The 576,716-nt window shown below is 38.0% G+C and overlaps 4 protein-coding genes and 1 pseudogene across 6 annotated transcripts; 3 read left to right on the top strand and 2 right to left on the bottom strand.

Moving 5' to 3' along the window:
* The first annotated feature begins 32,731 nt into the window (after positions 1–32,731).
* On the top strand, positions 32,732–34,814 carry LOC129779660 (mantle protein). Its single transcript, XM_055787252.1, has 2 exons — positions 32,732–32,815; positions 33,218–34,814. Exons 1-2 carry the CDS (start codon positions 32,807–32,809, stop codon positions 34,247–34,249), a joined length of 1,041 nt encoding a protein of 346 aa, XP_055643227.1. The 5' UTR covers positions 32,732–32,806; the 3' UTR covers positions 34,250–34,814.
* An 89,052-nt stretch (positions 34,815–123,866) lies between these two features.
* Positions 123,867–264,690, top strand: LOC129779466 (paired box pox-neuro protein). The gene is made up of 7 exons (XM_055786947.1): positions 123,867–124,377; positions 181,192–181,267; positions 228,304–228,444; positions 228,534–228,613; positions 250,870–251,062; positions 263,420–264,066; positions 264,131–264,690. The coding sequence occupies exons 2-7, from the start codon at positions 181,255–181,257 to the stop codon at positions 264,392–264,394; spliced, it is 1,338 nt and encodes a 445-aa protein (XP_055642922.1). The 5' UTR covers positions 123,867–124,377; positions 181,192–181,254; the 3' UTR covers positions 264,395–264,690.
* LOC129779467 (putative nuclease HARBI1) lies at positions 195,705–196,972 on the top strand (annotated as a pseudogene).
* A 15,123-nt stretch (positions 264,691–279,813) lies between the features above and the next one.
* On the bottom strand, positions 279,814–558,802 carry LOC129773717 (epidermal growth factor receptor). 3 transcript variants are annotated; one of them, XM_055777361.1, is made up of 9 exons: positions 557,033–558,802; positions 550,070–550,096; positions 293,289–293,708; positions 292,925–293,225; positions 292,351–292,858; positions 292,112–292,283; positions 291,913–292,045; positions 291,543–291,850; positions 279,814–287,561 (listed from the first exon to the last, which is right to left on the bottom strand). In XM_055777361.1, the coding sequence occupies exons 1-9, from the start codon at positions 557,163–557,165 to the stop codon at positions 285,310–285,312; spliced, it is 4,254 nt and encodes a 1,417-aa protein (XP_055633336.1). In that variant the 5' UTR covers positions 557,166–558,802; the 3' UTR covers positions 279,814–285,309. The 3 variants fall into 3 exon arrangements, with proteins under 3 accessions (XP_055633336.1, XP_055633337.1, XP_055633335.1); XM_055777362.1 differs by lacking the exon at positions 550,070–550,096; XM_055777360.1 differs by lacking the exons at positions 550,070–550,096; positions 557,033–558,802 and adding an exon at positions 374,473–375,644.
* On the bottom strand, positions 337,490–341,296 carry LOC129773718 (tigger transposable element-derived protein 1-like). The gene is made up of 2 exons (XM_055777364.1): positions 338,113–341,296; positions 337,490–338,061 (listed from the first exon to the last, which is right to left on the bottom strand). Exons 1-2 carry the CDS (start codon positions 339,641–339,643, stop codon positions 337,940–337,942), a joined length of 1,653 nt encoding a protein of 550 aa, XP_055633339.1. The 5' UTR covers positions 339,644–341,296; the 3' UTR covers positions 337,490–337,939.
* Positions 558,803–576,716: the final 17,914 nt, after the last annotated feature.

Below are 576,716 nucleotides of genomic sequence, written 5' to 3'. Positions count from 1 at the left end.
TGCAATTTAAGTCAACGGCATGTCGTGAGACCGAAGCGAAACTTTGGGGGCGGAAGTTTGACAGTGTGGGGAGCCGTTTCCTATCACATCAAGCTTCTCATTTGTTTCATTTTCACCCGAATGAACTCCGAAAAGTGTCTTCAATTACTGGGGGATTTAGATTGGCCATATTGAGAAAAACGCTACCGAGGATGTGGTTTTTTCAGCAGGATTATGCATAGATCCACGTTTCCAAGCAATCGAAGGCATGGTTTGCCGAGAAGAACATTCCGCTTCTTGAATGACCTGCTGGCAGTCGATTGCAATCCCATAGAGAACCTATGAAGAATCTTGGCCGAGGTGGTCTATGCAAACGGATGACAATTTGACAACATTACCATTCTCAAGGCAGTAATTCAGGAATGTTGGGCTATAATCAATATGGCAACACTTTAAAAGCTGTCTGACTCGATGCCAAATGAGTTTTCAAAGTGATCCGAAATGGAGGTGGACATACTAAATATTAGCTACCGATTGGACTCGAAATTTGCCGCACAAATTTTCTTTTATTGAAATTTTAGGTTGCGGCTGAACGAATGTCCACCCTGATTCCACATATTTGAATTACTTAGAAAACAAAAAGTGAATTTATACTTTTTTTTTAGAATGAGTTCGATAAAAATAAACAATAATCGTCTTTTATGAGCAAAACTGTACAAAGAATTGACTTATTTTTTAAAATATTGAGGAAAAAATAGGGCGCGGCTAAACGAATGTCTACCACTGTATTCAAGTGAGTTCAAGTCTGGACCATCGAATGGTAATTCTTGTGTTTATATGAACTCAGGAACATTGTTTTTATGCCACTACAGAACGATACACGAAAGAGCGGTGATTTTTAGTGGTTGCAGAGTGCGAAAGATATCGCCATTCTCCAAACCACATTTTCGTCGAATCCAGTTGTCAAATATGCACAGTTGACTCACAGTTGATCGTGGAAGGAACCTACATGGAACCACTCATAATGCACGTCTCTTTTCCTGCAATCTGTGGGGGTTGTATTTATCAACTAATTGCTACACTTCCGCTTCGATGTAATATATAACCTTCACAAGAAGTTTATTGACACGTCTAGTGTGCCCTTTATGTTGATATCTTTTCGATTTCCATAATCAATTATCCAATTTCTCCTTCTTTGTTCGTACAGCAGAATCTAATTAATCAATTTTTCAATGCATTATGGTGTAGTGAATTGTTCATCGTTTTTTTGTTCACGTATCTGTTGTTGGCCACTCAGCGTCCATGTATGCTTATGTAAGGCAAACTTTCAGTTTGATTGAAAACTTGTTTTTTGAAGTGTAATCATATCATCGATGTAAGACGATGTCCGGCATTAATTACCGCGAAAAACAAAGCACTTTTTCGGATTGTTTCACAATTCGTACACAGATCACATTCACCACCGGGAGTTATGTTTGTCAATAGCGAATATGTAATAAAGCCTTCAGCTTCTTAACTGGGCTCACTTGCAAATATAATCGTTACTTTGGATCTGAATAAAACAAAACTTTGTAGTGTTGCAGTTCACATGTTGAATTTCTCAGCCGTTGGTAGTTGAATCGATGAATGGCAGTTGCTTGAAACAGCTTGCGATTACTCTACACATCAGCGGAGAGTATCTTGTATTTTTAGTCAAGAAGATTGCAGCCGGTCAACACCATGACGGGGGGCGTTCTGGGGTAATGCGGGAAAATGCAAAGTTACGTAATGCTTTCTCCGGGTTGTTGCATCGAGTGTTGAGTTTTCTTGACTTCAGCTATTGAGTTTGCCACGAGGTAAACACACAGCATCGCAGCGTACGTACTGAGGGAAAAGTTGAAACAGAGAACGAGTTAGACTTTATGGCCCACAATAAGGACCAAGCAATGGGTGACTGGTGTAATGAATTGCACCTAATTAGGCTGACCATGTTCATGCGCCGGTTTTCGATTTGGTGGCCTAAACACTCTCACTTCGTCAAAGCGGCATATGTGAACTGATTTTCGCCAAATCTGGTTGTGGCTTCGAAACCAGCAACACGTGGCCACTTGCGTGACTGATGCCCACTGCCGAGGAAAAGTCAGCTAAGCGCATGGTTGATCTTTTGGAGGCCAATGGACTTGATTGGATGCGCTTTTTTCACAGTATAGCTTGCCACATATCGTCTTCGCGTTGCCTCGAAACGGCTTATCCGATGTTCTTTTTTATTTTGATTTTCTTTCACCCATCAGCTTTATTTTCAACGGCGAATCAGTCAGCTGGCATGCAGCAGCCTTCATAACTCAAAATCCATAAAGGGTAGCGCAACACACCATGCAATATGTGTGTGATGATGTTTGCCCATTGCGCGCGCCTCAATTGGCTGCTCGCGTTGATTGAGTGGAACAGTGAATGGGAAAATAAATCGCGCATAAGCCAAAGTGAAAAATGGAAGAAAAATGTGTTTGCTATACTTACACTTTCGATCGAAACACGTTTTCCAGCAACCAGCATGCCGGCAGCGGTACGAGAGGCTCGTCACTGGCTCACGGTTTTTATATGGCAAACAACCACTTTGGTGCAGTGCTTTTGGAGTCCACGCTAATCTAATTTTGAACCACGACAACTGGGGCTGAGAAGCTTTACATCGAAACGAACGATACGGAAGACATTCATGGTGAAGCCCGGGGTTTTATTTTGGAATGGGTTAAGCACCTTGTATACATTCAAGCGCTCGATGTTTAGATTTTCAAGGCAGTGTGTATGGAAGAACTAAATCTCCTTCCAAATTGCTACTTTGCATTTGATGTAGTATATTTTGTTCGCAAGATTTATTTGCACTATCGTTGTGGTACAGAGAATTGTAGAGCGAAAATTGCCATTTTGAAAAAATAGTGTATAAAGTACAGACGGGATATATTTTGGAAACGTTTTTGCACATTGAACAAAACAAACAAATACTAGCCCCTGCTCGATATCCATAGCGACTTATTTTGACATAATGGGCGTTTAACGGTTGAGGTATCCACCGGGCCAAATTGAGAATCGCGTGTATTTGGCAAGAGGGCCATTTAAAAAACTGAAGATTGGAGCCAACATTTTGGAATCGAATGTCTCCTAAGCTTTTTTGTTGTCTTTAGCAAAAAAACTAAGATCACGGTCTGAACTGGGCCAAAGTAGATACCTTTTGCTCGTTTGCCTTCGACAGCATGTATCCCCATACGAAATAATCCCAGGGATTTAAATCTGGTGAACTAGGAAGCCGTTCATCTTTATCCAAAAAAATAATCAAATTTTCCCATCCCGATAGCAGTCCTGAACGTGATTCGCAGTGTGAGAAGGCGCTCCGTCCTGCTGAAACACGTAATGATCATTCCCGTACAATCCTCCCATGCTTGGCTTTACGACAATCTGAAAAATGTGTGTTTTATAATATTAAGTGATATCTGCTAATAGTCCGATGAACAAAATCACGCTTCACTCCCAGGTTTTTCAAACCTTAATAAGATAGCGCCAGTATGAACTCGTTTTAAGAACTTTTTAATCAAATCGCAAAATTGTTTCAACGTTGGTAAACAAAGGACACTGAATGAATATAATCGAACATCAAAGCAGAATCTAATGAATAACATATAGGGTGCAAATGAATGTATGGGAAAAAATAGACCTTAAAATTTCAAAAAGTTACCCCATAAAAAATGTTCAACACTTCGAAAAAACACCCTATGCAAAATATCAGCTCAATCGAACTTAAGGGAGAGTGGCGCAAAGCGGTCAAAGTTTGAGTTTTTCGAAAAAGTTTGAGTTTTTGAAAAATCACCCAAGGAGGAGTAAAGGAAATCGAAGTTTTAAAAAAAATATTTGATGCCAAATGTCTTAAAATTGTATGAAAAGTCGAGATCTACTCTCATCTCATTTTTTTTTGTCTCTAGGAATCTCTTTTTTGACTCTAGGATTTTCGAAGTAAGAGGCAAAAGGTATGGGATTGGGTGGCAATTAAAATAGTTATCCCGATTTTTCTTTCGGAACATGCTGCGAAATGTTGATTTGCACAATAATATACCCAATGAAAAATATTAGCTCAATCGGACTTCATTTACTAGTGTCGAAGGAGCTAAAATTTGAGTTTTTTGAAAACCGAACAATCACCGGAAATCGGGGTTTTCAAAAACTTTTTTTGTAGTTAACTCAAATTTTTTTTGGTCAAAAATCGAGTTTTCAGATAGAAAAATCGAGGACCATACAATTTCAAGACATTTGGCATCAATTTTTTTTACTCCGATTTCCTTTACTCCCCCATTGGGTGATTTTTCAATATTCAAAAAACTCAAACTTTGACCGCTTTGCGCCACTCTCCTTAAGTTCGATTGAGCTGATATTTTGCATAGGGTGGTTTTTCGAGGTGGTGAACATTTTTTTGGGGTAACTTTTTGAAATTTGAGATGACAATTTTTATTGGCACTTATTCCAAGAAAAAAATGTAATATTCCAACGTCAAGGTGAAACTTAATTGTCTATCATAAGTACAGTGGAGTAAAAAATCAAAATTTTTCAAAAGTTTTATAAAATTTTCACCAGGAATTGTTTATAACGATATTGTAGCGGAATTAAGAAAGATTGAAGTTGGGTGTCGAAGAACAAATTGTAGAGCGGTTTGGGAGCTTTAATTTGGTTGATATAAACAATCAAGTTTATTATGAATTTTTGGGTTAAAATGATTAATAATACTTTCAAAACCCCCACCTTTTAAGTTTTTCACTTCTAAAATGTTATTTAAATCCACTAATTTAGATCTATCACAAATATATTCTAGACAAAATTTTCTCATCTTTCAAATGGAAGCAACAGAATCGTCCTACGTAGCGTACTCTTCAAAGAAGAGCCAGTTTAAGACAAACAAATCCCGGAACAATAAGAAGTTCAATGAATCTGCCATTCTTGAAATTCTTGTGTTTTCTGACATTGAGAGAATGAATCAAAAATAAAATTCTTCTTTCTTATTAAAAACACTAAAAATATATGGATAAAAAACAAATGAAAAAGTTTTTGAATCGATTACTCGATGACAGTATAATCGAATGCTGTCGAACAATCGCGCAGGTTCCACGAATGACCGTATTTTGGCTGCCGGTCAATTTTTTCTCCATATTTAGCAACTTAAGCGTTTCCAGTGGCATCGTCGGGATAATTTAAAAAAAATAGTTGGTGATGTGAACAGGTTTATTGGTTCAGTCATATTTAACACATCTGGTCCTTTTTTGTTTCGATATTTTTCGATAACATTTAGTTCGCATTGTTGACGTATGAACTCGTTTGTTAATCGCTTTGGATATTGTTCGGATCCGTTTTAGAAGGTCATTGGGTCCTTTATTTTGACGAACTCGATCTGTCCAAAAGACGGCTGTTAGCAAGGAGTAGCTTTTAGCTCTTTCGGTTTTCACGAAGATACATTTGAACGGTCGACAAACGGTGACTATCATCTTCCTTGAAGCAGCGGATCACAGCAGTGAATAGGGGCAGGAGCATTCGGACATTTTCATCCATTCTTCATGCTTCTTTCAGCTTTTAACAGTTTATATCCAACACAATCTTTTTAAGGCCGTGGAGATTGGTGATCTTACTGTAACCTATTGGAACTACAAAGCACAAAGCTCGCTGTACAAAGTTGCTTCCGTCAAGTTTAACTTATCAACTTGTCGTGATCTCTTAAGGCACAACATTGCGATTAATTTACAGGTGATCGATAGTTGCCTTCTCGAGTTCTTCTCGAACCGCAAAGGTAAAAACGATACGTTGATACGAGGACCGTTTGTATACCCCTTTTGATGTCTTCAGCGTTGGTACTCTGACCACTCCGTCTAGGCCAGAGTAAAATTCCGTAATACGACAGAGAGACCAAATGATCGTTGCCTGTCTTCCTCTTTTTGGATGACCATCTGCACGAACATCAGCTCGACCGGTGGAGAAAGTCGCTGGATCACGTTGTGGAGTTGCGAGATGTACTCCCTTCGCCAACGCTGCTAGTCAAGTTGTTGAAGTCCATAAAAGTGTTCGAGCCTATTCGTTCGAGTGCCTCACGGGAAACGATTTGTTGGCAGACTCAAGCCTTAAGTTCTGTGGCGAACGCTTCCTGTTGCACCTGACGAACCTAAGCATGTTATACGACTAGCAGCGTCGTGAAAATGATGTGCCGGGTGTCGGGGATTTACTTGTATCGACCCTGGAATTTCCGCGACAAGCGAAAGCAGAGAGCTGTTAATCGGAGCAACTTCCAGTACGACGAATTATGGTCTCATAGGTGTTAGGGCGGTGAAGACGATCCGTTTCCGTTCTAATTGGTTTACCGGTAGATCCCCAAACCATGCGTTATTGTTTCAGTGTTGTTCCAGCAGGGATAACCAGACAGAACCATGGAACCAGTGTTGCAAGCCGACAAAGTCCCTCGGTACGAATCTACGTGATAGATTCTCCGACTAGTTTTGGATTTGTGAGACACGGCTGGTGACGTACGTTGGCCAAACGAAGGATGGCGATCGCAACCAACAAAAATTACCCGTCTAAGCGTTCCATAAGCAAGTTACCGTTTCTTCCATCTTTAACGCAACGTTTGAGTTCCCAAATTCTCTGCTGACACGTCTCCTAGCACGATTTCTATATGGGATTCAATTTGCACAAACAAAAATCACCCTTTGGTAACAGCCGCTCAAGTTTCTACCCCAGGCGGAACGCTTCTTCGGATTGAATGGAGAGAACCGCCACAGAATGCGTCGGAGTGGGTAGTCGTCCGAATGCACCTTCTCCAGTAGGAGCATCTTTTTAATATACGTAACTAACGTCACCTTGTGCTCACGGAAACGTAGGATTAGATCGATTAGTTGATCCTTGATAACCGGTCCTGTCATCAGAGCGTCATTGGGGGAATAATTACTGGTTGTCTTGGCAGATCCATCGAACATCGGCCGAATATTTGTTATCGTCCTGGACTCCTTGACGACCGGATGGTGTGTTTAGCAGGGCTCGGCATAGTCACAGTCAACTGAGGATAGTCAACTGACTATTTGACCGTATTCAGTTGAAAATGACTTTTGGCTTCTTCACGCAGTTTCTCCGCCAAAACGACTAAACAGTCAGTCGGGCTTTTAGTCACTTTCCTCTTCTACGACTCGACTATCTCATTTCATTCTTCCCATTGTCTTCATTGCATTTTGTCTTCATTGCATTTTGAAGTGACTTCCCCCAAAACGAATTTATTCCTCTCTCTGTATCATGTATGCATGCATCGATGTTTGAGTTCAACGTGGTTTGACATACGTTATGCGGGCGCTACACGATTCGTCCAACGTTTTACTCGAATGTTGGACTCAAGCATTTGACTCGATGAATCGACAAATGTTGTGACGAATGTGCTGCTACACGGTGAAGTGAATGTTCGATTCAATGCAATCGGTCCAAACAATCGGCGAGTATTTTAATCGAATGTTTATTGTTTTTATTTACCATCAAAAACGTTAAGAAACTTGATGACGATGCGACTATTGAAATTGCTGCCGTAGCAATTGTACTGATATCGGGCTGTAAATTAAAAATGCTTGAAATCAACATTATTAATCTGCAATATTTTGCCGAATATTTTGAATTTTATGAATCAATTTCATAGTTCCCTCATCTAAAACTTGTAAACAAACCATTCTGTCAAAGATATATTCGGACGAATCGTGTAGCGGTGTATCGAATGTCATCGAGTGTCGAATCAACGAATGACAAAAATCCTTTGACTCGTGCCACTCGCGTTGGAAGGTAATCCACAACGAACGGATTACCTTCCAACGCGAATATTCGACACTCGACATTGGAGGTTCGTAGCTCGTCAGTCGACTACACGATGCGTCGACTCATCGAGCGTGTTCGTAGCATCGTGTAGCGCTGACTTTACAGATGAACTATATTTTTTTTGTATCGTACACGAAATTTACTCACACTTATAAAATAGCGTGTAGTGTGTGTGCGCTATTTTGCACGCTATTTACTAACACTAACGCGAGGACCTTTATAGCATACTTCATAAATGTCTAAGTTCGTTGGTTTGAGTTCACGATGGGTAGACAATAAACCGTCCATTGATGGGGTAACTACTTTTTTGCTTCAGAAATCAAGTTTTCGTTCCTCTTTATATGGACGTAAAAATAAGATTGCGTACGCGGGTAACAATTTCGTTCCTAGGGGGGTAGAAATGCGGATGTAGTCAGTTGAATGAAGAGGCAGATTTGTATTCTTAGTCGCGTCAGTTAGAATAACCACTGACTGTACTAGTTCATCAGTCATCCTCGCTAGTCAACGCTAGTCAAATCATTTTTTTCTATTTATTTGTCAAATCATAAGGGCCCAAATGATGTACTTAAAAGTATTTAAAAATCTAAATCTAAGTTTAAATCTGAACATGAATCAATTACAATTGATTTACAATTACAGTTAATTACATCAAATTACAGTCATCACATATTGAAAATACACATAAAAATAATAATCACGTGGCAGTTTGTTCTGTGAAAAAAGAGCTAAATCTCCGAAGAAGAAGCATTCGGGATAGATGGTAATTGAAGCTGCCTAGTTAAGTGGTCTTTGCAGACAACTTAATCCACCAAATATGCCGTAGTTTGTACGTTGTGCGGGCAATCGTAACATCGAGTTATTTCGAAGAGCGCGAGGTCGAACGTTGAAATTTATTTTTTCCAGGAGAACGGGACAATCGATGCGTCACTGTAAGGTATCGGCTATCATCAAAGCTCTGGCTGTGTCTCTACGAACCGACTAAGGTTCCAGGCTGATCAGCTGACAACGACTCTGGTAACTCGGTAATCGGAGGGGGGCAATCTGCGCAGATCGTATCTTATAAACCTTCGTTGAACTGATTCGATCCTTTCGACACCGTTGTTGTAATGTGGAGTCCAAACAGCTGCACCATACTCTAAGATGGAGCGAGTGAGGGAGCAGTAGAGAGACTTAAGACAGTAGATGTCGGTAAAATTTTTAGCAATCCTGAAGATGAACCTGGATGCTTTATTGATCATGAATGTGATGTGCGGTTTGAAAGAGAGTTGAATGTCTAAAATGACACCCAGGTCCAGGACATAGTTGTGCAATATGGTCTTTCTCGTGCGCGAAAACGAGATGACGGAACATTTAGCCGGGTACACCTCCATTCGATTAAGAATACACCAATCGGCAAAAGCATCCATCTGTTGTTGAAGGAAGTGACAATCTTCAATCGAGCGGACCTGAAGGTAAATTTTTAAGTCATCGGCATATGATAGTCGAGGACCTTCAATTACCAGATTTACGTCATTAAAGTATATCAGAAATAGATGATGGCTACCTTGTAGTATGCCAGGCGTAGCAGCGAAAAAAGGGGATTGGTAATCACTAATTTCTAGTCAAATCATTTTTTGTTGACGGCGATTGCCGATGCAGTTCTACTCGAAGCGAAGCTACTGAGAGTAGAGTCGGTCTTCATTTTTCACCTTCTAAGATTCCGGGCCCTGGTGGTAAAAAACACACAAGCCGATACTTGGGCCGTTTCTTCGCCTCTTCGTGTTTTAAACTCTGGATCAGCCAATATGAGGTCGGTTGGGTGATTCCAGTCTCCAATGGGGATAGCCACTGATCGCATGTCCTCAATCAATTTCTTCATTACCTGAATTTTTATCGATACCGAGTAATCACTTGTTTGTAATGAAATCGTCGTCTGGTGGAGTATGAAACGGTACACCAACTTTCTTCCGAGGCAACTTGAGAATCTGACACAGTCGATTCAAGATGAGATTCGACCGCCCATTGCAATCCATCTTCTTCTTCTTCTTCTTCTTCTTAAATGGCACTAACGTTCCTAGAGGAACTTCGCTGTCTCAACGTAGTATTACTTGCGTCATTTTCATTAGTACTTAGTTGAGTTTTCTATGCCGAATAACACGCCTTGAATGCATTCTGAGTGGCAAGCTCTAGAATATGCGTGACCACAGTGCAAGACAGAGGAAATTTCATTGACGAAAAATTCCCCCAACCAAAACGGGAATCGAACCCGAACCCCCGGCATGTAACGTTTGACGCTAACCACTCGACCACGGGAGAACAAATCCTTTACTGTCCCTAGTACCGTGGAAAGGTTTTAGTTGATACCGATTCGAAGTAGGCGCCTGCGTGGGAGGACTAGCAGCTGGAATGGAAACCGACGCCCCCATCCCAGAGTGGAGAAGAGAGTGGTGATTATTGTTACAAGTGCGGCAACGAAAACGCGAAGTGCAGCCACAGTTCAGATGACCTTAGCACAAACAGTTTCCGTTTAGAGTTGACTACTTGGGACCGTTATTTAATACCATCCGTTCGAAGACAGGGAAGCTTATAATATAATTTCGAGCGTTGCATTGATGACACTGCATTGATGGAGTATCCGTGGTTGCATGCATCGCAAATTTGGGGACCGATTTCTTGAAGCTGGAGTTAGTGGCAGAGGAAGTTGATTGGAAATTCTTCAAACGCCGATCGACCCCTACAGCTTCCAGAATCCACTTATGTGTTTCGAGAATATTAGAATTATGAACAACTATCAGAATAATGAATTGTAAAAATATAAATCAATGATTAAGTTGAATTGCGCCTAAGTTTCAATCAGTTTGTTTTGTTTTATATTGGGTTGCACAAAAATTGCAAGCGATTTTTTTTCATAACAAATCAAAAGGCAGTTTTGAAAACTCCAATAAATTCTGTACAAGGATAATTTGTTACATTGATGAAAAAAATTTATTAAATTTTTTTGCATCGATTTCAGAGGTGCAAAAATGTCTGGTTCTACTGTCCAATTTGACTGGGTCGGCTGCGAAAAATTATCGATCACAGAAAACGTTAGTTTATTCCCACTCTCGATATTCGATTCACCTTCCTCAAATATGTTCCTGTTCTACCAGAGTATCTTAGTTTGACCGTTGTTGTCAACGCAATATAAAAATGTTTTCGTTATCGTATGGAGAATATACAGAGGATGCGTCTCACTCCAGATTTTGGCCAAGGTTTCTCCTTTTTCTTCTTCTTCTTCTTCTTATTGGGTGGCACTAAAGTTCTCAGTGGAACTTTTGCCTTCTCAACGTATTAAAGGATGTGTCACATCAAATTGCATCACGGAAAAACGCTGTAGAAATTCGCCCAGTAGACCGATCCTTTTGAAAATTTTAGACAGTAAAAAAAAACTATTAAACAACTTTTGGAAGGCCCGTATGCTCGCACCTTCCTCTTTCCCCCATCCATAAGGTTCTGTACAACGTCAGGTTGTAGTTTATTTTGAAAAGAAATCCATTTTCTTTTGAAGTCCGCCTCCGATTTGACAACTTTTGGGTTCTTCCGGAGGGCCTGCTTCATAATCGCCCAATATTTCTCTATTGGGCGAAGCTCCGGCGCGTTGGGCGGGTTCATTTCCTTTGGCACGAAGGTGACCCCGTTGGCTTCGTACCACTCCAACACGTCCTTTGAATAGTGGCACGAAGCGAGATCCGGCCAGAAGATGGTCGGGCCCTCGTGCTGCTTCCTTCAATAGTGGTAGTAAGCGCTTCTGTAGGCACTCCTTAAGGTAAACCTGCCCGTTTACCGTGCCGGTCATCACGAAGGGGGCGCTCCGCTTTCCGCAAGAGCAGATCGCTTGCCACACCATGTACTTTTTGGCAAACTTGGATAGTTTCTGCTTGCGAATCTCCTCCGGAACGCTGAATTTGTCCTCTGCGGAGAAGAACAACAGGCCAGGCAGCTGACGAAAGTCCGCTAAACGTAGGCCTGTTGTCTTTGACGTAGGTTTCGTCGTCCATTACCAGGCAATGCGGTTTCGTCAGCATTTCGGTTTACAGCTTCCGGGCTCGCGTCTTCCCCACCATGTTTTGCCTTTCGTCGCGGTTAGGAGCCTTCTGAACCTTGTATGTACGCAGGCCCTCCCGCTGCTTGGTCCGCTGGATGAATGAACTTGACAAATTCAGCTTATTGGCGATATCCCGGACCGAACTTCTCGGATCACGTCTAAAGTGCTTAACTACGCGCTTGTGATCTTTTTCACTGACGGAGCATCCATTTTTGCCGTTCTTCACCTTCCGGTCGATGGTTAGGTTCTCGAAGTATCGTTTTAGTACTCTGCTGACCGTGGATTGGACGATTCCCAGCATCTTACCGATGTCCCGATGTGACAACTCCGGATTCTCGAAATGAGTGCACAGGATTAATTCACGACGCTCTTTTTCGTTTGACGACATTTTTCCAAATTTACGAAAAATTGACAGTGAAGCATGGCCAACGTGATCTATACACTCTTATCTGATTATAAGCGAAAGCTGAAGATATAATTCCTAAAAATTAAATTTCTACAGCGTTTTTTCCGTGATGCAATTTGATGTGACACACCCTTTACTTGCGTCATTTTTATTAGTAGTACTTAGTTCAGATTTCTATGCCAAATAACACGCTTCGAATGTATTCTGGAGTGGCAAGCTCTAGAATACGCGAGACCACAGTGCAACTCGGAAGAAATATCTTTGACGAAAAATCACACGGCCAGAATAGGAATAGAATAGGGCATATAGCGTATATCTTTCACACATTCGCAGTATTCACTGGTTTGTTTGCGGAATAAACGTTCCTCTACGATCCTCTACTACAAATGGAAATAGGATGGAATTGAAATAGATCATGAAAAATACGAAGTAGTGAGTAAGCAGTACTCAAAAAAATCTTCACAATGCAGAACAGGTATTTTAAATATAGATGTGAATGTATTTTCAAAAATATTTATTTCACGTGTCCACGTGGACATTATTTATACCGTTGACATTCTTTTACCTCCTACCCCCCTAAAGTTGTCCACTTGATATGTGGACAGCCTCTAAGGTTCTTCTCACTTCACTTTAAATTCTTTGCCGTCACCACAACTCAACAACAATCGCTCCGCAGAATGGTGACTGACGGGTATTTCTCTCGTAACGTTGCTGATGCCACTGCTCTGAACACATTGTTACGATTGCTCATATGCTCATTACTCCAATTCCAGATGGTGGTGCGTATGAAACCCCGACCGAGTGGCCATTCCTAACCATCGACGATTACTTCTTACAAAATCTGTCTGTCTTACGCTTTCGGTACATGGTGAGCAAATTCATGCATGTTTACGGTGCGGTTTTTTCATTGTTGTGAAAATGATTGGCTTGAACGGTATAGCTAATTGGCCGTCACAAGCCGAATCCCTGCCGGCTGCATACGTACGAGAAATGTCGATAGAAATCTCGGCGAATAAATGATACCAATTACGCACACCATTTGTTATTCGAATTATGTCTGAATAGGGGGACCTGCTTTGAAATTGGTATCGAGTGTGAATTGGAAGTGCATAAAACCGATAAAACAAGCTCCCACAAATACACAGTAGAACCACAATAGAAATTTATGAACCATTTGACAAATCGTTTATTTCGTGGACACACATTAAAATAATTGCCAAAATAGCATGAAATACCAGCGAAGATCAATCGTCGCGATGATAATCGCATGCCAAGTTAAGCGCCGCTATTTGACCGGTTCGAATGCAGCACCGGATTATGTCATAGCGAATTGCTATTTGCTCCGATTTGAACGTTGGTTGGCTGGAAAATTAGATTTAAATCCAGCCAAGCTTTAAGTCACAACATGTGAGGGTTTCCTAACGAGCTTCCTTTCACAACCCGTTTTCGGTCGAATCGGTCGACCGATGGATTTTACACATCTCGGAGATTTCTGTTTCATCTGTCCACTGAAATGTGTGCTACACATAAATAAATTCGGTTCAAGGTGAAATTCGGTGCAAAAATTGCATTCGTGCTGCGGTTCCTCCATGGTCTGGTGAAGCGATTTAATAATGTAGAAAACGGAAAGCCGTAAACCACCTGAGTGAATCGTAAAGCTTGCTTGCATAAATATCTCGATGTAGGAAACTTCACACCACGGATCCGATTGGATTTAGCATTTTGTTTTTCCTTCCCCGTTTCATGTGGCTCTTCTGGTGGTGCTGAGCTGAGAAACTCTTCCGAGGAAATGTATATAAAAATGTAAAACCAAAGCGTAACTAGTGAAACAATCGTGTTTGGCTGTGGAAGCTTGTGATCGGCGTTTGATCTTGGTGTATAAAAACATGCAACACAGATTCGTTTCGAATGTCAACCGGATAGCCTTGCAGGCATTGGTTTTTGGAGCTTCATAACTAGTAATGTTCTATGGTAAAGGTTATATAATGCTTTGAGAGATGAACTCAAATTACAGATTTTTTACATAACAATGTGGTTCACATATTGGTGTCACTTCCCATGGAGTGATTTTTATGTTTACGGAACACTTTGTAAATATATGAGCTAATGGAGCTCATATTTTATACGATCATTCCAATCTTTACACGCAAATGTGTGACAAAATGAATATGGTTAATGTTATGAGCTCCTCACCAAAATGACGACAGTTGTGTACTTTATGAACATTATAACATCGATTAGACAAAGAAAATTTATGGAAGATTTTCATACTTTGTGGTAGTCTGAGTTGTAACTACTATATTCTTACACTAAATTTTCAATTAATCTGATAGACTAAAAATACACGAAGTTTTCCACTTCACCTTCTTGTGTACCACAATCACTACCGTACTTTTTTTTCTTATTTCACCATTTTCTTTTCTCTTTACCAGTTTTCTCACTCTACATTTATCCAGTTTTACACTCATTATACGAATCAATGATTTCATCATTTCATTCTCAATCTCAATGCGATTATATTTCACTATTTCTGCTACTTTCAAGTTACTCATCGTTGGGATGAATTTGGAGTCGCAAAAATACCTTAACATAGAATTAAAGCGCAATAGACCCATTCCAGCGTAACGTGACAACGGTTTGACTCACTAAAAAACAGTTTTTTTTCTCGTTTTCATGTATAAATTACACGATTTACAAATGATAAATGATTTTAAACTGAAATTGAGTAAATGTCATACAAGAATCTTTAGATGGAGAATACTTTGCAGTCTAATTCGCTTGTCGCCAGCCCAATAATTTTGTGACGTGACAACACCCGTCTTTTTGCGGGTTCCGACTTTTGAACATTAATGTTGTATTTTCAGTTCCGTTTCAAAACATACAAATAAACTTTGTTCTATGATGCGTCAATGAAAGATGAACGTAGATTCCTGTATACTCAGTTTTTCAAAAAACTCGCAAGAACATGCATTTTGAGACGTGACAACGCGCTCTGTGCTTATAAAAAGTCTCCACGAAGCGTTGTCACGTCACACAATCAAAAAGTTGTATTAAATAAGAATTTCACCGTATTTTAGCAAGCGATATACTATACTTTTATGATTTTTCATTACTCTGAATAATTTTTACGTTTCTCTGAGATCTCCCCTTTGCCTTCAAAAAGTCCATCCTATAGGGGAAGGTGGTCCTAACGCAACCAGTGGCCCTGAACCTACCCTCCTTTGTTCCTCAGGAACGGTGCTTCCTACTGAATTTACAAAAGTGTCAAATGAAAGGTGTCATTACGCTGACAATTTGATAATATGGTGACTTTTTTCTGGCTCTCTTCATTCTAACGTTTTAGCGCCATTTTATGTTTTCATTCCCTCAAAAACAGAGAAGAAATATATTCGACCTGTGTGCAACATGAGTTCTATGTTCTATGTTCTTTTAGATTGTGAAACATTGCGAAACAAGGCAATTTTAATTGTTTATGATATGTTCATCAAAATAAGCTATAAGAATTGAATCTACCCGTTACCTGTAATACACGGTATGTCCTTATTTTGGAAAAGTCGGGGTGGTCCTAAACCGACCTCCAGTTTTTATATAGTGATTGTTTAACACGTTCACTCTGGCGCTTGTCTTCAATGGCTAGAACAATTCTGGTGCATTGAGTGGCCCTCACTACCGGGGGAACGCATTGCTATTAGACACTTTTGATAAACTCTTTTTATGCATTCGCGCACATACCTGTGCAAGGGCGTTTATGTTTGCGTGTTGAAGATGACTTTGACTTTGACGTTGAATTTGATCGTTGATCGTTGATCGTTGATGTTTGCGTGTGCATTTGTATGTGCACTTTCTTTGTATATCTCCACACACGTCGCTCTAAGACTAAGTTCATTCCACTAAAACATTATCTCCCTCTCATTTAAATCCTATCTCTCGCTATCAAACATTATCCTTTTTTTATTCCTCTTCGCGCACCCATGGATATATACCAACATTACCATTCACGATCGTATTGTGGGATTTCATGCCACTCCCGGTCTTTTATATTCGTTTTTAACAAACCGGAAGACACCATCGTCGATTCAAAAATGGCATCGGAATACGATATTCGACTTCCACTGGAAAGCCCATATCATATGGGGTTTCCATATTTTTTTAGCATTCAATACTACCATCAGCAAACCGGAAGTTGAAATGAGATTATATCTTATATTATGGAATCTACATTCATATATTGTTGATAAAACATAGGAGGAAGATCATTTGTATTATTTGAAACGGAACTGTAATTAATTAAATTAATCATTAATGTTCAACAATCCGAAACAGCAAAAAGACAACAAGCCAATCTAACTATAAAATATTCTCTAACTGATGATTTTTGTTGGAAATTTTTCCCATATTTTACTATAACATCGTTTAATTTTGTGTGCTTTATTCATGAAAACGCAAAAAAAAAGGTTTGTAGTGAGTCAAAATGTTGTTACGTCACACTGGATTGGATCGTATACTTTTCGTGACGTGACAACAACTTCTGGAGACAGTTGATACTCATTTATTTGTGGACCGATCTCAACCAAATTTTGTGGGTTGTTGGCCTTTTTGTTTGCTCAGAGAAATCCAAGTATAAAAATGTTTGTACCAACGTTTATCTGATAAACTAAAAAATGCTCTATTTTTTTGACGCGACAACGCTTCAAAATACCTGTTTTTCAAATGCTTGTTTCTCATAAATTACAAAATGAAACATAGGTCTACCCACGGCTCTTCAAACAAGCTTTCAATCACCCATAGGCTATATACCAATGGTATATAGACATTGAAGTTTGGTTAAGCATGTGCAGAGATATCTCAAGAAACATAAAAATAGTGAAAACCTAAAATCTCTCTCAAAGGTAGGTGCATAAAAATTAAATTTGTTACAAAAAATTTATGATATAACTAGTGCTTTTTCGAATAACGTTTTCAATTTTCTCCTAAGACTAGATTTGAAATGCGGTTCTCTGGTGCATAACCTCTTGGAATGGGTCAATAGTTTCAATTAAGTTTAACACATTGTACTTATCCTGTTACTTTACTTCGACTTTGTTCAACACAATCCATTTGATAAGTGCCAGATTGCCATACCTTACCGGAGGTACGTCAGCCGCAATTACGCATACTAATTTGTGATGTTGAATGAAGGCGAGTTCATCTTGGCATGATCGGCATCTTCGACATCATTTTGGCGTTAAATTCATTTTATTTTTGAACACAAGGTTTCTTTATCCATTCCGTTCTTGCTCCTACACCCAAACTAGCGTTGGCAGAAAACATTTCATCTTCGGCAGAAAAAACATGCTGTGTGCTGAAGGGTGAACAGATAAAAGCACCTTTCACAAGAGCTTTAAAATGTTTGTATGTATGATAGCAGACATCTCTTTCTCTCAGATTAAACGACAGCTTGGGATTGTACCAAAAAAAAACGTCAACGGCGATCGAACCAAGGCCGACTGGAATACAATGCCGATATGCGACCAGGTTATTTACATAGCCACTGTTGATGTTGCACAAATGCGTGATAATATTACACCTCATTATAAAATGAAGTTGGAAAGTGTTTTCTAAGAGTAAAAAGGAGAGTATAAACATGAATCTATATCTTCTCGGTTTAAGCTGTGTATGTGGCATAGCAATGTGTCTCTTGTTTCGTTTGCTTATATTGTTCTTATATTCAGCCATTCGATGCCAAACCGATATACAGGTAAACTTCGATATAACGTACATTTCACTTTCAAAATTGTACGTTGTATCGAATTGTACGTTATATCGAAGCATAATAAAGTACTCACAAACGTAGTCTATAATACATTATTGTGTTGCTGTTTTAGTCAAGTTAATGAATAACTTCAATCAGAAGACGAAGCCAGCCTTTCTCATGATGTTTCCCTTCGTACTGTTGATTAAAGCTTGATTCATTTAGAATCTGGAATCACAAAACCAGCTGTATTTCGAGATTGATTGAAGGTACAAAACTTGTTTTAGCATCACAATACAGATAGTTCATTGTTCTATCAGAAAAAAAATATTGAAAAAAAATTTTCCTTTACACTTTGAAAAGGTGTACGTTATATCGAGGTAAAATGTACGTTATATCGAGTGACGTTATATCGAGGGTACGTTATAACGAGGGTACGTTATATCGAAGTTTCCCTGTAGTGGTTTCGTCAAAAGTGGTAATTTTGTTATTTATCGCAAAACATTACACCCGTATTTTTAATATTTTTTTTATAATTTTTAAATTATTATTAATTTTATTAGTATTTCCATTTTAGGATGGTCCGAAAAATCCTTTTTTCCACTTTTTCCCAAAAATGCATTTTTTTTTTCAAAAACTCATAATTTTTGAACCACTGAACCGATTTAGATGATCGAGATAACAAATTGAAGCCAATGAGCTAGCCTTTTATTAATATTGAACTTGCAAAAAAAAGAATTTTATTTTCGTAATTATAGATTGTAGATTGTTTTTTATTGTTTTCATGGCTTTGGACTAAAGGGCGCTATATTGGGGAAATATTTGTCTAACATAGCCACAAGAAAACAATCGATCTCTACGGAGACGGAAAATTGTAGAATGCTTATGAACACTGCCTCCCGGACAAGTGACCCCAATTGTCAGCATCGGCATGGCGACTATCGAAAAGGTGAGGCAAATGTTTGCAAGTGGTAAAAATTTACTAACAAATAGTTGTGGTCCAATCTTGAGACGACACCTGAAACTGGCTTCTTACTTTTCTTACTCTTTTAATATACGTACCACTGCGAGTCGGAACTACATTTTTTGACGAAAAAAAGAAACCTTGGCCTGAGCGGGTTTATAGATCCCAAAACTCCCTTGGTTTATATGTGTACCGTTAACCACTCGGCCAAGGGAGGCTCATAATTACAGGACATAATATAGGACAACAAATGTTCGGTTTTAAGTTTGATTGGAACTCAACGAGTGATTTGGAAAAACAGAAACATCGAGATTATTTCAAACAAAACCATTGAATTCACACATATATTTATTGTTCGTTCAAATTTCTCAATGGATTAAATGAATGTTGCGTTTGTTAGCGGCACCATAATGATGGTTTCTCGACAATTTACATTGAAATGTTGGTATTGTTTGTAAACATACGCCGATCGATCGATGAATGTTTCATTACCATTGTAAATCAGGGGGGGGGGAAGTAATCATTGCTTCGTGCCTCATCGCCCACGATTAACAACACATCAGAAATGGATATCCTGTATTGAAAAATGAAAACTTGAATTGATTCTACACTTTGATTTATTAGATTCATCATCACATGATTCGGAACGAACAACTCTATGTCTTCTTCGATGATATATGTGAATAACGTATTGCCATAGATAATATTGGGTTGGGGAAAAAGTAATGTCGTATTTCTGATCGAAATTTGACGCTTTAATTAACATACTTATAATTATCCAATTTAAGTCAAATATGCGCCGTTTTGTTCTCAAACTTGTTGCGATTTAGAAGGCAACTTCATTATCCCCCCTTTATAAAACCCCCCAATCTTATTTGCAACAAACTCAGACAGCCAGTTTTCGCAAGCCTCTTTTGAGGCCAACCTAGTATCACCAAAAGCGTTTTGCATGCACCGGAAGAGATGATAATCACTTGGAGCCAGGTCCGGACTATACGGTGGGTGCAATAGGACATCCCATCCGAGCTCCCGTAGCTTTTGGTGGGTCATCAAAGATGTGTGAGGCCGAGTGTTGTCCTGGTGGAAAACAACATCATTCCTATTGATCATTTCTGGCCGCTTCTGGTCAATCGTCTGCTTCAAACGGTCAAGCTGCTCACAGTAGAGAACCGAGTTGAGGGTCTGGTCATAGTTGAGCAGCTCATAGTGGATCATTCCCTTCCAATCCCACCTAACACACAGCAAAACCTTCCTGGCCGTCAATCTGGGCTTGGCGATGGTTTGGGCCGGCTCACCGCGCTTCGACCACGACTTTTTTCGCTTTAGGTTGTCGTACGTGATCCACTTTTAATCACCAGTCACCATCTTCTTCAAAAATGGGTCGAGTTCGTTCCGTTTCAGCAGTGCATCGCAGGCGTTGATTCTATCTAAAAGATTTTTTTTGCGTCATCTCGTGTGGCACCCATACATCCAGCTTTTTTTGGAATCCAATCTTCTGCAAATTGTTCCAAACGGATTACCCAGTTCCTGGCCAATCGAGCGAGTGCTCACATGCCGGTCAACTTGGATGATTTCAACGATTTTATCGGTTTCCACGACGATTGGCCTGCCAGTACGGGGTGTATTTTCGACAGCCACTACACCGAAATCGATCAAACCAACGCTGTGCTGTGTGAATCGTTACAGTATCGGGTCCATAAACTACACGAATTTTTTCGGCCGCCTTCGTTGCAGTTTTACCTCGCAGGTAGTAAAAACGTAAACTATGGCGAATTTCTTGCTTGGTGGACTCCATCTTTGACGCGCTATAGCTTGAGACTGAAAAGGACAATAACAACACTGTCGAAACAACACTTGCAGCACAGATTGTCGTCTTTAAATAGCCGTATAGTATGACCCGATGCGATAAGTACAACACAAGATATGTTTAAGTGTTGCCATATATTGAACATATACGACATTTCTTTTTCCTCAACCCAATATCAGAAACCCCGGATGAGTTTAGCCATGTTGAAAGTTTCCTTTTGCTCGGAACTTTGCCAAGCTAGCTCACCTGTACCGTTTCTCAGGGTCGGCTTCCGATCTCGGGAGGACTCACACTAACACGCGTAATCAAGAAAGACAATTGAACGCCACTGAAGTAGAAGGACTGGTCTTATTGTGAATTAACTTAAGACTGGATTTACTGTAATAAGTTTTATTTTCGGGTTAGTAATGCCCAGGTGCTCTGTTGGGGTTGGGAAGGAGGAGGAGGAATAGCGTACCTTCTGTTGTTCTCGGTAATACCGGGGTGTCGAATTGATTCCACTTCCAGCTGCGTCTCACGGCCAATACCGTCCCTTTTGCTTGGTCCCAGCGATCGAAGACTGCTTCAAAACGCGGGGTGATGCTGCCTCGTGGGTGCGTCGGGTTCCCGAACGGCGGAATTTACTTTGCCTCGGGAAGGTCGATCCAATGGTGTTACCTTCACAGCTTTTCCCCGTTAATCGTAGGCAGAAATCGTGTCGTCAGGTGATGGCCCTCTGGTATCCGTTCTTGCCCTCCTTGCGTACTTTGGCTTCACTGCTGCTCACTGTCTCCAAACTTTTTTTTTCTCAACTCACGTCTATCTCGCTTTCTATCTTGGACCTTAATGCCCGATCCCACCGTTTCCGCTTTCCTTTTGAACTTCCTCTTCCCTCCTCGTTCCCCGTTCTTCTCCTCCTTTCGCTCTGTTCCTTCCATCCTTCCTGTTTCCTGTTACTGTCAGAGGCAGTGACAGTGACAGCTAGGTGGGATTGATAATTCACCCAAGCGTTACCTCGTTTTTGCGGCACAGTGGGCTTGAGTTAGTGGGTACAATTTTTATTGGCAAAAAAATTACATTTAACGACAATCATCATTTAGACCAGTCATAAAAAAAACAAATTTTCTACAAAAAAACAAGCAGAAAACTCTACAACGGTAACATTAAATTGTTCCGTATTAAGACGGTAACAATGTTTATTACATTACAACCTTTATCATGGAAAATATCCGCTTGAAGGTTAGACAATTAGTTAATTAGTCAGAGTTCAGATGAAATCTTATTTTCTAATGCTAATAACTTGCAATGTAACTCCATTTACGCGATTTCAAAGAAAGTTATCGGGAACTTTTTTCGATTGGGTGATGAGCGAAATACAATACAGTGCTTATCCACATGCTATTCAAACTGGACTGAACACAGAACAGCCTTGATGAAATACAGGAAGCAGAAAATTTTTCCATGGTTTAGTTCTGTGAGATCTTCAAAAAAATATTCGTTACTGCGTGACTTCAAATAGCAAAGGAATATATTAATGGAATTGGGTTACTTAATGTAACATAGAGGGGAGGGAGGATAGTCGTAATCGTAACGTAACAAAATTATTTTTTTATTCCTAAATAAATTCACGCGCCCCTATATCCTTGAGCAGCTAGCTTAGATTCTGGGACCGAATTAGGTGTGTTTTCTGAGCCAAGATGATAAAGCACGTGTTGTAATCAGTGTTGCCACATTTTCATCTGTACTGGAAGGGTCAAAAATATTTTTCATCTACAATTTTTCTTTCAAATTTCCTTCCAGAGCAGTTTTACTTTCAGGGCGCGGAATTCATTCTCCAGACCTTGAAAAACCCCATCGTAGAACCCTGGAAACGCTTCCTAGTTAACGTTAATGCTTGCCCCATATTCATATCGTACCGAACTTTGATTTTTTTTTTACGATAGCCATTGGTGTAATTTTGATCACTGGAGTAAAATAAAACCCCAATGTTCAGATTTTTTTTCTTCTAATCTTCCATTTTAGGTATAAATCTTCCAGCTGTTATGTAGCATCGTGAATTAAGGTTTTGATCTGGAACAAACAATTCAATCTGTTGATCTGAGGTAAAATATATTCCAAAAAAGCAACAGAAGTTAAGTCATAGAATCTTTGAGGGTAGTCAGTATTCTACAAGCAGGTTGATTTTTGTCACAGTTATACTGAAATCATTTTCATCTGTACTTTTTCCTTAAAAAATCTGTATCGCAATCTGTACCATTAAAATGTTTGTTGCATAGAAAAATCGTACTCAAGCCTCAAATTACTCATTTGCTTGATCATTGTTCAAATACTTTTTTGATACTTGTTAGATTGAGAATGTTTCTGGGATTTAACATAGCGGCAGCATTGATGGCAGACTCATTGAGATCAAACCTCTCATTTGATTCAGTAACTTCACGAGTTATTACAGCAGCCAGTAAGCAGGCACCGATTAATGCATCTCGGACACCGCGTTAATCTACCGGATCATGATTTTTTTGTGGCTGCAATTTCGTTTGTTAACAAAGCTAGGGCACCTTTGTCATGCTGAAGTTTGTTTAGGAAAGCACTGTTCTTGAAATGCATTTTTTCATGGGCTCGGTTTTAAAAGAGTATGCGAGCTGAATGAATTCGAGATTATTCGGCATCAAAGAGTAATCAACCCAGTTCAAAGTTCATAATTAACGTGGATGGAGGACCAGACGAGGACCCTAGTTATAAAAAAGATCATATATTCGTCCCATTTATGATTTCAATTAATTGAATCTTGATGCAATATTCATTGCTGTAAATGTTTCAGGACGCAGTGCTTTCATCCGAGTTGAACGTCGGGTGGCTTCAGTTTCCCTTTTTTTTTGCTTGGATGGCACTAGTGTATACCTAGTAGAACTTTTACCTTCTCAACGTAAGTATTACTTGCTTCATTTTTATTAGTAATACTTAGTTGAGATCTGTGTTCCAACGCGCAGCCATGTTGCAACGAGGGACATGACAAAACGTGGAACGATACCGACTGAAGCAAAGGCAGCAAACACATCTCATTCGGGGAAAAAGCGCCGCCCGGAAGAGATAGAGTGTGAGGAGATGGAGCTGGTCTCGATAATTTGCGGAAGTTTTTCAAGAAACTGAAAGCCTCGCACAAAGCCTCTGTGTCGCGGGCCGAAATGTGCAAGGAGGCATCTTGACAAACAAACGCGAGGTGATCGAAAGATGGAGGCAGCACTACTTGAACTGCGCATGTACAGGAAACCAAGATGGCGTTGATGAGAACTACACAGGTGCAGCGAAGAACGCTGATGTACCACCTCCTACGATGGGTGAGATTAAGGATGTCATTATCCAGCTTAAGAACCACAAAGCAGCTGATTATGATGGCCTCGCAGCGCAGCTCTTTAAGGGAGGTCCGGGAAAGCTTGTAGAGTGTATACACCGGTTGATAGTCAGAATCTGGGACACAGAACAACTACCGGAGGAGTGGAAAGATGGTGTAATCTGCCCCATTTAACGGACCTGTCATTAAAGATTTAACAATTTTTTTTTTCATAAAACGATATATTGAGATATTGAGTCCAAATTTATTCTGGTTGTAGTTTTTGACGTAGAACTACGTCTTTCATTAAGGGTGCCAAATCAGAAAACAGGTCACGTTTTTATGAAATAAAATTAACGTTAATAACTATTTTTGCCGCGAACGGATTTTGGCGATTTACATACTAAACGAATCGGAAATTCCCTAAGATTTGTTTAATTTGCTATACATTAGAATCTCCTGGTTTGTAAATGGTTAAAATTCATGGAAACTTCAAGCGTTCCCATTTTCCCATACATTTGTTCTGTTTATTTGTGTGGTTTCCCGAACAGAGCTGTCAATAACGAGCAACTTATCGACGATCAACGAAGGGGAAATCGTAGGATTCAAAGTCTCCGTGAACAAAGAAAAAGTAGAAGAAGGAAGGGGAATACTTGCCTAGAGTATAAACAGTGGATCTCACTGAGGCAAACTGATAGAGGCGAATGAACTTCAAAGTTTAAAGCCTCTTAAAAACAATGAAAGAAGAAAAAGGCAAACTTTCATTCGGCATCGGACTGTTGAGCAATCCAGTTCACTTTGCTTTCGCTGCGCTTCGATCTAAGATTGGACCCCACCAGTGGTAATCCAACTTGGATATCGTCGTTTGGTTTTTCTGTTCGTTTTTCGCGTTATTCGTAAGTGTGTTTTTCTTTCCGCGTCATAAATTGGACGCTTCGCGTAGTGTGTGATGAACAAGAAGAAGAGGAAGGCAGGATCAAGCCCTGCAAAAGACGAACGCTTTGCCAGAGGCAATAAAATTTCGAGGCAAGCGTCATCTAATGATGCACACGATGTTGGTGCAGTGAAAAGCGCTCACACTGAACCGAGCCTTCGCGAGTGTGACACCGCATCGAACAACAGCGAAGTAGGCGATTTCGGTGCGTCGGTCGAAAATGTCAACTCCGTTACCCAGGGAGCAACCTAAATCAAGCTCCCCCCGCTGGTGGTGAAGGCGGTCACTCTTGGCAAACTCATCAGCGAATTCGCATCGATGGGTGTTACAGCAGAGTACAAGTTGTGTGGCATAATTCAGTCTTTTTCCAAGAAGTTAACATTGTTTGTTTTCCGTCATCATAAGGGCTTCGTTGGTGTCTTTGAGAATGCATCAATGCATTAAACTGACGTTATGGTAAAGCAGGCGTTAAGGTTGTGCGTCAAAAAAAAAAATTTGGGGAATACCAAGCATCTTGAATGTCTTACTGAAATGTTATAAGTTATTTGGGCTCGCGTGCCAGTCGCAAAACTGCCTTCAACTAGGATTGCATTTGCGCTATGAAGCATTGCTACTGTTTTCGAGGTTGTTATTAACAAAAAGATTTTATTTCGCTTGTTTAGTAACCAAGAAAGTAAATGTCGTTCTGGAATTTTGTATGTGATAAGGTTTCGCTTGCCAGTAGCAAACTTCCACCACTAAGGGTGACAGAAGCTCTTCTCTCGAGCATGAGAAAGTAATACAACTTTTTTTGAGGCCAGTAATATTAACAGAAGCGTTTCTTTTGATAATAGCGCAAAATGATGAGAAGTGTTTTATATTCCTAGTAGTTTCAAGCCACCAATGTATGGCTCTGTATGCATGCTATGGCAAACGCTTGTTTGACGCTTGTTTGGTGCTTGTTTGGCGCTTGGTTTACGTTGTACGAACGAAGTGCGATTCCTTTGAGGCAATACTAAATAACATGTAGCATGATATTTGATACTTGCAAGTGTTGTCATTGTTGTTGTTTCCATGCGGTGCCAAAGACACATTGATGTAGTTATGAGATGTGGAATAATGGTGCAGGTGCAACATGTATATAATCGACTGTAGCCGAGTCTATGTCAATTGCGAAAAAGGCCACCAGAATAACGTTCGAGGTAAATTTTCAATACATGACATGAAATAAATTGCGACATACGATCAGCTAGTGTATTGTTTTGCGAGGGCAAGAATGAATCATCAATCAATTATCGTCAACTGATTTTACAATGAAAAAACCATTTCAGAGATTATTCTACTAAGCAGTTGTTTCTAAAATTTCACAGCATTATAGAATAATATCCGAAGGTTTAAATAAGCGACTTATATAAAATAACAGCGTAGTTCTACGTCAACAATGCCATTTTTTGGCGTTAGAGTATTCCCTACTATACCATTGCATATGGTACACATTTACACAGTAGCCATTTAGGCGTAAGAGTTTTTCCTTCTGTTGTTCCATTATCCAGTTAGACCAGACAGCGGAGACAGTTGATTGATCATTGTTGAGTTATTTATAAAACAGGAAGTGGGTTATATCTATGGTATAACCGCAAGGGTGACGTAGGACTATCGTTGATTTAGAGATCATTTGTTTGAAGTTGAATCTAAATCCATTCTGAATGAATGAATAAATGAATATTTGGGGGACTTCGAAAACGAGAGCGTTACGTTGGAGGTAAAAGGTTTTATGCTTCCAATATAGGATACGAAAAACCTTGTTCTGAAGAATAATCTTCAGAAGCTTTCCTGGTAACTGTACTTGATTGACAAATCACAAACCCAAATGTATTATATGGATATTTTATGGATAGAAAACATTAAAATAAACTCTTTCGCTTGAATGTAATTTTCAATTCCAAGGGGAACTGGCAGATTATTTTCCAGCAACGATTAGATATTTCCACATTTTCCTCGATACTGGAAGCCCACCAGTGGTTAATGCTAATTCGATAACCACCTGTTAATAGCACTTGATTGAAACATATTTGATCACAGTGTTACATGGATAGAAAACATTAAAATAAAACTCTTTCACATGAATGTATTTTTAAATTCCCAGAGGAACTGGCAGATTAGTTTCCGGATCTTTCTCGATGCTAAATGGCATCCAAACGGAAAGAATTCCGTGCGTGTATGTGTGTGTGTAGCGGCTGCTTCGATGGTCACCTTCTCTTCTCCTGAAGGATCGGCTTCTCTGTGTTCCCTCACAGTTTCAAACAAACTGCTTGCGTTTCAGGGCAGATCTAGATCCTTCGCTGTCCAGCATCTTCAGCAACAATGTTGTCTTGTCGATATCCTCACGAAAAATGAATGCGTCTCACCACCAGAATATCGCTTAAGTATGCTTTTTGTGCGTGATTGAATCGAGAGAAGGCGTGGTTTACGATGGCAATTTGGAAGGCAAACTAGAGGGGAATGAACTCTCTGAGCTCGGAACTTTCGGTGACTGAGCAATAATCGATTGCGGGCGCATACAATATTGGATACGGAAATATCCTACTGATGAGGAAGAATAATCTTCAGAAGCTATCCTGTTAATTGCGACTGATTGAAAAATCACAAAACCAAATGTATTTGGTCACAGTGTTACATGGATAGAAAACATTCAAATAAACTCTCTCACATGAATGTATTTTTAAATTCCCAGAGGAACTGGCAGATTATTTTCAGTAACGATTAGATATTTCCACATTTTCCTCGATACTGGAAGCCCACCAGTGGTTAATGCTAACTCGATAACCATCTGTTAATAGCACTTGATTGAACCATATTTGGTCACAGTGGATAGAAAACATTCAAATAAACTCTTTCACAAGAATGTATTTTTAAATTCCCAGAGGAACTGGCAGATTATTTCCAGTTACGATTAGATATTTCCACATTTTCCTCGATACTGGAAGCCCACCAGTGGTTTATGCTAACTCGATAACCATCTGTTAATAGCACTTGCTTGAAATATATTTGGTCACAGTGTTACATGGATAGAAAACATTCAAATAAACTCTTTCACTTGAATGTATTTTAAAATTCCCAGAGGAACTGGCAGATTATTTTCCAGCAATGATTAGATCTTTCCGGAACTTTCTCGATGCTGAATGGCATCCAAACGGAAAGAATTCCGCGCGTGTATGTGTGTGTAGCGATGTCTTCCCGGGGAACCGTTTGTGGCATCACTCTCCTCCTGATGGATTCCCTTCTGGCCTAGGGTGCACAAACAGGCTCTTGGTGACACCGTTCATCCGCGCTTTCATGATAAACGAAGAGCTTCACCACAACAGCGACAACATGCTCCAATCGCTGTTCAATTAGAACTGAGTGGATTTCCGAGCGGCGCTCGCTTATATACCGATTGGTGATTTCAATAGCCTGTTTTGAAAGCAATTTTAAGACTATTGAAACAAGTTTTTGGATCAAAAAGTAACAAGTATAGAACGCGTAGACATTTTATCTTTCGAATGAAGTGTTTATCATACCATTTCGTTTAGTTGTTTAGGAGCTATTAACGCTCAAAATCTCGGTCTCCGGCGTAACGCTTTCGTTTTCGAAACTTTGATTTTACACCCCGGTATAGAAATGAAAGACGTAGTCCTACGTCAAAAACAACAGCCCGATGTGTCTTGCAGAGCAGAGCAGTTTGTATGGATGAATCGATCTTATTTCGACCGTGGATCGATCTCCATCGCTGGATAATTGTTGCGTGGACGTAGTTATTCTGTAACAACACAAAGATGGCCAATGAGGGTCCTGAGTTTTGAACTTACGATCGATCTCTTACTAAGCGAACGCGCAAACAATGTGGCTACGGAGACCCCTATGGTTGTAGTTCAACTTGTACATTTTTAAAAATAAAATTCGATTTCGGTCTTATGACATCATCACGTGCCCGTTTATACTGATCGATTCGTTGGACCCAATTTTCTACTACTCGGTCACACATTTCGACCGGAATGTAGCGAATTCGCGTTGGATGCTCTTCTAAAGTGGATCGCTCGTTGGCATAGACCAGTGACTTGAAATAGCCCCATAAAAAGAAATCCGATGGCGTCAAACCGTATCGCAACGAGGCGACCAAACTTACTTTTCAATAAATTCATTGTAACGTGCGCTATGTGGCAAGTGGTACCGTCTTGTTGAAACCGCATATACGAGGGCAGTACTTAGTCTCATCGCCCGATGGTGCCAGTATCGCAAGAGAGATTACTTATCGTGTAGTACATTCTCGTAAACGGCTACTGTGAAAATTTCAGCCGAATCGGACTCGTAGTTTTGTTTTGACCGTGTGTGGAAGCGGGCGTGTCCGCGGATTTTAGAAAAATGGAAAAAATGGATATTCCGCCGTCGCCACGGCCAAATTGGTCGAATTGCACTACGAACTGCTGTCCAATCCACCGTATTCTCCAGATTTGACCCCGTGCGACTTTTTTTTTGTTTCCAAACCAGAAAAAGTCACTCGCCGGGCAGAAATTTGAGTCTAATTAGGAGGTCATCGCCGCCACGGAGGAATACTTTGCAGACCTCGAGATGGATTAAAGAAGATTGAGCATCGCTGGGACAAGTGTAACGAGCTAAAAGGAGACCATGTTGAGAAATAGATCGCCACTTTTCCAAAATTTTTGTTTTTTTTATGTAGGCTAAATACTTATTGGACTGCCCTCGTAATTGATGTTAAGATCCTCCAACTGTGGTCAAAAATAGGCTTCCAACATGTCGCGATAGCGCTCTTCATTGACGGTAATATGACGGTACCACATCAAGTAGTATTTTTTTGAGGAAACAATGGTGTTTCTTCAAACACATGTGGGTTTGCATCTGACCAATAACGCACGTTTTGTTTGTTGACAAAGCTATTTAGCCAGAAATGAGTCTCATCGCTGAAGATGATTTTGTGATGAACATAATCATTTTCTTCAAGATTCGCCTAAGCCCAATCGAAGAAGTTTCGGCGCTTCATATGGTTGATAGGTTTTGGTTCTTGAGTCAATTTGATCTTGTAAGGATGTAGCCCAAGATATTTTTGAAAAATACGTTACAATGAGGTTTGGGAGATGTCCAATTCTTGAGAACGCCGTGCAATTGATTCATTCGGATAATTTCGGATGGACTCACTTGCGGCTGTGATATTTTCATAGCTTCGGGCGAGGAGGCTTCTCGTTGGCACGGGAACCTCCAACAGCGAAAATGTATACTCAAATTTGGTCACTAAACTACGGACAGCCTGCCGGCTAGGACGATTTTTGCGAACGAAAATTGAAGTAAGCGCTCTTGAAGGTGCAACCACCGACTCCGAATGTCGATAGTAATTTTTAATAATAAATAAGCGTTGCTCGTTCGTGCACTTCATCATGATGAAAATGCTGATTTTGACTAACGTTTTGACATTGACAGATCATTGAAATGTTGCAAGAACTCGTTCTGACGAAGACACAAAATTGTCAAGACGCTAATGGATGACCCTTTATAAACAAGGCGGCAATTGTGTTTGTAAGAGCTTCCGTGTAATCACGATTCTGAATGATGCCTGCAAAATTCTGTTACAGATCCTCTTTCGTTGTCTATAACCAATAGTAAAGAATTTTGTTAGAAGTTTTTAAGCCGGATTCATGCCCGGTTGCTCAACGGATATTCTGTGTATGTATATGTGGTATATGTAGCAACCCTGGTGGGGGGAGATGCAATGTCCTAGTGCTACTATCACTTATTCCTTGAGTGATGGACTGACTGTGCATATATAGAAAACGGGAGTGCACCTCGATAGACCAATCTAATGCTCGCAATGGTCCAATGCTTCTACAGATGAAGGAAAAGAAGGAGATGATGATGAAGAAGAAGAAGAAGAAGAAGAAGAAGAAGAAGAAGAAGAAGAAGGAAAGGAGAAGATCTCCACAAACACGCATATATTGTTAACATCAAGACAACTAGGCTTTATCTTTCGAACGACGAAATCATTCACATACATGAACTATCTGAAAACTACTTACTTTTCTTTCTTTCTTTGTTTTTAAGAGGCTTTAAACTTTGAAGTTCATTCGCCTCTCCTACTTACTGTGATCTGGTTCGATCTATATTGGAGTATAGCAACTTCGGAATGCGGCACTTCTCTGGTTTACTACCCGGCGAACGAACTACGGTGCTTAGACTTTGACTTAGACTTTGAACGACGTGTGTTAAGAACCATCATCGGAAGTGAACAGGAGGACGGCGTATGAGGGTGAAGGATGAACTATGAGTTCGCGCAACTCACCGGTGAACCCGGTGAACGCTGGGCAGGACATGTTGCAAGAAGAATGTCGGACAACTATTCCGCAAAAAATGTGTTCATCAGGAATCCGGTCGGTACGAGACGACGAGGAGTGCAGCAGACAAGATGGTTAGACCAAGTGGTACAGGACATGGTGAGCACGGAATTGGAGATGCCCACGAACCCGAGTTAATTGGAGGAACATTATGAATCAGGTCATGTTGTAAAAGACGTTTATCCAAAATAGATAAAATAATTAAATAATGTTTTTTTTCGATATTTGGCTACTGGTCAAATGTTTAAATTCTAACTGTAAATTGATATACTTTCTGTCGTTTTTTTTCTTCTTAATTTCAAGGAAAGCTTGTTGATTGCTGTTCATAGAGATCTGGATCCATCAGGCTTGATCTTGAGTTTTCGAATGTGATGAACTCATCATGAAGCAATAAAAAAAACCATACAACTGGATTAATACAAAACATCTAGTCAAGCACTTTCTGATAACAAGATTGTGGAATGCGATCAAGAAGTTCATTTGAAGTATGAGTATAAGTAGACAGTTCAAACAGCTTAATTTAGAGTTCTTAATTTTCATAACTATACCGTTAACTGAAAGCTTGTATTATACTGCAACAGGAGCCTATTTACGTGAAGTGAAAAACTGGATATTGTGAGCTTAGATAGAATAACTTCAAATTTATTCCACTCACTCTCTCGTTCGCAAAAAATTTCATTCAGGAACAATTTATCTCGAAACCACACCGCCAATCTAACAATCTGTAGCGCATGTCTCACTAAGCTTTCTAGCGGCTTGCTGCTTGGGATTAAATTGTAATTTTTTTTTCGTGTGTTTCACGATCATCAGCTGCAATTATTCATGGTGAAGCGAGGAAAAAAATCCACCAGAAGTAATAACACACAAAAATGATTCTATGCGTAACGAGCCATGAATTGCACCCGCAAAACCCGCCACCGCCAGCCTTACGCGATCGATACACCGGAGAAGCGTAAAAATTAAGCCGCCGTATGAGCGCTGCTTATTGTTGTTTGCTCTGGCTGCCGGTTTAATTTCGCTTCTTCCAAACTTCGCTTTCGGAACGAGCGTCTACCGAAACCTAAGCAGCCCCGGCGCGTTTGGTCCTCGTCCTGCTGGACGATCGCGCGCGTCTCACGTAAGCTGCGATGAGTATGTGTGTGTGTATCGGTGTATGTGGGGTAGATCGCAACCCACCGTCGTACCGTCTCCGGCAATAGAGGCGTCCATAGAGGCGAAAGTTTCTTCATGGTGGTTGAAGTTTTTCTTCTCTTCTCGGGGGGATCCCTCCCGTCTGCTGCCACCTCTCTAGCTGGCCCGGGTGGGGATCGAGGCATATTTTCCGACCAACTATATATACCCCAGGCAGCGGGTTTTTCAAATCAGTACCTACTTTGGTCTCGCTTATTCTATACACTTGAAGCGCACAATGAGAATGGTACGTTGGTTTGTTTTGTTTTTTTTTTGGTTTTTTGAAGAGAAAAAGAGTTAATAAAGTAAAGCTGCTGATTAAAAAAAAGTTGAAAGCCATACAGAGTGAATTGGAAAAAAAACATGTGAAAATGGAAGTGCAAAATTCGTTCAAAATGAAGCATGACACAGAAATAGCAATTTTATTAAAGTTCAGCTCAGGGAGTTTTTCGAAACTCTACTGAACTTTGCTTCAGACTAGTGATCAGCGAAGTGATGATGGAATTCATTACCGCAATTCGATGGACTGTAATTAAGCTTGTGCATGCGGATAAAATGATAATTGGCTATAAATCATGCGAACATTGTGCAGTGAAATGCGTCGTAGAGAAAGCTGGATTAATTCTTGGTTTTCTCTGCAATTTTTCAGATTATTGTTCCATGTTGTCTTGCCCTATTTGTGGCGTTAGTCACATGCGAGGGTACTGCTGCAGAGGACAAAAAAGAAGCAGAGGAAACGCAGGTTGAGGCCAAGGAATCGAACGTGGAGAAACGTGGACTGCACGGATTCTATGGCGATTTCGGGCACGACTTTGGCGGCCATCACGAACATCATGAGCACATCAAAACTGTGACGATTGAGAAGAAGATCCCAGTTCCATACACTGTGGAAAAGCATGTTCCATACACTGTGGAGAAGAAAGTTCCTTACGAAGTGAAGGTACCTGTCCCACACCCATACATTGTGGAAAAGAAAGTTCCAGTTCACGTGAAGGAAGTTGTCAAATACAACGTGCATGTACCTGCTCCATACACCGTCGAGAAGAAGGTTCCCTATGAGGTCAAGGTACCAGTCGACAAGCCATACGAAGTTAAGGTGCACGTTCCCCAGCCTTACACCGTAGAGAAGAAGGTTCCATATGAAGTTAAGGTTCCAGTGCCAGTGCCGTACACCGTTGAGAAGAAGGTCCCATACGAGGTCAAGTACGAGGTGTCAGTGCCAAAACCATACACCGTCATCAAGAAGGTCCCTTATGAGGTCAAGGTCCCAGTTGATAGGCCTTACAAGGTTGAAGTTGAAAAACCATACCCAGTTGAGGTACCCAAGCCATACCCAGTTGTGGTTGAGAAGAAGGTCCCATATGAGGTGAAGGTTCCAGTCGATAAGCCGTACAAGGTTGAAGTGCCCAAGCCATACAAGGTTGAAATCAAGGTCCCAGTCCCAGCTCCATACACCGTCGAGAAGAAGGTTCCATACACCGTCGAGAAGGCCGTTCCGTACGAGGTCAAGGTCCCAATTGACAAACCATTCCCAGTCTACAAAGAAGTGAAGTTCCCAGTCCACAAGGAAGTCCCAGTTCCAGTCAAGGTCCCATTCCATGTACCAGTCCATGTACACGAAGAAGAACACCACGAGCATGAGCATGAACATCATTCCTTTGAGCATCACGATTTCCACTAAACTATATAGGTCACCCCCCCCCAAAAAAGCTCATCCAGTCCCGCAGCTTCCCGCCTGAACTGAACTGATTTTTAGAATGTTAAACGTTCCTCCTGTTTATTTGTTTCGCTGCTTACGAACAAATTCATACCAATCATCCATTTGTGATCTTAAATGTAGTTGTTAAAGCGAGCAATATGTTGTAGAGAGTGTTGACTTCTAAGAGCATCGTCCGCCGATCCGGGGACGATATTCGAGAAGTAAATCCGTTGTTGATTATTTGTTTTATATACTTTTACGCGAAGACAGTCGAAATCATAACTTTATAAAACGGTTATTGACCCAGCTACGAAATTTGAAACTCTCAAAGCTGTACCAAAAAAAAAGTTACCTGTAAATGATTTTCAAATACTCCAATTGTTTATGATGTAAAACTGATCAAATTTCTTCACATTTGAGTCGAAGCTGGTAGAAACGAGATGTGATATAACTCTATAACTACTTTTCGAACTTATGTAAAAATGAGATAAATAAAAGTAACCGTAAATATGTTTAACTTTTGATCATTTTTACGGCATAAAATTAAGCACTTGTAGCACTTTATTCCCAATGGAAACAGATAAGAGAAAAAAGCATTCCGGTAACAGGAAATTTGTTTACGCTAAACAACTTGTTAATTCACCAGCCGTTCACTAGCAGACAGGGGAGTGTGGCACCAATTAACGCGTCGGAACATTCACCTATCGACCGTCATGTAAAACATACTGTAATCTTCCGCAGCCAAAATAACAATTAGTTTCGGCTACCTGAAACAAATTGCATGCGTGACATAGCTGACTGACGCAACAACGACAATCTAGTCTCGAAAACCAGTTACGCACCACAAAACGACTAATGGCACACACTGAACAACGATATTGTCTCGCGACTTGCCATGTGTACCCAGGAGTGTTAAGCGCCGTTTAATGGGTTCCACATGGTGGCGAAATTGGAGCAAAGTTGTTGATGATAGATGAGCGCGGTGGCCACTCGTTCCGAAGATCGCTGACGAAATGCGAGGCCACTCGAGTAAGCTGTAACAACCGCGAGTTAGCTGGTCTGGTCTCCCTCTCATGTTAACCTGGTAGGTATGTGTTATGACGGTACCGATTTAATCTTGTGCCGTAAGTGGGCTCGCGCTATTGCGGTTATTACTCCGTCTACTCTATGCTGCTACTTGAGTAATGCTGCAGTCGATAGCGTAAAAAAAGTGCCACTATATGGTAGCAGCAGCGCTGGGTTGGGCCAGAAGACCGGACCGGGGGCCCATGGTATTACATTTGGAGTGTATAATTGCAAATTGCTCCCATAATATGTGTGGCAATGTGTGTCGCTTGCAGTGGAGTGTAGCTGGGGAGTTATGCAATGGATTTCTGCACATTTAATGTTGTTGCGCTCCGGAGGTGAGGGGAAAAATTGCTGAGCATATGAGGAGGTGTGTTACGAGAAAATTGATACAGCTGGCTGAAAATCGAATGGGTCGTGCTCGAGTGTAAGAACACTGCATCTTTCTGGAATGTATACAAATGACGAATGTATATGTTTTTAATTTTGCGAATTGCGATGAAGATTGTAGATAGTGATTAACTAATCAACATTCGACGCGAATTTATGATGATTGAGTTCAATTGCTACGGTAGGTTCATGAACATTGAAAGGTGGGAACAATGACAGCGCTGGTCAAGCTTTGTATATTTTTATTTCATCATTTGGACGTTTTTTTTATTCAGATTAGGCACTAATTTTTATTATTCGGTAAATTATCGAATTAGCAATCATTCACACTCATCACAGCAAAAGGTGAAAAAGAAATGAGGGTAAAATATTCGACTTGATTCATTAGGAATTAGAAGCGGAGATCATACATAAAAATGTAGTTTATTTACCTTCACCTATCATGGTCGGAGGGAAACAACAATAGAGAAATCAGACACCTTGTTATTACTAAGTTGAAGTGCATTAACCCTTTTATTTGATTGCGTTTCCTTATCATTGAATGTTAGCTACAATTGATGGTTAGTTAGTTTGCCATTCACCACCAGTAAGAATTGACCTGTTCAATGATATTCTAATTTATTGCTCGTGTCTTCTTTTCTTGAATTCAATCCACGTTTAAATCTAACTTGAACTATAAAAATGAAGGCCCCTAGAAAGATATTGAAAAAATTAGGGTGAATAATTCATCTCACACCGATTCACAGTTTAATATTTGTTTTTCATTCACATAAAAAATAACACAAACAAAACAGATTCATTCATTAATTCGCGCTTACGAAATAATATTTTATTCATTTATTCATTTTCGTCAAACCAATGCACAATGGTCCAGGAGATGTATTTAAGTGGAAATTAGCATTCAGAGCTCGACAGTTATTCTCTAGACAAAAATTGTCTTCGACAAAGTTGTTACATACAAAAGAGCGCTCATTTTTATGTTATCAGAAATTTATCAATAAAAGGGTTGAGCTGCCCGAGAGCGCTATCAGGCCGAAAACTCATATTTCTCTCATGTCTTTAAACTTCTCTACTAAAACTTTTCTGGTAACTGACAAACTGCGAACAATGGAGCTATTTCCATTGGCAGTAGAGGATCATTCATTCCATCAGGATCCAAGAGAAATCTCTCTGCTCATATCATGAAATTTAAAAAAAAAACAGGTTTTTGTAGATGCTTCGAATGGAACCGCAACGGAAGGACGTCAATAAAATCAATAAATCAATAAAAAAACACTTTGTATTACTTTTTATAAGAATCCACCCTTTTTGGACCGATGTCCTGTTCATTTCTATTCTATCAATTATCTTCGGTAACATTCATTTATAACTGTTTCGATGGTTTTCATAAGGCCGTACCAGAGTACACTTCGTTGATTTCAGAAAACGCAAAACACTGTCTTCTTCCGATGCGATCTGTCCTTACGGTTGATGTAGCAAGTTGCCTGGGGTCAACAAATGATCTTTCCCAGGTAACGATCCGATGCAGAAATTACTTTCTTTTGTATCAGGAAAGTAAATTTTCGCTAATTCGTTTCCCGGGTTTCTTGTTGTCTATCGGTCAAATCAAGTACATCATCGAACATTTTGAATTTTTGCTCATAGTTTTGAAATTGTCCTGTAATTTGTTGTTAAGTTTGGCTATCATCTTCGTCAAATAAAGTTTCCAATTCGGGGCCATCAAACACTTTCGGTGATTTTACAAGGTCCTCACAACAAAATTAAAACTGAATTAAAATTGAAATAATATTTAAATAGAAATAAATGGTGTAAATTACCATGAACTCGGCTGTTTTCAAAAGATATTTTTTTATCATTTTATTTGAATATGATTTCATGCATATGGCTACCTCGGGATTTATATAAACAATTACTGCCAAGTAGTGCCAACCTAATGTTCTATACTTCAATGAAAACATCCAATATAATGCTAGAGGAAACTATTAAGAATGTTGACTCATGCAAATTTCTTTTCATATAAAATGAAGTGGAGAAATATTAAAAACATTATTTTTATTATAAACAATATGACATATAGTTATGAGTGCACCAGAACCCATAAACATAAATACAACATAAATCAACAACATAAGTACCTACACCAGCGAACGGACCACAACCAATTGAAGGATAAACAGATGCCAGCCAATAGACCTCCAGCCGCGCACCATTTACAAAACCACATGTAGGGAACAACAGATTAGTTTTTATCAGGTTCAGTCCGATCCTTCGTAGCGTTAAGTACAAAGATTGTGAATGAATAAAGTTAACTTTGTTCAGCATGAATTAACTAGACTCATTATTAAGTATCGAGGAGTCTTAGTTAGTCTTAGGATAGTCAACTTTGTATAGTTTTCCGCACAGAATTGCATGTAACATCGATTTCTCGTATTTCTTTTCTTAAAAAGCAAAAGATTCCGCAAAATGTCAAAGTTTCATTAATGAATAAATTAATATTTACGCATTAGCAACTAGTTATCAACTTTAAGTCAGTTTTAAAGCAAAAAAAAATCTTTAAATATCGAAGAGTGGTGTTTTGAGATAATAAAACTATTGATAGAATTTTTTTTTATTTTCTTAACAACGTAATATTTTTTTCCTACAAAGTTTATTGTAAACATTGTCAAATATCGCATTCGAGCTATAATTTTTTGATAAAAAAAACTAGAAGTAGGTTATATTTTCGATATAAAAGGAAAAGCATTATTAACGCTCAAAGCAGGAATCGATTCCTCCTCGGAAATGATCAGCGCAAATAGTATCCCCTTCCCAACCCCCCACAATAGGAATCATCGGTTGTTAGCGGTATTCGTGAGCATTCGATAATAGAACTGCTGCTTTTACCAAACAATGAGGCACCGTTCAGTCTGGCGGCAGAAAAGAAATGGGATTGGTAGAGAAGAGCATGGTGCTTAGCGAGCTAGTGATTCTCTTGTCGCTTTGCAATCACGAGTGGACACCAGTTTATATACAGATTTGTGTGATTTTAATAGCCTGTTCTCGAAGTAATTTCAAGCGAGTTTTCGAGTCAGTGATTAATAAGCATATGATTCTCAGACATTTCATCTAATAAAATGTTTACAATATCACTTCGATTAGCTGGAGAAGAACTATTAACACAAAGGAGTAATCGATTTCTTCTCGAAAATATCAACAAATGATATTATAACTGCTGCTTTCATCAAACAATGTGGTTTCTTTGATATAATGATATGTATTTTACACCATATCAAATGTTTCATATTCTCCACTATCAAATCCACAGCCAATTTCACCATTTGTACATAATCTGTATCGAATTGTCATCGATACTTCGTTTTTCGCTAAATGCTCCGTTTAGTCCGGCTGCAGAAAATATATGGGATTGGGAGAGAAGAGCATAATGGGCGTGTGAGCGAGACCATCCTAATTTTTTTTTCATCCCATTTATTTATTAGGCTCATTAGCATTTAGCTGTAACAGAGCCGGGTTTAATCGTGTACATGTACATATGTTTATGTTTCTATAAATTGTGAATTACACAGTAGTTAGTAGTAGCCATTTAGGCGGTAAGTTTTCTGTTCCATTACATTATGGTAAATTACACAGTAGTAGCCATTTAGGCGTAAGGGTATTCTTTCTGTTCTTCCATTGTTCAGCAGACCGGACAGCGGAGACAGTTGATATTGATCATTGTTGAGTTATTTATAGAACAGCAGCCCGATATTTCTTGCAGAGCAGAGCAGTTGTATGGATGAATCGATCTTTGTTCCACCGTGGATCGATTTCCATCGGTGATGATGGTTGCGTGGACGTAGTTATTCTATAACAACACAAAGATGGTCAATTGAGGGCCCTGAGTTTGAACTCACGATCGATCGCTTGGTAAGCGAACGCGTAACCAAGTGGCTACGAAGACCCCCTGACCAGACCATCCTTATGTCGCTTCTCAATCATGGAAGCAATGGAAGAATGCAGCGGAAAACGGCAGAGATCTTGGGAGGATGGCAACAATTATCGTGTGGAGACTTACTGAGACCGTCATTGTATCGTATAGGAAAAATTAAAAGAGATGACTTGTTGAGAAACTTTAGTAACTATGTGAAATTCATAAATGACGCTAACGGAATCATAGATATTGCAAATATGGAATTTTATTTCGATACGAATTAATTATGTATTTTTTATGTACAGAATAAACTTGACATTGCGAAAAAAAATCACAACTAAATGGATTTCCAGGCGGGCGCTAGCTTATATACAGATTTGTATGATTTCGATCGCCTGTTTTCAAAGGAATTTTAAAGCTATTTAAACAAGTTTTCGGATCAATAATTAACAAGCAAATAACTCTTGGACATTTTATTTTTCGACTGAAGTGACTATCATACCATCCCGGTGCAGAAATGAAAGACGTAATCCTTCGTCAAAAAGGTCAATGATTGTTGGTACACCCTTAAGGAAAATTAGATCAATGGAATTGATCATATGACCGAAAATGAAATTGAAATTTGTATCGTAGAGGGTTGGGAAAGCGACCAGTAAATTTGATGCTCTATAAACTCTCCGATGCGTATTAAGATACGGATTTTAGTGGGGAGAATTGAAACAAAATAAATGAAATTTGGAAGGTCCAAAAATAAAGCAACATTGCGTTGTCTCAAAAGAAGGAAGGCTCAATTGAGTCTGAAGTAATTTGCTTCACGATAATTCTGGATGTTACTACACCCAAACTAGCGTTGGCAGAAAACATGTCATCTTTTACAGAAATGATGCCATTTCGTGTGCTGAAGAGTCAAATGCGCAAATAATGAGCTGTTTTGAAAGCTTAAAAATGGTTTGTATGTATGCGTGCAGGAAAAGATGTTCCTGTTTGCTTTTCTCATTTCATTTAGGATTGTGCCAAAAAAAGTCCATACGACGTCAATGGGGATCGAACCTAGGCCGGCTGGAATGCAAAGCTATTTTACACGTCCACGCTATCCACATGACTAATGATGCTTCAGCAGTTGTTCAGCAAATACGTGATAATATTGCACCTGATTATATAATGAAGTTGGAAAGTGTTTTCAAAGAGTAAAAAAGGAGCGCATGGAGGAGAACAATATCTATTTCGGTCTGGGCCGTGAATGTGGCAATGTAAGCGGAAAGCTTATTTGTCTTTTGTTTTGCTCGCTCGTATTAATCTTATATTGCTGTACCATTTATATTATACAAATGCTTACCAGTATTTGTGAGTAATGACATTTTCTGTTATGTTATGTCTCATTTAATGTCATAAATCGGAATGACAAAACATGAGCTAAAAATCAATTTTGTGGTGTACATGCAGAATTGGGGATGAAGATATAGAAATGAACGTTATTTTGAATACACTGGTTAAGTTTTAGCTAAAATATAGAGTAAACTATGTTCTCTGAAAATTATCCGTACGAGAAAAAGATTTCGTACTATCTTCACGACAATCGCCAGCTGAGATACTGTGTTTGGACAGGCACACAGTTGAGAAAAGTGAATCCCAAATTGAGATCGAAAATGAATCATCCCTTACTGTAATAGACCATATCCCGCAGTGGGCATGATCGACACGGACAGAAAAACTAGGATCATTAAATATTAGTGTCAGCTGTAGGTGAAACAAGAATAAAGATCTTATGAACATATCATTAATATTTGAATTTCTTTTTTGATTTTATCTATTGACAAGCAGAACATATAACACGAAACAAACCTAAAACTGAAAATAGGGGTTATTCTATTATTTCTTTGACTTTTCTAAATAATAAAGAAATGGATGAATGTCCACGTGGACAACAGGCGTATTTTAGTCCTTTATTGCGTTATCCACTGCGACCTTGTCAGACTATTCCACGGATAATCGAGGGTTTACTGTACATATTTATATATTGATGTTACAATGTTTTTTTAAGTTAATTAGTATTCCTAAGGTACATGTTTCTTGCCAGCTGTTTCTTATTCATTGTTGTGTCAATTATTTCGCAGTGCTCATTGTATATACGCATCATGCGATTAATACTGGCGTTTGCACAATATGTTCTGGAAACAAATTGCGTGTTGTTAGATGAAGCACGGGTATATAGAAATTTAGTTTTTCCAATTATTCAGCTGACTGTACTCGTTGTGAAATTAGGTAATTAATAAAATAAAGCGTTTTTCGTTTTTCGTTCTTTTAGTGCATGGATGGGCATCCAGTGTGCTTCATATGAGAAAATTGGAAATGAGGTCCAGTTTAGCTTACGGAGTACGAATAACAGAAACTATTTAGGACTGACTCATTGCATTCTTCATGTACGACGACACACGGGTCCAAACGATGTTACAGTATTCCAGTATAGGTCTTACACATTGAAATATAATAATAATTTTATTGTGTATGGGTCCTGGAAGCTATGCGAGAATTTTGATTTCCAAGACGGATAACAAAATTTTATAATGAATGTTTTATAATTGCATTTTTGACATTCAGTTTAGGTGGATATTTAATACTCCAAGTATGGAATACATGTATTTAGTTTTAGAACGCTTCGATGTCGTTTTCATTTTCTATTTACGCGAAACGTTTCATATCGTCAGCATACACAAGTAAAGGGTTATCCAAGTCGCTGACAGTTTTGTGTCTTCATGTGACCGAACCCTTGAAACATTTTAATGATTTGTCAAGGCCAAAACGTCAGTAAAAATCAACGTTTTCAACATGGTACACGAACGAACAGCACTTAAGACGAATTTCATGCCAACACGTCTCAGGAGTTGGCAGCATAATCTCAGATAGTAGTGAAATGTTGTGGGTGTAAAGACATGGGTCATTTAAGCAACTTTGCATACTTGAAATAATCGAAAAATAATTAGACTACTTTTTGGAAAAAGCCAATTTTTTTTCTTAATTTTTTACTTAATTTTGTAGGTCTGATTTTTTTTTAAGTTTTTTTTTAATTTTAAGTTTTTTCAACTTTTTTTTTTTTCGAAAAAACTTAATTTAAAAACTATAAGATCTACAAAAACCAAAAAATTATCAAAGATTTTTTTTGGAAAAAAATTTCATTGAGAATATATATTTTGGAAATTCAAATTTATTTTTCTCGAAAACATATGTTTTAAAATTCTAAAATAAAAAAGATTTATTGTAGCCCTTAAAATTTCTAACAAATTTTCCATACATTGGACGATGGGCACATTTACATAGAAAAAGTTTTTCGAACAACAACTTTTTAATTTTTTTTCTTTGAAATAATACTATTAGTGTTTAATTCGTAAACTTTTTATGAATAAATTATCGCAATGTAAATCTGCTCTGCTAACTTTTCTCTATTTAGAAACATGTCAAGATCTTGTCAAACGTGAGAATTTACACACAAAAATGTTACGAGCAAAGCATTATTTTTTCAGGAGTTTTCATACAAAAATGACTTATATTCCAAAAACTATAAAAGATAGAAAGTTTATGTCTTCGACAAAAGTTTATATTTTAATAAGATCTAAAACATTGTCCAATACACTATATCGCTATCCTGGCTTTAAACAAAATTAGGATCAGTTGTATTTTTTTCAAAGAAAATATAAAAAAGTTGTTGTTAGGAAAATCTTTTCCCTGTAGAAGTGCCCATCTTCCGATATATGAACGACTTGTTGGAAATTTTAGGGACTATTTATATATAGGGTTGGGGAAAAAGAAATGTCGTATTTCTGATCGAAATTTGACGCTTTATTTAACATACTCAAAATTATCCAATTTAAGTAAAATATGCGCCGTTTTGTTCGCAAATTTATTATCTCCAATCCCCCCCCCTCCCCTTAGAAAACCCCCCCCCCCCCTTCTTATTTGCAAAAAACTCAGACAGCAAGTTTTCGCAAGCCTCTTTTGAGGCCAACTTAGTATCACCAAGAGCGTTTTGCATGGACCGGAAGGGATGATAATCATTTGGAGCCAGGTCCGGACTATACGGTGGGTGCAATAGGACATCCCATCCGAGCTTCCGTAGCTTCTGGCGGGTCATTAAAGATGTGGGAGGTCGAGCATTGTCCTGGTGGAAAACAACACCATTCCTATTGATCATTTCTGGCCGCTTCTGGTCAATCGCCTGCTTCAAACGGTCAAGCTGCTCACAGTAGAGAACCGAGTTGAGGGTCTGGCCATAATTGAGCAGCTTATAGTGGATGATTCCCTTCCAATCCCACCAAACACACAGCAAAACCTTCCTGGCCGTCAATCCGGGCTTGGCGATGGTTTGGGCCGGCTCACCGCGCTTCGACCACGACTTTTTTCGCTTTAGGTTGTCGTACGTGATCCACTTTTAATCACCAGTCACCATCTTCTTCAAAAATGGGTCGAGTTCGTTCCGTTTCAGCAGTGCACCGCAGGCGTTGAATCGGTCTAAAAGATTTTTTTTGCGTCAACTCGTGTGGCACCCATACATCCAGCTTTTTTTGGAATCCAATCTTCTGCAAATGGTTCCAAACTGTTTTATGGTCTATACCCAGTTCCTGGCCAATCAAGCGAATGCTCACATGCCGGTCAACTTGGATGATTTCAACGATTTTATCGGTTTCCACGACGATTGGCCTACCAGTACGGGGTGTATCTTCGACAGCCACTACACCAGAACGAAATCGATCAAACCAACGCTGTGCTGTGCGAATCGTTACAGTATGGGGTCCATAAACTACACGAATTTTTTCGGTCGCCTTCGTTGCAGTTTTACCTCGCAGATAGTAAAAACGTAAAATATGGCGAATTTCTTGCTTGGTGGACTCCATCTTTGACGCGCTATAAAGGACAAACACAACACTGTCAAAACGACACTTGTAGCACAGATTGTCGTCTTTAAATAGCCGTATAGTATGACCCGATGCGATAAGTACAACACTAGATATGTTCGAGTAATATACGACATTTCTTATTCAGCAACCCAATATTTATATATTTTTGGAAATTTTGAAAAAAATCGTTTTTGAGAAAAATGAATTTAAATTTTTAAAACAACTTTTTTGTCAGCGAAATTTTTTAATGAAAATTTAAACAATTTCATACATTTCATCCTTTAACATGAATTTTGTAGGTATGATAGTTTATAAGTTATAAATTTTTGAAAAACTACTTTTTTCCAAAAAGTAGTCTAATTATTTTTCGAATATTTCAAGTATGCAAAGTTGGTTTACCTCCATTGGAGGAGTATAACTTCCTTTCTCGTTTGATCTATGACAGCGCGGTGCGCGCTCAAACGAAACCCATCCCAGGCTCCACTATTCGTCGAAGGCCTCCCAATCCATGGTGGGATAGCCAATGTTCCAAGCTTTATCAGGATAAATCGAACGCATTCAAAGCTTTTCGGAAACGTGGAACCATTGAAAATTTTCAATCGTATTTGGACCTTGAAAATCAATTTAAAAACTTGATCGAAGGTAAAAAACGTGCTTATTGGCGAAATTTCGTGGGAGGTTTGTCACGAGAAACGTCAATGAAAAAAAATTATGGAAAGTGGCTCGAAACATGAGAAATCGCTCTTCAACAAATGAAAGCGAAGAATATTCACATCGATGGATTTTTAATTTTGCACGGAAGGTTTGTCCTGATTCCGCTCCTGTGCAAAAAATTGTTCGAGATATACCACAAGATAGGTGCGATCTTGATTCCGAGTTTTCGATGGTAGAATTCTCTCTTGCTCTCTTTTCATGTAACAATTCTGCTCCGGGATCGGATAGAATTAAGTTCAACTTGCTGAAAAACCTCCCTGATGTGGCGAAACATCGCTTGTTGAATTTACTCAATCGGTTTCTGGAGCATAATATTGTTCCAGATGATTGGAGACAAGTACGAGTTATAGCTATTCAAAAACCTGGAAAACCCGCGTCCGACTTCAACTCGTACCGCCCAATAGCAATGCTGTCTTGTATACGGAAATTGTTGGAGAAAATCATCTTGTTTCGCCTTGATCGATGGGTTGAAACGAATGGCCTACTCTCAGATACACAATATGGGTTCCGCAAGGGCAAGGGGACGAATGATTGTCTTGCGTTGCTTTCTTCAGAAATTCAAATGGCTTACGCCGGAAAAAACAAATGGCTTCAGTATTCTTGGACATAAAGGGGGCCTTTGATTCTGTTTCAATAGAGGTTTTGACAGACAAATTACACTCTCGGGGTCTGCCGCCTCTATTGAATAATATGTTATATAACTTGCTTTGTGAGGAGCATTTGAACTTTTCTCACGGAGATTCGGCAGTAAGTCGAGTCTCTTACATGGCTCCCTCCTCCCCCAGGGCTCATGTTTAAGCCCCCTTTTGTACAACTTCTATGTAAGCGACATCGACAATTGCCTTACACAAAATTGCAGCCTAAGACAACTTGCAGATGATGGAGTGGTCGTAGGATCAACAGAATCCGACCTACAAGAACCCTTACAAGATACTTTGATCAATTTTTCAACCTGGGCCATTGGGCTAGGGATCGAATTCTCCACGGAGAAAACAGAGATGGTGGTTTTTTCTAGGAAGCATAGACCAGCAAAACCAAAGCTTCAACTTTTGGGTAAACCGATCACTCATGCTATGTCATTCAAGTATCTTGGGGTTTGGTTCGACTCCAAATGTACTTGGGGGGCCCATATTAGGTATCTGAGTAAAAAATGTCAACAAAGAATAAACTTTCTCCGTACAATTACCGGCACCTGGTGGGGAGCCCATCCCGAAGATCTTATAATGTTGTATAGAACAACTATTCTCTCAGTGATGGAGTATGGCAGTTTCTGTTTTCAATCAGCTTCCAAAACACACTTAATTAAACTCGAGCGAATTCAGTATCTTTGTCTCCGTATTGCGTTGGGATGTATGCCCTCAACGCATACCATGAGCCTCGAGGTTTTGGCAGGCGTACTCCCACTAAAAGATCGCTTCAATTTATTATCTCTTCGGTTCCTCATCCGGTGTGAGGTTATGAACCCATTGGTGATCGGAAATTTTGAGCAGCTGATCGAGCTTAATTCTCACTCTGGATTCATGAGCCCATATCATGAATTCATCTCCATGCAGGTTGATCCTTCTTCGTATATTCCCAACCGTGTTTGTTTTCCTGACTACATCAATTCCTATGTACATTTTGATCTGTCCATGAAGCAAGATATCCATGAATATTCAGATTATCAACGATCGAGGATCGCTCCAACGATCTTCGATGCAAAGTATGGGGGTATCAATTGTGATAATATGTACTTTACTGATGGGTCCACTATAAACGAGTTCACAGGATTTGGAGTGTTCAACAAAATTTTCAGCATCTCCCATAGTCTTCAGTTTCCTTGCTCAGTGTATATTGCTGAATTGGCAGCGATACACTGGGCGCTGGACAGCGTCGCCTCACGACCTGTTGAACACTATTACATTGTAACGGATAGTCTTAGCTCCGTCGAAGCTATCCGTTCAGTGAGGCCGGAAAAGCACTCGCCGTACTTCCTTGAGAGAATACGAGAAATTTTGAGTGCTTTATCCAGACGCTGTTATGTCATTACCTTTGTGTGGGTCCCTTCTCATTGCTCAATTCCGGGTAATGAGAGGGCTGACTCATTAGCAAAGGTAGGTGCGATTGAAGGCGATATTTATCAGCGTCAAATCGCCTTCAATGAATTTTACTCTTTAGTCCGTAAAAATACCATCGCTAACTGGCAACGCAAATGGAACGAAGATGAATTGGGCCGGTGACTTCACTCGATTATCCCTAAGGTTAGCCTCAAACCATGGTTCAAAAGTCTGGACTTGAGTCGGGACTTTATTCGCACCTTCTCCCGACTCATGTCCAATCACTGTTCGTTAGACGCGCTACTCTTTCGTTTCAATCTGGCCGGCAGCAATATCTGCGTTTGTGGCCGAGGTTACCACGACATCGAACACGTTGTTTGGTCGTGTGAGGTGTATCTTGTTGCCAGATCGAATTTAGAGAACTCCCTTCGGGCTAGAGGAAGGCAGCCCAATGTGCCGGTGAGAGATGTGTTGGCTCGGTTAGACCTTGATTACATGTCCCAAATATATGTTTTCCTTAAAACTATCGATGTTCGTGTGTGACTATCCTTATATCCTCATACCCTCCATTTCTTCCTTTGTGAGTAATTGGTCCGCTTGCTATAAACAGGAGAATGAAATGTAAATTCACAACAGATGTACGAATAGATTTAAGAATTGAGTGTGTGTGATTATCAACATTGTAATAATTTCCTTATACCCCATCCTTTTCCTGAGAAAAATATGTCACCCTTCTAATCTCGAGTCCACCGCGAGTAATCGGTTTCCCACATTACTAACCATAGATTTAAGAAAATTGTTCATATATATAGTTTTAAAAATATATTTAAGATTTCGGCTCCTTTAAACTTATGTAACTGAGCCTGTAAATATAAACGAATTTATAAAAAAAAAAGTATGCAAAGTTGTTTAAATGACCCATGTTTTTACACCCACAACGTTTCACTGCTATCTGAGATGGTGCTGCGAACGGCCAGTCGAGATGGCATGAAATTCGTCTTAATAATTACTTTCTATAGCGACATCGCAAGGGACCGTCGTTATAGAGAATTGTCGCTATGAAAGATTGTCGTTATAGTGCGGCACATTGAATTCATTAGACAGTGTTGTCTTCTTAGTACCCTTTTCGAACCTTTGAATTATGTCCAACTTATTCTTAGCATTGAAGATTTTCGTGTATTTCAACCCATTTTTGGCAGCGAATGTTTTCGAAGTGAAACAAACGATACTTCAAGTCATTGCCTGAAATTGATATCAAAAGCTTTATCCATATAACAATTGCACAAACAATACATTAATTTTTAAATTTATTGCAAATTTTGAAATGCATTAAGGCATTTCATCTTAGGACGGGATTCTTGTACAAAAATTCTTCGCCATTTGTTTCAATAAGCATTCCCTATCTTTTATGGTTTAAATTTCTGTTTTTGTAAGTATCCGAAAGTTTAAATGAGTTGAGCGTGAACAGATGTTTTTTGCAGGGACCTTGAGGGGTTTGAAAAAGAGGAAAACAGATAATGGTACTTTCGACAATTTCCCTATGGTCCTGAACCGACTCTCTATTTTTTGCAGCATTTATGAGCAGCAAATATGACTAACGATGATTCCTATTATTTTCAGATTTATTGAAATTTTCAACAATTTCTCTTTGGAATGCCACATAGCAATGATCCTGATATAATCTGCTCTAAACACTGCGGAAATGATATTTTCATGTTTTCGGTACTGAACCGATGTCCGAATATTTGGAACAATGCAGGGAATTTCTCCCTTTCACGTTAGTACTTTCTACCTTTCTACAGTAATATAGTGTACTTCAAGTCGTTAGAACCACTCTTTCAGCGATACAGAAAAGCTCGTTGGAAATTATGTATATAGAGTGGGAAAAACTGTCTCCATCTATAAGACTAACAGTTCGGCTGAATAGTTTATAAGGTAACACAGTAAAACATTTTTTTTTGCAAAATTCAATTTTATTATTCAACATAATTGCCTTCGAGGGCGATACAGCGATTATAGCGATCTTGCAACTTTTCGATACCATTTTTCTAGTACTCTTTCGGTTTTTGCAAAATAGGCCTCAGTTTCGGTGATCACTTCATCATCGGTCTTAAATTTCTTGCCAGCGAACATTCTCTTCAGGTCTGCGAACAGAAAATAGTCGCTAGGAACCTGATCTGGAGAATACGGTAGATGCGGAAGCAATTCGAAGCCCAATTCATGCAATTTTGTCATCGTTTTCATTGATTTGTGATTTTTCCATTTTTTTCACAATAACAAAAGTTGCTCCACTCTCACGAACCAATCGATCGATTGCTGTCAAATTTTGACACGTATCCATTGAAAGATGGTGCTTTGTGATAGTCGAGTAGATTTTGCAAGAGGCGCCATCTAGACGTCAACCTTGTGAACTTTTCAGCCGAGCTGTGAGAACATTCAAAATATTGCTTAATCGAGTATTTTCACCGCGAAAAGCGAGGTACACATTTCAATAATCTACAGCTTTTTTATATTTTCAAATTACAGCTGAATCTTTTTCGTGTACATTTTCACCTCACGATAATTTGTTGTATAATACACAGTAACCATTTAGGCGTAAGAATATTCCTATTGTTCGAATGTTCACAGTTTAACACAGTTTTACACAGCGGGACTGTGGGTATGGGCCATTGTTGTGTTATTTACAGCACAAATTACCGACGCTACAGACCATATGTGAAGTGAGAGACTGGGATCATCATCACATGATGATTGTTGTGTGGACGTAGTAGCTAGAATAACACACAAAGATGGTCAATTGAGGACCCTGAGTTATGAGCTCATGATCGTTCGCTTAGTAGCGGACACGCAACCAATTAGGCTACGAAGATCCCAAATCTACAGCTTGCTTGAATTCATGCTGAATAAATTATTTGAGCCGGTTGAGATCACAGAACACATTCACACTATAAACATGTTGTGGATCATGCGAAATTGACAAGGTTCGTCACAAACGCAACAAGATCTTGCACATACACTTGGAGTAGCTCAACAAACCATATCCGATCGTTTAAAAGCAATCGGAAAGATACGAAAGATAGGACATTGGGTGCCGTATGAATTGAAGCCACGGTTTTTTGCATCGAATCGTTACTGGCGATGAAAAGTGGGTCCATTACGATCCTAAACGTCGGGCAACGTTCATAATTACCTCTAAATGGACGCGTCAGCGTCGTTGAAATATGTGCGGACTGTAGAATTTTGACGCTGCTTCCTAAGCATGTTGTAGCCATTGGGTGCGTTCACTGGACAGGAATGCTCGGTGTGATTTGAGGTCTACCAAGTCGTCAATGGGTGAAATTCCCAGTTCTTCGTATACTTCCTGGAAAATTTCACGCACAAGGTAGGTGTAGACAAGATTCAGCTCCATATTGGTTGTACTGCTTAAAAACTGTTTGGACAACAGTGGATGTGAAGTTCTGTCTAATTTATGTTGCACGTTGTACTTCATAAAATGCCTGAATCCAGAACAGTACCGTCAGTAAGTTATGCAAAAAATTGCCACCCTATTCGCCAGATTTTGCCCCCTTGCTCTCTACGAAAAAATATGTTCAATCAAATTAAAAAGTTATTATAACAGTAGACGGATAAGACCTTAGGCCACATGAATCTCTGGCAAACGCGTATTGAACTTAAAGGAGAATAAAGTCATTTTTGAACCATAAACATTATTTTTTCTTTCACGCTTCACGAACATTTCTGCCAGTCTGGTACGTAATCTTCTATATATATAAAAATGGATTTCTGTCTGTCTGTCTGTCTGTTTGATTCTTATGGACTCGGAAACTACTGAACCGATCAGCATGAAAATTGGTATATAGGGGTTTTTGGGGCCGGGGAAGGTTTTCGTGATAGTTAGAGACCCCTCCCCCCTCTCTAAGGGGTGCGGCAATACAAATGAAACACAAATTTCTACATTACTCGATAATTAATCAAGCAAATGAAAACAAATTTGACATGTGAACGTTTTATGGTGCAATAAATGATTCTATGGTGTTTAGACTCTCTACCCCCCTCTCTAAGGGGGGCTGCCATACAAATGAAACATAAATTTCTGCATTACAGAATTTATCAAGCAAATGAAACCAAATTTGGCATTGGAAGGTTTTCGTGATAGTTAGAGACCCCTCCCCCCTCTCTAAGGGGTGCGGCAATACAAATGAAACACAAATTTCTACATTACTCGATAATTAATCAAGCAAATGAAAACAAATTTGACATGTGAACGTTTTGGGGTACAATAAATGTTTCTATGATGGTTAGACTCTCCATCCCCCTCTCTAAGGTAGGCTACCATACAAATGAAACTCAAATTTCTGAATTACTCGAGAATTAATCAAGCAAATGAAACCAAATTTGGCATGTGGTGGTTTTAGGGTGCAATGTTTTTACGGTGGTTAGACACTCCACCTCACTCTCTAAGGGGGGGCTGCCATACAAATGAAAGACAAATGTCTGCATAATTCGAAAACTAATCAAGCAAATGGAGTCAAATTTGTCATGCGAATATTTTAGGGGACACGACACGTTTCCATGGTGAATAGGCACTCCTTCCCTCTCTATGAGGGAAGGGGGCTGCCATACAAATGAAGCATACATTTCTGCATAATTCAAGAACTAATCAAGCAAACTGAACCAAATTTGGCATGTGGAGGTTATAGGGGGAAAAAACATTTCTAAAGTGGTTCAACACTCCTCCCACCTCTCTGAGAGGAAGGGGGTGGGGCTGTCATAGAAATGGAACACAGATTTCTGCATAACTCGAGAACTAATCAAGCAAATGGAACCAAATTAGGCATATGGAGGTTTTAGGGTACAATAAACGTTTCTATGGTGGTTAAACACCCCACCCCCTCTCTAAAGGGGAGCTGTCATACAAATGAAACATTAATTATAGGGGGCACACAAACACAAACTTCTGCATAACACGAGAACTAATCAAGCACAATTTGGGATATGAGGGTTTTTGGGTATGAGAAATTTTTCTATGATGATATGACACCCCTCCCTTCTCTGAAATGGAGAGTAGGTCACATAAAAATATTACATACTTGCTGACCCGGCAAACTTCGTCCCGCCCAAAATTTGTCTTTTTGTTATCAATACCTTCAAACATTTACATTTTCTTACTATGAGCAAGTTCATGGGTCCAATCGCAAAACTGTTAATTGATTGATCTTCTAATCGACCCCGTTGAATTTACCTTTTACTATAAAATTCCTAGTACTTCTATAAAAACTCGTCATTATAATATCAGATTATTTTTAGACACAATTCTCGTTCAAGATTTTTCAACCACTTGCAAATAACATGTTTCTCCGTTACATGGAATGAATGTTTCATACAGAAAATATGATGGAATAAAGACAGCCCTAAATCGGACAATTCCTTCCTCGAGTTCTGCTCTTATCAACACATTCGGTGATACTTTTTTATTGGTATAGATAGAAGAAGATATAGAAGAGCGTTTCATCGCATTGAAATCCATTTCCAGTTTCGAACAAAGATCAATTTCGCTAGCTTCTTCTTCCCCCCCCCCTCTCAGAAAGGTAGGAGGAGTGTTGAGCCACTTTAGAAATGTTTTTGCCCCCTAAAACCTCCACATGCCAAATTTGCTTCAGTTTGCTTGATTAGTTCTTGATATATGCAGAAATGTATGCTTCATTTGTATGGCAGCCCCTCCCCTCATAGAGAGGGAAGGAGTACCTATTCACCATGGAAATGTGTCGTGTCCCCATTTGCTTGATTAATTTTCGAATTATGCAGACATTTGTCTTTCATTTTTATGGCAGCCCCCCCTTAGAGAGTGGAGTGGAGTGTCTAATCACCGTAAAATCATTGCACCCTAAAACCACATGCCAAATTTGGTTTCATTTGCTTGATTAATTCTCGAGTAATTCAGAAATTTGAGTCTCATTTGTATGGTAGCCTGCCCCTTAGAGAGGGGGGTGGAGAGTCTAACCATCATAGAAACATTTATTGCACCCTAAAACGTTCACATGCCAAATTTGGTTTCATTTGCTTGATTAATCATCGAGTAATGTAGAAATTTATGTTTCATTTGTATGGCAGCCCCCCCTTAGAGAGAGGGGTGGAGAGTCAAACCATCATAGAAACATTTGTTGTACACTTAAAGCTCAATATGCCTAATTTGGTTTCATTTGCTTGATTAATTCTCGAGTAATGTAGAAATTTGTGTTTCATTTGTATGACAGCCCCCCCTTAGAGAGGGGGGTGGAGAGTCTATACATCATAGAATCATTTATTGCACCCTAAAATCTCCATATGCAAAATTTCTTTTCATTTGCTTGATTCACTCCCGAGTAATGTAGAAATTTGTGTTTAATTTGTATGGCAGCCCCACCCTTAGAGAAGGGAGGGGTCTCAAACTATCACGAAAACCTTCCCCGGCCCCAAAAACCTCTATATACCAATTTTCATGCTGATCGGTTCAGTAGTTTCCGAGTCCATAAGAATCAGACAGACAGACAGACAGACAGACGGACAGAAATCCATTTTTATATATATAGATAGAATATTTCAATCAAAACTATTCCAACCAAATATGACAATTGGAAATTTTCGGAAAACTCTGAAGGAAAAAAGGAAAAATTTAGCAAATTAAATTCCCATATGTTCTACAATTACAGTGACAAGTGCTATTAGTCCATTTGATGTTTGCGCTAGCGAAATTGATCTTTGTTCGAAACTGGAAATGGATTTCAATGCGATGAAACGCACTTCTATATCTTCTTCTATCTATACCAATAAAAAAGTATCACCGAATGTGTTGATAAGAGCAGAACATGTTATTTGCAAGTGGTTGAAAAATCTTGAACGAGAATTGTGTCTGAAAATAATCTGATATTATATATAGAAATATTAGGAATTTTATAGTAAAAGGTAAATTCAACGGGGACGATTAGAAGATCAATCAATGAACAGTTTTGCGATTGGACCCATGAACTTGCTCATAGTAAGAAAATGTAAATGTTTGAAGGTATTGATAACAAAAAAACAAATTTTGGGTGGGACGAAGTTTGCCGGGTCAGCTAGTAGATAAGATAAAGATGAACACAAAACATCAACAGATATGATTCAATACGATGTAGAATTTCTCAATTTATAATTATCTTTGTAGTTATTAGTGTCTGATTTTTTATTCAATTCATAAAAAAACAACGAAACTTTTGTAACGTGCTGTAAGAACCTATAACCACATGAGATGACGAACTCATCGGACATGGTTAAACTCTTGCAATATGTAAATCCACGCTCGAATGTCTTAAAACGAACCTTCCGCATTAATTAACTGGCGAATGATGAAACCAATTTAACTAATGCGGTTGCTTTGAACGAGCATAACATTGTTTGGAAACATAACTAATTGGATTCAAATCAACTGCTGTGGGTTGGGATAAATTAGTGAGGCTTCGATATTTGAAACTAATTTTCATACTACTTATATCTTGTTCGCTGATCGATTTCATCTTCGTTTCCTGTAAGAGCGTGGTAATTAACCCTTTCGCTACGAGCGTCGTCTATAGACGACATCAGGGCGATACTGCACATCGATCACACCAGCGCGATATGCATACTTTTCGGCGCAGTACTCTGTTCGGCGGTAGCACTCCGGTGGAGCACACTGCCGTAGTGAAAGGGTTAATGGATACAAGCATTATTGCCATATAGGAAAAGATGTTGGAACTGTCGACTTTCAATTTCGATTTACGAATAACTTCACATAGTGATTTGATCTGATCAAAAATGTACCGTAACACATTTAAATACATGAATGAAATCTGCTATTTATTACATTTATGTTTTTTAATTCATCTTGATGGATATGCAGAAAAAATCAATACCATCTAAATTATGAGAATCATAAGTCTAGAATTATTACAGCACCCCACCGAAAGAAATTCACGCATATGTTCAGCCAATTACACGTAATATATTGTCCCCGTTATGGCAACTGCTTGTGTTCAATAGATTCCCCGGAAAAACTAACTTATTCGGCTGACAATCATTTCTCGTTTCAGTTGCACAAGGGGAAAAGGGCAATCCCCTTCACACTTCGACAGCAAACAACAAGCGTCCGTAGAAGGTACCCACTGATGTTTGTTTGGATTTGATTCCAATACAATATTAATGACAAACTAACCTCAAACAGATCCTTTACTTTGCGAAGCTTGCACCTCACCACTGGTAATAGAGTGGTAAATTATGTATCCCTCTTCCTCCGGCGGCTGCTCTCGACTGTTCACAATAGAATAGCATTAATAAAATCATCATCCAGTCCCAATCGTTTTGTATCGGTCCGTTTTTCAACGCGGGTCCCTTTTTCGAGGTGTCGAGAGTTCCCTTCTCGAGTCTTAGGAATCTGGCACTATATCACGGCGGAGGCAATAAATTATCGAAACTTTTGTGGCGAGCGAATATTAGTCCTTCTCGAGTGAATAATATAAACATTTATATTTTATTGTATGGTCCTTTTGATTCTTTTTTGTTGTTCTTGTTTGTTTACCCAGATGTTGCTACAGGGGTTGTATTGATAACGGACCACAAGAGCGCAGTGTCGCATTTCGCACGAGAGAAGCGAATAAAAGTCCAATTGAATATAAACTGCTGCCTGCGGACCTTTAAATCCTGTTCTCCCTCCGCCGGCAAAAAGTACGGCGTATGTTTGTGTGTGGTTTCCCCCGGTCGGAACGAGAAGTGGAAGTTTATTATTTTCGGATTTGACATAGTGTGAACAAGAAGATTTATCACCGCTTTTCGTGTGCAATGTGTTAAAGGTGAGCACTGATTTGCGGTGGGGTGGTTTACTTTACCTTGATACAATCTTCTTTTTGGGTGCATACTTCTCTCTTTCTGATTTTAAATATATGGAGCAACATTTAGCTCGAAATAAGGTAGATTCATTTTTAAGGAAAAAATTTAGCAACGACTTCAGAGGGAGTGTAGCAATTATCTAAACCAGTGGTGGCCAACCTGAGGCCCTCCAGCCTTGTTCATGCGGCCCGCAGCCTGATTTGAAAAAAAATATATGAGCGAAATTAAGAATATAGTTGAAAATTCTTCCATATAATTCAATAAAAAATAACTTTGTTGGTAATTCTTGTTAATCGTGTGTATCCAGGCTGATCATTTTCTGTTTTCTTTTCCGTTTTTCCATGCTAATTTAACTTTCTGACAATTCTCGCTTAACTTTTCAAAAGGTTCTAAGTAACAAATGTAAACAAACTGAGTTTATCAACGCATTCAATAACGCAAGTAACTATGTACACCTTACAAAAACAAACATCCCGATTAATGGTTTTAGAATGGAATAAATTCAAAACAAACATAATGTCATATGTCGAAGTTCGTATTATACATGTTCCACTGTTATATAAGACTTTCGCCTTCGGTGTTTGTTTCAAACGTTTGAAGTGTCATAAAAACAACAACGCTGTAATCTGTACATCGGTCGTCGTAGCCGGAGTGTCAAAACAAATATAATAACGTGGTTTTGTTCATTGGTGTTTTGATCAAAGAGCACGAGGCCACATTTTATTAAAATTCTTTTCTCGTCAGTAGTGGAAATGGAAGCAGGTTCGACAGCTTTATCGGTTCATTCTGTGAAACCAATATTGAGTCACGAAAAAAAATTTACCAACAAGTACATTGTTCAGTATATCCAGTGCTTGCTTCTAGCAAAGAATCAACATTTGGATATATTTAGAATTGAATTTGAATATTTAGAGATTCGTTTAATTTCAGGCCACAGCACTACTAAAACACATCATGCCATTGTTGGTGATTGTTCATCGTCATTCGCCGCCCAAAGTTTAGAGAGCAATAACAATAATGTAATACGGCGTCGAAATTCTTTGTCTGTCCCTTCGTTAGACCACTAGGATCTTCGCAACGCAAAGGGAACGTTCACGAGAAATCGCAACATATAACAAGCCTGATTCGATCAACAATATACCCATTGGTAATAAGGCAGAGAAACCGACATTTTCCAACCATTACTATGCAACATTGAAAGGTATTATACACAAATACTTCATTCATAACCCGTAACTTACAATAAACCTTTGAACCAGGTTTCCATGAGAGCCTCAATCCGAGCAGTCAAGGACCATGGGCAAACCTGACCCATCAAGACATCGAACGTATTACATTGATTGACATGTCGAATTGGTCCACAATCTCCAGACGAGAGAGGCTAAGCTCAATCAAAGTTAACTACGGTAAATTGAATTGGTTGATCTATTCAAAACAGAGCAAAACTTATCAAACCACTCTACTCGCAACGACAAATTCCAGTTACCATTGTACAATGGTCCAGGAGATGCATTTAAGAGAAAATTAGCATTTAGAGCTCGACAGTTATTCTCTAGACAAAAACTGTCTTCGATAAAGTTGTTACATACGATAGAGCGCTCATTTTTATGTTATCAAAAATAGGGTGACCAAAATTGTCGATGAAATAAAAAATCTAACTTTCTTATCTTTATAGATAGAGGTAAATATAGTTCGACAATGTTATAGTCCCAGTTGTTTGAGACAACAAGTAAAACAAAGTTTTTTTTCTATCTCTTGAAATAACCGATATAGCGCTTTTTTCCTAATTTGCGTCGGGGTCACCATTAAAAAAAAGTTTTTTGCTCTAACTTCTATATTCCAAATTATACATACAAATTGTCTTCGAAAGATTTTTAGAACGTACTGATACAAACATTTTGCGATGCAGAACTTGTCAATATCTCAACTTCACTTCACTTCCCAATAAACACGCTCTCTTTAATTATTTGTCATTCTTTCTGGGGCAAACATGAACAAAGTTTATTAGCGGCATTTGAAAGAACAGAGTTCACCCTACATAATGTGTGATTTTCAAAACTATGTTATTTTTCGTGTTCGAGTAAATTAAAATTGAAATCATGAGTGTTTGGGTGAAAAATCACCAATAACTTTGAGTAGGATTAAGATATTGACAAGTTCTGCACCGCAAAATGTTGATCTTGATAAGCTCTAAAAGTCGTACGAAGACAGCTTTGATGTAGAATTTGAAATATAAAAGTTAGAGCAAAAAACCCGCTTTTTAATGGTCACCCTAATGCAACTTAGGAAAGAAGCGCTAAATCGATTATATTAAAAGATAGAAAAAAGCTTTGTTCTACAAAGTTGATTAAAATAATTGGGGATACCATATTGTGGAACTATGTTTATCTCTATCTATAAAGATAAGAAAGTCAGATTTTTTATATCATCAACTATTTTGGTCACCTTATTTTTGATAACATAAAAATTAGCGCTCTAGCATATGTAACAACTTTGTCGAAGACAGTTCTCGTCTAAAGAATAAATATCTCCCACAAAGTTGTTTTTTCACTAAGTCACATTAGAGTAGCCATGAAAAACCGGTTATTTTACTCTAACTTTAATATTTAGAATTCTACATCAAAATTGTCTTCGTACGACTTTTAGAGCTTATCAACATTTTGCGAAGCAGAATTTGTCAATATCTGCTCAAAGTTTTTTCATCTAAAAACTCATGATTTCAATTTTAATTTACTCAAATACAATAGATAACATATTATTGAAAATCAAATATTATATAGAGTGGAATTTGTTCGTTCAAATTCCGTCAGCAAACATTTTTTATGTTTGCCCCAGAAAGAATGGCAAGCAATTGAAGAGAGCGTATTTTTTGAGAATAAATATCAATAACTTTGAGTGAAGTTGAGATATTGACAAGTTCTGCATCGCAAAATGTTTGTATCAGTACGTTCTAAAAGTCTTTCCAAGACAGTTTGCATGTAGAATTTGAAATATAAAAGTTAGAGCAAAAACTGTTTTTTAATGGAAAAGGCGCTATATCAATTATTTCAAGCGATAGAAAAAAAAACTTTGTTCTACAAAGATATTTTAAATAACTGGAACTACAACATTGTCGAACTATGTTTACGTCTATCTATAGAGATGAGAAAGTTAGATTTTTTATTTCATCGCATAAGTTGGTTATCCTATTTTTGGCAACATAAAAATGAGCGCTCTATCATATGCAACTACTTTGTCGAAGACAGTTTTTGTCTAGAGAGTAACTGTCGAGCTCTAAATGCTAATTTCCACTTAAATGCATCTCCTGGACCATCGTGCATTGGGATGAACAACCATCATTTCAGCATGCGCAAACCTCCACTCCGTTGGATTCATTTCCTTTGAATCGTTCAATAAGCGAACATTCTGTGGACGATACACCGTTAAATTTGGTGGTTATTGAGCAAGTCCCAACATGTTCATTCCGTCAAAGACAATTGTCAACGACGTTGGATTTGCTTAGAAAAAATTCTGTAACGATCCAGGAACAACTTCAGATTGTTTCTCCTTTTAGCTATAAAAAAAAATTAGCATACCTTTCAGACAGATGTAGGAGAACCACAGGCAAAGAAAAGTAAATCTTTTTGTCAAAGGAAAACAGAAGACTCAAAGAAAAAGGACTCCAGTATATGAAAAGAGATGGAACTATCGTCCCAACCAGGCATGTGCAACACCCATGTGCTTGTAGGATGTGGTACAATGAAAAAATTTCTGAACCTGTCCGAATTTTTTTCTTGGCCAGACTGCTTGAGCCGAAGCACTTGGGACAAAATCAGTTCTTATCGAGCCACATAACTGTAATCAGCCCAGTTCATCCACAGGTAATAAAATACAACACAGTTCTATCATTTATTTAATTTTTAATTTTAACGAAATTTCATCGAAGAATATACTCAGAAAAATTTATTAAGTTGAAGAATTGGATTCTTAGTATTCGGAACAAATGTGAGCAATAAGTTATTATTTGCTATTTTATTTCCTCGTTCATGTAGGTTCTTATTTCGCGACGTATTTGGTCTCGGATCTATAAGCTCCCAGGAGTAGGAGGTGCGGTTAAGGTTTGTGATGATTGGAATTTATTCATTGCATTGCACGAAACCCTGAAATTATCGTGAAAAAAATTGAACAAACACGGTACACAGTACCTAAATTCACCATGAATAACGAACCATTTAAATTCAAATCAGCTAGGATCTTCTCGTGCTCTACGGAAACACCCGGTGTCGGCCAAGGAAGGCGTTCACACAAGAGGTGGAAGACGCAAACCCATTACATCAATCTATTGACGTCGAGATCTGTTCCTTTAGAAATCCTTCAATTGAAACCCTTATATACAGCACCCATTCAATTACCTACAACGAAGTTGGAGGAGTTACGGCGATTGGTTCCATACGTCACACAAAAGAGGTATTATGAGGCATTCCTTAAATCCTTGAAACCTCCTGGCCGAGGAAGGCGGTCAACATTTGCAGGAAATAGAGGATTTGATTCAGATATGGATTCAGATAAAGAGGAAGGTTGAGCGTTATTATAGAATGTCGTATTTAACGAATGAAATGCTGTTCAAATAAAATATTTAATAGAATTTCTTCAATCTTCATTTATGGATTTTAATATAAATATCGCTTATTCACAAATTACGTTACGCTTTAATTAGCAAGTTTACCTTTACACTTCTTCTTAACATTGTTTGTACTAGAAATTAAAAAATTTACTGTGTCTCCCAATGTTTTACCAGACCCATTGCCTCTATTAGCGCGTTATTGAATTTGTGAACACGCCCTACGCCCTAGAAATGCTTCAAAACATTCGTACATGAAAGAAGTCAAAATAAGCTTTGTACAAATAATATGCATGAAACGACCTATTCGATTTTTTACGTTTTTCCCATAAATTCATTAAATATTGATTTGGTTTTCATTACTACATTTAATATATCACCATTGCTTGCCTGCAACAGTAACATTGGTCGAAAAAATTGATTCAATTTTAAGCACTTTTAAAAACTATTTCGTCAACCTTCACCCACGATTTTCTCTGAATTTGCTATTTGTTAGATAGGTCCTATTGAAAAGTTATGCTAGAATTGTTCTCGTTAGTACTCAATGGATTTTTAAATGTTTTTTGTTCTGTTCTGCTCACACTCGCATGAATTCCTGCAAGTAACGGCAGTAAAACCGGGTTTTTACGTTGTCAGTTACTCGTTTGCGAGTAAACGAACCGAAGAATTACGAACGTACCCATACCATGAAATTTGACATTTGATTTTTTCTGTATGGGGTCAAAAAACTTTGAAATAGCTCAATTGCGAGTAGCCCCATATATGCAAATGTCAAATTTCGTGGTATGGGTACGTTCGTAACTCTTCGGATCGTTTGTCGTTTACTCGCAACCGAGTAACTGACAACGTATAAACCAGGCTTAACTGCTGGAAACTTTTTCAAGAGTCTTTTAAGAGAGAACGGGATGTATGTGCGCGTGAGTTCATAATAAGAGAGAAAGCCATTACAGGGCAGTCTAGTTCATTCACCTTCTCAGAGTCTATTGGCAATCGCTTTTTTTATCGCTGTGTGTGTTGTGTAAATTGAAGCAAAAGGGAAGCCTGCACTAGTGAAAAAATAAAAGTGGCTGAGGAAAGACGAGTGTTCCAGGGAAAATTGTCTGAAATATACTTTTTTATTTGCATAAATCATGGTTTATTTGATTTGTAATGAAGCTGAAACTAAAATATGAGTCGAAACATGCGTCAAAAATGAACAAGTTTGTTGCTACATTGTGTGCTGGAAAATTGGTTGTGTTAGGAGCGAAAATTGTTTGTTTTAAAGTTTGAAAGAACGAGCTGCCGACTATGTATTTTATTCAGTGGTGATAGATGAGAGGATTTCGAAGTTACCGAGGAATTGGCTTGCCTTTTTCCTATGGATGTAGGATTGTAGGATGTCTTGAAGGATAACTGATTTAGATAAAATGGCTCAATATAAGTAGTGAAATTAGAGCGATGTTGGAGTATGTTTGTATTTAGAGAATAAAAAATTTCTAAATACAAACATACTCCAACACCGCAAACAAAAAATATTTTAGAAACTTTTTGAAGAATGAAAAAACGTCCAATTTAATCGAGATACAGAAAACTACATTTTTTGACCCATTCTTACCCCTATCGACGGTACGTGTTTCAAGTAATCAAACAACATGATGTGAAATTTTTCACCCAAAGTTTAACATTTGAAAACTGGCTTCGTGTCTTCTATTCTGATATAAATTACACTTACGAGTTTGGGACCAAATTACGGCCCCTAATTGAATGTCGCCACCAGATGCCGACACTGTATATCTTTCATCGCGGATTGATACCCGTATAGGACGAGAACGTGATAGGGCGACTTACGAATCTACCTTATTCGGTTGTTGAATGAACGTATTGAGAGTGGACAGAAAAAAACATCAACCTCACAGCGCTGATGGATTGGCTTCGACCCCCCGAAAGAAAGTAGCATCGTATTGCAATCTGAATGCCTCCAAGTGGTAACCATTTGTATTCATATCGAACGTTTGCATAAATGGATGAATATTGATCACTGTTAAATACGATTAGCAGATCTCGTTTGATGAATTATTCAGTGATTCGTTTTGTGTGGTAAATTGATTGTTTCATTCGTGGCGGAGACATTACTGCTCATAACTGCCACATTGATAGCCCATGTTGTTCATTTGGATTATAGGCGGTTCCATCTGCACTACTTATTTTATTTATTTCCTCTCTCATCTATGGTTTGCATCAAATAATAAGTCACATCCAAACGGACTTGTCCATCATGCACGCGCCTTGGATTAAAAAGTAGCCTAGCAAAGCGACAAAATGTTTTTGTCGTCTTCCGCTTCTGTCTTCTAAACATGAAAAGGGTCGGCACGAGCAGCTTGCGATACCTACATTGAAATAATTTCCCATCGGCGAACGCGTGCTCATGTCTACGGATGGGTGGCGTTACGAACCGTCATTTTTTAACAGCCCACTCAGAACGGCAAACTTCCTTTGTGGGAACTGTTGTTCACACATGAGTACCGACAGCAGTATCCTTATCGGCCGACTCAGATCGTATTATGTCGAGAGCTCACTTTTTGGCTCGCTTCTTTGAAAAATTACCTGAAGTGAGGCTATTAAAGCAAATTATCCTTTTTTCGGCATTCGTTGAGGAATGGGACTCGAAGAAATGATGCACACCCTGTCCAAGTGCAGAAATTTTTTTTTTAACGGGACAGGTGTACTCAATTTTCGAATAAAAATAGCAGAAACTCTTGCGTTGACTTTTGGTTGCAAAAATATTCCCACACATTTAACCTTTCCGCTTCGAATACTAAGTAATCCTGCTGTTATCAAGATCACGCTCCTCTCTGCAGGATGAACCGAACGGAAAATGGAAATCTCATTATAACTGGTGCGCTGATGGTTGCGATCAAATCTCATGTCAAAACTCGTTACAATGATTTTTCCGACCAACTTTTCACTTTTCATCGCTTCATTGTGCTCGCGCGTTTAAATTTGCGCTATCAGTTCTCTCCCATAACACCGACAGACGCCCAGACTTTCCTTGTTCTGGTTGCCGGGTTTGGCTGCTGTCTATGCCTCATCGCCTCGGTGGTTCCGTAGAGTATTAATACCCCGATACCCCGGTTGGGCTCTCGTCGGCGTACCCTTGATTGCCGAGTAGGGCTTTCATTTCCGAGCATAATTGAATTCAATTATATTTCCACGTTTATTCATTTCGGTTGCGTGTTATCTCGCAGCGAGCAGGATTTCCAATTAAATTGGTTCGCTTACCGATGGCCGAGGGGTCGCTCGAAAGTTTTTGGGATTTTATTATGAATACCATAAAATAGGATATCTTGTAAGAATATCATTATTATAAAACTCGATTTCCTATGGCGAAAACACATTTATTGTATAAAACGTTATGGATACCACGCAAAAACAAGAATCTTTTTTAGAAGCAAACCCAACATTTTCGGAAGAAGTGCTGCTCAACAAACAAATCAAAAATAACGCCAGTTAGTCATACATGCGATCATATGTTCGATGACTATTGATAAACGCTTCCAGAAATTGCCGCATGTACGTTTTACCATGTTTTTGAGCGACCTAAGTGTGGTGTAAGGTGTTCTATTGGTATCCCGCTCGATGACGCCCAAATAAACCGAAGGATTGATATCGGGACTACTAGGGGGGCATATATCGTTCTCCCAAAACTCCGGAACATTTTCAGCAACCCATTTCTGTGTTTTCTTGGCATTATGAGCAGGTGCCTCGTCTTGTTGGAAGATGAAATTACGGCCAGCAGCAACCTCCTTCATCCACGGGACAGCGATATCCTGCAGAACATAGAATATCACGTATGATATATTGAGTCTTTGACCAAACAAATACGTAGTCTCGTTGGAGATTACGCCTAGAATCATCACATGGGTCGGAAACCTCGTTGAAATGACGATCTGGTGAACCTGACTACGTTCTGGTGCAAACCACCCGCTATTCTTTCGATTCACCTTTTGATCTTGATTAAATAAATCATAAGAGAAATGATTACATAATTAATATGATGAGGATGCTTCTACCGACTCAGGAGTTTTTTAGTTTTCTCCAATCATCGTGATTTGGTCGCAGCGTTCTTGAATTGACCTCTGCTTAGCGCATGCTACTTATGGCCATAATCAATCATCAATTTTTATTGGATTTAAAAACCTAAACACACGTTATATTCTTTTTTATTTGATTCAATTTATTAAGCGGCCCACGAGGGTGGTTTGAAAAGACCGTGTAGAACTAAAAATTATTTGAATGTTTGGGGTAAGCCTTTTTTGATTGTTCAACATAGTCTCCTCTTTGACTTATACACTTCGTCCAACATTTCTCTTGTTTGTTGATCCCTTCTGAATATCAAGATTTGTCGAAGCCTGAAAAATAGCTGAAATGTTTATGAAAACACCTCCCCGTTTGAATAAGATTTTTTTTTTCGATTTTCCCGCACAGCCAAAAAAAGTGCCATTTTCGATAACCGATATGTTTCCACCGGAAAACCCCTCGATTGTTTATATTTTGAAACTTTGATATTTTTTGAAACAAACAGCTTGGCCTGGTGCATTTCTAAACGTGGTCGCATTTGATTCTGTTGAAAAAATGGAGAACGCATTGATTTTGAATGCAATTTTCTTGTGTATTCGAAAATTGGCTACTCCGTCAAGAAAACCTGATTTGTATGGGGGTCAATTTTCTGTGGATAAAAACGCTTTTATGGATCGTCGTGTACGCTGGCTGAGAGATTGTTCATCAGCTAATTGGGAGTACGAGGAGTAAACCCGTAACACTTCGTGTGATGTGGACTATTTGAGTATCCCGGATCGAGAAGGACTCGTAGAGAGTGTCATTGTTCATATCCACGAGGGATACAAGAATGATCTTGAAAAAGAGGTATGTAGAGGTTTTGTAATTGTTTCGAGCTTATTATGAGTGTAGGATGATCCGAGTTTTCCCGACAGATATTCTATGGCAGTGAAGCACATGCAAAGTATAGAAAGGCGCATGCAGAAGGATGCTTAGCTGTATGACAAAATTCGTTATATGTTTGGTGAGTATCTTGTAAAAGAGTGCGCACACATAGCTACGCTGTTGGAATTGAAAGCGTTCGACTATAGTAAGGTGTGATGTATCCTTCTGAACCACTTATTCAATCCGAAGAAGCAGAAGTAACAGTTCGGCTGAAAAGTTCATAAGCTTGACGTCTAGATGGCGTCTCTTGCAAAAATCTACTTGACTATCACAAAGCCCCATTTTTCAATGGATACGTGTCAAAATTTGACAGCAATCAGTAGATTGGTTCGTGTGTTACAGCATTGAGAGTGGAGCAACTTTTGTTATTGTGAAAAAAAAATGGAAAAATCACAAATCAATGAAAACGATGGCAAAATTGCATGAATTGGACTTCGAATTGCTGCCGCATCACCCGTATTCTCAAGATCTGGCCCCCAGCGACTATTTTCTGTTCGCAGATCTGAAGAGATTGCTCGCTGGCAAGAAATTTAAGAGCGATGATGAAGTGATTACCGAAACTGAGGCCTATTTTGAGGAAACCGAAAGAGTATTATAAAAATGGTATCGAAAAGTTGCAAGATCGCTATAATCGCTGTATCGCCCTCGAAGGCAATTATGTTGAATAATAAAATTGAATTTTGCAAAGAAAAATAGTTTTACTGTGTTACCTTATAAACTTTTCAGTCGAACTGTTATCGTTTGATACAGGGCGCTAAAGCAGAAGTCAAAGGTGTCTCGTTGAAGTTAAAGCTGCTACTTCGACACTGCTGATAGAGGACATTACAGAGGCATTACAGAGGAAAGTGCAAAGCGTGCGAAAGATATTCGGTACATAGCTCAAAAGATCCACTGAACTACGTAATTGAGTTGGCCCAGAGGAATTTCTTAAGACTACGGTATAAAGGTGAGGTCTGTGTCAGTTGTGTCTGAATGAGTTTGGTAGTTTTCGATGCAAGTTGATCTTCGTATGCCACATCGATGATTGTAATCAACGACACAACCTATTACTACATCAAGAAAGATTGAAAGATTGATTGGGATTTGAATTCCAAGCTGCTACTTCGACAGTGCTGACACTATAGAGGAATCTGTGAAGCGTGCCCAAGATACACGGCATATCCAGCAGTCCGATAGGTACATAGCCTACAAAAAAAAAACAGAAATTCTGGAAAAGTGAGAGAGAGATAGAAAGAGAGAGTTGAATTATAAAGGATTTAAGCTCGGAGAGTTCAACCGCCTCTACACATACGTGGCAGCATTTCAAGCAACCGATTTACGTGTGATTGATTCGCAGTCGCTCCTTATTGACGGAATGGGTGGATTAGTTCAAATGGTTCGAATGAGCAGAACAAATGCATAGGAAAATTACTGCTTCGAATTCTCATTAACTTAAACCATTTATAGACTAGGGGATAGCAGGGTATAACATATCAAACCAATCTTGGAGAATTTTCAATTCGGTTTGCAGCAAATCAGCTACATCCGTTCGCAGAAAAAATAGTATAGCATAGTATGTTTATAAACATTGAGATTATTTCAAAAATATGTAATGTTTTCCGTTTTCTGAGTTGGCACCTTTACTGAAAGACGTAGTTCTAAGTCAAAAAAGCACGAACTTTCCGGACAACCAAATACGTACTTTAAAATTAAGATTTGCGAAATATTGTATATTGATAGATATAAATAAAAAAAATCTAAGACATTCCCAACAAAAAAATATACATTCACACATGAGCACACATACATGATTCTATTTGAAGTCGAAGGACGATTTTTTTTGTGTTTTTTTTTTATCTCAAATTTTGCAGACACATTATTCATGACCAAAAGGACAATTTGCATAATCAGTTTTCCGTGTTTTTTTTTATTATTTTGTGTTCAGTCTTCGATGGACTCGTACAGACTAATCATAACTTAAGCTAATAATTTAAGTCTACATATAAAACATTGTCGGGTGATATGAAAATCGAATTGATCACAAACAACACTAAAGGCCTTAAGACAGGAACAAAAAGAGCTGTTGAATCCATAATTAGTCCTGTGTCTAGGAATGGCGATCAAAGCAGAGTGTCGCAGCAGTCGCGGGGGTACGGTAAATGATATTTCTTGTAGAAGATCAGGACAGTCGATGTTATTCGTCAGGACGTCAAAGCGGCACTTCAGCTGTAGTCTCAACCTTCTTACCGACAGGAGCTCAAGATTGATCAGACGGCAACGATCTTGGTAATCAGGAAGGTTTAAGGGATCATTCCATGGCAGGTTCCGAAGTGCGAATCGTAAAAACAGCTTTTGGGTACGCTCGATTCGTATTATCTGGTACGCGTGGTAAGGTGCCCAAACCGGAACAGCGTATTCTAAAATGCTACGTACTAATGCGCAAAAAAGCGATTTGAGTGCATACACATCAGTTAGCTGAGCAGCATTACGGCGAATAAAACCAAGCACGGAGAAGGCTTTTGCAGTAGTAATGGAAACGTGCTCGTGAGATCGAAGTTTACATTCCATTATCACTCCCAAGTCGCGAATAGACTGTACGCGTTCCACAGAACATACCATTCTCGTTGCACCAGTTCAGGACGATGTTGATGTCGGTTTGCAATAAAATAGAGTCAATTGGAGATGCGATGACACGAAAAATCTTGAGGTCATCGGCAAAAAGCAGCTTTTCGGAGGATATACGAAGACAGACATCGTTGATGAAGTGGACAAATATCAAAGGGCCCAGCACACTCCCTTGCGGTACGCCAGACGGTATGTTGAATGTGCTGGATCGTGATGAGTTGAGCTGTACAAATGCCTTTCGATCCGTTAGATACGACAATAGCCAGTCCGCAATCCAAGTCGGAAAACCTATGTGTTGCAATTTATGCACTGCGTAAGCGTGTGGTACCGTGTCGAAGGCTTTCGAAAAGTCGATATAAACAGAGTCTACTTGATTTCGCCGTTCGATCTCACGAAACAGAAACTTGGAGTAGCACATTAAGTTGGACACAGTGGAACGATGTGGTATGAATCCGTGTTGATGATCTGAGATAAACGGCAGTGTTGCGTTTAGTATGACGTTATGCATCAGAGATTCAAAAACCTTTCCCAAGCAACTGAGAATCGAAATTTCACGATAGTTGACGACATTGTACAAACTGCCAGATTTGTGAACTGGAATCATAGAAGCGGTTTTCCATAAACTCGGGAAGCATCTCTGTTCAATTGAGCTGTTGAATAGCATCATCAAAGGAACCGCCAACGATGCCGCACATTTTATAACTAACAACGGCGGCAGAGCATCCACCCCGGCTCCTTTTGAAGCATCCAGTTTAACCAGTGCACCGAGTACTTCTTCGTTGGAAAAGCTGAAGATCGGAAGGTGGATATTATGAGTTGGTACGTTGTTGAAACATCCCGGGCGAGGTACAGGTGAAGTAGAACAAAACACACTTTGAAAGAAGTCAGAAAAAAGATTGGCGGCTTCGTCAGCTGTACTGGCTGTGGAGTCATTGTAGACCACATTGATTGGCACGAGGTTGGTAGCCCTTTGTCCTTTAACTCCAGAACATCGATGGGTTTTGTTTCAAGTTAGATTCCAGTCTGCATATATATTGTTGATAACTGGAAGTGTGTAATTCGTTGTATGATGATTCAGTTTGACGCAACCAGTCTCTATTCACATCTGATCTGAGAGCAAAGAATCGTTTACGTGCTTTCCTTAGTCGGTTACGCAAGTTGCGCAGCTCAGCTGTCCGCCAAGGTTTCTTGCTAACGCTGCTTAAGTTACAACGACGGCGCGGGACATTTGAGCGAATAATTTCGTTAAGTTTGTCGTAGAACAGAAAACATTTGCGTCAACAGACCGTTTGTTAAGAAAATGCTGCCAGTCGATGGACGAAAACGCGACGTTCAGCGAATCAAAATTGCATCGCCTGAAGTCCATGTCGTTCTCATTCGAAGCTGGGAAGATTTGGTGGCAAGTGACCGAACTTTGTAAGTCCACGAGCAGGATGAATGGAGGGTGATGTGCGTCAATGGGCATCAGTGGTAGTGGTGGCTGAAATACCTCAGTGATATCCGGAGAACTCGTGAAGGCTAAATCCAGAAGCCTGTTGTTCGAATTGACATGCGAATTCACTTGAACCAAGCCACACGACGAGATGGGATCAGCTAGATTTGTCTCTTGTTCACTGGACGCGTTTGATGGTAAGTATCCGTTGATGTCCTCCTCGAAACACCATTGTAGATGAGGAAGATTATAATCACCAATAAGCACGATAACGTCGTTCGGTGATGAACGATCCAATAAATATTGAGCAGTCACGGCGTGAGCTGAATATAGCCCAACATCTGAGCCCGGAGGAATATAGACAGCAGAGATAAACAGCGAACGGTGAGGAAGTAGTATTTTTACAGCAACCTGTTCTAGCTGATTGCAATCAACTATGGACACCGCCGTGCAGTGCAGTGTCGGTTTCACAGCAACAAGGACACCACCTCCTCTCGAGTGGTTACTAGTAGCCTCGTTGCGATCGCACCGGAATACGGTGTAGTCCGATGTAAGCTCTGTGTTGCAAATAACGGATTTGAGCCACGTTTCGGTAAACACGATTATATCGTAGTCACAGCACAATAGTTTCAGCTTTAGTTGTGTCGTTTTAGTGCGAAGGCCTCTGACGTTCTGATAGTATATAGATAAAGAGCTGTGTTCAGGTTGAGGCACTCCGTTGTTGACGCTGATTGTTGTCATGGTACGTGAATAATCGAACCCGCCGGCGTGGCAGTTGGACATAACGTTGCCGGGAACTGCAGGTTTGTTGCGTCCTGGAGTTGAAACACGTTTCGTAGAGAAACTCGAGGGTTGACGATTAAACGGAATAGTACTGCAACCAAACAACGAATCAGGGGTTGTACTGATCGGTGAATTAACGTACTTGCCTGATGAGACAGGCTGGACAGCCCCATCACCATGATTATAACCCACCCATCATTTTGATTATAACCTTACTTTTGAGAAGTGTCTAAACAAAAAGAGCATGAAAATTTTCAAAAAATATAACTCAGAAATGGTTGTTTTAAGTTGTCATTGGAGCTATATTAAGAAAATATGCAGTATTGAAAAAATGTTTTATTTCTATTTTATTTAGAAAATAGCACTTAAAACTCAATTTTCTCAAAAAATGTGTTTTTGATTTTTTATATATTAAAAAATTCAACGCCAAAATGGAGAAATGATAAACAAAAAAGTTATATTTTTAATAAAAGTAAGATTTTTGAAATTTTTTGAAATCTTTCTTATAATTGTTTTATATCAGATTTTATGAAAGTACGCATAATTTTCAGCTAAAAGATGTACGGAAAAATTTTGCTCAATGCTACCGTTTTTGAGATACAGTGATTTCAAAATGAAATTTATTCTCAATTTATAAGCGTTTTCGAATGTTTATCGAGTTTTTTAAACCATAGAAGTAAATATTCTTAAGCGAGTAGATAGTTTTCGATTGCAATGCTTGAATCAATTAATTGATGTGATTAATTTTTATGGTATAAGGTTATGTTAAGAAATCTACATTATAACAAATCTTATTATTTATTTTATTTTTCGGGAAGAAATTTTACAGAAAATAATCTATTGATGTTTGAATTGTTTCGGCTGTTGTAGTGCAATATGGCTTATCGCAAAATGCAAAATGCAATTATCGAAACGAAAAAAATGTTGGAAAAAACAATATGAGTTTCTGAAATAAGAATATCACAAATAAAAAGCAATTTATTTGGAAAATATATTGAAGTTGATTTATAATAACGAAATAAGTTCAGATTGAAAATAATGGGCCTGATCACGAACGTCACTTCACGCTGAAAATGAAGCGAATTGTATACAACCTTATTACGGCTGTCACCGTGTAAGTAGAATCCAGAAGAGTTCATCCGTCGTGACAACTTTGATGAACTCGGTGTTATTATGAATACCACGATACTTTCATGTCACGGAGAAAAACTGGTATATTTGTCACTTGTGTTTTAGATGGTGAAAGCTAGTCACGCGGAATGGAGTATGTTTTATTTCGTATTTATTTAGCTTTTTTGCTAACATTTTGAATATTGTCTTGTCTTTTTTAAGAAACGAAACAAACAGCAATTTACCCGCCTGGTGGCATTTTTAGAACGAAATTCTGACGTATCCCGAGGACGTAAATTTGTTTTCTTTCCATAATTTTGATATCCGTCTAAAGAAAATCTGAATCACTTTCCGCTTTTAACAAATTCCTTGAAACCAATCAGATGTTTTCTATGAGGATTATGCTTCTGACCGACGCTACTGACCAGTTTCTGTCTAAATAATTAAATCAAACCTCATGTCCCGTATATCAAATTACACGAGAATGGGAAGGATAAGAGGATTAAACATCAGAATCCCATATGGGAGTAGCTCAGATCGTGAGGTGGATAAATTCGGGTTTGTTCTGAAATAAAGAAGATAATATTATTCATCAAAATTGTAGAAACGGTTCATAAAAAATGATTCTATATATTTCTCACTATTCGAACGAGTAAGACAGAGCTAAGTACAAGAGTATGCGAAATTTCGATTATTAAACATAATAGTCATGTTTTATCTCTAGTTCAACAACTACATTATTCCCGAGCAACCAAGTGTTCCTCCTCATTTTTGAGCCAGCATTAGACTCAGCAAACTAATCATCTAGGTATAATCGCAAACTTGTCATTCTCAAATATGCGATTAATTAAATGGAATATTATCTCATATGCTGTATTTATTTTACCTACATAACGTTCAAACGTTCGAAATTATGTAACCGACACAACGTTCAAACACCCGACATTATGCAACCAACATGTCTCTTATAAACGGGAATGAACACTTTCACTTCACGGAGTTCATTTTTACACGCAACTCTCCGTGACAATGATGATAGACACAAAAAGATTAAGTAAAGTGTAAGTGACTGAAAGCGTGCGTGGCAGTGATGTTCGTGATCAGGCCCAATATATTGATGAGTTAAGAAAAAAAATTTCATATTGATCTACTTTACAATAAGTTATATTGCACATGCGCTGCAACATCCAAAAAAATTGAAACATCAAAAGATTATTTTCAGAGAAAATTCTTCTCGAAAAACAAAAAAAAATTTGTTAAAATGTGTATTTTTACACATTCTTATACCGTGAAAGCCGCCATAAGCTGAAGCATTGCGTAAGACACCAAATCAATCGGGCCAACCGTTCCTGAGTTAAGGGGGACCCCTGTCTGGAAGGTCTAAAAATAATGAGTTTTCATATTTTTTTCGGATGTTAGGAATATAGTGAAGTGTTCGGGTATTTTGGTTATTGTTTAAGGTATATTTGAAGATGATCTTTCGATTTTTTGAGTGCACGAATAATGATTAATACACTGTTGACAGCTGGATGCTTAAATGCTGTCTGAGAATCGGTACCTTGCTGCTGGTATCGGTTCTGTTGCAACGGGGTGTCGCAGAACGAATTCTAATTAATATTTTGAAACATTAGGACAATACCTGAAGTTGTTTTTATGCTTTGCTTAGAACGAACGAAGACAAAGCGGGCGCTAGAATTTGATGTGTATGTGTGTGTGTGTGTGTATAGAATGTGACGCGCATCACACAAGTGAGTAGATGTTTAGTATCTGAGTTCTGCGCCGGGTACATTTTGCGCTGTCGTGTTTATGAATTTTGTGCTCTTCGCAACAAGATAGAATACAATTTTCTTTGAGCGTGCGCTGATGAAAATTGAACTCAAGCGCAACACTGCGTTTGTTTTCTGAAGACTGCCTGAAGCGTTACATAAGAATTTTGAAAAATTCGGGAAATTGCTAAAGTGGCCTCATTTTTAATAGAAATGAGTTATTTTTCATGAAAATTAGATATTAAAAAACGGCTAAGTAACGCTTTAGATAATCTATTTTTACATGCTAATAAAAAAATTCAGCCAAATCGGTCGAGTAGATCCTGAGATATCGATACCACCAGTTGAAAAAAAATCGTTTCGAGAAAAACGCGTTTAAAAATTCGTACAGCAATACTATATCCCTTGAGATGACCTCATACGTTTGGCTGTAATTTCCCACCGAAATTAAATATGGAAAAATCCTTCAGTACAACATTTCTGAGGGCATAAGCTTCCAAAAAAATGCAAACAATCGATTTTATCGACCTTCCAGACCGGGCTTTCCCTTATTTTTGTTTTGAAAACTTTCAAGCAATTTTTGTTTAGGCCCTTTCTCAGATGTAATGCTAGAATCAAAATGGAAAACCGATGATGCGAATTGGTTCTTTTGGTCATAAGGAAGTGTATGTAAAATTTCAGCCAAATGACAAAGTACAAAAATTTAATTAATGAAAATTAATGAACATTTGTGGTGGAACAGCTCACACACAGAACCGTTGCCATGGACGCACCCCTCGTGAGCCCCTCAACCGAACGTGTGAAGAAGATTCTGCGCTCATTTCCAGCTTTCCGGGATTTCGCTTTTGTGAAATGGGATAAATGCTACTTCTCCCATGTTGTTCTTTTTTTCCCTGTCGCATTTGTGATGGTAATAGGCTCGATGTAAACAGCACTTCTGGCACCATTCGGCATCAGTTGATGAGACACAACAATACAGGGCTCAATTCCAGCAATCGTCGTTTTCAGAGTAGAGGGGAAGCGGAAGAAGTGATTACACTCTATTAATTCGATGCAACACCACTTTCTGTTTCCTTTTTTTTGCACAGTTCGGTCGGATATGGGTAAATGCGCTGGTCTAGGGAGAGAAAAGTCACCGCAAACTATTTATTATTAGGGTGACAATTGCTTGTTGATATTCGAATTATACTTATCACAGCAGGGACTGATTTCCAGAATAGGGAAGGAGACGTTGGGTGTTTACAATTGCTGAGTATGTTATTGGGAGGATTTGGGCCAGTGATAAGCTCATAGTGGAAATTCAAGTGGAAACGGATGTGTACGCGTGTTTCCGAGACAAGAGGGAGGGATTGGCATGACTTTTAAACGATTTGTGGTACGGTTGGCTGGTGCAAATCGGATCATGTTATTTGAAGATGACGGGGGATTATCTTATCATTCTAACATAACATGAGAACTTGTAGAAAAATTATAGATGTAAGATACTGTAAACTAAAATTGAGAGGTGCTCATTCATGGAATTGACTACGAGCGTAGGAAGGATAAATGAACAGAAGACAAAGGAAAGCTTTGGATGAAAAACATTAAACCATCGTCTGTATCATGGAAATAAATTATACATTCAAAACGTAATAAAACACAATCTAAACGTACTTCGATGCAAAGGTTTTATCACAAGAAACTTTCAGTTGATTACATTATAGCAGGAATGTACCATGGCAAGAAAAAAAATAGCCCATTATCGAGATGGAGATGAGTTTTTCACTCATTTTGCTCAAATCGTCTATTACAAAGTTAAGCGAGACAACACGCACGTCGTTTCGTCTGGTCGGTGTCTGCGCTTTGGTAGATTTAAAAGCCATGAACTTGCTCACAATTTGCCTCTGCGTCGCTTTTGCACTCGAAGACGTTCAATTATATGCTAATTATCATCCCACGAAAACAGACGGGTTTTTGCCATGTTGGCGTTCAGCAGCTAAGGTGGACATCACAGGGAGTACATGTACGACGGCCCCACTGCCCGGTAATTGGATTGCCTCCGAGCAATCGTTTGTTTTAACGCTCTTCATATCTCTCTACAAAATAACTCTGGGATGCAATTTTTGCAGAAGTTTAGAAACATGCTCGCAGGCACAGTTCTTCGGATGCGCTTCCTTCTGGACGCGATTAAGCGTAATCAACCGCTACGCAAGCCCTCGGCTCGGATGGTTCATCAGTGCTCATGATGCATGTTGCGGGAGGCAAACGACACCGCTCTAAGCTTGGGGAAAAACGGCGATTGGAACCCTTCAATTAGAGTTGTGCGTTTCAAATTATATTCATGTGGCCATCGAGATGGGCAAATCAACCGAGTTGGGTCTTCCGAGTAACCGACAACCCGACAGCACGTAGACCTACAAAACTTCATTTAATTTTCATGCAGCAAACTGTTGGATTAAGGATTCGCATTTAGAACTTAAAATGCGGTGCATTAGTTTATTGCCCGAGGGTACGAAAAAATTAGGTTAAGTGCATCATGAGCGTTACTGACTCGGGAGGGATTTCAATGAAATGGTCCTGGGAAATTTATTTTTTGACATACTTCAAACATAGTGAAAGACAAATTATTTTTCAATAAATAGTGTTATCTTTTCATTCTTGTTTGTTTGTGATGAACGCGAATAACTTGCAGAATTTAACAAATGGCGAACAGTTGTAAAAAAGATAATGAATGTTATTTTGGATTAGATCCGAAATGGTTTTCGTGTTTTCGAAATTCAGACGAAAATTTAACGAAGCAAATTACAAGGCCATTCGCAATCCAATAGTTTTTTGTTTTACCTATGCGAAAATATTTTCGGGGTTGAACTGCACTTAGATCCGAAGATCTCTTTATGAAGTTAGAGACATTTTATATTTTATATTATTATTGCTCTTATAAATGATATAATTTGATATAAATTGTATCGATCTTATTTCGGATCTTATTCTACATGAACATGATTGCTTTCAGAATTTTTGGAATACAAATCAAGGAAGGTCAGATCAGGGATTCGTTCGCTCACTTGCAAGCTTATCGGACGCATTCTACATTCGATCCGATAGAGGTGTTTTTTCATATCGATTCTATTGTGTTTTTTCATCCGGCGCGCTTGCAAGCTAAATTAAGTTAGTGGTGCACGATCGAGACGCTGAGGGTCCATTCAACAGATCACATACACTCATCACATACGCCACACAGCAGCGGCAATAGAAGTTTATTTCTTTTTACGTAATCAACAAGCGTTGGCATTAGGGTGACCATCTTCATATATATTGCACTTGAACATTTGTTGGAACTTTTTTTCATTTTTGAATTCAATTTAATAAAAATTTGTTTGAATAACTATGATTTTCTACTATAACTAAAATAGAAATGTAACGTATTATATTTTTTTTATTACCAATACCGTTTTAAATCATATTTCGGACACTTTGTAATGATATCTTGAAATGCTTAATGCCCTGTTGATATAACTATGAAATTAATATAACAATAATTCTTTAGATTATTCCCTTAGTTTTACTATCATTTTATATTAGATTTACTTTTGAATTATAACATAGTAGGCAAAAATCTAACAGCATTACTTAGTTTATTAATAGTTCAATTTCTCTCGTGTTTCATGATCATCATCGTTATCAGTCAACTGTTATTGCTTGGCAAGTGTTTCACAGTTTATCATAAAACCTAATGAAGTATATTGTAATTTTTCTTCAAAAAATTATAAAATAAAATTTCCGAAATTTGCTTCGATGTTTTTTCTTACGATTCATATTTCGGACAGTTAAAATTGGTGATACTACAATGTGTGTTTTCAGGTTTATTATGGATGCGAATCACAAATACCACAAAGTTGAAGACGCTTTGGATGCTAATCGAGCAGGATCGTCCATCCGTACTGCTGCAACCCAGTATGGTATTCCCAGAAGTACTCTTTTCGACTGTTGGAAGGAGTCGCACTCAAACTCAGTCGGAAAACCAATAGTTCTGACGGAAACAGAAGAAGGAGAAATCGCTGCTTGGGTGGAGGAAATGGCTGCAGCTGAGCTTCCCGTGTGCGAGGAAATCTTCAGAAACAGTGTTGGCCAATTTGCAAAGCGATTGGGCAAACAGAACGTTTTCCCCCACGGAATGCCAACAAAAATTATGGATTGCAAAGTTTGTTAAGAGACATCCTACTATTTCAAAACTCACCGCGAATGAAATTTCGAAGAAAAGGATCGTTACTGAAGTAAATGTGCTATCTTGGTTCGCAGAAATCGAGGCATATCTGGCGTCAAAGGATCTCCCAATTCAAAGAAAAAGCGTGTGGTCGCAGCTAAGATGTTGAAAAACGTACATGCGATTCAAGCCAACTCAAACCGCGAATCGTATACCGTCATGATGGCTGGCTCTGCAGATGGTACACTGACTCCACCGCTTATACTTTTTCCATATAAGGAACGTCTGCCTCGAGAAATTGTATGAAGTGTGCCTAAGGACTTGGCTAACGTATTTTATTTCTGGTTGGTAAAAACAAATATTGTGTTTCCTGTTATCGTTTTTGTTGATGGTCACCGGTCACATGCCACATATGAAACGGTACAATTCTGCAAAGAGAAGAACATTGTCTTGATTTCACTTCCACCGAATGCAACGCACTTCATCCAGCCCCTTGATGTGTCCTTTTTCAAGCCTATGAAAAGTTCATGGAACACTGTGCTTGTCAAATAGCGGTTTAGCCGGTGGCTCCACTCAATTATCCCTAAGGTTAGCCTCAAACCATGGTTCAAAAGTCTGGACTTGAGTCGGGACTTTATTCGCACCTTCTCCCGACTCATGTCCAATCACTGTTCGTTAGATGCGCTACTCTTTCGTATTAATCTTGCCGACAACAATCTTTGTGTTTGTGGCCAAGGTTACCACGACATCGAGCACGTTGTTTGGTCGTGCGAGCTGTATCTTGTCGCCAGATCGAATTTAGTAGTCACCCTTCGGGCCCGAGGAAGACAGCCCATGATGCCGGTGAGAGACGTGTTGGCTCGGTTAGACCTTGATTACATGTCCCAAATATATGTATTCCTTAAAGCTATCGATCTTCGTGTGTGATTGTCCTTATACCCTTAGTTTTTCCTTTTCCTTTTCCTTTGTGAGAGATCGGATCCCTTCTTAAGAATAAGATGAAATGTAAATACATATTAGATATAAGATAGGTTTAAGAATTGAGTGTGATTAGTGTGATTGAGAGTGTGAGTGTGATCATTGTCAACATATCCTCATATCCCCTCCTTTTCCTGAAGAAAATATGTCACCCTTCTAAACTCGAGTTGACCGCGAGTTATTGGTTTCCTATATTATTAACATTAGAATTAAGGAAAAATGCATATATACTAGTAACAATACAGTAAGGAGTTCGGCTCCTTTAAACCTATGTAACTGAGCCTGTAAAAATAAACGATTTAAATAAATAAAAAAAAAAAATAGCGGTTCGACAACGGAGGTGCGGCAATAACAAGACCGGACTTCGCTCCATTATTGAATCAAGCGATAAACGCAATGGAAAAGAAGGATGTCACCTTAAGGAATGGTTTCAAGATGTGTGGCTTAGTTCCTTGGGACGCAAATGCAATAGAGTGTTTTTCATTACCGAACCCATATGCAGTCTTGAAAAAAGCACGACAAAATATTCCAATACCTGTGCGCAACCAAGAAGCCTGGTTTATCTAGCTCTATATTCCATCGTGAGTTGAACCGCCGACTGTCACCCGAACTTCTTACAGCTTTTGAACAACAGCGCCAAAACTTGATGTGGACTGGTAATCCTGAAGCAATTCAGCTTTTCCATTTATGGAGAACAGTATCTGATGATGTAGAAGAACCACCGGATTTCATCGAAATCGACCCCATTCTGATCCCTTTCTGATCGATCTTAACATCGACACGACTATTCTCCATGGAGAAGAATTTGCTTGTTCTGAGGAAAGTAGGTGTAACATTGTTATTACACTTTGTCTACTCTACAGTAGAATTGTATATTTTTTACATAATTTCTTGTCTTTGTTGCAGCATTATCTTCGGCGGAACTTTACATGAGCAGTCTGGAAGGTCGAAAAATCGTTTTTTTTTTTGTATTTTTGGGAAGCTTATGCCCTCAAAAATTTTGTACTAAAACGATTTTTCGATATTCGATTTCGTTGGAATGTTACGGCTAGTGATCCCGCTTCGATTAATGGATAAATTAATCGATTACTACTCGAACGGTTACTGCGCAATCAATAAGTCATGAACAGAGAGGAGATTTATCAATCTAATAAGATTGCTTGGTGCTCATTAGTTTTTTTTTGCATTGCATTTTTTTTTTGCATTTCCCAACACAGATTCCGAAACCAATAAGTTGGGAAAATCAGCATTGCAGATCTTTTATACGCCCATGCATTTTCACACTCCGGAATTCATTTTGCTAACACGGTCTACAAAAGCGGGTGAAACTTCTACGCATACCGTTTGATGATTAGGCAAAATGACTATTTGCTGCGATAACACTACCATAATGCATGAATTGACCTAAATAGGGATTTGTTTGCAATTAAATTCGTAAATTGTTTCATTTATTCACTAGTTTAATCAATAATTTAATCAATACATACAAAAGAAAGCTCTGCGTAGCAGCGATATAGTACCCAATGAGGAACATCTGAGGTGCGATTATTGCTAATTGAAAAAACACAAATGATTACTAAGCCAACGGCAGTCCTACGTCAACCTTGCGGTTATATCATAGGTATAACCCATCCATAGTTTTTTGTAGTCAGTATGCGAAGCGATAAGTCAGTATTCAGTTAATCTAGTACTGACGAATACTGACTATTCGAACAATCGAATACCGACTGCGAAATTCGATTATTGATCGAACAATTACTGCGCAATCAGCGAACCAATAGTTTGCCTCGGTCAATTTATTTGAAATTCAGAGAAAAACAAAACCCGTACAGTTACTGCTGCGCGATTTTTGTTGTCGATATGCGATTAATCGATAAATCGAAACGGGATCACTAGTCACAGCTAAAAGTATGAGATCATCTTAAGGAATATAGTATTGCTGTACGAATTTTTAAACGTGTTCCTTGAAACCATTTTTTTCAGCTGATGATATCGATATCTCAGGATCGACTCGACCGATTTGGCTGAGATTTTTTATCAGTGTGTGTAAAGAATTATCTAAAGCGTTTTAATATCTTATTTTTCCGTTTTTTATGAGCTTCTAAACAGCTATTTTTCAAGGAAAATAACTCATTTTTAACACGCCATATTGGCAATTATTCGAATTTTCAAAAAGTTTCATTGCCCTAAAATTTCAAAATATTCATTGGACTTCGTTCTGCGACACGCCATTGCTTCAGAACCGATATCACCATCGAGGTACCGATTTCCAGACAACATTTACGCATCCACCTGTCAACAGCGTAACAATCATTATTCGTTCACTCAAAAAATGGAAAATATATCTTCAAATATACCTTAAACAATAGCCAAAATACCCCAACACTTCATTTTTCTCATGTTTGATCATTTTATTGCGCTAGTAATTGTACAGAAATATAAGTTGAGCTTAAAACCACAAGAAACCGTTATGCAAACAGAGTGTCCGAAATTTGAATTCACTCTGTTCGAAATTTGATATTTTCCATAAATAGTGTCCGAAATTTGATTCTTATCCGTTTCAATTTAAAAACCTTTTTATTCGATAATTGTTGATGTTTTCAATCAAATAGGCGCCAAAGTAGGAAGCTTAAAAGCTTATTGAACTAATTTAGTAAACATATCAACCAAATAGTACTTGTGCATGAAGTTTAGATCTGTTTTCTACTTCAAAAGCCTTAAGCGTCGGAAATATGATTCAGAACGGTATATTCTGCTTATATCGAACAGTTGTCGTAATTTATTACTATGGCTGAAGGCGGGGAGGATCCGGCAAGGACGCCAATGTATATCTCTGATACGAACCCCCCTGATGAACAGGAAGGTGAAGTAGAAATTAGAAGAAGGAAGAAGAAAATAGAAAATGGAATTTCTGATGATGAGGAGGGTGAAGAAAAATTGGAATTCCGTCAAAGCGTGTACACTGAGGCCCCCAAAGGCTCATTCATTGTATACTTTAGACGAAAATCCAAAACCCTCAATGTTATTCGCATCCCTAAAAAGTTGACAAAAAATTTCTCCGATGTTACCGAGATTACTGGGATAGGGTCAGACAAACTACGAGTTGTCGTCTCCAGCCGGACCCAAGCAAACGATATAACCCGTTGCGATCTCTTTGCGATTGAGTATCGCTTATACGTGCCTTGTCGTAACGTAGAAATTGACGTCGTAATCAGTGAAAAGGGTTTGACCCGAAATGATGTACTAAAGGCTGGAGTCGGTCGCTTCAAGAACTCTTCGCTTATACTGTGAAGATCCTTGCATGCGACCAACTGAAATCCGTGTCTATTATAAATGATAAGAGAGTTTTCTGTTCGACAAATTCTATTCGTAACCTTTGAGGGCTCCGCCCTTCCCAGCTTCGTTTCGATAGGTGCACTTCGTTTACCTGTTCGATTGTTTGTACCCCGGGTAATGAGTTGTAACAACTGCAAGCAACTTGGTCACACGGCCGTCTACTGTTGCAACAAAAAGTGTTGCGCAGATTGTGGAGAGAGTCATGATGGGACTTCTTGCGTAAATGAGCGCAAGTGGCTTCATTGCGACGGGGCTCCCCATGATCATTCTCAATGCCCGGTACATACGTCTCAATGCCCGGTACGAGGGGAAAAAATCAAGTGTTCCTTAAAGGAATTTTCAAAACGGAGTTATGCAGAAATGCTTAAGAATTCCGTGCTAACGACGCAGGACAATTCTTGCATCCTCCTGCAGAACGACGAGCCTGTCTTTGACGCTCCCGGGTAGCTCTGGTTCATCATCATTCCATCACTCCCCAGAAAGAAGTCCGAAATTTCCCCAGTTGGATTGAAACCTCGAACCGAACGTGCTGAAAACAGACCGAAGCAAGTACCGCCTGGTTTACATGGTTCTTATACCAACCAGGGGTCCTCAGTACCTTCCGGAACAACACTCAATACGTCTGTTCCTTTTTCGCAACAGTCACAACCTGGCTTGTTTGCTCTTTCTGACCTGGTGCACAACATTTTGAATGTTTTGAATATTAATGACTCTCTTAAAAGCATAGTATTATGTTTGCTTCCGGTAGTGAAAACATTCTTGAAAGAAAAATGTGCCTTTTTAGCAGCGTTCATTTCCCTCGATGTCTGATTCAGTGCAAGAGGTCAAGCATTTGACCACTGCCATACAGTGAAATTGCAGAAGCATCATCCCTAAACTAGATAAATTTAAATTTTGACGTAGAACTACGTCTTTCATTAAGGGTGCCAAATCAAAAAAACAGGTTACGTTTTTATGAAATAGAGTTAACGTTAATAACTATTTTTGCCGCGAACGGATGTTGGCGATTTATATACCAAACGAATCGGAAATTCCCCTAGATTTGTTTGATGTGCTATACATTACAATCCCATAGACTGTATATGGTTTAAATTAATGAAAATTGAAAGCATTCCCATTTCCTCATACATTTGTTCTGTCCATTTGTGTGCTTCCCCGAACAGAGCTGTCAATAGTGAGCAACTTATCGACGAGCAACGAAGGGGAAATCGTTAGATGTAAAGTCTCCGTGAACAACCTAGAGTATAAACAGTGGATCTCGCCGAGGCGAATTTTCATTCTTCGAGAGGAAATCGACTTAACAACATCGTTGCTGGACAAGCTGGACGGCGAGGGATCGAACGCCTTTCTCAAGGCAACAGGGGTGGAGGAATAATACGAGGAAAAAGTAAAGTTTTCCAAGGGCCTTTTGAAGGTTAGAGACGAATGAACTGAAGAAGTTTGAAATCTCAAGCAAGGAAGGAAGGCAAACTTTCAATATCGTTCTGTATTCAAATGACTCTCTCGCTGATGTCTCTGGCATTGCAATCATTGCATCAAACTGACGCCATTGCATTAAGATTCTGAGCTACACAATTGTGTGGGGAATCATCAAGCTAGGCTATCGTCAGCTCACAAATGATTATAAGTCGCTTCTAGCCATCAGTGTTTGGCTTTGTGTGTGTTGTTTGTTTTCGTTGCGCGAAACTTAGAACTTTTTCATTTCCCGTACATGTGAATAGCACACCTTCGATACTTTTAGATGCCATACGTATTTGCTCTCGTGCGCATCGGCTCTGTTCTGATGCAACAAGTTTCTAGTTTTGTTGACGGTTTTGATCGAGAGTCGAGAAACGATTTTTCATAAACGGTCATTCTTGCGATGTTTCAATTTTATCGCTGCAACTGTGTGCATCTGTTAGACGCGTGTTTGATGCTTGTTGAATGGCGATGCACGGAAGATGCCTCTCGTTAAATAATCAGTACAATGCGTTAATATATTTATTAATATAATGAAACAAATTGCGACATATGACCAATTAGTGTATTGTTTTCGCAAAGGCAAGAAAGAATCGTTGTTTCTCGAAATGATTCTACAAAACCACGCAAGCCATTAAACCTTTTCAGGGTCCCCGGAACTTTTTACTAAAGAGTTATTTATGAAATTTCGACGTATTCGCAAATAATATCCGAAATAATCAACAAACAAAATAATAAAAAAAGATTGCGTAGTCCTACGCTCTAATCGGTCTTGTCTCGGATACAACCCCACGAGTTTTTTAATTGATTTTTTGGCACTCAGTCGTGTTTCCGTCTGAAAAATCGAAAATTATTTTGAGAATACTCGAGACATGTTGCCAAGCGAATTGTATACTATCAATACTATCATGAAAAACAGAAACATGAATAACTAAAATAACGCATTTACTAGTAAAAACGTTCTGATAAACATCAAAAATAAAGTAAACAGATCTGAATCTTTAGAGGTATTTGATCGAATGAATAAATTAATGGTAATGTTGTGAACTTTATCTGACATTGATTTCGCTATAATTTATCACTAGATAACCCAAGCAAATCATTTTGACTGCTTTTCAATTTCTATTAGAAATATAATGATGTCACATTATGACACATTTTTTTAGAAAGTTGTGACTTTTTGTACAAATATGCCTCTTTATCTTGTACTTTTCAGCAGCACCATCGTTTGTATTACTAAAAGAGTTAAACGTACGGACTTCTGAGCAACTACAAAAGCCCAATTCGAAAGCAATTGTTCCTAACAATCGAAGACCTACGTCAAGTTTTCGTCCGTGCTTCTAAGTATAGACTCTTTTACCTTTTTGTACCGCAAATGAGTGACCCTAATGTGGAGGAGCAGTGTTTTCAACAAGGCAGTGCAACAGTGTATGCCACAACTGTTTTTTTTTTGGAGAAGAGATCGTCTAGTGACTAATTTACAGTAATGGACTCGCGAATTGGCTTCCAAGATCATGCGTTCTAGCACCGTTGGACTATTATTGGGCTATGCTAAGTCTCTGGTCAACGACGATAGACCGCAGACGATTGACGCCTTGGAAGACAATGTTTGACAGTTATTACTAATGTACGACCCGAAAATTTATCTTCCCGATTGTAGTTCTTTCGAGCAAGCCGAAGATGGTCATATGCAGAAAACTGAAATGAAATAGAAAAGTATTATCATTCGTATAAAGCCCATAAAAACACTCTATATCACGAATGAAGAAAAGTCTTGATTTAATTGGTGTGATTTTGTTAATAAACCATATTTTTGTTACAAACAATTTTGGGTGATGGCGTTTCGTGTAATTTTTTGATATAAATAAACTGAAAGAAATTATCACTAAAAAAAAAAACGTTTCGTTACGATAACAAGAATTTTCGAGATTGAAGTTTTGGTAGCGTATTTGGTACGTTGATTCGATTCTATTATTGCCTTTTCAAAATACAGTATTTAAAAATTGATACAGAAGGCCGATTGTAAAGTGGTCGCTTAGGATAAATGTGAGCCCCTCTTTTTTGAACAATATTTAGTCGAAAATTCCCATATAACACATGAATTTCAGAATTTTGACAAATCAAGCGTTGTTGCTGACTGACAATCCACCAATCCACGACAAGGAAAAGGAGAACAAAGATCTGGTTTCTGAAAATTCATATGTTTAACGTTACTTAATCAGTGAGAAACTGTGGTAACCCAACATGTCGACTTTGTGAAAAATACGATCAGTTTTATCAAATTGTACTCTCATAATTCTCTATGATTTTTTATTGCCAATGCTTGATTTTTCGGAGAGCCTTTTCCCGGGAAATAAGAAGTTGAAAAAAATAAAAACTCCTCTTCCGTAATAATAAAGATAATAGCAATTATTTTCAGCAGGAAAGTATTAACATCAGGGCGCCAACGAATTTTACCGGGCACTTTATATCTAATTATTCTACATTTTTAACATATAACAGACTCAGGAGTAAATGAAAAATTCAACTGGATAGTAACCTTTGACGAGTTAGAAACAAAAATGAACTGTTATCTTGTTTAAAAAAAACTTATATTAAAATTTTTTTATTCTATTACTAGCTGACCCGGCAAACTTCGTTCCGCCCAAAATTTGTTTTTTTGCTTCAATGCCTTCAAATATTCACGTTTTCTTAATAAGCGCAAGTTCATGAGTCAAATCGCAGAACTGTTCATAATCGACCCCGTTGAATTAACCTTTTACTAAAAAAATCCTAGTACTTCTACCAAAACTCATCATTATAATATAAGATTAATTTCAGACACAATTCTCGTTCAAGATTTTTCAACCACTTGCAAATAACATGTTTCTCCGTTACATGGAATAAATGTTTTATACAGAAAATATGATAGAATAAAGACAGACCCCTCCCCTCTTCTCCCCTAAGAAAGGGGGGGGGAGGAGTGTCTGTTCACCATAGAATCGTTTCGTGTCCCCTAAAATCGTCACATGTCAAATTTGGCTCCATTTGCTTGATTAGTTTTCGAGTTATGCAGGAATTTGTGTTTCATTTGTATGACAGCCCCCCCTAAGAGAGGGAGGAGGAGTATCTAACCACCATAGAATCATTTATTGCACCCTAAAATCTCCAGATACCTAATTTGGTTCCATTTGCTTGATTAATTCCCGAGTAATGTAAAAATTGGTGTTTAATTTGTATGGCAGTCTCCCCTTAGAGAGGGGGGGAGGGGTCTCAAACTATCACGAAAACCTTCCCCGACCTAATTTTCCTTTAAAATAAGACAACAGTTTATTTTTTATGTACAAATTGGTCAAATGCGTAACCTACTAATTCTAAGAGGGGTTTTTTATGTAATTTGAATATATCAACTCAATAGAAAATAATTTTATGTTGACCGAAGAAAAAGTTACAATTACCTATACTTATTTCATAGCCAATTGTTTTTATTTTATGGACCAAACGTACAACTAAATCCCCACATAATCAAAAAATCGTTTTGGATTTCATCTTGTACACGAAGCACTAGCACTCTCAGGGAGTCAAAAAATTGGCAGTTTGAAGTTGGAAGTTTCTACACGAACGCGCGAAGCTTGGAATCCTGCAATCACAAGCGCAGGTTGGCGTGTGTTCTTCCTCGGACTAATTTCGTGCTTTGTTATGCACACTGAGCTACTTCTGAAGTCGGGTTTGAGCGGTAATTTCCTATGCGAGACTGCAATCATTTTAATGTGGTGGCGCCCCAAAGGGATGAGTAAAAAGCGAAACACGTTGCAAATTTACGACGAGGCTCGAAAAATTGCTCGAAACTGTTTTTCAATTGCTGTGGCCAACATACAATTGCTGCAGGGCTGTGCGGTATCGGGTAACGGGTTAAGACGTAAAAGCTACATTGAGCAATTGAACGGGTTAAGTGACGCTAAATAAATACGCCTGGAACTATGCTTTTGTGAAAACCGTTGCTTATAAGCTTTCAAGCGTTTGGCTTAACGGGTTGGCCCACAAGTGAAAGGGTTTGGACATAGTAATTTATTGTCAGTACTAGTACCCTTACAACCGTACGGGAGAAAGCGCAAAATCAGGCGAGACTTCAATTGCCAGGTGGAAGTTTTTTTTCTGCTCCTAATGACAGGACATTAGCAGGACCGTCTGACAAAGACACAAGCGGATATGTTTACCAAATATACCATGAAGTGAGATTAAGCCGAAATGGGAGCGAGAGAAAAAAAATGAGCAGATGAAAATATCAAAAGCTGGCTGCGCAATGCGAAGAGAACAAGCAAAGCACTAGGGACAGGGAGTGTAAAAAAGTTGCTCCTTTTGGGTTACATTAGGATAATTGCTACGTTGCAACATTACTTGGCTTCACATGCCAGAGGCTACCCAACACTTGCACTTTAGCTTCGACTCGTCACTCCTCCTCCACCGGGAGTCGTCAGGGTTCGGATCAATCAGTCACAAAAAATGACGAATCGATTTTTTGTAGTTGTGGGAGTCCTAGAAGAGAAACAGAGACGAGTCAAAATAGTCGAATTATAAATTTATCGTGCCGAATAATCGAGGTTGAAAACTGTATCTAATTGGCAGATTTCCGGGCGAGTTTTTGCTTTTCTTTCCTATGCTCGAGCGGGATTTGAATCGTGGTCTGCAGGATGAGCCTAGGAGGAACGGAAAGGGGATGTGTACCGCTATCTATCAGAGCGAAGCGGTACGGAAGCTGCAGCGTGAAGCAGGTGAAAATGAATTATAGTTTTTTGTTGTTGCTTAGGTTATTGATATATATTTAGTCCATTTTGCAAAGTAAACCTCAAGGAGGCCTGTAAATTACTTTTTCAAGCACAACTAGTAGAACCACAACCACTCAATGCTACCTTTATCCAAAATAAATTAGAATGCAGTCCCATCAATCCTCGTTTTTTGATCGAAGATGACAGAATGATTTGCTGCCAAACAAATAAAAAACAAATAAAAGAAATGTGATGTCGTATGTTCCACTGATTTCCCTCGAAGAACGCTGATGATTTATACTACTTAATTTCCATGTAATTAAAAATTGTTAATTAATTGTAATGTTTTGCAAATTTAGAAATCAATTTGCATTACAGTCAATTTTCAAATTTCAATTACGTGGAGTAATTTGGTTTTGATATTGAAAAATAAAATTTATCTCCGGATTCGTAAAAAAAAGCAGAGGTCATTTATCACGTTTTTCTAATTTTTTGTTCTTCTTCATGTTGGAGTTATGATTCACATTTAAAATTTTAATTAATTCACATTAGCGCATTCAAGATGCGATATATCGGACGAATGAATTTCCTCCAGTGCCCATTTAGGAGACTGCAAAAATTTTGAGTTGTGAGTGAATGGCAAGGTGAACGATTCCACCAGAATTATAAAAAGTCACAGGAGGGTTGTGTCCGAGACACGACCGCATAGTTGACGTAGGATTCCGTTAGGCTATCTGTTGATTTAGGATATGTTTGAAAAATTACATCGTTCAACTCTTTGATAATGATATGGTGGCCTCCTGAAAAGGGCCGTTTTGTTTGTTTGTTGGGTATTGTTTGTTCACTCCACCAGTGTTTACCGAGGGATGATGACAGAAGGACGGTAAACACTCGTTGGATTTTGCGTATCAGATAAAAGATACCGAAGTAGAACGAGATATGTTGAAAACCACCCTCTGTGATCCTAGACGAGATGCCTTTTGTGTTATGTATGATGAATAAAAGAAAAAAAAACTCACCAATGTAATATAAGATAACTACCAATACCGAACACAATTATCAATTTTTCTCATCAGTAAAAACATGTTACTTTAATATAGAGAAAACATATTTGAAATGGTAAACCCAATGCGAATCTAAATTGGACTAACAACACCTAATAGTATATGTAGAGCAATCACTTTTTTAAATATTTCTTCACATTTCCAATTTTTTCCCCCCGTATAGACTTTCCTTGGGTGAAAATGAACACAACGAAACAGACATGCTACCATATGCAATTTTACACTTACACTTGTGCCAAATTTTTCACAATACACGATCGGTCATTGATATGAAATTTCACGAAGCAACCAACATTAAAGTTTCGAATTTAAATTTTATTTGCTAGAATTAATCGTATCACTCGCACTACTTGCAATATAAAGATGCCCCCGGCATTCATGTATTTGCAATGTCGCATGGTTTTGATGTCTCTGTGAGGGAATACATTTCGGTAGGAACAAAAATTCCCCATATTTCCATGTATTTGCAATGTCGATTTCCCCAAGGCAGGTTGGTTTTGATGTCTCTGTTAGGGAATACATTTCGGTATAAACAAAAGCTCCCCCTACTTTCATGTATTTGCAATGCCGATTTCCCCCAGGCAGCTTGGTTTTGATGTCTCTGTTAGGGATCCGCCGCATGTGTCATCAATTTTGTCCAATCTGAAGTGGGTATTTCCGTTAGGATAGGGGTTGAGATTTTTCACTTGTTCGATAGTTAGTTTCATGACATATATTATTTTCTTCAATATAAAAAATTGTTATGGAGTGCCGAAATTGATTGACGCAAAAATTTCATTAATTCATCATGAAATGACTGAGAAATAAGCTTTTGAAATTGGACCATTTTCACGATGTGCTCGTTTTTGACTTTCAATTTGTACCCCAATATGTTCCCGAAAGACGTAATCCTACGTCAAAAAAAAAAAAATGCTGTCTGGTCTGTGCCTGTTCCTGCGACAGTGGGCTTTTCGTTTGGAGAGTTTCGGCACTAAGAACGTGAGTAACAAAGTTATAACATTATACAGGCCGGGCTCGATTATATACTGACTCGACTATATATTATTCGATTATATACCATTTTGGACTCGATTATATACAGTTTGAACATTTATTTTGCATTTCAAATATGACTTATTTTTATAAAAAATGCAACCTTTCAACATTAAGGTGAAATTCAAGTGATTATTATATTTGAGATGGGGAAAAATAGTGAATTTAAAATTCTGTTCGAATTTTCACCAAGAATTGTTTATATCGATATTACAGCGAAATTGAGAATGATAAAAGTTGGATGTCAACGAAAAAATTGTAGAGCGATTATAGAGATTTAATTTAATTGATATAAACAATCAAGTTTAATATAAATTTTTATGGTAAAATAATAATAACATTTAAAAAAATTCTAACTTTTAAGTTTGCACTTTAAGTAATCGTCTTCTGTAGCGCACTTTTTAATGTAGAGCCAGTTTGAGGTAATAGAGCTCGAACCAAAAAAAAAAAGTTCTATTACTATGTCATTGTTAAAATTCGAATTTTTTCATCAAATATGATCGTCTATCATCTCCTAAGAGATTCTGGATAAAATAGGGTTTTTTCTATGTGAGAAAGGTGTTTTCCGAATTTAGGGGGATGAATCAAAAATTAAATTCTTCTTTCATATTCAAAAAACGAAAAATATATGCATAAAAAACTAATAAAAAAAAATATTCGACTTTATTATATACAGAATTCGGTTATATATAGTGAAAAGAAATCCGAGACTGTATATTAGGGTGCCAATGAAAATGGTCATCTCGAGTTTCAAAAAGTTACCCCATAAAAAAGTCACAGGAGGTTTGTGTCCGAGACACGATCACATGTTGACGTAGGATTCCGTTAGGCTATCTGTTGATTTCATATATCAAGTCATTTTTAACACAACTGCTACCGAATACAATTTTACACTTTCACTTGTGCTAAATTTTTCACAATACACGATCGGTCATTGATATGAAATTCCACGAACATTCAAATAATCAAGTTACAAACTTAAATTTTATTTGCTAGAATTAATCGTATCACTCACCTTACTTGCAATCAAGCAAACCATTTGTCATGACAATTGTCATCCGAAAATGCGAAAAGAGAACAGAAACTGAGAGAGGTTGGCGTCGACATCATGCCTCATACCGTATGCTTCTATTCTGTTTTCGCATTCACGCATGACAATTGTCATGACAAATGGTTTGCTTGCTTGCAATACAAAAATGCCCCCGACTTGCATATATTTGCAGTGCCGATTTCCTCAGCTTGGTTTGGATGTCTCTGTTAAGGAACACATTACGGTAGGAACAAAGGTTCCACCTTCTTTCATGTATTAGCAATGTCGATTTCCCCCAGACAGCTCGATTTTGATGTCTCTGTTAGGGACCCGCCGCATGTGTCGTTAATTTCGACCAATCAGAAGTGAGTATTCCCGTTAGGATAGGGGTTGAGATTTTTCAATTGTTCAATAGTTAGTTTCATGATATATATTATTTTCTTCAATATAAAAAATTGTTATGGAGTGCCTATATCGATGGAAGCAAAAATTTAATCAATCCATCATGAAATTACTGAGCAATAAGCGTTTAAAATTGGACAATTTTCACGATGTGCTTGATTTTCGATTTTCAATTTGTACCCCAATATGTTCCCGAAAGACGTAATCCTACGTCAAAAGGGTCACCACCTCGAAAAAAAAGCCTATGTCAAATATCAGCTCAATCGGACTTAAGGGAGCGCAAAGCGGTCAAAGTTTGAGTTTTTCGAAAATCGAAAAATCACCCAAGGGGGGGTAATGGAAATCGGGGTGTTCGAAAAAAAATTCGAAGCCATATGTCTTAAAATTGCATGAAACGTCGAGATCTGAATCTGTCATCTCGAAAAAAAATTTTTCCTTAAAAATCGACACTCTGGGACTGAGTGAGTGTTTTTTCGGCATGCGAAACGAAATGCATGGTTCAGGGTAATAATAAAAATAGTTATCTCGATTTTTCATTCGGAACTTGCTACGAAATGTTGATTTGAACAATAATATACCCTATTCAAAATATTAGTTCATTCGGACTTCATTTACTGGTGTCACAAACGTTAAAATTTGAATTTTTTTGAAAAACGAAAAATCACCGAAAATCGAGGTTTTAGAAATTTTTTTGATGCCAAATGTCTTAAAATTGCATTATTCGACGAGATCTACAGTTATCTCGAAATTTTTTTTTATCAAAAAAAAAATTATAGGAGGTTGTGTCCAAGATACGACCGCATTGTTGACGTAGAACTACGCTGTTATTTTATATAAGTCGCTTGTTTATACCTTCGGATATTATTCTATAATGCTATGAAATTTTAGAAACAACCGCTTAGTAGAATAATCTCTGAAATGATTTTTTCATTGTAGAATCAGTTGACGATAATTGATTGATGATTCATTCTTGCCCTCGCAAAACAATCGTATGTCGCAATTTATTTCATGTCAATGCATTGAAAATTTACCTCGAAGGCTATTCCGGTGGCCTTTTTCGAAATTGACATAGACTCGGCTACAGTCGATTATATACATGTTGCACCAGCACCATTATTCCATATCTCATAACCACATCAATATATCTTTGGCACCGCATGTAAACAACAACAATGACAACACTTGCAAGTATCAAATATCATGCTACATGTTATTTAGTATTGCCTCAAAGGAATCGCACCTCTAGATATCGTTCGTACAAACTAAGCGTAAACCAAGCGCCAAACAAGCGTTCACCATAGCATAAATACAGAGCCGTAAATTGGTGGCTTGAAACTACTAGCAATATAAACATTTCTCATCATTTTGCGCTATTCTCAAAAGAAACACTTCTGTTAATATTACTGGCCTCGAAAAGAGTTGCATTACTTTCTCATGCTCGAGATAAGCGCAGCTGTCTCCCTTAGCGGAGGAAGTTTTGCTACTGGCAAGCAAAACCTAATCACATACAAAATTCCAGAACATTTAATTTCTTGATGACTAAACAAGAGAAATAAACTCTTTTTGTTAATAACAACCTCGAAAACAGTAGCAATGCTTCATTATGATCAATATTAGCGCAAATGCAATCCTAGTTGAAGGCAGTTTTGCGACTGGCACGCGAGCCCAAATAACTTATAACATTCCAGTAAGATATTCAAGATGCTTAGTATTCCCAAATAATTTTTTGGTGCACAACCTTAACGTGTGCTTCGCCATAACGTCAGTTTAATGCATTGATGCATTCTCAAAGGCACAAACGAAGCCCTTCGGAAAAAGACCGAATTATGCCACACAGCTTGTACTCTGCTGTAACACCCATCGATGCGAATTCGCTGATGAGTTTGTGAAGAGCGACCGCCTTCACCACCAGCGGGGGGAGCTTGATTTTGGTTGCTGCCTGGGCGTTTACATTTTCGACCGACGCGCCGAAATCGCCTACTTCGCTGTTGTTCGGTGCGGTGTCACATTCGCGATGGCTCGGTTCAGTGCGAGCGCTTTTCACTGTACCAACACCGCGTGCATCATTAGATGACGTTTACCTCGGAATTTTATTGCCCCTGGCAATGCGTTCGTTTTTTGCAGGGCTCGAGCCTGCTTTCCTCTTCTTCTTGCTCATCGCACACTACGCGAAGCGTCCAATTTATGACGCGGAAAGAAGAACACACGATACGAATAACGCGAAAAACGAACAGAAAAATCAAACGACGATTACCACTGGTGGGGTCCAATCTTAGATCGAAGCGCAGCGAAAGCAAAGTGAACTGGATTACTCAACATTTCGATGCCGAATGAAAGTTTGCCTTCTTCTTCTTTCTTTGTTTTTAAGAGGCTTTAAACTTTTGCAGTTCATTCGCCTCTAAGGTTTGCCTCAGCGAGATCCACTGTTTATACTCTAGGCAAGTATTCCCCTTCATTCAGGAAAAGAAGAACCTTTGTTCACGGAGACTTTAAATCCTACGATTTCCCCTCCGTTGGTCGTCGATAAGTTGCTCGTTATTGATAGCTCTGTTCGGGAAAGCACTCAAATGGACAGAACAAATGTATGGGAAAATAAAAACACTTAAAGTTTTCATGAATTTTAACCATTTACTAACAAGGGGATTCTAATGTATGGCATATTAAACAAATCTTACGGAATTTCCGATTCGTTTAGTATGTAAATCGCCAAAATCCGTTCGCGGCAAAAGTAGTTATTAACGTTAACTTTATTTCATAAAAACGTGACCTGTTTTCTGATTTGACACCCTTAATGAAAGACGTAGTTCTACGTCAAAAAATTTGTTTTGGCGCTTGGTCGTTTTTTTGTCTGCAAAATTGATTTTTGGGAATTTTTTTTTTAGATAACTGTAAATATCAACGTATCATGCAATTTTAAGACTTTTGGCATCATTTTTTTTTAAAGAAACCCGATTTCCGCCGTTTTTTCGATTTTCAAAAAACTCAAATTTTAACGTCTACGACACCAGTAAATGAAGTCCGAATGAGCTAATATTTTGCATAGAGTATATTATTGTGCAAATCAACATTTCGTAGCATGTTCCGAACGAAAAACCGAGATAACTACTTTTATTGGCACCGTAAACCATACTTTTCGTTTCGCATGCCGAAAAAAAACTAAGTCCCAAGGTGTCGATTTTTGACAAAAAATTTTTTTCGAGATGACACTAGATTTCCACGTTTTATCAATTTTAAGACATTTGGCATCGATTTCCTTTACTCCCCCCTTGGGTGATTTTTCGATTTTCAAAAAACTCAAACTTTGACCGCTTTGCGCCACTCTTCCTTAAGTCCGCTTGAGCTGAAATATGGCATAGGGTGTTTTTTCGAGGTGGTGACCATTTTGTATAGGGTAACTTTTTGAAATTTTGGGGTCGATTTTTTTCCCATACATTCATTGGCACCCTACTGTATATAATCAAATCCGCCCTGTATTTAGAAAAGTACATTATCGGTCAGTAGAGATCGACGCGGTCAAGGCGGAAAGTTTTTTGTCGTTTACCAGCTCGGTCGGTAAACTCAAATCTTAACGTTTGCAACATTAGTACATGAAGTACGATTGAGCTAATATTTTGCATTGGATATTTTACCGTGTAAATCAACATTTCCCACGAAGTTCCATTTGAAAAATCGAGATGATTATTTTCATTGGCACCCTAAACCATACGTTTTGGCTCGTATTCCGAAAAAAATACAAGAAAGTCGATTTTTGACAATTTTTTCTCGAAATGACAGTAGATCTCGACATTTTAAGTCATTTGGCATCAAACTTTTTTTTCGAATACCCCGATTTTCTTTTCTATATAGCTGAGCTACTTATTTTCGTTTTACAGGTGTGGACTCAGGAGTGTTTCTAATGTGTTTAGTGATTAGTGTAACAGTAATTTTTCGATGCTCTGTTTACATTGTTGTGTATTGAATAAAGTGTTAATTTAAGAATAAATTTGTGTTTTCATTTCTATGCTGACCGTGACAACGTGTCTCGAATGGTTCCACAAGTAAAGATTTGAGTATCGAAGGGAGTGAGTATACTGGAACGGTGAAAACGTTTGAAGATACTTAAATGGACGCACGATTCAATTAAAACACAACAGGAACTAGCAGAATCAATAGGCGTAGCTTAACGGAAGGTGTTCTTGGATCCGATTGTAAGCTAGGCAAATGTACTGATTTATTCCTTAGTTTGAAGTTTATTCGCCTCGAACAATGAAAAAGACAATTTAGAAAATCAAAATCAACTCTCTTATGTCTTCCAGGATTATGTCATATATAGTTTTTTTTCCAGCTATCATGATGGTGTTTTCGCAGTTAGCACACCGTCACTCGATTATCACTAGATTATAGGTTTGCTCCACCGCCACCATTATTTCAAATTTTCGATTAACAAAACATAACATTATGATACCCATTTTAATTGAACTTCAGACAACGTATAACAATAATATCGATGTGTTCGTATGATCCAAATACAATGCCTCGAGTCAACATTTGCAAAAAAAAAAAAACATTGAGCTTGTTAAGTAATATTGAAAATAGATCTTTATCAGTGTAACGCGGTTATTTTGCTTGTTGATGCGGCTGTCATTCATTTGACGTCTAACAAATTTTCGACTGTGTTCATTCATATTTATTCTGTGCTATCTGAGCTTCCATTAAAGTTCGAGTCATGAGAGTTTATTCACATTTATTCATTTCCATTGAATTGTGAGGAATGTTGTGACTGTTCATTTTCAATATCCCGATAAGTGTGTGATTTTCTCATTGAGACAGTGCTTTGCTTATTCAGTATATTAGACTGTCAAAAAAGTCCTGCGGTATTTCCGCGAGGTGTCGTTGTAAGCGCGTAGTTCTAGTTGTATTCATTGTATCGAGTCATACTATAGCTTGTTGGAAAGGTATTTTTGCGCGCTATAATATAGTCCTTGACAGTGTTTTGTTTGGTTAAGTCGTTCGTGAGTTGTAGTGTCGCAAATATGGAGCAAAATAAAGAGAAAATCCGACATATTTTACAGTACTACTATGACAAAGGCAAAAATGCATCTCAAGCTGCCAATAAAATTTGTGCAGTTTATGGACCCGATACAGTTTCCATTTCCACCGCACAACGATGGTTTCAACGTTTTCGTTCTGGTGTAGAGGTCGTCGAATATGCGCCATGCTCCGGAAGGCCTGTCGTCGAAAATTGCGACAAAATCGCTGAATTAGCCGAGAAAGACCGGCATAGTAGCAGCCGTAGCATCGGCCAAGAGCTGGGGATAAGTCATCAAACCGTTATTAACCATTTGAAGAAGCTTGGATCCACAAAGAAGTTCGATGTATGGGTGCCACACACGTTGACGCAAAAAAACATCTTTGACCGTATCGACGCATGTGAATCGCTGCTGAATCGCAACAAAATCGACCCGTTTCTGAAGCGGATGGTGACTGGCGATGAAAAGTGGGTCACTTACGACAACGTGAAGCACAAACGGTCGTGGTCGAAGCCCGCAGAAGCGGCTCAGACGGTGATCAAGCCCTCATTAACGGCCAGGAAGGTTCTGCTGTGTGTTTGGTGGGATTGTCAAGGAATAATCTATTATGAGTTGCTTCCCTATGGCCAAACGCTCAATTCGGACCTGTACTGCCAACAACTGGACCGCTTGAAGGTAGCACTCATGAAGAAGAGGCCATCTTTGATAAACAGAGGCCGCATTGTCTTCCATCAGGACAACGCCTGGCCACACACTTCTTTGGTGACGCGCCAGAAGCTCCGGGAGCTCGGATGGGAGGTTCTTTTGCATCCGCCGTATAGTCCGGACCTTGCACCAAGTGACTACCACCTGTTTTTGTCCATGGCGAACGAGCTAGGTACCTAAATGTAACTATAGGATATAAAGAAAAATAATAAAATCAAAACCATAATATTATACTGATTATACTATACTTTTTATTAATTTATAGTACGGATGGTTTGTACTGCAGTTTTTTGGAAGACCCCTAGATTATGACTTTGGCATGTGTTATTGTCATCAATTCGTTTCCAATTGAAAACAAACATTGCTAGATCATGTAAAAGTTATCTACAAACTAAGTTTGATCTTCATTTAATAATTTATTCGCAAGTTGGGCCCTGCAAGAAACTCAAAAACGTCGCGTTGGGCGACGAACGTGTTAATAAAGGTTAAGGATAGCATAGGCATAGGCTCGCCGTCCAAGGAAGCATTCTGAAAAATCGATCCGAGTAGCGAATTCAAACTTTGTCAGCCAGAGTTGGATGTTGCCATTTTCATGCGCCATCCCTATAACATAGTTTGACCCGTCTGCGAAAAATAGCTCGAATTATTCCCAATGCGGTCGTGTCTTGGACACCACCTTTCTATTGATTTTTTTTTTGGTTACGCGATCTTTGGTCTTTGTTAACCTTATTTGCTGTTTAATTTTCATCATAGAACAAAATATAACTATACCTATTTGACTCATATTCCGAACAGACTGAAATTCCGAACACTTAATTTTGAATCCAACCTATTAATTCTTGTCGCATCACAAATGATCTTCAAATTTGATAGCATTGAACATTGAAACAACATAAGATTTTTCTCAGATATTAGAGAGAACGATCAAATAAAAATCTTTAAGCTCTTCATGTAGCATCGTAAATTCTGGTTTTTCAGCTTGGAACAAACAATTCAATCTGTTGATCTGGAGCAAAACATACTCCAAAAAAACCAACAGAGGTTTTTCGCATAAAATCTTTGGGGCAGTTAATATTCAGTTAATAACAAAATTAACTCTGAAAATTGTGACATGCACCTCTTTACCACTGTCGCTAGAGAGAGAGCCAACGGATGGCCGAAGGGTGTAGGATTTTATGCGACTTGAGTACCGAAATTTCCTGTATTACCTCGAATTCGTTAGTTCTTTTTGGGCTATTGTAAATATGGGTATATATACCCCTCAATAAATGCTTAAGATAGTCAGGGATTCGACGACGATCCTTATAAGGAATTTCGTCCTTATGAAACTGATCAATTATTGCATTGCAGCACCAAGCGATACTGCGGCATAAAAGTAAATGTACCTTAATGTTGCTTTGTTCAAATGTAAGAAATTTCTCACGCGGAGAAAATCTGTACGTTGATAAAGTTAAGATAAAGTTAGAATATTGTTTTGTTTTCAGCAGCGCTCGGTTGCTTTCTGGAACGTTTTCGAAAGTCTGTGCTGAATGTTCTAATACGATTTTGCTTTGAAAAGCCTGGATCAGGGAAGTTCGAGCCTGATTTTGTCCACTAGAAACACTGGGATATTTGTGCTATCAATAACACCACAATGCAAGTATCATTTCAGCTGTTCCGCTGTACGGTCGAACTGAACAGAGGAACAAAAGGAATACTTTTACGCTGAAGAGGCATTGTTGTGTAATTCACCATATTTATCGATAAGACTAATTGTACCGTTAAGTCGCCATTCACCGTGAATTTTCGAAATATGTTCCAATATTTTTTCGAAATAGTGGGAAAATACCCCACTTTTGCATTTATGTTACCAAAAATAGTATAAAAGCTTTGATATGGGGCATAGTTGCGATCAAAATCCTTTGAAAGTGTCGTTTTGACGTTTTTGTTTGTTTACATCCGAAGCAATTAACTCTCCATCAGCGTCCCTACGTAGAAAAGGGGCAAAAACGTTTTTGAGATTTGGTTGTTTGAAATACTTGTTTTTTTCTCCGGTTTTACCGTACAATCGCAGCTTCATATATGTATTCTGAGGCTGCGTATCAAATATAGAAGAAAATTGTGTTTACATTGACTTTTCATCAAAACAAAAATGCACGGTGAATTGATCCTTCATAAAACAGAATTCTCCATTCACCGTGCATTGAAATCGCGCAATACATAAATGACAATTTGTCAAATTTTTTATAGAATGAGCCAATATAAACTCCAAAAGAAGCACTACTCCACAGATGATTTGAAGAAAGCAATCGATTCTGTTCAACGTGGAGTATCGATGAGATCCCCGAGCCGGGAATACAACATACCGGTACAGACGATTTGCAACAAGCTTCAATGCAAATATCCTCCCGGGTCAAAATCGGGTCAAAATTTGAAGTGGATTGAAAATTCTGCTCGTTATGGTCTTCCAATTACAATTAAAAGGCTCCGGATCTGTGTGGGATAATGTGGGCGCCTTATGAAGTTGAAACCTCTATTCAACTTCAACCCTGCATCCTTGGGAAAAAATTAAAAGTTCATCAAAAGACAACCCCAAGTCTCCGCCAGTAACAAAGCGTCAACTAAAGAATTGGTTCCAGGGAGTGCATAAGCAATTCCTGGCTCACCAAAGTTTAGATGGATTTCGTATTGAGATAATATTCCACGATTAGTTTTAACAGAATTGAACTTGATACTCCTTTAACCGAATACGGGGGAACGCGATAGCGCTCCTCTTGATGTATGCGAAAAGTGCGGGGAGCGCGATAGCGCTCTTCTTGTTCTATGTTATTATTTTTGACTTAGCACCTCTTAACGTAGGATTTCGTCTTTCGGGGACACGTTATAAAGAGGACTTCACGCGCTTTCTGCAGCAAACTATAATTTTGAATCAAATTGTTTAAATATTATTTTTCATTATTTAAAAAAAAAATTATTTATGTATAGATAAGGGAGTTTATGTTAGTAAATTTTATAAACCTCACTTTTTATGTATTTTTTTTCCTAATCATACAACTTTTGTGACCTAATTAGTTACCTAAGCTCTTTAGTATTTTTTTAAATATACCCAAACTCATCCGCATTTTTGGCATATGCTAACAAAATTTGTTCCGCACTCAAATGGTTAAATAAAGGTCATACATTAGTTTTTTTTCACAAATAAATTCTACGACTAAATATAAACTATAAATCATAAACTTCATTCGATGATTTCATCTTTCCTAATGGAACTAGGATAAAAATTCGAAATGCACGGTGAATGGAACCCTAGGTAAATGGTGACATAAAACGGTGATAGGCGACAATAAGATGTTCCGGAAAAATGTTCAAAGCAACTTATTTTTGACCAGAATCCTTAAATGTCTTATTTTTCTGAGAATTTTTATGCGAAGAGAAGGCATTCTATGGTATCTGTAAGTGGGATTAGCATTTTGTTATTACATCAACAACTAAAATTACACAAAATTTGCTTGAATGCGCGGTGAATGGCGACTTAACGGTACATGGTTACATCTGATTCTATAGCTGAAAATGTTAAGAAGTCTAAATCGATTAAATAAAGGTAAAATATGAGTTTCGAATATTGATACTATCAAAAATTCGAAAAAGGATAAAGTATTGTTCGAAGAATCTGTTCACGAGATGATTATTATGTTTATGTTCCAGCAAGTAATCACGGCCAATTGGCTGAGCCATTCCGTGAGATAACACGCTCACCAAACTTGGTTTTCAGTAAATCGGTTATTAACCCATTAGTGCCCAGTGTATGAAATTTAATACGCAAAAATGCCCGTTTTTGAAAAAGACGGGTGGGTAATGTCGGGGACATAACCGGAGTGACGTAGGACTATACAAACGGGACAGCTTTTGTTAAATATATATTTTAAATTTATTGTTTTATTTTCTTCTCCTACGTGAATACCTACCTATCTACCTGAAAAATGGATTAGTTTACTGTTTACTCTTTATGAATATGTTGATGGTTCTGAAAAGAATCTTTGGTGTTGTGTTTTTGTTATCACTCGATATTCCCATCTTGTTCGGTTAAACCTTCCTGTTTAGCTATTGCGTTTGCCACTCGCCACAGCTTTCACAGTTGGAAAATTTCTTCCCATCCAGCTTGTGACATGTTGTTCAGTAAATTACATTTAATGCGACGTACCGGAGAAACGCTTTGCCACTCACTGAAACTAATTGTTGCCTTGATGAGCGCCGAACCGAAGCTGCTCTGTTCTTGATGCGGGTTTTCTGATTGTCGTGAGCAGCTTTGCAAGCCAACTCGAGCACTCCGACGGCTGAGACTCTATAATCGATGTTAGGTATACTGGTGCTCCGGCATCAATCCGTTCGGCCTAGTTACCCTTGCGGAGCAATCAGTGAATGCGACCAAGAAGGAACTGGAGACCTGCACGGTTCGAGTGAGACTTTGCCTTTCCCTTAACTTGTCCTCCTTTGTTACGTCCACGATGCCGATGCCGTACAACCACACGGGTTTACGGTTTGAAAGAAAATAAGATATTTTTCTGGGGTCCGCGTGTTTTATACTCTAGCGGTACACACTCACAGGATAGAGACAAATCGGCAGACTCAGCCAGAGGGGCGAGTCCAACGAGACGAACGAATGAGCGTTAAAAGGGAGCGATGGCAAAAAAATACATTCATTACGATTTGTTCGCTCGTTGGATTCACATGCAGGCTAAAAAGGGTCCTTTTCAGGATCACAAAATTATCTTCAATCTAAAGAGTTTATTGTTTTGTTATCACTCAATATCCCCATCTTGTTCGGCTAAACCTTTCTGTTTAGCGATTGCATTTGCCACTCGCCACAGCTTTCACAGTTGGAAAATTTCTTCCCATCCAGCTTTGTGACATGTTGTACAGTAAATTACATTCAATGCGACGTGCCGAAGCGCCACTCAGTGTCGCATTGGAGGCAATTTTAACCTGTAATTGAACATTTGCGATGACAGTGGAACAGTGTCGACTTTCAATGTGGGGTCATAATTTGGATCTCTATGTTTACAAAAATGTCCATCTAAATAAGTCGCATTACATGTCCGTCCAATTAGCTAAATGTAAATTACTGTACTTTCAATCTGGAAACAATTTAAGAATTGGTGAAAATTGAATAATCAGGAAAGTCCCCAACTATCAATAAGCTCAGAACAACTGCCAAATTCACATACTCATCAGATCCTGGCAAACAAATTATGAAAAAAACAATTTGTGTTTTATTATTATTTTGGATAATGTTTTAGAAAGCATTGAACTGTATTTCCTAAACTCTTTTTTGGAAGGTTTAATGGCCCTGAAAAGCGCCTTGTTTTATGGAATGGTTCCAATTTAGAAAACTCAGTACTCGTGGTTTTGAAAAAAACCATTTCGAACGCCCTCGATACCGCCTTGTTCTGGATTTACCACCAAAGCAGTTTGTATAAAGAACAAACTTTTTTCTTCTGCTACCTGATGCGATTGCGTTTGCCACTCGCCACTCGCTGCAACTGCCTGTTGTCTTGATGTCCACCGAACCGAATGTGTTCTGTTCTGAATGCGGGTTTTCTTATCGTCGCGAGCAGCTTTGCCAGCTAACTCGATCACTTCGGTGGCCGAAACTATATAACGCCGGCTAGGTGGACTGGTGCACTGGTACTAACGCACTCGGCCTAGCTACCCTTGCGGGGAACTCCAGATCAACACGGTTCGAGCGGGATTTTGCCTTTCCCTTCACTTTTCCTCCTTTACCATGTCCAGACATGGCTGCTTGGGTTGGTTTGTTGATGTGTTGTGATGCGAACCGATGTGGTGTGCGGTTTGAATGAGAATGATCGTTACGGAAGGAAGGAAGGTATTGTATTATAGAGACTTTAAACTTTTGCAGTTCATTCGTCTCTAGCTTTGAGAAAGGCCCTTTGAAAACTCTACTCTACTTTACTCCAGCGCTACCACCTCCGCCCTCTTGCCTTGAGAAAGGCACTCGATCCCTCGCCGTCCAGCCCGTCCAGCAACGATGTTGTCCAGTCGGTGTCCACACAAAGAATGATCGTTACGGCAGCGGAGCGGGGATTTTTAAGCTGACTGGCTGGCTCGAGAATTACGCATGTGTGAGACTGCGACCAATGTTTCGTTCATTTTTTTTCTTTTTCCTTTCCAATCGTGCTTCATTCTATTTCGCTGCTGCTCTGGTTGCCCATTTTGGTCGGTACGATTTGAGGAGCACAAAATGGACCAATCAAAAATGGGCACATAGTGCACTTGGACAATGCTTGATATTTCACAATTATTTAATTCTTTATCTCAAGAAAAATGAAATGTTATTCGTTATGATATATGCGTAGATATATTTCCTATCAATTGATGCAAAAACCTTTGCGATCTATTGAGAAATGCTCGAGTTATAAGCGTTCCAAATCTTGCATTTTTTCCTACTTGTTCAGTGCTTAGATTTCCATTTCACCCCCTATATCTTCCGGTTAGACGTAGTCCTACGTCAAAACTGTTTTTGATGAAACTAAAGTGTAAGCGCATTTTAAATGACACCACACGATAATTCAAGAATGTTTTTTGTGTCAGTATCATTTTATCTGTCATTTTTGTTGTTTTGTTGTGTATTGAAGCTTGCAAAGTTCGAGTTTAATGGAGTCGCAAAAGTAAACATAAATTTATCAAAGTTTTACTTCTTAAAGGATTCTAAATTGCTCAAATCTGTCACACAACACTACTAGACGAGTGCAAAAAATGATATCTAGCAAAATATCCGAAGAAAATTATAAAACCGCAAAAAAAAACTATGTTTACTTTTGAGCGTATGAAATTTCATACGCTGTGCAACTACGGTATATTTTTTTCTCAATAGGATATGTCAGCTTCCCGATAATCCGGAGGAGCTGTACAATTATCTGATTGATTTGGACGAAGACGCTTTCGAAAATCTAGTGTCAACAAATGATAATAACTTTATCATCGTGTCCCCAAGCGGTGGAGATAGCAATGTGGATGCTGGAGATAGTGACTCGGAGGACGGCCCTTCCGTTTTTGGCAAACAAGTGAATGTCAACATTGAACGAGGCCAATCACAAGAGTGCTCCTCGGGCAGCAGCAAGAAGCGGAGAGCCAGACACTGGGAAAAAATGACCTTAAATTCGGATGCAGATGCAGCCGTTGTTCTTGAAGAACATTCACCTGATCGTAGTGATCTCTGCTCGAAACATAAATGGTCTGCCGTTCAAATGTTCCATTACCTATTTGACGCAGATTTCGTCGGACTAATCACCACAGAGACAAATAAGTACGCACTGCTAAAAGGAGATACAAGATTCCGTGTGACCGTACCGGAAATGTACAAAATTCTAGGAATTGTTCTCGTTTCCGGATACGTTAAAGTACTAAGTAAGCGGTTCTACTGGGAAGCAAAAGAAGATACTGGCAATATGCTGATTGCCAACGCTATGCCAAGGAATAAATTTGAGCAAATCATGAAATATCTGCATTTCAACGACAATTTACTTAATGATGCGTCCGACAAATTGTTTAAGGTTCGACCTTTGCGAATGACAAGTTTCTGAAAATGGGACAGCCATTGGGAAAACATTTCTCTATCGACGAAACTATGGAGCCTTTCTACAGCAGGAACTCTATGAAGCAATTCATCCGAGGAAAGCCAATTCGTTTTGGCTACAAATTTTGGTGCCTTTGTACTCATGACGGATAACTCATCAAGTTTATCCCGTATGAAGGTAAAACACATGTTTAGATTTATATGCATTTTATAATGTTTTATTGATATATAATACTTTGTAGGAAAAGCTGATCGTGACCCTGGAGAACCATTGGGATCGAAGGTTGTGTCCAATTTGAGTAAAGATATTGTTGCTGAAGAAAGTTACGTGTGCATAGATAATTTTTTTACCAGTTTGGCATTTCTTGAAGATTTTGGCAAGAGGGACATAAATATCACTGGAACCATCCGTAACAACCGCATTGAAAAGGCGCCGTTGGGATCCTTGAAAATGCAAGCTCGTGGATCATATGACATTGTACGTGATACTGAAACAAACATCACCATTGTTCGTTGGAATGACAATAATGTTGTCAATATGGCTACAAATGTCAAAAACGACAACATGGTCCTACGTGGAGGTACGTGTAAGAGATACATTTAGGCTGAGAGGATGAGATGATCAATATTCCAACCCCATCTTTGTTGAATGTACAACAAAGAAATGGGTGTAGTTGATCTCTTCGATGCTCAACGAGGGCTATACCGCTGCACCATGCGTAATAAGAAGTGGTATTGGCCCTTTTTCCGATTTGTGCTGAACGGTGGGTTTGTCAATCTTTGGCATATCTACAGAAAGAATCATGGAAATGGACCTTTGATTAATTTCGTCAGAGCTATCTGTGAAGGACTTTTAAGTGACATAAATCCAGCAAGGATCGAATTCATGCAGATCAAGCCTAAACACTCGAAGTCATCGGAAGTTAAGTTAGACGGAATAAATAATTTCATTAATACGAATCCATTTGGTACCCAACGAAGGTGTGCGTGTTGCAACCGTTGTACGACGTATATTTGCTTGAAGTGTGATGTGGGTTTGCACCCTTCGGAGTGCTTTTTCCGGTATCATACTCAGTGATACTAAATCCGATACACTGCCGTTCTACGCATAACTGTACTATGTTCTATGCAATCCCTATGAATCGTGGGACAATTATGCGTAGAACGGCAGTACACGAAAGAGCTAATAAACCATGAAAATGGTTGTTGAAGTTGAATTTTATGAAATAAAACCGTTTTGTTTGATATTCAAATGATTTCCATTTTTAATACTGTATCGGCTCAGCGTATGAAATTTCATACGTCAGATATCTCAACTTCCAAAGAACTCCAAACCAAAATATTGCGTTTCCCCCCCGTTTCGGGACAAACCCAGATGGACTAGAAAGTTTCATGACATTTGGATCAAGTTCTTGTACACCTGGGCAGTAATGGGTTAAATTCGCTGTGTGGCTTGTGGCGCCGTCCTGTTGAATCCACGTATTGTCCAAGTCCATATCATCCAACTCGGGCCAAAAATATTCGGTTATCATTGAGCGGAAGCGATTCCCATTCACAGTAACGTGCCGGTCTTGATCATCACGGAAGAAGTACGGCCCAATGACGCCGCCGGACCATAAACCGCACCAAACCCTAATTTTTTCGTGATGAAATGGTGACTCATGGAGTACGTGTGGATTGCTGCCTGACCGATAACGCATATTTTTCTTATCGACGAAGCCATTCAGCCAGAAATGATCCTCATCGCTGAAGATGATTTTTCGATGAAAATCCGGATCCTTTTAAGTTGTTGCTCAGCCCAATTCACGAACATACGTTGCTTCTGGTGGTCAAGCGGCTTCAGTTCTTACGTCAATTTGATCTTGTAAGGATGTAGGCCAAGATCTTTTCGCAAAATTCGCCACAACGACGTCACAGAGATGCCAAACGCTCGAGAACGACGTGTGAGAGACTGATTTGGGTCTTCCTCAATTGATGCGCTAGCGGCAGCAATATTCTCGACACTACGGGCACTTCTTTGTCTCACTGACACGGGAACATTTTGTACTGTGCCTGTGGATTCAAATTTTTCCACTAGACGCTTAATTGTTGATCTGGCAGGACGATTATGACGACCATAAATTTGACCTTTATACCTTTCCATTATGAATTGGCACACCTTAATGAAGAGAAATGTCAAGAGAGCGAGGAAAAAATGGCGTCGTTTGCTGTCCCTATTGAAATACCCGTTAGAAGTGGAACCAAGTGAACTAAGATAGACATTTGGAAGTCGTTCTAACAAGGTTCTAAAAACACATCAAGGATTCTCACTTTAGGTTTACGAGATGTATATAAATAAGAGTTCTGAGAACCATTCAGGGCGACACATTGTTTTAAAACTACGACTCGGAAAGATGCTCCCAAATAAGGATTTGTGGTAGCGGATGAAAAACTCAGGTTAATTTGAATAACTGGAATCAACGAGCCGAAAATAGTATCAACTAACAACATATAATGTGTGGTAAGAAAAAGGTAGTTTTCAATCAGATGACGTTAGTAATATGTAACTCGCGTTATCTGATCGAGATAAGAGATAAGAGTACTGAAGACAGCTCTCAGACATTTTGCTTCAAAATGATGTACATCTCATTGCACAATGGTCCAGGAGATGCATTTAAGTGGAAATTAGCATTTATAGCTTGACAGTTATTCTCTAGACAAAAACTGTCTTAGACAAAGTTGTTACTCATGATAGAGCGCTCGTTTTAATGTTGTCAAAAATAGGGTGACCAAAATTATCGATGAATAAAAAATCTAACTTCCTTATCTTTATAGGGACATAGTTCGACAATGTTGTAGCTCCAATTATTTGAGACATCTTTGTAAAACAAAGTTTTTCTCTATCCCTTGAAATTACCGATATAGCGCCTTTTTTCCATGTTACGTTAGGGTCACTATGAAAAAAACTGTTTTTTTGCTCTAACTTTTATATTTCATATTTCACATGCAAAATGCCTTCGAAAGACTGAAATATGTTCTTACAAATGCCGTCAATAAACATTGTTTACGTTTGCTCCAGAAAGTATGACAAACAATTGAAGAGAGCGTATTTTTTGGGAATAAATATCAATAACTTTGAGTGAAGTTGAGATATAGACGAGTTCTGCATCGAAAAATGTTTGTATTAGTAACCTCTAAAAGTCTTTCGAAGACAGTTTGCATGTAGAATTTGAAATATAAAAGTTAGAGCGAAAAAATGCTTGTTTTCATGGTGACCCTAACGTAACTTAGAAAAAAGGTGCTATAACGATTATTTTAAGAGATAGAGATAAACTTTGTTCTACAAAGATATCTCAAATAACTGGGACTACAACAATGTCGAACTATGTTTACCTCTATCTCTAAAGATAAGAAAGTTATATTTTTTATTCATCGACAATTTTGGTCACCCTATTTTTGATAACATAAAAATCAGCGCTCTATTATATGTAACAACTTTGTCGAAGACAGGTTTAGTCTAAAGAATAACTGTCAAGCTCTGAATGCTAATTTCCACTTAAATGCATCTCCTGAACCATTGTGCATTGATATGCGTTGATTTTTCACGAAGTTACAGCATGTCTAAAATCACTTAAAATTTCCGACTTCGTACTATGTTTCTCTAATTTTTTGTCGAGTGTAGTTCGAACCTGACACAAAGTGATAATTATCCGTTCCTGTCTATGACGTATGATTTTCCGATGAAAAACCCACATCGATTTCAAATCGACTGTCCCAGTTTCTGGCAATACGGACGAGATAAAACATGCATAGGGAAATTACTTGCAAAATGAACAAAACCACACCCCGCTCATCTGACCAAGGTTGGATTATTCTAGCTTTGATGAAGTAAGTCTTCACTTATTCGCAAAAAAAAAATAATTGACTTATTTCTACGGTGCGTTTCATGATATTTTTTTTATCTGTATTATAGTGACTTTCAGCTCATTTGGCTGGTTCGTCACTTTTACTTCCATTTTTGGAAGAATGTCAGGAGTGAGAATTGAACTTGTGACCTTCAGGCATGGATGTTACCACTACGCCAGATCGCCTCCCATTCATGATGATAAGGTTTAGCCATTAAAAATGATTGAAGACCCCTGTTTTCTTAAAAAGCGCCTCTCTATGAAAAATGGGCCAAATGAATACAACTGTTGAATTGCATTTCACAAACCAAACCAGACCCCGCCCTTCTAAATCGGTTAGCGATTGATTCGACTGTATTATTTCCATTCACTGGTAATAACTCAAAATATGCCCGTAAATCAGTTTCGAACGTGAACGCTTTTCTGAAAAAATCATCGCTTATCACCGTTCTCTCGGCCACACAGTAGAAGGTGGGAGTAAGGTGGGCGCGATTTGCTCGCTACTGACAGCTTCACACCTGATCGAGCAATCAGCAGCATTTCCCACTGTCATCTGTGTATCCATCCGAGTCTGAAGTGAGCAAGCAATACAACAAAACGCGTGCCAGAAGAAAGCAACCACATTCTGTGCCTGTGCTGAGCGAAAAGGCACGAGGCACGTTTCAGTTCGGGAAGGCGGAGCGTAAAAATGTGTTATGCCAATGGAGTAAACAACTGTGTATATACAACGTTTCCTTTGGAGACGGCTCTACCGATCCCCTCAGTGTGTTAGAAGAGAGCGGAACCAACAATGCTGCAAGAAAGCGAATGGGCAACCAGCGAATGCATAACAAGCACGCGACACGGCTTAGCACTTCTAGCTCCGGGGTGCTGGAAGCGTTTCGTTTTCCGGTTGAGGGTCACGAAACGCGCACAAGTTTCCCGCCACCCGTAACTTCGCTTCGTGGGAATGGATGGGGTGTCATGGATGTGTCATTTGCAGAAGATAGTGGCCATAACTAGGATGACAGCTGGTTGAAACTGGCAATCGAAGCTTTTTCTGGCAATAAATTGTTACGAAACATTAGAAATGATTTTTTTACGACGGTTGTTTTCATAATTCGACAGCAATTTATGTTTGGACAATGTGAATGTAAACAAATAAAACTTTATGAAGCATATGCAGAACCACCATTGTTCTTGTTAGTTTGCTTTGAATATAATAATTGTTTCATTGATATAAATGAAAATGCGAACATAAACCTCATCTTAAAATCATTTGAATTTCACAATTCAACCATTACTGGTGTGGATAACAGACATTAAATTTTCGATCGTTTCACATCCACTGTTTTATTTGCATCAGATTCAGTACGACGGTAGCTCCAAGAAGGGGTCAGCACAACAAAACAGCGGGAAGAAAATTTCAATTATCTACTCCGTGGCATCTCCTTTCCGTTGGAAGAGCTATGGCAAAGGCAAAGGTCCCAACCCACTCGCCCGAGCAGAAGCAAGAGAGCTCAAGTACGACCGACAGTGTGGACGAATGGCGGAGATGATGTCTGTGGCCCTTGTCATTGTCTCTGTGAGTCGTTAAATTAATTAGGAAAGGGGATTTCAGGCCTAAGCCCGATTGGGGAGATGTTATAGAGAACAGAAAATTGATTGTTCGGATGTCAGGAAGCGATAAGAAGTTTCCTTTACCGCAACTCGGGGGAAATTTTTGGCTCAGGGAGTGAGGGAAAGTTAGAAAGGGAGAAGTATATAATAGCTTCATTTGCGATGGCATGGCATGACACTGTGGAAAAGCGTCCTGATAAGCATGTTCAGGGCGCGTGGTTTCAGCACACGATCGGGATGAAACACTTAATTGAGGGGTTGATGCTTCGTTCGTTCGAGTCCTTTCCGGAGAGTTTGGTTTTATACCTACTTTGAAAACTCAATAGCGTTCGTAATAAAGCGGTTATATTTTATTTTTATTATAGGCAATATATTTTTTACGTTGTTGATGTACAGGAGTGTTGTTTTTGTATCGTCAGAGAATATATGAATGATAAAGTTTTTGCTTATTGTTCAGAATTTTCGAGAATAATATTATGTAATATTTTTGTTTACTGACATGATTGAATTTACGAATGTACTCAATAGACATAACGGTGGAATATACTCATTACACCACTTGAAACTGAATATCAGAGGTTCAAGGTATATGTCTCGGCCCGGACAAAGAAACAACACAAATTTTCATTTTCACAAAACACTTTATTCAACGCACAAAACAAGAAGCACTGTACACTAAAAATCCCTAAATCCGCAGCAAATCAGTCTGAGTCAGCACCTGTAAACAAAAAAATAATTAGTCTAGCTATTTAATATGAATACATATTGTTACTTACGTTCTTCACTCGGGACAACACCTGATTAAAACATTTGTATTACACACTAGTTAACAAAACACAACACAACAGCTTAACAAAACAACGTATAAACAATCACACCACAGAAAGAATAACAAGCAAATTGTCAAAGGACAGGAACGCGTGGAAACGAACCCGCTATACAAAGCGTAATTGTTTATGGCGAATATTCAAGACGCAACCCATACAACAATTGCGCTATTTAAATGACTATGGGACCAATCGTATAAATAAGGCAAGAAACTCCGTTCAGATACCTCTCTGGGCGGAGACAGTATACCTTCTCTATTATTCCTTTCTCAGTTAAAAATGTTTCTAACGGAAAGACTTTAGCATTTATTTAATAACTTCCACATTTTCGTAAAATGATCTTCAGGACCTTTTTTCAGAGATCGCGTTTAAAAAAGTAAAAAGGTCTGTGCCTAGATGCACGGAAGGAAACTTGACGTAGCACTTTGAGGACAATCGCCTTTGAATTATAACTGTTCAGAAATCCGTAAATTTAACTCATTCAATACTCCAAATGGTGGCTAACCCTAGAAAACTTTTTGTTATATGAACTGTTCAGTTCAGGTTATAAGAGAAATTAGATCTTCTTCTTGAATGGCGTTAACGTTCCCTGTGGAATTTTTGCCGTCTCAACTTATGCATTAACTAGCGTCATTTATTAATACTTAGTTGAGATTTCTTAAGCCAAATAACACGCCTTGAATGAATTCCGAGGGGCAAGCTCTATTGCCTGTGGTGGGTGGTTATATCGTGATGCAGACTAGGTATCTTATGACCGTGAGTCAGATACTGCCTTGTGAAATTTGTGTGGAATCTGTAGTGAACTGATACCAACGGGTTAGGAATGTATAGGACAAGTGGATTTGAGTAAGTGTAACTGGCAAAATAAAACCATTAGTATTTACTTCTTGATGATATATCGAAATATCTAGCATACGTGAGTGTACCCTTTCGAACCTCTCAATCGACTGCCAGTTTGCCAGTTTAGTCCATCCACTGCAGAATAACGTACGTACGATATATTATACGTAGGGGAAGGACGGGAAAGACGGACAAGGTGGGAAAGATGCACACCTATACTGCCCATGTTTGTATAGGAGACGTAAACGACAAAATGAACAAAATCGACTTTTTCGCTGTTTCGCATTCTACACAATGTAATAAGTTTGCTCAACATGCCAACAAACATTTTTTGTTCGAAAACATTTGAGCAATTTTGAAAAAAACGTTTCCGAAAAATCACTGTTTGTCCGCAAAACAGAAGTAGTTTCATACAGCTTTCATACATCTTTCGAAAATCAACAATTGTCATTATTATATGCTATAAGCTAAATCTACATTTGAGTTCATTCTTATCATATTCCAGAGCATTCTTCAGGAAAAAAGTACTATCATAAACTCACAACAAATCAAGAGCACATTTTCCAGACATTTCACTAAATTTCTTCCAAACCTTTTTGATTTTATCCGATAACAACTGAAACTACCGACGGAGACGTTTTGACTATTATCGGAATTGTAAATACTAACGCTACAAACAGAGCATCCTGGTGATTACGTCCAGCTATACGGACAAATGTTCATTAAAACCAATTGGCATATTCCAATTGGAAAAAATATGTTATAATCCGCAAAATCACCTTGGCCCCTTTTTTTGCCTATAATATCCTTCAACTGGACAGATCATTTCATCGGAAATTTGCATGGTTATGCTTGTAGGGAAAAAAACAACAAAAATGCGTTTTCCCAACACTAATGGTGTTGTCGATTGCGTCTCCTATGATGTATGATTGATAAATTACATTTTTATTTTGAATTTTAATGACACTTACTGCGTACACCTAGCTAAAATTGTAAATAAAGATAAAAAAAAGTAATCTACAAAGAGCAGCTGGATGTTAAAATAAGTTAAACAAGTTTCTCATTATCATTAAGTAATTTTTTGGGGTATTTTTCGGTACGCGAGAGTTTTGCCATCCCTTTTCTTCCAGTGTATCGGATCAGCGGTGAATTTTCTCATTTTTACTCCAGAAATATTGATGAAAAAAAATACTGATAAAGTCGGGTAAAACGGACACTCCATCGAAGGGAATGACGAACATTTTGTTTTGAAAACAAATTGATTATATCCTGATGATCACTCCTTACAATATCCGTACCTACAAACGCATGAAAACGAAAATTTCGAATCGTTCGTTCTGAGAGTCGCGTAGGGTTTTGTACTTCCGATACTATTTGCGATCAAATGTTCCTCTAATTTACTCCAAACTTTGGAAAATCGGCTAGAACAGGAGTTTTCAAACGGTGCTCCGCGGGAAATTTGTGATCCGCGAAGTTATAGCAAGTGCTCCCACTTGAAACACACCTTGAAAAAACATTCTGTAATTTAATTTCACTGGGCATATAGTGATTTATCTTGTTAACTCCGAGTCAAATATTGTGCAACTGCTACGCGAAACTGAAATAGAGTTGTTTCTAGTTGGGTAATGTCATTGCAAATAAGATTTCTTTTATTGATTTAAAAACGCAGATTTGGGAAATCACGCATACAGCGGGAATAACAGATCGAAATTGTTATGATTGATCAACGAAAACCCCTCATAGTATGCAGTCAGAGCGGACCATGTACCATTTACTATGGCGAAATGGCTCTATATCATGTGCAGACAAAGTGGACCATGTATCAATCATTTGTATATTGGACTAGCTAACCCGGCAAACTTCGTCCCGCCCATTTACTTGATTAATTCTCGAGTAATACAGAAATTTGCGTTTTATTTGTATGGCAGCCACCCCTAAGAGAGGGGGAGGGGTATCTAACCACCATAGAAACATTCATTGCACCCTAAAGTTTCCATATGCCTAATTTGGTTTAATTTGCTTGATTAATTCTCGGGTAATGCAAAAATTTGTGTTTCATTTGTACGGCAGCCCCCTCTAAGAGAGGGGGAAGGAGTATCTTAACACCATAGAAACATTTATTGCATCCTAAAACCTCCACATGCCAAATTTGGTTTCATTTGCTTGATTAATTCTCGAGTAAGGCAGAAATTTGTGTTTCATTTGTATGGCAGCCCCCCCTTTAAGTGGGGGAAGGACTGTCTAACCATCATAGAAACATTTATTGCATCCTAAAACTTTAACATGCCAACTTTGGTTTCGTTTGATTGATTAATTTCCGAGTAATGCAAAAAAATGTGTTTCATTTGTATAGCAGCCCCCTCTAAGAGAGGGGGAAGGAGTATCTTATCACCATAGAAACATTTATTGTATCCTAAAACCTCCACATGCCAAATTTGGTTTCATTTGCTTGATTAATTCTCGAGTAATGCAGAAATTTGTGTTTCATTTGTATGGCAGCCCCCCCTTTGAGTGGGGGAAGGACTGTCTAACCATCATAGAAACATTTATTGCACCCTAAAACTTTCACATGCCAACTTTGGTTTCGTTTGCTTGGTTAATTTTCGAGTAATGCAGAAATTTGTGTTTCATTTGTATGACAGCCCCCCTCTTAGAGAGGGGGGAGGGGTCTCAAAATATCACGAAAACCTTCCCCGGCCCCAAAAACCCCTACATACCAATTTTCATGTCGATCGGTTCAGTAGTTTCCGAGTCTATAAGAATCAGACAGACAGACATCACTCCATTTTTATATATATAGATTCAAACCAACGAAACTTTTTCTTGAAGCTAGTAGGTGCCTTGTTGAAATGTGGTTGAACCCGTTAGTGTAAAATGTGCACATTCTGAGCATATTAAACAATAAACTTGGTCCACTCTGACTGAACGGATCAGTGAAAAATGCTGGTCTTCAGTGTGAAGAATCGCAAAATGTACTATTTCAGAAAGCGATTTAGACTGTGACGATGACAATGATTTAGAATTTGACGATTCTATTGATGGATACTGGATACTTGAAAATGGGAAGTGTTTGCTTTAACATGTTTGCCGTGCAATCATATTCATGCCTGTAATAGATGACAGAGACAATTATGCTGAACGCAACCAAATGTGTATGCTGTTCCAACCTAACACCAGAATCAGAACAAAAAAAAAAGCTTCGAAATCGGCTCAGCAACGATGCGATGAACGTTATTTTGAGATCAAAAGTTTTGATTAAACATGACAACTATGTATAAGCATCATCAAACACACGAATGACTTGCAATTGTAAATGCAGTATTTATAGTAAATGAATGAGTATTTTTTTTCATTCTAATAATATTATTTTTTTCAACAACGAATATTTTCGATGGTACAGATTTATAGAAGCAAAGGACAGATGGGAAAGATTTTTAACCCCTCTGGTACAGATTAAAATGTGGCAACACTGGTCATTACATTGATGCAAACATTTTAAAGCACTCATGAACAAGAAACATGTTTTTTTATGGAAAATGCTGGTATTATATTTGTACACCTGGAAAAAATCAATGATTTATGAACATTTATGTATTTAAAACGTTGTTAAAGGTTTATTTAAAGTTGTGTATGTTTATAGTATTTAGCATAACTACTTTAAGCGTGATGTGTAACGAATGAGTTTATCGTCGGTCTAATTTAAAAAAAAGTTCTATCGGTTGCCTTCCCAAGATACCCAAAGAAACCCTTCGCCGCCATTGCTTTTTCCGATTACCCAGATATATCTAGCACCATCGGTCGCGTGGTTGAAATGTATGCGAGGTTAGAGATTTTAGTTTTTTTTCGATGGTTTATATGCATTTTAGTGCGAAAAAAGCATATCTGCGTCCCAATTATCCACTTCTGAAATCATTCCCCTTCTCCCATCAAATGTTCTAGGTTTTTCTAAGTTTTTGCATGACATGATATCTAAGAGCATCACGTTTCGGCATGCAACTAAAAGCACGAAACAGCCACAAGCATCCGAAGAGGCAAACTGTCCCATCGCAAAGCAGGGAAACAAAAGGAAATTGAACGGTGAACGGCGTGGATTTGAATTATTTGCATGGGGGAAGCTTTTTTTATGCGGTCCTTATCTACCGCACAAAAAAAGTTTTTTTTTCAAAAAGTGTACCGAACACTGGTGAAGTTTTGCACGATTGTTTTTATGCAGTCCCTACCCCCCGAACAAAAAAAGGTTTGCCTGTATATGAAAAAATGGAGTGATGTCTGTCTGTCTTTCTGTCTTTCTGTCTTTCTGTCTGTCTGATTCTTATGGATTCGGAAACTACTGAACCGATCGACATGAAAATTGGTATGAAGGGGTTTTTGGTACGTAGGGGTTTTTGGGGTCTTCAAGGAGGGACTGCCATACAAATGAAACACAAATTTCTGTATAACTCGGAAACTAATCAAGTAAATGGAGCCAAATGTGGCATGTGAAGGTTTTAGGGGGCACGAAATGTTTCTATGGTGAATAGGCACTCCTCCCCTCTCTCTAAGGGGTGGCTGCCATACAAATGAAACCCAAACTTCTGCATAACTCAAAAAATAATCAAGCAAATTGCGCCAAATTTGGGATGTGAGGGTTTTTGGGTACGAGAAATGTTTCTATGATGGTATGACACCCCTCCCTTCTCTGAAATGGAGAGGGTGTCCCATAAAAATAATACACATATTCCAACCAAACATGACAATTGAAAATTTTCGGAAAACTCTGAAGGGAAATGGGAAAATTCGAAAAATTCAATTCATATGTGTTCTACAATTACATATTGAAGAACGTTGTTAGTCCATTTGATGATTGCCGCAACGAAATTGTTCTTCGTTCGAAAGTAGAAATGGGTTTTAATGTGATAAAATGCACTCCTATACAGGGTTGCCATAATAAAATCTGTGTTTTTGGTGACAAAAAATCTTTTTATCTGTGTTTTTTCTCAGAAAATCTGTATCGAAATCTGTATTTTAATCACAGTCGTTTGTCTGCTTTCAGCCATCACAGCAAAGAAGTATGCTATTATTATAATTTATGCAACATTTATGCATACCAGTTCACACTTTTTCTAAACAAATTTTAATGTCTTGTGAACTTATTTTAGCCAAAACGTTGCTTCTATGAATAATAGATAACGTTACTCAGTATAAACAAAAATTGTCATTCCTGCTTGAGGGAAGGTTCAATGGAAAACTCCGTGTATTGCGGCACTGTGTAGTTGTAACGAGCATTGTTCTGTATGCTCAAAAAGAAAAATAAAAGGTAAAAGACGTTAAACTAATTTTTTTGTGATATTTGTGAAAGATATCACAAGAAGAAGAATTATGGCAAACATTTTTTAAAAATAAAAACATTGTTTAGTAAATACTTATCAGAAGTTTTCAAAAAATTAATTGAATCTTATTCATCTTTCATAATCTCGCAAAGTTATACATCATGTAAAAAAATGGGACCAGTACGACACAGATGTCGTAATTTAATACGACCGCAAAGGGTTATATTTATACTTTCAATCTTGAAGCATAATCTTAGCTTTAGTATCATTTATTGGCATAGTTATTATGAATTTGACGAATGAATGATTGTTGAATGTTTACGTAGATACCATCAACCACATAAACATTCGTATTCACTATGCTAAAGCAGTGAAATAAACAGTGAAATTTATTTATTGTAAAGCTAGCTGATGACGCAGACTTTTGCATCTTTTCGCCTTAGATTGAGCATTGGAAAGCAGTACTATAGTACCATATCGTTATTTTGAAAAATCTGTAAATCTGTATTAAAACCAAAAAAATCTGTAATCTGTATCTACAGATTCTTGGTTTCAAAAAATCTGAAAAATCTGTATAAATACAGATTATTCTGTAGAATCTGTAGAAACATGTTATTTGCAAGTGGATGAAAAATCTTGCACGAGAATTATGTCTGAAAATAATCTGATATTATAATGTCAAGTTTTGGTGGAAGTACTGAAATTGTATTGTAAAAAAATAATTTTAAAGGGTGAATTAGCAGATCAATCAATGAACAATTCTGCGATTGGACCCATGAACGTGCGCTTAGTAAGAAAACGTATATGAGATAACAAAAAATTAGTTTTTATACAAATCTTCTGTAGGGCTTTTACAGTTCCGAAAATTTGGAATAGACTGACTTGAACATTAACACTAAAACGGTTCCAATTAAATCATTTAGAACTTGTTGCACATCGCATCGGAAATCGCGAAAGTATAAATTCGGATGGCATATCTGTGTGGGTCATTGATACTCATGGCGCAGTACGTAGTTCTTATTGAATTTCTTATTTAGAATGGTAGCTTCGATGACAATATCAATACCGTTGCAAATTCTGGGTTCGCTAATGTTTCGGAGGAGAATGATCGACACGTTAGAATTCAAGAATTCAATTTGATTATTGATAACATTATCCGAAAACACGACAGCATTAAGTGTCACTTCTCTTGGTACTTCGTTTCAGTGCTGAAATTGTTTTGACTGCGAACATGGTTCGATACTTGGGAAGAAATTCATGAACCAATTCACCTGCGGAGGTTTTGAATTCATAGAAGTCTGTTGGTAAAGCATTGTGAATGAGTATCTCGAATTGAACCGTCGTTTGTTCTCCAGTGAAATACAGTAATACAGTGGTAGACATTCGTTCAGCCGCACCCTATTTTTCCTCAATATTTTTAAAAATAAGTCAATTATTTGTACAGTTTTGCTCATAAAAGACGATTATTGTTTATTTTCATCGAATTCATTCTAAAAACAAAGTATAAATTCACTTTTTGTTTTCTAAGTAATTCAAATATGTGGAATCAGGGTTGACATTCGTTTAACCGCATCCTAAAATTTCAATAAAAAAAATTTGTGTGGCAAATTTCGTGTCCAATCAGTAGCTAATATTTAGTATGTCCACCTCCATTTCGGATCACTTTGAAAACTGGATTTGGCATCGAATATTGATTAAGCCCAACATTCCTGTATTACTGCCTTGAGACTGGAAATGTTGTCAAATTGTCATCCGTTTGCATAGACCATCTCGGCCAAGATTCTCCATAGGTTCTCTATGGGATTACAATCGACTGCCAGCAGTTCATTCAAGAAGCGGAATGTCCTTCTCGGCAAACCATGCCTTCGATTGCTTTGAAACGTGGATCTATGCATAATCCTGCTGAAAAAAAAGACGGGTGGGTAATGTCGGGGACATAACCGGAGTGACGTAGGACTATACAAACGGGACAGCTTTTGTTAAATATATATTTTAAATTTATTGTTTTATTTTCTTCTCCTACGTGAATACCTACCTATCTACCTGAAAAATGGATTAGTTTACTGTTTACTCTTTATGAATATGTTGATGGTTCTGAAAAGAATCTTTGGTGTTGTGTTTTTGTTATCACTCGATATTCCCATCTTGTTCGGTTAAACCTTCCTGTTTAGCTATTGCGTTTGCCACTCGCCACAGCTTTCACAGTTGGAAAATTTCTTCCCATCCAGCTTGTGACATGTTGTTCAGTAAATTACATTTAATGCGACGTACCGGAGAAACGCTTTGCCACTCACTGAAACTAATTGTTGCCTTGATGAGCGCCGAACCGAAGCTGCTCTGTTCTTGATGCGGGTTTTCTGATTGTCGTGAGCAGCTTTGCAAGCCAACTCGAGCACTCCGACGGCCGAGACTCTATAATCGATGTTAGGTATACTGGTGCTCCGGCATCAATCCGTTCGGCCTAGTTACCCTTGCGGAGCAATCAGTGAATGCGACCAAGAAGGAACTGGAGACCTGCACGGTTCGAGTGAGACTTTGCCTTTCCCTTAACTTGTCCTCCTTTGTTACGTCCACGATGCCGATGCCGTACAACCACACGGGTTTACGGTTTGAAAGAAAATAAGATATTTTTCTGGGGTCCGCGTGTTTTATACTCTAGCGGTACACACTCACAGGATAGAGACAAATCGGCAGACTCAGCCAGAGGGGCGAGTCCAACGAGACGAACGAATGAGCGTTAAAAGGGAGCGATGGCAAAAAAATACATTCATTACGATTTGTTCGCTCGTTGGATTCACATGCAGGCTAAAAAGGGTCCTTTTCAGGATCACAAAATTATCTTCAATCTAAAGAGTTTATTGTTTTGTTATCACTCAATATCCCCATCTTGTTCGGCTAAACCTTTCTGTTTAGCGATTGCATTTGCCACTCGCCACAGCTTTCACAGTTGGAAAATTTCTTCCCATCCAGCTTTGTGACATGTTGTACAGTAAATTACATTCAATGCGACGTGCCGAAGCGCCACTCAGTGTCGCATTGGAGGCAATTTTAACCTGTAATTGAACATTTGCGATGACAGTGGAACAGTGTCGACTTTCAATGTGGGGTCATAATTTGGATCTCTATGTTTACAAAAATGTCCATCTAAATAAGTCGCATTACATGTCCGTCCAATTAGCTAAATGTAAATTACTGTACTTTCAATCTGGAAACAATTTAAGAATTGGTGAAAATTGAATAATCAGGAAAGTCCCCAACTATCAATAAGCTCAGAACAACTGCCAAATTCACATACTCATCAGATCCTGGCAAACAAATTATGAAAAAAACAATTTGTGTTTTATTATTATTTTGGATAATGTTTTAGAAAGCATTGAACTGTATTTCCTAAACTCTTTTTTGGAAGGTTTAATGGCCCTGAAAAGCGCCTTGTTTTATGGAATGGTTCCAATTTAGAAAACTCAGTACTCGTGGTTTTGAAAAAAACCATTTCGAACGCCCTCGATACCGCCTTGTTCTGGATTTACCACCAAAGCAGTTTGTATAAAGAACAAACTTTTTTCTTCTGCTACCTGATGCGATTGCGTTTGCCACTCGCCACTCGCTGCAACTGCCTGTTGTCTTGATGTCCACCGAACCGAATGTGTTCTGTTCTGAATGCGGGTTTTCTTATCGTCGCGAGCAGCTTTGCCAGCTAACTCGATCACTTCGGTGGCCGAAACTATATAACGCCGGCTAGGTGGACTGGTGCACTGGTACTAACGCACTCGGCCTAGCTACCCTTGCGGGGAACTCCAGATCAACACGGTTCGAGCGGGATTTTGCCTTTCCCTTCACTTTTCCTCCTTTACCATGTCCAGACATGGCTGCTTGGGTTGGTTTGTTGATGTGTTGTGATGCGAACCGATGTGGTGTGCGGTTTGAATGAGAATGATCGTTACGGAAGGAAGGAAGGTATTGTATTATAGAGACTTTAAACTTTTGCAGTTCATTCGTCTCTAGCTTTGAGAAAGGCCCTTTGAAAACTCTACTCTACTTTACTCCAGCGCTACCACCTCCGCCCTCTTGCCTTGAGAAAGGCACTCGATCCCTCGCCGTCCAGCCCGTCCAGCAACGATGTTGTCCAGTCGGTGTCCACACAAAGAATGATCGTTACGGCAGCGGAGCGGGGATTTTTAAGCTGACTGGCTGGCTCGAGAATTACGCATGTGTGAGACTGCGACCAATGTTTCGTTCATTTTTTTTCTTTTTCCTTTCCAATCGTGCTTCATTCTATTTCGCTGCTGCTCTGGTTGCCCATTTTGGTCGGTACGATTTGAGGAGCACAAAATGGACCAATCAAAAATGGGCACATAGTGCACTTGGACAATGCTTGATATTTCACAATTATTTAATTCTTTATCTCAAGAAAAATGAAATGTTATTCGTTATGATATATGCGTAGATATATTTCCTATCAATTGATGCAAAAACCTTTGCGATCTATTGAGAAATGCTCGAGTTATAAGCGTTCCAAATCTTGCATTTTTTCCTACTTGTTCAGTGCCTAGATTTCCATTTCACCCCCTATATCTTCCGGTTAGACGTAGTCCTACGTCAAAACGACATCCTCGGTAGCGTTATTCTCAATATGGCCAATCAAAACGTCCTCCAGTAATTGAAGATACATTTCGGAGTTCATTCGGGTGAAAATGAAACAAATGGGAAGCTTGCTGTGATAGGAAACGGCTCCCCACACTGTCAAACTTCCGCCCCCAAAGTTTCGCTTCGATCTCACGACATGCCGTTGACTTAAATTGTACCAATAGCAACTGTAACAGTCCGGACCATCCAAATTGATCTTTTTTCGCCGGAAAATACAACATTTCTCCATTCTAGTTTCCATTCCTTGTATTGCCAGGCGAAAATGAGATGGTTCTGCTTATGGGTGGCGGTCATTTTCGGCTTCCCTTGAGGTTTCTTCCACATGATGTTTGGTGACTTATTCAAGATGTGCGCAATATGCCTCTTCGTTACTGGATCAACCGATTCTGCCTTAATGTATGAGCAGGACATCGTTTCCTGGTTGCTTCCTGTGTTATTCGACCTTTAAGACGCAAAGTAACTTTGGTGTTCCCATTTGTGGGGTCGTTATATACCATATTTCTGGCACTATTTAAAGAAATTCCGTACCACTTCCTCAGATAGACCATTTTTTGTTACGATCGATCGGTTAGAAATCTTTCTGAATATCTTTATTATTTTCCGCCCTTCTTTCGTCAATAGAATACCTTTCGCCATTCCTTTAAATTCTACGTAAATCACTAATCTGACCAACTTCTTACGTTGTACATCTAATATTTATCTTGTAAATTGAACATTCCCAAGTATTTTTTCAAAAAACACAGATAAAGGCTTGATGATTGTGCGAAAACTTGATTTTTATGCCCCTGCGGCCAAAGGTATGTCTCGGGATAAAACGACGTTTGAATGTTTATATCCACCGATGCCGCCTTGTGTGTGAGTGATTGTCCTTTCAATAAAAGTGACTTAAATATATCATAACTACAGCAAATAAGTATCCCGATAAAAAGAACATTCCTAGTTGTTTTGTTAGTGTTTCATGTTTTTTTTTTCAAGTGCGGCATTCGCAGTGCGGCAAGACATTAGTTTAGTCTATCACTGCATACTCCATACAGCTCACTCATGAACGCAAAAAAAAAACAAATGAAAAGAGTCGTTCAATTTGGGAGAATGACTGGTATATTTCTCTCCCATAATGATATTTTTTAATTGATGAAAAACATTCAGATACTTTTTTTTTCGTCCAAAAATTTTTATGTGCGATCATGGAACCAAGAGTTTCAAAAACCTGAAAATTTCAGACAATAAGCTATCATTGCAAATAAGAGATCATTAATTCCTTTACAGTTGTTTCTAGGTTTAAAACATGTAAACCAAATTGGATTTTTGATATTTGTAATATGTGATGGTTAGCTTTTTTTGGTTGCTTAGTTTCAATTTTAAAATGGGCGTTACAACATATGATTAAAAAGTATTTAAACTTTAAAAAGTATTGTATGTTATCCATTCACAGCCTCTTCATTCAAAATAGATGCAAACATAAGGAAAGAATAAATGCTACTGCCATTTACCGCGGAGAGGTAGCGCAGCAGAAACATCGACACACGTTCCGTGCATCCCATCTAACCACCCTCCACCAGCAGCGCGCGCCTTGAGGGTGCTGCTACTCTATTTGTCATGGTACGCGCCTCTGGTGTCGTCCTAGTCTGCCGCCTGAACTCGCTATTTCCTTCTCATTCGGCATGGCACACTGCCAGGCATTGGCTCTTCGCTTGCCTTCGCTTGCTTTGTGGTGTGTGGTTTCGCCTCGCCTTTCGCTATGCCCACTGACTGTGACTGTGGCGTCGCACCATGTGCTCTGTTCTCTGGCAGCGCCCTTTCCAGTCGAGATTGTGAGACGGAACGTTTCGTTTGCGCTTACTTTACACGCTGCCGTTTTGTGCTGGTGCTGCCCCTTCGCGACCGACCCACACAGCCTGAAGGATTTTCGCGACTCACCGCGACGAGTGCTTAGTGCCGAACGGAATTTTGGTGACGATAGGTGTGCTGTTCGAAGTTTTGTTTTGGTTGCTGCCCGGTGTGAAGTGGCGTGAAGTGAACGGTAATATCGAGAGACGCGTGGCAGCGTGATTTTTGAAGGCAGTGGAACAGCTCGCGAATCCTGTTGGATCCCATGGTGTTTGGTGTTCTCAAGCAAGTGAAATAGTACAAGTGCTCTGATCAGAATTGGAAGTACCGATGAATGTTAGGATTGAATGATGTGTTGTTATCATGCGGATTAAAGTTAAACTGAAAGAATTCTGAAGAATATTGGATTTCGCTGTGAATTTTCCGGGCGCCTAGTTCTACGGCTTGAACTGATCGATACATTCAAGTGTGAATAAGTTTTCAAACATCTGCCTAAATTTTGGAGCTGAACAGTAGTGAGTATTATTTTGTTCCGATTCCTTATTATGTTTACTCATGCTGTGCCAAAAATGTTGCCAAATATAACAACAAAAATAGTGTGCATCAGATATTTGAACTGTTTCTACTCGCGTGAAGCAATATTGTGACGCAATCGTTTGTGAATAACAATATGTGCTAAAACAGAATCAACTGTTCATTATTGTTTGACGAGTATTCTAAAAAAATCTGGAATTTCTTCACTGATACAGTGTACTACCACTTTATTCCACGTCGTTGAAAAACCTCAACAAAAAGACCCATTTGTGTTTTATATAGCTTCCACAGTTTTTGTTGTAATGTTCAAAAGTTTTCTAATGGTTATTATCACAGTTATTCTTTTCTGTATGTCTGGAAACAATACGAACCAAGTGATTATCGTCAGAAATGACTGAGTTTTGTATGGGGATACTTGATTAAAAACCACCGTGCCATTCCAAATAAAATGAACACGTTACATATATTTTGCAATAGGTCTTTGGTTTATTTATTGAATAAAAATTGATAAACTTCCTTTCTTGCTTTCTTACGCGAACTGAGTGGTTTATTTATTTTGTCACTGTCTTACACCCCAAATTGTCAAAGAACGTTTGAAGAAACCGCACAAGAAAGTCATGCAAAATTAATAGGCTATTTTGCTAGTTACTACACCTGATAGTTCAGTACCGGATTTGTGAAACTATCTGTTGTCACGGTGTAAAATACATGACCTCTCCATTGTTAATCATTTTTCCAATGATCTAGTGCTTTAAGGTTTAAAATTGTTTATACAGTAGAACGCCGATTATCCGTGGTCACCGCGCCCAACGTAAATGCGAATAACGCAATGAAGGACTAAAAACAAGGTGCAAACAAAAAAAAAAGATAATTCAGCTAGAAAGCGGTTTTATCTTACAGAAATCATTCAACTATCCATCTGTAAGATAGTGTACTCCAGTGGCAAGATATTGTGAATGCCATGATGACAAAAAAGAGCAAATACCTTTCACCCACCGACTAAGACCTATAGAATTAACATGGAAAGCGCTTTCGTGGATAATCGAGGTTTTTCAAATCAATCATTAATCAAAAGTTGTTACTAAGCGGTTTGCATCATTTAATGTCATGTCTGGTGGAATTTTTTTTTTCCTAGTTTTGAAAACTACAAATATTTATCTTGCATTTTTCCAATTATAACGTCGCATAAGTGTCATCTAACGTATCCTTGCATCCTCTATTGAGAGGATTGGTTACATTCGCCCAAATATGAGCTAGAATTATAAAAAAGCAGGCAGTTATGAAAAACTTATTTGCAAAATCTTGCGCTGGGACAGATGTGGCGAACTATTGAAAACTAACCGTGACTCATTAAGAGGTTTGTAGATGAAAAATACAATACCTCAACAATAATCCATTATCATGCAAAAAACTCTCGATATTCCCGTCGCCATTTTTTCTTTAATTTTTTCACGGAATTGTCTCACAGCTATGTTTCAAATGGGTTCTAGAAAAGTACCGTCTTCTTATAGGAACCAAATGTCTCCCAGGCCAAGAACTTCGGTCGATGTTCGTAATAAGGTTCCAGCCGATTATAGTTTTGACAAAATGGAACGACTATCCAACGGGATCGTAATTCAGTTTTGTTTGTGTGTAATGGCAGCTTCTTCGGCAGCTCTTTTGGTTTCTTATCACTTCAAATAATTACATTAATTTTTATCACTTTTCAGTTCATTTCTCAGCCATAAATTGGTTTCGCTTGGAAACACAATTTTAGTTGGATCTCTTGCAAAATTTTCAAAAGCCCGTGACTATTCGGATGGCTTGTCGGCTTCAATTTTTGCACTATATTTATCAAAAAAATAGTCACAAATTTCTCGTCGTCGGGAGCATTTTTCACTACTGCCGAATTATTTTAATAGTGGTGATTGTATGTATTATTTATTAGGTGCACCGGTAAGTTTATTCGGTTTCACAACAGATGGCGTAACTTGATTATTATTCCAGTGAATCAAACTTTCAGACATTCGTTGGAAAGCTACTGTCATTGCGCGTCTTTTTCAGTATATGTCACAAAGTTGAAGCGTAAACAACATATTTTTTTGCCACTTCGAATATGTCGAATTTCGTACTAACGAGAATGTTTTTGCGAGGAGTGTTCTTCATTACTTCAATATGAAGAAAAAAGCTGCGAGAAGTCATTGCATTTTGGTGGAAGTTTATGGTGACCATGCTCCAACTGAGCGATTGTGTCAGACGTGGTTTGCACGGTTTAAAAGTGGTAATTTTGACTTGGAAGACGAAGAACGTTCCGGACCGCCAAAAAAGATTGAAGATGAAGAATTGGAGGCAGACTTGCAGATACACTTGGAGTAGCTCAGCAAACCATATCCGATCGTTTGAAAGCAATGGAAATGATCGAAAGATAGGACATCGGGTGCCGTATGAATTGAAGTCTCGAGACGTCGAACGTCGTTTTTTCACGTGCGATGAGCTGCTCCAACGGCATAAAAGAAAGGGTTTTTTGCATCGAATCGTAATTGGCGATGAAAAGTGGGTCCATTACGACAATCCTAAACGTCGGGCAACATATGGATACCTCGGCCAGGCATCAACATCGACGGCCGCCCCAAATATTCACGGCCAGAAGGATATGCTGTCTATTTGGTGAGACCAGCTGGGTGTGGTGTAATATGAGCTGCTAAAACCGAATGAAACCATTATGGGGGACCTCTACCGACGACAATTGATGCGTTTGAGCCATACACTGAAGGAAAAACGATCACAATACGAGCAAAGACACGATAAAGTTATTTTTCAGCACGACAATGCTCGGCCGCATGTCACGAAACCAGCCAAAACATACTTGGAAACGCTGAAATGGGAGGTCCTATCCCACCCTATCCCATAGATTAAAATAGCATTTTCTCCTTCGTCGCCACGTTATCCGGAACAATGTTTGTAGGGGGTTGTAATAACTTTATAGCCAGGTGATGTATATTGAGTATCCATGAGGGCTTAGGAAGTTTGTGTAGCTGCTGTATTGAACTGTTTTCATTAGGTGCTAAGTTCTGCTTATGTATAGGAAAGAGAAAGGAGATCGGACAAGTGCATTCGAGGAAGTGAAGCGGGCTTTTTAGGGAAGACATATATGGGGAACATAATATTAAGATCGCGACTACTCAAGCTGAAATAATCTGATATGCGCGAGTATAACCTTTCGATCTTCTAAGTCCGCAGCTAGTTAAATTCATTAATTGCATTTTTTACATAACCAAACAAGATGCTCGATATTATGACATCCTGGACCACGATTAAATAAATTGTTAGTAACAAGACCTACACAATAAAAACGACAATTGAGCACGAATCGATTGGGCATCATACAGTACAATAACTGATAGGGGAGATGGAGGTAAGATGGACATGTTAAGGAAAACTTCAATTATATCTTTGGAAACTCATGTTTTCCAAAACGTAAAAGCAGTTTCTTACAGTTCAACATACTGGTTTTCGAAAGAATTGGCCAAATGTTTTATAAAAATGTTTTTTCTCATGTTTTTTATTGAAATTAAAACAAGCTGAAAAGTAGAACATTTTTATCGAAGCGGGTATAATGGACATGTAGTGGGGGGAATATGGACAGGTCAATAATATACGAAGCGTAGAAGTTAATCGCTCGCGAGAGGAATAATTTCGCCCTCTCTCAGTGTTTGTGCGTCCAGTACCTGAAATAGTTCAACCTATTGGAGAATGAACTGAAAAGTTTAAACCCTCTTAAAGCCAAGAAAGAAGAAAAAGGAAAAGAGTTCAATATTCTTCCCTTCGTCAGAGACGAATGAACTCCCGGGTTTAAAGTCTCTTTAATTCAACATAATCATCTTCCCTCCACTTTCCATCATGTATTGGATGTGATTATGGATGTGACTGTCCATTTCAACCCCACCAGTGCAATTATTTCAATAATTTAAATTTATCACTTAAGAATGAATTTACTTTTCCGTACATACCTAATATTACTTCTCTGTCAACACGCAAACCGAAATATAACCATCAGCGAATTCAATTTTGCAATTAAACCACTCAAAATGCTTAATGCTTAAGCCACAAAAGTTACATTCACACGCGGAATCATGTTTGATTTTCGGTTTTTGTTTCCCAATTTCTGTTTTGATCAATATTCATTGTCATAGGATGGTTTAAATATTCTAGAATAGCATGTAGAAGGGGTTCTCATCAACAAAAAATTGAAATCATAATGCAACTATACAAATCAACCGCCTGTTAATCATGCTTATTATCGGTGACGTTAGAGGCGAATGAACTGCAAAGTTTAAAGCCTCTTAAAAACAAAGAATCAATCAATCGGTGAATGGAGAATAATTCTTTATACGCATCAACGCACATTGTGAGCTAACGCCCGAATTTGGGCAAAAATATTGCTCGTTGCGTCCGGGAGGAAAGCGAGTGTTTAGTGCAATCGAAAGAAAATATATCCATTTCAAATTGTCAAATTGTCAACTTTTTTAAAATATTAAATGTTCATGTTTTAGGAAAAAAAAAATAGTTGGATAAAGCGCTTGACCGGGTAAGGGAGTAAAAAGTGCCCCCAAACCGAATCACCAGCCGTATGGCAAAAATTGCATAGGATATCAAATAAGAAGTTTTGGCGGTTTTTTCAACCCCTATGGGTACCCTATCATGGTGAAAAACGTACTTTTTCGATTATTTTACGCCATCCTCAAAAGCTTCGAGGTAAAAATTTGAAAAAATAAATTGAATGTGCATCTTACAACGGTGTATCAAGAAAAATTATCAAAAAAATTTTTTATCAAAAATTTAAGTACTAAAAAAATATTGAAATTTTGAATTTTTTTTCACTGGATGTAGAGATTCAGTACTACTCTAATTCATATTGAAATGTGTTCCTACGGCTATTTCAGAGTTTTTCCAGTGTTGCGTGGTACGAAAAAAAATAATTTTTTTATATTTCCAAATATTCTGGCTGGGTAAGGGAATAAAAAGTGCCCCCAAACCAAATCACCAGCTGTATGGAAAATATTGTATAGGATACTAAATAAAACATATTGACAGTAGTAAAGCATATTTGAGTCCTTGTATAATACACCATAGGATGCACCTTTTCGTTTTTTTCACGCCATTATCAATAGCTTTGAGACAAAAATTAGAAAAAAATGCTGAAAGTACATCTTACTAAGGTGTAAATAAATATCTTCAAAAAAATTTTTCATCAAAAAATCAAATACTAAAAACATTTTTAAATTAATTTTAATTTTAATTTTAAATTGAACTTTTTTTATTCTGAGATTCAGTAGTACTCTAGTTTGTAATCAAACTTCTTCCTACGTTAAAAATTTGTTTTTCATTAAAAAAAATATTTTAATTAAAAAAAAATTATGCGTTTACGAGGATTGCAAAGAGTAATGATATTCACACGCATACGCATTCCCACATATACAAGTACTCCTCACCCACAAACTCATGAGTCGAGTGTATAAGTCTGGGATTCGTGTCTACATTTCATCATCTGGAATTGCGAATACAAAATCTGAATTTAAACAATCGAATCTTAATTTCGGATCTGATTCGGGAGTGAGAGATATAAACTCTGGTAGTTGCAAAGAATATAGAATCTGAATAAGCCGTCTGGAGTATGGATGCATAATCTGAGCCTATACTTGGTGTATTGGATATAGAATTAAATGTCGTTTTAACAGTTATAAGGTATAGCCTGTATTTGGATCTGAAAACTCTAGCTAGAGATAGGAATCTGTAAACTGGAATCTAAATCTTGGAAAAACATCTGAGACTTGGAATCTTCATCTATAATGTGAATCGGAATTCGCAATATAGATCAGAAATGTGTGCAAGAGATACGGAGTCACGATTTAATGGGGAGTCTGGAATTGGGAATTTGAAATTTGGTATTCTAAATTGTTATACATATTAAGAACTCGAAATTTTAGTATGGAATTTCGGATTTTCTCGGAATCTATAATCTGAGTTAGGAACATAGTGTATGCTTATAGATTAAAGTGAATCTGGCGGGCCTGTATTGAATTCAAAATCAAGTATTTCATTTCGAACCAACACATTGTAATCAAAATTTTTGCGGTCATACGTGATGAGATGACTAAAATCTGTAATTGAAAACTGATGGAAAGTTTGGATTTGAAATTCCCAATACTCTAAATCAGGGATTCTCGAACTATTTTGGTTTGAGATACCATCGACCCCTAATGCCTAATTTCTTCAAAAAAATTATCTTTATTTTATTCACATTTATCACATAATTCCTACAAAGTAGTGATTTCGCGGTTGGTTAGGTGAGTAAGTTTGACATCATTTTCTCATCAGTAGATAGACATAAAATTTAATAAATATCTAGTGTAATTAGTAATTATTAATACAAGTTAGAACAATTATATTTTATACTGAAATATGAGTCATTTATATAACAATTTGATTCACGTAACACAACTTATACAGTATGTTGAAAGTTTCAAATAAGAACTAGTGTTAATTTATAGGGGTCGATTTATAGATCTCGTCGACCCCCAAATTCAGTGTTCGTTTATGTCGACCCCTGGAAAACTGCTATTGACCACAAGGGGTCTGGAACTCGGAATCTTCATTCAGTACAAGTATATGGAATATGTCATTTACACATGAAGATAAACTGTTGAATTTTTGACGTGGGACTATGTCTAACCGGAGTATATGGAGGTGAAATGAAAACATAAACACAGAATATGCTGGAAAAAATGAAAGATTTCGAATGCTTATAACTCGAACATTCCTTAATAAAATATTTTTGCATCAATTGATAGGAAATATTTCTACGCGACTTTCACAATTAATAAAATGTTATTTTTCATGAGATAAACAATTGAATAATTGTAAAATGTCAAGCGTTATCTAAACGCCCTAACTGCCAAGTTTTGATAGGCCCGATTTACGGTTTCCCCAACACAGACTTCAAAATCAATGTGCCTGAGGGAATCCGCTTTGCAAATACATGCAAGTAGGGGGTATTTTTGTTCCCGCCGAATGAGTTTCACTAAGATGGATTTCAAAACAAAGATGCCTGGGCTAATCCACTTTGCAAATATGTGCAAGCTGCAAGTATTTTTGTACTCGCTTGTTTTTGTGCAGATTGAAATATGTTCTCCTCAAACATCTAACTATACTGAGAAGCCTGAGAAAATCGTCAATTCGGATACTAGAGGTGAATTAACTTTCGCGGTGCGAGAACTCAATGTAAATTACAATGATCGTTCGAAAATTCTTCTGTTCTTATATTTTGGTAGTCCTCGGCATCATATCAAACGTTAAAAACGGTCATCTAATTTACCTATAATGAAGAACATAATCTATTACGATGCATGAATTGATCTTACATGGCAATATATATTGTTTCATTAAATCGAGCATTTAATCAATACAATACAAATGCTTACTAAGACAACGGTAGTCCCACGTCAACCTTGTGGATATATCATAGATATAACCCACCTATTTTTTCATCGGTAGTTTGATTCGGAATTTAAAATGCCGCTCAGAGTCGAATCTGTAATTTCTGTTTCAGATCCAGATTCGAATGAGGAATCGGGAATATGTATCAGGAATCCGTGTAATAATTGTAATTGTAATTGTAGATATCTGATTAACTGATTAATTGAAATCTGGAATTAGAAATTGAGATATCTGAAGTCTAGAATTCATTCTAGTTTTATATATTAGAGCAAGACTTTTTTTTCGATTAGAATGATATTAATACAAGTTGTTTTCTGTAACGAAGGAAATTCCATTGGGATAATTAGTTTTCATTCATAGTTATCTCATTGTGATATTGATATTGAATTATATAGAATTTCCAACGAACCAAGCCGATATATCGAAATAACGATATTTAATCTAATTATTCGTTATGAAGTTAAATTAGATCCATCAGTTGAACACAATTTTATTTAATTTCCACAAAATCAACCAACGGATGAAAACAAATCTCACCGTGTACCTTAATTGCCCACAAGACAAAAGCCATCGGACGAAAATCCACACCGTCCGCGCGGAGCACAATTTGCATAATTATGTACGTGTAAACTACCCTTGTATTATGCTAATCCAGACGTTCTACTTCCCGCTTGCCTTCATCATCCCCCGCGCACATCACAAACCGCTGCTGTATGTTGCACTTTCGGTGTTTCGGTGTCCATAATTGTTTCACTTCCAGCGGCTTATTTTTTTGCTGACAGTTTCACAAAACTTTTGAAAACATGTAACGCATATTATCCTCGCCACGGATGCGTCACTTTTCCGTCCTCGCTAATAGACGTATGTTTTAGAGCGGGAGCTGTGTGTTATTATTTGTTGAAGGTGATTCGAATGACTTGTGTGAAATACCATCCATTCAATCACCTGCCAGTGTGTTTCGGGGTGACACGGTGATTCAACCCCATCGATTTTTGCCCCCCGGGACCAAGAAAAATCCCATTCACCTAAATGGTATGCAAGCATCGTGCGTCGCGATCTAGATCTGGATTGCGCGGGGGGGAGCGGGACTATTTAAGATCCCCGGATAAGCTCACCATTCTGCTTCCATCAGAGTGCCTCTGAAGCCACGGACCAAGAGGGTGAATGCGTACCATCCGATTCCACAAATTCCTCCGCGCTAGATCGATTCAAATTCCTCACAAATATATTTATGACCTTTTTTCACGCGTCGAGTGGATTCGGTTCGTTTATACGGGTGGTTTAGAGTGGATCGTGTATTTGGAATTTTTTCCTCGCGCCGTTTATGCGAGAATTCGAAATGTCTGAGTTCAGAAGTGTGGTTTATTGCAGTGAAAGTTTCCGTGGAAGCCATGATTGATGGAGGGTGGATTTCATGATGAGTGTCCGCTCAATCCTCCTTGAATGGTGGTTTCGTTTTTGTTTTATGAAAACTGTTTTGGTATTACTCTGAAGCAATCACACATTCTCTCAGGGGTAACTTTGGTATGACGATGTTCAGCGCATTCTCGTTGTGGCTTGTAGCGCGGAGTATCCGAGAGTAACGGCCGTTTTACACGCCAATCGAAATCATTGTTATTATTCAGCTGCGTTGGTCATTTTTGGCACCTTCAGGTGCACTTTTGAACGTCAGAGTGAATTCCACTGTTGAATCCAAGAGGGTGGTGAGTGTCGGGAGCAAGGTAGAAGGGAGGTTAAATGTCACAAAAACAGTGGCCCGGTAATAAAAATTATTTTAATTAAGATAATTTCATATTTTATTCATCATGTTCATTTGAATATTTAACACATGGTTGCTGGTAGGCGAGCGGGTTGTGATTGTGGATCTTGTTTTGTTCTGCTTCTTCCTCCAGCGGAGGTTTTTATTTATTTATTTTGAAATTGAGTTGTTGAAAAGTGTAGACGCTTTGGATATGATTTGGGTGAGGCACCAACAACTTACGTTCTCTTGTTCCACCTGACCTTTCATGGTCCTGATGCAAGTTATGAGGCACTTAATTAAGCTTGTTTTTATACATGTTTTGGTCGGATTCGCGGAGAATGTAAACAAGTGAATTTTGTCTACATTGATATGCTCTGACATATTCACTATCGATTTGTATAATGATTTAGCTCAATTTTTCCTCACTCCCACTTGACCCACAGACAGCGTAACAACCCAGGCGGCACCTGTGAGAAACGGTAGCGCCATGAAATGGTCCTTCTGCCCGACCTGTATTTATGACTCTGACCGACCCTGTCGTGATTGAAACACAGCGTGAAACCCACGAAGGCCGGAATGATGGATGCATTTATGTAAATTTAAACAAACAATAATTGTCTACTAATGATTCGATAAAAGCCGGTGTCATCAACTGTCACTGTCACCAGCGTCATTCATTCCCCTGGCCCCTGGTTAATGGGTAATACGGTGTGATACCATAGCGACGACGAACGATGGAGAGCAACGGAGAAGCAACAATCAGAAGTCGTCATGTTGTTAGATTTTGAACCTCCTCCTCCTCGCTTCACTGGCGTTTGGGCAGCGACAGCAAGCAACAAGGGCAGCAGCTCACCGGGTGATGACTGTGGGATGATGCTCAAGTGTTTTCCAGAATGATGAGCATACAGGATGGGCAATAAAGATTAGATAAACTTTTAGTTACCCGAAATTTATTGATTTGAGGAAATAACATGTCAGTCCGTAAAAGATTATGGCTTAGCTGGAAATTTTATTCATAAAATTAGCTACAAACAAACTCGCGCCCACTGGGCCACGGTTCAGGTTAGCTTTTCGTACCCAAAGCTTCAAGAGCCCCTTGACGGCGTTTTGTTGCATGCGTTTTTCACCTCATTTGGATAGGCGCTTATCGCGGCTCCTAAAATCTTTGCTGCATCAAATTAAACACAGAGCACAACACAACAAACACCTCCCTTGAAGAGAGCCGGAGACTCCATTATCGTACTCGAATGTTCTCGTGTAGTTTCACACGATTAGAAAAAAAAACTCTCTGAATTTTGATCGATCAAACTGTATTGGAGCCATTGTCAGCTCTATATTTGAATTTCCGCGAGTTGGCCGTTATTCATATTCACAAAAGTTTATAGATTGAAGTTCGTGAAAAATTCCTATGTTCTGTTTGGTTTTGATGTTCATCTAGAGGTTATATATCAGTTTGATCAAGAAGTTCGAGATAGAATTTCATTCATCAAAATGATATCCAGCCAATATGGAACATAAATTGTTCCTTTAAACTATACGAATAACATTTTTTTTGCTCAATCGTACAAAAGAATCAAACAGAGTCATGTCAGGAAGATTCGATGTCTACTGGAAAACTTTGATTTCATTCTTAGTTACGATGCACCTTGATCAGAAAGTTGCCAAAAATTCCCACTAGCTTTTTGATGTAGGACTACGTCTTACTGGAATATATTGGGGGTAAACTGAAAATTAACTCTGAACGTGTAAGAAATAATGAAAGATTTCGCAAGATTCCACATCACAATCCGTTCGTCTACCGGCCACCGTGTGTTTAACATTCAAATCAACATGATAAATAAAATATGAAATTATCTTAATTAAAATAATTTATACATAAATAAAATACTCGACCATTTCTCGACAGATCGCAAAGAATTTATTTGACGTCATTTGAATGGAAATATTTTATTTCTGCGCATCCATCACAATATTCTTTTTGTTTGCATTAACCGAATGCGCTAAATCCCACGTTTTGATTGGTTCAATTTTTGTTGCCCAAGTTTTGCCGTCTAAAAGGGGTATTTGCGTGCGGAAGCAAAGAAGAAGAAGAGTGCGAATATAACTATCAACTGAGACTCCGCTTTCACATGGATTTCAATTCTACTCTCGGTCCAGCCGGCCTCAGACGTTTAATACTTTCCGTAGTTACTGTAGATTCTGAGCTTCAAATTGTTTGGAAGTGCGTGTGTGTGTCAGTTTGTGTGACAATGTAAATATTTATATTTGATATGGACTCATATCAGCTGTCTTCTACTTCTTTTTGAATTATAGAGACTTTAAACTTTAAGTTCATTCATCTCTAGCCCTGAGAGGGGCTCTTGTGAAGAAAACTCTACTTCAAATTCCTTCCCGACCTGCCTTGAGAAAGATACTTCATTGTCGTTCGACGCTCCTCAGCAAATTGTGTCTGCTTTCGGGATCATCAAATCTGTTGTTCAACAGTTGATTTCGGGGTTCAGGATTCGGTTCGTCCTAATCCGACCGATGGCCCTAATCCGACCTAAAAAAGATGGTCCTAAACCGACCTCAAAAAGGTGATCCTATATCGTCCTTCTATTTTGCTTCGTAGTTATTTAAGACGTTCACTCAGGTGCTTATCATACCGGGGGAATGCATCTTACGCGTGAGCGTGTTAAAACATGTAGTTGCGGCTGTGTGTTTGTGTGTGCATATATGCGTGCTGTGTGTGGGCGCTTGTGATTGCGTGTCGACCGCTGATCGTTGAGCGTTGAGTGTTGAGTGTTGAGCGCTGAGTGGTGAGTGTTGAGCCTGTACGGAATATGAGTGTTGAACGTTGAACGTGAAGCGTTAAGTGTTAAGTGTTGAGCGTTGAGCGTTGAGCGTTGAAAGTTAAGTGTTGAGTGTTGGGCGTTGAACGTTGAGCGTTGAACGATGAGCGTTGAGTGTTCAGTGTTGAGCAATTGACGTCGAACATTTGTTTCCGTTTCCGCTTCCGTTTCCGTTTGTACATGTGCTCTTTTACTTCCACCATTTCGCTTCCAAACGATCTTTGTCTCTTTTTGTCTACTTCCACTTCATAAATTTCATTTCCGGTTGATTAGAATCGTTTTCAATGAACCGGAAGCCACCTCTTTCGTTTCAGAAATGGTATAGAAATACAATATTCGACTTCCGCTGTTATAGTATTTTCACCTAATAGTCATATCGTAGTAGTTTTCCCTCGTTACTAGTCGCAAACTGGAATTCAAAATATGTTTAGAGAACCTCCTTTGAGGCCCTCTGCTCTGGTTCTCGATAGTTTCAAGTTCTTTTTCGGACATGCTAGTTTTGTTTATTTCACATTCTTCGTGAGTGCGAAAAAGATAGCAGCGAAGATGGTCGAAAGAAACACCATCTCACCAAATGTCAAAGTTCGAGTTAGAAGGAAAATAACCTCAAAAGGTTTGATGTAGTGATCTAGAACCAGAAACCGTGTCTCCATGCACCTCAATTAATCACATTGTCGAGCAATAAATAAGAGATTTTACAAGTTTTATCCAAATAAAGTTTGTATTCAAAAAATTGACAAAAATTGCTGTTTACCTTCACACGCACTGACGAAACTACCCATGCAGTATCGATCATAGTAACCCATGAGTCAGAAGAAAAAAATTGACAGCTCTATCAGTCGAACTCTAACCGTGATGACGAAAACAGTGAAACTACTCCGTTCAGAAGTGTGCGCGTGCAAAGAACGGTACCTTGCCGCATCAGAAACGAACATCGTGTGGCACTTTGTGGACGCCGGATACGCCCGTTCCGGCATCTACAACATCTTGGCACTATTGGACAACAATCAAATCATCGTGAGAAAGCCCGGTTCCGGACGGCCGACGAACCTGAGCGACAAGAAGCTACAAAGGAAGCTGAAGAGGAAAATCGAGGGAAAAGTGGCTACATCGCTGCGTGTGCTTGGCCGGGAGGTCGGTGCAACCGACTAAACAGTGAAAACAGTACTTGGCGAGCATGGACATACATGTCAGGAAGCGGAAGTCCCGTCCACTGGTCTCGGAGCTGCAGGGAATGACGCAGTGGCAGCGGCGGAATAAGATGGCCAAGTCGATTTTACCGGCGAATCGCAACGTGGTGGTGGTGATGGACGACGAGACCTATCTCGACTGGCAGGACACTTCGTATTTTACTTCCCCCACGAAGGAAGTGCACTCCAAAGTGAACACCATTCGAAAAAAGTCCATTTTTTTTAATGCAAACGTTAAATCCGTATTTTCTAGAGGTTCTAGAAGTAAAGATCCTCAAATATTGTTTCACAGTAATGTGGTGAGTTGTGAGAAACGTTATTTTACTCGAATGGTTAGTTAATAGCTTTTCTCGCTATTTTATGAACTACATATAAATACAACACGAAGCTTCGAATGAAATTCTATTTTCCAAGCATTGGAATTGGTAAAAAATCATTTTATATAAATCAAAATCGAACTTCTTAAAATAAAACGATTTTACAGGATCTAATTTTCTTCCAGTTTTTTAAGAGCAATCTTCCAATTTTCGAAATATATTAAATTTAAAGCAAACCTGCTTGCACGTGTTTTGGCTTGTCTCCAATTTTTACCTATTCCAAAAAATGGTTCAAGGAATTTTGTGTGCAAAACTAGAAGAGGGTTCTAAAACGAAAAACTAGAAATAACTAGGTTCCAAAGCGAAAAACTAGAAGAGGTCAGTGGGTAACCGGGTGACGTAGGATTAACGTTGGCTTAGCAATCAATAAGTAACAAGCATATAACTCTTAAACATTTCATCTTTCGAATAAAGTGATTATCATACAACTTCGTTTAGCCGGAAAAGTATTAATAACGCTTAAAGGAAGAATCGATTTCTCCTCGCAATTACCCAGCGCAAATAATATCGCCTCCCCAAGCCCCGACAAGTGGAATCATCGATCTCTTACCCAACAAAAAAATAAATGCAATTGGGAGAGAAGAGCATAATGCATAACCGTGTGAGCGTGACGTCTCTGCCCGTAGATCAATGTTTTGGAGAAAAATCGGAAAATTTTCGGAAAACTCCGAAGGATGGTCGGGAAATTCGGAAAATTGATTTCCCATATGTTTTAAAATCACATCTTGATAAGCGTTGTCGGTCCATTCAATGTTTGCGCTATCGAAATTGATCTGTGTTTGAAAGTGGAAATGGATTTACAGGTGAAATAACGCACTCCTATATTCTTTATCTATCTATCTAAAGGGTGTGTCACATCAAATTGCATCACGGAAAAAACGCTGTAGAAATTTAATTTTTAGGAATTATATCTTCAGCTTTCGCTTATAATCAGGTAAGAGTGTATGGATCACGTTGGCCATGCTTCACTGTCAATTTTTCGTAAATTTGGAAAAATGTCGTCGAACGAAAAAGAGCGTCGTGAATTAATCCTGTGCACTCATTTTGAGAATCCGGAGTTGTCACATCGGGACATCGGTAAGATGCTGGGAATCGTCCAATCCACGGTCAGCAGAGTACTAAAACGATACTTTGAGAACCTAACCATCGACCGGAAGGTGAAGAACGGCAAAAATGGATGCTCCGTCAGTGAAAAATATCACAAGCGCGTAGTTAAGCAGTTTAGACGTGATCCGAGAAGTTCGGTCCGGGATGTCGCCAATAAGCTGAATTTGTCAAGTTCATTCGTCCAGCGGACCAAGCAGCGGGAGGGCCTGCGTACATAGAAGGTTCAGAAGGCTCCTAACCGCGACGAAAGGCAAAACATGGTGGGGAAGACGCGAGCCCGGAAGCTGTACACCGAAATGCTGACGAAGCCGCATTGCCTGGTAATGGACGACGAAACCTACGTCAAAGCGGACTCGTCAGCTGCCGGGCCTGTTGTTCTTCTCCGCAGAGGACAAATTCAGCGTTCCGGAGGAGATTCGCAAGCAGAAACTATCCAAGTTTGCCAAAAAGTACATGGTGTGGCAAGCGATCTGCTCTTGCGGAAAGCGGAGCGCCTCCTTCGGTATGACCGGCACGGTAAACGGGCAGGTTTACCTTAAGGAGTGCCTACAGAAGCGCTTACTACCACTATTGAAGCAGCACGAGGGCCCGACCATCTTCTGGCCGGATCTCGCTTCGTGCCACTAGTCAAAGGACGTGTTGGAGTGGTACGAAGCCAACGGGGTCACCTTCGTGCCAAAGGAAATGAACCCGCCCAACGCGCCGGAGCTTCGCCCAATAGAGAAATATTGGGCGATTATGAAGCAGGCCCTCCGGAAGAACCCAAAAGTTGTCAAATCGGAGGCGGACTTCAAGAGAAAATGGATTTCTGTTCAAAAAAAACTACAACCTGACGTTGTACAGAACCTTATGGACGGGGTAAAGAGGAAGGTGCGAGCATACGGGCTTGGGCTCGAAGTATGAATAAAAAGAAAATGCCAAAAGTTGTTTAATAGTTTTTATTTTACTGTCTAAAATTTTCAAAAGGATCGGTCTACTGGGCGAATTTCTACAGCGTTTTTTCCGTGATACAATTTGATGTGACACACCCTTTATGTATCTGTAAGGCTATCTATCTATCTGTAAGGCCAAATGTGTTACTAAATTCAAAACCCGAAAAAGGAACGGTACGATTTAAGTCGTCTTTATTTTGTTGTATTTGTCTTGGCCATTAGATCAATATAGCGGATAGAAAAATCGGAAAATTCTGAATTTTCCGAACTTCAATTCCGTAAATTGAATACCTATGTGTTCGAAAATTACATCATGATAAGCGTTGTTAGTTCATTCGCTGTTTGCGCTAACGAAATTGATCGCATTCCTATCTATATATAAAAAACGAAGGCCAAATGTGTTGTTAATCGCAATATCCGAAAAAGGGAAGGTCCCTTTTGAGCCGTCTTTATTTTGTTATATTTGTTGTATTCTGCCCATAGAACAATGAATTGATGAGAAAAAATTTAGAAATTTGTTCTAAAGAATTCATATCAAAATAATAATTTTGGCCGGACGAAGTTCGCCGGGGTAGCTAGTTAATCAATAAAAACACGTGAAATCCATGCGGTGAAAATACTCCGGCCATGACGGCTTCTGTATTTTTACGAGCACAGGAGATTTTTAGGCGGTTTTAGAGTCAGCAAACATCAAAAGCAATAGTACCGAAGTGTGAAGCCACGGGTATAAAACGCAAGAGCTCCTGATGCAACCCAAATTTTCTGAGCGGCTGTATTTCTGCACCACATAGTTCAACATTGATTTGGAAGTGGATCCCAATAGAGTATTCTGGCAATGTTTCGGTGTTTGGATATACTTTTCCTAATCAGATCTACCTTTAATGTTTCATTGTTGATTTCACACTTCTGTTCAACAAAAAACTAGCTTGCAATATCGAGACAAAACACAAAAACATCACCGTGGCCAGAAACATCTAGTGGAACATCCAACTGCTACTCTTTATATGCTCACAAAACATTGGTCTTCAATAAAAAAAAACAGGAAGTGGGTTATATCTGTGGTATAACCGCAAGATTGACGTGGGACTATCGTTGATTTAGTGATCATTTGTTGGAAGTTGAATCTAAATCCATTCTGAATGAATGAATAAACGAATATTTGGGGGACTTCGGAAACGAGAGTGTTACGTTGGAGGCACAAGGTTTTATGCATCCAATATTGGATACGAAAATATTTTACTGATGGAGAAGAATAATCTTCAGAAGTTTTCCTGTTATTTGCACTTGATTGAAAAATCACAAAACGAAATGCATTTGATCGAAGTATTATATGATAAAATAAATAAAAATAAGAGAATTAACAAATAAAATATGAATAGAAAACATTAAAATAAATTCTTTCGCTTGAATGTAATTTTCAATTCCAAGGGGAACTGGCAGATTATTTTACAGCAACGATAACATCTTTCCGGATTCTTCTCGATTGCTCAATAACCACAAAACGAAAAGAGTTGCGCGCGTGTATGTGTGTGTGGCGGCTGCTCCGATGCCTCAAGCGGAACCAATTTTCGATGCTGTTACTTTCTTGGTCGCCTTCTCAGTGGCATCACTCTCCTCCTGATAGATTCCTTCTGGCCTAAGGTGCACAAACAGGCTCTTGGTGATGCCGTTCATCAGCACTTTCATGATGAACGAAGCTAGCTTCGCCAAAACAGCGACAACATGCTCCAATCGTTGTTCAATTATAACTGAGAGGATTTCCGACCAGCGCTCGCTTATATACCGATTGATGATTTCAATAACCTGTTTTGAAAGCATGTTTAAGGCTATTGAAACAAGTTTTTGGATCAAAAAGTAACAAGTATATAACGCGTAAACATGTTATCTTTCGATTGAAGTGTTTATCATACCATTTCGTTCAGTTGTTTAGGAGCTATTAACGCTCAAAATCTCGGTCTCCGGCGAAACGCTTTCGTTTTCGAAACTTTGATTTTACACCCCGGTATAAAATGAAAGACGTAGTCCTACGTCAAAAGGTTACACTGAAAAACATAATGCACTGAAAATAATTTTGATTTCGCAACAAAATTGAATTTCTCATGAAAATCAGGACACAGACTAGGTTGTGAATAATAAATCAGGACGTCCCGAATAGATCTCAAAATCAGGGCATGTCCTGCTAAATCAGGACAGATGGTAACCCTATGGATGAAGTAATAACTGGTGACGAATCATAGGTTTACGGTTAGGACGTGGAACCTCAATGGATGCCGCTGATTCAGAATAGGCAAAAATCGAAGACAAGCCAAAACATGTGCAAGCAAAGCCGATGTCAAACATTCAAAATGGTCGAGTTTGTCGCATGAGTTTCAACAGAACACCGTAAAAATATCTAAAATGGAATATATGTAAACCGCGGAAATCCAAAACTAGCGATACATTTTTAACAGAACTAGTACTCATCGAATATTTGATCAAAGCAACTGAAAAATCTTGGTTTCATTTATATGTTACTTTATATGAATTTCTTTTGACCGATTAAGGAAGTGATCTTAATGTCAATGAATCGTATTTTATTTTTCGGTTAAGAAATTGAATATTTATGCGAATTATATAGGGACGATTTTTCATCAAATGACTAGAATTTATAACCTTTTTTCGGTTTGATGGAAATTGAAAATTCGTTCCATTTGACTCCAATTTTCACATTTCATTCTAATAATTGTAAAAAAGTCAAATGGTCATTCACATTCAGAACTTGCAAACGGGCTCTGTTCGATGGATAACGCAGCCCAGTCGCTGTTGGTCGGTTCACAGATTCTCCACAAGCCTCAAGCCCGTGCGGCTCCCCTAATTCGCGAACGCCATCACGTTTTCTCACCGACCGAAAGTCCCATGCATCGTGCGGCAACAGCGCTCGGAACGGAATCGCGCGCATATCGAAACGCAAAACAAGTGTTTATTACAAATCACTCTTTGAATACATTAATATTTATTAACAGCGTCGTTTGGCGAGGACTACTTTTTACTGGTTAGTGTGGCTTCTGTGTTGACAGCGAAGCCTCACCCCTATGGGTCGGAAGATGGCAAAGATTCACGGCTGCAAGCAAGAAGGCAAAAGTGAGTCGATCGTTCATGCTTGCTTGCCCACACACACAAACACCTACCCATACACACGAATAAACATAAGCGCGGAGTTTTCCACGCGAGGGTCTCTCACGCCAACCATGAGCGGTGGTCGGCTGTTCCGTTTGTTCATGCTGTGAATTGAATGGGTGGCAATGGCCAAGGAGCGGGTAGTAGCGAACAGGTTTATCGCCTTATTAATCTAAACGACACATAAGCTGAAAACGTTTTAGCATGATACCTCCCCGATAGCTGAGCTCATGATACCACTTAGCGGCTGACGGTCTGGATTGTGGAGCAGATTATTGAATTTTATTGACAGTGTTGCTGTCTGGTGCCACCGCCAGTCTGTACCATTTTCCCACCAGAGTTTTCTATTTTTGCACTCTCCTAACGAGTGATCTGGCCGAGATCGTGACAATTAGATTGAAACGGTTTAATTGATTAAATTAAATGTCGTGTATATCATGGGATAAGTTGGACGATAACATGGGGCCGAGTAAATTCATTGATCACCCAATTGTGCATCATAATAATTGATTAAGACGATACAACAGATAGTATTCAGAAAATTCCCCGAACCTCAAATAACAAATCACTCAGAGTTACGTAAAACTGCATGTGGTCAAAAACAAAACCATGATGCCATCTCAGTTTTATGGATCATATTTCAAAAGTAGTCGGTCCGACCGCCCAAAAAAACAGTAGCCCTTCGGGAGGCAACATATATTCTATTAGTAAGCTACTTTCGAATCGGACAGAACATTACAAACGAACTGAGAAGGCTTTCTGCCTAATTCTCGATATCCCGCTTCTACCCGAGTTTTTTTTACGATCAAAGCTCATCTCCCCCCAACCGGGTCCTCTTCGCGAGCCTCGTCAATCCTTATCTGATTTCGTCGCATTAATTTCATTATTTATACATCCATCCTTCTTTATTTTATTCGCTCACGTCTTGCCAGATTCGCTCTTGGCACGGTTTTTCGTTTCGTTGTTCACTTGCTCGTTCGGCGTTCAGTGCCCAAACATCACACCCGTTTTCTGAATGAACCTGGAACCGGTCGGGGGTCCCTCGAGCGGAGATACGACTTGTCAACACCGATCGGTGTGCTACTCTTCTCGCTGGAAGCTGAGCGCAGTCGGGATCAATCAGCGACGGGTCGCTTTCGGACGACAGCAGCAGATCGGTAGGATATCGTCTTGTTAAAAGATTAAAAATTTGTCGTATATTTTATAATGACCACACAAACAGAATTTCTCTATCTCTCTTCCTATCGTGCCGAATTTACGATTATATCCCGTGGCTGCATAAGAAAATGGGTGCCGATGATCGGGAGAAATGAAAATAATGATTAGCTTCGATGCGCATTCAGATTTAACAGGGCTGGAACCGTTAAGAGTGAACGCTGCCAACAGTTTGCCTAACGCCATCGATAAATTATTGTGATATGTGATCCCGTTCGCACCTGGCGATGTTACATGCCCTATGTTTCATAACGTTAGAACTACTCTTTTTTTTTAGTTTTCTGAGACAGAGATCTGTTGACTTTGAAACGCTAATTTGAGCAGATTTTCAAGTTAATTCTTGATTGATCGCTGTCTAGAGCGACACTGAAACATTCAACTTACTGAATATCCAAGTAGTTTTTCAGTATATCTTGGCAAAATTATTTCAAAGAACACTCGGAACGGCAACAGAAAATCCGTACTGAATCGTATGTGTGTGTGGGGTTGCGACTTTGACAGCAGTCGCTGTGGAAAAAAAATTCACCTCCAGTTTCTACCGAAGAACGCAGCACCGTTGAAAAATATCTTCCTCATATCCGGCTTGAAATTCGCTGCACTTTGACACCAATTTTAATCCGGAAATTTCGAAAATCGGCTTTTTGGGACTTAGCCGGAGTGGCCAAAAAATCAAAACTTTGAGTGCTTTGAGGCACCCCTCAATCATATCTGATTGAGATGAAATTTTGCACAAGAAAAATTTAAATTAAAAAAAAATTATAATTTATTTTTTGGACCAATAAATAAAATGTACATGGTCGGTTCTTTAAATTCGATAATTTTTTTTCCATAGCTTCATTGTCTCTCAGGCTAAGTCCCAAAAGGTCGACTTTCGGCCAAAAATATTTTTTTTCGAGATGACACCAGATCTCAACGTTCCATGCATTTTATATATACAAAATTTCAGTATAAAAAATTGGTCCCGAGACCATGTACAGTATAAAAAACTATAATGATAAGGATACAAAAGAAAGTTAAGGGGATAATAATACAGAGATGAACCAGTCTACGGCTGGAAATCTCTTTAATAAAGAAAGAAAAGAAAAGAGAGAAATAATAATAAAACAGCCATTCCATGCCAAACCGATATAGTGGTTCTCAGATTTTCGTGAAAAGTGGTGGTTTTGTTTCTTATCGCAAAACATTTGACCCGTATTTTTTTATTTTTTCATTAGGGTGACCATTTCCATTTTAGGGTTGTCCGAAACTTTTTCCTCTTTTTTCCAAAAAATTACTTTTTTTCGAAAATTCATAACTTTTGAACTACTAAACCGATTCAGATGATCGACTTATCAAAATAAAGTCAATCACTCTTTTTGAAAAAATACTGCATCTGCAGAAAAGTCCAACTCTGCTCTCGTTATTATTGATTGTATTTGTTTTTTTGTTACAGATTTACATTTGGCAGATTTTATATGTTTAATATTTAGTATTCTTATACGGTTTCAAAATTTAATTGCAGGCATTTTGAAAAAAATCTGGTGTCCCTGCATAATCTTTCACAATTAATCTAGAAGCTGAACTCATTCATTATTCTCGAATCACAGGTGACCATCCAAGTCAGTCGCTCTCGGAAGAAGAGTCGATTCTGACGAAGAAAGAAAGCGGCAGGAATCAGCTATTATGCCAGTAACACACAATTTGGTCGAAAAACCTTCAATGGATTGGATATCCATTGCATTTGTGAAACGACTTGCTTCATAAACGCCACGGAAATTTTTGGGAGTCTGGCTGGAATGTGCTATCCCATCAGCTAAACTAACCAGATATTGGACCTACAGATTATTACAGGTTCATGTCCTATTCAACTTCAATTTTTCTTCAACCTCATTCAGTTTGAATAGTCATTTAGCTCAAAACATCCTCGAAACAGAATTATTGATTTTTCGGTCTGTGAGATCATATGTACGAGTATAGAATGGTTCAGGGCAAGAACTTCATCTCTATCTTCTTGAATGGAGTTAACGTTCCCTGTGGAACTTTTGCCGTCTCAACGTATGCATTAACTAGCGTCAGTTATTAATACTTAGTTGAGATTTCTTAAGTCAAATAACACGCCTTGAATGTATTCCGAGGGGCAAACTCTAGAATACGTGTGACCACAGTGCAAGTCGAAGGAAATTTCTCTGACGAAAAATCCCCCGGCCAGAACGGGAATCGAACCCGAACCCCTGGCATGATAATGTGAGACACTAACCACTCGGCCACGGGTGCGCAGAGTGCTTCAACTCTATAGACAGCATAAAAAATACCTCCGATAGTTTCCGTCGCAAACATATTCTGGAAGGATAGATTTTTTGAGTTGCGCTACGAAAGATTGTGAATCAAAATTGTGCATATAAAATTGAATGGATGTATGTCTGGCTATGAAAATAATGATTTTGTTTTCCCGAAAATCGACACCAACTTTTCGGACAACCCAATATGACCAATTCTGATTACTCCCTGATTTTAATTTTCATTCATCCTGATTTTTGTAGATTATCGTTGGCAACCCTGGTCGTATTACTACTCTCAGCCGGCAAAGGGGTATTAACGTTCAATGCATGTAACGCTCTCGTTCTCAAATTTTTAAATATCCACTCTTGTACACATGTAGAAATGATGTGGTGCAAAAACACAGAAGCACGTTTCACCATACGGCATGAAAATCCACCGAACAAAATTGCATGACTGTGTGCGATATCTAGCTTCCATTTTGCATCGAACAAAACAGCATTGAGAAAGACTACTGTCTGTTAGCTGAAACGAGACTGTGACTTGAATAATTGTGATCATGATTTGATTTATAGAGGCTTCAAGAAGTCTCGGTTCGTTCGCCTCTAACCTCAAAAAACACCAATTTGGAAAAATGAATTAAAAAAATGAAAAAATGAAAATTTTGCTCACTGACTGAAATGAGACTATAATGAAAATCGTAAAGAAAATCGCTTTCGTATTTGCACCCGGTTCGTGGGCGAAGCCTAATTCAATATTTCCCGTCTGCTTTGCCTCTTTGCTTCTGCGCGTCTGTGCAAGCAAACGATTCGAGTTATATGAATTGTAGGATAGTAGGATAGAGTTATACATAAGTAGGATATCGGACCTTAAACTATCGAAAAATATTAATTTAATACATATGATTGAGCATCTAGCCCTCCGAACGGTCTGTTGACCCGGTTTTCAACATGAATGGAGTGAAAACAGCAATATTTCAAATTTAGCGGAAAAAATCATCAGTTAGTCGCTCACTCTCTAGTAATTAATCAAATCCAATTCTTAATTATTTCGGAAAATGCACCTGAAGAGGTGGCTCGCTATTCTTGAGGACATTACAGTCGACCCGTTAGTCTTTTTGGAACTGTATGCATCGATTCGTCAATTACATTTTAGGTTCTAAAAATCATTATTAATATTTTGTGGAATGTCAATTGTTCTGGAGAATCGTTTCCAATCTGCGTTCAACGTTTTTGTTTATATTCTTATTTTATTAACATTATCCGTATGATGCAACCAACAATCACCTAACTATCCAATTGTAATGATAGACAGAAAAGTCATCATATTCGGCATTTTATATCCTATCTTTTGAGAATAATCACCCAACGTTTCGATTAGCGTGAATTCGGATATTCCTACTAATTGACCAAACATTCAACATCCATGACATAGAAACTAATTCGCCTAATAACGTTCACACTGGCAACTTCCATCCATCCAGCGGGACCACCCATATAGCACCGATAGGTGATAACACTCGCGGACGGACAACCCGCGAAGCGGTAAAATCACATGTTGCTTCCGACTAGACACATGCTCAGCGGACGCTTCCGCTCGTCACCCGAATAGATGCTGCCATAGGAAGGCACACATCGTGACCTCGGTGGCAGCCCACCGATGAGGCTCATAAAGTGCATTGCTTTAATCGACAGGAGACAATTTGTTGATTGCTAATCAGCATCAACTTTGACGGACGCGGCTGGAAAGCATCGCGCACAGCTTCTCGTTTTAATTTTCCACTCCGGTTCGTGGTTACGGCTCCGAAATGATGCGCCCCATCCGGTGGCGACGGAAATGGCGTGCAAACCGTTCGTGGTTTCGTGGGGGCTCTCGCTGAACGAAACCCAAAGAAACATACCATTTTTCACTTAATTAATTGAAATCGTCACTCGTCGATAACTGTTGAAGTTTGTGTTTTTTTTTGGCGGGGTTCAGATCGAGTCGTAAAACTGTTGGAACTAAAATCAAAGCACCTCGGCGCGGAAATAAAACTTCTCACTGGCATTTTGAAGATCGACCCATAGGTATACCGAAATAAATTTCGGTCGTTCATTTGGAAAAGTATTCTGCGAATCTGCGTCGAGCAGTGATGAATTCCAAGTTTTCGTACATTCTTCCCTGAAGGACTATTCATCCTAGTTTGACAGATCCGGCTTGATCCGTCGTACAAGTCACCTCGTAGCTTCTGAATCACATCGCTGGATTAACCCTCAAGCGTACTCAATCTAACAAAGCCGATCGTATCTGTAATTTCAATGAGCTACTTCAAATCATTCCCCCTACTAGATTCCGAATACAACTCATTAAAACGTTTTTTTTTATTAATTTCTGTTTTATTTTGATATCATTAGAAGATAATTAAACCGAATAACAAGGCAGCCATTTAACATTTTCCAGTCACCGTCACTATACACAATTTTAATATCCATCCAATGGGACGGGAGGTGGCTATGACGGGTCCAATAGATCTTGCTTTGTTGAGATGTCCAGATGAGGAACGATATAAAACGTGGTTGGCGCAGATTGGAGGTAGCCATCCGGGGTAACAAAGAGACTGTTCCCGAAAGCGAGTCCACAACACCACTGAATCCTTTAAGCTCCCAGAATCGGAAAAGAGATAAACATTTACGGTTTCTTACGCATTTATATCATTTTATTCGCCCGCTCGATGCTCATTTGTGGTGCTGCCAACGAGGAACGGGGTGATGATGATCATCCTCGCTCGTTTGAGTTTTGCTGCTGCTGATCATCCGTTTCTTATTCTCGCCACTGTCAGCGGGTTATCGGGCAAAACATGGAAGATAAGTCCGTGTGTTGGTCACTTTTAATTGTTTTTTCGTCTCCCTCGACTTGTTGTCGTCCGTGTACAACTTTTTCGGTTTATTTTCATTCATAAAATTAATGTTTTGCTGCCGTCACTCGATGTCGTCGTTCCGTCAAACGAAAAAGGAAAACACGCTGCTGAGAGTTTCGGGTTTTTTGGGGGTAAAACAGTGGTGGAGAGGTTTTACGATTTTGCTCCTCGCTCGACTCATCGCTCGAACCAAGGCAGTGGCGTTTTCTGTGAGTTGAATGAAATTTCATATTTCCGCTAGTTCGGAGAAAAGGCTACGAGCAACATTAGGAACGAAAAAACATACAGATAGATCCAACTGATAGATGATGGTGCACATAGCCTCCGGGGGTAAGCTAGCTGTTCCATCCTTCTGCTTTCATTCAAACGAACAAAAACATTGCTTCAATTCCACCAGAGAGTGTTACAAATTATTACTACTGTTGGGTCGTTAAACTTAAGTCCCCCCCGAAACAGAATTCGTTCGACCCACTATCTAATCTGGTCATGTTTGCTGATATCTGCTACCGCAGCTTCTTTCAGCACCAAAGTGGGGATGATGATCTCACCTGTTGGGGGCTTTGCTTCTTCTTCTACTTTTTTCGCCATCCAACGCAACCAACGTGGACCGTACGAAAATCGGGTACGAATGGGGGCAAAAAAAGTTCACTAATTAACGTCGGAGTTGAACGTGGTACAGCGTTGCGTTGAGTGAGTGTGGAATGCTAGGCTTAGTTTCAAACGGATTTGCAATTTCTCACAATTTTCAAGCGATCGTTTAGTACCGATAAAATGTTCTGGCCTTAGGTCAATGAAGTTGCGAATTAAATTAGCATACACACGGCAGCATTTGGCGGCAAAGCGTTGTGGGACTCGGTACAAGACGATACTGAGTGTGCGAGATACTATGTCGACTGTGGATATTTGGTTTGGTTCAACGGAGCTTTTCGAATACTTTAATTGCTCATTTCAGAAAATGGGAATAATGTGGCAATGTTGCAATGGCAATGGTTGATAGCTTTGGCAGAAACTGTCTAGAGTTTCGGCCAATATCATCAAACAGTGGAATGTGGACAAAATCGGTGCAAGGTTGGTGAAGGTTCAAGGTTCACAAGTGTTGTGAAACAGTTTTCCTTTTTCAATCCCCCAAAAAGACTTTTGTCTACATCGAAACAAGTTCGCGAATCTATCTGAAATTGTATTGCTGCGCTAACCTTAAAGCGAAATTGGAGGCTTATTCCTTTGAAGTGATAGTGAATGAATGAGAATGATCAAGTTCCACGACGTATTGACAAATACTAGGGGCACTATTTTCACTTTGAGTCTTGATAATATTGAGTGTTTTAAATAATGAGAAAAAAGGGATACAAGCAAGGGTCACCGATTCATTTTTCGTCATCTTCATCTTCATCTAACAACAGATGCGGATCAACGACTATTCCAATTGCCGGGGCTTGGGGAGGGGGTATCATTTGCGCTGGGTATTTCCGAGGAGGAATCGATTCCTCCTTTGAACGTCATAATTATTTTCCGGCTAAACGAAGTGGTATGATAATCACTCTATTCGAAAGATTAAATGTCTAAGAGTTATACGCTTGTTACTTATTGCTTGTCCACTTTGCGGTTATATCACAGATATAACCCATTTTTAGTTTTTTGCACTATTTCGTAGTACTAAAATAACAAGTGATTAATTATGCAACATACTAAATATTTTACTTACACTCACATATTGGTACAAAGAGTCAAAACCAAAAAGAATGCTATTAAAATTTTGCTTTATGTAAGGTTTAGTATTAAAGTTATCGTTTCACTAGCACCTTCCCATACGATGATGAACCATTTCTTGACGAGACATTTGTTCTCGTTTCGAGGTAAAAAACACTCGAACACAATGTTACATAATGCCAAACTTTGCTCGAAACTCTACTGCTGTATTTGTCACATTTGGATTCAATTTCAAAATAGTGAAAAAATCGAAAAAAGTGGTATTTTTTAGGTCGTCATTCTCATAGTTTGCCCGGGGGCGCTGTGTATCCTCACTACGCCGCTGGTCTCATGCAATGGTAAAAACTTGCCAAAACTTAAAGACTTGTGCTGTGCTTGTATGATCGATCCCATTAAGACCGAATTTACATCGGGCCTGATTCTCGAATTCACTTCACGGTGGAAACGAAATAAACGGCACGCCATTGAACTACGTTTTACGAGTTAGTGAAGTGTCGAAGATAATAATGAGTTTCCAGGCAGAATGAGCACTTTTCAAATAAAAAATCATTAATGAAAATTAACTTCTTCGGATCCAACTGGTGTTCAATGTGAATGGAAACCTTTGTTTTCTTCACGTGGCATAATGATCTCATACAAAAATTTCATCTGAAGATAATTTGATATTATAATGATAAGTTTTAGTAGAATCAGGCCCATCACTGCACTGCATGATTCTTTGTTTACTGAGTAAGGTAAGGCTTCGTAAGGCTTCGAATTACCTCAAGCTCCGCTTCCGCCTAACGTCCAGCTTTAGCCATGCAGAAGCTCTGAAAAATCCCTTCTGCTTCTTGATTCGTAGTTACTTGGAAAATACTGTACAAGATTGGGATACATACCAAATAAATCTTGCGAGTGCATCAGTACACTCTGTTCAACTTCTATAGGACCACCCTGATTCTATTTCGTTGCAACACACAGTTAGAATTTCAACAAGATATATTCAAACATTGTGGAATGCTTGGAATAAAATATATTTAATGTCAATTTCGTTTAAAAGAGTTGTTTGTTTATTTATTGTGCTTGAATATCATAATTTCAGCTGTCCAGTTTCTATAAGACCACTTCAAAATTCATAAGTATTATCAATGAAAAACTCGAAACGATCGGCTAATTTACAAGTCAATAAATGGCACCCTTGCCATTTCGGCTAAAAACCTGGAAAATTCGTGTTGGAATACTATTTACTAAATGCTGCTGAACGATTTTCTAAATATTTTTTCCACGTTTCCGTAATTGCGACCATGAGCTCTTCAATCGTGTTGTACCGTTTTCCCTCAGTGTAGATTCTGGGAACAAGGATCCCCCCGAGATTTTCAACAGGATTCAAGTCTGGAGAGCGAGCCGGCCAGTCCAAAACAATTAAGTTTTTGGTCCTTAATTCATTGCTTAGTTTCCTTGCTGATATGAATATGATATGATATGTGAATTTTTTGTGACAATATCTACGCAAAAACGGTAGGAGAGAGAATTCCAGAACATGTATAGAATCCTTGAATGATGTGAAAGCTATCTTGAGCTTTCCTGTTGCACATTATCCCGCCCAAACCGTGCACGAGCCTCCACCAAAATTCGTGGTTGAAAAATACTGTTCCTTCTTCCGTAATTCACGCCAGTACCCATTGTTTTCGTCACTAAAGATAATCTATACATTGAAAAACTTTTCGTTACGGTATACAGCAAAATGTATTCTTTTGGAAACATTCTTTGTCACAACATAACATGTCCCACTGTCGGTTCATGTGAGTTTTGGCAAAACTCAGACGTCTTCCGATGTGAGATGGTATAAGATGAGGAGCTTCAACCTTTTAAACCCTCTTCATGTGAGGATTTTTTACCAAAACATGACAAATTGTCACCCGAGAAACATTTAAATTCGAATATTGCTTTATTTGCATAGGCGATTTTGAGGTATTCGAAGCTATTTCCCGTTTATTCCGGTCAAAGAGCTTCGATTTACGTGGAGCTCTTTTACCGTATCCTTGAGGATTCGTCAAATAATTGGGATCTTGATGGGATCGTCCAATCCGACGAGAAATTTCTCTTATACCAACATTTTCTTGGTAAAATGCATCGATTTGTCTTTCTTTTCTCTCCGTGAGCACTTTTCCCTTTGGCATTTTCCAGATTTATTGATCGAAACAACTAAAACAACGGAAAAATGTAACAAGTCTTATAGAAACTTGACACTTGAAAAATACAAAACCTTTGTTTTACGCTCAGCGCTTGGCCACACACATACGAAAAACATGCAGAGTATGGTAGTCAACAATACCAATACGCTAGAATATAAGCTGAAGTATTGTTTGTTTATAACGGCACACAGCAGCCAGATGATGATCTTATAGAAGTTGAACAGAGTGTATACTTCAGCACATGCTTGAGGACTTCCAATGGCGTTAGCGAGACTTGTGGCTTATGGGTAAACAAATTGACTTACAAAAATAGGTTTAGAAATATGACGTTATCTGTATAATTTCTGAAATTGAAGATAATAATATTATTGATAATTTTTTTTTTTTTATATAAATCGTTTATTTTTACAGGCTCAGTTACATTAGTTTAAAGGAGCCGAATTCTTAAATATATGTTTTAAAACTATACATAAATAATTTTCCTAACACTATGGTTAGTAAGGTGGAAAACCGATTACTCGCGGTTTACTCGAGTTTAGAGGGTGACATATTCTTTCAGGAAAGGGATGGGATATAAGGAAATTGTTACAATGTTGATGATCACACTCGATTCTTAAATCTATTCGTATATCTATTGTATATTTACATTTCAACTTATTTTGCTGTTTATACCAAGGGGGCCAATCGCTCGCAATGGATGAAAAGGAGGGTATAAGGACATAGGTACAATCACACACGAAGATCGATAGCTTTAAGGAAAACATATATTTGGGTCATGTAATCAAGGTCTAACCGAGCCGAGGTCTCTCACCGGCACATTGGGCTGTCTTCCTCGGGCCCGAAGGGAGTTTTCTAAATTCGATCTGGCGACAAGATACACCTCGCACGACCAAACAACATGTTCGATGTCGTGATAACATTGACCACAGACGCAGAGATTGTTGCTGGCAAGATTGAAACGAAAGAGAAGCGCATCTAACGAACAGTGATTGGACATGAGTCGGGAGAAGGTGCGAATAAAGTCCCGACTCAAGTCCAGACTTTTGAACCACGGTTTGAGGCTAACCTTAGGGATAATCGAGTGAAACCACCGGCCCAATTCATCTTCGTTCCATTTGCGTTGCCAGTTAGCGATGGTATTTTTACGGACTAAAGAAAAAAATTCATTGAAGGCGATTTGACGCTGGTAAATGTCGCCTTCAATCGCACCTACCTTTGCTAATGAGTCAGCCCTCTCATAACCCGGAATTGAGCAATGAGAAGGGACCCAGACAAAGGTAATGACATAACAGCGTCTGGATAAAGCACTCAAAATTTCTCGTATTCTCTCAAGGAAGTACGGCGAGTGCTTTTCCGGCCTCACTGAACGGATAGCTTCGACAGAGCTAAGACTATCCGTTACAATGTAATAGTGTTCAACAGGTCGTGAGGCGACGCTGTCCAGCGCCCAGTGTATTGCTGCCAATTCAGCAATATACACTGAGCAAGGATTCTGAAGACTGTGGGAGGTGCTAAAAAATTCGTTGAACACTCCAAATCCTGTGGACTTATTCATAGAGGATCCATCAGTAAAGTACATATTATCACAATTGATACCCCCATACTTTGAATCGAAGATCGTTGGAGCGATCCTCGATCGTTGATAATCTGAATATCCATGGATATCCTGCTTCATGGACAGATCAAAATGCACAGAGGAATTGATGTAGTCAGGAAAACAAACACGGTTGGGAATATACGAAGAAGGATCAACCTGCATGGAGATGAATTCATGATATGAACTCATGAATCCGGAGTGAAAATTTAGCTCGATCAGCTGCTCAAAATTTCCGATCACCAATGGGTTCATAACCTTACACCGGATGAGGAACCGAAGAGATAATAAATTGAAGCGATCTTTTAGTGGGAGTACGCCTGCCAAAACCTCGAGACTCATGGTATGCGTTGAGGGCATACATCCCAACGCAATACGGAGACAAAGATACTGAATTCGCTCGAGTTTAATGGTGTGTTTTGGCAGCTGATTGAAAACAGAAACTGCCATACTCCATCACTGAGAGAATAGTTGTTCGATACAACATTATAAGATCTTCGGGATGGGCTCCCCACCAGGTGCCGGTAATTGTACGGAGAAAGTTTATTCTTTGTTGGCATTTTTTACTCAGATACCTAATATGGGCCCCCCAAGTACATTTGGAGTCGAACCAGACCCCAAGATACTTGAATGACATAGCATGAGTGATCGGTTTACCCAAAAGTTGAAGCTTTGGTTTTGCTGGCTTATGCTTCCTAGAAAAAACCACCATCTCTGTTTTCTCCGTGGAGAATTCGATCCCTAGCCCAATGGCCCAGGTTGAAAAATTGTTCAAAGTATCTTGTAAGGGTCCTTGCAGGTCGGATTCGTTTGATCCTACGACAGACACCACTCCATCATCTGCAAGTTGTCTTAGGCTGCAATTTTGTGTAAGGCAATTGTCGATGTCGCTTATATAGAAGTTGTACAAAAGGGGGCTTAAACATGAGCCCTGGGGGAGGCCCATGTAGGAGACCCGACTTACTGTCGAATCCCCGTGAGAAAAATTCAAATGTTTCTCACAAAGCAAGTTATATAACATATTATTCAATAGAGGCGGCAGACCCCGAGAGTGTAATTTGTCTGACAGGACCTCTATTGAAACTGAATCAAAGGCCCCCTTTATGTTCAAGAATACTGAAGCCATTTGTTTTTTTCCGGCGTAAGCCATTTGAATTTCTGAAGAAAGCAACGCAAGACAATCATTCGTCTCCTTGCCCCTGCGGAACCCATATTGTGTATCTGAGAGTAGGCCATTCGTTTCAACCCATCGATCAAGGCGAAACAAGATCATTTTCTCCAACAATTTCCGTATACAAGACAGCATTGCTATTGGGCGGTACGAATTGAAGTCGGACGCGGGTTTTCCGGGTTTTTGAATAGCTATAACTCGTACTTGTCTCCAATCATCCGGAACAACATTATGCTCCAGAAACTTATTGAATAAATTCAACAAGCGATGTTTGGCCACATCGGGGAGGTTTTTCAACAAGTTGAACTTAATTCTATCCGATCCTGGAGCCGAATTGTTACTTGAAAGGAGAGCAAGAGAGAATTCTACCATCGAAAACTCGGAATCAAGATCGCACCTATCTTGTGGTATATCTCGAACAATTCTTTGCACGGAAGCGAAATCGGGGCAAACCTTTCGCGCAAAATTAAAAATCCATCGATGTGAATGTTCCTCGCTTTCATTCGATGAAGAGTGATTTCTCATGTTTCGAGCCACTTTCCATAATTTTTTCATTGACGTTTCTCGTGACAAACCTCCCACGAAATTTCGCCAATAAGCACCTTTGATCAAGTTTTTAAATTGATTTTCAAGATCTAAATACGTTTGAAAATTGTCAATGGTTCCTCGTTTCCGAAAAGCTTTAAATGCATTCGATTTTTCTACATAAAGCTTTGAACATTGGCTATCCCACCATGGATTGGGAGGCCTTCGGTGAATGGTGGAACCTGGGATGGGTTTCGTTTGAGCGCGAACCGCGCTGTCATAGATCAAACGAGAAAGGAAGTTATACTCCTCCAATGGAGGTAAACCATCTCTGGAATTGATGGCTAGAGTAATCGCGTCCGCATATTTTTTCCAGTCAATGTGTCTTGTGAGGTCATATGCCATGTTTATAGATTCAGAAGAATTCGACCCAATGGTGATGGAAATTTTGATTGGCAAGTGGTCACTACCGTTGGGATCCTGGATTACATTCCACTTGCAATCTAACGATAGTGAATTCGAGCAAAGCGAGAGGTCAACAGCACTTGGGTTAGCAGGAGGTTTAGGTACACGTGTTGTTTCCCCAGTGTTCAAAACGGTCATATTGAAGCTGTTACAAAGGTCATATATCAACAATGAACGATTGTCATCGTACGGTTCCCCCCAGGCAGTTCCATGAGAGTTGAAGTCTCCCAAGATCAATCGTGGCTCAGGAAGGAGTGAGCACATGTCAATAAGTTGCTTGCGGCTAACTGTAGCTCTCGGAGGCAAATACAAGCTGACAATACAGAGGTCTTTGCCTCTGATGTTTGCATGACAAGCAACAGCTTCGATCCCTCCAATAGGTGGAAGGTCAATTCGAAAAAATGAGTGGCACTTATTGATCCCCAATAGCACCCCTCCGTATCTGTCATCACGGTCCAAGCGTATAATATTAAAATCGTGGAAAAAGAGATCATCTCGCGAAGAAAGCCAAGTTTCGGACAGAGCAAAAACATCACAATTGAAGTTATGAATTAAACATTTGAATGTATCCAATTGAGGGATAAGACTACGACAATTTCACTGTAAAACAATGATATCTCCGACCTCTCTATTTGAATTAGACATCAAGAGAGATGATCATTGCAAGGAGGGGCCATGTTTGCATCAATTGCTGCAAAATTGTCTTTAGTACTGGAAGCATTGAGATGACAATGGTTCTGATGGAATCGGAAACATTAAAACACGTGAAGATTTGATCCACAAGGTCAGTCAACTTTATAAATCCCGATTGGGAAGTTGAACTGGATGCAAAAAAGGGACATTTGGGGTTTTTGATGTCCCCTCGAGTGCTGGATCGTTCGAAGAGGAACTATTCCCACGGAAACCAGGAGGAACCTGATTTTGCTTGTCCGCTGCACTCGATATTTTAGGCAAGCTAACATGGGGTACCACCGATGGGACTTGTCGTTGAACTTTGGGAGTGGACACATTTTTGCGCCGGGAATTCCCTTTGAAAATAAATGGTGTGCCCTCGTTAGCTGTATCCGCTTCCAATTCGTCAACTGGCAGTGAAGCAAAGACATTGTTTGTTGGTAATGGTTGTTGTTGAGCCAGTGGGGAAGCGCCCTTTAAAATATCCGCGAAAGTGCGTTTCGAGCGTTCCTTCAAAGAGCGCTTTTGTTTCTCCCAGCGACTCTTGTAAGTTTCACAAGCTGAGAGCACGTGTGGGGATCCCCCGCAATATGGACACTTATGCTCAGTCGCACTGCAGGATTTCCCCTCATGTTGCTCTCCGCAAGTGGCACAGCGCTCCTTGTTGGCGCAATAAGCTGCTGTATGACCAACTGACTTGCATTTGTTGCAAGTCATGGGCTTTGGCACGAAGAGTCGCACCGCAGCCTCAATTTGTCCACCATAACGTAGTCAGGGAGGGCGGCACCAGCAAAAGTGAATCGAAACGAGTCGTACGGCGTAAATTTCTTTTCTACTCCTTCCTGGGTAACTTTTCCAAGTTGGCGACATTCCAAGATTTTGACTTCCATCGAAGGAAGCCTCTTGAACCTGCCAACTCCCATACTTTGTATAGTTTTGCACGTCAGACCCGTTTCAGATATAACGCCCCCAATTTCTACGTTATGGGAGGGAATAAAAACTCGATATTCGAGGATGAAATGCTTATCAGCAACAATATCGTTCGCGTCCTTTCGGTTAGTCACGACAACTCGCAGTTTGTTCGGTCTTACTTTGCAAATTTCGGAAACAGAGGTGTATCTTTTCAGATCTGTCATAATCTGTACGACCCTCAAGGCTTTACCATTAGGTTTGGGCCGGAAAAAAACAACCCAAGGACCAGCGCTAGGCGCATCGTCCGGATAAACCCTGACACGGGGAGCGGATACAATAGGAGAGGAATTCGAGGACAAGGTTTGAGTGGGGACAGTAACATCAGAGGGGGGAAGGGATGTCGATGATTGGGTGGAAGTATTGGAGGAATCAGGGGAAGGGTTTGCAATCTTTTTTTTGGAGGGGGGCTTGGTAGTGTGAGTTGACTCGTCCCCAGAAGAAGAATCTTCGGGCATAGGAGTCCGTTTAAGGGACTTACTACACCCTGCTTAAGCAAGCGAGGGGGAGTCTGAAATGTCCATGTCTAGACCCCCACCCTCCTCCATTCTTAGAACGAACGATTATTAGCTTTACAATTTTTTTATCTCACTTGTAAAAAAAAAATTAAAAAAAAAACTTAAATAAAATAAAAATAATCACATAAATTTGTTGTTCCGATATGCGCTCTGTTACCCTATTAAGGGAGACACAAAAGTCACGCGCTACGGAGACAACACAATAGCAGAAGTTATTGTTGTACTCAACTGAGCGTCAACCACGTGTTGACGATGCCGTTATGGTTATTGATCCACTACAGACGCCGATCCAGACCACTGCAGAGGCGCTGCTTCCTCGGTTCTGGCTGCTTTGAGCACTTTGGGCACTAATTCACCACAGAACACACGAGAAAAAAAAACCAACTCGTTGGGAAGAAGAGAAAAAAAACTTCGTGAACAATGCTTGAGGAGTGATGAATAGCACATCCAGCTCCATCAAGTTGTTAGCGAGGAATGATTATTGATAATTTTTGAGAACAATTTACTCATTACAATGCCATCTATGTATCAAAATTGAGGAATCCTTGAATGATACAATAATATGTATAATTTTCGTGGTTCGGAACCCTTGTATTCAAGCAGGTGTTAATCTTGAGTGTCATCCATCTAGGTAATTTTAATTTCTCATTTACAATATAAGAAATATAAGCAATATAAGGAATATAAGAGCAACACGAGCGAGCGAAACAAGAGACACATTGCAAATGAGTACGCTTTAAAGCTTTTCGCATACTTTGCCACATACACACCTCAGACCGAAAAGGACATATGTTCATGCTTATGCTCTCATTTTTACTCTTAGAAAACACTTAAAAATAAAAAAAAAATATGTATTTTGTCTGCCGAAGATGAAATTATTTCTGACAACTCTAGTTTGGGTGTAGGATCTTGTTACACCTTTTCTCCAAAGCCGGATTATTGAATGCTACCTGACATGTTTGTTCGGTCGAACTTCAGCATATCAACCGTGCAGATGAAGTGAAGATCATTGAATGCTACTTGGATGATCCTTTGATTTTAATATACATTTCTTGTGCTTGCAATGAAACATTTCAAAATGGTTGCAGATTTAGAGGTACAGTTCTTTATGTTAGTCGCGATCCCATGGGAAGGATTATTAGGTGGAGCAGATGGCAGAATTTTCGAACGTAGTGTGCGTGGTAGAGTGAGCTGCCATAGCTACTTTTCACATTGTGACGTCGATATTTGTATTTATGTTCAATTGTCTTCCACATCCATATGAAAACGTTTTTTTTCGGCAAGTTTTTTTTATCAATTAAAAACAGATCTTTTCGTGGAGTTCCCACTGAATATGCATATAATGTGACAGTGTGCAGTGGATATTCGTGAAATGATGTCGGAAAAGATGATGCATTTTGTGTGTCATTTTCACTCTCTCACCTTCATAGAAACAAAAAAAAATCGTTATTTTAGCGATGATGTGATGATATTTTGAAGGCACACAGTACAGGTGTATGTGATTTGAGGAAAATAGTTTACAATTAAGCAACATTTCATTGAAAATTCTGCTATTTCCGAGGACTGAGAATAATACTGTTCTCTGGACGTTTCTGCTCCTTAAATGATAGAAGTAAGTCACAATACAATTATCATCTATTAAAAAACAATCAGTAACAAGATTTCATGAGCCCTTTTTCTCATGACATCATTAAATTGTGAGTTATTTAAATATTGTTTCGTCTCTTTCATATACATTCCATATTGAATGCAAATAATAATCACCATATTTGGTTTACCAATACACAGTTGTCGATTTGATCTCGTTGTGTGAGGACGTGCTTTCAAATCTCTGAATCACATTGTTTTCAACCTTAAGCGTATCATCGGCTTAGCCACTTGGTGGCTGTTTTTTCCTTTTTCTTCTCTAAGGGAAGTGTTACAATGGATGACGGACTTGTAAAGAATACTCTGGCTTTCCGGTTCCCTATGGGAGCAATAGCACCAACCTTGGTGGAAGTGGCGAGATTTGTGAAAGATCTCGATGCAGATTTGGACACAATTGAAACAACCTACAAGATATCGGAAGATAGATGTGTTTGTGTGAAGTTTAAATCACATGATGCGATGCAAGATGCTCTGACCCAAAACTCGGAAATCCAGATCTTTCAATATTCCAAAGGCGAAAGAGTTGAGATCAAAATGACCGTCGCAGGAAACATCACTAAATATGTGCGCATTTTTGATTTGCCGCCGGAGATTCCAGACTCTGAAATTTCTGCTGCGCTGAGTAAGTACGGAATTGTGAAACGAATGGTTAGAGAAAAATTTCCAGCAGATCTGGGTCTGAATATGTTTACCGGTGTACGGGGAGTATACTTAGAAATCAAAAGAGAGGTTCCAGCTATACTCCATATCCGTAATAGGAAGGGGAGAGTCTATTACGAAGGACTGAAGCAGAAATGTTTCCGATGTAAGGAGGAAGGTCATATGAAGGTCAATTGTCCGCAGAAAGGTAACAAAACTGTTGCATCGCGTTTGGATAACAGTACGATAGATCAACTAGGAAGCAGAAGTTCCGACATGCTGACACAAGAGAACTTCGAGAGACGAGAAGTAGAACATCCATCGGCACCGCTTGAATTACCAAGCTATTCGGCAGTGGTAAGTGGTTCCAAGCCGCAGAACATTCAAGGGAAAATGGTCAAGCTTGTGTCCGATCGTAACAAAACTGCCTCGTCACTATCAACGGCTGAGGGTGGTGAACAAATGGATACCGTCGAATTGGGAGCTGGAAAGTCTGCCGTGAAACGGCAGCACTCCGCCGGAGATTCGGGTGATACCGACGAAGATTTTCTGCCTGGGTTTACCAAAGGGGAGGCAAACCGAAAATCATCCCGTATGTTGAAAAAAGTGATGACTCCGCTTGAAGTAATCTCGAGCGGTTCCAAGAAGTCAGATAAAAACAAAAGAAGCTGTAGTAAATAGACAGTTGGCGCAAGTTGAGGTTATGTTCTTACACACATGGTTCGAATCACGTGTTTGGTGTGAAAGTGTTGGTTATTTCTTATGAAAAGGGTATTGAGTGTATTGAGTTCCCAGTAAAGTGAGATACAAGTAGTTGTAATGAATTTTGTTCGGATAATTGCGACGATTAACATAAACGCTATTGCTATCCAAGCGAAGAAAATGATGTTGAAAGAATTCCTGGTGAAGAATGACATTGACGTTGCATTTCTACAAGAGGTTCATTTCGATGATTTTTCATTCATACAAACTCATGAAGCCTTTGTGAATATTGGAATGACTAACAAGGGTACTGCAATTCTGGTACGGAGGACTTTGGAATATAACCATTTATTGATGGACCCGGGGGGACGTATTATATCTGTTTCGGTAGATGGATTAAATTTAGTGAATGTGTACGGTCACTCTGGTTCACAATACAGAGCTGACAGGGACGCTATGTTTACGGATTCTATTGCTGCACATTTCAACAAGCCGGGAACTGTATGCAACATCCTCGCAGGTGATTTTAATTGTGTTTTATGTCCTGAGGACTGCAAGGGAAAAATGTATAATTTTTCAAGTGGTTTGAGGTCAGCCGTGCAATCTCTTGAGCTTCAGGACGTGGCGAATGCGCATAAAAAACCGCAACGAGAGTATACTTTCTTTCGAGGTGATTCGGCGTCTAGATTAGATCGTGTCTATGTATCAAAGAAGTTTAGCTCAAATATAACCAAATTTGTTACAATTCCTGTCGCTTTCTCAGACCACCATGCCGTAGTAGTGCAGTACAGAATATCAGCAGATCAACGTTCTATGGTGTTTGGTCGGGGGTACTGGAAGATAAACGATCATTTGTTAAATGATCCAATCGTTCAGGATCAGTTTAGGAATGAATATTTAAAATTGAAAGAGAGAAGGAAATTCAGTGATAGCTTCAGTGAATGGTGGTCATATGATGTGAAACGAAAGATTAAACAATTTTATAAACAAAAGGCGTTCGAGTTTAATGATGCGATTAGGCGCAGGAAGGACGTGTGGAATACGAAGTTGAAACAATTAAGCGACAGGCAAAGAAGCGGTGAACAGCTATCTGAAGAAATAAGTATTGTGAAGGCAAAAATTTTGGAAATTGAAGAAGACAGATTGACAAGCTATGCTAGACGTTTACAGCCATTATCCTTGATGGAGAATGAAAAACTTGGACTTTATCATGTGTCAAAAATAAATAAACGGAAGTTGAACCCAAATTCCTTAACATTGAAAGGAAGTAATGGAATGATTACAAATCAAAGTGAATTGAAAAAAACAGTATTTGACCATTACCAAAGCTTGTTTAGAGAAAATTCAATTGTGAATACTGATTGCGCTGCTTTGAACTATGTGAGGAAGTCCTTTGATCCTGTCACGAGAGGAAAAATGATAGAACGAATCAGTGAAGAAGAGCTATTGAAAACAATAAAAGATGCAACGAAAAAGAAATCTCCCGGTCCAGATGGAATTACCTACGAATTTTACATGCTTCATTTTGATTTAGTGAAACAAGAACTTCTACGGTTGTTCAACGGTTTTTTGGATAATTCGATGGTACCAATGGAAAACTTTTCGAGTGGAATCGTTACCCTTATACCGAAATTTGGGAAATCGAAAGACCTTGAAGACTTTAGGCCAATCAGTCTTTTAAACACAGACTATAAGATTTTTACCAAGCTCATAGCTAATCGTATTTCGGAAGGTATGCATGAAGTTATTGAAGAAGGCCAAACAGCAGTAGTAAAGGGGCAATCGTGTATAGATAACTTGGATGTGATACGTACTTTAGTGATCAAAGCGCAGCAATCTAAAATAATGAAATTTGCATTACTGAGTCTTGACCTAGAGAAAGCTTTTGATGTTGTTAATCACGATCGTTTGTGGGAAATTCTTAAGAAGTTTGGTTTGCCAGAGCAAGTTATCACAATTATACGAAAGTTTTATTCTAGTGCTTCTTCGAAAATTATAGTGAATGGCTACTTAACCAATGATATAAAGATAGATAGATCGGTGCGTCAAGGGTGTCCACTATCCATGACACTTTTTGTGATGTATATTGAGCCTTTAATAAGGCAAATTTATGCCGCGTTGAGAGGTATTTTAATTCAAACTCGGTTCATCAAATTAAGAGCATTCGCTGACGACTTGACAATTGTAATTAGAAACAATGATGAATTCGATACCGTTTTGAAGATTATTAGTGATTACTCCATTAGCGCTAGAATAAATCTGAATTTTAAAAAATCTGGATATCTTAGGTTCAACAATTGTAATATTGGGCCACAAATGGTGGCGGAATGCAAAGAATTAAAAATTTTAGGTTTGTTAGTCACAATTTCATGGAAGGAAATGGTTGAAATCAACTTCAGGAAACTGATAAATAGCATAAAGTTTTCCATTCACTTATTTTCGGCACGTAGGTTAAATTTATTGGAAAAAGTTATAGTTTCAAATAATTTCTTATTATCTAAACTATGGTACATATCCCAGGTAATTCCGCCAAATAATAAGCAAATAGCAGAAATTAAAATGATTACAGGACAATTTCTGTGGAGTCATCATACAATGTTCAGAGTTCATCGAGATCAGTTGTATTTGGACGCCACGCAAGGTGGATTGAATTTGATTGACCCTGAAACGCAATGTCAATCCTTATGTATAAGAAATTTAATTTACAAAAGCGGAAAAAAGATAGATCATCCTCTAATTAGGTTGAATAGCTGGAAAAATGTAACAAGTAATACTAAAAAAACATTAAACCTCGCCTCAACGATTAAGACAATGGACCATATAAGAACGAATAAGGCAATCTATAATTTTCTACTTACAAAGAAAGCAATTGAAGTAAAAATCGAGCAAAAATTTCCGAATCTTCCATGGGAAGTTATTTGGGAAAATGTATCCAAGAACTTTATATCTACTCAGGCGAGGTCATTATTGTATGAAGTATTCAATGATTCGTTTCCTAACAGAGTTAAAATGAAAAATCATAATTTTGCTAATGTTGAAAATAATCTATGTGATGTTTGTGGTGAGGAAGATACAAATTTTCATAGAATCAAAGAATGTAAATTTTCGAGGAATGTATGGAAATGGATGTCGAACATTGTCAAAACGGAACTGCAACAAGTCTTAGATTCACCGGAAGATATGCTATACAAAGGAATCAAAAAGAAAAACTTTAAAGCAAAAAGTGCATTATGGCTAGTAGCAGAAACAATTTTTTACAATATGAATAATTATAAAAATGCCAACCTATTTTGTTTCAAAAAGCATATTAGAGAGAGAAGATGGGATAACAAGAAGATATTTGAAAAACACTTTAACAAATTTCTTAATTTTTGTTAAGGATGGAAAATATGGATAGATGATTTTGAACTTAACATTAACATCATGATTGTATGGGTAATACAATTGAATGTATGCATCTCTAAGTTAAGTTTGTAAACTAATATATGTAAATAAAAAAAAAAAAAAAAAAAAAAAAAAAAAAAAAATACAAACGCTATATCTCTCCCGGGGAAGGCCTCCCGGGTCATGGAGGCCTTGCCAACCCGCTGTCTCCCGGGCAAAGGAGATACACCCAGAAAATGGAGCTACGTTCACGAAGAGTAATTAGAATGCGATCACCCGAGGAGGGTCCCCGAACTGGAGCTGGTCCTGGAACGGGCGTAAGAGCGAGCGGCCAGCGGCTGGAGGGCGATGTGCAAGAGCGGGCCACCAGCCGGGTTCAACCCGAAGAGCTACCGCCACACGGAAACAGCAGCCATCGACATCACCCAAGAAACGCTGCGCCTACGAGACGTGTTGCGACTGCCAGACGACAGTCGTCCACACTTGTGGGTACCACTAGGCGCCGGATCATGTGGACACACGAAATGAATGAATTCGTGATCCGCGCCTATTACATCTGCACTGCTTTGGAGACGGACATGAGCGGTCGCCCTCGAATACTAACAATGTTCGAGGAAGCGTATCCAGAGTTCGTCGGGAGGCTTGATCAGAACGCGATGAACGCGAGGCGTAGAGCGATAGTACGCAACAACATGCTCTCCCAAACGCAAATCGACGAGATCAAGCAGCAGGTGCAGAGAGAAATAAGCTCCAGGAACAACAGAGCAAGCGATGTGTCGAGACGAAGTTCAGTACGGCTGAGCAATTCATTCGCGAGTGGGGCACGCGAATCAGCACCAGTGGAGGCCACAGTACTACAACCCCCTGAGCCGGAAGACCCACAGCCAGATCAACAACTACTACGCGATCTGGTCTTCCACTACGACGAGGCGATCTCACAGTTCCGCGACACAGACCCATTGTCGCGCCCCAGGATCCCGAAGTTGCAGCATTCCCGCAGGCTGACAAGTGCAGTAAAGCTCATGAACGAGCACGTTCTTCCGCTGCACTTGGTTGATGCTGAGAACATGGAGGAGCTGCAACTGAAAGTTTACTGTGCTGCTGTGGCGACCGCCAAAAGTTTAGGATACCGTATTAGGCCAAGAGGCGGACTGCTCCAACATCTCCGTGAAAGGCGTGAGCCTCCATGGCGAAGGAGATTGGAGCAACGGATCCTAAACAAGCGCGCCGCAATTGGAAGACTGATGGCGTACAAAAGAGGCAACAGATCGGCGAAATTATGTCGCCAAGTTGCTGTGATCGTGCGGCCTACTGAACCTCGCCAGCTGGGAGCTCACCAGCTGACGGAAAAACTCGACACACTGGTACAGCAATTGAGCGTCCTAACTAAACGGCTGAAACGTTACTCTGACTCTGCAAAGCGCCAGGAACAAAATCGGATGTTCAGAGATAACGAAAAAGCGTTCTACGACCACATTAGCGACGAGAAGCCCGACTACCGCGAAGGTTTGCCAGATATTAGCGATGTGACGAACTTCTGGGCTGGTATTTGGGAGACCCCAGTACAACATCGTGACGGGCAAATGTGGTTAAGACGGGAGGAGGAGAGTTGTGGTGAAATTGGAGAGATGCCAGCTATCATCGTCGAAGAGAACGATGTCCGCGAAGCCTCGCGGTACCTGAGGAACTGGGCAGCACCGGGCCCCGATGGTGTTCAGCACTTCTGGCACAAGAAGCTGACCGTCGCACATCAAAAGATAGCTGAGTGCTTCAACAAGGTGCTACGTGACCCACACAACCTCCCTGAATTCGCCACCCGTGGCGTCACATTCCTCCTCCCGAAAGACAGCAACACATTGAACCCATCAAAGTACAGGCCGATAACGTGCCTATCGAGTCTGTACAAGATATTAAGCAGCATCATAACCGCCAAAGTTTCTGCCCACTGCGAACAACACCATATCATCGCAGAAGAGCAGAAAGGATGCAGGAAAAATACGCATGGCTGCAAAGACCAGGCCATCATCGACGCAGCCATAGTCGGCCAGGCGGTATATAACCAGCGGAACCTAAGTATGGCCTACATCGATTACAGGAAGGCTTATGACTCCATACCTCACTCGTTTCTCGTCCGGGTATTGGAGCTATACAAGATTGATCCCGTCGTCGTTAGGTTCCTGCAGCATGCGATGAGGCAGTGGAGCACGTCTCTGCACCTCAGTGATGGGGAAAATGTGTTGCAGTCTAGAACGCTGCAGATAAAGAGGGGGATATTCCAAGGCGACTCTTTCAGCCCGCTTTGGTTTTGTCTGGCACTGAACCCCCTCAGTAGGACGCTCAATAGAAACGGTCATGGCTATAAAATAAGGTATGGCGACGGCGCCCACGAAGAAGTGACCCATACCTTCTACATGGATGATCTCAAGGTCTACGCTGATTCACGTCAGCGTCTAGGTGTAGCTATCCGGGTTGTCGAAGACATAAGCAGGGACATCTGCATGGAGTTCGGCCTCGACAAGTGCCGCTGTGTCCATCTGCTGAAAGGGCAGCTTACCGAATCCGGAGGTTACGAGGTCTATGACGGCGAGTTCATAAGAGACATGGTTCGTGGCGAATCCTATAAATATCTTGGATTCCGACAGCTCACCGGGATTCGCCACTCCGACATCAAGACGGAGCTGCGAGACAAGTTCTTGAGTCGAGTGAACTGTGTCCTGAGGACTTTCCTCAATGCGGGGAACAAGGTACGCGCGATCAACACATTCGCGGTTCCCCTACTGACCTTCAGTTTTGGTGTAGTCAAATGGAGCAAAACTAACCTAGAGGACCTTGAGAGGAGGATGAGGAAAGCATTCAAAGAGGCCGGAATGCACCATCCTCAATCGGCACTGGAGAGAGTTTCACTGCCACGCAAAGAAGGGGGACTTGGAATAGTCGACATATCTGCACTGTGTGTTGCCCAGGTACGACAACTGCGCGAGTACTTCGCAGAACGCGCCAACCAAAACGCGCTATACCGGGCTGTCTGCGCCGCCGACAGAGGATACAGCGCTCTGCACTTGGCGCAAGCGGAGTACCAACTCAACTGCAATCTGCAGACAGTGGAGGAGAAGATTGCAGCTTGGAAGCAGAAGGCAGTGCATGGTGCCCACCCCCATCAACTGGACCGGCCACACGTCGACAAGGCCGCATCTAATCTGTGGCTAACGCGTGGTGAACTCTCTTCAGTAGTAGAAGCCGACATGATAGCCATCCAGGACAGGATAATGCCGACGAGAAACTGCAGGCGGTACGTCTGGCATCAAGACGTTGATGACATTTGCCGGATGTGCCATCAACCAGGTGAAAACATAGAGCACATTATGGGAGGCTGTCCCGTTTTGGCCAACGCAGCCTACACCGAGCGCCACAACAACGTGGCCCGTATTGTTCATCGACAACTGGCGCTCCAATGTGCTCTACTGGAAGACAACGTACCAAACTACCGGTACCTGCCTGCACCTGTCCTGGAAAATGACCGTTTCAAGCTGTACTGGGATCGCACTGTTCTGACCGACCTCTCGATCCACCACAACCGCCCAGATATAATGGTTTACGACAAGAGCGACCGCAAAGTCACCATCATCGATGTCGCTATTCCACTGAACCAGAATCTGGAGGAGACCCACGGTCGCAAAATCTGCAAGTACCGACCATTGGCCGTGGAGCTCAAGGAACTGTGGGGGCTAAGGGAGGTCCCAAGAATTGTTCCAGTCGTTCTCTCTGGAACTGGAATTATCCCGAAGACACTTCTGGAAGCGCTAAAGGTGTTGAACATCGAGAAGGAATTGGCCGGCATCCAAAAGTCGGTCATCCTTAGCACCTGCGCGATTGTCCGACAATTCCTCGGTCAGGACTAAAACAGCACGAGCATGCAGATACGTGCATTCCGCAGAGCCTAGTCCCCCTTTGGCATTCAGAAGCCCGGGGGCAGGTGAAAATTCTGGCTAGGTTCGCCTAGTTAAGAAGTGAGATAAGTCTGCCAAATATACTCTGCCTAGTGCTCCACCTCATGTGTATCTCATTGGTCGCGGTCATAATCTTATGTTGCCTTCCTAAGAGCACATATATGGGAAATAAACAAAAAAAAAACAAAAAGATTTCCTGTGCGAAATATTTTTAAACTGTATAATTCGGCGTTTTTCGTGAAGTAAATCTTCCACCGAGGTCATCTGATTTGATGCTGTTGTATTTTTTCACTCGGAGCTGCGCAAAAAATCACATTTCTCAAACAATTGAGAATCTGAAAATCAAAACTATGGAATTCATGTGAAACCGAAATATGAAAATCGCTCATGCAGTTAGAATAAAGCAGCGCATTTTTCGATCTCAGTCCTCGTAAATGATATGTTGATAAACAAATGACGCCATATTGATTTTGATTTTGGGTATCCTATATTCAATTGATGTCTAACCCCTGTTGAAAATTTCCTCACCATGTTATGCAAGTGATCACGTGATGTAAATTTTAATTTAATTATGTTAGGTTGGGGAGAAAGTTATCCATTATTTTCTCGGTAGCTGGCTCTAGAGATCAATATTTCGCGTGGTATCGATCATACAATTTCAAGTTTAGGCTGGTTGTAAAGGTGACATTTCACTCTAAAATAATATTCTTTTACTGTTATTTGTTTGTTCCATTCAAGGTGTTGACAATGGAGGTCAACAAAGAGAAAATTTGGTACATTTTACACTTTTTATTTTATAAAGGTGAAAATTCAAGCCAGGTCGCTGAAATTGTGAGCAATTTCATTTATAAAAAAAAAATGTTTTGAAATTTTTTTGAAATTTTTTTTAATGTTGTTTCTTTAGTGCAGTACACTAAATTCATATCTCTACTGTCATCAAATGGACCTTTTGAAGCTAGTGACTATCCACTCCAGGAGCCGTGATAAACGCCGGAAGCGGAGCCAGAGCAGCAATTGGACACAGAGCGCAGAGAGCAGCAGCAACTACGACAAAAACAAACGAAAGGGTACAATAATCTGTTTAAGGTGAAGGTGGAAGCTAGCCACAAATGGCTGCCACAATGGCGCTCATTTCTTTCATCTACCTCCCTCACCCCACGCCCGAAAATCACTAATTATGCGAAACAGTGTGAAGAAAATGATCCTTTTCGCACAATTCCCATCATGTAATATCAACCGAACTCTAATCGATTACTCACAACATATTACATTTCCATCTGCTGTCGCCCTGTATAGTGAAAAACGTCGGAAAACTCGAGCTAGTGCTCTGAAAGTTAAATTTTCATTTTTCAGTTTTCGGCAATGGTTTTGTTAGTATTGGTGAAATCATCGTTATTTTTTCGACACTGATGCCAGACAACATCATCGAAACAGCTGTAAAAACCATCCAATAAAATGTTATTCCTGAGTCATAGCGTCTCATGTCATGAAAATCAATAGAATGAAATTGTGTTGATATCAATACAATTATTATTTTTACGTTTAATAGGTCTATAATGTAAGTTTTAGCAACTTTAACATTGGGTAAGAAAATTGTATTGCAGAGTTCGGAACACTGCCTATGCTTTCAAAAACAGTAAACGGAAAAGTATTACATTCGATCAAAATGCCTCGGCCAACGAAGAGAAAGGTTATGGCTCTCCAACGTGAATATGCGAAAACAATACGATCAACGAAGGAAAAAATTAAGGAATTATCAACATCGAGTTACTATGGGGAAGAACTTGTTAATACCAAAAGAGCCCCAATTCGCATGTGTTATAAATTTGCTCATGTTACGCTCGCGTATAATCAGAATTTTGTTTCATATGCAAATGCACCTTCTATATATATTTATATTTGCAATTGTTCATCGGAACACATCGTTCATACATTTTACTGCAGTATCGAATTGTTATTTTTTCTCAAATGTATTCTAAGACTCGTGTCAGTGAAGCGCCACACAGTCGATAAGTGAATTGATCTATTTACGTGTGCTTTGCTCTCCTCTCACAAACACTATTACCCCATTTTTACACGTTAGTTTACCTATACTAATACAATGGCTAGCTTCCCCCTTCACCTTAACTCTGCTTGTTGAGCAAACTAAATCCCAATCAAATGGCTGCAAATTCCACAGAATGTCTCGATACACAACGAAAAAGCACTGACTGTAACAAAACAAATATCTGACCTCTTAGCGAAATAAATAAAATTCTGGGATGCCAGATGTTTTTTCCTTAAATTTTTGCGATAAAAATAACAAATATCTTTAAATATGTGCTAATGTCTGCAGTCCAGTTTCGTTTATCATTTGGAACCAATAATATTTTGTCACTATTTTAAACAGCTTGCAACTGGAATAAAACATTGTGACAAAAGTTAAATGTTTGTAAATTCGTAGACATTTGTGCGAATGTGACATCTTTGATCTGATTTGGCAACTAGCAGAATGAACACCTTGTCACTTGCTGTTCATCCTCTCACATACATATAATGAACCTCTCACGGCATCCGATACGACTGTAGGAATAGAGTGAGGAGAGTTGCGTGATGGTGATGTGGCAATTGTCATCTCACCTCACACGCCGCGTAGAATCAGGCCGATTATGAAGCTACTTTTAGAATGGCAACAAATTTGACATTTTTCATTTTCCGAGCCACAAAATTTAAAAGATTTATGTGGAGTTCGCTTCATCTAACCATTCTGCCAATATGATTGAATTTTTCGAATGATAATTTTGAATTGAATAATTGGCCTGAAATTGATTCAAATGTACAAGATGTTAAAGTTAAAGTAAATATTCAAGATAAGTACAAATCGTTCGCTAATTTATCAAAGGTATACAATTTAATTCAAAATAATCATTAAAAAAAATCAATCGTATCCGACCATTCTGGTTAGACGAACCGAGATCCTCATGAATCTTGTTAACCGAGCTCCTCAATTTACCAATTAACCGAGCTCAGAAAATGAAGTAAAAATACACAAAAATAGTTCAGAGCATGCAAAATGCACTACTCATTATCATACCACAGATGATCTCCAGCCCAAACTGACCTGTCATTCATTCTGTCAACGGAATGTCATAACAAAAACGTTTCAACGGATGCGTAGCGCACCCCCGACGTCAAATCGAAATTTCCGCACCTCCACCTCTAAACAATCGCGGTTACACACACGGCTGATTATGCGACCGCTGGTTGGGGGCTCGCTGTGAAAATATTATAATTCCATTAATTAACGCCTTTTAGGGCGAATAAATTAGCATAGTGAAGCAGGACGCAAGGCGTCAAAACAACCCGGCTTACGGCTGACGACGACTGAGACTCACTGAGGCCCGTTCTTCGTTAATGTTCTAGAAAATATGTGTACCGGCACATAAAACTTGAGTGAGTTTCGTCATTTTTGGTGGCTTTTCGCCACGAAAGCAGAGGGGGTTTTCCGGCCTCTCATAACAAATATAAAACGTGCCTTTCACTATTTTGTACGCTTTCACGCGTTTGATCCTACATCTTGATGTGTGTAGCAAAATAGAGTTCGTGTTTATTTCGCCTTTGCTTTCGGATGAATGCTAATAAGGTCCTGTTTTATATTCCACGATTTAAGCAGAAAAACAAACTACGGCTTTGTGCCCAATGGGGCTTCCACAACAACGCTATCGAGGAGACAGCGACCGTGAAACAGTACAAGAAAGTTACTCTGCTTGTGGCTTGAGCAAGTTGTTTTTCTCGCTTGTTTCGCGTTTCCGCGAGGTAGATTTTCGTACCCAACAATACGCAAACCATAATTTGATTGCCGGCGTCATGCGGAGGCGTATTAGCGGTTCCGCTACGGTATACAACGCCTTACGGCTTTTAGAGCCTCGTTTACACAAGTGCTGATTTTCCGCAACACTCTGGAGAAGAAAAAAAAATTATGGCAGCACAACCGATTTGGCTTGCAAATTCACAAGTTAGAATGATTCGCACGCTCGTTTATGCGATACGCGGCTCGATAGAGCATGGATAATGAGCAGTTTCTCCTTTTTTCCCCACCCGAGCTTCCCGAGGAGGATATCTCTAGCAAGTGGTTTGTTGGAGGAAATTCGTCATTGTTTTCGTATGCTTGGTGAATCGTACTCGTAAAATTTCACGACACCCAAATTAAACCATTCGTGTAAAGTAGCAGGTAGGATTAGGCCGCCACCAAAATGTGGCTGAACGGAACGACAAATAAATATCTTAGCATGCATTATAACTGTGCGAGGGAATAAAAACAAATACACTGTAAATATACGTCGTAAAACACTTTTTTGAGGCAAAGCTTGATTGAACGACGCAAAAATCAACATATAAGAATTTCAATTCCGTTTTTATGATTTATTTTGCCTAATTAATCACGCCTGGACTGGTGGGTTGGCTGGCAGGCGCTGAAGCGGTGCGTATTAAGATTAGGACATGGTTATGTAAATCGGTGCTCTTTAACGGGGTGCGTGCCCAACCCATAGGTGCTATAGGTGAAAAGTCCTTCATGCACCGCGGATACCATACCACCGGCAAGGACATGGTTGTTGAACCTCTACTCTTCATAAATATTTATCACATTGTCCCCAGACTAGGAGAGTCACTCCTGGCTGCGGGTGAGGGTTCGCTGGGACGAGTGCGTTTTTATGGTCACCGAAACTAAAAGGCGTTCAATTCGGTCTAGGAAAGTGGGGCCAATCCGGGCAGATCGAGCCGATTTAGATTCATCGGTGGAGATATGTATATTAAACGATTCGGCATGATTCGGCAAAGGCCGAGCAGGTCAATGAGAAATATTCAGTAAAGAAATGTGATGGAGCATCGATTACAGTATTCAGTCTGGATATCAAAGTCTGTCAAATTCATGGTTGTATTAATTTCGATATAACCTACGTTTTACTTTTTACTCAGAATACTACAGTTTGGGCTTGGATAGACTGTACACTTCGTAGTTGTTCTCCCTGATTGATCTGAACAAGCGAAATTGCACAAAGAACACAGTGAATGACACTTAGGAGTAGCAAATCATTCTCATTGTGCACGTTTCGATGGATCGAGCTTTAAATAGTCAATAACCACGCCGGCCACGTCCTTAACCCTTTAAGACCCAATTTTTTTATTTGTCTAAAAAAACCATTCCATTATTATCTCGAATTTCCGACATTCAACATAAAATATTCCTAGCAGAACTATTATAGAGACGTTCTAGTGGGGGTGAACATATAAAATAATGTCTGAATAATTTGAAAAGAAAATCCGTGAAGCCCGTCTAAAGGCGGGGTTGGGTTGTAGATGGTTAAAGTCATCAGAGGAAGGGAAGGAATGTTAGTATGATGTTCACGAACTCTCGAACGATTTTTTTTTCAATCATCACTCGTTTTGCATTCTAAAATGTTTTCAATTGTCTCGACCGAGGTTATTTTTAGCAACTTGAGGTCGCCGAGAATCCCCTTTAATATTCCTCGAATAGACGATATATGTTTCAACCTGAGAAGGTCACAGAGGAAATTTTTTATAGGGGTTCATCCATTTCATTCTTTGCATAATAACTATGGATGACAGTTATTAGAATCATCATTCTTAGGAGCCTTGGACCCTCGCCTCTGGTTCTCAATAGTTTCTGATCCTTTTTCGTACATGCTACTATCGAGATCCGTCATTCGCAGGCGAAGCTCCTACTTTTTACTATGAATACTACCTAAACTAAACTATGTTGATCTTCAAACATACGATCCATACGATTCAAAGAAAAAAAATAAACAAACCCCATTATATTTCCATTCGAATAAATTGAACCAATTTATCATCAGGGTTACCATATCTACAGAATAATCTGTATTTCTACAGATGGTTGAGATTTTTAAAACCCAAAAAACCGGATATCAGATTTTTTAGATTTCATACAAAACTCACAGAATTTTCATAATAACGTTTCAATATTATTCTTGACTTGATGTCAATATTTTTTCCCAGTTTCCCTATTCCATGAAATGAATTCTCTCTAACACAGATTGGGCAATCGGTATAGTCAAATGTGGCAGCCGACCAGGTTGGATATTCCGACAATCCGAACATTGAAGACTATTCCCTCGGGGACGAAGAGTATGAAGCAGAGTTGACATTTTTGGGCGGTTTAACGAAGCATCCCATTCGCGGCTGTTGATAAGCTGGCTAATGTCCTTGAAAAGCTCAACATTAATTTAAAAGATTTACCAATGATACGGGACTGGGTCGCATGAAAGCTTTTTCTCCTGTATGTGATGCACACCCTTATTCTTGTTTTCGTCCGTATCTGACTTTCGTTCGAACGCCACGATTCGAATATTCTCGAAAAATACATTTTAGTTTTCGTTCGAACCCATTCGAATTATGGATGGGTTATACCTATGATATAACCGCAAGGTTGACGTAGGACTGCCGTTGGCTTAGTAATCATTTGTGTTTCTGTGTTTTTGAAAACACATACCGGTGTGCAAAAATGCAAGCGAGTTCAAAAGTAACGACTGCTTGCATTTATTTTGCAATGCCGATTTCCCCAGGCTCCGTGGTTTTGAATTCTGTGTTAGGGAAATATCCATTCATTCCAACGATCGTACCACAATCGTTGCTGAGTGGATTTCCGAGCCGCACTCGCTTTTATACCGATTGGTAGCCTGTTGTGAAAGTAATTTTAGGGCTATTGAAACAAGTTTTGGACCAAAAAGTAACAAGCATATAACGTGTAGACATTTTATCTTTCGAATGGAGTGTTTATCATACTATTTCGTTCAGTTGTTAGGGAGGGATCACGGCTCACGGGAAAATCTGGTTGCTCCGGCAAACGCGTTCGTTTTCGAAACTTTGAACTTACACCCCAATATAGAACTGAAAGACGTAGTCCTACTTAAAAATAACATTTTGAAATTATCTGAAACAGAGTAAGTTAAATAAAACATTTTTTAAAAAATGTTTAAAATTAACACTTTATCTTTACTTTCAGACTTTCGTTTGTGCAAGGCGGCATTTCAATATATGGATTCGCGAAAACTTGCGAATTAACGAATTTGTTTCTCTGTATATTTAAGTTCAACAATTATCGGCTACGTGAAGGTCAATTCACGAACAGAGCAGAAGAGACGAGAAAGCCAGTCGGAGAATCAATCCATCAAATACTAACCGAATGTGATTTTTCTGAATTTACAAAATAAATTGAACATCGAAATAACACTGGATGAATCTCACTATACTTGTTTGACCAGTAGAACAACTCGATTGAGGTTCGGTTTGTCCCAAAAAAACGTTAAAAATAGATCAATAAACGAACGGGATTCGCGAGGAAAAAGTGACGTTTGGCAAACAGACGAAAAAACACATTCGAAAGAAAACTGGAATTGTACGGTTTGTTCGGAAGAACTATTTTCGAAAGTTCAATGGAGTTTTTTCGATCGAAAACAGGAATACGAATGGACAAAACTTTCGAACGTATTTGGTTCGAACGAAAACAAGAATGAGGGTAGTAATCTCAGTGGATCAGCACGAGGAGCTTATCGATAATATGGAAAATTAGGTCTTTCCAATTAAAATTGATGAGTCTACCATAAAAATGTTAGACATTGTCGTTTGCATTTTGTTGAAAAGAAGGTTCTGGTGAAAACACGATCTATATTGCCCAAATATGTATGGTTGACACTCTCAGTGTTGGGAAATTATTTCATACAAAACGCATTTTTCTTGTTTGTAGCTGAATAATCATGACTGTGAACAATTTGCATACAATAATCTGTCAATTTATTAAATACCAACGGTCAAAAATTGGCCGGATAGGTTTTATGAGTTTTATGAGAACGTTTTATTCGCAATCTTGACGTAAAACTTGACTACTATGTTGGTGTTCTTACCCCACTCACCTGATAAGGATCAAAGGAACAAATTTGGAAGAAAATTTTTATAATGTCCGGAAGAGGTGCCCTGGATTTGCTGCAGCCGTTATACCGTTATTATTATAATGCGCCTAACTGTCAAGAACATGCAAAAGTGGAGGTGATATACATACATGACAAATGCTTGTGAATTAGTTTGGATGAATATACAACCCTCAGGTGCATCTAGTACGACAATTTCCATACGTATATACGATTTGCAATAAACAATTTAATTCAAATTTTACCAATTTGGAGGTACTTTCGGGCCTGCCCAAATTATGTTGCCTCCCCAAATCACCATCGTCGTCGACACTGTACATACGACAATATTTTCAACAAATGAAGAAGTATTTGTAGGAAGAGTGCCTTTCTTACATTTTCAGATGTATCCTATTCGTAAAACAAAACTTTGCTATAATATAATAAGATGAATTTGAGAAGGAATCAGAATACTTGGATAGAACCCTTATTCACCCAGTCTGAAATGAGTGCAGATATCAGGTCGAATGTTACCAGATATCTGAATAATCACAGTTAGAAACCGCACTAATTAGTAAGTTTGATACAACTCAAAAATGCGTTTAGTTCAAATGGAAAAAGTCCGCTTTCGTCGAAACAACCAATCCGGAATGTGTATTGTTTCAGCCATGTCTCCGAAATCTTCGGAATTAGATTTTAAAAGAATACAGGACCGTATATTAAACCAAATCAATCAACATATCAATATCTATTGCTGAATATATGTTTAAATCCAACCTTTTTCGAACGCATTGTCATCTGTTTGGATGGTTTTTCTCAATAATTCTCAATTGTTTTCGAACAAACATACCATGTTTCCATGTTTGGCGTATGTATAACATGGTGAAGATAGTGAATCATTAAAAAAAAGTGGATTTTGTTCATGTTGGAACTTACGTCAACCATGCATATTTGGGCAGTATAGATCTATCAACGCAGCTCAACTTAGCTTTTTTCAAGAATGGGAAATATTGTAAATCACGAATGAAAGTCTTTTCATCTTACACTGCATTATGAATTTGAAAGGAGTACCGGCAAGTTTCTTCTTTTTTTTCAAAAATTAATGCTTTTTCTGCAAAAATGGTTACAAATTCAATATTCAAAGTATTACCCATCGCTAGTCACAACTCTTTCCCATCTTCCTGGCAATTCACGGATCTCTTTGCGGAAATAATCGGCCGGTTTGTCGGCTAACCACGAATCGATCCAAGTTTTGACTTGATCAAAATTGGAGAAGTGCTGGTTAACCAGGCCATGTTGCATCGACCGAAAAAGGTAGTAATCTTACGGAGCAATGTCTGGAGAATACGGTGGGTGGGATAGGACCTCTCATTTCACCCAGCTGGTCCCACCAAATAGACAGCATAGCCTTCTAGCCGTGAATATTCCGCGCGGTCGTCGATGTTGATGTCAGACCGTGGTATCCATACGTTGCCCGACGTTTAGGATTGCCGTAATGAACCATGGCACGTGAAAAAACGACGTTCGACGTCTCGTGGCTTCAATTCATACGGCACCCAATGTCCTATCTTTTGGATCATCCCCATTGATTTTAAACGATCGGATACTGTTTGCTGAGCAACTCCAAGTGTATCTGCAAGTTCTTGTTGCGTTTGTGACGGATATTGATCGAGAAAAGCCTCCAATTCTTCATCTTCAAACTTTTTTGGTGGTCCGGAACGTTCTTCGTCTTCCAAGTCAAAATTACAACTTTTAACCGTGCAAACCACGTCTGACACGTTCGCTCAGTTGGAGCATGGTTACCATAAACTTCCACCAATATGCGATGACTTTCCTTTTTTCTTCATATTGGAATAATGAAGTAACACTTCACGCAAAAACACTCTCGTTGGTACTGAATTCGACATATTCAAAGTGGCAAAAAACTATGTTGTTTACGCTTCAACTTTTTGACATATACTGAAAAAAACGCGCAATGACAGTAGCTTTCCAACGAATGTCTGAAAGTTCGATTCACTGGAATAATAATCAAGTTACGCCATCTGTTGTGAAACCCAAGAAACTTACCGGTACACCTAATAGAATAATAAAAGTCCATCAGAATTTATTCATAGCAAATTAATATCACTTTTTCATTCGTTTTATTATTCAGTTTTTTTGACGTGGGACTACGTCAAACCGGAATATATGGGGGGTAAAATGAAAACATAAACACTGAACATGCAGGAAAAAATGCAAAATTTCGAATGCTTATAACTCGAAAATTTTCTACTGAATCGGAAAGATGTTTGCATCAATTGATAGGAAATATTTCTACGCATCTATCGCAATTAGTAAAATGTTATTTTCCATTAGGTAAATAATTGAATAACTGTAAAATGTTAAGCGTTATCTAAACGCCCTTACTGCCTCGTTTTGATTGGCCCGCTTTACGGTTTCCCCAACACAGACTTCAAAACCAAGCAGCCTTGGGGAAATGGGAATTGCAAATACATGAAAGTAGGGGGACTTTTGTTCTCTCCGAAATGTGTTCCCTAACACAGACTTTAAAACCAAGCAACATTGGCGAAACCGACATTGCAAATACATGAAAGTAGGGGGAGCTTTTGTTCCCACCGAAATGTGTTTCTCTAACACAGACTTCAAATCCAAGGAGCGTGGGGAAGTTGGCATTGCAAATACTTGTAAGTCTGGGGTATTTTGTTCCAATTGAAATGTGTTTCCTTAACACAGACTTCAAATCCAAGGAGCATGGGAAAATTTGCATTGCGAATTCATGCATTCGGGGGCATTTTTGTTCCGACTGAAATATGTTTCCGTAACACAGACTTCAAATCCATGGAGCAAGGGGAAAATGGCATTGCAAATACATGCAAGTCGAGAGCATTTTTGTTCCGACTAAAATATGTTTCCTCAACACAGGCTTCAAAACCAAGGTGTCTAGGAAAATTGGGATTGCAAATTCATGCAGGTCGGGAGTATTTTTGTTCCGACTGAAATCTGATTACCTATAAAGACTTCTAAACCAAGGTGTCTGGGGAAATCGGCATTGAAAATACATGCAAACTGCGAGTACTTTTGTACTCGTTTACCTTTGTACAGACTAGAATGCGTTTCCCTAACACGGTCTTCTAAACTTAGGTACCTGGTAAGATCGTGCAGACACTAGAGACATTGCATTTGTTCAAACTTTTTCTCACAACTCAAATATATTGAATTCAATTGAATTCGGAAATTGTTTTATTCAATCAAAAATTCAATCAATACAAACAAATGATTACTAAGCTAAGGTAGTCCCACGTCAACCTTGCGGTAATATCATAGATATAACCCACCCATTTTTTTTTGTTACAGTGTGTATGGCCCTACATGGATACCATCAACATCACCATATAATAACTATGCCAAACAATGTATAAACCAAGTATAAGAATTTTATAAAGATTTTGATACAGATTTTCTGAACTAAGGAACTAAGATAAGAAGTTTTTCTTAGATCAAAAACACAGATTTTATTATGTTTACCATGTGTGTCCCCTACACCGCCGTTACCAACAAGTTTCGCTGTTCTTTTTTTAGCTTACAGATATTCCCGGCCGTCGGCTTCCGCTTACAAGTACGCTCGGCGACGCAGCAGAAGACATGCCCCATACCGGTAAGTGTAAACGGCTATTAGATTATCATCATAATTTCAGCGGGTTAATTTGGGCAGCCCTGGCTACTTCTCGTGATATCAATATCAGTCACCGGGCAGCATGTCGGCATGGACCAAACCGTTCCTTCTTCGGTTCGCGTTCTTCCTGGGCCCAAGCAGCATTGGCCAGATGAAGTTCAAATTACCAACGCTTCCAGGTGAGCACTATTTCTCGCCCTGCCGGGGCTGCCGTTTTCCTGTTAATCTCCTGGATGCGATCATCTTTCCTAGATTGCAGGGGCGGGCGGGCTATAAAGAACGCTTTTCTATGCCTTTTTAATTCGATTTTAATATTGGTTTAGTTGAGAACGGGTTTTTTTTCGGTGCGAATCCGTTGAGAGAAAACGGGACACCATATCGTTCCAAGGAGTGCCGGTGCCGCCACTGCTGCAAAAATCGCAGGGGAGCGAATTGGCGGTAAATGCCAACGCGCAAGAACATTTTGAACTTGATACCGACCGTTCATGCTGATGATGATGATGATCGTCATTATCCTAATTGAAAAGTAGTTGCGTTAAAGTGCGGATAAAGTCGGCGGGAAGTCCGTACGCTTAGTGAGTTCCAATTGCGTGCCAATTTAGCACGTTGAGCTGTGGATCAATCGGAGTTAGGGCGGACAAAATCTTGATTTCACGGCTGTGGTTTCAACAAATGTTTTTACCACTTCTATGTAACACGAAGTTTTGACCACTACGGGTGCCGGTTTGGTCCACTGTTTATGATGCCATCTCTAAGCATCTTTGCGTCGGTGATTTCGTTGCTCGTGCAGTTAGCAAGTGATTGGAATCGCTCGAAAATATGGGCTATCTTTGGCATCAAGCCGAATTGCATGGTTGAAAGCTTCAAGCAGCCGCCCTGGTGTGGCCCCCCAAGGTGGCGGTAGGTGACTGTATCGAAATTGATTTCACGTCGGCTGCATAGCTTTGCGAGATGGCGCATCGTTCGAACGTCTCCATTCGATTATAAATTACGATTAAATTGGAAAATGATACAATTTATGGTTTGTGCCCAATGGAACTACTGTAATAAAATAATGCCTCGGTGCACGAAGCAGTGCTGGTTTAGCGTAATGGAAATCATGAAATCAAGTCAAGATGATTGTTGGCGATTTGTTATGTATTTCCAGGCCGAACTTCAGATTAAGTTCAAAAAGAACTATGTGCTCAGTTCTTAGTTATTTGATATATTAGTTGATATAACATATCAACACCAATACTTGTACAAAGTACAGTCTATAGAATTAAATTTAATATAAAATTTATGGAAAACCAGCATGCGAAAAACAGGTGTTTCAGAGGGCTGTTACTGATATAGAGGATTGATTCAGTTTATTAAATTAACTTTTTTTTTATCTCATTTATTTATTTATTAGGCTCATTAGCATTTTAGCTGTAACAGAGCCGAGTTTTAATCGTGTACATGTACATATGTTTATGTTTCTATAAATTGTAAATTACACAGTAGTTAGTAGTAGCCATTTAGGCGTTAAGTATTCTGTTCCATTACATTATGGTAAATCACACAGTAGTAGCCATTTAGGCATAAGGGTATTCTTTCTGTTCTTCCATTGTTCAGCAGACCGGACAGCGAAGACAGTTGATATTGATCATTGTTGAGTTATTTATAGAACAGCAGCCCGATGTGTCTTGCAGAGCAGAGCATTGTATGGATGAATCGATCTCATTTCGACCGTGGATCGATTTCCATCGCTGATGATGGTTGCGTGGACGTAGTTATTCTATAACAATACAAAGATGGTCAATTGAGGGCCCTGAGTTTGAACTCACGATCGATCGCTTGGTAAGCGAACGCGTAACCAAGTGGCTACGAAGACCCCCTATTAAATTAACTTGAGCTCAAATATGTTTATTCAATGTCAATACAATGTCAATCGTCGAATCTCAAATTCTGGAGAAATAGGTTCACAAACAAGGAAGTAAAAATTGTCCGAATTCTCTGTCACTTCAAGATAAATGTATATACTTTCAATACAAGCCGCATTCGTTTAAGTAAAGCATTGCAGCCGGCATGCACGTCGTCTAGTTGCATTTCGTTCCGAACGTCTTTTCGAATTGTTCATACACTCTGTCCAACTTCTATAAGACCAGGTGATGATCTTGCTGCTTTGTGTATTTGTAAACAAACAACGCTTCAATTTATATTCTAGTGTATTTGTATTGGTAACTATCATACACTGCATGATTTTCATATGTGTATATGCAAGCATTCAGCGTTAACAAATGTTTTTGTATTTCTCAAGTGTCAAGTTTCTATAAGACCAGTTACGTTTTCCGTTGTTTTTAGTTAGTTTGGTTAATAAATCTGGAAAATGCCGAAAGGAGAAGTGCTCACGGATAGAGAAAAAGGACAAATCGATGTATTTAACCAAGAAAATGTAAGAATTAGAGAAATTGCCCGTAGGATTGGACGATCCCACCAAGTAGTTCTCAATTACTTAAAGAATCCTCAAGGATACGGTAAAAAGAAGAGAGCTCCATGTAAATCCCTGACCGGTGTAATCGGGAAATAGTTAGAACAGTTTCGAATACTTCAAAATCGCTTATGCAAATAAAGCAATCTTCGAATCTAAATGTTTCACGGGAGAGAAAAAACCCCGATTTCCGGTGATTTTTCGGTTTTTTTTAAAAAAAACTCAAATTTTAACGTTTGTGACACCAGTAAATGCAGTCCGAATGAGCTAATATTTTGCATAGGGTATATTATCGTGTAAATCAACATTTCCGAATGTTGATTTGCACGATAATAACAGTTCCGAATGAAAAATCGAGATAACTATTTTTATTGCCACCCAAAACCATACTTTTCGTTTCATACTCCGAAAAAAAATTTTTTCAACAAATTTTTTTTTTTCGAGATGACACTAGATCTCGATGTTTCATGCAATTTAAAGACATTTGGCATCAAAAAAGTTTTATCGAAAACCTCGATTTCCTTTACTCCTCCCCCTTGGGTGATTTTCCGATTTTCAAAAAACTCAAACTTTAACCGCTTCGCGCCACTCTTCCTTAAGTCCGATTGAGCCGAAATTCGGCATAGGGTGTTTTTTCGAGGTGGTGAATTTTTTGCATAGGGTAACTTTTTGTAATTTTAGGGTCGATTTTTTCCCATACATTCATTGGCACCCTAGTCTTCATATTTAAGAAAAATCATGCTAGATCATGTGAACGTTGTCTACAATCAAATTTCGACATTCATTTAAAAACTTATCCGCAAGTAGAATGCGGATTTCTTCGGCTTGACAAACATATAATTATTTGCTGGTATTTCATCTATTTATACTTTCGAAGAGCATGTTTTTGCTTCGGTGGAGCACAGTTCGAAAAGTTTGGACTATATTCATACGAAAAGTTGTCCTGAGCCGATTCTTCTGTTTCTTTATAATGGCCTTATAATTTATCATTGTTCCTCGCTTGTCTCTTTTGTTATTTTCTTGAAAACGATAGTTGAATATGGGCCCCGCAAGAAACTCAGCCAAATTGTGTAAATCCTTCAGCGACCAAGCTGTAAAAAATGTTTTTCGACGAAATTAGTATGATTTTGATTATTGGCGTTCAGGTGTGTTCAAGAATTATTATTTCCCAAACTTTCATTTTCCCAGAAATAACAGTTCGGCTGAAAACTGCATAAGGCTGACGTCTAGATGGCGCCTCTTGCAAAAATCTACTTGACTTTCACAAAGCACCGTCTTTCAATGGATACGTGTCAAAATTTGACAGCAATCGGTCGATTGGTTTGTTAGTTACAGTATTGAGAGTGAAGCAACTTTTGTTATTGTGAAAAACTTGGAAAAATCACAAAAGGTAAGAAATTTAACACCGATGAGTGATTACCTATTTTGGGAAAACCGAAAGAGTGCTATAAGAATGGCATCGAAAAGTTGCAAGGTCACTATAATCGCTGTATCGCCCTCGAAGGCAATTATGTTGAATAATAAAATTGAATTTTGCAAACAAAAATTAGTTTTACTATGTTACCTTATAAACTTTTCAGCCGAACTGTGAACTGTTTGAAAAATCCAACATTGGTCAAAACCTGCATTTTTCCTTGTAGGAAGTTTAATCGTGTTCTGGTAATGTAGTAACAAACGTCAGATGCCAAAAACCCAAAAAATCTGTGTTTTTTAAAAAAACAATTCAAGTTTTGTTGTTTTTGAAATCTCGTAAATTTTCCATGTGCGTCTTTTGAAAAAACGTTAAAAATCGAATAGGTAGCCGATTTTAAATGTTAAAGCTGATTTGGATCAAGAAATTGATGATCTTCAACGAATTCGAGTAAGTGTATCGAGATTTTAATCACAAATTTCATAGATTTCATTCCAAAGTAAAAATTCGGTATGCGGGTAATTTGGCACCCCAATGTAAACATAGTGTTGATGATACACTATGTTAAGTATTGCATGCCCAAGCAGCAAAATTAAATTTCGCCCGATTTGGGGATAAAAACCCACCCGGTCTGGCAACATTGTTTTTTACGTAAGATAGTGTACTTCACTTCTATTTTGTATGAAAATGTCAAAAAATACATTTTTCAGTGATTTAAGGACGATTCTTTTAATTTGAAAAAATAAAAAAATGGGGTGCCAAAATTATACCCAGGCATCTCGGGTATACGAATTTGAGTTTTTTCACTTCTATGATCAAAGCTCCGAGCCAAATCAAGATTTTCGAAATCGGTTTGCGAGGAAATGTCCGCAATAGATCCCTTCATAAGCTGACGTAATATGAAATTCCGAGCATTGGCCAAGAGCTAAGTAAAAAAGAAAAACAAAATGGGGTACCGAATTTCTACCAGTTCCTCTATATAATGACTGCTATTCCATTTACACCGACGGTTCCGTTGGCAATGGCAACAGAAATTACCAATGAATCTATAAGTATCTCTTTCGCCTCACCTTCATCCCGAACCGTCTTTTAGTTTCAATCTCTGTAACACTATAAAAGCAAAATGTCGCTCACGATCGATTTCAACTGAAAAATAATTATTTTTTAAATCGTGTTATTTATACAGTGTACCTACCGGTAAATCGAACTGGATTCGAGTAAATAGACGCTAGTTGCTCAAATTTTTACGCTTGGACAACGAATTATTCAACAGATTTTTCTCACAAAGAGATAATTGGATCATTTTCATTGATTTCAGCACCGCTTCAAGGCCACCAGCATCCGAAACAGTTGTGCCACAATCACCGAATTCAAACAGATTTCTCGCTACCAGTACTGAGCATAAAGCGGAGGATGGTTTGTTTTTATTGCTCCCCGCCGAGCCCTAATGTTTTCTTCTCTCAGACCCAGCGTTTTTCCCGTGAATCTGTTTCTATCTTAATTAGGAGAATAAAAATGGTTTAACACCTTACGGTGGATAAAACGTTGTATCTTCTTTTGCCCGCTCGAAAGCAAGCCTTGGTCATGGGGTTCATATTAGGTTCTAGGCTGATGTTATGGCTTCTCAGTTAATTTTTAATGTACTATTTTAATTTAATTACCGCGCGTTTGGGCTGGATAGAAGTTTAAGACCAATTACGCTACGCTTACGTTTTGGGTTTCAAACTTTAAGACTTGCTGGAGAGTCTCGAGATTTAATCTTCACATTGTTTTTGTTTTGTAGGAATCCCCGCTCGATTGGCACTGACTGCGCCAGTGTTCGTGGCTTGATCTCTCATAGGTTTGGAGCACTATGGCATTTCACTAGCCGCGTATATGGCAGCAAAGGTACACTTTCAAGCAGGCCAACCGAGGCAAAAAGTTCTCGATGAATTAATTCCAAGCTTCAATCATGCTGCTGGACATAAACTGACAAAACCACACCAGCACCATATCATTTGATTGGCATTTTTTGTCCCTAATTGCGCGGGGCACCGTCGCTGTATGGTTGTGGCAGCACCAGCAGCAACAGCAGCAGCAGAAGATAAATCCGTGAAGACGAATTCCTCCGAGTTGTTGGAACATACCTTCATTCCACGCAACTCTGACGACCGATTCGGTTTTGCACTGGCTGAGACTATCGCAGCCCACATACACACATTCGTCATTTTCTCACTCGACCCCTGCAGCAGCACCCTTCCCGGGGCCAAACTTGGTCCCCCGTCTCCGCATCGATTCACGAAAAGGTGGTGTTGCATAAATCTATTTCTCAGTCAATTAATTGTCCAAGGTGGAAAAACTGGCAACCGAACGACTGTCGATAAACGCACTCCTCGCGCACTGGAAGAGGCACTGTATCCTCCGCTGCATCCGTGATTGTTCGGAACCTGAACGCGAGGAGGGTGTGAGAGCAAAAAGCGACGCATCGGTCCAAGATTTATATCGGGTGCAGGAATGAATAATGTTCCGTTTATAGTTTTTCGCTTCCACGCATTTTATCACTGCTAATGCGCTGCTTCTGCTGATGCTGGGCGAATGGCGCAACCAATGCTGTCCATCACAACATGCAACGGAACGAACGCGGAAAAACCATCCAATTTAAAGTGATTTCTCATCACCTTCACAGTCGAAACGGTGCGGATCGCTTCGTCACGAAGAGGCACAGAATCTCCGGACATTTCTTTTGTCCGCGCGCATAAAATTCTTGAAATTATTACAACTTGTATTATGAGACAGATAAAAAATTAACTAATCTGTAAATATAATTTTTATATTTTCGTTCGATCGATCTCGTTGCGGCTGGAGGTTGGTTCGCTCGGCAAGGACGATGGTGAGGCTACCCCCCGTTCGGCGGTATTGGCCTTTAGCTATCGTAGCAAAAAAGGTGACGAAGCTGGAGAGCATGGAGAAGATCGATAGTGTTGGATTTGTGTTTGGTCGACCGCGTTCGATCGGTCCGGGTGAACCGAGCTGATGCCGCCGCCGCGCTGTTCGGTAGAAATATCGAGTTTTTAGGATTTTCTGCTGATTAAGACGGGCGGGTGGGAAGTGCAATGGGAGTGTTGCTGGACATGGTCGAGTTTGGCGGGAAAATGGAAGGGTTCAATGTTATTGAACAGTTAATCCGTTTAACAGCTAAATGAAATTCCGTACAGTGGATCAGCGACTGTTTGTGCAACCCGCCAGTTTCATTTATTTAACGTCTACAGAGTCAATTTACTCCTTTTCCGACACCAAGCTTATTCACTTGGCTAGTATCATTGATTGATAAACTATGTAATGAGTTTTTATTAATAAAAAAGGAATACAACTATGTTGAGAGTGTATCTTGCCTTTTTAAAAATTCAAACAAATTACTTAATTGACCAGCGTTTTTCATTTTTTTCTAGCTTTCTGACTATTTATTGATTCCTTACCTTGCAGCGTATATTGGTAAAATAACAAAAATATATTAAAGGGTGTGTCACATCAAATTGCATCACGGAAAAAAACGCTGTAGAAATTTTATTTTTAGGAATTATATCTTCAGTTTTCGCTTATAATCAGATAAGAGTGTATAGATCACGTTGGCCATACTTCACTGTCAATTTTTCGTAAATTTGGAAAAATGTCGTCGAACGAAAAAGAGCGTCGTGGATTAATCCTGCGCACTCATTTCGAGAATCCGGTGTTGTCACATCGGGACATCGGTAAGATGCTGGGAATCGTCCAATCCACGGTCAGCAGAGTACTAAAACGATACTTCGAGAACCTAACCATCGACCGGAAGGTGAAGAACGGCCAAAATGGATGCTCCGTCAGTGAAAAAGATCACAAGCGCGTAGTTAAGCAGTTTAGACGTGATCCGAGAAGTTCGGTCCGGGATGTCGCCAATAAGCTGAATTTGTCAAGTTCATTCGTCCAGCGGACCAAGCAGCGGGAGGGCCTGCGTACATACAAGGTTCAGAAGGCTCCTAACCGCGACGAAAGGCAAAACATGGTGGGGAAGACGCGAGCCCGGAAGCTGTACGCCGAAATGCTGACGAAGCCGCATTGCCTGGTAATGAACGACGAAACCTACGTCAAAGCGGACTTTCGTCAGCTGCCGGGCCTGTTGTTCTACTCCGCAGAGGACAAATTCAGCGTTCCGGAGGAGATTCGCAAGCAGAAACTATCCAAGTTTGCCAAAAAGTACATGGTGTGGCAAGCGATCTGCTCTTGCGGAAAGCGGAGCGCCCCCTTCGTGATGACCGGCACGGTAAACGTGCAGGTTTATCTTAAGGAGTGCCTACAGAAGCGCTTACTGCCACTATTGAAGCAGCACGAGGGCCCGACCATCTTCTGGCCGGATCTCGCTTCGTGCCACTATTCAAAGGTCGTGTTGGAGTGGTACGAAGCCAACGGGGTCACCTTCGTGCCAAAGGAAATGAACCCGACCAACGCGCCGGAGCTTCGCCCAATAGAGAAATATTGGGCGATTATGAAGCAGGCCCTCCGGAAGAACCCAAAAGTTGTCAAATCGGAGGCGGACTTCAAGAGAAAATGGATTTCTGTTCAAAAAAAAAACTACAACCTGACGTTGTACAGAACTTTATGGACGGGGTAAAGAGGAAGGTGCGAGCATACGGGCTTGGGCTCGAAGTATGAATAAAAAGAAAATGCATCGTGCTGGTATCATTACCGTTATGTTGAGATTGGTTTTGTTTGATCGAATCACACGAACGAATTGTTGATTTTATGCGCTATCAATTAGATAACGGTGTTGGTGACCATCCGTTCTGATTCAGCAGGACATGTCCTGATTTTGAGATCCTTTTGAGGCGTCCTGATTCATTTTTGATATTCTCGCATTTGTCCTGATTTTTGAAACAAACTAGCTGTCCCGGAAAACTTCGTCCCGCCAAAATGAATTTTTTGGTATCAGTACCTTCAAACATTCACGTTTTCTTACTAAGCGAACGTTTATAAATCGCAGAACTATTCATTGATTAATCTTCTAATTGACCCTTTACAGTTTCCTTCCACAATAAATTTTCTAGTACTTCTACCAAAACTCGTCAAGATGATATCAAATTATTTTCAGACCCGATTTTCGTTCAATATTTTTCAATAACTTGCAAAGAACATGTTTCTCCGTTACATGGAATACATGTTTGATACAGAAAATATAATAAATTGATGACATCTCAAATCGGACGATTCCTTCCGCGTGTTTTGCGCTTACCCCTTTGCTTGATTAGTTCTCGAGTTATGCAGAAATTTGTATTACATTTGTATGGCAGCCCTCCTTAGAGAGGGGGAGGAGTGTCAAACAACCATATAAACGTTTCGTGCTCCCTTAAACCTCCATATGCCAAATTCTGTTTGCTTTATTAGTTCTCATGTTTCGCAGCCTCCCCTTAGAGAGGGTGAGGAGTGTCGAACCACCAAAGAAACATTTTCCGCTTTATCGATTATGAATTGAACGTTGGGGCATTTTACAACAATCGATTCATTCGAACAATTGTCCTTAAGTATTCGATTAATCGAGCGGATATTCGTTGCACAAGCATCGATAATGACAGGGATTATGATGACATAGTTTAAAAAGATACATCAAATATGATTTTAAAAATAAAAATCGATGTGCACAATAAAAGTTTTCGAATGAAAACTTTTATTTCATATTTCAGTTTGTTGAAAAATGTAACAATTCATTATTCCATCATTTCACAATGCATTATTAACAATTCCATCGCAAAGGAAAAATAAGGACACTACGGAAGTGATCCACATTATTCTTATTGCAAAAATGTACGGTTTTTTCTGTTGAAGATTTCCTGTTCGTCGAATTTTCTCGGGATAGCTGTTTTTTGAAAATTTATGACTGCTTTATAACTATTTATAACTTTTATGCGTATAACTAGTACTCCAAAAGGAGTATGTTTATAAAGACACTAGTTGACCCGGCAAACTTCGTCCCGCCCAAAATTTGTTTTTTGTTATCAATACCTTCAAACCATCACGTTTCCTTACTATGAGCAAGTTCAAAGGTCCAATCGCAGAACTGTTCATTGATTTATCTTCTAATCGACCCCGTTGAACTTACCTTTTAGTATAAAATTGTTAGTATTTCTAACAAAACTCATCATTATAAATTAGACACAATTCCTCGAGTTCTGCTCTTATCAACACATTCAGCGATACTTTTTATTGGTATAGAGAGGTATTGATATTAGATAGGGGGTGGAGTGTTTAACCACCATAGAAACAATTATTGTCCCCTAAAACCTCCATATGCCTAATTTGGTTCCATTTGCTTGATTAGTTCTCGAGTTATGCAGAAATTTGTGTTTCATTTCTATGACAGCCTCCCCGTCATAAAGGTGAGAGGAGTGTTGCCTCTTGCCCCCTGAAACCTCCACTTGCCAAATTTGGTTCAGTTTGGTTGATTAGTTCTTGAATGATGCGGAAAGTGTCTTTCATTTGTATGGCAGCTCTCCCTTAGAGAGGGGGGTAGAGTGTCTAACCACCGTAAAAACATTTATTGCACCCTAAAACCTCCACATGCCAAATTTGGTTTCATTTGCTTGACTAATTCTCGAGTAATGCAGAAATTTGTGTTTCATTTGTATGGCAATCTATGGTGGAGAGTCTAACCACCATAGAAAAAATTATTGCACCCTAAAACCTCAATTTGCCAAATTTGGTTTCATTTGCTTGATTAATTCTTGAGTAATGCAGAAATTTATGTTTCATTTGTATGGCAAATAGCAAATCTCGTGTATTGTTCTCGCGAGAACGAGAATGAATCATTAATCACCTATCTTTACTGTAAGTCAGCTTCTGTGAAGCATGTACAGGTTTATTGGTGTAATGATAATGATGATGTTTTGAACTATAGAGACATTCTCGGACTCTCAGACATTCATAGATCGTTCGCTAGAAGTCTCAAAAAAGGCCATTTTGGAAAACAAACCGTAACACTTGGTCTTGATAGTATTTTTCAGTGGTAAAAAAAATTGTTATGGAGTGTCGAAATCGATTGACGCAAAAATCTCATCAACCCCCATGAAATGACTGAGCAATAAGCGTTTGAATTTGAACATTTTTCTCGATGCGATCAGGTCAGGTCAGGTTTTGTATTATAGAGACTTTAAACTTTTTCAGTTCATTCGTCTCTACGATGCGATTGATTTTCGTTTTTCAATTTGTACCTCCAATGTGTTCCTGGAAGACGTAATTCTTCGTCGAAATTTCAGAAAGCTATATGTGCAGTTGACACGTGTGTTGGTCGAACAATTATTTAAGCGTAACTTTTTTGTTTGTGTATTGTCCGGTAAATGGGAGATATTAATAAAAGAATTGTTTGATCTGAGCACTCAAATATAAATGACTTCTGTTTTATTTCTCCCTTCATTCAAACCTTCCACCATAACTGCGTTGGTGACCCTTAAACGGAATATAAACGCTAATTACAATTCACACATTATACGAGTCAAGCTAGATATACAATAATTATGAACACTTCAGTTTGTTGCAGGAAACGCAGAAACCAATGAAATATGTTAGATAGGGCATGTAACCAATCAATTCCACAAGAAAACGATGATTCTCAGCTGCAGTATTCTTTGCAATAACAGTGTATACTCAGAACATTCCAAAAATGTATGTGGCTTTTTCAAATTTTTTGAGTGGTATAATTTTCTGCTCGCCCAAAGAGCGGGGTCTTTGTTAATGCAACAAATTTCTCTTTGATTGAACTTTATAAGTTCCATAATGAGTAATGCCTGTATACTAGATACTAGTATATCACCAGTCATTTCAGTTCATTGCATCATTAAGTCGAACGGTGGAAAATGACAACAGAGATGACCAAACATGAACGTGCGATGCCTTGATCCCATCGTTTGTGTATCGAATCTCGTGAGATGAATGACCCAGATCGCACCTCAACCTGAAACCATCACAATCGCAGAACATACATCCGAGCTCACCGCCGTGGAGAATCCTCCCACCGAAGAGAAAAAAAAAACCATCCTAATTGAATAATAATCGCTAAACTGGTAACAACAGCAAAACGGTGCCAATCCTGCACTAGTCGCAGACCTTTGAAATTCCTTTCCGAAGGTTTCAACGGTGGATGTACAACCACCATATAGGCGCAAGTCGGATTCGATCGGGTTGAGGTTTTATTCGTGGTTACAAAAAAGGACTATGCCACAGAGAGCGCACTGCGGGCAAAAGAAACTGAAATGCGAGGAAAACTTTCGATAAACGGGCATTCGGATGGCGACTGGACAAAAACGGAGGATGCATGAAATCGTTGCTCTTGAGAGTGAGAAATGGAGTCGTCCGGGAGCTTCGAGGGCCAGTGCGGAAAACGGCGAAGAATTTGTGGAATTAATTTTTATTGCTTCATTATGTGGCTTTCGATAAATGATAATAATGACGTATTTATTTATGGCTTCAGGAATGTTGTTTACAAAAAATACTAAATTGGTAAACTATACAAGCATTATCCATCGTTTGGTATCTAATTTTGAGCCGCAATCAACTTTCTCAAATCTAAACTGTTGCGCACATGATAAATTTGACGTTATCACATAATTGCTGATTGCATTATCAGTGACCACTTTATCATTTTAACATGACCACAAGAAGCGGGTATTGAGATAACTGATTAATAAGTAACAACTGACAACAAAGACGCTAATTATGTCTCTCGCAACCCGTACTTATCTCTCATTACGTAGTCACGTGCCAACAATTTTCTTGGGCCAGCCCGAAACATGGAAGCTCGTACAGCGAGAACAAGTAAGTACTTATGGTTTGGAGCATCCTTCGATACGTCCCATCGTCAACAAGAAACATAATGCTTACCACCAGTCAGCAATTCGTTTCCTCTTTAGGCGCACGTTCTTCCCCCGAAGATCGCAAGAAGAAGGCATCATTGAGTAATGCATTTGCGCAATAAGTGCAAGGGGCGTGTGAAAATTCGAAAGACCATTATGCTGTCGTCCTGCCCAACATCCAACCTCCTCAAAAAAATGGTTCACCATCTGCCGGTTGAGATGTGATTCTGGCTGGGAGTGGTAACGAAGAGTAAATATCTGCACTGTTTGCCCCGCAGTGGCAAGTAGCAACGGCGAGATTCGTCTCCTTCTAATTACATCGACATGCGCCTTGATGATAATGCGGAATCGAATGACAGAGTCACCCTGGAGGAATACGCTCGCCTGGCACGGAGAAGTGCACGGTGCGGTAGTCGCGTATGGGCAGGTGGTCAAATTTTGGGGTAATTTCTACTGTCATATTGTATCGGGTGTTCTTTGCGGTAGGCAAGTCTGTCTGCTTCTGCTCTTCGATAATTTTTCTGCAATTTGTTGTCATAATTTCATGTGTTTGTGTGATTGTTTGATTGATGGAAATATTGTCTGATGGGGTATATCAAATCTGTTAACACGTTGAGCCCCGAATTATTCTTGCTGCACTTTCCATTCAGCCCACATCAAGAGCGTTCGCACAATATCAGTGTCGATCTCTGCTTCCGAAAATACCTATTGTATAAATAGAAAATAGGCAGAAACTCGACTAGAAACTAGTCACATTTTGTAAAGCATCCGAAAACAAACCACATGTATGTTTTTCTCATTTTGTAACCGTCAATGCCAATCAGTCAGCGCTTTCCTGCCAAAAAAGCTCAACGTCGGCCCCTAGGGACAGACGCGGGGCTTAACGTGTTAAGTGAGGACCGCGGTCTGGATGGTGGAAAAAATCGAATTTTTGTTTTTCGCACTTTTGGGAAGCTTACGCCCTCAGAAATGTTGTCCTAAAAGGATTTTTCGATATTTGATTTCGTTGGAAAGTTATAGCCAAAAGTATGAAGTCAGCTCAAGCGATATAGTATTGCTGTACGAATTTTAAACGCATTTTTCTCGAAACCAGGATTTTTTCAACTGGTGGTATCGATATTTCAGGATCTGCTCGACCGATATCTCCACGAACTTGTCCGTGAGTTCCCTGAGAGTCCAGCGGCGGCTAGTGGAGCAGGGGCTAGACGGTACAATCCCCCGGAAGATCTCGATGCTGAAGCCGACGCATCTGACAACAAAAACAACTGACAAAAGACAACTTCGATTGGATCGGTCCGGAGAAGGAAAAACAGTAGCGAAACATATTTTGGTTTATTCTGCGCATCGGGTGATACGGAACGACAGTTGTCACTTCACCATCACGGGATTTATTTCACCCGATTCCAAAAGTTTACTCACTTCAAGTGAGAGGTTCATTTCTTAATAAGTGACTGGATGAATCGTAAGAGACGAGGCGTTCATTCGACTGGTTATCAAATCGGATTTTTGTGTTGTTAGTGCGCCAGGGATGCCAGGTGAATTTAAAAAAATCATGATGGAAATACCTTCACAGTAAGCCAAACTTCTCAAAAATGAAGTCATGTCTTCAAATCTGGCATCTCTACTGATTGTGCCTTGTTTTGAATTGGGTTTGCTTCTAAAAAAGTGGAATGTGAATTGAAACTAGAGTTAGTATCAATTGCTATGAGTTCTTTTGAGTTTTGGTGGACTGATGACGAGGATGATGACGAAGGTACGTATATGCAGACTACAATTATGCGCCTGGAAAGGCGGAAACTGAGAGACAAATGTAATCCTCTCGAAATACCACATGGTACGTAAGTTTTTATTCAAATTGAACACAATTCAATTTTTAATTTGGGTCTGATTTCAGGTTTGTAAGTTATTTTCGAGTCTCAAAAGATCTTTTTAAATATCTACTGAATATAGTTGAGAGTAAATCAGTGGTTGTTGGATCTTCATCGGTGCTGCTAATAATTAAACTATCAGCATCGTTGAGATTCTTCGCTGAAGGCAGTTACCAAAGAGGCGTAGCAAATGATTTGTTCGCGGGAATGGCGCAACCTACACTGTCGAAGGCTTTAGCATCCATAATTTCCATTTTGGAAACGGAAGTTTGTCCAACTGCTATACAATTTCCTCTGGATGAAGAGGAAAAAAACGCGATTAAATATGGCTTTTATGAGAGAACAGGATTCCCAGGAGTAATTGGGTGTGTTGACGGTACCCATATTCGGATTATTTCGCCTTGTGCTAATGTTCAGCATTTATATTACAATAGAAAAGGATTTCACAGTTTGAACGTCATGTTGGTATGTATTTCTCTGATATATTGTTAAGATCTCTATTATTTGCTTCTTTATTTTATATAGGTCTGTGACCATAAACAAAGAATCCGCTACGTAGATGCCAACAACCCTGGTTCTAACCATGATTCCTTTATTTGAAATAAAAGTCCATTAGATAGTGTACTAAATGAGAAGCACGAAAATGGCGAAAGAAATACGTGGCTTTTAGGTAAGCATTTTCAAACAATGTGCATGGTTGTACAAAAAAAAAGTTTAATTACAGGAGATGCTGGATACCCGTTGAAGCCCTATTTGATTACACCGTTTCGCACTTCTATCAGTGCACCAAATTTTCAACACACCAAATTCAATGAAATACATTCAAAAACAAGGATGATTGTTGAGAGAACCATCGGAGTCATGAAAAATGTATTACGATGCACTTTAGGCGCTCGCCAACTGCACTACAAACCAGAGAAGGCAACTCGGATTGTGAACGTGTGTTGTGCTCTACATAATCTTAGGCTGCAGTTCAATGTACCGACAAATGACGAAGACTGGTTGCCGATAGAAAATACTGAAATGATTGAAACTGCACAAAATGATGAAATCAACATTTCAGCCATCGACATTCGACAACAAATTTTGAGCTCCATTACTTAACATTTTAATAGTTTTGTGAAAATTATATATTGATATAAAATCACTTCAACAAAACAAAATCTCAATGAATCACAAATCCTTCAAACTTCCAGAAAATTTCAGATTAACATAGTTTATTTCAAAGGAGCTTCATATACTGTTTCATTTCCCTGATTCACAACTGAGTGAAAGTATTAATTAAAGAATTGCAGAGTTATCAAATGTATAATAATATTTATTTAGTCTTCATTCTTCCCTGCTTGGCGTTCGAGTAGACATAACTTCTCCTTCTTATAATCCAACAGCTGTATTTTATATTGCAACTCCTCCTGCCTCTGCTTCTCCTTTCGCAACTTGTACGCCTGACATTCCTTGGCATGTTGTTCTTTGAGCTTGAACGTCTTCCTTGCATAACGGGCACATTCTTCGGAGTTTGCAACCATTCGCTTGAGGTACTTTGTTTGCTCAACTAACATATTTAGGCGGTTGTCTGTATTGTCGAGAATTTCACGCTTGCGTTTGTTTTGGCTTTTATGATTTCTGTTGTTCTTTGCTTTCTCAATATCGTCTGTTTATAACTCATCTAACTGAGAGCCTTGCTCATTCACATCGTTCATCAGGGGTATTGGTATTTCCAGTGATGATGAGATAAGACTGGATAAACCTAAAACAGAACCTATGTGATCAATTTATTGTAGTTTTTGAATTAATTTCGAATTAATTTAAAACGTATTTCATGCCAACTCGACTGGCCGTTAACACCATCTCAGATATCAGTGAAACGTTGTGGGTGTAAACACCTCTTTTAAGGGTCTTTTAAGCAGCTTTGCATACTTGAAATATTCAAAAAAAAATTAGACTACTTTTTAAAAAGGGCCAAAACAATGTTTCATTATTTTTTACAATAAATTATAACTCAAAAAATATAATACCTACAAAATTTTGGTCAATGGATGAAATGTAGGAAATTGTGTTTTATTGAAAAAAAAAAATTTCGCTTAAAAAAAATGTTTAAAAATTAAAACTCATTTTTCTTGAAAATGTTGAATTCTCAAAAAAATATAAGAATAGCCCTTACACCTTCCAACAATTCATCTGTGCATCGGAAGATGGGTACTTTTACAGGGAAAAAGTATTTCTTACAACTTTTTCATGTTTCCTTTGGAAAAAATACAACTAATTTTGTTTGCAGTCAAGAAAGCGATCAAATGTATTCCACAAAGTTTTAGATCTCTTTAGAAATATGAACTTTAGTAGAAGACGTGAACTTTTATCTTTGATGGGTTTTGACATTTTTATATGGAAACTCCTGAAAAAATTTTGTTTTACTCGTAACATTTTTGTGTGTAAATTCTTGCGTTTGACATGTTTATAAATAGAAAAAAGGTAGCAGAGCATGTAAATCGCGATAATTTATACATAAAAATGTTACGAAATTAACATTAATAGTAATTTTTCAAAGAAAAACATGAAAAAAATTGTTGTTCAAAAAACTTCTTCCCTGTAAAAGTGCCCATATTCCGATGTATCGGTGACTTGTTGGAAATTGTATGGGCTATTCATATCTATTTTTTCAAGAATTTAAATAAAAAACATGTTTTCTCACATGGCTAATGATACTTCAAAAACATGTTTTCGATTAGTATAAATTTTAGTTTTTTTTTGTTTTTTTTTTCAAAAATTTGCTTCATAATTTGCAATGAGAACATAATTTTAATCATTTCATTCTTTGACTAAAATTGTGTAGGTCTGATAAATTTAGTATGAGAAAATTTTTTGAGAAATTGTGTTTACACCCACAACGTTTCACTGTTATCTGAGATGGTGCTTCCAACTCCTAAGACGAGTTGGCATGCGATTCGTCATAATGAAAATACTCACCTGATTGGTAAACCGCGCAATCGAGAGACAACAAATTTACTACCGCTTCCTCTGTCGATGACAAATTTATGAATTGGTTGAGTCCGCCACCAGTCGCTTCTGTCTCGCGTTTGTTATGTGCGAGCTTGCGCTTTACTTTCAATTTGAAATCTGTCCAAACCTACAAAAAGTTCAACGAAAATGGATTGATTATTAAAAATTCAACTATTTGTATTTAACACGTTGAGCCCCGACCAAAATAGGAGCTCTTCGACTGGCCCGTGTCGATCCCAGCGAATCGATAGTGGACTTTTCTGAATATCATTTTGCAACTTTGTTGTTGCCGTTCCCAATGCCGACACTCTCCGAACGAATAGTCTACTGTCGGTCTGGTGAGATCGGCGTAAAAAAGACGGAATATTCAGTGCCAGTCACCAGGGACCGACGCGGGGCTTAACGTTTTAACTAATTTTAATCCACTTACCTTTTGCCATTCATGAACCGACCGCGTCGGAGGTCCGAGACTATTCAAGCCAGTGGTCAGATCGTTCCAAATTTCCAAATAGAATTCTCACGTTATTCGCGAAGCTTCGCAAAATTTTAGTCCCTTCGCTACAGCAGGATGTGCTTCCATCCGGGCCACCATAAGTTCGAACTGCTTGCAGTTTGTCACTCGCATTCTGAAATTCGATAAAATATTGAACATATCATATGTATTGCATTAATAGTATAGAATTTTCCTCGACAAAATCTATGCTTACCGTTTCACTTCCATTTTAACTCTATATTTTCCGCTGTCGACACCTGAAAACGTATCGACGATTATCACATAGAAACGTCATTGAAATGCAACTATCCTCGATATGTATCGACTGTAAGAATAATGTGAGAGTTCATCCTAGTTCATTCGCAGTTGCTTTTCTCACTTATTTTGCTAGTGAGAATCGCGTGGGATAAATGACAACTGTCGTTTCATACCACCCGCCGCGTAGAATAGACCCAACTGTGGTCGGATGAGAATAATGTAAACCTCATCAGCATGGACGGAAAACTTGGGTCTATCGCACAATAGGCTGCGCTTACATGCCACAATAGATATTCATTCCATTCATTCCAATTCCATGGTACGCCTTACCGGTCACTCGTGCCAGAAATGGGTTCATGGAATGATGAGTAACAAAGGTTAAGGTGGGACCAGAATGCCACGCTGTGCGTCGCGTCGCGACAATTGTGCTTTGACACTTCATTTTAAATATACGTGTTTCCATTTAGTCGCCCACAATAATGCGTTGCATCATTAGAATCGTTGTACTAAACGGTAACATTTGTTCTACACTGTTTGCGTCAATGTGTTGTTTTTAAGAACATTCAACTAATCCATGGACACAACAAGAAGATAGCCGTTAACACAACATTACACATAAATCGAATTCAGAAAATAATAACGGTTTCTTTGTCGCATCAGCATATCAAGAATCCCTCCTGCTCCTACCTGGAATAATATGCGAGGCGCCGGCTATCGTAGATGATAGGTTCTACCTACGAACCAGAACAGCGAACAGGATGGATTCATACTTATGCAAAGTTAAGCAAACGATCCAAACGGAACTTCGGCTGAGTTCATTATATTTAAGGTAATGGTGAATAAACGGAAATTGATGCGTAATTAAAAAAATGAAATTACAGATTCACTAGCTGATTAAATCTGTTTTTGTTTTTTGTTTACATGAAAAAGTGGTGACGCGAATGCTAGATTGTGATTACAAATCAACAGACTGTGTCGGGTGAATGTTTTAGTACAAAACGCAACCAAGGACAGCTGATGAGAAGCAACGCACAACGCGACATTCTGTTTTCACCTCTACACGACCAAGTACTAACCCTAGAAGCTTTTCACGGTATGACTTTTCTTGTTGACGTAGGATTACGTCTTTCGGGAACATATTGGGGTACAAATTGAAAATCGAAAATCGAGCACATCGTGAAAATTGTCCAATTTCTAATGCTTATTGCTCAGTCATTTCATGATGGATTGATGAAATTTTTGTGTCAATCGATTTCGGCACTCCATAACAATTTTTTATATTGGAGAAAATAATATTTGTCATGAAACTAACTATCGAACAATTGAAAATCTCAACCCCTATCCTAACGGAAATACCTACTTCCGAATGGTTGAAATTGACCACACATGCGGCGGGTCTCTAACAGAGACATCAAAACCAAGCTGCCTGGGGGAAACCGGCATTGCAAATACATGAAAGTAGGTGGAGCTTTTTTTCCCACCGAAATGTGTTCTTTAACAGAGATTTTTAATCAAGGTGCCTGGGGAAATCGACATTGCAAATATATGCATGTCGGGGGCATTTTTATATTGCAAGTAAGTGATACGATAAATTTTAGCAAATAAAATTTTAATTTGGAACATGAATGTTGGTTGCTTCGTGATATTTCATATTTCAATTTCAATCGTTCATTCTGAAAAACTTAGCACAAGTGTGAGCATAAAATTGTATATGGTAGCAGCTGTGTTGAAAATGACTTGATATATGAAACGATCTATTTCAATTTTCATAAATAAAAACCTAGGTTCGTTCCCGCTCGAGAACGGGTTGTTAGGTTTGAGCTTGTTGTGGTCATTTCCACTCAAGGAAAGTTAATTGGAAAAGTGAAGAAATGTTAGAAAAAGTGATTTACCATATGCTCTACATATAGTATTAGTTGTTGTTGTCTAATCAAAATTCGCAATGCATAAACACTCAGAAAGTAAAAAATATAAAAGAAAATTACCTTTTCCATTTTAAATTAGTTTTCTCTATATTGAAGAAAAATTGATAATTGTGTTCGGTATTGGTAATTATCTTATATTACATTGGTGAGTTTTTTTATTTATTTCATCCATACATAACACAGGAGTCATCTCGTCTGGGATCACAGAGGTCAGTTTTCATCATATCTCGTTCCACTTCGGTATCTTTTATCTGATACGCACCATCCAACGACTGTTTACCATCCTTCTGTCATCATCACTCGGTAAACACTGGTGGAGTTAACAAACAATACCCAACAACCAAACAAAACGGCCCTTTTCAGGGCCACCAAATCATTATCAAAGAGTTTTACGATGTAATTCTTCGAACATATCCAAAATCAACAGATAGCCTAACGGAATCCTACGTCAACTATGCGGTCATGTCTCAGACACGACCCTCCTGTGACTTTTTTTTATTTTTTTTACCATAAATTTTAAAACCGGTGCAAATAAATCATTATAAATGAATTAAAGCACTAGACTGGATTATTTTTTTCTCAAAGTTTTGTCACTTTTTTTTTTGCTTAAGTATTGGTCCTATAGTTTTGTCCGACAATGTATACGTCGAATAAGTGTATCATACATATTCTCACCCGTTTACATCTATTTTAACGAGAATAAATCCATCTATATCTAAAAATGTGAAATGTGTGTTTTTTTCCATCGATTTCAGTATTTTTTATTAATAACATAATGTATTTTCTTCAAAAAAATGTCAGTGAATGTTTGAGTAAGGGCCGTGGTCTGCTGTTCGACGCAACTTTGTCGCGATGCTCTCACAAGAACGTTGTATGGCACTTACGTCCATTTTCCGGATACAATTCCGGATTCTTGTAGTCAGTTGCTTCGTGTCCTTGGCCCTCCAATTGTTTTTATACACTAGGGCACTGAGTGAGCCAAAGAAATCCTCTATTGGGCGGCACTGGGGCAAGTTTGTTGGGTTACGATCTTTCGGCACGAACGGTATCTTTTTCTCCTCAAGATACGCCAGCGTCTTCTTGGCTTAATGGGAAGACGGCTTGTCCGGCCAGAAGACGTACTTCCCATCCGCGTGATACTCGTTCAGGAACGGCAGCAGGATTTTATCGAGGCATTTTTCTCGATAGATTTGTTGGTTAATTGCCAGACTGCTCGGCTTAAACCAAGGCTTTGAAATGCTCCGGTCGGAAATGGCGATGTACAACATAACTTTTTTTTCAAACTTGTGATTGAACTTGTATTTCACTTCAGGCGATGTGGATGACTTATCGCTGGAGTAGTAATTATCATTTCCTGGAATATGCGTTTTGGACAGCGGAAAATAGCTTTCGTCGTCCAGAAAGAAAGACGTCCCGCGGTATTTTTTGGTCATCCACCGACACTGTGATTTAACCGTCACAATCTGCTCCTCCGTGTACTCCGGCGACCTCGTCTTCTTCCTGCAGACGATTCCTTCCATCTTAAGGGTCCGATGGATCAATACGTGGGAGCAGCCATATTTCCGACCGGCGTCACGCAGACTGGTTGCGTCCTTGTTGTCAAACAGCTTCTTTAACGATGTCTTCCTCTGTTTCGTCATTATCGTCACCGGACGACCACTTCCGACCTTCCGCTCTACGTTCAGGGAACCCAGGATACGATATACCGTACTGACAGGTACATTTTCTTCCTTAAAATGTGCCACCGTGAACTTTTTTTCTTGCTGGAAATGCGTTTCGTAGAACCGTACAATGCGTTCGCAGAGCACGTGCTGTTTCGACGCCATCTTTGCTTTGACTAAATTCAAACTAGCAAAACCAAACACGCCTACTGTTTCTAGGGAGCCCAAAGAGCAATTTTCTTGGGGAAAGAAAATTTTACGCTCTTTTTTTGAGTTACTGAAAGGTATTGAAAAAAATCTCATTTATTACTTAACACCCGTTAGTGGATATAGTTCAACCTAATTAGCTCTGTAGAACATTATTCTTCCATTCAACGCTTACCATTATCAAAATCAATTCATTACATTTGTGTAACTACTTGTTAAAATCCACCACTTTTTGCTTGGCGTTTTGTTTATCTTTGCTTCATATAAACCGGCTGTCAAACTCAGCTTCGATGTACCGAATTGCTGTTTCGCTGTTGTGGATCTCGTGTTTTCGTGGTGCTCAAAATTCATTCGGTCAAGAATCTGAATTCTCTACTCAGTTTAGTTTATATACTCGTGAATGGTAAGTAGCATGACACATTGTGAACCCAATGGAAAACTAGGGGTAGGATATCTGAGATATAACCGCAAGGTTAACGTCGGACTACCGTTGGCTTTGTAATCATTTGTTTGAAGTTGCATCTAAATTAATTCTCAATATATGGATGAATGGATATTTTCTTTTTTTCGTGGATTAGGGAATTACCTTGCGGTCTGTTCAAATGCATGCGAAATCATATTCTTTCACTTGGGTGCGATATTATCACGGGAAACTTTAGCGGACTGCACAAATGTGTGCGAAATCACATTTTTTTTTCGCTCGGGTGTATTCACAACTGCTGGTAATATGAAAATTGGTTATTTCGATGCCCTTGTGTGGTCGATGTCAAATAAATGCTACTTGTAAGTAACTGGTAAGTACGAAATAAAGTATCAAAAAATTGACTCAACACTTCTATTTTATGCGTTACCGCGGAAGATATTGTGAGTGGGCTTATCAATGCTGTGCAGTGAGGGGGAAATTCTTCAGACAGCAAATTATTTTAATGAAGCAATCGTTGATCGAAATATTACCAGAATCCCGCCATAACGACCCTTGACCTCAAGGTGGTATACCGATTAAAAGCTATTTGAAAACTTATGAGAGAGTTGTCTTACCCGTTCTGATATTCCAGATCTAGTACCTTTTGGTAACCTCTTGTTTCGTTCAATGCACGACGGATTCCGTCGCATGTTGATTTTGGATACTGTATGGATGGTTTTTTGTTCTCTATGAAGGAAATAAATATAAGATAATTATCATTATCGCACACAATTAGTAATTTTTTTCACCAGAAAAAAAACATGTTACATAATTATAGAGAAAACTTATTTGAAATGGAAAAGGTAACTTTCTTTATTAATTTTTGAAGATGAACACAATAAAACAGACAGCTTAAATAGTACGGTTCGTTCTCGAGCGGGAACATACATTGGTTTTTATTTATGAAAATTGAAAAAAAGTTCCATATTTAGTGATTATGCCGCTACCATATACAATTTTACACTTACACTTTAGTTAAACTTTTTACAATGCATGATCGGTCATTGATATGAAATTTCTCGAAGCAACTACCATCAAAGTTCCGAATTTAAATTTTATTTGTTCAATCGTAACACTCGCCTTACTTGCAATACAAAAATGCCTAAAATGTTTGGAAGTCTCTAGTTTTATAAAATATATTACCTTATTCATTTTCACTGTAATGAATTGTTGTGGAGTGCCCAAAATCATTGATGCAAAGCTCTCGTAAATCTACCTGAAAATAAGCTGAGCAATCATTGTGCGTACGAGAGGGAGCTTGTATCCTCGATTTCGACCAATCAGAACGAGATATTTCCGTTGAACGGTTGAATTTATTCAATGTGAACGGTATTATTTTATTCAATGTAAAAAGTTGTTATTGAGTGCTGAAATCGATTGGCGCAAAAATCATGAAATTACTGAAAATGGACATTTTTTACGATGCGATAAATTTTCGTTCAATTTATACCCCTAATATGTTCCCGAAAGACGTAATCCTACGTCGAAAAAATACTCTTCTAAAGTAACACTTTATAAAATGGAAACAGGATATGGAAGATTATTATTTCGAACAATGACTAATAATAATGTCGAAACCACGCTAAAACTCTAATATTTCTACACGTCCGAGAATTGGATTCGGATTTAACCCTTTTACCTATGGCATCGAGTCTCACTCGTGGTGAAATGGCTGTCCCAAAAACTACAGCATCCTGTCTCATCGAGTAGTACGCTTGTGTTCCATGTGACGTTAGAACGCATTACTCTATGCGTGACTCATCGAAGTGTTTCCATTTGGTTCGCCTTTTTGGAAAAAAATAATAGACTAATTGTTGGGGCTGCAGAGGACTGTAATTGCGCCGGTCGATAAGGGTTCCCAGCGGGTACCGAGCCGGGTGGGAGCAGGAACCGCTTTGTTCCTTCCCAGGAGGGCATCTGGGCCGGACTCCTTGGGTTGGCTTCGCCTCATGGAGCCAACGACGCAGTAGAACTGGACTAGCTTGGCTAGCAGCAACCGCTTTTACTCGAAGAGCCTTGAGAGAGGCTCTCCCAAAACTCTATTAGTGAACTTTTATTCTTTTAGTTGCGGCCAGAGGTGGAGAATTGGATGTTCCGGCGGTCGGATGCAAACACTGGAGACTTTACTAATTACAATTCCATATTTATTTACACTGTTTTTCTCTTTAGATTTCTATTTTATCTTCACTTTGATTTTCGCTGTTCGAAGGTTGATTAACGACTGATTGCGCTCCGCTGTGGGAGCGTTTCTTTTATTGCAGTAGCACCAAAACGATCTTCTTCTTGCCGGCGGTGCAATTTCTTATTGCCAACGGTGCAGTTACATTGCTGCTGCTGCTGCTGATGTTGTTTTCTTCCTCTTTCTGCTGGTCTCCGATTTACACTGCCCCACGACTCACGCAAAACTGAATGCCGTGCCGCGACAACCGTGCATTTTTATACCGTCGAGCACAGCGATGGCTGGCTCATAGTTGCGCTGTGAAAGGGGTACTCGTGGTTTGTGGTGTGGTGTGCATGCTGCTAGATGCTGTCACTTCAGTTCGGTCGGTGTGGAACTGAACACTAATATTAAATACACAACCCAAGTGTGTATCAAATGTGATATATATGAGTTCAAAAGTCGACTATTATCAAAAAGAATGTTGGTGATATTACGAATAAACACTAAAAACTCACTTATTTGGTAAAAAAATACAAATGGAGTTTTTTCATGTTTGAGATTGAATCCAAGTCTAATATGTAAATTAATAATCTCAAGCCAAATCTCTGTAGACCAGTTTCTAACTACAACTTACTGAAATCACCAAAAGTTAGAATGACATGTAGTGAGAACCACACGTCAACTTTGTTGTATATTCGAAAGTTTTCTCTCCTCCATAACCAAACAATTCCGACGATTTATGTCTTTATAACCGTGCGAAATCCTAATATGCGATACATTGTGCCGCCGAATCCCGAAAGATGCTCCTCGCCTCATATTATCTTAATTGATGACCATATTAAAAAACATCGGAATTATCAACAGACGACGGATGCACTCCGTAAAGTCGTTCCAGCCCAATGGACTTTTGTTCGAGTAGTCAAAGATCTTTCATTGGGCAGTTAATTTTCCGTCATTTTTGCGTTCTTCTACACTAATTTATTACCCCTTTATGACCAGTAGGATAACAACGTTCATCCGATCACACACATACTCCACGTTCGTCGTCGTCGCCGTCGTTATTGATTGGGAGGACGACGATATCATTAGAAAGGAAGCGCTGTAGCGCTGAAATGACCATAATATCATCCACAGCGACACAAACATCCAAGTCCTCCAGCCAAGCAGATGCAACTACGGCTTTGCGGCATTTTTCTCCAGCTCTCCCGGTTCCCCCGGCTGCTCCTAGAACGGGGCACTAATCTTGTCTCTGATTGCAGGGATATCATTTCGCTGGGCCGGATAGCAACATCAGCAGCAGACGCAAATATGCGTTCGGAACATAATCAACAAATAATTGATTGCTCGGTTCCAGCTCTCCGTTGATGACGGCGGCTGATGCCATCGGGTACCGGACGATGCGCGTGAGCGATTCACTGAAATATTTCGTCATTTTTTTTCTATGCCTTTGGTTTAACGATATTTTTTTCCCTCTGGTGGACGATTTTAGTTTGTTGCCTACAACACACACGCGCTTAGGGCGCATTAGATGCATGGTGCATGGTTCGAATGCTGTTTTGATTAGGCAGCGAAATTAGGCCTGACAACGGCACAGGACACGAAATTATACACAAACGTCCCTTTTGGGATCCGTTTTTCGTGTGGCTGAAAAGGGAGTAGAAGATAATCATAGGTTACCGGGCTCGACTAAGTCGACGACCGCCGGCTGAAACGATACCACCTAATGCTCACTGTTTTATGGTGCTTATGTGTCACGACTTCAAAGAGGGCAGAATTTCCTCGGAGGACGCTAGTTGGCGGAAGATTCTGGTGAGATGGCTTTTTTGAAACATACTAGTACCGTGTTATTTAAAATATCCAAAATATTGAGGATTTTTAGATGAAATATGTCGGAAAAATGAAAAAAATCTTCCATGTCCTAATGCCAATTTCAATTTCAACATTCTTGAGACTTTTTTTTTGTTTACGTTCGCATTTGTGTATCTCACAATAAGGTTTTTTTCTTCGCCGAAAGCATGTTGAAAATTCCATTCAAATCGGAGAAGGTCGAGTTAGGTCAAGTTGAACACTTTTTTTATTATCTTTAATTTATTTTAGGCTCATTAGCATTTTAGCTGTAACAGAGCCGAATTTTAGAGTTTTCCCTTCTATACCATTGAATATGGTACACATTTACACAGTAGCCATTTAGGCGTAAGAGTTTTCTTTCTGTTCTTCCATTATCCAGTTAGACCGGACAACAGAGACAGTTGATTGATCACTGTTGAGTTATTTATAGAACAGCAGCCCGATGTGTCTTGCAGAGCAGAGCAGTTGTATGGATGAATCGATCTTATTTCGACCGTTGATCGATCTACATCGCTGATGATTGTTGCGTGGACGTAGTTATTCTGTAACAACACAAAGATGGTCTATGAGGACCCTGAGTTTTGAACTCACGATCGATCGCTCACTAAGCGAACACGCAACCAATGTGACTACGGAGACCCCCAAGTTAAATACTTATTTAGCAAGAAATTGATTATTTGTAACCGGAAAAATATTGTTGTCACTTTACTATGTAAAAAAATATACACATCCCTATCAATTAAATTCATTTTCAGCTAAGGTCCAGACACTTGTCCGGCATCCAACAAGGCTCTAGAAGTTTATAACCCTTGGCGATTTTCAGCTTCTGAATTCGAACGTCGCGCCACTTGCTATGAAACGACTACGACTCTTTGTTATCACTGCGAAACGACAGGCCACTCGATGCTAATGACCCTGGAGGCTTCTTGGCGCAATAATTACCACTTTGTGGCACTAATTAAATCGCTAAATTCCGCCAATTTGACGAGAGACATCGAGACTCGATTGATGCGAGTCCTCTTGTTTTGTTCGTTTGTTTTATTTTATTTTTTGCAAACTATGAAAAAGCCGCCTTAATCCTCACAAATGGGAAAACTCGCCATCCAGCCAGCTGGCCAATCAGACCGGATCATAAACACAGCGGCGTCGAAGGTTCCGCGCGGGAAGGGCCTCTCGACAACCAAACGAAACTGACATAAATTTATAATGGCAGGCGTAAAACCTGCTCGCCACTGACTGTTTCTCGAAAGCGATGGGGCGTCCGAAAAGGCTTCGCAGAAAATGACAAACGGCACCCAGTGTTTAAAAGTGGACCGTATAAACACACATACATGGTTCGGCGCAGGCCGCGCTAACCGGGGACGCGGGAACACACCTCTTTTTCTCGCGCCATACTATCTTTTTCGCTCCCCAGACTCGCGCGCTCGGCTGAAATCGTAAACTATAAACGGAGCGCTCATATAAACGGATTTTAATACCTTGCCATTTTGAAAAATCTACTCACTCGAAGGCTTTGTGCGTTCCGCGCGTTCCACGCTCCTCCACCGCGTGAACAGCGATCCCCTCCCCGAACGGTGTGAGCAATGAAACATGACCGCAGCGCGCGGTAGCTCCCGCGCGGCAGCAACACTACCGAATGACCATATTAATTAATCGTATGTTTCCTTATTCGCAGTTACTCATTACACGTCTTTTACAGCCCGAAAAGAGCCCACAAAATGACGCTGCTCAACCAACGCGAACGAATTGATTGTTCGAGGCTCCCGAGCACACGAACGGTAATTGTTTTCGGCGGCGCGGATAACAACCGCAAGGCACAGAGGGGAAAAAATCGACAGCCATCGGAAATAATTGGCCAGAATTGTGCGTGCGGTTAAACGGGAGTTACGCTTCGCGCTGAAAAATTTCCTGCTAATTTTATGCGAACTTATGCAAAATTTGTGTGGGAACTTTTTGTGTGGATTATAACTACAGCCGCTACTGTTCCTGCTGAAATGGGAACGATTTGGCGCAGATGATACATTGTAAATTAGTTTACATTAGAAAGATGGTTGATCACCTTTGAAAAAATATGTACAGGGTAACTTCGATATAATGTACATTTTACTTTCAAAATTGTACGTTGTATCGAATTGTACGTTATATCGAAGCATAATAAAGTACTCAGAAACGTAGCTTATATTACTTTATTGTGTTGCTGTTTGAGTAAGGTTAATGAGAAAATGCAACTAGAAGACGAAGCTAATCTTTCTCACGGTGTTTCTCTTCGTACTGTAAATTAAAATTCTATTCATTTATTCATTTAAATAAAATCGTATAAAAATGGAAGTTGCACAAAAAATATCTTATAAATCTTCTTTATATTAGGCTGTCAAAAAAGTCCTGCGGTATTTCCGCGAGGTGTCGTTGTAAGCGTGTAGTTCTAGTTGTATTCATTGTATCGAGTCATACTATAGCTTGTTGGAAAGGTATTTGCGCGCTATAATATAGTCCTTGACAGTGTTTTGTTTGGTTAAGTCGTTCGTGAGTTATAGTGTCGCAAATATGGAGCAAAATAAAGAGAAAATCCGACATATTTTACAGTACTACTATGACAAAGGCAAAAATGCATCTCAAGCTGCCAATAAAATTTGTGTAGTTTATGGACCCGATACAGTTTCCATTTTCACCGCACAACGATGGTTTCAACGTTTTCGTTCTGGTGTAGAGGTCGTCGAAGATGCGCCACGCTCCGGAAGGCCTGTCGTCGAAAATTGCGACAAAATCGCTGAATTAGCCGAGAAAGACCGGAATAGTAGCAGCCGTAGCATCGGCCAAGAGCTGAGGATAAGTCATCAAACCATTATTAACCATTTGAAGAAGCTTGGATTCACAGAGAAGCTCGATGTATGGGTGCCACACACGTTGACGCAAAAAAACATCTTTGACCGTATCGACGCATGTGAATCGCTGCTGAATCGCAACAAAATCGACCCGTTCTGAAGCGGATATTGACTGGCGATGAAAAGTGGGTCACTTACGACAACGTGAAGCGCAAACGGTCGTGGTCGAAGCCCGCTGAAGCGGCTCAGACGGTGGCCAAGCCCTCATTAACGGCCAGGAAGGTTCTGCTGTGTGTTTGGTGGGATTGTCAAGGAATAATCTATTATGAGCTGCTTCCCTATGGCCAAACGCTCAATTCGTACCTGTACTGCCAACAACTGGACCGCTTGAAGGTAGCATTCATGAAGAAGAGGCCATCTTTGACAAACAGAGGCCGCATTGTCTTCCATCAGGACAACGCCAGGCCACACACTTCTTTGGTGACGCGCCAGAAGCTCCGGGAGCTGGGATGGGAGGTTCTTTTGCATCCACCGTATAGTCCGGACCTTGCACCAAGTGACTACCACCTGTTTTTGTCCATGGCGAACGAGCTAGGTAGTCAGAAGTTAGCCACAAAAGAGGCCTGTGAAAATTGGCTATCCGAGATTTTGCCAATAAGGAAGCGAGCTTCTATAACAGGGGTATTATGAAGTTGGCATCTCGTTGGGAACAAGTCATCGAACAAAACGGTGCATATTTGACTTAAAACAGATGATTGTAACTAATTTTATGAACAAATGAAAATTCAAAAAAAATACCGCAGGACTTTTTTGACAGCCTAATATATAAAAATCTCGTGTCACGGTGTTTGTGGTCGAACTCCTCCGAAACGGCTCGGTCGAATTTGATGAAACTATACACAAAAACATTGGAAGGCATGCAAATAAATAATAAAGTATTTATTATACCGCTAGCATTACGATTACCTCATATTTAATACCGATTAGGGTGGTCTTATGCACAGTGTTGTAATTATTTGCGTTCTCTATGAAATGTATATTGAAGAAACAAAACAATGTTCAAAATACTCACGTTTTCATGATGATTTGAGCCCAATTTCTCATGAAATCTTGCAATGGTTTGTTTTTTTTACAGATGGCAATTGTATTGTTACTTATTTCCATTATTTATATGGTAAAACGGTCCACAGAGCAGTCGTATTCTTAGTCCTCGGAAGCATTTACATTTTCGGTGAAATGCTGCTTAATTGAACACTATTTTCCTACATCACACACACCAACACTGAGACCCATAGTAATATCTATATGGTACGTTAAAACTAACGAAGCTTCGTTCGTTTGTATGGCTGTGGGGGAGTGAAAATGTTTTACTGAAATATCACTTCCAATATGAATTCCGATCAGCTGCCAGGATTCATATTCTCAAGCTGGAGAAGATACAATATCGTTGCTTGCGTATAGCCATGGGGTGTTTGCATTCGACACATACGATGAGTCTCGAAGTTTTGGCAGGAGTACCCTCGCTTACTCTTCGGTTCACAGAATTATCCTACAGATTTCTCATCCGTTGCAAGATCATGAATCCATTGGTGATTGATAACTTCGAAAATCTACTACAACTGACTCCTCAGTCAAGTTTTATGTCTTTATACCATGAGTACCTTATCCACGACGTGCACCCTTCACCAGGCATCTCCAACCAAGTTTGCTTCCCATACTTTTGCAATTCCTCTGTCATTTTTTATCTGTCCATGCGACAAAAAATCCATGGAATACCAGATCACCTACGCTCCAATGTTATTCCGTCGATATTTTCGGAAAAATATGGGAAAGTTGGATCTGATAAAATGTTCTTTACTGACGGTTCATACATAAACGGGTCCACTGGCTTCGGCATCTTCAATGAAAATTCCAGTGCCTCTTTCAAACTCAAAGATCCTTGTTCCGTGTATGTCGCAGAAATGGGTGCGATATAGTATGCTCTAGGGATCATTGAAACACTGCCCATCGACCATTATTTTATTTTTTCAGACAGTCTCAGCTCAATAGAGGCAATCTGCTCAATGAAAGTTGATAAACGCTCATCTTATTTCCTAACAAGAATAAGACATCTATTGAGTGTTTTGGTCGAAAAATTATTCAAGATTACCTTAGCATGGGTTCCCTCTCATTGCTCGATTCCGGGGAATGAGAAAGCGGACTCGCTAGCTAAGGTGGGCGCTTCAGAAGGCACACTTTTTGATAGGCAAATTGCTTATAATGAATTTTTCCACATTCCTCGTCAGTATACGCTCGTAAGTTGGTAGCGCATGTGGAGTGAAGATGAGTTCGGTCGTTGGTTACACACGATTATCCCTAAGGTCTCGACGAGTGCATGGTTCAAGGGATTGAATGTAGGTCGTGATTTCATTCGCGTTATATCTCGGCTTATGTCCAATCACTACAACCTAAACGCGCATCTCTATCGCATTGGGCTCGCAGCAAACAATCTTTGGGATTGTGGCGATGGCTACCACGACATCGAGCATGTTGTCTGGTCGTGTATCCGGTTCCATGCTGCTCGCTCTCAGCTCTCTAGAGCACTGAGAGCACAAGGCAGACAATCGGATATCCCCGTCCGGGATATCTTAGGTAGCCGTGATCCTGATCTTCTGCTTCATCTATACCTGTTCCTCAGAAACGCCGATGTCAACGTTTAATGATGTTTCCTTCGTTGTGTCCCCGTTTCATATCCCTCCTATCCGATCGATAAACTTTTACTTAGTCGCGGCAATACATACACACACTCTTTACAGATGCACGGGCCGAAGGTTGTGCAGTCCACTGATCATTCAACAAGAGCCAAAGGTTGTACCGTTCATGACAACTCTATACGAGCTGATGACCGGCTAGTGACCATTCTATCCTGGATTCCTCGAGTCGAGAAAGACGTTCATGACAACTCTATACGAGCTGATGATTGCGCCGGCTAGTGACCATTCTATCCTGGATTCCTCGAGTCGAGAAAGACGCACCACGCTAGATATGGGGTACATACTAGGGGGCGTTGCTGATTAATGGTCAGCTGCATCCTATTAGGAAGTATCCCGTGTCGGGCACACCTACAGAGCATCGAAGACTGCAACATACCAATTATGAGAACACTTGTAATACTAACCTCGAGTCAACCGCAAGTAATCGGTTACATATTACTAATATAGTTGTAAGACAAAAATTGTCAAAATATTGGACTCCCGGCCCCGTCAGGCTAACGCCACATGTGCCTTAATAAAAAATATATTTGGGGAAAAAAAATCACTTCCATTTGTTTTTTTCAACGTAATTTCACAAATATCCACTACACGCTGTCACATTATATTCATAATCAGCGGGAACTTCAGTAAAATGTATGTTTGCATTTATTATTTATGCATTTACACATGGATGTGGTAGGCAATCGAATATAAACACAACGACTGACGTCACTATTTGAGAAATAGTCATGGCAGCGCATGCTATGTCGCTCGAAAAATCACCATCTTCATTACCTTTCTTCCAGGACATTGGGCTCATCCCCAAATTTTAAAATGGCAAATTATTATTTTGCAAAATAATCTAGAGTTCATTGTCAATACGGACTGTTCATACAACCCTCTCCATGTTTTTATTCGTGTTCTGCTTTCTCAATATCACTTGCGTTATTTTTATTAGTGGTTGATATTTCAATCTAACAAGCATCAATGAGGTATTGGAAGTGTCACTAGGTTTCTACACTAGGGACTTACAACAGATGGAGAACGAACACCGTGCCCTAGAAGCTAAATTGCTCCGTAAGGAAATCACTGTAACAGAAAACATACATGAGATTGAAGTTTCGCTTGCACTTCGCTTAGATGCCTCTTTTTTGATATTCTTACTATGCCTCACTTCTAGCAACCATCGAGCGATTTTTCGGACTATTTTAATAAAGAAACTAAGCTTATAAACCGACTAAGCAAAGACACGATGAACGCAATTTTTTTTTACATTTTATTAAACAGCGTGGGGCAACTCCAAACTTTTAATGACTACTAATATCCAGTCCAGTATGTACAATAAGCATCAAATAACTGAGTATTTTTACGCTTATGTATTAAGTGTACCGGTAAGTTTCTTCGGTTTTACAACAGATGGCGGAACTCGATTATTATTCCAGTCAATAAAATTTCCAGACATTCGTTGGATAGCTTCTGTCATTGCACGTCTTTTTCAGTATATGTCAAAAAGTTGAAGCGTAATCAATATAGTTTTTTGCCACTTCGAATATGTCGAATTTCGTACCAACGAGAGTGTTTTTGCGGGGAGTGTTACTTAATTACTTCAATATGAAGAAAAAAGCTGCGGAAAGACATCGCATTTTGGTGGAAGTTTATGGTGACCATGATCCAACTGAGCATACGTGTAAGAGGTGGTTTGCACGGTTTAAAAGTGGTAATTTTGACTTGGAAGACGAAGAACGTTCCGGACCGCCAACAAAATTTGAAAATGAATAATTGGAGGCTTTACTCGATCAAGACTCGTCACAAACGCAACAAGAACTTGCAGATACACTTGGAGTAGCTCAACAAACAATATCCGATCGTTTAAAAGCAATGGGAATGATTCCAAAGATAGGACATTGGGTGCCGTATGAATTGAAGCCACGAGACGTCGAATGTCGTTTTTTCACGTGCGGACAACTGCTCTAACAGCATAAAAGAAAGAGTTTTTCGCATCGAATCGTTACTGGCGATGAAAAGTGAGTCCATTACGACAATCCACAATACCACAATACGGCCACAACACGTACAAAGTCACGACAAAGTTATTTTGCAGCACAACAATGCTCGGCCGCATGTCTCGAAACCTGTCAAAACATACTTGGAAACGCTGAAATGGAAGGTCCTATCCCACCCGCCGTATTCTCCAGACATTGTCCGTCCGATTACTACCTTTTTCGATCGATGCAACATGGCCTGGTTGACCAACACTTCTCCAATTTTGACGAAGTCAAAAATGGGATCGATTCGTGGTTAGCCGACAAACCGGCCGATTATTTCCGCAAAGGCATCCGTTAATTGCCAAAAAGATGGGAAAAAGTTGCGACTAGCGATGGGCAATACTTTGAATATTAAAAAAACCAAGAAACTTACCGGTACTCCTATTAATATTTTGTTGATTTTCATGCTCATGAAACAGATTTTTCTGTATAACAAATATTTTGAATGGTACAGAACTTCGGTACAGATTTTTGAACGAAAAAGTACAGCTGGAAAAGATTTTTGCCCCTTCCAGTACAGATGAAAATGTGGCAACACTGGTGACAAGCTCAAGAATATATGTGCTAGCAGTTTAAGCTAGAAGAAACATCGTTGACGAAGATCCCTCCACGACGCGACCCGGACAATTTCATTCTACGATGTCGTGGGCTGTGCCAACAATTAGTGGTCGACATTTTCTTACGCAATTCTTACGAAACAATGAACAGGACCGGCGTGAAGAAGAATACATTCACTTGCGAGACGCTATCTTGGGCAACGCCGACACAGCCTTTGCTATTGCCAGGCTAAAGGCAGTGCATTGTCATGGCCAGTGTTGCCACATTTAAATCTGTACCAGATGGGTCAAAAATCTTACTCAACTGTACTTTTTTTTCCAAAAATCTGTACCATCGAAAATATTTGTTGCAAAGTAAAAAATAATTTATTAGCATTAAATAAATAATCATTTATTTACTACAAATATTACATTTACATTTGCAAGTCATTCGTGTATTTGATGATGCTTATACATAGTTTTTTTGAATCTAGATTGTATACTATTATTGATTAAAATTTTCGAGCTGCCACCACGATGTTTGACCAAGTCCTTTGATTTCAAAATAGCTTTCATCGTATCGTTGCTAAACCGATTTCAAAGCTTATAGTGAGATCGTTACAAACAAGACATCGGAGAGTCGAGAAGGCGAGCGAACTGTCAATTCTTTTCCAAAAATGGGAGTAAAACTGACGAACCAGCCGAAATGTGTTAAAAGTCACTATAATAAAAAAAAAATCTAATTTTTGTCCACCAACCCTGAACATGCTCGTTTTCTGAAATTGTGATTTTCTTACGAAGTAATTTTATCTTTAGGCTACAGAATTAATTCTCCACATCTTGTACATTCCCATTGTAGAATCCTGGAAACGCTCCTAATACAATGTTAATGCTAGTCAAATTGGAAAAGTTTCTGGGATTTAACATTGCCGTAGACTTGAGCGTCGAATCATTTTCTCATTTGTTTGATAAGCTCCGCGAAAAAAACTGCGATAAATATTCTTTGAAAATATCTGCCTTTCGCTGTCCATTGTTCGGATAATTTCTTCTGCTGCTGTTTCAACCTAAAATTCTTGTCGCTTTTCAAATAATCTTCATATTTTATGGCATTGGACATTGAAACAAGATAAGATTCCACGCATATATTAGTGAGAATGATCAAATGAAAATCTTTCAGCTCTTCATGTAGCATCGTGAATTCAGATTTTTCAGCCTGGAACAAACGATCCAATCTGTTGATCATACGTCGCACCGTCCGACGCGAATCCCTTCAGACGATCTTTGTAAGGAATTTCGTCCTTATGAAATTGATCAATCATTGCATTGTAAATGGTATTAAGATCAGTAGCACCAAGCGATACTGCGGCGTAAAAAGTCGTCATGTACCTTAATGTTGCTTGTTCAAATCTAAGAAATTTCACAAATGAAAAAAATCTGTACCAATTTGTACTTTTTGATGAAAATCTGTACTCTGTACCGTACCGTAGAATCTAGACCAAAAATAACGATAAAATCTGTACCAGTTCAGATAAATCTGTACGTGTGGCAACACTGGTCATGACATGACAGCATGTCTGTTCAACAAAAAATTAAGTTTTTGATGAGCTTCGCTACGACGTTCCATGTATTCGTTCCCACACGTTGTTGGATGTATTCGGTTGAATGACAGAAACGAGGCACACATTTTTGGTGTATAAAATACGCCCTGATAAAATCAATAGTTTAATTTCCTCTGAAACTTCAGATCCGCTTACTGATCAACTCTTCATCCGTATTCTGAAAACCGATCAAGTCAGAATTACCCGAATTTCGTACCAATCAATCTTTTAAGAGCCCGAATTATTACATTCACTCCATCTTCAGCTTAATTGCCAGTCAAGTCAAAGTCAATCACCCAGCTTCTCCTACTGACGGCCGTGGAAGACATTTTAGATCGAGGCTAGAGAACATATCATTGCAGAGCGTTGCAGTATTTTGTCCCACAGACAATTTTCACCTCCCATTCCTTTGCATATGAGCTGAAATAAAAAATGGATAAAGTCAGCATTATTTTAGTCGGTATTGCCAAAAATAACAGCCAATGTACTAAGAAATAGCTGCTTGAACGTGAGGATCTATCTTTGAGGTTGCTTCGTGCTGAAAGTTAAAGAAAATTGCATCTAAAGCTCCAACCCATTGTGTAAATCACGAAAGTAATCCCCCTTGTTTCGTTAGAAATTCTGGTCTGGTCGTGGTACTTCCAGGACTCATGGCTGGGGCGTAAATATTGCAATTGGTGCTCTCTTTCGGCAGTGTACATTTCGTGTACTGATATCCTTGCGGATCACCGTGGTTGTGGTTGGTCAGCTCACATTTTTAGGAAACGACCCAACCGAACTATGGGATAGAGGCAATTGGTAATACGAAGGCTAGAGGAATGCGACCATATGGGAGCGCACGGAGGAACCCTATGCGGCACCCAGGATGATGTCGATGTTTCCTGTTTCCGCAAATATGATATGAGATCTTGCTTTACGATGGGAGATATGGCTTGCAACACTCGAGCGTATTTCTTGAGGTAACTGACCATGGGAACCTACGAAGGCATTGTTGTTGACTCAGTAAGTAAGGATATCAAACACTTCTTATTTTTCTCGAACTGCTTTTTATAAAAATAATTGCTGCAAGATGCTTGCAATTAAATGCTTGCTATTTTCGGTTTATACTAATAATGTGGGCATAGTTTTGCGATGTTAAACTCCACACAAACATATCAGTTTTTCGATACGAAATATGTTTCATACCACACCTACAATTCGACTAGAAAGCATTTTGTTACACATCCGAAAACAAAACAATATACTTTTTTATTTTCTTACTTTGTAATTGTTAGTCCCAGTGATCAACGCTCTCCTATCAAAAAGCTCAATGACTATGCCCGGGAAAAATGGTTTTAAATGCACCAAAGAATGATTATTGAAGAAAACATGGAACAAAACCTTGCCAAAGAAAACAAATCAAATGTAACAATTATTCATTAAAATATTTACATTCTGAGATTTTGTCTCCTCAGTATTACTTGATGTTTATTGTTTTTTTTTTCAGAAGAAAGCGAAAACGAATAAATGAATTTGGTACTCATTCAGGGAGAAAAAACAGCACAGTGATTCTTTTCTTGAAAAATAAACCGAAAGTTGCGCCACATAACTGAACCCATAGCAGTTCTCCGGTACCGTACAAATCCATTCCACTCGAAAACGATCATCATCGCTGTTGCGCAAACAATCAGCATTCTTGCGCATTGGGTCTGGAGACTTAGCTGAACGACCGATGTGACGCATTCCTGCAACCGTGCAACCGTACGGATGCACCAGCCCCCGGTCCACGGATGGTGATATTAAAAAGCATAAACATATTTCAGAGCTGTCGTCGCGACCGTTTCGGTTCCGATCACGCATATTTCTGTCCGGCTGAGTGAGACATCATAATTATACACGTCCCATGAATCAGTTCTCGGGCAGCAGAGCGCATTTATTGTATGAATGCCACGGCGCCTTCCTCCGAATCGATGCATTCCCTGACATCCTCCGGGTCCGTAAAATTGTGACATTCTCCACTTTCGTTCGATTATGATGATCATTTTCGGGGACACTCGCTGCCTATCAAGTTTGGATCGAAAACGTGTCGTTCGATTCATTTACCAAAACAAGACCTGTGTGTGTCCTTTGCTTGCTAATTTCTTGACAACTTTTGGTGCTTTAACTAGCTCTCACGAAAAGAACGTATTCAAGCAGGGGTTCTGCGTTTATGATTTGTTTTAGCAGACCCGGATCTGCTCAGTGCATACGCTGTCGTCCTGCTGTACTCTTATTGATCTCTTAATCAGGCGTTTTTTGCTGTGGGGAGATGACGAGGGAAAGTTTTCCAAAAACGCGAATTTAATGCACATTAATTAATGAGATCATGTACCTATATGAACGATTTCAAAACTACAAGAAATGACTGTACATCTATGTATATCTATGTATATCTTCAATCAGGGCATGTCAAATTTAGCAAATTGCCCTCACTCGATGCATTCTGTTGACTATAGAAAATACATTCTCTGGTCTGTTCACTGAGGGTATCATTCCCGAGTCACCTGTCCCACCGTGTATCTGGGTTTTGAGGGCACGCGAATTCTCGCTAATTTCGTCGCTGCCAGTCCAAACGTTTGTGCAATCCTTGCGCGATTAAAATCAAGTTTCGCTCTCGGCGAACATCGGTCCCATCGTGGTCGCATCACTTCGACGAGACGAGGCCAGCCAGGGCGTAATTATTCGCGGGCCAAACCATTAGTCGTCCATCCGCCCCGTTCGCACAAAGGACGACATAAATCGATTCTCCGAGGCTATTCTCTGTCAACGCTTCCTCCCGTGCTGTGTTAAGGAGCACGAGCTCACCATCCATCATGCCAAACGATGAGTTGACGCGTGCAGCGCGTAAATTCAAATATTGACGCGACAAATTACAGAGCCTCGCGAATGGCGGATGGATCTTCGAGCTGTCTGTCCAAATTATGATGTGTGCATCCAGCTCTCGGCAACGGCTGGTAAGACGCTGTTTGCTTTTTGGATCAAAATTCCAGCAAAAGACAGAGTCCTTTCGATTGGATCGGCTCCAATTATGCTGCAGAAAATAAGATACCTTTGAATGTTGTTTAGCTTTGTTTTGGCATTAATTTATGATTAGAAACCAACGGTAGCTGTTCGCTTCGGGCGGACAATGTGCCAAATATTAGTCCATGAAATTCACAGAAACACGTATGCCGGAGGTGTGCTTACACCTGAGGGTGTTGGCGCACGGTTCACAATGCGTCATCGGTGCATTGATAACGCTTATTAGCGTTTGTAATTGTAAAGCGGGGAATGCCTCCGGAATATCTCTTGATATTTTTGAGAAAATTTGCAATTCAGATTTTGCTCATGCTCAAATATAAGGTCAGCGAGTAACATTCAATTCCTCCGTGTAGGCTATACTGATGTCAAATTTCTCATAGGTCGTATTAAAAAAAGGTTACTACCATATTCCTGAATTCATTTGAATATTGAACGAGAACATGAAAATTTACTAATGATTATTTAAATTATGAAGATGTCTTCAAGCGTACACTCAAAACAGCAGCTACCGATAGCGGATTTCTGATTATTAAAACTGAACCCAAACAATAGACTAATTCACCAATTTTCTACCAAACACGAATATTCAATTGATAATTTCGTCTAGATAAACTCTCAAGTTCCCTCTCATTAGAAATTTCTGTGAATTGTATTGTGAAATGTCACTACATCATAACCCCGGTTATCCACGAAATAGTCTGGCAAGGCCACCGTAGATAACGAAAATCGCAGATGACGCAATAAAGTACTAAAAATGAGGAGCACACGCGAAAAAAAACAAGCATGAAAATTATGTTTTATACAGAAATACAGAAATCATTAGACTATCTATCTTCAAGGTCGTATATATCAGTGGTCAGATAATATGAAAGCCATGACCGAAACAAAAAAAAAGTAAAAGCCTATCACTCATTGACAAATGTAGGGAAGCTCTATAATATTACTATGGAGCTTGCTTTCGCGGATAATCGAGGTACTACTGTATAATACATTCTATGAAAAAAGTATTGGGTTTTGAGAAACAAAAAAGAATACTAATCAGGTGCTGAATTTGGACTGCTCCTATATCTACGACTCAGCCGGATATTCATGCGGCGGAATTTATGATGTGTATTTGGTGTTATCGGAATGGTGGGATTTATTATGTACTGTTGAAACTGTATGAAACTGTATGAAACTAACACTGGGGAATGGTTTTGAACTCAATAGATATGTTTGAGAAGAGCTGCGCGGAAAACGACCACAATACGAGTACTATATGGGCTGAAAAGTCTCGGGTTTTTTTCAACAGATGGCACCATTAAAAAATGAACAAGATTCATTTCGAGAGGTTCATCTGTCACTAGCTTACGTGTGAAGTTTCATAACATTTCGTATATTTGTTCACAAAATACAGTTGTTCAAGTGTCACTACCTGAGCACCTGCGCGTATAGAAAATGGAAAAGGAGGAATATCGCATTTCGATCAAACGTTGTTTTTTGATGGGAAAAACTCCTGAACAAACAATGCAGTGGTTGCTGAAATGTTATACCACTTCTGCTCTTTCGAGAACAACAGTTTATCAGTGGTTTGGTGAATTTAAAATGGGCCGTACCAGCACCGCAAATGCACCGCGCTCTAGAAGGCCAAGAGAGGTTACGAATCCAGAAATCGTAAAACAAGTGGGGTAAATCAGGGTAAAACCCACATCCTAAGGATTTCCACATATTTCCAAGATCTATCATGAGTCTTCGACTACAAATAGTTACAGAACCTTTCTTCAACCGTTAATGTTTTCAGGTGAAATAAATGGGAGTGCGGGTGAGATCGACACCCTGTCGGGTAAATCAACACATTTGAAGAAACGAATGAAAATTTGTTACAATAATTTCAAAGTATTAAGAGGTTATCCATATACTATGTGGACACTTTAAGATCCCAGCTTAGGTGAACATCCACGTGAAATATGTCGATAGTGTTGAACGAAGGGATACCATGAGCTCTGCCAGGCTTTTTTGTTGACGTGACTGATTCAACGTTGGTTTTGGTTGTTTTATTAGTTCAGCTCTGCTGTTTTGTCTTTCGATTACAAACAAGAGGCATCTACAAAAAAGTATGAATGCATTTTTCCTGTCTATGAAACACAAACCAGGTGTCGGTTTTCCCCTGACTGAAGGTGTCGGTGTTACCCCGAATGAACTCGAAATTTCAAAACAATGTTTTCGAGAATTGAAAAGCAATAACACCACCTAGCGTCTCACAAACTACATTGAACAATGATCTACAATCATGAAAGCTCATGAAAGTATCGATTTTTTCACAATTTTCCGACTTAAACACTTAAATTCCACGAGCGAAATTTTACATGGACTGTCTCATGTCTGCTGGCTGGTTCTGTTTTGTTGCTTGTTTTGACAGCAAAGCGACTTCCGCAGATGCGAGGTACCTCGAAACGTACGAAATGACAAGTATATGTCCCCTGTATACAAGTATATGTCCCCTGTATCGGAAGATTTTCAAAAAATTGTTTCTAACTGAAAAAATCAGAGGGTGTCGGCTTTTTCCTGATTTCCCCTGCATCGACTCGTTTTGAACGATCGTAAAGTGAAGTTACGCGAGTTAGCTGAGGCGGACGGTTGATGATTCAATAGCCGGTTTGGCGTTGTTGAAGCGTAATCGAGCGGACTTCCTTCGACGTTTTGTGACAATGGATGAAACGTGGATCCATTATCACACTTCTGTGTCCAATAGGCAGTCTGCAGAGTGGCACGGAGGCATATTTCGAAGGCTTAGACGTTTCGTACTACGGAGAGGAAATCGAAATGTTGGAAACTCGCTATACCAAGTGTACTGCCCTCGAAGGAATCTATGTTGAGGTATAAATACAGCTTTGCTAAAAAAAATTTGCTAAATGTGGTATATATTATACAAATGCTATACCAGTATTTAATGTAGAACATTTTCTGTTATTTTTAGGCTTATTTAATGTAATAAATCAGGATGCCAAAATATGTGCTAAAAATTAGTTTTCGGTCGGAGTTTGTTGGACCTTGAAGATTTGCGGAGTCGATAGTAGGTGCGACTTCCGTTTACTATTCGATGGAACAATTCTTCGACCACCTCTTGTTGAACTTGTTGCAGTATATGAGCAATATGAGAGAGCAAAACAAGAAACACATTGCAAATAACCAAGCATTAACCCTTTTCGTCACATACACGGCCCCCGTTATGAAAAGGTTACTTGTAAGGTGAAGCTGGAATGAAGCCACAAATGGCTGCCACAATGGCGCTCATTTCTTTCATCTCCCTCCCTCGTCCCTCACCCGTAAATCAATAATTTTTCGAAACAGTGTGAAGAAAATTATCGTTTTCGCACACTCCCCATCAAGTGATATCAACAAAACTCTAATCGATTACTCACAATATATTAAATTTTCATCTGTCGTCGCAATGTTTAATGAAAAACGTCGGAAAACTCGAGCTAGTGTTTTGAAAGTTAAATTTTTATTTTTCAATTTTCTGCAATGGTTTTGTTTGTATTGGTGAAAGCATCGTTATTTTTTGGATACTGTTGATATCAATTCGTTTACGTTTAATGAGCTTATAATGTAAGTTTTAGCAACTTTAACATTGCAGAATTCGGAACACTGCCACGGCTGACTCTGCTGTTGAGAATAGTGAACGGAAAAGTATTACATTCAATCAAAATGCCTCGACCAACGAAGAGAAGGGTTAAGGCTCTCCAACGTGAATATGTGAAAAAATACGATCAACGAAGGAAAATATTGAGCAATTATCAACATAGAGTTACTGTGCGGAAGAAATACGATCAACGAAGGAAAATATTCAGGAATTAACAACATAGAGTTACTGTGCGGAAAAATTTGTTAATACAAAAAGAGCCCCAATCCGCATGTGTTATAAATTTGTCCATGTTACGCTTGCGTATGATCTTATTTCATATACGAAAACACCTTATATATATATATATATATATATATATATATATATATATATATATATATATATATATATATATATATATATTGCAATCGTTCATCACTTCAGTATTTAATTGTTATTTTTTTTTTTTCAAATGTATTCTAAGACTCGTGTCAGTGAAGCGCCATACAGTCTGATAAGTGAATTGATCTATTTACGTGTGCTTTGCTCTTCTCTCACAAAAACTATTACTACATTTTTACACGTGTTTTTACCTATACTACTACAACGGCTTCCTTCCACCTTCACCTTAAGACCCAACTTCATTTTATGGTGTGGTGTAATATTATCACGCATTTATACATTTATAATTATGTAATATTATCACGTTCAATACAATATTTCGGTGTGAAATAGTGTTCAGTTTTTGAACGTTAGTGCCTCTCCAATTAATGAATCGGGTTTGATTCCAAATACACACATTGATAAGAAAAAAAATCCGATGATGGTGCTTGGCCTCATTCGCCGTAAGCTGAGCAGGAAGTACACCGAAAAGCAGCTGTATTGAGCACACGAGATGTGGTAGCACTTGTAGACAGCGCATGTAGTGCGAAATCGCAAGATGAAGAGACAGGTCTCTATTGAGATGCGCAACAGGGCAGCCTACTTACTAATCGAGGCGTACTGGAATTGGTGAAGGTGTCGCGTCGGATGGAGGAGAAGCTCATCGTCTCACCCAAAGAATGTATGTCGTTTGTCTCTCGTTGGGTATTTTGAGCTTTTGAAGAAAGCATCTGCGTATTAAATTTTCATCATCACTTCGCTCACCGGCGGTGGTCGGTAAATAGTCTTTCTCAAGATTTCTAAAGACAAAATTAAGAGCTAGCATTTATTATCTCCACACAGGCTTTTATTAACACTAAGGACGTAGAGATAATGCGTTAGCGTAATTCGCTTCAATGGTTTTTTGGTATTAATTTTTATTTTTTTGAAAAGTTTGCATATAAAAGTGAACTAGCTTGTGGGTTTAGGACAAGCTGTACCGCACTTTCGTCTGGCAGCCTGTTACATACACAAAATAACAGCAATAAGTTCATTTGATATGTTAAATAATAGATACTAAGAGATTGATTTGAGCAATTTTGACGTTTTGGTTATAAAGTAAACTTTCCTTAAATCGACATCCAAGGAACCATCTAGTTAGGGAGGCAACGAGTTATGGAAAGAAGAATACTTGTGAAATCAATCAAATGTGCCATGAAATCCATCGAGTTAGAGAGAGTTGACTGCATCACGATACCACGCCGTAAATACCTATTGTAGTATGTTTCCCACCAACTGTTTGCTACCGGCTGAACAGAAAACCCTACACATTTGCGCCGCGTTTAACCCCTTCACGTACAACGTCGAACCACACTCGTGGCGATTAGACTGTGCCAGAACGTACAAAATCGAACCTCACTCGTCGTCTATCGATGTGAAATGGATACATGCTTCAGGCGTGTGATGATGCAGGACTGCTACGATCGTAAGTAAGATACACACACTCAGCAGAGTACCGAAACGACTCACTGTGCTCGTGTTTGGGCCCTGTTGTTGGAAATTAAATCATACGGCAAGGGGTTAAGTGTTTAGGTGACAATATGGAAAATCAAAATTTGTCTTGTGCTATCGTGTTATTCCATTCTTTGATTTTTTTCAAAGCATAGGAATCAACGACGTCATTGTAATTCTGGGATTTATGCTCCAGGAAATTCGTCTACGAGAGCAGTTCGATAAGTATTTAGCTTCCAATTAGCAATTTTAGAAAAGTGGCGATTTATTCCTCAATTCCTCCTTTTAGCTCGATACACTTGACCCAGCGATCAAGTGTTTAGAAAAGTTCACATATTTTTTATTACATTGGTTTTTAAATGAAATTGATAACATCTTCCAGACGTATTTGTTTTAAATCGAATTTATTGCCCAAAAAAGTTGTACAAAATTAAATGAAATAGATGGTAAGTGGTAGCTAATAAACTATACTATCATTTGATGCAAAAACATTACCATATGGTACGGTAAAGCAAGTACAGTTTCGCTTTCTTTTTAAGTTTTGATGGTCTTGTCGGTTGGGTGTGACGTTCAACTAAGACGGTTGGAAGGTTCTATCCTTGAAACGGAATGCCTATGTTGAACAGTTTTACTTTTACAGGAATTCGAAAAATATGAAGAGTGAACAGCTTCAGTAGGTGTCGGAATTTTGTGGCTCTGTTGTCAGTATTGCCACATTTTAATCTGTACCAGGGGAGTTAAAAATCTTTCCCTTTTTCTTCCAAAAATCTGTACCATCGAAAATATTCGATGTGGAAAAAAAATATTAGAATGAAACAAATACTCATTCGTTTACTATAAATACTACATTTACATTTGCAAGTCATTCGTGTGTTTGATGATGCTTATACATAGCTATCATGTTTAATCAAATCTTTTGATCTCAAAATAGCGTTCATCGTATCGTTGCTGAGCCAATTGTGAAGCAAGTTTTTGTTCTGATTATATTTGGAAAAAAAAATCCGAAGAGTGAAGCGTAGTGAGAACGTCACAAACAAGGTATCGAAGCGACGAAAATGTGATCGAACCGTCAATTTTTTTCGAACATCAAATTTTTGTCCACCAAGCCTACACATGCTCGTTTTCTGAAACTGTGATTTTCTTAATGGTTTGGGTTTTTGTTTTGAACTATAACGGTCATTCATCAATTAAAAAAAAGCAAAGTAATGTACCTTCCAGCACAAATGGTTCATCGTGAACTGTCATTCAATACTCCTTTTCGAACATCAAATTTTTGTCCACCAAGCCTACACATGCTCGTTTTCTGAAACTGTGATTTTCTTACGGAGTAATTTTACCTTCAGGGTACGAAATTGATTCTCCAAATCTTATATATTCCCATCGTAGAACCCTGGAAACGCCTCTAACATAACGAATTTCGTCCTAAAGAAACTGATCAATTATAATTATTTATAAATGCTTTTATGATCAGCAGCAACAAGCGATACTGCGGCGTAAAAATCGTCATGTGCCCCAATGTTGCTTTGTTCAAATGTAAGAAATTTCGCAAGCGGAAAAAATCTATACCAATCTGTACTTTTCGACGAAAATCTGTACTCTGTACCGTACAGAAACTGTACCAAAATAATGAGAGAATCTGTACGTATGGCTTGTGGTTAGCGTCACAGAAATCATGGGGAGAATTTCAAGTTCGTATTCTCGACTATGTCACTCAGGATACTCAAGTTTTCATGGGATACACTATATATGACCGGCGTGAAACAAGTTGCGAAACACTCATCATGTTATGCTACACATGAAGAGCGTTTCTCAACTTCTACGCGAGTGTGCCCTTGATTGATTCATCATCTCGTTTCTTCGTCGAAGAAATGCGATGCAATCGCGCGGAACAATTAAATTTTCTCGCTTGTCACTCCTCTTAGCTGGCCAATAAATACCACTCAAATTAACGTCGCTGCGCGAATTGATGCGCTCAGCGTTAAAATTCCTCCGCACAGCAGAACATTCCCCGCCAGGCTGCGAAAAAAGCACATAATTATTTAATTGTGTCCTTTTTTTCGCCCCCGGGTTTGATAGCGAGCCGCGCGGCGAGCGAGGCCGAGATCAACGAAACAAGTGCATGCCTTACCCAGCCAGCCGCTAACGGTTTCGCTTTGCTTTCGCTTATTTTCCAGGTCAAGCAGGTGTCAACCAGCTCGGAGGCGTGTTCGTCAACGGCAGACCACTGCCGGACATCGTCCGTCGGCGCATAGTGGAACTGGCACTGATGGGCGTCCGACCTTGTGACATTTCCCGCCAGCTTCTGGTATCCCACGGTAAGTGCGAGCCCCCGGAGCGTTATTACTTCCACCATATTGTAATCAGCTAATGGGATTCGTTTTCTCTGCATCTTCCCTCTGTCCAGGTTGTGTATCGAAAATATTGACCAGATTCTACGAGACCGGTTCGATACGACCGGGATCGATCGGGGGCAGCAAAACGAAGGTAGGTTAGCGCCGACAAACGGCGGTTCCAAAATAGAACCGTTTTGCTTATCGCACTAGATGAATCTTAATTACCACAGGGACTCCTATCGTTGCCACCGCTGTGCCACAGTGCATTAGAAGTGCCGGAGGAACGTTTAATGGAAAAATAAACCTAAGTGCCCCTCTCTACGCACCGTTTATGAACTGTGAACAAAGCGCGAATGAAAGGATGAGACGCCTCATGCAAATGACAGTGCGACCGAAGTTTTGTCACCCCCGCCAAGCGGATCTGTATCAGATCTTCATGTTGGACAAATGATTTGTGGTGACGGTTTACGGTGACAAGTAGTGGTCGCGGAAAGAACCTGACCCATATGGCATGATGGAAGGGGATTTATTGAACCCAAATATTTATGAAATACATATCCTGAGAGGGCGATTGAGGGAGCGAGTGTGATAAACACGAACACTCGTAATTATTTCTGACACGATTCAATGTATCTTTGTCACGTTTAATTATACGACGGACCAAATTATCACGCAAGCCGAACCATACCGAGAGGCTTGGGTTGACACAACAATCCGTTTGTCCCAAAAACATATGCTTTCGTTTTGTTACAATCTCTATTTACTCGACATGCACTATCGGAACAATAATTCTGTGAATTTTAACGCTCCACTGTACGATATAAGCTTAACTGCTGGTATCTCAGTGATACCACCAAATCGCTTACGGCTGGTAGAGTACCTTAACTGAATATCCCAGCCCACTTTTGTGGGTGAAATACGAACTAAGAGAATGTTCATGCCCGGATTCCCCGGGCAAGATATTCGGAACATACATATCATCGCTCTCTCCGACGAACTGACTGATTCGTTGGGAGGAGTTATAGTCATGCTTTGCGTCGAGTCGTAATGGATGTGCTTTTCCCCACATCCACACTCATGTATATAACAATCCATGGTCTACGGTGGTGTGAGCGAGACAACCAGCTAGAATCTTGTGGAGAGTCATGTGTAAATACCCCCGAGACGAAATGAATCAGCCGAGAGGGACAGGGAAAGAGTGCGCGCCCCGAGAGAACGTGTGCGACATAAATCATAGCTCCACCAGCCGCCAGAGTGGGTCGGTCGCGCAGAGGAAGTTGTTAATCTTTATCTTTCTCTCGTCGAGGTAGCCCCAGCAAACATGGAAAAGCTGACAAAACGGTTAGTAAATTTAAATTAAATTTAACGATCTTTATCTGGTCGTCAATCGGGGCAGATCTGCTGGGAGTCTACCCTGGAGCCTGGTGGGTTTTTTTTCCGCTCCCCGAGTTGTGGGATGTAGCACTGACGCGTATGGGGAAAGTGTAGTGTGAACATCGCCACAACCAGGGTGGTAAATGCAAACGAGCCGATTGACCGACGAGATTAGCTGTGGAAACATTTGCATAAATTAGTTGTCCGAGCCCGTTTTGTTCCCATCAATTCCGAAGGGTTTGGATGGGTTGCGGTGCGATCAGCCGGTAGAGCACGGTGGTGTGTTCACCTGCTTGGCCTCTCGACGAGAATCATGCTGGTTTTGGCCCACATGGAGAACGATCAATGTTGCAAAAAAAAAAAAAAAAGCGGGAAGCCACGCAGTGTGTACCGTAATCGGTTCCGAACGGTTGTGGTCTATTAATCAGTGATGAATGTTGGGGAAACCCCCAAAGAAGTTGGGGCAATGGGTTTGGGTGAGCCTTTGAGTTTTTTTTTTGTGATTTATGCATAGTCAAATTGTTGTACTTTCTCGGGTAAACGATTACAGTGTTGAACTAGGTTCAGCGTGAACAAAATGGTTTGGGTTTTTGTTTTTACCTATAACGGTCATTCATCAATAAAAAAAAACGCAAAGTAATGTACCTTCCAGCACAAATGGTTCATCGTGAACTGTCATTCAATACTCCTGTAAATATACAGTGATGGACCAAACTTATTGGAAATATTACTTTAATAAATCTCAATTCGAACGTTTTTCATCATGACAAATCAGTTTATTTCCGTACTAAAAAAAAAAAAAATTCAATGTTATAAAAGTTAATTTCCTTTGTTGTTCTTAGTACAGAAAATGAGCATCAAAAAATAATACCACTCATTCTTTCATTCAGAGAAATGTTTCCATTTACTTCGATTATCAATATTTAGTTGTATAACGATTTTCCCGGATCACCTCACGTACAGTAAAACCTGTTTTTGTGCGAATTTTTTTTGTGCGATTTTTTTTGTGCGATTCCTGTTTTTTGTGCGGTGTATGAAAGAAGCATATTTGACGAAGTTATCGTCCATTTAGTTTTTTTCGATGGTTTTTATGCATTTCAGTGCGAAAAAAGGCATATTTGCGTCTCAATTATCCACTTCTGAAATCATTACCCTTCTCTCATCAAATGCTCTAAGTTTTTCTAAGTTTTTGCATGACATGATTTCTAACAGCAACACGTTTCGACATGCAACTAAAAGCACAGAACAGCCACGCGCAACCGAAAAGACAAGGTGTCCCATCGCAAAACAGGGAAACAAAAGAAAATTGAACGGTGAATGGCGTGAATTTGAGTTATATTCTTGGGGGAAACTTTTTTTATGCGATCCCTATCTACCGCACAAAAAAAGTTTTTTTCACAATGTGTACCGAACACGATTTTTTAAAGCTGCTGGTGAAGTTTTGCATGATTTTTATTATGCGACTTTTTTTGTGCGGTCCCTATCCCCCGCACAAAAACAGGTTTGCCTGTACTCTTTTCGTGTTTGACTCTACGATGTTCCAGCACGGGTTGAAAGGCCATTCTTCCTGGTTTTTGCTCCATATTTCTTTTTCTCGCTTCACTTCGCAGGGTTCACAGACATGTTATGCTAAATGTTTTCTATTGAAATAAGATTGGCGGACTGGACCGACAATGGCATAACATTAGTTTTATGAGCCCTTTCATTGACAATTGGTCTGTGCGGATCGATTCTGTGTGAAGAAGGTTTATTGGGTTTGCACTTCGAATGTTGGGTGTACATGTATGTTTTGAATGATTTCTAACAGATGACATAAGTGGACCGTATCGGACAATGTTTGTCAGTTATTGTCAGTTTTCGGAATTGTAAACAACAAAAAATAGAATCAGTCATATGTCACGAATCTATAGTTTTTAAAAAATCACAAAACAATGTATGATGTGGGATTAGAAAAGTATAATGAGGAAGAAATTATGAATATTACTAAATTGCAGGGTTTTCTATTTCGTGGTTTGTAAATAGAGTAGTATAGGCACTAATAATTTGTGCTCCCTTGGCCGAGTGGTTAGCGTCATAACTAACATGCCGGGTGGTCGGGTTCGATTCCCGTTCTGGTCGGGGGAATTTTTCGTCAGAGAAATTTCCTCCGACTTGCACTGTGATCACGAGTATTCTAGAGCTTGCCACTCAGAATGTATCAAGGCGTGTTATTTGGCATAGAAATCTCAACTAAATACTAATAAAAATGACGCAAGTAATACTACGTTGAGACGGCGAAGTTCTTGTAGGAACGTTAGTGCCATTGAAGAAGAAGAAGGCACTAATAATTTAGATTTCGATTATTTTCTCCTACTTTTCTTCGTGTGGACTGTGCCATTGAACCATGAACCATGTTGGTTGTGTTGTCAGTCATCCTACTAATTCAGTGAGCTTAGGTATACCCAAACGTTTCGATGTTATCAATGCTTGGAAATACACTTGACAAAAATGGATGATCACGGTACAGCATAGAATTTTTCTCATTGTTTTTGAAAGGTTGTAACTTCGTTATAAATAAGAACATGAGGATGAAACGTACATCATATTGAAGCTACAAGTTTCTAGTTTTAGTTTTTCCTGATTACATATTTTCTCCTGGATTTGTGTATGTGTAAGGCACAAACAAATCGGGAATGATAAAATGTGGTTTTTGACGTAGGACTACGTCTTTCATTTCTATACCGGGGTGTAAAACCAAAGTTTCGAGAACGAAAGCGTTACGCTGGAGACCGAGATTTTGAGCGTTAATAGCTCTTAAACAACTGAACGAAATGGTATGATAAACACTTCATTTGAAAGATAAAATGTCTACGCGTCATAAACTTGTTACTTTTTCATCCAAAAACTTGTTTCAATGGTCTTAAAATTGCTTTCAAAACAGGCTATTGAAATCACCAATCGGTATATAAGCGAGCGCCGCTCGTAAACCCACTCAGTTATGATTGAACAGCGATTGGAGCATGTTGTCGCTGTTGTTGTGAAGCTAATTTCGTTTATCATGAAAACGCTGATGAACGGTTTCACCAAGAGCCTGTTTGTGCACCTAAGGCCAAAAGGGAATCCATCAGGAGGAGAGTGATGCCACGGTTCCGCTTGAAACATCGGAGCAGCCGCCACACACACACACACACATACACGCGCGGAATTCTCGTTGCTATCATCGTTGCTGAAAAATAATCTGCCAGTTCCCCTGGGAATTGAAAAATACATTCACGCGAAAGAGTTTATTTTAATGTTTTCTATACATATATCCCTGCAACCAAATACATTTGGTTTTGTTATTTTTCAATCAATCGCAATTAACAGGAAAGCTTCTGAATATTTTTTTCCCCATCAGTGGAAATTTTCGTATCCAATATTGGATGCATAACATGAAAAACGGAAAATGTTTCACATCGCGAAAATCAAGTCATTTTCGAGCGATTATTTGCTTTCTACTCATATAATGCTGCGACCAAATACATTTCGTTTTGGATTTTTTTAATCAAGTGCGATCAACGTAAGACCACGTCTTTCGGCAATTTATTAGAGGTGCAATGAATCTTTAGGAATTCCCGCTCTACGCGCACTGGCAAACAATGTTTACTTAACAATTTCTCAAACGAGAAATAGGTGTTGTGAGAAAGGATTAGCAAACGCGAAAACGACAAACGGGAGAAAGATACGTTTGGAGGTTGAAGGAAATTGGCAGAAAACTTCTTCATTCTATCATTCAAATAATGTGATTCATACCACATCGTTTTGCCAGAAAGAGATTATTAATGTTCAAAGGAGGAATCGAGTCCTCCGAGGAAATTACCCAGCGCAAATTAGAGTCGACTATCGATTGCGGCATTCGTACACAAATAATTTTATAATGCAGTTTCACCAAAGTGATTTCTTCGGATATATTCACTACATCATGTCATGTATTTCATATTCTTCATTAAGAAATCCATATCCATGGCACCTATCGGTAACGAATTATTATCGAAACCACGATTTTCGCTAAATGCTCCTTTCAGTTCGGCCTGTAAAAAACTTTTCTGTACTCTAATCCATCAAATTTGGGGCCCTGAAAAGGGCCGTTGATTATATGCTAAGCTAATATAGCACGCTCTCCTCGGATACGATGGGCCAGCTGGATGTCCTTGGGCATGATGTGACGCGTTTTGCATGGATAGCACACAAATTGGTATCTTCGAATAAGCCTCCTGCAGCGTCATAGCCGCGGAACTTTGGAAGCGCAAGTCGGTTTTGAAGTCCTGAGCAATTCCACGATCCAAATGCTGCAAAGGTAGCTGCGGATCAGCAATTCGGTCGACTTCTGATAGTGATGAATTTCACGCAAAGTTCCCGGTCGATAGCGATGTGGCTTCTCCACTTATCCTGCTACTGGTGCGCTTATCCGAGCTGACTTCGTGTGCCTTATTTTATTCAAATTCAGAAAAGTTTTTTACAGGCCGAACTGAAAGGAGCATTTGGCGAAAATCGTAGTGTCGATGATAATTCGATACCGATAGGTGCCATGGATATGGATTTCATAATGAAGAATATGAAATACATGACATGATGTAGTGAATATATCCCCATATCGAAGAAATCACTTTGATGAAACTGTTTACCGTTTGTCGTTTTTAAGTGTTGGGAAAGGGCATTATTTTTGCTGAGTAAATTCCAAGAAAATCCATTCCTTCTTTAAGCGTGATTCATTCTGCTTCGGATCAACGGAACAGTGATAATCATTTCATACAAAAGATAAAATGTCCAAGAGTTATATGATTGCTATTTATTGAGTCGGAAAATTGTTTCAATAGCTTAATGATAGCTTCGAAAACAGGTTATAAAATGACGCTTCCTTTGCTTTGCTTTGCTTTGCTTTCATTTCTTACTCTACTCTCGCACCGTGACGACTCGTTTGTTTGGGACCAAGCAGATAGCAGGTTAGTCTTTCAGTGGTAGGGCACACGAAAGCAGCTCGGATAAGCGCACCAGCCGCAGGATAGGTGAAGAAGCCACATCGCTATCGACCGGGAACTTTGCGTGAAATTCATCGCTATCGGAAGTCGACCGAATTGCTGATCCGCAAGCTACCTTTGCAGCTTTTGGATCGTGGAATTGGTCAGGACTTCAAAACCGACTTGCGCTTCCAAAGTTCCGCGGTTATGACGCTGCAGGAGGCTAATTCGAAGATACAAATTTGTGTGCTATCCACGTAAAACGCGTCACATCATGCCCAAGGACATTCAGCTGGCCCGTCGAATCCAAGGAGAGGGTGCTATATTAGCTTTGCATATAATCAACGGCCCTTTTCAGGGCTCCAAATTTGATGGATTAGAGTTCAGAAAAGTTTTTTGCAGGCCAAACTGAAACGAGAATTTTCGTTTGGATGCCATACAGCATCGAGAAAATTCCGGAAAGATCTAATCGTTGCTGAAAAATAATCTGCCAGTTCCCTGGGAATTGAAGAATACATCCATGCGAAAGAGTTTATTTTAATGTTTTCTAATTATATGGCGAACACAGCGACCAAATACATGTGATTTCGTAATTTTTCAATCAAGTGTAATTAGCTGGAGAGCTTCTGAAGATTATTCTTTCCCATCAGTAGGATATTTTCGTATCCAATAATGGATGCATAACATGAAAAACGGAAAATGTTTCGTATCGCCAAAATTATATAATTTTCAATCGATTATTGCTCAGTCGCCGAAATTTTCATACTCAGAGAGTTCATTCTCCTCTAGTTTGCCTTCCAAATTGCCATCGTAAACCACACCTTCTCTCGATTCAATCACGCACGAAAAGCATACTGAAATGATATTCTGGTGGTGAAACCCATTCATTTTTCGTGAGGCGTCGTGCACAAATTACGTAACGTGATAAGGGGGGAGGGGTTAGATGTTGCGTTACTTTCTGTTTATTAGAGATAGGAAATTGCGTTACGAAAGGGGGGGGAGGTTCAAAATCCGGATTTTTGCGTTACGTAATTTGTGCACGACGCCTGAGGACATCGACAAGACAACATCGTTACTGAACGAGCTGAACGGCGAGGGATCGAGGTATTTATTACCTGGCTTGACCTGACCTGAAATGCAATCAGTTTGTTTTAACTGTGAGGGAGCGCAGAAAAGCCGATCGATCAGAAGGAGAAGAGAAGGTGACCAAGAGAGTATCAGCATCGAAATACGGTTCCTCGGGAAGACATAGAAGCAGCCGCCACACACACACACACACATACACGCGCGCAACTCTTTTCGTTTGCTGGTTATCGAGAGGAAACCTAGAAAGAAATGATCGTTGCTGAAAAATAATCTGCCAGTTCCCCTTGGAATTGAAAATTACATTCAAGCGAGTTTATTTTAATGTTTTCTATCCATATAATACTGCGACCACATGCATTTGGTTTTGTGATTTGTCAATCAAGTGCAGTTAACAGGAAAGCTTCTGAAGATTATTCTTCAGAACAAGGTTTTTTGTATCCAATATTGGATGCATAAAACCTTGAGTCTTCAAAGTAACACTCTCGTTTTTGAAGTCACCCAAATATTTATTTATTCATTCATTCAGGATGGATTTAGATTCAACTTCAAACAAATGATCTCTAAATCAACGATAGTCCTACGTCACCCTTGCGGTTATACCATATATATAACCCACTTCCTGTTTTTCTTTATCGAAGCTTTTCTGCTAGGAAGTGTTCCTCTAATTCATCCAAAACATTGATCAACATCAGATCATTTCAGAAAAAAAAAAACAATTGATCGTAACAATATGAAAACTAGCTCAAGTTTTGTGAATAAATTAGACAAAAACAAGTATTTCTTGGAATATTTATAAAATTACAATAGGCCTTCTAAAAATCAACAAGAATCCTATTTTTAAAGAGGTAATCTTAGTTTTAAGGAAGGCTGTTGACTGATCGCTGGTTGGAGCAAGACTAGAATAGAAACTGCAAATAGCATCTTTGTCACTACAAGAGCGAAGCTTCAGCTTCAACGTTTCTCTTATTTTTAAAGCCCAGCCAACATTTTAAATACACCGTTAGAATTTACGCGTTTTTACGTGGATTTAGAAATTTACGCGGTTTTCTGTTAAACGGTTTTTTTATGCGCCGCGTATCCCCCGCGTAAAAAGCGACTCCAGTATATAACGTTTTGTTTTGGGACTTACCATTCTCGAGATATAACCTTTTTTTTATAGTGAATGTAATGTTAACGCAATTGAAAAAAATTGTCGTAATTTAAACTAGTCAAATGATAATGAAAATTGTGATTTTGGGTAGCTTCCATCATATGTACCAAGCTTCAATAAAATCGAAAGGGGTCGCATCGAAATTTCCATTTTTTCGGCTGATACGGAATGGAATTGATCTATGGATCTTTTTGTTCATACTTCAGTGCAGACGTAATGTAAACAAACTTGCTTGCACTGAGCAGCGCAAACCATTCGCAAAGCAGTGAAGTAATACGATTTTCAGATTAACTCTCAGCATTAATATGTACTGTTGACTGCTGGCTGTCTAGAGCGACACTAAAACACTGAACTTATTTAATATCCAAGTAATTTTGCAGTACCTTTTAACAACATTACATCTCCAATGCTTCCAAAACATCATTCCCAAAGAAATAGTTCACAAATTATATTAAACAGCACCTTACGCAGAAGAGCAACAGAAAATCCGAAATCGATTGTGTTGGGATAGCGACAGCTATAACAATCACAGTAGAACGAATATTTATTCACCTTCAGCCAGAGAACACAGCTAAAACTTAATTCACATATTCACACACCACAATTGTGTTTTTATTATTTCAAACTGTTGCATTGAATTGCATTGAAATGATCTTTTAGTGACAGGTTCGGTGACCCTGAAAAGCGCCTTGCTTTCATGAGTGTAGCTAAAGATGGTTGAATCATGGATTCATTGTTATTCTCGCGAGAATAAGCTATCTACATGACGAAATTAGTTTCTTTATTGCCAATGCACGTAATGTATCTCTTCTTCTAGCCACGAAGGAGTGAAGCAGACCATTCAGATTATGCTGATAAATTAGAACTCTTTGCTAGTGTTACTGCTGACAATATTGGTGCTGCTACTGTTATGGTTGCGTCTGTTTGAAGTTGCTGCTATGATATTCTATGGTAGACTCCTACTGATGTGAACTCCTTACCGGTTTGAAAGTGAATGATTTATACGTATTGACTGGCTAGAGAATCACACAGAGGTGGAGCTTGTGACACAATGTTTCGCTTCCCTTCAAGCTTCCATTGTATCGAGAAAAACCGTTCATTGTGTTGTGTATGTGTTGTTTTATTTTTAATTTTTCCCTGAGATAGAATAATATGCCAGATAACTACGTTTGTTTTCGCAGTAGTATTAATGTTTTCAAATGGGATTCCGCTGTTACTCTAGTAGTCCCTTTTAATCGGTACGGTTGGATGAGGAGCACCAATTGAACCATTAAAAACGTGGGATTTAGCGCGTTTAGAAAATGATTGATATTTTACAATTATTCAAAAGTTTTTTGTGATCAGAGATATCTGATTTTCCAGGATTTCCCAGACTTTTTGGCACGTTTCCTGATATCTTGACAAACACTCAATTTTGCCTGATTTTTCTGAAACGATTCTGATTTTCCTGATTTTTGTACTTAGTAATTTATCAGAATTATTAAAATTTTTTTGGTTTGTTATCTATCTATTTCTTAGTGATTCGAGTTAAGCTTTAAGTTGTCGTGAAAACGATCTAGGACAAACCTCCAGAAATAGTCAATGTGATAGGCGTGTTCCATCAGGGCAACACCAAACTTCGTGCTTTTTTTTTATTCTTTATTTTTGAGACTTTCAGCCTCCTGGGCAGGTTCGTCTCAGAAACTTCATGCTTGACAACACGACAAATTATTTCGAAGTCTGGCAGTTAACTAGTCAAGTACATAAATTGTTCGGAAGGATAGGCTGAATGAATGATGGTGAAATATTGTGGAGTAAAACTGTGCATATCAAACTGTAGAAATGTATGCCTGCCTGTAAAAATGACACTTTTGTAAATCTGCTTGAACTTTCCGGACAACCCAGTATGAGCTATCCTGATTTCTTCCTGATTTTTATTTGCATTTTTTCTGATTTTTGAAAAATTATAGTTGACAACCCTGGTTGTGATAGACGCGTAGGAATGTTTATAATCAACTGACGCAAACATTTTTTCGAATTGTAATCTCTTTTTTTCTACATGTTCAGTGTTTACATTTTCATTTTGATTGAATGGTAAAATCCGTTTTATGAATTTTCTCAGAGACGAATACGCCGCACAGTACAGCGATAACGAATGATGATGAGATAAGCCTTGATCTTCTGGATAACGGTCGGCCGCAGTTCACGATATCACTTCGACTCTTGGTTCGCTTGGTTGGCTTTCTGTAAGCCTACTTTTGCCAACGTGGAAATTCAAATAATACATTTGTTTGAAATTATGAAGGAAAATGGAAATGAAGCACCGTTCACAAACAAACGAAACGCTGTAATACGCTTCAGAATCCGGTCAATGGTTGCCTCGTAATCGTGAAGAGCGTGTGTTTCATTTTTAAACTTTTTTAAGTTTAGAAAAGAGCTCTTAATTATTCAAATTATATCCATTATGTATGTTTGTTCATATATACGTTGTAAACATTCTGACGAGAATATTTCTTGGCTAACAGACATATATTTTTTATTGTTTACATCTTTTGAATAAATTTTTCTGTACCATGCATATCTTCATCATGTCGATGCTAATACAATGTTCATATTGTAAAATCTGGAAATACATAAAAACGAGACAAACCATATGCAAATTGAAATCCGTCGTTTTTTGTCAAAATTCTCGAAAGTATAGACCTCGCTACCTATAACATTTTCCCATCTTTGGCAGCATGCGGATTTCTCGTCTGGTAAATTCTTCCGAGGCGATGAACGAATATACCCAATTTTTAGTTCCTTCGCAAGAAATCAATTCCGGCTTAGAGTCACCGCACACTACAGACTTTTTGACGAAGGACTTCGTCTTACATTAAGGGTGCCAAATCAGAAAACAGGTCACGTTTTAATGAAATAAAGTTTAAGTTAATAACTATTTTTGCGGCGAACGGATTGTAACGATTTGCGTACCAATCGAATCGGAAACTTTCTAAGATTGATATGCTATACATTACAATCCCATAGTCTGTATATGGTTTAAATTAATGAAAATTGGAAGCATTCCCATTTCCTCATACATTTGTTTTGTCCATTTGTGTGCTTTCCCGAACAGAGCTGTCATTAACGAGCAACTTAAGTAGCCGCTGGAATAGAAACAGTCGGAGACGAATGAATCGTTGGATTTAAAGTCTCAGTAAATAAAGGAAAAGAATAAGAAAAAGAATAGAAACAACGAAGGGGGATAGCGAAAAGAGAATATTTGCGAAGTAAGTAAGCTGTCGCTAGCGTATAAGTATTGCTCTGAGGAAAATTCATAGAATCTCTCTGTGCCCGAAACAACGAAGGTCGCTTATTCTGCTCGTTTTGTGTTATATGTTTCCCCTCGAGCAGTGTACACATTAGTGTTTGGCAGTGTAGTTGCTTGTTTCCGTTGCGCGAAACATAGAACTTGTTCATTTCCTGTACATGTGAATAGCACACCTTCGATACTTTGAGTTGCCATTCGTATTTGCTCTCGTGTGCATCGGCTCTGTTCTGATGCAACAAGCTCCTAGCTTTGTTAACGGTTTTGACCGAGAGTCGAAAAACGATTTTCATAAAGGTCATCCTCGCGATGTTTCATTTTTATCGCTGCAACTGTGTGCATCTGTTAGATGCGTGTTTGGTGTTTGTTGAATGGCGATGCACAGAAGACGCCTCTCGTTAAATACTCAGTGCAATATGACCAATGACTGTATTGTTCTCGCAAAGGCAAGAAAGAATCGTTGCATCTCGAAATGATTCTACAAAACCACGCAATCCATGAAACCTTTTCAGCGTCCCCGGAACTTTTTACTAAAGAGTTATTTATGAAACTTCGACGTATTCGCAAATAATGCGAAATGCTAAACCAACAAATTAAAAAAAAAAAATTGCGTAGTCCTACGTCCTAAACGGTCGTGTCTCGGATACAACCCCTCGATTTTTTTCAAGCGATAGTTTGGTCGGGTTGGGTTGCTAGTGCGCACAACGAGTTAACCAATCAGTCGGGTTGGTAAAAAGTGCGCATAATAGGAAAACTGTCGGTCGAATATTCTCGAAGGCTATTTTTAATTTATGTTTGACAACGACGAAGAGACCGATTAAGGAAAATCAAAAAGAGATTCAGAGAGCATTGGGTGCATCCCATTCTTAGTGATTCGCACGGCACGCCGGATGCCAAAATTGAGAGTAAATTGAGAGCGAATTGAGAGCAAATTAAACTATCGGCCGATAAACAATCGCCGTGTGTGCGGAGGTCGATGCTTACCAATACTGATTAAACGGATGGCCGATAGCTGGCCGACAGGATAGTTTAAATGTAATCGGGAAGCCTATCAAACTTTTTATCGGCCGGTACTGAATCGGTATAGTGAGCGCATGTGCCAATTTATCGGCCGACGAAAGTCTGCAGTCTGCGGGGGCTCTAACAGTTCATTATACACAACGTCAAGTTCATCCTACAAAATACTCAGTATACCATTCGGTTCAGGGATGTGTAGCTTGAGTGTCAATGTTGATGACCGAGGTTTCCCTATAACTCATTCTCACTTCGAATTATCGTGGCAGATCCACTTTCCACCTCCAATAACAATATGATGCATCCAATTCTTGAAACCCTTATTCCTCTAACCTTTTCTCTTCTTTATCCACTTCTGAAACGTTGAAACCTTTCAGAACGCGTTCTTTCATTAATAACGATCACATCATAGGTATCAACAAATATTTGATGCACTTCAGTCGCTTCTTCGATTTGAAAACGGAAAGCATCCCTGTCGCAAACGATGATGATGATTATTTTACAAATACCTAACATATTGGTGCAATGACACTGTTCGAGCTAGCACCTATTCGCAACAATGAAACCTAATGAAAGTCTTAACTTCAACAAATACACACTGAAAACCTCGCAATAAAATTGCAACAAAGAGACCAACGATCATGTTATCCTGGCATCACCCCGCCACAATCTTATTTCCCAGCGTTGCAACAGCATTCACGCTGGCATAAAATCAAATTATACCCCACCGGCTGGAGGTGTTAATCTTACCACTAATAATAGAAATACACCCGAGCGAAAAGATAGAATCAGTAACTATTCATTGTAACTCCGAACTAATTACGTTCCAAGCTCCTCCCATCCATAAACCAACCAAAACGTTGTTTCGTCTCGGGGTCTCGGTGCACTCGATGATTTCTAATTATCATAATAAAATGAGCGCCACCTTTTCATCAACCGTCGGCTTCGATTCGATTTTGCTCAGTCCGTCTCGGCCGCGGAACGTTCTAGCCGGGAATTATGGTATTGGGGGTAGATTGTATATGCATGGCTGTAAAATCACGGCTGCGAGCCGAGCGCGCTGACCTGTGATTATCCTTCCCTACGAGTATATTTCCACCAAGCAGCCGCGGTAATGATCGATTGTCGATAATAAACTTTTATAAGGGGGGATTTCCACAGTCGTAACAGATACGATAAAGTCAGGACAAAAAGGTTACAATTAAGGTGATTTGTACTTTTAATTTGCATACATTTTAGTTCGGATGTAATGTGGGTCTCCTCAAGAATCGGAACCATTATTGTGCTGAGTGGAATGCTTCTGATGTCACCTTCGCTCAAATCCGTCTACAGAGGACTATGGACTAATTATGGCCGGGGTGAGTGGTGGCGATTGAACAATTAATTTTAATAACAGATTGCCACTCCGGTGCACCAAAACAGAGGCTATCAGCGAGAGAGCCAAGAAAACGAAGCGCAAGCGATTAAAGTTATTATTTTCCATTTAATTATACCCGTCACTATCGGTTAAGTTACGAGGTGTTTTTATTGGGGTGCGCTTTGCCTTTGGAAATCACAGCTCCGAACAGTCTCATGTCCGCAGCTGAGGGTGAGCCATTTATTGAAAGTTTTCCGCGGGACTAAAGGGCGTGATATCAGTTCAGAATGCAGATAAGCCGTTTTATTTCTACCGTTTGGGTACAATCGAATGGACGATCCAATTCAGTTGCCCCGTTACGTTTTCCGCTCTGGATGGCGTTATCGCTCGCTTCGGAACCTCCATTCAATTCCGATAACAATAAAAGCTTTCCACAACTAAATGTATCCGTGAAAATGCTGTTACCCTTCTGAAAGCTTTTGCGGTCAAAGTGGGCAATTTCACGCGTCCTGCCGTAGGGGACTGTAAGTTTTTACTCAACACTAATTTTCGACACTGAAATCACCTTATTTTCCAGCGTTTCTCAATCTCCGAAGTCAATTGCTCCATAATTTACTTCTTGGGAAGCATTCAGGATTATTCAACCCTCGCGGCAAACTACCAAACACGCAAATTTTCTGCCCAAGCGTTTGATATTGGCGATAACATAGTTAAGTGTGAACGAGAACTTCAGTGTTGCTCGAAGTTAAGTTAGTTACAATTATTTTAGGGAAACATAAAAATAACAATAATCGTCTCGCTTCTTCAATTATTGATTGAAACAAATATTGACTTATCTTCGATTATCAATTCACTTCCCCCATTACATCAATTGAAATGTGGTGGCCACTAAGCCACAGTAAATCAGGCTCATAACAAGGGTAATAATTATCACTTATCACCTCCTTCACTTCTCCTCCTACCAGGGGTGTTTGTTAACCCATAGTAACTTCCTACACGGTATGATTGTGTCGTTCAACACATGCTGGGCGATTATTACCACGCTACTGCACATCCTACAATGTTCATGCTGAGAGTAGTACCTACAGTACACATCATCGGCGTGGCATACAGTCATTTCCGAACCAAGGGCAACACTGGCGAGCAGCGAAATGATTGATGATCAGCGTAATAGTGTCGACATTAAACTAAATATGAAAATTATTCATTACACCAAAAGCGCACCATGAGCCTCGTCCCTCATATACGCTGGTTGTTCAATGGCTTGATGACGGGGTAACGCGCGCCCGACCAAGTTTTGATAAAGTCAGCTCGCGTGAATGACGTGATTTATTTACGTTCAGGTTTCTCCGAGAGGGCCAGGGATTTTATCACACCTTTATGGTATTTTGCACCTGCGGGTTTTGTTGATTTTGTTTCTGTATGGTTTTTTGGTTTATTAGACAGCACACGCCAGGGGCCAGAAGTTGTTCGCCAGACAGCGCCGCAAGCGGGCGACAAGTACCAAGAATGTACCAGCGGGGAGTTATGGGAACATAAACATCTTTACAGCCGTGTCGAAAGAGCGATGCTTAGCGAGGCAATATTGCCGGTTGGGATGATAAGAATTTCGATTGCTAGTGTAGTGTAAACCGTTGTTTCGGAATGCGGAAAATACGTTTTTCGAGTTACTAAGTCTGTTCACGAAATTTCAACAGCACGTTGAGAACATCACAAGAAATAACATTTTGACCCAATCAAGAAAAACATTACATACTAAAAATAAAAAAACTACTCAACTTTTCATCTCAAAAATGATAAAAATATTAAAAAATTCTTCCAATTTGTTGATGTGTTGATACAATTATATTTTTGTTCTCCTGGGTGGTGCGTATATGAATGGATCAGAAAATTCCAGTTTGCTTGCCGGTCATCGGTTGTTTCCGATTAACAGAGTTCTGCATGGCGTATTCAATCCATTTCTTGATTTTTGTAATTCAACCGTTTCTGTAGCTTGTGTGTCCTTTTCTTGTACGAGTCATGATTGCTCTTAGAATCTGCGCGAAAGGCGCGTCAAAAATATATATGCATTGACTTATCTTCCTAATCTATCGATCGGCAATTAGAAATATGCGTGAAAATCAACTTGTTCGACGGTTCATGATTCTGATGATGTTAGAAAATTAGCCGTGAAGATCAAATTAAATCATAGTTCAAATTGAATACGAGTTCAATGAATATTTAGAGCTTTCGGAGAATTTCTGAGGCTGAAATATGTGGAGCATACTTTGAATAAAGTAGCAATCAATTTCATGTTGCAAACGATTTTTTTTTTATCATTACCGTAAAGTTATACTTGTTCAATAAATATTTATTTTGTTGTTCAATTGCTATACGATCATTCTAAATTTCGCAGAACTACGTCTTTCAGGAAGGGTGCCAAATTAGACATTAATAACCATTTTCACTAATTCTCATGATTTGCATACCAGATACCGAATCGGAAATTCTCTAAGATTTGTTTGATATGCTATACATTACAGTTCGCTAATCTCTTAACGGTTTAAATTCTTGAAAACTGGAACAACTTTCTATTCTCCCATACATTTGTTCTGCCGATTCGTGTGCCTTACCCATATTTCGAATACTTATAACTCGAACATTTCTTAAAAGATCGGAAAGATGTTTGCATCAAGTGATAGGAAATATTTCAACGCGTCTATCACAATTAATAAAATGTTATTTTATTAATTGTGATAGACGAACAATTGAATAACTGTAAAATGTCAAGCGTTATCTAAACGCCCTAACTACCAAGTTTGATTGGCCCGATTTACGGTTTCCCCAACACAGACTCCAAAATCGATGTACCTGTGGAAATCCGCTTTGCAAATATACATGCAAGTTTGGGGTATTTTTGTTCCCACCGAGCTGTGTTTCCCTAACACGGACTTCAAAATCAATGTGCCTGGGGTAATCCGCTTTGCAAATACATGCAAGTCGGGGGTAATTTTTGGTGTTGAGTACTTTTCTGCCCATGATTGCATAGGAGACGTAATCGACAACACCATTAGTGTTGGGAAAACGCATTTTTGTTGTTTTTAGCCTACAAGCATAACCATGCAAATTTCCGATGAAATGATCTGTCCAGTTGAAGGATATTATCGGCAAAAAGAGGGCCTAGGTGATTTTGCGGATTATAACATTTTTTTTCCATTTGGAAAACGCTCACGTCTATTTATGTGGACAATCAATCGTTTCAATGAACATTTGTTGGCATAACTAGACGTAATCACCAGGTTGCTCTGTTTGTAGCGTTAGTATTTACAATTCCGACAATAGTCAAAACGTCTTCGTCGGTAGTTTCAGTTGTTATCGGATAAAATCAAAAAGGTTTGGAAGAAATTAAGTGAAATGTTTGGAAAAGGTGCTCTTGATTTGTTGCGACTCTATGAGAGTACTTTTTTCCTGAAGAATATTCTGGGATATGATAAGAACAACAGGTTCAATTGATTGAATATGTAAAGGCAATCTGCAATGTTGGTAATTTTAGCTTACTCTAACGGTATGAGTAAATACTGAGTATGTGGAATAATTCAATGTTGAATACGAGCGAGGAGTTATAATGCTAAGAAGCATTATTATTTTAATTTTACTACTGATCTGATTTTTTCATTATCTACTTGAAGATCCAAATGCAGAAATTTAGGTAATTATAACATTTAAAAACACAATTGTTTCTCTTTGTTCATCGTGTACAGAAAATAGTAATTGTATGAGCAGCGTTTCAATGGTTTCTTATATTCATCTATTAGGAAACACTAAGTAATAAGACACTATCGTGACAGACATGTTTGGACTCTACAAAGAATGTGATTCAAATATAGATTTAGCTCATAGCACATAATACTGATAATTGTTGATTTTCGAACGATGTATGAAAGCTGTATGGAACTACGTCCGTTATGCGGACAAACAGTGATTTTTCGAAAACGTTTTTTCAAAATTGCTCAAATGTTTCCGAACAAAAAAGGTTGTTTGCATGTTGAGCAAACGTATTACATTGTGTAGAGTGCGAAACTGCGAAAAAGTCGATTTTGTTCATTTTGTCGTTTACGTCTCCTATACAAACATGGGCAGATATTAGATATTGGGTTCGATTCCCAATCTGTCAAGGATCTTCCCGGGTTGGAAATTTTCTTGACATGCCTTAAAAAAACTTTGGGTCTGAGAGTGGGATTATCATTATGATAATGTCGATACGGATAGGACCATTGTTTTTCTTTGAAAGTTTTTACCTATTCACAATGTTCGATTAACAGAAATTCATGCCTACAACAGAGTCAGTTCGCTTTGATTTTTGTTTTATAATTCTGATATCTTAATTTGGTTAAACATTATCTATTAGATAAATCGGCCAGTTCAAACCTTTGTAGGGGTATGAGGTGGGTCATCATTATCATGATTTGAAGAAGAGTTTTGATTTCGCTTTCGTAGATATACGTAGAAGTAGGTATGAATCTTCAACCTTCATAACACGGATTGCGGAATGGAACAGTATCTTCTTGCGTCAGAAGTTGTTTTATTCCACTACTAGCAGACCCGGCGAACTTCGTCCGCCCACAATAAATATTTTAATTCAAATAACCTCGAACACTCACATTCCCCCGAAATTATTTTTCTGAACGCGATCTATATTCGCGATCAAAAATATAGAACGCCATTTTAATTTCAACTAAAAATTGAATGAAACACTTTTCGAATGCAATCAGATTCAATACATTTCCTTTGAATTTCATAACCTTTCCGTTCTCGAGTTAAATATTGATGAACGAACACCAAATCAGTTTTACGTATATAGATATAAAAAGTTCGCTGAATAAATTTATTTGAAATTATGTTTTTACAACTTCCGATCGATTTTCCTATATTTTTTGACATATAGGGTTGGAGAAAAAGAAATGTCGTATTTCTGATTTGACGCTTTATTTAACATACTTAAAATTATCCAATTTAAGTCGAATATGCGCCGTTTTGTTCGCAAACTTGTTGCCATTTAGAAGGCAACTTCATTATCCCCCCTTATAAAACCCACCTTCTTATTTGCAAAAAACTCAGACAGCCAGTTTTCGCAAGCCTCTTTTGAGGCCAACTTAGTATCACCAAGAGCGTTTTGCATGGACCGGAAGAGATGATAATCGCTTGGAGCCAGGTCCGGACTATACGGTGGGTGCAATAGGACATCCCATCCGAGCTCCCGTAGCTTCTGGCGGGTCATCAAAGATGTGTGAGGTCGAGCGTTGTCCTGGTGGAAAACAACACCATTCCTATTGATCATTTCTGGCCGCTTCTGGTCAATCGCCTGCTTCAAACGGTCAAACTGCTTACAGTAGAAAACCGAGTTGAGGGTCTGGTCATAGTTGAGCAGCTCATAGTGGATGATTACCTTCCAATCCCACCAAACACACAGCAAAACCTTCCTGGCCGTCAATCCGGGCATGGCGATGGTTTGGGCCGGCTCACCGCGCTTCGACCAGGACTTTTTCGCTTTAGGTTGTCGTACGTGATCCACTTTTCATCACCAGCCACCATCTTCTTCAAAAATGGGTCGAGTTCGTCCGTTTCAGCAGTGCATCGCAGGTGTTGATTCGGTCTAAAAGATTTTTTTGCGTCAACTCGTGTGGCACCCATACATCCAGCTTTTTTTGCAATCCAATCTTCTGCAAATGGTTCCAAACGGTTTTATGGTCAATACCCCGATTCTGGCCAATCGAGCGAGTGCTCACATGCCGGTCTACTTGGATGATTTCAACGATTTTATCGGTTTCCACGACGATTGGCCTACCAGTACGGGGTGTATCTTCGACAGCCACTACACCGAAATCGATCAAACCAACGCTGTGCTGTGTGAATCGTTACAGTATCGGGTCCATAAACTACAGGATTTTTTTCGGCCGTCTTCGTTGCAGTTTTACCTCGCAGATAGTAAAAACGTAAAATATGGCGAATTTCTTGATTGGTGGACTCCATCTTTGACGCGCTATAACTTGAGACTGAAAAGGACAATCACAACACTGTCAAAACTTGTAGCACAGATTATCGTCTTTAAATAGCCGTATAGTATGACCCGATGCGATAAGTACAACACAAGATATGTTTAAGTGTTGCCATATATTGACAATATACGACTTTTTGACGTAGAACTACGTCTTTCAGGAAGGGTGCCAAATCAGAAAACAAAAAGCGGATTGAATAATATAGCTTTATTCCAAAATTCTGGATACTCTTCCATATCCGCACTAGCACAAAAAAATCTCGTATGCTGCTCTTCTTTGAGGGCCTCTACAGAGGGCTTCCTCTCCTTGTATTGAGCTGCGAGCACACACATAGCTCGTTGTGTTGTGCTGGCTCACTCACATCTGGTTTTTCATTCTTTTGTATTTTTGGTTTCCGCCTCCAGCCCTGAGGAAAGAAACTCTATTCCATACTCCTCCTTCACCCGACAAGAAAACAATCCTCTTCCGCTCGATGCTCTGCGGCAACCATGTTGCTTCGATGACCACCTAACGAGAAGTGGTGTGGCTTCGAATCGCGGATGGCTTATTTAAACCAAATATGTTGAAAACGGGCAGAAACGAATGTCAGTTGCTCGTTATTGACAGCTCTGTTCGGGAATGCACACAAATCGGCAGAACAAATGTATGGGAAAATGAGAATGCTTCCAGTTTTCATTAATTTAAACTGTTTAGGCATTAGTGGATTGTACTGTATAGTAAATCAAACGAATCATAGAGAATTTCCGATACCATTGGTGTGCAAAATATCAGAATTTGTTCGCTGTGAAAATCGTTATTAACATGAACTTTATTTCAAAAAAACGTGACCTGTTTTCTGATTTGGCACCCTTCCTGAAAGACGTAGTTCTACGTGAAAACAAACACACTGTTGAAAAAGATGAGAAACTGACGTTGTTTCCAACGCAGACTCGTGGTTACCAAATTTGTATCTTTATAAATAAAAATGTAACGCAAAATCTGTTGGTAAGCGGAAAACCCGAAGAAGGGATGGTCCGATTTTAGCTTCCTGTATTTTGTTGTGTTCGTCTCTTCCCGTAGATCAATATAGTGGAGATAAAAATCGAAAAAAAATCGGAAAATTTAATTCCCATATGTTCTAAAAATCGTTAAGCGTGTTTAGTCCATTTGATGTTGGCGCTAACGAAATTGATTTTTGTTCGAAAGTGGAAAATGATTTTCAGACGGAATAACGCATTCCTATATCTTCTATCTATATAAACAAAATGGAAGGCCAAATGTGTTGGTGTGCCCTAAACCCGAGGAAGGAATGGTCCGATTTGAGCTGTCTTTATTTTGTAATATTCTCTGTATCAAACATGTATTCCATGCAACGGAGAAAAATGTTATTTCCAAATGCTTGAAGAATCTTGAACGAGAATTGTGTCTGAAAATAATTTTATATCATAAGCATGAATTTTTGTAGAAGTACTAGACAATTTATAGTAAAAGGGAATTGTAAAGGGTCAAAGGGTAATCAATCAATGAAGAGTTCAGTAATTGGACTCACTAACGTTCACTTAGTAAGAAAACGTGGATGTTTGAAAGTATTCAAATCAAAAAATCTATTTGGGCGGGACGAAGTTCGTCGGATCAGCTAGTTTTAAATACAGATACAGCAGTTGCATTGAATAAGTTTTTGCCTTACATAACATGGTATTCTAAAATAAAATGGTAAGAATGGTTCAATATATGAAAAGTTACTTCCAAGTTAGTGTGGTTTCTGATATCGGAAAACATGCAGCCGTTCTGGAAAATTTTGATACGGAAATAAACCTTTCTATACACGAACAGATTTATGGTTGCAATTTCTCCACTCCATTCTAATTTACACAGTGAAAATTTTCTTCCGTTCCTACTAGCGAGCCAGCCACACGATAAGGTCTAAATTTATTGCCCTTTCGGCCCGGGGGCAATCCTCAACTCTCTACCGGTACCGGATGATTGATGGTGTGCCCTGTGGTTGACTCGCTCTAAAATAATTGAAGTGTTGAAATTATGATTAGCGTCTTTTGTACTGGCAAAACGGTCACGATAGGCAGTTCCGTGTGCGACATACGTAGCCATAACCGACTGGCCGTAAATATTTACGCTTTACTTTATCGTTTCAGCAAGTGGCAACCCCGACGGTGGTGAAGAAAATTCTCCGCTTCAAGCAGGAAAATCCGGGCATGTTCGCTTGGGAAATCCGAGACCAGCTGCTAGCGCAACGTATTTGTGACCCCAACACGATACCCTCGGTCAGCTCCGTGAATCGGATATTGCGGAATGGAGGCCTCTGGACGGACGATATGACATCAAACGGTGAGTTCGATGATTGTTTATTGATACACATTTTAATGTGTCTGATCAAGATGTCCAAATTAGTGTTGGGCATCATCATCATTAGAGCTGAAATTAAATTTGCATAATTTCTCATTTTCGCCGAAGGCAATGGCTCGTGCCACCTGTATTTAACTCACAAATGACAGTGTGTAATAAAACAATTTTCTTTCGACATGAACATCATCGAGTATGTAACAGGGCAGCATTTATGTCTTCCCCCCTCACCCCCATCGAATCAAGAACGCTTGAAGACGTGTCCCTGCTTTAAACACATGTCCCTCGTTGTCTGCTGCGAGGCTAAGTAATAAGTAATTGTACTCATATTTCTTCGCCACACGCGCCGCGAACATTGCCTTGACTTTGTTTCCCCCTCTCCTTCCCACCAGACAGATAATGATCATGTTTGTTAAAGCGTAATCGCTCATTGAACACACTCGCTTTTGGGTAGCACCAGACAAGATTCACCCTCTGGAGTAATTGCCCTCTCTACCCATCGGATCGAAGTAATAAATGGGCCGGTGCGCTTGTGCAAAGTTTCAAACTCATGTTCATGAAAAGTGTTTAACAGGTAGTTTCCGCTGTTCCCGCGCGCGGTGGCGTCTGCCCAAGATAATGCAAATGATGATGGTGTGAAAAGAAGGCGCGAAATCGGCGAGCCCCAGTCTTTGATCATCGGTGGCTAATATGCAAATTTTCGGTTAATGTGTCCGCAGACGTAGTGTTTCGATTAGGAGGAGACAGGTCGTCGTTCGACAGGTGATGTTGAGATAACGTCTGGGGATTGGATTCTAGATTCGCCGAAATCGCTTTTTTGTGGTGTCGTATCTTGATATAATCCGATGATTAGGCTTCAGCCTAATCAGTCGTTCTGGGTAGGTAATTTAGAGGCATTAATCTTCGATGGCTGGGAGTGCGCATGTACTCAGTATATTGGCTCATCAATATCCAGCTCTTATTTGATAAATATTATCTTATGGTATCTATACTTAACATGGTTGTTTTGATATGTGTACCTTCAGTCGCTTTTGAGAACCTCATCGATCTGCTTCTCATAAGTGCTTATGGGTTGATTTTATCCTGCCCGACGAGTATAAACGAACGTCAAAATGTATTGGATAACATTTTCCACCCCAATGGCAATCAACCACAGCGGGGTGCCGAGTAAGAATACCAAAAATATGGCGATTTGATAGAAACAGTAGAGTGTGAACCTAAGCCAAATAATTGCTTTCGCTAAATTGTCTGTCCACCCCTCGAATGTTGATTGGGTCCAGTAGTCGCGTGGTATATTTCGTTGAGTGGTGAAAGGCGATTTGGTTTTACGAGAACCAAAAATTTCCTCATCAGACTCGGATTCCAGCAGCATTTGCATATTGGCATGATGATATGTCCTTTGGGAGACAAGGTCTATTGGTCGTGAAGGACTGCATGTTTTCATTGGGTCTGGACATTGGTAGAAATTCACATAACCACGAGGCGGTGATTCTGGTTTTACTGATAATACAAGGCGAATATGTATGTCTATTGCAAAATACGGATGCTATTACAGTATAAACTTACTCAGGAATCTCCTTCCACCCCGAACTCTCGGTGAAAGTGGTCTTCTGTTAGAGGCGTTCATTTTTTATATGACAGTAAACGCAACAGATTGCTATGTTCTCACAGTTGGGCCCTGTGATTCAACTTATGATCTAAGAGCTGATAAGCTTTTGCTCGCTATCATAAAAATAGTAGTATCCAAACTTAAAAAATATTTGGTTGTTCAAAATATAACCTGTTTCAAATTACTTGGAATAAGAAATCTTCTCAGAATTCTAAAACCCATCATCTCTTAGGTTTTCATTAAATTCTCACTGTTAATTTTTTACTAAAATAAAATTTTTGGTCAAGTCAATTTACCTCGGGGAAAACGTTAAAGCAAAAGTACTCGTCTTCTGGGTAGTTGTTCACAGATGAACAATCGACTCTTAACGGCTCTTGGCTCATAAGAAACCTCATTCCCAACGCATGCAATTGCTCGGAAATAATTTTGACGGGTATCTCCTAATGCTAAAACAAGCTCTTCTAGCCTTTTCATCCTTCCTTGTGGAGACATAAACATATGCGAGCATTCACAAACAGTTCAAAAATAAAAAGTAGAAGGGTCTGAACCTAGAGGCACGAACGGAAACTTGACGTAGGACTTTGATAAGAAGAGCTATTGAATTGAGTTCTTGTAACTGTGCTGAAATCCGTATTTCTAACTCATTAAATACTCCAAATCGCAACTCTAGGAAAACCGTTTGTTATAAGAAAAGCATTCGGAACCATTATTTATTCGAACTTTCTTTTTTCAATAAAAAACTGTTGAAAAAAATCAGATAAATATTCTAACATTAACACGAAAAACTCGACATTCTCTGGTTTTCCTCAATTTATGTTCATAAATCTACATAAAAATCCCTTTTAATACTCCTATGCTCGCGCATAGGTCTGTGAGACCTAGAAATCAATAATTCGTTCATTTCTCAGAAAATATCAACACTACGACTTTGCGATTCTCTCTAGCTTCGTTATTCGTTGTTCGTCATCGTAACACTTTCGGTGTTCTCGCTGACTAGTTGGTTCAAGCTCCTGTCGGTGATCCGTAGGTCTTGGGCGTCCGGGCTGCCAGCGATCCATTTCCATGCCGGGCCTATGGTGTCCCATCTTCTGGTCCTCTTATGAGTAGTTGGTTTGATTTGTAGAAAATTTGAATGCAATTCGCGTATTTTGTGTTTGCTTATCTGATTAAGTACATTATTATTTCTTTGATCATTATGTACCAAACTAGTGAGTTGGTTGATTGTTAACTCTAGGTCTGTAAGATTAATTGGATGTATAATCCTAATATTTCCCGTTTGGATCTTGCAAGAGCCAATCTTCTTCATTAATATAAGATCGTTATGGAGATTCCTTATGGTGAGTTCCTGACATGAGATTCTTGAAATGATAATGATGATTCCTATGTATGAGATGAGCATCTGTAATACAATATGAGATAGAAAGAGAAAAGGTTATCCTTTTTTCGGTCTTTTGATTTTATTTTTATGTCTTTTTATTTCGCAGTTATTTTTGAATGTGCGATCTGTTACTTCGTTAGCATTGGTTTTGTTGGCTCTAGCTTGTTTTTTGGTACGAATGTTAGGAATAACAAAAACTTCCTGTTTTTCATTAATAATTGGAGGTTCCTCTTTCTTTGAATTTTGTTTTACAATTTGTTTTTGTGATTTTTCCATACTTAATATAGCTTTGAGGAAGAGTTCTTGTGCGTCTTGTATTATTTCTTCAGGGTTAAAAATGTTATTTTGGTTAAACAGAATTTCATTCTGCTTAAGGCGTCTGCTACTACATTGGATTTTCCTTCCTTGTATTTAATTTCGTAGTCGCAATTCTGTAGGTCTAAGCGCCATCGTAAGATTTTAGAATTCTTATCAGAAGTTTTGATAAATGTTAGGGGTTTATGATCCATAAATATAGATAGGGTTCAAAGGGGGTATATAAAATATAGATAGGGTTCAAGGGGGGGTATAGGGGGTATCCATAAATATAGATAGGGTTCAAATTTATTTACCGCCCATATTATGGCTAATGCTTCTTTCTCATTTGTGGCGTATCGTGACTCGGTGTCTGAAAGTATTCGAGATGCAAATGCGATTGGCCTTTCGATATTGTCCTGTATTTGTGATAGGATAGCTTCTAATGCAAAGCCGGATGCATCCGTAGTTAGAATGAAGGGATGATCAAATTGCGGATATGCCAGAACTTGGTCTGTGGATAGTATTTTTTTAAGAGTATTGAATGAACTTATGTATGAAGTGTCTTGTAATTCGATTGTCGAGTCTTTCTTTAAATACTTCGACATGGGTCGTGTGATTTTTGAAAAATCCTTAATAAATCTTATGTAATAGCCGATTAAACCTAGAAATTGTTTAATTTCTTTCTGATTTTTCGGTAAAGGCCATTGAAGATTTTTTTCATTTTTTTCGGGATTCGGTTTCACTCCTTCGGATGTTATAATGTGTCCTAAAAAATATGTTTGCCTTTTCAAAAATTCGTATTTATCTAATAGAATTTTTAAATTGAAATCGGATAAACGCTTCAAAATTAATTGAAGGTTTTCTAAATGATTCTCTAGATTATATCCAATAATAATTATATCATCAAGATACACATAGCATTTCGTTCCAATATAATCACCGAGGATATCATTCATTGCTCTCTGAAAGGTTGCAGGAGCATTCTTAAGCCCAAAAGGCATTCTAGTGAATTCAAAATTCCCTTTGTCTGTTGAAAAAGCTGTTTTCTCGATATGTTTCGGGTCCATTGGAATTTGGTGGAATCCCGATTTCAAATCAAGTGTTGAGAAATATTCAGATTTTCCTAGGGAATCCAAAATTTCTTCAATTTGAGGCATAGGGTAATTATCATCTATAGTATGTTCGTTAAGTTTCCTATAATCGATTACGACTCGTACTTTTTTCTTTCCAGATGCGTCTAGTTTGGTTCCCACCCATATGGGTGAGGAGTACGGACTTTTGGATGGTAGAATTATTCCATTATCTAGCATTTCCTGTATTTGTTCATGAACATCTAGTTTGAAATGATGTGGGTACTGGTAATTTTAGGTGTAAATTGGCATATCGTTAGTGGTTGAAATTTTATGTTTAGTGGCTGAAGTGGATGTGAGTTTTTCTCCCTTTTTAGATACAACTGCTTGATGTTGGTGGAGAATTTGAATTAATTTGGTTATTTCTAATTGTGAAAGATGATTTGTTCTAATTATGTCATTGATTTCATTTTCGGAAATACATTCTGAGTGTTTTATTGGAAAGGGGGAAATGGTTTCAAAATTGTTAACTGTTATTCCAATTTTCGGAATATTTATGTGGTTTCTACAGGTGGCTATTACATTAACGGTTGTTTTATTATTTTCTGCCCTATAGAGTCCAAGATTAATAAAGGTATTTTTGTAAAGTTTTTGATATGAGGGGACGAGCCAATCACCGTTATTTAAGGTTTCAATTGTTACAAAATGATTATAAAGTTGTTTGGTGGGGTGAAATTTGGCATATGAAAATTGTTTGTCTGATAGTGTTAGTGTTTCATCTTCGTAATTGATGTGCGCTTTGAGTTCTGCCAATGTTTCTGATCCTATTAGGCCGTCGAAAAAGTTGTGGAATTTCAAAACGTAAAATGTGGGAGGTTTGAAAGCGCCGTTAAATAAGGCAATTTTTCCTTTTTCGGATACACTGTTGGTTCCACACACGTTCTTGATTTTTGTATTTGGCACGGTGCTAGTTTTCCCCAAAATTCCTGGTGCAATAATATTTTTGTTTGCTCCAGAATCTATCAAGATTTTGAAGGTTTGATTATTTATAGGATGTTTAATTTTGAGATAGAGTAAGTAATTTAAGTTGGATTTGGATTTGTGTATCCCAAGTGAAAATTTAGATCAAAATCATCTTCAGATTCAGTGTCTGATTTTGAATTATCCTCCTCAGGATCATCTTTGATAGTTTCGTGATTATTTATTGCTTTTCTATTTATTGTCAGACGGCTCTGTGTATTAGTAGCGTCCATCGGTTCAATTTCAATTTGTTCTCTTTTTTGGTCCAATTTGAAGGGTTTCTGATTTTTATTCGATTGAGGATTTTTATTGCTAGTTTTGTTGTCGAAATCTTTGTTCTTCTGATACTTTTTTGGAGAATAATCTGAAGTCATGTTTTGTGCTGTTATTTCTTTTGATTTGAATTTACATAGAAATGCATAGGCATCTTCTATGTCTTTCGGTCTGGCGGCTTGAGCATAGCCGAAATACGGTTCGATTAAACCGGCGATGAAAGCAGCCAAAGCGTCTTCTTAAATAAAATCGTTTATGACTTCCCAGTTGTTACGGTATTTTTCTTTTTGTTTCTCCAAGGTCTTAATATTTTGTATAATATTTTTCGATTTATTGTATTATCTCGAGATACTCATATTTTCAGTCACTTTACATTGCCATAATTGGCATTTATACGTGGAAAGTTCTTGACGATCGCCGAGAGCATTTGTCAAAACTTCCGAAATTTGATCAAAATTGTCTGGGTTACCAGTAAGACATATTATGTATTTTGTTTTCTTTTGAATTTTATGTATCACTGCAGTGATATACATTTTAAATTGTACCGTTTGAAAGCATTAAGTGTTTCCTGAGCAGTTGTTGGCCAAGCATTCAATTGTTTCGAATTGCCGTCAAATGTTGGAATCATTTTGATTGGATCCGGTATTCTGCATAGCATCTCAAAACTAGGCGTTGGTTGATGATGTTCGTGTATTACCGGTTCTGCAGTAGGTTGCTCTGCCGGCGTTGTAGCATTTGAATGCGATTCAATTTGCAGGAACATCGCGTCATGTTCCTTTTGTTTGGTGGAAAATGCGTCCATCATCTCCATCATTTTCTGGAGTTGAGCGCCGATTTGCTCCATATCTGAGCTTTCTTTAATTGATAAATTTTCCAATGAGGGGGTATTCTCAATTGGGATGTGTGCCAAGTCTCCCGAGTCAACGGATGAAATGGTTTCGTCTGAGTCCGCAGAGTTGCAATTGCTTTGATTAATACTTTTCCACAAGCTGCGAGTTTTCTTCAGAGCACTTTTAGGTGTTTTTGGCATTAATGAAGCCTTGCACCGTTTATACGGATTTATTAATTTTTAAGCACACACGTTCGCTTAGAACTCGTGCGGCTTCTGGAAGTGTGCTTCGCTTGGAACTTCACAATTCCAGGTGGAGTAGAACTTCTCTCAGAACACTTTTACTCCACGCGGTAAGTAATAATTAAAATCGCGCCCGAGTCTCTCTCCTAGAACGGACTTCGGTGCACAAAAAAAATCACTGACCGGGGCGAGTTTTATTTCACTTGGAATGTGGGGCGTAGAAAGAAAAGAGAATAAAACTCAGTGGTGGGGTGCGGTGTGCGGTGGAACCTCAACTCTTTCGTCACGATAGCAACGTCGGATGCTAACACTTTTAACAGTTCGTTTTAAGTGATTCGCGGATTCACTTTAATCGAATTTATCAATCCTGATTATAACACTGTTTTTCACACTCGTTACTTTTTCACTCACTGAAACCGCACGGCTGCGCCAATCTTGAAGTGGCCTTCGGCGTTTAACTTTTAAAAACGATTTATTCGAATAAACACATGATTTATTATCTAAATACAAATTTTAAGATGAACGCGAACGGTCACGGAACGGAATAGAATGAGAACTGAACAGCGTTGTGGGTTCTGTTGCTAGTATTTATCGGCTAGTAACGCTGCAGAACGATGGCTATTGGCTGGCCGCGATCGTACGATGTTTGGAATGTGCTGATCGTGGTCCTTTGGTGTGTATAGCATAACGTTATTATATTTTATTAAGGGGGTATTCTAGTGTAGAGACACGAATTTCGGACGTTTTTTCGAACTCCGTAAAAATAAAACAAAGAATATTTTTACTATCCATTATATCATTATTCGTTTATCTATCTTTCAACAATAAAACAAAAATAGGACGGAAAAAAAATATTCATAATTAGAATAGTTACATGCTGGTGAAGTGAGGGTGTTCAAAAAAAAGTTGTGCCATGGCGTACACGATTCCAGTCCTTCTGGTTATCTGAAACAAAAAAATCGAACAGATTCTGAATCAGTAAAGATGTCGCTATGGCATGAACCTCGGACAAGTCAAAAACATGGGTTTTAACAAAATGGCGGCCGTTTGAAAACAAAAATGCTGTTTAAAACGTTTTTTTTTTGCGTTTACCGATTTTTTTAAAAATAGTAAAATTAAAAAGTTATAATTTTTTATTGGTTCATGCGATAGAGAGATGTATGCAGATTATTTTCATATAAATTTGACATAAATCGGTTCAGTAGAACTTGAGATATCGTGTACGCCAGTTAGAAAAAAACTAGTTCCGAGAGAAACGCGTTTGAAGTTCATTGTGATGGCCGTAACAGGTTAGATACCACATCACTAAGATGGCTCTAACTAGGTAAATAATAGGATTTTCGATAAGTCCTTTCTAGAGTATATTCTTGAATGCCTAAACTACAGAAATATGGTAAAAAAAAATTTCTATTTTTTCAGATTTCTAGACTAGAATACCCCCTTAAGGCACATATGGCGTTAGCCTGACGGGGCCGGGAGTTCAATATTTTAACAATTTTTGTCTTACGACTATGTTAGTAATATGTAACCGATTACTCGCGGTTGACTCGAAATTAGTATTACAAAGATTCTCATAATTGGGATGTTGCAGTCTCCAGTACTCTGTATGTGTGTATGTGTTGGGGTGCACCTGATCATTAATCAGCGACGCCCCCCCTAGTCTGTACCTCATATCAATCGTGGTGCATCTCTCTTGACTCGAGGAATCCAGGGTGAAATAGTCACTGGGCGGTACAATCTTCAGCTCGTGTAGAGTTGTCATGAGCGGTATAACCTTTGGCTCTTGTTGAATGATCAGTGGACTGCACAACCTTTGGTCCGTGTATCTGTAAAGAGTATGTGTATGTATTGCCGCGACTAAGTTAAAGTTTATCATTAAGTTAAAGTAACATAATTAAACGTTGACATCGGCATTTCTGAGGAACAGGTATAGATGAAGCAGAAGATCAGGATCACGACTACCTAAGATATCCCGGACGAGGATATCCGATTGTCTGCCTAGTGCCCTCAATGGTCTGGAAAGCTGAGAGCGGGCAGCATGGAACCGGATACACGACCAGACAACATGCTCGATGTCGTGGTAGCCATCGCCACAATCACATTATTGTACAATGAAATCTATAAATTAATGTTAGTGGCGTGGAATAATTATTGAATAAAATGCATACGATCATTACCGGACTATTCTTATTTGATTTCAGTCCTTTTTGTTACCGAATTGAACGGATTCATATATTATTCGTTGATATATTCATACGTCCAAAAGGAAAATACAAATGTTTGACTTTCTTATAGCTATTCGCTGAATACAATGGCCATACATATATATACTTGTGGAAGAACTATAACTATAAACGATAAACTAATCGGTGGCCCATGGCTATTTTTTACAGTTACAGTTTCGGGGATATTTTTTTATAATGTATGGGCTGAATAATACAAGAAAACTAATCACAGGAAATTCCTAGAAATCCTTTTATACAGTCAACTCTCCCTAACTCGATATCCAAGGGAGGTATCGAGTTATGGAGAGAAAAATGCTTGTAAAATCAATCGAAGGTGCCATAAAATCCATCGAGTTAGGGAAAATATCGAGATACAGAAAATCGAGTTAGGGAGAGTTGACTGTATCATCTTTTCGTGTCCTATCAAAAAACAGGCATTAATTCTTAGTTTACCAAGAACAAAGAGACAAATAATATTAGAAATGTGAAAACATGAAATTCCAGAATCTCTATTATCTGGTAACTAAGCCGTTAATACATCTGGTAAAGCCGTTATACATTCTTCTTTTCTAAAATAGACCCGAAAAACACTCTACAACTGCATGAAATGTAAGCAATATGTTTGTTCTGATTCTCACACCAATGAAACCACAATCGATTAATACGTTTTTATGTTATTTTCTAGCTCTTTGTACTTTCATTAATTGTATTCAGTCGCTTACTTTTAATTAATAACAGGAAAAAAAGTCGAATTTCGTTATTTGGGTTGGAGTATCAAAAATTACTCTGTTTTGAGGAGGCTGAATTAGATGACTATTAAAACTGTGCGCCTTGAATATTTTTTTTACAACGCGCTCCAATACCTGTTGTACACAGCGTCCACAAAGAGTTAAACCAAGGGATTCAGATGCTTTTTCCATGATATTGAAATTTCATCGAAAATTTCGAAAATCGGCCAGGCGGTTTGAAAGGTACATAAAAAAAAGGAGTATATTTTTGCGAAATCAGCATGAAATGGCAAAAAATTATATAACGTTTGCATTGAAAAAAATGGACAAAAATTGCCGTTTATTCATGGGTTTACCTTCACACGCACTGACGAAAATACCCATGCAGCATCAATCGTAGTAACCCACGAGTCAGCAGAAAAAAATTGACAGCTTTATCAGTCGAACTCTAATCGTGATTGCGGAAAAAGTGCAGCTACTCCGTTCAGAAGTGTGCGCGTTCAAAGAATGGTACCCCGAAAACGAAAACGGACATCGTGCGACACTTTGTAGACGCCGAATACGCCCGTTTTGGGCATCTACAACATCTTGGCACTATTGGACAACAATCAGAGCATCGAAAGAAAGACCGGTTCCAGACGACCGACGACCATTAGTGACAAGAAGCTCCAAAGGATGCTGAAGAAGAAGATCGAGGGAAAAGGGCCGTATCGCTGCGTGCGATTGGCCGGGAGGGCGGTGCAACCGGCCAAACAGTGAAAAAGTACCTGGCGAACATGGACACAGATGTCAGGAAGCGGAAGTGCTGTCCACTGGTTTCGGAGCCGCGGCTGAATAAAATGATCAAGTCGATTTAGCTCCGATTTAGCTTCTTTAGCTCCAAACTGACCGTCGTTTATCAAGAAATACCATAAGGTTGAAGGCGCGGTGCTCCTTAGATTTCAATATTTTATGTGAAAAAGAAGTTCAGCTCCCTAAAAACGAACGATTCGGTAAATTTGTTTTTCAAGGAACTGCTGATACACAGAAGACGCAGGCGTTTGATTTCGCTGTATATTGTAACGTTTTTCCGTTTTCAAAAACAAAAATTAATTAAAAAAAAAATTATTATAGAAACAGATGTAGAATGCTATCCATGCGTCGTAGTTCTCAACTGCTCCTCTAAAACGATTGCGTGGAAACTGATGGCCACTAGGCATACTATAGTTAGGACCAGGAATTTTCGGTAACTCTCGGATATATTGTTCGCAGTGCGGTCGGAGAGCGGGACGTTCTTTTTAAGTACGAAAAGTACAAGAAGGTACTCAAGTGAACTATTATTTCTATAGAAAATAGTACAGGTCGGACTCGATTATATACATACTCGATTATGTATGATTCGATTAGATACAATTTCAGACTGGATTATACACAGTTCGATTTTTTTTTATATTTCAAATATGACTTTTTTCGAGAGAAAGTGAAATAGGTCAAAGTTGAAATGAAAATTAAGGGGCTATTACGAGTACAGTGAAGTAAAAATAGTGATTTTGGTAGATTTTAGTTGAAGATTCACCAGGAATTGTTTAGCATGATATTGCAGCGAAATTTAAAAAAAAATAAAAGTTGGGTGTCAAAGAGCAAATTGTAGAGCAGTTGGAGAGCTTCAATTTGGTTGATGGAAATCCCGAAACAGAGAAAATGTTCAATAACTTTTTCATTGTTGGAATACGAAGATATATGTAGAAAGATTTTTATCATCAAATATCATCCTCTATCATATTCTGGAATAATTAATTTTTTTTATACGAGAAAGGCATTTTATTTTTTTAAGGGGATGAATCAAAAATTAAATTCTTCTTCTATAATCAAAACGTAAAATATATGTATAAAAACAAATAAAAAAACAATTTTTTTTGACTCGATTATATACTGTTACAGCTAAAATGCTAAAGAGCCTAAATAAATAAACAAATGGGATGAAGTATAAGTGTAAATGTAAAACTTGCTGATAGCATATTGCTGGAAATAGATTCATAGATGAAACAATTTACATTAATATTGTTCAGGTATCGATCTTCCAATTTGACTGTTTTTTTTTGTGTTCGTCAGAGAAATAAGTGAGAAACATTTATTTTTCACAATACTTACGCGAAAAGTAGTCCTGAAACGATCTTCTTATACTCAATGATCCAACTAGATCACTTTTCACGTTAGCACGGTGAAAATTTATTCAAACTATTCGGGTTCGAGTCGTTATGGTTGACAGCGCATGTGTCGCACACATATCGTGACTGGTTCAAATTCCCTTCAGACCAAAGGGTTTTTCTGTTAAAAACAGTTCTATCAAGACGTTTTTTGCGATATTATTTATGAATATTAAGTATCACTTCTTTGTTTTTTTAAGAGGCTTGAAACTTTGCAGTTCATTCGCCTCTAACTGATATTAAGTATTAATTACTATGTTGACATACTGGGTTCTTCTAAGACTCTAAGATGATGTTGAAAAAAAAAATGAAATGAAAAATGGAAATCGTTCTCCGCACTAATGTATTGCAGAAATACAAAATGTATAAATTACACATTGGGAATCTATTAACAAAAAAAGAAAATCTTAAAACACCTTGCATCACAGCAAAATAATCAATAGTACCCTTCATGTCTAATATATTTCTATTTCTTAATTTACAGAACAAATGATGCGTGATTCATCGCACCCGTCCACCTACATGTCATCTAAACCTATGGCCCATCCACTGTACAACCAAACAATCGAGCAGCACCACGCTCTTCTCAACCAATACTGCTACAACATCGCATCGGGCATGTCACCTGAAGGAAAAACCGGTCACCCACAACCATACAACCCAAGCCAACATCCTGGTGCTCCTCCGCCGATCCAGAAGACCGCAGCGGTTAACATCATCCAGCACGAGGGTTTAACACCGACGAAAACGGACCCCTCCAAGCAACCGCTTCAGCAGCAGGCTCCGTCTCCAAGTTCACCAAAGGGTGAACCAAAAAGCGAACCATCCGCTTCGACGTCTAGTCTCGCGGCGACACTTCCACCCCAAATGGCGTACCTCCCGAAGCATTGGATCTGGAACACTAGCTTGTTCTACGCGGCGAATCGTAATGTGGCAGCCAGAGCAGATCCGACCGCAGCGTTCTCAAACGGTTATTTTGCCTATGCTAACCCTTTCGCCACATCCGGTGGATTTGCCATTCAACGCGACAGCTATAGGAACGATGGTACCAGTTCGAACACCAGCTCTTCGCCGGTTCAAATTACGGACGTCAATTCGGATGATTCTTCCGATAATCACGATGATCTGAGGGTATGTACACTTGTTTGATTTTACACCAAAACATCATAATAACAATATTTTCGTCCACTTACAGACAAGCATGTCAAAGAAACGCAACCCTTACTCGATCGAGGAACTGCTCAAGAAACCCGAAAAACGCCAAAAGCTGGACTCGGTCACTATCACCTGTGTTTCGGCCCAACAGAACCATGAGGATTACCTCTCTCCATCAGCATCGCCCTCAAAATCCGCTTCACCTCCACTTTCCCACTACTCGCTAGCGGCAGGATCCACCGTTGAGGGTATCAGTCTTGTCAAATCCAAACCGGACAGCGAGAACATTGAAATTTGTGATTAAGCAAGCTGCACATTTCTCTACTTGCCATAAACTAGTGTCTGTTGAACTAATTTTGTACGTACTGTTGTTTTAGGAGAATCTTTTTGTAAATATTAACTAACCCATTTTTCGGAATAGAATAGTAGTAGCCACCTTTCCCCTCCAATAGTGCTAAGTGTAATTTATTGGTACAATTAAATCATAGATACTACAGCTGCTATAGGTTCATTCTAAAAGAAGACTTATGTAAAAATTAGTGAATAGCACCAACTGGAATTAAAACAAAAAAATAATTGGATTGCAGAACAACCCAGTGTACGGTGAGGTAGACTAATTGTTTCAATAAACGGCCGGAGAGAATTACTGTAATAAATTAAAAAATACTTTGTTTTTCCTCCCCGTCCATCCGATACCCTGCGTACGGAACAACTGAGGGTAATGAATGTCTCGGACAAGAGTGTCAGTCAGCATCAGCACCGCAGCGTGTAATCATCGTTGTGGCAAAGAAGGACCGGTTTTCTGGGCCTTCTGCTGATCGGTCGTTTCTCGGCGAATCTGGCTATCACTGCGAAGAAATCTCGGATGCGACTATGGTCAATCGGCAGGAGAATGATGATCGTACGCTTTTTTAATTAACTGGTTGCGCTTTACGAGTTTTGAATCGATGCCCGGCTCGATTCCATGTGCGAAACGAATGGTGAATAATTCCGTGAATGTTGTCAATCTTTGTCGGATATGTGTATCTCACACGAAATGGGGCTAAAGATATAAAAATTTTGAGGTTCTGATCCTCATTTTGGGTGAAAATTGCTATGATTTACGGTGGTTGTTCTGCCTCATTTATGGGAAAATTTATTATTTTTTCAATTAAAGTAATTAAAATGATTTGGATCGGTTTCTAAAATATCAGCCTAATATGATCTCCAATATTTAAACAGAACGAACAGCGTTTCATGCGGTGATTTTATATATAGAAACGTAACATTTTTATCATTCATTTTGATCATATCTCAGTTTTATAGGTGTTTCTCTCAGTTGCCGATTAAAAATGTCATATTTTTTGAGGAGCCAGAATTTCAGTAACTCGAATTTAGGACTTGTTCACAACAAAATTTGTATTAATTATGTTTTAAGACTGGTAGTGAAAATGAACTTCATTTACTTCAATACTAGCTGCGAACTTCGTCTCTCCCAATTTTTTTTTTATATGAACTCATTCGAACATGCGTGTTTTCTCACTGAGCGAACGTTCGTGAGTTCAATCGCAGAACTCGCCATTGATTGATCTTCTAATTTGTATCACTTCTACCGAAACTCGTGATTATAATATACATTTATTTTCAACCACAATTTTCGCTCAAGATTCTTGATTCACTTGCAAATAAGATGTTTCTCCGTTACTTGTTAGAGACGAATGAACTGAAAAGTTTAAAACCTCTATAATTCATCACGTTTGTTCGTTCTCCGTTACTTAGAATACATTTTACATACAGGTTAGGGTTAGTTAATTTTCTTATTCAAGGTAGTTTCCTCCACCTTCAATGTACATCAAATCAATAGCTATACACATTTTTGTTTCAACTCATTTAACTCAACAATTATTAACTGAAAACTCATAAACATTCAACGCTTTGTTGAAGTCGTTCTCATGGTCATGATGTCATCATAATTCCGTTTTGATTTTGCCTTAACTTTCGAGATAAAGAAAAGTCATAAAATGGTAAATCAGGGCGAATGATGAAAAGACATAGACGCATTTTCGACCCTTAAGGAGGGGACCCCTGTTTCGGTTTCGAGAACAACGCGTTTAAAAATTCGTAAAGCAAATCCCTTGGGGTGACCTCATACTTTTGTATGTCACTTTCCAATGAAATCGAATATCGAAAAATCCTTTCTGAGCAACATTTCTGAGGACATAAGTTTTCCAAAAATGCAAAAAAAAGAATTTGATTTTGTCGACCTTCCAGACCTAAATAGACACACAGAGATTTCTGACTTCTGATCAGAGCTCGGCATAGTCATATTCAACTGAGGATAGTCAGCGGACTATGGAGAAATTCCCCTTCGTATTCAATTGGACATTACTTTTGGCTTCTTCACGCAGTTTCTCCGTCAACATGACTTAATAGCTAGTCGGGCGTTCAGTCGCGATCTCCCTCTACGAATTAATTATCTCTTTTCATTCTTCCCTGTCAAATGGACTACATTGTATAATGAAGTGATTCCTCTCAAAATGAATTCGTCTCTCTCTCATGAATCTCGTATGCATGTATCGATATTTGTGTTCAACGCGGTTTGACATATTATTACAGATGTGCTAGTTTTTTTTGTATCGTACACGAAAATTACTCACACATATAAAATAGCGTGACAAAATTGTGATTTTTTTTTTTTTTGAATCGTTTATTTTTACAGGCTCAGTTACATAAGTTTAAAGGAGCCGAATTCTTAAATATGTTTTTAAAACTATATATATATACAAACAATTTTCTTAAATCTATGGTTAGTTATGTGGGAAACCGATTACTCGCGGTGGACTCGAGTTTAGATGGGTTACATAATTTTTCAGGAAAAGGATGGGATATAAGGAAATTTTTACAATGTTGATAATCACACACACTCAATTCTTAAGTCTATTCGTATATCTATTGTGAATTTACATTTCAACTTGTTCTCCTGATTATAGCAAGGGTACCAATTGCTCGTAAAGGAAGAAAAGCAGGGTATAAGGATATAAGGATAATCACACACGAACATCGATAGCTTTAAGGAAAACATATATTTGGGACATGTAATCAAGGTCTAACCGAGCCAGCACATCTTTCACCGACACATTGGGCTGCCTTCTTCTAGCCCGAAGGGAGTTTTCTAAATTCGATCTGGCAACAAGATACACCTCACACGACCAAACAACGTGTTCGATGTCGTGGTAACCTCGGCCACAAATGCAGAGATTGCTACCGGCCAGATTGAAACGAAAGAGTAACGCGTCTAACGAACAGTGATTGGACATGAGTCGGGAGAAGGTGCGAATAAAGTCCCGACTCAAGCCCAGACTTTTGAACCATGGTTTGAGGCTAACCTTAGGGTGTGAATTTTGTTGATATAAACCCGTTTTTTTTGTATGTTTTGACGTAGGACTACGTCTAACCGGAAGATATAGGGGGTGAAATGGAAATCTAGGCACTGAACAAGTAGGAAAAAATGCAAGATTTGGAACGCTTATAACTCGAGCATTTCTCAATAGATCGCAAAGGTTTTTGCATCAATTGATAGGAAATATATCTACGCATCTATCATAACGAATAACATTTCATTTTTCTTGAGATAAATAATTGAATAATTGTGAAATATCAAGCATTGTCCAAATGCACTATGTGCCCATTTTTGATTGGTCCATTTTGTGCTCCTCAAATCGTACCGACCAAAACGGGCAACCAGAGCAGCAGCGAAATAGAATGAAGCACGATTGGAAAGGAAAAAGAAAAAAATGAACGAAACATTGGTCGCAGTCTCACACATGTGTAATTCTCGAGCCAGCCAGTCAGCTTAAAAATCCCCGCTCCGCTGCCGTAACGATCATTCTTTGTGTGGACACCGACTGGACAACATCGTTGCTGGACGGGCTGGACGGCGAGGGATCGAGTGCCTTTCTGAAGGCAAGAGGGCGGAGGTGGTAGCGCTGGAGTAGAGTAGAGTAGAGTTTTCAAAGGGCCTTTCTCAAGGCTAGAGACGAATGAACTGAAAAAGTTTAAAGTCTCTATAATACAATACCTTCCTTCCTTCCGTAACGATCATTCTCATTCAAACGGTACACCACATCGGTTCGCATCACAACACATCAACAAACCAACTCAAGCAGCCATGTCTGGACATGGTAAAGGAGGAAAAGTGAAGGGAAAGGCAAAATCCCGCTCGAACCGTGTTGATCTGGAGTTCCCCGCAAGGGTAGCTAGGCCGAGCACGTTAGTACCAGTGCACCAGTCCACCTAGCCGGCGTTATATAGTTTCGGCCGCCGAAGTGATCGAGTTGGCTGGTAAAGCTGCTCGCGACGATAAAAAAAACACATTCAGAGCAGAACACATCAAGACAACAACAGGCAGTTGCAGCGAGTGGCAAACGCAATCGCAAAACGGCATCAGGTAGCAGAAGAAAAAAGTTTGTTCTTTATACAAACTGCTTTGGTGGCAAATCCAGAACAAGGCGGCATCGAGGGCGTTCGAAATGGCTTTTTTCAAAACCACGAGTACTAAGTTTTCTAAATTGGAACCATTCCATAAAACAAGGCGCTTTTCAGGGCCATTAAACCTTCCAAAAAAGAGTTTAGGAAATACAGTTCAATGCTTTCTAAAACAATATCCAAAATAATAATAAAACACAAATTGATTTTTTCATAATTTGTTTGCCAGGATCTGATGAATATGTGAATTTGGCAGTTGTTCTGAGCATATTGATTTTCACCAATTCTTAAATTGCTTCTAGATTGAAAGTACAGTAATTTACACTTATCTCGACATTTAGCTAATTTGACGGACCTGTAATGCGACATATTTAGTTGGACATTTTTGTAAACATAGAGTTCGGGGTCCAAATTATGACCCCACTTTGAAAATTGACACTGTACCACTTTCATCGCAAATGTTCAATTACTGGTTAAAATTACCTCCAATCCGATACTGAGTGGTGGTAATGCGACGTGTCATTGAATGTGATTTACTGTAAAATATGTCACAAGCTGGATGGGAAGAAATTTTCCAACTGTGAAAGCTGTGGCGAGTGGCAAATGCAATCGCTAAACAGAAAGGTTTAGCCGAACAAGATGGGGATATCGAGTGATAACAAAACAATAAACTCTTTAGATTGAAGATAATTTTGTGATCCTGAAAAGGACCCTTTTTAGCCTGCATGTGAATCCAACGAGCGAACAAATCGTAATGAATGTATTTTTTTGCCATCGCTCCCTTTTAACGCTCATTCGTTCGTCTCGTTGGACTCGCCCCTCTGGCTGAGTCTGCCGATTTGTCTCTATCCTGTGAGTGTGTACCGCTAGAGTATAAAACACGCGGACCCCAGAAAAATATCTTATTTTCTTTCAAACCGTAAACCAGTGTGGTTGTACGGCATCGGCATCGTGGACGTAACAAAGGAGGACAAGTTAAGGGAAAGGCAAAGTCTCACTCGAACCGTGCAGGTCTCCAGTTCCCTGTTGGTCGCATTCACTGATTGCTCCGCAAGGGTAACTAGGACGAACGGATTGGTGCCGGAGCATCAGTATACTTAACAGCGATCATAGAGTTTCGGCCGTCGGAGTGCTCGAGTTGGCCTGCAAAGCTGCTCACGACAATCAGAAAACCCGCATCAAGAACAGAGCTGCTTCGGTTCGGCGCTCATCAAGGCAACAATTAGTTTCAGTGAGTGACAAAGTGTTTCTCCGGCACGTCGCATTAAATGTAATTTACTGAACAACATGTCACAAGCTGGATGGGAAGAAATTTTCCAACTGTGAAAGCTGTGGCGAGTGGCAAACGCAATAGCTAAACAGGAAGGTTTAACCGAACAAGATGGGAATATCGAGTGATAACAAAAACACAACACCAAAAGTTCTTTTCAGAACCGTCAACATATTCATAAAGAGTAAACAGTAAACTAATCCATTTTTCAGGTAGATAGGTAGGTATTCACGTATGAGAAGAAAATAAAACAATATATTTAAAATATATATTTAACAAAAGCTGTCCCCTTAGTATAGTCCTACGTCACTCCGGTTATGTCCCCGACATTACCCACCCGTCTTTTTTTGTCACAAGATTGAACTCGGAGACAAAGTGAACTAAAATTCGTTTAGAATTCCTCCCAAACTGCACGCTATCTACTAAAAATATCGCGAGGACCTTTATAGCATACCTGATGGGCCTGATTCTCGAATACACTATGAATACACTTCACGGTGGAAACGGAATGAAACGCATTCGCGATGACAACGGTACGGTGTCGACATCTGGATGCGAAATTAGTTTACCACTAAATTTATCATTATGATATCAAATTATCTTCAGATGAAATTTTTGTGAAAGATTATTATATCACATGAAGAAAACAAAGTTTTCCACTCACATTGAATACCAGTTTGATACGAAGAAGTTAATTTTCATTTGAAAAGTGCTCATTCTGACTGAAAACTCATTATTATCTTCGACACTTTACTAACTCGTAAAACGTAGTGCCGTTTATTTCGGGCCTGATTCTCGAATACACTTAACGGTGGAAACGAAATAAACGGCACGCCATTAAACTACGTTTTACGAGTTAGTGAAGTGTCCAAGATAATAATAAGTTCTCAGGCAGAATGGGCACTTTTTAAATAAAAAATCATTAATTAAAATTAACTTCTGTGAATGAAAAACTTTGTTTTCTTCATGTGGTATAATAATCTCATACAAAAATTTCATCTGAGGATAATTTGACATTATAATGATAAGTTTTAGTGGCAAACTAATTTCGTATCCAGATGTCGACACCGTACCGTTGTCATCGCAGAAACGTTTCATTCCGTTTCCACCGTGAAGTGTATTCGAAGTGTATTAGAGAATCAGGCACGATAACTGTTTAAGTTCGTTGGTTTGAGTTCACGGTGGGTAGACAATAAACCGTCCATTAACCCTTTCCCGTACAACATCGAGTCTCACTCGTGGGTACTTGTATAACATAGGGCGCCAGAACGCTAGCAGGATAGTGAAATCACCTGATTTGTGACGTATTAAATAATACGGGAAGGGGTTAATGGTGTACCTACTTTTTTGCATCAGTATTCGAACTTTCATTTCACTTTATATGGACGTAAAAATAAGATTGCGTACGCGGATAAAGAGATAAGGGGAAAGCAGAAGTGTGAATTGAAATCAGTTGAATGAAGAGGCAGATTTATATTCATTAATTACATCAATTAGAATAAGTATTGACTAGAATAGTTCATCAGTCATCCTCAACGCTCCAGTTCCAGTCAATTCACATTATATTGACTGCGAATGCCGGAGTATTCCCATTTGAAGCGAAGCGACTGAAGGAAGAGTCGATATTCATTTTTCAAAATATTTATACAAATTACAACAATATTAATTCCTACTAAAATATTAGTCATTCTTATAACAAGTTGGTTCACGTAGTTTTAAATAAAAACTTGTGTTAATTAATATGGGTCTATTTTAAAACTCCGTCGACCCCTGGAAAAACGATCACTTTGAGAATCCCTGATTTATATTATTATTGAAATAGTAGGTACATGTGTGAAATGAGCTGAGCCTATCCACCTAAAGTCGTAATCGAAATTTTCTCATGCGTACAAAAACAATGGAATACATACCGCTTTGCATGATGAGATTTGATTCTGGTTAGAATGGCCTCATTTTCCAGGATCAAAGCCACGAGCCACACCACTTCAAGAGCAGCTTGTGATGAGAGTCTATTAGCTTCAGTGAACAGAACATTGTGAGCAGTTTTTCACCACTGACCATTTTGTCCCCAAACTACAAAGTAATTTCTATGCGAATTATTCGCTGAAATTAAAAGCGACCTAGAGTATGTGAACAAACGTTCAAACTGATATTGTGTCTCGCGGTTGCATACCTCAAAACATTTAAGTTTAAATATGTTTCAGGCAGGATCCTTAAGATGGGTGTTTTAGGCTCAATTCCCCTATTTCATAAATTTTCAAATGGAACAGACGAACGAAAAGTTTTGCATCAAACAGTTCTAAAACATGATGTCGGTATTGTATCTCATATTGCATACGATGTATGCTTGCTCACAAGTAAGAATGAAGATATTTGTACTGAATATACCGGAGATTTCAACCTTATTTGATAGCACGTAAAGGTCAATCGAATTTAATTTACTTTTATGAAGTTTCCAGAGAGAGCGCTACCAATATGCGATGTGTTATACAGTGTCGACGTCTGGTGGCGACATTCAAGTTTGGGCCAAAATTTAGGTCTCAAATACGAAGGTCTAATCTCGATCAAATTAGAAGGCACAAAGTCAGTGTTTAAATGTTAAAATTTGAGTGGAATTTTTTACATTGGGTTATTTAATTACTTAAAATACGTATTCCTGACTCTTATTCAACCATTTGTCTATATGTTATCCAATAGTTTTACTGAGACTCTTTCAGTAAAGAGTGATCGATCAACAAAGGAAATCCGCCCGAGTGGTCACATGCGAACAGTTTATTCAATTAATTAGAATGATAAATTGAAATTACACTGAATTCTACCATGTTTTACAATTTCCTAATAAATTCAGTTACAGTGGCGCTCAACATGGGGCTAACTGGATTTATCCGGTAATTGCTATGTATTTTGTATTTTTCATTTTTGAATGCACGAATAATGATTATTACGCTGTTGACATCTGGGTGTTGTCTAAAAATCCGTATTTTGCTTTTGGTATCGGTTCTGAAGCAACCGGATTGGGATGGGCACAGGGTTTTTTGGAAATTCGGAAAATTTCCAAAATGACGGTCATTTAGTTAAACAAGAGTTATTTTCCATGAAAAATCTATGTTTTCGATTTCATTTTTTTTTTTCATTTTTACATGCTGATAAAAAATTTGGTCGAGTAGATCCTGAAATATCGATACCACCAGCTAAAAAAAGCATGGTTTCGAGAAAAACGCGTTTAAAAAAGACGGGTGGGTAATGTCGGGGACATAACCGGAGTGACGTAGGACTATACTAAGGGGACAGCTTTTGTTAAATATATATTTTAAATATATTGTTTTATTTTCTTCTCATACGTGAATACCTACCTATCTACCTGAAAAATGGATTAGTTTACTGTTTACTCTTTATGAATATGTTGACGGTTCTGAAAAGAACTTTTGGTGTTGTGTTTTTGTTATCACTCGATATTCCCATCTTGTTCGGTTAAACCTTCCTGTTTAGCTATTGCGTTTGCCACTCGCCACAGCTTTCACAGTTGGAAAATTTCTTCCCATCCAGCTTGTGACATGTTGTTCAGTAAATTACATTTAATGCGACGTGCCGGAGAAACACTTTGTCACTCACTGAAACTAATTGTTGCCTTGATGAGCGCCGAACCGAAGCAGCTCTGTTCTTGATGCGGGTTTTCTGATTGTCGTGAGCAGCTTTGCAGGCCAACTCGAGCACTCCGACGGCCGAAACTCTATGATCGCTGTTAAGTATACTGATGCTCCGGCACCAATCCGTTCGTCCTAGTTACCCTTGCGGAGCAATCAGTGAATGCGACCAACAGGGAACTGGAGACCTGCACGGTTCGAGTGAGACTTTGCCTTTCCCTTAACTTGTCCTCCTTTGTTACGTCCACGATGCCGATGCCGTACAACCACACTGGTTTACGGTTTGAAAGAAAATAAGATATTTTTCTGGGGTCCGCGTGTTTTATACTCTAGCGGTACACACTCACAGGATAGAGACAAATCGGCAGACTCAGCCAGAGGGGCGAGTCCAACGAGACGAACGAATGAGCGTTAAAAGGGAGCGATGGCAAAAAAATACATTCATTACGATTTGTTCGCTCGTTGGATTCACATGCAGGCTAAAAAGGGTCCTTTTCAGGATCACAAAATTATCTTCAATCTAAAGAGTTTATTGTTTTGTTATCACTCAATATCCCCATCTTGTTCGGCTAAACCTTTCTGTTTAGCGATTGCATTTGCCACTCGCCACAGCTTTCACAGTTGGAAAATTTCTTCCCATCCAGCTTGTGACATATTTTACAGTAAATTACATTCAATGGCACGTCGCATTACCACCACTCAGTATCGGATTGGAGGTAATTTTAACCAGTAATTGAACATTTGCGATGACAGTGGTACAGTGTCAATCTTCAAAGTGGGGTCATAATTTGGACCCCGAACTCTATGTTTACAAAAATGTCCAACTAAATATGTCGCATTACAGGTCCGTCAAATTAGCTAAATGTCGAGATAAGTGTAAATTACTGTACTTTCAATCTAGAAGCAATTTAAGAATTGGTGAAAATCAATATGCTCAGAACAACTGCCAAATTCACATATTCATCAGATCCTGGCAAACAAATTATGAAAAAAACAATTTGTGTTTTATTATTATTTTGGATATTGTTCTAGAAAGCATTGAACTGTATTTCCTAAACTCTTTTTTGGAAGGTTTAATGGCCCTGAAAAGCGCCTTGTTTTATGGAATGGTTCCAATTTAGAAAACTTAGTACTCGTGGTTTTGAAAAAAGCCATTTCGAACGCCCTCGATGCCGCCTTGTTCTGGATTTGCCACCAAAGCAGTTTGTATAAAGAACAAACTTTTTTCTTCTGCTACCTGATGCCGTTTTGCGATTGCGTTTGCCACTCGCTGCAACTGCCTGTTGTTGTCTTGATGTGTTCTGCTCTGAATGTGTTTTTTTTTTATCGTCGCGAGCAGCTTTACCAGCCAACTCGATCACTTCGGCGGCCGAAACTATATAACGCCGGCTAGGTGGACTGGTGCACTGGTACTAACGTGCTCGGCCTAGCTACCCTTGCGGGGAACTCCAGATCAACACGGTTCGAGCGGGATTTTGCCTTTCCCTTCACTTTTCCTCCTTTACCATGTCCAGACATGGCTGCTTGAGTTGGTTTGTTGATGTGTTGTGATGCGAACCGATGTGGTGTACCGTTTGAATGAGAATGATCGTTACGGAAGGAAGGAAGGTATTGTATTATAGAGACTTTAAACTTTTTCAGTTCATTCGTCTCTAGCCTTGAGAAAGGCCCTTTGAAAACTCTACTCTACTCTACTCCAGCGCTACCACCTCCGCCCTCTTGCCTTGAGAAAGGCACTCGATCCCTCGCCGTCCAGCCCGTCCAGCAACGATGTTGTCCAGTCGGTGTCCACACAAAGAATGATCGTTACGGCAGCGGAGCGGGGATTTTTAAGCTGACTGGCTGGCTCGAGAATTACGCATGTGTGAGACTGCGACCAATGTTTCGTTAATTTTTTTCTTTTTCCTTTCCAATCGTGCTTCATTCTATTTCGCTGCTGCTCTGGTTGCCCGTTTTGGTCGGTACGATTTGAGGAGCACAAAATAGACCAATCAAAAATGGGCACATAGTGCATTTGGACAATGCTTGATATTTCACAATTATTCAATTATTTATCTCAAGAAAAATGAAATGTTATTCGTTATGATAGATGCGTAGATATATTTCCTATCAATTGATGCAAAAACCTTTGCGATCTATTGAGAAATGCTCGAGTTATAAGCGTTCCAAATCTTGCATTTTTTCCTACTTGTTCAGTGCCTAGATTTCCATTTCACCCCCTATATCTTCCGGTTAGACGTAGTCCTACGTCAAAATCGTACATCAATACTATAGAGCAAATCCAAATGAAATCGACAAATGACAAAACATGAGTATTTCTGATTCGAATAAAAGTTTGTATTCTGTTTGGGTTTATTTCTATATAGCGATAATCGGCATGATATAGAGTTTAATGGCAGGATCTGCAAAATAGATATAAACGGCCTGATCCGTATGTATCTAAAAGGACATCGAATCCCATTAACTTAAGTTTCTCAAGAAACGTTTCCAGATGAAAGTTTCTTACTGTTTTTCGGAAACGGTCTACAACACGAGAACATTTTGTTGCAGTCCATTGTGGTATACTATTAATCACTCTTGTTCACTCAATTCACAGATTTTCGACCGATGAACGATGTTTGAATCTGAGTAACTCTATATACATATACATAGGCAGCAGCGTAGTGAAGGTAGACAGCGCCCCTGGCAAACTATGAAAATGGCGCCCCAAAAAATACCTTTTTTTTCAAATTTACCACTATAATTACACTTAGGTGCCTACTCTATCAAATTTATTTTAAAAATTCCATTCAATTTGAACAAGGAACGTGTTATTGCTTCAATAACTGTAAAACATCGCATAGCACGGAAGGGCGTCCAGGCATGCGTAACTAAAAATCAAAAGGGGTATTGTTGTAAAATGATGTTGGGTGTTCCAATTTTTCGAAAATCAAAGAGAGGTTATTGGTTTCATGTAGGGAAAGAAGCAACTACTCATGATGGATGTCTTTTTACTCAATTGAGACATAAAATATAATTCGGGGAAAAAATGCTTTTGAAAATTCTAGAATTTTGGCGCTCCAAATGGTCAGCGCCGCCGGCAAATGCCGGGTTTGCCACCCGCACACTACGCCGCTGTACAGAGGTACCTGACTTCATGTACAATCTAGGCATAACGTAAACAAGTTAATTGTTTTTGTACCCATAACGTCCGGTTGAATTAACGAGGTGTATTTGTGTTGTTGGGATTTCAATTCTACATTGAAAACTGTTCGTGTTTTCATTGTACAACACGAATAATATGTTAAAAGTTTGTATTAAGATAAAGAAAGATTTTTTAATATCGCTACGTTTTGTATTAATCCACATGTCTACAAAAAAATTTCAATGTAACTCCTAAACATATATTTTTACCATAATGATGTATTTCGAAAAGTTGTTCGAAATTATAAGCAAATTCATAAAATTTCATGAACATGTCGGTATAACACTACAACCAGTGTCTTAGAATATCAACAAATATTCACGAGTAACGAATATGATTCTATTTCAGTGTACATGACTCCTTTTCAGCTTGAAACACACTGCCCTCATTATATTGATGACAATAAAAAACGAGTTCATTTTGTTCATATCGCTAATGCATGAATAAATTTGCTATAATGAATGAATGCGGCATTGAGTGGGGTTCATGACTTCGCCGTTATTTAAATTTTGAATATCAAAAGCAACAAATTGATATTCATCATATTTGAAACGATATTCGTTCTAGCATTGATTTTGAGTCAAAATTCAAAAATTAAAAAAATTAAAACATTGCAAGAAATCGCGCAGGATTTTGTTTGACGAGACGGTAACAACAGCATAAATAAAAACCAACCGCACACAGCTACCTCAGGTGAAAAGTAAACAACAGTTGATATTCATTTCGCTAAAATGAAATTCGATTCTGGCATCTTGAATAATCAAGATGAAAATAACACTGGGTGGAAAAATAAACTTCAAAACATATTGAAGAGCAAAAGTTCATTTGCTCATATTCACTGGTTGTCTAGATCTGTCATTTTGATTATCGTTTGGAATATACAGGTTTTCGATGCAACCTAGCCCGAAAATCTAAGCATTTGAGCTTAGCGAAGATGATTTTTTCAACATTGGTGTATACAACTTGTAATATTAGACTTGTAGATTTGTTCTTCTAGATTCATTATGCAACAGGAATCTACAAGTTACAAATTACAAGACTAATATTATTAGTGAAATTTTGATTATGCAACATAGCCCAAGAAGCGCATTATAGTGGAAATTAGCATCTACAGCTCGACAGTTATTCTCTAGACAAAAACTATTTTTGACAAAGTTACATATGCTATAGCGCTAAGTTTTTTGTTGTCGAAATATGGTGACCAAAGTTTTCGATGAAATACAAACTCTCTCTCTTATCTGTATAGATAGAGGTAAATATAGTTCAAAAACGTCGTAGTCCCAATTATTTTAAGCAACTTTGTAGAACAATGTTTTTTTTCTATCTCTTCCAATAACCGGTATAGCGCTTTTTTCTAAGTTGCGTTAGGGTCACCATGAATAAACGTTTTATTTTTGCTCTCTTATATTTAAAATTTTATATATCAAAAAGAGTTTTACAGCTCACTAAGACATACACTTTGCGATGCAAAGTTTGTCAATATCTCAACTCTACTCAATGTTATTGATATTTCTTACCCAAAAATACGCTCTTTTCATTTGTTTGTCGTTCTTCCTGGGGCAGACATAAATCTTTTTATTGGCGGCATTTGAAAGGGCATATTTGACTCTACATAACATAATGTGACATTTTCAAAACTATGTTATATTTTATATTTGAATAAATTTAATTTGAAAAAGTTTTTAGGTGAAAAATTAAGGTATTGACAAGTTCTGCATCGCCAAATGTTTGTCTTGATAAGCTCTAAATGTCGTCTCAAGACAGTTTTGGTGCAGAGGTTGAAATAAAAAATTCAGAGCATGAAACCCGTTTTTTCCATGGTGACCTAACGCAACTTAAATAGAAAGCGCTAAAATAAACTTTATGGAAGATCTTCATCTCTAGACAACAACTGTCTTCGACAAAGTTTTTACATGTGATAGAGTGCTCATTTCAATGTTATCAAAAATAGGGTGACCAACATTTTAAGTGAAATCAAAAGTCTAACATTCTTATCTCTATAGAAAAAGTCAAACATAGTTCGACAATGTTATGGCTCCAGTTATTTTAATCAATTCTTCTTTTCAATGTGACTAGCTCATTGACTTAATTTTAATATGTCGATCATCTAAATCTGGTGGCTCAAGTTATTTTTGGAAAAAAAGAAGAAAAAAATGATTTTTTAACCATCGGTTAAATTTAAAAAAAATAATAACTTAAGAACGAAAAAAATCATATCTCTGAATTTTCGATATGTTATGTACAGCTTTCCTTAGCTTTCAGGACAAAATATAAAAAATATAGCGCCCTATAGCCTAAAGCCATGTAAACAATGAAAAACAAACAAAATTCTTTTTTTTTGCAATTATAATATTTTCCCCAAAAAGATTAGCTAATTGGCTTTATTTAATATATCGATTACCTGAATAGGTCCAGTAGTTCAAAAGTTATGAATTTATGAAAAAAGTCATTTTTGAAATAAAGTGGAAGATTTTTAGAACCACCCTAAAATTAAAAAGTGGCCACCCTAACGAAAATGTAAAAAAATACGTGTCTACAAAAATACGTGTTTTGCAAAAAGGAACAAAACTACCACTTTTCACGAAAAACTGAAAATCATTATATCTGTTTGGCGTGGAATGACTGATATGTAACTACTTTGTCATCGACAGTCATAGAGTGTCCACTTAAATGCACTTGCTGGACCATTGTGATTGATTGACTGAATATTTATCGTGCATCCGAGCGAGGATTTCGATCTCTGATTTTGATGATGTTTATCCATGAGAGTGTGATATCTTTGTTTTAATTCGTTTGCCTTTTTGTATGTGACTTCATCCTCGAGTTATGAGTGATTTCTTCCTTAAGGATTCAACGTGGGCAATGCTTTAGGCCCTTACTCTGTTAACTGATAAGAGCAATCCTAATGTTTACAAAATACGAGACATCTCAATCGCAAGGTGTGAATCAAACCTTGTCGAGGAACGAATGGCTGGGCGGGTTTAAAAGTATTCTGTCGCTTAAGGAGTCAGTGTGATATAAAAATGTTGCGTAAAAACACTAATCGATGGAAAATTTACTGCTGTCTCACCCAAAACCGATGAGAAATCGCAACATGCCAATAGTCTTTCGAAAAACAAATATAATACAGGCCGTGTCATCAAGCCACAGAACATCATCCATTGTTTTGAATAGTTCACCTTTATTCAAGTTTTTAAAATACATATATAACTTAAAATGTTCAACAAATGGTTCTTCAATACATCGCTCAACTGGGGGCTAAACAAAGCGCCCATCCTACATCTACTATTCGTATTAGGATTGGGCGATCTTTATAAAAAGATCGATCTTATTGAATCGATTTTCCAAACAGCGTAGGGATCGATCCACTGATTAAATCAGTACCAAAGAATCGATCTTTGCTGAATCGATTTTTGAAAAATTAGAAGCTTGTTTCGATTTATATGCTTATCCTATATGAATACTGTCGTTTCTTTAAACAGGGAATACAAATTTCATATTTCTATTCAAATATCAAAAGCATTTCCTCTTGTTCCACAGCATGAAGGCCACAGCTACAGGGAATTCATCTTGCGCCGTCAGGTAGTTGTTTTATTTGATGAATTAATCGAAAAAGTATCATTAGAAATTGAACAACAGCCCAGAACTTAGCTAACAATGATCCCATAAAAGCCAATCGTGCCATACGATTCTCGATTTTGGCGCCAGATCTAAAAAACAACCTTTCGCCAGTAATTAATGTCAACATCAGGTTCATTGATCCTACGCGCAGCCTGTTACAGTTCATCCCCTATGTAGCTTCCATTAGTTCTGTCTCTGTCAGCATTTGTACTGAAGTAAATCGTAGAAGAAGCGATCCAAATGCTGACATTATGTTTAAAAGAAATGTTAGCTGGCCTTTGGTGAGATAAAAAATCGATGAACACTGAAAAACAAATCTACAAAAAGATCGAAAAGATCGAAAGCAGAAAATCGATTTTCTCGATTTTCTCGAGTACAAAAGATCGATCCAAAAAATCGGAAATCGGAATGGAAAAGATCGATTGTTTGAGAATCGATCCGGGATCGCCCAATCCTAATTCGTATAGCCTTTCCGTTGTTTTTTTTATTTGTTTTTTATTTAATTTCTTCTACACATATATCCTACACATACACACCGCCGTCAATTTTTTTCCTTTATCAAACCATAAAAGATTTAGCTGAAATGCTTCTTAAAAGCGGTTTCCGTTTTTCTCATGCACGAAACATGGCACAATTTAACACTTCCAGTATTCTTTTTTCTCCCGGTTTTTGTCCTACTCAAAAAACTACACCACAAATATAAACCTAATCACTAGCTTCTACTTTTGCCACTGTTGATACGCGACGTCGTGGGGGGGGGGGAGTAATAAGTTTCAATGATAACCATATTTCAAGTGGAGGATGGGGAGATGGGGGGATGATTGTCTCACGTGCGCTCCAGGACCGTAGAAGGCTTAAGTAGGGCATAACAGCTGGCTATGTACACACATACACACACAAATATGCAGATATTCGCCTATATTTACAGCAGGTTACGTTTTAAAACAAAAATTCATATGAATAGTACGCGGCCAAAGCAAAACAGATTAACAGTTTACAAGAAAAAAAAATCGCTGAGGAGAGATTCCAAAAATAGTGCTGCTGCTGCTCTAGTGTCTAACTGCGGTTTAACTATTCGATTAGCTGGTAGTATTAAGTGCGTATTCGTCGTTGTTTTCTGAACATATTATCATTGCGTTGTTATCGTTAAAACTTGTTACTTTTGTATGAAATCGAAACGTTTCCTATATATCAGTTGGATTGCTATTGCTCTTTTCTTTTTTTTTTTGAACCATAGTCTTTGAAGAAAGCTTAGTTATATAAATTTGACGCTCGTTTAAAAGTAATATCACAGGTAATTCAATGAAATTCAGTAAATGTTTCAAATTTTCATGATACTTTTTTTTCGATAGGGATTTCATGACCAATCTAAACATTCTGACTCCAACTGTGTTTGACATCACCAGGTCTGCTGAGACCCTTTTTGCGGGCAACGTCAACATCTCCAAAAAGTTTCATTTTTTCTTCTCTGCGTTGTTGTACTTATCTCACACTCTTTCGTTCAGATTTTTTCTTCCGAAGTCGTCCTACTAGCTTAACAAACAAGATACTTAAGTACTAGATATCCGCTACTAACTACTATGTATCAGTTTAAATATGTTCACTTTCTGCTATAATATAATTATATACAACATATAAAGCGGTCATCTGTGTAGCTTGAGGAATCCTGGGCACTGGGCAGAGGAGCACCCGAACAGATGACCACTTTTTGATAAAGGCACGCTTGTTTTGATCTCTCCCTCCTGCACACACTATCACCTACTTTTGACGGATTTCGCGCCAACTCGTCTATGAGATTGGCATGACCCTCTCAGAACTTAATGAAACTTTCTGAACGGGAAGACCTTACCTAATTAAGCAACCTGGTATACTTAGTTTTCCGAAAATTTGTCTAGACTAACATATGTGAAGGGCTAAATATTTTTGGTAATTTTTTAATAAATTTTTTATTCGAAAATAGTAAGTCCTACAAAAAAGTGATCTATGGAAGAGTTTGAGGAAAATAATTGAATGTTCAGAAAAAGTACTGAAAAAAATATTTTTTGAAATTCTATACTGAAATTTTTTTTAAGGGGTTGTATCTAGAACACGACCGCATATTTTCTACGCAATTACATTATGCAATACACTTGTTTACCACTTCGAATATTATTTAAGAATGCATCGAATTTTTTGTAATAAATTATGTTCTTCGTTACAAATCAATTTGATGGACGTCCTTTTACGTTTGATATTATGCCCAGGACTACCAAAATATGTGAACAGAAGAATTGTCAAACGATCATTGTATTTTACATTTTCCTCTGAAATTATTGCACATCTCATGTTTACGTAGTTCTCGATCCGCGAAAGCTCATTTACCTCTAGTATCTGAAATGACGTTTTACGGAAACATATTCCGGTCTGCCCAACGACAAGCGAGTACAAAGGTACTCAGCACCAACAAATACCCCCGACTATCATGTATTTGTAAAGCGGATTCACCCAGGCACATTAATTTTGAAGTCCATGTTAGGGAAATACAGCTCAGTGGGAAAAAAATACCCCCGACTTGAATGTATATTTACAAAGCGGATTTTCACAGGTACATCGATTTGGAAGTCTGTGTTGGGGAAACCGTAAATCGGGTTAATCAGCACTTGGCGGTTATGGCATTTAGATAACGCTTGACATTTTACAGTTATTCAATTGTTCATCTCATGAAAAATAACTTTTTATCAACTGTGAAATATTTTCTATCAATTAAACGTTCGAGTTATAAGCATTCGAAATACGAGTAGACTTAGCACACAAATCGGTAGAACAAATGTATGGGAAAAAAGGATGTTCTTCCAGTTTTCATGAATTTAAACCGTTCAGAGATTAGCGAATTGTAATGTATAGCACATCAAACAAATCTTAGAGAATTTCCGAATCGATTGGTATGCAAATCACGAGAATTCGTTCACAGTGAAAATAGTTATTAACGTTAACTTAACTTTATTTCATAAAAACGTGACCTGTTTTTTGATTTGGGCATATTTAAGTAAAAAAGTCTTCCTAATAAAAACTTTTTGAAGATTTTTTCTTGAAAATTTTCTATTTTTAATTGTACAGCTATAAAAAAAAACTCAATAACAGGTAAAAATGAATTTATGGTGATCCTTGGATGCTAAAGTACAGTTTTCAGCTTGTTTTTGTAGTCAAATACAATATGTTTCAATTCGGAGAGCAACGACAACTCTCAATCAATAGCCATCTGCCAAAAATCTCTTGATTTGTTAGAAAAAATTTTTCGCCTTAAATATGCACAAGTTGCAATGTATGGAAGAGTTGTAGGGCACATATTTATCTCCCATTTATCTACCATTTCATCAAAATCTGAGATGACCATTTTGAAAAAATCGACTTTTAGTTTTTGAAATCGATTTTTGACGTAGGACTACGTCTTTCATTTCTATACCGGGGTGTAAAATCAAAGTTTCGAAAACGAAAGCGTTACGCCGGAGACCGAGATTTTGAGCGTTAATAGCTCCTAAACAACTGAACGAAATGGTATGATAAACACTTCATTCGAAAGATAAAATGTCTACGCGTTATATACTTGTTACTTTTTGATCCAAAAACTTGTTTCAATAGTCTTAAAATTGCTTTCAAATCAGGCTATTGAAATCACCAATCGGTATATAAGCGAGCGGCGTTCGGAAATCCACTCAGTTCTAATTGAACAGCGATTGGAGCATGTTGTCGCTGTTGCGGTGAAGCTCTTTATTTATCATGAAAGCGCGGATGAACGGTGTCACCAAGAGCCTGTTTGTGCACCCTAGGCCAGTAGGGAATCTATCAGGAGGAGAGTGATGCCACAAACGGTTCCCTGGGAAGACATCGCTACACACACATACACGCGCGGCTATTAACAGGTGGTTATCGAGTTGGCATTAACCACTGGTGGGCTTCCAGTATCGAGGAAAATGTGGAAATAACTAATCGTTACTGAAAATAATCTGCCAGTTCCTCTGGGAATTTTCAAAATATATTCATGTGAAAGAGTTTAATTGAATGTTTTCTATCCATGTTACACTGTGACCAAATATGTTTCAATCAAGTGCTATTAACAGGTGGTTATCGAGTTGGCATTAACCACTGGTGGGCTTCCAGTATCGAGGAAAATGTGGAAATATCTAATCGTTACTGAAAATAATCTGCCAGTTCCTTTGGAAATTTTCAAAATATATTCATGTGAAAGAGTTTAATTGAATGTTTTCTATCCATGTAACACTGTGACCAAATACATTTGGTTTTGTGGTTTTTCAATCAACAGGATAGCTTCTGAAGATTATTCTTCCCCATCAGTAGGATATTTCCGTATCCAATATTGGATGCATAAAACCTTGTGCCTCCAACGTAACGCTCTCGTTTTCGAAGTTCTCCAAATATTCATTCATTCAGAATGAATTCAGATTCAACTTCATACAAATGATCTCTAAATCAACGATAGTCCTACGTCACCCTTGCGGTTATACCATAGATATAACCCACTTCCTGTTTTTTCAGTGTAGAATTTAAAAAAAATATTTTTTCAGTATTTTTGTCTGAATATTCAATTATATTCCTCAAACTCTTCCATTGATCACTTTTTTGTAGGACTTGACACATTCGAGTGAAAAAAAATTTAAAAAAATGACCAAAGCCCTTTCCAAATGTTTTTTTTTTATTAATTCCTTTATTTTTACAGGCTCAGTTATTTTCCAAATGTTAGTCTAGATAAATTTTCGGAAAACTAAATATGCCAAGCTGCTTAATTAGATCATGTCAACATCTGGTCGAGTTGGTGCGAAATCCGTCCATTACGCTAACGTTTAAAGGCACTTATGATAAGAACAATTTGAACTTTCCGTATATGTAAAAAAGAATTGCTATCTTCAATAGGGTTTTACTCGATGCATCTGAAAATCTCCTAAAATTCCCACTAAATTGATATAGTATAGTTATGATATAAAAAATGGAAGATCAGTTCTGTACAAAAAGGTAGTTAGTCACCCTTCAGTCACCCCGAGTTAAACCGTGGTCTCGTTCCGGTGCAGTGGCAGCAGCTCTCGTTGAAGATCGTTGTAGTATTCATGCTCGGAAGTGGTCTCCGTCTCCGTCGGGGAGAGCGGAATACCAAGCGTTTGCGTTGGTGGCGCTGCCTGGGGCTCGTGGAGCGTCGTATGCTGTAACTGTATGGCTTCGCCCTTGTTGGCGTTGGTGGCTACGGTGTTGTTGTTAATAGTGGTGCCGGGGCTGGCGGTGCTAACTCTAACGGTGCTCTTGTGCATCATGGAAGGTATACTGCTATTCACAGGGCAGTTTGGAACAGGGTTGTTGTTGGCGCATTGCATCACCCCCGGTGGAGGCGGAGTTGGAAGGCCATTGCTCAGATTGCTTCCGGCCGATCCCATCAGGTACTCTGGATTGTCCACACTTGCGGGTACACCGATCAAATCCATGTAACCGGGAACCGACGGTGCTTGACTTTGGCAAGTTGGCATCAGGTAGTCATCCTCGTCCAGAGGCAGATTCAGTCGGATGTCTCCAACACCAACTTCGCGGGCTTTGCTGTCCGTTTCGTCGTTGTTCTTGTGCGGGTCTTTGCAGTACATCATAGCCTTGGACACTTCGCCGTTTGCTTCCATCGAGGGATGTGGAATCATCATCGCAGGTCTCGTTTTCGGCTGAAGGTATTCCTCGGCCTCGACAATAGTTCCGGGAACTTCAGCGGCCGGAGCAAGTGTACGGATGAGGTCTTTCTCATCCTGGTTGGTGTACGAGGGCAGTCTCATGAATTTATCTCCGGGAATCATCAGGTATCGGCCCGGATCTCGTGCCATTTCCGCAAAGGTTTCCGCTAGAGTCTTGAACGTTGGTCGTGCATCAGCATCCAGAACCCAGCAGGACAGCAGAATGCAGTAGACATCCAGTGAACAGATATCCGGCTGAGGAAGTCTATCTCCGCTTTCAATCTGTTCAGGAACATCTTTGGCAGGAACATTCTCATACGGTCTCGTACCGTACGTCATCAACTCCCAGATTGTGACACCGAACGCCCAAACGTCACTCTTGCTTGTGAACACACGATGGCGAATGCACTCCAAAGCTAACCACTTGATGGGCATCTTTCCTCCGGCTGCACGATACTCATCCGAATCGTAGTCCAGCAGTTTGGCCAACCCGAAATCGGTTATCTTAACGCAAGAAGGCGTCTGAACCAGCACATTACGCGCCGCCAGATCACGATGCACCAGTCGACGTTCCTCCAAATACGACATACCACGAGCGATCTGCGTCGACCAGTTCAGCAAAGCCTTCGACCCAATCTTATCCTTGTTATTGCGAACATAGTCCAACAAACAACCCAGCGGCATCAACTGAGTGATCAGCATCATTTGCGAGGTCATACAAACCGCCAACAGCTTCACCAAATTGGGATGCTCAACCGAAGCCATAATGTACGCCTCCTCCAGGAACTCCTTGCTCGATTCCGACCCGGACATCTCCATCAGCACCTTGATCGCAACCGGAATCTTAACACTCTCCCCTTCCGGCATCCAAACACCTTTCACAACCCGTCCGAACGCACCCATCCCCAAATAACCACCCCGTCTCAGTTCTGCTTCCTTGATAATCCTCAACTTGGTTAGATTCGGCCCGACGTTGGTCGGTCGCAGTGGTTCCGAGTCCTCGCATCCAGCCAGCGCCATAGTCATCTTGACGGCATCCTTCTTGTTCTTCTGCTTGCAGTACAGGTAGATCATGCAGAGAGCGAGCGCAAATAAAACCGCCAGCGCAAGAGCCACCAGCAGGACAAACGGAGTGGTCGAGGCTTCCAGCCGGAAGCCACTCTGTACCTGATCAGCCGAACAGTACGGACCAATCTTGCTGGTTTCCAGCGGGAAGTGCTTGTACGGGTGGGTTGGTGGACAAACACTGGTGCAGTTGAAAGCGGTGGAGTTATCGAACGGATCGCCATCGTAGAGTTTCAGATTGCGGCAGTCATTGCACTGGTCTTCTCCCGCTGCCCGACAGCCACGACACTCCGAATGACACGGCAAACACTCACGGGTGTTCTCGTTGACGAAGTGATCCACGGGGCATTCATCTTCACACTGCTCTCCCCGCTTGTAGCTGGCACACTCCTGACATACCTGCTCGTGGAATCCGTACTGGGTGCACTTCTTGCAACGTGGGTGACACTTACGGCAAACAGATTTGCCCGAGAGCTGCTTCAGAGGACCCTCGTCCTGTTCGACGCGTTCGCTGTAGTATCCGTCTGAGGAATAAAATATAAGATAATTAGAATATCGTTCTTTAAAAAAAAAGTTGGATTATATTTATGAAGTAACCGCAAGGTTGACGTAGGACTGACATTGGCATAGTAAGAAAATGATTAAATTAATATTTGAATGAAACAATTTCCTAATTCAATTGAGTTCAACATATTTAGTTTTAATCAGTTCGCGTTCTGCTCTGGTAGGATATGGTCGTATAACTCGCGTATGCTACAGTTGTTGGGAATTATCTGTTTTTTATAGATTGTTACATAGAAAACTTTACCATTCTTTTTAAAATTTGCTTTGTAGACACTTCTTGTGTACGGTGTCGGTATCGGAGAAAGCTACCTGCTGGATCGTGCGAGCAATATCTGTTCTTCGTGGGAAATTTCCGAAAGGGAAACATCTCATCTAGAGGTCGGTCAAACGCAGTACGAATTGCGCTTTTGGGTTAACTCGAAGCAGCATAATCAATGGGCTGGGACTCGATAAAGTATAAGGACTCAATAAGACAAAGTAGGTACAAATAGTTATATTTTTTTTTTAACAATGGACGGGGACAAGGATATTCCTCTTGACCCGTCTATTGAAATGTTAAATATTAACGCATCACTCGCTCCTCTCCAAACCAAAAAAAGAGATATGAAAGAGAATCACGCTGCAAGTTCGAATTCATTCAAAAGACGTTCATTAGGTGATCAGTTGAAAAAAAACAAAGAAGTGTTGGAAGTAAAAACAAAGAAGTATATTACGACGTCATGTTATCATTTGAAGATGATGATTCTGATCTAATGGATAATTCTTCATAACGACAATTGTGTCGTTGGAATGTGAATCTTCCATCCTTACGTCTGTATTAGAGTCGGGATCCATAGTATGCACAAACATTTACGTAAAAAAATAATGGGCAGAAATCGTTTTGAAAGTCTAATGAAAATGTTGCATCTTGGAGATAATAGAGTACTAGAGACACATGATCGTCCATCAAAAATTAAATCACAGAAGAATTGTGAATAATTGTGCAAAAATATTACGATCCACCTGAGACAGTGTGCATAGTCGAGTCACTAATTCTATTCAGATGGCGCACTATATGCAAGCAATATTTAAAACAAAGAAAACATAAATAGGGAGTTGAAATATTCAAGTTGTGCTGTGGTGATGGATATACATACAATATTTGTATTTACACCGGGAAAACAATTCAAAATGAAAATACAACCTCTTCCAACGTTGTAATGTCTCTATTTGACCCTTTATTTTACAAAGTTCATAAATTATGTACCGATAACTGGTACACCAGTGTTGATTTAGTGAATAAGCTAGTAAACAAAAATACCAATCTAATGGCCACACTTAGAGCGAAACGGAAAGGAAACCCAAGAGAAATGATAACCGCTACATTGAAACGTAGAGAAATAACCCCGAAAGAGAATAATAATGACATTACAGTTTTAAAATCAAAGATGAAAGGGACGTTTGGCCTTATCCACAAAACATGCGGAATGGTCGATTTGAGAACAAAAAAGAGACTTTCGTACCAAACCAAAAATTGTAGTTAAACACAATAAAGCAAAGACCTCAATTGACCAATAGGATCAGATGCTTATAGCTTGTTACTGCTTATAGCAGTCCCTTGAGAAAAACAATAAAATGGTACATGAAAAAAGCTTTCGAGCTTTTTCTGAATACTTCTGTCATAAATGCACTGTTTATGTTGGAGGAAGTGGCTGGGAAAAAATATCAATCGACTCATTTAGAAGACAATTGGCTAAAGATATCGACGGATCAGATGAGCTGATTCCCATGCTCATTGAAAGTAGAATGGTTCGTCGATTACAAAAAAGGAAGTAGCTGTTCAGAAAGTCCGAAGATATTGTTCAGGTTGTTATAGCTATCATTCAAGGACATTTGAACGCGACATATCCAGGAAATTGACTAAAAAAATTGTCACACTTTGTGCAACAAACCACATTTCTGTCTCGAATGTTTTAATAAATTCCGTTGAAAACGATGTATTCATTTTTTGTACTTTGTTACTACCAGTCCCATTGATTGACTCCCTCAGAACGAAAAGTCTACTGTAACCAATACGACTAAGACGAAAGTGTCGGGCCCAGCTCCCAAAAACATTTGATTGATAATAAACAGATGGTCAGAAATTTGACTAAAAGCAGTCGCATTTTATAATACATCCGGAAATAAACCATTTTTTTATTATTATCTTATTTTGTAACTATTGATCCGAGTGACTAACGCTCTCCGAGCAAAAGTGCATTGTCGGTCCACAGTGACTGACGCGGGCCATGAGGAAAGTTCAGTGTCGGTCCCGTGGGAAATAAAACATAGAATGTTTGCATTGCTGTGAAGCTCCGCATGCCCTATCCGTATGTATCCGTATCCGTATGTATTAAACAGTCCTACGCTGATATTCTGAAAAAGCCCTCACAGGAAAATTATTTTGCTCTTTTACGCAATGACGAACCTGTTGCAAATGCTCCTAACGCAGAACATGTTTAGGCTTCACAAAAAAACAAATACATCTGAGTTCTTAAATAAATTAATGACCCCCAAACTAGCACGCCAATTTCGAAGAAACGCTTGGCAATTGAACAGCACCCAGCATCTACTGGTCTACGCATGTTCTCTGTGAACCAGAGGCCCTCAGTACCTTCTTCTACACAAAGTCCTGAATTGAATCAACTTTCCCAAACTACATCCAAAAAAAAAGCCCAATTTTTGCAATCCGAACAACAGCTTTAATCTGGGATTTTGGCGTTTTCTGACCTTGTAGATAGCATTTCAAATGCTCTAAATATTAGTGAGCCTCTTAAGACCCTCAATTTATACCTACTCCCGGCATTGAAGACCTTTTTTTATCCCTTTTTTTATTTATTTATGCTCATTAGTATTTTAGCTGTCACAGAGCCGAATTTTAATCGTGTACATGTTACATGTTTGGGTTTCTATGGATTGCAAATTACACAGTTTTTGTATAGAGGCGAATGAACTGAAAAGTTTAAAGCCTCTTAAAGCTAAAAAGAAGAAAAAAACAGTATTTAGTAGTCAATTAGGCGTACGAGTTTTTTTTCCATTCAGCAGACCAGACCAGACCAGACAGTTGATATTGATCATTGTTGGGTTATTCATAGCACAACAGCCCAATGTTTCTTGCAGAGCAGAACAGTTTTATGGATGAATCGATCTTCATTTGATCGTGTATCGGTCTCCATCGCTAATGATTGTTGCGTGGATTGTACAACATTATACAACTTTCATGTTAATAATATCGATAGTTGCCTTTCGGGACATTGCACTCTGTGACAACTTGCAAATGATGGAGTGGTTTCCATCAGGGGATCTTCCTTCGCCGATCTGCAAAGACCATTGCAGGACACTTTAGATATTTATTCAGATAGTCTCAGCTCAATAGAAGCTGTTACTTTTTTATGAGAATAACACAGCTCTTGAGTAGTCTAGTCGAAAAATCTTACAGGATTGCATTAGCCTGGATCTAGCCCATTGCTCCATTCCAGGTAACAACAGAGCGGACTCGTTAACTCGACAACTTGTAAGGCACCATTTTTAGGCCACAAAATAACCTTTCGTGTTTTTTTTCGTACTCCTCGTCGGTACGCACATATGTATTTGCTATGCCGATTTCCCCAAGTACCTTGATTTTGAAGCCTGTGTTGGGGAAACCGTATTCCGCTGTAACTCAGATTGATCCTTTTGTTCGGTACAATTTGAGGTACAATTGTTACAATTATTCAATTGTATATCTTAAGAAAAAATAAAATTCAATTAATTGTGATATTGATGCAAACCTCTTTGCGAACTATTAAAAAATGCTCGATTTATAAGCATTCGGAACCTTTCATTTTTTCCTACACGATCAGTATTGAAATTTTCATTTTACACCCCATATAATCCTGTGAGTCGTAGTCCTACGTCAAAACACTCCATTTAAGAGATCTTACCTGGACAAGGCTCATCCTTCATCAAACATCGCTCGACGGTTCCATCGCCTCGCATTATAGCACGATCACACGAAATGCAACCATTCGGCGCGATGGTATCCCGTGGTCCATTGCAACCTATGCAGGTTTTGTGACAGGCAACACAGGTTCCGTTCAGATCGTACTTGGTTTTCGGACATTCCGACACACAGAACTTGCCGTCCTTCACGTTCACACATGACCCACAATTGTCAGCGTTCGGGCCGTAGCACGAATCCGAGCATTCCTGGTGACAGTCTCCGCAGGTCTTCGAATTGACCTGGTAGATCCTGGAATACAACAGAGGATTGATTATAGATTTCATACAATTGCTTTCTAAATGCCAACTTACTTTGGTAGACTCTTGCAGCTGTCGAGACATTTAGCCTGGTAGACAAAGTTTGCACACTCAAGACACTGTTCCGGTCCTTTACCCCAGCAACCGGCACTGGTACACTGCTCATCACAAAACATCCCTTCTTTATCTACAAAAGAAGAAAAGAACGCAATCAGTAACACATTTCGGACGCTACATCCAAGAATACACATACGACAAAGGGTTGTGTTCCGGTTCGACATAATCACACTGTCGTGGTCGGCAGACTTCTTGATTTTGGACCAGTCGATTTCCTGGGCGTAGCAAAGTTGATCATTCTCCAGAATGACGACCGCACCCGAGTTAACCCGTTTCAGAGATTTCAGCTCAAGGGAACGAAGCGATGTCTGCGAATTTAAAAACAACGGTGATGTTACGAATTGTTGACACACGATAAGAACCGAACAAACCCACCTTCACGATATACACGGACGCGAACAGATTCTCCTTCAGCTGCCGTCCGCCAACTACCTCCAGATTCCTGAAGTACGACAAATTCTTAAAATCCACATGATACCCCTGAATGTTGATGAAGCCACTGATTTCCTTCAGCGTTGAGAACACCTCCAACCGATCCGGATGAATCTTTATGTACCGGGGACCGAACGAGAAGTTCGAGAACACCTGCTGATACCCGTCGAACGTTTGATCCAGTATCTCTAGCGAACCCTCGATGATAGTGCAGTCTTTGTATTTGTCGATGTTCCCCGAGTGGACGATACCCTCTCCCTGGCATGTTTTCGGACATGCTCCGTTACAGGGGACACACTCACCATTTTGTGCCATCTTGTTTGGAGGACACGTCCGGACACACGCCCCATTATCCTTCAGCAAATGTTCCGGACAGTTGCGAACACAGGTTGCTCCGTAGGCGTATTTGCCCTCTGGATTCGGTTCCCACAGGTAGTTGGTTGGGTTGTATCTGCAAGGTAGACAAAGATTTCGCTTAGTTAGTGGGAAAATGTGACAATCAGTGGAGAGAACATACCGTTGCATGGGTGGACACTCCTGCTTGCACACGCCATCGTCGTAAAAGTTCTTACAAGCTAAGCAGTCTTTCTGGGTAGGACCAGTGCAGCCTCCGGCGCAGAAAAGGTGGCAACACTCGCGAGGTTTCGAGCCGAAGCAGCGCCCCTGCGAGCACTGTGGAGAACAGTTCAGCTTGCTGAACTTCTGACAGTTGTGGGCTCCCTCGCCCCAGCAACCCGCTTCGCAGCTGTGGTGACAGGGCGGACAATTCCGCTCCGGGGTTGTGAAGTTGAACGTGTACCGATAGTGGGCTCTAGGATCTGTTCGACGAAAGTAAAATTAGTATCATGAAGAAGCTTACAAAAGTAGGCTCATTTACTCACCGGAGAACACCTCCTCCCAATTGATAGTCTTCACGTGACACAGGTTATAGTTATTGAACATACCGACCGACCCGCTGAGAATGTCCCTCAAAGCGGGCATCTCCAGCGTGTTCATCTGGGAAAACGACACGAACAGCCCGAACTCGTCCTCCCACTTGTTCAGCTTGAACGTCGTCCGGCCACGGATGATCTGCAGCCGGGGCAGAATAACCTGCGGGATGTCCACGTGGCTGATCATCACATAGCCGGTCACCTCCCGAATGTGCTGCAGGAAGCCCAAATCGTACGACGAGTTCTGGATCCAGGTGATCTCCAGGTTGCCATCCACGTATGTGCAGTTGGTGTACCGATCGCGCAGGTTCTTGTAGTGATACTCGCGATTCGAAGGCACCGACATGCGACCGTTCGTTCCAATACAGACTGAAGAGGGAGAAAATAAAAAAAAAAATCTCATTAGTAATTGTTTCAATAAAAAAAAATTTGGCGATCAACAAAAATATGAGCATATGCAAAGCACCTCCAGCTCAACCTCGGTTCCTGGGGACTGAGAATTAATTTTCCGTTTGTTTCGCACAAGTCTCATCGGACCATCAGTGGACTTTTCGTTTCAAAAGCATCGGCACTGGGAACGTCAGTAAAAGAAAACGATTTATAAAAGTCCACTATCGGGCCGCAGGAAACAATGTAAACCAGACGGATAGTTCATTGCTGACCCCTGGTTCGGTCGGGGCTCAACGAGTTAAGAGTTCAACAAATTTTTTTGACGATTCCTGTGAATTTGAATAAATTGATTTCGGTCAAATATAATTCCGTTTTTTCATTCTCATGAAACATATTCCGAAATCTGCGTGGTTTGAGGCGATGGATGGGGACAATCAATAACATCGAAGCGTTCGTTTGTGGGCATATCACGATGTATCGGAGTTGATGAGTATGACAGATGGTCAAAAGTGGGTAGTTTTTTTTTCGATGTGGTTCAGCGCTTTGAGGCTATAGCATAGAAAATGTGTAGACCACATAATATGATGTGGGTTTCGTGAATTGTGTCGGATGTGGGTATGAGATGAGTTCGAGTTTGTTAACGAACATTATTTAGTTTCATTTATTGTATGTAGTCCAGAATAAATCACGTGGCTCACCAAAAGTTAAACGATGCGTCGAGCCGCAGACAAAAATCTTTTTTTTTGGGTGATCGATGCACTAAAACTTGTCTATATATGCCTAAAACTATGTAAACAAGTATTGGTAAGCTAGATGAAGCATCACAACTACTGATAAAAGTGGATGAACTATCAACTTCTGGAGAGATTGTTATATTTCAACTATTTATTCAACTCGTTTTTAAAAGTCAAATATTGTGTGCCATCAAATCAACTGAAATGGAATGCAATTAAGTAGATTAAAAATATTTCAATGAAAAGGGGCTAGGTTCTAATAATACTCTTGAGAAATGGGGAAGTTCAATTTGCAAAGGAATAAAAAATGATGACATCAAAATTTAGCTATCATTCTTAAAAAAAAATCCACCGACTTCCGCTCTCAAGCCTCCATAGAATTATTGCAAAATATGTCCTCTTTGAGGGCATATATGGCATAGGTGCAGTTTCCTGCAGTTCAAAAAGATATTCAATTATTTGTAGGTCAGCTCCCTAATCATAAATTTTTTGAAAAGTGAATGGAAAAGTAGTGAGAATAAGAAAATCTCTTATTTACAAAAAAAAAATACAATTTTGTCACACGTACTGTTCTAAACTCAACAAAAAGTGGACAAAATGTCATCGAGAAAAAAAACTATTCATGAAGAAACATAAAACGTGAATGCAATACCAGTCATGTTGACCACCTCCAAAGAGATTAACGATAAACCCACGGGAAGCACAACCCGCGGACGTCCCCATAAGGATTTCGAGAGCTGCTCAAATAAAACAAAAAAACGGCGAGTAGCAGAACTAGTATTTAAGAACTTTTGCTGCAAACATTTCTGAGAATTCACTCTTCTGAATGAAGAAAGCAAGTGTTTAACGCCCTGCTCAAGCACTGGCTCTTTTTGTAGATTTGTATCTGACGGGATCGGAAATGTATTGCGCTTCGAGAGATGGTGAACAATTTACATAAATATTGCTTTCCAAGTCTGTATGCCAAAGAATAAAATCATCCCCAAAAACACTTCAGTTTAGGAAACCTCAGGTTCAGTCTATCGATTCTGCATTGTTGGGTCAAATCTTTTGAATGTCTGTTGCATATAGCTTACAGGTCTGTCTTATTCATCAAATATTGAGAAGAAATTTATCAAATATTTTATTTTTAGGTGTCCATTCAAACGTGGTAAATCCTAGGAGAAGCTAACACGAAAAGTTACGAGGAATGCAAGGAATGTATTAACCCTTTGCGGTCGTTTGTCTGCTCTCAGCCATCACAGCAAGGAATCATACTAAATACTTTATTCAACGTTGTAATAGTTTACATTTTTCTAAACGATTTTATAATGTCTAGAAACTTTTTCACGAATGTATACGGACTTTTGCCATTGATACTATAAATGTGTAATTACTGCCACCAATGTGGCAGATCAGTACTTTTCACTTTTGATAAACAAGTTTTTTTTACATGATACCTTTATGCAAATAGTTATTCTGATCTTTAAAAACAACTACTTCAGCATCATTGTATCCGAAATAATCAGAACTTTTTACTTTAGATGAACAGAGATTTTTTCGCTTGAGACACTTGTGTGATTATTCGAATAACATGAGACATTTATGCAAACAGTACTTTGAAACTTATAAACAATTTTTCCCATCGCACAAATGTCAAACAATGCCTAAATTCTGCCGTTATGATTATTGTCCCACATTTCTATGCATTCAACGCATTGTGCGACTTGCTAGATTTTTAACAAATTTAAATAACATTTTCTGTGGACACTCTAAAACAGCGGTATGTTTACATAAAAAAGACTCTCAAATTCATATAGTATACTTTTGGCAGCTCTAAGGGTATTGTTAGATACCCTTAGAAGTCTTTGATTAGACAAAATATCAAAACAATATTTCCAGTGCGGCAATATGCAATATTGTTGCCACTCCCTCATAAAGGGATAAAGATATGCCGACTCGACGACCTGTCAAACTGATACAGTGCTGCTAGTTTCTCCTTTTCGGTTCAAAAATAGTGCGTACATTTTCTATTTGCGTACTATAATCTATCCAAGTTTAAGCTTTATAACAGAAAGCTGGTGCAAACTTACAGTATGCAAAAAAAAAATATTTAGTTTAAGTTCTGTACATACAGATTCTGTATCTGTAATTTGGCGATAAATCTGTAAAATACAAATTATTCTGTATATGTGGTAATCCTGTTGATGAGTGTTCCTCCATTAAACACGGCGTTTATATCTTTTCTTTAGATTTTACGTGGATTAGGAAAAAGAGTAAAAAATTACGCTAAAAAGGCTCATCCTCCCAAAAACGGATACTACGATTTAAATGTGTTATACAGAGTTTTAGTGTGTATTCTGAAACTTTCTCGAATGTAAACATTGTGTCTAGCTGTCATTTAGTGCTCTAGAAATTTTCGTACCAAAAATTTCAGTTTTTTGATCAAAATTGGAGATTTTGTTCAAAATTGGAACTTTTTGTTTCCAAATGCCCATAAGAGCACAAATTTCGATCAGCATCCGAAATTAGATTATTGAACATCACAAAACTGTCAAACGCTACCGTCATATTGCCGATATTGTCCAGCTTCACAAAGATACGGTCGCTAGAATTGTGCAGATGTACAAAAAGCGTGATCATATCTCACCAGCTAAGTAATCGGGGCGTATTATAAAGACAACAGAACTGTCGTGAAGAAGGCGGAGCTGGACCGGGGACTATCGGCTCCGAAAATTGCGAAACAGATTGAGTGCGAGTTTTCCATTCAACTGGCATCCCAATCCGTACGAAATGGTCTTCATGAGAAACGTCTTAAGGGTAGAGTAGCATCTAAGAAGTCATGGTTCTCCGCAAAAAAATATCAAAAAAAGATTGAAGTGGGCCAGGAAGTTGGTCAGACGAGACGAAGGTAATGATATTTGGGTCTGATGGTATCACAAGAAAATGGTGCCGAACAGGTGAAAGTTTGAAAAAAGAGTGTTTTCGGCCTACAGTTAAGCATGGCGGTGATGGTTACCTTACCATCATCGTGTGCTACATCCGGCGTTGGAGCACTTGAGTTCATCGATGGAATTCTTGGTCATAAGGTTGATTTGGGCTATTTTTTAAAGACGAAACCACCAACGTTTGCACTATAGCTAAAGTTGGGGCGCAGTTATACGTTCCAACAAGAGGGATATCCGAAGCACACCTCAAAGCTGGTTCCGCAGTGGTCCAAGAAAAAGCGTATCAAGGTTATGAAGTGCCCAGCACAGTCTCCCGACCTTAATCCGATCGAGCAACTCTGGGTAATTTTAAGAATTAAGCTCCAGGAGCAAAAACAAACAAGCATCCAGCAATTGCGGCAGGTAATCTCAACTGAATGGGACAAAATCACCCCGGAAACAACTGCTAAGCTCGTTGAGTCGATGTCACGACGATGCCGAGCAGTTATTGAGGCCAATGATGGACACTCGAAGTATTTTTGGAAAAAATCTAATTTCTCACTAGAGGTTGATACACTGTATGTGAAAATAAGTTCAAAGTGATGGGTTTAATTTTTTAAGTCCTCAATACGTACCGTACATGTCATGTATTTATTCTTATGTATTCATTTATCGTGTGCATTATCCTATGAGTGCCTTCAAACCTCAAATCTTCTTTGTGGCCCGACGAGAATAGAGCTAGCTGAATGCTTCCAAGCCCCGAGCCCAAAACTCTGACATTTAGTTAACAAATCTGCTTCAATTTTCATCGCTATAATTATTTACCTTAGTAGTGCCAGCGCGGAATTATAATAGCTTCCCACCTACGGCGGGGGCATTAGCTCCCCGCCCATACACGCATCATCTCATCGCGCACAACTTAGGCTGTTATTTCTGCGCCCTCGAGCTACCGTTGCTAGCAAACCAAGGCAACCTCAATCACGGGTAGGACGCGTTGTTGTTGCTATTAATTATCGCCGGTGATTGTGCACGCGTTTTACGCTCCAATCACTGTCGCAATCCATCCAACCACATCTCAGTGATGACTGCTGGTTGCCATTGGCGGGAGGCAGGAGGGTTTGGATTGCGTGGCGAGGCTACGGTTTGCGACCAAGACCCTGAACAACAACACGTGCGGCGCCTCCGTTGTATCCCCCAGGATTTGAAGCGCCTGTTAGCAACGAGTGGCGTTTACACTGGATTGTTCCAAAATAGGGCATAATTCCAGTTTGATTTTTTCTTTCACACTCATAGACGCACACGCAAACCAATCGTCGATGGTGTGCTTGAACAGATTTAGAAATTCTCCGGCATTAGCCGTTTATTTCCTTCGCATCAAATGTTTTATTTATCTACTCGCAGGGTAGCTCACCAATGGCGCTTGTAGTCGCGGATGGGTCTCCAGAAGAAGCGCTCACGCGATTGGTACGTATCGCACGTATGTTATATGAATTTATAATAAGAGTCGTTGGAACGAGAGTTGAATTACAATGCCTACTGATGAGCCACTGTGGCGGGCTCTATCGGCCTGACAAATGGATCAGCAGTAGCTGAGCCAAATTTGGTCATGTACCTCACTGGCAAAACAATGCTCGGTAGATTAGGCATGTAACGCTTGTTTTGTTGTTGGCTCTCTCTGCGAGTACCAATTCGCTCTTTATGATGGGCAATTACACGGACAACGTGATGAGAATTACCAGCCATTATTGCTCCCCATGCTGCAGTATATGATTTAACACGACTCGACATAAATTATCGCACCATGACCAAATATTCAATTAGCACCTGCGGATAGCCATTTGAGCGATATTCGACCCCAGCCGTTAGATAATTGCTGCTCAACATTATTTGACTGCCGTGAAATTCTCACAATGGTTGCACACTTTAACAGTTAAAACGCTCATTTTCTCCGTAACACTAGAAGCCCTAAATCCAAAATCTTCAACATCATACACTCTTCTTGAACCTGTCAACTTGAAATTCGCTTATCATCCATGTCCCACCCTGAACTTTGCTAGACCGCGCTTCAACATATTTTAATTCAATTACACGTTTTCAGGGAACCCAGCCCCTCTTCAACCCGTAGCTTGCTTGTATGCCCACTCGAGCCTCGATTAACGATAATTGTAGGGTCAACGCGCGTTTCTAAGCTCGGAACTTTTCTCTCCGTTGCGTCCGAAACAGGCAGCCAAAAATTCTCCCTCCTGCCAGCTCTAGCTACCGATTGATTATTACTTTTACCGGTGTGCCAAGCTTTCGAACGGATTAAACAGAATGCTTATTCTAGCACGCAAATTTGGCTTCGCTTCTGCTCTGTCTCTGGGACTGCGTTCTACCCTCATGCCACGTTGGGGAGGACACGGAACGGGACGCGACCATCGCGTTCATGGCCATATAATTTGGATTTGCTCGTGATTGATTTTGGATTTCTTCCAGTGGTTTTTTTTGGTTCTGTTAAGTGTTTTTCGATTCCGTTTTTCTACCTCTTGATTCCGCACGCTCATTATTGATGACCCTCGGTCGTCGTGCCGAGGGATTCGAGAGCTCGTTTCGTTTCGCTGCTGCCTGTTTGCCACCGGTGGTGGTCGGTCTTTTAATGGATGGTCGATTTGCTTCTGGCAAGCGGGATGGATTGCTTGCGTCAAATATTCGAGAATTTGGACGGTTCAATTTACTGCAGAAACCTGTTGATAGAATCATTCGCATCAATCCAGGTGTTCCTGAAGACTTCAATAAACAGTCGTTGGAGAGGAATATTCAACAACTGTTTCATCAAAGTCTGCTAGAGAAGTGGCCGTCGATAAAATACAGTCAACTCTCGCTAACTCGATATCCTAAGGGCCATCGAATTAGGGAGATATCAAGATACAGAACATTTCTTCATATTTTTTATGTCATAAATTATCATATATTAGGGTAAGTGTCCCAATTATGGTATGAATTTGAATTTTTGATTCTTCCCCTTAAAGTCGAAAAACGAAAAATATTCTTTCCAGAATCTCTCAGGAGGTGATAGACGGTTATATTTCACGAAAAAAACCTTCTATGCGTATGTTCGAATTTCAACGATGACAGAGTTATAGAACTTTTTTTCGGACTCTGTTGCCTTAAATATTGAAAATCTATGATATTGAAAAGTACTATATTGAAAAGTACGCTACGTACGCTACGAGTAAGTTTGAAAAAATGAGAAAATTTAGTACAGGATATAGTAGTGAAACATCTAAATTAGTGGATTCATATAACATTTTGGAAGTGAAAATTTCATACTATTTTCATACTAAACTTGATTGTATCTATCAATTGTTGAAGCTCTCTAACCACTCCACAATTTGTTCTTCGACTTCTATCTCTCTCAATTTCGCTGCAATACCGATATAAACAAATCCTGAAGACAATTCAATCAAAATCATCAAAAATCGCGATTTTAAACCCACTGTACTTATAAAAGCCACTCAAATTTCACTAACGTTGAAAGGTTGATTTTTTTTAAATAAGTCATATTTATATACTTATTTATTTATATACTTTTTTTTTTAAACTGTATATAATCGAGTCCAAAATTGTATATAATCGAGTCCGACCTGCATAAGGAACTAGGTTAACAAAGAATATATTGATTAAGCAGGTTTTAAAACTAAATTGTAACGAACACGCAGGAAATGTTCAATAACAAAGAAATGTTCAAATAGTTTCAAAGAAATATTCTCAGTTAATTTCAATATTCCGGACATATTCTTCAGGTTTGATTTGACGTTCGAAGGTGTATTCTCGACACAATCATCTGAACCTTCCTGAATTTTCTCCAACTCGATAGGACTACTATATTCAGCGTTTTTCTCAGCTTTTTCAACACTTTCCAATATATCGATATCAGGCATCAGATCACAGCAAATCACATTTTGGTCCTTTTCGCACTAATCATTAAAGGATGTTGAGCAATCGAACGGTACTGTAATGTCGACATCAGCAAGCTCACGGCGCATTAATTACGCCAGCGGAATATTACCATTATCATTGAAGGAAAATTCGGCTTTCCTGAAGCAATTTTAAATAGCCTCAGATTTAACCTTATTGATTGCAGAGGGAAAGTATTTCAATTGCATCCAATACCGGTACATCTGAGGGGTCCTGGAGTGTATTTAAATACAGCAAAAAATGCGGATTAACATGAAGGTTAAAAAGGACAAACATCCTCCATTTCTTGCAATCTTTGTTTATCTAATCGAACTAATTATTCTAAAATGGCGATAGTACTGATTCAGGTTCTTGATTATGTCGAGATCCTGCTGAGCTACGGAAGTAAAGATTTGTGAAAAAAAATTAAACTTATCGATTTGAGCTTTGGTCGGAGAGATTTTGGGTGCGCTGTACAGTTATCAACGAACATGACTACCTTTGAGAAGAAATAAATATAAGGATGATGCATTACCATTACACATAACTCCAGACTTAATACCTTTCTTTTTTCGTTTGAAAATTTTTCTTCAAGTTGCATGATCAATTTCTCAAAAAGCTTTAGGGCCATCCAGACCTTGGTGTTGCACTCACTGGTAATGATTTTTTTCTTTTTGAAACATCGTGAGTTCTTACTTTTTCCTTTGACCCGCAAATGTAGTTTATCGCTTCCGTTGATGTTGGTTGTGCTTTAAAGTTGAGAATTCCCAGTTTCTGGACAAATTCGCAAGCCTTATCCCGAAAAATGGAGCTTGAGAGAAGTAAATAATTCTCTCTGGCTTGATAAGACAAAAAATCCATTGCCCGCTCCAGCTTTTCGATTCCGACCGACCGTATACGCTTTTTGTCTAGATTCAATTTTCCCTTTCGATTCTTGAATAGTGTTGAACAGTGTTGATACCGTACTTCGTGCAATACTGAAATCTTTTGCAGCTTCAGACTTCTTTCGTCCATATTTTTCGACCTACTCGATGATGCTCAAACGTTGCGCAATGGTTAGTGTTTTAATTGTTCGCTTGAAAGGTTTTCCGTGGTTTTCCATACTTGAAAAGAAATTGCTTGATGACACGAACACTTCATCTTTACTTTTAAGAGCAATTGAAGTGACAGTTAACAACGCACCAAAAACATGTACGCGAAAATCAATCGAGTTAGGGAGGTAATAATCCATGGAAAAATGAATTATAACCCATCGAGTAAGAGAGGCATCGAGTTATGGAAAGAAGAATGCTTGTAAAATCAAAGGTGCCATGTAATTCGTCGAGTTAGAGAAAATATCGAGTAACAGAACATCGATTAAGGGAGAGTTGACTGTATTCCTATTCTTCAAAGATCATTTTTCCTAATTCAGTTTAACGTTTGAAAAAAAAACTTAGATGAAATGAACTATAAAATGTCTAAGCTCTATTTTTCCTGACGCATACTGTAAACCGGATTGGTATTAACAGGAAAAATCTGCAATTGAGCGCGTGCCTGTGATTTTATCATTCCTCATGAGTTTTCCTCCGATTGCACGAATTGGCTCTCGTTGCAGAAAAAAGGAAACAATCAACTTTTCATCTGCCTCCTTTTCCTCCTTCACGATGCACCGCCACTTTTCTTTGCGTGATTTAAAATTTATAAATTCCTGATAAATTGCCTTTCTACTCCTTTCTTCAGCCATCATCGCTTAGATGGCGGCGTACGACACAAGACCCCGAGGAAAACAGAACCGGTATTCGGTATTATTATGATAATGGACCCACGGGACAAGCACGAGAGCAGGAAAGAGTGTGTCTTTCCGTTTTGTGCACGTTCCGCGATTACATAAATTAAAACCAATCACCCTCGTCGGCATTGGCAGCGGGCGCAGCGCACCAGCAAAGTGGATTAATTTTTTGTCGCTTGATCAACTGCTGGAGCTTCCCGGTTTGGCTTGATTTTGCCAATCAGCATCCTCATTAATGATGTGATCTCGAAGCGTACTCTTGAGATTTTCCTATTTTGTCAAAGGGTATTACGAAAGCATGTCAGCATGGGGCTCTTAAAAAGTGTGAAGTGTTAGTTTTGCGAGAAGCCCACGGGATGCCGTGGGTTGTATATTTGGGCTGCACCCGCAGCCCAACACGATCATAGTCATAGACTATCGAAGATTTCACAGATGCTCGAAAAAATATCGTTTGCGCTACTATCGATAACGTTTCCTATCGAAACGAAGCTAATACGGTGGAATGTGAAACACGGTTGCTCTGTCATTGAAAAGATGGCACTCGCGAAAGCGAAAGCCTCGTTTTTCATGTAAATTTCCATGCTGTGTTTTCCGCGTTCTCGATTCGTTTATCATTGACATAAGAGGCGCATTTTGGATGCCGCGAGATGCGGCACACATTTCAACACATTTCAATCAACCCCAAATCAATCAATCACAACAACAGATGCTCGTTTCGTTTCGTATGTTTCATATGCTTTCGATAGTTCTTGTGTGCCATATTACTGCGTGCTTTTGGGTAGCATTCGGGCCAATCGTTGGCTTCATAACTCTGTGGAATCGAATTCAAGTGCCGCATCACAGACAATGTGGGGAATGTAAATTTCTACTAATTAAAAAGAAGCCAACAGTGTTTCAATTCCAATTCAATTATTTGTTTTCATTTGATTAACGTTCGTTTGGAAGTTTTCTCTGAATCATGTTGGAGACATTGATGAAGCTAAAGTATAATAGTGGAAAAAACGAATGAGCTCAATGCAGGAATGGCACTCAAATTTATATTCTTTTTATACGAAAAAAAGACAATATGAACTCAAGCCCCGGTGTCGGATTGTATATAAATAAGTTGAGAATTATCATATTCGAAAAATAACGACGGCACTGGATGTAACGATGGAAAAACATTTTTTTTTTATTTTACCATTTAAAAAAATTTAAATCGTCATAAAGAACGTGCCGAAAATCTTTTTTTTTGTTCGAACAGCCGCCATTTCGACAAAAAAATTGTTTGACTTGTCTGCGTTACATATCATAGCGACATCTTTACTGATTCAAAACCTGTTCGATCTTTTTGTTTCAGATAACCAGAAGGGCGGTGATCGTGTACGCCATAGCAGAACTTTTTTAACCCTCTCGCTTCACCAGCCTGTAATTATTCCAAATATAAATATTTTCTCCCATTTCGTTCTAGTTGTATGTATTGCTAAAAGATCATGAAACGAATAATGAATTAATGGATAGTAAAAATATGCTTTGTTTTATTGATTCACAGCTCGAAAAAACTACCGACATTCGTGTCTCTACACTAGAATACTCCTTAATTTTTGAAGGAGATTCAATCGAACGTTTATTCATATTTTATAAGGTGTTGTTATTTGTTAGGTTATGTTAGGTTATGGACTTTTCGCACATAGTTGATTTAAACCGAATTTATCGCCCATGAAAGTTATACCAAATTGAATGAAATTTATGGTAAGCTATCATTTGAGGCCAAAACATCATCATATTGTGGCTTTCCAAAGTCAAATAATTATTGAGTCAATTATCAATTATCAATTATCAGTTATCAATTACAAAGCCTTATTCTACTCTGAAATATAACTTATTTAATAAATAACTACAGTCGAAGGTTTCTACAACGATGAATCTTTCGACAAACGATATCGCATAGAAATTATTTTCTTTATTGCGAAATTTTTCTATAACGGTCGTTCTCTGATTCTATAGAATGAAGCGAGCAAGAAAAAAAAACAATATACCGTCCTGAATCATATTTCGGAGGCTTAAGGCATATGATGCAGGAAACAGATCTAAACTTTATGCACAGATTTTTATTTGGTAGAAATTTTTAATAAATTAGTTCAATATTCTTTTAAGCTTTCTACTTTGGTACCTATTTGATTGAAAACATAAGAAAATCATCGAATAAAATGCTTTTGAAAATTATTTGATTGATTGATTGAAATTCTTATTCGCTAATAAGAATCAAACTTCGGACATCATTCATAAAAAAATCAAATTTCGGACAGATTGAATTCAAATTTCGGACACTTTATTTTGTAATTTTTTGGACGAAAATTACATTACTCTTGATTATATTTTATAGTCAACAGCGAAACACTTACAAAGCAATTACAAAGTAAACTGTTGAGAACTGATGAAACACGGTAGAAATTTTAATATTGATGAACGGATAAATTCTACGTGCTCACGCTAAGTAAACGTCAAACACAAACGATAATGAGTAGTGTTGTCAGATTTTAGCCGATTATGTTATAATTCAAATGTAGTTCTCTTATGAAATGATAGTGTAGCCAAGGGATTACTCTAAAGAAGCAATTGTGATATTAATTTTATAGTTGTATCATTGCATTAATAATGCATTAATTATTTCAAGATATTAGAACAAACTGTCCGAAATATGATTCAGAACGGTAACCACCAAATTACCGAGTCTATCGCACTTTTCCTTTTTCTCAGTAGCTCCAAACAGTGTTGCTTCATTATTATCTGTACCAGAGAGGTTAAAAATCTTTCTCATCTGTACTTTTTCTTCCAAAAATGTGTACCAAAAATCCGTTCTATCGAAAATATTCGTTGTACGAAAAAATCTATGTTATCAGCATGAAAAAATACTTCATTTACATTTGCAAGTCATTCGTGTGTTTGATTATCCTTATAACTACATAGTTTTTCTGAATCTAGATTGCATACCACCATTTATTAAAATTTTCGAGCTACCACCACGATGTTTAATTAAATAATTTGATCTCAAGATAGCGTTCATCGTATCGTTCTGAGCCGATTTCGAAGATAATTTTTGTTCTGATTATGTTCAGGAAAAAAATCGCTGAGAGTTGAAAATTGTGATGTGGACGCCTCGAAAACCAATTGTTTGTAGACATTTCGCCTAGAAGTAAAATCCTAGGAGGCAGTTTACCATTTTCCTAAAGATTCAAATCATTCATTAAAACCATTCGAATACATCTCAAACGCATTTTATCTGCTGTGAAAGGATTGAAAATCGATCAATAGATCATGAATTGACCCAGCGATTCAAAAGTAACTAATTTTCTAACACTTGTATATTTTATGACCACTCTAATGGTGGTTCACCCTAAGCGCAAAATAAAAACATTTGTCTAGAATTTTACTAGAAGGAACATCCTAGTGGTTTGAGCAAAATCGGAGCACAATTTTTCTCTGGTAGTGCCTGGTTTGTAGAATGGCTATATTTACAGCGGAGTGGCAATGTTACCGCGGATAACCAAAAATTCCAGATATTGCAATGAAAGACTAAGGGTGCGAACACGAAATAAATATAGATCAGCATGAAAATATTCTGAAATCATTGAACAGGTAGATTTGTAAGGTAGAGGGAGCGAGAGAGAAGGAGATGTTGAACCCCTCGGCTCGACTGACAGCATTTATTCTAGTCTGGGAGAGAGGTAGAGAGGGAGAGAGGGAGAGAGGGAGAGAGGGAGAGAGGTAGAGAGGTAGAGAGGGAGAGAGGGAGAGAGGTAGAGAGGTAGAGAGGGAGAGAGGGAGAGAGGGAGAGAGGGAGAGAGGGAGAGAGGGAGAGAGGGAGAGAGGGAGAGAGGGAGAGAGGGAGAGAGGGAGAGAGGGAGAGAGGGAGAGAGGGAGAGAGGGAGAGAGGGAGAGAGGGAGAGAGGGAGAGAGGGAGAGAGGGAGAGAGGGAGAGAGGGAGAGAGGTAGAGAGGGAGAGAGGGAGAGAGAGAGATCGGATGAAACAGCGAGTGAGATATAGACTATAGACTAGATTTTAAACTCCATGTTTATTATTCATTTAATTCCTAACATTTTTTTTTTACTTTTGAGGTGGGAAAAAACATGATGTGTAATGATAATGATCCAAAATAGATCAATACGACTCATCCTAAATGAATAAACATGGGAAATTTAGACGAACGACAACGCTCGTGACTGTTGCAGCGAAAAATTTTATTAAAAACTAACTGAACATCTGAATTTGTCAAGTAACACAATTAAATATTTTTGTCTTTCCATTCGACCTTTTACGTAATTTTGAATGTTATCGAACACTGTTTCGCATAGGTTAACTATACAAAAAATGCTTTTTGGGAAATTAAAAAAAGAACAAATGAAATTAAATACACTAACTTATTTGTGTGTGCAATTTTGTGAATGATTTAGTACAACTGTGGTAAACGTCGAACCTTTTTGACCAATATGTTTTACAGTGAGATGTGTATCCGATTCGAATTCATATCTCCAATTGGATTTCGCGATCACAGCATAGAGCTGCATGTTTCAATATGGTGAAGCGAAAATGATAATCAATGATGATCATCTCAGGAGGTGATAGACGATCATAGAACATATACGAAGAAAGAAAATCCTTCTACGCATAGGGTTGAATTTCAGGAATGACAGAGTTCGGGATCGGGATCTGTTTGCCTTAAACTGACTCTACTCCAAAATACATATATATGTTTTTATACATATATTTATCGTTTTTTGAATATAAAAGAAGAATTTAATTTTTGATTCATCCTCGTAAAGTCAGAAAACACTTTTCCCACATGAAACAAAAATTATCCAGAATCTTTCAGGAGTTGATGGATGAGCTGAGTTTAAGAAAAAAAAACCTTTTACGCATATGGTCGTACTCGAGAAATGACAGAGTTATTGACCTTCTTTTAGGTATCTGTTTGCCTTAAACTGACTCTACTCCAATATTACGCTACTTGGACGATAAAGTTGTGAAACATCTAAATTAGTGGATTTAAATGAGGTTTTGGAAGTGAAAAACATGAAACATAGTGGTATTGAGTGTGTTACTATTAATATAAACCCAAGAATTCATAGACGGATTTCGCGCCAACTCATCTATGGGATTGGTATGACCCTCACAGAACTTAATGAAACTTACTGGGCGTGAAGACCTTACCTAATTAAGCAACTTGGCATACTTAGTTTTCCGAAAATTTATCTAGACTAACATATAGAAAGTGCTAAATATTTTTGTTAATTTTTTAATAATTTTTTTTTCACTCAAAAATGGTAATTCCTACAAAAAAGTGATCAATGGAAAAGTTTGAGGAAAATAATTGAATATTCAGAAAAAAATACTATTTTTTTAAAATTCTACACTGAAAAGATCGATTTCAAAAACTAAAAGTCGATTTTCTCAAAATGGTCATCTCAGATTTTGATGAAATGGTAGATAAATCGTAGATAAATATGTGCCCTACAACTCTTCCATACATCTTCCATACATTTTCGAGAAAAAATCTTGAAAAGTTTTTGGTAGAAAAACTTTTTTGCCTTAAATATGCACAAATTGCGATGTATGGAAGAGTTGTAGGGTAAATATTTATCTACAATTTATCTGCCATTTCATCAAAATCTGAGATGACCATTTTGAGAAAATCGACTTTTTGTTTTTGAAATCGATCTTTTCAGTGTAGAATTCCAAAAAAAAAAAAATTTCAATATGTTTTTTTTTTCTAAAAATTCAATTATTTTCCTAAAACTCTTCCATAGATCACTTTTTTGTAGGACTTACCACTTTCGAGTAAAAAAAAATATAAAAAATGATCAAAAATATTTAGCCCTTTCCATTTGTTAGTATAGATAATTTTTCGGTAAACTATGTATGTTGCTTAATTAGGTAAGGTCTTCACGCCTAGAAAGTTTCATTGAGTTCTGAGAGGGTCATGCCAACATCTGGTCGAGTTGGCGCGAAATCCGTCCATAACAGACTTGATTGTTTGTATCAAACAAATTAAAGCTCTCAAATTGTTGCATATTTTTTTTGACACCCAACTTATATTTTTCCTAATTTCGCTGCAATATCATTATGAACATTTTCTGGTGATAATTCAATCAAAATTTTCAAAGATCACGATTTTTAATCCTCTGTACTTGCAATAGCGAATTAAATTTCACCTTAACGTTGAAATATTACATTTTTTCTTGAAACGAGTCATATTTGAAATACGAAAAAAGATTTTTTTTTTTTTCAAATTGTATACAATCGAGTCCAAAATTGTTCACAATCTAATCATATGTAATTAAGTCAGTATATAATCGAGTCCGACCAGAATAAGGTTTAAAAAAAAATTACACAACGACTAATTGAAACATATAGCTTACGTAAATGAGTGAACAAATTCATTCCTTGTTATTGAAAATAAGCATTAGTTTTAGACCATAATTGGTCAGCAGAGTTGATATTAACACCTTAGATACATTGATTGATCATCATCATGAACTTGGTTTGCCACACTTTAGCTCGTGATTCCAATTGAGGTAATACATTTCAGTTCATTTGGAATTATTTGCTAGCTGTAATGGTGTCTTTCATCATGTGCTTCAGTGAAATTTGTTCATTATTCACCACTCCTAAATTTAAATACGCATAAAAGTGATAATGTGAAATAGTGAAAGTCACTAGATTTAACACAAAATATATATAAAAGTTTTAGTTCGAGACTTTGAGAAATCTGATGATGAATTAATTAGTGATCATTAGCGGAAAGGAACTTTTTACAAGCATACAATTAGAAGAAAAAAAAAAAGACTTGCTGGCAGTGCGAAAATTCCGGGAATCCCATTATTATTTTAAACACTGACAAGTGGAGTCTGTTCCAAATGCTTAAAAATGAAAATAAATTGGTATTCAAGTGGTTGATTATCGCATGGCTTCGAGCTCAGTATCATAGTTGAAGTAAGAAAACAGTGTATGCTTGAACAGGCGCTCAGAAATATTCGAAATTGCCACATTTAATACACTTAAGATGTCCCAAAGCTTCGTAATCTCAACAAAAATTTGTTTTATTTGATGCGGAAAAGGAATTTTTTGAGAAATGAATGACAAGTCATGATAAACAGTGTAATAATTATACAGGCAAACCTTTTTTTGTGCAGGGGATAGGGACCGCACAAAAAAAAATCGCATAAAAAATCGCACAAAACTTCACCAGTAGTTTTAAAAAATCGTGTTCGGTACACAATTTGAAAAAAAAACCTTTTTTTGTTTTCTCCAAGAAAATAACTCAATTCCACGCCGTTCACCGTTCGATTCCCTTCTGTTTCCCTGCTTTGCGATGGGACAGTTAGTGCTTGTTGTTGCATGCCGAAACTTGTTGCTGTTAAGGCGGCATTCCATCTATCCAACATGTTACATGCTACAAGGCAATGGTAAACAACAATGGATATGACACTTGCGCAATTTTTTATTTTGTTTCCATCTCAGCCACTACATAGCAGTATGCGAACGCTCAACATATAAACTGAAGGGCATATAAACCATCGAAAAGAAAATCTAAATGGACGATAACTTCGTCAAATATGCTTCTTTTCATACACCGCACAAAAAAATCGCTCAAAAAAACCGCACAAAAAAAAATTGCGCAAAAAAATTGCACAAAAAAAGACGCACAAAACAGGTTTTCTTGTACTAATATTGAACGGTTCGTTTTCAGTTTATCGGAGTCTTGTGGTTGAAATCCCATCGCGAACAAAATATATTCGAGAGATTTGTGAACAACAAGTGACGAACCCGTTTCGCCGAAACTTTCTACCATTCCCCCAAAATCCAAGAAAAAACTCAAATCATGACCTCAACCCCATCAAAGAACCCGCCAAACCATTGAGCAGAAAAATATGATTAATTCCCTGAAACGTCGTTAATTTAACCAAACAATAACAACTTCAAGAGAGAGAGATGGATCGATGGAAAGAACGAAAACACTCCAGAGCCTTGACCGCGCTCGTAAAAACGCCAACCCTTTTCCTCGGCTTATTCTTCGCATTGTCACGTTCGACTCCATCAACGATGGACAACATCCACGACGGTCGGGGGCCTGGGGCGACGCGAGGGACGCCACGGTACACTGCTAAGCGGCAATAAATTCTTCGAGCCACAAAAGTTCAACCACGTCCATCCACCATATGCCATCGATCTTCTTCAGCTCGGGCCCAGAGGAGCCCGGAGTGATGCTGTTTGGTTTGGGTTTGCCTCGAAGTTTTGCTGACGACGAGTTCGCGTCTAGATTTTCAACTCTCGGATTGTTGTAATATTAACGTGTCTATTTTCTTACTCTCGCCAGCAGCGCGAACGCTAGAGGAGAAGTTTTCGGTGTTGTTGTTGTTGCGTACATTTTCTTCAAAGTTTTCGACATCCATCGTCTGGATGATGTGGTGTTGGGGCTTTAGTTTGGTTTGAAAATTCCTCCGGCACTGGTGATCTTCGGTTCGGAGGCTTGAGCCATCTTTTTAAGCATGATTGTAACGCTTTAGCTTGTAATAGGTGTGTGCATGTACGTGTACGTGTTTGCGATAATGACGCGTTGAACCAATGTTGGCACCGAAAGCGGTTCGGACCACTGACTGACTATTAAATTGACTTTGCAGCGTAAAGCCAGAAAAAAACGAAGAATTCTGCAAAAGACTTCTCCATCATTATCCTTCGTTCGCTCTGAACATGCAGCACAAATTCGGTACAGATCGCTCGTACTTCACTTACGCGGACGCTAATGTTCTCTGTATGGGCTACCCGTTATGCGGCAGGCGCAATATTACTTATGTTAAATTTTTAAATCGTGCAAAATTACGCGAACGCTATTTTCGATTGGCCAGATTAATTTGATATTTGAGGTTGTGAAATTCCCTCGGCCCTTTGTGCACTCACACCTCCCGTTAAGCGCCGCAAGGATGGATATTTAATTGTTTTCTGATTAGCTGTTTTTTTCGCCACAATAAACATGGCCATTTATGTGTGCACTACACGAGAACCGGTTCCGGGCTAAAGCCGTTATTAGTTCCAAAAAATCATGGTGAGACCAGCCTCAATAAAATACATCACCATTTCATGGATATAAATTTCCAAACATTGCTCCTGATTAGAATCTCCGTCGCCAGTCAGAATGATCTCATTGCCTAGCAGCACTGAATCTCCCACTAAATCTTAGCTGCGGATCGTTTTACATTGCACAGTGTTTTCTTAGCTTCAATCCAACGCACAGCATCAGCATCAGCAACACCAGCTCACATATTTGTCACCATCCCATCCATCGCCTTCGAGCCTCTAAACGTTAGTCCGTTTTTATTGTATTATTTCCGAGAATTCCTCCGCCTTCGTCATCTCGTGCGCTTAGCTGACCATGGGGCGACGACTCTCGACGACTAATTAAAAAAGTTTATTTTTATGAAGCACCGTCTCAAATTTTGACGTCCTTCGTGTTAAACTTTGGAATTTCAGCCCGATTGCGGCCGCGCGCAGATCGGAGCGTGGTGATATTTCAGCCTCCGGGAGGAAAGCGGAGAAAAACGAAGAACTTATTTCTATAAACTTTATGCGCCATGGGCTATTAGGTTAAAGCGGTATTAAGTATAATTAATTCTTTATACATTTCGTTTCATCTCGTGGTTAGTCGACGATTCGCTCGTTCGGCTGAGGACCGGTTTCTGATTTCACCGCGAGCAGGCTCTTGTGAGTTCTCACAAAGCCAGGAGAAAAAAAAAGCGCTGCTGATAACAGCGTGCTCACGCGAAACAAACGAGGCGATGGACATTAAAATATTCCGAGAAACATTTTGTCTATGCCAGTGCGAGCTGATGGGTGTTTTTGTGCTTGACATTTCAATGTTTCGTCTTTGCGACGAATGTATGCTTTCAAAATCATGAAAAATTATCGAAAATCCCGGCGAGCGCTGAAAAGGCTTCCGCTCCGAGCTTACGAGCCAGGCACTACAATTAATCACGTCCGGGTGCGTCTTAGCCTAATGTTTCACGTCGGAGTGGACAAATTGCTGCCAGCCAATGCCCATTCCGCGGCGTTGTTTCGCTTTGGAAGTGTTGTCAACGGGGCGGCTGTGGAAAGGAATGAAATTTTCGATCGTCGTTAATCCGCTGGGGTAATCTAGAAGCCTGATCGCGGGCGACACACCCTGCTAGGGGACATGCGCTACGATTTGCTCGATTATTCTCCGTTGTTTTTATTTTCCCTGCGTCGTCGCCTCGCGGGAAAGTCAATCAATTTGTATTTGCTTAGTAATTTGTTTAAATTAAATCGATAGATTGGAACGCGATTGTCATTTCGTCTTTGGATGGAGTTTTTTTGTCGTGCCTTCTGTTTGATAGACAAGCGCGGAGAGGATTCATCATGCTGAGCCATTTATTCAAATCATGTCTATCATTGCCACCGGCAAATGGCAGCAGGAGCTCCCGTCGGAATTGAGTGATGGTCCCAAAAAGTGGAATAACTGTATACGGGCTCCGCTGAGGAATCACACATTCGGTTCGGGGTTCGGTTCGATGACCTAGATCGATGACCGTGGGACCCCACAGTCTTTCGCAGTATGAGATCCAGCCAGAAGCTACCGGTTAAAAAAATCGGTGGTGTATACATCAGAGTCCATGGGGTATTAAAATCTTGCATAGGGAATAGGGCAACTGTGATCGTTTGATGTACAGCCGAAATTCAACTGTTCAAATTACGTGTCACATAAATAATGTTCATTTACTTTTTCCAGCCGTCGTCCCATTTTATTTGTGCGTTCAGCAATTTACATAAATGGTGTTGACGCCTCAACACCTACTATATACATCGCCATCACGGTTAGTATATGTCAACTTGATTTACGAGCGGAGTTGGAGAGGAACAATTCTTTGCCAAATGAGTTAATGAATCAGCTTAACCCTCTACAGAGATAGCAAAAAAAACAATTCCGAGATATTTTGAAAATTATTTCGATCAAACTTATGTTTTCATTGGCATTACTGCTTACTAAAAAATTTGTCATTCTAGTTTTCATCTACAAAAGTAGGGTTTCTATATGAATATGCCACGCATTATTTTCCAAAGTCAGGAAGCATCACAAATGTTAGGATTCTGATTTCAAAAGTTAAGCAAACGCAATTGTTGAAGAAAATGCTTACATTTTATTGTTGCTTACACTTCTGTATATCGAAGTGCTGTATATTGATTCGATGTGCTGTGAATTCTGGAAAAGCTTTTCAAACAAATTTGATTTTATTGATTTTTTTTATTATCAACAGTGTTTTATAGCAGAAAAAAAAAGTAAATATAGAATTTCCATAAATTCATCTTTCATCGTATGAAAAGAACTCAGTAGTAGAGAGGAATAGATGAATATTTCTTTCTATCATTCGTGTCTATTACAGTTATATTTATCATAATCACATCGCTATAGATAATACTGCTTTGAATCTGATGGGCAGCGGTAAGATACAAATTGTGTTACATTAAATTACTTTTCAGGACCATTTATTTCAATTTGAGCGTCGGATAAAACACAAGATTCAAGATAGATTAGAATTGCTCAGGCAAATCAAGCAAGAAAAAATACGTGTCTGTATATCAGAACACATACGGAAGTTCGGATAACCCAGAAAAATAGGAACATTGATACTACCGTTTACAAGTGCATTCAACCTTATGTGCTTGGTACGGTTTCTATTTCAAATGTGAAATTAAACTTATTTATCAAATAAAAATTCTAGAATAATTTAAGGACAAGGGCGCCAATCTCCTAGATCGGTTTAGGGAACTTTTAGGGAACATGGTATATATTTCAATAATCATTAGTTTCACGAAGGGCCTGACCGGGTAAGGGAGTAAAAAGTGCCCCAAAACCAAATCACCAGCTGTATGGCAAATATTGTATAGAATATTATATAAGAAATTTTGGCGGTTTACTTGAACCCCTATGTGGTTTAAGTAGGATCTATAGTGAAAAACGTACTTTTTCGTTTATTTCACGCCGTCCTCAAAAGCTTCGAGATAAAAATTTGAAAAAAATACTGAATGTGCATCTTACTACGGTGTATCAAAAAAAATTACCAAAAAGTTTTTTTATCAAAAATTGAAGTACTAAAAAAAAATATTGAAATTTTGATTTTTTTTGGGATATAGAGATTCAGTACTACTCTGATTCATATTTAAATGTGTTCCTACGTCTTTTCTAGATATGTGTGACTTTTTCAGTGTTGCGCGGTACAAAAAAAAATATTTTTTTTATATATCCAAAGGGTCTGGCTGGGTAAGGGAGTAAAAAATGCCCTCAAACCAAATCACCAGCTGTATGAAAAATATTGTATAGAGTACTAAATAAAACATTTTGGTAGTAGTACCATATATTTGAGTCCTTATATGGTACACAATAGGATCTATGGTGAAAAATGCACCTTCTCGTTTTTTTCACGGCATTCTCAATAGCTTTGAAACAAAAATATGGAAAAAAATGGGTTGGTTATATCTATGATATAACCGGAAGGTTGACGTGGGACTACCTTATCGTACCAATCATTTGTTTGTATTGATTAAATTTTTGATTGAATGAAACAATTCTCGAGTTCAATTGAATTCAATATATTTGCATTATGAGTAAAAAGATTGTATAATTCCATATTCAATTAATGCATTGTGATAGATTATGTTCTTCGTTGGTATGATGATTAGGACAAAATATGTGAACGGAAGAATTATCAAACGATTATTTCATTTTATGTTTCCTTCTGAAGTTTGCATCTCTCAAGTGTACGTATTTCTCGAACCGCCAATTTGCTTGATTTGATAAACTTCAGGCACTCAGTTTCGATTTTGACATATACGTCGAACGCATATTGTTTAATCAATAGGCGTCATCGCAGCAATTGGTTATCAACATCTTGCCTAATCATCATATGGTATGCGTAGGAATTCAGTGAGCAGAATATATGAAGGCATATCCTTCAATGCAATCTTGAATAACCGAGCCAAAGCGTGGTGTTCGTACTCGCTTTTGTAATCCGTGTTAGGAAAACATCTGTCGGAGTGCAAAAAAAAACATGCGAGTGCAGAAGTACCCCCGGAAGACAGTGTTAAGGAAACATATTCTAGTTTGCACAAAGGCAAGCGAGTACAAAAGTACTCGCAGTTTGCATGAATTTGCAATGTCAATTTCCTCAGACACCTTGGTTCTAAAGTCTGTGTTAGGGAAACACATTTCATTCGGAACAAAAATACCCCCGACTGTCATGTATATGCAATGCCGATTTTCCCACGCTCCATGGATTTGAAGCCCGTGTTAGGGAACCACATTTCACTCGGAACAAAAAAGCCCCCGACTTTCATGTATTTGAAATGCCGATCTCTCTAACGCTGCTTGGTTTTGAAGTCTGTGTTAGGGAACACATTTCGGTGAGAACAAAAGTCCCCATACTTTCATGTATTTGCAATGCCGATTTCCCCAAGGTTGCTTGGTTTTGAAGGCTGTGTTAGGGAAACCGTAGATCGGGCCAATTAAAATGAGGCAGTTAGGGCGTTTAGATAACGCTTAAGATTTTACAGTTATTCAATTTTTTATCTAGTGAAAAATAGCATTTTATTAATTACGATAGTAGCGTAGAAACATTCCCTATCAATTGATGCAATCCTCTTTTCGATCCAGTAAGAAATGTTCGAACTATAAGCATTCGGAATCTTTCATTTTTTCCTGCATGTTCTGTGTTTAGGTTTTCATTTTACACCCCATATACTCCGGTTAGACGTAGTCCCACGTCAAAACACTGAAAGTACATCTTACTAAGGTGTATCGATAGATATCTTCAAGCAATGTTTTCATCAAAAATGTAATTATAAAAAAAATATAAAATATGCGGTACAAAAAAATTTAATATATTTTCTGGCATTTCGAAATTTTGAAAAAAATATAACCTTGAGACCCGCTTCTGTTCTAATTTAAACGCGATCGTATGTGTCTTTTTTTCTACATGTGGTGCAATTTTTTCCTGAATGTTTAGAAGCATTGCGAGACAAAAACGTAATTTTCTTCATCGTCTGCATTATTATTTTTATTTTCTTGAAATCGATTATTTTATTATATTCGTGGTTTTCAATTGTAAGATTAAAATTAAAAAAAATAATAATGATATGGATTTTTTTAAGTGTTTTTCTCATTAATTCGAATGATCTTTCCACAAGGACTTTATTTTTTCTCACAGAGCTCTATCGTACTGCTGACTCCTATGAGTTTGGTAAACCATCTAAAGCCGATGTAAAGATAATCTCACATATATTCCAAGATATGAGAAAAAAATCTTTGTACAGCGCAATGCTCTAAATATACCGACAAAATTTAGACATATAAAAAACAAATTTTCAATAAATATTAGAGCTGTACTGGGTCTCTAAATTCAAAATAAACCAAAAATGCTCAAAGGCAAAAAACCATTTTTTTTCGGGCAATCCTCTCAAAACTTCAAGAAAAAAATACGCTACATGTGAAAAAACTACACATACGTGCATTTAAATGAAAATTAGAGCAAAAGTGGGTCTCGAAGTAATATTTTTTTTTTTCAAAATTTCAAAATGCTTGAAAATATTTATATATTTTTTTGTACCGCGAAAAACACTTTAAAAATTCTGAAAAAAATCACATATACCTAAAATAGACGTAGGAAGAAATATGAATACAAACTAGAGTAGTACTGAATCTCAGAATAAAAAAAATAAAATTTAATTTAAAATGAAAATTGATTTAATTTTTTTTAATATTTGAAAAAAATGTTTGAAAATATTGATCGATACACCTTAGTAAGATGTACTTTCAATATTTTTTTCCATATTTTTGTCTCAAAGCTATTGAGAATGGCGTGAAAAAAACGAGAAGGTGCATTTTTCACCATAGATCCTATGGTGTACTATATAGGAACTCAAATATATGGTACTACTGCCAAAATGTTTAGTTAGTACTCTATACAATATTTTCCATACAGCTGGTGATTTGGTTTGAGGGCACTTTTTACTCCCTTACCTAGCCAAACCCTTTGGAAATATAAAAAAAAATATTTTTTTGTACCGCGCAACACTGAAAAAACCAGACATATCAAGAAAAGCCATAGGAACACATTTAAATATGAATTAGAGTAGTACTGAATCTCTAAATCCCAATAGTTTTTTTTTCAAAAATTCAATATTTTTTTTAGTATTTTTTTTCAAATTTTTATCTCGAAGCATTTGAGGATGGCGTGAAATAAACAAAAAAGTACGTTTTCACTACAGATCCTACGTTAAACCACATAGGTGTTCAAATAAAACGCCAAAATTTCTTATTTAATATCCCATACTGCCATACAGCTGGAGATTTGGTTTTGGGGTTTATACGACCCTTTATTCTTTTCACATTCGTTCCATATTTTCAAAAAAATTGACTTATTCAAAATTAATACAAAAACGATTTTATTATCGTCTTGTCTGATATTTTCTTAGAACAATGAGTTGCCCCCGATAGATGTGATTTGGAAATACGATTGAAACCAATCAATAAATTTGTGGCACAAGATTTGTAACGATAATATTCAAATGAACTAAAGCCCTTTTTTCGACTATACGAAATCATCATCACAAGAAGTATAGGCAAAATATAATCAGCCAAAAACGCGCATTTTGAGACAATATTCTTCGAATATTCGAAAATCTGTACGTATGATCATGAAAATAAAAACTGAGGTTTTATAGCCAATTTTATTCACGATTGTTTTTTTACTACAAGGTAAAAAACTCGATTTTTTTTTTCTAAATTTTGATTCAAAATAAGATGTGCGGAAAATTTGTTGGGAAATCAATGAACTATTGGGAAAAATAATGTTCTAACCCATTCACGTTTCACCTTCACTCGATGTGAAATGACTGTGCCAAAACCTACAACATCGAGTCTCACTCGTGGTGTATTTACATATCATAGGGCATTAGGACCACATGCGGTACCCATCGAAACGTTTGCATTTGATCCGATCTTCGAGAAATTGAATCTTAGGCTAAAATATCAATACTTTGCGAATTGTAATTATTCATAAAAGGTGTTAGATTCAATTTTTGGGTAACATTTTTAGTGGTGTATTACGAATGTTGATTCCCCAATAAGTTTGCTGTATTTGAAACATAGAAGAAGTGTTGAGAAATTTACAAAACACCCATGGGAGGCAAATTTTAGATAGTTTTGCCACAATTTTCTTTAGTTATGCATCTCAAGAAAATGGAGAAGATGCTGCTGAATGGGTTGCTAGCTAAAATGGTTACAGGTACACAGAAAAATCACAGTTTAATGTTCATGTAAGATGAAAATATTATTGAGAAATTATTTTGAGCGGAATAAGAATAGAGTATTCATAAAATCTTTACACAAATAAAAATAGCATGATTTTTTATTAATCTTCTATTTATTATGTCTGCGGAGTGCATTTGTGATCCGGTTTACCTTCGTGTTTACGTAATTTATAACATTCATACTATACACATAATACACAACACAGAAAGGCTTCAATAAATTATGGGAATGGGAAATAAATAACTATTGATTGTTACTCAAACAAACTGCTTCGAAAATGGTTTGTCCAACCTTCTTAATGTAAAATGTAGTTAGAAGAAACGAGTATGTCATTTCAAATTTCTAAAAATAAATTTCTGTATTCTATTTCAAACCATGTGAAAAGTGATAATTTTGTTCTTCATCGCAAAAAAATAGACCCGTATTTTCAAATTTTTCCATTAGGGCGACCATTTCCGTTTTAAGGTGGTCCGAAATATCAGTTTTTTTCCTATTTCCAGAAATTACTTTTTTCAAACAATTCATAACTATTGAACTAGTGAACCTATTCAAATGATGGATATGTCAAATTAAAGGCAATGAACTAGTCTTGAAAATATTACACTTGCAAAAAATTGATTTGATTGATTGAAAGGCGCTATATTTTTTATTTTTCTCGAAAGCTGAGTATTTTTACGTATCATACCGAAAAATCAGAGAGGTGTTTTTATTCGTTTTGATGTTATGTTTTTCCAAAGTTAACCGATGGTCCAAAAAATCAATTCTTTCCCCCTTTTCCGGAAATTAAAACTTTGGAAATACCAGACCGATTCAAATAATCGACATATCAAATTAAAGTTTTCATAACTATTGATTGTATTTGTTATTCTAGTTTATATGGTTTTTGGGACCTTTTTTTCTTTTTTCGTTTTTGTGTTTTTGTATTTTTTTGTTTTTGAGTTATGTTTTTTTTTGTTTAAAAATTTTTTTGTTGCGATAGGTTAATGGACAGAAAATATGGACAAAGAAAATTCAATGTTTTGACAAATGTAATATTTTTTTCAAAAAAAAAAAACAAGCTCATTGGCTTCAATTGATTTGTCGATTATCTGAGTCGGTCCAGTAGTTCAAAAGTTATATATTTTTTAAAGGTATTTTTTGGAAAAGAAAGGTTAAAATGAGATTTTTGGACCATCGGTTAATTTTTAAAAATCATAACTTCAGAACGAAAAAACATCTCTCTGATTTTTGGATATAATTTGTAAAAAATCCTCAGCTTTCAAGAAAAAATATTAAAAAATATAGCGCCCTTGGTCTCGAGACCATGAAAACTATAAAAAATAAATACAATCAATAATTACGAAAACAAAATCCAATTTTTTCGCAAATGTAATATTTTTTCGGAGTAGACTAGCTCAATTTGGCTTCAATTTGATATGTCGAACAATCGGTACAGTAGTTCAAAAGTTATCAACTTTGAAAAAAGTCACTCCTGGGAAAAAGGGGAGAAAATTGGTTTTTTGATTTTTTGAGGAATGGTTACCCTAATGAAAAAAATATATAAAAACACCGGTCTAATGTTTTGCGATAAAGAACAAAATCACCACTTTTCACGAAAACCTGAGAACCACTATATCGGTTTGGCATGGAATGGCAAATATAAATATATGGAGAATCACAGCTGGTTAATGAAAAAGGAGCTTCTTTAATAAAAAGATAGTTGACTGTCAGGAGCATTTTGATTCGGAATGTCTTAAATGAGGGGCTTAGAATGAAAGGGGTGTAAGTGATTTGATCGATTTCTCTACATCGACTCTCTCTTTGGGTCATAACTTAGCTGCAAATACATTCCCAACTGTATTTACCAACGTGGAAAATAGGTCAGAACCTCATCTATCGGATTCTATAGAAACCTAAAAATTGGAAAGTTTTTGCAGTTGAGTTATTAACTAAATAAAAAGTTGATGAAGAGAAAACGATCAAGTCACTTACACCAGTCGGATTCCTATTCACAATAGAACTAAGTAAATATATTCAAAAAAAAATATAGTTTTAGCAATATATTCGAGAGTTTGGATCGTTGAAGCCTATACAACTAAGCCCGTGAAAATAAATGAAAAAAAAAGTATAATTCAAAAGATTTTCTTCAAGAAAATTGTTAGGAATTTTTGTTCATCATAGAACACCTTTTTGCTTATCAGATATTATATTATCACAAAAAAGGGGACATTTTTGATAAGATATGTGAAAGAGTAGTGTAGTTACATGTGAAGAAATTTTGAACGATAATAATTTCTTAAATGATTGTATATTATGGTAATGAAGTTTTTGTGCAAATATAGGGTTTGTCCGAAAAGTAATAGCTGATTTCTTTATTACAAAAAAATACAATTTTTTCACATAGAATGAATGCATAGAGATGGGATGTACATCATTTCAAAGCTCAAACTCTCAAGTTATATTTTACGAAAAAAAAAATTCCTTGGTCTGTGTAGATGTGGTGGACAAAAAATATCGGGAAGCAGCTTTTATTCTATTCCTATAACGTCCCTGTAGGAATCTTTAATACAGAGGTATTTGGTTTAAATGAAAAGTTTTCTCTCCGTCTTTGATGATTAACTGTTCAATGATTAATGATCGCATCGCAAATCGAGAGGCAGTTTTCATTATTATTTTTTTTATCCCTTTTGTTTATTTTAGGCTCATTAGCATTTTAGCTGTAACAGAGCCGAATTTCAATCGTGTACATGTCACATGTTTATCATATCTATAATTAGCACATTACACAGTTGCCATGTTTTCGGCGTTAGAGTATTCCCTTCTATACCATTGCATATGGTACACATTTACACAGTTGCCATATAGGCGTAAGAGTTTTCGTTCTGTTCTTCCATTATCCAGTTAGACCGGACAGCGGAGACAGTTGATTGATCATTGTTGAGTTATTTATAGAACAGCAGCCCGATGTGTCTTGCAGAGCAGAGCAGTTGTATGGATGAATCGATCTTATTTCGACCGTGGATCGATCTCCATCGCTGATGATTGTTGCGTGGACGTAGTTATTCTGTAACAACACAAAGATGGTCAATGAGGGCCCTGAGTTTTGAACTCACGATCGATCGCTTACTAAGCGAACGCGCAACCAATGTGGCTACGGAGACCCCCTTTATTATTATTGTTACAAGGAATATTTATACACTATGAGACACTTATGATGATTTTTTTTACCATTTGTATTTGCATATAATCTATCACTCCATTACATAGACTAGTTATTTAATACATTTAATATAATTTTCATTCAAAATTTTTATGTTGAAAATATATTTATATCATGCGAGTTACATCTCTCGTATGTGAAACGATTTTAACAGAAACCTTCCAGAAATGACATAGAAAATTACATTGTAAATCGCTTCGAGAGTAAATTATTTGTATTATTTTTTTTGAAGCATGTTACAAGCGTCAAACTTGCATCATAGGAACTCTCTCTAACACACACGATTGCTTGTGACATTTGCATTCATATTATTGTACAAAAATCTCATTCATCAGAGGCACTTCGAATGTTTCATTCAAATTGAAACTGAGCGAAAATGGTATGCAAGACTTTTGATTTTCCTAGAAGCTTCTAATTAGGAAATGTTCAAAAGACTTCAACAAACAGCTAGCGACGAACCTTTACGCCAAAAAAGTCGAACACCGTCTAAAATATGAGCAGCTAATTACTTGTTCCAAATCAGGCAAAAATGACATATACCCAATCAGTTCCCCTCGTCTCTTTCGGGCACAGAAGCATTCTAATTGAAACATTATTCCATTTCGAATGATCTACGCCAATTTCAATGGATGAATAGGGGGTACCAAACACGATTTATTGATGCTTTGCGCGTGTGCTATGCCCGAATTTGTGTGCGCGCGGTGGGCGAAATTATCTCATGGAAATAAACTCCCCCCACCATCGCCGTTTTGTACTTGCGATATTATTGCCACCAGAAGACTCGCACGCGGTCGATTCGATTTGGAATCAATCTCCCGAAAACGACTGACAGCCGTGAAGGCCAATAGCGTCAGTGTATGTATTTCGTCTTGAATCGTTACTTCCTCGATGAAATCGACACCGCACACGCCGGCATCTCGTCTCGTGTCATCATCCTACCTGCTGAACGCAATTTTCGGTTACGCAGCGCAGCCCATTTTCGATACCCGTTGACTAATCCGATTGCTACGTTTATTTATTGCCGTTCACAAATTGGGATAAAAACCCACCGAAGGGACGACCGTGTGCCATGTGGGGCCACGAGAGTGTCAATTATCTCGTCTATTGGAAATTTGATAAAGAGACACCCCCGCGCGACAATAAATCAGCGGTTGTGACGCGATGCTTTGGGGTGCTGCGAGCGCAAAATAATACTTATGTTAATCGAATTATCGAAAATGGCTTTTTGAGCAGGCCCGATAAGCGTCGTGAATGTTGAATGAAATCGGAGGAGGCGTCAGTGGACGACCTAGGTGGCCGTTCCGAGCTCTATAGACCGGTGTGATCCATTGCATTATTTTTAACGCGGAATGTATTTTGCGCATTTCGATGGTGATGGTGAGCGTTTAGTGTTTGGATTTCCTGCGCCGCGTTAATTTTATTGCCGGCTAAAATGAAGATTACGTGAACAATTATGCCACCACAGCTTTCCGGAAGATTCGATGAGCAAACACTTTTGTTCATTTTTTCTTGCGCGACCAGGGTCGGCTTGTCTTATTTTAGGGTTTATGACGAAATTCTGGCTATAGGAACGGATGGGGCAAATACAAACCGTTAATTTGTAACCACCAGGTTGCGGTGATCTTTAGAAAATTTATGAACGGAAATCGTGTGTGTTGTCGCTTGCGTAACAACAGCCAATGTCTATAGCTATGGATGTCCAACCTAGTATCAGCAAATGTGGGATGATTGATTCATCAATCGATCATGCAATTTACTAGATGACTGAAAGAATCCAAAAATATGATGATTGTGTTTTTATGTGTTTTTCAATATACTTCTAAATTTGTTTAAATTTCAAATCCCTTTTGATATTTTTTAATGAATATTTTAGAAACAAGATATGTTTTTAACATCGAAAAGTTTACTAATATTTGATATTCGTATTTTTCAAAATGTGTTAATGGTAATGACCACATCAATATAACGATATAGAGCAATTCCATGCCAAATAAGTCGGCCGCTGGCTCGACCCTCTTCGATTTTTTTAGAAGTTGGTGCTTGTGATGGAAACTATCTAAAATCCCAATTTTCATTATTATATTGACGGATTTCGCGCCAACTCGACCAGATGTTGGCATGACCCTCTCAAAATAAAATGGAACATTCTGGACGTGAAGAACTTACCTAATTAAGCAACTGGGCATTATTAGTTTTCCAAAAATTTAACTATATTAACATATCGGAAGGGCCAAATATTTTTGACTGTTTTTTACGAAATTCTTTTACTCGAAAATGGTCCTACAAAAGTGATCTATGGAAGAGTTTTAGGAAAATAATTGAATTTTCAAAAATATGTTTTGAACTCCTACACTGAAAAAACTCTATTTCAAAAACTATAAGTCGATTTTCTCAAAAAGTTCATCTGATCAAGTTGATGAAATGGTAGATAAATGGTAGAAAAATATTTGCCCTATAACTCTCCCATACATCGCAACTTGTGCATATTTAAGTCAAAAAAGTTTTTCCAATAAACATTTTTTCATGGTTTCTTTGAAAAAAAATACAATTTATCCTAATTTGGTTTAAAGTCAAGGTAAGATAAGGTGTATTCGAATCGGTCATCTGAAAGTGAAAATTGAGATTTTAGGTAGACAAATGAAAAAATTGAAAATTAAAAAAAAATTTGACTCTAAAACCATAAGACCTACAAAATTTTGGCCGGATAATGAAATATTGAGACTTATTTAAGATTTTATTGAACAATATTTTACGATTTGATTGAAAAATATTTCATCGAAAAAAATTTTTTGAAAATTGAAATTCGTTTTTTCTCAAAAACATTTTTTTTAAAATTCTGAACGAAAATTTTATGAATATTCCATACAATCACCAACAAGTAATCCATACATTGGATGAAGGGTACTGTTACAGGGAAAGAATTTTTTAACAACAAATTTTTCATGTTTTCTATGAAAAATTACTATTTATGTTTTACTCGTAACATTTTTGTGAATATTATTGCGAATGACATGTTCTGTAACTTTTTTCTATTTTAAAACATGTTAAGAACATTCCAAACGCGAGAATTTGCACAAAAAAATGTTACGAGAAAAAAAACATTATTTTTCCTGCAGTCTCCATAGAGCACTCAGACGAAAAATAGCAGATTTTGACGCTCTCGGATTTTTTTCAAACATTTAACATAATTTTCACCATCAGATTAACATTTAAGAATAAATGAACTATTTAGGAAAGATAACATTCTGAATACACCTTTGAAAAACCATACTTAAAAATTTAATTTAAAATTTAATATGTTTATAGCTCAAACATGATACCTTCGATATTTTTTCAATTTAGCAAAGTTTGACGTACAGTGGTGCCGAGTCAGGCTCATCAAATGTAGATATAAATTTTTAAAATTTATAAGATTTCAATACTAAACTGTATTGAATCACTAGCTGACCCGGTGAACTTCGTCTTCTCTTCAAATCATTCCGAACACTAAAGTTCCCACAGAAATTATTTTTCTGTACGGGATCTATACTCGCGGTATATAATTAATTTTTCGGCATATAAACCTGACGCAGACTAAGACGCATCAAACCTGGTATTAATTGTTTGAATCCGTTGCTCCGTTCTTCAGTTAAATCGTGAGGAACGGACACCAAATCATTTTCATTTATATAGATTTAATTGTAAATATTCAAGGAGAGTAATATAAAAATGAAATCTAGATGGAATTCTACATGAAAAACTATATGTTATGTTTTGTCGTATGACTGACTCGAGATAAAACAAATTTTAGATAATGAAAAGCTTGCTCGTGAAATAGTAGATAGTGCATACTGCTGCTAGACATTCAGATTAAAGTACCGAAATCGGGTAAAAATCTCACAAACATTATTTTCATTTTTTTAAACTTTTATATCTCAAGAACGTTTAGTTCTAGGATGTAGTTTTTCATGTAAAAACTACATCCTAGAACTAAACAGACGCGATTATATATGAATCGATTGTATACAATTTAAAAAAATGAACATTTCAAATATGACATATTTAAAAAAAAATTTAACCTTTCAACTTTAAGGTGGTTATTATATTTATAGTGAGGTGGAAATTGTAATTTTTTAAGCTTGAATTTTCACCAGGAATTATTTATATCGATATTGCAGCGAAATTAAGAAAGATAGAAAATGGGTGTCAAGGAACAAATTGTAGAGTGGTTAGAGAGCTTCAATTTTATTGATAGAAATAGTCAAGTTTAATACGATTTTTAAGGACAAAATTAATAATAATACATTAAAAATTTCTAACTTTCAAGTTTTCACTTCCAAAATGTTATTTAATTCCACTAATTTAGATGTTCCGCTAATATATCCTTTACTAAATTCTACCATCTTTGAAATGAAAGCCACAAAGTCGTCTTCCGTGGCGTACTATTTAGTGTAAAGCCAGTTTGAGGCAACAGAGTCCAAAACATAAAAAAAGTTCATATCTATGTAAAAAAACTCTATCTATGTTGAAATTCAAACATATGCGTAGAAGGATTTTTTTTTCACTAAATATGATCGTCTATCATTTCCAGAGAGAAACTGGATAATTATTTTTTTTATTGTTTACATGGCTTGAGATTAGAGAGGGCAATATATTTTTATATACTTTTTTAAAGCTGAGGTTTTTTCCATAACATATTCAAAAATCAGAGAGGCGTTTTTTCGTTTTTGAGTTCTGAATATTGAGCGAAGACTGAAAATTGAAAATTTTGAAAAATATTAACTCAAAAACGAAAAAAAAACACCTCCCTGATTTTCAAAACCTCACGATAAAGAACAAAATCACCACTTTTCACGAAAATCTGAGAAACACTATATTGGTTTGACATGGAATGGATTTGTTAAATTAAACATGGTTTCTAATAAATATATTTTGAAAAAAATCGAAGGGGTCATGTTTTAAGCTATAAACATTTTTAATTAAATTTTCAAGTAAGATTTTTTAAAGGGGTATTCAAAATGTTATTTTTCCCAAATAGTTCATTGATTTCCCAGCAACTTTGCTGTACATCATATTTCAATCCGATATCTGGATTTCGAGTTATGGGTTTTTGCAAAAAAGATCAATCATTTTGGATGCAACCTTTCGAACAAAAAAGAACAGTCGTAATTAAAATTAGTCATCTGATACTGAAAATTGAGATTTTAGGTAGCTGCTCCCATGTGTACAAAGTTTAAAAAAATCAGAGAAGGTCGGGGCAGAGGCCGGCTGATTTGCCCTTGTAAAATTTCCCTGTAAAAGTGCTCACTCTCCATTGTATGGATGATTTGTTGGTAATTGTATCATCTATTCATATAATTTTTTCAAGAATTTAATTTTTCACAAAAATGTGCCCTATTTAATATTTTTGAGAAAAATGAATTTCAATTTTCAAAATGATTTTTCTCCATTGAGAGTTTTTTGGAATAAAAATTGGTATTTTTTATGAAAATTTAAACAAATTCCTACATTCAATTCTTTGAACAAAATCTTTTAGGTATTATAGTTTTTGAGTCAGAAATTTTTGTAAAAAATTAAGGAAAAAAACGTTGGACCTTTTGGAATTCGGAATTGGAATGAGTGAGTGAAGATTTCAAATACGCAAAGTTGCTTAAAAGACCCATGTCTTTACACCCACAACGTTTCACTGCAATCTGAGATAGTGCTGTCAACTCTTAAGACTAGAGTTGATATGAAAATCGTCTATAACGATGTATTATTGGTAATTAGAGGTACAGTTTTTGATTGTAGTGACTATGGAGGGTAAAATAGTAAACAGAAATAAAGCAAATGTTTTACAGAGAGTTAAAATGAAGAATAGTTAAATTTGATAAAATAAGAGTAGAAATAAAACTGCGTCTGAATTGTTGTGGAATCAAAGTCCCTTGAACATCTAATCACAACTCGTCTCTACATTAGGATGGACTGTCCAAACTATACATTTCGACTCATCTTTGTTAGTCACAGAAACATGAGTCATCAGCATCATTTGTTTTTCTTATCAATTTATTACCGTCTTCGATATTTATGATATCGTGAAATGGTTCGCAGTTTGATTCCTCGCGTAAACAATCGATTCCTGTTTTCGTACACAATCATCATTCGGGGAACAACACTCACCTGAAAATAGAAAAAAAGGAAAGTAAATTTAGTTCGTTGCTCAATAACAGCCGCGCTGCATTGTTATAGTTTTTCATTATGATATAAATTCGATTCGGGGTTCAATTCATCGTCGTAAAACTCGCTGAAGTTCCCCCGAGAGCACACTTATCAATACCCTCCCCGTGACGGCCGCCCTGACGAAGCGACTTTCAAGCCTAATTTTACCATAACAATAAAACTGATCCAGATTGGAGGGCAATTTCAAACACATAAAAAAATGAGAAGTCCGAACCACTTTTGAACCTGCCGAAAATAAAACATGGTGTCCGCGCTATGCCATTTGTCAAACGGAACATGACACGTTGCGGTGGGCACGACGCGAAAAAAAAACAAGATCCAAGCACAAGCACAGCCTTGACAAATAAATCTGAAGAGAGCGCGCGCGAGGGGTGGTCCCCAGTACTGGAGAAGCTCCCATCCTCCCATGACGAGCGAGGGCAGACGATGAAAATGCTAGCAACCAGTCTGATTAGGGCGGTTTTGCATAGTAATTAGACGTGAAACTTCACTGCGAAAAAAAAAATCCGTAAATCCGCAACAGGTTTCGGCGAAAATAATATGATTTTATTTTCGGGGCTTATGTGAAAGTTTTAAATAGAAGAACTACTTTTCTGCAAGATCGAGCTATCAAAGCAGGAAGTGCCCGAGACTCAATCGGGAACAAGGGCACGACGCGTCGTATAATCATAAATAATGGAAAGCATACACACTCCTGGTCGTTACAATGGTAGTAAAAACAGCCTGGAAATTTAGAACGAGGCAGCAATTGTGGATCAAAACAACACAAGCGGAAAGGAAATGAGACATCCTGCCTGGCCTAAGTTGACAGGGGTTATCAGTGCTAAAACTTAAAAAAAAACTAGTCTCTTATGCTGGTAGCAACGGGAACAACCGTTGCTCGGAAGGAGCTGTTTCCTGTTTGCTACTCCGATGGCGTCTTCGCGCAGTGGACGAGATATGAGTGATAATTGGAAACAGTTGCCGATATGATATATATCCGTACTACAACTGTGCCGGTAATGATTGCAGCTAGGCCATGCCCGAGCTGTGCTCGGAAGGTGACTCCTCGGTTGGAAATTACTGGGAATTGATTTTACACTCGCTATCTTGCGGACAAGATATTGACGTTTCGTGTTGCTTCCCCCATTCCCAGTGCAACCAACCGACGTGGTAGACACTGCAGACAGGGGGGAATAATTGAACCAGGTTGAGCTATAATTACATCAATTCGAAGTATCATTCATTCCGCCCTTCGATGAAAAGCTCCGGGTGGAATGTAAATTGCACTGCCAAATGGTGCACCACCACCGGCCGGTTGGTTGGCGCAAATTACGATTGGTAAAGTGAACGAGATTACCAGCAGCTGCTGCTACCGGGAGGCTTGGATAATGTAAAATCATTTTTGAAGCGAAAAGATTTTCCTTAATCACCGCCGCTAGTGTGTAACTGCAGTTGCTTGAAGTGATTGCGCCGTTGGGTGGATGCATTTTGTATGCTTTTATTTTCGCAGGCCGAACAGGTACAGAAAAGCGGCACAAGTATCGGTCGGTTGAAATTTCGCTCTTTTGAAACTCCGAAAAGTGCTTAATCCAGTTCCTAGCCTGACTACCAGAGTCTCCGTGCGCGCAATTATAGCTGTTTGCGATGGACTCTCCATTAGCCATAATGCGCGGGCTGTACCGAGATGTGAGTGAGATGGCGAAAAAAAACGCGGTGGAAGAAAAAAAAAACAAGTGACGAACGTCGTCGTCGTTAGCTGTCGCGTACCTGCCTGCCCGCCGCCTTGTTTGCCGAGGATGTCGTGTTATTCCAGAAATTCTGATGATGGAATACGCGCCACAGCGCGAGCGAATGAGGTAAGGCGGCAACAGTTGCAATTTTGTGTCAAAGCTATTTGCATATTTACACATGCCTTGGCGAGTGTCCGCTGGCTGGAGGGAAGCTGCGGCCGGTGTCTTACCTAGAATAATTGCTAGTCACTGGAAATCGTTTTGCTGGTTTTGTGGTGTTAATTGCTGCGAGATGACTTGTTCGGGAGCCTCGTGGGAATGGTGGTATGGAGGATGTACTTTGACTTTGAGTTGTTCAGGTGCAGCTCTTTTGTCGCCAATAACACAAGTAATAACTTATACTATTTAACCCGTTCATTTTTTTCTGAACCGTCATTACACATATTCTCGACGCTTGGGAGTAACAATCCAATATTTCTACAAAATAATGCATCGAAGGAAGTATTTGACATTTTGACTCGTTGTTGTGGTGGGATCACATGTTCAAAACGCACCCTGAATGTAAATATTTTCATTTGTTTTTAATTTGCTTGTAATCGGTTCAGCACATATGATCACAATGTAAAAAGTTGTGACTAAATGGTGAATAGGAGAAAAACCTTGAAATATGCAGTTAAAACATGCTACTGACTGGTTTGCATGAGGTTATCATTTTTTTAATTTCAAGGGAACTCAGGTGAAACTTGTTGAAGGATTTGTTGCCCGATAAATGCTTATCTAGGATTTTCCAATGACCTAAACGGTCCGAATATTGAATTCTCCATTTTGGGTGGGCTATCAAACTCAGGATCTTGACATAGGACTGTGATTGTGTGTAGTATGTACCTGTATTCTTTAAACGGGTTAGATGACATAACGTGGTAGAATTCACAATGTACACAAAATACCATTAAATCCATTACTACCTTTTTCTTATGCTAATGTAATCATGCAGAAGAAGACAAAGAGTCATCATGTATCATTTTTAAATACAAGTCTAAATAGTTAAGACCTACATAAATATAAGCCTGAATCAAATCAATCTATGACTTCAAAAATATATTATAGATAAAAATAGCATTATCTCCTTCGTTACCACGTTGTTCGGAACATTGTTTATAATAACTTGATAACCCTATAAGATGGCGACCACTCAAGCTATCATAATCTGAATCACGTGGGTATACCCTTTCGATCTTCTAAATCAGCAGCCATTTAAATTCATTTATTGCATTTTCACATAACCAAACAACATACTCGATATTATGGCATCCTGGACCAACTTACACAAATTGTTAGTAGCGAGACCTACACGATAAAAACATAAATTGAGCATAAATTGATTGGACAACATACAATATAATATAAAATTAATGCCTATTATCGGTAAATGGAGAATAATTCGTTTAACGCATCAACTCACATTATGAGCTAACGTCCGAATTTAGGCAAAAAGATTGCTCGTTGCGTCGGAGTGGATAGTGCAATCGAAAGAAAACATACCCAATTAAATCGTCAAATTGTTAACTTTTTTTACTATATTCAATGTTCACGTTTCAAGCAAAAAAAAATCTGGATAAATTTCCTGTCTAATGATATATAACACAAGTCGTAATATATGTCGCAATAACCATTTTGAGTAATATGCGTTTGAAAACTTTTAATAAATCGTAACATTTTTCGTAGAGTGAAATAGAAATCAAAGACATAGTTCTATGTCAATAATCAATTCTCTCGTCAGTTTGTTGAAATGGATTAGATACACAACTCACCAAAAATCTGGCGTTGCCTCTTGCTCTGCACTAAAGGAAGTACAGATAAACCCCATGAGAAGGAATATTAGGTGGAGCAGATGACAGAATTTGCGAGCGTAGTGTGCGTGATAGCATGCGCTGCCATAGCTACATTTCACATTGTGACGTCGATATTTGTGTTTATATTCAATTGCATTCCACATCCATGTTAAAATGCCTTTTTCGGAAAGTTTTTTATCAATTATTTTTTTTAACAGATATTTTCGTGGAGTACCCAACGAATATGCGTATAATGTGACAGTGTGTAGTGGATATTTGTTAAACTATGTCGGAAAAGATGAACAAAAGTGGTATTTTTGTGTGTCATTTTCACTCTCCCACCTTCATAGAAACAAACAAATTTTCGTTATTTTCGCGGTAATATGATGATATTTTGAAGGCTCCTAGTACAGGTGTATGTGAGTTGAGAAAAATAGTTAACAATTAAGCAATATTTCTTTGAAAGTTCTTCTTTTCCCGTGGACTAAGAATAAGACTGTTCCTTGGACGTTTTTGCTCCTTAAATGATGGAAGTAAGTCACAATACAATTATCATCTATTGAAAAACAATCAGTCACAAGATTTCATGAACATTTTGGCTCATGACATCATCAAATTGTGAGTTATTTAAATATTGTTTCGTCTCTTCCATATACATTCCATATTGAATGCAAATAATGACAACACCATATTTTGTTTACCAATACAAATATACTCGGCCTACTGCTCCACCTCATATGTACCTCATTGAGATAAACCGGAGGGAAGGGCTATGGCCAACCATTTCTATGACAGCAAATTTTATTTTCGATTGAATACTTGTAAATATGTCGGTTAAAGAAAATAGTACTATGTACATGTTCTGGATAGCTGCATGAAAAAAAAGAGAGAAAAACCTTGAACTGTTTAACAACGAAGAAAAGAAAAGGGAGAAGGAAACCCAATAAATAAATACATATTGTATTCAAATTGTATTTCGCTGTTACTCTAGTTGCCCCTTGTGGTCGGTTCAATTTGATGAGCACAAATCGGGCCAATCAAAACGTAAGATTTAGCGCGTTTAGATAATGCTTGGCATATTACAATTATTCAATTGTTTATCGAAAAATATATATTTACTGTGATAAATGCGTAGAAGTTATTTCTCTACGTTAAATGTGTAGATTTTCATTTTACCCTTCATATCTTCCTGTTATAAGTAGTCCTACGCCAAAGTTAAAAATAATGTTATAATTGAAGCGTTTTTAGTATTTTTTTTGCAAATTTCATTGAACCATGCTATAAGTGTATCATATTAGGCATTGGTTAAGGTGGCCGTTCACTGTTTGACCAGAGGTCAAATAATTGATAATTTTCGACAGATAAAGTTTGGAATTAGATACAAACACTAGTTTGTTTGCCACTCTTCAATTATGACCAGTAGGGTGGCAATGGATGATAGGAAAAATTTCATCATCGAATTTCAAAAACCGACCATGTACATTCTGTTTATTGGCACAAAAAAATGACCTGTGCAAAATTTCAGCTCAATCGGACATGATTTAGGATGCCTCAAATTACTCAGGTCGATTTTCGCCCAAAAATTTTTTTTCGAGATGACATCAGATCTCGACGTTTCATGCATCGAAAAAAAATTCGATTTTTCAAATTTCCTTTACTCCCCCTTGGAAGATTTTCGAGGATAAAAAAAAACTTTGAGCGCTTTGAGGCACTTCTAAATCATATCCGATCGAGCTGAAACTTTGCACAGATCATTTTTGTTGGGCCAATAAACAAAATTTACATGGTCGGTTTTTGAAATTTGACATGACGATTTTCGCTGCCACCCTGATGACCAGTGAAAAACAATCAAATATCGAACATGGAAAAAAATCGACTGAAATATTTTACGTAACGTAACGTATTGCATTCATATACACTAAAGTCGCTTTTTACGCGGTTTTTTTTTGCGCGGTTTTTTTTTACGCGGCTTTTTTTACGCGGTTTTAGGGATTTACGCGGTTTTTTTTTACGCGGATTTTGGAATTTACGCGGATTTCGGAATTTACGCGGTTTTTTTTTACGCGGATTTCGGAATTTACGCGGTTTTTTTTACGCGGATTTCGGAATTTACGCGGTTTTTTTTTACGCGGATTTCGGAATTTACGCGGTTTTTCCAAAAGAATCGATTTATACGCGGTATGTTGTATTTTCTTCTCAATTTGTTCATTTGTAAGACTTAAGTACGTTTGCTTCAATATTTGGAGCCAAATTCATTTTTTCTATGTTTGTCTCCTGGGAATTGAGTTAAATAACTGTGGTTTGCTCGAGGTTAACACGGTATATCTGAGGGATAAGATTTAGTATTCTCGTGATAACGTTGTCGCAATCTTGGCGAAATTGGTACCTGATTCTGGGTTCGATTTCAGCTAGCGTTGAAACGATTTTGGTAACCGAATGGAAAAAGAATAAACAACAATAGTGTAAGTAATGTGAGCTTGATCCCCTTTTTTTGTTTCGGATGTATTTCAGCGAAATTTTATATGTTTCAACACAAATTTAATATGAAATATCTTTTGTAAATTTTACTCAAAAGACTCCAAGCGATATGAATTCAAAAAAAATTTCAAGAGATGTCAAACACCAATCTAAAAAATGTGAAAGATATGTCCCCGTTTTTTATTTTTATTTATGACACTCAGCCTTTGGCTAGTTCGTCATTTGGACCAACGTCCTTACTGTTTTTTTAATTAAATCGTTTATTTTTACAGGCTCAGTTGCATAAGTTTAAAGGAGCCAAATTCATCACTATATTTTAACTAGAATATATTAACATGTTTCCTTAATTCTATGGTTAATAAAATAGGAAACCGATTACTCGCGGTCGACTCGAGTTTAGAAGGGTGACACATTTTCATTAGGAAAAGGATGGGATGTAAGGACATTTTAACAATGTTCACATTCATACATTCATACATTCTCATTCACACTCACACTTCACACTCAATTCTTGAAAACTATCCTTACATCTAAAATGTATTGCGTCCTTACTTGATTTCCGTAGAAAGCAATGATCGAAAATTCTCCTCTGGTGACATATTTGTTGGAGGGGAAAATGTTATGATTGTTAAATAGGAATTTATTTGTTCATTTAGGAAAAACCAGTTCTACATTTTCTTTTTTTGCGCTATTTGCTTTCCCAGATTAAACGTGGGCGTTAAGTGTTAAATTTACTCACAGTACCGGACAGAAGTATGTAACATCGTATATTTTTTGACTGTCACTTTACAATATGTCAAAAGATTTGTCGGATATTTTGATCAATGGTTGAATAAGTATTCGAAATTCATTTGTGTAATTTTGAAAATAATCTATTGAACGAATGAGAGATACCACTTTTAAGCAATGTAATTCCTTTTGAAAAGCCTAATTTGAAAATTGAGTTACTTGAAGCACCCTTAACCATATGTGGTGAAGTTTTTTGCCGTAGTAATCGAGATGGTTTGTTTCAAATGTTTGTATAGAAATAAATACAGTTTCGAGGGTTCAAGTTTTTTTTTACTATTCTGGAGAAAAGGATGCTATCTATTTGCGTCCGATCTTAGCGATTGTTCTTCATCTACCAGTAAAAATATGTATATTCGTGATTCACAAAGGCTATTTACTTTTTCCAAAGAAAGACTGCCCCAATCGGACATAAGACAACCTAATATTTCTCCACGGTGAAAAAGTTCAAACGCTTTTTGCTTTTTTCTGAACTGAATTTGTTCATGCATATTATAGCATTTCATAGAAGCAGATATCATTTACTACGACTCAAAAGATAGACACATTTGGTTGATGGAGCTCAAAGTACTGTTTTGTCTCAAATTCCGAACACTTAATTTTCAAATGTAAATTTACTAAACTTTAATGTTATAAATAATAGAATAATGAAAGCCTTGACATTGTTTGAGGTATTGGCTACATTCAAATAACATTTACAGGTATCGATACAGCTTATAATTCATAAGACTAAGCATTTGCAAAAAATGTGTCGAAACCAATAACACATTGTTTGCGTTAGCAAATTCCGCAGTTTTTCAGTTTTTGTAGTTGTATAACTATTTTGTATGCTGTTTTCATGTTAAGTGCTATAAAAGGTATGGATCTACTAGAAATCTTTTATGCAGACATCTTCTTTAAAATTAGTATTAAAGTAGTGATCGGAATTTGAATCAAGTTTCGACGCATGATTCATATTCCGAACTGTAGTTTGGATACTCTATTTTCAGGCAAATACAGCAATAGTCCACAAATTAGGATGCAAGTACAGTCCAATTGTGGAGCAACTGATGTAAAGATGTTTGTAAGCTCCGTTCTTGTAGCACATAGTTCGCAGGCGCAATCCAACGAAAGCAAAATGAATTTTCTTGGTCAGGTTTTCAACTAAAACCACAATAATGAAACCGGATTTCTGAAGTAATATATTCACTCTATTATATACAGAGTCGATTATATACTGACACGATTATCTATGGTTCGATTATATACAATTTTGGACTATAATACACTCAGTTTGAAAAAAAAGTCTTATATCTCAAATAGCCTTTTTTCAAGAAAGAAAAAAAGTAATATTTCAAAGTTAAGGTGAAAGTTTATTGGATATTATAAGTACAATGGAGTAAAAACCGTGGTAATTAGGAAATTCTAATTGAAGACTCACCAGGAATTGTTTAAAATGATATTGCTGCGGAATAAGAAAATATAGGAGCTAGATGTCGAAGAACAAATTATAGAGCGTTCAGAAAGCTTCAATTAAATTTCAAGAAACAATCAAGTTTATTATGCATTTTTTTTTTTTGATAAAATTAATAACAAATTAAAAACTTTAGAGTTTTTGTCGCTCTAATTGTTGATAAAATTTACCAATTTAGATGTTTCATATAAAATACAAAATATAGAAACATAGAGTAACATTTTTTCTCATTTTTCGAACAGTACAACCAATTTTGCCAAGTTTTCGTAACTATTGATTGTACTTGTTTTTTATAGTTTATATGGTTGCGTGACCAAGGGCACTATATTTTAAATATTTTTTTCTTGAAAGCTTCTTCTTTCTAGAAAAAAGTTATTTATAGCAAAAGAGAAAAATCTGATTTTTCGGACCATCGGCAAACTCATAACTCGAAAACGATAAAAATCACATTTCTGATTTTCGATTATCTTGTGTGGAAAAACCAGAACTTTCAAGAAACATAAAAAAATATAGCGTCCTTGGATCATGTAAACTATAAGCAAACAAATACAATCAATAATTACGAAAACAAAATCCAACTGTTTTGCTAGTATAACATTTTTTCAAGAAAGACTAGCTAATTGGCTTTAATTTGATATATCGATCATGTGAAGCGGTCCAGTAGTTCGAAAGTAATTTTTTCAAATTGCATTTTTGCAATTTGAAAAAATTACAATACAAACAAATGTTTTCGGAATTTAGACAAATTTAATTAAACATATTTTTAGTTTTTTACCATGATATTTTTACCAATGTATTCATAAATCAATTTTATTGTAGTCAAGTGGAAAAAAGAATTTCTTTTATTGATCTAATCACTATCATTAGCAACACGTGGATGTTTGCGGTTAGATGATGTGGCGATATCTTCCTCATCCGAAGAAATCGGACGAGATCGTCTGCGTTCCAATGGTAAGCTGAAATCCTCGTCATCTGTAAAGATATTATTAAAATACTTTTCACTTTAAACATCAATGTCACTACCTTCATCGATAACTGTTGGCTGTGTTTTTTCGTTCAATCTATTGTAGCGAAGCATACACAGTTTCAAATCATTCCGAAATGAAACGGCTCTCTCAACACAAGGATCCTTTTCCATAAAATGTTTTACGAGGGTATCCGCTAATTTATTCCCGTCTTCGATATCACATGGCTTGATATCCCGGTCTTCATCGTCCTCTAAAGGCTCCGATGTGACTAAACTCTGCATCAGTTCATCATCTTCAATTTCGGTGTCTTCAAGAAGCTCTTCAACGTCTCTACTATCCATATCTTTGAATCCTTTCCCTCCAATTGCATGTGCCAGAATGAGAATTTCTGATTCTTCCACATTTGAAGGGTCTGTTGAACCAGCTTTCACGCATTCTGGCCATAGTGGCTTCCAGCACGAATTCAATGTTTTAGATTTCATAGAAGACAGAGCCTTTCCTATGAACGTCAGAGCGTCTCTTATCTTAAATTCTTTCCACGCTTGAATTACCGTCATCGTTTCATCGCTTTCAAGCTTTTCGAGGATGTACCGAAGACATTGTTTAATGTACAACTTCTTGAAAGCAGCAATTATTCCTTGATCTTGAGGCTGTAACAAAGAAGTTGTATTCGGTGGAAGAAACACAACTTGAACGTTTGGGTGCTTGATAACTAGGTGTCCTGGAGCGTTATCCAAAATCAAAAGCACGTGGAACTCCAAACCTTTTCCTTCCAAGTATGTTTTCACTTCCGGAATAAACATATCGTAAAACCATTCCTCAAAAACGGCTTTTGTGACCCACGCTTTAGTGTTAGCTTTCCAGTGCACTGGCAGTTTGTTGAAATCAGCCCCCTTCAACGAGCGGGGCGTCATAGCACGATTGATCAATAGCGGTTTCAACATAAGGTCGCCTGAAGCATTACTGCAAAATAACAGGGTAACCCTGTCTTTGGCCGCTTTGAAACCACTGGCATATTGCTCCTGCTGCGTAATGTAGGTACGAGACGGCATTCTTTTCCAAAAAAGACCCGTTTCATCTCCATTGAACACTTGGTCACCATGATACGCACCTTCTTTTATGATCTTAGCGAGCTTTGGAGGAAAACTATTTGCAGCCGAAACATCGGCCGATGCGGATTCACCCTTGATTTTAACGTTGCGAATGGAATTACTACGTATAAAGTTATAAAACCATCCCTTACTCGCGGTAAAGTCTTTCTTTTTACTTGAAGACGGCTCATTCTTCTCTAACCAAAGGTAAAGGCTCAAAGCTTTCTCCCTTATTAATTCCTGATCCAAGGGTATTTTCTTCTGCGCGTGATCTTCGATCCACATATGAAGTGCCTTTTCCATCTTGACCATCAATGGATCTCGTGTATATGATGAGGATTTTGTTGCATAGATAGTGCCCTGAGCTGCTGTCTGTCTGATGCTATCTTGATTCTTTTTAATTGTACGCACAGTCGATTCGTTGATTTTTAAATTCCTGCCGACGTTTGCAACAGATTTCCCATCTTGAAGGGCATCCAAAATATTGAGCTTCATTTCCAAAGAAAGAGACACTCTTGATCTGTTTTTTTTTGAAGGCGGTTTTTTGCGAAGCCATTTTAGAGTATGCCTTTAATCAAAAATTTTGAATACTGCTGACGTCTTCAGCTAACTGTCGAAAAGCGGAACTGCACACGATTACCCCCAAGGTTGGGTAACTCGCTGGGAACTGGCCGAACTCGACCGAACACAAACTGGCTAGACTCTACAACCACCACGGTTCAGGAACTGCACTTTCACTTTAACTTTCACTGCAAGGTTAAATCACGAATAACTTCTTAATGCGATTTCGTCCTTTTATATGTGTTCAGTTCCACACCGAACGAACTGAAGCGACAGCATCTAGCAGCACACATAATTTGCACACGACCCCACAAACCACGAGTACCCCTCCCACAGCGCAACTATGAGCTAGCCATCACCAACACACGCTGTGCCCGACTGCATAAAAATAAAATTGGTTCACTCCGACTGAACGGATCAGTGAAAAATGCAGTGTGAATGATCGCAAAATATACTATTTCAGAGTGCGATTTAGGCTGTAACGATGACAATGAGTTCAAATTTGACGATATATTGACGAATACTGTTCGGAATTGTTCAGTCATAGTGAACCAACTCTCAAAAAATACATCATTTAGTTCAGTCAGAGCGGACTTTGTACGTATAGGCAGCCAAATAACAGCCTTTTTTGGCATGATACTTGATGTTTTTTTACAACTATCATACATCACAGTATTGGCAGAGAGTAGCTCAAACTTCTGAGAACAATATTGAACGAAAAAATTAAATGCTTTGTAAATTGCAGAGCATTAAACTTTATGTTCGTTTTCTCGAAATCATAAAAATGTCACATGGCCCGGTCTGACTTAACACCGACCATATAACAGATAGGTATGCTTTTAGAACAATTCAATGTAGCCAATACATATATAAGATACTGTAGAAACAGTTTGTATACTCTTACATTTGAAATTTGTTGTTAAAATAGTAATTTGAGGCAGGGTTAAAATATGCTTCTACGTATTTTGGTCATGCCACCTAACCAAACAGCTCTTTACTTACCACTCGGTTGTTGCACGTTGGACGGAACAACAACTTGTAGCGATTTACAGATAATTCAAAGATAAAACAGGCATAAAATGCGTAAAAACCTACTTGTAACTACTTTCTAGTTGAATCTCTGACTGTTTTTTATTTATACAATAAGTATCTTCGGGAGCTGGGACCGACACTTATATTGTTCAAACGCTCTTGATGCGCGCTGAATGGGAAGCAGAGCACGAAAAAATCGGGGCTTAACGTGTTAAATCCATCGAAAAATGGATGAGCAATAAGCGGTAGAATCTGGACATTTTCAATCTGTACCCCCAACATGTTCCAGAAAGACAAAATCCTATGTTTAAAGGTGCTCCCCGCAGAAACAAGAGGAGCGCTATCGCGCTTCTCCGCACTCAAACGGTTAAACAGGTATTTACATGCAATCGGCCAAGGAGCTACCTTCGTGAAGCCTTGTGTCACGCAATATATGCACACAATATGCAATTTGTTTGAATATGGGTTGCATTTTATATCAATAATTCACTGACTATTAGTTTTTTACGTGTATTTTAAAATTTAGGGTGGTTTATTTTTACGCGGATTTTGGAATTTACGCGGTTTTTTTTACGCGGATTTTGGAATTTACGCGGTTTTTTTTTACGCGGTTTTCGTTTACGCGGCACGTATCCCCCGCGTAAAAAGCGACTCCAGTGTATATGTATTCAAAAAAAATTGTAAGGAGTTAGGACACCTCTGCACTTTTTATTATTGGGATTCCACTCGTTTATCACTTCATATATTATATTCATATATCAGATATTATTCTTGAATGCATCGATTTTTTGAAAATAACTCTTTAAGAGAAAGTGTTATAAGGACGTTGATAAGAGCCGATAGCTTGTGTGTTTTGTAAAATCAGCTGAAGATTTTTGACAAGAATTATAAACAAACATGCATTGCAAACGTTATCGTATTGACGTAGGCTTACGTCTTTCATTTCTATACCGAGGTGTAAGATCAAAGTTTCGAAAACGAGAGCGTTACGCCGGAACAACAAGATTTTGAGCGCTCAATTCTATTGGTATGATAACCACTTCATTTTAAAGATAAAAGTCTACACGTTATAGCGTTCTTTATTCATTTATTGAGAATTAAGGGACGAATAACTTTCGTGTTAATATCTCTTAAAAAGAAGAACGGAACATCATTGAGAATTGATTCGGATGCAAAATCAAACAAATGAAACCATTTTAGCGGTAGTCCTACGTCTACCTTGCGGTTATAGCACAGATATAACCCACTACTTTTTCTTGGTGTTATAGCTGTAACGGCTAATGTGGTGGTCTTTTATCAGTTGACATACACACGGTTACAGGTAATTGTATGTTTGCCCCGGCACCACCACCATTCAACCTTCCTAATAAACAAAACATTAAAACCGCCCACTGGTAACCATTTCAATTAACATTCGGCAATGCACAAAACACGGGGGTCTCCATAACCAATGTGTTGCGCATTCGCTTAGTAAGCGATCGATGGTGAGTTCAAAACTCAGGGCCCTCATTGACCATCTTTGTGTTGTTACAGAATAACTGCGTCCACGCAACAATCATCAGCGATGGAGATCGATCCACCATCGAAATAAGATCGTTTCATCCATACAACTGCTCTGCTCTGCAAGACACATCGGGCTGCTGTTCTACTCCGGAATTCGTTTTGCTAACACGGTCCACAAAAGCGGGTACAAATGCAACGCTTTGGATCCGTTATTCAAGACTGCATATTCCTTCATGTCGCCAGTTCACTGAACTTCTACGTATACTGCTTGAGGTGCGATTATTGCTAATTGAAAAAAACACAAACGATTACTCAGCCAATGACAGTCCTACGTCAACCTTGCGGTTATATCATAGGTATAACCAATCCATCGTTTTTTTTTCTTCTAATATTTCTTTCAAGTATCTAAGGTTATCTTCAGAATCGAAAGATATTTTAACCTCGATGGATACTGGCGTGATTTACAAACAAATAATATTTCTTCACTCAAAACTTTGGTGGCGAACCATCTATGACATGAGCAGGAAAGCTCAAGGAAAGCTAGCATAAATTATGCAGAATTTGCCAGACAACCGAATTTTACAAATAATTAATCGAAATGGTAAACCGATTATTAAAATTTGAATTGATGATTTTTATGCACTCGCTTGATTGAAAAGTGTGAATTTCTGACTGGTACTATAGCAACTGGACAGCGAAAATAAGTGTGTTGAGAATGTAATTCAAATGACATAACGATTCTTTTGAACTGAATTGGTGTTGCTTTTTGAAAAATTAAGTGCTGTATCAAAGCATTGAGTCAAAACTCTTATTATTTGCTTCACTATTGAATTTGGACCGTGTGATTTTGGTGCGTCTGATTCAGTAAATGAATATTCCATGTCGTTTATAAGGCAGAATTGGTCGGTTGAGGGTAAATTATTTCATGATAATAGACCTTTTTTTTATTCAACCTATTCATTTCATTATTTTTTCATTCAGATGAACTTCACCAATAGTTGTGCAGATTATGAGAATACATGGGTGGTTTTGTTTTGATACAATCAGAATGATATGCTAATATCTTGGAAAGTTTCCATGCGATCTCACAAGAATCTCGCTATTTCTCAATAAGAAAATGTTTGCTGCATTAGACAGAGTATGATGACATAATTTAAATAATGTGAACTTGAAAAAATAAGGTCTCATGCTTCGTAAATTGTATTCCTGGTTGGAATGTAATCGAAGTGAGAATCGCGCTAATTTTTAACAATGATAATAATCAGCCAGAATTTTAACAACGGCGTGCATCCTAGAATAGAAAATCACGGCGAAACCAGCCAATTCAACTTCGCTTTTTGACTATTTCAAACGACCAGCATCCTCAACTCGAGGGTCATTGCGCCCGGAGCTGTTAACACCGAAAACGACATGCAGCGAAGGATTTGGGATACACGAGCATCAGCTCCACGAACTACGGTTAGATGCTGCTGCTGCTGCTTCTGTCGAGGCAGCGGATTCAATCACTCGAGCATCGCTCGAGAAGAACAGAATGAAGCATAATTTAATTTAATTTGAATTAACGAAGCGATGTGAGGTTACCGACCATTGGGACGGGGGAGGAGAGGATGGGTTGAAGCGTGATAGAAGCAAGTACCACACAAAAAACAAAAGTGACGGAGCCCAACGTTCCAATTTGTAATGTGTTTTCTTAGATGAAAACGAATCAATTTTGCTGCACATTACGCGGAGAGCTTCGTCAGCAATCAGATGGAAACGAAGAAAAAAAAACACTTACGAGCAATCGTGATTAAACGTTCGTTTTCATATTTTTTTTTTCTGTTGTTCTTCGCTTTTCCATTTCTGTGTGTGCAGACAACTGTGTGTAACTGATTTTTTGGTGAATTCACTGTTTGCTTGAGATCACGCGCCACAGCTGTTAGACCTCGATCCACTCTTCTCAGGTGATTAATTCAATTACCTTCTTGCTGGTTCTTCTATCAAAAGCTCGTACTCATGTTGATCATGTCATGGTGCGATTGCGAGCTGGGCGGAGTGGAGCAACCGGGTGGGCGTACATGATTTTCTCTCTACCCCCAGATAAAGGTGAGGATGCGAAGATCTGTGCCACTCGAAGGTAGTGACAATGAAGTTACCTTAGAAAAATCCTCCAAAGTACAGCCCTGACGAGGTGAGCACTCGCCTCGCGTACAATGCAACGCAATGCAGCAAGACATGGTGTCGTACTACTCAGCTATTGTTTCCTAACCGCCGCGCCCCGGGGGTGGGTCCTGCAGAGGCGCAATACAACTCTCGTCGGTCGTAGGTGGAGTGGATTGGGTGACACGCGAGCAAAACAAGTTTGGCTGTACGCTAACGAAAAGCGAAACTCCAAACAGTCGCCCACGCATCCACACTCGGGGTTCGCTCCGATCCACGTTTATTTGTCGCTCGTAAAAATAAAAATACGTCATACGGGTATGCTGCTGAATTGGCGTGTGAGAGGTTCGTCACTTATCAACCAACAGCACCCAACAAGCAAACAAAAAAAAAAGTGGCGACCAAAAATAATGTAAATCAGAGTTTGGCCCCTTCCCTCTCCTGTGCCTGAGTACCTGATGCTCGGTCGTTTGGAGATGCCTCCATTTGTCGCACGGAATCGCAATGGAGTGATCCACATGTCTGTGTTCGGTGTGCAAAAAAGATGTCACCATCTGGCTGTTGGATTACCGGTTCTCCTCCAGAACAGGCGCGCCGTGGCGGTCTGTCCGCGAGCAGAATACATAAAGCATTATTGTTTTAGCTTCCCAACAGCGTGGTATGATTCAACTCGACAAGTTTGGGCTTTGAGCGATGGGAATTCGCTGTTGTTGTTGTTGTCTGTTTGTGTGTGGAGCTCGGTAGCACATGGCGTAAACACACAGCCAGCGGCAGCGAGGCGTGGGAGTTTTTAACCGTGCAGCTACCGCTGCCTGAAGTGTGAGTGTGTAGCGCGCGGCTGTGACTTATATATTATGGAAATCAGATAACCATATACGGTGCGATAATCCCTTCGTTTCGATTCCGCGCCAATTTAGCTTCCAAGCTGGCGGACAGTTCGACTAGAGCTGCGACGAGTTATCAAGGTGCAATCCTGAACCACTGCCGGCCACTACTAGAGCAGTGGCGCGATAGCGAAAAACCACACGGCGAGAGTGCGGGTGTGGGAGTGCTGCGTGGTGTTTATGGTGGAGATTAAATTGGAGACACACGCCATTGACAATAATTCAATCTGATGTATTTACGAGCATTGTGGCAAGGAAATGGATCTGCATTCGCGTGTGCTTCATTGCGTAGGGTGTCACGCATCTCTTTATACTTTATCTGAATGCTTTTCTTCGAAAAGCGTTGAAAGGTGTGGCGATGTTAATGATGTTGGCGGCCGAATGGTTTCGATATTTTGAGCTCAACAGTACAACAAACAAAAAAAACGAAATTTTTGTCAACAAAAGAACCGCCAATAAAATTGTCCCTCCACGCGCATAAGAGCGATAATTTGCGACACAAGCAACGGTCGCCCTATGCTCTCTCCCACAGCAACGGTGGATTCCAGTCGTTTCCAGTCATTATTATCGGCCGACTTCAAAGCATGAGGACGCGAATCAATGCTTCCCGAATTATGTGTGTATGTTTTGCGGAGAAATCAATAAATATTTCGCGGCGTTTTCTCGCGGTTCCTCTCTCGCTATCTCTTCCCCCTTCATGTGTGAACTACAGACATGGGAATTTGAAAACTCCACCGGCGCACAACGGAACATCCGACGGCCGAACACGACCCATTACGAAGATATGTTTAAATGATGGTAATTGTTTTTATCCCGTTCGGTTCCGGCTTGGTTCGGTTGAGGATGGTGTTTTTAGAATCGCGGAAACCACCGGGAACCTGGACCAAACCAGATCAACGATGGGAAACAGAAGTGGAAATATAAAATTTCAAATTTCATACAGAACGTTGGTGTTTTCAAAAATATATGATAATCACTAGTTTGAATATAAAAATATGAGATTTCAAATGAGAATAAAATTTTCAAAGTGGCGTTAAGGAGGTAGAACACTATGAACCAAATAAAAAGTATGTGATTTACGCGATTTTTCCAACGAGAAAATAAATTACTCTGATTAATCTGATATCACGTTTTATTAGGTACTAGCTGATCCGGCAAACTTCGTCTCGCCCAAAATTCATGTTTCGTTACCACATCCTCGTTTTCTTACTAATGGGTCAAGCGGCTCCCATGCCCTTAGAGAGAGCGGTGGAGTGTTTATTCACCATAGAGGGAGAGGGGGAGAGGGGGAGAGGGGGAGAGAGGGAGAGAGGGAGAGAGGGAGAGAAAGAGAGAAGGAGAGCGGGCGAGAAAGAAAGAGCGATAAAGGGAGAGAAGGAGAGAGGGATAGAGGGAGAGAAGGAGAGAGGAAGAGAAATAGACTACCATTCACCATTCATACCTACCACAATCATTCAGAAATAAAATATTTGAATCAACTTAACTAAAGACCATCTCAGACTGCAGTGAAGTGAATAGAGTATGTAAAAACGGCCATTGAACCCTTTGGGGCACGGTGGTACACTGTGTTTCACAACGATAGCACCACTCATTTTTTCTGAGTTTCCAGAGACTGCAAAGTTACGAGTTGAAAAATCCACGTTCCTCAAATTCTTCCAGTATGAAGAAATTCTATCCAAGTTGATTTTTTTATCAGAAAAGTTTTCCTCAAATAATGAAACCCATGAGATTAGCATCCACATTAGTTTTTGGACTCACAGCTTTGGAAACGGGATTTTAATGGTTTGGGGAGAATTTTCTCAAAAAGGCCTGGTTTAGATAGCTTACCATCAACACAAATAAACAGTCAGAAGTACATTGAAGTACTTTAGAGTCATTTACTGCTGCCTTTGCATAAAAAAACTATGAGAAAATTGGGTAATTTGACATCAATTCATAAAATCCGGAAGGTCATGGCATGGTTTAATGAATAGGGGCTACAGATTCTGGCCTGGTCAGCTTGTTTATCAAGTTAAAACCCTGTAAGGAACTTATGAGAAGTGATTGGACGAATAGTAGATGCAGCTTACAAACAGTGAAGTGCTTAAACGAGCAGTATCCTCTGCGTAGAACGAGATACACACTACAACACAACCCAGCTTGACCGAAACCACCCCGACTGGGTTATTTGAACTGATTGAGAACTAAAGATGACTTACGAATTAGAAACTTATTGTAATTCATGTGAAATTGACATTAGTTTTGTATAGGAGTGAGAGTTTTTTCCATCTGGTTCTATAGTCGTGAAACACTGGAATTTTTATTTTTTGAATGTTTCGCACCTGAACACAACAATACAGTTGAAATGGCCAATCTTATAAATGAAGAAAGTTATTGGTTTCTATACTATATACTTCAATTCAACCGACTTCTTACATATCTCTGGAAAATCAGAAAAAATAAGTGGTTCTATAGTTGTGAAACGCAGTGTATCAAAAATGTCCACTCTTCCCACATTTTTTGACCCACCTAAAAATATTAGAATAGCTGCGTGCTCATAATTTTGTTTCGGAATTATTTCAAGTATTTGTAGTTGGCATTAGCAAATGTCAGAAATATATTCAATTGCGTTGGCAAGACATGTCATCAATTATCATTGTATATCTTTATTAATAAAAACACACCTTTTTTCAATTTTGAACGATATAAAATTTCTGTACAATATGGGTATTCTTATTTTCTAAAATTCTGTGCCTCAAGGGGTTAAACAACTTTGCACATTTTACATTTAAAAAAAACTAGATGACTCTTGAAAAGAGCTTAAGTTTTTTTTTCTTATTATTTTTCATTCAAAAACTATCAGACGTAAAAAGTTTTGGCCAAAGAATAAAATGTAAGAAAGTAGATTTCCGTTAAAAAATATCAAAATTACCCCGAAAAAACTTTTTTTGAAGGATAACTTGTTGGTTACGGTAAAGGCTGTTCATATAATATTTTTTCCAGAACAATAAAAAAAACTATTCGAAGAAAAATAATTTTTTATTAGAAAAAAAAATGATAAGTCTTTTTTCTTGAAAATTTGTTTTTTTTCAAGAAAATTTTAAAAAATTTCTACATTTTATTTATTATTTAAAAATTTGTAGGTCTTATAAAATTTATATTACAGTATTTAAATTTAATGTTTTTTTGGTAAAAATTTGTAGAAGAAACCCTTTTCAGAAAGTGGTTTTTTTTAGATTTCAAGTATACACAATTGTTTAAACGGCCAATGTTTTTACATCCACGAAGTTTCACTGTACAAGCATGGTGCTCCCAACTCCTATGACGAGTTAGCATGAAATTCATCATATATATCATTTTCTCATTTCACATTCAACTTCAATAATATTTCAGCGTCATTTTGCAAAAAAAAAAAACAAAATGGAAAACTGGGAAACGTTAACGCTCCCGCCGTATTCTTCAGACCTGGCCCTGTCATATTATCAAGCATCAATGGATCATACACTTGCAGAACAGTAATTCGCTAAATATAAAGATGTCGAAAAATGGCTCGGTTTTCGAAGAATGAAATAAAATAATCCACCATTTTATCGATGATGATGGTCCCGCCACCTTCCCTTACAGAGGTTTGAGCAAGACGAGTTATCTAGAAGATATTAACTTTTTTTCTTAGCTTTGAAATCAGTTTACCAAAAAAAAACGAACTGATTTTACCTACAGATATAAATTTAAAAAAATGTTATTTTATTACATTATCAAAAGAGAAGCCAGATACTCAGTCTCATCCTCCGCTGAGCCGATACGGTCCCGACGAGGCATTGCAGCCAATTGGTCCACCAGAGCACGAGTCCAACCGCCAGCCTAGTTTTGGATAGACAATGACTATCCCCATCCAGAGAAGTCGAGAAATTTTCCATTTCGGAAAAATCCTAGACCGGCTCTCACAAAAACTTTTATTTTATATCCTTTATATCTGTGAGACGCGCGCGAGGCTCAAACTTATGTAGACTACTTTTATTTTTTTTAAACTAATACAAAAGAAAACAACAAAATGAAAAATAAAAATAGTCCATCATCACCAAGATCATGACAGACATAATACTGATAAATACAAATAAAAAAAAAATAATATTGAAAAAAAAACAAATTCCACATATAATCCGTTAAAAAAACTTCGTCAGATAAAGTATTCATTAAAAAAATATATATAAATAAAATCTACAATAAACTGTCCACACAAAGTTATCCGTTCGTATAAAACCTCGTCAGTTACTATTATTCGTCAAAAATTAGAAAAAACATTATTCGGTTGTTAAGAAAATACAGCTTTAATGTGTGAAACACAGTGCCTCTTGAATTCTGTAAGTGTTGTTGCGCATTTAATATGTCTTGGCATCGAGTTGAAAACATTTATTCCTTTGAAATACAACGAATTTTGTGAAGCACATGACAAGAAATGAGGTTTTCTTAATTCATTCGCGTTTCTAGCGTTATATCTATGAAAATCACTTCCTCTTTCGGAGGCGATCTGGCGTAGTGATAACATCCATGCCTCTCACGCTAAAGGTCACGAGTTCAATTCTCAATCCCGACATTCTTCCAAAAATGGAAGTAAAAAGTGACAAACCAGCCAAATGAGTTGAAAATCACTATAATACAGATAAAAAAAAAAAAAAAACTTCCTCTTTCAACTCGATCACTCAAATATCGAGGCAGCAAACCGTTAACTGCTTGAAAAATGAACACTATAGTTAAATAAACAATTCTTTGCTTCACGGATAACCATTGCAGAGCGCCCAGCATCAAAGAAGTGAACCTATTACATTTTAGAATCAATCGCATTATTTTATTCTGCAAGCGCTGTAACCTCGATATTTGTGTGTCATTGGCTAAAAATAGAATGGAAGAACAAAAGTCTAAATGAGGAGAGATGATTGATTTGTACAGCAGTATTTTGCTGTGAATGGTCAAATCGTTTTTCAATCGACATAAGATTCCATACTTTTTGGCAATTTTCTTGATGACATTGTCAATGTGAGTATTGAACTCGAGTTTGTCAGCAATAATCACGCCAAGATATTTAATTTCCCGAACACGATCAATAGTCTCATCATCAATTACAATAGAGACGTTTTCATTAGAACGATTTCGCGAGATTACCTTGTATTTAGTTTTATTTATGTTCAATTTTAACTGCTTATACTTCAACCATCTACTTAAAGAATGTAAATCTCCATTCAAATGTAGCACGACCTGATTTAAATTTTCATAAGAAATGGACGAAATGTGTGGAATCAAACGGATTCGAAGTTCGAGAGTGCATCTGGGCACCCATTTCGTAGGGCAGTCTACACTGAAACAGACAAACATCAACTTCTTATACAAAGCCGATCGAAATCGAGGCAAAATTTATGTTCATTTGTACTCCACAAATCACCATCTAATTGTCGCCGATCAAACTCTGTTCGGAGGAACATTCACGGCTGCTATCAACGCTCGTTGTCTTCGCTCGATAACCCCTCTCTTTGTACGCCCATCGTTCGCATCCTCACACACCATTCGAACAGCATCTTTCCCAATTAATATCGTTTTGAGACCCTCGTCTCCCACCGAAAATACAACAAAAAAAGCACACTATTGTCCACTTGTTATTTGGTTTGACTTTTCGGACGGTCCGTAACGATCGTAATCGGCTTGGAAAGTTATTTGGTTATGCACCGTGCGGTGGCGGAGGCGAAGCGGAACGGGGCGAGGGAGAAGAGAAATGCTTGGTTGATTGGAAAAACGTCGTCGTCGCCGGAGTAAAGTGGAATGGCTGGAATGCTGCCGATTGTCGATTTTCGTAGAATCCAGTGCACCAATGTGCACTCTCCTCGTTTCCCTCGTTGTCACTTTTCGTCGGGCCGTTTCGTGTTTTAGCACAAGATTAAATCGAACCTTTTTCGAAAATTCTTTCTGTTTTTGCAAGGATAGACATTTGCTGCTAATGAGAGGGCATTATTTTCAGGGAATTATCTGTTCTTTTGTGTACTTGGAAAAAGGGCACTTGTGGAGCGAGGATTAATGGTTTGGTTGTTGGACGAAGAGGAATGCACTTCCCATCGATGGAAAAGGGAAATCTCAAGCAGACCACCGATAGTCGTGAGGATGCAACCTGAGAAGGTCGTGCTTGGAAACCACGCTTCGGTTGGCGGTCGTGTAATGCAACTTTCCGTCCGACAACTAGCACCCAATTACCGGCCTAGAAAGTTTAGCAAACGAACCTGGGCACCCCGAAAAAAAACCATGAAATTCTCACATTCCAGTGTGAGATCCGCGCTCGGAGGGTAATCGCTAGGATAAACCCGGTGAATGAGTTAATTGCATGATGAAGCGACGAACCCGAGCGGATCACGAAATCACGTTTTTTTCTGCACCCGCTCAGAGGTCTAAACCGTAAAGAGTACTTCATCATCCTCATAACTAGCGGATTCCACGCTCGGTGCTATTGTGCTTACCTTCGGCAGTTAGAGAATCCGGGCCAGGGGGGGGTATGGACCCAGCGAGGCCATCCCTGATTGAAGCCTGTCAAATTTCCCCTCCAAAAAAATGTGATTTACTGATGGACACTTATCCGTTCGCTCAGTCCGAATGGACCTTCGGGTTTGGAGGCAAAAAAGTTCTAAAAACTAATCGCCAGTCATCATCACCGGAGCACCAAATGCGCTCGAATCTACTGGATTCGTGATTGGATGACGATCGCCAGCCGAGGAGAAGGTAGCGTTTTGTATTTTTTTTTTCGACGGAGGTAATTGCTTTCGGAGCGAGCAAGTAAACAACAATTACATATTTTACCTTCTACCTGAGTGCTTCGAGGATGCTGGGGACCGCCGCCGTCGCCAAGTGTGTGTATTCCACACTGCCCTCCGCGCCATTACCGTTTTGTCCCAAATTCCGAACACCTTACACTCTTTGTTGACCATTAAACAGTGTCTCATTACTCAAACTTTTCCGCGAAATTATTTTGATTTTTGAATACAAGAAAGCCTTATTTTGACGTGGGAATACGTCTAACCGGAGCATATTGAAAATATTGAATGGCGTTAACGTTCCCTATGGAACTTTTGCCGTCCCAACGTATGCATCATTGACTTTATTAATACTTAGTTGAGTTTTTTTTTAAGCCAAATAACACGTCTTGACTGTACTACGAGGGGTAAGCTCTAGAATATGCGGCCAGAACGGGAATCGAACCCGAACACCAGGCATGGTAATGTGAGACGCTAACCACTCCGCCACTTTCCAGAACCGGAACATATGGGGCGTAAAATGAAAACCTAAACACAAAACATGCAGGAAAAAATGATAGATTTCGAATGCTAATAACTCGAACATTTCTAAATAGGTCGGAAAGATGTTTCCATAAATTAATAAGAAATATGTCTACGCATCTTTCACATTGAATAAAATGTTATTTTTCATGAGGTGAACAATTGAATAACTGTGAAATGTCAAGCGTTATCTAAACGCCTTAACAGCCCCGTTTTGGTTAGCTCGATTTACGGTTTCCCCCACATGGACTTCAAAACCAAAGAACATAATCTATTACAATGCATGAATTGATCTTACATGGCAGCTGTTCAAACTCTTTGCTTACAAAGCAAATATGTTGAATTCAATTGAATTCGAAAATTGTTTAATTCAATGAATAATTCAATCAACACAAACAAATACTTACTAAGCCAATGGTAGTCCCACCCATTTTTTTCATTCGAGTACAATAAAACGATTTACAAATTCATATTCATGGTGAAAAACTAAAAATATGTATACTTACATTTGTATTCAATTCCGAACAGCAAAAATGCAATTTAAAAAAATCATAACTTTTGGAATACTAGATTCATTCAGATAATCGACATACTAAATTAAAGCCAATTAGCTAATCTTTTTTGAAAAATCCGAAAATCTGATCAGACAAACATAACGGCAATCAAATTTCACCTCAATGTGAAATATAATTTTTTTTTCTTCAAATGAGTCATGTTTGAAATATAATATTTTTGACGTAGGACTACGTCTTCCATTTCTGTACCGGGGTGTAAGCTCAAAGTTTCGAAAATTAATGTGTGAAGTTTGGAGAGCAAGGTTTTGGACGTTAATACATCTTTGCTGGCTGAACGGTATGAACGGCTGAATGGTGGTAGGATAATCACTTCATTCGAAAGACAAAATTTATATGAGTGTTAAATATTGACCCGAAAACTTGTTTCAATAGCCTAAAAATAGCTTTTAAAACAGGCAATTCCTATTGACCGTAGAACAAGCAAAATTGCAAGTATGCTTTAGAACTAACATTAGATATAGAATTTGGCTCCTTTAACCTCATGTAACTGAGCCTGTACAAATAAACGATTCATAACAAAAAATCTCACAAACCTGTATATAAGCTGGTGCTCACTCGTGAATCCATTTAGTTGTTAAAAAAAATATTTGTTATCGTACATATATTTTTCGTTTTTTGAGTATAAAAGAAGAATTGATTCTTGTTTCACCCCCTCAAAGTCAGAAAACACCTTTCTCGCGTGAAAAACAAAAAAATTATCCAGAATCTCTCAGAAGCTAATAGACGAACCTGTCTGATGAAAAAAATCCTTCTATGCTATCATCTCAACAATACCAGAGTTATGGAACTTTTTTTTTGTTTCGGATTCTGTTCGTTTCTGTTTGTCAATCGAGTCCGACCTGTATTATGTTTGCTGTTTAATTCCGACGAGAAATCTATTCCTTCTTTTATAATTCTGCTTCGGATCAACGAAATGGTATGATAATCATTTCATACAAAAGTTATAATATCCAAGAGGTATATGATTGCTACTTCTTGACTCGAAAAATTGTTTCAATAGTTTAAAAAATGCTTTTAAAACAGTACATTGAAATCACACAAATCCGTATATAAGCTGGCGCCCGCGGTCTCGCTCGCTCCCTTGAACACCATACTCTTCTCTTCCAATTTCATTCCATTTTCCATTTTGGCAACCAAAAAGGGTTAAAAAAAATCTGAATTTTTAACAAAAAAATTATTGTTCAAAAACCTACAAAATCCTGGTCAAAGGATGAAATTTTCATGGAAAAATTCCAAAATATTTTTTCTAAAATTTTGCTGAAAAAAATTGTTTTAAAAAATAGAAATAATTTTTCTCGAAAACGTATTATTTTTTTAAAATGAATTTACAACTCATCCTAATTTTGTTTGAAGTCAAGATAGCGATACAAGGCGGACTCGATTATATACAGTCTCGGATTTCTTTTCACTGTATATAATTAAGTCAAAAAAAAATTTTCATACGTTTTCATGCATATATTTTTTTATAAATTTATCCAGAGTCTGTTAAAAGGTGATAGAGGTGATCATATTTGATGAATTTCAAAACTGATAGAGTTAGAAAACTTTTTGTTGTTGTTTTGGACTCTGTTGTCTCAAACTGGCTCTACATCAAAAAGTACGCTACGGAAGACGATTCTGTTCCTTCCATTTAAAAGATGAGAAAATTTAGTATAGGTCATAGAAATGGAACATCTAAATTAGTGGGTTTTAATAACATTTTAGGAGTGAAAAACTTAAATGTTATTAATTTTAATGTGTTATTAATGATTCTATCCTAAAAATTCAAATTAAATTTGATTTTTTTTGTAAATTAAATTAAAGTTCTCTAACCGCTCTACAATTTGTTCTTCGACACCCAACTACTATCTTTCTTAATTTCGTTGCAATATCAATATACAGGGTGGCGCATAAGTCACGCAACGCTCTCTGAAGGAAAAAAAATAACGATCGCACTATCGAGCTATCGAGCGTGTTGGTTCCTAAGCGGTTTAGTTATCGACATTGTATCGTTTTTTATTCGAGAATAAAGATTTTGTATCGTGAGACATTTTTTTATACGATATTTTTTTTGTGCAAATCGTTTGACATATGCAACACCCTGTAAACCATTCCTAGTGACAATTTAAGCAAAATATTACAAAATCACGATTTTTATTCCACTGTACTTATTATAGGCACTTAAATTTCACCTTACCGTTAAAAGATTACATTTTTCTTGAATTAAGTCATATTTGAATTATAAAAAAATTAAACAGTTTATAATCGAGTTCAAAATTGAATAAAATCGAATCATATATAATGGAGTCTGTATATAATCGAGTTCGACCTGTATAATGTATTCGACAAAGCCTAACTTTTGAATGAACTTTTGTCGAAGAAGTCAACTTTTTATCTTTTATATTTTCTGGAGTATAAGGCATTTTTGTATGAAGATTCCTGAAAAAAATATGTTTTACTTGTAACATTTTTGTGTGTAAATTCTCGCGACTGACATGTTCTTCACATGTTGATAAATAGAAAAAAGATATCAGAGCATGTAAATCGCGATAGTTTAAACATACAAATGTTACGAATTAAATATTAATAGTAGTTTTTCAAAGAAAAACATTAAAAAGTTTCTGTACGAAAAATAACTTTTTCCCTGTAAAAGTGCCCATCTTCCGATGTATGAATGACTTGTTGGAAATTGTACGAACAATCCACATCTTTCGGATTTCAAAAAACATGTTTTCGAGAGAAATGATTTTCAATTTTCAAAATAATTTTTTTTTCAAAGATATTTTTTTTAATTTGTTTGAAATTTTTAAATTTAAACATAAATAATTTCTGCATTTCATTATTTGGCTAAAATTTTGTTGGTGTGATAAATTTTCAATGAGATTTTATTTTTAATTTTGAGTTTGTTCAACTTTTTTTTTAATCTTAATTTAAAAAATATAAGATCTAAGATCTCTATTGTGCTCCCGTGGCCGAGTGGTTAGCGTCCCACACTATCATGCCGATTCCCGTTCTGGCCGGGTGATTTTTCGTCAAAGAAAATTCTTCCGGCTTGCACTGTGGTCACGCGTATTCTAGAGCTTGGAACTCCAGAGTACATTCTGAAGCATGTAAAGGACGCGTGAATTTACACACAAAAATGTTACGAGTAAAACATTATTTTTTCAGGAGTCTTGATACAAAAATGCCTTATATTCCAGAAACTATAAAAGATAGAAAGTGGACGTCTTCGACAAAAGTTCACATTTTAATAAGATCTAAAACTATAGTGTCCGATACACTATATCGCTATCTTTACTTTAAACAAAATTAGGAATAGTTGTAATTTTTTCATGAAAAAGTTGTTGTTAAAAAAACATGAAACATGAAAAAGTTGTTGCTAAAAAAACTTTTTTCCTGTAAAAGTACCCATCTTCCGATGTATGGACAACTTGTTGGAAATTGTAAGGGCTATTTTAGTTTTTGTTTTGAAAATACGCTTTTGAGAAGAATGAGTTTTAACCCTTTGCGGTCGGAATTAATTTCCCTTGAAAGAGATCCTCTTACCTTTCCATGCTAATAATATTTTGTCAACACCGAGTACCGTTACTTATTATTCATAGAAACTCCGTATACATTCGTGAAAAAGTTCACTTACCATTATAACTCATCTAGAAAAAAAAGTGAGCTATTACATCATTGAATAAAGTATTTAGTATGATTCCTTGTGTGGTGGCTGAGAGCAGACAAACGACCGCAAAGGATTAATTTTTAAAATATTTTTTTTCTGTGAAACTTTTTTAACAAAATTTTTTGATATTTTTCTATGAAAATAAACAATTTTGAGTTATAAATTTTTTGTAAAAAGCAAAAAAAAATTTGGCCTTGAAAACAGCAAACAAAATAGTTAAAACAAATACAAAAACTGAAAAATTAACGATACTTGTTTTTTACTAACTTTGCTAGTGCAAACATTTTACCAATGGTTTTGGCAGTCACTTTTTTGCAAATGTTCAGTATTATAAATCTCAATACCTGTAAATGGAGTTAAAATGGAGCGTATACCAAAAATAATTTCGGAGTTTTCATTATTCAATTATTTATAACATTAAAGTTCAGTAAATTTACATCTAAAAATGAAGTGTTCGGAATTTGAGACAAAACGGTACCACGAACGATTTTGCGACGACGAACGCAAATCTGCAACAGCTGCCCGCCGCCTCGGAAATGAAGGGTCGGTCTCTTTCGGCAGGAAGATACCTCGAGCAAGCTAGCTAGCATTAGCGGGCACAACAAGAGACAACAAAAACTTGTTCTTGGCGCCTGACTGCTCCGCGCCAGTGATAATTACCCGCGCGCACAGGGAACTGAATTGCTGATTAAAACCGGCACGAGTTCCGGGCGGAGGGACTTTGCACGAGCTGTGAGCGATTTTTCGGTCGCAATTCCGCGGTGCGTAATTTGAATGGGGTGATAATGAGTGACACTGAGCGACCATGTTAAATGGTTTCCTGTTAATGGCGGACCACATTCAAAATTAACGGAATTTACCCACTGGAAAAAAATTAACATCCAAAGTCAAGTTAAGTTATGAAGGCCTAAATCAAAATTTCACCAAAGAAGACATACAAAAAATCAACCCAACTGTCAGCGACCCCTCCAAGCTCTGTTCGATCCTAGTCATTCTGACAACGGTCCGGGAAAAAGGCCTGGGATCCGCGTTCTTCTATCTAGGCGGAGATCGCCCCTCGGGGACGGGTTTCAACTAGCAGCCTTTCATGTAAATGCTTTCACAAAACATGCATATAATGCTCGAAATATTAAAATCATTTCTGGACGATCAACTCTCATCTAGTTTCGTTTCGTTTTCGGTTTCTGCAGCATCATCACATATTTTCTCGTTTGTCTTCTTCACCTTGCGCTCTTCCTCTTCTTCTTTTTATGGTTGCCCATCTCGTTGTCGGCTCGTGATTCTCCAGATCTCCGCTCGCTGGGCTTTTCTTGTGTGTGCACACAACATATTTCAGCGTGAATCTCCTAAGACCCATACCACTCCGAAGTGGTCTTACAAGACTCATGTTTTTGTTTTGAATTCAAACCTTCACACGGACGCACTCATACACAAGCACTCACCCGCTTTGGTGGGATTTAAGCCTTGCAAGTGTTGGTGGCCAGCTTACCTGTCGCCAGGTAGCGAGCTTCAAAGTCCTCAAAGTGTATGGGTGCCAAGCTCCGAAATCACTTGGTATAGTCTTTTCCAGCTTCAGATCGCGTTTCGTTTCTTTTTGTTTTGGGCTTGGTATTCTTCGTCTTCTTCTGGCCGCGATCTATCCGAAACAAGAAAGTAGCATAGCAAAAGGTAAAATGTTACCTTTTTTTTCTCTCTCCTCAATGCCCGTTTTCTACGAACAAGAGCCTCTTGACATCTAGTGCTGTAAAAAAACAGTGGATGTATGTTTGAGGATAAAACTGAAACAGCCCCTTCTAGAGAGTTATGGCCTGAGCCTGGGCGCGTAATAAAAAGTGTGAATGTGATATGAATATCTCACTCTAATTGCTGACTCGCAGCAGCGGCAGCAGTGGGATTTAACACACGCTCGTTAAATCTCCTGTGCTTGATGGGTCAGCCCTTTTTAATTTTTTTTTCACATCCACCAACAGTTTACGAATACCATAAATCTCCACAATCAGCGAGCGAGCAAGCGTGCGTGGTAAGTTCGCTGGTCTACAGGCCACCATAAGGGGTTTTACGAAGTGACCGCGGAGTTTCAGCAGACATCAGACTACGCACATAAATTCCACATTGCGTGGTGTTGTTGGGTCGCGAACGCGCACAGCCCATTGCATTGGTGGCACTGAGTGGCACCACAGATTAGCGCCACTGTTGAAAATGCGCGCAACCATCTGGAGAGGGGGGACCAATTCCACTCGGCAGCTCTGTGCCAATCGTTTGAGGGTCGTAATTAGTGCCGTTCGATGCGTTCGTCGTTCTTAGGGGGATGAATGCATATAGATCACCGTGTTCAGCACCGTTCTTGTGCGGTTGAAGCAATCACAGTCGATCCGAATTGACGCATTTCTTGAATAATGACAGTGGAAAATAAAGTAATTATTGTAATCTCCCCCAGCTTCGCTGGCGGCCTATCGCAATGGCTTAGAGTACTGGATGGAGCGTTTTGAAATGGTGGGGTGGGGTGGTACATTCGGGGGGTAGCTGGGGTTTGGTGCACTGACAGTCGACGAGAGGATCGGATAGAGTTGTGGAATTCCAAAAACGCCAGCAATTAACCAGTGGCGACGAGGCTTGCGTTTGCCATTTATTTGTCAGATTTCAGATGGAATACGATTTGATATGCGACTGTACTGTCTGTCTCAATGGATGCTGCTGAGTGCTAGGTACAGGGTACATCTGGTACCGTCGCTGGAAGCTGATGAATGAGGAGAAAAATGCCTCTCGATCGTAGGAGAATGGGAATGTTTTCAACGCGGCAATAATATACCTAGCAATGATAACTGGATTTTATTTTCTACTCTCTAGAGAGAAAACAGTGACTTGAAGAAGAATACAACCGATATACCGAGATATTAAGTCCCATAATCTTTTCCAGGATTTCTGAAAATCTAGCCTTCCAGATAACACTTGAACCAAGCAGTTGATGAAAAATTTAAATTAATGTGAGAGAAGAAAAATAGAAAAAGGCGAGTGGGTATTGTCTTTTACATTACCAGAGCGATGTAGGACTACACCAAGCGCTATCTATTTGAATAACTTATCGAATATCCAAATCGTTTTCCTGTTTCTCTTGGCGAAGTTACATCGTTGAACGCTACCAAAAACATCATTTCCAAATAACAAATCTACAATTCACACTATGCAGCACCTTTTGCAGAACGGAAACATAAAATTCGAATCGAATCTGTTGTGTGGGGCGGCGAAAGAGACTTTTCACCCTTTGTTTTCAACCAAAGAATACAGTTCTCGCCATAGTAATATACCTTTTTCACATTCAGCTTAAAACATGCTGAGCTTTGACATCACCTATATCCTGGAACAATGCTCAAATTCGCCAAAAATTGAATAAACGATCGGAAAAAGTCACCGATAAGCCCGGAAACACTTCTAAATGCGGGAGGCGATCTGGCGTAGTGGTAACATCCGTACCTCTCGAGGTCACGAGTTCAATTCTCACTCCCGACATTCTTCCAAAGATGGAAGTAAAAGTGACGAACCAGCCAAAAAGTGTTGAAAGTCACTATAATACAGACAAAAAAAACTTCTAAATGTCCACAAGCTGAAATTAAAACACAAACACCTGAAAATCAATGAATAATAAATTTCAAATAAACTCTCAGGATTAACAAATAGTGTTGGCTGATCGCTGTCTAGAGTGAAATTAAAAATTGAATAATTCTTATTTTAAATTCAATTTTATCAACATTTTTTTCAGATATTTACAGAGCACAACATTTTATACCTCTTATTCGATGCAACGTGCCTTCGGAGAAAGAATCCATTCCATGTAAGCTAACGTCAGAATTGTATGCAATAATGACGCATTGTGGAAGAAAATCAGAAAAACTACCTATTTTATTCGTTATATTGTGACTTTTTTTATTATTTTCACTCTATATGTCTTAGGCGAAAAAAATCCGGGGATATTATTTTTTAATTTGAGTATTTGGAACCTAAATCCATTCTTTAATTGAAAAGATATTAACGTGTAAAATCTAGAGGATATTATTCTAGAATCGCTTGAGTCGATGCGTCTGGACAAAGGGCTGTTCCAAATTGGTATACCCCACTCAATCAGATATTTTTTTTATCTGTAGATAGCAAAATTATTACTCAGACACGGAGAAGACTGTCTATTTGTAAGTGGCTATAATGATCTGAAAAACAGTTTGCGGACAAAGGTGACACCAAGATATTTTAGCATTGTACCATCTTGGGGCATTTTTTTCTAAATTGATCCGGAGGTCTAGAATAAGTATCGCAAATTACATCTAAGGATTAAAAAGGCGAAGCTTAAGTCCCAAATGTTTTCCTTCTCCTCAGTGCTTTTAGTGTAAGCGAAAGCACTGCACTGAGCATGCATTGTGCATATCTGCTACATGTTTTCCGAAGCTAATGATTTGGTCGCGATTGATTGATTGATCGCCGTTAAACTACAAAATGAATTTGCCTATAGTCTTTAAAAGGCCAGTCAATCAATGGAGGGCCTGGGATTGACCTCCAAAATCGCTCGCTTGGTAAGCAGACGCGTAGCCTTTTAGGTGCTCGTCTTTGACGGCTCTGTTGGGAAAGCACAGACCAAATGTATGGAAGAGAAATACAATTTTTTGTTCCAATTTTCATCAATTCAAACTATTCACAGGCTGAGGAATCGTAATCAAATCTGAAAGAAACTCTGATTCAAATGGTATACAATTCATAAAATTCTGTTCGCAGCAAAAAGTGTTATTTATGTTAAAACAATTTCATAAAAAACGTGACATTTTTCTAATTTGGCATCCTCTAAGACAGACCCAGTCTTACGTCTTACGCGTCTACAGTCTGAATACTTGGATTAGTGCTCTTTTAGAATGTTCTGGACATGATACAAAGGCTCTCGGAACTCATATTACGGAATACATAACACAGCCTGAAATAAAATGACAGTCTAGTGCACGCCAACAGAAGTTTGCCCAAAGTAAATGACAGCTTATAAGATTATGAGAGTCTACACATTGTTCTACCACTTCGTCGTTCATTCGATACATTTCGTTGGGCTCCTGTTGTATAACCCTGATTTCTGACAGTTAAATTTTGTTGTAATCCAACATACATCTATCCTTTAAAAACCAAACAATGTAATAGACTTGTTAAAGTCTCACCAAGTTTTGTTTCATTTAGTTTTGACATGCGAAAAGTACCAAAACAAAGTAACTTAAATATCAAATAACCATGCGATTTGTCGTCATAGGACTAATTGTTATATGAAACATGTGAATATTAAGTGCCCAGAATATCAAGAAATGTTTTAAATAATTTTAACGATAATAACTATTTCCACTGCGAGTCAATTTCGATGATTTGCGCACCAATCGAATCGAAAAATGGGCTGTGATTTGTTCGATATGCTATACATTACGATTCCCTTACCCGTGATTTCTTAAAATTGGCCAATACTGGAAGCCTGCCCATTTTCTTATACTTTTGTTCTGTGCATTTCAGTGTGTAACTATCCGTGCTGTCAATACCGAGCAGCTAATGCAGCGGCTAAGTATAATTTTCACATATCGTTACGCATTAGGGGTGAACATATCGCTCGCCCGAAATGTAAATGTAGCTATATTTCTACGGAAAAAAGTATTCCAGTTTGAGCTCCATCCGTTTTCTACTTATTAAGTATAAACCATTAGTTATTTCAAACACACAGTCTTGCTCCAGCTAGCGGGCAGACAACAGTCTTTTCTAATGCGCATAGCGGTTTTGCTCGATACAAAATTCAAACAAATCCGATACAAATTACGTCTAAGCATCGATGGTGTAATGAATGGGAGATAAAACTCATAGCGGTGTAATTTTGTGCAGTAAAGACCCCGCTTTAATTTTCATGTCGTCTTGTGGAAAGTGCTTTTGTGTTTTAGGGTCAAACGCACACATTGTCATTGTTTTTATACGTTGACAGAGGTAGATTGGAATGGTTAAGAAATGAGGATAAATGGTGCTGGTGGAATAAATATATAACTGCGAAGAAATTACAGGAGGTTGTGCCCAGGACATGACCGCATTTTTGACGTAGGACTACGAAGTTATTGACGTAGGACCACATCCTTCACTTCTGTACTGGGGTGTAAGTTGAAAGTTTCGAAAACGAGAGCGTTACGTATGGAGTACAATGTTTTGAGAGTTAATACCTCTTTATCGACTGAGGGAAGAGGCATGATAATTACTAATTACTGATCACGAACTTCACTTCACGATGAAAACAAAATGATTTTTTTTACATATTTCTAGGCTAGAAAAAGCCATTTTGAGAATGAATGTTATGGTTTAGGAGCTCGTTATTGACTGCGTGGGTAGTATGTGGTATGCACAGAGAAAAAGTATTGATAAAAGAGAGTGGTTTCAACTGTTGTCAACTCAAGTGATTTACGGCTTAGGAAATTATAATGGATAGAATATCAAGCAAATCTTCGCAATCATCGCAAAAATCATCAGAACCTGTCCATGGCAAGAATAGTCATTTACGTTCAAAATATTTCATTAAAACCGTCACATGTTTTTACTAAAACATTTGAAGTAGGAAAACGTCTTTCAGTAAGGGTACCAAATCAGAAGGTTTGGAAAAAAAACTGAAACTGAAAGACGTTTTCCTACGTCAAAAAATAAGTAGAAAAATCAATTTCGTTTCATTTCTCCTAGACTCAGAAAAAAAGGTGACCAAAATAGACCCGATTGTTTAGCATTTATATAATGATAAATGTCAAAAATTGTAATCAGTATTCAATCATTGAAATCATCGTACGACAAAACGAATGATTTGATAAATGCAATAAATTGTGTACACCGCTACAACTTTTTCCTAGCGTAATTCATTCCTCTTCATGATAACAGTATTTTCCTATAGGTTTAGCACATCTACTCAATATGTGCAAACATTTCTATTGGTGAAAATAATACTTCAAATTCCTAGGTTAGAACGTTTTTTGGAAGTGTTTTTTGAATGACGTTAAAAGAACAAGACGAATTGGCTAATTGAATTTACTGTAGACACTGCCAGAAAACTATGTTCTGTCTCCAAAACTGATGACAGTTTATATGAGTTCATCGGGTATTCTTTTAGTTAGTAAATGTTGAATGATTTCCAAGATTCCCATTTTAATTAACATTTTTCATATATTTTACATTGTACAATGTACATATTTCCATTTTTGGTAAACATATTTTTTTCCTTGAATTGAAAATACAAAAACAAACCTTAATCAAGTTCAGCAAACTGCACAAAATCATGCAAATATCGCCGTAAGAAGTGTTAATTTTAATAAATTTTCAAATTTTGGAATTAAAGATTTCAGCACTTGTTTCTCAGAGCCCGCACTATATAAAATCCACAGCTGAATCGGTTGATCCTGTGTGAAACGATTGCATAAGAGCTACTCGCAAGATTTTTGTTGTTGTTTTTACACAGTCTCGTACGCCAGAAAAACATAAAAATAAGGTGTAATAGGTGCGTTCCTCGTTCTTTGGTTTGGTTGTGGTTCAACTGTGCAGAATCGCAATGTGCAAAAAGCCTCTAATCCAAGGGTTTGAAGCGAATTTAATCAGAGTTATTTTTACTACGTTTGAAGAGAGATGAAAAAAGAGAAAGAGAGAAAGAGAGAGAAATAGATACAAATAAATTGTTTTAATAATCTTGGAGCTCTCATTTTTATGGGATTATATTTCAAAAGCCCGCTAACTCACTTTTTTACTGAATGTCATTGAATAATCCTTAAAATGTGTTCATCTTTTATTGTGATTCACAATTGAATATGATAGTTTCAAATAATACAATTTTTTTCACTTGTTTAACAAAATATCCCATTCTTCAAATTCTAATATGTCCATTGCGGTTTGTTTAAATGGAGTTAATTTCATTTTTTTGTGTGTTCTTATTTTTTGTACCAATCAAAGGATCATATATTTCGTCTGATGCGACTTATGAATCCATTTCAAATTCTTATACTTTTTAATGAAATCGCTTTACGAGAAAAAAAGCATATGCACTATTTCCATTCATCGATTGCTTCTAGGATTTGTAAACCAAGGCGGTCGAGATAGACTGAGGGGTGTAAATTTGGAAAGATAAGTACTAGGTATATACAGATTTATAAACGCGAAATCAACGAAAACTATAAAATTACGATTTTTTGAAAAAAATGCGATCATAGAAATCATCTTAAAAACATAATAAACGGGAAAAAACGAAAACTTTTAGCTCCATCACCTGGTTGCTTAACTTTTATCCAACCCTGTATATTCAAGGGATGCCGAAATGAAGAACAGAAAATACAACAACAGATAACGGTAAGATATGGTTAGATAATGGAGAACCCAGACTTTTTCCATTTTCAATTTTTATCTATCCCAATTTTCCAAATACAGAAAATTGAAAAAAAACGACGCAGTGTACACAAACGAGAAGAAGTTTCAGAGGTAATCGGCTGAGCAAACAGATAAGAAATGATGCATCGATTTTGATGTGGTGCACCGTAACCAAACAAAAACTTCATGTTTACTTTTTGGAACGGTTTGGAAATATCCCCTAGATGGCGCAAAATAGTCACGAGTGTCACGGAGAAAATGGTACATCATCGTTCAAAAGCTATCTGTCCGCCAAATTCTTTGGAATGTTGAACACAAGCAACTTATTTGATTCTTGCTGAGCATTTTTTCACCGAAAATTTCCAGACATTGTGTCAACAGTTACGGATATATGAGATAACGATCGCTTCATCTGCCTCATGATGCGTTCAAGGCATACAATAAATTAAGTCGATTGAATTTCAATTCGCACGCAAGAAATCAACTGTATGTAGGAATAGTTCTGATGAAATGGTGGTGTCAACTGATTTCGGTCAAAATATGAAAAATATCAATAAAATTTGCGAACCTTCACTTATACACTCATCAGTCAGATTTTTTAGGATTAGTATTGGTCGTATCAAATTTTCACCATTGAAAAGGGATAATTTTCCGAACAAGCTGCTGCTGCCAAACAATTCAGAACGACCACTAGGAGGACTGCAGTAAAGTATACAATGCGCCCAAAAGGTTCGTTATCTAATTGGATCTATCATAACTTTCCTAAATTGCTTGAGACTACGCTGCTGTATGACATTATGATAGACCGTAACACTGCGGTGATCAAATATAAGGGTACCGATTCGGATACTGTTATTTATGATTATGACTTACAGCGCACGGATGATAAGCCGCTCGTAGCCTATTATCATTTTAAATTGAACGCGTCATTAGCATAATTTAGCCCCCAACTCTTTACAGCGCTCATAAACTTCCACACATTTTTTCTTATTTCTCCACCACAAAATCTCAGAATCCTGAATATCTAAGATCAACTTAAAACATCGTGCCTGGAGACGGTTCCCAAATTTTGTTTGCGTTTTTTTTTGCAGCAGTAACGCCGAACATGCCGCACCGCAACACACAATGAGCAATTTTTCTCAGAATCTTGAATCTCTCCAATTTGTATGATTAATCTGGCGGGGAGAAGGCGAACAGCACGACCCGAACCACCCGAAAAACTTCCTTGGAGCAAAGTTCGCCTCGGCCCACATTGCCACTTCAGTCCACTTCGGCGGCCAAAGCGCCAGCAACGCAGTCCCTATAATTTAGCTGCTATCTCCGATTTTGTTCACCCATTCTTCCCATCCTCACAGCCCCACGGCATCGGCAAGCTTTTGTTACCATCCCCTTCATTTGGGGATCAACCATAATCTTTATGATTAAACACAATTCGCGAGCCTATTGGACAGCGAGCAGCAAAGTCGTGTATTTTTTCGTGTACTCCATGCAAAACAAAGCGACAATCACTGGGTGACGCGCAGAGAGAGAGAGAAATGAACAGACCCCAAAAATAGCTCTTGGGCAGACGTGATCTTCGATGTTCCAGAACTCCTCGAAGGTGCTCGAAGCAAGAAGCGAAGAACCACAATCAACAATGAAGGCTCTTTTGTTCGGGACTCTTTGTTTCTCGCAAGCTCGCAGGATCAGTTATATTGCCCATTCCATTCCACAGCTTATTGCTGCCGACCTCAGCCTCCCCGTCCCACACCGGAATCTGCGCGAGCACGGTGGATACAAGGGCCTCATTATTACAAACTTTATCTAGATGCCGTTCCCTTTTTTCCCGAGTTGGCTCTATGGATGCATTTCGTGACCGCGGGCTCTCATTCGCTCGTTCCATTGCTCGTGATCGGGAGAACCAGCGATTTATTTTTATGCGTTTTTCTTCGATATCGAGAAATGAAATCCTCACCGCCGCTGGAGTTTTTCCAACCGTGCTGGAACTCTTTGGGGTTACGGATGCTCGATCAGCATGATGCGGGCGTAGGGTTGGATCAGGCTATAGCCAAAGGATAGTATCCCAGCGCTTCACGCCTTTGTCCGGGTCGTTGACTAAAGAATCAAGACGAAATCTCAAAATGGATAGCGTAGCGCATTCCACTTGTCAGGTTTGATTTGCTCTCAACACGCAGAATGATTCATTCCGCTGAAAGCGGTGGTTCTGGCTTCAATAATCTTTTCTAAGATTTGCCACACTCTGTCAATTAAAAATACTTCATCCAAAATGCTCGTGTGCACACATACAAAGACTCACGAATGGTCGCTACGAACGGTCTTCAAAACAAAACAAATATACAGGTACATTACGCGTTTTCCGCGCACGCAAGCCAAACACAAAACCGGCTACTCTCGAGCGTTTTGGCCGCCCTGTGTCTTACTCGTTGGCCTCCGGAATGCCGTTTCTACGAATCTTGTCTTGTTGTTTCGGCGTCGTCATCGTCAGTGTTTGCGTTTTGCTGATTCTGCAGCCTTTCTAGCAGTGAGGTCCAGTTTTGCATAGAAGCCCCACACAAGCGCGCGCGATTGGCTGGAACTCAACGGTTGTTCTTCTTCGTCGCTGTCCAGCAGCGAGAATGAGTCGACGGTGGAACAAAACCACCCTAAGAATTCAACGTATATCTCTGGAGCAAGAGGGATGGTGCGAACGGGGCTGAGGTTAGCTGATGATTAATGCCAAACGAATTAACCTTTCAATAGGTGCTGGATATTGACGAGATAAGCCATAAAGCGGACGACTGCAGTGAAGGAGTCTTCTCTAGAGGGAGATTCTTGATTTTAGCGGGAAATTTGAGACCAGTAGGCAATGATTCAGCTAATTGAATGACTCGTGGGTGACTATAAATCTCTGCGCACCTTGATCATCTCGTGAACTTTGAATATCACTACTCCCCCCTATGGACGATGTTCGTGCTATATTTAGTTTTGTTGAAAAAAAAACCCTAGAAGTACAGAAAAAGGATCCCAATTTGTAAACTGATTCTGGAATCCGAATCTGAATTGAATCAGAATCTGAACCTGAATCTGGATTTGTATCTGAATCAGAATCTGAATCAAAATTTAAATCTGAATCTGAGTCTGAATCTGAATTTGAATGGAAAATCTGAATCTGAATCTGAATCTGAATCTGAATCTGAATGTGAATTTGAATCTGAATCTGAATCTGAATCCCAAACTGAGAGCTGAATCTGAGATCTTAGTATGATATCTCAATGAGAATCGGATTTTGAATCTGAATATCTGATTCAGAAATCCGAATCTAGAATCCTAGTTTAGGATCTGAATTTTTGAATTTGTATTTTTTAACAACACAACAACCTCAATTTCATGACGCGAAGAGTGATTTAGGTCTCCGGTTTGACACCACTGTTCTCCACGCGGGGTTTGAAGGCAATCTCTTTCTCAATTACCTTTTTTTAACAGTACTCGATTTCTTTACGTCTTGTAAACAGTGTTTTGACAATGAATAAAAACATTGAACAAAAATTTGTTTCAAGTCGCAAATTGTTATTCCGTCTGACGAATCGTTACCGAAGGGTATCCGCCGTTATCTAAAAAACACAGAGCGTTCAAAAGCGATCGCGATATGGTGGGTGACTTGTCTTGCTCTGGTCTTGCATTACATCGCCAACTGGAGTTGTAACTCGTACACATACTCGTAAAAATATATGGAAGAATCCGCATAAAGAACGTAAAATGTCGTAAATGTTTCAAAAGACCATGAATATACAGGACTTTACTATATTTCCTATATTACATTGTATTGTATGTTTCTTCTTCTTCTTCAATGGCACTAACGTTCCTAGAGGAACTTCGCCGTCTCAACGTAGTATTACTTGCGTCATTTTTATTAGTACTTAGTTGAGATTTCTATGCCAAATAACACGCCTTGAATGCATTCTGAGTGGCAAGCTCTAGAATACGCGTGATTACAGTGCAAGTCGGAGGAAATTTCTTTGACGAAAAATTCCCCCGACCAGAACGGGAATCGAACCCGAACACCCGGCATGTTAGTTATGACGCTAACCACTCGGCCACGGGAGCACATTTGTATTGTATGTATAACAGTAAATAATATTAGATCGTAACTTAGGACTATCACATCGTATTATGAATTCGACACATCAAGATTATTGATGTTTATTCGGATTTGCAATCGCTGCTTTGGCTTGGCTTACAAATAGTAACAAGTTATGTAGAACGACATTCTGAATGTGTTGAGAGAAATTGATCTGAGACAAATGAACAAAAAAAAACATCAGAATTGAGATCGTTCCTGCAGTAATTATTTCGAATAAACGAAACCAAGTATTTGATTTGTTTGATTGGGAAGACCTCTTTTTCCTTAGAACACAGTTAAATAAGTGAAATCTGCAACTAGGACTGCACCTTTTTCGTACGAGGCTTAACTGTTCTAGCATCATACTTTAGATGGCCGTGCGAGGTAACTGGTGTTCCATAATCCGAACAGTTGGGATTTCATTTCTACAAATATGAATATACTCATATATACAAATTCGTTATTCGTGAGATTATAATTACATTTGACGTTGATATTTTCTGTTTGTCTTTTCTATGTCTGTCATAAATCGTATACTCGTATGACACTAGTCGTATTAGGAACAAATATGAATCTCATATTTATCCGAATTAATTCGCAACTATTTCAGATGCATGTATATCGCCTCTACATTTGCAACATGTGGTACCATTTGATACGATTTCATATGCGACTTGACATGTGCAAATGTTATACGCTTTAATATTTGCTTGGTGGGTGCTGACGAAAAGGGTGGAATCATTTAGGAAAACGTGAATTATTTAGATATTTATGTAACAGAGGTTCTTCAATTTTTTATTACGTGAATTGCGATTTTTAATGTTTTTTTTTATTATTTGATACATATGGAAAGGTATATTTATCGTACATTGAAACACTGTATTTAAAAACTCTGGTAATGTTCGAAAAAGTCGTGGAATGCTAGAATGGAGAGCTTGCAACTCCGAGTCTTACTTTGCAAGACTTGTTCGTTTTATTCAAGAAGAATATATTAAGAATATATGACAGATAAGTCAAACAGAGCTGATGAAATTGAACGTTAAACAAGTTGCAGATTGATACCTTACATAAACAACATTTATCACGAAACTAAAAGTGACTCGTAGAGTATCAAATCTACCAAGGACCCTCTGAGCAACTTCATAAAATTTGCTGATTCACAAGAGCCTACAGTTTAGGTTGCTATAAATGGATGTCATTGAGTATTTTTGTTCAAAACGTATCAGCATTCACGAAAGTTGAAGCCAGCCAGAAGAGTTAGTGTTATATTATTGCGATAAATCTGGAGAGCTCTGGACGAATCACGAAAAGTCAGAACTAGGCAAAGGCCAGTCTAGATATTCCGTAAAAGTCTGGAAGAATCCAAGTAAATCTTTTATTCCGCGGAATACGACAAAAATGAACACTCAATACACTTTTTAGATATATTCGAAAACCACTCAAATCCGCGTTCTAGTTCATTTTAGTGGCATTTGACGTTTCGGTTGAACCGTTGTTCGAATGGTCCTGATATCATTAAAAAATGTCCCTAAATTTTCCCTTTCAATTTTCGGGAAAAGAGAAAAGTCACAGGGACAGGTGAAAAATGCGGATGAGGACAAAGGCGTGATTTCGAGTCAAAAATTGACACTTGCAATCAAGCGCACTGTCGTGAATAAGAGCTCAACTTCCTGGAATTTTTATACACATGAATACTGATTTATTAAGTAAAGGATCGTTTATTAACACTTTCATCGCTTTCATCGTTTGTTTTGTAGCAGAATCCGAAAACAAGAGTAAATTATGTTCGAATTAGAGAGGAAGCATTAATCAGTTCCAGTGCAATGAAACGTCGATGATCTATAACTAACGGAGAGGAGGAACAACACAGTTTCAAATAGCAAACCATAAGCATTAACTGCTAGCCCTGTTATGGCACTACTACAGCATTTCAAATGGCACTACTAAAAACAAAATATCGATACTTTTAATGCTTGTAAGCCTGATTGATTGTAACCTTGACTGTTTACGCATATACCATAGTGTTGATTCCGGGCTATTGCGAAATGCTTACTGGTTGCTTGGGTATTGGCCAATTAAAAGATGGGGGATGTCGGAACTGAATTTACGACCATTCGTTTGAAAAGTGAACGCGTACCAATTTCTCTACAAAGACTCCCGAAAAGGTCACTCGGCATTACAAAGGCCGTTTAAACTGGCAGAGAATATTTTAATAATTTGATAGTTTTGGAATGCTTTTCCGGGCAATCTATGGGACATCTGCACTGTATTGATGGGATAATGAACGACTTAATGTAGAGATGGATCATGGAAAATGTAATGCTACCTCTCACCGGAACAAATAAGCACTAAGCTATAGCTCTGAATCCACCCTATATTTGCGTACATTGAAAAAACACTTGCTATGATATATACGCTCATTTATGGGGTGTAATATAGACATTTGGTGCATCCATGAGTATCACTAGCGTTTGTACAGAGTACTACCAAAAGTTGTTTTGTTTCTGTTCATTAAGGAAAAGAAACAAAGGGTCTAGTCAGAGTTCTACAGAAAATTATTCGATGATACTTAAACCAGGGTACTCATCAGGAAATGTTCAAAACGATATGGCAGCGAAATTTAAAAAAAATGGAATTCATAGAAGATTTTATTTTCTCATATATGTTCCTCTGTAACCTCCTGAAAGATTTCAGGTCAGCTATCTGCCCAGTGGAAGTCCTTTAGTAGCAATAGCGATATTGATGTTTTTCCTAATGATTCTTGATAACGATTAATGTGTGATTGTTCCTAATGATAACATTTTATGGTAGAGTGAAATGCGCATATTACGCTTTCGATAATGCATTGTAATTTATGATTATATGCATTTATTGTAATCATTACAAGCATTAATCATGCTGAATAACAGATATTTGGCGTTCTTCTTCTTCTTGAATCGCGTTAACGTTCCCTGTAGAACTTTTGCCGTCTCAAAGTATGCATTAATTAGCGTCATTTATTAATACTTAGTTAAGATTTCTTGAGCCAAATAACTCGCCATGAATGTATTCCGAGGAGCAAGCTCTAGAATACGCGTGACAACAGTGCGAGTCGAAGGAAATTTCTTTGACGAAAAACCCCCCGGCCAGAACGGGAATCGAACCCGAACACCCGGCATAATAATGAGAGACGCTCACCACTCGGCCACGGGTACACAATTTGGCGTTAGAGATGCTGAATTAGTGCCATAAAAGGGCTTATAGTGAATTGCGAAAGATGCCAAACGCACATGGCCAAAAATGATTTCAAGATCATACAATCGAATGACGAATGAACGTTTCATATCGAAACACAACCGAATGCGCAGTTGTTCTCAAAAGATGCACAGAAAGATAGTGATTTAGCCAGCAAAAATCAAGTGTGGTTTTTCAGTTACCTAACCTTTGGCAATTAGAAAGAGAGCGTTCGATAGGATGCAGTAAAGTCAAAAGTGTATTTCTTTCGATGCTTTGAATTCTATATCCACGAAATACTGCACTACTTTGAAAATATAAAGTTCTTCCACATTTTGACACTTCCTTATGTTGCATTTTCATATACATTGATCTTTTTTTTTAATTTTTGGGTATAACAAAATTTTAGACTGTTTAATGAGCAATTATTAGGGAAAACGAACGAACTATTTATATTTTTTTATTCTTTCCGACATTTTTTATCTCGAGTAAAAATTTGCGAACCGATTTGTGAATCAGATCCGGTGTAAACGAGGTTGCTAACTGTCCGACTCCTTTTATAGCCAAATGAATCTGCTGATCTATTCATGCTTCCTCTCTTGTAATGCTAGGCGTAATTAGACATAAATTTCGCTCCATTGTATTACATAAACAAGATTAACAAATTGAGAAATTCTAGGAGATATAATGCCGCTGATTTGATAGACTGCTTCAACACACAGTATTTGAGTGAAATACCCAATTGACGGCTAAACAGAGAGGTTAAATTCGTCATGGAACGACGGATTGTCGGCAGATAATAAGTCAAATTCATCTTCTGGAGCACAAAACAATTATGGCATGATGTGTCTGACAGGAGCAAGTTAGTATTGATGGAGCTGAATATTTGCATAATTAGATGGTCTCCAAAGTGGCTCGATCCGAGCTTAATTTTGATGGATGACTCTACCAGCATTAATTTAGACTACTTTTGCGAGCTTCTGGAAGAGGTTTTGGGTCCAAACTTAGGGAATCATTTGGATGAGCCGTTTCAAATCAAACCTGGTTTACTGATAGGCATATTTGATACACATCAGTGTATTAAATCAACACGGTAAATGATGTTTAACCATGCATACGCGAGTACTGAGAGCAAATCCCAGACAAAACATCGTCATCTCAATGCCTAGGAAAGTATTCCAAGCTACCAACTGATTGACTCATACAATACTGAAAAAATAAATGAAAACGTTCTAACACGTCCTGAATAAATGTTCTTTCCTTCATCTAAAACTTTGAAGGTTTTCTGAAAGCCAATTAAGGAAGCTCGATTTTATCCATGAAATTGATTCAATTTTCGTTCACAAAAATCTTCCAGGTATAAGTTTTTTTTCTTCTTCTCGGAAACGATAGATATTTATCAGCCTAATGTATGCTCCTCTAATGGACCCTGCGTTCCTACCGTCACATCAATAATTCATTCCCACCTACCCCCCTACCGATCCTCCCCTCAACGAACCTACACTCCCAAAAAACCAATCAAGATCGTCGATATCAACGCCGTTGATTGTGCGCTGCTGCATGCATCTCGACTACTGCTGACTGTTGCGTCGAATTCCTGCGCGCGGCGGTATTTGCCTTCCGTCCAGGGCGCGCGAGAGCATCATAAATGCGACACGCAAACAAGACGACAAGAAAGAAAAAAAAACACGTAAGTTTGCTGATAAAAATGTATGCTTTTGTTTACCTCCAGATATGAGGTAAGTACTGCGTAAACAGTCGCCCAACCAGTCCAGCGTCTTGCTGTACACCTTTTCGGGGCGTCCGTTGTCGTTTTTCAGTAGAAAAAGGGGTGGATTAAGAAGACGTGCGCGTTTCGCGCTGTGATAAGGGGGATGTGTATTGACACATTTTATTCCCTTTCGGCCATAAAAATTCACCTTTGGGTAAATACATTCTCACGAGCAGTGTTTGCCCGGGTTGATTAAAAATATATGCGCTGCGCGCATATGCTGGACTTACTTTTGCCTTTAACGAATTCGGAATTCTTCTCCTCGAGCCTCTTGAGCTGGGCCTCGCGCTCCATCTGTAGCCGCTGCTGTCGATTCCTATACGCTTCATAGCCGGCAGAGCGTTCCCGGGCGTGGGATAAGGTTACCAGTGCACCGATGACCACAATTGCAAGCAGCAGCCAGTCAGCCGCTAAACTTGTGTTATATCCTTTCATACTGTCCGCATTACTCTCTTGCTGCCTCTCGTTCCACTTAATTAAGGTGTCTGATGGTTGTTCTAGCTGCTCGGGAAGATCATGGCTTCGCTTTGCTTTGCGATTCCGACACAACCGGTCACGTTCCCTAAACGTGAGCTACCAATTCCTCGAATTAACACCAAAAGCGGCACGCAATAACCTCCGCTCCGGTTTTAACTTTTTCGCACTTTGACTTTTGAACAAAATATCACGAAATATTTACATATTTCTGTTTGGTTTCGGCCAACACTCGCGACGATTCCGCGCACTCTTTCCAACACCCAACGCAGCACCAAACGTTGGTCGTCACAACGAATGCAAACATAAACAATCGATTGGTCACACCACGGATCGCACAGCACACAATCGATCGGTTTACTGATTACCCCAAACGACCCCCGGGTCCATAACTGAAAACACTGCCTCTCACCCCCTTGTTGTCTCCTCGGACGCTTCAACGGTCGCCTCAACAAACGTGTTAGTTAAGCGATTCTGATTTTACGACGCTTTATTTCTTATTTCACCACAAGCATGACCAGCAACACAACCAGTGTCGGGGTAATTATGACGCGGTTGATTCGCGGCAACGAGCCGATAATCCACGTTCCATCTTCACTGAATGTACCGTTTAAACCAGCGCTCCGAAGCGATTCCAATCCGACTCGTCATTGAATTTAATCAATTTGGCATTTAGTGATGATCCTTCGGGTTTGCCTGTGTTCCGGGCTATCGAACACCAACAAGGATATAACTAAATCACAGAACTTTTTGCCTAACCTAGACGACACGACCGACGACGCGTTTCTTTAATTCGTCCACCACTTTCGGAACTGTTTACCAACAATTAAAACGGAAGCAAAACAAAAACAACCGAATCGAGGGACGCGCAGCGATAATTCGGACCTGCCTGCGTACCATCTAGCATTGTAACTCGCACTAAAAGCTAAACAGCGCTAAGTGTTTGCGCGAACCTTGCTGCTGCTGCTGTGAGAGGCTCGTAAGAAAAAGACTATTTTGCTATGGCAGTAAAAAATATAACACCAATACAATAGTCACCGACGCTCCACACGATCAGACTCTCTTCGAAAAGATTCAGGACCCAGGTAGTGGTGCACCTCATCCATCCGATCGGGGCTTAGTATTGGTTAGCCGCCTCAATCCGATTGCACAGGTGAGTGACGGCGAGACGAAACCGCCGAGCGGACGTGTGTGTGTGTGTGGATGTGGACAGGTATAGGGAGGTCAGGAGATAGGACGAGATGAGGCAAGGTGTAATAAGATACGAAGTGGAAATGGAAAGCACACGTTGAAAATAACTTTCGGAGCCCGGTTGTCTTGAGAGACGTGTGGGGTGCGAAACGAGAGTCTCGGTCCCGAAGGGAAGCAAAGAGCGAAGAAAAGAAGTTGCTGTAGAGATTTCTGGGGATACAGGGTGAGGCTCAATTGTGATGATCTTTAGAAGTTGACTAAAAGTATAGTGATTAGAAAAGGCGAACTACAATATTCTATGAAGTAGTTTTCGATATAGAAATCACAGTGAAACAAGGTTATTCCAATGCCTCTTGCCAATAGAGGCGAAAAAAGCGTCCAAAACTCAATATAATTATTTTTCTTTTCAGTGGCATTTCCATTATGTTATAGAGGATGTGTGAGCTTTGAACACGTTAATACATAAAATATACACTTCTTAGCACAATACGTACTAATACTTTCATCCGAATGTTGAGAATATCACACTAAGCTGTACCTTCCCAAAACTGTTAAACGAGTAAAATGAAGTAATTTTCCAGTAGTACCAAAGGGTAAAACAACATAACAGTATTTATCTGTATTATTTTTTTTTGTCAAATGTTTTTACCACTCTCTAAGAAATTCTCAACAAGGTAGAAATTCACACATATCGATGTGATTATAAGTCCAAGTGATTTATATATATATATATATATATATATATATATATATATATATATATATATATATATATATATATATATATATATATACAAACGATAGAATTGATTTGAACATTTTTGACTACTTTATCAGCTTTATGGTGCTATAGTAGTTTACCCCGATTTTCGTTCAATTCATTCCTTACTTTTAGTTCAAGGATCACATAATTTTCTCTTCTCTAAGCTTACAAATATTCACTATCGATAATTAGGCTGACCAACTAGTTCAGGCATAAAAACGGGACACGTAAGCAAAAAAAACTCAACACTGCGTTTCACAACTATAGAACCACTTAATTTTCCTGAGTTTCCAGATATATGTAAGAAGTCGGTTGAATTGGAGTATATGGTGTAGGATATAATAACTATCTTCATTTATAAGACTGGCCATTTGAACTTTTTTAGTTGTGTACGAAACACGAAACATTCAAAAAACTAAAATTTTATTGTTTCATAACTATACAATATTTAATTTATCCGGAAAGTCATGGCATGATTTAATGAATAAGTGGGCTTCAGATTCTGGACTGGTCAGCTTGTTTACCAGATCGAAACCCTATCTAGAGCTTATGAGGAGTGATCGTACGAATAGTAGATGTAGCTTACAAGCAGTATGAGAGATCTGAAGAACTTAAACGAGTCCCTAGTGATCGCTCGAACGTTGAAGTGATAACACGCTTTTATTGGAAGACCACAAAAAGCCTTTGTAGCACCTTTAACAATAAGTGGAATCTATTCATCGAATAGATAATAGGAAAATGAATAAAGCTCGTAAGAATACAGTGAAAATAGCTTTCTTGATCGGTGTTAAGGCACCTGGCCATCTAGATGTGATCCGTTTCACGGCAAATGCTCTTAAGATTCCAGCCTCAGGAGTGCACTCGATCTACAAGGATGAATACGACCGTTGTTTTTATATCAAGTTCCTCGATGAGCCAGATTTTGAGCGCTTTGTCTTTGGGATCGAAGGAGAATACCCGTTCGAATATAGTGATGAAGGAAGAACAGCTGTGCGACTGGAGGTGGCAAGCCGACTCTTCAGATATGTAAGAATCTTTAATTTACCCCCCGAAACCGATGATAAGGACATCGCCGCTGTGTTTAGCCAATTTGGCGCAATACGACAACATGTGCGTGAAAGGTATTCAACAAGCTACGGTTACACAGTGTACAGCGGAATACGCGGTGTTCACATGGAAATAGGCAAAGAAATTCCGGCTAGTTTATACATTGAACACTTCAAGGCACGTGTATTCTACAAGGGATTAAAGAACAGATTCTTTCATTGTAAAATGGAAGGTCATCTCAAGACTGAGTGTCCAAAAGCAGCCAGTTTCAATCCAGCTACAAATACTGCTTCATACAGTGCTACGGTTGCGGGTGCAGTTGCGAACAACTCAAAAAGCTTAAACAATAATTCTCCACAACTGAACATGACACCACTACCATTGAAAACCAATATAACATCTCCGAACAATAACAATGAACCTGAGGACCACATAAGATAACTATCAATACGGTGTCAATAGTCAATAGTTATACTACCAAACAAGCAGGTGACCACTTTACCCCACGTGACCCCATTACCCCTACGTGTATTGGCAACAACGGCATAAATTTCAACATGCTCAACAATGGAAACAATGGAACAATAGAACCTCAAAATCCGATGTGCCCTACGATAGCATGTTTTTATTTCTAGTTTTTAGTACATTATCTGTATCATTTGTTTATTTCTTTTTCTCTTTCTTTCTAAACCATTGAACCTATTTTTAGACTTTTTATTTCTTACTTAATTTTTTAACGTTTTCATGATGTACTGTATTCTATTAGTGAACTCATTACATTTGATACTAATATTAAGGGGGTTTCAAAAAATATGTTGTTCATAATATAGTGTGTTCTCCAAATCAAGTATGATATACATATCCCAATTAACATATTGAGAAAGTATGAAATCAGCCATTTTGTGATTGAATTTTTGATATTATGAAATACACATAAATCTAATGACAACATAAATAAAGGTGTGTACTAAATTTGAGAGCAAATATTCAAAAAAGGAAGGAAACCTTCAATTTGAAACTCGTATGCGGGAGTAGCATGATAAAAGTAATAGGCCATTTTGTGACTACGGTCATCTTGAATTTTGATTTTTCATAAATAACTGTGTTCTACTATCAAGCTCTTTTATTTCATATCCATATTGATAGAGTTTTCCGACTTGCACTATGGCCACGCGTATACTAGAGCTTGTCTCTCATAATACATCCAAAAGTTGTTTATGGCATACAAATCTCAGCTGAACACTAATAAAAATGATACAAGCAATACTGCGTTGAAACGGCGAAGGTTCTCTAGGAACGCAACGTCATTCGAGATAAGGCAAAGCTATATTCGTTAAGGTGATCTCGTCAACCGACATCGGAGATCGTGTCTTTGGCGAAATTGACCCGGTCACTTTTGCCCTAATTTCAGGTCCTCCGACTGGAAATCCGAGTCATTAACTATAATATTGAGATCTTGAGCGGATTACCAGAACCAATGATCAAGTTGGCTGCATTCTGATGTAGTTTGCGGTTATCGACCAGCGTTTCTTTCACTGCATCGATGTTCTCGTCAATCATCAATAACTGTAGCCTACCCTCCCGAAGCGTTCGATTCAGAATATCGTAGCCTTAACACTTCCATATATGAATTGAAAGAGAAGAACAAAACTGGTGATTGTTCAAATTGAACCATCTTAAACCTGTGTTCCAATCCATTAACAACACAGTAAAGCGATCAACAATCTACCGATTTCTAATTCTTTGGCTCTTTTTTGACGAACCAACCAAAACGTATTTCAGGAATGCTGTAAGTTCGCTCTATTATTGTTTGTGTATCCTTGTAACTCCGTTAAATTACTGTTGCTCCATTGCTCTCTCTATATTGCTGAATATAGATTATGCGTTATATGTATTGGAAGTAGTTTTGGTCCCATAGAACCCTTCCTTCAACTATATCCAATGCTCACTGAATGAGAGAAGAAAAATTTTAACACATTTGCTCAAGTTTTCACGACAACATAATTTTGTTTAAATAAGTCCGAAAGTGATCGTCTATGAACATGGAACATCACAGGAAAAATAATATTTCAGGATGACTAAATATTTGATTTATATAAAATATTTCATCATAAAAAGAATTTGGTATATTTGATATATATTGATATTTTTTAAATTCACATTAAACAAACATTGAGTAAACTGTGCGACAACGCAACCAACTACAGCGCCAGTTAGCGCGAACCCCCCTGTAGCTCTCGTAACTTAGCACGCCAGTGAGAGGTAACAAAAAATCAAACCAAACTGTGCTTATATGCACTATACGGCTAAGAAAGCCACCGCCACCGCTTAGAGGGGCAACATACACGAGCCTCGGGTACACCACAGGTAAGCTTGATGTCTCATGTGGTTCTTCACCACGTCCGCCTGGCTGCTGCTGCTCACAAGCAATAAAGGCCTGTTTTGTTGTGTGCGTGGGGGCCAAGAGCGCTCAACATTTATGCTGTGCACTCGTCAAACACACTCACATTCGCGTTGGTGGCGGCTATAAGCTCGAGAAGAATTCGTCTCGTAACTCGAATGCAAGCTTAAGAAAAGAGCAAACGCGAATGCGGCCAAATAGCAGCGGTGGCAACATAAGATGATGGCCAGCCAGCAACGATTTCGTGCACCCAAATCCAGAAACAGTTCTGCTCTGCAAGCAAATGAAGGTTCTCTCAATGTTATCATTATATCAAGCGCGAGCTCCGAGACGCTCCGTGACCTTTTGGTTACCTCAACATATGGATTCCCTAAACGAGTAGTATATCGAAGTGATCCTGATGACCATTATCTTAGTGTTTGATGGATTACTGAGAATTGATTATAAGCCCCTGAATCCCAGTTCGATACAGGTTTATGGTCCGTCACAAACGCCACTGAAGACGAGCGTCTCGCAGAGACTCACCATCCTCCTCGAGAAGCTCGAGCCATAGCGTTTATTGTTTTCGATAGCTCCCTTGTATCTTAGAGTTTGCTTCGGTCATATGCCTTTCATTTTGCGCTAGCTCCGATCGTAGCTATATGCTCGCTCTTTTCACCTCGACACAGCATCAGCTATTGTATTATGTACTATAGGCTCGCGAAGTCGCCGCCGGTGTTGACCGGGTCCTACAAGAAGGTGGACGCTATAGTGTTTTTCAGCCGGACTGGAATGCCATCGCTCGACTAGGAGAATGTGCAATCAAGGAGAAAAAAAGTAGAGCTAGGAGATACAACAAAACAACGAACAGCACAACAGAGATTTGTCCAGAAAAACATGCACGCGTGATTATGGTTATTACTTGTACTATTTTTCTCGAAAAAAATAATAAATTATGCTTCGCACCGGCACTATTGCTTGAAAGTTAAAAAGGAAAAAAAAAATGAATTTGGATGAAAATCATCCAACTTATAGTACACAGTGTCCTGTGTATCAGAGATTGCTGGAGAAGCAAAAAAGCAACATTTTTCAAACTAAATAGCAATTTCGGAAATAGCAATTTTTTTCTTGAAAAAGACTAGATGTGAATATATACAGAGGAAAATCGATGAACATCAAAATAATAGTAAAGGACTATGGAGAATATTAAAAACATTATTAAATTCGAAAAATAGTATACCGTGTTCCATAGTTTTCGGAGGGTCAGAAGAACAGTCAGACCAAATTATTGCAGAGAAATTTAACAGTTATTTCCTTAATAGTGTTCTGCTGATCAACCAAAGTATTGCGTTGGTCAGAGAACCTGACGAAATAATACAGCCGATTACTATCAATAGCAGACTAGATTGTTTTTCACCTATCACTTTTGTTGAATTGAAAGGTATCTGTTTTTCATTGCAAAAATCGGCTGGTACCGATAATGTCAACGCGAAAGTGATTCAAAATTGCTTTCACATCATTGGACACGATCTGCTGGACCTGATAAATGACTCTTTACGAACTGGGCACGTGCCAAAGGTTTGGAAGGAATCCCTTGTGATTCCAATCCCCAAAGTTAATGGGACGGATCAAGCCGAAGAGTACCGCCCTATTAACATGCTGCACATATTAGAGAAACTGTTAGAACTTGTTGTGAAAGGTCAGCTGATACATTTTATAGATAATAACAGTTTGCTAATACCAGAACAGTCGAGATATCGAGAGGGACACTCTTGTGAAACCGCGCTGAATCTGGTATTAGCAAAATGGAAAGAGAATATCGAGGCGAAAGAGACTATATTTGCGGTATTTCTGGATCTTAAACGCGCTTTTGAAACAATTTCTAGGCCCTGATTGTTACAAACACTGAAGCGCATTGGAATTGTAGGGATGGCGTACAAATGGTTTGAAAGCTATTTGTGCGATAGAACTCAAAAGACTCGTTTCAACGATTCTGTTTCCGATCCCATTGGCAACTCACTCGGGGTGCCACAGGGAAGTGTTTTAGGGCCCATTTTGTTTATTTTATACATAAATGATCTGCGACGAGTTTTACGTTACTGTGACATTAATTTGTTCGCGGACGATACTGTCCTGTTCATCGCAGCTAAGGATATAAAAGAAACCGCGGAACACATAGACGAAGATTTGCATTCTCTGGCTCAGTGGCTTAAATTTAAACAATTAAAGTTAAATGTTAGCAAAACAAAATACATGCTCATTTCTGCAGCAAACTCCAGTATTGACGTAAATTTTGAAATAGATGGTTTACAAAATAAAGTAATGCGTTTGATTTTAAGATGTAGTAGATACACTTCCTCTAGTTTGATGTTGGACGCGCTACAGTGGCTATCTGTGAAGCAGAGAATTTATTACATGACAATGGTGTTCATCTTCAAAATTTTGAACGATATGCTGCCTCGATATTTGTGTGATCGAATTGAAAGAGGAAGTGATGTTCATAGATACAATACAAAAAACGCGAATGATGCAAGAACACCCAACTTTATGTTTAGTAGGTCGCAGAACTCGTTGTTATATGAAGGTATAAATTTCTTCAATTCGATGCCCAGAGAAATTAAACGTGCGGCAACAATGGCAGAGTTCAAGAAAATGTGTATTTCACACGAAAAATCTGTTTTGTAAACAGGTTTTATAATTTTTTTTTCCTAAATCATTCATTTATGTTTTCAATTGATAAAAATTAATAAAATTTATTTACAGGTTAAACTACCATGTTCGTACTGATGATGATGATTTTTTTTTGTTTTGTTTATGTATATTGTAAAAAAAAGTAATAAGCGTTGTCTACGAGAGTTTGAGCCTCGCGCGCGTTTGGTCGGCCTGGACTATGTTAATGGAACACTGACAGAACACTGATACATGATGAAATTTTTATGTGGGTCTGAAGTGGAAACTGGAATGGGGATAGCTGAAGTTGGGATTATCATTATGATAATGTCGATAAGGATAGGACCATTGTTTTTCTTTTGAAGTTTTTGCCTATTTATGATGTTCGATTAATAGAAATTCATGCCTGCAACAGAGTCAGTTCGCTGTTTTGTTTTATAATACTGATATCTTAATTTGGTTAAATATAAATATTATCTATTAGATAAATCGGCCAGTTCAAACCTTTGTAGGGGTATGAGGTGGGTCATCATCATCATCATCATCATCACTTGTTATGGCTTAGATGAGCTGTTTCTGCATGAATTTTAATAACAAAAAAAAAAATGAATCATTACCGTTCGCAGGGAGAAAATTGGAGTGGCAATTTTAAAACTATTTAATTTGGTAGGTCTTCTTCGCGGACAAGTGAGCAATATCTGTAGCGCACAGCGAAGGTAGTTTTACGTTAGGACTGACTGGTAAAAAGCGTTTCAACAGATTTTTTTTTTGCTAGACAAAGCGCAATATATGGGCATTTCTTAAAAAAAATAAACCACGTACTGCAACCCCGAGCGTTTGTATGTGAAACCATACTAACAACCAAATATTTTTACTTTTTTTTTCAACATGAACCGTAACAGTAATCAATAATCAATAATAAAAAGAAATACAGAATGTATAAATTATCGTGAAGTTTAATTCGAGCTACATCGTGGAAACAACAAGATGCATTGAAGATTGTTGTTAATTAAATATGATGTTAATGTTAAATACGATGTGTGTCGAAAGCTAGTATTATCATAAATACTCAAGAAGGCGTAATGAATATTGACCAAATAAATACATATTTCGAAAATAATTTATTTTCTAATTTACGAGAATATTTCAACGAATTGCATACGCTTAGACAACAACACTTGGGAATATTTCATTGCTACTTCCGAAGTGAATGTTTTATTCCGATCCGACCCGAGGTATTTTAATGATCGATTCAAACATCCAGATTCCTTCTCCAAATCTCAATCCTCATATTCCAATTCCATATTTCAGATCTTTAAAATTTCATATCTAGATTCCATTGCTCGCAAGAGTTCCAGTTTCTTGTTCCCGATTCTCTTCTAAAATTTGGGAACCGGATAATTCTTGTTTCCGTAATTATAGATTCGAATTCGGAGTCCGTTTAATTTTGGATTCCGAATCGATTCCGAGATTTAAATTCCAAATATGGATGACAGATCCCAGATTCATATCTAGAATGAAAATTTCGGAACCCATACTATATGCCAACATGCAGAAAAGAATTTCCACCACAGTTTTAAGATATAGAGACCAAATTCAGAATACAGATTACCAATTTCAAATCAAAGATTTTAGATTTTGAACATCTGATTTAGTCTGACTGCAACTTTGTATTCCAAACTCAGTTTGAAGATTCCGGTATCCACCTTTAACTATTTCAATTATGATCAAATATTGTTGATTCGTGATCAGGTTGGGAGTTCCGCTGTACAATTCATTTAGAATCAGATTTGAAGTTCCAAATACAAAAAGACATCTTGGAATCTTGGAATTAATTTTCATATTACCATACAAGATACTAACAGCCCTTCCGAATTCCATATTCTAATCCCCGATTCCATATTTGAATTGTGAATACGATTAAATTGAAAACCGATTTAGATTAAAGTTGGATTCCAAATGTAAATGTAAAACTCCAGATGCAGATTTTATATGAAGAATTGAGGTTACATATTGTGCAGTTCAGAGTTTCAAAAACCCTCTATCAGTTTTCAGATACAGAGATCGAATTCAGATTACAGATAACCGCTTCCAAACTATTATTTTATTTGTATGACTTCATCTGACTGCCGCATATTATTCCAAACTTAGAATGAAGATTTCAATTCCCATATTTAACTTTAAAATTCTGATTACAGATTGTTGAGTCAAGAGCAGATTCTCGATTTAAAATTCAACACAGGGAATCCACTTCTCCATTCTCTCATATTAATACACTATGTTTCTCATTCCAGATTCGGAAGTACGGAAAGATTTCCATTCAGATGCCGCACAGTGGTCTTTGAGAAAATTTAGGCGGCCAAAATCCTGTATTCTATGATGTTCTAGGCATCTAGGATCACGTGTTTCACCCCATTCCGCGCGCGCATCATTGCCCTGGCAACGCGCAAAGATACCAGTTTCGCATGCCCACCGGTGCCACTATTTCGCGTGTGTTTTTCTAACATGTGTTTTGGTAAAGTTTTTGAACGAATTTTTTCGGCTTATTACGCATTTTTAACGGAGAATTTGCATTTGTTGTCAGTTTTAAAATTTTGTTGGTTGTAGTATGTGTTTACTCCACACAAAGTTAGAACTATTTTGGAAGTTTAATTTTGCTTCAGATGTACCTAAACAAATTGCCCGCATTTCCCCGCAAAACTTTTTTAATAAAAGTGTTCCCCAAAGTGTCCCTCATCACTCAGCACTTGAATTTTCCACCCGAAATCTCCGTTTTTCGATTTTTTCTCAATATTAACCCGAAATGTTAATTAGAAATAACTGTTTTTTGAAGTTGTGCAATTTCATTAATACTGTGAATATTTTTTGTGGATATGGCCTCCCAGTTATGTAATAAGAATTTTTTCTATCATTTTAGAACAACTGGGCAGGATATAACTGCCTGACCTCTCGTGAGGAATTCATTCGACTTCGTCTTTATTATAGGAAAAACTAATTTAACCAACATTTCGTCAACTTTGCAAGCGTTTCTACGAAAGAAAATTGGGAGATTTGTCAGTATATTAGTAGAGAAATGGAGCTCTGCAAACAATATGGTGGACAGATTTTCGAATAATGAAGATGCATGGCTGATGTTGGAATTGGTAATTCCTTCAGAAACTGACCCGACTTCAGAAACTGACCGAGTAGTGAAAATGGTTCATCTCTAGGAAGGAGGCCTGAAAAAAAATTACGAAGAATGAAAAAAAAAGGAAATTTTGTATTTTGTCCCCTTACCCCTCCCCCCTTTATGGTTTTTTGGTGAAACAGAGTTGAAAAATAAACTCAGCGTATCCGAAAACCCCAGTCTACCAAAAATTAAATTTTTAGCTCAAAAATCTGAGTTTCGGCCGCCTAAATTTGTGTGCCGTGTCTAACATACAACAACCAAAACACAAAATTTCAGATTCTTATTTTAAATCCTCAGTCCATAAATCATGATTTCATATTCCAGATTCTCAAAAAATCATATTCAGATTCAAGATAACTACTTTCAAAATTTATTTCAGACTCATTTTCACGGAATTTCGGATACGAAATTGAGATGTAACATTCTGAGCTAGATTTCGTTTCAGATGAAGTATCCAGATACCAGATTCCAAACTGCAAATTCCAAATTCCGAATGTTATACGGTCGGACAGGTCATTTCCAAAACCGCTGGTTTGCTGGTTCAAAATTAGGATTCTTGGTTCCAGATTCCTAATTCCAGCTTAAATTTTCAGATTCAAATCGAGGCATTAGTTTCACTTTACATGCTTCCTAATTCAAAATTTAGATGTCTGATTCTATATTCGAAACATAGATTAGATGTTCATATAGCATACCGTACTCCAGATTCCATATTGAGATCCTATATTTTTTGCATATTCTAGATTTCACATAATACATTGTACAATCAGTACTAAAACGAAGATTCGATGGATTTCATATCCCAAACTAGCGTTGGCAGAAAACATTTCATCTTTGGCAGAAATGATGCCATTTAGTGTGCTGGAGAATAAAATGCGCAAATAAGGAGCTGTTTTAAAAGCTTAAAAATGGTTTGTATGTGTGCGTGCAGGCATCTCTTTCTGTTTTCTTTACTCATTTCATTTGGGATTGGGCCAAAAAAAAGTCCATACGACGTCAACCAAGGCCGACTGGAATGCAAAGATATTTTACACGACCCGCTATCCACATGGCTAATGATGCTTCAGCAGTTGTTCAGCAAACACGTCATAATATTGCACCTGATTATAAAATGAAGTTGGGGAGTGTTTTCTAAGACTAAAAAAGGAGCGCATGAAGGAGAACCATATCTATCTCGGTCTGGGCCGTGTATGTGGTAAAGTATGCGGAAAGCTTATTTGTCTTTTGTTTCGCTCGCTCGTATTAATTTTATATTGCTGTACCATGTACATTATACAAATGCTTACCAGTATTTGTGAGTCATGACATTTTCTGTTATGTTATGTCTTATTCAATGTCATAAATCGGGAAGACAAAACATAAGCTAAAAATGAATTCTGGGTGTAGTCTTAACTTCATGTTCTGGTTTCCATATAATAGATTTCCGATGCTTCGAAATACGGACACGAATCCCAGATCCATGTTTCCTATTTCTTATTCTGATTTCAGATACAACTTTAGGATTTGCATTACAAATTATAGCATTTATGTATTTTTAGTAGAATCCCGAACCTAGGTGCATATTATAGCTTAGGATCTAGGATCCATAATTGATTACCCAGTTGAAAAAACCTTAAGTTTCCGAAAACATACAACAGATTCGAGTTACAGACAATAAATTTCACACTCGGCATACTGGCAAAAAGATTAGGATTTTATTATCCATGCTCCTGATGTCTATACATAGGATGTTCTGAATTATGTTTTTCTTGTTCAGGATTTACAAATGAAAACCAGCATTCCATTTATATTTTTGAATTTGAGTTTTCGGAATTTTCCCAGGTTCCAAATTGAAAGATTTTTTTCTCAAATTACCCAGAAGCAGATTTCAAATTAAGATTCAAAGTTACATATTTGAAAACCCAAAAAAAAGGATAATAAATTCGCGCTTCAATCTGTTGATTACAGATATCTTTGTTTAGATATCTGACGCCAATTTCCACATACTGATCGAAGATTCCATTTACCTGAATACAATACTCTGAATGTTGACTTCAAATTTCTCAATTAACAGGTTAAAATTAGGATTATGTGATTCAAACTCGTTGTTCTTCGTTCTACTGCAGGATTTCACACAGCACCGAACTCTCTATGAAGAATCAAAGTTTACACTTTCGATTTAGAGTTTGTGTTCGATTTACAAGTAGGATTTCATTCATATTCCATAATCTATATGATAACTATTTATCAGATCGAAATTTCGAATCCAAAAAAAAAAAGATTCAAGATTTTCAAGAGTGAAGGATATAGAGGATATTTTTAAATCTTTCGGATCCTCTTAGGAATCCGATATCTGTCACTTCCAGATTCTGATTTATAATATAAATTTCGAATTTCATATAAAAAGATCCCAGCCAAAAAGCTGGTTGAGACATAGAATTTCAAATCAAAGATTCTGATGTCAAATTTGATACACTAATCAACGATTCAGATTACGTATCTACATTCCTGATTTCAATATACAGGTCGGACTCGATTACATACAGACTCGATTATATGTGATTCGATTACAGGTCGGACTCGATTATATGTGATTCGACTATATACAATTTTGGACTCGATTATATACAGTTTGAAAAAAAAATATTTTTTTTTCATGTTTCAAATATGACTTATTTCAAGAAGAAATGTAACCTTTCAACATTAAGGTGTGATTTAAGTGACTAATTCATATACAGTGGGGTAAAAATCGTGATTTTTGAAGATTTTGCTTGAATTTTCACCAAGAATTAATTATATCGATATTGCAGCCAAATTAAGATAGATAGAAGTTGGGTGTAAAAGAACAAATTGTAGAGCGGTTAGAGAGCTTCAACTTGATTGATAGAAACAATCCAGTTTAATAAAAAAAAATCAGGATGACATTGATAATAATACATTAACAATTACTAACTTTTAAGTTTTTCACTTCCAAAATGTTATTAAAATCCATTATTTAGATGTTCCACTACTATATCCTGTATCAAATTTTCTCATCTTTCAAATGAAAGCAACAGAATCGTCTTCCGTAGCGTACTTTGTAATGTAGAGCCAGTTCGAGGCAACAGAGTCCGAAACACAAAAAAAAGTTCTATAACTCTGTCATTGTTGAAATTCGAACATATGCGTAGAAGGATTTTTTCCATCAAATATGATCGTCTATCACCTCCTGGGAGAATCTGGATATTTTTTTTTTTCATATAAGAAAGGTGTTTTCTGACTTTAAGGGGATGAATCAAAAATCAAATTCTCCTTTTTTATTCAAAATACGAAAATTACATGCAAAAAAAAACAATCAAAAAATATATTTTTTGACTCGATTAAATACAGTGAAAATAAATCCAAAATTGTATATAATCGAGTCCGCGCTGTATTTGATTCAATTATATACAATTTTAGACTCGATTATATACAGTTAATTTTTTTTTATTATTCATCAAATATGACTTATTTCAAGCGATAATGAAATATGTCATCGTTTAAGTAAAAGTGAATTGGCTATTATGATTATACACTGCGTTTCACAACTATAGAACCACTAATTTTTTTGAGTTTCCAGTGATATGTAAGAAGACGGATGAATTGAAGTATATAGTGTGGAATACAATAACTATCTTCATTTGAACATTATTGTTGTGTCCAGGCACGAAACATTCAAAAAACTAAAATTCTAGTGTTTCATGTATATAGAACAAGATGGAAAAACTCTCACTCTTCACAAAATTAACGTCAATTTCACATGAATTACAAAAAGTTTCTAAAGTAGGTCCTCTTTAGTTCTCAATCAGTTCAAATAACCCGTTCGGGGTGGTTTCGACTAAGCTGCGCCATGTTGTAGTGTGTATATTGTTCTACGCAGAGGATTCTGCTCGTTTAAGCTCTCCAAATCACTCATACTCGTATTCGATTATATACACTGCCGTTCTACGCATAGTTGTCCCATGTTACTTTTTGACGATTTTCACTTTTCTTCATGAAGCGATATTTTCATGCCAAGTAACACAAAAAAAAAGTTATAGTTTGTTCCCAGCTTTTAAAAAAAACAACATCAGCTCAATGATCCCATGTTGATATTCTATTCATAACTGTCCCACCAGATATATTTTGTAGATCCATATCAAAGAAATCGGTTCAAGTACAAGAATTTTATGTCACGCTTTCAGCAGGGCTTATGTACTCATTTCTGGTTTGGAAGAACGAACTAATTCACAAACAAATAAAAAAAAGTTTAACAGAACACGTGTACACCTTGTTAGCGAATGCCTAATAACAACGAGATTTCGTGGAGGCGATCTGGCGTAGTGGTAACATCCATGCCTCTCACGCTAAAGGTCACGAGTTCAATTCTCACTCCCGACATTCTTCCAAAAATGGAAGTAAAAGTGACGAACCAACCAAATGAGTTGAAAGTCAGTACAATACAGACAAAAACAAAACAACGAGATTTATATTCTGCAAAATATTGCAGATCCCTTCTTCATAAAACGATGTTTTTATGCATAATCTTTCGTAAAAACACAAAAAAAACTTATTTTTTGTTCCCAGTATTTAAAAAAAAATCAAGTCCAATTGTCCCATGTTGATATTCTAGGCATAACTGTCCCACCATAAATTTTTAAGTCTATAACTAAGATTGATTGATTCAATTGAGAGGATCTTTCCACATTTCATTAAACAATAGTTCTCTGCTTATTAAAAACCCCGTGTATTGCTAAATCGAAATGCTTAAAGCTTGTAGTAGACAAATATGCTAGAAAACTTTGAATGCGTTTTTCTTAGTTGCTGATTTCTGAACATGGGACAACTATGCGTAGAACAGCAATACAGTGGAAAGAAATCGGAAACTGTTCATAATCGAGTCCGCCCTGTATTGGGGAGATATTATTAGCAAGAATTTATAAAGGATTTATTTCCTCAAAAATATAATATTGTTCACGTTATAATAAACATTGCTAATGTTTCAGTTTCAACAATCGACAAGAGTCCACCCAAAAACGATTCGCCTATTCCAAGATTTGTTCAAACCTGATAACTCGAACTGGAAACATCTATTAAACTTCATTGAAAAACCGAAATGAAATTGTTCAATTGATCCAAACAAAACGTACTCAAAAACGTAACAGCAACCACTTGTGCCTCATCTCATCATTAGCAGCTCCATTTCGAGCCCAACGGACCAGAGAATGGATGAATATTATCTACGTGGAAGATTAACCGTTTTGTTACGGTCACTTTGCTGAGGTGTTAATCTCCTCTACAGTCCAGGTTTTTATCTTGCAAGCACCAACCGCTCTGCTTTTATTTTCATTTTTTTCCACCGTCTCTTAGAAGACTTCTACACTTCTTGTTTTTCATTACCCGCCGTTTGAATCTGGGCGGCCAGATTTGTGGTCGCTTAATGGGATGAATATTCTCTCGGTCGATTTCTAATCCAGCTTTGACGGGGTCAGAAGAGTGACCAAAGCAAATATACAGAAATACACGGAAAAGCGCGCGGACCATCTCCATCACCGCGGACTATAAAGTGATGTTCCTCGCTTTATGCTTGGTGGTAATTAACATTGTAGGGGAGGTTATTTTCACACTTTAATGAAGTGAAAATATACTCTGTGAGATAGGCCCCAAAAGCAGTAACACACACACGCACACATCGTTATCCGTGAATTTTCCACGGTAACCTCCAGAACCCCACGGCTCCGAAAAAACCCAACCCGTCGGGTTCCAGGTACCGCACTCGCTAATTTATTAGTTTGTCGACGCCAATAAAGTATTAAAATTTGCAGGATTGAAACCGGAGAGCATCTTCGGACCGCGACAACGACGACGACGACGACACCGATAAAAAGATGCTCATCTCACTCGAGCGCCGCCATCGACTTTCGCGTCATCATGTGGCGATGGCGTGCTCTTGGGAAATTGGGACAAAAAGGCTCAAAGCACCGCTCGCTACCGCTAAATGTTACAGATTGTTCGTTTATGCAAAAACCGTCTTGTCCGAGAAGCGGCTGATGAGGAAAGGTGACCTGTTGATGGGTTGAGGTTTTTTGTTCCGGTTGGTTGATCTTTACGGGAGGTTTCGTTGATTCTGCAACCGTTCGTTTGATACAGTCAAACGCACTATCGAAATATTTTTTATCATATTATATTATGAGATGTCATTTGACGGTTTTCTTGTCTAGAAATCGATACAGAATTGCTGATAAAATTAACAAAGAAAATGAATGACAAACCAGAGAAATAAATTCAAGAATGTTTCTATTCTTATTGACCGTATTAATTTTATCATCGGGAAAACACATACCATTGGATGGCATCGGTACATTAGTTCATCTCATGTAAACATTAGGAATTCTGTTGTCCAGCAACTTTCATTATAATACAGACAACCTGTTCTGAAATTTTCTGATAGGCTACAGCGGAGTACAAACCCTGAATGACAAACTTATAGCAAATTAAAATTTGGTTTCTCTGTAAAAAATAAAACCGTTTAAAACATCCCATCCATGGCGTCCGTTGCACAGTTTCGCAGTAATTTCGCACAAAGATGTGCGAACATTTGTCCTAATCAATCAGCGGCTGATATTTATAATCCTGATATGAATTTATAATTTACGTGCAGAGGACACTGCAGAAGCCTCTCGCGCCACTGGCGCAGAGATTCACATCGACACAGCAAGAAAAAAAAAACGGTTGAAGAAAAATTGGCATGAATGCGAGATAAATCAACAACAGTTTATTCGCGATGATTCGATAAAGTATATCGATAAAGTGGGTATTCCCACGGTCGTTCCGCCAGCGAGGCGATCGATGGTACTGCGCGTTCAAGTCAAACCCTGTACTTTAACGAATCGAAAAAGCACAAAAACCAACGTTCAAATAGTAGTAGCTCGATATTTACCAACGGTGAGGGAGAGAGCAAGAGTGCGACACCGGGGAAACACGATGCGTCTTACTTTTATTTTTTTTATCAGTAACGCGATTAATTCCGCGAACTTTTGACTTCAATATTAGCATAGCGCTTTTGCGCGCGTTTGATCCGAGCGGCGGCGGCTCGAAGAAATTGCGCAAAGTCAAGCACTATGAAAAAATGCTTGCGTCTGTTTGTTGGAATCGCGCCCCACCCTTAGCTCGGATCAGTGCGATGTTTACAACGGCTGTTTATTTTTGTTTTCACAGCTAAACGAAAGGTATGTCTCCGCAGCTGGTGTGGTATTATGCACCTTCGCGGAATGAAGTAATTCTATATTATTGTCCACGCCCAACAGGGCTACGGTTGAAATTAATTGCAAATAAACTCGTTTGGTTTTCTGGGGTGAATAGTGTTCGGAAATAGCATTGTAATCTGTGAGTAAAATTCTATGCATATTAAGCAATTCATTAATGAAACCTGATACAAGAATCCAGAAAGGAATGCGTAAAATGAAAATAAGTAAAGTCCGGTATGTGGATTTGGCATCTGGAATTTATTTTCTGAAATCTGTATCTAGATTTTGCATACGAAATTCATATCTGCGATGTACGCATCTAATTTTGGAGTTTTGCAAGCATCTGAATATGAAACATAGAGCTCATTCTTGCCTAGAATCTTGAATGTGGAATTATAAATGTCTCAAAACCTGTAATCTGAATCAAGAATCCGCAAATTAAATCTAGAATCTGCATAGCCATATCTAGAAATCCTAATCTCTTATTCAGTTCTCTAATTAAAATTTCATATTCGAAATTACGCATTTAATATTTAGATCTCAGATTCTGACCGCAGATAACAGATTTTCATTGCAGATTCCAAAGGTTGGAGTTGGAAGAGATGAGTCCTGAGTTTAATTTTTTAGAATCCTGATTTTTTTTAGGAATTTAAATCTACAACTTGGAAGCTAAATTTTGCATCTACATTTTTATTTCGAATTTATTTCGAATCGCTTCTGGATAATTGGGATTTTTTTTTTTGAAATCTTGGGATCCCAATTACTATCTGTATTTGAGATTTGGTATTAGGTGTTTGAATCTTAAAATTTGTATCTGGGTTATTTCGAAACTGCAAATCTTACCCACAATCCTCATTTTATGGCTGAATCTAGAGTGAAGGATCTGAATTTGAATTTTTGGATTTTGGAATGAAGAACGAAGTAGAGTATCAATATGTGATTTAAATCTGTGATCGGTATTTGGGATTTGAAGTCAGATTTGAAATCAAAATATATTATTTGGAATCAGTAATTTTTAATTTGAGTCTCGTTTTTGTATCTATTTTTTTTCTAGATATCGAATTCTAATCTAGACTTTGGAAAATCTAAACAGGATTCCCAAAGTACAACCTGCATCTGAAATTTTGAGTTGACTTGTAGAATTTTGATCCTAAAATTTGTATCTGAAATTTTATAAAAAATCGGAAATCTTAATTCTGGTTAAGATTTATTTTTAGTTTTTAGAAGAAATAAAAAAAATTTAAAAAAAACATTTGAATTTGCACGGTTTCATTGTAATTAAACATGAACATGTAAATCGCGATAATTTATGCATAAAAAAATGTTACGATTTGAACATTATTAGTATTTTTTCAAAAAAAAAACATGAAGAAGATGCTCTTCTAACCCCGCCTTTAGACGAGCTTCACGGATTTTTTTTAATTATTCAGACTATAATTTCTATGTTCACCTACACTAGCACGTCTTTAAAATACTTTCATTTATAATACAAACATATTGGTTTTATGTTGGCTGGTTTCTGCTAGGAGTATTTTATGTCGAAAGTCGAAAATTCGAGATAAAAGAGAAAAAAAGTCACAGGAGGGTTGTGTCCGAGACACGACCGCATAGTTGACGTAGGATTGCGTTAGGCTATCTGTTGATTTTGGATATGTTTGAAGAATTATATCGTTAAACTCTTTGATAATGTTTTGGTGACCCTGAAAAGGGCCGTTTTGTTTGGTTGTTGGGTATTGTTTGTTCACTTCATCAGTGTTTACCGAGTGATGATGTCAGAAAGATGGTAAACAGTCGTTGGATGGTGCGAACCAGATAAAATATACCGAAGTGGAACGAGATTGAGAAAACCGCCCTCTGTGATCGTAGACAATAATAAAATGAAATGAAGTAAAAAAAAACTCACCAATGTAATATAAGATAATTACCCATACCGAACATAATTATCAATTTTTCTCATCAGTATAAACATGTTACTTTAATAAAGAGAAAACATATTTGCAATGAAAAAGGTAATTTTCTTTTATAATTTATACTCTCTGAGTGTATATTCAACCCAATGCGAATTTTAATTGGACTAACAAGAATTAATCGTATCAATCACCTTACATGCAATATTAAAAATGGCCCCCGACTTGCATGTATTTGCAATGCTGATTTCCCCCAGGCAGCTTGGTTCAGATGTCTCTGTTTGGGAATACATTTCGGTATGAACAAAAACTCCCCCTTCTTTCATGTATTTGCAGTGCCGATTTCCCCCAGGCAGCTTAGTTTTGATGTCTCTGTTAGGGATCCGCAGCATGTGTCGTCAATTTCGACCAATGGGTATTTCCGTTAGGATAGGGGTTGAGATTTTTCAATTTTGCGATAGTTAGTTTCATGACAAATATTATTTTCTTCAATATAGAAAATTGTTTTGGAGTGCCGAAATCGATTGACGCAAAAATTTCATTAATCCATCATGAAATGACTGAGCAATGGGCGTTTGAAATTGGACAATTTTCACGATGTGCTCGATTTTCGACTTTCAATTCGTACCCCAATAAGTTCCCGAAAAACGTAATCCTACGTCAATAATTCGATTTCGGTTGTGCACTCCAAACGAACAACAAACACACTTTTTGAATATTTCATTGGTGGAAAAATTGTTCGGAAACTTTATTTTGATTAGTACTTTACGTTCGACATCAAGTTTTGTTGTTATGGTAACAAAAAATTACAGTTTTTCGGTAAAAATCATAACCCGCCTTGAGGCGCTGTTGGGCAGATGAGCCAGAAAAAATCAGACTCCTTCTGAGGTGTAACCTACTGAAAATTAACATCGGATACAGCTGTTTTGCAGAAATTGAGCCTATTTTGTGTTTTTTATAGGTTTCCCGCACGGTATGGGGACATGACGAAGTAGATCCTGAAGACGACTTCGGGAGCGATGGTGAACACTGCAATGGCCAGGAAAAAAAAGATATAACTAAAAAGCTGAGATTGGAGAACAGTCAAATGTGTCAGACCTACTTGTAGGACCCGGAAAGTTCACTGGAACCGCTGACAAAACTGATCCGAAGTCTACTGAATTTAAAAACATAAAAAAATCAGATTTTTTTGGAATCCTCATTTAAATACAGTAGAACCTCGATTATTCGCGAGCGGATGATCCGCGATACGGGTTATCCGCGAGTGCGAGTTCCCTAGTTATTCTTCAAACCTTCCCGAAACTTGTCAGTGAGTGATAGAGTCTTGCTCTTTTGCTTTGGTCATGGCTTTCACATTATCTGATCCCTGATGTACACGATCTTATATGTGAATAGTTCAATAATTTCTGTATTGATAAAACATAGTTTTTCATGCTAAAATATCTTTTTTTCGTGTATGCAGCTTATTTTTAGCCCTTTATTGCGTTATCCGCGATTTTCGTTATACGCGTTGATCTAGCCCGACTATTTCGCGGATAATCAGGGTTCTACTGTATTCATTTACCAAACTTTCGGACTGAGGTTACGAAATCCTATCAAGCCCAGATGTTTTGCAAAACTCCCGGTCACCCACGTATGATCACCACAAAGAAACCATCCACTTCGAAGTGAGTGTATATTGAACAAAACTCAATAGCTCAGCCCTTAGGGTGTGAGAAGCCTGTACAATCAATGCCAAATCGATTGAAAGTTATCTTTACGCAGGAAGTATTGAACGCAAGCTATGAATTATGCAAATATTTTTTTTCAGGTAAATTTCCAATATGAATAATTTTGTCCATCCAGATTTGGTTTTGGCATACCAACTAATAATTTGATTTATCCGATAACTTATGATTTATTTGATCATGATTTCTCAATAAAGGAAACTCTGAATGACGTTTGATTGTTTAATATGAATAACGCTTTATGGCGAATAGAGATCTCTCCACTTAATAAATTAACAATCATGTTAAATACATGCATATGACAAATCATATGTACAGGGTGGGCCATATAAAGTGGAAGGATTTGTTTTTGCAATAGCAAAGTAAAGAAGTGGAATTTAAAATTTTTTTTTTAAATTCATTTATTTTGGTCCAAGGAGATTTGTTCTAACTACTTTTTGATTATGATATCTCGTAAATGACCGCATCTGGCCTTGACCGCAAAATGTGCCCTTTTTTCGGCATTTTCCATCACTTTGCCCAATGTTTCGGCCGATATGGCAGCAATTTCTTGTCGGATATTGTCTTTCAGCGCAGCCAGGGTCCTTGGTTTACCAGTGTATACCTTGGATTTTAAATATCCCCATAAAAAAAGTCAGGAGGCGTCAAATCAGGTGATCTCGGTGGCCAGTCATAATCGCCGTTTTTCGATATTAATCTTCCGGGGAACATTTCGCGCAATAATTTGGTCGTGGCAGCCGCTGTATGGCATGTAGCGCCGTCCTGTTGGAACCAGTAATTGTCCAATTCATTTTCACGAACAAATGGCAATAAAAAGATGTCTAACTCTTGCGAACGATGGCGTCCGATGTCGATGGAGTCTCTGCAACACTGGCTCGAACGGCATCAATATTCTCGTCGAAACGTCTTGGTCGTTGTCTGGACAGATGACTGGCATTACCAACACTACCAGACGATATAAATTTGGCATATAATCGACGTATAGTGTTGTCTCCAGGCGATGTTTTAACTTTATTTTTATTTTTCCACGCACGTTTAGTTAACACAATTGAGAAGTTATTTTGAATGTACAGCTGAACAATTTCAGCGCGTTGTTTAGGTGTGTATTGTTCCATGGTTAAAATTGTACTGAAATGACGCTTCCAACGCGGTATGACATTTGTTAATCTGACATCTCTGTCAAAAGTTATGGGGTTGCCAGATGCTTCCACTTTAAATGGCCCACCCTGTACATCAGTATAGATTGTTCAATGAGGAAAAATCAATAGAAAAAATAATTGAGAATAGTTTGAGTATGAGTTTCTATCAATGTTTGTCTTAATTATTTTGGTAATGTGGGTATGACGAACAGTGTGGGTAAGATGGGCACTCTGTCATAATATTGATACATAACCTTAATATAGTAAAAATGAAAAAATTAAACAAAAAAAAATCAGAAAATTCTAAGTGATTGAAGATGTAGGTTGATGCAGTTTGATGCATATTTCTGTAGGTAGTATAACATTGAAGCGACGTTGCGAATTTACCAAACAAGTAAACTCATTTGCTTATGAAAAAATAAGAATTATCCAAATAATCATACTGATGAGGTATGACGGACAGCTGCTAGTGTGAGTAAAATGTACAGTGAAGAGTAAGTGATGAAAAGATATCCAGCTCGTATTCCATTTTTCATTTCTTGTTGTTTACATTTCAGTTGTTGTACAGACAAACGATGAAAGAGATAACAAACCGAATTTTATATGTTCGTCTTACTTCTATCAACGGTCCGTTTCACCCACTTTATAAAAATCACCAACTTTAAAAAGACAAAAAATGATTCTAATATTTTTTCTGGAATAAAACAATGACGGTTTAGTTCTTTATTCCAGCAGAAACATTGAAACAATTTTTTGTCTTTCGTAAAATTTAAGTTCCCAAAGGTACTCTCGACGTTCATTTCAACCGATCTGCCTTACCTCACGTTCGAGGGTATTACGAGGGTTATCATAAAACCATGCTTTCAGCTTCTATCGGATATGATAAAATGCGCAAATCTAGAACAGTCGCCGTCGTTCAGCGCGCGCTGTTGGCGCTAGTGACGAAGAACACTTACACAAGCCGCGCTCCGCCACTGGAATGTCAAACATTCAGAGATCCAATGAAGCAATGCAACAGCAATTGCTTTCGAAGTACATATATTGTAACGACCGCTTACCTGTAAAGAAAGAAAAAAAAGAAATTAAACAAAATAGACACATTAGTTTTATTGCTCGAGCAGTGATTAATGAGTTCAGTCGACATTGGAAAAAAAACAAAATTAGAAAGTTGATCGCCCGCTCGTTTAATTTGAACCTTGCGCCAACAACCAATAACAACACAATGTTGACGGCAATTCTGCGCGGCTCTGTCGATCGAACGAAACTAATACAGTTATTAGGTTAATCTCTCTATTTTCGGGGAGAATACTAAATGAGCGGTAATAATTTTGTACATTTTTTTCTGGCTCGAGCCGGGCTGTGGTAATTAATGACATATTTTTTATACCCCACGCCCTCCTCTTGATAGCACAGATAACAGATGCTCTTTTGTCGGGGGTATTTTTCCACTCAAACACATTGTGTATCCGAATTGTTTCCCCCCCCGCTGCTGCTGTTATTTCTCCTGCAGCAGCGGCATCATCAGGTAGTAGTGCAATTAGAAGCACCGTTTTGCAGTGAAATTTTGGAAGCATACAAAACAGGTGATTTTATGGCACTGGAGGAGATTGTAAAAGATGCAAATTTCACCAATGCCGTCATGAGCCGCAGTAAAAGCAAACAATTCTGAATTCCGATGGAGAGCACCAGAAAGAAAAAAAACACTATAGAAACTCGAGTGAGGGTTCCAATAAAATTATATGGCTTTTGCATGGATGATGGGGTGGAGAACCATGGAAACGAGAGCGTACAGGTGGGAATATGGCGGGAAACCAAATGGAGTTGGAGTTCGTTTGTGTCTTTTCTTGGTGCTGCTGCGGCAGAGCCGAATGAGTGTCAAGGCGTTGGCAATTAGGAGCCGGAGCGTGCTGTAAAATAAACACTTGCTTAAGATTAATAAGAAACGAACGAACAGCGAGAGAAAATATGCCGTCCAGAAGGGAAGGATTCGTTAGACCTGACAGCAGTTATGTTGCTGGACAGAAACTTGTTTGCGGATGGATGCACAAATATTCGATCAGAGCAAAAATCAACGCTACGCGTTGGAACGCGCCTCGAGTTTCACGTGTCAGCGAATCGATTTCCGAAGAAACAAAAAATATTTTAATAACAACAAGCTCTGTCGGATGTTATGAAACTGCCGATGACAGCGGAGCGCTGCTTACCTGGCAATTATGTGTGCGCCTTCGCGACACCAATGAGCTGACTTTGCTTTGCTAAGTGGTTATGGGGCCACAGCACAACAATCGATACAAATTGTAAATCATTCGATGCGACTGATTTCCGCTGTTCACTGGTGAATTCAAGATAACGCAACGCACATAACTCTGCGGGACTCTTTGACCAAAAATTAGCCTGGGTTTTTTTTCGGGCACTTCTGCGCGGGATCTGAGAAGATAGCGATGATAAATTGGTTCCTTTCTCTCATTTCTCCAAAGCAGCATGGTAATCCTATCTCTTCTTCCACCATTTCCCAAATTTGCACAAAAACCAACCGTGTCAGCCAGCCTTAATTCAAGCTGGGCTCCTATCTCTCGGATCAGCACACAAATCGCCTCCAACAAGAGTGTGCAAATTCTTATTATGCTCAGTTGCTGGATGACCGGTTTGGGGCACCCGGAGAGGAGCCGTCGTCAACCCGACACGGGTCTCGCCGGTGGTCATTTGCGAAGAGGCATGAAATATGATATTCTAAATAAGCTCGCAAAAAGTTGCCGTTTAATCAGTATGGCGCGGAAATGCACGAACGAGAGCGACTTTGCGCGCGCGTGATTGTCTGATGGAATGAAGTATGTATAGCTTGTGATGTTATTAGTTGGAGTAAATATGATGAAAATAATAATGCTGACTTGTGACTAAGTGTGGCTGGATTGTTTTTCGACTTGGCCCAACAGGGCAGAGAATGCCTTGATGTTGCCTTGTTTGTTCAATAGTGAGATGTTCGAATTAGCCATGGAGGTTGTAGACAGAGCAGTTTGAGGTACTGCTATTAATTGATGTGAATGGTTGTCCTTTCATAGCCGCATAATTATCATGCCTGAAACACTTTATAGTTGCCTTGAGGTTGTGCTATGTTCGATCTCTGCTCTGCTTCCGAGAATTATTATGTAGTAGACTCACAACGTCAATACCAATCACTTGTTCAGTTACGTATAACAAGCGTATCTTCCCATGTATTTCATGTGTGTATTCCGCGGCAAATTGAGAGCGAGTATAGAGATGATAATGAGAAAACCGATTTTGCAGAGTCATTCTCCTAAAATATATTTAAACTGATCCTATGTTTTTCATAAACCACGCTTTGAAATCAGAGCGAAAAGTGTAAATAAGAACAACATGATGGGTGCGAAAATAAACATACAAGAAATCCCCAACTCTTCCAGGCGACACTTAAGAAACGAAAAATAAAAGTTTCTCGTACAACAGATTTCCTATTTTGAGGTCCAATTTAAAATAAATACAAATAGTTTGATTGTGTAATATTCATCTGGAAAACCTCCGCTCGACTATCCTAGATTGTTCAGAATGCATTTCATTGGCTTGATTCCAATTTTTGAAATGATTGTCCGTCGCTAGGCACAACCTTTTCCAATCTTTCTGGTACTATATGCTACCCTCGTCTGAAGAACTGTTAATCTTCCGAAGCGATTGACGTACAAAAGGTGTCCTACATCAAATACCATCACGAAAAAAAAAGCCATAGAAAATTTGGATAGAAGTAGTTTAGAGTGTATTGTTTACACTGTATTTTTATCAGTGTAATCAGTTTTCGAAAATTATAAAAACATGGCGTCACACGAAAAGCAACGTCGTGAATTGATTTTGCGCAAAAACCTAGAAAATTCACAATGTCGTGAAAACATTTAATCGGAATCCCAATGCTCCGGTCACGGATGTGGCCAACAAGTTGAATGTGTCCAAGACTTCGTTCAGAGTGCCAAGGAATCTCCATGCTATACTCCAGAACAACGGCTCGGGATGATAATAATCATATCATTATAGAGAAACAATGGGGACAAAGATACAACTAGTGAGCTGATATGTGTGGATGTATTCTTGAATGAAATTGAAACCTTTATTCCTTGAAAAGAAATGTTTAAATATCAGCGACAATAAGTTAAATATAGACTCAAAATGAGAATAATTTAAAATTTGAAAGCGGAACTGAAGAAAATATTTGAAAGATCCCACTATCAGAACAAAGTTAGTTCATTTTATAAGTAATGCAAATAAAAATTTCATTCAATTCTTTAAGTGTTTATATCAGTGAACTTTCTTGTTTTAGTTTCAATTTGAAAAAAGAAGCTATGTATGAAAATTAAATATTCAAAGCTACTGCACAAATATTTCTGCAGGTACACATGCTGCAATTTCGAAAACAATATGATCAGCTTAATATGTCTACCATATGATCACATATTTAAAAAGTCACAGGAGGGTTGTGTCCGAGACACAACCGCATAGTTGACGCATAGGGTTCCGTTAGGCTATCTGTTGATTTTAAATATGTTTGAAGAATTACATAGTTGAAATCTTATATAATGATTTGGTGGCCTCCTGAAAAGGGCCGTTTTTTAGTTGTTGGGTATTGTTTGTTAACTCCACCAGTGTTTACCGAGTGATGATGACAGAAGGATGGTAAACAGTCGTTGGATAGTGCGTATCAGATAAAATATACCGAAGTGGAACGAGATATGATGAAAACCGCCCTCTGTGATCCTAGACGAGATGCCTCCTGAGTTATGTGTGGATGAAATGAAGAAAATAAAACTCACCAATGAAATATAAGATTTCATTTACAATCTGTTTTATTACAATTATCAATTTTTTTCATCAGTAAAAACATGTTACATTAATATAGAGAAAACATATTTCAAATGGAAAAAGTAATTTTCTTTTATAATTTTCACTTTCTGAGTGTTTATTCAACCCAATGCGATTTTTAATCGGACCATTAACACCTAATATGTAAAGCAATCACTTTTTAATGTTTCTCCATTTTTTTCAATTTTTCTCGCCGTAAAAACTTTCCTTGGGTGAAAATGAACACAATAAAACAGACAGCTTGGACCAAACGACCCGTTCTCGAGTGGGAACACATCTTTGAAATAAATCGTTTCATATATTCAAAAGTTCCCCCTACTTTCATGTATTTGCAATGTCGATTTCCCCCAGGTAGCATGGTTTTGATGTTTCTGTTAGGGAATACTTTTCGGTACGAACAAAAGCTTCCCCTACTTTCATGTATTTGCAATGCCGAATTCCCCCAGGCAGCTTGGTTTTGATATCTCTGTTAGGGAACACATTTCGGTGGAAGCAAAAGTTCCCCATACTTTCATGTATTTGCAATGTCGATTTCCCCCAGAATGCAAGGTTTTGATGTCTCTGTTAGGGAACACATTTCGGTAGAAATAAAAGCTCCCCCTACTTTCATGTATTTGCAATGCCGATTTCCCCCCGGACAATTTCGACCAATCAGAAGTGGGTATTTCCGTTAGGATAGGGGTTGAGATTTTTCAATTTTTCGATAGTTACTTTCATGACATATATTATTTTCTTCAATATAAAAAATTGTCATGGAATGCCGATATCGATTGACGCAAAAATTTCATCAATCCATCATGAAATGACTGAGCAATAAGCGTTTGAGATTGGACAATTTTCACGATGTGCTCGATTTTCGATTCTCAATTTGTACCCCAATATGTTCCCGAAAGACGTAATCCTACGTCAAAAAAAAGATCACCAAACAATAAATATCAAAACCAAAAAAAAATATTATGTTTCTTTGAATCAAGGCAGTACACTAGTCTAAAAATTTGAAAAAAATCAAAAAACATTTTTCTTCATATTTCTGAAGTTTAGGTATTCAAGAATATACCCTAGAAAGAACTTTTCAAAAATCCCATGAACCGATTTATGTCGAATTTTTTAGCAATCTGTGGGATGCATACTGTCACATGAGCCAATAATAAATTATATTTTTTCAAAATTTTCCTTTTTTTTTTAAATCGGGAAAGGTAAAAAAACGTTTTTTTGTAACTTGTTGTAATAATAAGATATATTGTAGTAGAAACTGTTATTGTTGTAATTTGTATTAATAATTATTAATTACACTTGATATTTAGTGAATTATGTATATTTATTGATGAGAAAATGATGTCAAGTTTACTCAATTAACCAACAGTAAAGTTTTGGTAAGTATTTTGTATGCTAAGCATTTTGGTAAGTATGTTGTATGGATAAAATAAATATGAAAGTTTTAAAGGAAATAAAAAGAAAGCTAAAGAATCGATTTTTTTATCGCTCGATCGCATGAGCAAAACGTAAAACCGCCCATCATCATAGCTGTTTGTCGAAGATTTGGAGAATATGATGATTAGTACATATACCTGATTATCCGTTAATCTTTACTTTGCGCAAGTGTACATTGACACTAAATTCAATACGAATAAAAAAAATGTATATACAAGGTGGCGCATAAGTCACGCAACCGATTTGCACCAAAAAAAATCATACACTGCGTTTCACAACTATAGAACCACTAATTTTCTCTGAGTTTCAGGAGATATGTAAGAAGTCGGTTGAATTGAAGTATATAGTGTAGAATACAATAACTATCTCGTTCAAGCTCTTCAAATGACTCATGCTGCTTGTAAGCTGCTGGATTGGTTTCAGCAGGTAATTTCAGCAGGTAATTACCAACTAACGATGCAGAATCTAACTGAGTCTTGCATATTTCTGTTGAATGTGATCATACCTCATGAGTGACTAGTTCGAAAACTCGCGTGTACCAGTGCTAATTTCCATTAACTTTGTAGGACCCACCAAAAATGGTAGCAGAGCGTATTCAACATCTAATTAGATTTCAGCTGTGTTAGCTATATCTCGCAATATCTATTTGGTTTTGTGGTAATAAGTTAGTTGCCTCGATATGCATAATTTCCAATAATAATAAACATTATTGATCTGAAACACCTTATACCGCAATTATTGCTGTATTTCCAACTGTAATTCCAATTGACCTACGGCGTTAGCTGTGCTTGATTGAACATCAACAAACATGATCCGATCGGGAGCTAAAACTGGCGTTAAACTGCACGCATCATTTTCTTTCCCGCAAAATTCTGATGTTTTGCTGACCATTAAAGTCCCCATTCAGAACATTTTGTTTCAATTGCTTGACCAATAATAATTCGCATCGCATCGTGCGCTAGAATTGGTTGGCCCTGGAGCACCGCAATCTGCTGACCTCATAGCGCCTCACACCAATCGCACCAAATTTCGTAATGCAAAACCCCAGCGTTGTCCTCAGTGTTACCTTCCACGACGGACAGACATTCGATGTGTATTATAAGATCGAATTTGGTTTACCTACTAAACAGCGACTGCCTTCCGAGCAGTACGACATTATGAACGCGCTAGATTATTTTTTCCCCTCACTAATTACCCGCTAATGGCTTCTGCGCGCGATCGTTTGAACACTCAATTCTCCGCGCGACCAGATGAGGTACGGCAAAAGGGGGAAAATGAAAACAACAAATATTTTTCAATCCCGCTTTTGGCAGCAGCGGTAACGCGAGATCCGGCCGCACCATAAACTTTTGATAAGTGAGGGGGCATTCTCCCCGGGTGCAACAGATCGATTAATTATGGAATTCATTTCGTACGCACCGGGTCTATCTCGGATGACCCAACAATGGCCGTTTGGAGCTAGAATCATTATGATCGAAATTTCTAATCAAGCGCCCTTCAAACATGAAGATTAATTTCTCAGCGTCATACCACTCAAATCGATGTACAAAGATTTGATTTACGGAGGAAGGGGTGAGAAGGTGAGGATGGGTATAATATATTTCTCCAATCGTTTCTCTAATCCGCAACTCATCTCATTGTTGATCGGTCGCCAGGATCAGCCCCGGCGCACAGTGGTCCCTAAGAAAATTCAAGCGGCCAAAACCCAAAAAATGAAGTTGCATAAAAACAAAAAAATCCTACAGTTCCTTATTCTAGGATGTTCAAGGCATCTAGGATCACGTGTTTCACCCCATTCCGCGCGCGCATCATTGCTCTGGCAACGCGCAAAGATACCAGTTTCGCATGCTCACCGGTGCCACTATTTCGCGTGTGTTTTTCTAATATGTGTTCTAGTAAAGTTTTTGAACGATTTTTTTTTGGCTCATTATGTTTCTTGAAGTATTTTTAACGGATAATTAGCGTTTGTTGTCAGTTTCAAAATTCAGTTGGTTGTATTATGTGTTAACTCCACACAAAGTAAGTACTATTTTGGAAGTTTAATTCTGCTTCGGATGGACTTTGTAAAACTTGCCCCGCATTTCCCCGCGAAACTTTTTTAATGAAAGTGTTCCTCAAAGTGTCTTTTATCACTCAGCCCTTCAGTTTTTCACCCGAAATCCCCCATTTTGGAGTTTTTCTCAATATTAACCCAAAATCAGCCATTCCATGCCAAATCGACATAGTGGTTCTCAGATTTTCGTGAAAAGTGCTAGTTTTGTTCTTTATCGCAGAACATTAGACCCGTATTTTGTTATTTTTTCAGTAGGGTGACCATTTCCATTTTAGGGTTATCCGAAAAATCAACTTTTTTCTCTTTTTTTTTTTTTTTCCAAAAATGACTTTTTTCAAAAATTCATAACTTTTGAACTACTAAACCGATTCAAATGATCGATATATCAAATTAAAGCCAATCACCTGGTCTTTTTTGAAAAAATACTATAATTGCAGAAAATTTTTAATTAAAAAAATGACTTGCCAATTAATTGAATTGATAATGTTCTAGAGCAACCATCCAGGTGTATTTGGGATTGGCTAAAGGTACACAAAAAGCTTCAGTATCAAAATACAGATAATTTATTGTTCTTTCCGAAAAACACTATTAAAAAAAATATTCCTTTGGACTTTCAAAATGTGTACGTTATATCGAGGTAAAATGTAAGTTGTATCAAGTGACGTTATATCGAAGTTTCCCTGTATCGACATTGAGGAAGAAACAAACGAAGAGAAAACCAGCTGTAAGCGAAGAAGTCCTGAACTTATTGAACATCGAAGAAGAGATTCAAGCTTTTCATGATGCCGGTGGAGACGATGTTCAGATTGAAGACCAAGTTCAGATGGAAGATGAAGAAACTCAGATTGAGGACGAATATGAAGTAGAAAAATATGAAGGAGATGCCGATGAAGACGAGGAAGAAGCTGAAAACAGGGTAGGAGGCGAAGTCGATATCTAGCAGTACATAAGAAGGCATTTTTTGAATTTTAATTTTGCAAAACTTGTGATGCTTTTTTCAATAAGAATCTCAAATAATGTTGCCAAATACTTGTTATTCGTGATGTTTTTTTTTCGATAAGTATACCTATCTAATCATGTTGTTAAATAGCTATTTGTGATATTTTTTCAATAAGTATACCTATTTAATTATGTTGCCAAATGTTTGTACTACGCTATTTTAAATAATATTTTGATCTCTAGTAGAGGAACTGGTACAAATTCGGTACCCCATTTTGTTTTTTTTTTTTGACTTAGCTCTTGGCCAATGTTCGGAATTTCTTCATATTACGTCAGCTTATGAAGGGATCTATTACGGACATTTCCCCGCAAACCTATTTCAAAAATCTTGATTTGGCTCGGAGCTTTGAGCATAGAAGTGAAACAACTCCAATTCGAGTACCCAAGATGCTTGGGTATAAATTTAGCACCCCATTTTTTATTTTTCCAAATTAAAAGAATCGTCCTGAAATCACTGAAAAATGTATTTTTTGACATTTTCATACAAAATATAAGTGAAGTACACTATCTTACGTAAATTAACTCAACTTTGACGAAAAAGCATGCAATTTTACAAAACAAAGAGGAACAAAAAAACGATTTTTTCAAGAAAAGGTGAACAAATTACATCTCGATTTATTTCCAACTAAAAAAGTAAAGTAAAGTAAAATTTTGCTGCATGGACATGCAATATTTAGCATAGTGTATCATCAACACTATGTTTACATTGAGGTGCCAAATTACCCGCATACCGAATTTTCACTTTGGAATGAAATCTATGAAATTTGTGATAAAAAACTCGATACACTTACTCGAATTCGTTGAAGAACATCAATTTCTTGATCCAAATCAGCTTTAATATTTAAAATCGGCTCACTATTCGATTTTTAATGATTTTTGAATTTGAATGAAGACGCACATGAAAATTTTTCGAGATTTCAACAAAACAAAACTTGATTTTTTTTAAATCACAGATATTTTGGGTTTTTGGCATCTGACGTTTGTTACTACATGACTAGAACACTTTTTTAATCACCACCAGAGTGCACTCATTACCGCCGGAGATCCGGGAGGGTACCAAAGTACCCACGGGGTACCGAATTTGTACTAGTTCCTATATTGATTTTCGATCGTTCATTAAAAAACACACTTTATTAAATCAAAAATATTGTGCTTCTCCCCTTCGCTTTTCCCCTCTTATTTTAGTTTTTTGGTTAAACCGAGTTGAAAAATGAACTCTGCATATCCGAAAACATATATTTTGATACCAAACATGATAATAACTGAAAATTTTGAACTTTGCCCTCTAACGCCCCCCCCCCTCCCCATTTTGTTTTTTTTGTGTGTAACCTAGTTGAAAATTGAACTTTGAAGTTATTCGATAGAGAAATATTTTACCTATCTTCCAGCCACAATTTTGTTAATCGAAAAAGGGTATGAGAAAAGTTATAGGCCAAGTTGTATGGGAGAAATTAATTATGTTGAAGAAAATGGAAAAAAAAAGTTATTTGATAGGACCCAAAACACATTCTCGATATAGTACTTATTCGATATAGAATTTTTTTATCTATCTTCAGCAAAATGTCCCTTGGTCGAAATAGGGTCTAAGAAAAATTATAGCCCAAAACCTATACAACTTGTATGGAGGAAATTAATCAATTTAAAGAAAATTTAAAAATGTTATTTGAAAGGACATTTTTGAGATAAAATTCATTGGATAGAGAATACTTTTATCCATCTTCCGCCAAATTTTCGTTGGCCGGAAAAGAGAAAAGGTATGGGCCAAAAAATGTATACAAGCTGTAGGAGGGAAATTAATAAATTTAACGAAAACGGAAATAGAACTTTTCCACACTCGAAAAAAAAATTTAAGGAACAAAGTGTGAAGTCGAAATTTTTAGGCGATTTTCGAAATGCTTTAAAATCGTGAAATATCAACGCATGAAGGTGGGATATAAATTACTTTAAAGCATAATTTACATGGATTTACACGGAATATTTTACGGAGAAATTTTATTTCTATGTGAAGTGGACTAGATGAAGTGGACAAAAGTATCGGAATGAAATGAGAAATCGATTTCTTACTGTTTTCTCAAAGATAGCAAATCGAATTAACGTTATCAACTATCTTTCATTTGAATTCTATAGCGTTGTTATAGGACCATCCAGTACTGAGATATTATTGTATGAACGAAAAATTTCGAACTCGTATTTGATAATAAATAGTTTAATAAATAATCATCGAAAAACAGTTTTGAAAACTCTAATAAATTCTACACACCCATGATTTTGTACGCGGGGGATAGAATTTTGTTACAATTTCTAGCGGTACACCATAGTAGATATACTTTGAGTATTTTCTAAAATTTTAATTTCCAAGCCTATTGAGAATGGGAAAAAACTAATTTTTTCAATATAGCTCTTATAGTGAACCATATAGGAGAATTATCTTATTATTATCTGAAAAAATCAAACATATCTATAAAAGGCTTAGGAACACATCTAAATACGAATTATAGAATTATATCTAAATCCTCAAAAAATCAATATTTCAAGATTTTTTTTAGTTCTTCAATTTTTTAGGAATTTATTTTGAATTACATAGGGCTTCGAAAAATAGTCAAAATTTCTATACAATAGAAATTTTAACATCCTTTTTCCTTTTTACTTCCTTACCCAGCCAGACCCTTTGCCCCGTACAACTCGTGAATGTTTTGGCCAATAACTTTTCTCACACTCTTTTCGGACCAACGAACAATGAAAATTTGGATAAAGATAAATAAATATATTCTTTATCGAATGAGTACTATCTGGAAAATATGTTTTGCGTCCTATCTTCTCTCTTCCTTTATAACTCTTCTTATACCTTTTATCGACCAATGAAAATTTGGTTAAAGATAAACAAAACTATTCTTTATCGAATGAGTACTATCTCGAGAATGTGTTTTCGGTCCTTTCAAATAACTTTTTCCAATTTTCTTTGGATTCATTAATTACTCCCATACAAGTTGCATAGGGTTTGGCCTATAACTTTTCTTAGACCCTTTTCCGACCAATGAAAATCTGTCTGAAGATAAACAAAACTATTCTTTATCGAATGAGAACTATCTCGAGAATGTGTTTTCGGTCCTTTCAAATAACCTTTTACAATTTTCTTTAAAATAATTAATTTCTCCCATACAACTTGGCCTATAACTTTTCTCAGACCCTATTCCGATTAAATTGTGGCTGGAAGATAGGTAAAATATATCTCTATCGAATAATTTTTTTTTTGATTTTCAAAATTCTGTATATTTTCCTATATTGGCCCATGCTCACGTTTCAGTTTATAGCTTTTCTCTGTCATGATCAAGAATAAAATGAATTAGATGGAAAGATGAATGATTCAATTCTCTATCCAATGAGCATGATTTTGAAGGTTGTTACTTGATAAACAATCAATTTGTTTCAACTGAAATAATTCATTATTCCTTAAATCCAGCAAGATTTTGAACAGAAACTTGCACGCAACAAAAACTTTTATCCGCTGAACTTTCATCCGCTAACTTCACACATAGAGGCGAATGAACTGCAAAGTTCAAAGCCTCTTAAAAACTTGCAAGCGAAACGAGCAACTTCACACAAGTCAAAACGTGCGGTCCCAGGCGTATGTCTTACATATTTGTTCCCGGTCCTTAAAGTGTTAAAAATTTTAGTTTTGGCCGCCTAAATTTCTCAGGGACCACTGTGTGGCGGTTGGTTCGAAGGCACAAGAGGCAAAATACGAAAGAGTTTCCACTCGGGGCGTGAGATTCCATTCGGGATGAATTTGCACAAATCTTTTGTTGCGCGTCTTTATCGCGACTACATCTCTACGCTTCATGAGAGGAAGAAGATCTATTCGATCATCAGTACTAGAAAATACGTTGGCCTTCAGTTTTGTTGGTAATGGTTTGTCTCTGGAATTAAGGATGAAGTCAAGCTGTTTTTTTTTCGTTTTGTTCTCAAGTCAAGAAGGATGCAAGAAAACAGGACTCAGGTGGTAATCGCCTGCTGGGATTGCACCAGTGTCATTGGTCGTAGGAGGAAAGATCAGAATAGGACCCAAAGCAGAGCACAAAACATGATAGGCTATTATTAGAAGAAAGGAAAGAGAATGCGTTGTTTCTAATCCTCACCTTTTGTTGCTTTGTTGCAAAGAAATGAGATCCTTTGTAAGCTGTTTTGATCGACAGCACTTTGGCAGGAATCGAAAATAATAATTAAAAACCATGAATGTTCAGAGTCAGATTTACTCGACGGTGTTTTCAGCTTCGTGAGTTATTCATACCTATGGTGACCCATGGTTGACCCTCTTGTTTCCTATCCACGCGAAGACTTTCAAATCCAGAAACTGTTAACTGCCGCGCACGAGAATTTGCTGGCATTCGTTAGAGCCTCAGAGGTGGTATTCGTCTTACCCCTCTTCCCCTTATCGCGCTTGCTTCCAAACGCTTTGATTAAGATAAGCACGCGAGTTCATACTTTTAATATACGTTTCTTTTCTTGCTTCTAATTTCCCACTTCATAATAAATGGTCTTCAGCTCGATGCCTCACGGTGTGGCGGTGGGTCTATTCACGGTCTTCGACATTTAAACCCCTTTGGTGCCCCAAAACGGGCGAACATCAATTTGTACCGTTTATGGAGTTGAGCACACAAAGGAAAGCATTTTACTCGACAACGCGATTTCTAATCAGCTCGCGGTGCCCACTTGGCGGACCGTTGCGTTGCGAGAGTGCGCGCTCGCCGACGATCGTTGATAAGACCCGTCTTTATCCCGGCACCACGAAAATGATCCATCCCCGGAGCAAACCCGTTTAGCGGAGCCGAGTCGAATGGCAATGGTAACGCCTACCCACTTCAGAGTGTGTTGTGGCAAAGTGGCCTGGGGTCGTAAATATGACGACTACTCACAAATTGCATTAGAGACGGGGACCCCCTTTTACTTCGCCGAAGCCCTTTCAAAGTTTAGCGCCTCTTTGCTGCCGTCGATCATAAATTCTGAAACGTGTTAAAAGAGCACCTTGTAGTCCTTGTTGGCATGGCGCATACCTGAGAGCAGATCTCGTCGGGAGGCACAAAAGGCGGACTCTGTTTGACCTCTTCACATCCCGGTTTTTACTGCGAAAGCACAGCGGTAAACAAAACAAAAAAAAGCACATCCCGAGAGGCCGGATTGCAAGGACCGTGAGTCTACTTTAAACAAAAGATTGAAATTCCTCTCTGGTAGAATCCAGCGACAAGGCATAAACGAAACGAATTGACTGGTTTCCATCATCGGGAAAACAATCTGAAGCTCATTTCATGAGATACGCATTTAACACGCTGTCAAAGGGTAACCTTTCCGATGGAGAAACAAAAGATGTTCCAAAGGTTGACAGAAAAAGTCTCAAACTAAAACCTGTTTTATCGATTACATCATTGCCACGTTGGAATAATTGGTATCATGTAATGAAGAATGCTACTAAACGATAGATTGTAAATTAGACCATGCAACAATCTCGGTGAAGCGTCCTGTTGATTTATCGCTAGAGAAAGTTATACAACCGAGTGATACGGCTCGATTCGAGGTTCCATTTTGTTACAGATATAATCTTCTACAACGGTTCCCGCCGAGCCTTCGAGTGCTCTGGAGCTTGGAACCTGCAATATCAGCTCCTATCAATCTACAACTGATCTATAACTCATCTGAGAGAACATTCTTCTTCTGAGCCCGCCAAATTGCTGTCTAATATCCATCAAATAGACACAAGCCACAGGAGGGCGGAGGGCAATCGGCGGAATGTTGAACGACCGCCGCGCGATGGGGCCTACGAATCCGACGAGAAAAAGAATTCGAATCGGTTAATTTATAGTCCATGATTCGAGCTTCTTTTTTTGTGTTTCATTTCATCACAAGACAACAACAATAACAACAACAACAATAACGAAAAAAAAAACTAGATGAGCTCCTCGGGAGCCGTGGAGGATGCCGAGCTGCTGCGAAGATTGTCTCTTGCAGCGAGCGTCAAAATAGAAAAGGTGATCAGCAGGGATTTAAATTCATAATGAACAAAAATTTAAATTAATAATGAACTACGGTTTTTTTTCGCCCTGCCAGCCGTGTTTGCTTCAGCTTTACAGGAGAAATCCTACACCAAAAACGAGATGCGAGGCTCCGGCGGTTTGTTTGGTGGGAATGTTAATTTTGAACGATATTGTCTTTCCTAATTAATGTATTCTACAGTGTCATTTTTTACGCTCTTCAAATAACATGTGTCCTATTCGCATGGACGGTCGGCTCCAAGCTGTGACCGAAGCAGATAGGGGACTTTGTTGTGAGTTATTTTGGTAGAATATGCTAAATCCATGACTGCAAGATAATGGCTATCATTTGTATGGATCAGCATAAGAAAAGACCCGATTCACAGGTCGTTGTGTGATCGGATAACATTGCCGTAAAGATGCCTCAGCACGATTTTTTGTTTTGTTTGGAATACATTCATGTCGCTGTTTAGCATTCAACATTTTGTATCAAAACATGCTGTAGAACTAATAAACGTACAACCTTAAATCGTTCCCGCATTACTGGAATTCTTTCGAAAATAGAAAGCACCAACGATAACAATGTACCTGCCAAATTATATCAATAAAAATATTATGGATGTTATTAAAAGTGATGCTTTTTTCTATTTTTGTAAAAGTGTTTTCTATTGTTTCGAAAAACGAACAAATTTGGTTGATTTCCCTAATGAATCGAACTTGCCACTAAATTTAAAGTATCACTACAGAAAAGAGTTTGGAGTTCATTTTAGAAGCATATGGTTTCTCAAAATCATTCATTTCATAAATTTAAATCCAAAACTATATTTTGAGTTTAATGCGTATTAAGATACAGATCAAGATACAGAGAAATCAAGATATTGTATCAATAGAAATGCATGAGGTACCTAAATAGAAAGGAAGGAGAAGGGTTGAATCCAATCAAAGCAACACAAAGGACCTATAAGCAAATAAAAATAAAAAGACATAAATCGATTCGCAGTAACCTACAAACTAACCATCGCAACATTTCAATAATGTGTGTAGGGTGCAATAAATGTTTTCACGGTGGTTAGACACTCCACCCCCCTCTCTAAGGGGGAGCTGTCATATAAATGAAACACAAAGTTCTGCATATCTCGAGAATTAATCAAGCAAATGAAACAAAATTTGGCATAGGGAGGTTTTAGGGTGCAATAAATGATTCTATGAAACACAAACTTCTACATAACTCGAGAACTAATCAAGCAAATGGAGCCAAATTTGAGTTGTGAGGGTTTTTAGGTACGAGAAATATTTCTATGATGGTATGACAACCCTTCCTCCTCTGGAAAGCAGAGAAGGTCCCATAAAAATAATGTACATATTTCAACCAAACATATTCCAACCAAACATGACAATTCTACAATTACATATTGACAAGTGTTGTTAGTCCATTTGATGTTTGCGGTAACGAAATTGATCTTCGTTCGAAAGTGGAAATGGATTTTAATGTCATAAAACACACTCCTATATCGTCTTCTATCTATATAAAAAAAATGGATCGACGAATGTGTTGATAATATATTGTATTGTCGAGTTTTGGTAAAAGTACTGAAATTTTATTGTAATAAAATAATGTTAAAGGGTAGATTAGATGATCAATCAATGAACAGTTCTGCGATTGCGATGAACGTGCGATTAGTAGGAAAACGTGGATGTGATAACAAAAAATAAATTTTGGGCGGGACGAAGTTTGCCGGGTCAGCTAGTCTATAAATAAAAATGATTTGATGTCCGTTCCTTAAGATTGAACTCAAGAACTGAGCAACGGATTGAAACGGTCAGTATCAGGTTTGATCACGAACATAACAATAATTTCTGTGGAACTTGAATGTTCGAAATGATTAAAATCATAATATCAATTGTGGGTGGGACGAAGTTCGCCAGGTCAGCTAGTTATCAATATTCCAAGAGATAATAATCGCACAGAGAATCAATGGGCAGTTTCGAATACTTGATTAAATTCGGTATAATTATTGAATTATTACTTTGCAAAAAAATTAAAATTTTTCTTCAATTTAAAGAAGTGTCAGAAATTTTAAATTTATTCTTAAAGTTCTAGAATTGTTTTTTCCTTGATACATCCAGCAATTGTCTTCCTCGACCGATAAAAGTTTAGAGTGAATAAAAGGAGCACTTCATTGCAAATATTATTGGATGATCAAGAAGATGTATATTTGTGGTACATTTGAATATTTGTGGAAAAAATCTAATATAGGGTTGGGGAAAAAGAAATGTCGTATTTCTGATCGAAATTTGTCGCTTTATTTAACATACTTAAAATTATCCAATTTAAGTCAAATGTGTGCCGTTTTGTTCGCAAACTTGTTGCCATTTAGAAGGCAACTTGAGGCCGAGCGTTGTCCAACACCATTCCTCTTGATCATTCCAGGCCTCTTCTGGTCAATCGTCTGCTTCAAACGGTCAAGCTGCTCACAGTAGAGAACCGAGTTGAGGGTCTGGCCATAGTTGAGCAGCTCATAGTGGATGATTCCCTTCCAATCCCACCAAACACACAGCAAAACCTTCCTGGACGTCAATCCGGGCTTAGCAATGGTTTGGGCCGGCTCACCGCGCTTCGACCACGACTTTTTTCGCTTTAGGTTGTCGAACGTGATCTACTTTTCATCACCAGTCACCATCTTCTTCAAAAATGGGTCGATTTCGTTCCGTTTCAGCAGTGCATCGCAGGCGTTGATTCGGTCTAAATGATTTTTTGCGTCAACTCGTGAGGCACCCACACATTCAGCTTTTTTTTGGAATCCAATCTTCTGCAAATGTTTCCAAACGGTTTTATGGTCTATACCCAGTTCCTGGCCAATCGAGCGAGTGCTCACATGCCGGTCTACTTGGATGATTTCAACGATTATTTCCACGACGATTGGCCTACCAGTACGGGATGTATCTTCGACAGCCACTACACCAGAACGAAATCGATCAAACCAACGCTGTGCTGTGCTTACAGTAGCGGGTCCATAAACTACACGATTTTTTTCGGCCGCTTTCGTTGCATTTTTACCTCGCAGGTAGTAAAAACGTAAAATATGGCGAATGTCTTGCTTAGTGGACTCCATCTTTGACGCGCTATAACTTGAGACTGAAAAGGACAATCACAACACTGTCAAAACGACACTTGTAGCACCGATTGTCGTCTTTAAATAGCCGTATAGTATGACCCGATGCGATAAGTACAACACAAGATATGTTTAAGTGTTGCCATATATTGACAATATACGACATTTCTTTTTCCCCAACCCAATTTTTTTTTCTATGTTATACCGAATTGATTTACGTTTTCGACGTTCTTCGCGAACATATTCAAATGCTGACAATCAAAGACGAAAAAGTCCACAAACAAATGCCCAGAAAACATAAAAAATACGATTTTCTTACTTCTCCATTGTCCTTGTCTACTACTCATACACGTATCAAAGCAGAAGCATATATCTATGGTATTTTCATGAACTTTTTTTTTTCTTTCTTTATTAAAGAGATTTTCAGCAAAAGGCTGGTTCATCTCTAACATTTTCATGAACTTGTGGCATAAAGATTATGTATATTTCTTCTCCGTGTATTCATATACAGCAGAGTTATAGTCTTAGAAAATTAAATATTGAAATTTATATCATATGGAATTTATTTTTAAGGTCTTCCAGTTTACCATATCTGAATACGATCAGAAGAAGAAGACTAACCTCACTCAAAGATCGATGAATTTCCGTAGGATTTTGCCAAGTCGAGCTTCTGTTTTGATTTAATATTTTAGATCTTCAATTTTCACAGTAGCAGTATCAATTTCAGACGTTGATTATATCGTTCGACCTATAAAAAACCTTGGGATTGGGCGATCCTGGATCGATTTTCAGAAGATCGATCCTTTCCATTTCGATTTTCGATTTTTTGAATCGATTCATTGCACCCGACAAAATCGTGAAGATCGATCTTTTTCCTTCGATTTATTCGGTCTTAGAGTTTTTTTTTTCAATTTGCATCGATTTTAATCTCACCACCTGTCAAATTTTATACACATGATGTCAACATGGATTGGATTGGATTGGGCGATCTTGGATCGATATTTAGAACATCGATGTTTTCCTCTCCGATTTCCGATTTTTCATACCGATTCTTTCTATTCCAAAAAATCGCGATGATCGATCTTTTCTTTTCAATCTTTCCAATCTTTTTGATCGCAGAAAAAAAATTTAAATTTGTTGATCGGTGAACTTTGATTTTAATCTCGCCAAAAACCACTTGACAGAATTCATAAACATTTTTATTTATTTTATCATTATAACTACCAACAGGCCTGAACATGTGCCCTAATGATAAATTTAATATATACTATATACTTATTGTCTAAGAGCGGTATAAAAAGACTTCTTTAAATTAGAACGAGTTAGGTTGAAATCGAAGGATGTGAAGCAACGGTTGAAGACGCGACACATGCTTGATACGGGCTCATTATACCCGTAATTGGTACGTGAGGAGGGTATACAAAGAAATGTGCGAGTACGCAAATTTCGTGATATTATATTGAAATGAATGGATTCGAGAAGATCTGAACAGTCTATATTAGAAAGAATTAGGTCAGATATGAAGATCGCCTTAGCGACGTTCCTTCGTAAACTCAGTAAATCGAGCCCAATCAACCTACAACGATCTTCATAGTTAGGAAGATTTGAAGGATCGTTCCAGGGTAAATTGCGTAGAGCGAGACGAACAAATTTATGCTGAATTGCCTCGATGCGCTAGACACCACTCTGGTGTCTGGCACCACCACTGGCACCACTCAATGATTGAGCGAACCAGTGCACAGTAGAGAGCCTTGATACAGTGTTCTTGAAGTGTATTGTGATGCGGAATATGAAATCCAGTTGTCTGGATGCTTTAGTGGTGATGTACGAGATGTGCTCTCTGAATGTTAGTTTTGAATCAAGGATGACGCCAAGATCCTTGATGATCTCAACGCGATTTAAATGCTCATTGCGTAGTTTATACGAAAAGCCAACAGGTGAACGCTTCCGCGAGAATGATATGACTGAGCATTTCGATGGATTCAAAACCATTATGTTGATATTGCACCATTCAGAGAAAAGATCGAGTTGATTTTGTAAGTATGCTGCGTCGTTAGTGCAATTTACGGATGTAAATAGCTTAACACTATCAGCATATGCGAGTTTCTGACACTTCACGCAAGAGTTAACATCGTTGAGATAAAGTAAGAAAATGTAAGAACCAAGGTTCCCTTTCAAAATTGGATCCCATCTAAAAATTAGTGGTCGTAAACTTAGGAGTGGCAGTTTTGTGTGTTTGGTCATTACAAAACAAGAGATCACAAGTTATATTTACACCATCACATTTACGAGGCTGATTGTGAAAATTGTGACGAGATGGATAGTGATATCAGGTCCAGCTGAAGCGTTTTCTCTAGAATTGGACTACTACCAATATTTCGACTAAATGCCAGACGTATGACACGGTTGGATTCAACAGAATTATTGTCAGCGTAGTTCTGGATGAATATCAGTTGTTGAATTTCTAATAATTTTCATTCAATTTATTTAATGAAATAATTCCATGACGGTTCAAGATGAATGCCCTAGAAGTTGCATTTTATCTGGGCTTTCAAGTTTGTTTTGTGACTTTCATCATGAGAATAAAAATGAAATGCCTTTGATGTTTGAATAGAAAAGTGAAATGTTTTTCCCATGTTTCAAGAAAAGACAACACTTATATAGAACAAGTACATAAATTGGAAAAAAGGCAATCGATTTTCAAAAGATCGATTCTTTGATACCGATTCATCAAGATCGATCTTAGCTGGGATCCTTAAGTGTGCAATTGCAAATGACATAATGTATTGAGACAGTATCATCCATTAAGCGTCATCACATTGACGCAGTCAGGGCTGCTAACTATAATTTTCAAAAATCAGGGAAAAAGAAAATAAAGATCAGGGTAAATCAGGATAGCTCGTTTTTGGATGTCCAGAAAGTTCGTGCCGATTTTTAGAAGAACAAAGGCATCATTTTAATAGGCACACATACATTTATTCAATTATATGTGCACAGTTTTGTTCCACAATCTTTCGCCATGTTTCATGCAGCTTTAAAATTCTATCCTACCAGATCATGTTCGCTTTCTCGTCGAAAACTGTTCAAGGTTTTTTTTTCTGTCCATAGAATCGAAGTTCTTGCCCTTGAATAAATTTTGTAGAGACGTGAACCTGTGATACTCTGAGGGTGTAAGACCGGTTAGTTTGAGAGCTGGTGATATAGGATCTCCTACCATGACTCCAAAATAACTTATTGTGTAATTTATCGAGACATGCAGTTTGGCGTTGGCCTGATGAAAAGGAGACGTCTATCACGTAGAAGATTTGCTTCAAAACGGCATTTACGTTACATTTATAAAGCGAGCCGCAGATTGAAATGCAATCCATTGAAGGCATTTAATTCAAATTGTGTGGAAACCACATATCGTCTCGAAATAAATAACCAAGCTTCGGAAGATGCTCATCAACCGTGGATTTAGATATCTGTATTGAATTTGCTAATTCATTTGTCGTATACTGAGGATTACTCTTGATCAACATCTCGATTTTATGTATCATCAACGGCGGCACGAATTTGCTGCGAAAACATAATGGAACCTTTATATTTTTTTCAGTCCTACATAATTCTCAGTGGCTAATATTCTTTCCAATATTTCCGTACCCAGTCTATTGATAATCTGTGTTTTATTATTTTCATTACTTTGTTTTATATTTGAGCAAACTTCCACTTGTCCTTTTTAGGCATTTCCATAACTAATAATGCGTATTGTGGTGACAATTAATGTCATACATTTTTGAAGGTTTCTGAATAATTTACAATTATATACTGTGCAAAAAAAAATCTCTTAAATATCTATAACTCTGTAATGATTAACATAAGGTTCTGGAGAGAGAGAGAGAGAGAGAGAGAGAGAGAGAGAAAGATCTCGCAAAATTATCCTTGTCAAATACGCAGTTTGGCTGCCGCCGGGGTAAAGGGACGAATGATTGTCTCGCGCTGCTATCTTCTGAAATTCAAATTGCATATTGATATGAGGTACAGACTAGGGGGGCGTCGCTGATCAATGGTCAGTTGCACCCCAATAGGAAGTATCCCGTGTCGGCCACACATACATAGTACTGGAGACTGCAACATCCCAATTATGAGAATCTTTGTAATACTAACCTCGAGCCAACCGCAGAGTAATCGGTTACATATTACTAACATAGTTGTAAGACAAAAATTGTCAAAATACAAGGGATTTGTCAAAATACAAGGGAGAACCAGAGAGCTAAGTTCTCATTTCCAACCAGTATAACTTTGACAGGAATCCCGGAATAAATAATACTAAAACTAAAAAATCAGGACGAATCAGGGTCACTTTAGAAAAATCAGGCAAAATCGAGTGTTTGTCAGGATGTCAAGATACGAGCTAAAAAGTCTGGGGATTCCTAGAAAATCAGGAAGGTTGACATCTCTGGACGCAGTAGTTATTTATCTCTTTTGAAACGACTATGGTATATGAACAATATATTGGAAATAAAATCCTGCATTTCAGAGACCGGTGACATTTAAATACATTCAAAAATGATTTTAAATTGATAAATTCCTTATCGCGTTGCAATCCACCACTCATTTGTCAATGCAGCACTGTTCGGCAAAAGAGATTCCACTACAAATGAATCGCTTCCAAGTGATGAATTATGCTTCAACCGTTCGCGCTCAACTCATACACCGCTGACAGTGTCTCGGCGGAGATAATTCGCGCATTGGCTGACATAATCCACCATGCTGCTTGTTGCTGCTCGCTGCTTGGGTTCAGGTCGTCAGAGTTTACCGCACGTAACAACCGAAGACCTCAACTATCAATCAGCGAACGAACCTCATTATCCAACCTTCAGTAAAAGGTGGTGTACACAGGTATGTTGTATTAGGGTATACACATATTTCGATGCAGACAAAAGCCACACAAACACACGCCCCCCTTTCGCCCTCTTGGTCCGGCTCCAGCGGAATGTGTCCAGTTTCGCGCGCGCACAAGATAGACAGCCACTTCACCTGTCAGGCCTTTCTTTCTCGTCTCGCGGTAATTATTGATGAATCACGCTTTTTAAAATCCTTTTCTTTCCCCATCAGAGCTCACAAAAAGTTAATTCCCTCCTCGGTCGGTTATAGGCTCTTCCCCGTGCATTCGGCGAGTTTTATTTAATGTTTTTTCTACCTTCTTTCTTTCCTCCGAGATAAAACGTTTCTTTTTTTTTTTTTTTTGATAAATCGAGTTTCAACATCCCATCAATTTGATTATGTTCCAACGGACCGAAAATACAACGGCCTCAAAAATGGGACCTGTCGAAAGCAATATCTCAGCTGAAGGCTGCATAACTGAAATGCGAGTTCTGTTCGGTTGGTTGAATACAGCGATCCAGAACCACCGAACACAACGGCTATGGGACCACTCGAGCAGGCAAGAAATGTCAAAAGGATCAGCGTCAGTACAAATTTATTGCAAAATATGTATGCGAATTGTGTGCTGTTTTACGCCTTCATTGTCTGCTCGCACTCCTTTCGAGCCGGGTGAGATCGGCGGCGAAGGAGGTGTTTCGGTTGAGATTGTGGCTTTTGTGCATAAGCTGCCTTCGGTGACAGTTTTTGTCTCCAAAGTCTCGACGATCCCAAGGAGCTGGAACTGGAGGAAAACGGACTCGAGCACACATATACATGTGTGTGTATGTGCGGGGTGGACGTGTCAGCGAGAACGAGCAACCGCAGCACCCGTCCGATTCGGTTCTTATCCGAGCTGTTGAACAATGTGAACAGTTTTGCACCCCCGTCTCCGCCTCCCATTTATCTCCCGCGTACAGTTGTTCCTTAATGTCGAACATGCCGATCAACATGCGCTAACCCGGCGATTGAACGGCTTGACATTTGGACGCCGGCTGAGACCTGCGTCGTTGACGTGTTTATAGGTCGTCGGAGAGTGGCGTTCAAAATTTGAAGATATTTTTTTTGTTCTGTACGTTTCGAATGACTTAATTTGATGGTATTTGAAAGTGGCCTTTTTAGGATTTCTGAATGATCGAGTGGGTGGGATGGATTATGTTTTGAGCTGGTTCAGTTTCGTTCGATAGCAGTGTATAATACTTGCAAACCTTCAACTATTTGTCGAGAACGCGATCTCTGAACGGCGTCGACACGTTGAACATCATCCTTTCCAATATCAATGTGTTTCGCAAATTGGCATTCTCCTGTGCCCATGAAGAAAAACAACTCAAACACTTGAGCAAACATTGCAGAACAAAATGCCAGAGTGCTTTATGGGTTGATTGGTCGCGATCGCGTATAGTTCTGCAGAAAGCCACAAAACAGTACAAGTCCCGACAAAACCACACACTGCACAGCTTCGTGCTGCCCCAGAACAGCTGCCAGCTGGGTATGTGCACGTAGTTGTGGATGCTAAACCCGATTACTTTTCTTGTGCCGAGTTTTGTTTTTCCCCTCTCACGATCCCCAACAGTAACAGTGTGCCTCTCGTAACCTGCAATCACGTTTTATAAACCTGCACATTCTGCTCGAAGTCCCAGCAGCTCTTTCTCTTTTTTCGCTCGCTATTAGAGGTTCTTCGACTGCCCTCGCTTGCGCTCTTTTTTTGTTTGATTTTGTTTTGCGCGCTCCATTTATGAGCCTGTGAGGTGGGGGTGGGAGCATAGCATAAGCACTGAGGGAAAGGTACGATGTCTTCGGTGCGCGCGTTTAAGCGAAAGAATGCATTATTCTTGCGCTGTTATAAACATTTATAATCTTGTATCGTGATTTTTTCCAACCCCTTTTGACCTTCCTCCCGTTATTTATCCATAGCACGAATCGGCAAGGAATGAACTTTTTGCACTGAATAATCGAAGGCTTTTTTTCTCGACTCGTGCTGCTGCTGAAGCTTGTAAAGCTCACGAAACTTGTTCGAATAGTTGTTTCACTAACATGATCCGTGGCTTCCATATATATAGAGCTCTGTATTTTGGGACATGCTAAAAGATTGGCATACTGAGAGACTTGATACCTTCAACTCACATTTCTTCGACCAATACTTAATTGTTATGGCCGAAAAAGCACTTTTAATTTCAAACGAGAAAGATACTTTGGGAGAACTGTGGATAAGATGGACAAGCAATTAATTTGAATTTAACTGTCGAATTTCATATTCATTTCGATGACAAGCTATTCTATGATATTCGAACCAGCCTAGAACATTGTAGACCTCGCTATCTTCTTTATATATAAAACAAGGTTTTTCCCACGTGCGTATAATAATTATCGCAGGAAAACGGCTGATCAGATTTGAGTCGTCTATATATCGTTTAGTTTGTCTCCACCCGCATTAGAATGATAGTATACTTTGGTGGATATATTTCAACGGCTGCGCTTTTGCGACATAATAAACAGAAGCGGCGTGAGGAAGAATACCTTCACTTGCGAGACGGTATAATGATAAATGCCGATCCAGAATTTGCCATTGACAGATCAAAGCACAATACACGTGACATTACAGCGTTAGTTCGACAAAGAAATAAAGTCAGACGGTTGAATGACAAACGCGAGGATTACCTCATACACACATTTTTAGTTTGGTTAGTGGAAAAAATACGTCCTGAGGAAATCGATAGTGTAATTTCATCGGAAATTTTAAATCCGTCTAATGAACAACATGTTACCCGTATTCTGAAATCCGACAGAATCAACCGAACGGATTACAATTTTGCATTCTGTGATCCGTTGGACTCATGTCTAATCGAGTAGTGTAAATTTAAACGTTTTTAAAACAAAAATTATAAATTAAAATTAGCTCTGCCGTATCAAATATGCATTCTATTTTGTAACAAAATATCAAATTCTCTGAAACTGTGGAAAATTCTAGTACGAAAATTGTGTCTGATAATCAATTAATTTCATATTATGAATAATGTTTTCACGGAAATGTAAGAAAGTTTATTGAAAAAATAGTTAAGTCAGGGTTAGGACTATATCTTCAAGGTATTTGAATACTTCGAATAATATTTGCACAACTCGATTGGACTTCAGTCGAACGGATTATCGAATGCAAATTTCTATACGTTCGGGTAATAATTTTCATTTTTCACCTTTTTACATTTACTTTTTTTTCATTTCACATTTAACATTTTTGTAAACATTGAATTTAGAAAATTAAAGTTATTTTATTTATGTTGGCCATCATCGCCTATAACATTCCATTCATTTGTATGTCAAAGATATCATCTCCAAATATCCGTTTGATCTTCATCAAAGAATGGACTGTCTTCATACTCGGATGCGGGAAGATACGACGCTTGATTACACTGATATTTCTGAATTTCTCCGAAATTATATAGCGGTGCGACATTTCTCTTCTTAAATAAACACAAGAGCCACGAACGGTTCGCATTTGTTCATCGAATGACAATGCGCACCGTCATTTCCGCAGCCTAAACATGAAACACACTTTCGTTAAAATCGATTTATTCGTTCAATTTTATCTATCGCATTCCATCAATTTTATAGATCCTTAGAACATTTCAACACACTTACGATACATTAGTTATTTGTATTCAATAACCGAAAATATTCACTGGAAATAATTTATATTTTGTTTAGTAAAATGTGGGTCTTATTTATTTTGAGAAAAGCGTATTTGATCATTTCGTGTTAATTCGTCTTAGGCTGCACCATCTGAGATTGCAGTGAAACGTTGTGGGTGTTAAGACATTGATCATTTAAGCAACTTTGTCTACCTAAAATCTAAAAAAAAGAACTTTTTGTTGAGACGGCCCTTAGTTTTTTTCTCTCATTGTTTTACACAAAAAAAATCTCACTCAAAAACTTTAAACTATAAAACTACACAATTTTGAATTAAACGCAAACATAGGAAACTTGAATTAAACGCAAACATTATATTAAAAATTCAAAAAAATAAAAACTAACACAGAAAAGAAGAAAATTAAATAAAAATAATTTTCTCAAAAACCTATGTTTTAAGTTCTTAAAAAAATGTATGAATAATCCATACGATAACTAATAAGTCACCCATACATCGGAAGATGAGCACTTCTTTAGGAATTTTCTTCTAACAATAATTTCTCAAATTTTCAAAAAACAGGATTAGTTATTATTTTTTTTCGTGAAAACTGATAGAGTTGTTTTTTTATTCAAAATATATATTTTTATTAAGGCTCACATGGCGTCAGCCTGACAGGGCCGCGAGTTCAATATTCCGACAATGTTTGCCTTACAACTATGTTAGTAATATGTAACCGATTACTCGCGGTTGGCTCAAGGTTAGTGTTACAAGTGTTCTCATAATTGGGATGTTGCAGTATGTAATGCTCTCTACGTGCGCCCGACACAGGATACTTCCTATACGGATGCAGTTGACCACTAATCAGCAACGCCACCCTAGTCTGTACACGTAGTTGTTTTTAGGAAAACATTTTCCCTGTAGGAGTGCCTATCTTCCGATTTATAGATGACTTGCTGTTTACTGTATGGGCTATTCATATATTTGTTGAGAATTTTTGAAAAATACGTTTTTGAGAAAATTAAAAAGTTATAGTTTCTGAGTTAAAAACTTTCGTAAAAAATTAAGAAGAAAAAACCAGCGCTTTCAAAAACTGGTCTAGTTTTTTTTCTACGATTTCAGGTATGCAAAGTAGCTATGTGAATATTGGAATATTGGATATTGATCATCTATGATGTCTTGTACACAACTGTTTACGGCAATCTGAGATGGTGTTATCTGTGGTCAGTCGAGTTGGAATGAGATTCAGATCTACCTAATCTACTAGGTCATCTTGAAAAAAAAATTCTATAATCGATTTGATGGGTATTTTTTTGGAAAACGAGTATAACGAACTAACATCCATTATTAAAACTATCCAACTATCCAATCTCACCTCCATGGAAATCGCCATGAAGGTTTATGTAAATATGAGTGTTATATAGCAGAAAAATCCAATGTTGAGAGCAAACTTGGAAGAATTAACGCTGTTTAAGCAAATGAACCTTTTACATAAAGAATTTTCTAATTTTGAATATTTCATTTGTTCTTTCCCTGGATGACTTAGCGGACATAAAGCAATTACACAATTTTTTTTTGTTTTTTTTTTCAAGTTTGTTTCAAAATATTGTTCGACTAAGTTTCCATATTTTGAAATATTATGGTACATTTATAGAAACAACCATTCCAATGCAGATTGGAACCTACAGTTATTTTGCAATGTATTTAACTAATAAAAATACAAACAGTAAGTATAAAAAATATTATTTGAAAAACACTATGTTTTTGGGACATCTTATTTAGCGTACAAATTATTGATTTTTTGGTATTACATTATTGATTTCTGTTTTTGAAGGCTTCCAAGGAAAGAACGAATAAAAAAATAGAGTTAAAACAGTGCGGTAAACAGTAATATTTCTTTCGAGTTTATTTTCAACATTGAATTTTATGTGAAATAAACTAATATTTACATGAAATTCTATGTCTGTTTCCATTACACATTTTTTGTTGTGTAGCATTCTGATTAAAAAGGTACTATAGTATGTTTACAGTAGTAGAATTGTCTTAGAGTGGACAACTCTATGGCGCTTGTGCCAAAATCCGTATGGTTTAAACCGAAAAACGCGCCAAAAACTGAAAAACACAAGAATATGAACAAAAATGTAATATTTTCTTAATTGTTTTTTTTCCATAGAATTGCTTGTTTTTTCATTATCAGGATCACACCAGTACACACAAATTGTACCAACCTAGTGCAACATCTAGTATTAGATAGATGAAATGTATTAAGGGGGGTCTCGGTAGCCACATTAGTTGCGCGTTCGCTTAGTAAGCGATCGATCGTGAGTTCAAAATTCAGGGCCCTCATTGACCATCTTTGTGTTGTTACAGAATAACTACGTCCACGCAACAATCATCAGCGATGGAGATCGATCCACGGTCGAAATTATGATCGATTCATCCATACAACTGCTCTGCTCTACAAGACACATCGGGCTGCTGTTCTATAAATAACTCAACAATGATCAATCAACTGTCTCCGCTGTCCGGTCTAACTGGATAATGGGAAGAACAGAAGGAAAATTCTTACGCCTAAATGGCTACTGTGTAAATGTGTGCCATATTGCAATGGTATTAGAAAGGAATACTCTAACGCCAAAAAATGGCAACTGTGTAATGTGCTAATTATAGATATGATAAACATGTGACATGTACACGATTAAAGTTCGGCTCTGTTACAGCTAAAATGCTAATGAGCATAAAATAAACAAAAAGGGATAAAAAAAAATGTATTGACACATTAAGGACCGCACGTTTTGGGTCAAACTTGTGCGCTTCATTTGTTCGGACTCCACGAATGAGATCGTTTCCTTCGGTGTCGATGAGACGAAGGCAAACCACCGGTAGGCCTTGTGAGAATCTTGGCAGACCAAGGATTTAACCATCAAGTGTAGAAAACACGAGTTATTTCGTGTTTCATCCGTACCAGACAGAAAGCGAAACACGAGAAATCTCGTGAGCGGTCCGCAAAGTGTTAAATTAAAATATAAGCAGTTTGAATATTATTGTGACTATTTTCAGTCGCCAATTCATTAGACTGGTATGTCTTTTTATTGTTTTTAATTGAGGTCATCCTTGTGCAAAAAAAAATTAACCATTCTCGTAAAGTTTTACGTACTGAAGACTTACAACGCATTAAAATTTGGTATTCAAATACTTTGGAAAAAGCTTAGGGGAGTTTCAGAAACCTTCTCGTCAAAGTTTCCCATAGACCATATGTTCTGCATCGTGTACCAAAGAAAAAAGACTTTTGACAAGAAAAAAAATTCGGATAGATCTCGACGTTTCATGCAACTTTAAGATATTTATTGAAGACCTCGATTCGGTATAATTGTGCAAAATTACCTTAAAAAATAAATTTGTTTAAAAAAAAACAACACACTTTGTGTGTTAATTTTGAAATGAATCTCATTACTAGAAGGATACATACTTGTTTACATAATTTTGCGAGGAAGTCGTCGTAAAGATGAATTGAAAGAAGACTTGAATTCGTGATTCGAAATTAGAAATTCGCAGTCATCGTAAGTTTAATTTTTCATATAGTAACAGAATTCTTCAAGGAATAGTTTGCAGTCCACAATGATGATCGACGAAATAATGAAAACAGAAAACTTGCTATCTGTCTACTTTTTCATGGAAATGGAATCGTTTGAAATAATACATCGAATATAGTGCTTTATATATTAATCTGTATGATACGTTGGATTCAATGGAACAATATCGCAAATTCATCTCATCTCACAGTATTTTTCCAACGAGTATTTTCGTTTCCCTATTCCAATATTTGGTCAAATTATCTCCAGTAAAAGTAGAAGCCACAGGCGGGCAGGCAGGCTGCCCGTAACAAACCTCTTAATACATTACGTTATTAATGGCCCGATTTATAACCGCATTTATCTATGCAAACAATTTGCTTTATCGAAATTAATTTTGCATTCCGTCGTCCACCAACGGCTGGGTTTTCAGCACCCAATGGGCAATAAAACCCAACCATTTTTCCGCTGAATCCGTGAGTGTTTGCCAACTCGACACCCGGGCACCGTCAGCGCTGTTCTGTTCTGGGCACATGACGACCAGCAAGGCACTCCACCAAGCGAGAAACCGCTCATTTGTTTACATTATTAAAATATCACCTCGACTCTTTGGCGCATGATCAAAGTTCCGCTTTAATGGAGACTGCTCCGACTCACCCGGCTTAAGGGGGCGTTAATGTTGGGGGGCCTAACAACGCGCCACGCAGCACCCGATCACGGGGTGTATCGACAACGTTGTCGCCCTATCTCTATTATAGGTCCGTGCCGAGGCGATTCGACGATTGCAAACCGCTAAATCGCCCAGTAACAGCTGGAGGAACTGATGCTACACAATAGAGATCCTCCCTGAAAAAGAAAAAGAAGAAGAAGAGGAACCACCACCACAAGGTGACTCTGGGCGGAAAATGAATACCCCAAAGAGAGCATTAATCTCCCTGCACTTCGTGCTTCGCCGATCGGATCGTCCCCCCTCCCATCCGCGGATCGCTCTGTCGTAATTTCAAGGCAAATATTGAGACCCGTCCAATATTTGTCCCCGTTATGAGCGAGAGGCTCTGTTTGCGGCGGTGATTTTTCGAGAAATTCCACAAAGCTCTGTGATCAGATGCGCAGATCACAGAGCTTGTCACATTTGTGGCTGAGTAAAACGCGTCATTTTTTTATGTTTATCAATTTTAGTGGAGCGGAAAGGGATGAATTTGTGGGGTTTTCTGGGACGCAGAATTACGGGAAACCTGCGTTAGTGAGGTAGTTGTAGCCCTACAGTGAAAGAAACCCCATCTTCATTGGTTTGTTTTATTACTTGATATATCTTCAATCACAAGTATGACTTTTTTCTCCCTCCTGTATATGAACAATTCCACACCAAATCAGCCGAAAAACGGCTGCTTTTTATGCGAACCTCTACGATTTATTCTAAATCTTGTTCATAAGGTAGCAGCTACCCAAAATCACAATTTTCATTATCATATGACCAATTTGAATTACGATTGATTTTTTATTAGGGCATATGGTGAAACATTGAATTGTTTTTCAAAAAATCGTAACTTGAAACAAGATGTTTGATTAAAACATGAGCTTTCTCCAAAAGTTATGAATTGTCCTGGCTACGTGTTTCCCTGCCGAGGAAAGGGAGAGAATGTTAGTTCGAAAATTATTTAAGGGGGAACCCCGGTCTGGAAAGTCGAAAAAATCCAATTGTTGTTTTCTGCATTTTTTTGGAAACTTACGCCTTAATTAGATTCGTTTTATTTCGTTGGAAAGTAACAGCCAAAAGTATGAAGTCACCTCAAGGTATATAGTATTGCTGTACGAATTTTGAATCGCTTTTTTCTCGAAACCATGTTTTTTCAACTGATATCTCAGGATCTACTCGACCGATTTGGCTGAAATTTTCAATCAGCATGTAAAAATGGATTATCTAAAGCGTTACATAGCTGTTTTTTGATATCTCATTTTTTCGATTTTTTTATGAACTTCTAAACGGCGATTTTTCATGAAAAATAACACACTTTTAACAAAGATGGCCGCCATTTTGGCAATTTCTCGAATTTTCAAAACCCCCTACGTAACGCTTTAGGTATTGTCCTAAAGTTTCAGAATACTCATTGGAATTTGTTCTACGACATTCCGTTGCTTCAGAACCGATTCAAATGGTATCGGTGGTATCATACCACGAGTAAGGTGTCGATTTTCAGACAGCATCTACGCAACCAGCTGTCAACAGCATAATAATCATTAATCGTGCACTCAAAAAAAGGTAAATACATCTTCAAATATACCTTAAACAATAACCAAAATACCCAAACACTTCACTTTAATCGTAAAAATCCACGAAAATTTTCCGACCTTCCAGACAGGGGTCCCCCCTTAAGGCAACCTTCCGACAGGTACGAAGAACAGACTAAAAAACAGGAAGTGGGTTATATCTATGGTATAACCGCAAGGGTGACGTAGGACTATCGTTGATTTAGAGATCATTTGTTTGAAGTTGAATCTAAATCCATTCTGAATGAATGAATAAATGAATATTTGGGGGACTTCGAAAACGAGAGCGTTACGTTGGAGGCTCAAGGTTTTATGCATCCAATATTGGTACAAAAAACCTTGTTCTGAAGAATAATCTTCAGAAGCTTTCCTGCTAACTGCACTTGATTGACAAATCACAAAACCAAATGTATGTGGTCGCAGTATTATATGGATAGAAAACATTAAAATAAACTAGCTTGAATGTAATTTTCAATTCCAAGGGGAACTGGCAGATTATTTTTCAGCAACGATCACTTCTTTTCAGGTTTCTTCTCGATAACCAGCAAACGAAAAAGTTGCGCGCGTGTATGTGTGTGTGTGTATGGCGGCTGTTTCGATGTCTTCCCGGGGAACCGTTTTTCGATGCTGGTACTCTCTTGGTCACCTTCTCTTCTCCTTCTGATCGATCGGCTTTTCTGCGCTCCCTCACAGTCAAAACAAACTGATTGCATTTCAGGTCAGATCAGGCCAGGTAATGAATCCCTCGATCCCTCGCCGTTCATCTCGTTCAGTAACGATGTTGTCTTGTCGATGTCCTCACGAAAAATGAATTGGTTTCACCACCAGAATATCGCTTAAGTATGCTTTTCGTGCGTGATTGAAGCGAGAGAAGGTGTGGTTTACGATGGCAATTTGGAAGGCAAACTCGAGGGGAATGAACACTCTGAGTATGAAAATTTCGGCGACTGAGCAATAATCGATTGAAAATTATATAATTTTCGCGATACGAAACATTTTCCGTTGTACGCGCTTACAATATCGGATACGAAAATATCCTACTGATGGGGAAGAATAATCTTCAGAAGCTTTCCAGCTAATTACACTTGATTGAAAAATCACAAAACCAAATGTATTTGGTTACAGTGTTGTATGGATAGAAAACATTAAAATAAACTCTTTCGCATGTATGTATTTTTCAATTCCCAGGGGAACTGGTAGATTATTTTTCAGCCACGAGGGTTCCGCGCGTGCATGTGTGTGTGTGGCGGCTGCTCCGATGTTTCAAGCGGAACCGTGGCACCACTCTCTTCCTGATAGATTCCCTTCTGGCCTAAGGTGCACAAACAGGTTCTTTGTGACACCGTTCATCAGCGCTTTCATGATAAACGAAGTTAGCTTCATCACAACAGCGACAACATGCTCCAATCGCTGTTCAATTATAACTGAGTGGGTTTCCGAGCGGCGCTCGCTTATATACCGATTGGTGATTTCAATAGCCTGTTTTGAAAGCAATTTTAAGACTATTGAAACAAGTTTTTGGATGAAAAAGTAACAAGTATATAACGCGTAGACATTTTATCTTTCGAATGAAGTGTTTATCATACCATTTCGTTCAGTTGTTTAGGAGCTATTAACGCTCAAAATCTCGGTCTCCGGCGTAACGCTTTCGTTTTCGAAACTTTGATTTTATACCCCGGTATAGAAATGAAAGACGTAGTCCTACGTCAAAAATATTGTAGGCATCCAATAATTGAATATTTGCTTGTCATGTTTTGTGTCGAATATATTTGATCAGTACACGTTGATCAAATTTCATCTGTAAAAAAGAGTCAAATATTTGGCTTCGGTCATACAGTAAATGAGCATCCTTACAAGTGATCTTACATCCAAATGTAAAAATAAATATTGCTTCGATTATTTTGGCAGCACTGCGCTTATATAAATGGTTATGAAAAGCACACGACGAAAGTTCAGCAACTGACAAAATGGGTAAACAGAGCGGTGTGTAGTTGTTATCAAATCGTCAAATACAACATATTTGCCATGAAAACATATTTAACTGGAATTACGTCTTTCGGGAACATATTGGGGTACAAATTGGAAATCGAAAATCGAGCACATCGTGAAATTTGTACAATTTCAAACGCTTATTGCTCAGTCATTTGGATTGACGAAATTTTTGCGTCAATCTATTTCGGCACTCCATAACAATTTTTGGTACTTTCGTATTAGCGTCACCGGAGCCGAAATACGATAGATAAAGGCCGAACACGAAATTATTGCGACATATTCAACAGGGCATAACTTTTTTACCATTGGGTAAAAATCAACCAAATTTTGCACACTTTCTCATTGATGTGTATTGTCTACATGCTGTCAAACTCGAAGTCGTGTTTTTCGATTCAACGAAATTGGAGATGAACCAACGCGAGTCGAGAGAACAAATTCTTTCCAAACACCTGGAATTTCCTGACCTGTCGCACCGGCAGTTGGGAAAAATGTTGAACATTCACCATTCAATCGTCTCCAGAGTGTTGAAGCGGTTCCAGGAGCGGTTGACGTTGGACCACGGCAAAGGAGCTGGAAGAAAACCGGGACCGGAGAACAACGGAACGACGGAGGGAAAGGTGAAGCGGATGATTAAAGCAAATCCCAAGTCTCAAGCCGTGATTTGGCTAAAAAGATCGGCATGTCGCAGAGCTACGTCCAGAATGCAAAGAAGAGAGCTGGACTACATACATACAAGGTACAGAACTTCCTCTACGGGAAGATGCTGACAAAATATGGCTGCTGTGTGATGGACGACGAAACGTATATAAAAGCCGATTTCAAGCAAATTCCGGGATTGGAGTTTTTCATCGGCAAGAACAAGTTCGATGTGGACGACAAAGTTAAGAAGAAGAAAATGTCGAAGTTCGCTTCCAAATATCTCGTTTGGCAGGCCATCAGCTCTTGCGGACTGAGCAGTGAGCCTTTCGTGACAAAGGGCACAGTAAATGGCGAGATCTACAAATCTGAGGTCCTCGAGAAGCGCCTTTTGCCGTTCTTGCAGCAGCACGACGAAGCTCCGCTATTTTGGCCAGATTTGGCATCATGCCACTATTCTAAAAGCGTCCTGGAGTGGTATGAGGCCAATTCTTTCCATTTTGTTCCAAAGGACATGAACCCGCCAAACTGTCCGGAGGTCCGGTGGAGCAGTACTGGGCAATAATGAAGCGGAAACTTCGGAAGAGCAAGAAGACAGTCAAAGAAGAGAAGGACATGTAAAGAAAATGGAAAAAAACTGAGAAACTGGTACCAGATGACACTGTAAAGACTTTGATGGAGGGCATTAAGCGAAAATGCGTTCAATTTTACACTCAAGGCTCCATCGATTAACTTTTCTTTTGATTTTTGAAGTAAATATATGTATAAAACTACCCTAAAATTTTGGTTTGATTCTAAACATTATAACCTAACAGAGACATCAAAACCAAGCAACGTGGGGGAAATCGGCATTGCAAATACATGAAAGTAGAGAGAGCTTTCGCTCATACCGAAATGTGTTCCCTAACAGAGACATCAAAACCATGCTCTCTGGGGGAAATCGACATTGCAAATACATGAAAGTAGGGGGAAATCATGTTCCTACCGAAATGTATTCTATAACAGAGACATCAAAGCCAAGCTGCCTGGAGGAAATCGATATTGTAAATACATGAAAGTTGGGGGAACTTTTGTTCCTACCGAGATGTGTTCCCTAACAGAGACATCAAAACCAAGGTGCCCAGAGGAAATTGGCATTGCAAATATATGCAAGTTGGGGGCATTTTTTCATTGTAAGTAAAATGAGTGATACGATTAATTCTAGCAAATAAAATTTTAATTTGGAACGTTGCTTCGTGAAATCGTGTATTGTGAATAGCACAAGTGTAAGTGTAAGATTGTATATGGTAGTATTAAAAATGACTTGATATATGAAGCGATTTATTTTTTCATAAATAAAAACCCAGGTTTGTTCCCGCTCGAGAACAGGTCGTTTGGTTCAAGCTCTCTGTTTGGTTGTGTACATTTTCACCCAAGAAAAGTTTATACGGCGAGAAAATTTGGAGAGTGAAGAAATATTAGAAAAAGTGATTTCCCATATGCTCTACATATAGTATTAGGTGCTGTTAGTCCAATTAAAATTCACATTAGGATTGAATAAACACTCAGAAAGTAAAAGTTATAAAAGAAAATTACCTTTTCCATTTAAATTATGTTTTCTCTATATTAAAGTAACATGTTTTTACTGATGAGAAAAATTGATAATTGTGTTCGGTATTAGTAATTATCTTATATTACATTTGAGTTTTTTTTCTCTATTTCATCCATACCTAACATAGGATACATCTCGTCTGGGGTCACAGAGGGTCATCATATCTCGTTCCACTTCGGTATCTTTTATCTGATACGAACCATCCAACGACTGTTTACCATCCTTCTGTCATCATCACTCGGTAAACACTGGTGGAGTGAACAAACAATATCCAACAACCAAACGAAACGGCCCTTTACAGGGTCAAAGAGTTCAAATGTAATTCTTCGAACATACCCAAAGTCAACAGATAGCCTAACGGAATCCTACGTCAACCATGCGGTCGTGTCTCGGAAACAACGGTGTTCAGCGGCGGATCCAAATCCAGTCTGTTTGATTCGGATAGCATTGAACCAAATTAAACGACCACTCGGTAACTTGGTTTTGATCCGCGGTATTATATAAAAACCGTTAAATATTGTTGAAGTTTGATGGCTCGGATATGCTTCTCTGTGCAAGGTGTGGGACCTCCATTGTATTGATGGAAGAAAATTAAAATTTCAAGTTTTGTTGTTTTTGAAATCTCGATATTGAAGCTGATTTGGATCAAGAAATTTTTGTTCTTCAACGAATTCGAGTAAGTGTATCGAGATTTTAATCACAAATTTCATAGATTTCTTTTCAAAGTGAAATTTCGGTCTGCGGGTAATTTGGCACCCCTATGTAATCATAGTGTTGATGATACACTATGTTAAGTATGGCATGTATTCCTTTACTTTACTTTTTTAGTAAGAAATAAACCGAGATGAAATTTGTTCACTTTTTCTTGAAAAAATCGTTTTTTGTTCCTCTTTGTTTTGTAAAATTGCATGCTTTTTCGTCAAAGTTGAGTTAATTTACGTAAGATAGTGTACTTCACTTCTATTTTGTATGAAAATGTCAAAAAATACATTTTTCAGTGATTTCAGAACGATTCTTTTAATTTGAAAAAATAAAAAAATGGGGTGCCAAATTTATACCCAGGCATCTCGGGTACTCGAATTTGAGTTGTTTCACTTCTATGCTCAAAGCTCCGAGCCAAATCAAAATTTTTGAAATTGGTTTGCGGGGAAATGTCCGCAATAGATCCCTTCATAAGCTGACCTAATATGAACAAATTCCGAGCATTGGCCAAGAGATAAGTCCAAAAAAACAAAATAGGGTACCGAATTTGTACCAGTTCCTCTAGTGGAACATCTTAGTTAGTGGATTTAAATAACTGTTTTGGAAGTGAAAATTTCAAAGTAAGTAATTTTTAATGTGTGATTAATTTCATCCCAGAAATTCATATTGAACTTGATTGTTTCTATCAATCAAATGAAAGTTCTCAAATCACTCTTTGACACCCAACTTCTGTCTTTCTTAATTTCGCTGCAATATTGATATATTTAAACAAATCCTGGGCAAAATTCAAGCAAAATCATCAACAATCACGTTTTTTACCCCACTGAACATATAATAGCAACTTAAATTCCACCTTAACGTTCAAAGGTTACATTTTTTCTTTGAAACAAGTGATATTTGAAATGTAAAAAAAATAATTCAATCTATATATAATCGAGTTTAAAATTGTATATAATCGAAACACATATAATCGAGTCTGTATATAATCGAGTCCGACCTGTATCATAAATTAAATAACTTCTTCCAGTTAGAGAATTTAAATTATTTTTTCGTCGTTAGATTTCGTCACTTCAACAATAATTGTTTTATATTTTTTTTACGTGTATTTTGAGTATAAATAAATAACCAAGGCAGATGTAATTTTTTTTTCCATATTATTGTTGTTGTATATTTCATCTCGGCCGTGTTCGAAGCATTCTCTAGCACAGATTCAGCAACGAAACGACTAATCGTTGAATTGTTTTACAAATTTGGACAATCAATTGTTTTTCACCTCCGGCCAAAACAAACATGGCCACAAACGTCAATGCTGAAATTTATTACCCAAACGTAGGTGTGAATCAATGTTGGAAAAGCTTTTTAAAATTAGAGCAAAATCGATGCTTCACAGAAGCGGTGAGTGTGTATGAACAACTCATTAATATACGACGGCTAAGCGACGGCGGCTTTCGAACAGTGCTAAAAATGGTGATAATTATCACCGCTATTCAAATCGGTCGAAGTTCGCCAGCAACGAACCGCGCATAATACCAACATCAGCGCGCTACAGGGCCCGAGTGAAATGTATTCAACACACTCGACTCGACTCGGCTCGAAAATTAATGAAAAGCGCTTGTTGAAAGCATCGCACGGGGAAAGGTGTCAAACACCACACAGAAACGAACAATCATAATCCGGACCACAACCAATACCAACGCCAACCGTGGAATATTCAAGTTCCAAGACATCGATAAGAATTCTTAAATCGCGATCCGGCGGCGGTGGCGGTTACGGCGGCTTGTACCACCATTATATTGCCTTCTCTGAACCGGTTTCCTTCCTTCTCCACGACAACCACGAGAGCGCACAGACAAACCCCGGGCCGAGTCTCGGTTATCAAAGCTCCGGAGCAGCGAAACTTGTTTTCAAACACCTCGGCAGCAGCGGCACATATGCGGGAAACGAACGCACTATTCGCGACCTGGCTCGGAGTTTATCCAGCATTCCAGCATCAGCATGGATCATAAGCTTCGTTTTATTTTTATGTTTTCCATTTGATTCCGACCTTCCCTCTGCCTTCCCTCGGAAGCCCCACTCGCTTGAAAGAAGTCGTGTAATCAGAGAAACCCTGGCGGTCGCTTGAGCGGCCGAGGTTTATACGAATCGTGATAAGCCGGTCATTTCTTCGGCGAGTCACTTCAGGCGGCCGTCGTGTTCGAGTGGTGTGTAACGAGAGAAAGAGTCATGCGGATAGCAGATTAATGGGAAGAGATAAAAGTTTAAGAAACATTTTTCGAGTTTCAACCCCGGTCGATCGTGGCACAGGATCGTGCGAGAGAGGGTCGAGAGGAGCGACAAGCGAAGCCGGAGCGAGTGATAGAGACAGGTAAAAAGCCATACAAGCGCTGGAAAGGTCGTACGGAGAGGTAATGGACTCCTAGAAAGCAACAAAGTGGAAATATTCCATCCCGAAGCTCGAGAGGAGCACAAATCTAGAAACGGGCTCTTGACTTCTCGTAAAGCATCATGGCACAAGAAACTATGTTTCCGAGAAGAATAACCGTGAAAGCTGCTCTGGGTCCGAAGGAAGAGGGAAAGGAGAGCGAAATGGAAATAATATAAATCACAAAGTTTGGTGTGTTGTGGAAATCTCGGAGAGCGGGATCTAAAGCGAGGCAATAAATTCACAATCACTGTCGAGTGGTGCGAGGGGTTATGTGTGCTTTCGAGGGGCTCTTGCCGAGCAATTTGGGGGATAGTGCTGCTCTCGGCTGGCTGAGTTGGTGGAATGGGGTCAGCCATGAAGGTCAATTGAGGTTCATCGGACACACAGGATTAAGTCGCTGAACAATCAATTCGGGGCGATAGAGTACGAGAAAATATTTACTTCAGTCTTCTTATCAGTTCAATTGTGTTACTCTCCACATTTATCATGGAGAGTTCTACGGATTTCTGGGATTTGTATAATTTATGGTTCATTCAATTAGTTCGATTGTTCAATATTGTACATTTGATTAAGCTCGGATTTTATTTTCGAGGGCGTCACGCGGAGCAGTTAAATTTTGGCAACATGAATTATTTGGTCGTGTTGCCGAAATCAAATGGGTAGTTTGGGGTTTAGATGATGAAGGATAGTTGAAAACTGAAACTGAAACTGAAAAAAATCAGAGTTTAAATCCGGAATGTGAATCAGCTTTCATAAACTGGAAAATTTGCCTGAATCTGATATACGAACTCGAAGCTGACCTTAATTTGTATTTGGAATTTGTAGTTCGTTATCTGGATTTTGAATTTTCTGGAATTTGAAATTAAAATTTTAGATCAATATTTAGAATATGAAACCAGATACTAGCTTCTGGAATCTGAGTCTGTTATTTAATATTTTTTCCGGAATTTGAATACGAAAACCGAGGTCTAAAATCTGAATTTTAAATCGTTCAATGAATTTGAAATCTATTCATTAATTTCGGTTTGGAATCTAGAATCTAGGTAATTTTGTTATCTTAAATAAATTAAAATTTTAGTTTAGAATTTAGGTCTTAAGCGACAACAATACATTTGTACATTTGTAATATTCTACAATTTAATATAATACAATTTTACTAACTAGCTTAGTGTATCATATCGCTTACCTTCCCAACTAACATATTTCCTAAATTCCAGAGAAGTTTGAGAGAGATCTGCATCTCTCTTAAGGGGCGAGATCCCTGGCTGGATGATCGGAAAATAATAGATTTTCGTGGATTTTTTTTTTTGATGTTACGAATAAAGTGAAGTGTTCGGGTATTTCGGGTATTGTTTAAGGTTTATTTGAATATGTGTTTTCCATTTTTTGAGTACACGAATAATGATTATTACGCTGTTGACAGCTGGTTGCGTAGATGCTGTCTGAAAATCGGTACCTTGCTGATGGTATCGATTCTAAAGCAACGGAATGTCGTAGAACGGATTCCAGTGAATATTTTGAAACTTTAGGACAATACCTAAAGCGTTCCATAGGGAGTCTTGAAAATTCGAAAAATTGCCAAAATGGCGGCCATATTTGTTGAAAATGAGTTATGTTTCATAAATAATCGCTGTTTAGAAGTTTAGATGAAAAAAACGGCTATGTAACGCTTTAGATAATCCATTTTTACATGCTGAATAAAAATTTCAGCCAACTCGGTCGAGTAGATCTTGAGATATCAATACCACCAGTTGAAAAAACATGGTTTCGAGAAAAACGTGTTTCAAAATTCGTACAGCAATACTACAGTAAAACCTGCTTTTGTGCGGTTTTTTTGTGCGATTGTTTTTTTGTGCGGTGTATGGAAAAAACATATTTGACGAAATTATCGTCCATTTAGTTTTTTTCGATATGCATTTCAGTACGAAAAAAGTATATTTGCGTCTCAATTATCCACTTCTGGAATCATTCCCCTCCTCCCATAAAACGCTCTAAGTTTTTCTAAGTTTTTGCATGACATGATATCTAACAGCATCACGTTTCGGCATGCAACTGAAAACACAGAACAGCCACGCGCAACCAAAGAGGCAAACTGTCCCATCACAAAGCAGGGAAACATAAGGAAATTGAACGGTGAATGGCGTGGATTTGAGTTATTTTCTTGGGGGAAACTTTTTTAATGCGGTCCCTATCTACCGCACAAAAAAAGTTTTTTTTCAAAATGTGTACCGAACACGGTTTTTTAAAGCTACTGGTGGAATTTGGCACGATTTTTTTTATGCGGTCCGTATCCCCCGCACAAAAAAAGTTTGCCTGTATATCCATTGAGGTGATTTCATACTTTTGGCTGTAACTTTCCAACGAAATCAAATATCGAAAAATCCTTTTAGGATTTTTTTTTTCATTTCTGAAAACGTCCGCTTCCCAAATTTTTTTCGATATTTTCGATTTTCCAGAGCGGGTTCCCCCCTTAAACATTTACCATGTTTGCCAGTGTTGAAAATTGAAGAGTGGCAAACAACATAATGTTTGTACAAATATCAAATCAAACTTTATCCATCAAAAAATATCAAATATTTGACCTCCTCACTAATAGTGTACAACCATTTTAAGTAATATCAATGCATACGATGCGAATTATATCCGACACTGTAAAGGCGGTCATTTAGTATAATCATAAACCGATATGGTGGTTCTCAGATTTTCGTCAAAAATGGTAGTTTTGTTCTTCATCGGAAGTTATGAGGCCCTTTTTTTTTGTTAGGGTGGCCATTTCCATTTTAGAGTGGTCCAAAAAAACCAATTTTTTCGCATTTTTGCCAAAAATGATTTTTTTCAAAAATTCATAACTTTTGAACTACTATACTGATTCAGATGATCGACATATCAAATTAAATGGTCTTTTTTGAAAAAATACTGCAGAAATTTGAACTATGTTTTCGTTATTATTGATTGTATTTGTTTTTTTTATAGTTTAGTACAAGCTACAAAAAGCATATATAATCAATAATTACGAAAACAAAATCCTTTTTTATTCAAAGGATATATTTTATTCAAAAATATATTTTTGAAACAAGACTAACTCATTGGCTTTAATTTGATATATCGATCATCTGAATCGGTCCAGTAGATCAAAAGTTTTTTGTAGTGGAAAAAAATGGGGAAAAAATGATTTTTCGGACCATCGGTTAACTTTGAAAAATCATAACTCAAAAGCGAAAACGAAAACAAATGTGAAAAATCCTTAGCTGTCCAGAAAAAATATAAAAAAATATAGCGCCTTTGGTCCAGAGACTATGAAAACAATAAAAATCGAATACAATCAATAATAATGAGAGCAGAATTCAAATTTTCGGCAGTTGTAGTAGTTTTTCAAAAAAGACCAGGTGATTGGCCTTAATTTGTTACGAATTTTTGAAAAAGGTCATTTTTGGAAAAAAGAGGAAAAAGTTGATTTTTCGGACAACTTTAAAATGGAAATGTTCACCCTAATAAAAAAAAATAAAAATACGGGTCTAATGATTTGCGATAAGGAACAAAACTACCAATTTTCACGAAAATCTGTGAACCACTATATCGGTTTAGCATGGAATATCTATATATATACATATATTTTAGGCCAATTTTTTTTTATGAAATCGTTTATTTTTACAGGCTCAGTTACATAAGTTTAAAGGAGCCAAACTCTTAACTATATTTCTACTAGCATATATTAACATATTTCCTTAATTCTATGGTTAATAAAATAGGAAACTGAAAGGGTGCCAATGAAAATGGTCATCTCTAATTTCAAAAAGTTACCTCATAAAAAATGTTTACCACCTCGAAAAAACACCCTATGCAAAATATTAGTTCAATCGGACTTACGGAGAAGTGGCGCAAAGCGGTCAAAGTTTGAGTGTTTTGAAAATCGAAAATTCACCCAAGGCGGGAATAAAGGAAATCGGGGTTTTCGAAAAAAAAATTTGGATGCAAAATGTCTTAAAATTGCATGAAACAACGAGATCTAGTGTCATCTCGAAAAATTTTTTTTGTCAAAAATTGACACTCTGGGACTCTGGGTTTTTTTTCGGAATACGAAACGAAACGTATGGTTTTGGGTACCAATAAAAATAGTTATCTCTATTTTTCATTCGGAACTTGTTGCGAAATGTTGATTTGCGCGATAAAATAAACATTTCGCAACAAATTCCGAATGAAAAATCGAGATAATTATGTTTAATGGCACTTAAAACCACACGTTTCATCTCGTACTCCGAAAAAAAGTAAGTCCGTCGATTTTTGACAAAAAAAAATTTCGAGTGTCATCGTTTCATGCAATTTTAAAACATTTGTCAGCAATTTTTTTTTCGAAAACCTCGACTCAAAAACTCGATGCAGCAAAAAAATTAATAAAACATCATAGATTCGGAAAAAATATATGGCATCTCTGGATAGAATGACCACAGCTTTCTCATAAGCTTACAGTGAGCAAGATCATCAAATGCTTCTCTATAACATTGAAGTTCATTTCCAAAGAATCAAAGCTTGAAAGCACTCGAAAGCTTTCAGCATACACATAACGCCTGATAGGTTAAGTCACATTTTCATACGACTCACACTCGAGCCGCTTAGTAACATAAGCGACAAGCTCGGACAGCGTAAGTTCATAGCGAAGACAACAACCGCTTGTAGCGTTACGCTGCTCGAATTCGGCGAAGCGTGATGTCGAATAGCAAAAACGAATGAGCTGCGGTAATTTGATCAATTGAGTTGAGCTCGATTAGTATTTTTTTTCTAAATTATCTTCACAGAAATATTAAGTAATACATTTTATACAGCATGCCTAAGAAGAGTTTAAAAAGTGTTTTAAAGGAAAACTTTTTTGCGTAATTCGAATCGTGAGTCGGCATTTAACTGCTCGGGACTGAAAATTGAAGGCGCAGCATTGAGCATCACATTTCCCGACACGTTGCTGTTTACATTCACCGATGGCCGATGGCGACTCACGGTGCGACGGAATCCAACAAACAACATATCGATACGATTACCATCGCTTTTATCGCGTTTCTTCGAATCACTATCAATATCAGCAGCAGTAAGCTAAATGAAGCAATAATAATAACACAAACCTGCTGAATCAGCGCATACTTACAGTCCAGCCTTGGCACGCCGTTTGTTTATGATCAATCATATCAAGATTGCAAATTACTCTTTTTCGCAATAGATAACACACATACTGAAAGGTTCTGACAGAAAGAAAAATCAGAACCGCGATTGAATATTCCCGCCAAGAATTTACATAGGAATGCAGCTTGCAACGCGTTACCTTCGGATCAACACACAGTTGAGACCTACAATGACAAGTATGACTTCGCACGCGCGCGATCAGCACCTGATCGCTTGTACAAACACAAAAAAGGGAAGGGAAGAAAGCAATTATCTCCGTCCGTCGATTACAACAAAGCTGCGGCGTTCGCGCATGAGCTATCGATCGAGAAGTGAATGACAAATCCATGGCTAGTGATCGCGATCTCAAGATCCAGTCACGACGAGTCTTCGCTTGCGCTGCGAAGCTGCGAACCCGGTTTTCGCGGTTTCAGCCAAGCACACAAGACTCCCACGCACCAATTAGGCTGTTCCCAGCCCAGAGAGACTCAAATCCAGAAAGCTGTCGAGAGTCGGCCATGTTTCTAATCCTTCGCCGCGCGGACCTGGCAACCGAGAACAAGTAATAGTCAGGTCTTGGTGGAGTTTGCGCATTAGATATTCAAAACGTTCCGGCTGACATAGAAATATAAAAAAATATGTGTGTCTTTTGCCGCTTCGCCCGCACACCCACCGCGGCTCCTCCGCTCGAATTGGGGGACCCTGATCGGTAACCACAGGTAACCGCATTCTCGCTTCTTATTATTTATTAATCGGTTTTTATTAAGTTCGGATTACGCATTTCCATCACGTCTCCCAGTGGCAGCGCGATCGAGGTGATGTTGGGACAAAAAAGTTCTTGTTTTATTTTTTTTGCCTTTATGGTCACCACCATCACGGTAGGTAGGGTTAATTTACGATGCAAGCTTACTTTTGTGATTTTTTCCGGACTTGTACAGAATTTTTGTGCGGACACATGCCATTCTGTCATTTTTATTCGTCATTTTTTTTGCTATGCGGAGACAGCGCAGGTGGAGTACATATAAAACAAGCTGATTACAATTGGTCATAAACCGAGGTATTGATTTTTGTGTCGCATGGCACATTTTTTTTCTGATTTGTGGCACGAATATTAAGCTATTCAGGTTTTGAGCCCAAATTGATGAAAATTTAGCGGATTACGATGATCCTTATGTGCATAAACCCCCCTAATGACGAATTCATATATATGCACATTAGAGTGCCAATGAAAACGGTCATCTTTTACACTAAATCTACCACGAGCGGTCAAATGACCCATTCTAAACTTTTAGTCAAAATTTTCTTGCAAATTAAATTATCACAACATAGTTTGCCTACACTAATTTTTAGAAAACATACATCGAAGGTATTTTTCAGTGTTTACTTCTCTCCTGTTATTTTTTTTTACTGAGAAATATATGTAATCTGCCCTAACTACCGCAACGGGTCATTTGACCCGTGCAAACATTTATATGATACCAGAAACATGTATGGTTGTGATACAAAAACCATTGCATTACACATTTTTGATATTGCTTTATATATTTTGTTGTATTTATGAATGAATAGTGAATGATCAAAATTAATTGTATTGCTAACTATCCAAGCGAGCTAACCGTAACCATTTCAAGCTACAGTGCTATTTGCGTGTCAAAAATTTAAATTTCAATATTTTGCTAATAATTGTTATCCCAAAATGTCTCAATATACAGGAGAAATATGCTATGCCACGTTTCTCAACAAAACTTAATAAATCGAGTCATTGTTCACTAACTATTTATGAAGGGTCACTTGACCCGCTGTGGAAGGAATAGGTAAACATGAAACATCGGTAGGTTTAGTGTTTATTTCAAAAAGTTACCTCATAAAAATACCAATAAAATAGTTATCTCGATTTTTCATTCGGAACTTGCTGCGAAATGTTGATTTGCACGATAATATACCCTTTGCAAAATATTAGCTCATTCGAACTTCATTTATTAGCGTCACGGACGTAAAAATTTCAGTTTTTTTGAAAAATGAAAGATCACCGAAAATCGGGGTTTTCAAAAAAAAAAACTGTTGGTGCCAAATGTCTTAAAATTGCATTACTCGTCGAGATTTACTGTTGTTTCGAAAAAAAATTTTTTTTTAGCACTTGGTCGTTTTTCGGTCTGAAAAGTCGATTTTTAACAAAACAATTTTTTGGGATAACTGTAAATCTCAATGTGTTATGCCATTTTAAGACATTTGGAATCAACCCCGATTTCCGGTGATTTTTCGGTTTTCAAAAAACTCAAATTTTAACGTCTGATACACTAATAAATGAAGTTCGAATGAGCTAATATTTTGTAAAGGGTATATTATCGTGCAAATCAACATTTTGCAACATGTTCCGAAGAATCGAGATAATTATTTTTATTGGCACTTAAAACCATACGTTTCGTCTCGTACTCCAAAAAAAAACCAAGTCCCAGAGTGTCGATTTTTGACAAAAACAAATTTTTGAGGTAACACTCGACGTTTCATGCAATTTTAAGACATTTAGTATCAAAAATTTTTTTTCGAAAACCCCGATTTCCTTTACTCCTTCCTTGAGTGATTTTTCGAGTTTCAGAAAACTCAAACTTTGACCGCTTTGCGCCACTCTCCATTAAGTCCGATTGAGCTGATATTTAGCATAGGGATGTTTTTTCGAGGTGGTAAACTTTTTGTATAGGGAAACTTTTTGAAACTTTAGAGTCGATTTTTTCCCATACATTCATTGGCACCCTAATGTACATAATACTTTTGAACAACAACTCAAGTGAATCCTGCTGAATGACCTCTGATGACCTCTGATATTTTCAATTCGGGCGGGCTTGATATTGAACCCATCATCATTTATGCTAAGTAAAAATAACATCAGTTTGTTCTCAATGGGGTCCCTTTCAGTTCTACTTATTTTTCAAAATAACCGATAATACCGATAATAGTCAATTTCTCTCCGTCAGGAGTTTGTCAGTGAAAAAGGTATCAAAACCAAATAAGTTTGAAAAAAAAATAATTATACAACGTCTAATAGTCAGATGGTCTAAAGTAGTTCCGACAGGGAATCGCTTGAGCTGTGAATTCAATTTACAATCTACTGTCGGATATGACAGTCCAGAAAATAAATTATCAATCTATTCAACGAGCGCTTGTTTCAAAGAAAGGAAAGGATACATCTTGTGACGATTTTTCAACTGTGAAATTTTGAGGGAACGAAATGGATTCTGGGTCGCAAAAATGCGAATGTTGACATTTTCAGCGAATTCACGAAAATCAAGTAGCACACTCTTCCAGTATAAACCAATTCGATCAACGGAAGAGTCGACTGCAAAACCAGTCCACATACGGAATGTGTATGAGCTGAATTGACCGTATTTCATCAATGAATTCGGGTAGAGAGGATACGATAGAGATCAGACAAATGCGACGATCAATGGATCTTCTTTTTTTCTGGAGATCTCCGAAAGTTAATTTTAAAATGAGTTAATTATTCCAATTTACATGGCATCCTTTAATGAAGTTATCTTTTGATAAAGAATCGTCATATTCAATGGAGCTTTCGGTACATCAATACATTCTGTGGTTCTGCTCGTATCTTTTTCCAAAGCACCGTGTTGCAGGATAGGAAGCAATTCACGTGTGTTGTTTTTTAACAAGTGGTCTAGCCTGCATTTAAAATCCATCACATCGATTTAAAGCAGAGCTATGAAGTCGGAGTCGCAGTCGGAAGGAATTTCATTACATCAGGAGTCGGAGTCGAAGTCGGAAAAAATTTACCGACTCCGACTTCTAGTTAAAAGACCAATGAAATCAAAATATTTAGACCACTAAAAAAAAATATTTCATCATACCAAAAAAAATTAATATCAAAAAATGTATTTAACAATAATACGAACTAAATGGTAATAATATTTGGCCGAAGCAATTTGATGTTTATTTTAATTGTTTAACCAGAGAGAATCGTGAATTAAACATTTTAATGAAAAATATGGCTTTCATTTTTGTCAGCAGGAGTCGGAGTCTGTACTAATAATTGTCGGGAGTCGGCGTCACAGTCGGAGCCGAGAAATTTTCCTCCGACTCCACAGCCCTGCTCTAATGACCATATCTCAAAATTCTGGATAGTCTTCCATATCCACACTGACACGGAAATTTCTCGTGTGCTGCAGCCACATTCTTTGTCGTTGCATTTGTAGTGAATGTGAACGAAACTGCACTGGTATTTTGCAATATCTTCCATTCTTTCCATTTTTGTATCGAGCCGTGTGTGTATATGTGTGTGACATCATCATTCCTTCCTTCCTTGTTTGTATTAGAGAGGCTTTACACTTTGCAGTATATTCGCTTCTAATCAGTGTTTGCCAAATGATCCACTCATTGAAAAAATCGCTTTCGTTCGTTCAAATATGATCTTTCAGGAAACATTTCCCCCAGCGGTATTCTATTATTGTTATGTGCTGCAAATCACGACACAAAAGAGAACGAGACAACTCTGCATCGGCTCGCACTTCATTGCACACCAGCATGCAAGCAAAGCTATCATATACGCTTTCAGTGCAGAAAGCTTATTTTCTTCTTTGCCTCTAACATATGCATACCGACCTCTCCATGCATCATGAAACAGCAGGATCATACGGACAACGCAAAGCGAAAGATTCATATTCAGCTAATGTAGCAGATCCTGATTTTTAAGTCTCAGAGAGTGCAAACTATATGATTATTTAGATCGAGGCTAAGGGAAGGGTAGTCAGATTATATTTTCCATTTTTAACGCCGCTATCCCTTGAAATGTGTATATTCATATAGACCGCATAGTTTTACTAGCAACACCGCTCCAGAGAGAAGCAAAAACTCTCGCGTTTTATCTCTTTTCCCATTCGCTGCTCTCCGCAAATGGTGACGTAATGATGACGTAATTTTTCTTGTATCATTTATTGCTTTACACTTGTCTGTGCAGTGGGTTTCGCTATAGTAAAATGAGACGATATATGCGGTTCAAACTTGTATGCAGGCTTCGAAAATAGTGTGCCATGTTTGATACAACTCGAATATGCAAACAACAGTCTTCGTTCCTCTCTTAGTTTAATCACTAAATGTTACAAAAGTGATTGCTGACATTCATACAAGTATCTGAATGATCCTCTCATATTTGGGTATATGTTCGTGAGAGTTTACTTGCATGACACATTGTGTATCATTTGATTTTGATCGAAATCCAAACACTGCTTCTAATACATCAGCATTGCGAATGAACTTTTGCTCGCTTGCTCGCTCGAGACTGTTATTTCAAATCGCGGATGGATATTATGGATTATGGATATGGGAAAATTGGAATGCTTCCTGTTTTCATTAATTCACATCAGGGATTAGGAAATTATAATGTATAGCATATCAAACAAATCTTCGGATTCGATTGGTATGCAAATCAACTAGTTATTAACGTTAACTTTATTTCATAAAAAACATGACCTGTTTTCTGATTTGGCATCCTTCCTGAGAGTCGTCGTTCTGTTCGAATGTTCGAATTTCTTTTATTGAGTTTCTTTTTTGTTTCGAGCTCTGTTTCAAAAAGTACGCTGCCTAGGAAAAATATGTTGCTTCTATTTGGAAGATGGGAAAATTTAGTGCAGGATACAGTTGTGAAGCGTCTAAATTAGTTAATTTAAAACATATTTTTGAAGTGATAATTTTACCTCTAAAAATGCACAATAAACATGATTGTTTCTATCAACCAAATTAAAACTCTCTAACCGCTCCACAATTTGTTCAATTTGTTTTTTGATTCCCAACTTATATTTTTTTCTCAATTGCTTCCTTCAATTAAAGTCTTCGAAAATCACGATTTTCACTCTACTGTATTTATAATAATCATTCGCCTTAACGCTGAAATATTGCATTTTTTTTTTTGATATATAGTTATATTTCTAATATAAAAAAAATATTTTTTTTCAAACTGTATATAATCGAGTCTGACCTGTACTGTGTTGATTGTATTGAATGTGTAGCATCATTTCTGAATTAGTTTATTACCTACGTCAAACATTTGACTCGATGAATCGTCTAATGTTGTGACGAATGTGCGATTCAAAGCAATCGGCCCAAACAATCGGCGAGTATTTGGATCGAATGTTTATTGTTTTTATTTACCATCAAAAACGTTAGGAAACTGAATGACGATGCGAGTACTCAAATCGCTGCCGTAGCAATTGTACTGATATCGGGCTGTAAATTGAAAATGCTTCAAATCAACATTATTAGAATGCAAAATTTCGCCGAATATTTTGAACTTTGAGAATCAATTTCACAGTTCCTTCACCTAAAACTTGTAAACAAACCAATCTGTCAAAGATAGATTCGGACGAATCGTGTAGCGGTGTATCGAATGTCATCGAGTGTCGAATCAACGAATGGCAAAAATCCTTTGACTCGTGTCACTCGCGTTGGAAGGTAATCCACAACGAACGGATTACCTTCCAACGCGAATATTCGACACTCGACATTGGAGGTTCGTAGCATGTCGGTCGACTACACGATACGTCGAATCATCGAGCGTCCAGCATTCGAGGGTGTTCGTAGCATCGTGTAGCGCTGGCTTTAGCAAGGAAATGAAATATTGCAATTTAAAAGCAGGGCATTAAATTTTTTACTAAACAGTCTGGTTTCTGTCAGTGAACAGTGAACATCAAATCGCGGTGCGATTTTTTTCTAAACTTAAAATCCAAGATGGAAATGATACAGAGCGTCTATTGCAGCTGGGATAATATTAAAAATTTGAATAGTTTATTTGTTTCAATAGCGTCAAAATGAGAGCTTCTAACTACCCATACATTTGTTCTGTGCTTCACTGCCCATGTCGTCAATAGCAATCAACTAATGATGGGACGAGGCACAATTTTTATACATCACTACAAATGAGTTGCGTGCAAATCGCTCGCTCGAGATGTGAATACAGTGCTTGCTTTACAATTAACACTGAGTAGAACGAAAATATTGTAACCTAAGCTCCGTCCGTTATCAAATGATTACAACTAGCGAGTGTATAAAAGATGTCACTTGAACAATATATTACACAATTTCGCTCTAGCCAGCGAGCAGTGAACAATCTTTCTCAATGTTGATGTCACACACATTGGTTTTGTTCGTTACCCAGTCCGAGAGCATGAGTAGTGTGTTATGGATGGAACATGTCGCACACCGTGGTGCGATTTTGTTCGTAACTTCAACTCTGAGATGGAGGCTCGATGAAATAATACACCGCGTTGATTGACATGTCATCAGATAGAAAGTGCTTGGGTATGTTTGCATCGCACACACTCATTGTTGTCGTTTTTACGCATTTCCAACGATAGATTGAAGTGGTTACCACAGCATGATGTATCGTTTTATATAAGATCGAAAATAGTCACTTAAAATGAATTCCGAAAAACATCACGGCAACAATGGATCTTAGTATTTGCGGGCCTTGAATCATTTATTGATAATATTTTAAATGTGTTTGGTTTGGTCACTGACACTGACGCCCTACTAAGTGAGTGCATGTTTTGACGTATGACTGCCTCTTTATGTGCCAAATCAGAAAACAGATCACGTTTTCTCAAAATGAAGTTAACGTTAATAACAACTTTCGCTACGAATGCATTTTGAAATGTGGAATGAGGAAATATTGCAATTTAAACTCCTCCTATTTCTAACTGAGTATGAAAAACCCATTCGCGATAGCAAATCATATTCTAAATACAACTAGTGAACAGAAAACAATCTTTCCTGATACTGAGAGGTTTTGAGGAGGTTTTGTACGATAAATAGGAAGAATGGAAAAAGAAACAAAAAGCTCACATCGGTGCAGTTTCGTTCGACAAGAGCACCGGGTCGATGTTTGTGCAGTCTGGCAAGAGTTTTGCATGACATGCACCCATTGTTGTTTTTATGCGTTGCGAAAGTTCATTTTTAGTCTTAAAAGTGCTTGTGTGAATTCAGAAGTATGTTCGGATTTATTGGTTACATTTTCCAATCGATCATTTAATTTTCGTGAATTGAAAAATACCAAATTGTGAAGTTAAACCTCAATTCTCATCTCATGCGGCTATTTGAGCAAAACCATTTGTACGCAATCACCGCCGCCGCCGCTTGTAGGTTGCTAGCGTGATGACTGGTGAATCGCAAATGACGTTTTGGAGAGAGAGAGAGAGAGAGAGAGAGAGAGAGAGAGAGAGAAAGGGATATAGAGAAAGGCAGAGAGAAAGGTAAAGAGAGAAAGAGAGAGAGAGGGAGAGAAAGAGAGAAAAAAAAGAAAGAGAGAGAGAGAAAAAAGAAAAAGAGAAAGAGAAAGAGAAAGAAAAAGAAAGAAAGAGAGAGAAAGAGAGAAAGAGAGAGAGAGAGAGAGAGAAAGAGAGAAAGAGAGAAAGAGAGAGAGAGAGAGAGAGAGAGAGAGAGAAAGAGAGAAAGAGAGAGAAAGAGAGAAAGAGAGAGAGAGAGAAAGAGAGAAAGAGGGAAAGAGGGAGAGAAAGTATTTCTATAGGTTTTAAATTTTTGCCGTTAATAAACCTCTAGTCTTGAAAAAGGTTCCTTTGAAAAACTTATCCTAAACTATCAGCCTTGACATAGGCCATTTTGGACGCCGCCGCCGATTTGTTGTTGGCTGGGTGACTGCCGAATAGTTAATGTTGCTAACGACCGAATTATATGCAAAATTGTTACTTATTGCAATAAGAAAAAAAAAAGTAAAAATAATCTTATCGGGAAAAAAATCCTATTTTATTCATTATTTAAATTTCCTATTATTTGTGTATTTTGATTAATCCATTAATTGAAGGGATATTAACGTTCAAAGTCTTTACTTTTTTACCATCCCCGAATCATTGAAATTGGTCTTCATAATAAAAAAAGAGTCGTAGTCCTACGTCAAAATTCAAACTTTTTTCGTTGTTTATTGAAGGTCTTTCGGACTGCAGTATTTTTGCTTATTATCGGTTTAACTAAAATCGACATTTTGTTTGGATGACTCGATTAGCTTGAAAAAAACAAGAGTTTATCATTTCTGATTTTTAGAATCTAGACATCAGAAAAAAAAAGTTTACTGCAAACTTCTTTACAGTAACACAATTTCCAAGTGAGTCAAAGCCCTGCAATAAGAAAAAAAATCAAATTCAAATACTCCTTGGTCAGAACCACTATCTTCTAAGAGCTACACCATTAATACAACCTATAATAGTGAAAGGCAAGAACTCTATCATTACGTGCAATGAGTAATTTATCCTTGTACCGCTCCCACCCCTATACGGGCATCTTCGCGAAGATTCCTGTGACTGGTATGCGTGCGAGAGACTTGGAATTCCAGCTGAGAAAAGCGTACCGAATCTGAACAAGATCTGTATCTACATTCATAGAATTCTCATGTTCTAATGCTGCTCTGCGCTACGGTTCATCACTACTAACCGCGGTTTATCGTTTCCCCCGTAATTAATTCTTTCCTCTCGCGCTGGCTCATGGGTGTGAGCGGAATGAATCGAGCCTCAGCCACTAATGGACCGATTGGAAGCTTCTCCTACAGAGGTGAAGAAAAATTGCTGAACCCCAAACATTTTCCGGTTCAAACATTCTAGAATTATCGGCTGAAATCGTTGCTGCTGTTTTGGTTTTGGCCTTCAGCAGGCGCGTTCAATCGCCCTTATGATGATTTTCCAGCGAAAATCAAACATCGACGAACTGTAAGGGCGCTCTAAGCATGAGAACGAAATCGTTTCCCCCTTGCTGATTCGCGAGACGATCCATCTGATCCGGACGTTTGAAGGATGGGGGTAAATACTGAAATTGCTAGCATGACGAACGCGATCCAAATTGGTGGTTGCGTGGTTTTAATTACGGACCGGTCAAGAGGTTAACAACGATAGGAGAGAACGTTTCCCCTCTCTCTCCAATGGAAAAAAAAGCGATCTGCTGAATGTTTTTAATCATCTTAACTGGTGCTGTTGTTGCGTGCGATATGAATAAACAACATGTGCTTCCGTCGATTTGTTCACCTGGTTGTAAGACTCCTTCATATCGTATTGTTTATCCATCAAACCATTTCGTACAAATAATTGGACGGCATATATACCTGGAACGAAACAGAAACAGAAATCAAACATTAGTGTGATGTTGCTTATTAAATTAATACTGTTGCGAGATTGATTAAAACTGCCCAATTTATTATAGGGTTCTGCCGGGGATGCCATTGCAAATTTCGAGAAATCATCCAGCCGAAAAAATGAAATAATCATTCGGTCATTTCATGCTGATAAATATCTGTTCCACATTTCAGCTTTCGATCCACAACCGAAAATATAAACTCCCAATTAAAGAACCAAAACGGACGATAAGCTTTGGTGTCTGCTGATGGAATACCCTAACCCAGGAAAACATGAAGCAATATCATAATTAGATTAGATTATCCACACATGAAAACCCATCCGATCTAGTTTACAGGACGGCACACGAGAGGCACGAGTGGCTGAGACCCGCATTGACCACATCTCCTAGGCAGCAACAAGTATCATCACCACTTAAGCCGTTCCATCTCTCCTCCCAATTGGTCGTAACGGTCACGCGCCGCCCGCCAAAATGCCAGCGTTTTAATTTACACCAATCAACAGCCGCGCACACGAAAACTAGCGCCGTATCAAAAGTTGTCTACTTTTCCATTTCTTCTAGGCTCTCCCAAATCGTCCGAATGTGTTTCGGGGGGCGATCTATGGAGTGGACGCTTAAAACCAATAATTGTGTGAGCTAATAAATATTCATCAAAACAACATATGCATGTGAAAAGACTGAAGGCGGCGGCGGCGACTGATTGATCGGAATCGATCGGAATTGCTTTTGAGGGTTGTGCGAGAGAGTTGACTTAGTTCCCGATGTTCCCATGGGTGATCCGACGGTTATCGACGAAAGTGTGGGAGAGGTGACGCGAGAAGGAGTGTGTTTTGATTACTTTTAATTGAAATCAATTTAGGGTTTGCGTTTTTCGCTTCGCGAATGCGTCTTCTTCTCGGGCGGGGGGATAATTTCTTCTGTGCAATGGAGTTGCAATTTAGTCTTGTCTGTTGTTTTTCTTGCACGAGACGGAAGGTTGTTGTTTTTCTTTTTTGTTGCATTCCTAGAAGAGGTCAGCGATGTCAGGGTATATAGAATGCGTTTGATGAGAGATGGGCAAAGGTGGGATGTCTCATTACAATTGGTGACTGAGTCACAGAGAGGTTATGGATAAATCAATTCTTGAAGATCGATAGGTTTTGTTGAATTATTAACCATACCAAGTGCATGGAACCTTTTGTTTGTCCTTCGCGAAACTTTTAAGAAGGAACAGCTGTTCTGATTCGGTTGAATCCAATACATAGTTGATCCATGATTGGGGATTCGAAGATTCGACGATACGAAGATTCCTAGACTCTGAGATTCATAGATCAGAAAATTCCAGAGACGTAAAGATTTCAAAGATTCCAAACATTCCATAGTTTCCAAACATTCCAAAGATTCAAAAAAATCTATATCTATATATTCCATAAACTACAAAGATTCCAGAGATTCCAAAGATTCCAAAGGTTCGCAAGATTCTAAAGATTCCTAAAACTACACCGATTCAAAGATCCAAAGATTTCAAAAATTTCGAAGATTCCAAAGATTCGAAAGATTCCAAAAATTCCAAAGATTCCAAAGATTCAAAGGATTTCAAAGCTTCCAAAGATTTAAAAGATTTCAAAGATTCCAAAGATTCCAAAGATTCAAAGACTCAAAGATGCCAAAGATTCCAAAGATTCTAAAGATTCCTATAATTCCACAGATTCAAAGATTCAAAGATATCAAAGATTCCAAAGATTCCGAAGATTCCGAAAATTCCGAAGGTTCCTAAGATTCCATAGATTCCACTAATTCCACAAATTCCAAAAATTCCAAAGATTCCAAAAATTCCAAAAATTCCAGAGATTCCTAGGATTTCAAAGCTTCCAAAGACTCAAAAAATTTAATATTCAGAATAATTTTTTTCAATGAAAAAAAAGTAGTTTAATTTGTTTGATATTTTTATTAATGAAAAATTTATCTCTTTCCTACATTTTATTCTTTAGGAAAACTTTTGTAGGTCTTTTAGTTTGTCAATAAAAATTTTTCGGTAAAAAGTAGAAAAAAACTCAAAATAAGAAAAAAACATTAACTCAAAAACATTAACATATACAAAATGGGTGAAGAATAATATGTAGGAAAGATTTCAAGTATTCATTAAAAAATATAAAACATTGAAAAAAAAACATTCTGAAAATTGAAATTAATTTTTCCCAAAACCATTTTTTTTTAATTTTCTACAAATATTTATGAATAGCCTATACAATTATCAACAAATCACCCATACATCAAAAGGAGGGCACTGCTACAAGGAAAATTTTTTCCTAGCATAAACTTCTTCATGTTTTCTTTGGAAAATTGTTAAAAAAATCATACTGTAAAATAAAATATTTAAAAAAATTAAATTCAATTGAATTAATTGAATCAAAAGCGTATTTTTAAACCTTCTCAAAAAAAATATAAATAAAAATATATTTGAAAAAGTTGTTGAAAATCAAAATGTTGAATTTCAAAAAATTGAGATTCATCTTTCTCAAAAACGTATTTTTATAATTTTCAGGAAAATTGCTATTTTTCCTGAAAATTATAAAAATACGTTTTTGAGAAAGATGAATCTCAATTTTTTGAAATTCAACATTTTGATTTTCAACAACTTTTTCAAATACATCATTATGGTCAAAATATATGTTTAGGAGTTACGTTGAAAAACATTTGAAGACATGTGGGTTAAATTAAAACGTAGCGATAGTGTTTTTGAACGTAACTCCTAAACATATAGTTTTTAACAAATTCATAACATTTCATGAACATGGCGGTATAACACGACAAACGTATTAACACTTTTGACGCCCCGTCACCCAGATATGGGTGACACTTTCCTCGTTCAAATTGAATAGGATTTTCAAAAGGAATTTGACAGAATAGGCACTTAAGTGTAACTATAGGATATGTAGAAAAATAATAAAATCATAATCATATTAATATAATGTTTATACTATACTTTTTATCAATTTATAGTACGGATGGTTTGCACTGGAGTTTTTTGCGAAACCCGTATAATATGACTTTGGCATGTGCTATTGTATTCAATTCGTCTTCAAATAGAATAAAATTTCACAAGATCATGTAAAAGTTGTCTACAAACAAAGTTTGATCTTCATTTAATAATTCATCCGCAAGTTGAGCTTCGCGAGAAACTCAAAAACGGTGCATTGGGCGTCGAACGTGTTAAAAGAGCATATTTATTATAAAAAAGACAATAAATTAGTAATGTTTATTTATATATCTCGAGAATGGCTGCAGGAGATTAATAAAGAGCTTTTTTGTTTTAAATCACATTAGAATTTATAATTTGTGGCTGTGTGTATTTTTAAATGATTGTTAACATACAAAAATTCGAAGTTTCTAAAATTCATAAAAAATCGATGTTCCACAAAGTTCGTCAAAAATAGTTTTACCATCTTGGATTGATTATTTAAATTTTTTACACGATTTCTTTTTCATATGAATAATTAAAAAAAATATTAAAAAATGCGTATTTTAAATATTGCAAATTAAAGTTTTTTTTGTAAATAAAAGAGTACTATTTTTTTCCCAGTGTATATTTTTTTCACATTTTAACATCAACACTCTATAACTCTTTCTAAGACACTATTTCGGTACGACTCACAGTTTTTGAGATATAAACTTTCGAAGATTTCTCTTACTAAAATCGATACACCCTATTCAAAAGTTACGCTTGAGTCAAAAAAATTCCCAAATGCTGTGGAAAACTTACTTTTCTTCCAACCCAAACGGAATACAAACTTTCATTCGAATCAAAAATACGAGTTTTCAAAATCTGCGTTTTTAGTTCGATTTTATTTGGAATTGCACTATAATAGTTTTTGAGTGCAAGAAAATTGCGAAAAAAAAATGATAAAAAACTTTAACCATTTTCAAAAAATAACCTAATTCCCATTTTTTCATGTTTTCTTTTAAAAATTGGTAAAAAAATAAACTGAAACATGAATTATTTGTAATCCATTTTTATCAAATGTGTATTTCTTTACATTCTCAAAAAAATTATATGAATAGCAATTTTTCTAGTTGGTGCTCCTAAGACGAGTTGGCATGAAATTCGTCCGAATCCTTTGATCGTTAGAAGTGGTTTTGTACCATCACTGTATACAATTTAAAAAAATATGAAGTTTGTTGTAACTCGTATCTTGCGAAAAAAAAAAATTAAATCTTTTATGGTTGTATTCGATCGAACCCGCATTTACAACAAGAAGCCACTAGGTCATTCGGGTTGACCCTGTTTTATAGAAGTCCATAGTAGTTGATCGAAAATGTGACCCACGGCAATGTGATCGGTGATTCAATGGACTACAAAGGACCTCCATACTTTTATTTCAATCACTATCTCTTAGATTTTTTCATTTTTGAACTAGCGTATTGTAGTTATAAAACCTGTGGTTGGAAATAGGACCCTACGAAATTTGTTAAGAATTTGAAAAAGATAGAACCAATAAAATAGTACAAAAGTTAATGTAAAAAACTAGTAAATAATAAAAAATAATAAAATGATGCTGCCGGATAGATCATACGTAAATTATTATCTCAAGAATAACCGTTATCGAGGAATAACTAATTTTATATTTAAGACACATGAGAAAATCATGAATAGTTTCAAAATTTTCTTTTGAATATCTTTAAGTTTTTCTGCAGAATTATGCATAAAATGTAATAACTCTAACTAAAATTCGGAAAAAGTCATACCTTGATCAAAATTTTTTTTTGTTCAAGATATGATTTTTTTATAATTAGGTCAGAATTTTTTAGTAACGATTTTAAAAATCTAAGGCACTGGTTCTTTTAGGTTTCTCTGTTATTCAATTATTATTATCCAATAGATGAATTTCATTAGAGCAACTTTGCATACTTGAAATATTTGAAAAAAAACCTACTTTTTGATAAGAACCAAAACCAAACTTTTTTTCTTAATACAAAATTTTCCATCTCTAAAACTATAATACCTACTAAACTTTGATTGTCAAAGATTAGAATGTTTCTATGTTCCTACATTCCAATCTGTGACAATCAAAGTTTAGTAGGTATTATAGTCTTTAAGATGGAAAATTTTGTATTAGGAAAAAAAGTTTGGTTTTGGTTCTTTTCAAAAAGTAGTTTTTTTTATATTTCAAGTATGCAAAGTTGCTCTAATGAAATTCGTCTATTGGATAATAATAATACATATTGTTCGAATTTTCATTATCTTAGAACATCAACATTTTCTGGATGTGTTTCCGTGTTGCTTTACATCTCATATGACATAGCTCATTTCCAAGTATATTAAAAACTAAAAAAGTTTCTGTAATGGTCAAATTTTTCTTTAAAAAAAATAAAAAAATGGGTGGGTTATATCTATGATATAACCGCAAGGTTGACGTGGGACTACCTTAGCTTAGCAATCATTTGTTTGTATTTAATTTTTGATTGAATGAAACAATTTCAGAATTCAATTGAATTCAATATATTTGCTTTGTGAGTAAAAAGATTGTATGATGCCATGTGAGGTCAATTCATGCAAGTGGATAGATTATGTTCTTCGTTACAAGTCAATTTAATGACAGTCCATTTACGTTTGGTATGATGACATCTTGGTTTTGAAGTCTGTGTTAGACAAACACATTTCAGTCGGAACAAAAATGCCCCCGATTTGCATGTATTTGCAATTCCGAGTTCCCCAGACACCTTCGTTTAGAAGTCTGTAATAGGTAAACAAATATCAGCCGGAATAAAAATGCCCTCGAATTGCATGTATTTGTAATGAAAATTTCCCACGCTCCTTGGATTTGAAGTCTGTGTCAGAAAAACAAATTTCAGTCGGAAGAAAAATACACTCGACCTGCATGAATTTGCAATGCCAATTTCCCCAGACACCTTGGTTCTGAAGTTTGTGTTGGGGAAACACATTTCAGTCGGAACAAAAACGCCCCCGACTTGCAAGTATTTACAATACCAATCTATCCACGCTCCATGGATTCGAAGTCTGTGTTAGGGAAACACATTTCAGTCGGAATAGAAGTGTCCCCGACTTGCATGTATTTGCAGTGCCAATTTCCGCACGCTCCATGCATTTGAAGTCTGTGTTAGGGAAACACTTTTCAGTCGGAACAAAAATACCCCCGAATTTCATGTATTTGCAAAGTGGATTCCCCCAGGCACATTGATTTTGAAGTCCGTGTAAGGGAAACACAGCTCGGTTGGAACAAAAATACCCCCTACTTGCATGTATATTTGCTAAGCGGATTCCTACAGGTACATTGATTTAGAAGTCTGTGTTCGGGAAACCGTAAATCGGGCCAATCAAAACTAGGCAGTTAGGGCGTTTAGATAACGCTTGACATTTCACAGTTATTCAATTGTTTATCTAATGAAAAATAACATTTCATTAATTGCGTAGAAGCGTAGAAATATTCCGTATCAATTGATGCAAACATCTTTCCGATCCAGTAAGAAATGTTCGAGTAATAAGCATTTGGAATCTTTCATTTTTTCCTGCATGTTTTGTGTTTTGGTTTTCATCTTACCCCCCATATACTCCGGTTAGACGTAGTCCCACGTCAAAAAATATTGTTTATCTTCACTTTCAGTTTTCGCATCATGATTGGCATCTAAAGAACAAGCAAGCCATTCCCTCGAGAGTGTAACTTGAATTCTCTCCAGGGCGCAACGCCCGATCAAACGCAGCACAACTAAATGCACCATTGTCTTCCCCTTTGAATATTGAGTATTTATTTCATAACCCGCAGGGTTTATGATGAGGCATTTAAAATAACACTAGTGTACGCGATCGGACCTCCAGTATACGTGGCTCTGAACTCGGGGAAAAGGGGTTTCTATTTATCTGGACATATATATCTGACAGTTACCGTGCAGTGTGTGTCCGGGTTGTCTGGAGCCGCGTTACTTGATCAAAGCTACTCGTTCATTTTTTCCCAGTTCCAGCACACACACATATCATACAGATTATGAAAATAATTCATACCCATCTCGAACGCTGCTGGATTTATTTACAATTATTCTCCCCACACAGCGGCAGCCAGCCGCTCGCACGTTTCGTTCGGTAATTTCGGATCATTTATTTGAAGACGAAAATGTTGGAACAATCCTTTTGGGACGACTCGTTACAAGAGAATTGTTTGGTTTCTCGCTTATTAGTGCGGGAGAGCCGATCTCCGCTGATCGCAACGGAAGTGTAAACACAGTCGAAACGAAACCGCATAACCGCCCATCATCATAGTAGGGAAAAGTGTGAATATCCAGCATGTGGGTGGCATCTTCGCGGCATGGAAAACATTGTGTCCCACTCGAAAACCGTATATTTCACTTCCTCACACTTTCCCAGGGTGCATCATTCAACGGAACCCATCTCCTCAATTAGACGCGATTGTTTGTTTACAAACAAACACAAGCAAATACCTCTCAGAGGTGGAGATTTTTCCTAGCGATTGTCGATCCTCTGGAGCCACTCGACGCGATCGATTGTTGGAACCGGTTGTTTTTGGGAAACACTTGAGAGAGATCCGTTAACGCCTACACACGACGCATCATTGGATTCCATGAGCCGGTCCGTTCGCATGAATTCCAATGTCATCCCACGGCACGACTACTTCGTGAACAGTTAACTACTACTAAACGGCGAGAAGATGCTCCAATCGGTCTCATGATTATTTTATCTGCACCTTACTAATTGCCGCGCGACGATACCGCTGCCAGCAGAGTCATTCGTTGGGGGGGACTTATCATTGTATGCTGTACAATGTCGATGACTTAACATTCGACTTTTATTTTCCCTATTAGGATGCTGAAAATTAAAATATAAGCTGCCGCCCCACGCTCGTGATTTATGGGGCAATTTGTTACTCATGAATGTGGCAGATAGATCGCGAGCGAGTGTTCGGAAAAGGTCGAATCAATTGCATAACGATCGTGAGGGCCTTTACTGACACAATCACCGCTCAACTAGGTGTATCTAATTAGTACAGGTTCTGGAAACGATTACCAGTCGAGCTATGCTCTAGGTGTACGACGACGATGATAATTATTAGTTTTTTCATCGTATAATTTGCGTCGAAGGGTAATACACATCACGACTTAGTGAAGGGATTAAAGTGCATGGACAAGTTTATAGATGTTCTCACAATTATCGTTCACAATCTAGGATGAGTGTTCGCTTATTGATTCCGTATTGTTTATTTGTCACTAGCTGACCCGGCACAGTTTGTCCCACCCAAAATTTGTTCTGTGTTATCAATATCTTCAAACATTCACGTTTCCTTACTATGAGCCAGCTCATGGGTCCAATCGCAGAACTGTTCACAGATTGATCTTCTAATCGACCCTGTTGAATTTACCTTTTACTATATAATTCCTAGTATTTCTAACAAAACTCATCATTCTAATATCAGATTATTTTCAGACACAATTCTCGTTCAAGATTTTTCAACCACTTGTAAATAACATGTTTCTCCGTTTCATGGAATAAATATTTTATACAGAAAATATGATAGAATAAAGACAGCCCTGAATCGGACAATTCCTTCCTCGAGTTCTGCGCTTATCAATACATTCGGCGATACTTTTTCATTGGTATAGATAGAAGAAGATATAGTAGTGCGTTTCATCACATTAAAATCCATTTCCCGTTTCGAACAAAGATCAATTTCGCTAGCGCAAACATCAAATAAACTAACAGCACTTGTCACTATGTAATTGTAGAACATATGGGAATTTATTTTCCGATTCTTCCCTTTTTTCTTCAGAGTTTTCCGAAAATTTTCAATTGGCATGTTTGGTTGGGATATTTTTGGTTGAAATATGTGTAATATTTTTATGGGACCCCCCATAAAAATATTACACATATTCCAGAGGAGGGAGGGGTGTCATACCATCATAGAAACATTACTCATACCCAAAAACCCTCCCATCCAAAATTCAAAATATGCAGAAGTTTGTGTTTCGTTTGTATGGCAGCCCCCCCTTAGAGAGAGGGGTGGAGTCTCTAACCACTATAGAAACATTTATTTCACCCTAAAACCTCCACATACCTAATTTGGTTTCATTTGCTTGGTTAATTCTCGAGTAATGTAGAAATTTGTGTTTCATTTGTATGGCAGTCCCCCCTTAGAGAGGGGGGTGGAGTGTCTCACCACCATAGAAACATTTATTGCACCCTACAAACTCAATATGTCTAATTTGGTTTCATTTGTTTGATTAATTCTCGAGTAATGCACAAATTTGTGTTTCAATTGCCAGTAAGGTGGGAAAAGTAGTGACTAGCGATGGACAACACATTAAATAATGTATTATTTCATTCTATTGTTCAAATACACGTGTTTTCCATGAAAAAACACGGAATTAATTAAGTTGTACATCCAATATTTTCTTGATTTTCAAATGTACGTCCCAGTGATCAACATTTTCCTAGCAAAAAAGTTCAGTGGGGGTCTTTAGGAATCGACTGGGACCTCGACGTGTTAACTCTTGCCAACCGATTTAGGACCCAAACTTAATAACTTGAAAATTGATCAGAAACTGCTGAATAAAGTTAACACATTAAGGACCGCTCACGAGTTTTCTCGTGATTTGTGTTCCGTCTGTTACGGATGGATCACGAAATAACCCATGTTTTCTACATTTGATGGTTAAATCCTTGGTCTGTCAAGAATCTAAGAAGGCCTACCGATGGCTCGCCTTCGTCTCATCCACACCGAAGAAAACAATCTCATTCGTGGAATCCGAACAAATGAAGCGTACAAGTTTGCCCCAAAACGTGCGGTCCCAGGCGTATGTCTTACAGATTTCTTTGCGGTTCGTAGTGTGTTAATAACGATCCAGAGTTTATTGGACATATAATACGACTGGTAAAGAAACAAAGGTTTACGGGTCGAATATGAGGGTTCTTCTTACAGTTTTACTTTCAATTTCTATAAAATGGGGCTTTATTCTACGAACGCACCACGAGGAGTTTCGTCTGAAAGTTACGGATTGTTTATTTTAAAAAATCAGTGAAATCACAGCATTCGCTCGGCATGGTCCCCTGTAATACGACATAATTTATTTAAGTTTTGATACAAATGTTCGCTTTTTTATTGAAAAGTATTGAACCGTGTTTTTGTAACCCTTTTTAAAGAAGCACCCAAGAGAAAGCTCACTGTTTGGAGCACCGCATCCACGTTGGAAGTAATATTGTAATATCTATATAAATAAAAATGATTCAGTGTCCGTTCCTCACGATTTAACTCAAGAACAGAGTAACGGATTTGAACAATCGGTATCAGGATTGATGTGTCTCAGTCTGCGTCAGGTGTGTATGTCAAAAAGAAAATTACATACCACGCATATAGATCGCGCACAGAAAATTAATTTTCGGGGAACGTGAGTGCTGGAAACTATTTATATCAGAAAGCAATTGTGGGCGGGACGAAGTTTGGCGGGTCAGCTAGTTCCTAACTTTTTCAAGCGCGAATCCCAAAAAAAATCATATAGACGAGTTTCATGCCAACTTGTCTTAGGAGTTGGCAGCACCATCACAGAATGTAGTGAACTATTGTGGGTGTAAAAACAATGGCCATTTTAGAGGGTTTTAGTATAGAGGCACGAATTTCGTTTCTACGAGCTCTGAACAAAGAATATTTTTACTATCCTTTATTTCATTACAAAATTCCAAATTAGAAAACGAAGAGGTTAAAAAACAATTGGGCAATGGCGTACACGATTCCAGCCCTTCTGGTTATCTGAAACAAAAATATCGAACAGATTCTGAATAAGTTAAGATGCCGCTGTCACATGAACCTCGGACAAATGTTTTTTGAGAAAATGGCGGTCGCTTGAAGTCGAAAATGCTGCTTAAAAATTGTGATTTTTTATTGGTTTATGCGATAGAGAGATGCATACAGATTGTATTCATATAAATTCGACATAAATCGGTTCCGTAGAAATTGAGATATCCAATTTAAAAAAAAAGTCTCGTGAAAAACGCGTCTGAAGTTAATTGTTATGGCCGCACTAGATTAGATACCACATTTCTAAAATGGCCATAAATAATCAGATTTTCGGAAAGTCCTCTCTAGGGTATATTCTTGATTTTTTTTATATATTGTTTTCAAATCCCTAGACCAGAACACTACCTTTAACTAGCGTTGGCAGGTAAGATGGGTGCCGCGCCGAGAGCTGTTTTTAACAGTGTCAAAATGTTTGTATGTATGAAGCAGATTTCTCATTTTCTCAGATTGAATGTTAGTTTGGAATCGTACAAAAAAAATCTGGACAGTGCCAAACAGCAATCGCAACCGAAACCGCCTCAGCCTTATAATGCCTTTCAACTAAGATCACTGAGATTTCGGCTAGTCACTATAAATATTGTGGGTTTGTCGTTGTCCTGAAAGAACCCAACAATTCACACCGTTTCTGTTCAATCGGTAGCTTCAAATGAACTATTTGTTGATAGCAGGTATTAAAATTGAGGATTTGGTCATTCGGGACTATTTCAAAAACAAATTATTCCGGTCCAATTCTTCCAAATGCTGGCCGTTCGTCCAGGGTTTAACATCGTTTGAGCTTCTTCACCGTGCTTTGTTGACGAATGTTTTCGAACAATTATGCATTATGTGACCCATTCCTCGTCTCCAGTTACCATCTGTCTTAGAACTCGGTCAATTTCATTCCGTTTAGTCAAGACTTCGCAGATGTAAACTCAATCCATCACGCTTCCTTCTGTGATATTTTGTATGACACCCAAACATAAAGCTTCGAGGTTTGTGCAAATTTTAGTATGTCAGCCCTATTTGTGCGAAGTGCATCTTTGGCAGCTAAATACCCTAACAGAATTAAAGAAACAAAAATTGCACGCAATTGGGTGTTACAGAATCACCATGAACACCATTCACAATTCTAATCACTTGACTTGCATTTTCGCCCTTACCAAAGAAAAACTTCCAAATATGCGATTTTTGTTACTTCAATTTTTAACACAAACATTTGTTATTTTCAATGCAAAATGTTACCTTTCAGACTTTTTAATCGATACTTTACGATATATTGATCATTACAGCTATCAGGATTTTTTTGCGGAACAAAATATTCCAATTTACAAAAAAAAAAAACGCTCCAACACACCAGGCTTGCCATAATGGTGGAGATATTGATGAAAAAATAACGGGCATATTCTAAGATTTTTCAGTGTGAGATGAACAAGAATTTTTGTTAGCTGTAAACTGTGAACAAATAAAAAAGCTATTCACAACAAGCGAGTTAGAGTTTGACGAACGGTAAAAATGGAGATATAATTTGGAAAATAGACGCAGTTTCTATTTCGGAGAGATGACGCCCAAACCAGGAGCTGAGGTAGTAACCAGGAACTGAGGTAGTATACAGATCATAGTTTTCCATTCATACCTCGAGGGGTGTCAACACCGGCCTTACCAAATATGGTAGATTCGAAACCTCCATCGAAATTGCAATGTTGGGTACCATCGCCTTGGCTCTTCCTAGGATGATGATAATTTGATTAAAAAAAATAGCGACCGAGTCACCGTCAGGGAGATTGCTGATATTGTCGAAATATCATTGAATTCTCACCAACCAATTTACTTGAACTTTTATAGGCATCAAATGTGATTTGTCACATTTTTCTTCACATGGCTTGTGAAGCAACAAATATTTATGGATCAAACATCATATCAATTTGACGTAGGACTACGTCTTCCAGGAAGGGTGTAAAATCAACAAACGAGTAAGGCTTTTTTGAAATAATGTATACGTTAATAACTTTTTTTGCAGTGAGATTTTTTATGATTTGGATGCAAATGAAATTGATCCCATCACAATCCTAGATACAGATTATAGTTGGTTGGATTATGGATGGTTTAAATTGAGGAAAATTGAAGGCATATACATTTTGACATGCATTTGTTCCTCCCATATGTGTGTTTTCATACACAGCCATTCCATGCCAAACCAATATAAGTAATGGTTGTCAGATTTTCGTGGAAATTGGAAATTTTGTTCATTGTCTCAAACCATTAGACCCGTTTTTTTTGTTTGGGGTGACAATTTCCAATTTTAGGGTGGTCCGAAAAACCAAATTTTTCCACTTTTTTTTTTTTCGAAAAATGACTTTTTGAAAAAATTCATAACTTTTGAACCGATTTAGATGATCGACATATCAAATTTAAGCCAATTAGCTGAACTTTTTTGAAAAAATACCATAGTGGCACAGAAAAATTGAATTTTTTTTCGTTATTATTGATTGATTGATTATATAGTTTTCATAGTCTCTGGACCTATATTTTTTTATATTTTGAAAAATCATAACTTAAAAACGAAAAAAAAACACCTCTCTGGTTTCGACATATGATATGTGAAAAATCCTCAGCTTTTCAGAAAAAAATATAAAAAGATGTAGTGCCCTTGGTCCCGAGACTAGGAAAACAATAAAGAAACGAATACAATCAATAATAACAAGAACAGAATTCAGATTTTCTGCAGGTTGAGTATTTTTTTTTTTAAATACCAGGTGATTGGTTTTTGTTTGATATGTCGATCATATGAATCGGTCTAGTAGTTCAGTAGGTTATGAAAAAATGAAAAAACGTATTTTTGAAAAAAAAAAAGGAAAAAGTTGATTTTTCGGACAACCCAAAAATGGAAATGGTCATCCTACTGGAAAAAAATAAAAAAAATACGGGTTTAATAGTTTGCGATAAATAATAAAACTACCACTTTCCACGAAAATCGGATTGGCATGGAATGGCTGTATACGTACCTTCAGTAAGCAGCAATTCATTCATTTATATTTATATTTATTTATTTTATTTCATCTGACTATATATTGTCATATTGAAAAATTGGCGGGGAAAAGCCAAAATGGCGTAAAAACCCCACATCTTTACATCATACATTGAAAGGAGCACATAAAAACATATCATGGTCAAAATATAAACATTAATATAAACATAATCAATTAGCAGTCATTGTTGGAAGCGTCTTCGTCCAGTATTCATTATTGATTCAGTGGTCCATGTTGAATCCGGCAACGGAAAGCTTCGGCAGATTGATTGAAGTCGAAGAATTCATAAAATACATTGAATCGTGCTGACATAAAGCGAATAGGGTCGTGTAAGCTGTAGTTCGCCAAACGTGGTCCAAGATGAAGGAAGCTTCTTGTGCGAAGGGCTCTCTCAGGTGCATAGATGTTTATCTCCGCAAGAATACCAGGACTATCAATTTCTCCCAAAATCATTTTGGCTGCAAACAATGCCTGGCTTACCTTTCTTCTATTCTGGAGTGTATCGAGTCCCAGTAATTGGCAGCGAGCCTCGTAGGGTGGGAGATTAATTGGATCATTCCATGGAAGGGTACGTAGAGCATAACGGACGAATTTTCTTTGAATTGATTCGATTCTTTCCACCCACAATGTTTGATAGGGGCACCAAACCACCACGCCGAATTCCAGAACCGATCGAACAAGCGTACAGAATAATGCTTTCAGGCAAGTGGGATCGCGAAATTGATCCGAAATTTTAAAGATGAATCCGAGAAGCTTATTGGCCTTGGATATTATGTCCGAGTAGTGCGGCTTGAAGTTTAAAGCTGAGTCAAGCGTAATTCCGAGATCACGTATTTTTTCTACACGTAGCAAAGGATGATGATCGATCATGTATGTAAACGTTATTGGCTTGAGTTTTCGATGAAGTGTAATGACGTTGCATTTTTGAACATTTAGTGAAAGGAAGTTTCTTAAGCACCACTCATCGAAAGTGTTTAGCAGGTGCTGCAGTCGCAAGCAGTCAGCCGTTTCCCGAACTGTCATAAAAATTTTGACGTCATCCGCATAGAACAATCGACTACCTATTGGGAGGATCAACCCAATCTTGTTCAAAAATATAGAAAACAGCATCGGTCCGAGGTTGCTGCCTTGAGGTACTCCTGAGCTATTGGTGAACTTTTCCGAGAGATCCGTACCAATTTTCACACACAGTTTTCGGTTCGTAAGATATGACCTGAACCAACGAGTGAGCCTTGGAGATACTCCAAGCTTCTCAAGTTTGGCAAGCAGCATGTTATGATCAACCCTATCAAAAGCCTTGAGGTCGGTGTACACAACATCCACCTGCGCTCCAACTTCCATATTCCTGAGGCAAAGCGAAACGAAAGGAACAAGATTCGTTGAAACGGACCTCTTAGGGTAGAAACCGTGTTGATCAGCAGTAATATAATTTTTGCAGCAAGAAAATAATGCGTCGTTGATTATGATTTCGAATATCTTAGAACAGGCGTTAAGCGATGTGATTCCTCGATAGTTTACGACGTTCTGCTTGTCTCCTTTCTTGTAAACCGGGAACATAAATGAATATTTCCAACGTGTTGGAAACACACCCTGCTGTATCGAGATATTGAACAGTTTCGACAGCGGTATTATAAATTCAGAAGAGCAATTCTTCAGTACGCAGGAAGGAATTCCGTCGGGACCAGCAGTGTTGGAGAATTTCAGTTTTTTTATAGCAGATTCAACACAGGCTGATGAAATCGTAGCGATATCAAAATCAGAAATGTCTCTGGGAGTATCTCTTATCGCATCTCCAATCTGGATCGATGAAGCGAAGCGATCGTTAAAAACACTTCTGAAGTGCTCAGTCAGGAGCTTGCATTTTTCAAATGAGCTGCAGGCAATTTTGTTGCCCAGGTGAATTTCCAATGGTAGCCCATCCTCCTTCCGTTTTGTTTTCACAAACGACCAGAACTGTCTTGGATTACGCCGTAGATTGTCCTGAATGCGCCGTGTATACCTTTTGTAAAGGAAACGATTGTACGTTCGGTATTCCTTGCTGGCTACTGACAGCAAATATTTGGCAATAGAATTACGGGTGTTACAATACTTGCGAAGCGCTCTTGACCTCAATCGCTTCAAATGACGTAGTCGAGCATTGGACCAGGCAGGCTTCGGAGCAGGTCTGCTCAACGGTACACAGTCAGAAATTACTCGGCTCACGACTTCCTCAAAGTAGTTAACGGCTTCATCTATCGATGGACAGGTATCCAGGAACTGCCAATCTGCCTGGGCGAGTGAAAGCCTTAATGCAACAAAGTCGGTTCTTCGGAAGTCGAGCTCGCGCACTTCAGTGGTATTGTCGAAGCGGACGGGTATCGACAGATTAATATGAATTTCCAAAGCAGGATGGTATTTGTCAAGACCGATTAAGGGTTCGAGAGCTTCTATAACAGAACATTCCGTGACTGCCGCTTCATTCACCAGCACAAAGTCGAGGATCCGTGAGTTAATATTAGTAACTTTGTTGATTTGCATTAAATTATGCAGGCTGAAACCATCCAAGAGTGTACAGCAGGAAGCTGGGATGTTCGACCGAATAACATCAATGGTAGGATGATCATTAGCAGAAACGATCCAAATCAGCCCAGATTGATTGTAATCACCAAGTACCAGAGCTAAGTCATTCTGTTCTAGTCGAGATAGTACATCACCAATCGAACTGATGTGATTGTTGATACTGTTAGAATCTGATTTCCGGTCTGGAGGAAGATACATCACACCAACACTTAATGATCTATGTGGAGTCGTAATTTTCACCCACAACTGCTCGAGAGATGTACAGACAGGAGTAGGATCGCGACAGCAACTAAGACGTTTTGAAACTGCTATCAAGACGCCACCTCCGCGCGATTTAGAACTGTTCAGATGATTACGGTCGTTGCGAAAATTTATATACCACTGCAAATCAATCGCTCGGAATGTGAATGCAGAAATCAAACACTCCAACATGTGGAGATACTGTGGAGGGATGAAATATTGAAATATTATTTTCCACCAGAAGATAACTTTTTCACACGACCAGAGCATGTGATTAAGTAACCATACTGTTTTATATATTGTGCGTCGTGCTTTGAACGAAATTATATCGTCTGGTAGCGCTTGTGTATTTCTGTATCACAGACATACATTGTAGTTATGTTATAAGTTGTCAAATGTATATTGAGATGGTTACCATTAAGTGTTTTCAATATTTTGTTTATTTGAAATGTGGAATAATGGTGGTGGCGGAACGAATATACAATCGTTTGTGACCATGTGTATGTCAACTGGAAATAGGCTGCAGCTTGGTTATTGTTCTCGCAAGGGAAAGAATAAATTATGAAACAACCATCTTCAGCTGATTCTTCAAAACAACCGATTTTAAGTACTTTTAAAACTTTCTACTAAAGAATTATTTAAAAAATGTCGGTAAATCCTAAAATAACATCCGAAGTGATAAACCGAAGTGTAAAAAATTTCGTTGACATGCCATGGAAATAGCGCGTCCCGTGAATGTTCATTTTAACACTAAACCTACCACGAAGGGTCAAATGACCCATTGTAAGCTTTTAGTCAAAATTTTCTTGCAAATTACATTGTCACAGCATAATTTGTCTACACGACTTTTCTTAAAACATGCATCAAATGTATTTTTCAGTGTTTACTCCTCTCTTGGTATTTTTTTTACTGATAAATTTATGTAATCTTTCCTAACTACCGCAACGGGTCATTTGACCCGTGCAAACATTCATATGATATCAGAAAGATTTGTATATGTGGTTGTGATACAAAACCATTGCATTACAAATTTCTGCTATTGCTTCATATATTTTGTTGAATTTGTGAATGAACAGTGAATGATTAAAATATCCAAGTTGCGAATTGCTGACTATCCAAGCGAGCTAACAGTAACCATTCCAAGCTCAGCCATTCCATGCCTAAACGATATAGTGGTTCTCAGATTTTCGTCAAAAGTGGTAATTTTGTTTTTTATCGCTAAGCATAAAACCCATATATTTTTTTAAAATTTTTATTAGGGTGTCCATTTCCATTATAGGATGGTACGAAAAATCATTTTTTTTCACTTTTTCTCAAAAATAACTATTTTCAAAAATTTATAACTTTTGAACCACTGAACCGATTTAGATGATCAACATATCAAATTGAAGCCAATAAATCAGCCTTGATCAAAAAATATTAGACTTGCAAAAAAATGGATTTTATTTTCGTAATTATTGATTATAATCGTTTTTTATTGTTTTCATGGCTTTAGACTAGAGGGCGCTATATTTTTTTATTTTTTATTTTTTCTTGAAAGCTGAGGATTTTTTACGTGAGATATTTCGATCAGAGATGCTATTTTTATTTGTTTTTGAGATATGATTTTTCACAGTTAACCGGTGGTTTGAAAAATCATTTTTCTCTCTTTATCCAAAAATGACTTTTTGCAAAAATTCATAACATTTGAACTACTGAACCTATTTAGATGATCGACATATTAAATCGAAGACAATAAGCTAACCTTCTTTGAAAAAATATCACATTTGCGGGATGATTGGCTTCTAGTCGCACAGGTCTAGTCTAGTCACACAGGAATTTTGAACGAAGACTTGAAACATGTTAAATTTGCAAAATAATAACTCAAAAACGAAAAAAAGCACCTCTGATATCGAGATACGTTATGTAAAAAATCCTCAGCGTTCAAGAAAAAATATAAAAAAATATAGCGCCCTCTAGTCCAAAACCATGAAAACAATAAAAAACGACTACAATCAATAATTACGAAATCAAAATAATTTTTTTTCGCAAGTTAAATACTTTTCTTTATAAAAGTCTACCTCATTGGCTTCAATTTGATATATCAATCATCTAAATTTGTTCAGTGGTTCAAAAGTTATGAATTTTGAAAAAAATGTCATTTTCGGGAAAAAGTGAAAAAAATCGATTTTTCGGACCACCCTAAAATGGAAATAGACGCCGTAGTGAAAAAAAATTAAAAAAAGTGGCCTAATGTTTTGTGATAAAGAACAAAATTACCACTTTTGACGAAAATCTGAGAACCACTATATCGTTTTGGCATGGAATGGCTGAGCTACAGTGCTATTTTGCGTGTCAAAAATTGTAATTTCATTATTTTACTAATAATTGTTATCCTAAAAATGTCGAAATATGCAGGAGAAATATGGTATGTCACGTTTCTCAACAAAAACCATATAAATCGATTCATTCTTCACTAACTATTGATAAAGGGTCACTTGACCCGCTGTGGTAGGTATAGGTATACATGAAACATCGGTAGGTTTAGTGTTAAAAAGGGACAATCTGTTATGTGCTTTATGTTGCTCACCGGATTTGCTGCTTTTTAAGGAATTATCCAACATAATTTTAAGCTGATTCATCTAAATCGAACAATTATATGGATGTGAGATTTGATCATCATTGCCCTAAAAAATTGATGTATTGATACAGTTCCAATGAACAATCATTCATTCTATCAATTCCATCGATTGACTTTCATTCATCCAAATAATAAACATTAAGATTGATAAAAAATGTTGGCTCCAATAGAATCAGAGCCATCCGGGAGCAAGCAACCAACAACGATTGATGCGATCTATTAATTTCAATACCCAATCGGTCCCTCTGATTCATCCTAGGCAACATTGGCTAGGCTCGCTAAGGTCCCCGGAGAAAAAGTTCACCTCACCCAATGCTGCCGGGTTTCCCGATGCATTGCATTGTGTTGATCCCGGCCAATCACGCACAATTGAACATAATTGGCTCCAAGTTGATTCCCCCTGCTTTTGCTGCTGTTGTTACTACTGCTACTGCCCGACCCGGGGCATAAATGAGTGTCTGCAGTGTCTTGCCGTTGTCGAACAAAACGGCTTCTTGGTTTACTTGTGTGCTATTCACCGCCACCCTTCGACAAACCCAATTGGGACGGGGTAAGGTACGAGCGGAGAAGATGTACGTTGTGGTCTTGGCGACCGCTTGGAACCATGTTTACACCATAGTTTCAAGATGTTCTTGCATGAGAGCGTCATGCGTTTCGTTTCGTTTTGCAGGCGACGAAGACGACGGCTACGAGTGCGCGGTATTTATTTGTGGAGGGCACGAATGTTTTGCTTTGGCATGCAATTGAACGTATTTATTTGTACTCGAAACGCTGATATGGGAACGGTGCAATTAAAGTCAGCTTCAGCCCTAATAAAGCATATTGTGACCAAATTCACCGTCCGTTTATTGATCTTCGCTGAAGATGTTTGTTTGTTTGCGGCTTAGGAAATGGATAATAAAATGATGCTGATGGGACACATCTTTCGGGAAACGTTTCCTCCGAAATTGTGAAGCAATAGCTCGGAACAATTTCAATATAAACCACCAAACCCGATTCCAGCGCACACCATTGCACGACATCTCGTTGACACGCAAATTATGCATCGTTTTACGTCGAACGCTCAGGTGGGTGTCGATGATTGCCCCGTCTAATCTCCCCTTCTCGATCTCGAAACGGTTTGCTGCAGCAGCAGCTGTTTTCAGTTATATAGGAAATATTGCAGCAACTGCAGAGGCAAGTCGTTTTCGTACGATCACTTCACCACATGCAGTACGAGTACGACTCACCACCGACTTCTATATTCAGCGAGCAATTATTCAGTAGTTTCACTTTTTCATTCCTTTTCCAGCTTTTAGAGGTAATCGACTAATAGTTGGAGATATTATTACGACGATACGATTGCAACGTTTAGCAAAATGTCAGCGATGCCATAAATTCTACAATTTTATTGAGCTCAGAATAAGCGGGCTTAGCGGTCAACCGGTATCAACTTCAAAGAATTCTGTCTTGGAGCCCAAAATCTGCAGGGCTTCTGGGCACAAATTACTCTCGCCAGCCACCAACCGCAACGAGCGAGAAGAGAGATTCAAATTTCCTGCCAAGTCCGCGCGTCAACCTACCCAACCGGTGAAATCGACTCCCAAAACCACAGCCATAAACCCGAAAAAATGTGTATAATTGAATCAATTTTCACCGTCGGCAGTTCCACCTGATCCCGGCCGCGCGTCCGATTGATCCACTCCACACCGCGCTCATTCATGTTTCGGACCTCGAATAGCTGCGCTCGGGGCAAATTGCCGTGTCGTCGTGTTTTTTCTTGTTCCCAACTAATTTTTATGAATGAAGCTGTGGTCTGTTGGAAACGGGTTTTTGCATAACCCTGCGGAACACTACTACAAAATAATACATCGACATGATGAGGAGCCTCCATTGATGTGTAGTAGGGCCAGATGCAGCCACAGTAAGCATCTTATTTTTCCGTGTGCGAGCAGGTTCAGCGCTTGTGATATCGAACCTACCATCGGGCCTGATGGTACCACATCCGTCTGGGATGGTTGAGACATGACCATTTCATCATTCATAACTTCGTAATGTGTGTTGAAAAACAAAAACAGCATTCGAATTTCGAAAGATTAAATTTGTTTTGCGGTTGAAAGTGTTGGCAACATTAGAATGATTCCATTCCGGGTTATTGGGGGGCATAATTCGTTTTCCAAACCCCACCAGAATAACACTAATGTTGGGCCGTTCATTCATGTCAACTCTCGGTTCAAAATGAGGTCGTCAGCATGTGCTAAAATATTTATCTTCAGACAAATGTTGAGTTGCTTTATAACATAAGTTTGGCTGTTGCCTCATATGTGTAGCGTGAAGATTCATCGAACCAAAATTGCAAGATTCTCGACACAAGCAAAATCGATATATCAATTTATTATTGAAATAGCAGCAGGGGTTGACCTGAGCACGACATGAATGAATTTCTTCTGCGTACGGAAAGAGAGACAATGCAAATAATCGAAATTAATAATTTTCCAACTCGAAGCTCTTCATGAAGTTGCGGGTCGATCATGCGTGCGTGCGTTTACGTTGCATTCATGCGTAAACACTATCTACAGCTGACTGGGTTCCTCAGGGCTGTCATCGCCGTCTGCAGACCGAAGAAGACCTCAATGAATCAACATACGACACCCCATAGGACCGCCCGAAACGGAGCCAACGGAGCCGTGGCATGGATCATAAATAATGGCACGATGGAATGAAACTCACAGACGATTGCTAAACTTTCCCTCATATATCAACCAGCGCAAAAAGATGCCTCTCCAAGCCGCGCGTTGCTTTTTTTTCCAATCTGGGCCATCATGCTCGTCATTGTTTTCCATTTGCTGCATCCATTCGACGCCCACTGAACGACGACTGGACGACGATGACTGCGAGTGGTATGCTTATTTCATGAACACTAATTAGTATGCATATCAGAAGCTCAATTATGGCTGGCGGTGAGAAACTGAAATTTCGAGTCTGGTTGTATAATTATCACTGGATGATAGATAAGAAAGCAGGAAAGTGGCTGAATTCTGGAAGGACTGCTGATACTTGACAACATAAATCAAAGAACGCGTGCAGGAAACTCAAAGTATTTTTTTTGTGATTTTATCAGAGACTAGCTGACCCGACAAAATTCGTCCAGCCCAAAATTTATTTTTCGTTATCACATCCACGTTCATGGCTCCAATCGCAGAACTGTTCATTGATTGATCTTCTAATCCACCCTTCAAAACTACTTTATACTATAAAATTTCAGTACTTCTACCAAAACTCATTATTATAATATTAAATTATTTTCAGGCACAATTCTCGTGCAAGATTTTTCATCCACTTGCAAAAAACATGATTCTCCGTTACATGGAATAAATGTTTGATACAGAAAATATGATAGAATGAAGACAGCCCTAAATCAGACAATTCCTTTCTCAAGTTTTGCTCTTATCAAAACATTCGGCGATACATTTTTATTTATATAGATAGAAGATGATATATTAGTGCGTTTTATCACATTAAAATCCATTTCCACTTTCGAACGAAGTTCAATTTCGTTAGTGCAAACATCAAATGAACTAACAACGCTTGTGAATATGTAATTGTAGAACATATGAGAATTGAAAATTTTCCTATTTGCCTTCAGAGTTTTTCCAAAACTTTTAATTGTCATGTTTGGTTGAAATATGTGTATTTTTTTATGGAACCCCCTCTCCATTCCAGAGAAGGGAGGGGTGTCATACCATAATAGAAACATTATCGTACCCAAAAATCCTCACATCCAAAATTTGGCTTTTAGAGAGGGGGGAGGAGTATCTAACCACCATAGAAACAATTACTGCACCCATTTGTATGAAAACTCCCTTAAAAGAGAGGGGGGGGGAGCAGTGTCGAACTACTAAAGACACGCTTTTTTTATTAACAAAAAAAACTTTAATTTTCAATATCTAAAATACATATTTTTTATTTTTTTTATTTTGTTATATAAAATAGAAGTCATGTAGAAAATTTAAAAAATGAGTCCAAGATGGTAAAATAACTTGTGGAGCATCGAATGGTTATGAATTTTAGATACTTTGAATTATTGTATGTTAACAATCATTTTAAGCCACAAATTATGAATCCTGATGTGATTTAAAATGAATAATTTATTGTCTTTTAACGCTTTATTTTTTTTTTAATTTCATATATTTTTCATTTTATTTTTTATTTTTTTAAAATAAAATAGAAGTCACGTAGAAAATTTTAAAAATGAGTCCAAGATGGTAACACAATTTTTGACGAACTTTGTGGAACATCGAATTATTATGAATTTTCGAAACTTTGAATTTTTGTTAACATGTTAACAATCATTTTTAGCCTCAAATAATGAATTCTGATGTGATTTAAAACAAAAAAGCTCTTCATCAATCTCCTTCTAAATACAGCCATTCTCGAGATATTTAAAAAAAATATTTCTAATTTATTGTCTTTTTCATAGTAAATAGGCTCTTTTAATATGTTTGTCGTGTTATACTGCCATGTTCATGAAATTTTAAGTATTTTCTCATAATTTTCAAAAATTTTCTAAATACATCATTATGGCAAAACTATATGTTTAAGCGTTCAGTATTGATCCACATGTCACATGTCCACATGTCTTCAAATCACTGACTTGACAATCTTGAAATGGATCCAATGTTGATGAAATTTATTAGATGATTTTTGGTAAGTATCACTGAAGCAATGAATTTACAAAAATTTTAATGCGATCATAAGGATCGAAAAGAAAAGATCGATTTTCGCGATTTTCCAGAATACAAAGAATCGATCCAAAAAATCTGAAATCGGGGGAGAAAAAGATCGACCTTCTATATATTGATCCAAGATCGCCCTTTTCTATCTTTGTCGATCTTTTAGGGATTAGAAGCTTGAAAAATTGATAAAAATTGCACATAAAGACTCTAAAAAAGCTATCGATAACTATTGCAGGGTGGCCACCCAATTTCAATTTTTGAATTCCCTCATTTTTCCCGCATAATTTCACGAAATTACCGACTCACAGAAATGAAATTTAATAATACTGTGTCGTTTCGTTAGTTAAAAATTGATTTTTGAAACCCGAATTGCAAATGTTTCTTTACTTTATGTTTCTAAGTTCGAAATGTGACAAAAAATTGGACGGTGTGTATCTCAGCAACAGATTTTTGCTTGGATATTGGATTCAGGAGATACGGACGGAATCTTTTCTGGAATATATGTATCTGGGACCTGAATCGCTTTCAAAAGTATCAAACCTAGTTTCTAGCCTCGTTCGTGCTTTTCGAAGAAAATCCTCTCCCTTCAATGATGCATTGTCATGCGATAGGTTCAGAACTTTTTTCACAAACAAGGTCAGAATTGGAAGCTCCTTCTGCGACTGAGCGATAAATTCCATCCAAGAGTTATGCAATCTTTGATCTTTTATTTGATATGCAGATAATAAAATTTCAGCAGAAGACGTTGGACACAATTGTCCATACTCATTCTTTATTTTAGCTGCGCAAACGCCGGGCAAATGTTATTTATCGACGAATACTTCCAAGCATAACTCCGTCCGTTTCTTCGCTATATCCGGAAAGTTGAAAATCACATCCGGGTTGATACACGTTAGGTAACGAGGGCAGTATGTCAAAGGGTATGAACAATTTCTTTAAAAATCCACAGTAGAACTCACGATAGCTGGTACGAAATATTAGGACACCTTCATCGGAAATTTTGCGGAATTCCTTGCTTGTTGATTGCGGATTTCGTTGCAAATCCAATTTTAATACTTCCAGGTAGCAGTAGAATGGTTTCTGTGAGGTGATTTAGATTTCACTTTCAGTCGTTTGAACTTCATAATTTTCTCCATAACACTTCACAAGTCCCGTTAGGTCATCGAAAAGGAAAGGAACCATCGGTGCCTCTGTCTGACATTCACATAAAAACTATTTACTGTCGATGCTGCCGTAACACAAAAAATCAATTTTAGTTCCAGCAGTCTATATTCCATAGCATGTGCGACAATCTCGTACATCTTTGACCGGAAAAGTAATGCAAAACTCCGATTAAAGATTGGATGCCTTTTCTTAAGCTTATTCTTCTCTTGTTTCCTTACCTCGCCGACAGGATTTTTTAAAAAACAAAGTTCACACTGCTTAGAAAGTCGTAATGCGCTAAAACACATGCAGTAACTTAATAGAGAGCCGAAAAAAAAACACTGCGCAAAAAAAATCCTGACTTCGTGGAACAATTCCAGACTTTTTCACGCATTTTTCCCGATGTATTTTGATTCCCGACTTTTTCCCGGATTTCCCGCTTTTCCCGAATGGGAGGCCACCCAGTATTATACACAAATTCGCACTCGTAGTCAAAAATATAAGCTTTTTATTTCTTGCTTTCACATGCAATACTTTGTGTTCCGTAAATGTAAATGCCACAATGTTTTCAACGAATATGCAATTATATATTTTATGAGTTTTTTCAGAATTTGTTAATCCATAAACCGTGTAAAAGCGAAATCGTGTAAATAGAGGGATAAGTGTATTATGATTTTATTCTCACAAACAAGTAGAGTGCTCATTATCCATAGAAAAAATAATATGGTGCTGGATGATTAACGACATTAGTCAGATAGATACATGAGATAACATAGATTCTCCGCATTTTTGAGGTAAGGATACGCCGCACATTTCTGAGATCAGATTTCTTGCTTGGCGGGTAACACCTTTTTTATTTACTGTCGGAGAATGAGTCGTGTAATGAAAAAAAAAACGTAATATTTAAATGCATCTAAATGAGAAAAGTGAAGGGTGTGTCACATCAAATTGCATCACGGAAGTTTTTTCTGTAGAAATTTAATTTTTAGGAATTATATCTTCAGCTTTCGCTTATAATCAGATAAGAGTGTATAGATCACGTTGGCCATGCTTCACTGTAATTTTTTCGTAAATTTGGAAAAATGTCGTCGAACGAAAAAGAGCGTCGTGAATTAATCCTGCGCACTCATTTCGAGAATCCGGAGTTGTCACATCGGGACATCGGTAAGATGCTGGGAATCGTCCAATCCACGGTCAGCAGAGTACTAAAACGATACTTCGAGAACCTAATCATCGACCGGAAGTTGAAGAACGGCAAAAATGGATGCTCCGTCAGTGAAAAAGACCACAAGCGCGTAGTTAAGCAGTTTAGACGTGATCCGAGAAGTTCGGTCCGGGATGTCGCCAATAAGCTGAATTTGTCAAGTTCATTCGTCCAGCGGACCAAGCAGCGGGAGGGCCTGCGTACACACAAGGTTCAGAAGGCTCCTAACCGCGACGGAAGGCAAAACATAGTGGGGAAGACGCGAGCCCGGAAGCTGTACACCGAAATTCTGACGAAGCCGCATTGCCTGGTAATGGACGACGAAACGTACGTCAAAGCGGACTTTCGTCAGCTGCCGGGCCTGTTGTTCTTCTCCGCAGAGGACAAATTCAGCGTTCCGGAGGAGATTCGTAAGCAGAAACTATCCAAGTTTGCCAAAAAGTACATGGTGTGGCAAGCAATCTGCTCTTGCGGAAAGCGGAACGCCCCATTCGTGATGACCGGCACGGTAAACGGGCAGGTTTACCTTAAGGAGTGCCTACAGAAGCGCTTACTACCACTATTGAAGCAGCACGAGGGCCCGACCATCTTCTGGCCGGATCTCGCTTCGTGCCACTATTCAACGGACGTGTTGGAGTGGTACGAAGCCAACGGGGTCACCTTCGTGCCAAAGGAAATGAACCCGCCCAACGCGCCGGAGCTTCGCCCAATATAGAATTATTGGGCTATTATGAAGCAGGCCCTCCGGAAGAACCCAAAAGTTGTCAAATCGGAGGCGGACTTCAAGAAAAAAAACTACAACCTGACGTTGTACAGAACCTTATGGACGGGGTAAAGAGGAAGGTGCGAGCATACGGGCTTGGGCTCGAAGTATGAATAAAAAGAAAATGCCAAAAGTTGTTTAATAGTTTTTATTTTACTGTCTAAAATTTTCAAAAGGATCGGTCTACTGGGCGAATTTCTACAGCGTTTTTTCCGTGATGCAATTTGATGTGACACACCCTTTAATATTAATTGCTGTTTTTAGGAAACTACTTCCTGTTCTCGAGTTATTAAAGTTATAAAAATTCCTTCATTTCGCTCGACAAAAGTTAATAGTCGATGACTAACCAAATATAACAGCATTAGGTTAGGTAGGCCCCATGCGCCAAAATACCGAAGGTTTCCATCACAGCAAATTCGTACCTTCACTTCCCAATTATTTTTCACTTTTCGAGTTTACTCATCAGCAAATTATTCACCGAAAGGCGTGCGCGCCAAATTTTTGAGATGCCATAATCTAGCAATTATTTATGTGTGGTCCATTCGAGTTCAAATGTTGAAATCACCCTCCCACTGTCCGAGTATGAATGCAATCCAAATGAGTGGTGTGATTCGATATTGAATGCATGAAACACCCTCTCTCTTTTCAGTGCTTGAGTTAGCTTTTCGTTTTTCTGTTCTGTCCGGTAGTGCCACCATGTGACACAAGTGCTGCCCCGAAACGGCGAGTGCTGTAATTTTTTCGCGCTGTCTATGAATCACGACACGCTTCGCGATAACAAATGTCCGTCGATTAGCGGCCAGCGGCGCGCTAATTCGAACAACAAATGGCAGATCTCTTTCTGTTGGCCCTGTCTGGATTAGAAATCCATGCGCCGCAATATCTCAACAATGCGCGAAGCCAAGCCCCAACCAAACAGTTCCGTCATAAGTGATGGTAGCAGCGAAACAAAAAGTGCTGATCCATATGGACGCATCTGTTTGTTTGATTTCTTCGATGCCGCCATCGTCGACGAGTGGAATGAGTTTGTAAATAAACAAACAAGTGTGAATTTTATTGGATTGTACGAAAAGACAAAGAATAGATGGTGCTCCCAACTCGTTACCAGAATTTAATCCATACCCTGCCTGTAGCAGGCTAATTATTCGTGCAGAATTTCATTCCTCAAAGCATTGCACACATTGAAATATGTCCTCTAAATTCAGAAAGTGGAATTTCTGTGTAAAAAAAATTATCCCAATTTTAAAGAATCGCACATCCATCATTTTCTCTTTCAGGGACTTCTGGAGCTCAACATATGGCGCACGAAGGGCTCTCGTAACTGGAGAAGAAACACAGAGAGAAAAAAAACATCCAAACAACAAAACGTAGATGGAGAGGAGACTCACAAAAACCTATCTGTGTACACATCTTGTAAGCTTTGAACAGATTCAAGGGATACTTCCTCGAACAATTAAGTAGGTTCTTGAGAGATATGGCAAACAAAAAAACGAATGGAAAGAATCGCGGATGATGCTGGGAAGAAGGTTTTAGCAAAAGAATAAAAAAAATGCTTCGAGGGCGGTATGCATCAGCGCACTGAACACTCACAATTCTAAAGGGGACCACAGAAGAATTCTTATCCGCGACTCACTACATACCGCCCTGAAAGCCTACACCCAATCTGCGCAATGGTTTTGGGCTGGATATAACGAAGATTAATGGACGCGCTCAGGGAGTTTAGAAGACTCTAAGCAATCATCGATCTTTTGGAAAAGTGGATCATCATTGTCGAGACCCGGGCTCAGGTTCCCTAAGCTCCGACTGCCTTTTTTGTGTTGTTTTCGAAGATGCAAATCAGCAGCAGACGGAGAGAACTAATTATACATGCTCAAGGTGAACGAAGAGCAAGACCTCTATGATGCTGAGGGTAACACACACACACACATACAAATAAGTGATCTGCGATATCTTGAAAGTTCCGATGGTTTTCTCCGATTCGTTTATTGGCCGCACGCTTTCGGGAGAGTTTATGAATGAACTCCGCAAGGTTTTACGTTTGGTCCATCCGCATGGTTCGCTGCAGCTACCATTGCCTTCTAATTTATTCCTGATGAATATTAATCGGGGAGCGTTTTTTTGTTGTTGCTGTTCCCCTTCGCGCAGCACACATGGGTGCTCTTTTTCCCTCGATGGTTCAACTTTTTCTATTGGGCGGAAACTGGCCACCAACACATACGTGTGCACGTGTGCATAAGAGTGGCTCTGGTTCTTCTGGCTTACTGTTTTACTAAAGACTTCTTTGCGGAAGAGTTAGGTATGGAGGGCGACTTCGAGAATAAGGAATAAATCTTCTGCATAACAGTTGGAACAAAGAAACAATGTGCAGCGGAAGATCGGAAGTAACCCATTTGTAGCAGGGGATTAAAGCGTTTTCCGGATCACACTTTTGAAGAAATCTTCTCTGATGTGTCCCTTTCGCATACTCAAATACACAACAAATAAAGAGTGTAGGATTTTTTTTTGAAAAGCAAAAGGAAGAGGAAGTTTGAACGAGTAAATTTTCAGCATGTGGTTGGCTGCACGTAACCCAAAATAATCCAAGAACATCAATATACATTATTTTACATTTTGAAGTTTTTGAATAAAATTAACAAGATGAAGTGGAAACGCTTTTTTTAGAAACGGTTACTGCTGTATCTACTACACATTTTGCAGGAATTTCGTTTTCTTCCCTGCTTGTGAAATATAATTTATTTAAGACCATATTAGTAATTATCACTATTGGTTGTTCTGAACCTACAGATGTTGCAGAGGTAACTCGTTTCGAGTCTCATCAGGTAATTTTCATAATCCATTTACTTTTCATTCCTCACATTGTTCCGTGAATCCGAATGATTAACATGCTTTTGAAACATTAACATCCATAAAGAGTTGTGAGTTATGAAATGTATATGAAAATAAATTTAAATTAGGTGATTGGTTACATGAAATTTGGAAAATCCAAGTTTTTTTCGATGCCGAATGACTTTTAAATACATAAAATGTAGAGATCTGGTGTCATCTCGAAAAAAAAAGTTGGCCGAATATCGACCTTCTGGGACACGAATATTAGCCTATGGTGAAATTTGCCTAGCCTTCACAGAAAAAAAATGCTATTAAAAAAACTTTTATCTTAAATTTTATTCGAGACTAGCTGGCCAAATGTCAAATTCAGTTCCATTTGCTTGATTAATTCTCGAGTTATGCAGAAATTTGTCTTTCATTTGTATGGCAGCCCCACCTGAGAGAGGGGAGGAGTATCTAACCACCATAGAATCATTTATTGCATCCTAAGACCTCCAAATGCAAATTTTGGTTCCTTTTGCTTGATTCATTCTCGAGTAATGCAGGAATTTGAGTTTCATTTGTATGGCAGCCCCCTCTTAGAGAAGGGGGTGGAGAGTCTAACCACCATAGAAACATTCATTGCACCATAGAAACTTTACATGCCAAACTTGGTTTCATTTGCTTGATTAATTCTCGAGTAATGCAGAAATTTGAGTTTCATTTGTAAAACCTTCACATGCCAAATTTGGTTTCATTTGCTTGATTAATTCTCGAGTAATGCAGAAGTTTGTGTTCCATTTGTATGGCAGCTCCCCCTTAGAGAGAGGGTGGAGAGTTTAACCATCATAGAAGCATTTATTGCATCCTAAAACCTCAATATGCTTAATTTGGTTTCATTTGCTTGATTAATTCTTGCGTAATGCAGAAATTTGTGTTTCAGTTGTATCGGAGCATACCCTCCCATAAGCCTGCGAAGTTTGTATTGGATATTTCGGATATTCTATGGCCATGGTAGTAATGAAAACCGTCATAACATAATGCAACACAAATACTATGGAACCATATTTCGCAAAGCTAGGTTGTGGAATGTGTTCACATATCAATTCTATACAGAGTCCAGTAAGCCCCATCTTTCAGCTTAGCTTTACTAGCTTGATTATCTTTTCGTATTACATATTATTACAGAAACCAAGGAAACCAATGAATTAAAGTTTGTATTCCGTTTGAGTTGGAGTAAATATAAGCAAATGGGATTTTTTCGACTCAAGAGGGTATATCGATTTTAGTAAGTGAAATCTTTGATAATGTATATCTCAAAAACTGTGAGTCGTATCGAAATGTTTAAACTTAAAAAATACACTGAAAAAATATAGCTTTTTTTATTTAGGTTATTTTAATTTATTATTTTATTAAAAATTAATTTGCAATATCTAAAATACGTAGCCGAATAACGGTAAGAAATGTTCAATTGAAAAACCTTTCTTAATCGTGTCAGTGATTGAGAAACTTAAGTTAATGGAATGCAATCTCCGCAAATCCGCTAATTATAAAAAAATTAAATCTATATACAGCCATTCCCTGTCAAACTGGTAAAGTGTTTCTCAGTTTTTCGTCAAAAGTGTTAATTTTGTTCTTTTTGGCAAAACATTGGACCCGCATTTTTTTAATTTTTTTATTAGGGTGACAACTTTAATTTTAAGGGGGTTCAAAAATTTTTTTTCTTTTGGTTTTTTTTCCAAAAAAGACTTTTTCAAAAATTCTTGAGCTACTACTACTTTTGAGCTACTAAACCGATTCAGGCAAACGACATATCAAATTTAAGACAATTATCTGGTCCTCTTTGGAAAAACAGTATAGTTGGAGAGAATTTGAATTTAGTTTTTGTTATTATTGATTGTATTTGTTTTTTTATATTTTTCATGGTCTCGGGACCAAGGGCGCTATATTTTTTTATATTTTTTCTTGAAAGCTGAGAATTTTTCTACATATCTTGAGAGGATTTTTTTTTCTTTTTAGAGTCATAATTTTTCAAAGTCCCGAAAAATCAATTTTCTCCCTGTTTTTCACCAGTAAAATTCATAACTTTTGAGCTACTAAACAGATTCCGACGATCGACATATCAAATTAGAGACAATTAACTGGTCTTCTTTGGAAAAATACTACAAATACTACTATTGCAGAAAATTTTATTTTTGCTCTCGTTATTATTGATTGTATTTGTTTTTTATAGTTTTAATGGTCTCGGGACCAAAGGCGCTATATTTGTTTATATTTTTTTTAAAGCTGGGGATTTTTTACCTAATCTATCTCGAAATCAGAGAGGTGTTTTTTTTTATTTTTGAGTTATTTTTTTTTCAAATAATCATGTTTCCATTCGTTGTTCTATATTTCTATGCGATTAGACTAGATCTATGCAACTAGAATCCAGTTTCTTCGCGAGAGCGGCATTTTTTTAAGGAAGAATATCTAATTGGCTTTAATTTGACATATCGAACATATTAATCAGCTCAGTAGTTCAAAAGTAATAATTTTTCTAAGAAAGTCATTTTTGGGAAAAAGGGAAAAAGGGAAAAAATTAGTTTTTAGACCATCGATTAAATTTGAAAAATCATAACTCAAAAACGAAAAAAACGCCTTTCTGATTTCGAGATATGTTATGGTAAAAAATCAAAATTCTCAGCTTTCAAGAGAAAAATATAAAAGATATGGTGCCCTTGGTCTCGAGACCATGAAAACTATAAAAAAAAACAAATACAATCAATAATAACGAAAACCAAGTTCGAATGTTCTGCAGTTATGTTGTTTTTCCAAAAAACACCAGCCAATTTTCTGTTATATGTTATATGTCGATCATCTGAATTGGTCCATCTGTGTCCTACCAATCGAGCACTTTCATTTGATACCCATATTGAATGGGGTTGTGAAAACATATACATGGCGCCATCTTGTGGTGGCGGTCATTTTGGATTTTTCATAAATAACTAGTACTAGTCAAGCCCTTTCATTTGATACCCATATTGATTATTCAATATGGAATTATTATACAAATTATTCAAAATTTCCGTGCTAAAAATAATAAAAATCAAAAATAAAATACTCCGGATAATCGAGTCTAAAATTCCAGATAATCGAATCCAGAATAATCGAGTCTCCGGATAATCGATATCGACCTGTATTAGCAAAAGGTAAAATTTTGGTTTAAAAACATAATCATTAGATAAACGGAGCTCCATTCCTCGCCATAAGACTCAATCCACCGATCTTTCCCCAGTTCAGTGAGGTGGAAACTAACGATGGAATAACGATATCTTAGGTCAGAAAATTGATAGAATCGGGTAGCCATACCCGTAACCGAAACCGAGCTGAAGTATATTCAAAAATATTATCAGCGAGATTTTTTTTTCCAAATTCGGATAGTACTTCTAATGGAATCACCCTTTATTTAAGGTTATTCAACTGACGATAAACAGTACACCGTTAGCACAAATCATCTCATTAAACATGAAGCGTCACGAATGTCCCAAAATCAATTTATTTTTGCTCTCAGTTCCGGCAATGATCTGTTCAATTATCACCTCGCCGCCGTCGTTAGTGCCTGCGTGCAGTAACGCACCGCGGGTGGATCGGGGTAAGTCCCCGCCCGACTTCTAAATGGCGTACGTAACGGAAGCAATTTAATCTCCTCGCGTATTGTTCCAACCGATCAGAGCTAGTTTGAAACGAAGGGTCTTGCCGAGAGTGAGCAGTATTGTTACTTCCTCAAACGTTTCAATTAGTATCCCCGGGAGGCTGGTCAAGCCGCCGGGATGAAAGCAAAAACGCCGAAAATCTCTGGCTGTGGAATGTGCGAAGCGCTAAGCGAGGGAGTAAATCACACGGAAGCTTTGCCGTCAATCGATGCTTATTCGTCCGCACGTTCGCGCTTATGAAAGACGCGATACCTGGGTTGTTTTGTTGAAAGTACACGCATAAAGGAAGAATTAGACAGTATCACTGCTAGGGCCATTTGCTCCGATTCCAGGCATCAGGGCCTCGGCGACGTGGATATGAGTTCAACGACTCCGATCTGTGCTGGGTTGGTAGCCCCGAGATCGTTGCTGTCCTCTTCCCGACGAACCTCTGTCGTGGACAGGAATGTAATAATTGAATTAATGTCTCTTCTGTGCTGGTCGCGTTTTAGTAAGACCATCGCCGAGACGCGTGAGCTGAGCGGGAGAAGGAAGGAATTAATTACCTGTGTAGTTCCAAGAAAGGTGAGGTATTCAACGCACCGCTCTCCGCGACGGATGCTGTGCGTCGCCTGTGTGTGAGTAACGTGGGCTGGAGACGATGCGCGACGTGATGATGATACTTTTTTATCGCGGGATGTCGTTCGAATATGTAATTTTTGCCTCCGAGGCATCTTACGGAAGAATCCGTTATCTTTGGAAGCGACCTGACGCGCGGACAGCTGGTAGCGTGCGATAACGGTCAGTTTGCAATCTCTCTCTCTTTAGAATGAACTCACAACGCCCATCGATGATGACGCGTAATGCGTAACCAGTTTATCATCTTGAGATGTTTTTGTTGCTCGAATACGTGTGCGATTTCTCAGATATAGTAGAAAAGTGACCTCTACAGCGTTTGACATTCGTGACATTATAACATCATTCTACCGCTTCCAAATATGTAATAATTGTGCGCGATAGAGCGATAACCAATTAGTCATAACAGTGACGATTAAGCAATCAATTCAGTACACATGCTTTACATAGCGAGAAATCAGCGCCATTCCGCGCATTTGTGATCTCTTCCAAGCGATAGACATAACAAATAACAACAAAAAGCCTAGGTGTGTTTTGTGAGTACTTGAAGCGCCCCGGATAAGTCGCGAATGGCGTGCGCCACCCTGTTCACCCTGAGCAGCAACAGCAACAGCGTGCGCGTCTATTATTTACGCTTGTGTTTCTAACCGCTGAGCATCCCATCAACAATTGATCACAGGTGTCAGCTGGTAATATTATTCTACACAGTGTAATTGTCGCCTCGTGCGCGGGGCACTTTTTATTCCTTCAATATAACATTGTCGTCTCGATGCGTGCCGCAAAAGTTGGAACGACGTTTTCCGATCCCGTTTGAAATTGGCGAGCAAAATAGCAAGCCTCAGGTCAAAATAAGGGTCTCAATGAGCTGCTCACAGCAGGGTTCCTGTTTGCGAAGAAAGTGCCTCTGGCCTCGTCCGGTATCGTGAGGCTGCTGGACCGGAAAGACAATGTGCGTAAAATTATGTAGATTCTTATCAGCAGCTAACCAGCAAGCCTGTGTTAGGAGGGAGGGAACGCGTTCATCGTTCGTTCGAGCTGTTGTCGCGCTGCAAAGAAGTGGCACAGCTTGTTTTCCCACTCGAGGGAATTGAAATGAGCCGAGGGGGGTTTGTTTGTTTGATACGTCGATTCTGCTCGAAATTAAAAATTCTAGGCGTCTTTTTAAGCCGATTTGACTAGTGGGAATGGGAACATAAAATGGACTGCTTGCAATGCAAGCGCAACACGCGAATTAGGTTAGGGCGTCGAAGGTAAGCTCTGAAATTATCATTCTTGATTGTATAATTGATCGTTAAATTAGAATATTTCATACTGTTTTGAAACAGAAATTATGTTGTGAGTGTACGTTTCCATTTATCGCAGGCGGGGTTGAAATGTGCACCCGTTTGGGTTCATTCTACATTTTATGCTGTGTTCACGCTTCCCAAGCAGTTTGTTCTAAGAAACTATATGATCGGAGAATACCACACATAAAAGAATTTATTTCGTTTCGATAGCGATGAAATCCCGTCAGCAATTTTCGATTTAATGATGACTGGGTATCGTTTTTGCTTTCTTTTATTTATTTTATACTTGTTCATCAAGGAAAACCATTTTTTCTGTGAAGATTGCGTTTGAAATATGATGTAATTTTGGTATAGATTCACAAGTATGAAGAAAGATTTGACGATGAAAAGAACAGGCAATAAAACTGACAGGTACAAATTTGGAATATAAAAAGTTATAGCGGCTGTTCGCTGTCCAAATTATGAATACGCCTGTTGTTGATTTTAGATGATGATTCGATTTCAATTTGGATTCCAGGCGGTAATACATTAACACGTTGAGCCCCGCACCCGTTCTTGCTACGCTTTCCCTTCAACCCGCATCAAGATCGCATGTACAATATCAGTGTCGATTCCAGCTCCCAAAGGTTGAGCTTGAGCTTGGGTAGACTGTACGATTCGTAGTTGCTCTCCGTGATTGACCTGAACCAACCAAATTGCATAAAGAACCCACAGAATGACGCTTGGGACTAGCAAATCATTCCCGTTGTGCAATTTTCGGTGATTCGAGCTTCAAATGGTCAATAACGACGCCGGCCACGTCCTTACAGTCACCAGGGGAAGGGAAGGAATGTTAGTATGATAATCGCCGCCCGAAGGCCAGAAGGGTCGCCTCTATAGTGTGGTTCCCTAGCGATTATCAAGGAAGAGATATTTGTTAGTGGGAGGAGGTAAGAACCAGGATTCACTGTGGTAAGTGATGTGATTATGTTGACGCGGACCCTAAGTGACTCGATTAAAAGTAAATCCGAAAATCGAATGTTTAGAGTTACAATGGGTTATTAATATTAGGCTACCTAAGAAGGTAACCGGAAGAACTCCTGTACAATGAGTTTAATCGGCGACTTATATATGACTTCTCGCGCGTAATACTCTTGTATCCTCGAAACGTGACGCAGGAGATTATTGTTAAGCTATTTGAGAAGGTACCCGAAAGAACTTCTCTATGATGAATTGAATCGGCGACATATTCTATGAATTTATTAAGAATTTTACAATTGAAGAATAAAAGAATTTAAAAAATTAATTCAAGAATTTTAGAATTGTAGTATTTTAGAATTTCAGAATTCCAGAATTTTATAATTTCATAATTTTATAATACAGTCAACTCTCCCCAACTCGATGTTCTGTATCTCGATATTTTCCCTAACTCGATGGATTTCATGGCACCTTCGATTTTACAAGCATTCTTCTCTCCATAACACGATACCTCCCTAACTCGATGCCTCTCTTACTCGATGTGTTTTGATTCATTTTTCCATGGATTTTCACCTCCCTAACTCGATTGATTTTCGCGTACATGTTTTTGTGCGTTATTACCTCAGATTTCAATTGCCCTTGAAAGTGAAGACGGAGTGTTCGTGTCATCAAACAATTTCTTTTCAAGTATGGAAAATCACGAGAAACCTTTCAAGCGAACAATCAAAACGAAAAATAATAATTTCAGTATTGCACAAAGTGCGGTATCAACACTACTCAAACTAAAGTAAAAATGGAATGGAAAATTGTATCTAGACCAAAAGCATATAAGGTGAGAATCGAGAAGCTGGAGCGGTCAATGAATTTTTGTCTTGTCAAGCTAGACAAAATAATTTACCCCTCTTCTATTCTTCGGGATATGGCTTGAGAATTTGTCCAGAAACTGGGAAATCCTAACTTTAAAGCACAACCAACACGGACGGGAGTGATATTCCGCTGGCATAATTAATGTGTCGTGAGCGATGTCGACGGTACAATACCGTTCGATTGCTCAATATCTTTTAATGATTAGTGCAAAAAGGACCAAAACGTGATTTGCTGTGATCTGATGCCAGATACACTGGAGTCGCTTTTTACGCGGGGGATACGTGCCGCGTAAACGAAAACCGCGTAAAAAAAAACCGCGTAAATTCCAAAATCCGCGTAAAAAAAAACCGCGTAAATTCCAAAATCCGCGTAAAAAAAAACCGCGTAAATTCCAAAATCCGCGTAAAAAAAAACCGCGTAAATTCCAAAATCCGCGTAAAAAAAAACCGCGTAAATTCCAAAATCCGCGTAAAAATAAACCACCCTAAATTTTAAAATACACGTAAAAAACTAATAGTCAGTGAATTATTGATATAAAATGCAACCCATATTCAAACAAATTGCATATTGTGTGCATATATTGCGTGACACAAGGCTTCACGAAGGTAGCTCCTTGGCCGATTGCATGTAAATACCTGTTTAACCGTTTGAGTGCGGAGAAGCGCGATAGCGCTCCTCTTGTTTCTGCGGGGAGCACCTTTAAACATAGGATTTTGTCTTTCTGGAACATGTTGGGGGTACAGATTGAAAATGTCCAGATTCTACCGCTTATTGCTCATCCATTTTTCGATGGATTTAACACGTTAAGCCCCGATTTTTTCGTGCTCTGCTTCCCATTCAGCGCGCATCAAGAGCGTTTGAACAATATAAGTGTCGGTCCCAGCTCCCGAAGATACTTATTGTATAAATAAAAAACAGTCAGAGATTCAACTAGAAACTAGTTACAAGTAGGTTTTTACGCATTTTATGCCTGTTTTATCTTTGAATTATCTGTAAATCGCTACAAGTTGTTGTTCCGTCCAACGTGCAACAACCGAGTGGTAAGTAAAGAGCTGTTTGGTTAGGTGGCATGACCAAAATACGTAGAAGCATATTTTAACCCTGCCTCAAATTACTATTTTAACAACAAATTTCAAATGTAAGAGTATACAAACTGTTTCTACAGTATCTTATATATGTATTGGCTACATTGAATTGTTCTAAAAGCATACCTATCTGTTATATGGTCGGTGTTAAGTCAGACCGGGCCATGTGACATTTTTATGATTTCGAGAAAACGAACATAAAGTTTAATGCTCTGCAATTTACAAAGCATTTAATTTTTTCGTTCAATATTGTTCTCAGAAGTTTGAGCTACTCTCTGCCAATACTGTGATGTATGATAGTTGTAAAAAAACATCAAGTATCATGCCAAAAAAGGCTGTTATTTGGCTGCCTATACGTACAAAGTCCGCTCTGACTGAACTAAATGATGTATTTTTTGAGAGTTGGTTCACTATGACTGAACAATTCCGAACAGTATTCGTCAATATATCGTCAAATTTGAACTCATTGTCATCGTTACAGCCTAAATCGCACTCTGAAATAGTATATTTTGCGATCATTCACACTGCATTTTTCACTGATCCGTTCAGTCGGAGTGAACCAATTTTATTTTTATGCAGTCGGGCACAGCGTGTGTTGGTGATGGCTAGCTCATAGTTGCGCTGTGGGAGGGGTACTCGTGGTTTGTGGGGTCGTGTGCAAATTATGTGTGCTGCTAGATGCTGTCGCTTCAGTTCGTTCGGTGTGGAACTGAACACATATAAAAGGACGAAATCGCATTAAGAAGTTATTCGTGATTTAACCTTGCAGTGAAAGTTAAAGTGAAAGTGCAGTTCCTGAACCGTGGTGGTTGTAGAGTCTAGCCAGTTTGTGTTCGGTCGAGTTCGGCCAGTTCCCAGCGAGTTACCCAACCTTGGGGGTAATCGTGTGCAGTTCCGCTTTTCGACAGTTAGCTGAAGACGTCAGCAGTATTCGAAATTTTTGATTAAAGGCATACTCTAAAATGGCTTCGCAAAAAACCGCCTTCAAAAAAAAACAGATCAAGAGTGTCTCTTTCTTTGGAAATGAAGCTCAATATTTTGGATGCCCTTCAAGATGGGAAATCTGTTGCAAACGTCGGCAGGAATTTAAAAATCAACGAATCGACTGTGCGTACAATTAAAAAGAATCAAGATAGCATCAGACAGACAGCAGCTCAGGGCACTATCTATGCAACAAAATCCTCATCATATACACGAGATCCATTGATGGTCAAGATGGAAAAGGCACTTCATATGTGGATCGAAGATCACGCGCAGAAGAAAATACCCTTGGATCAGGAATTAATAAGGGAGAAAGCTTTGAGCCTTTACCTTTGGTTAGAGAAGAATGAGCCGTCTTCAAGTAAAAAGAAAGACTTTACCGCGAGTAAGGGATGGTTTTATAACTTTATACGTAGTAATTCCATTCGCAACGTTAAAATCAAGGGTGAATCCGCATCGGCCGATGTTTCGGCTGCAAATAGTTTTCCTCCAAAGCTCGCTAAGATCATAAAAGAAGGTGCGTATCATGGTGACCAAGTGTTCAATGGAGATGAAACGGGTCTTTTTTGGAAAAGAATGCCGTCTCGTACCTACATTACGCAGCAGGAGCAATATGCCAGTGGTTTCAAAGCGGCCAAAGACAGGGTTACCCTGTTATTTTGCAGTAATGCTTCAGGCGACCTTATGTTGAAACCGCTATTGATCAATCGTGCTATGACGCCCCGCTCGTTGAAGGGGGCTGATTTCAACAAACTGCCAGTGCACTGGAAAGCTAACACTAAAGCGTGGGTCACAAAAGCCGTTTTTGAGGAATGGTTTTACGATATGTTTATTCCGGAAGTGAAAACATACTTGGAAGGAAAAGGTTTGGAGTTCCACGTGCTTTTGATTTTGGATAACGCTCCAGGACACCTAGTTATCAAGCACCCAAACGTTCAAGTTGTGTTTCTTCCACCGAATACAACTTCTTTGTTACAGCCTCAAGATCAAGGAATAATTGCTGCTTTCAAGAAGTTGTACATTAAACAATGTCTTCGGTACATCCTCGAAAAGCTTGAAAGCGATGAAACGATGACGGTAATTCAAGCGTGGAAAGAATTTAAGATAAGAGACGCTCTGACGTTCATAGGAAAGGCTCTGTCTTCTATGAAATCTAAAACATTGAATTCGTGCTGGAAGCCACTATGGCCAGAATGCGTGAAAGCTGGTTCAATAGACCCTTCAAATGTGGAAGAATCAGAAATTCTCATTCTGGCACATGCAATTGGAGGGAAAGGATTCAAAGATATGGATAGTAGAGACGTTGAAGAGCTTCTTGAAGACACCGAAATTGAAGATGATGAACTGATGCAGAGTTTAGTCACATCGGAGCCTTTAGAGGACGATGAAGACCGGGATATCAAGCCATGTGATATCGAAGACGGGAATAAATTAGCGGATACCCTCGTAAAACATTTTATGGAAAAGGATCCTTGTGTTGAGAGAGCCGTTTCATTTCGGAATGATTTGAAACTGTGTATGCTTCGCTACAATAGATTGAACGAAAAAACACAGCCAACAGTTATCGATGAAGGTAGTGACATTGATGTTTAAAGTGAAAAGTATTTTAATAATATCTTTACAGATGACGAGGATTTCAGCTTACCATTGGAACGCAGACGATCTCGTCCGATTTCTTCGGATGAGGAAGATATCGCCACATCATCTAACCGCAAACATCCACGTGTTGCTAATGATAGTGATTAGATCAATAAAAGAAATTCTTTTTTCCACTTGACTACAATAAAATTGATTTATGAATACATTGGTAAAAATATCATGGTAAAAAACTAAAAATATGTTTAATTAAATTTGTCTAAATTCCGAAAACATTTGTTTGTATTGTAATTTTTTCAAATTGCAAAAATGCAATTTGAAAAAATTACTTTCGAACTACTGGACCGCTTCACATGATCGATATATCAAATTAAAGCCAATTAGCTAGTCTTTCTTGAAAAAATGTTATACTAGCAAAACAGTTGGATTTTGTTTTCGTAATTATTGATTGTATTTGTTTGCTTATAGTTTACATGATCCAAGGACGCTATATTTTTTTATGTTTCTTGAAAGTTCTGGTTTTTCCACACAAGATAATCGAAAATCAGAAATGTGATTTTTATCGTTTTCGAGTTATGAGTTTGCCGATGGTCCGAAAAATCAGATTTTTCTCTTTTTCTATAAATAACTTTTTTCTAGAAAGAAGAAGCTTTCAAGAAAAAAATATTTAAAATATAGTGCCCTTGGTCACGCAACCATATAAACTATAAAAAACAAGTACAATCAATAGTTACGAAAACTTGGCAAAATTGGTTGTACTGTTCGAAAAATGAGAAAAAATGTTACTCTATGTTTCTATATTTTGTATTTTATATGAAACATCTAAATTGGTAAATTTTATCAACAATTAGAGCGACAAAAACTCTAAAGTTTTTAATTTGTTATTAATTTTATCAAAAAAAAAAAATGCATAATAAACTTGATTGTTTCTTGAAATTTAATTGAAGCTTTCTGAACGCTCTATAATTTGTTCTTCGACATCTAGCTCCTATATTTTCTTATTCCGCAGCAATATCATTTTAAACAATTCCTGGTGAGTCTTCAATTAGAATTTCCTAATTACCACGGTTTTTACTCCATTGTACTTATAATATCCAATAAACTTTCACCTTAACTTTGAAATATTACTTTTTTTCTTTCTTGAAAAAAGGCTATTTGAGATATAAGACTTTTTTTTCAAACTGAGTGTATTATAGTCCAAAATTGTATATAATCGAACCATAGATAATCGTGTCAGTATATAATCGACTCTGTATATAATAGAGTGAATATATTACTTCAGAAATCCGGTTTCATTATTGTGGTTTTAGTTGAAAACCTGACCAAGAAAATTCATTTTGCTTTCGTTGGATTGCGCCTGCGAACTATGTGCTACAAGAACGGAGCTTACAAACATCTTTACATCAGTTGCTCCACAATTGGACTGTACTTGCATCCTAATTTGTGGACTATTGCTGTATTTGCCTGAAAATAGAGTATCCAAACTACAGTTCGGAATATGAATCATGCGTCGAAACTTGATTCAAATTCCGATCACTACTTTAATACTAATTTTAAAGAAGATGTCTGCATAAAAGATTTCTAGTAGATCCATACCTTTTATAGCACTTAACATGAAAACAGCATACAAAATAGTTATACAACTACAAAAACTGAAAAACTGCGGAATTTGCTAACGCAAACAATGTGTTATTGGTTTCGACACATTTTTTGCAAATGCTTAGTCTTATGAATTATAAGCTGTATCGATACCTGTAAATGTTATTTGAATGTAGCCAATACCTCAAACAATGTCAAGGCTTTCATTATTCTATTATTTATAACATTAAAGTTTAGTAAATTTACATTTGAAAATTAAGTGTTCGGAATTTGAGACAAAACAGTACTTTGAGCTCCATCAACCAAATGTGTCTATCTTTTGAGTCGTAGTAAATGATATCTGCTTCTATGAAATGCTATAATATGCATGAACAAATTCAGTTCAGAAAAAAGCAAAAAGCGTTTGAACTTTTTCACCGTGGAGAAATATTAGGTTGTCTTATGTCCGATTGGGGCTGTCTTTCTTTGGAAAAAGTAAATAGCCTTTGTGAATCACGAATATACATATTTTTACTGGTAGATGAAGAACAATCGCTAAGATCGGACGCAAATAGATAGCATCCTTTTCTCCAGAATAGTAAAAAAAAACTTGAACCCTCGAAACTGTATTTATTTCTATACAAACATTTGAAACAAACCATCTCGATTACTACGGCAAAAAACTTCACCACATATGGTTAAGGGTGCTTCAAGTAACTCAATTTTCAAATTAGGCTTTTCAAAAGGAATTACATTGCTTAAAAGTGGTATCTCTCATTCGTTCAATAGATTATTTTCAAAATTACACAAATGAATTTCGAATACTTATTCAACCATTGATCAAAATATCCGACAAATCTTTTGACATATTGTAAAGTGACAGTCAAAAAATATACGATGTTACATACTTCTGTCCGGTACTGTGAGTAAATTTAACACTTAACGCCCACGTTTAATCTGGGAAAGCAAATAGCGCAAAAAAAGAAAATGTAGAACTGGTTTTTCCTAAATGAACAAATAAATTCCTATTTAACAATCATAACATTTTCCCCTCCAACAAATATGTCACCAGAGGAGAATTTTCGATCATTGCTTTCTACGGAAATCAAGTAAGGACGCAATACATTTTAGATGTAAGGATAGTTTTCAAGAATTGAGTGTGAAGTGTGAGTGTGAATGAGAATGTATGAATGTATGAATGTGAACATTGTTAAAATGTCCTTACATCCCATCCTTTTCCTAATGAAAATGTGTCACCCTTCTAAACTCGAGTCGACCGCGAGTAATCGGTTTCCTATTTTATTAACCATAGAATTAAGGAAACATGTTAATATATTCTAGTTAAAATATAGTGATGAATTTGGCTCCTTTAAACTTATGCAACTGAGCCTGTAAAAATAAACGATTTAATTAAAAAAACAGTAAGGACGTTGGTCCAAATGACGAACTAGCCAAAGGCTGAGTGTCATAAATAAAAATAAAAAACGGGGACATATCTTTCACATTTTTTAGATTGGTGTTTGACATCTCTTGAAATTTTTTTTGAATTCATATCGCTTGGAGTCTTTTGAGTAAAATTTACAAAAGATATTTCATATTAAATTTGTGTTGAAACATATAAAATTTCGCTGAAATACATCCGAAACAAAAAAAGGGGATCAAGCTCACATTACTTACACTATTGTTGTTTATTCTTTTTCCATTCGGTTACCAAAATCGTTTCAACGCTAGCTGAAATCGAACCCAGAATCAGGTACCAATTTCGCCAAGATTGCGACAACGTTATCACAAGAATACTAAATCTTATCCCTCAGATATACCGTGTTAACCTCGAGCAAACCACAGTTATTTAACTCAATTCCCAGGAGACAAACATAGAAAAAATGAATTTGGCTCCAAATATTGAAGCAAACGTACTTAAGTCTTACAAATGAACAAATTGAGAAGAAAATACAACATACCGCGTATAAATCGATTCTTTTGGAAAAACCGCGTAAATTCCGAAATCCGCGTAAAAAAAAACCGCGTAAATTCCGAAATCCGCGTAAAAAAAAACCGCGTAAATTCCGAAATCCGCGTAAAAAAAACCGCGTAAATTCCGAAATCCGCGTAAAAAAAAACCGCGTAAATTCCAAAATCCGCGTAAAAAAAACCGCGTAAATTCCAAAATCCGCGTAAAAAAAAACCGCGTAAATCCCTAAAACCGCGTAAAAAAAGCCGCGTAAAAAAAAACCGCGCAAAAAAAAACCGCGTAAAAAGCGACTTTAGTGTATATACCTTTTCATAATATTTTTTACAGGTCAATACAACTCGAAAACGGTAATCCCTACAAATATTCATGCAATGAGTGGTTTTGGGAAATTGAGTAAAAGTCGACAGATTCATCGAAAAATGTTCATATGTAAAAAAAAAAGTTTTTCTAACAACACCTCTCCAATGACTAAATAAAAAGCTAATAAGATTTTATCAGTTTAAAATACTGCAATGGAATAAAATATATGTATATTTTGAATATTATTTCAATAATCAATTAAAAATGGTTACATAATAAAATTAATGTTGTGTCAGATGAAGCAGTCTTTGTAAGTTAAACATTCACTTTTTATGAATTTATTTTAATTGAAGGTCGATAATGATACAATTCATTTCCATACATGAATACACAAGACAGAAGTACCGTTTAAAAAATCGAATTTTAGTATCGAAATAGTTTTTTTATAGTGTAGAATTGTAATTATCGCTTTGTAATCGAATTTAAGTTTTTATAATACATGTAAAACCTCAATATAATAACATTTTTTTTTTAAATTCAGACATTTCCTATAAATCACTCATGGGACACGATTTTGTTGCTGTTTTTGAGCTATATTGAATTATAGAAAAGGGGTTCCCTTCGTCCCTCAGATTAATATGCCAGAGACACATTTGTACGGTTCAAGTTCCTATTCAATGATGAAAACACGCAAAAAAGGTCGCAGAAATGAAGAATCGCACGAGAACTGGTTTGCCTGTACCAAATCCATTCCAACAAAACAATTTTTCGCGGAGTTGAAAACATGGGGATCATGTTGAAGTTTGTCAAATTGTACCACATCAAACATAAATTCCAAGAATGGGCGGTAATTTTAAATTGGCCCTCTATCCCTAAAATTTTTCCCAACTATTACTAATGCATACATTTCCATGTTTTACACTCGCGTGAAAAATTCAGCATGGGTAATTTTTCGACGCTATTTTATTGTTTCCACAATCAGATTTACGTACGGCTTCGACCCACGCTTCCCATTTACATTTTAATGTCTTCATACCATCAACCAGTATCAAATCCCTCGAAGAAAAAAAGCAGAATTTTTAATTAGATTCACGCTTTTGGTCTTCGGGAATTATCATCCTGCTAATCACATTCAAATGAATCTCATTTCGTGGCCAGAGCTCCGTAACCCGCTAACCGGGCTGGCCCAAAAAGGTATGACAACTTCACGCATTCGAAATATGTATGGCGGGCTGCTCCAAACGGACCAGGAAAATAGATCATTCACTAACTCACCTGTTGCGCAGACCGAGATAGGTTAGCAGACAGTGAAAACCCCGCTAGATTTTTGGAACTTACAATCCACCATTCATAGTCTGAATTTCATTGCTCGCAGGAGGGTAATTAAACTGACGCCTCACTCACCTGGAAAGGAAAACGATAAAAAGAAAAGTTTTAGCTAATGCGAGTGTAACTTATAATAAGACCAGTGGAAAATATGAATTTAATTTTAAGCTTTAACGAGTCGCTTCGCATAGCGGCCTGCGGCGGAGACGAAAAAAAAACAAACGCAAATAAGGCGTTAGCTTAATGGCTCCGTGTTTTTTGCTGGCCGCGTAGGGCTATCTCTCTTCAATCGAATATACAAGATTACAACATAACGGGACGGTGCGAATCACGGTGTGCTGGACACAAAAACAAGGCATCTTTGGGGAAGGCTGAAATTAGTGCTAGTTTAAATAATAATCATTCATCAACAGGCGCAACCGACTCTGATGTTGGTTGGTTGGTTGGTTGGTTGGTTGGTTGTGAAACTCTTGCGATAAAAAGCGTTGAAAAGATCTCTCAAAAGCAGGATGTGCTGAAGGGTCGCGTTTTCTGTTTATGGACAGGACCGCTTGGCCCATTCCAGAAAAGGCACGGACCCGATGAAGATAAACGGCTTAAAGTGGTGAGAACTGATAGCTGCAGCAATACGTTCGATCCTTTCCCCGCGTGAAACTCGCGTATACATATAGTTGAAGTTGAACATTAAAATCGCAAACTCGCTGTGACCGATATGGACAAAATGAAAGGAACTCTTCAGCGGACCGATGGCTGCTGCACCTCGGTTCGATTCCGATAGTTGGGGGACTTGTTAGCGGCTTGTTCATTGGGTGCATAATTTATTTATATGGAATGATGTATGAGTGTTGAGGTTTATTGCATTCGATGTTGTTTTCGTCGAAACAACTTCAAAAATAAATTGTGGATAGAATCGTTAACGAAGACGTTAACACATCGCTAGCGGCCATCATCTTTCGAGAGTTCATTAACCCACACGAACCACTTCATTCAGCAGCGATTATACTTTGTCAATCGATGAGCACTCTCAATATGGTCAAAACTTAATTTGTGTTCAAATCAATTTGTTCACGTTTTGCTATCTCCCGTTCAGCTTAAGCCAAAACCATGCTACCCAAACTCGGACACGTTGGGAGCAAAGAACGCTACCGCTGACATCGGCCCAGTCCAAAATCGACGCCTCTTCGTTGCTTTGTTAGTCGGTACCATATTTATGGACAACAACGATGAGACGAAAAAAAAGCGCAACGCATATATTCTCTTCTTTGTCAACGACGCATCCCAATCGGTACCTGTTCAGCGAACCGTAGAGCTCGGTTCGTAAACAGCAAACAACTCTCCCGCCGCCTTCGCCAACATCGGGTGGTTGTTCCTTATGGACAGAAACGCAGGAAAAATCATAAATAAAACTCGCAAAGTGCGTTCCCCTAGCCCCGCCAGAACTGGAACCATTTTTCGCTCCTATTATGTCCATATCTTCTTTTCCGACAGCCACAGTGCAAAGTATGCTTTCGTCATGTGAAATCTCGATTCCCGATCTGGTTCCAGAGCTCATGGAAAATCAAGATGCAACATTTGTCGCCTGCTTGCTGCGGTGATCGGTTGTGCGCACATACACACACACACCAGCACCAACACCGAATGGTAAAGTGGGAGAGAAGGAATACTTTGGCTGCCAAGAAAATGTTCGGTCTGTGTATCCCAGAGATCCAGAAGCGGTCGTGGGAAATGCACTTTGCCTGCGTACCCGCTTCTTGCTTCTGGGATCTGGGAAGCTGCAAAGGCTGTGAACTCGAAATACTTACTTTACCATATGTAGCATCATCATTTTGGCATATTTATATCCCGAAGCGAGCGGACGGAAGGAACAAGAACAAAGTGGTAGAGAGGTTTTTTTTGTGTGCAGCATACTGCTCATTCGGTCGATTTTGTCTTATGCTTTTCTTGTTTTCAATTTTTTGAGGGGTTTCGATTCAAGCCTGGCCATTTAGGATTCATAACTGTGGTGCGCAATGCCGTAGTAAAGCAGTGAGAGATGAATTATGCAAACATATAATACTCTAGAACTCAGAAATTTTGAAATCCTTCAATCAGCAAATCTAGATAGCCTCAATTTAAAAAAAAACCCGTTCAATACTAGCAAAAACCCTGAATATCCATGTTGCTTAAATCCTATTTTTTCCTGGTCCCTCAAGGAATGAAGTTTTGTGTTTAATCTTTAAAAGTTGTTTTTTCATGTAATATATGTACAATTCTATGATTTTTTATAAAGAGTATGAATTCGAAAATCATACTAAATTTATCTTGAATTTCGAATTTAGCAATAATTAACTTTCCAATGATTTTAAAATTTTTTGATTTGATATTTTTTTATAATTTCAGAATTTAATAATTTTCAAATTTTATTATTTTTTTCGATTTCTCTTCTATCTTTCAATTTATATTATTTTATATATTAGAAAGGAATGCCATTTAATTTAGATTCAGTTTTTAAATTTCTATTTCCTTTCTCTTTTTTTCAGCTTTTCACTTTCTATCCATTTTGTTCATTTCTATTTAATTTCCATTCAATTATTTCCATTGATTCAAATTTCATTCAATTCTTCCATTTCCTTCCAATTATACAACTTCTAATAACTTCTCAAATTGTATTCAACATTTTACTTTTTCATTCAGTGTTTAAAATTCTATTCGACTTTTCAATTTCTTTTTCTATTAAAATTTCAAATGTTTTTTTTTTCAATTTTCATTTAATTTTTCGCTTTCTATTTAATGTTCAATTTTAAAATTTTGATCAAATTTTTTGTACAACTTTTCAGTTTCCATTTTTTTTTCTATTTTTATTCAGTTTTTCATTTTCTATAAATTTTTCTTATTTCTATTCGACATTCTAATTTCTGTAGTTTTTTATTTCTCTCTGCTTCTCAATTTTCTTTTATATTTGAAAAGCAATTCAATTTTTTATTTTCTTGGTTGTTATCAGTACCATTTTATTTTAAATTTTCTAATTTCTGTTAATTGTTTCTAATTTTATAAATTTCTATTCAATATTTCGTTTTTTTTTAAATTCGGCAATGCAATTCGATTTTATCCCATATTCAATTTTTTAATTTCTATTCAACTTTTTAAATTCTATTTATTTCTTCAAATGTTCGAATTCTGTTCAATTTTCCTCTATTTTCTTTTTAAATTAGTGGGTTTCCAGTTTCTGTTCATTTCAACAATTTTCAATCAATTCAATCGAATGCAATTCGATGTTCTAATGTCTAAAAAAATCAATTTCCATTCAAATATTGTACAGTTTTTGATTCTGCAATTTTTATTCCACATCTCAATTTCTATTGATTTTTTTTTATATTGTTAAATTCCTTTTATTTTTTTTTCTATGCAATTTAATTTTACAATCAATAAAAAAATAATTTTAAAGTCAATTTTAGAATTTCTATTCAATTTTTATTTTATTCAGTTTTATTTTTATCAATATTATTTCTATCAATTTAATGATTCAAGCGATTCAACAATTTATCAAATCATTTCATTTAAATTTCCATGCAATTTTTCAATTTTTATTTTTCATCCAATTTTTAATTTTTTAGTCAATTTTGCAATTTCTTCCTACTTTGTGAATTCTTTTTCAATTTCATCTAATTTTTCCAATTGCAATTACAATTTATAGTCAATTTTTGAATTAAATTTTTCAATTTCAAAAATTTTTATACTATTTTTCGATTTCAATCCAATTATTCAGCTTCCTTCGAAACTTTCCTTTTTTCAATATCTATTATTTTTTTCAATTTTCCCTCAATTTTTCAATTTCCATTCAATTTTTATTCCGTTTTTCCATTTCTATTTACTTTCAAGTTTCTATCCAGTTCCTGTTCCAAACAGTTTTTCAATTTGTATACAATTATTCAATTTTTATCCATTTTTTTAATTTCAAGAATTTTGTTTAATTTCTTTTAAGTGATTTCAGTTTTACTCAATTCTTCAAATCCTATTTATTTTTTCAATTTGTAATAATTTATTTTTAATCCAATTTTAATTGCAACATAAATTTTTTTTCCAACTTCTATTCATTATTTTCAAATTTCTATTCAATCAGTTATAATAATAATCCCATTTATATGGGTTATTATTTAGTATGGGTTAATACCCATACCCACTTTTCATTTTCTATCCTGTTTCAACTGTCATACAATTATTTAATTTCGATCCGTTTTTAAAATGTTCTAGATATTTTTAAAATTTCTATAACATTTTCATATTCTACTTTTTTCTTCAATTTCTATTATACTTTCCAGTTTCTGTTCATTTCAACAATTTTCAATCAATTCAATCGAATGCAATTCGATGTTCTAATGTCTAAAAAAATCAATTTCCATTCAAATATTGTACAGTTTTTGATTCTGCGATTTTTATTCCACATCTCAATTTCTATTGATTTTTTTTTCTATTGTTAAATTCCTTTTATTTTTTTTTTCTATGCAATTTAATTTCACAATCAATAAAAAAATAATTTTAAAGTCAATTTTAGAATTTCTATTCAATTTTTATTTTATTCAGTTTTATTTTTATCAATATTATTTCTATCAATTTAATGATTCAAGCGATTCAACAATTTATCAAATCATTTCATTTAAATTTCCATGCAATTTTTCAATTTTTATTTTTCATCCAATTTTTAATTTTTTAGTCAATTTTGCAATCTCTTCCTACTTTGTGAATTCTTTTTCAATTTCATCTAATTTTTCCAATTGCAATTACAATTTATAGTCAATTTTTGAATTGAATTTTTCAATTTCAAAAATTGTTATACTATTTTTCGATTTCAATCCAATTATTCAGCTTCCTTCGAAACTTTCCTTTTTTCAATATCTATTATTTTTTTCAATTTTCCCTCAATTTTTCAATTTCCATTCAATTTTTATTCCGTTTTTCCATTTCTATTTACTTTCAAGTTTCTATCCAGTTCCTGTTCCAAACAGTTTTTCAATTTGTATACAATTATTCAATTTTTATCCATTTTTTTAATTTCAAGAATTTTGTTTAATTTATTTTAAGTGATTTCAGTTTTACTCAATTCTTCAAATCCTATTTATTTTTTCAATTTGTAATAATTTATTTTTAATCCAATTTTAATTGCAACATAAATTTTTTTCCAACTTCTATTCATTATTTTCAAATTTCTATTCAATCAGTTATAATAATAATCCCATTTATATGGGTTATTATTTAGTATGGGTTAATACCCATACCCACTTTTCATTTTCTATCCTGTTTCAACTGTCATACAATTATTTAATTTCGATCCGTTTTTAAAATTTTCTAGATATTTTTAAAATTTCTATAACATTTTCATATTCTACTCTTTTCTTCAATTTCTATTATACTTTCCAATTTCCTTCCAATTTTTCAATTTTTAATTAATTTCTATACAGTTTCAATTATAAATTTTAATTATATTCTCCATTTCCATCCAAATTACAATTTCTATTCAATTTTTTAGTTTCAACTCAATTTTTCAAATTAGACCCAATTTTCAATTTTTTTTTTTCATTTTTATTCAATGATCAATTTCTATTCAATTTTTTAATGTTCATTTATTTAATTTTTTCGGTTTTTAATTAGTGTCTACTCTTTAAATCTCAATTTTTATGGAAAAATTCAATTTCAGTCCATTCTATTTTTTATTCAGTTTTTTAACTATAAATCTTCTATAGATACGTATGAATTTTAGTTTACATTCTATATTTTACATCCAAAATTCATATATTTCACAAACTTCACAAAATTACCAATTGCGCATTTTTTTTTTTTTCTTTCTTTATTAAAGAGATTTTCAGCCAAAGGCTGGTTCATCTCTACAATTGCGCATTTCATTAATTTAATTTTGTTTATCGCTCTTATTTTATGAATCCTTGAACTCCATCAATTTCTATCTGATTCCAGGAATATATTTTTTTTTTGTTAATTTGCATATCGCAATATCGAATTTTTTACAAAATTACATTTTACATACTTGTTTACATCTAATCTCAGGGAAATTTCAATTGGGTTTTTTCAATTACATAACAATCAATTACAATATTCACAATTTACGCATTTTACACATTACAAATAGAGCTCTGAATTTCGTGGATTTCAATTCTCAGTCCCGACATTCTTCCAAAAATGGAGATAAAAAAAATTCTTCCAAAAAATAATTATTTTCTTAAATTTACAAAAAAAAATTCTTTTCAAACTTCGTAACAAATTTTGAAAATATTGCAATTTACACGTTTCTTTGTATCGACTTCCAGGAATATTCTAATTGATTATTTTGTTCACTTAATTTCAATCAACACCAAACATTACCAAAAGCTACTAGCTACACTACACTACACTAGCTACAAAGCTAGAACACTTATTTCGTACCAGAAACTTTACTTTTGTCTTTTGCAGTAAACTATTAATGAACATTTTAGAATTTTAGTGTGTATTTTAATTTGCATATGTTTCAAATTTTACAAAATTACTATTTATGCATTACATTATCAATATCTTCAGAGTTTTAATGACGTAAGTTCCAAAAACTTTTCCATTTTTTTGCAATTTGATTCCATGTTCTTTTATTTATTATTTTTTCATTTTAACATTCAAGAATTATATTTTAAATACTATATGTATTAGAATATTTTGATATTCCACACCACACCGAAAAGAAAAATGCTTCATTTCATCGATGAATTAATTATTCTCGAACATTCAACCCCCGCTGAGAGTTTTAAATGGACATGTAAATCGTCCCATATCTGTAAACTTTTTACCATTAGCAGCTATGTTATTATCGTATGTATGAGACATACGATTCCACTTAACCATATCTTCAATCAACCTGCGAAAGCATTCCTCTCGGTCTCAACAATCTCGAATGCGGAGCGCCACTTATTCCCATCCCATAACTTTCATCATAATTGCGACAATTACATTGACATTGCTCCCGGGTTTTCCTCCCGCCCATCGCTCAGTCGGTCACCCGAGAAAACTGTGAGAAAAGTTCAAGTCAGTCGCAATGAAGACATGATTTTTATACGATTTTTAATGACGATCGCAGTGCCGCTGGGAACCATAATGATTAGTTCAAGGATCTCGCTCTGTCGCTGTTCCCTTTTCAGTCTTGTCCTTTCATCATTCATCAGGCAGCAGCAACATGCTTCTTCTTCCTCGGCCCTTTTGCTGCTTTCCACTATCGACATCGAGACGACACATTCTCAATGGTGCGATCCATTCATGTTTCCCACCGCGGGACCAAAAATTTCAGTGGAAACCCCTTCTCATCCTCTTCCTCTCTTGTGTTGATTTGAGTTTCCGATAAAGCAGAGGACCATACTGTTCGAAGAATAATTAAAAAAACAAACAGGGGTAATTCTTTCCTTTTATGCCCTCAAAAAAATGAACAAATTTTGATGAATTGATCACTTCTACTGCGGACGTGTTTGACACGCAGCAGCAGCTCATATATTGTGTATTGAATCAAGTTGCTCAATTAATATCCGATTCATCTCTGTCATCTCTGAAGAGGGGATGATGCTCAAGGGCTCATTTGAATATTCCGGAAGGGGTGCGTGCTACACTCAGCGCAAGATCCTGTTTTACACAGAAGGAACCCACCGGAAGGATGTTGGAAATCGGTCGTCGACATCGCAGCAGATGAAAAAAAAACAACTAGAGGCGTATGTTTTCTTGTGTTATTTTTTACTTCAATCCCTAAAGAAGGCTAAGTGCTGCTAGAGGCAGTTTGCTTTTCATGGATCGTATGCTGTCCCTTTTTATGTGAGACCGGAATATGACTGTCTTTTTTTTAAGTTTTCTCATTGCTAAAGAAGCGTACAGTTCGGTTTGCCTATTGGCAGTGATAGGTAATGACAACAAAACGGATGTTCGCGGTAATTATCACCGGCGAGTTGTCGCTTTGCGACAGTTAGAGTTGCAGCAAGAATGCGGCGAGTTTCTAGCTTCCGGTATGGATCGAAGGCATGGTTGGCCTTCAGCGAATGAGGAAATTATCAGCTTCAACACTTCTGCTTGCAGCCCATCGCGATAAGCCGCAAATAGCTTAGTGAATCGATTGTCTGTTACCGCGCGCTACATAAATTAAACACTGTTTTAATTGACACAAAGTGGTGAAAGTATAAAAAATAAGGATTTCAGCAAATGAGTCTCGCTTGGACAATTCCAGCTTGTTACCGAAAAATTCACTTTCACGAGGAAATTGCTGGCGAATAGTATAGTGGTTGTCACCATTTTCTGCAGCTGCATACCTCTACATCCGGTCTGGGACATGTATGCATCATCCATTCCTTGGACCCCTTGCTTTAGATCACGCTTGCAATATATAAGTTTAATTCTGAAATACAAAGTTATTGTGAAATGTTGTAATATGATCAAAAAGTGACGATTTGAGGGCTTCTTTCCAACTCAATGTAACCTCCGAATCATTCAGTTTCACCTGTTTCGGTACAACCAAACACGCACGGCAGTAGAAAACTTCGCAGCCGAAAACCTTCACAAATTACGGAATCGGAAAAGACAGACGCCAAGTAATAAGTCCCAATGCAGAGATAGACATCCGGACAAATCATCGCGAATCGTGTATCACTCAGTTTGTGTGTGTGTTCACACAAGGTTTTGGAATTCGCACTACGGAAGCCCTCGTAATGGTAGATACATAAAACTGACTGTTTCTAATGGTTGGAAATACGATGGAATGTTTCTAGTTTCAGTCGTTTGGAAACTTCCCGAGGGTACAATATGTTATTCGATATGTTTTACCGAGAGTGGCATCTGTTTCCTCTTTGCGCCTGTGTTTCACAACAAGATGCATTCGAGTGTCCGGAAACACAGGTAGAATCAAACTCAAATTTCTTATGGAATTTCGCTGAGCATCTCAATCAAAATTTATTTTGGCCAGTTATCACATCAATGGTTTTTGATTTGCTTTACTGTAATTTAGATTTATGAAACGCGTGAATTATGATTTAACTTTCTTGTGTAAATTTAAAATTAGATAATTAGACGCTTCAAACGTTATCAATCGAAACCAGATAGACATAAAATGAGGAAGCATTACTGTTTTGAAATGTTTGAGCACACCAAAAGTTTAACAACCTGAGAGTTAATATACGGTCACCAACTTAAATTAGAGGTAAAAATTACGCCAAGATTAATCTTTTTTTTTTTTTTGACAACTAGGACTGGTTCGTTATTGATAACACACAGGTAAGTCAGGTGGTGTTCTTAACATTGATATATACATTGCTTTGGTTTTGGAAGAATTTACGAGCAAAATGTTTTTCTGTGACCATCAATAAATTCAATGCAGATCTTCGTTAATCTTCATGGATTAATCGTCCACATTAAAATGACCAATACTACATAAATTAATTTGAACAAAATCAGCATAAAGATGTATACTACAATAGTTCAAAGCTGACAGTAAATCATTGTTGAAAAGTGAAGAGGAACACCGGAGAAAATTGGTTCGAGCAATGACAATATGTCACTATAGAACACTGCTTGAGTTCTATCACAGAGGTACGATTTAATCGAGCTTATGGCAGACCGCGAAAAACCAAACCAAATTTTTTAGAAAGAGCATTTTTGGAAAAAAAATAAAAAAAGGGGGGAAATTTGATTCCTCGGACCACCCTAAAATAGAAATGAGCACCTTAATGAAAACATAAAAAATACATGTCTAATATTTTGCGATAAGGAACAAAACTACCAACTATAGCAATGGTGTTCAACCTTTTTTACTCCATTCCCCCCTTTACGAAAACGAATCCCAGCGCTTCACCCTATCAGTATTCTGAAAGAAAGTCTGTAGCATATCAGTAAAATAATGAAAGAGTACAAACGGCTTTCAAGTTATATTCGCAACAAATAAGATTTTGTACTTGTATCTGATTACAAAAAAGGTATATAAAATAGTAATTCTTGAGATCGTTGTCGAAAAACACACCTCATAACATCTTCGATATCCACTCTGTTACGGTGTTTTGTTTCCATCAGAAGCACCAAATTTCCCACTAGGGGGGAATTCCCCACCGGTTGAAAATCACTGAACTATAGGAATTAGTTTAACCATCTCCCATGCTTGAAAAAAGTGGATAAAATAACGGAATTGAACACTAAATGGAATTAAACACGTGACTGATCACCGGAAGGGCATATGACGAGGATTTTTTTATGAACTTCATGAATTTTCATACCATCCAATCCCGTTGCATTGGAATCAATGAACAAAATCGAAAACCGTAAAATTAAGAAAAATGTAATTAATGATATCAGCATATTCATTGATGTTAGGTAATGTTGTATCCTTAGAGGAAACAACTATTTTTTATATTCTTCCACAACTGTTAACAAGAACTACTAGCATTGAACGATCGTTTATAATAATTCTGTTTTGCTATTTTGTACTTTGAGGACCACTCTTTTTCTTAGCCTCCTGTAATGAGCTTCATCGAACAAAGAATGCTCATTTTCCAGGTTCTATATGCAATGTTCTATCCACTATCGCCTTTTCAATTTCCAAATCAAACCATGTTAAAATAGTAAATCTGAACAATCCGCATTCGAAGGGTTATAATAAATCCATCTAGTGTAACATTATCAGACTTACTAAGTACTTTGCAGATTAATTCTTGTTTTGAAAAATTCACAATCTCCACCACCATGTCTATTGCGGTCACATCTAATTAGATTGTAACCATCAACAGCATACATTGAATCACGAATAGTGCTATTGAGCCACGTTTCAGTCATGCAGACTAAATATCAAGCTTTGCTATTGAAAACGTATTTTTGAGCTCTTCTAACTTCTTCTAAATTTCGCACACACAAGCTCTGCACATTTATGTGACAGTCATTAATCTCATCAGTATACAGAGAAGCACTCAAAAAAGCAACATCATTTAAAACTTATTTTTCTGTAATCAATTGATAAAATAATTATTCGAAACGTTCAAAACACAGCTAAGGGTGTGTATTTAAATATCGAAATATCAATGAAGTACTTATGAAAAACGAAAACTTCAGTGATTTAAATCAAACAGTTCAGAAATTCTGGAAAAGAAAAAAAAATTACACAGATTCGAGTACAGAATCTTATGAAATAAACGGAAAATTTTCGAGTCGCTATTTTTGTAACAGATGGCAAATCGGATGTGTGAATGAACAATTTTCAGAAATATTACAAAACAATAATTCGGGGAACGTAAATGTTCGAAATTATTTAAATCAGAAAAGCAATTGTGGGCGGAACGAAGTTTGCCGGGTCAGCTAGTAGAAAAACATTTTCAGAGAGATACATTTATCCATACCCCAAAAAATTAAAAGTGATTTTGTGAAATCGGTTTATTCATGGTATTCTAATCAATCATAAACTCAAACAAACTCTGTTAAATTCTTCAACTTCTATTCAATTTTTCAATTTCTATTCATTTTTATTATCTTTTTTTTTTATTTCTATTACATTTTTCGATTTCCATTCAATTTTCCAATTTCTACAATAGATTTTCCAATTTCAACTCAGTTTTCTAATTTCGATCCATTCTCTAAATTTCTATAAAACTTTTCAATTTCTTTTCAATTTTTCAATCTCCCAAAATCTATTTAATAGTTCAATTTCTATTCAATTTTTATTCGGTTTTTCAATTTCTTTACAATTTTTCAATTTTCTTTCAATTTATCAATTCCTATTCAATATTTTAATATTCAATATATCTCATCCAGTTTTTCCATTCCAGTTCAATTTTTCAATTGCCATCTTATTTTTTTAATTTCCATCCAATTTGTCAATTTTTATCCAGGTTTTTCATTTCTATTCCATTTTATCAAATTTTCAAACTAATTATATTTGTCAACTTCTATCCAATTTTTCAAAATCAAATTTTCATTTGGTTTTTTAATTTGTATTTACTTTTTGAATGTCTATTTAATTTTTCAGTTTCTATTCAGTTTTTCAATTTTTCTATAGATTTTAAATTTAGGAATCTACGAATTTTTGGTTTATGTTTTACATTCAAAATTTACATATTTTACAAATTTCCTAAAATAACAGCTTACGCATTTCACACATTTCAAATTTCATACTGCTCTAATTAGGAAATTCTGAATCTTATTCAAATTTTGTGATCTAATTTCAGGAATTGTTCAGATGAATTGTTTTTTAAATTTGTAATAACATAATTCTTGAACATTCTAGAATTTTAGTTTTCTTCCCATATTTTAAATTTATACTAGACAAAAACAATCAACAATTCGATTTAACAAAAATTATAAACACAATTTACGCTTTTTACACAATTTATTTTCTAGATCTCTTCTTTAGTAAAATAATTTTAGAATTTTTGTTTACATTTTGAGTTTTACATATTCAACAAATTTAACATCATTACAATTCACGCATTTTTAATTCCATTTTTCAATTTCCATCCAATTTTTACCACGCTGAAAATTTGTATCTATTTTTTAAATGTCTACTCAATTTCCATTCAGTTTTTCAGTTTTTTTTTCAATTTTCAATTATTGATTTACCATTTAAATCCAATATTTTCAGTTTACATTCTATATTTTACAAATTGCTCAAATTAACAATTTACGCGGTTTACACGTTTCATATTTTATAAAGCGCTAATTTGGAAATTCTGAATCTTTTTCAACTTTTGTGAATTTCATATGATTTCTTGAATCTGTAAGAAAAAAAGATCTTTAACATTCTAGAATGTTAGTTTACTTTCTATATTTTCAATTTTAAATTTATACCTAGTTGATTTATTTTGATTTAAATAATTTCGAACACTCAGGATCCCCCAGAAATTATTTTTCTGTGCGCGATCTATATTCGCGGTATATATATTTTTTACTGGCAAACAAACCAGACGCAGACTAAGACGCTTCAAACCTGATACTGACCTTAAAATCCGTTGCTCCGTTCTCGAGTTGAATCGTGAGGAACGGACACCAAATCATTTTTATTTATATATATAATATATATAAACAATTGATAAACTCAATTAGTAAAAAAAAAAATAAAAAAATTACACATTATCTTCTTCTTCTTAAATGGCGTTAACGTTCCCTGTGGAACTTTTGCCGTCTCAACGTATGCATTAACTAGCGTCATTAATTAATACTTAGTTGAGATTTCTTAAGCCAAATAACACGCCTTGAATGTATTCCGAGGGCAAGCTCTAGAATACGCGTGACCACAGTGCAAGTCGAAGGAATTTCTCTGACGAAAAATCCCCCGGCCTGAACGGGAATCGAACCCGAACACCCTGCATGATAACGTGAGACGCTAACCACTCGGCCACGGGTGCACTATTATACACATTATACACAATTCAAATTTTTTAGGTCTCTTATTTTGTAAAATCATTGTAGAATTTTAGTTTACATTTCATATTTTACATTTCAAATTGACATATTTAACAAACGTTACAAAATTCACGCTTTTTAAAAAGGTAACACATTCAAGAAATTGGTAGAGCTCTAATGTCGTAGATTTCTTAACCTTCACAATTTTTGCTAATAATTCCAGAGAAATTTAATTGCATTTTTTAAGGTAAATCATCATTGAACATTTTGGAATTTCAGTTCCTTTTTTCATTTACCCTTTTTCAATTTACACAATAAATTGCAAATTTATGTATTTTACACATTACGTTATCAATACTTTTAGAGCAACAACAACTCAAAGAAACCCTGATACAAGATGTAATTGCATTTCCATATACAAATGATATTCGAATGTTTAATCGTTAAAATGGCAAAAAGTGTTCTTCTCCGAAACAACGAATGACAGACGAAAACCCAAACAAACTTTGAAACCTTATCGTCCGAGGGTCACTGCACGAAACCAGAGACCACCAGTTGTTGTCGCCCGGTGGATAAAATGATGCCATCAGCATCATCACATCACTTTGCAGCCATCCCCAAAGCATTACACTTCGATCACTCATCGAGATGAAGAACAAAAATCTCGGTAATCCGATCCGATCGTTCATCATGCTTGTTCAAATAGTAGTGGTAGTGGTGGTGTGATGGTGTGGGTTTTCGATCGGACGGTAAACCCTCCAAGCGGAACTTTTCTTTGAAAAAAAAAACTTACCAAGATCCGAACACAGTGTGGCGTGGATTGAAATGTATCCATCTGAAACAAGTCCTAATTTACGCAACAACATGTTTCCAAACTCCAATCTCACTCAGCAGCTCCTTCAAAATGAACACTGTTAAAAACATTCCATTATTGGTGTGAGGCATGTTTCCAACGGGCTTAGAACCGGAGGAGACTCACAACACAATGGAGCGCATAGGAAGTGGGTTCTCAATGTCATCACCATCGAGACACCCCTTGGTTGGCGCGACGAGACTAACGCTAAACCTGCTTTAGTGTGCTGCTCGCAAATCTTTCCTCTCCCCTCCAGCACACGATCTAAGCACAGCACAGTGTGAACATGGAGGAAAAAAATGTTAATCGCGTTCGCGCGCAATGACTCCCACGCACAGTGTAACAGCAGTACAGGGCGGGGTCCCCCAACGGCAGAGAGAGAACGATTTGATTAATATGATTAATAATGTGTTTTCAGCTGCTATTCAAACACAGCCTTTTTTGTGGAGTGGGTTCGGTGAGTTCGGTTGTTTGCACACTTGGGTGCTCTGTAGGTTCTTGGTTTTGAGGCTGCCGTCGGTTTCAACTGAATGTTTAGTATATTTTGTTAATATTGGGATGTTTTAATCGTTCCTAATTAATTGTTGTAAAACATAAATCGATTCACCTCTAATCTTAGGACGCACTGGTAATTTCAATGTTTTGCCCCAAGTGGTCGGCTTAGACAGTTGATAATTTGAGAAGTTCTCATTATTCAGTGCTAGTGATGGATGGAAACCGAGAAAAAAAAATGAAATCAATGTCGAGCTTTTTATCGGATTTATCAGCATAAACGAACTGAAACTTCAGTCATTTTCCATCCATAAATAAACGACCTGTGGACCTCTTCTAAACTTCCAAGAGCATGTACTAATATCTAAGTACTGCCCCAGTTTATGGTTTGACCAATAATACCAATATTCTTCTAGCAAACATATCCTACGGATACTTTTTTGAAAACTATATTTTATTGCAACATTACCGTCTGATACTACTGGGTTTGCTCTAATTGTTTTCAATATCATACAATATCACTGCCAATCGCAAGTTTCACTGTGACCGATCCGAGTAATAATTTTTCGTTCACTGAAATTCGCCGAAACGTTCGAGGACACTACAGATATGGTAGATTCGCAATTTCATCAAAACTGCATCGGAATATTTTTATTATATTTTTTCTGGAAAGTACTGAAAAAAGTTTCAACACATCAGCAATCCCATCCCAATTATCACAAAATTGAATTGCGCACCGATTTCAATCAAAACGAGCTCCTCTTCTTCTCTGATGACACTAACGTCTCTTTCTTATTTAGGTTTATACATATTTGAATGTTCTAATTCAGTGTCAGAAACATCTCATCTTTTCATACCGAGATGAAAAAAATATGTCAGAGGAAAGAAAATTGCTCTGACGAACAATTAACCTCCCAATTGTATTTTTAGAGCGGATAAGTCGCAGATCACAACTTCAGATTAATCTGTATTACTATAGTTCCTTTCAGACTTTCAGAAACCATGAATCTGTATTCGCAGATGACAGACTATGTGCTGCTCAAAAATTGCGGATTTTTGTTCAATTTGCTCAATAAGTACAACCGAACGTATCATCCACTTTGAATTCGTATTGAGGGTTCAGATTTATGTCGGAAATAATAAAAAATGACGAATAAAAACTTGAATGTATTTTATTGCATACTAGTAGAGCTAGCGGAATTCGTCCCACTCACAATTTATATTTTTTATTTTAATAATTCCCTTTACGAACGTATTCGCGACCGATAATACACTTTAATTTAACATTTAACACTTCTCGAATGCAATTTAATTTAATACATTCCCAGCGATTTTCACAATTTTTAATTTGTTTAAATGCTTTTTATTCCTTTTTTTATAATATAAATTTAAATTTCTTAGCCGTTTCTCGAGTCAGAAAATGGGGTACGGATACGAAATCATTTTTATAACTTTAAACCTGGCACGCACCTGATACACACACCGAAGCGCATCAAACCTAATAATAATTTATTTAGAAATATACAGCCATCCCATGCGAAACCGATATAGTGATCCTCACATTTTCGTGAAAAGATGGCGTCATATGTTTTTTATTTTTTACAACCCCATCAATATGTCGCGGCAACACATACACATACTCTTTACAGATACAAACGACACGGGTCGAAGGAGGTGCAGCCCACTGATCATTCACCATGAACTGAGGATTGTACCGCTCATGACAACTCTACACGAGCCGGCTAGTGACCATTCTATCCAGGATTCCTCGAGTCTAGATATGGGGTACAGACCTGGGGGGCGTTGTTGATTAATGGTCAGCTGCATCCCAATAGGAAGTATCCTGTGTCGGGCACATGTACAGTGCATTGGAGACTACAACATCCCAATTATGACAGTAAACTGTAATACTAACCTCGAGCCAACCGCGAATAATCGGTTACAAATTAATAACATAGCTAATAAGAAATATTGTCAAAATATTGTACTCCCGGCAATGTCAGGCTAACGCTTATGAGCCTTAACAAAAATATATATTTTGGAAAAAAAAATATGGGTATCAAATGAAAGGGCTTGACTAGTAGAATACAGCTATTTATGAAGAATGCAAATTCGAGATGGCGGCCACTACAAAATGGCGAATTACATATTTTCTCAAAACCCCATCAATATGGATATCAAATGAAAGGGATTGACTAGTGGAACACAATTATTTATGTTTAGCGGTTTTCAAGATCATGAAATATGCAGTTAAGCTGAATGAAACTATTTAGAAAGTAATTAGTTATTTGGGAACTGCGGCCATCTTGGATTTGGATATTTTATGATCTGCTATGTTCTACTAGTCGAGCACTTTCATTTGATACCCATATTGATGAGGTTTTGAAAAAAATGTCATTTTGTGGTGGTGGCCATATTGGGTTTGCATTTTTCATAAATAACTGTGTTCTACTAGTCAATCCCTTTCATTTGATATACATATTGTTGGGGTTCTGGGAAAATATGTAATCCGCACTTTGTAGCGGCCGCCATCTTGGATTTACATTTTTCATAAATAACTGTGTTCTACAAGTAAAGCCCTTTCATTTGATACCCACATTGAAGCGGTTCTGAGAAAATATGTAATCCGCCATTTTGTTCCGGCCGCCATCTTGGATTTTCAAGATCATGTAATACGCAGTTTCATAATGACACCAGAGATAAAGATGTATCCCAAATTTCAGATCAAACGATCAACAGGAAGGGGGTTAAATTTCTATTAATGTGGTACAGCGCTACAGACAAAGTAACAAAGTTACAAAGTTACAAAGTCACATACAAACGAGTTCAAGCAAGATAAAACCGTTTAATAAATAAGTGCAAATCATATTTATATCACTTTTACCGAGAGAAAATTCTTTTTTTATGATTCGATTATCCGGAGGATTTGATTATCCGGAGGGAAAAAAATCAATACTCCGGATAATCGAGTCCGACCTGTAATTGAAAAATCTTGAACCAGAATTGGGTCTGAAAATAATTTGATATTATAATGACGAGTTCTGGTAGAAGTACTAGGAAACTCATAGTAAAAGGAATTTGTAAACGGTCAAAATTAATCAATGAACAGTTCTGCGATTGAACCTAAGAACGTTCGCTTAGCAAGAAAACGTGAATGTTTGAAGGTATTGATAACAAAAAAAATCCATTTTGGACGGAGCGAAGTTTGCCTGGTCAGCTAGTTGAATAATCCAATATTATTTTCCCTATAAAGAAATGGTTATATCTCGACAACGATTAGTCCAAGGATCAAACGTTATATATAGTTTTTCATTTTTCATGTTACTTCTCTTAAATGGTTAGAATTTCACAAAGCATTGAAATTTCAAAAAATTTCAATAGTTCATATCTTCATTTTGGTGAGTTTACCACGGCACCACTATATGTCGAACTTTGTAAAATTGAAAGGGTTTTCCAATAGAAATATGCAATAAGATATTGACATATAAAATTCTTCAATATTAAATTCAACTTTTGAGTTAGATTTTTAATAGTAAATTTAAAATGTTATTTTTCCTAAATTGTTCATTTATTTTCCAACATCTTTGTCATACATCATGTTTTAATCACACCTTCTTCTTCTTCTTCTTCTTCAATGGCACTAACGTTCCTAGAGGAACTTCGCCGTCTCAACGTAGTATTACTTGCGTCATTTTTATTAGTACTTAGTTGAGATTTCTATGCCAAATAACACGCCTTGAATGCATTCTGAGTGCCAAGCTCTAGAATACGCGTGATCACAGTGCCAGTCGGAGGAAATTTCTTTGACGAAAAATTCCCCCGACCAGAACGGGAATTGAACCCGAACACCCGGCATGTTAGTTATGACGCTAACCACTCGGCCAAGGGAGCACATGAGCATTAATCAGACCTATGGATTTTGATTTGAGATTTTTTGAAATAAAGATCAATTATTTTGATTACGTCCTTTTAAAAAATCAGTCGTAATGAAAACTGGTAATATGATAATTAAAATTTTGATTTTAGGTATTTTCCATCATAAGTAATAAGTTTCAATAAAATCGAAGAGGGTCGCGTCCAAATTTTCCGTTTTTCGGCTGATTTGGGTTGGAATTGCTCTATAATTAATTATAAATATTCATTTCTCACACTTCTGTGATAATCGAGGCTAGTGAAATGCCGTTCTGATTTATGGACTTTTCTAATGAAATACTCTTAAGTGAAGTGGTTGTCGCAATATAATTCGTATCTGGAATATGATTCCTAATCTGGATTCTGAATATTTTTCTGTATGTTTTGAAAGTAGTCCGGAACTCGAATTCCTAAAATGATAAAATATGAAAATATTGTAATCTTGATTTCGCAATCTGCTACTGAAATCCAAATATGAAAGCTACATCTCGTAAGTGGATTAAACGTGTGCATCTAGAACAGTGGTTTCCAACCGTTGGTTCACAGCCGACAGCGGGATCGCATGGCAAAAATCGCAAGGGTTTCTACTGAAGGTTCCAGTGATACTTATATACAAGTTAAACAGCGTGCTTCCAAAGACATCAAAGACTTTTATTGTATGGTTCATTGGTATGCTTTTGCCAGAAAGACCCGGCCGATACCGTTTTTGAAAATATATAATTCGATCATCAAAATCGTAGCAGATATAGGGGAAGACGGAGTAAGACCGCACGGCGGAGTAAGACGGGCCACTTCTAGTTTTATAAGAAATCCTCAGTTTTTTTGGCAAATATGTTACGCAAGAAGCATGATTAGCCTATTTTTGTCGTTTTGAAATACTTGGCAACACTCGAGCGCACGAAACATCAAAATTGTAAACAAAACAATGTTTTCATTCATTGCGGTTGCAAGCGATCTAATTTTCAAGGCAACCAAAATAAGGGTTTTTCCAGCAAAAACTGTGTATTCAGTTAATTGTCAGTGTCCCAATTGTTCCGGTTCTTTCTGCGTTAAAGGTATGTAAAATGTAATATAAAATGCGTGAAAAGTGCAAAATAATGTAAAAGGTGCTCTGGCGGGAAGACGGTCCACTTACGACGGGGTAAAAGCGCCACACGTCGTGATATTGAACGATTTTCATATCAAATAAAATACCATCTTTTTGCTCGTCTCTTTACACACAAATGCCCCGAAAGTACATAAGAAAGTCGTCGAATAATCGTGCTTATAGATTCCGATAATTTGGTAAATTTTTCACGAATATTTGCAAAACTCTGCACGTGAAATATTGATGGCCTTTTCAGAAGTTTGTGTGTAGTTTATGAACAACGCTAAACATTCAGTAGCTTAGACAACACTGTTCCTGTTATTTTTAATAGACTAAACTGCATCGCTCCGTTTCACCCCGCGGGTGGTCTTTCTTACCCCGCCAGCGAAATAAAAAGCAATTTTTTATGATTTCAAAAATTAATGAAAAAACGCAAAAAAACGCATAATCAACAGTTACACATTTGAAATGATATGTAGTACAACAAATAGGGGAAATTCTGAAAGACGTTTAAATGAATATGTGCTGGAGGGTCAAATGCGCAAATAATGAGCTGTTTTAGAAGATTAAAAATGGTTTGTATGTATGCGAGCAGACATCTCTTTCTGTTTTCTTTTCTCATTTCATTTGGGATGGTGCAAAAAAAAGTCCATACGACGTCAATCGGGATCGAACCAAGGCCGGCTGGAATGCAAAGCTATATAACACGACCACGCTATCCATATAGCTGCCAGTGCTGTTATGAAGAAAAGCTATAATATTACACCTCATCATAACATGAGGTTGGAAAGTGTTTTCTAAAAGGATAAAGAAGAACATGAACGAGAATATATCTGGGCCGTGTATTTGGCAAACTATACGAAAAGCTTTCATATGGTTTCAATGTGTCTCCTGTTTCGCTCACTCATATTGGCTCTAGCATATATATTATACAAATGATATGCATGTATTGGGGAGTAGAACCTTTTTTTGTTATTTTTCAGCTCATTTAATGTAATAAATCGGGATGACTTGGCATGTGCTAAAAATTAACTTTGGGTGTACTGTGCAGAAAATGATGGGTTGTATCACACGAAAAGTTCGAAAATTCGTCCGACGAGTAATTTTCATGTTTTTTTTCTCTTAAAGTTAATGTTAAAAAACCTGCAAAATTACATCCTTCCCTTTTTTTACTTTGATTCTATGCTGAGAAATGCCCTACTTTATGCGACAAAATTGCAAGGAAAGGGGGTCACCAATGTGAACAGGTTTGGAAGCACTGATCTATAATCTGAAATTTCAATTTGGAATCTGCATCTGGAAACGGAATCCAATATCTGAAGAGGACATAAGCATTTCCTAACCTTGAATCTTGAGTTTAACATCCGTATCTGGAATTTTATTCAGAATCAAAATAAATCTAATCACATCCATTTGGTGAGTTTAAATCGAAATTGCAATGAAACTAAAAGAGATCAAAATATTCATGTTACTTATGATTGTTTTGACTAGAATAAAGAAAATCACTATTAAATCAACATAGACTTTTTTCACTTTTGAAATAATACACAATTTTATTAACAGTATAATATTGGGACATTGTTTAGTCAAAAATCTTCAAGCTCTCGAATGGAGTATTATAATTGTGATATATTTTATATTTTTAGTTATAATTAGTGTAAAATAAGCATTTACCAAAATAAAATATATGCAATAATTAATCTTGATTCATTTAATTTTTTAATCAAATGCGTTCCTCTATCACCATCTTAGATATTCAAAATGAGCCATTTGAAATATACATACAAGCAATAATATCACATGTTGCTATGAATTTTAAAAATAATAACTACAAATAAATTATCATCGTACCGTATGCAAGTAATTACACCAATCATAACAAACTGCTACAACCTTACGCGGTTCTGCTGTAACTCAAGGTTTGCATGAGAGGAAAATCGAACGATTTCCATTCCACTACTACTAATTGCTCGTCGCTCGTTGAGATAACCTCAAATAAAAAGACAGCATCACGCGAGCAGCGAGAGCTACCGTAGAGTGTGGCGAATTGGTGTGAAGAAAAACAACCATGACCATCTCCGGTGCAGCGTCTGAAATAGATTTACTATACATCCTCCACTGCAGTGCACAAACAACAACAACACCCCACTGAACGAAGGTTCAAGCTGACTGGACCTTTTTGATTTAGTCTTGTTTTTTTCCTACGCTTAGCTCTTGCCAGCTTCGGCTTCCATCGCCCGATTGAAGCAGCGCTATTAATTTAGCCTTTTTCTACCATCTTGGTGCTACTAAATACGCGCTACCCCAATAGCTACTGCTACCGATGAACCAAAGGCCTCGAGCTTTCGGGGAACGGGAAGGGCACTCTGGTTGAGGTATAAGCAACAAGCGAACGTGATACGAGCCGGTCCGGTTTCCTGTTATTTACTATATATGTAAAACATGTGGAGAAAAATGGTATAAGCCTTTCCCCGGAGAGGATGGATGCTGCTAGAGAATGATGAAAAAGCAAGCAACAAATATAAGGAGGGCTTGACTGAAGGCAGCCTCAACCGCTCAATCTCGGTCATCTACACACGAAGGCTCTCGGCTGCCTTATTGGTAGCCAACGGTAGCCCCACTAGCTTTCAACTAGAATCTTGTTTCCTTTTTTTGAAGCTCTCCGCGTTGCGGATGTTGAAGATGCGGATTGCACCAGACGGTAGCAGCGAATCAAGATTTCTTGACCATTTTTCTTGGTTCTTATCCTTCGAGATGATGAACTTTCTCTCTATCCGCAATGAGAAATTCATTCTTGAACTACTCGGGCAAGAACATATCGTTCTTCTAGATTCGTTTTTAATAACATCTCTTGTGTAGACTTTCATTCAACGGATGCGCACACTTCTCAGCCTCTAGCCTCTCGCTCCTAAGAATCAGGTTTTTTTCTCGCTTCGCCCGATTCCATCATCTATCCCCTGGGCCCTAAGGCTGTTTTCTACGCTGAGCCCACTGTGAACATCACATCCTAACAAAAGTGTTATTCCAGCTCAGCAGCGAACTAAATCAAGCAGAGAATGAGGCAAAAAAAAACCGAAGCCCTCCATTCTCAATCTTTAAATCCACTAAAACTAATGAAACACACAAAATCAACTTGATGAAGCGATTCCACATAGCTGTAAAAGCCAGAAAAAAGCAATCCAGCAAGAGGAATAGTTAAAACTAGCTAAAATTAATTGCCTCGGTTTAATTTGGTTTCCCTCCGCTGTCAAGAGAAGAAAAAAAATCTTGAAAAACTCAGAACGGAATGGGAAGCAGCACTCACTCGATCGATGCGTCAGTTTCACTACTCTCTAGCTGTTGAACTCTGACACCCAGTGATGGAACGAACGCACTAATCAAGCGAGGCATCATTAAATACCACACCATCTCAGGGTGCGATTGGAGAGACGATTCTAAGTCGGTCAGTGGACGCGTTTCCCATGTGAATGATTCCCATTTATTTCAGCGCCCAACAGAAACCTCCTTGGTTATTGCTGCGTTGAATGCATCTTTCAACGGCGACCAGCTTTCGGCTTTTCGGCCGGTTGCAGCGGCCTTGGCCTGCCGAACACCAGCTCACGAGTGTGAGACATGTGCATCAGCCGAAGGGACACCACCAGTCAGTGTCTGTCTTACGCCGACTTATGCTCCGGTCGGTGGTGGTGCTGGACGCGATCAATTAAACCAATTAAAGGCGAATTGTTTGATTGAGTCATATGAGTGTGGCGCTCGAGAGAAGATCGCTCCCCATAGATCAATTAGGCCGAGTTTCTTGCGATTGGGGGAGTAATGGTGTTGAGATAAGAAGGCATACGATTCTTCATGGCTTAAAATGTTATAAGGGGACCATGAATAGTCGGGTCAGCTTGAAGTGCAACAGTGAAAACACACCATGCATTTGTGTGTGCTTGGCATACGATTTTTATAACCGAGACGAATTATGTACACGAAGGATTGGATTTTCATGGGTCGAATAGTGCGCCTTTTGGGATTCCAAGCTGTATAGCCTTATTACACTAATGAAGTTTGACCTTCAGTCTTCATTCGATAACTGTGGCCAATAGAAGGAAATCATATGATCACAGTTAACGGAATATATCAATCACAATCACAAATAGAAAATACAATCACTAATTTTGGATTCCAAATTTCCGATTCCGAATCCAAATTGTGTGTCCAAATTTAGACTTGGAATCCAGATTTCGCATTCCGAATTCGAATCTTCTCACACATTATCGTATATACATGCATTCATATATCTGAAAGTCGAACAGTACTCACGTCTATCATTACACGCAAGTTCCAGATTCAGATTCCGGATTCCAGATTCCAAATACTGAATAGATAAAAGCAGACATATGTGCACTGCACAGCGGGTTTGATCCCAATTACATGCCGAACTGTCGCCACGGATTTTGAAAACATTGATAGGAAGATACCATAAGTGAAAGAGGTGTACCAATACTTGATTTTGGACTCCGGATCCTCGATTCTATATTCAATTTCAATATTTCATATGCGTAACAGAGCCTGGAACTTAAATACCTATTTTGAGTAATTGAGTTAGTACTGTCATTTACTATGGTATTGGCATATTGTTTAAAATTTATATTCTTTTAAGACTGTTTAATAGTTTTAATAGTTTTCACCATTATCATACGGCAGAATTCTATATCTTAGTTCCACAATCATATAGAGATTTTGTATAACGTTAAAATTCCTGGAAATCAGATCCCATACAAATTAAACACAAATTTCTGCATTACTCGAGAATCGATTCTGAATTCAGATTCAGATTGCAAATTAAGATTTTTCCGAATCTTGATGAGAGGTTCAAGATTCAGAATTAAATTCCACACACGAGTGACAGCTTCCCAAATCCAACTTAAAACCCCAACAGATTCAGACCCAGTTCTAAGATCCCATATGCAAGAATTTCAAAGACCAGATTCCGCATACCTGTATATGCATTCTATGTTTCTGTGATACTGAATAACTAATTTTAAGACACAATGTTTACATTTGCATTTTATTCTGAAAATCCGAAAATAGGACCAATAGGAAAACTAGGATTTGGATTGCAAATTCAAAACTATATTAATCAACAAAAATATAGCAAAATTAGAATTACTATAAAAATTAGGAATAAATTGCAGATTCAGAATACGATTAAAAATTCAAAATGAAAATCGAAATCATATTCTATCACATTCACCTTACAGAATCGTATTCCGAATTCAGAAATCGGTTCTGAATTCAGAATCTGAGTGCAAATTAGGATTTTTTCCGATTCTTAATAAAATTTCAGATCCAGAATCTCGAATTCACAATTGAATTCTTTACTCAGAATCTAATTCTAAATTCGAAAACAGGTTCCCGATTCAGAATTGAATTCCACACACCAATGACAGCTTCCCAAATCCAATTCAAGAAACAGATTCAGAATCAGCTCTAAGATCCCGGACGCAAAAATATAAAAGGCCAGATGTAGATACATTCCGCATTTCTGTGATACTGAATCACTGATTCCTAGACACAATGTTTGAATTTGCATCTCAGTTCGGAATCCAAGAATAGAGTCAATATGAAATCTGGGGTTTGGATTGCAAATTAAAGAAAAATATATTAATGAACTAGATCGCAAAATCAGAATACTATACAAATTGATAATAAGCTGCAGATTCTGAATCAGATTCCTTATTCCGAATTAAGCGAAAATCCCTGATCCAAATCCAAATTACATTCCATATACGAATGTAAGCTTCCAAAATCCAATTTTTCAAACACATTCAGATTCACCAGAATATCAGGACTTGAAAGACCAGATTTAAGATTCCATATATGAAATACGAATTTCTGTGATACTCTAGAAGAATTTAGAGTACAAGAACAGGGCCAATATGAAGTCTGGGATTCAGATTCCAAATTCAGAACCAAATTGCGGATTCAGAATTAGATTCCAAATTCCACAATAAAATCAGTATCAATTATAAATAAAAATCAGAATATTAAACTTATTATTAGAATTGGATTCCATAAATAATATCAAATTCAAGATTCCAAAAATGTCAGCTATTTGGATACAGAATCCGATTTCAGCAAATTTCAGATTTCATTTTCTAAATTATTCTTCTGGAATCTGAACTTGAGGAATTTTAATTTGAACTGAAATCTATATCTGGATCTGTTTCTAAAGCGGAATCTTTGGTCTGTATCTGGAATTTGCAATTTGGAATATAATATTCGTTATGGAATCCGATTATTAATCTTATTGTATAATCTGATTATTCATTTTGATTATTATTCATCATTTGTCTGATTTGATAGTTGTACTCAGAATCCCAAATTTCATATTAACTCGGATTTCAGGTTTAGATACAAATTCATCAAATCCAATTGTATCTAGAATTAGCTATTCGATATCAAAGGATTCTGGAAACGTTTCTAGATTCTGTTTGTCAAGAATCTGGTTTTCGGAATCCTGGGGTGACATTGCGCATTCGAAACGAGTGATTTTTGTTTGTTTCGACCACTTTGACTTAGCTTTGTTTACGAACCCAAAAGTTCTCTACGAAACAAATTTTGCTCTAAATCTAGTGCACTGAAGATATTAACTTGTAAAAGATACATAATACTAAAACCAATTCGATTTGAGTTCGATTTTTCTCGTAACAACATACTCGTTTCGAAATGCGCAAAGCCACCCCTGGTATCTTTTGGATTATGAACTGGATCTGAATCTGAATCTGTTTGGATTCGGAATGATGACATATGACGTATTTAGATACGCATTCCAGGTCTTTGATTCTGAATAAATGATTAAATACCTAATATACGGATCCCAGGTTTCATGTTGATCCTGGTTGAGATTCCAGGCTTAGACACAAATTGAGAATTTCGAGTGATAAGACCAGATACAAATTGCAGCCTACAGCTTTCAATTTTCAAATTCCAAATTTATATTGTGCATTACAGTAATAGATATCAGGTATACCAGGTATTTATAATTTGAATGGATTTTGGATCTGAAGCTATCTGACGCAGATTTCAGATTCAGATTTTGATGACATACTACAAATGATTAAAAATTTGATATCGATTTCCTGAAATTCCGGTTCCAGATACATTTACTGATCCTGAGTATCTAATTCATCTAAGATTCAATGTCAATTCTAGATTCAGGTACATATTCCTGATTAAAAATAAGATTCCAGATTCTCAGTTACATTCCAGATATATATGTTTTAGATTTAAAATGCTCCCGTGGCCGAGTGGTTAGCGTCATAACTAACATGCCGGGTGTTCGGGTTCGATTCCCGTTCTGGTCGGGGGAATTTTTCGTCAAAGAAATTTCCTCCGACTTGCACTGTGATCACGCGTATTCTAGAGCTTGCCACTCAGAATGCATTCAAGGCGTGTTATTTGGCATAGAAATCTCAACTAAGTACTAATAAAAAAAATGACGCAAGTAATACTACGTTGAGACGGCGAAGTTCCTCTAGGAACGTTAGTGCCATTGAAGAAGAAGAAGAGATTTAAAATCCCTGATTCCAGAATTAGATTCCAGTTTTAGATTTGTGATTGCAGATAAGGATTTGAAATTTTCAGCTTTATTGTTTTGATACGTAGATATCTGCGATTCCATCACATACCTGTTACAAACATTTCCAAACTTCGGACTCCAGCATCCAAATTAAGATAATAAATTCAAAACCAAATTGCAAATTAAAATAAGATATCAGATTCTTTATCCAGATTCCAGGCGAAGATTCCTAAGTACCAAAATTCCATTATTATTATTCAGATTCCAGATGGTTACTTTCAGATCAGTTACCTGATGTAAATTCCAAAAACCGATCCATACGACAGTGCGCTAATTAAATTAAAATCCTTGGTTACTAGTTCTACATTTTACATTTTATTTATCGATGCAGGATCATATACCATATTTCAATCTTATTTTACGTTTAGAATTAGATTATAAATTTAGAATTAAGTACCCTATACGAATGTCAAATCGCTGAATCCTTCTTTAGAAATAGATTCAGATTCAGACTCGGATCAAGATCCCATTCAACAGATACATCAAATACCAGGACTTCAAGGACCAGACTCTTGGTACCTGATAGATTCCAGATACGTATTCCAGATTTCTGCGATATTCGAATAACGGATTATGGACACAATGAACACAATCAAAATACCCCATATAAAATATAGGGGTTCGGATAACAGATTCAGAATTGATTGTTGACTCAAAATTATTTTTGGAACTTGGAATTCGATAGCGATAGGAACCCAATTCTGGATTCCGGTATACATTTCTCATTTATTTTGAATTTGGAATCTGATTTTGATACAGCAATCGGATTCTGAATCTGGAACTCCCTGATTCCATATTGCCCATGTTTTAGGATACCAGATTCAGATTGAAACAAATTTAAAATAATATTTATGCCAAGGATCTAGTCTTTGGAATTCTGTGTCTAGATTTCATCTGACAGATGCACAGTGACAAATTGCAAACAGTTTCAAAATTCAGATATCAATATCAGATTCCAGGTGTAAAATCTTAATTCCATAATTGTTGATCAGATTCCAGCCACATATTTACAGTTCAGTTACCTGATGTCTCAAATATCGATTAACGCTCCTCTGAACTCGACATTTCAGATTTCCTTTAATCAGAAAGAAATTATTAGTTCAGAATTGAGTTCCATATACGAATGTCGAATTGTCGAATTCAACTTTAGAAACATATTTTGTATTTTAGATTTAGATACAAATTCAAACGTATCTATAATCTTTTATCTGGGATCTGGGAACACATTCATTTTTATATTCTGAAAATAAATTTTATATTATTTTTCTACCAGTTAACTGAATGAACAAATGTCGATCCTATGGCCTGGTACCAACATTCTTATAAATTCTGGGTTCTGATTCGGTTATCGAATCCAGATAGGAATGTGGAATTTCCAAATATTCAAATTCCAGATACACACTAGCAATTCAGTTATCAGATGTAGATACACACTTGAAGTTTGGTTATCAGAGACAGACTCTTTATTCGAGTTTCATTTGCAAATTTCAAAAGGTTTCAAATTTTGATTGTAGATTCAAACAATTCTGCACACTAATCTGAAGTTCAGGTACTAGATGCAAGATCTAAATTTGCATTTTAGTGAAAGATTGGAAGAGACGACTAGTTCGGGGACTAAGCGCTTTTTATGGTATTTTTTTATATTTCATATAGATTTCAATCATTTTCGAGATTCAAAATTCAGAATCAGAGACAATACTAAAATTCGGACTGCATCTTTAGAACTGCGACTATCATACCCGCTATCGTAACCTATATCAAGTTTTGAAAAATTTGAACGTTTCGAACTTGGCCATAATTATTCACTAGATGATGTCGCAAAAATAATCACTTAATTCACCAGGGCACACCGGATAGAAAGAACGATTTAACAGTTTATTGAGGCACGAACACGTTTCGAGAGGTTTCCCTTCCCGGTTGTGCGTCATACTCTTCTCTGTTGTGCGTAATCGAGTTCAGCTTAAGTGCTATCGTCAGCGCAAACTTCGACACAAAGAAATCAAAATTTAAATACAAAAAAAAATCAAAACTACCACCACAAAGACTCCGAACATAGCTCCGAAAAAAAGTGGCAAAAAAGAGTACTGATTTGGGACAGGCCATGTTTTGATTTCATTATAGTGGCATGGGAAAGAAATTTAGACAATTAGCGAAATTAGTGGGCACTGAGAGTTGATCACGGTTATTAAAATTGTGCGAAATCTTGCACGGTTGTCTCTCACCCCCGAAGCAGATTTACGATATTCGTCGCGGAAAGTATCAAACCGCAAAACAGCTGCTGCTGCTGCTGCTGCTGGTTTTATTTTTATTTTTTACTTATACTTTTCGTTTGCACTTTACCTACATATGGCCGTAGCAAACTCCAGAGACATTCATATAAGCAGCTCAGTGGGGAAACCTGTTGATCGCATATGTATTTTCTGCTGTCGTGACGACTTGGTTACAACATGCAATGGAAAACCATGAATGGCTCGAACCTATCGTTTGAGCTTCCAATCCGCAGTTCTTCAACTTTTTATGTAAATTATTCATCTCTACTGAAATTTATGAATGACACCGAACACATGATGTCGGAAGCGGAGAAAGTTTTCCGCTACACGAATTTGCAATATGACCCTTTCCATACGCAGAACAACTGAAATCACCACCCTAGGAAGCAGATTGTTCCCATTCACTGCGCCGGTCAAAAACAAAAAGAATCACATCGCATCCAACATCCCAAACAGTCCGCTCATAATTTATTGTTTTAGAGTGCGGTGAGCGTAAAGTTCAAGTGTTTGCGTAGTTTTAATTCTGTTTTACGACCTTTCTGGGTTTTTTTTTCCAAATTTCGAGATGTTCTTCGTTTGCTTTAGCAGGTCAAACAAGGACCCCAAACCCATTTGCGAGTGCCATATCTACCCTGCTGAACCGTTAGATTATTTGTTCTTCTCTCTCTTGAGTGGCTCAGCTTCTAAGCTAATTCCGGGATTTTGTTTGGGTGTTTTATTTTTGGTTGGTACATGTCTGGGTATCCTGAGCGAGCTGTGTGTGACTCGGCAGTTTCAAAAGCATGCCACCGTCTAAGTACATGTGCGACGGAGCTATGTCCGAGACGAATTGTATATTCAATCAAAAAGTTGAGCCAAACATTGATTGGTTCTGTATAATTGTGTAACACGTTGACAACATTTTTCAAAAATGTATCATCGTTCCGAGAAGAAGAAGTACACAAAAAAAAATCGACGGTGAATCACGATATTCTATGGGACAACTAAGTAAACAAGTGCTCGCACATGAGCTCATCATCTTAAGGCCGGTTCAATAACAATTCATTGGAAGAATGAGAGCAATCATAATTCGATCCCAAGTGAACATCTGTAACCACTTGAGCATCTCCCTCTCGCGCTCTTAGAATGAACGTTTTCTCATTTCTCCCTCTCTCCGCTGGACCAGTATTTTCGTCTTAATGCATTTTCTTCAATTGCGGCCGAGCTGAGGAAATCACTCAAAGAAATGCATTCATAACGTCCACATGATACACATTTTATCTCGTTGAAACTGAACAGACTCCCAACGATAAACGCACTGAGTTTGCAGCAACAACAAAAAAATCAGCATCAGCGCGAGGATGAGCAAACGCTTGAGTTCTTGAAGTTTCAACTTCAAGAGAGGGTGTCGTAAAAAAATCTATATAATCGCACGTTGGCCCAATAATGTGCCATTCACGACGACGAGTGCAATGAGTGGCTTTTGGAATGGTTCACAGTGCCTGTCACACATAGAATCCGGTTATGTCTGGGAAGCGAAGGCGTATCGCGATGAGATCGAGTTTGGCTGAATAATGCAGGTTTTTATATGATAAAACAAGTTACAAAGGATTGTAATGAAAACGAACTAGAAGCGAAGATTTTATCTGCATAACTATGAGCGTGATTGTGGAAACTACAAAGTGTTTATATTGTAGTATTTAGAAGGAATTACCGAAAGACCGAAAGTTGAACTTCTCTGTAATGTTACTGTTGTGTATTTTTCAGGTTTTATTGGTATTTATTTGAAGAAGAGGGTATAATTGAATGAAAAATATATCCAGAAAATGTTTTCTTCGTCTTTATTCTGTTTAAATAGTCTAGATGACTTCAGCCTCCTCAAAACAGAGTAATTTTTGACACTCCAACATAAATAACGAAATTCGATTTTTTCCGGTTATTAATTAAAAATGAGCAACTGCATGTGATTCATGAAAGTATAAAGAGCTAGAAAATAACATGAAAGCGTATTAATTGATTGTGGTTTCATTGGTGTGAGAATCAAAACATACCATAACTGCATGCTCCAGATAAACATATTTCATACAATTCATGCAGTTGTAGCGTGTTTTCGGGTCTTTTTCGAAAAGAAGAATGTATAACGACCTTCTAGGTTTTTACCAGATGATAAAGGTTCTGGAATTTCAAGTTTTCATATTGCTAATATTCTTTGTCTCTGTGTTCTTGGTAAACTATGAATTAATGCCTGTTTTTTATTTTCAATGGGGCCCAAAAATATTATATAAAAGTATTTCTAGGAACTTCCTGCTACTTGTATTCTTGTCGATATTTTCAGCTCATATATTATAAAAAATATCCCTGAAACTGTAATTGTAGAAAAAAACCATAAACCGCCGATTAGTTTATAATATACAGTCTACAATTCTTCCACAATTGCATTTCTTTTACAAATGTGTGTATTAGGGTGCCATTGAAAATGATCATCTCGAATTTCAAAAAGTTAACTCATAAAAAATGTTCACCACCTCGAAAAAACACCCTATGCAGAATATCAGCTCAATCGGACTTAAGGGAGAGTGGCGCAAAGCGGTCAAAGTTTAAGTTTTTTGAAAATCGAAAAAGGAAATTGGGGTTTTCGATTTTTTTAATGCCAAACGTCAAAAAATTGCATGAAACGAGATCTACTGTCATCTGGAAAAAACATTCTGTCAAAAATCGAAAAATAATCGGAAGATGGTGTCCCAGACCGTCGATTTTTGACAAAAAATTGCAATTTTATGACATTTGGCACCAAAAATTTTTTTCAACACTTTTGACTCTCTCTTAAGCCCAATTGAGCTGATATTTTGCATAGGGGGGTGTTTTTTCGAGGTGGTGAACATTTTTTATGAGGTAACTTTTCGAAAATTTATAGTCGATTCTTTCCCATACATTGATTGGCACCCTACTGTATATATTAGGCTGTCAAAAAAGTCCTGCGGTATTTTTTATGAATTTTCATTTATTCATAAAATTAGTTACAATCATCTGTTTTAGTCAAATATGCGCTGTTTTGTTCGATGACTTGTTCCCAACGAGATGCCAACTTCATAATACCCCTGTTATAGAAGCTCGCTTCCTTATTGGCAAAAAACTCGGATAGCCAATTTTCACAGGCCTCTTTTGTGGCTAACTTCTGACTACCTAGCTCGTTCGCCATGGACAAAAACATGTGGTTGTCACTTGGTGCAAGGTCCGAACTATACGGCGGATGCAAAAGAACCTCCCATCCGAGCTCCCGGAGCTTCTGGCGCGTCACCAAAGAAGTGTGTGGCCTGGCGTTGTCCTGATGGAAGACAATGCGGCCTCTGTTTATCAAAGATGGCCTCTTCTTCATGAGTGCTACCTTCAAGCGGTCCAGTTGTTGGCAGTACAGGTCTGAATTGAGCGTTTGGCCATAGGGAAGCAGCTCATAATAGATTATTCCTTGACAATTCCGCCAAACACACAGCAGAACCTTCCTGGCCGTTAATGAGGGCTTGGCCACCGTCTGAGCCGCTTCAGCGGGCTTCGACCCCGACCGTTTGCGCTTCACGTTGTCGTAAGTGACCCACTTTTCATCGCCAGTCACCATTCGCTTCAGAAACGGGTCGATTTTGTTGCGATTCAGCAGCGATTCACATGCGTCGATACGGTCAAAGATGTTTTTTGCGTCAACGTGTGTGGCACCCATACATCGAGCTTCTTTGTGAATCCAAGCTTCTTCAAATGGTTAATAACGATTTGATGACTTATCCCCAGCTCTTGGCCGATGCTACGGCTGCTACTATGCCGGTCTTTCTCGGCTAATTCAGCGATTTTGTCGCAATTGTCGACGACAGGCCTTCCGGAGCGTGGCGCATCTTCGACGACCTCTACACCAGAACGAAAACGTTGAAACCATCGTTGTGCGGTGGAAATGGAAACTGTGTAGTGTCCATAAACTGCACAAATGTTATTGGCAGCTTGAGATGCATTTTTGCCTTTGTCATAGTAGTACTGTAAAATATGTCGGATTTTCTCTTTATTTTGCTCCATATTTGCGACACTATAACTCACGAACGACTTAACCAAACAAAACACTGTCAATGACTATATTAGCGCGCAAAAATACCTTTCCAACAAGCTATAGTATGACTCGATACAATGAATACAACTAGAACTACGCGCTTACAACGACACCTCGCGGAAATACCGCAGGACTTTTTTGACAGCCTAATATATGAGAATTGTGTTTAGCGAATAACTACGAAAGTCAAACATTTATATTTTTCTGTTGCACGTATGACTATAACAACGAATAATATATGAAACCGCTCAAATCAAATAAGAATAGTCCGGTAATGATCTTAATGTAATGAATTTTCCACGCCACTAACATTAATTTATACATTTTATTGAACAATATTCTAAAATAGGAAAAAGGTCACTTGTCCAAAAGTGACCGAAAGTGTTATAAATGTGACACACGTCTCCTTCGTAACAAAACATGCGATACGCTAAACGATAACGAACGACGAAAAACGAAGCTAATTGCTTCACAAATCAGAGATACTTCCCTCCAGTTACAGTTTGACCTGTTTGACTACTTAGTTGGCATCCCTGGTTGACAATATAGTTTAACCCTTTCTCTACGGCGGTGTTCGCTGTCAGAGTGCTACCGCTGAACGAAGCATTGCGCCGAAAAGTATGCAAATCGCGCTGGTGTGATCGATGTGCAGTATCACTCTCATGTCGTCTAAAGACGACGCTCGTACACGCAGGTCGTCGCGGGGATATCGCCTAGAGACGACGCTCGTAGCGAAAGGGTGAGGAAGGTGAAAATACTTAATTGACACATTATGTTTCGCAGAAAAAATCCACTAATTTATCAAAAATACGCGAAGTACACGAAGAGTCATAGCAAAGCGCGTCTCAGTAGAAGTTGAAGGATTATGTCCGAGACACGACCGCATAGTTGACATATGATTACGTAGTCAACAATGTTGAACCGTTAACCGTTGATAATTGAAATAAAACGTGCCCCACGATTTTATTTTAGTCATTACAATGCCCTAGATTAATGAAGGAAGGGATGTGATAACTGCTAACTGCTAGTTGCCTTATTATTTTCTAGCTTTTGGTACATTGTTATGTTTAATCACAATGAAACCGTTTAACTTTAAGTTTTTTGTTTACTTATTTCATTTTCTAGTTTTTAGTACATTGTCCCTTCCATTAGAATATTTCTCTACAATAAAACCATTGTACTGTATCCTATTAGTTAAATCATTTCATTTGATATCAATATTTGAGTGGATTGCAAAAAATACATAGTGTGTTCTCCAAGTCAAGTTCATTTGTTTGATACACATATCCCAATCAACATTTTTTGAGATAATATGGAATCAGCTATTTGGTAGCGGCGGTCAAATTGGATTTTTCAAGATCATGGAATAAACAGTTTTAAAATGACAGCAGAGATAAAGATGTTTTTAAAAAATTCAGAACAATCAGTCAAAGCAGGAAGGGGGTCAAATTTCTATTAATGTGGGACAGCACTACAGACAAACCCGTTACAATCATACATACAAACCTACAAGCCTACAAACATGATACAGGGCAAACTAAATAAAACCGTTTAAAAAAATGTATATGGCGCCATTTTGGATTAGCATTTTACATAAATAACTATGTTCTTCTAATCAAGTCCTTTCATTTGATACCCATATTGATGGAGTGATCCGCCATTCTGTAGCGACCGCCATTTTGGATTTTCAAGACCATGAAACATGCAGTTTTATAGTGACTGCAGAAATAAAGGTGTGTTCCAAATTTCAGATCAATTGGTCAATAGAAAGGGGGTCAAATTTCTTTTAAAGTGGGATTAATGTTGGGCGCTACAGACAAACACGTTACAAACATAGAAACATGTTACAAGGCAAACTAAATAAAACCTTTCAAAAAATCTCAGATTTCTAGAAATTATATGAAGAACAAGGGTCTCTTAGGTTTTTACACCTTAATAACCTCAAAAAACGAAATACATAAGCATTTGGGTGACATATGAGTTGAAAGGATGAAATAAAGAAAAATACGAGAGTTTTTTTTTTCGCAAAGAAATTAATATGAGATGGCTTGAGCAAAATCCAAGCATTTTTTTTTCAGTAGATTTTTTTTTTCATGAAATTTCTGTATTACGATATTCATTGCATATTGATTATGAAGATAAGCCGCTGTCTTAATCGACCACTTTCAGGTGATGATGATGATGATGTTTACAATAATGGAGGCTTCGAATTTTCTCAATTCATTCGACTCTATCCTTCAACAAGGTGGATTTGAAGCTGTACAAATGTATATGAAATCATATTCTTTTGCTCGGTTACGGCCTCTAGCCATGGAAAAGACCTTTTAGAAGATGAATTAATGGAGGGTCCTAGATGATGAACCGTGAACCCACGGTTATTCACTTCATAAGGGGATACTCAGCTATTAAGGCTCTTCCCGAAAGACGTCATTCTATGTCAAAAATAGGTAAATACAATTTTTTTCAAAGCATACCTTTTCCAAATATGCAAAGATAACGATAATTAATTTATTAGGAGGCGATTTGGCGTAGTGGTAACATCCATGCCTCTCACGCTAAAGGTCACGAGTTCAATTCTCACTCCCGACATTCTTCCAAAAATGGAAGTAAAAGTAACGAACCAACCAAATGAGTTAAAAGTTACTATAATACAGATAAAAAAAATTGTTTTAATAAAATTCTCACTAGAACTACGTCTTTCATCAAAGATGCCAAATCAGATAATATGTCAGGTTTTTTTTTAAATAATTCTAACATCAATAGCTATTTTAGTTGCAAACGCTCACCACGCTCAGCATGGTGCTTTAATTGACATTGATAAGAAGGAAAACATCATGAATCAATCATTTTCAGCTGCTTCTAAAAACCACCCAAACCATCGGCCACAAAAACTTTCTACTAAAGAGTGAATCCTCAAATTTGGATGCATTCCAAAACGCTATCCGAAATAGTGGACTTAAATAACGTTTTTTTATAATTAAAATAAATAAATAACATACTTTCTTAGTCCTGCGTCAACAACGCAGTCATGTTCTGTACACCGCCCCCTATAATTTTTGACTCAACTGAATTGGATGACTGTTGGATGGCACTCGTTTAAACTTCAGGAATCTTGATGGCCAAGATACAAAAATCACGAGTCATTTGTTCACAGTAACTCAAAACCCTCTTGATAGTTTGGATAACTATGGGAGTCATTAATTAAACGTCTGATTCAATTGAAGTAGCCTCTAAGACAAGGATGGTGCCAGGTGTGAATTATCCAGCCAAATATATTTTTGCAGCTAGAGAGCATTTAAGGTAGACGATTCGACACTAAAGATACTATCCCTAGTCTAAACCAAATGCTTATCACCAAACTCCCGTGGAAAAAAAAATGATGGGTAAATAATCAAAACAAACGGTCTGGAGAAAAGATACGTGTGTACATTCCATTTAGTTGAAAAGAATCATAATATTGCTTATCAAATCGAGTTTATCTGCAAAGCAGAAAAAAACAACCAAATTCTAGGAAATTATAAGCACAAAATATGACAGACTAAATTCACTTGCTGCCGTGAGTGGCACTCCTGGCGACGTCAAACAACTGTTATTATTTTCACCAGGCCTATCTCCTATTTACTTTGCACACGTCGCCAAGCGTAGAACACTGATAGCATCAATGTCATCTTATCGTTTTTATTTTCTTCCTGATAACACGCGTCTCGTTACAGGTGTGTTTGGTAAATAACAAGTGTATAAATAGGTAGCGTCAGCCGAGGGGTTAATGTACAAAACGAGTGAAGTGGGCCAACTTTTTTCTCCCTCTTGGCGACTCTCCAAACACAAACAGAACTGACAGACGTCGTCTATTGAGACGAAAAAGAAAAGAAAACTCCTAAAACGACAATCACCAGAGCCCGCTTCGGACACGGCACGTAAGGGGCTCATTTGATTTACACACCCGAGTGAATCTCGCACAGCGCTGGAATGTAGAGTATGGCAAATCGGACGAAAAGAAGCAAAAAGAGTCGCCCCTTTCCACAGGTAGGTAGGTGGTCCAGCTCTTTCATCTCTCTTTCTACATCCAAAGATCTATTTCTTAAGAAACACACCACCTGCCTGCCCGTCTGTAAGCTTCTTGTTTCGAAAACAAATTTTCGTCCGAGAAAATAGATTCAAACCGCAGAGTCTCGAAAATAGGGTATTTTACTATATCTGAGCTTCTCGCTCAGACACTGGAGAACGGATGCAAAGTGAGAACCGATGATAATTCAGACGAAAAGTGAACCAAATGGATGGGGGTAAAGAGCACACGTCACGAACGGGAGCTAGGGTGTGTGGAGCAGAAGATGCTTCGATTTGGTATCGAAAATCGGACAGATAGCGTCACGCATTCCTCTGTATCCGAGCATATTATGAATGGTATCAGGGAGATTGGTCTGGTGGTCAAAAAACTGTTGTCGCTCTGTGTCCATGAACTGCATTCCAGAAAAAAAAAACAAACAGTGGCGTGATATCTAGTTTCGATTTGAGAAAGCATAATTTCGGTGTAATCTCAATCCCTCGCGCACACACACACCCCGCACACTCGAAACCGAGAGCATGCCGTGGCCGGAGGCTGTTTCCTTGAGCAGGAAAACGAAATAAGCTTAGCCTGTAATTATTTTCCCATTTGGGAGCAGAACAACATCCAAATAAATCCATTGCATTGTACAGTAATTCTTTTCTTTGTAAGCGTAAAATTCTATAAAGAAAAAAAAACAGGGTACAAGCTTTAGACTCGGGGGTCAGTCGCCGGTCTCAACCCACCGACTGCACTAGAAAGTGCATCGCTTCGGTGACCGGCTTGAATGCAAAACACTGTCCGACAGCCGACACATCCGAGGAGAGAGAGCATTATAATTATGCAATGAATACGCACAGGCAATACCACTGGAAAAGTGGATTTGATAAATTTCAATCATGGGAGAATTCCGCTTTCCGCTTGTGTCTGCGGGAGATGCTTTACAACTGCCTCTGAGACCCTCCTAGCATGCATTCTCTGTACGGATGGCGAATGACGGTGTTCCGCACCGAGTGCGAAACATGTGCTACCCGTAAAAAGGAGCAAACGGAGCAAAAATTACGATGCCGCTACAAAAGGTAAAATTCAACAGGTAATGTTCGCAACCTGTGCGTTGTTGTGATTTGCTTGGGTTTCGATTTTTAGGACTTTGGTTGCACTTTTCTCAGTTTTTATTGGGTGTTCTCTCGTTTTCGGTTAGTAACAGATGGAGTGATGGAGATAAACTGTTTGGTTCAGTTACAGTGGTGTGACATGGTGAATAGTACCATGTGTACATCCTTAATTGTTTCAGTCCTCCTCAGAGATACCAGATTTTGTTCCGTGTGAATTCGTAGACTTTAAGAAATCCACGAATTATTGCGAATTTCTTCGTTATTTGAAATACATTGGATCAAAATGAAAATTCCGCGTAAATGTTCAAACCGACTAAAAGCTTATGAAAACCTTTAAATATTAATTTTGATTAATTAGTATCGTACCAAGCATTCTATGATAATTTTTCATGTCTTTGGAAAGTAACCAAATGGTAATGTTTTTGCAAAAAAAAAATTAGCTTAAACCTCCTACAAGGAGGCGAATTTTGGTTTCGACCAATGCTAATGTTTAATAATTTATAATGAGAAATAATCGTGTTTAATAATTTGTAATAAAAAATACATTTCAGAGCTTGATCAAAGATGGGTTAACAAATACAGAGGATATACCCTATTTTATACGATTGTTCGCTTGTAGATTGTTCATAGATGCTATAAGAATCAGCCGCACTTGTGGAAAACTGTGGAAATACGCTCTTTTTGAACTGGTTAAAAAGCTTTTTATTAGAAGATTAAAAATAATAGAAATTTGTCAATTCGTGACAAAACAACCAAAATTTTCTATGAACCTAAACGAAACTTTGATTGAAAATATGGTCGATGCTGATCAAAATTGTGTCAAATGAGAACTAAATTTGGTTTTGAACTACATATAAATTTGTGTGGAGCAAAAATCCAGATATGTCAAGTGAAACGTATCATTGATTTCAGCAGAAATTCTATCAAGATCAACCAAAACAGCAAACATTACAATCTACTGCTCTTCCTAAAAAAGTTGAATTTCAGCTAGAATTTAAATGACCTGCAAAGTTAGATTTTTTTTTTGTCAATTTTGATAAAATTACAACTGTAATCAATGATACTTTTCACTTGATTGATTTGAACTCTATTGTGCTTGAGGTTTTTATTCGGTAGAGGTTCCCTTATGTTTGGTAGAAACATTACACAAATTCTGTAAGCAATTTGTCCAAAATTCCACAGAATCTCGAAGAAAATTGTTTTGAATTTTCACACAAAGCTCAGGGAAGCAATCTAAAATCCATGAAAAATTATTGTACGTTTTATCTTTGAGATTTAGAGTTCGATTACGGATTGCTTTTCCCGTAAAAACCAAGAAATATAGAAATCAAACAAAACTATGAGCACTCTTTTTAGGATTGTACCGGATTATGTAAAAGTCAACGAAAGAAACCTTTTCAAAAAACTAATTTTATTCGATGCCATGGAACTAATACCAGTGGTTTCCTCAATCCCGCTGTAATGCATACAACGACAATGAATTATTATTCTAAATTACAGTACGACAACAAAGTTTGCTGACAGTAGCTTTAAGATGATTTCCACGGCTTTCGTCGATATGGAAAGTTAATTTCGTTTTGATATTTATCATAGATTCTTCTTGTTCTTCTTCTTCAATGGCACTAACGTTCCTAGAGGAACTTCGCCGTCTCAACGTAGTATTACTTGCGTCATTTTTATTAGTACTTAGTTGAGATTTCTATGCCAAATAACACGCCTTGAATGCATTCTGAGTGGCAAGCTCTAGAATACGCGTGATCACAGTGCAAGTCGGAGGAAATTTCTTTGACGAAAAATTCCCCCGACCAGAACGGGAATTGAACCCGAACCCCCGGCATGTTAGTTATGACGCTAACCACTCGGCCACGGGAGCACAAATTATCATAGATGCCATTACCAAAGAAACTGCATTCAAATGTAGAAAAAGTTGTATCTAAAGTCCTACAATGTTGGATCAGAAATCTATAAATTTGAATTCTTTGGATCTGAATGATCAGTCACCCGGATCCCAAAATTTTGAATGATGGGGTCTGATATTATCTATGTTTAATCCATATAATTGAAAGCTTGTATTGAAGAAATTTTGGGATTTGGAAGGAGCATGGCATCTAGTAATAATTTCAAATCTGAAATTTGAATAGAAACATTAGATATCTGGTACCGCCATCCGGGGGAAAATTGATCAATCGTATTACTGAAAACAAACATAAATTTTCATAGGTATTATGCAATTTAATTTAAAACTTTTCTGATCTGACATGATCGATAATCATCTGTTTCCGTTTTTAACTATGGTAAAGAAACATAATTTCAACACACCAAAGCAATATTTATAGACGTTAAATACATTAATTTATTTCTAGCGGATACTTGATGAATTGAATAAGTAATCGAATACTTGTAATTACTATTCAAATAAATAAGAAAAAACTATTTCACAAAAAAGCATCAAGAATGAACAGAACCAAATCCCATCATGCGACATATCGATCGTCCTGTTTTATCAAAACTAGCTCAGTATTATTTCAAGGGCTTTTGGCTACAATTGGATAATCCGAATGATCTCCGGTGACCTGCAGATCAGTGTGCAAATAGAATTATGGAAAGGCATGACCACACCTTTAGGCGGATTAAATCTGGTTTTTGTATCCTCAAACCCTTGAATGATCATTGAAATGACCGTACGTGAAAAGCTAATTGATTTTCTATACTTCTTTGTGCATATGATACTAGAAAATCCTATAAAATATAGATTGATTAATTTCACCCCCAAGCTACATTTTGAATTTTTCTGCTAAAAAATTTCGTCAATTTGGAAAGGATTTTTTCGAACAAAATTTTCCAAGACGTTTTGTGGTCTTAGAACATGTACTGATTTTAAAAATAATTGGGTATAAATCTAACATAAAAAATCGGAAATATTCAGATTTTTCTGAAATTAGTGATCAATTTACGTCCGGTTTACGGTATCTACTAATTACGATTTTTTTCAATTGAATTTGAATAAAAATCCGTGATTTGTAAACTGTGAGCGGAATTCGCTCACACGAATTCGGAATTCGCAGAATCGGATTTTGAATTCAGATTTGGATTCAGATGTAAATTCCTCGATTCCTGGTTATGATCAATTCCAAGAATGGATCCAAATATTGGTTTCTGTACATAAAATTCATTTAATTCTGGAATTTGCATCTAAAACCTGAATTGTCAAATATGGAATATTGAATTCATTGCAATTGCAATTTATAATTTGGATTCCAAAGTTTTCAATTTAAGAACTTTGTTATCGGGAATCCAAAATATGAAATCTTTTAGCAACCTAGAATGTAGAAAATAGGATCGAGGACTTAAAATCTGAAGTACAAATGAAACAAATTCAAATCTGCAATCTTAGAATGGGTGATTCTTAATTTGAATCTAAATCCGAAATCCAATTTGTAATCTAAAACACAGATTTAAATCTGTCTGGATGCGTAGGTAGGATTTTAAACTACGGATTAAAGCCCTACATTTATATGAACACTTTTATTGCGATAACCAATATGGCTAAATTGAAAAACAACGACACTTCGTATTCAGAATTGGAGTCTACCAGACCCGGATTCTTTGAGTACCTAAAATTCGGTTTATAGATCAGGATTACACATTTCATCGAAACATTTCAAAATCATAGATAATACAAGTAAATACTTTGAGACTCCAGATCAGACACTGCATATCAAAATTGGGAAGCTGGCGCTTTGGATTCGAATATGAAACCCGAATATTGGAAATTGATTGAAATTTGTTTTAAAATTTAGGAATTTGAAATATGAAACTTTGATACCGGAGGTCTAAAACATTGAACTGGTGTAATTTGAAATTTAGAAAACGGTATTGGGAATTTAAAGTCTGGAATATAAATAGAAACGAGTCTGAAAATCTGGAAATGACTGAACATCGGAATCTAATTACAATCAAAATCGAAATAATATTTCGAAGCCATAGTTTGAAATCGAGATTTTTAAAATGCGAGCAGCTGCTGGAATCCATGTCTAAATCTGGATTTTGTTTCGAATAAAATGAATTAAAAAAATAACGCCATTCTCAATCCAGTATTAAGAATTCAAGTTTGATTTTTTTTATATAAATATCAAATTTAAATTTAAATTCAAGGTTTAGATTTAAAGAATACCAGAACCCAGATTTCAAAAGAGTCTTGTAAAATTCTAAACATTTTGTAAACACAAATAACAATCCATATCCAGTTTTTTTTACTAAGATTTTTAGATCTTAAATTTCTGTTGCCAGATTAAGGAAGTTGAGATTCCAGATACGACACATATGCCCTATTGCGAATTAAAGTTTTTGAATATTTTTCATAACATAACTGAATACAGATATCGACCCACTTATTACTGTTTTTGAATTCATATTATATTTCCAGATTCTAATTCCAGAGCCAGATTCCAGAACAATATTCCAAATTCATGTTCCAGATTCAGATTCCAAAGCAAATTCAGAATCGGGATGCAGGTTCAAAATTCAAATTCCAATTTCCAGTATCCATATTCCAGATTCCAAATTCCGGATTCCAGATTTCGGATTCTAGATTTCAGATTGAGATTACAGATTTGAAAATTCAGATTTCAGATTCATTTCAGAATTCGAGATTTGAATTCCCATATTCGAAAATTTCCACATTCCTGGTTGCAGGTTTACATTACACATTCGAATCCAAAATTCATGTTCCATGTTCAGGTTTTACATTCCATACTACAAAAATGCCGAGTCCGTATTCAGACTCCTTATATCCAATGAAGATTTCAGATACAGTATCCCAAATCTAAATCAAATTCCAGATTTCGAATCCAGCATTTAGATTTTGAGATTTCCAGTTAAGATAGCTGATACAAGAATTTTAGATTTCAAGATCTTGCATACACATAAATTCATATATATAAATGATCGTTTGTCTGCCTGTAACAAGTTTTCATTAATTTTTATCAATGTGTCGATTTTACCGCAATCCATTTCATCTTAGAATACCAATTAATACCAATACAGATATAAAAACACGAGTTCTAACAAATAAATGATCAACATATTCTGTAGAGAGGTTTATGTAGAATTTAATGGAGGGTCTGTAACGATTTGGGAGGCCTTGAAAATATGTGGAAATCCTTCGGGTGTCGGTTTTACCCAGACTTCCCCTCTTCAGTCGGTTTTACCCAGTGTCCCCATCCTCCTCAGTGTCCCAATTTACTCGCAATTTATCACCTAACAGCAAAGCCGACATGTTTCTAATACATTTCGAGACAACTTTTAGCAAGCCTTATTTAATAAAAAAGTTTTGTCCGTAGCTATTCTTCTATATTCTTATTTCGCACATCCATTTCTTTGAGGAAATCAGAATTGAATCATTCATACAAATTTATATACATTGATTGCATGGAGGAGCATCCAAATTTTGATGGACCGAATTCACGCACTCTTTGTTATGAATCCAATAATAGTTGTCAACTTTCTAGTTCGTTTTGTTCTACGAGCTCGATTTTGTGAGAAAAAAAAACAAACGCACAAACGGATTTAATTCAGCGAATTTCAAAAATGTTAGAATTTTTGAACAAAATACCTTGATTCTCCACGCTATTTTGTTTGTGTGAGTAATTTTCGTGTACGAACAAAAAATCTAGCGAAACAATTTCATGTACTAAACAAAATAAATCAATTTTCCACGAAACCTCTTTATTGTAATATAAAACTATGAAATCATCATCATACACATTTTTCATTAAATATTTTTTCCCAATTTTAGAACGAACGTGTAACATTTTTACATTTACCAAAAGTTCATTGCAATCCAATTCAATACATCTAATCGATACAAAGAATACTTCGGAAACTTAGAAGCAACGGAACTTGAATAACATATCAGCCCATCTAAAAATCCTGGTCTCAATCCAATTGAGAATTTGTGGGACGTCGTTGTGTCCCAACATGAAAACTCCAAAGATTATACTTCCCAGTAGCGATAATACCATCCATTAAGGCGATCTGGCATAGTGGTAACATCCGTACCTCTCACGCCCGAGGTCACTAGTTCAATTCTTACTCCCGACATTCTTCCAAAAATGAAAGTTAAAGTGATGAACCACCCAAAAGTGTTGAAAGTCACTATAATACAGAGAGAAAGAAAAAAATACCACATCCTATCTCAAAGTAGCCAATTACTCGTAGGAAGCGACTGGATTCGATTAATAATGATCATTGCTTATTTGCTTTGCTAGTTAGGCGACAAAGAATAATTTGACTGTTTGCAACAGCGATGTAGTGATTAAATTTCCGATAAAAACAAAGAAATATCTTCATTAAACGCATTATTACGCTGTACATCACTCACAAAATTCGTAATGATTATGGTTTGTGCTAATTATAAGTCCACCATTATAGGAAACTGCGTAAGAACGAATGTCTCATCCGAATGGCTTGATTGTAACATCTAAGCAGGAACAGGGTGTATCTGTTATTGTCCGCTTTTGTTCTGTCTTCTAACTGTGTGTATGAACGTAGCAAACTATTCGACGCCCCCAACCGACCGACCGACCTCAGCATAGATTAAACTTTATAAAACTGGGGAAGTATGCAAAACAGCATGAAAACAACATGTTGCACTTCCTTCCAATCTCCGTCTGGCCATGTCTCCGCTGCTGTCTGCTCTTTTTCTTTCGCAATGTTATGGCAGCAGCAGCACTAGTTCCAGCTCGTTTCGCATATCTGTTTTTTTTTGTTGTTGTTGATTGTAGTTTGTAGCTATTGTATCAACTCGTTCCTCCGGATTCCGGACATGTCACGGACGGCAGAAAGGACGACACCTTTGTATTGAGTATGCAAGCGACCCGACGACTCTGTGGAACTGTGGTTTCGAGTTTCTTTTTTCTGGTTTGCTCTGCCTCTCGATGGCGACCAGCAGATTGATAGCCCTGAACCGAAAACCAACGAAAAAGTACACGTTAAAGTAGTTGGACTGTTTGGTATTCAGTTTCCAACCAGTTGGTTTCTGATTGCATTGCGAATGCAAACCTTATCTCGGGAATGGTTATATGTCGGCGGCTCATGAGATATTCTGGTTGTACGGTCGAGAATTTGGAGGAGCTGATTTATGGCGGTGATAAACCGGCTGGCGCGGGAAAAAATATGAGACGTATTTGAGCAGCGGGGTTCAAGTACCCATTCATAGTCCTAAGGCTCGCCGAACCGTGCGTGACTGTTACGGTTGATCGCAACCGTCAACCTTGGCACAGACATTGGAACGAAGTTCGGCGATATCACTTTCATATATTATCGATTTGTTCATAGTCCGGTCAACAATTTTCAATTTGGTCTCGGGATGCCCTGACAGGTGATCACCGTCGTGATCATGGGGAGCAATAACCCACTAAGTGGCGCGTTCGGTGCTTCGCACGCATCGCGTCTTGGGCTGGAGCTGAATGCTGGCTGGTTCAGTTTGTTTCTGTTGTTTCGTCCATGATGGTGTAGCTACTATTAATCGCCGGGGAAGGTTATAACAAATGAAATGCTATTATGGGGTGAAATTAATGGACCGCAACGTCGGAACAAGACAGGTCATGGTGGGATGCGTGGTCGTTGCTGGAGTGTCTTTCCTGATTCTCAATGACTGCAGCAGGATTCTCTGTGCTGCGGTGTGTTGTTTATTGGTGATTTTCTGTGGGCACTTAATATGAGTTATTGATGTAATTGAACACTACAGGAGGGTGAGTGCATTGTGTTCCTAAGTGCGATTAAGCATTCTTATCGCAGTGCTTTTTGTAATTTTGTTTTTGGAGTACTCTGCACCGGTCATCACTGCGTAGTTAACTTCAGAAGTGAAACAATTTTTCACAGGATGGATTAAATTGATACTATTGACATACAAGATATGTGCGACGATTAACGTCAACGATTCAAATTGAAATGTGGTATGATCAAAGAAGTATAACATTGCAAAGTATTCATGTTTCAATTCCATTCTTTGCCAGAGATAAACTTTTCGAGACGCGGTAAGCAACACAAACAGAGCTGATGTGAACATGTTCTGAGTATATATAATTGAAAATATTGAACAATCCAGAATATACACCCTTTTTCGTTGTTGGAGTTTTTTTTTTGGAAATTATAAAAAAAACATTAACATCTACTCGGTTTGACAAGACGATATGTTTTACTACAAGGATTTCAATCCAAGTTGTACTATTTATCCCAAACTAATGAAAAAATGCGCTTACTTCATTTGTGAACCAAAAATTTAAGAAATATACTCTAAAAGATTCAAAGATTCAAAGATTCAAAGATTCAAAGATTCAAATATTCAAAGATTCAAAGATTCAAAGATTCAAAGATTCAAAGATTCAAAGATTCAAAGATTCAAAGATTCAAAGATTCAAAGATTCAAAGATTCAAAGATTCAAAGATTCAAAGATTCAAAGATTCAAATATTCAAAGATTCAAAGAGTTTCTGCGAATGCAAACATTATCTCGGAAATAGTTGTATGTTGTTTCATAAAATATGTTGCAAAATATGGCAGTGATAAAACGGATAATGCGGTAAAAATTTTCAGAGATTCAAAGATGGATTTTTTTCCGGCTGGCACGGATTTTTTTTCCTGAGATCCAAAGATTCCATATTCGGATTCCAAGATTATGACTTGGTTTATGGTTAGATCCAGGTTTCTGGAAAGTCAGTTATGAGCATCAGAGGGCAGTGTCTTAAATAAATATATTACGTTCAAGCAGCTTACACAGTTTGCAATTACAGTCTGATAATCTAAAACTAGGATTTATAATTTGTTATCTATAGTATGAGATCTAAATGATGAATTTTCATACAAATTCTGTATCATACAGACTGATACCAGCTTCATGCATTCTAGACCCCAGATTTATGATCCCAAATACATATTGACATTCTTGAATTCAACTAAAAATGACAGACTTCAGATTCTGTATTCCAAATTTCTGATTTTTAATACCGCATTGATACCACATTCTAATAACTGAATCACGCTCCAAAAAGATCACAAGACCAGACCAAATACAGCCATATACAGAGCCCCGATTGGGAATGTAAAATCCATTTCAAATACCTTTCGAATATTCAGAATCCTTCCAATGCCTAGAAATCATATTTGATATTTCATACATTAGGTTAGAAACTTCTAGATTCCGGATATGAGTTCGTATGCCTTATTCCGTATACAGATATGCAAAAATGGTTTTCTTTTATTTTTGAGTTATATTCTTAAACTTTGAAGATTTTCCTTTCCCAGCATATCGAATAACTTCGTTAAAAACGGCCAAATAAACATGGTTTAATTCGAAAACATGGATAAAAATAAATAAAACAGAAAAAACGACATGAAATGAAACAGAAATTTGCATAATATTTTTGTAATAAATCTACAGATTGTAAATTTAAAATTCCCGATTCATGTTCCCCATTCGTTCTTCAGATTTCAAATTTTAAAATTTAGATGCGTATTCCACATTCAGATTCAGGTTAGAAAAATCTCGCTTATATGTTCGAGATGAACATTCTGATTCTAGACTCCTGATTCTAGTTACGCTATTCCCTATATCTTTCTCTAGCGTCTAGAAAATTTAGATACAAATTCAAGATCTTCCATTTTTTTTTTGTTTTTTCGAAAGCAGATTCTTGTTTCCAAATTACAGATACCAAATTTATTCCATGATAATTCAGAATCAGATTAATAATCAGATTTAGTTTATGGCTTGCCAAACCCAGAATTCGGATCCCTGAAATTATAGGATAAAATATTCTAATTTGCACATCACAATGACGGCTAACAGATTATTGATACATATTCTACATCGATGAATTCACAGATTTAAGAGTTCATATGTCGGATTCAATAATCCAAAACATTTTATTTGCTTCCCGATAGTGCATGTAGATTTCAAACATCTCATACAAATTCTTTCGTTTAAATTTAAAGTTCAGAATTTAAATTCAGATTCAAGATTTAGTCTACAGATACAGACTCCTAATTCTGATTCAATATTTCAGGATTCAGATATAAAATCAAAATTAATAATTAGGATTTATATATCTCATCTCTGTTGAAAAATAATACCCGACAAATCTGGATTTCAGAAATGGATCTGGAGAATATGATTCATATTCATCTTTATTGAAGTTATTTATCCATTTATCTTTCACGGGTCACTTAATTGCAAGAGGGCGTCGAAAAAGTAAAATGATTGGAAGCTTTGGTAGACCTTTTCACCGAAATTAATATTAGGCTGTCAAGAAAGTCCTGCGGTATTTTTTTTTGAATTTTCATTTGTTCATAAAATTAGTTACAATCATCTGTTTCAAGTTAAATATGCGCCGTTTTGTTCGATGACTTGTTCCCAACGAGATGCCAACTTCATAATATCCCTGTTATAGAAGCTCGCTTCCTTATTGGCAAAAACTCGGATAGCCAATTTTCACAGGCCTCTTTTGTGGCTAACTTCTGACAACCTAGCTCGTTCGCCATGGACAAAAACATGTGGTTGTCACTTGGTGCAAGGTCCGAACTATACGGCGGATGCAAAAGAACCTCCCATCCGAGCTCCCGGAGCTTCTGGTGCGTCACCAAAGAAGTGTGTGGCCTGGCGTTGTCCTGATGGAAGACAATGCGGCCTCTGTTTATCAAAGATGGCCTCTTCTTAATGAGTGCTACCTTCAAGCGGTCCAGTTGTTGGCAGTACAGGTCCGAATTGAGTGTTTGGCCATAGGGAAGCAGCTCATAATAGATTATTCCTTGACAATCCCACCAAACACACAGCAGAACCTTCCTGGCCGTTAATGAGGGCTTGGCCACCGTCTGAGCCACTTCTGTGGGCTTCGACCCCGACTGTTTGCGCTTCACGTTGTCGTAAGTGACCCACTTTTCATCGCCAGTTACCATCCGCTTCAGAAACGGGTCGATTTTGTTGCGATTCAGCAGCGATTCACATGCGTTGATACGGTCAAAGATGTTTTTTTGCGTCAACACCACCACACCACCACCCATACATCGAGCTTCTTTGTGAATCCAAGCTTCTTCAAATGGTTAATAACGGTTTGATGACTTATCCCCAGCTCTTGGCCGATGTTACGGCTGCTACTATGCCGGTCTTTCTCGGCTAATTCAGCGATTTTGTCGCAATTTTCGACGACAGGCCTTCCGGAGCGTGGCGCATCTTCGACGACCAGAACGAAAAGGTTGAAACCATCGTTGTGCGGTGGAAATGGAAACTGTATCGGGTCCATAAACTGCACAAATTTTATTGGCAGCTTGAGATGCATTTTTGCCTTTGTCATAGTAGTACTGTAAAATATGTCGGATTTTCTCTTTATTTTGCTCCATATTTGCGACACTATAACTCACGAACGACTTAACCAAACAAAACACTGTCAAGGACCATATTAGCGCGCAAAAATACCTTTCCAACAAGCTATAGTATGACTCGATACAATGAATACAACTAGAACTACGCGCTTACAACGACACCTCGCGGAAATACCGCAGGACTTTTTTGAAATGCCTAATATATGTAAGGATTATAAAATGACGATAGATTGCCTTACTACATTTATTGAAGAGTATATAGAAGTTCTACCAGATTATTGAGACGATTTTATTTCCATTTTGTTCTCTCAGTTCGGTAGCAGGCCACAAAAAAACGGTTTCCATACATTTACTAACCTCGACTGGTGTAACTCCCGAAAATATCTGATGAGAAATTAAAGAGAAAAAGACTTATATATTTCATGATACAGTGGACAGAATATTTTTAAGAGAAATTTAACAGAGCTATATTTCCTTAAAAAGAGTCAATGTAAAATTGCATCATAGCCCTAATAAAGCTAAACTGTATATTGTTCACTGCACTAAACTTGTGGTTGCAGTATATGAAAAAAGAATATAAGAACATTATACTAAGCCATCCTACTTCAAATCTCATCGTGGTATATGAATTACGTAACAATCATCAGTCGATGGTATAATTTGCGCTCTCCATAACAAAAACAAAATATCAATAACTACTGAAGGGTTTATGTAGAATCTGTTCAGCGGGAACAATTGTTAATCATTGTTTATTTATTTGGAATTTTAATCATCAGGGCTTGGACAAAGGTTATCCATATTCGCGTTCTTTGTAACGCTCGAAGTGAAGCCTGACAGTGTTATTAGTCATAACCGCGATACGATTAGCTGCTTATGTGATGAAAACCACAGTTGCTTCTTCATGATAAGGAATTGCTCACAGAAGTCACTCGCATGACGGAGTTAAGAAACATTTTATTGAAAATTTTAAATTTGGTGGCAAATAGTCTTCAGTATCTTGACCACAAGATTCCCAGGTTCATACACTTCAATGCTATAAGCGCCATCTGGACTTGTGTCTAATCTACATCAAATTAGTCAATTCTGCCCCATCAAACATCGGTCGAATTGCTTCGGGCAATCTTTTTTTTTTCTTGTGTTCCTACATGTTCCACGCCTCCGCACAAATTGATGTTAATGTAAGTGCTGCCGCCGCCGTCAGAGAGCCTCATCAACGGGCCAATCTTCAACACCTCATTCAATGTCTTTTCCATACTCGTTCGGCAAAGCGGCGGCAACGCGCTCCCCGCAATCGCTGCTGCTGCTGTGGCTCTGCGGGGCACCGAAAGCACCGAAGCGACCCAAGCGGTTGTCGCGGGTTGGATATTTGGCCAAGGTTGAAGCCACCTACTCGAAACTTCGCATTACAGGTATGTATATAGCGACAATGACAGCTCAGCGACTCTCGGTTGCGGCGAACGGCCGCAATATGATGTACGCGCGGTGGAAAAAAAAACAGGCACACAAATACCCGCAAAAACGGGGTAAAAAAGCTCCGGAGTGTTGGGGTAATCAAATAAAACATTCTTTCATAAATAATGTATAAAATGCTCTGTGGCCCCGTGTGTATTTTGTAGGATTTATGTATCACTTTTGTTTCTGCCGAGCGACAAACGGTGGTAGCCTAGTCTGCTGGTTACTGGAGGGTCTCTTAGAACAAAGGGTTGTAATTTTCGGATGTCTTCGTTGAATTGATTTAATGGGATGGGACGCGTTTTTAAATGAGTCATTCCGCCAAAGATGTGGTTCGGGGGAAAAAAGCTTCGATTAAACAGATAAAAGAGAATATTTATGCTAAAAACTATTCATAGAGCAAACTTATATTCATTTCGTTATCTCTAACTATCTTTTCAGTGGTTAATAAGAAAAAAAAATCTAAATGTGCGACGAAATTATTACTATTTACCCATATGCGGGATTGTTGAAAGTTTATAGAACCTCACTCATATGAAACTAAAATTTGCTAAAATTGTAATGATTCATTGAAAGAAATCATGAAAATATCATGAATAATTTATGAAAAAACAAAGTTTGTGAAAACAACATAAAAACTTGTTTAGAAATGGCGATGAACATTTTTTTTGTCTTCAATTAACACACTTTCAGCCGGGCGATGAACATCTCCAAGAAACAAGAATTCTTTGAAAAAACCTTACGGGATATAATTTGCCTGTAAGACACAACTTTTGAATATATGCTTCGGCGGGACAAATAATGAGGTTTCTAATCTACTGTTCTTATTTTCGATCGATATCGAATATTCATCATCTTTTATTGTTGAGTTGTTTGATAATTGATGTAAGGATAAAATTCGATGCTGGACGTATCTCTCTACATTTGGTAGGTACAGAACGCTAGGGTCAAAACTGATTTGCAAGTTTTTGTACCGGTATTTTTGATATATTTGGTTCTGCCATACAAATGAAGCATAAATTTCTGCATAACTCAAAAACTAATCAAGAAAATGGAATCAAAATTGACATATAGAGATTTTAGGGATCGATAAACGATTCTATAGTGGTTCTACATTCCTCCCTCTCTCTAAGGGGAGGCTGCCATACAAAGGAAACACAAATTTCTGCATAACTCGCAAACTAATCAAGCAAATTGAGCATGGCCTGGCCGGGTAAGGAAGTAAAAAGTGCCCTCAAACCAAATCTCTAGCTGTATGGCAAATATTGTATAGGATATTAAATAAGAAATTTTGGCAGTTTATTTGAACCCCTATGTGGTTTAACATGGGATCTATAGTGAAAAACGTACTTTATCATTTATTTCACGCCATCCTCAAAAGCTTCGAGATAAAAATTTTAAAAAAATACTGAATTTGCATCTTACTACGGTGTAAATATTATCAAAAAAAAAATTCATCAAAAATTTGAGTACTAAAACAAATATTGAAATTTTGGAAAAAAAAATTTGGGATTTAAAGATTTAGTACTACTCTAATTCATATTTAAATGTGTTCCTACGGCTTTTCTAGATATGTGTGATTTTTTTCAGATTTTTTTCAGTGTTACGTGGTTCAAAAAAAAATTTTTTTTATATTTCCAAAGGGTCTGGCTGGGTAAGTAAGGAAGTAAAAAGTCCGTCAAACCAAATCACCAGCTGTATGGAAAATATTTTATTGGGTATTAAATAAAACATTCTGGCAGTAGTACCATATATTTTAGTCCTTATATGGTACACCATAGGATCTATGGTGGAAAATTCACCTTTTCGTTTTTTTCACGCCATTCTCAATTGCCTTGAAACAAAAGTATGAAAAAATACTGAAAGTACATTTTACTAAGGTGTATCGATAAATATCTTCAAACTATTTTTTCATCAAAAAATCTAATAATAATAAAAAAAATTAAATACGAAGTACAAAATGATTTTATATATTTTCTGGCATTTCGAAATTAAAAAAAAATAACTTTGAGATCCACTTCTGTTCTAATTTTTATTTAAATGCGTTCGTATGTGTCTTTTTTCTACATGTGGCGTAATTTTTCCTGAATTTTTAAGAGCATTGCGAGACACAAAAATAATTTTCTTCACCGTCTGCATTATTATTTATATTTTCTTGAAATCAATTATTTTATTGTATTCGTGGTTTTCAATAGTAAGATTAAAATAAAAAAAAACTAAAAACAATTCGGATGATTTTAAGTGTTCTCATTAATCCGAATGATCTTTCCACAAGGACTTTTTTTTTCACAGAGCTCTATCGTACTGCTGACTTCTGTGAATTCGGTAAACCATCTAAATCCAATTTAAAGATAATCTCATATATTTTAAGATACTAGAAAAACAATTGTACAGCGCAATGCTCTAAACATACCGACAAAATGTAGACATACGAAAACAAAATTTAAAAAATATTAGAACAGTAATGGATCTCTAAATTCAAAATAAATTAAAAATGCCCAAAGGCCACAAAACAAATATTTTTTCGCGCAATCCTCTTAAAAATTCAAGAAAAAAAAAATAATTTAAATTATTTTTTATGTTTGATTTTCTGATGATTTTTTTTTTCATATTTTTATCTCAAAGCTTTTGACAAGGGCGTGAAAAAAACGAAAAGGTGCATTTTTCACCATAGATCCTGGTGTACCATATAAGGACTCAAATATATGGTACTGCTGCCAAAATGTTTTATTTAGTCCCATGTACAATATTTTCCATACAGCTGGTGATTTGGTCTGGGGGACTTTTCACTCCCTTTGGAAATACTCTTTGGAAATACAAAAAAAAAATTTTGTACCGCGCAACACTAAAAAAATCTGAAAAAATCATACATGTCTAGAAAATCCATAGAAACACATTTAAATATGAATTAGAGTAGTACTGAGTCCCTAAAACCCAAAAAAAAATTTCTAAATTTCAATATTTTTTTAGTACTAATGAATTTTTGTTTTGAAAATTTTTCTTGACACACCGTAGTAAGATGCACATTCAGTATTTTTTTCAAATTTTCATCTCGAAGTTTTTGAGGATGGCTTGAAATAAAAGAAAAAGTACGCTTTTCACTATAGATCCTATGTTAAACCACATAGGAGTTCAAATAAACCGTCAAAATTTTTTATTTAATATCCTATACAATATTTGCCATACAGCTAGTGATTTGGTTTGGGGGCACTTTTTACTCCCTTACCCGGCCAGGCCCTTTGGCATGTGGAGGTTTCAACACTCCTCTCTCTATGGGGGAAGAGGGGTATAGTCAGCTGACTATCCTCAGTTGATTATGACTATGCAGAGCCCTGTCCATGAACGTGCGCTTAGTAAGAAAACGTGAATATGATAACGAAAAATTAATTTTGGGCAGGACGAAGTTTGCCGGGTCAGGTAGTAATTAAATAAAAAAAAAGATCCAGAAAATACTTTTTCTTCAACTTCATTCAATTTCAATAGTCTTTCAGTTCAGCCTTCTCAGAACAAAACTTGGTCTGTCTGTGAGACTGTATGCTCGAGTATAGGAGGGATAACACGTTGAGCCCCGAATCTTTATTGCTGCGCTTTCCATTCAACCCGCATCAAGAGCGTTTGCACAATATCAGTGCCCAGCTCCTAAAGATACTTATTGCATGAATAGAAAATAGTCAGAAATTCAACTAGTAAGTAGTCAGATTTGGTAAAACATCCCAAAAAATACCTTAGAGGTTTTTATTTTTTTGTTTTGTAACTGTCAGTCCCAGTTAGTTAGCGCTTTCCTACCAAAAAGCTCAACGTCGGCCCCTAGGGCCCGAAAAATGTACTGAATATCGAAGAAAGTGGTTTGGTGCAAATATCTGCAACCATTAAGTTTAAGTATAATGCGTCGATATATGAGGAGAAGAAATAACTGATTGATTGTGTTGGATTATAGAGACTGTAAATGTTTGCAGTTCTGGTATTGAGAAGGGCCCTTGTGGACACACTCAATCCAAACTTCTTCACCTGCCTTGTGAAAAACACTTCATTGACATTGCTCGTCAGCAAACCATGTCCGCTTCCACAAACATCAAACAACGTTTTAGTTAAATCGTTCAATAATATTCGCAATAAATATAAAAAAAGTCGACAAAAACCCAGACAAACTCAGACTTATGATTTTCCAACATCCTGATTTCTGTTCCATACACCGGGCAACCCAGACTTAACCCTTTATGTGGAAACGTGGAAACTAGATAAGGAATCGACTCAAACTTCAGAGAACATAATCCTTACATGAAGTAGAACACATTATCTTTGATTAAAAACAAAACACTGAAGCGGTTGAAAAAATTGGTGGCAATATAGTTGCCACTGCCCGTTAATCTCAAAAACACTGCTTTCCGCTGCCTAGTAAGCTCATTTTATTGTACCTTTGGTTATACAAAAATTAAAACAATATCTCTAGTACGACGAAAAAAAAATTATATAGACTTACAAAGAAAAAATATAAAATTTGAATTTTTCATCAAATACACCTTTTTTCTATTGAAGAAACTGCATGAACTTACACAGTAGATCCTAAATAGAATGCTTACAGTGAAAAACTTATCAACTTGTTGCATGTTCAACGAATTTAAACAGATGTTTTTTGCCGGCGCTCTGAAATCGCGTTTTTTTACATAAAAATGACTCCCAAAATAATATCGTACCATTTTAGCAGCCCTAAAAAATGGAGTATTGCCAGTTACTTTTAGAAGTCTTTGGTTCAGCGATATATTGAAATAGTATTCCAAATGCGGCAAAAAATATATTCTGTGGGGTGGAATATAGGTGTTAAGACCTTATAACAGGTTAAACATCCGCAAAGCCTTTAAATTAGTAATTTTGTATGAATAAGACATATAGGGATCTGAGGTATTACTTAACTATGGAAAAGGGGTCTATTGCCTAAAATAGTTTGAGAACCCCTGACCTATAAGTATAAGGACTCTCTATCACAAATATTGGACCTTATTATGTAAATTCGATCGAACGGTCGATTCAATTCCTATAACTATCACACCGAATAAATTTCCGTATTTTGTAAATCAATAGAATCTTATCGAACCGAGTTCTTTCACGAACGTCGAGAAATTTCATATTTTGAAACGTTGCCGAAATGTTTCCCAAAGCAAAACACTTGAAATGCAAAAAAAAAACCGAACAGCTCGAAAAATTATGCCGACAACTTTCACCCGACTGTATCTGTAACAGCAAAATAGAGCTTACCAGCAAAGTTCTGTTCATCTAGAATTACATATTAGGGGCCAATATTTAATTTTAGACATTTCTAATTTCTCATTCATCACTGTTGCTCTATGCATGGCTATATTTCTTGATAGGAATCTGCACAATTAATTCGCATTACTTATCATAGTTTTAAAATTAAAATAACAATACTACATTAACACTCGCAATCGCAAGGCGAAGTTCTCTACAAAAATTCAGTTTTTATTGATTTTCGAAACCTCATGCCGGATGTTTCCAGTATTTCCAATTGGTCATTTAACAAATAATATTCCTGGAGAAAACTTTGTTGAAATTGTTCCTTGTGACAATGTTTTGCTTTATTACAAGGTATGGTTGAACAACTGAAAGAAAATATTAGAACGGAAACTTCAATCTACTCTTACAACTCATATGTTTTCTTAACGCTAGCATAAACGCCTCATGAAATATTCACGACAAAACGTGGGATTATATATTTAATCCATTGCGTTTGGAGGTGACACTATCCTAGCCCATGGCGAGCGCCTAGGAATACCTACGCGGGCGACCGGTAGACCGCGGACTACCGTTCGGCTATCCCTAGTATAGATGGTAAAGCCAGTTATCATCACTCACCTCTCATTTCGTTGTCCTCCTGCTTGTGGATGTAATCCTTAAGATAGCAGCTCCCGAATCCAAACGATTGGAGCAATATTAGCACTGACAGTGCGAATGTTTTCCACTTCCACTGCTCCATCTTGTTCCCCATTGCTCTCACGAAACACGTTCAGGTGCAAATTTTGCCACAACCACTCCGCGCGATCACACTTTACGTTGCTTCGACAGCGAACTATTTTCAGACCCGACCAACAACAACTGCAATGTTATTGTTGCGTTACGCAAATCGCTATTAACTTGAGCATCCGCGCGTAGGGCTAAAACAATCAAAAATTCATCAACGCAAGGTTTGTTGCGCGTCTTCCATTTCACGGTTCTTCGATATTGGCCGTTCGGTCGGTCGGTCGGATTCTTTCAAACACTCACTCTGTTGTGAGTACTGTTACATTCGGCAAAAAGACACTTAACAGCACAATATTATTGTTTTCGCTGCTCCACTGCGCTCGTTGTGATGTTTTGTATACTTCAAACAGTAATTTCAGCCGTGGCCACGAAATAATTAATCTATTGCTCTCGATGCTCGAAAATCTCTGCTCTTTCGCACACTTGCGCACACAAACACACACACACACCTTCTGTTGCTGCTGTATGATAATTTGTGGAAAAAATAACACTGCCTTTGGCCTTTTCCCCAACCCCGTTGTCTCACTTTTCTCTTGCTCTACCAACTAAGCTAAAACTTCGCTGTTGAATAACTAATTAACCGTGAGCTCTAAATACATTGTATAATAGAAATGTACAACTCGGTTAGCTGCGTTGTGATGTTTTTGTTTCGGTTGCCACCGGTTGCGGTTGCCGGAGGCTGGTTTCGGCGGATGCGGGACTACGAGTCACGCTAGCTAGGCGAGAAGCTCTCTGTCCAACGCCGCTTTATCTCGCGAATTTCCCCACACAGAGCCACTCGATCGCGCGCACTTTATGAATGAAAATCAGGTTTTCGCTTCACACTCCATTCAAATCAATGCCTGGAGTTTTTTTGTGGCTTCGCTTTTAGCACACGTTCTTTGGTCCCGTATGCGACCCACTTGTTGATTTATCACCCCCTTGGAGCGGTCCGTTTGTTTTCCTTCTCGGTATTGCGCTCAAAGTTTGGCTAATCTGTTGCGTACCAATCTTGCCGTTCTCTGGGAGCCACCACAGAAAACCACCCTGTTGCACATGATGTCATTCGATTCGGCACACAGCCGGTAATTTTTTTTTTCTTAGCTTAGAACCAATCAATCCCAACCGATCTTCTAATGCAATCCTTTTTTCATTCACTTAGCTCATTCCACCACATCATAGGCGCTCGGCAAGTTAAATAATTGCATGTGTCGACGGAAATCGAACAACAAAACGAAATACAACTCTCCATCCAACAAGAAGAGGCCGAATCACACCACGCACACCTCAAAGGTTGAAACCCAGCAGCAGCAGCCTCGCGGGTCTTGATCGTTGGCCCCGACGAACGTGGAGATCAATGGGAAAGAACAGGTAAGTACGATCTTCTCTTCTTCTTTTCTTGGCTTTGCCTTTTGCTTTTGTTGGGTGTTACACAGCTAGCCGCACTCTCTATTCATTCTCACTACACAAACACATCCAAACACCAGAAGTAGTCAACGAAAAACGAAAAACTTCAATGCGCGAACCTCCGAAACCTCCGGAACTATTAGGCTTCGGCAAGTAGTAAAAAAGCAACTCAAACGAACTGAGCACACAGAAAAACTAAACCACTCCAGCTCAAAAGCCGTCTGATGCTGAACTAAAGACTAGCTGAGCGCAACCGAATGCTCGTGGCTTGGGAAAATAATACACTGCCTCGTACTCGTTCTCTCCCTCTCTCCCAATGTTCGTTTTGTTTTCGTTCATCCGCTCACGGTTTACGTAGCCCACTGGAACGCTTCCCGACTAGAATTATCATCGGGCTCTGGCCGAAGGAACACGGGTCAAAACAACAATCAACTGAGCGAGTGCGCCTCCGTCGGGTTTTCTTTGGATTTATTGGGAGAGCAAACAGTAAAATGAATCAGAGAAAAATCAGGAAAGGCGCTTAAAGTTGGTGTTCACGCGAGCGAGAGCGAGGGTCGGGGGAACGTTTCAGAAAAAATACGGATTAGTCATCGGCTGTTCGGGAAAACGGTTTTTCGTGTGATGGAGCAATATTTTGATCGAGATTGGGGTGTGAGATAGATGATATGCAAATAAATCACATAGGTGATTTACCTTATGACGCATACGCATAAATTTATGTTCGTACTAATAGGACCACAATGTTCATAGTGAATCTTTTCATCCAACTTCCGAGCACTTCATTTTTAAATGTAAATTTACTAAATTTTAATGTTAAAAATAATTGAACAATGTAAACTCGGACATTATTTGGGGTACAGGCTACATTTTAACGTCATATAGGGGTAGTGGGGGCAAAGTGGTCACGTGGGGTAAAGCGTTCATCTGCATGTTTGGCAGTACAGGTCGGACACGATTATCCGGAGTATTGATTTTTTTTCACTCCGGATAATCGAATCCTCCGGATAATCGAGTCATAAAAAATAGTTTTCTCTAGGTAAACGTATTATAATTATGATTTGCACTTATTTATTAAACGGTTTTATCTAGGTTGACCCGTTTGTATGTTTGTGGCTTTGTACCTTCGTAACTTTGTAACTTTGTATAAAGCGCTACACCACATTAATAGAAATTTAACCCCCTTCCTGTTGACCGATTGATCTGAAATTTGGAACACATCTTTATCTCTGGTGTCATTATAAAACTGCGTATTCGATGGTCTTGAAAATCCTAGTTGGCGGCCGCTACAAAATGGCGGATTACATATGTTCTCAAAACCCCATCAATATGGGTTTTTTTTCCAAAACCCCATCAACATGGGTATCGAATGAAAGGGCTTGACCAGTAGAACACAATTATTTATTAAAAATGTAAATTCAAAATGGCCGCAACCACAAAATGGCGCCATATATATATATTTTTTTTCAAAACTTCTTCAATATGGGTATCAAAATGAAGTTCTCGACTAGTAGAACATAGCAGATCATGAAAAATCCAATTCCAAGATGACCGCAGTCCCCAAACAACTAATTACTTTTTAAATGTTTCATTCAGCTTGACCTGTTTGTATGTATGTTTGAATGTTTGTAGGGTTTTTTTTTATTAATTCGTTTATTTTTACAGGCTCAGTTACTTAAGTTTAAAGGAGCCGAATTCTTAAATATAATTTTAAAACTATATATATAAACAATTTTCTTACATCTATGGTTAGTAAGGTGGAAAACCGATTACTCGCGGTGTACTCGAGTTTAGGAGGGTGACATATTTTTAGGAGAAGGATGGGATATAAGGAAATTGTAACAAGGTTGATGAACACTCAATTTATAAATCTATTCGTATATCTATAGTGTATTTACATTTCAACTTATTCTACTATTTATAGCAAGGGGAGGAATTACCCGCAAAGGAAGGAAAGGAGGGTATAAGGATGTAGGGGCAATCACACACGAAGATCTATAGCTTTAAGGAAAACATATATATGGGACATGTAATCAAGGTCTAACCGAGCCAACACATCTCTCACCGGCACATTGGGCTGTCTTCCTCGGGCCCGAAGGGAGTTTTTTAAATTCGATCTGGCGACCAGATACACCTCGCACGACCAAACAATGTGCTCGATGTCGTGATAACCTCGGCCACAAACGCAGAGATTGCTGCTGGCAAGATTGAAACGGAAGAGTAGTGCATCTAACGAACAGTGATTGGACATGAGTCGGGAGAAGGTGCGAATAAAGTCCCGACTCAAGTCCAGACTTTTGAACCACGGTTTGAGGCTAACCTTAGGGATAATCGAGTGAAACCACCGGCCCAATTCATCTTCATTCCACTTGCGTTGCCAGTTAGCGATGGTATTTTTGCGGACTAAAGAATAAAATTCATTGAAGGCGATTTGACGCTGATAAATATCGCCTTCAATTGCACCTACCTTTGCTAATGAGTCAGCCCTCTCATTACCCGGAATGGAGCAATGTGAAGGGACCCAGATAAAGGTAATGGCATAACAGCGTCTGGATAAAGCACTCAAATTTTCTCGTATTCTCTCAAGGAAGTACGGCGAGTGCTTTTCCGGCCTCACTGAACGGATAGCTTCGACAGAGCTAAGACTATCCGTTACAATGTAATAGTGTTCAACAGGTCGTGAGGCGACGCTGTCCAGCGCCCAATGAATTGCTGCCAATTCAGCAATATACACTGAGCAAGGATTCTGAAGACTGTGTGAGGTGCTAAAAAATTCGTTGAACACTCTAAATCTTGTGGACTCGTTTATAGTGGACCCATCAGTAAAGTACATATTATCACAATTGATACCCCCATACTTTTCATCGAAGATCGTTGGAGCGATCCTCGATCGTTGGTAATCTGAATATCCATGGATATCTTGCTTCATGGACAGATCAAAATGCACAGAGGAATTGATGTAGTCAGGGAAACAAACACGGTTGGGAATATACGAAGAAGGATCAACCTGCATGGAGATGAATTCATGATATGAACTCATGAATCCGGAGTGAAAATTTAGCTCGATCAGCTGCTCAAAATTTCCGATCACCAATGGGTTCATGACCTTACACCGGATGAAGAACCGAAGAGATAATAAATTGAAGCGATCTTTTAGTGGGAGTAGGCCTGCCAAAACCTCGAGACTCATGGTATGCGTTGAGGGCATACATCCCAACGCGATACGGAGACAAAGATACTGAATTCGCTCGAGTTTGATGAGGTGTGTTTTGGCAGCTGATTGAAAATAGAAACTGCCATACTCCATCACTGAGAGAATAGTTGTTCGATACAACATTATAAGATCTTCTGGGTGGGCTCCCCACCAGGTGCCGGTAATTGTACGGAGAAAGTTTATTCTTTGTTGGCATTTTTTACTCAGATACCTAATATGGGCCCCCCAAGTACATTTGGAGTCGAACCAGACCCCAAGATACTTGAATGACATAGCATGAGTGATCGGTTTACCCAAAAGTTGAAGCTTTGGTTTTGCTGGTCTATGTTTCCTAGAAAAAAACACCATCTCTGTTTTCTCCGTGGAGAATTCGATCCCTAGCCCAATGGCCCAGGTTGAAAAATTGTTCAAAGTATCTTGTAAGGGTCCTTGCAGGTCGGATTCGTTTGGTCCTACGACAGACACCACTCCATCATCTGCAAGTTGTCTTAGGCTGCAATTTTGTGTAAGGCAATTGTCGATGTCGCTTACATAGAAGTTGTACAAAAGGGGGCTTAAACATGAGCCCTGGGGGAGGCCCATGTAAGAGACCCGACTTACTGCCGAATCTCCGTGAGAAAAGTTCAAATGTTTCTCACAAAGCAAGTTATATAACATATTATTCAATAGAGGCGGCAGACCCCGAGAGTGTAATTTGTCCGACAAAACCTCTATTGAAACAGAATCGAAGGCCCCCTTTATGTCCAAGAATACTGAAGCCATTTGTTTTTTTTCGGCGTAAGCCATTTGAATTTCTGAAGAAAGCAACGCAAGACAATCATTCGTCCCCTTGCCCCTGCGGAACCCATATTGTGTATCTGAGAGTAGGCCATTCGTTTCAACCCATCGATCAAGGCGAAACAAGATCATTTTCTCCAACAATTTCCGTATACAAGACAGCATTGCTATTGGGCGATACGAATTGAAGTCGGACGCGGGTTTTCCGGGTTTTTGAATAGCTATAACTCGTACTTGTCTCCAGTCATCTGGAACAATATTATGCACCAGAAACCGATTGAATAAATTCAACAAGCGATGTTTCGCCACATCAAGGAGGTTTTTCAGCAAGTTGAACTTAATTCTATCCGATCCCGGAGCAGAATTGTTACATGAGAGCAGAGCAAGAGAGAATTCTACCATCGAAAACTCGGAATCAAGATCGCACCTACCTTGTGGTATATCTCGAACAATTTTTTGCACAGGAGCGGAATCAAGACAAACCTTCCGTGCAAAATTAAAAATCCATCGATGTGAATATTCTTCGCTTTCATTCGTTGAAGAGCGATTTCTCATGTTTCGAGCCACATTCCATAATTTTTTCATTGACGTTTCTCGTGACAAACCTCCCACGAAATTTCGCCAAAAAGCACGTTTTTTCCCTTTGATTAAGTTTTTAAATTGATCTTCAAGGGCTAAATACGTTTGAAAATTTTCAGGGGTTCCACGTTTCCGAAAAGCTTTAAATGCATTCGATTTTTCTACATAAAGCTTGGAACATTGGCTATCCCACCATAGATTGGGAGGCCTTCGGGAAATGGTGGAACCTGGGATGGGTTTCGTTTGAGCGCGAACCGCGCTGTCATAGATCAAACGAGAAAGGAAGTTATACTCCTCCAATGGAGGTAAACCATCTCTGGAATTGATGGCTAGAGCAATCGCGTTCGCATATTTTTTCCAGTCAATGTGTCTTGTGAGGTCATATGCCATGTTTATAGATTCAGAAGAATTCGAACCAATGGTGATGGAAATTTTGATTGGCAAGTGGTCACTGCCGTTGGGGTCCTGGATTACATTCCACTTGCAATCTAACGATAGTGAATTCGAGCAAAGCGAGAGGTCAAGAGCACTTGGGTTAGCAGGAGGTTTAGGTACACGTGTTGTTTCCCCAGTGTTCAAAACGGTCATATTGAAGCTGTTACAAAGGTCATATATCAACAATGAACGATTGTCGTCGTACTGTTCCCCCCAGGCAGTTCCGTGAGAGTTGAAGTCTCCCAAGATCAATCGTGGCTCAGGAAGGAGTGAGCACATGTCATCAAGTTGCTTGCGGCTAACCGCAACTCTCGGATGCCAATACAAGCTGTCAATACAGAGGTCTTTGCCTCTGATGTTTGCATGACAAGCAACAGCTTCGATCCCTCCAATAGGTGGAAGGTCAATTCTAAAAAATGAGTGGCACTTATTGATCCCCAAAAGCACCCCTCCGTATCTATCATCACGGTCCAAGCGTATAATATTAAAATCGTGGAAAGAGATATCATCTCGCGAAGAAAGCCAAGTTTCGGACAGAGCAAAAACATCACAATTGTTATGAATTAAAATTTTGAATGTATCCAATTTAGGGATAAGACTACGACAATTCCACTGTAAAACAGTGATAACTCCGACCTCTCTATTTGAATTAGACATCAAGAGAGATAATCATTGCAAGGAGGGGCCATGTTTGCATCAATTGTTGCAAAATTGTCTTTAATACTGGAAGCATTGAGATGACAAGGGTTCTGATGGAGTCGGAAACATTAAAACACTTGAAGATTTGGTCCAAAAGGTCAGACAACTTTATAAATCCCGATTGGGAAGTTGAACTGGACGGAATAACAGGGACAGTTGGGGTTTTTGATGTCCCCTCGAGTGCTGGGCCATTCGAAGGTGAATTATTCCCACGGAAACCAGGAGGAACCTGATTTTGCTTGTCCGCTGCACTCGATTTTTTAGGCATGCTAACAGGGGGTATCACCGGAGGGGCTTGTCCTTGAACTTAGGGAGTGGTCACATTTTTGCGCCGGGGATTCCCTTGGAAAATGAACGGTGTGCCCCCGTTAGCTGTGTCCGCTTCTATTTCGTCAACGGGCAACGTGGCGAAGACATTTTGTGTGTTGATTGGTTGTTGTTGTTGGGCCAGTGGAGAAGCGCCCTTTAAAATATCCGCAAAAGTGCGTTTCGAGCGTTCCTTCAAAGAGCGCTTCTGTTTCTTCCAGCGACTCTTGTAATTTTCACAAACTGAGAGCTCGTGTGGGGATCCCCCGCAATATGGACATTTATGCTCAGTCGCACTGCAGGATTTCCCCTCATGTTGCTCTCCGCAAGTGGCACAGCGCTCCTTGTTGGCACAATAATCCGAAGTGTGACCAACTGACTTGCATTTGTTGCAAGTCATGGGCTTTGGCACGAAGAGTCGCACAGGTAGTCTCAATTTGTCCACCATAACGTAGTCAGGGAGGGCGGCACCAGCAAAGGTGACTCGAAACGAGTCGGACGGCGTAAATTTAGTTTGGTCCCCATCATGGGAAAGTTTCCCGAGTTGGCGACAGTCCAGTTTCACTTCCATTGAGGGGAGCTTCTTGAACTTGCCTTTTCCTTCTGCTTTAATTTGTTCGCTCGTCAGACCCGTTTCAGTTATCACCCCCACAATTTCTACGTTATGGGAGGGTATAAATGTTCGATATTCGAGAGTGAAATGTTGATCAGCAACAATCTCGTTTGCATGTTTCCGTTCATTCACGACAACTCGCAATTTGTTCGGTCTAACCCTGCGAATTTCAGATACAGAAGTGTATCTGGCCAGATCTTTCATGATCTGAATCACGTTAAGGTTTTTTCCTTTCGGTTTTGGCCAGAGGAAAACAACCCACGGGCCAGTTCCAGGTGCATCTTCTGGATAAACTCTGACACGTGGAGCGGAGACAACAGAGGGGGAAGACGAGGACGAGGACGAGGATGAGGATGAGGATGAGGATGAGGATGAGTACGAGGACGAGGATTGGGTTGGATCGGAAGCATCAGAAGGGGGAAGCGAAATCGATGATGGGAGAGGGGGAGTGGAAGTAACAGTGGGTTGAGAAGGGAGGCTTGCAATTTTCTTAGAGGGGGGCTTGGTAGGATGAGCGGATTCGTCCCCAGAAGAATTATCTTCCTTATGAGGGACTCGTTTATGTTTTTTCCCAGATCTTGTATCGGAGATCTCCATCTCTGGAGATCCTCCACTATTCTCCATTTTACAAAAATTTCTGTCTTATTTCTAAATTATTATTGATTTTAACAATAATCTTAAAAAAATAGCAAAAAAAAAATTATGATAATAATATCAAACAATGAACAAATGAATTGAATAATAATATTAACAATAAATATGTGTACCTTAATATATAAGTTGTTCCAATAATGCGCTCTACTGCCCTAATCAGGGAGAGACAGAGGCTACGCGCTACGGAGACAACACAATAACGCAAGAATAGCTTACGCAGCCACGTGATGATGAATCCCGTTTGCGACAGTCACGCGATGGCGATCCCGTTATGCCGAATCAGTTCAACAGCCGCAATCCGGCTCGCTGCAAGAGCGCTGCTTCCTTTGTTCCTTCGTTCCACTTCACAAAAGGTCAGGTCGAAAGCGGACAGCAATGACCTTCACTCGTACACGATTCACTCGTACCAATAGCACAATAGCAAAAGTGGCAACGCACAATACCGACACTGAACTTTACTCGTCAAGAGTTGGATAGCGAATGTTTTTTTTTGTAGGGTTGTCCCACATTAATAGAAAATTGAACGCATTCTTGTTGACTGATTGATCTCAAATTTGGAAGACACCTTTAATTCTACTGTCATACTACGTATTCCATGATCTTGAAAAATTCAATTTGGCCATCGCTAAAAAATGGCTGAATGACTTGACATGGAGAACACGAACCATAATAAACAACATAAATTCAAAAAGGTCGCCGCCACTAAATGGACGACTATGTATTTTTTGCAATTACCTCAATATCGGTATCAAATGAAATGATTTGACTAATAGAATACAGTACATCATGAAAATATTCCGAAGAAAATTAGGTAAGAAATAAACGTTGGATATCCATTATCCACAGTTAGTTGTTTCATCATATACCCCACGATTTTATTTTAGTCTCATCATTGCCCTAGACTAAACTGACCAGCCGTGAATCATTTTTATTGTAGACTTAACAAACGTAAGATTTAAAGAAAATTTGTTCATATAAATTATCTTTCATCGCCATCCGAAGTTAGTTCATTTTTATGAATGCATAAGTTAACACTAAATCGATGAAAAATGAATTGGAATTTGAAGAAAATTGTAGAATTTGATTCGTGCTTGCCAGGCGTAAATGCACTGATTGAGCGAATGATTTTCGGGCGTAAACAAAATCTAAACCACCGAAAAATCACAACTGAGTGCCGATACTCAGAGAGAAATAATACTGATCAGTTTAGACTCACTAAACTTAGACCTCCCTTAGCCCCCACAGTTCCTTGAGCTCCACGGTCAATGGTCGGTACTTGCAGATTTTTGGGACCGTGGGTCTCCTCCAGATATAGCGACATCGATGATGGTGACTTTGCGGTCGCTCTTGTCGTAAACCATTATATCTGGGCGGTTGTGGTGGATCGAGAGGTCGGTCAGAACAGTGCGATCCCAGTACAGCTTGAAACGGTCATTTTCCAGGACAGGTGCAGGCAGGTACCGGTAGTTTGGTACGTTGTCTTCCAGTAGAGCACATTAGAGCGCCAGTTGTCGGTGAACAATACGGGCCACGTTGTTGTGGCGCTCGGTGTAGGCTGCGTTGGCCAAAACGGGACAGCCTCCCATAATGTGCTCTATGTTTTCACCTGGTTGATGGCACATCCGGCAAATGTCATCAACGTCTTGATGCCAGACGTACCGCCTGCAGTTTCTCGTCGGCATTATCCTGTCCTGGATGGCTATCATGTCGGCTTCTACTACTGAAGAGAGTTCACCACGCGTTAGCCGCAGATTAGATGCGGCCTTGTCGACGTGTGGCCGGTCCAGTTGATGGGGGTGGGCACCATGCACTGCCTTCTGCTTCCAAGCTGCAATCTTCTCCTCCACTGTCTGCAGATTGCAGTTGAGTTGGTACTCCGCTTGCGCCAAGTGCAGAGCGCTGTATCCTCTGTCGGCGGCGCAGACAGCCCGGTATAGCGCGTTTTGGTTGGCGCGTTCTGCGAAGTACTCGCGCAGTTGTCGTACCTGGGCAACACACAGTGCAGATATGTCGACTATTCCAAGTCCCCCTTCTTTGCGTGGCAGTGAAACTCTGTCCAGTGCCGATTGAGGATGGTGCATTCCGGCCTCTTTGAATGCTTTCCCCATCCTCCTCTCAAGGTCCTGGGCGCCGTCGCCATACCTTATTTTATAGCCATGACCGTTTCTATTGAGCGTCCTACTGAGGGGGTTCAGTGCCAGACAAAACCAAAGCGGGCTGAAAGAGTCGCCTTGGAATATCCCCCTCTTTATCTGCAGCGTTCTAGACTGTAACACATTTTCCCCATCACTGAGGTGCAGAGACGTACTCCACTGCCTCATCGCATGCTGCAGGATAGGCCATGCTTAGGTTCCGCTGGTTATATACCGCCTGGCCGACTATGGCTGCGTCGATGATGGCCTGGTCTTTGCAGCCATGCGTATTTTTCCTGCATCCTTTCTGCTCTTCTGCGATGATGTGATGTTGTTCGCAGTGAGCAGAAACTTTGGCAGTAATGATACTGCTTAATACCTTGTACAGACTCGATAGGCCCGTTATCGGTCTGTACTTTGATGGGTTCAATGTGTTGTTGTTTTCGGGAGGAGGAAGGTGACGCCACGGGTGGCGAATTCAGGAAGGTTGTGTGGGTCACGTAGCACCTTGTTGAAGCACTCAGCTATCTTTAGATGTGCGACGGTCAGCTTCTTGTGCCAGAAGTTCTGAACACCATCGGGGCCCGGTGCTGCCCAGTTCCTCAGGTACCGCGAGGCTTCGCGGACATCGTTCTCTCCGACGATGATAGCTGGCATCTCTCCAATTTCACCACAACTCTCCTCCTCCCGTCTTAACCACATTTGCCCGTTGCGATGTTCTACTGGGGTCTCCCAAATACCAGCCCAGAAGTTCGTCACATCGCTAATATCTGGCAAACCTTCGCGGTAGTCGGGCTTCTCGTCACTAATGTGGTCGTAGAACGCTTTCTCGTTATCTCTGAACATCCGATTTTGTTCCTGGCGCTTTGCAGAGTCAGAGTAACGTTTCATCCGTTTTGTAAGGACGCTCAATTGCTGTACCAGTGTGTCGAGTTTTTCCGTCAGCTGGTGAGCTCCCAGCTAGCGAAGTTCAGTAGGCCGCACGATCACAGCAACTTGGCGACACAATTTCGCCGATCTGCTGCCTCTTTTATACGCCATCAGCCTTCCAATTGCGGCGCGCTTGTTTAGGATCCGTTGCTCCAATCTCTTTCGCCATGGAGGCTCACGCCTTTCACGGAGATGTTGGAGCAGTCCGCCTCTTGGCCTTATACGGTATCCTAAACTTTTGGCGGTCGCCACAGCAGCACAGTAAACTTTCAGTTGCAGCTCCTCCATGTCCTCAGCATCAACCAAGTGCAGCGGAAGAACGTACTCGTTCATGAGCTTTACTGCACTTGTCAGCCTGCGGGAATGCTGCAACTTCGGAATCCTGGGGCGCGACAAAGGATCTGTGTCGCGAAACTGTGAGATCGCCTCGTCGTAGTGGAAGACCAGATCGCGTAGTAGTTGTTGATCTGGCTGTGGATCTTCCGGCCCAGGGGGTTGTTGTACTGTGGTCTCCACTGGTGCTGATTCGCGTGCCCCACTCGCGAATGAATTGCTCAGCCGTACTGAACTTCGTCTCGACACATCGCTTGCTCTGCTTGTTCTGGAGCTTAGTTCTCTCTGCACCTACTGCTTGATCTCGCCGACTTGCGTTTGGGAGAGCATATTGTTGCGTACAATAGCTCTACGCCTCGCGTTCGTCGCGTTTTGGTCAAGCCTCCCGACGAACTCTGGATACGCTTCCTCGAACATTGCGAGTATTCGAGGGCGACCGCTCATGTCCGTCTCCAAAGCAGTGCAGATGTAATAGGCGCGGATCACGAATTCGTTCATTTCGTGTGTCCACATGATCCGTCGCCTAGTAGTACCCACAAGTGTGGACGACTGTCGTCTGACAGTCGCAACACGCCTCGTAGGCGCAGCGTTTCGTTGGTGATGTCGATGGCTGCTGTTTCCGTGTGGCGGTAGCTCTTCGGGTTGAACCCGGCTGGTGGCCCGCTCTTGCACATCGCCCTCCAGCCGCTGGCCGCTCGCTCTTACGTCCGTTCCAGGACCAGCTCCAGTTCGGGGACCCTCCTCGGGTGATCGCATTCGTAGTATACCTTAGATTTTCAAGTAAGTTTTCAGAGCTAATCCTATGTGAAACTAAGTCAATTAAACATGAAATTGTGGCATTTTCTCTGCGTTTCTCAAGTGTTTCAATATTTATTAACATACAACGAGCTTCATATGGGGGAAAGGGAGATGTTGTCCAGCCTAGCTTTCTCAGGGCAAATAATAAAAATTGTTTTTGTACCGATTCTATTCGATTGGAGTGCAGTTCTCCAGTTCATACAACACTGCAATATTCTAAAATAGATTTTACAAAACTTATATACAATGTTTTTATTGTGTATGGATCACGGAAATTGTAACTAAATCTTTTTATGAAACCGAGCATACTAAAGGGTGTGTCACATCAAATTGCATCACGGAAAAAACGCTGTAGAAATTTAATTTTTAGGAATTATATCTTCAGCTTTCGCTTATAATCAGATAAGAGTGTATAGATCACGTTGGCCATGCTTCACTGTCAATTTTTCGTAAATTTGGAAAAATGTCGTCGAACGAAAAAGAGCGTCGTGAATTAATCCTGTGCACTCATTTCGAAAATCCGGAGTTGTCACATCGGGACATCGGTAAGATGCTGGGAATCGTCCAATCCACGGTCAGCAGAGTACTAAAACGATACTTCGAGAACCTAATCATCGACCGGAAGTTGAAGAACGGCAAAAATGGATGCTCCGTCAGTGAAAAAGACCACAAGCGCGTAGTTAAGCAGTTTAGACGTGATCCGAGAAGTTCGGTCCGGGATGTCGCCAATAAGCTGAATTTGTCAAGTTCATTCGTCCAGCGGACCAAGCAGCGGGAGGGCCTGCGTACATACAAGGTTCAGAAGGCTCCTAACCGCGACGAAAGGCAAAACATGGTGGGGAAAACACGAGCCCGGAAGCTGTACACCGAAATGCTGACGAAGCCGCATTGTCTGGTAATGGACGACGAAACCTACGTCAAAGCGGACTTTCGTCAGCTGCCGGGCCTGTTGTTCTTCTCCGCAGAGGACAAATTCAGCGTTCCGGAGGAGATTCGCAAGCAGAAACTATCCAAGTTTGCCAAAAAGTACATGGTGTGACAAGCGATCTGCTCTTGCGGAAAGCGGAGTGCCCCCTTCGTGATGACCGGCACGGTAAACGGGGAGGTTTACCTTAAGGAGTGCCTACAGAAGCGTTTACTACCACTATTGAAGCAGCACGAGGGCCCGACCATCTTCTGGCCGGATCTCGCTTCGTGCCACTATTCAAAGGACGTGTTGGAGTGGTACGAAGCCAACGGGGTCACCTTCGTGCCAAAGGAAACGAACCCGCCCAACGCGCCGGAGCTTCGCCCAATAGAGAAATATTGGGCGATTATGAAGCAGGCCCTCCGGAAGAATCCAAAAGTTATCAAATCGGAGGCGGACTTCAAGAGAAAATGGATTTCTGTTCAAAAAAACTACAACCTGACGTTGTACAGAACCTTATGGACGGGGTAAAGAGGAAGGTGCGAGCATACGGGCTTGGGCTCGAAGTATGAATAAAAAGAAAATGCCAAAAGTAGTTTAATAGTTTTTATTTTACTGTCTAAAATTTTCAAAAGGATCGGTCTACTGGGCGAATTTCTACAGCGTTTTTTCCGTGATGCAATTTGATGTGACACACCCTTTATTTGCTTTATTGATCATTGTATTGTAATGTTCGCCAAAAGTAAGTTTCGAAACAAGAATTATACCTAAATCTCTAATTGTGACGCATGTCTCTACAGTTTCAAATCCTAGAGAACATATGAAGTCATAAGTTTCATGTTTTCGAGTATACGATATAATGTTACATTTTTTCACATTAATATCTAAAAGACTTTTCACGCACCATTCGAAGAAAACATCTACTTCTTGTTGGAAAATCACAAGGTCACTACATTTGGTTACTTCCGTGTACAATTTCATATCATCAGCATATATTAGAATGTTGAGGTTAGTTAATACTAGTGACACATCATTTACGAATTGGTGAGGTAAGATTCTACCCACTTCAATAAAGTTCCAGTTACTCCCATACGTTGGAGCTTGAAAATAAGCATTGGAATATCTACTCTGTCGAAAGCCTTGCTGAAGTCGTTGCCTCTATCCATTACCGCAAGAGAATAGGATACAAATTCTAACAGATTTGTGGCAGTGGATCTTCCTTTGTTGATTCGGTGAAATATAATGTTTTAACTGATTGAACATTTTAGTATTGACAATAGATTCAAATAATTTGGGAATACAAGATAATATGGCGATGCCGCGATAGTTATTTATGTCAGAACGGTTACCCGATTTGAATATGGGTATTAGAATGATTTTTTCCGGACAGAAGGAAATATTGCCAATTTTAGCGATAAATTGAAGAGCAAGGACAAGGGATAAACGATTAGCCGATGCCAACTTTTTCAACAACATTGGAGCTTTTCAACTACAAGTCAAGTCCTTTCATTTGATATGATGATGATGATGATGATGGTCCCGCCACCTTCCCCTACAAAGGTTTGAGCAAGACGAGTTATCTAGAAGATAATATTTTTTCCTCAGCTTTGAAATCAGTTTAACAAAAAAAACGAACTGATTTTACTTACAGATATAAATTTAAAAAAATATTTTATTACATTATCAAAAGAGAAGCCAATACTCAGTCTTGTCCGCTACAGAGCCGATACGATCCCGACTAGGCCCTTGCAGCCTATTGGTCCACCAGAGCATAAGTCCAACTGCCAGCCTAGTTTTGGATAGACAATGAGTAGTATCAAAATTATCTGATTGCAACCTTTTTAGACCCGAGGTTCAGGTCAGATCATTTAGGTGTTCTAGAAACGTTATCAGACAGACAAAAAATCTTTAAAATCAAAATCATCTTACAAACATATCTTGAGACGAATCTTCTGAGAATAGCAGCTCATTTCCGTCTTCAACGAAACGTTAAACGAAACGAAATGAATAATGTTTTGATGAAAAGAGTTGATAATAATTCAATTTCAATAACATTTTGACATGTCAGTAATCACATCTTATTTTTAATCACGTGTGAATGATGTTCATATGCTATTGTGTTATAATTAATCTTATGTTAATAAGATTTTTTTTTTCAAATATTCGGTATCCGGTCAGATAGTGAGTCACTATGCGGTATCCAGCCGGATAGCAAATATTGGCCGGATAGGCCGGGTACCGAATAGTTACCGGATGTCCGTTTCATCTCTAATAACTATTGACTATTCTCAAAATATAAACAAAAACAAAAATCGCTCGCTCGTTAGCCATCCGGACGTAGTTTTGTGAATTTCGAATTTAAGGAATTTCTAGTGAAATTTAGTTTATTTGACTAGATATTTTCGACACATCAACAGTTCAGACGACTGTTCACATGTTCTAGGAGAGGTGAACAGATATTTTATTCGGTTTCAGCGATTATTTCGCATAGAAATTACTTTGTCGTTTGGGGGCAAAGTGGTCAGTGGAGAACCACTGACAATGCTCTGTTTTCAATAGCTGATATACCTTATCTCCTTCTGCTCATAAAGGGATGCCTTTTGTGGTTTTGACGCAGTAAAAATATGCCACCCTAACCAAAACCAAGCAGCATTATGAAAAACGTTATGTATTTCCTACTACCAGGGTTGCCAACAATAATTTCAAAAAATCAGGATAAATCAGGATAGCTCATATTGGGTTGTCCGAAAAGTTAATGTCGATTTTTGGGACAACAAAACATAATTTTCAATCAAAGCATTATAATTTAATTTTATATTCATACTACTGTTTCACAATCTTTCACCATTTTTCACACAGCTTAAATATTCCTCCCAGAACATGTTTGCTTCCTCGTCGAAAACTGCTGCGAGCCATAGAAACAGATTGCTTGATAGTAGCTCATAATACAGAATCCATTTCAAATCCCACCAGAAACAGAGCATATCTCCCTTCGGGCGAAGACCGGATATGTGAAAGAACTAATAAGCATGGTATAAATTCTCGCATAAGCGGAAATGCTAGTGTTTCGCCTGACTTTTTGATCGTTTATAATTTTTCCGAAAATCCTACAGCATCAGAACAGTCAATTACAGAGAAATCAATATTCATATTTTCACTGAATTCATCATCCATGCTTTGGAATGAATCTTTAATCAACAAATGAAGAAAGCATATCAGCAGTGGAAGACTTGTTGATTTTTTCCTAATTTGTGTTATATTTAGTATGGTTACAGATATATTTACCATCATTGAAGTCCCATCAATAAAGTGGCTTCTACTTTGAATCAGACGAACAAATTACACATAAAATCTTTTTATATTGACTGTGGATTCAAAAAATTTCTCTTGAGTAATTTTACACTCTGAAACGTATTCCTATATTAATAACTATAACTGTCGTTCATAACTGCCAGAAGCGATGACTCTGCCATCACTGAAAAGCTAAACCGCGGACAACAAAATCTGTCAATTGACAGGGTCGGTATAGGAGAAGTGTGTAATACGCACCCCTCAAGCGAGAATGGATTCATCTTGATCATGCTCTTAAAATTTAAAGTAACAACTACGTCAGTACGTAGATTAGTTGACCCTCAGTCAACTGTAATCGTTCTGTATTTTAGATACTGAATAACAAAAGTGCTACGAATTGTATTCTGTGAGGCGCCCAAATTCTAAATTTCCAATCATACGGTGTTAAATGGCCCAGCAGAAGTATGTCCATGACTTGTTTCTCTCAGAGACTATAAAGCTCAGAGAAACATCTTGTATGAATGAGAAATTCCATCAATCTATTACCTTCATGCCCACCAGCGAAGAGAAGAAACCGTTCCTCCGGTGAGCGTGTTCTCCCAGTATTCGTGCATTAATTCTCTAGTCCGCGCTCTTGTTTTCCTGCATTCTCTGAGCACATAATATAGATGCCAGATATGAAGACATGTTTTCGTTTTGAAGACAATTAATTTAGTGATAACATACTGAGGTCATTTTAAAGTATGTGAATACAATTGTTTGTGTGATTTATCGAACATGATTTAGAAATATCGTGATAGTTTGCTCATTTTTGTTCATTATGATTACATTTGAAGACATTTATTCGTGCCATGCAGAGATACTTGAAAAAATAATCTGGCATCCCTCACATACAAGCTATTTATTTCGTGAGAATGTTTACGGCCTAAAGCGAGCAAATAGCCCCGATCGAGGACATGCCATACTGCCCGATGGTAAGCTGATGCGGAAGATATCGAATTGAGAAGGAAATGAATCCTTTCTTACCATTTTGTTCATCTGAGATATTCACTGGGAATTCGACTCAATAAATTTGACCCAAAGTTATCGCCTCTGAATCGGTTTCAAGCAACAAAAACCTTATAGGAATAAAGTAGAAAATTACATCGAAAATAGCTTCCAAAAAGAAAATTCTTTTTCTTATTTTTTTAAAGCATGTTACAAATGTAAAACTTGCATGGTAGGATTCTATCATTGACTAGCACGATTGCCTATATCCATTGCATTTCTATTCTTGCTGGTTACGAGAAAATCATGCGGGTCAAATTGCCCGGCAGGCGCGTTTTAGACTCACGTCACTCGTGGGTGGCTTCCCACGAGTGACGTGAGTGGCTCCATTCAGGGTAGACGGAAATATATTGACTCCCGGAAAGTTGTGAGTTGCCAGGTTCTGGATGAGGGTGACTGAGCATCTTATAACGATCCTGGGTGATCCCGAGCAGCGGGGTATTGCATAACTCTGGGATACATCTACATACACATTATCCTCAATAAATCAATATTGTTCCTCAAACTTAATCTCGTTGTAATTTCATAAATTCGTCAAACAATCTGGTTTCATAAAATTTTCTGGCACTGTTTTGGAAAGCCACGAAACAATTGAGGGTAGAGATAAAAAAAAGTAAGTACAGCTTTGCGTCTAGAGAATTTAACTTAATGTAAGGCATATAAAAGTGCGAACAGGATAACTATCATGACAGAAAACTTTGGCATGGAAACCAGAATATTTATTGCGAATAATGTGAAGAGTGCAAAAATCAGGAAAAATCAGGATCATTTGAACAAATCTGAACAAGAAAACACATGATATGTGCGAGTGTCCGCTTTACCTCCTCACTAAAAAAATGTTCGATTTTCCAACTTCTTTTCTAATAATGAAAAATATACTATTTTCAATTTTCATAATATAAAACCGCTTGCTATCTTGAACAACAATAAGTTTAGCTACAATATTCGTCGAAAAACAGAAATTGTAGTGGTATGTGGACATAGGAAAGGGGCATGTTCCTTAGGGTGACCACTTTCCCTCCACTTCCCTTACAGGTATCGATACAGCCTTTAATTTATAATACTAATAGGAGTACCAGTAATTTTTTTTTCGTTTTTTTTTCAAAACTAAATGCTTTATTCTGCAAAAATGGTTACAAATTTAATATTCAAAATATTGCTCATCGCTAGTCACAACTTTTTCCCATCTTTCAGGCGATTCACGGATCCCTTTGCGGAAATAATCGGTCGGTTTGTAGGCTAACCACGAATCGATCCAATTTTTGACTTCATCAAAATTGGAAAAGTGCTGGTCAACCAGGCCATGTTGCATCGATCTAAAAAGATAGTAGTCGGACGGAGTAACGTCTGGAGAATACGGCGGGTGGGATAGAACCTTCCATTTCAGCGTTTCCAAGTATGTTTGACCGGTTTCACGACAT

The sequence above is a fragment of the Toxorhynchites rutilus genome, chromosome 3 (assembly GCF_029784135.1).
Source record: "Toxorhynchites rutilus septentrionalis strain SRP chromosome 3, ASM2978413v1, whole genome shotgun sequence".
NCBI classification, from domain to species: Eukaryota; Metazoa; Arthropoda; class Insecta; order Diptera; family Culicidae; genus Toxorhynchites; species Toxorhynchites rutilus.
This window is presented reverse-complemented; position numbering and strand designations above follow the sequence as displayed.

Coding starts and splice junctions, on each gene's coding strand:
- LOC129779466 (XM_055786947.1), top strand. Junction 251,063..263,419: donor GGACGATATGACATCAAACG/GTGAGTTCGATG, acceptor CTTAATTTACAG/AACAAATGATGCGTGATTCA. Junction 264,067..264,130: donor ATAATCACGATGATCTGAGG/GTATGTACACTT, acceptor GTCCACTTACAG/ACAAGCATGTCAAAGAAACG.
- LOC129773718 (XM_055777364.1), bottom strand. CDS start 339,643: ATGAAGCTCAATATTTTGGATGCCCTTCAAGATGGGAAATCTGTTGCA. Junction 338,062..338,112: donor GCCAACAGTTATCGATGAAG/GTAGTGACATTG, acceptor ATATCTTTACAG/ATGACGAGGATTTCAGCTTA.
- LOC129773717 (XM_055777360.1), bottom strand. CDS start 374,677: ATGAAAGGATATAACACAAGTTTAGCGGCTGACTGGCTGCTGCTTGCA. Junction 292,046..292,111: donor CCGGAACACAACCCTTTGTC/GTATGTGTATTC, acceptor CTTCTTTTGTAG/ATAAAGAAGGGATGTTTTGT. Junction 287,562..291,542: donor GAAGGATGAGCCTTGTCCAG/GTAAGATCTCTT, acceptor TTTATTCCTCAG/ACGGATACTACAGCGAACGC.